At 43.6% G+C, this 498,368-nt stretch overlaps 1 protein-coding gene and 1 pseudogene across 2 annotated transcripts; one reads left to right on the top strand and one right to left on the bottom strand.

Moving 5' to 3' along the window:
* Nucleotides 1-91,855: 91,855 nt before the first annotated feature.
* On the bottom strand, nucleotides 91,856-93,355 carry LOC148523779 (uncharacterized; annotated as a pseudogene).
* Nucleotides 93,356-105,034: 11,679 nt separating this feature from the next.
* On the top strand, nucleotides 105,035-410,876 carry PHF2 (PHD finger protein 2). Of its 2 annotated transcripts, XM_088472726.1 has the most exons (22): nucleotides 105,035-105,377; nucleotides 245,791-245,876; nucleotides 276,228-276,342; nucleotides 311,652-311,812; nucleotides 321,765-321,906; nucleotides 323,481-323,667; nucleotides 326,636-326,798; nucleotides 328,115-328,202; nucleotides 335,583-335,689; nucleotides 337,400-337,491; nucleotides 338,112-338,201; nucleotides 345,218-345,637; nucleotides 347,543-347,665; nucleotides 351,949-352,067; nucleotides 354,207-354,385; nucleotides 356,309-356,382; nucleotides 358,203-358,360; nucleotides 368,692-368,960; nucleotides 385,235-385,330; nucleotides 395,246-395,355; nucleotides 398,125-398,395; nucleotides 407,456-410,876. In XM_088472726.1, the coding sequence occupies exons 1-22, from the start codon at nucleotides 105,280-105,282 to the stop codon at nucleotides 407,536-407,538; spliced, it is 3,231 nt and encodes a 1,076-aa protein (XP_088328852.1). In that variant the 5' UTR covers nucleotides 105,035-105,279; the 3' UTR covers nucleotides 407,539-410,876. The 2 variants fall into 2 exon arrangements, with proteins under 2 accessions (XP_088328852.1, XP_088328853.1); XM_088472727.1 differs by lacking the exons at nucleotides 385,235-385,330; nucleotides 395,246-395,355; nucleotides 398,125-398,395 and having other exon boundaries at nucleotides 407,450-410,876.
* The last annotated feature ends 87,492 nt before the right edge of the window (nucleotides 410,877-498,368 follow it).

Raw genomic sequence — 498,368 nt, 5'->3', positions numbered from 1 at the left:
TAGGAAGAACATACTGTCAATTTTAGCATCTAAGGGGGCTCAATTAGCTTTGAGATACCATTAGAACCTTTAAAGCTAATACATTGTGGGATGTTCAGCAATGGAAATTTTGCTTGTTTAGCTCACACTCCAAAGAGGTCCTGTAATGGTTGTAAACCTGGGCAGCCGCACATCGTTGGACCTCACGCTAAATTAGTACCAGAGGCACCTATCAAATGGATGCAGGAACACTGTGTTGGTGTGTGTGTGTGTGTGTGTGTGTGTGGTGTTAAATTCACTGCTGTATGAAAATAAATTTATACATCTCCCTTGCTCATGTTTCTTTGACCATGAGTCAATGGAGACTCTATGAACTGTATTATTATCTCAACCCTACAGTCAATGCTGCAGAAAAACATAATGTCTGAAGAAGTAGCACATGATGACTTGAAAATATATGAAACCCATTACTGGAACACCCTTTCTCCTCCTGACATATTTAAATGTTACCAGATCAGACATTGGTTTCTCATTGTTACCCACACTCGGGATTATATCACCACCTAACTTTGGGTACTGGGAAAATGATATTTCTTATTGGTACTGTTATCTTTTCCAGCTGTGCCTCTTTACTAAATCACCTTGCCAAACTCTGTGGGAATTAGATCTGGGTGGTTTCCCTGTGTTCCCCCCAAATATCCCATTTTAAAAAATGTCAATATTTTCAGCAAACATTACTTATGATAATAAAGAGGATATGGAGTTGGATAGCGTTCAGGATATGGCCATATTGTGATTGGATGGTCTCACTCCATTGGCAGGTACAGATTGCAGGGATGTTGCTCTTTTTTGAGCAACCTAAGAGGGCTTTCTTCGCCACTCCTGTGGTATAAGGATTCTCATTGTCAGTAAATCGCTGCTTCTGACTACTACAATTTTGTCTCACTACGACCATAAGGCTCCTTCATCGGCCTGGAATCACTTCTTGGGCATGTGTGGTCTTGCTTCTGCACAGTTGGTTGGTGTCAGCTAATTCCCAACTGGCTGCTTACTAATGACCAGTGCTACGATCAGTACTAGGAAGAGGGGTTGAACTTGAAGACACTAGACTACTATTGATACGTTTTGGCACTCATCTGGTCGTTACAAACCGATACATGTCTTTTGAAACAGGAAGATTATTCCAATAAAATGTTTGTTCTTCAGGGTCCATAGGGCTCCACAGGGAGACCTTGGGGTGTAGGTGGTGTTTGAAGACCGGGCACCACGCAGTTAGCTTTCAGCTCCCAGGATGCATTGGTCATATCTCCCAAATGACCCTCTCCAGGAGGGCCACAATGCTCTGGTCCTGGACTTCCCTGGTAATTTGGTGGCGGCTCCAGGGCTGGGGTTGCAGTACAGTCCAAAATTCAAATAGGGGAGTCACATCAACCGCCAGTGAGTCCCAGCCAGTGGTGTTTGGCAGCGTGTGAAATGACAGTTGGTGTGACTCTCATACATATGAATTTTGAACTGTGCTGCAGCCTCACCTCTTACCAGGGAAGTCCAGGACCAGAGCATTGTGTCCCTGGAGAGGGTTATGTTGGGAGGTATGCATTGGTCCAACCCCCTACACCCCGAGCCAGAGGCACCTCAGTTTCGTTGGTGCCCGGCCGGAGTCGGGCCACCATTATGCAGTGGGCTGCTTAGGTAGTCCAAACAGCTTTTATTTGTTTTTGTTAGTACTTATTACTGAGCATGCAGCAGCAGACTGTCCGCAGGATGTCTGCGCTGCCGCCCCGCCAACCCCCCTGGGCGCCGCAATTCCAGCTACGGCTGGGGATTTCAGCGGGCATCCCGGGGTCTTCGCTAGTCTTCCCCGCGGACGCACCCAGACAGGCGCTGACAGTGAACACAGGCTTTGTTCACAGTGATCCACTAGACCACCAAATATGGAGCGGGAATCCAGCGTCCCGGTGGTTAATAATCAGCTTGGGGAGGTCCGCTTTCCCCATTAAAGCGGCCCCTCAGCTCAGGGTGCCATTCCTCTGAGGTCTCTTCCCTGAGCTGCTATCCTCCGACCACGCCCCCTCAGATGTCTCCGGCAGTTATTTTCTCCAGGCTCAGCCACAGCTCTCAGGGAAATGCTGGGTCTGGTCCCCCTACATTCTTCTCCCTGGAGTCAGGTTATGTAGCGCTATAGCCTACCAGATGTTGAGTCTCTGACCACAGAATCTGTGTAGTTGATTGTAGTGCCATTCTGCAGTCTGGTATTTCTGCACTGTATGTGACTTATGCTAGCGCTGCCTGTCTGTTTATTTCTCTATGCTTTCAGTATTTATCTTTCCCTTTTTTTTTTTCGCTAACATGCCCTAACATACAGGTGTATTCAGGGTTTTTCTGTGCCTCACATCTCTAAAAACATATGTATTAGTGAGGGTTGTCGCATACAATTGGTTACTGCACTGTGCCATATTTGTGCTGTGCTCTCCTGCAGCTTGCCCAAGCATAAGGATCAGTATATTGCATTCCTACTTGTATTCTACATACCTAGTGGTTGCATTATACCCAGTGCTATGCTATACTACTCTACGGCTATGTCTAGCAAGGACAAGAGTAACAAGCAAGCATCTGCACCCACACTGCTGTCATGCAAATTATGTGCTGCAGGCTTAAGTGCGGAGGATTTGATACAAGATGGGTTATGTGCGAAGTGTTATACTCCTCCAGCCCATCAAACCCCCAGCTCCTGCACAAGAGCCCCCCCCCCATGGCTTCCTTTTCTCAGGTGCTGGCTACTACTGCGGACCGCCTAGCGGTATCGGCTGCAATTCCCCCTCTGGGGCTGCCACAACGGGCTCAGGTTATAGGGGTACCTCCTGTGCGCCCCCTCCATGGGTAGATGTACTATCTAGCTCAGTACAGAGTCTGGTGGCTACCTCTACAGCCTTTCAAACTATGTTGCAAGGTGAGAAGCCCCTACACAGTAAGACTTCTAAGCGTCCTCAGTCTACACAGCTCTCAGATTCTGAGGAGGCAGAAGATGCTGATCTCTCTAACACCGACTCCCCTCCGGGGGTGGAAGAGAGTCAGTCAAAAATTAATATTCCTGCTTTGGTACGAGCTGTTAGATCCATCTTACTTATAGAAGATGATGAACCAGCCCCTAAATCAATGCACCCACTGTTAAAACGACAGAGTGGTTTTAGCAGAATTCCCTCTATTGGATAAACTAGCTGAACACATGGCAGCAGCCTGGCAGACACCTGGTAAGAGGTTTCAGCCCCAAAAACGTCTGACCTGTTATCCATTTCCTGCGACTCATTGTTTAAAATGGGAGACTCCCCCCGCGGTGTATTCACATGTTATGCGCTTAATTAAGAGTGCTACGTTACCTATCCCTAAACTATCCTCTTTGAATGATCCTACGGACATAACGGTTGAAACTTGCCTTGAATCGATGTACTGTCTGTTTCAGGGACTGTTGCTCGTCCGACCATGGCTATTGCATGGGTGGCTAAAGCTATAGAGAGCTGGCCTGATGCACATAAAGACTCTCTTCCCTCAGTTGCTCCTAGGGATCAGATGTCTTTCATAGCTCACATACGAGATGCGACATTGGATGCCAGTCTCCTAACCTCTAGAGTCTCGGCCACGGCGGTATCTGCCCGCCGTACCCTGTGGCTACACTCATGGAAGGCAGATGCGGATTCCAAGAAGGGCCTAGAAGTATTGCCCTACAGCGGGAGATCTTGTTTGGCCCAGATCTTGACAAGATTGTAATCACATTGGAGGCATCATAAATTGCATTTCTGCCTTCAGCGACTACTACTACAAGGCCTCCAAGCCCAGGACCAAGCAGGCCTGGGACGCCGTACACCCTGCTTCAAAATCTGAGGATAAGCCCTCAGCCTGACAGGACGGGGATCCCAGAGTAGGAGGCTGACTTCAGTTTGCCCAATGCTGGTGTCAAATGCTTTGGTAAGAGAAGTGGTCTGTCACGGGTACGCCCTCTCATTTCTACGACGGCCATGCCGCCAGTTTTTCTACACAGGCCCTCCTGTAGACCCAAACAAGGCCTTACAAATCCAGAAAGCCATACAGTCCTTACTGCAAGCAGGGGTAATTGTACTCGTCCCGCTATCTCAGCAAGGGACCGGTTATTATTCTACTCTTTCTGGTTCAGAAGCCGAATGGGTCTCATCGGCCTATCTTCAACCTCCAATCCCTGAACAAATTCCTCAGTGTACCCAGATTCAGGATGGAAATACTATGCTCTATCATCCTAGCTATGGAGCTTGTGGACTTTATGGTATCTCTGGATATTCAGAACGCTTACCTACATGTACCTATAGCGCCCTCTCAACAGTGATATCTCCAGTTTGCTATTCTACAGCAACGCTTCCAATTTCAGGCTCTGCCCTTTTTAGACTATCCATAGCTCCACAGGTATTTACTACAATTATGGCTATCATGGCGGCCCATCTGCGTGGTCAGGGTGTCCAACTGCTACCATATCTGGATGACCTGCTCTTTGCAGGATCCCCAGAGGTGCTTCAACGTCATCTGCAACTTACCATAGCTTTCCTTCACAAGCACGGATGGTTAATCAACTGGAAAAAGTCCTCCCTGAATCCTTCTAAAAGAATGATTAATCTGGGAGCCCTGCTAGATTCTCAGGATCAGAGAAATTTTCTGACATCAGACAATATCTCCACACAACTACGAGTTCACAGATTCCTCCACAGTTGCCGAGTGTCAATCCACTTAGCAATGCAGGTTCTGGGATCCATGGTGTCCACCTTCGACATGGTGGAGTATGCTCAGTTCCACTCCAGGCCTTTGCAAAGGTTGATCATCTCCAGGTGCAACGGGTTACCCCATCGGATCAAAGCTCAGACGATGGTGCTCTCTCCAGAGGTGCGTCTGTCCCTATCTTGGTGGCTACAGACATCTCATCTAACCAAGGGTCACCCCTTTTGGGTCCCCGGCTGGGTACTCCTAACAACGGACGCCAGTCTCCGAGGCTGGGGCGCAGTGACCGGTCAACACTCCTTCCAGGGGCGTTGGACATCGGTTGAATCAACCCTGCGAATCAACATATTGGAACTTCGAGCTGTCTACAGGGCCCTCATACTGGCCAAGGACATACTTCAGGGAAAACCTGTACAGGTACAGTCCAACAATGCCACAACAGTGGCTTACATCAACCATCAAGGAAGCACTCTAAGTCGGGCAGCAATGACACGCATTCTGACATGGGCCGAGGGTCACCTCCCGGCCATCTCTGCGTTGTTCATTCCTGGAGTCCTCAATTGGGAAGCAGACTTCCTCAGCCGTCACGACATGCATACTGGGGAATGGTCTCTTCACCCAGAGGTTTTTCAACTTCTAGTAAGCAGATGGGGCCTTCCAGAGGTGGGCATCATGGCCTCCCGACACAATCACAAACTTCCAGTGTACGGGTCCAGGACAAGGGATGCCAAGGCAACCTTTGTAGACGCATTGTCAGTGAAGTGGACCTTCCAGTTTGCGTATCTATTTCCTCCGGTCTCCCTTCCTCAAGTTCTTCGGAAGTTCTAACAAGGCGGAGGCACTGTCCTGCTGGTGGCTCCAGCTTGGCCCAGACATCATTGATACTCCGTTCCTGCTGCCTCAACGTTTGAACCTGTTGTCTCAGGGTTCTTGCCTTTACCCAGACCCGAGTCATCTGTTTTTGACAGCGTGGCTCTTGAGACACCCCTCCTAAGGTCCAAATGATTCTCTAGCTCTGTGGTCAAAACTATGCTCAGAGCGTGTAAGCCAGTCTGCTCAGATCTACCACAGAGTGTGGAATACATATTTCCAATGGTGTTGTATCAGAAGCTATGACCCTCAAGTGTTCAGGAATTCCAGAGTCCTGGCCTTCCTTCAAGCTGGATTGGACTTTGGACTCCGCCTTGCCTCACTGAAAGTGCATGTCTCTGCTCTATCCATTTGGTTTCAGCATAGACTTGCTCCTCTACCGCATATCCACACCTTCCTCCCAGGGTGTCCTCCGTATACAACCTTCCTTTGTCTCCCCAGTTTGTCAGTAGTTCCTTGTGCATTACAGAGTCCTCTGTTTAAACCCCTGGAATCTGTGAAAAGCAAGTGGCTCACGGTGAAGACTCTTTCCTCTGGCTATGGCATCCGCCAGAAGGGTGTCAGATTCAGGGGCGCACTCCTGTCGCTCCCCATTTCTTATATCCCATCAGGACAGGGCTGTGCTTTGGACTCGCCCTGGTTTCCTTCCAAAGGTTGTTACTTGTTTGCACATTAATGAAGACATTGTAGTCCCGGCATTTCAATCACCAGACCTATCGGCAGGTGAGGCCTCCTTGGATGTGGTCCGTACCCTCACGTCTACGTGGATTGTACCAGTTCTCTTTGTAAATCAGACTCCTTATTCGTGCTCTATTAATTTCACAAGAAGGGATGGCCAGCCAACAGTCAGACATTGGCTAGATGGCTTTGCATGACTATCCTCACAGGCTTACACGCAGGCAGGCCTTCCTGTAGCAGCTACTGTTACTGCACATTCTCGCTCCGTGGGTCCTTTGTGGGCAGCTCGCCATGGCGCCTCAGCTGAACAGCTTTTTTAAGGTGGCCACGTGGTCCTCTGTCCATACCTTTCTGAGGTTCTATGCCTTCGATACATTTGCCTCTCAGGATGCTTCATTTGGGCGCTGGATTCTTCCCTCAGCGCAGGAGCGTCCCCACCCTTGAATAATTGCTTTGAGACATCCCCATCTCCCTGTGGAGCCTATGGACCCTGAAGAAGAAAATGATATGGTAAGAACTTACCTGTGTTATCTCTCTTCGAAGTCCATAGAGTCCACAGGGCACCCACCCTGACGCACCTGGCTTCAGATGGGCTTTGCTCTGGTCATCGGTTTTTCCATCTCCTTGTACGTGAGAATGTGATTCTTGAGTGTTCCAGACTTTCTTCTCTCTTTTATCCTCCCCCGGCCTATGGCTTACTACGAACTGAGGTGCCTCTGGGGTGGGGTATAGGGAGAGGCCCAGTACATTCTGGGAGTAAAAATTCAACTGCGTGGTGCCCGGATGTCCTTGCCATCACCTAAACCCCAAGGTCTCCTTGTGGTCCTTATGGACTTCGAACAAAGAAAGAGAACAAAGGTAAGTTATTACTAGATCTCTTATATATATATATATATATATATATATATATATATCTCCTTATATTGCACTTACACTGGTTCAGCTGCACCAATTAAGTGGACCTCTGCTAGTAGAGGACCTAAAAATAGAAATCGAAAAGAGGGGTTACCTTTGGTGCGCTACAACTTTGAATATTAATTGAATAGGAGAAATTTCCACCACTTAGGGTGATTTATTGCAATATTAGCTGTTGGTCAACAATAACCTTCTAGTTACTCTTCAAATCACCATTTCTTTATGTTTTGGATATTATTAATAAAATAAAACACCCTATGGCAGCCCATAATTCTTACACCTGAATATTTTATTCTTGGTATATCAACAGAGGTAAAAATATATAAAACAATTTACAATACAAATCAATACATAAATAGCATAAAACAACTTTTAGTAAACTTGCCCCAGTTCAGAAGGATCGATGTTATCTGCCACCTACACCCTTACAGGTGTGAGCTCTTAGGTGGACCTCATATGGTAGGTGCAGGTTTTTCAAAGCGATGACCCTACGCGTTTTGTCCACATAAGGGACTTCATCAGGGATAAATACTTTTTTAAAAAAAAACATGGTGATAAATACAATTGCATATTTACATTGTATAACAGATATCTGTGTGTATATATATATATATATATATATATATATAATATAGTAATGTACTGTAATCAATCTTTTTAGTACTTTTTTTTTTTATATATATTGTATTGGCCATATGTATTGCAATTTTTATAAATATAGTCACATGTCGAGAGAAAAAATAAATTCATCATAAATTAAGTATATACCAGGTGGTTCTTAAAACCCTTATATTGTAGTGATTTGGTCTAAATACCCCTCAATAATATAAGTTTATTTTCTGTCCCTTAGTTGGGAAGGGCCCAATATATAGATAGAGAAAACCAGGAAAAAAGCGGCACTTGGTCGGACTTCCAATTACATACACACTGAGCCTCAGCTTATACATTCAAAGTTTCGGAGTTTGAACTGTCTTCAGGAATGATACAACAAACAATAAAGTACAAACCCCTATATTGTGTGTGTCCCAGCACTGGACACCTGCAGCACGTGTATCCGATCTGGGTGCCGGAAAGCAACACTTCCCTCCCCATGCAAGTCACATTCGGTGTCCTCGTCAGGTGTACTACCTAGAATAGTCTATTAGATCTGTATTGACTATTGAACATGTTTTGACTATTTCTTAATCTGTGTATATGTTATTGTAGGTGGAGCTGTATCATTGTGGCAGTTGCCTAGGTTACTAATGATGGGGGGAGATGCGCTTCTGTACAAGAACACTGGAAGTGACTCACACGGGGGGGTTGGGGGGTCGTTTTCCGGCATCCGGACCTGGCGCACACGCTGTGGGGATCCAGTGCTGGGGGATATGCTATATATAAAGGTGAATGTTTGTATACATTTGTTGTATTATTCCTGAAGACGGATTTAACTCCTAAACGTTGAAGGCATAAGTAGAAGCTCAGTGTGTATTTTAAAGTCTGATCGAGTGATGCTTTTTTCCAGCTTTCTCTCATTACCAATGTGCAGTGCACCACGGCGGATATGTTGTGTATTGGAGTGCCATTCTGTGCAGACTGTATACAGCCATGGCCAAAAGTTTGAGAATGACATAAGTATTGGTTTTCACAAAGTTTGCTGCTTCAGTGTTTATAGACCTTTTTGTCAGATGTTACTATGGTATATTGAAATAAAATTACAAGCATTTCATAAGTGTCAAAGGCTTTTACTGACAATTACATTAAGTTTATGCCAAGAGTCAATATTTGCAGTGTTGACCCTTCTTTTTCAAGACCTCTGCAATTTGCCCTGGCATGTGTTAGGTGTAGAGCACCTCAACTCTCCTGGAATACATTGTATCACACAGTGGACCTTTTGTGACCTGAACCAGACTTCTGGACTTTTGCTTTATCTTGAAAGTGAATATTGGTCAGACAGAGTGTACTCTAATCTTCAGAAATCCTTCTTCATCACTCCAAGGGACCTCCTTCAGAGCGTGATTGCTGTTCCGCCTAATAACAAGGACCCTCAACATCGTGAGTTGGTATTAGACTGAAAATTATCCATTGGACATACCACCAAGCTTCAAAACTACATTGTCCCATTTAAGGAGTCATATAGGAACCGGAAACCATTTATTGTCACTGTATTCCACTGAACATTATAATTTAGAGCGAGGTGGATAATGATAAGCGTATTGTCCTATTGTTATATGTATCTGATTTGACTGATTATAGTCTATTCTATTCTGTTTTTAAATTTATTAGAGGTTAAATATTTATTTTTTAATATTACACTTCATCTGGTTGTTTTTTGATATATTCATCCATTCTCTGATTAGCGCTGTTTATAGCACTCTGTTCACTACGCAATTGGGGGTTGACTAGCCCTATTTTTAACAGCAGCTGTGGAAAGAGAGCCCATGAGAGCGCCTGTATAGAAAATATTTTATTTTCCTTCTCTTGCCTAATCCATGCTTGGAGTTTGTCAGAAAATTTGTGGGTTTTTGTTTGTCCACCCGCCTCTTGAGGATTTACCTCAATGGGATTAAGGTCTGGGGAGTTTTCTGGCCATGGATCCAAAATTTTGATGTTTTGTTCCCTGAGCCACTTAGGGGATGATTCAATTCAACGCGATGTTGAATAGCCGCGGGAGGGAGCTCCCGCAGGTATTCAATACACCGCGCTGTTTGGGCGGGCTAAGGATTTCTTCTCGCACCCCCTGGGGATGCGAGGAGAAATACGACTAAAGTCCCAGGCATGCAGCTGTTTTTCTGCGTAGCACGGTGCTAACAGCCGCGTGCCTGGCACTTTGGTCAGAGAATGCCAGTTACCGTGCTTTAACACCCTTGTTAAGGCGCGAGAACCGACATTCTCCAACCACACAGCACATTGAATTGAATTGCCCCCTATGTTATCACTTTTGCCTTATGGCAAGGTGCTCCATCATGCTGGAAAAGGCATTGTTCGTCACCAAACTGTTCTTGGATGGTTGGGAGAAGTTGTTCTTGAAGGATGGTTTGGTACCATTCTTTATTCATGGCTGTGTTCTTAGGCAAAATTGTGAGTGAGCCCACTCCCTTGGCTGAGAAGCAACCGCACACAAGAATGGTCTCAGATGCTTTACTGTTGGTATGACACAGGACTGACGGTAGTGGTCACCTTTCCTTCTCCGGACAAGCATTTTTCCAGATGCCCCAAACAATCTGAAAGGGGACACATCAGAGAAAATAACTTTACCCCAGTCCTCAGCAGTCCAATCCCTGTACCTTTTGCAGAATATCAGTCTGTCCCTGATGTTTTTCCTGGAGAGAAGTGGCTTCTTTGCTGCCCTTCTTGACACCAGGCCATCCTCCAAAAGTCTTTGACTCACTGTGCGTGAAGATGCACTTACACCTGCCTGCTGCCATTCCTGGGATTTTGGTGGAAAAGGAGTATTAGCTCCTGGACTGTGGGACCTGGATAATGAATGGCTGGGGCCCACTAAATGGTACGTTTTCTATCTCTGCGGTCCTTATATAATAAAAACAAATCCATAAGACCTCTGTCTATTATGCTAAAAGAAAAGTAAAAAAAAAAACATGATCCCGCTTCTCTCATTGCATAAAAACCTCTCTAATAGAAAATAAAACAAAAATACAACTGTGCATGTAACCTACCCAGTCCCAAGGAAAATCAATTTAATAAAAAGAGCCCCTCTTTCAAAAATAAACTTCCAAAGCAGCTGTGCAGTGACAGGTTGCCCAAGTCTGTTGTACACAGCACTGCTTAGGGAAATGTACTGAGACAGTTTGGGAGCTACAGGGTTTTTACTTCCTTGTCATTCTATTGTTCCCACTGACAGCTGCAGTACAGCTATAATCTAAAGTAAACAACAGGGTGGTCCTATTGTAACTGGTTTACAGCCGCCCTGAAATGAGCTCCATGAAACCAGAGTGGAAATACGGGCAGGGTAGTCAGTTATCATCACACTTAAAGATGTAAACAATTAATATTGCAATAAACACATTCTTATTAAAGAGCACAGCAGATAACAGAAATAAATATTTAGTGCTGTGTTAAATATGAAGTGTTAGGCTTTTTCTTCATTTCGCTGATGTGGCACCTTTTAATAATACAGGTTGAGTCTCCCATATCCAAAATGTTTGGGACCAGAAGTATTTTGGATATTGGATTTTTCCGTATTTTGGAATATTTGCATACCATAATGTAGGGATGAGTGGGTTCGGAATTCTGAAATCTGGGCCCCCCCGATCCGAGTCGTATCCGAGTCAGGCTCGACTTTTCCTGCCTGACTCGGAACTGAAATCGAGGCAAAACGTCATCATCCCGCCTTCCGGGTCTCGCGGGTTTTGGATTCTATAAAAGGTCCCCGCGTCGGCGCCATTTCTCACTCTGGCTGTTGACAGTGAAGAGGGAGGGTGGGAGCTAGGGCTGGCTGGGCTGTGTTGTGCTGCTGTTGTCCATAGGGGCTGACTGGGCTGTGTTGTGCTGTTGTTGTCCATAGGGGCTGGCTGGGCTGTGTTGTGCAGTCAGGGGCTGTGTCCACTCCAAAGTCTATAGGGGCTGGCTGGACTGTGTTGTGTAGTGTCCCATAAAGGCTGTAGTCCTAGAGGGGTGCTGTAGTGTTGTCCAGGGGGTGATCTGTGCATCAGGGGTGCTCCCCCAAAGTGCACTCCAAAAATAATTTTTTTTTTTTTCCGTGTTTGTGAATTGTGTGCGCAGTAGCCGCACGTGCATCAACAAAGTAACGCCAAGCGTGCGCCTGTGTCATAAGTAAAGGGCCGGCTGCCTTGACCGTTAAAGGGTGCTGTAACCCCCAAAGTGCACTCCAAACAAAATAATAAATTATTTTCTGTGTTTGTGAATTGTGTGCACTGTGGCTGCACGTGCATCAACAAAGTAGCGCCAAGCGTGCGCCTGTGTCATAAGTAAAGGGCCAGCTGGCTCGTCTGTTAAAGGGTGCTGTAACCCCCAAAGTGCACTCCACAAAAAATAAACAATTCTTTTTTTTTCTGTTTGTGTGCGAAATGTATGCGCAGAAGCAGCACGTGCATCAACACAGCAGCAGCGCCAAGCATGCGCCTGTGTCATAAGTCAAGGGCCGGTTTGGACATCTGGTCCGGACTGAAGGACGTGCCAACAATGTCAATTTCTGACATGTCTACTGTCACTGCATATGATACTGTCACCACTAACAGAATGGTGGAGGAATTATTTTCTGTGTTTGTGAATTGTGTGCACTGTGGCTGCACGTGCATCAACAAAGGAGCAGCGCCAAGCGTGCGCCTGTGTCATACGTAAAGGGCCGGATGGCTTGTCCGTTATAGGGTGCTGTAACCCCCAAAGTGCACTCCAAAAAAAATTAAAAATTCTCTTTTTTCTGTATTTGTGAATTGTGTGGGCTGTAGCCGCACCTGCATCCTCAAAGCAGCAGCGACAAGCGTGCGTCTGTCTGTTAAAGGGTGGTGTAACCCCCAAAGTGCACTCCAACAAAAATAAAACATTTTCTTCTGTGTTTGTGAATTGTGTGCACTGTACGTGCATCAACAAAGGAACAGCGCCAAGCGTGCACCTGTGTCCCATAAGTCCTAAAGGGTGGTGTAACCCCCAAAGTGCACTCCACAAAAAATAAACAATTCTTTTTTTTCTGTGTGCGTAATGTATGCGCAGTAGCCTCACGTGCATCAACACAGCAGCAGCGCAAAGCGTGCGCCTGTGTCATAAGTCAAGGGCCGGTTTGGACATCTGGTCCGGACTGAAGGACGTGCCAACAATTTCTGACAAGTCTACTGTCACTGCATATGATACTGTCACCATTGACAGAATGGTGGAGGATTACATCGGTGACAGCATCCAAGTAGGCATGTCAGACAGTCCGTACCTGTACTGGCAGGAAAGAGAGGCAATTTGGAGGCCCCTGTACAAACTGACTCTATTTTACCTGAGTTGCCCCCCCTCCAGTGTGTACTCCGAAAAGGTGTTTAGTGCAGCCGGGAACCTTGTCAGCGAAAGGCGTAGGAGGTTGCTTCCACAAAATGTGGAGAAGATGATGTTCATAAAAATGAATTATCAACTCTTCCAGGGAGACCAGCCTCCAGAACGTACAGAGACAATTCCATCTTGCACCTCTTTTTTTTATTTGCATTATGTACTGTTTGGGGCCTAGTTTTTCAAACTGCCATCCTGTCTGCCACTGCAGTGTCACTCCTAGATGGGCCACGTGTTTGTGCTGCCCACTCGTGTCGCTTAGCATAGTCATCCAGCTACCTCGGTGCAACCTTTTGGACATAAAAACACTATTGTGAGGTGTTCAGAATAGACTGGAAATGAGTGGAAATTAAGGTTATTGAGGTTAATAATAGCATAGGAGCAGAAAAACCCACAAATTCTGAGATTTTAGCTGTTTTTATGCTTTTTTTAAAAAAAAAAAAATACAGATCCAAAACCCAGAACACGGAAGGGTGGTTTTGGCAAAACCAATCCAGATCCAAAACACGAAGAAAGCTCCAGATACAAAACACAAAACACGAAAAGTGGCCGGTGCACACCCCTACCATAATGAGGTATCTTGGGGATGGGACTCAAGTCTACAAACAGAATGCATTTATATTTCATATACACCTTATACACACAGCCTAAAGGTAATTTTATACAATCATTTTAATAGTTTTGTGCATTAAACAAAGTTTCTGTACACAAACAAAATTCATTTATGTTTCATATACACTTTATACACACAGTCTGAAGGTAAATGCATACAATATTTTAATAATTTAACAAGGTTTGTATACATTGAACCATTATAAAGCAAATGTTTCACAATCTCAGTCGTGTTAAAAAAACTCCTTATTTCAAAATATTTGGATATGGGAGAGACAACCTGTAACAGCGTGGATCATTGCCCTTTCTGATGTCCAGAACATGGCCTTGTATAAGTCCCAAAACAAGAAATAAGACCCCCGGAATCATTTGGTATGGCCCTCTGACCTTCTCTCTTCTAGCCTCATCTGGATAGCAGGGTGAATATAATGGCCCCCTGCAGCCAGAATCTGTGCAGCAGTGCTGCCTGGAGTGTCCTTAGGATGCTTCAGATGGTCACACCGCTGCCCTTATAGCTCCCCGGAACATCCTCAGGATGCTCCAGGCATTGCTGTAATCACTGGCGATTGTGGCCCCGTGTGACATTACACGGAGGGGGCGTGGCCTGAACCGAGCCCGCGAATAATGTTATATATATAATATATATATATATCAAAATGGCCCTCGGCAGAAAAAAAGGTTCTACACCCCTGGTCTAGAGCATAAAGCTGGGTACACACTTTACAGATATATCTGCGGATGATGGTTGTTCATACACACTGAACAACCATCATCTTGCCGTGGTCCTACTGGCCAGGGGGGTGTCGCGCCCCCCTCCCTGCGGCCTCTGCCGCAAGTGTACGGGCGGTCGTCTGACTGTCCGTACACACAGCACGATGACCTAATATATCTGCAGATATATTGGGCATCGGCTGTGCAGCACAAAGTTATTTACAGACATATCGCTCATACACATTGGCCGACGCAAACAATTGATCGGCCAATATATCTGCCAGTGTGTACCCAGCATTAGACGTTTAATTGTGTATCTTGAGATAGAAGATAAAGAATGTATTTAGCCTCCATGCTCTTCACTAAGTATTTTGAATAACAGGACTAAACGTAACTAGTCTGGGCGAGAGATGGAGGAGGTCGACACTCACTATGTGTACAGTCACAACGGTGGTGCGGGCCGCACCGGTTGTCACCCTACAAGGGGGTGACACCAAAATCCACACACTCACGCCCGAACCCCCTGCTGCCACACTTCTGCCTGCCAGGACCGCCATCAGGAGGGGGACAGTCAGGATTACTGTGCAGGACACTCTGGCACCTCCTTCTACCCGCCTGCCGCTGCAACTTCCAGTGCAAGTGAAGGCCCTCGTCATACTCCCGTCCACCGCCGCCACTACTGCCTGTGCAGACAATCCGCCCTACTGGAGCCCTCTGTCCACCGTGAAAGAGCCGGGTGCCTGTCATTCCTCCTCTGCCTCTGTATAATAAAGTTTATTATCCAGCGCACATGATGTCATGACGTCACGCGCGCCGGATAATAAACTTTATTATACAGTGGTAGAGGGGAACTGACAGGCACCCGGCTCTTTCACGGTGGACAGCAGCACTGAAGAGAAGAGAGAGGAGCTGCAGTGACTATGGAGTAACAGCCTGGAACAGAAGAAGGGTAAGAAGGCATTGCATAAGGGGCACTACTGGGGGCATTCCATAATGGGCTCTAATACAGGGGGCATTGAATAAGGGGCATTACTGGGGGCACTGTGTAAGTGGCTCTAATATGGGGGCATTGATTAAGGGACACTACATAAAGGGCATTACTGGGGGCACTGTGTAAGTGGCTCTAATATGGGGGCATTGCATAAGGGGCACTACTTTGGGCACTGCATAATGGGCTCTAATACAGGGGGCATTGATTAAGGGACACTACATAAAGGGCATTACTGGGGGCACTGTGTAAGTGGCTCTAATATGGGGGCATTGCATAAGGGGCACTACTTTGGGCACTGCATAATGGACTACTGGTGGCACTGCATAAGGGGCTTTAATACAGAGGGCATTGCATAAGGGGGTCTTATACAGGGAGCATTGCAAAAGGAGCTCTTATACAGGGGGCACTGTATAATGAGTACAACTACAGTGGCATTGCATAAGGGTCTCTAATACAGGGGGCACTACATTGGTTTTCATTAATAATCACCCTTTCAAAATTCCATATAAGACTATTTTTTTTCTTGCGGCCCACACTCTCATAGTCATTGAATATTCGGCCCGGTTGGTATTTTGAGTTTCGCATGCCTGGTGCATACATACATACACACACTAAAATCTATAGATATACAGGGAGGGGTGTGTGCGGCTGCACAGGGTGGGGTTGCCTGTGGTCGGTACTAGCCGTACCTGTAGTCGGCTGAAGACCGCACCTCTGACTTACGGTTTCTGTACTGTGTGGGAAGAGGGAGGGGACATTATTGCTAGGGGCATTGTATAAGGGGCACTACTACTGTGGGCATTGTGTATAAGGGTCACTAATGTGGACATTGTATAAAAGGGGCACTACTGTGTTTCGTAACATAAATAAGGGACACTATGGTGTAACATGCATCAGGAGCACTATGTGCAGTGTAATGTGAATAAGATTGTGCTACTGTGTGGTGTAATTTGAATTGGGGATAGTATTGTATGACCATGCCCCTTTTGAGATCACGCCCCTTTTTTGCGCCATGTGCCTTAGGCGCACGCTGTCCTTTTATTGATAAATCAACAAGGAAGGGAGAAGGGGGGGTCGTTCCACCACGTTTCTAGGACCACTTTAAGCACTGCTACCCAGAATACTGGGCGTGGCATCATCATGCCCGCCGGGTGCGCCAGGCATTCTGGGAGGAGCACAGTGTGACTGCTGGACTGGTAAGGGGGAAGAGTTTGCGGAGCTGCGTACCTTGGTCCCAATTTTTATTTTTATTTGGTGGGGGGGTGTCACCATGCATTATAACACTGGGTGACACCAAGCCTAGTGACGCCTCTGGGTGGCGGTATCCCATGTTATAACTTTAAACATGCTGGTAATATGCTGTAAGGAGTATTAAACCAATGTCTGGATCCTTGCACCGACATAGGCAGGTTAACACTGTACACATAGCATAGGTTGATCTCATGACCACTTACCGGGAGAGACAGCACCTGTACTCCCCAACTCATACTAAACTAAAAAAATGCCAGTGACCACCTTACAATACAGAGAAAATAAAAAAACTATAAAAGGTGATTTGGCACAGGACAAAGAATATACAGTGATGGCATGTAATTGTAAAACCAACAAATAACAATAAAAGAAAATTTAAAGAAACCTACTTAAAGTTCTACAGAATGTTGGTGGTGAACCTTGAAGTTGAGTAACAGAATACTCAATAAGGGGGGAATCACATGTTGTATATCAATGAATAGCCGCGTTTTGGTGCACTCTTCATGGGATGATCAGTCAAGACATAACTTTTAAGTTTGATAAATGATATTTAAAATTGAAAAAAAAAATAGACATGTAAAACATATGGAAAATAGACATGTAAAACATAAGTATAATTAATAATCAATCATTTCAAGCTTGTTTATAGCTTATTACAGGCTGAGATACTGAATACTGTACGCAGCTACTATGCGAAAATCTGCATATGTCAAAGCCGTGGGAGATGTATGGGAGCCCATCTGCAGCTTTGCAAATCCAAGCATCTGTGTGCAAAGATGCAGCATTCGTCACAGATCAGTCGATCATCAGCCTTCTGAGTAACCCTATGGATTCTCAGAATGGAACCAGTGAAACTGTATATAAAGAATCAGTCGCTGGATCCTACGTGCCTATAAAACAGTTTGCGACACTCCCACGTTCTTCTTACCACCTGTTCTCTCCCACAAATAGCTCCTATAAATTATACACTGTAATAAAAATCTCATCCATCTGCGTAAATATAGGCATAGCGTACAAGTCTGAGTCAGGTCCATAGACAATTGCAAGCAATAAATCTCCTTTGAACACTCCAAACAATATTTGAAGGTTATGCACTATCACTATTTCTGGTCAATCTGACAAGTTAATTATCCTACATAATGGAGGGATAATGGAGTGGAGATAATGGAGTGGAGAAAAAGATATTCAGACATTGTGATGGCTCACTACCTCTGCTGTCAGTCTATGTGCCTACAACAGTGAACAGATGATGAGTGCTGCAGTGAGCTCAGTGCTGTAAGGAGGCAGAAAAGACATTCTCTGGCTTTTGGAGATGTCTATTAGTCACCCCTGTTGTAATATTACATTACAGGGGATGATTTAACTGGTTCTCCAATAAGACAGCATGGGAAAACACCTGAGTGGAAAATGGTAGTCCCCGTGAGGGTGCGTGTGTGGCAGATAGTATCCTGGTCTACCCTGAAGCAGGGTCTATGTGCGCTGCATGGAAACCTGGAAGTTGCTCGTTTCATCTGAGCTTGCTCGCATCACAGCCTTATGTGCACCACAAAGGAGCTTTTCTTTTATTCATAACCTGTGAATCCCCCATTATTGAATACAGTGACCGCCATACTAAGCAGAAAGCATGCCAATGACTGCCATACTAAACATAGAAAATCCAGATGACCGCAATACTGAACAGATAATGATTGGATTTTCTGCTCTGTGTAGCTACCACATTGTGCAGGAAGCAGGTCCTCCTGTCATGATTGTGAAGTGGGGGGGAGGGGGGTACATCAGAAATGAGGCAGGGGTCATGCTGGCTATTACTAGTGCTCAAATCCCCTGGGAAGGAATAAGAGGAATAAGGAATTCTGACCAGGGGACACTGACTGACCTTCTGCTCCCCTGTACAAAGAAAATTAAGTCTTTGTAAATTAAAAAAACAAAACAAAAAAACGTAGGCTTTTTTTGGTCTGGACAAAGTACTAATGGGGAAGGAAAGAGTGTGACTGCAAACCTGTCCTCCGCTGAATTTGACTGAACCATAACAAGTGACATTTAGTCAGTCAGGGAGCTTGGGGTGGGTCTGGATCGACATTAAAGTACAGTATGATGGTTGATCTGGAGGATCATACCAGCCTTTGCCAAATGTAAGTAGCAAGTGCTGGCAACCATTAACTAGGGCCAACGCCTGTCTAGGCAGACTAAATTTAAAGTCTAAAGGAGCTAGGGAGGGCATTGCAGATGTTAGGAGTGGCTTGAGAAGTGGTGATTAGGAGGATAGACTAGAGAGGAGCAAGGCAGGAGTTAAGAAGGCCAGGGAGGAACAGATTACAGAAAATGATGAGGGCATGAATTAGAATTTTAGTAGCTTCCAGGGTGGGAAAGGGTTTGATTCTGGAAGTATTGCAGAGATGAAAGTGGCAGGTTTGTGAAATGGACTGGATGTCAAGGTGAAACCTGGGCATTGGACATGGAGAATGGAGGAGGGTGAGAAGTTGCCAACAGAGTGGTGATTAGACAGTCTAATTAATAAAGCAGTCAAAGACAGACCTTTCAGCACCACATAGCACTACAATGCAGATTTTATGTGAATTCCTTCTAAGACCACTCCAAGTTATCTACAGTACTTGTACTCCTAAAACAACATTATATAAATAAAGCAGCGTGCGACATGCGAAACGTGTCATTTCTTTCTATTATTGTAAAGTCTAACGCTTTTATGAAACACCGTCTACTCCAATATCGGATAAATAAATCAGAATCTAACTATTACAGTGTTGGATTATTTATCTCCAGATAGATTCTTGTAGTAATTCTACCGGCACACCTGCGCCTATGAGAAACATATACTTCTGCTATGCATACTGGAGGCATTCTGGATTTTCTTTATATCTTAAGCAGGCAGCAAACTTGACCAGTTACCTCGTAGTGTCGTAAAATTTAAATCTTAACTAATAACAATTCTGTGTAAGGATGCAGCCGAATCAAGTTATGGTTAGAGTGCATCAAGAAACATAATTCCAACAAGTACAGGACCAGTGATCACAGTAAGCCATTAAATGTGGCAGTAGGGCCATCCTGCCTGAGCCGAGTTTTTTTATTTCAGATATTTGGCTCCATTCCAGGGCATGGGAGCAAGTCCAGGAGTCTGCGGAAGCAGCAGAAGAACCTGGTACTGCCCTGGGCATAAATGTACATATTGGTCTCCTCCCTATACACTAGATAGCGTATATTTTAGTCTTAATAATTACCCCTATGGATGGTCTATAGCAGTGCACCTCTAACAGTGCATGCTTTCCAGATCTCCTATTTGGTGCACAGGTGTATTCATTACTGGCTGACATATGTTAAAAGATCCATAGGTGGTGCTAATTATTTCATGTGTGATACTGAGGAGATCTTAAAAACATGCAGCACTAGTAAAATTGTATTATTTACTATTTCTATTGTGGTCATGGTGTGGGCTGGGGAGGGGGATTTCCAGGCACCCCCCTGCGTTTGTCTATGAAAAGTCCTACTCACACCGCATCTCCAGGGTGCAGCCCACACTTATGTGTGCAAGCCATTACTGTCATTCATTTGGGCTTGCATACAGTAGTAAAACAAAGTGGTGTTGTTACATGTGTATTCCAGTTAGAGATGTGCGCCGCCCCCGTGTTTTGGTTTTGCCAAAACCACCCATGTGTGTTTTGGTTCTGTATTTAAAAAATAAAAAAATAAAAAAAATAAAAGACAAAAACAGCTAAAAATCACATAATTTGGGCTTATTTTTGTTCCTACAGTATTGTTAACCTCAATAACATTAGTTTCCATTCAATTTTTACCACCTCACAGCTCACAATTTTGTTTTCATCCAGTTTAGGCCAAAAGGTTGCACCGAGCTACCTGGCTGACTAAGCTAAGCGACAGCAGTGGGCGGCACAGACAAGTGGCAGTTCAACTTTCAACATGGCACATCTAGGAAACTGCAGTGAAACACAGGATGGCTGTTTAACAAACTATAAAAATGTCTGTCGTCTATGCAAAAAGACAGTCATCAATGCCCTAAGCAGCATATAATGCAAGAGGTGCGAGATGGAATTGTCCTTGGGATTATGTTGTTTATATGAAACAGGACATGCACAGTGTAACAAACCAATCACTACAGGGACTGCCACTTTTTTTTTAAGTGATTGGTTTGTTTGGGCCCCCACAAAAAAAGCTACCAATGGGTAGCTGACATTACTGGCAATGATCTCTACATACAAACTGACTCTACAGAGGCAAAATGTCGTTGCTATTATCATCATCATCATCAGTGTGTACATCATCTTCACACAATATTAATTCATCCCCGATGGAATCCACCATTACAGGTGCCTCTGAACTTTGACATAATTGCCGGTAAAGGTTTTCCTCGTGGAATTTGTAGTTCATTTTGATGAACAATATCTTTTCCACATTTTGAGGAAGTAGCCTCTTATGTCGATCACTGACAAGGTTCCCGGCTGTGCTGAAAACTCTTTCTGAGTACACACTGGAGGGTGGGCAGCTTAAGAAAACTAGAGCCAGTTTGTGCAAGGGCCTCCAAATTGCCTTTTTTTCCTGCCAGTAGTCAAATGGATTGTCTAAAATGCCGTTTGAATGCTATCATTAAAATAATCCTCAACCATTCTTTGAATGGTGACCGTATCAGATGGAGGCTCGATAGAGGTGTCACAAATTTTCGGCAATTTATTTAGACCCGATCAGATATCAAACTGTTGTGTTGACTCATCTGCATCAGCAGTGGGTCTCTTAGGAAAGCTGAAATTTTCCTGGCTGCCGCAGTTGCCAGAGAAATTGAAGGAGGAGACGATGCTATGTCACATGCCACTTGAGCTGACAATTTGCTCACCAACAGCTCTTTGCATTTCTTCAGATCTGTGTCCATTGGACAGAAAGACACAACGTATGACTTAAACCTAGAGTCGAGCATGGTCACCAAAATTTATTAATCCAATTTTAAGATGCTGACAACCCTTGGATCCTGGCGAAGCAAATAAAGGACTTGATATACAAGTCCAATATACTTATACTTTCCTCCATCCGCTGAAGCATATAAAGGGTGGAATTCCACGTTGTGACTACCTATTGCTTCAGCTGGTGACAGGGCAAATTAAACTGCTCTTGGAGGTGCTGCAATCTTCTACATGCAGCTGCTGAATGTCAAAAATATCTCAACATTTTTCAGTCCACAGACAGCATTTTCTGTGCGGCCCTGTCACTTTTTAAAAAATTCTGCACCACCAAATACAGTAGGTTCTGTGAGCAAAACATGAGATGTGTTTGAAATCACCCAGTAATGCTCTCACAATATTTGTGGCATTGTCAGAAATCACAAATCCCGAGGAGAGTCCAAGCTGGGTAAGCCATTTTGTGATGACTTCCCTGAGTTTTTCTAAGAGGTTGACATCGGTAAGCCTCTTAGTGAGGCCATTGATACACAGAGTATTCTGCCTCTGTATAAGATGGTGCTTGTTAGATGCTGCTGCTGTTGTTGCTACTGAAGGCAATACACCCACCCAATGGACTGTCACAGTCATGTAATCTTTAGTTTGCCCTGTTCTGCTTGTCCACATATCTGTGGTTAAGTGGACAACGGCATTTTGGAGGCCACTAAAAAAGTTTTTTTAATGTCCATGTACAGTCGGGGAATTGCTTTCCTAGTGAAGTGGAATCTAGATGGGATTTGGTAGCGGGAACACAGGACCTCAATTAACTGTATAAAACCCACTGCATTAATGGCGGATATTGGATGCAGATCTAGTACCAGCATAGCTGTTATGGCGTCAGTGATCCACTGTGCAACTGGGTGACAGCTGTCATACTTGCTTCCTCTATCAAAGGATTGTTTTACAGTCAATTATTTTTTAAAACTTCAGGATTCTTCTGAGGAATCCTAGCTAGGGGAGGACTCACTTAGGGCCTGATTCAGAGCCGGACGCTATTAGCGCTCGCTCATTCAGGAAAAGGGGGTGGCTATTCAAATGAACCGTTCGCTCTTTGCAGTCTATGTCTGAACGAGCGAACAAAACATGCGGACGTTTATTTGAAAATTACGCCCCCTGGCCGCTCGCATCATACGTCATGTCCGCTATTTATTAGATTAATCGAGTACATCGAACAGCGTATGAACTGCTCGCTATTCTTGTGGCTGGTTTTTCCTACCACTATATTGCGAGCAGTTCTAACTATAAAACAACCAGGTGACGTGGTCAATGACGCTGCTGTATTAATTATGCACACCCATAAAACGCCTGTTTTGACCTTTAAGCACGCCTGCGTTCTGAATTCCACTCCTCGTTTTCAAGCACCTTCCCCTGTTACCACCGACATACGCCTCCTCCTGTCACTCAAAATAGCAGGCATTCGCTATATAGCGAACAAACGATTTTCGGCCGCACTGACTGGTTCGCGCATGCGTATTACAAACCGTACGCATGCGCAGATGGGCGAACATCGCTCGGAACGAGCGTACTGCTGCTTATGAGCGGCTCTGAATGAGGTCCTTAGCTTTATCAAATTGGATGCAGGACTACTTCTGATCATGATTGAGGATATTAATGATGAAGGTGTTGGTGGAGGAGATTGCAGGTGCTTGGATCTAGCCAGACTGCTTGTTGTTACTTTTTTAGCAAAAGTTTCTATTTTTGCCAAAAACTTTTCATGCATGCGCTGCATTGATATAACAGGGAGGAAGTTTCTAGATGGTTAAAGTCCCTACCTCTACTTACTGTGGCTTTACAAATGCTACAGATGGCAAGACAATTATTGACCGCATTTGAGTAAAAATAATTCCACATATAAGACACATAAGAGGTGGATTTTTTTGTATTATGCCCAGGTATGACAATGGCCTTTTTCTTATCACGGGCAAGAACTGCTTCCACTGGTGCCTCACTTACACAAAAAACAACCTCATCATCAATATTCTCATTAGCTGCTGTGTTAGCTACACAAATATCCCCCAAATCCTGTTGCACTTCTACCGTAGAATCCACAATGTCTAGGTTAGCAACTTCTTGACTTGTGCTGCTCATCCCCACATTGGCTGGGTGCAGAAATGGAGGTAGGAGGGTTCTCTATGACTTCAGAAAGGTCAAGCTTACACATAGCACTCACAGACACACTTAGGGGTAAATTTACTAAAGTGAGAGTTTTTAGAAGTGAGTTTTAGAAGAGATGTTGCCCATAGCAACCCAATCAGATTCTACTTAACATTTAACTAGCACCTTCTAGAAGATAATAGCTAGAATTTGATTGGTTGCTATGGGCAATATCTCTTTTAAAACTCACTTCTAAAAACTCTCACTTTAGTAAATTTACCCCTTAGACTCTCCTCAGGAATTTGTGACATTTATGTTTCTGACCACACAGTTTGTTCTACTGCCTTAGTGGTTTTAATTTTTTTGACACCTCTTCTAGACTCGGAATGAAAAGGTCTCGCATCTTCATGAGAGTCAGAAGAAGATGCCTCACTGACAAGGGCAGAACTACCACTCATAAATAAAGGCCAAGGCCTGAGCCTTTTTTTTTTGCCACTGCATGTGGTGAATGGCATGTTGGCAATTTTATGTTTTTCTACACTACACTTTCCATTTAATAGAGGTGTTTTATTTCTTTACCACTGTAAAAAAAGTTTAATTTTATTTTAGATGCCCTGACTGTAAGCCTCTATACTCTTGATCATTGGCTTTAGTAGATAACGTTGAAGTGGTATCGTCATGATGACTGGTGGTGGCAGCAGCTGCAGTGCTAGTGCTGGTTGCTGCTACTGCTGTTCTGTTGACTGATCGCCGTGTTCCATATCGACGCTTTAATTTTTTTTTCACAAAAGTGTTACATTTTTTTTTACAAAAAATTTGCCCACCCCTGCGACACACTACGCGCTGGCCCTTGACCTACTGACCAGTACTGACTATTATATCCCACAGAGAGACACAGTATCGTGGCCTGAATTTATCACAAACAAAACAAATGTATTTGTTTTACAACAAAAAATGTGCCCACTGACTATGACACACAGCGCGCTTGCCCTTGCCCTACTGACCGTTAGTGACTGTTATATATCACAGGCAGAGACAGTATCATGGCCTGAATTATCACAAAATAAAACAAATATATTTGTTATACAACAAAAAAAGTACCCACCGACTGCGACTCACTGCGCGCTGGCCCTTGACCTACTGACCGTTAGTGACTGTTATATATCACAGACAAAGTATCACAACACAAAACAAATATATTTAAAAAAAAAATTAAAAATCTGCCCACCGAGGTGGCCCTTGACCTACTGACCGTTACTGACAGTTATATCTCACAGACACAGTATCACGGCCTGAAGTTACAGCACCAAATATATATTTTTTTAATCCTCACAACAATATTATTAATTACGTGATGTTCCTGCACTATAACAAAACAAACAATGATTTGCTGACTGCCTATCCACAAAACTAGCTTGGCCAGTATTACCTAGGGGACTGTCACTGTAGGTGGCACGGCCAAATCGGACAGTGTCACTAAACCTGAAACTCATTGTCACTGTCACTACTATGCTAGCTAAGCTAAGGTAACTAACTAACCTATCCTAACCTTCTTCATCTCCAACGGTCCTGTGACAAATGATGCCGAATCTCCGAGGGAGGGACTTATATTGGATCCAAAACACGAGATATCTGACGCTGGGAAGATGACGTTGCACCTAGTACTTGGATCTGAAAATGGTGCGGAGATCGGATCTCCTCGGTTCAGGTAAGTTCGGGAGGGTTCGGTTTCCAGGAAACCGAACCCGCTCATCTCTAATTCCAGTTAGATTACACATTTTCCTTTAACCTACTGCAATAATAATATACACTCCCTCTCGTCTTCTTCAATCTAAATCTGATCCACGCTCTCCTTCTCTCTGGTAACCACCTCTCATTCCTGCTTGCTAAACTTTCAAATGCTGCTTTCCACTTATGAAGCTTCCTAGCCTCCCTGCACAGACTCTCCTTAACATTGAATCTCCTTAACATTGAAGCCCCTCTAACTGTTGTATAAGCTCCAGTGCCATATGTACCACTAGCTGCTATTGTCTCAGCTTTGCCTTCTAAGGGGTATATTTACTAACGGTCGGTAAAAATCGATCAACATCGATGTTGTATTTCTGGGGCTAAATCACACATTTAATAATATTTAAAAAAAAAATCGACCTTTAGTAAATATACCCCTAAATCTAGATTGTAAGATCACAGGAGTATTGTCCTCTGTACCCTTAGTCATGTCTGCACTTACTTCTTCAACCTTTATTGTACTGGTTCTCTTTTTGTGTTATCTATAGTTTGTATGAAATGTGTAACTCTGAATTTCCAGCCCTGCAGGATTTGGTGCTGCCTTGCAATAACTAATAATAATGATTATTTTCCATCATGTTATAATAAATAATTGAGGTGGAGAACCATATTAGAAGTTCTTCTGCATTTGGTGGTTGTGCTGGCAGGAGCAGATGTAATGCAGTAAAGAGATGGTCTTCCTGAATGCTCATCTGAACAATGGCTAGGAAAAAGGAGGATCACTGACAAATCACAGCAGACTATACCTTTTAGCATCTACATTATTGTGGTAAGCCCATGTTCGTATCACTGAGGAGAAACCCATGCAGATTGGCGAGGCACATGGCCCAGTATCAGAGAAAGAATGGGCCCAGTGAGATACCAATAAATATCTGCATTATCCATACTAGTGCAGAGCACTGGTTTTAAGAATGCTCTCTGCATGGCAAGAAGAGGCCTGACTCAGGTACTAAGAGGTACTGCCGGAGTCCTTACGAGCCTTCCTCTTTAACCATTGTCCTCTTACAGTCTCCAGCAACCATCCTGATGATTATACCTCCCTGTTGCACCTAGTCCAAGTGCATGGTAAGGCATTGATTCTGATACTATTGGAAACTTCATGGATAAGGTGTTTGCCAAATAATACAGGATACTAATCATCCAAAAGGCCTCTCCTGTCCCACTACAAACCATCGATGGGTCCTACATCAGTTCTGGACCAGTCACCACTAAAACCTGACAGTGATGGTTAATTAATGATTCTTATTACTAAGATCAAATTAAGAACCTGATTCAGACCCGCTCACTAGATGCGTACGCTCGCATCCAGCGCGTGCAAATTTGGGAAGGCAGGCGATCGCACGGCAAGGCATTAGCACGACCACTATGTCTTGGCGTGCGATCGCTCAGTGTATGCAGATGCCCACCAGCCTGTCTTAAGATGCCCATTTGCACACATCATCTCCTGGAGTGTATGCAACCATCGGTACATCGGGTACCATTGATGTAATCGCAGCGCTTGTGGCTGACCATACCCCACCGCAAGCATTGCGAGCACTTCAGTGTAAAAACCAGCCAGGTGACGTGTACTATGATGCTGCCTATAAATTATGCACGCCTCTGAAACAGCGTTGAGACAATCAGGCACGCCTGTGTTCGCATCTCTACTCCCCCGTTTCTAGCATCCAGCCCCTGTCACCACCCACAAACGGCCTCTCCCGTCACTCACTCTGCTGGGCTGTCTACGCGCAGCAAGCGAACAGTTCCCGATCTCTAGCTGCAGGTCGCGCATGAGCACTGCGCTGCATATGCATGCGCACAATGCAAACATCGGCTGGCTACAGGCGAACGCATACTAGCGAGCAGGTCTGAATCAGGTCCCAAGTTCGACCTGGTCGGATTTCCATAGTGTCTTGTTATACTCAGCATTCCATGGCTGTCTCTTAACAATCCCAGCGAAAATTAAGGAATAAAAACGTTTCCCATATAATTTTGGGTCTTGCCTATTTACTGAAGTCATCTCTGCAACTATTAGTATTGCCATAATTCTACTGCACTATGACACTACTGTACATACACTACCATGTCTCAACTGTCATAATGATGTAGACCCTCCAACTGCTACCCCTAGTTATGGAGCTATTGGAATGTCTATGATCCACCAAACCAGTGACCAGATAGGGATTTACATCAGGGGATAAATGAAGACAGTGGGCCTGATTCAGAGCCGGACGCTCTGGCAGAGCTCTCGCTCTGAATCAGGGCCGGCCTTCTGGTGTTTTCGAATGGCCTCCTGGCCGCTCGCATAGCTGTGGGTGACCACCCACAGCTATAGCGAGCGGCCATGATGATGGTCGAGATGGTCAAGACCATCGCGACCATCAGGCTTGCGACGAGACCCTTGTGGTAGGGTCTCGTTGCCGCAAGCCCCAGAGTGCTTTCGGCTCTAACAGAGCCGAAAGCTCTCCCACTGATATCACTTGTGATGTCAGTGGGGCCTGCCCCAGACGGTGGGCGTTCCCATGGGAACGCCTCCGTCTGGGCAGCCACGCCCCCGGCCCGCCCACCAAAGGGGGCTTGCTGTCACTCATGGTCGACAGCACGCCCCCTTTGGTACGAGACCCGGAGCGACGGATTGCCGGTCGCTATCCGGGTCTCGCACATGCGCACGACGAACCGGCTCTGTCGTGCGCATGCGCACTGGGCCACCATTGACCCGCTTGCGAGTGGGTCTGAATCAGGCCCAGTGTTCCACAAAAGATAAACACATTTCTTTCGCTGCCATTTCTTTTGGCCTTTTTAAACTCCCTGCTACTTTTCAGTGTTTTAGCAATGATGTTTTCAAATACCTACTAGAGTAGTTCTTAATTGTTTACTTGGATAACATGCTCAAGATCCTCCTGGAACACAGGAAACATGTCCAATCTGTATTGGAATTATAACGCAAACATAATTTATTTGCAAAAATGTAGACACTTTCTATTGGAAAGGAAGCAGTGCAGTTTCTTGACCATACATTTTATTTTTAGAACAGTTTTTTAATGCATCATAGAACAAATGTTGATAAATATCACATTATAACAAAATATGTATAGCAAATACAATATTTAATAGAGTCTTAATAAATGTAGTCACATTATAAATCACACATATACAAAAGTTGGCAATATTGATAGTGTGAAAATTCTTAACCATACATTTTATACCACAAGTTTAATAAATGGACCCCTATACAAATACAAATACATTAACATATAACCACCTCCAGGTAAAGTCAATGCGATTCTATGTTTCTTTGGCTTTGGTATTTATTACTACTGCTGCATTCAGAACTTTATTTTAAAATGTTGTATCTCCCAGCACTACTCTCACAATCTATTGCAAAAATTTACATTGCTGTATGGAGGCACACTATACCTTTATATCTATATTCCATAGCCAAAAAACCTTACGGTTTCACATGTCCCATTAAAGCTTCTTAGACACGATCTGAAATTTCACAAAACCTACTGAATTTGTGCCACTCAAACTAGAAAAGCAATGAAATTTGATCATTAAGGCTAGCGGGGGGCTAATGCCACAGCCAGGGGAGCCCTTTCACCGGGCCCCCGGGCCGCAGCATCAACCCTGACCGCTAACCAGCCCTGGTCAGGGATCCCTGGGGAGCTGGGGACCCCCCCAATAAAGGGGTCCCCCTCTCCAGGGCACCCCAGGCCCAGACTAATAGCCCAGGGCTATCCCCAGCACCCCTGGGCAGTGGGTGCTGGGTTGATATGTCTTTGTCTTTTGCAGAAGCACTACGGGCCCCAGAAAGCCTCCCCCACATGGTGGTACTTGGAGAACCACAAGTACTAGCAAGCGGGGCATTAAGGGCCCACTGTTAACTATAGTACCCCTATAAAAGATTTTTTTTTTTAAAAACAGATACCCTTTATTTTAATATTTTATTGTTCATCACCTTCACCTAGAGGCAGCGGCCTTTAAGCTCTTTTGCATGGCTGCTGCCCAACCAGGACTTCCCCGGCATCTTCTTTCTTCTTTCTCCGGCAATCTTCAATTGCTGCCCCTCCGCCGTCGGGCTGGCGTGCCGCTGCCTTCCCTGGCTTATATAAGCCAGCTGAGGGGGCGGGGTGATGACATCGCGAGCCATGATTGGCTCGCAACGGCCATCCTTGAATTTAAAAAATGGAGCCGAGGAGCCATTTTTTAAATGGGCATGCGCAGTTCTCACCATTGAAGTCAATGATAAGAACCGCTCATTGTCTGAGAGTGGCGGAAGGCTCACGTCTCTCAGCCAATGAGCGCTCCGCACCGGGATTTCTGAAATCCTGCTGCAAAGCTGTCATTCGGGTAGTACTGTCCTGAGAGGACAGTACTAATGTCCATGGGTCCGCGTATTGTATTTTATTTTTTTGCCAAACATGGGGATGCCTACATAAAATGAAGAGGACCTGATCCACGAATAGGAGGAGGTGAGTATGGATTTTTTTTATTACAGGTACACCATTGGATTATCTACATGGAGAAGTGGACATGTTTGGCTTCAGGGATACATAGGTGAGTATGTGAGATAGTGTGTGCCTGTGTGTGTACATGTGCGTGTTAATAAATTTGACTTTCAACGGTGTGTGTGTCTTGTGTTTATTTTAATGTTTATTTTGCTGTGGAACTACATGTACTAGCGGCCTCGGAATGCCCCGCATGTTGGTACTTGTGGTTCTCCATGCAACAGCATGCGGAGGAGGCTTGCTGTGAACTGTAGTTCCACAGCAAAAGACAATATTTTTAACTCTTTACTTGCACCACACTATACACAATCAACCAGCACCCACCAGCTAGGGGTGTCGGTTATAGCCCTGGGCTATCAGCCTGGGTCTCGGGTGCCCTAGAGAGGGGGACCCCTTTATTTGGGGGGGTCCTCAGCTCCCCAGGGATCCCCGGCCTGGGCTGGCTAGCGGTCAGGGGTGCTGCTTCGGCTGGGGGGCCCGGTGATAGGGCTCCCCTGGCTGTGACATTACCCCCAGCTAGAAAGGTTCCGGTGCTGGTTCTGGATAATATAGGGGAACCCTACAGATTTTTTTCCCCTGTATTTCCAGAACTAGGACCTGCTTAGAGCCCAGTGCTGGTTACACTCATTTTTTTTAAACACAGCAGCACAGATGGAACTCTGAGCCCGTCCATGCATTTGGATGGCCAAAATTGCGACAAAAAACCCTGAGAAACCATATTTTACAATAGGATTCAATATCAAAGCACCATCAATGTTTTACGGGTATATTACTAAAGTGCTGGTTTTTAGAAATGGAGATGTTGCCCATAGCAACCAATCATACCCTACCTAGCATCTTCTAGAAGGTGCTAGATAAGTATTAAGCAGAATCTGATTGGTTGCTATGGGCAACATCTCCACTTCTAAAAACCTGCACTTTAGTAAATATACCCCTTAGACTAGGGTTTCTCAACTGTAGTCCTCAGGGAACCCTAACAGTTCATGTTTTACAGATCTCCTCAGTATCACAATTGAAATAATTAGCTCCACCTGTGGATCTTTTTATACGTGTCAGCCAGTGATAAATAAACCTGTGCATGCACCAACTAGGAGATCTGTAAACTTGCTCTGTAAAGCTGCATGCACACGTAAAGATTTTCTGTCCAACCATCCAACTAGTTGACTGGTTGGAATGAAAATCTGGTAATGTATGGGAGTAACTGATGATCAGCAATTTGCTCCTAAATGCCAGAAAACAGATGAAAATGGTCGTTAGACAAGTTTGTTAAATGTTTGATCTAAACAATTTGTTCAAACAACAGTTTTTGTCCATTTTCTGGCGTTTGGGAGCAAATTGCTGATTGTCATTTGCTTTTATACCTTACCAGATTTTCATTCCAACCAATCAACTAGTTGGATGGTTGGACAGAAAATCTTTACATGTGTACCCAACTTTAGGGGGTTTAGACCATACAAAGCACAGAATATAATCAAGTTCAGAATTGATCAAGTTCAGTTTAAATATGCTAATGTCTGCCACCGCTCAGACAGCATAGAGACACCCACTACTGCTTTCTCACATCCATAATACCTCGCAGTCCTGTGTATATATCAGTAACATCGGAGAATATCAGCCCGTCACGCACAATTACAGCAGGTCTGACCTGTCTCAGAATTTGCAAGTCGCACGCAGTGAGTAGCCAGGCTGCATAAGCAATCGCAGTGGCTAATTTATGCTCACCCATTTTCAACGGACAGGCACACCTGCATTTCTGCAACCACTCCCCCATCACCACCCCCAAACGCTCATGGCCTGTCACACTCTCTGTAATGGATTACATAGTGCATCTGTAATCACAGTGTGATCATCGCGCACCCGCAGTGCGGCGAATAAAATTGGTCGATCAGCATACGCGGTTGCAATTGCGATCCATGCTGAGTCAGGTCCTTTAACAGAAATACACAAACAAACAAAAACCTAAAACACAAACACACAGTCATACTATACTCACAAACAAAACAAACTTACTTAAAATACAAAATAAGACTGTATAAAACACAAATAGACAATATATATAACAAGAAACAAGACAATTTTCACAAAACTCTTCACAATCAGCAATGACAATTTCTAACAACTTTCGCCTTGTCCACTTAAACTCCTCAACTGTCACTCACAAAATGGTGGAGCTGCTAATTCACAGAATTGTGTGCTCATTGGAATACACACATGCAGTCTATGCAACTGAGGTCTGAATTTCCAACTGTCAGTTTTTTTCTGACACTCAATTAGGACCACTTTTCTGCTATACTTTATGGGGGATTTATGGGAAGGCATAAGTCAGGATACAGGGCGAACTTAGACTTGGGGTTTGTTTTATTATATAGCTATTGTTCCAGGTTAGGTGCTATTGGGGTTCAGGTAATCTAGTTTTTAAACTATTACCTCACAAATGCGCCATTATACGTATAGGAAGCTTCAACTTGTTGCAGAACCTCAGTTTATGCCTGGTGTACTCAATGTGGCTTCACTTGAGTGCACAAAGATGGCTGGCCAGTGCAGGTGGTAGCGGCGGTGGGACTCGGGGGAGGAAGCGGGCGTCAGCTGGGGCGTTGGTGGCGTGAACGTTGCAGGCTCGGATCAGGGATTGGTGTGTGATAAAAATAAACACAGATGCATTGACAGATCAGTGAGATCCGTCTGTGCTGCTATGTTTAAAAAAATGAAAGTATAAAAAAAAAACGGCGTACCCCCCCACCCCAAAAGAACAACCAGCACCGGGTTCTGCAGATCCAGAACTGGTTGTGTTAAATACAGGGGACAAATGACATAGGGCATCCCCTGTATTAAGCACAACCAGCACTGGGCTATTCAGAACCAGTCCTGGTTGCCAAAATACGGGGGAGAATTTGCAAGTCGCACGCAGTGAGTAGTCAGGCTGCATAAGCAATCGCAGTGGCTAATTTATGCTCACCCATTTTCAACGGACAGGCACACCTGCATTTCTGCAACCACTCCCCCATCACCACCCCCAAACGCTCATGGCCTGTCACACTCTCTGTAATGGATTACATAGTGCATCTGTAATCACAGTGTGATCATCGCGCACCCGCAGTGCGGTGAATACAATTGGTCGATCAGCATACGCGGTTGCAATTGCGATCCATGCTGAGTCAGGTCCTTTAACAGAAATACACAAACAAACAAAAACCTAAAACACAAACACACAGTCATACTATACTCACAAACAAAACAAACTTACTTAAAATACAAAATAAGACTGTATTAAAAAAACACAAATAGACAATATATATAACAAGAAACAAGACAATTTTCACAAAACTCTTCACAATCAGCAATGACAATTTCTAACAACTTTCGCCTTGTCCACTTAAACTCCTCACAATGCCACAAAGTGAAAGAGAAAGTGAGACGGGTATATATGCTGCCTGTTTCTTAGATGTTAATTGAATGGAGCTTTCAATAACAAATACAAAAGCATCATTAAATGAATATCTAAAGCAGAGGTTCCCAAACTCGGTCCTCAAAGCACCCTAAAGTAGGCCATACACCAGACCAACTTTCCTCCAACCATCCAACTAGTTGGTTGGTTGGAATGAAAATCCGGTAATGCATGGGAGAAAATGACCAAAGGTTCCCAAATGCGGTCCTCAAGGCTCCCCAACATTACAGGTTTTAGAGATTACCATGGTTGAGCACAGGTGACTTAATTAGTACCTCGGTCAATTTGATTTAACACCTGTGCTCAACCATGGATATTCCTGTACTGTTGGGGAGCCTTGAGGACCGCGTTTGGGAACCTCTGAATTAGACATTAAAACTGCCATCAATCTGGGAGACATCTACGGCGGTCCTCCGTGGACATGCAAGACCCTCCAACATGACCCCTTCCACCAGGTACAAAATGCACTGCTTCTTGACTTCCTACTTAATTTATGTTTGCAACCACCTGTGGTGAAACACCCTTCTCATCAATTACCTAGTTCAACACAGGTGACAGCAATCATAAATTAAATGGAAAGCCCAGACCAGAGCATTTTGTACCTGGTGGAAGGGGTCATGTTGGAGGGTCTGTTATTAGAGAGAGCATGTTATTTCCTACGCTTCTAATGCTGGGTACACACTGGCCGATATATATAGGCCGATCAAGTGATCGGCCAATATATCGTGCCCCCGTCGGCCAGTGTGTACAGATGTTATGTCTGTAAACAATGTCGTTCACAGACATATCGCATTGGTTGTGCTGCACAGCCAATGAACAGATATGTCTGTAGACAAATCTGTCCATCGGCAAGTGTGTACGGGCATTCAGACGATCGCTCGTACACAGGGGCACCGAGAGGGGGTGCTGTGTGCTGGGCTGCACTGGGAGACTTCCCGAGGGTGCTAAAGTACCAGCCGGAGAGTCTCCTATGCCAAAGGGGGGGAGCGATCACGCTGATCGCGCCCCCCATTGGCTGTGCACCAGGCTGGAGGTTACACAGTGCCCCCCTCCCCAGCTCCGCAAATGTTTTTTTTTCCGAAGGGGGTGTGGCCACACCTTCCGCGATTAGGCCATGCCCCCTATCTGCCCCCCGGCCACCGGGACCCACTGCAGCATGCAGATGATGGTCGTTCAGTGTGTATGAACGACCATCATCTGCAGATATATCTGTCAGGTGTGTACCCACCTTAACTGTGCTAGAAAAACTAGGATTAAATATAACTCCTTTTGTCTGAATGTCTCCCTTAGTTTTAACGCCTATGTCACTAATCCAACTGATGACCTCTGTCAGGCCTATAAACAATATAGACAACTTCTCGAGAGCTTCCTACTCTCTCAGACCAGGACTCAATTAGAATTTTCAAAAATCGATTTTATAGGTGGCGCTATCTCTCAGGAACCTTTTGGCTAATTTGGCGAAACCCTCTCAATCCAAAAACCATATTTCGTCATTTTGGGACCCTGTCACTGAGAGTCCCACTACCAAATAATTTGATATCGCTGCCTTATTTCATGATTATTATACCCACCTCTATACTGCCTGGAAAGTAAGGATCCTTTACTTACTGTGAAATCAATTTCCTACCTAATACTGTGTCTTTTTGTTGCCATATGACAAAATATTGGGTGATGTAAATAGCATATAAGGTTGTCTTTTCCATATAATATATGGTATAGTAAGGAACAATGTTCTACTTCCCTATTAGATTGGATATATAGGCAATATTATGATGCATACTACGATATGATATAACAGCCACTAAATGTGATATTAGGAAACTTCAAGCTTGAATTAATGTTTATGGAAGGTGGTGATTTTTACAAAATTATATGGAAACACACCTTGACTGAGCACCAGCTCAGATTTGTATCGGAACGGCATTTAGTCAAAGGAATATGGACAGCCATTGCGGCCATAGCCTCTGTTTTCCAAGCTTCCTCCTCCCCCAGCATTTTACTCAATCTGGACGACAACAAAGCATATGATATGGTTTCTTGGTCTTTTTTGTATGATGTCCTGCGTTTGAGGGGTTTTGATAGGGATTTTATAGACTTTCTCCATTTTTTACACACATCCTGCCACCTCCCTTGTAATCAATAGCACAATTACTGATCCAGTTGGTATGATTAGGGGTACTCACCAGGGGTGCCCACTCTCCCCTACCTTTTAACTTGGTCTTGGACACTATGCTACAATTCTTGCAGTCTTGGCTGGTATTAAAAGATATTATAGTAGGTTCTCATGAAATCAAACTCACTGCACTTGCAGACAATCTTTTATTGTATCTGATGAATATTCTCTTCATCCCCCTATGCTGAAGCTGGAGGATTATGGCAAGTCTCTGGATTCACTGTAAATTTTCACAGATCTGTTGCCCTTTACCTTAGACAGGGTTATGTGCGGCCTGCCTGGACTCGGGACTTTCCTATTAGATGGGCATCAAGATCTACCCCATATATGGGTGTACAGCTTCCACAAAATTTGAATTCCATGTATGGCTTCAATGTTTTGGCTGCCATAGCTGCTTGTAGCAGGGAACTTGCAAATTGGGATTGTCTCCCTCTCTCCTTTATTAGGTGGGATCAATCTACTTAAAATGGTCTAATTTCCTAGACTACTCTATCCGCTCCAATCCCTCCCTAGTTATACTCACTCACAAAGATGTCCAAAACTTACTTAGCAAATTAAATTTGGGATAAAAAAAGATCCATCTGTCACAACCTTAGTCAGTATCAGACCCCGTCACTTATCTTTCAGGAGGATATTTTGGAATGCTAGGGGATCACGGCGTCCTCACTCTTCTGCGGCCACGGCGGGTCCTGATGTTCAGACTCGCTGCCGGTCATCAGCAGGTGCAGTAGCAGGACAGAGTGGTGCTCACAGCTTTCCCAGTGACAGCGTCCTGCTTCTCTCTTCGGACAGTCGTGTCACAGTTTCCACAGCGCTCTACGTGGGTTCTTTCCCACCTGCCCCATTTGCTAGGCGCAGCCATGTTACTTCTAATCAGATGACTTCCTTGCAGCGAACGGAAACCCTATATGCTGTCACCTGACTCCAATATCAAATTCCTGACTAAACGGGTATTAAGGAAGTTCCCAGCACTGGGCCAGTGGCCAGTGCAATGTTGTCTTCAGCCTTGCTGTGAGATACCATTTGAGCTCCTTCAGTATCCTCTGTTATTCTCAGTACAGCTACCCATCTTGCTGCAGCGCTGGTTCCAGTTTCTAAGTCCGGTTCCATTCTGGTGACTCCTGTCTTGTTCCATTCTGGTGACTCCTGTCTTGTACCATTCTGGTTACTCCTGTCTTGTTCCATTCCGGTGAATCCTGTCTTGTTCCATTCCGGTGATCCTATCCGGTTCCATTCGGTTAATCCTGTTCAGTTCCATTCCGGTGAATCCTGTCGGTTCCATTCTGGTGAATCCTATCTGGTCCAATCCCAGTCCTGACTTAGTTAATTCCTTCCTGAGCATTCCTCATTTGTATCAGTCAGCTGCCAGATCTGCACATCGGGAGCAGCTAAGCCCACATCCCCTTGTGGGGGTCACTGGTGAAAATCATCGGTGTGTTAGACTTCGCATATATCACTTGGATCCCAGCCAACTTCTCTGATACTGGGCAGTCTCCTCCAATTTAGAATACATTCCATGAGTCGGAATTATATCAAGCCATCCAGTTTCTCTGTTCGTACTCCTGAACTCTCACCTATCAGAGTCTACAGCTCGGGTCCACAAACAAACCACACATGACAGTTTGCACTGGCCCCATGGATGCAACAGGCAGTCTTGGTAGTGGAGCAGATATTCTGCAAAGCATTGTAGGTCGCCTCGAAAGGCTTGAGTCATCTCAGCAAAAATTGGTCCAGGTTCTGCAAGAAATTTTGGCTCACCAAGATAGCCTTCAAACTAATGTCTCAGGCCTACAGGCTCCTAACTCATCCTAAACACCTAGCTCCAAAAATGCAGTTCTGCTTCCATTCCCTCTGCTTCTAACCTCTGACTGTCCACACCAAATATATTTGATGGAAGTCCTAAACTATGTTGTGGCTTAATTAACAAGTGCGACGTCCATTTTAGTACAACCCGCAAATTACTTTTCCTACTGACAAAACAAAAGTGGCATACATCATGTGGCTGCTTACTGGTTTGGATCTTGAATGGGCATCACCTTTCTGGGAAAGACCCGACCCGCTACTTTCCAGCTACATCAACTTTGTGGCCACTTTCCTGCGAATATTCGATAAACCTGGGAGACTCCAGCCTCCATAGAAATTATGAGACTTCAGCCTCCATAGAGATTATGAGACTTCGGCAAAGCAGAAGATTGGTGGGGCAGTATGTGGTCCAGTTTCAAACCTTGGCTTCGGCGTTGCTTTGGAATTAAGCACTTGTAGCCACCTTCTGGAATAGTCTTTCAGACAAACTTAAAGATGAGTTAACTACCCGTGATCAGCCTGATAATCTTAATGACCTAATCTCGCTCTGTAACAAAATCTATCTGCGATTCTGAGAATGATCCTGTGAAAAGAACAGGAGTGAGCAATAGAAGGTTTGTCCTCCTCTTTGACCAAGTTCTCCTTCTGCGGAAGAACCATTGCAAGTCAATCGCTTCCAGCTCTCTATCAAGGAACGTCATAGATGCCACCAAGAGAACCTCTGCCTTGAATTCTTGACCTAAGCGGCCGGGGAAACAGTCGTTCCTAAGCTGCAAAGGAGAAATCAGATTAGGAGTCCTGTCCCACTCTCCTCAAAAATCTGACTCGTTATTTTACATTCCCTGGGGAATTCATATTCTAAACTAATACCAGCCTGACTGGATCCTGGAGCCGCAGAGAATTTTGTTTCCTCTGACTATGTCCATCAACTTCAGATACCTACTGTGAATCTACCCAATCCCTGTCTCTTGCAGCCATAGACGGCAGCCTGATACCTCAGGGTAAAGTGTCCTCCAGAACTTCTCCCCTGAAGGGGTTGGGTACGAAATGCCAATGGGCGGAAAGTTGTCTGACTAAATCCCGATGCCGCAAGCCCAAACGCTAAAGATCCCAACTGGGGCTGGTAAGTACCATAACCCTCCCTTCTCCCCCCCCTAACCCTAACCTCCCCCCCAGTGGTGGCTGACTCTAACCTCCCCCCAGGGGTGCCTAATCCTAACCACCCCTCCCCGCACCCTAAACCTCCCGAGGTGGTGCCTAACCCTAAGTTCCCCCCAGGGGTCCCTAAACCTATACCCCGCGGCTAAACGCTAACACTGCCCGGCTTACATTCGTTTGGGAAGCTGTCTGTCTAGATTCTGGCATCAGGATATAAACAGGCGTCAGTTGTCTGTTGGAGCTCTGCAGAAGAAATATCCTTCTTGGTCATTCTCAAATCTACTCATTCAGTCGTCCTGGGATTTTCATGGTTACAAAAATATAATCTCCAAATCAAATGAACTATGCAAATCTTGTGGCAATCATTGCCATGACCACTGCCTCCAAAAGTTGATTCCCCTTTGAATCATGGAGAATTCCATAAAGGGGACACTTCCACCTCGATACCTTTCTTACCTGGATGTGTTTAGTAAGCAAGGGGCTGATCAGCTTCCCCCTCATTGAGAGTGGCATTGCCCCATCAACCTGATCCCTGGGAAGATGCCGCCACGAGGTCGTACCTATCCTCTTTCCATCTCTTAAACTGCAACCATGTCTACATACATAAAGGAAAACCTGGATAAGGGATTTATCCTACCATCCACTTCACCAGCAGGGGCAGGCTTCTTCTTTGTTAAAATAAAAGATATCGGACTTCGCCCTTGTATCGATTATCAGGGCTTAAACGATATTAAAGTTAAGAATCATTATCCATTGCCACTCATCACAGAGCTCTTTGACCGCGTCAAGGGTTCGGTCATCTTTGCAAAGTTAGATCTCCAGGGGGTTTATAATTTAATCGGATAAGAGAAGACAATGAATGAAAAACAGCAAACAAGGGATGGGCACTACGAATATCTAGTGATACCCTTTGGTTAAAGTAAAGCCCCTGCTGTATTTCAACACTTTGTATATGAAATCTTCCGAGATCTCCTCAGTAGTCGTCTATCTAGACGATATTCTTATATTCTCCCTAGATCTTTCCTCTGATCAAGAGCAAGCCAAGGAAGTTCTCAGTCTTTTGCACAACAATCATCTCTTTTGTAAACTTGAAAAGTGTATGTTTGAGGTTCCATCAATTTCCTTTTTGGGATCTCAGGGTCTAGCCTCCAAATGGACCCTGAAAATGTACAAGCCATTTTATCCTGGACTGAGCCTACATCCCTTAAAGCCACCCAAAGATTTCTTGGCTTCACCAACTACTATCGCAAGATTCTCCACCTTGGTGGTGCCCTCACAGCCCTCCACAGTAAGGGTGCCACTCCAGCTCCATGGTCACCTGGAGCTAAGTCTGCTTTTCAGCTGTTAAAACAGTCCTTCATCTCAGCCCCTGTTTTGAGACAACCAGAGATCAATAGTCCATTTTTTTGGAGGTAGACGCATCCTCAGGGGGAGTTGGAGCAGTCCTTTCCCAAAAATTAAGTGACAATAAAATTCATCCATGCGGTTACTTTAAGTTCTCTCAGCTGATAAAAACTACCCCATTGGAGAAAAAGAGCTTCTAGCCATTAAGATGGCTTTTGAGAAATGGCGCTATCTATTAGAAGGAGCAAATTTTCCAATTTCAGTATACACCGACCATCGGAACCTGCTATTTGTAAAAACTACTTAATGCCTATCTCCTCGTCAGACTCATTGGTCATCATTCTTCTCTCACTTTAACTTCAAATTGATCTTTAGGCCCGGTTCTCAAAACAGGAAAGCTGATGCTCTGTCTCACTCAATGTGCTCTGAAGAAGATCCAATCGAGACAGAACATTATCCATTGCTGAATACTATGGTGTTCACTTCTACTCGACTCTCTACGGATCCAGGGAAAAGCCTTGTGGATCCCGAACTACGACTTCTGTCTTGGGCCCACGCTTCTTGATTTTCAGGTCATACAAGAGTCATTTTGATTAATTCAAACCCTTGAATTCATCAAAAGGTCATACTGGTGGCCATCCATGAAGTCTCCCTCCTCTGTGAATGTGCTCAACCCAAAATTTCTTGTCAGCCTCCTGCTGGACTGCCCTTGTCCATTCCAACCCATCCATGGATGCTCATATCAATAGACTTTGTTATTGATCTCCCACTTTCCAGGGCATACAACACAAGCTGGGTAGTTATAGATCAATTCTCCAAGATGGCCCATTTTGTACCGTTGGTAGGCTTACCTTCCGCTCCACAACTAGCTCAACTGTTCATCTCTGAAATATTCCGTCTTCATGGTCTTCCTTCTGAGATAATATCCAACAGAGGGGTTCAGTTTGTGGCCAAATTCTGGAGGTCCCTTTGCTCAGTACTTCAAATCACACTAAAATTCTCCATGGCTTATCACCCCCAGACCAATGGACAAAACTGAACATATCAATCAAGATTTGGAAGGATTTTTATGATTGTACATCTCCTCTTGAGATGATAATTGGATTGAGCTACTGCTGTGGGCAGAGTTTCCTCATAACAACATGTTCCACTCCTCTTCTGTTTCACACCCTTCTTCACAGTCTTTGGTCTTCATCCTTGGGTACCGGAATTCTAATCCTTACCAATATTTGATGTTCCAGCTACTAATGCATCTCTTCAGGATTTTGCAAAAATGTGGAGAGAGGTTCATTCCTGCTCTAAAATAGTTTCCTGTGCTTTATAAGGTCTTCACAGACAGAAAAAGAATAGCTATCCTTAATCTCCAAGCTGGAGACAAAGGGCCTGATTCAGAGGTGGATGGAATTGCACAGCTGCACACACGCGGCTGTGCAATTCCGTCCATTTGAAATGCAAATGTAGAAGGAGGTGTCACACACCTCCTTGCTGCATTTGCGTGATCCCAGCGCTGTGGCCAAGGTCACAGCCTGGGGTCATCATCAAAACAATTGTGACCATCGGTCGCGATTGTTGTCGATGTTCTATTGGTCAGGCTGCTCGGAGCTTAAGCTTCCCGCAGCCTGGCCGGGTCCTGGCAGCTTGCGAGGCCAGGAAGTCTGCGTGCACCCAGGCAGACCCTGGCCTCGTCCCTCCAAGAAAATGGGGGTGACACGCCCCCATTCCTGGGAATGCCGCCTCCCAAACGCTGCAGCCTATCAATCAGGCTGCGGCTGGGACACACTGCATAGAGAAGCAGCCACCGGGAACTATAAGCGCTGCCTGCTGGCCCCCTCTATGAACACCCAGTGGCTGCATAGAGGAGCCACCATCGTGAACTGTAAGCGCTCCCCCTCCTAACACCGAGTGGCTGCATGACGCCTCTCCCATAGTTCCGAGGAGCGGGCACAAAGACGGACGGCAGCAGACGCAGGAGTAGGGATTAAGGTAAGTATTGTTTGGGTTTTTTGTAAGGGGCACTACTACAGGGGGCACTACTAATGGGGGCATTACCACTGGGGGCATTACTAATGGGAGCATTACCACTAGGGACATAACTACTGGGGCCATTACCTCATGGGGCACTACTACAGGGAGCACTACTACTGGGGGCATTACTACAGGGGACATTACTACTGGGGGCACTACAGTTGTTTAATTTGTTGCCCTCTTTTTTTCAAGAGACTAAAGCTGGCCATCCACTATACAATTTTCTGTCAGATATTTGTCCAATCTTGCTGGTTGGAATGAAAATCTGGCAATATATGGGAACAAATGACAGTCGATCATATGGTTTTAAACACTGAGAAAAAGACAAAAAAATTGTTCAAATTGGTTACATTTGTGTGTTTTAACCAATTTGTCTGAACAACCATTTTTGCCTATTTTCCAGTGTTTGTGAGCAAATGGACGATTGTCATTTGCTCCCATACATTACCAGGTTTTCATTCCAACCAGCCAGATTGGACATATATCTGACAGAAAATTGTATAGTGGATGGCTAGCTTTAAAGTAATTGGACAATTTACTCAAAAGCTATTTCATGGACAGGTGTGGGCTATTCCTTTGTTATTTCCATATTAATAAAGCAGGCAAAAAGTCTGGTGGAAAATGTAAGCCTGTGAATTGCAGGCATTTGTGAGATTCCAGCCAGTCTGTTGATGTTTTAAAGTGGTGTGGTGTAAAAGATCAACAGTAACAATGTCGACAATAAATAGGTCGACACCAAATGGTTGACATGCACTAGGTCGACAGGGTCAAAAGGTCGATAGGTACAAAAGGTCGACTGACAAAAGGTTGACTTTGCAGAAGATCAAGAAAATTTTTTGTATTTTAACCATAATCCTAACCCTCCCACTGGTGCATAATCCTAACCCTCCCCCTAGTGCTTAAAACCTAACCATAGCATAACCTTAACCCTCCCCCTAGTGCCTTACCTTAACCGTCCTCTCCGACAGCCTAATTTTCCCTCTGCAGTCTAACCTTAACTCTCCCTCTAGTGCCTGACCCTAACCGTCCCCTCCAGCAGCCTAACCCTAGCCTTCCCGCAAGTGCCTAACCTTAAAAGATTTTGCAAAAAATAAATAATGTGTGGACCATTGGTGTGGTAACGATTTAAACTTTTATCCCTGACGACCTTTTGTCCCTATCCACCTAGTGCATGTCGATCGTTTGGTGTCAACCTATTCCTTGTCAAACTTTTACTGTTGACCTTTCATCCGGATACCGTTTTAAACTGGCAATAATTTGAAAGGCAAAAACAAAAAAAAAAATTGCCTTTTAAATGATTGCCATTTAGAAACATCGGCCAGACTCGCCGGAAACTCGCCAATGCCTGCAAGTCGCAGGCTATTACATCTACCACTTGGAGTTGCTGTAAACACGCAATCTACGGTCAATGAAGCTCTCAATGCAAGTAACACAGGCCATCCACAATAAACCCATCAGAGAGATGGTGGGAACCTTAGGAGTGGCCAAATCAGCAGTTCGGTACATTCTGAGAAAAAATAACACATTGGTGAGCTCGGAAACACAAAAAGGCCACAGGATTTTTTCCATGGTAAAAAAACCCCCTCTTTATAACATCGAGCCAAGTGAAGAACCACTCTCCAGAAGATAGGTATATCATTATTCAAGTGTACCATAAAGAGAAGACTTCAAAAACGCAAATACAGAGTGTCCACTACAAGGCGCAAACCATTCGTAAAACCTCAAAAATAGAAAGGCATACCACATCATCTGTATAACACGGTGGAGGCAGTGTGATGGCATGGGTATGAATGGCTTCCAATGGTACTAGTTTCACTAGTGTGTATTGATGATGTAACAGAAGACAGAAGCAGCTGGAAGAATTCTGAAGTTCATAGGGCTCAGATTCAGCCAAATTCAGCAGTTAGTTGGACAACGCTTCACAGTACAGACGAACAATGACCAGACAAAAAAATACTGCAAAAGCAACCCAGGAGTTTTTCATGGCACAGAAGTGGAATATTCTGCAATGGCTGTGTCAATCATCTGATCTCAACCCGATTAAGCATGTATTTGAGTTGCTGAATACAAAACTAAAGGTAGAAAGACCCACAAACAAATAACAACTGAAGACAGCTGTAGCAAAGGCCTAGCAACGCAAAACAAGGGAGGAAACCCAGCATTCCATGGGTTCCAGATTTCAGGCAGTCATAGCCTGCAAAGAAGCCTGGCAACCGGAACTGTTTTTTTCGTGTATTCCACATGTCAAGATTACTGGTCTATTTAAAGTGAGCTACTATAATTTACTGTTTTATTGTCCCTTAGGAAAATATTTAATAAAATAAGACTGACACATCTAAGCATTTAGATGTAGACATAGTGTAGCGTCATTTACTTATCACAAGTATCTGTGAGTTCTACCTGTCTGTGGTCCTGATTCAGGGCTGCCATCAGGGGGTGATTGCCGGGTCTGGAGTCCAGGGCCCGGACAGAGAGAGGAGCCCGTGCAGAGACGGACTTACCAGCCATAGGGGGCGAGCTAGGTGCCATTAATGATTTGGGTCCTCCTGCTCCCTCCCCGGCTGCTCTGTGTGCCTGTGTCTGTAACAAGAGTGAGAGATCTAACAGGCTGAGGCTGCACCAGGTGCTAACAGAAAATGGCTGCCTCCATTGCAGGCTGCAGAAAGATGGCTGCCATCGACCAATGAGGGTCCAGTTTTCCTTTCCCAGGAACCCAAGGGTCTGGAAAAAGAAAATGGGGCAGGGTTTATCATGAGAAAGAAGAAGAAAATAAGTAGGGAAGTAAGGGGAACTATAGTGTGTGTGGCATAAATCTGGCAGGTGTGTGACAGAGGGGAATGTGTGGGGGGTCACTTACACAGAGAGTGGAATGTGGGTAGATCGCTGACAGAGAGAGGGGAATGTGGGGGGATTGCTGAGAGAGAGAGGAGATTATGGAGGAGATTGCTGAGAGAGCGTGAAATGTAAAGATCGCTGAGAGAGAGGGGAATATGGAGGGGATCGCTGAGAGAGAGAGATGGGAATATAAGGGGTGTCACTGAGAAGGGAATGTGGGGGGATCGCGGCTGCCTGGTACAAATAAAAAAAAAAATTCTTATTGCAACAAGGCGCACATGACATCACATGCGCCACACCACCGACAGAGAAACCAGCCGCAGTGTGAAGAGAAGCAGCCAGAAGACACAGGAGAAGGTAAGTAAGTGTCTGTGGGCTGTAAGGGCTGAATGTGGGGGCTGTCTGGATAGACAGAAGGGGTGCTGTCTAAGGAGACAGAAGGGGTGCTGGCTGGGGAGACAATGTGAGGTTTGAGTTACAGAAACACGGGTGGGGGGCTGCCTATTTTGTCAGTCCCGGGCCCCACAATTTCTGATGGCTGCACTGGCAAATGCACATATGCGAAAGCTGCACTGCGCAACGATTACATTACGATTACTCTTGCATATAAGAACCATTCGCATAATGAGTGACAGGAAGTCAGTGTTTGGAGGTGGTTAGAAATATATATAAACACTTTGTTTAGTAACACAAATATGCAGGTTTTGTGGTGGAAGAGAAAAAAAGGCATTGGGGTATATGCAGGGGCGGATTGGGAATTTAAAGTGGCCCTGGAAAAAAATGTGGAAGAGGCCCTAAGTGCGCTCACCTGCCCAGAAAAGTGGGTGGGGCCTAGTTGCAAGGGGTGGGGCCTAATGTGAACTGGCATGCCCACAAGCCACTCCCCCATTTTTTCATGCTGGGGGTATGCCCATCGCTCCAGGAGATGATGGCCAATCCCTCTCTCCAGAGAATAAGCACAGCAATATGTGAATGAGTATTTTCTTACCTATATGATATCTCTGCAGCAGAGAACCTCTGAAGAAATTGATCCTCCCCTGGACAGGCAGTTTCTTGAGTCGGTATTCACTATTCATGCAGGAGATCACATGGTCCGGAAGACGCCTGTTTATCTAGCAATAAAGCCAATGTTATCAACATGCAACAGAGATTCAACCAGATAATATGTACATCGTAACAGGAGTTTTGGGGCAGGACAAAATGGGAGTTTCCTATATCAAACAATTTTATATGAATAAAATATATTTGCCCATTTGGTACCATTTGCATCAGAATATGGTTTCACTAGAATTGTTATCTTACTGAAGATTACTGTCCCCAAGTGTTTTCTTCGAATAGTACCAGCGGTCCTACCATCTTATGTGTGTTTCCAGCACCATCTTCTTGGTGTGTCTCCAGCCTATGACCCCTCATGTGTTTCTTTGGTGCTATCCCCCTGCGCCTCTCCAGTGCCACCCCCAATTCTCTCCAGCACCATCCTCCTGCGTCTCCCGAGCACCATCATCTTGTGTCTCCCCAGCGCCATCATCCTGCACCTCCCCAGCGCCATCATCCTGCACCTCCCCAGCACCATCCTCCTGCATCTCCAAACACCATCATTTTGTGTCTCCCCAGCGCCATCATCCTGCTCCTCCCCAGCACCATCCTGCACTGCCCCAGTGGCGTCCTCCTGCCCTAGAACAGAATAGTCCCCCTCTCTCACACACAGATCATCTCCCCTCAGCAAACAATATCCGCCTCCCCCACAGATAGATCATCTCCCCATTGTACGGCAGATCCCTCCCTCCCCTTAGTACAGCAGATCCCGCCTCCCACACAGACAGATGATCATCTCCCCCTAGTACAACAGATCCCCCCTCCCACAGATCATCATCTTCCCTTAGCACAAAATAACCCCTTCCCCACAGACAGAACATGTCCCTTTAGTACAGAATAACCCCCCTCCCTCTCAGACAGATAGACAGATCATCCCCCTCCCCCCAACCCCCTGAGATAGATCTTCATTTCCCAACCCTAGCTATCAGCCAGCCTTTGAAAAAAATGAATAGTCCCCCTCCCAGTCCCGTTTGTCTCCACCCCTCTAGTTGAATTAACCTGGTCCCTGCCTCAGTCTCCCAACCGACCGGCTGCCTGTCATACAAACACAAAAGAGGGGACAGTCTGTGATTTGATGTGGGGGGCGGGGCCACAGATTACAACACAGTCCAATAAGATGACGGAGAATCCGCCCCAGGGTATATGTAATAGGCTGCGGACTTCAAGCATTGGCGAGTCCCATGCAAGACTGCCCAATGTTTTAAAGTACAGGGTGTTTCAGTTGCTATCAACCCCAAAGTTTTTCTTATAAATTTTAAAGTAATTAATGTAATTTAGTGAAATGTGACACAGACATACTTTGATCTATGACAGTGGTTCCCAAACTTTTTTGAATCATAGAGCCCTAGAGTATCAGCATTGTTTTCATGGCACCCCTAAGTTTTAGTTTATTATTGTGAAATACAGAAAAGAAAAAAAATCTAGTAAAATAGTCCAGTGAAGTAAATTGTGCTTACCTGTCATCCTTAGGTTCAGTTATCTGCTGGTGGACAGGTTTGCACTTCTGTTTTTCACATATTTGCATTAAATTGACCATAAACAATTTGATTTAGTTCTGGACCACCAACCTGAGGCACCCCTGCAAGTGTGCTAAGGCACCCCAGGGTGTCACAGCGCACAGTTTGGGAACCACTGATCTATGAGAAACATAAGGAAGTCATAGCAAGTGTTGAAAGTGTTTGCCATTAGCATCCAGGACAGCTGTTCACACATGTGCAAAGTGAAGGCCAGCTATTCACCAACCTAGTCAGCAGCGCAGTCCAAAATTCAGATAGGGAAGCCGCACCAACTGCCAGTGAGGATATAACCAGTGAGGGTGGCAGTTGGTGTGACTCCACCTATTTTAATTTTTGACTACGCTGCAGCCCCAACTCTGGAGCCGCCATGGCTAGTCAGTAGGTAGTCAGTAGGTTTTTGTTCTTCTGACAGTGGTATTGTGTACTGAGATGTCCACATTAATTGTGTCTGTGTGTTACGTGCCGATATGAACCAGTTTTCCAGTATGTCTGTTCAGCTGTGTACTAGTTCAAATCGGCACGTAACACACAGACATGAGGTGGGGCTGTGTCAAATTTCACAAAATTACGTCTATTACTTTAAAAGGTATTGGGGCCAACAGCGAGTGAAACACCCTGTAGCAGTCATTTAAAAGGCTACTTTAAAACATTGTCATATTGCGGCTATTTGGGGGAGGGGTTGGGGCGACTCTGGGCTGCGTCAGTGTTTGTGTCTTCCGACGCAGATTTATTGGTCCCAGAAATGTAAACTGGGTTACTCAGATGGCCAATGTTCATGCAAGTGATCTGATGCTGTGTTTTCTGACGCGGCACTGAATCACCAAAGCTGACTGGAGGCTTCTGTTTACACAAGATGCCTCCTGCATCATTACCATATTTTAGCCCATTAGCTACGTCCAAAGATGCCGCTACTGTGTTACTGTGTCCATCTCTGCATCAGGCCCATAGCTGTGTAGTGTGCTAGTTACAGGGACTGTGTGATGTACATAGCTTTATAGTGTAGAGTTTCTCAAACTCTGCCATTACAGTCCAGGTTTTAAGGATTACCATGCTTCAGTCCAGATGGTTAAATCAATTTGACTGAGGTACTAATAAAGTCACCTGTACTCAAGCATGCATATCCTTAAAACATGGACTGTAATGGAGGAGTTTGGGAACCTCTGGTAATAGTTACAGGGGCTGTGGACCTGATCCAGAGGTGGGTGCTAATGCAGACTTCTGTCGCAAGCCACTACTATAAATTTAGGCTAATGCCACAGTCGATGGGCTGTCTACTGAGACACCCACCGGCTGTGGCTCTAATCTGCGGTGCACAAATAGTCACACCATCAAGTGGACATCAGCCGCACCATCACACATGTTGCTCAGAATATCCAAAGGCGCCATGTAGAACTGCACCAGTCCGTGAAACGGGCATGCCCACAACGCGGCCACTGGCGAAAGCCACCCCTCAACCACCACCCATGAACACCTATTGGAATTGCATAGATCTTCATCCACCAACGGTAACCATCGTGATGCATGCGAAGAATTAAAACATTGGTCACTTGCGTGACTTTGCTTCATATAGTGTGAGCTACAGGAGATGTGTGGTGTGGTGTAAATAAAAGTTATGTGGTGCACATAGCTATTTAGTGTGTGAGGGGTTCTGTAGTGACATAGGGCCTGATTCAGAGATGTACACAGTGGTTTAAACAGATTTGGAAACCCTTACTACACATGTAAACCCGAGTGTACGATGGGTACACTTGAGAACGATTTTGTGGTCCTGGCATTTCAAGGAGTAGACTAGTAGGTGATCTAAAGTGATTGCTAAAAGGGGCTGTTTCATGGGCATGTTATGAGAGGGTCCCAGGTGTGTCTGGGACTACTGCTGCGTTCCCAATCACAAATCCAATGCTTTAGAGGCAATGTTTAGTTATATTTGAGGGGAGTAGATAGAGTAGACCCTAGGCTACTGCAAATGTTGATGGTGTGAACAATGTTTCTTTGATGTTGGAGTGTTTACAATCTCCAACGCAAATGCACAGACCACGCAGCCTGAGAGTGGGCATCTCACCACTCGTACACTTCACTGCACCGTCCCGCACAAAAGGAAAGCTGAGATTAGTATTTGCATATTCCCGCAACTGCTATGGTGAGAGAGGATGAGATTGCACCTGTATTATAGACTATCTCTGAATCAGGCCCATAGCTGTGTAATGTGAGTCATGGCAGGGACTGTGTGGTACACATAGATGTGTAGTGTGTGTTATAGCAGGGGCTGTGTAGAGTGACATAGCTGTGTAGTGTGTGAGTTACAGGGGCTGTGTGGGGTACATAGCTGTGTAGTATGTGAATGAAAGCAGGGGCTGTGTAGTGACATAGCTGTGCAGGGGATATGGTCATAATCCTGACCAGAGGATTCCGACGCTTAGAATGCTGGCACCGGAATCCCGACACCTGTCAGAATCCTATGGCATTCCATACCCAATCCATTATGCGTGAGTTACAGCAGGGGCTGTGTAATGTTATAGGCAATGTTTAGTTATATTTGAGGGGAGTAGATAGAGTAGACCCTAGGCTACTGAGTGATGTCCCAATACAGACTGTCTGGCCCTAATGGAAGGTATCGTTTATGTGAAAGAACACTGGCATTGAGGGGGTTAATCATTCCCCTCACATTGTGACATCAGTGGGTAGTAGGAGGGCTTTAGGACCCAGGGGACTCAAACAGATTGAGTGAGGAGGAGGAAGAGCCCTGAGAGGAAAAAACAGCCTGACCTGTGAACTGAGGAGGCGGAGCCTGTTAGGAGAGAAAACAGAGCTGTGAGGAGAGCTGGGCTGACAGGAGCAGGCACGGAGCTTGTCAGGAACCAGTGTGAGCTGCAAGAATCAGCGAAGAGCAGAGGCTTCAAGGGCTGTTGAGTGAGAGCCACGCTGCAGGTGTCAATCTCTCAGATAAGGGGAGCACTCAGCGAATGAACACACAACGGACAGGAGCTGCGCCTGTGATACTGCCACAGGTCTGGGACTAACGGCAGGGGCCTGGACACCAGTTTTAACCAGGAGCCGCAGACATCCGAGACAGCTGATCCTTGGGGTAAGCCACAGGGGAGACCAGCTGAAGGGGGTGGCCAGATAAAACAGAGATAGCACAAATGGACAGGTCAAGAGCCCACAGTGCTCATCCCCAATTGTCAGCCCACTAGTTTGTTCCTCACTGAGGAGTGATCCAGCCAACCCTGCACCCAAGGGAAAGGACTTTCAGTAACTAGGCAGCCAGTATAAGCTAGCTGCAGTATTCAGCCCTACCCACTGTAAGGAAGTGAAAACTGAACTCATACTCACTACCCTAATCTATAGGGAGATCTGCATAACCTGCTGCACTAATTCTACAGGGAGATTGGCATAACTGGCTATCCTAATGCTACAAGGAGATTTGCATAACTTGCTATCCTAATGCTACAGGGAAAACAGCAATAATTGCTATCACATACTTTGACAACTGTGTTGTCTGCTACCAATACTATCAGGGAGGACTGCTATATCTGTTTTACAGTTATCTAAGAGTACTGTATTCAAGAGCTATTTGAATATGTAATGCATGTAATGTGATCCAGAGATTGTAGTTGCATTTGTGAATTCTGTTTTACTCTGAAATGCAGTTGTAGCCAACAGTAATTCCAATACTGTATGTTGATTTGCATAACTGATCTTTTATTCACCAAAGTACCGTGACACCGTGTTCCAGTTAAATAAAATTCATAGTCACTGTCCAAACGAGTAGTGACTTTGCTGGGGGGTTCTCTGGGGGGTCCTTGTCTCTCTGCACACCGACTAAGGGATTCCAGGAGTGGAGCGTGGTCTAAAAGCTGACAGAAGGTCGGGACCAATTACAAGTACAGAAGGAAGTAGGTACAACACACACACCGCTCAGCAACGCTCACCCCCTAGGCTGCTATTACAACTGCAAATGTTGATGGTGTGAACAATGGCCCTCATTCAGAGCCGCTCGTTAGCGGCAGTACGCTCGTTCCGAGCGATGTTTGCGCATCTGCGCATGCGTACGGATCGTTATACGCATGCGCGAACCAGTCAGTGCGGCCGAAAAACGTTTGTACGCTATATAGCGAGTGCCTGCTATTTTGAGTGACAGAATGAGGCGTATGTGGGTGGTAACAGGGGAAGGTGCTTGAAAATGGGGAGTGGAGATCCGAACGCAGGCGTGCTTAAAGGTCAAAACGGGCGTTTTATGGGTGTGTATATTTAAAACAGCAGCGTCAATGACCACGTCACTGGGTTATTTTAGAGCCAGAACTGCTCGCAAATTTGTGGTAGCAAACACCAACCACAAGAATAGCGAGCAGTTCATACGCTGGTCGATGTACTCGATTAATCTAATAAATAGCGGACATGACGTATGGTGCGAGCGGCCAGGGGGCGTTTTTAACAAATAAACGAGCGTATGTTTTGCTCGTTCGTTCAGACTTAGAGGTGTGAACAGACTGCAATGTGCGTACGGATCATTTGAATAGCCACCCCTTGTTGTTAAACGAACGACCGCAAATAGCGAACGGCTCTGAATGAGGGCCAATGTTTCTTTGATGTTGGAGTGTTTACAATCTCCAACGCAAATGCACAGACCACGCAGCCTGAGAGTGGGCATCTCACCACTTGTATACTTCACTGCACCGTCCTGCACAAAAGGAAAGCTGAGATTAGTATTTGCATATTTCCACAACTGCTATGGTGAGAGAGGATGAGATTGCACCTGTATTACCAACTATCTCTGAATCAGGCCCATAGCTGTGTAATGTGAGTCATGGCAGGGACTGTGTGGTACACATAGATGTGTAGTGTGTGTTATAGCAGGGGCTGTGTAGAGTGACATAGCTGTGTAGTGTGTGAGTTACAGGGGCTGTGTGGGGTACATAGCTGTGTAGTATATGAATGAAAGCAGGGGCTGTGTAGTGACATATCTGTGCAGGGGATATGGTCATAATCCCGACTGGAGGATTCCGACGCTTAGAATGCTGGCACCGGAATCCCGACACCTGTCAGAATCCTATGGCATTCCATACCCAATCCATTATGCGTGAGTTGCAGCAGGGGCTGTGTAATGACATTGCTGTGTAGTGTGATAGTTATAGTAGGGGCTGTGTAATGACATTGCTGTGTAGTGTGTGAGTTACAGCAGGGGCTGTGTAGTGACATAGATGTGTAGTGTGTGAGTTACAGCAGGGGCTGTGTAATGACATAGCTGTGCAGTGTGTGAGTTACAGCAGGAGCCGAGTAGAGACATAACTGTGCAGTGTGTGAGTTACAGAAGGGCTGTGTAATGACATAGATGTTTAGTGTGTGAGTTACAGCAGGGGCTGTGTAGTTACATAGCTGTGCAGTGTGTGAGTTACAGAAGGGCTGTGTAGTGTGTGAATTACAGCAGGGGCTGTGTAGTGACATAGCTGTGCAGTGTGTGAGTTATAGTAGGGGCTGTGTAATGACATTGCTCTGTAGTGTGTGAGTTACAGAAGGGCTGTGTAGTGTGTGAGTTACAGCAGGTGCTGTGTAGTGACATAGCTGTGTAGTGTGTGAGTTATAGTAGGGGCTGTGTAATGACATTGCTGTGTAGTGTGTGAGTTACAGCAGGGGCTGTGTAGTGACATAGCTGTGCAGTGTGTGAGTTATAGTAGGGGCTGTGTAAAGACATAGCTGTGTAGTGTGAGTTACAGCAGGGGCTGTGTAGTGACATAGCTGTGCAGTGTGTGAGTTTTAGTAGGGGCTGTGTAATGACATTGCTGTGTAGTGTGTGAGTTACAGCAGGTGCTGTGTAGTGACATATTTGCATTGTTTGAGTTACAGCAGGGGCTGTGTAGTGACATAGCTGTGCACTGTGTGAGTTAGGGGCTGTGTAATGACATTGCTGTGTAGTTTGGGAGTTACAGCAGGTACTGTGTAGTGACATAGCTGCATTGTTTGAGTTACAGCAGGGGCTGTGTAGTGACATAGCTGTGCACTGTGTGAGTTAGGGGCTGTGTAGTGACATTGCTGTGTAGAGTGTGAGTTACAGCAGGGGATGTGTAGTGACAGATGTGCAGTGTGTGAGTGAGTTTACAGCAGGGGCTGTGTAATGACTAGAGATTATTATTATTACAGGTTGAGTCTCGCATATCCAAATATTCTGAAATACAGAATATTTTTGGCATGACTCAGATTATGAAATCTTTGATTTTTGATGGATCAATGTACACAAACTTTGTCTAAGGCACAAATTATTAAAAATATTGTATAAAATTACCTTCAGGCTGTGTGTATAAGGTGTATATGATACATAAATGAATTTCATGTATTTACACAAACTTTGTTTGAGCCACAAAATTATTGAAAATATTGTATAAAATTACCTGCAGGCTATGTGTATAAGGTGTATATAACACATAAATGCATTCTGTGTGTATATTTGGGTCCTATTCCCAAGATATTTCATATGATATGCAATTATTCCAAAATACGGAATATTCCGTTATCCAAAATACCCCTGGTCCCAAGCATTTTGGATATGGGAGACTCAACCCTGTATTACATTTTATTTATAGGGCGCCACAAGTGGTCTGCAGCTCAGTACATACAGTAAAGCGTACACAGAACATTACATTACAATACAGTAACCAAAATATAAACAGAACACAAGTAACAATTAGCAACACAATTCTCCATACACAGTACAGCTCTGAAGGTGAAGGCTGTCATAGAAGTGCTAGAGAAGAAGGCTGTGAGACATTGGGGAGGAGGACCCTGCTCCTAGGAGTTTACAATCTAGGGGAGATGTGCACTGATCCCTGTGTTTTGGTTTTGGATCTGGATGGATTTTGCCAAAACCTCACCTCCGTGTTTTGTTTTTCAGTTTTGGTTTTGGATCTGGATTTTTTCTTAAAAAATCGTAAAAACAGCTAAAATCACATAAAATGGCCCTTTTTTTGTTCCTACAGTATTATTAACCTCAATAACATTTATTTCCACTCGTTTCCAGTAAATTTTGACCACCTCACAGCTCACTATATTGTTTTCATCCAGTTTAGGTCCAAAATTTGCACCAAGCTAGCTGGCTGACTAAGCTAAGTGGCAGCAGTGGGCGGCACAAACACATGGCAGTTCAACTTCAAACATGGCACATCAGGAAACACTTTTATTATTCAAGAGAGGCCTGCGTGAGTTGGAGTATGTATGTAGTTGAAGGCAGGGCAGGGACAGGAAGGGTTGATTGGTAGTAAATGTAATTAAATTTTTTGATTCCGAAGAAAATTTATGACTGAGAAGGGCAGGGGAGGAGGCATATACAAAAAAATGTGATACATTCACATCAGTCCTTGCCACAGAAGAATCCTTGAGCATGGCTGCTGCTGCTGGGAGTTGATATTCTCATCCCAGAAGGGGACCAGGAAGACTTCTAGTAGTGCTTTCCACATGGAAAAGCCTTTCCCAACCTGTACAGGGACATTAAAATAAAAAAAAACAGTGGCCTCAAGTGTAAGATCTATGATTTAAAGCAGGGGTAGTCAACCCTGGTCCTCGAGAGCTACCAACAGTGCAGGTTTTCCAGGTCTCCCTACAGGATCACAACTATAATAATTAACCACCTGTGGATCTTTCTAAATGTGTTGGTGAGTAATGAATACACCTGTGCACCAGCTAGGTCATCTGGAAAATGTTAGCTCTCGAGGACCGAGGTTGGCTACCCCTGATTTAAGGCCTTATGTTGTGTCTTTCTTAAGAATCCTACACCTGCTTCTGTGGCTAGGAGTGTATTTTCATCCCAGAAGGGGACAAGGAAGAGTGCTTCCAAAAACAATTGACTTAAATAATCCTTTGGATTATCTTCTGTAAAGGCATTTCCCAACCTGTACAGGGACATTAAAAAAACAGAGTTAGTTTTAGTGGCCTTAGTTCAAACTGCCATTGTTCCCACTGTCCACTTAACCATATAAGATATGTGAACAAGCGGAACAGAGCATTAAATGCAACATTTCAGAATTAAGGTTTAAGTCTTACATTGTGTATTTCTTGGGAATTCTTGAGCGCCATGCCTGCTTGCTGGGAGTGGATTTTTTTCATCCCAGAAGGGGACCAGGAAGCATGCTTTCCAAAAAGAAATAAACAATTAACTTATATAATCCTTTGCAAACCTTCTGTAATGGAATTTCCCAACCTGTACAGGGACATAAAAAGAACCACTGTTAGTGGCCTTCAAATTGCCGTTGTTCCCACTGTCCACTTAAGCATATTACTTAGATATGTGAACAAGCGTAACAGAGCATTAAATGCAACATTTCAGTTTAAGGTGTAAGTTTTACATTGTGTCTGGAGATCATTGAGAAAGCAGAAAAAGAGCTAGACCACAAGCGGCAGATGACTAAACTCACACACAAAGGTTTAATAGAAATAGATACAACACCAGATCAGATGTTCACCCTGGACGATCTGTCTGATTCATCATGGTGCCCCCAAGATTGTGCAAATTCTACCAAAAGAGAGACTTACACCACGGCTAAACATAAGGGCCACCTTCTGGATGTGAATTGTCTCATTTGCATGGGGAAAACCCAACCCTCAGATGAGATGGATCTCAGCCACTGGATAACATTGAAATCACCATTAAAAGTCACAATGGAAGACTACAGTGTGGAGAATCTTTCTTCACAGTCAGTAGAGGCCTCAGAGAACATGAAAAAAAGATGCTAGGGGCTGAACTTCAAGGGATTTCTCCACCATGTTCTGCAGTGTGGAAAGGCTTCATTGACATGTTTTCTATAAAGCAGTTCAAAGTTACAGCCTTCAAAGTGTCTGGCTATAACACCCACCTTTGCCAGGAATTACCAAAGATTATCACAAGCAAAGGATTCATCTATCCGGAATCTGTCTGGGAATTCATGGATCGTATCTGGCCTGAATGCACTAAGACATCCAGTGATTCTGTGTTCTGTAGCCGACTTTATTCCTACCTGAATTGCAAACTGAAGTACGGAATAGTGAGCACAGACAACATGGAGGCCTTTGTTATTCCGCTGCCTGTATGCCAACCAATACCTCCCAGACTACACCCACTGGGGGACCAGGTCTTGATAATGACCATCCCCATCTGATGCTAGGCCTTCTTCCAAACCATCCATCCTAGACTTCCTGTCGAAAAAAGGGTGAGCAGGGTACAGAAAGAGGAGCTAGATGTCCACGATGACATTTTTTTTCATCTATAATAGATGATGTGGAGAGAGAGAGCTTCAGATGTTGAAATAGGGGCTCCCACCTATTTGGCTTCCCTCCAGAGAGCAGAGCTCTGTTCCTCAGGAAGTGTCTATGCCTGAGCTGATAGGTAGTCTCTGTCTGTTGGTAAACACCCTTCAGGAGATGGCAATCCAGAATAACAACAACTATAATAATGTGTCCACTGATAACCAGCCTGATCCCTTAACAGCAACATACCCCATATGGCCAACTCATAACATGACACCCAGTTTACAGCCTCCTCTTCCTTATGACACTAATCCAGTCGTCATGGTTGATCAATCAGCCATGTGTGATCCACCCAATTTTTGCCTTCTACATTCTAACATCATAATAACTCATTATAACTAGAGATGAGCAGGTTCGGTTCCCTGGGAACCGAACCCACCCGAACTTCGGGGATCCGAGGCAGATCCGAGTCGGCTCAGGTTTTCCCGACTGACTCGGATCTGAAAACGAGGCAAAACGTCATCATCCCACTGTCGGATTCTCACAGGTTTTTGATTCTATAAAGGTCCTGCGATTGCCGCCATTTTTCATTCTGGCTGTGGAGAGTGAAGATGGAGGGAGCTCGGACCTGTGATGTGCTGTTGTTAATTGCACGCTGACGCTGTGCATAGAGGCTGGCTACTGTTGTCCATATAGGGGCTGGCTGTTGTCTATAGAGAGGCTGGCTGTTGTCATGTCCATAGGGGCAGGCTGGCTGTTGTTGTCCTTTCCATAGGGGCTGGTTGTTGTCCTGTCCATAGGGGCTGGCTGGCTGTAGTGCTGAGTTGTCCAGGGGTGCTCTGTCCTTCAGGGGTGCTCTTCACCCACCCCCAGTGTGAAAAAAAATAAAATTAGTGTTAGCCACACTTGTCATCAGTGCATGGGTGCTGCCTCTTTCAGGGGTTCACCCCAGTGTTAAAAAAAAATATAAACAATTTTTTTGTATGGCGTGTTAGCCACATTTGTCATTGGCATAGGTACGCAGGGTGGCTGTACTCCTGTCTGTCAAAGGGCTGCTGGCCAAAAATAAACAAATTTTTTTGTGTGCGTGTTAGCCACACCTGTCATTGGCGTAGATGCGCAGGGGTGCTGTGCTCCTGTCTGTCAAAAGACTGCTGGCCAAAAAATAAAAAAACATTTTTTTCTGTGTGCATGTTAGCCACACCATTAGTGAAAAAAGAAAAACTTTTTTTTTAATTTTGATAAATATTTTTATTGCATTTTGTAAACAAAACCAGTAATAAAAAAATCTCTTTTTTTAAAAACAAACAAACATGAATATTGCAATGAAAACTTTTTTTTTAAGTTATTGGGTTACAAAAAGTTTTTTTTTTAATCTTAAACATAGCAGAAATGTTATCCTAACGGCTTATAAAGTTATATGCTCTAAAAAACTAAAGCCAGTATTTACAAACCTATATAGAGCGGTCATCCTAAATTCTAAAACTGTTCTATTCAAAAATGTAAACAAAAGCAAAGTTTATATGTCTAGAGTGTTATAGTTAGAGATGTGCACTGACCCCTGTGTTTTGGTTTTGGATCTGGATCTCCCTTTGTTTTGGATCTGGATTGGTTTTGCCAAAACCTCACCTCCGTGTTTTGTTTTTCGGTTTTGCTTTTGGATCTGGATTTTTTTTCTTAAAAAGTCATAAAAACAGCTGAAATCACATAAAATTGGCATTTTTTGTTCCATCAGTAGTATTAACCTCAATAACATTTAGTTCCACTCGTTTCAAGTCAAGTTTGACACCCTCACAACTCACAATATTGATATTTTTTCTTCTAGTTAAGGGCCAAAAGGTTGCATCCAGTTAGCTGGCTACTTCATTTCCTTTTGAAAAAAACCCTGAGAGAGGGGAGAAACTAGTTAAGGCTATACAGAGGACTGCTCTCATACTTTCTGCATACCTCCTATTAATGGGACATTACTTCTATGGCTATCAGCGGCATCCCAGAATTTGGATAACTGCCTATTACCATCAGGGACAGAGCCATCTTTTTATCAGTGGACAAGTGACACACCACACGGAATTGCAGTATACAGGTATCCATTTTCTCCACCCACAACCAATTATACTGCTTTCAGTCACTACACATGGTAGACTGGACATTGCTATATTCACCTCTATTACCTGGTTGCGAGTCGCTGAAGCAATGTTTAACTAAGGACATTGTTACATCTACTCCCCTGGTCTGGTCGGGAGCCGCCGGATCGGTGCCACCATAAGGAGACGCCAGAACGTGGATAAGCTGGAGCTCTGTCATTCAAAACATGATGCAGGATTGTGCAATAGTCAGGTTGAATCCTGGCTTTCTTATGATACACAGTTAACGCATTGTGGTCACACAATATACGCATGAGCTTTTGCATTAAACAGGCGGCTCATTCCTCAAACGATCTTGTATGGTGACTATACATCAATATATTGTTTCACACCAAAAGCCTTTCTTTTCCTTATGTATATGTGATATACTCCATATAAGGTATATAGAAGGGATTGAAACTTCCACTGGACTCAAATACCACATTGAGGCGTTTCATAGACACATTGTGTTTCAGTTCTATAACAGCAATATTGTGTTAGTTATTTGTCACAGGTCGTAATGTATGGAGGCACATTTATACTGTGTATTAATGCTTAATGTATGTATATGTTTTTAGTTTGAACTGCAGTTCTCTTATGCATGTTTAACATACATGTTTAATACATTTATGTAATTATTTAGGGATGGGCGCCAACCCCCGTGTTTGGGTTTTGGATCTGGATCTCCCTTGGTTTTGGATCTGGATTGGTTTTGCCAAAACCTCACCTCTGTGTTTTGTTTTCGGGTTTTGGTTTTGGATCTGGAATTTTCTTAAAATATAAAAAAAACAGGTAAAATCACATAAAATGGGCCTTTTTTTGTTCCTACAGTATTAATAACCTCAATAACATTTATTTCTACTCATTTCCAATCAATTTTGACCACCTCACAATATTGTTTTTTTCATCTAGTTAAGGCCAAAAGGTTGCATCCAGCTAGCTGGCTGATTAGGCTAAGTGACACAGTGGGCATCACTAACATGTGGCAGTTCAGCTTCCAATTTCCAAAATGGACACAGTGTGTGATACAGTGTGGGTTGGATACACCAAAAGTGCACTTACTGTGACAGCAGTGTTGGCAGAGCGGGGATGCTGATCCTGTCCTCAGTACAAGGAATGGCAGTGCTGCGGTGCTGGCAGTGTCCCCAGTGCAGGGTACCGGTGTCAGTAGAGTGGAGGTGCCAGTGGTGTCTTCAGTGGAGGTTTGCTGGCTGAGTTGGCAGTGAAGGGGTTGCTGACGGTGTCCTCAGTACATGGAATGACAGTGCTACGGTGCTGGCAGTGTCCTCAGTGAAGGGTACCAAAGATGTCGGCAGTGCGGGGGTGCCAGTGGTGTTTTTAGTGCAAGTTTGCTGGCTGTCTCGGCAGTGCAGCGGTTGCTGATAGTGTCCTCAGTACGCGGAATGGCAGTGCTGCGGTGCTGAGTGTCTTCAGTGAAGGGTACTGGCGATGTCTGCAGTGCAGGGGTGCCAGTGGTGTCCTCAGTGCATGTTTTCTGACTGTTGGCAGTGAAGGGGTGTTCTCAATGCAGGGTTCCGGCGATGTTGGCAGAGCGGGGGTGTCAGCGGTGTCCTTAGTGCAGGTTTGCTGACAGTGTCAGCAGTGCAGGGGTGCTGGTGGTGTCCTCAGTGTGGGAGTGCCGGCAGTGTCGGCAGTGGGGGGGTTCACTGACGGTGTTGTCAGTACATGGGGCAGCAGTGCAAGGGTGCTGGCAGTGTCAGCAGCGGTGGTGTTGACATTGGGGAATGCTGCCAGTGGGAGTGCCGGCGGTGTCGGCAGCAGGGGGTGCCGGCAGTGTCAGGCAGTGGGGGATGGCAGGCACCATCTTCTTTTGCTTCCTGTGTGCATGTTAAATGGGCTTAACGCTGATTGGCTGAGAGCCGTGACAGATGGCTCTCTCAGCCAATCAGTGTTAAGCCTGCTCAATACAAAACCTCACGACCTGACAGCGGGATCGCAAGGTTTTGCCTCAGGTGAGGGATCCAGGGCAGGCAGGGAGATCTGAGCTTGGCTAGGATCACCCCGGATTCCCAAAATTTGGGTGGGTTTGGTTTTCTGAGAACCGAACCCGCTCATCCCTATATATTATACAGTCTTGGGTTATTTTGTATTGGAATTAGCGCAGACACCTTTTTTTACATTTTGTGTTTTTTTATGAGGGTTTGTGCAAGATCCCTCAGGTGTCAGCAGCTGGTTCCAATACTGGACAACATTTGAATTACAGCTTACCATCTTTCCTTTCATAAATAGAGTTGAGGACTGTGCAAAGATGATGGTTGGGTACTCCTTGAGCATTGAAGAATTGATAGTTGATAATTGATACAATCACTGGCTGAAGTAAGAATTGATAGTTGATAGTTGGTGCAGCCACTGGCTGAAGTAAGAAAAGTTGATACTTGATAATTGGTGCAGCCACTGGCTGAAGAATGATAGTTGGCACAGCCACTGGCTGAAGTAAGAAGAGTTGATACTTGATAATTGGTGCAGCCCCTAGCTGAAGAATAGTTAATTGGTGCAGCCACTGACTGAAGTAAGAAGAGTTGATACTTGATATATTGGCACAGCCCCTGGCTGAAGAATTGCTAGTTGGCGAAGCCACCGGCTGAAGTAAGAAGAGTTGATATAGATAAATTGGTGCAGCCCCTGGTTGAAGAATTGATAATTGGTGCAGCTCCTGGCTGAAGAATTGATAATTGGTACAGCCCCTGGCTGAAGAATTGATAATTGGTGCAGCCCCTGGCTGAAGAATTGATAGTTGATTGTTGATGCACCCTCCGGGCTGAGTAGTAGTGGAATACCGAGCTATGATTAGGAAGGAACCAGTCCTGCAATAGCCTTGAGGCCTGGAACTCTTGGCAAGTTGCGACCATTACAGCCTTGAGTGCTGGTGAGATAACAGGTGGCTTTAGGCCGAGAAGCAGATTGCGGCCTTTGGGCCGTGTAGCAGCCTCAAGGGCTGAGAACCCTTGGCTGAATGTCACTGTTGTGTGACTTGTGCCATCTGGTTGACAGCAATTGGTTCAGAATTTTCTTTAAAATAATGAAAGGGGCATGCAGAAGATGCTGTCTGTGGCCATTACAATTTCTGGACATTCATGAACCATAACATTAAAAATGTCAGGCAGCAATGCCCCAACCAACACATAATGGAAAGGAAAAAGGTGCAAGATGGAATTGTCCTTGGGCCCTCCAACCCACCCTTATGTTGTATATATGAAACAGGACATTCACAGTTTAACAAACCAATCACTTCAGCGACATGGACTGCCACTTGTGGCTGAAATGATTGGTTTGTTTGGACCCCACACAAAACAAGCTGCCAATACGCAGTGGCATTGGTGGCAATGATCCCATACACAAACTGGCATTACAATACATTAGATTAGATGTCGTCATCGTCATCCCCATCAGTGTGTGCATCCTCCTCTTCTTCACAAAATATGAATTAGTCGCTGCTGGAATCCACCATTACAGACGCTTCTGTATTTTTTGGACTTAAGTGCTGGTAAAGGTCTTCCTCATGGAATTTGTTATTCATTTTGATGAACATCATCTTTTCCACATTTTGGGGAAGTAACCTCCTATGACGGTTTTTGACAAGGTTCCCGGCTGTGCTGAAAACTCTTTCAGAGTACATACTGGAGGGTGGGTAACTTACGTACAGCAAAGCCAGTTTGTGTAAGGGACTCCAAATTGCCTCTTTTTCCTGCCAGTAGTGAAATGGACTGTCTGACATGCCTATTTGGATGCTATCCCTAAAATAGTTATCCACCATTCTCTGAATGTTGACCGTATCAGACAAAGTCACAGTAGACATGTCACTCATTGTAGGCAGTTTTTTTAGACCCAACCAGATGTCATTAGATTTTGCTGACTGATCTGCATCACCACCAGCAGTGGGTCTCTTAGGAAAATGTATTTTTTTCCTGGCAGCTGTAGAAACTGAAGGAGGAGATGCTGCCGTGTCACGTTCCACTTGAGCTGACAATTTTTTCACCACCAGCTCTTTGCATCTTTTCAGATTTATGTCTGTTGGAAAGAAAGACACAAGGTATGACTTAAACTTAGGATCAAGTATGGTAGCCAAAATATAGTGATCTGATTTCAAGAGATTGACGACCCTTGGATCCTGTCGAAGCAAATGAAGGGCTTGATCAACAAGTCCCACATACTTAGCGGAATCACTCCATTTCAGCTCCTCCTTCAGTTTCTCTAGCTGCATTTGCAAAAGTCTGATTAGGGGAATGACCTGACTCAAGCTGGCAGTGTCTGAACTAACTTCACCTGTGGCAAGTTCAAAGGGTTTGAGAACCTTGCACAACATGGAAATTATTCTCCACTGCGCTTGACTAAGGTGCATTCCTGCTCCTTTCCCTATGTCATAGGCCGTAGTGTAGCCTTGGATAGCCTTTTTCTGCTCCTCCATCAACTGAAGCATATAGAGAGTTGAATTCCACCTAGTTACTACCTCTTGCTTCAGCTGATGGCAGGGCAAATCAACAGTTCTTGCTTGTTCTGCAATCCTTGACACGCAGTTGCTGAATGTCAAAAATGTCCAGAAATCTTTCGGGCCACCGAGAACATCTCCTGCACGCACCTGTCATTTTTAAAAAAAATATTGCAGCACCAAATTCAATGTGTGAGCAAAACATGGGATGTGTTCGAATTCGCCCACATGTAATGCTCGCACAATATTGCTGGCATTGTCAGAAATCACAAATCCAGAGGAGAGTACAAGTGGGGTAAGCCATTTTGCAATAATTTCCTGAGTTTCTCTAAGAGGTTCTCAGCGGTATGCCTCTTACTGAAATCGGTGATACGCAGAGTAGCCTGCCTCTAAATGAACTGGCATTTGTTAGCTGCTGCTGTTCGCACTGTTGGAGGCAATACACCTACCCGGTGGGCTTTCACAGTCATGTAATCTTTAGTTTGCCATGTCCCACTTGTCCACATATCTGTGGTTAAGTGGACAGTGGGCACAATACTTTTTCACCAAATCAAAGGATTGTGTGACAGTCAATTGTTTGGTTGAACTTCCTGAACTACTAAAAGTAGTCTTCTTCCTGGTCCCCTTCTGGGATGAAGATCCACTCATAGCAACAGCACAGCAGCAGCAGGCGTAACACTCAAGGATCCTTCTGAGGAACAATGGATAGGAGAGGAGTCAGTCCTTATGATATTGGATTCAGGACTACTTCTGATCACAAATGAGGATGTTGATAATGATGCAGGTGTTGATGGTGGATATTGCAGGTACTTGGATCCAGATAGAAGGGAGCAGCTTGGTGACACTGGACTGAATTTTGTTTGTTTTTTTGTCCCCACAGTTTCAATACCCTTTCCAATTTGATGAATGCGCTGCAAGTGACGTAACAGGGAAGAGGTTCCAAGATGGTTACGGTCCTTATCTCTACTCACTGTTACATGGCAATGGTTGCAAATGGCTTGGCAAAGGTTGTCCGGATTTGGGTGGAAATGATTCCACACATGAGATGTGGATTTTTAGGTCCTTTGCCCAGGCATGCCAACAATGGGATTTTTCCCACCATGGGCAACAGCTGTTGCTTGATTGTGATTTACAGTTTTTGCACAAACATCCTCATCATCATCAACATTTTTATCATCCTTGTTGTTGTTATTGCCAACTATATAGATATCCTCCTCATCCTCCTCGTGCAATTCCACAGAAGCATCCTCGATTTCTATGTCAGCATATTGACTTGTGCTTCTCCTCCCCACATTTGCAGAGGGCATACAAATGGTGGAAGTACGATTCTCTTGATGTACAGTATTACAAAGGTCAGGCTCACACATGGCAACCGTGGACACACTTGTGCTCTCCTTGGGGAACTGTGAATTTTCCGAGACAATTAAAAAATTTTTTTGTACCTCTTCTACAAGCAGAAGGGCTTAAATCATTACCAGTCATAAATAAAGGCCAAGGCCTTATCCTTTTCTTGCCACTTTGTGTAGTGAATGGCATATTGCCAATTTTTTGTTTGTCTAAAACTGACTTAGCTTTAGATTTTTTTTTGCTTTAACAGGGTAAAAGTAGATTTTTTTTAGCCTGACAAGCCCTGGTACATCGGCCTTCATAGATGACTTTGATGGCCTTGCATAGTCATCATGACTGCTGCCGGCAGCTACAAGACAAGACTGGTATGTGGATCCTGCTCTCCAGTTATGTGACTGTCCTCCATACTCACTGCGGTCTTACAGCAGTGTCACCAAGCGCAGCTAAGTTGAGGCTAACGCACACAACCACACACAGAAAAAAATATTTTTATTTGGGGGTGAAGAGCTCCCCTGAAATAGGCAGCAGCCCCTTGACAGACAGCAGCACAGCACCCCTGCGCACTTACGTTGATGACAGGTGTGGCTTCACACTGGGGGTGAAGAGCACCCCTTATGGACAGAGCACCCCCTGAACAACACAGCAGAATGGCCAGCTCCTATGGACATCAGCCAGTCCCTATGGACAGGACAACAGCCAACCAGCCCCTATATATGGACAACAGACAGCCAGCCCTTATGGATGGATAGGACAATCTCAGTCACAACAACAGCCAGCCAGCCCCTATATGGACAACAGCCAGACCTTAAGCAAGACAATTGTAGCCAGCTTCTATGCAGTATGCACAGCAGCACAGCTCCCAGCCTCTTCACTCTCCACAGCCGGAATGAAAAATGGCAGCGATCGCGGGACCATTATAGAATCCAAAACCCGCGAGAATCCTACAGCGGGATGATGACATTTTGCCTCGTTTTCAGATCCGAGTCAGGCGGAAAACCCGAGCCGACTCGGATATGACTCGGATCCCCTAAGTTCGGGTGGATTCGGTTCTCACGCAACTGAACCTGCTCATCCCTAATATAAACAACATGTACGTGCAGTGTAAATAAACAGCTGAAGCTTGCAGTGAAGTAGGAAGACCTGAAGATGCTTACCACACCAGATTGATGGAGTGAAGGGAAAGCAAGCGCTGCAGCCGGATGACATGTTATGTCACTGGCAGCGCTGACGGATGGCCACTCAATGACACTATTTCTTCTGTAACCTGCCGCCTGATGCTTGAGGCTGGGGCTGGGGGGCGGCCAGGGAGTGAGGAGACAGACAGTGTGCAGCATGACGCAGCAGTTACACAGTCTGTGCCTAACATAGCGCAGTGGCCGCAGGCGGCTTTACAAGTGCTGCGCCCGCCGCTCAGACATTACAGGGGTGGCCAGGCCCATTACATTAATATACTATGTGCCTGGACATAGCGGTGGCCACAGCTGGCTTTACAAGTGCTGTGGTCGCCGCTCAGAATTTACATAGGGGCCGGCCATTATAGTTAGTAGTAGTACACTCACTTTTACTAGCATAACAGGGCAGTGAGCGGTGCCCTTCAGTGGCATCGCCCATAGGCAGCTGCCTAATGGTGGTGCCGGCCCTGTATCTCAGGAAAAAGTGGTGCCAGTGTGGGTGCTAGTGTTCATGTAAGGACCACACTCATATCATACCAGGTGGGAAGAGCTACCCCATCTGAGATGCCCCACACTATTCTCCTGCACAGAAGTGGATTGCCACCCACTAATGCACTGGGCAACTCTTCCTCTTCCTCTTCAGTCTGCTTCGACTTCAGCAAACACTAGAGCAACAGATCCTGGCAGCATTGTGCACCCATTATGTGACGTTGCCTGATAGGAGCAGAGAGAGAGCAAGAAGAAGAAGGACTTTCTTTGGCAAGTAAACTATTGGGTAAACTACCATAGGGAGGGGGTTTCAGGAGCATGGAGCACATTGAAGAAATGAAGGAACATACAGACCAGGGTTGGAGAGGTGTGGCATTATAAGGAATATATGGGGAGGCGTGGCACAATAAGGAACATATGGGTGTTTTAGTGTGGCACTATAAGGAACATATGGGGGGAATGGCACTATAAGGAACATGTGAGGGGTGTAGCACTATAAGATACATATGAGTGCATGTGGCACTGTTAGAAACATATAGGGGACTGGCACTGTAAGTAACATGGGGGTGGCACTAAGAAACAGGGCACTATAAGGAAGATGTTAATGTGCATGACACAATAAGGAAATAAGGAACATATTGTATAATAATAAGAGTACAGTCGAGGGGGACTCTATAAGGAGTATACAAACAAAGGGCATGATATAAAGAGATACAAAAATGGAGAGGGCACCATAAGAGAATACAAATAAACGGGGCAATATAAGGAAAATACAATTAAGCGGAGCACTATAAGGAGAATATAGACAAGGGGGCACTACAAGAAGAATGCAGACAAGGGGGATACTAGTAGCGTAGCAACGGCCCCCGCAGACCCTGCAGTGGCTTGGGAGCGCCGGCAGGGCCAGATTAAGGGTGGATGTGGGGACGTGGTGCTCTGGGCCCTCCTATCTCCGGGGGCCCCCCTGGTCAGTGCACTCAGCACATTGATGCACTGTGACTGCATTTCCAAGTGCCCGTAATCCTCCAGTCTTCACCAATCTCTGGCCCCATCAGCCTACCAGATCTGTCTCCTGCAGTGCACTCTGGGGGATGTAGTCCTTTCCTTTACTTCTGTCATTAGTTGTTGTCTCCCAGAACTAGAATTCCCCGCATCCCCTGCATCTGGCTTCCCTCATCTTGGCCTGTGATTGGCTGCTAGTTGCAGAATGAATACCCAACACTGCCCTGCAATTACCTTATATTGTGAGGACATGTTTTTAGCAAGGGGGAGAAAAATGTATAGTTATGCCACTGGGGGATACTATAAGGAGAGTACAGACAAGGGGGACACCTTAATGAAAATACAGACATAGGGGGCACTATACAGAACATAGAGGGACACACAGTCATATAGAAAGACAAGACATAAAAAATTAAATGGAAGGAATAATCTAAACGGAAAGTATATTAGATTTGCATTAGTTTTTTAATATAAATAAATATATAAATAAAATATTATTAAATATATAAACTTCAGAATGTCTTATAGAGAAGGTAAATGAGGTCAGAAGTCAGAATAGACAAAAGACACTTAAGAATCAATCCTATTATGTTCGAAGGGTGCAAGTTGCTGTTGCAACATTGTTAAAATGATGGCAACGGACCGGCACCTCACACCCTTCGCGGTCCGCTCCGAGCCTGAATTCGCTGAATTTGGCTCTGAGCCCTATGGGACTGCGAGCAAAATTCAGCGAATCCGGGCTGCCGTAAAGTGCGGCCATTGTCACGATGACTCGCTCCAACGAGATCATTGCAGTTAATAGAATTGACCCTTTATATGTCAATTATCTTTTCTAACTACAGATACCATTTACCTTCTCTATAAGATATTTTGAGATTTATAGGGAAATAGCATTCATACTGTGATATTATTGCAATCAAAATATATTATGTGTTAGTGTGTCTGTAAAAATACATATCAATATTTTATAAATTATTATTACTCTTTTTTCAACATGTTTATATTGTGTCTCAAGCTAGAAAAAACAGCCTCAACGAAATACAAACTGCAGGAGGATGAATACCAATTGTGGTGTCATATAGAGGTAGAACAATTTAATTTATGAAATTACAATTTTTTTGTTCTATTTTTTTTTGTCAGATATTGGAAAATAATGCTGTGTTTTAGGTATGGTGCCAGGGAATGGTAGTGGGTGTGTAGTATTTCAGTGGGTGAGGTATAGTGTCGGGAAGTGATAAGAGAGTGGGAAAGTCATGGGGCGAACTGTGTCGCAGAGAAAACTTGGACCTTCTTGCACATTTAAAGGTTCAAGTTTGTCCCATAACTCACCAAATGTAATTCTCTTATGAAAACTCGGACCTTGTAATGCGACTTGCATTACAAGGTTCAAGTTAATGAGATCCATGAAGGCTTCTGTGTTTAAAAAAAGCCTCAGGGTTCTGTTGAGCCAGTCATGGGTTTATAAAAAGCCTATCATGGGTTTATAAAAAAAAAAACAGGGGAAAAAATGCGTAGGGTTCCCCTGTATTTTAAGAACCAGCACCAGGCTCTGTAGAGCCAGTCCTGGAAATACTGGAGACAAAATGAGTAGGGGTCCCCTGTATTTTCCATAACCAGCACCAGACTCTTTCTAGCAAGGGTGTAATGCCACAGCCAAGTGACCCTTTCACACAATAACGGCCAAAGCATTGACATCTGACCACTAGACAGCCCAGACTGAGAATCCCTGAGGAGGGGGGGACCACCCCCAATAAATGGGTCACCCCTGTCCAGGGCACCCCAGGCCTGGGTTGATAACCCAAGGCTATCCCTAGACTGTGGGTGCCGGGTTGAAATGTGTAAAAAGTAGACATGTGGACTGCGCTATGTGCATATATGTCAGCAGTGTTATAGTTAAAAGATAATTTGAGAAAATAAAATAGAGAGCTATATTTAATATGTATAAATAATGTGTAAAAATGTTTAAAAATGCAATGCTGAACAAATAAAAATAAACTTATATAAATATATCCAAAGTCCTGCGTCATCAATGTTTATAGCTCTTTTGTGTCAACTATTGTGGGAATTGAGTGGTGTCCTGCCGGAGTCAGCACATGCAGGGGAGTTGAGCCGTGGCTCAATGTTGAGGAGCTCTCTATTCTACAGTATCTATCCCTATTCCTACCTTCTCCTCTGGTGCCGGTCAGTTTCCAGATCTTCTTGTGGTAACCCTCTTCGCTGCACCATCCGTCCAACCAGAATTTGCCGATGACATCACTTCCAGTGGATCGCGTCACCAAGTCCAATACCAACGCGTTTCATGTGATTTCACTTTGTCAAGGATACATGTGGATCACATTTTTCCATATGTAAAAGAAAAAACTCTTAATAACTTTATTAGTGTCTCAGTTAAAACCAGAAGTCTTCAAACGGATCTCTATTAAGAGAAGCGGCAAGCACGTTTCTGTGCTAAGTTCAGCATTGCATTTGTCAAAATATCTGTAATTAGGTTAGTAAATTATAAAAAGGTTGTCACAGTTGGTGCTAGTGAGTTACCTGTCTCAGGTGATGAACTGGAATCACTGGAGGCCGGCTGGACTGGAACCATGGATAATATGAATAGCTCTTTTAATATAAGAAGTGGGTAGCATTGAGAACTGCCTTTGGTGATGAGTGACTGGAACTGGAAACTTGAAGCGTTGGAGTGAGACCAGAAGGAACTTGGAGGGACCGGACTGGGACCGGCAGGTAGGCTGACTGAGCTGGTCGGGGTACCAGTAGATGAGCTTGCAGATGGATGGTAGCACGGAAGCTACTTGGTGCAGCTAATGAGCTGTGAGGTGAGTGGACTTGGAGGAACTGGACTGGGACCGGCAGGAAGGCTGACTGAGCTGGTCGGGTTACTAGTAGATGGTCTTGCAGATGGATAGTAGCGTGGAAGCTACTTGTTGTGGCTTGGGAAGCCATGGGTAGATGTTGGTAGATGGGTGGCTACGTGGAGCGGCTGGATAGCCGTGGGTAGACGCTGGTAGCTGGGTGGCTACGTGGAGCGGCTGGATAGCCATGGGTAGACGCTGGTAGCTGGGTAGCTACATGGAGAGGCTGGATAGCCATGGGTGGACGCTGGTAGCTGGCTGGCTACGTGGAGCGGCTGGATAGCTGTGGGTAGACGCTGGTAGCTGGGTGGCTATGTGGAGTGGCCGGATAGCCATGGGTAGACGCTGGTAGCTGGGTGGCTACGTGGAGCGGCTGGATAGCCGAGGGCAGATGCTGGTAGCTGGGTGGTTACGTGGAGCGGCTGGATAGCCATGGGTAGACGCTGGTAGCTGGGTGGCTACTTAGAGCGACTTGGGAGCTGTAGTTGAGAGATGGTAGCGTGGAAGCTACTTGGTGTGGCCTGGGAGCCGTGGGTGAGAGATGGTAGCATGGAAGCTACTTGGTGCGGCCTGGGAGCCGTTTGGAGAAGCTGGTAGCGTGGAAGCTACTTGGAGCGGCCTGGGAGCCGTAGGTGAGAGATGGTAGCGTGGAAGCTACTTGGTGTGGCCTGGGAGCCGTGGGTGAGAGATGGTAGCGTGGAAGCTACTTGGTGCGGCCTGGGAGCTGTGTGGAGAAGCTGGTAGTGTGGAAGCTACTTGGTGCGGCCTGGGAGCCATGGGTGAGAGATGGTAGCGTGGAAGCTACTTGGAGCGGCCTGGGAGCCGTAGGTGAGAGATGGCAGTGTGGAAGCTACTTGGTGCGGCCTGGGAGCCGTGTGGAGAAGCTGGTAGGGTGGAAGCTACTTTTTTGCGGCCTGGGAGCCGTTGGTGAGAGGTGGTAGTGTGGAAGCTACTTGGAGCGGCCTGGGAGCCGTGTGGAGAAGCTGGTAGCGTGGAAGCTACTTGGTGTGGCCTGGGAGCCGTGGGTGAGAGATGGTAGTGTGGAAGCTAATTTTAGCGGCCTGGGAGCCGTAGGTGAGAGATGGTAGTGTGGAAGCTACTTGGTGCAGCCTGGGAGCCGTGGGTGAGAGATGGTAGCGTGAAGCTACTTGGTGCAGCCTGGGAGCTGTGTGGAGAAGCTGGTAGCATGGAAGCTACTTGGTGCGGCTTGGGAGCCGTAGGTGAGAGGCTGGTAGTGTGGATACGGATAGCACTGGTCTAGGAACCAACAGGAGCCTGGGAAATACTGGTACTCAGAGGTACAGCTATAGCACATGTTTTACACCACGGGACGTAACGAGATGTTCAAGCACTGAGTGCTATTAGAGGAGGATCTATATACCTAGAGTCTGGCAGCGATTGGTGGATACAGACAGGTGGTCTGGCAGTGGCATTCTGAGTGGAGCAAGGCACAACATGCAGAGGGAGTAATCATCTCTGCAGCCCTTGAGAATCAGGACCACACCTGTGATTCCAATTAAGACTAGCAATGGTCACAGACAGAGCAGGGTCCAGGTGATTAATCAGTGTGGGGAGGAGAGCAGTCTGCACACACAGAGATGTCACAGCCAGCATGATTCAGCCAGAGCAGATGTGCCAGGAGAATTACAAACACAGATCCATGGAGCAGCTGGCAGAGGTTAGTCACAAAAGGTAAAAACTAGCCAGGATTGTGACAAAGGTACTGTTTAAGAGAGGAAGATAAAAAAGGCAATAAAAATATTTAAAAAAAAACTAAATCGGAATGGGTGGTGTCCTATAAAAAAGCATTCAGTTGAATGTCTATGTTGAGACCGCTTGGTGTTAATGTTTTACGTTCGTAAATCCATTTTGTTTCAGTTCTTTTTAGTTCTGTTACTATGTCTCCACCTCTCCAGTATGGGTATATTTTTTGAATGTTTGTAGCTTTACAGTAAAGGTTCCAACACACATAACGTTATTTTACCCGATTTGGCCGATTTCAAAGAATCGTGACGACAAATCGTGTAAAATATTCCCAAATCATTAGTGTCCACTCACGATCATGATGCCAATGCGCGTCCCCGCTCGTCGTATATCGCATCTTCAGATCTGCCATGCTGTAGGGCAGATTTGCCAATCCGGTACATGATATGGTGCCGATCAAGAGTACTTTTTACTCATGATGTATGTCACGATTCATCGTACATCGTGGAATTTGATGGACAGGACCCTGTACACGCCCATTCGCCATCTTGTGCAGCATCATGGATAAAAGGAGAAGGACGCACGATTGAGCCTGCACACCTGAAGTCTGGATTTCTGCACTTTGGTGAGTATTGGTAATGTATAGATGTTATCCCACTGCCCACCTATGTGTGCCACCCACCTATAAATGCATGACCCTGCCACCACCTGCCGAAATGAGGCGGGCGGTGGCTGGGTCGTGCATTAACCTCCCATGTCCACCAATGTGCGCCACCCACCTACCCATCAATGTGTGCCACCCACCTATAAATGCATGACCCAGCCACCACTCTCCGAAATGAGGCAGACGGTGGCTGGGTCATGCATTAACCTCCCATGTCCACCAATGTGTGCCAGCCACCTACCCACTCACTGCCCACCAATGTCACAGACCACCTAATAAATACCTAGAAAATATGAAAACACTCCAAATATATTAAAATTTCAAAAACAAATATATTACAACAAGATAAACAAATACATTGCAACAATATAAAAAATTCTATTACAACATAAAATATATTTCAACAGCATAAACAAATATATTACCTTTGTTTATGTTGCTGTAATATATTTCTTTATGATATTGTAATATAACACCATAAACAAATGTATTGCAACAACATAAACAAATACATTGCAACAACATAAACAAATCTATTACATCAGCCTAAACAATATATTAAAAACCTGTAAATAAAAGCATATTACAATACAATTAAAAACACATTACATTCCTGTTGAAAAACCCCCCATAAAACTACAATTAAAAACACAATAAAATCCTGTAAAAAAATATTACAACACAATTAAAAACACATTACATTCCTGTTGAAAAGAAAAATACAATTAAAAACATTAAAATACTGTAGAAAAACACATATTAAAACATCCTTAAAACTGTACAAATAAACAACATTAAAAATCACAAAACTATTTACAATAATACTTCAAAATTTATATGTCCTTATTTTTTATTCTTCCTAGGAATGTCTATGGATAGTGAGTGTGAGTTTGTGACTGGATTCCTCAAAGAATGTCTATGGAAGATAAGCTGTATACAATACCATAATAAGTCTCAGAAATTGGCAGCTTTAGAGGTGTTGTTGGAGTACACCAAAAAGTTAATTGAGGATGCTGATCTGAAAGCAGTCCGCCAGAAAATCCAGAATCTGCGTACGGTCTACTTTAAGGAGAAGAAGACAGTGGACGATTCAAAATGCTCTGGAGCAGGCACCGACAGTGTGTATCATCCAACACTGTGGTACTATCATTGATAAGCTTCATCAGCGATCAAGAGCCACAATGCCAGTCTGTCGTACTGATGGCCAAGCGAGAGGGAGAAGAGTCGGCATTAGTGAGTGGACCGTCTGAGGAATTTTTGGTAAGTAGAGACATAGTTCATAAACCAAAATATTTTAGATCAATGCCAATTGTCCACTATGGTCAGTTATTTCACATACAGTTCTCCTGCCATAGCACCGCACCTGGGGCCTGATTCAGAGTTGGGAATAGAGAGAGATATCTCTCTCAACTGATCATCTTGGTGAAACCATGCTGCACTGCAGGTGGGGCAGATTTAAAATATGCAGAGAGATTTAGATTTGGGAGGAGTGTTTCCAAACTGACATCTAAATTGTAGAGTAACAATAAAGCTGTGCAGTATTTGTAGGTTACATGCAAAAGCAGCCAGTATTTACCCCACATGTAAAAACATGTATGTATTTACACCCCTTGCATTGCAATATGATTTGTTCAGGTTCACAGTTGAGAGAGATATCTCACTCTATTCCCAAGTCTGAATCAGGCCCCTGATCTGTTGAAATAGGCCATATACTTCTCCCTCACTTCTTTGGCACGTGCGGTTGATGTTGAAATTGGAGGTGCAGACACTGATGTAAACTGGGCAATCACCTCCCGATGTCCTGCATCTTCTAGTATAGCTGTGACTGGTCCTCGTTGTGTAGTTTTTCTTCGCAGAAAGTTATGCTTCACCCAGCATGCCATCATGACCCAGTCTATATTGTCCACACGTAGGTTTATTGTGGTGTGAAAAATGCAGAACTGGTTGCTGAATATTCCAAATGCATTTTCCACAATGCGCCGTGCCCGAGATAGATGATAGTTGTAGATCCTCTTCTGTCTGGTCAGGCCCCTCTGTGCAAATGGCTTCATCACATGTTCATGTAAAGCAAAAGCTTTGTCTGCAACAAAAACATAATTTAGGCCATGCTGTGTCTCGTCCAGTGACGGCAAGTTGAGGGTTTTGTTGGTGAGTCTCTGGTAGAATGCCATCTGTTTGAAGGACCCACCATTCGAAGCATGGCCATTCTTGCCAACATCCACAAACAGAAATTCGTAGTTGGCATTCACCACTGCCATGAAACGATGCTGAAGAATCCTTTGTAGTTGTAGTAATATGATCCGGTGTTGGTAGGTGGGCTGATGCGTATGTGTTTTCCATCGATGGCTCCTTCGCAATTAGGGAAATTCTGACGTTGTTCAAACTCTTTAGCGATGCTCTTCCAGTCCTCCACGGTGTTTGAAAACTATAAAAATAGTAAAAACATGACCTATAATATTGTTTCTCTGTTTTTTTTCCTATATAGACTCCCACTCAAGAGCCTGATATGTCCTCCATGCCGGACCTAAATTTGATCGGGGACAGCGAGGTGGATACTTCTTCCCCAGTGCCAACAACCATTCAACCCCCCCATCATTTTCCACACCTCCCCAAAGAAAAAAGAAATAGCAGGGGAAAAAGCAGCTGCAGTACACAGTGCAGGAGGACATATTTCTGCAAAAAGCAGAACGTATGCTACAAAAACAGCAAGATGACATTGATGATTTCACAGCGCATATCAACAGTAGAATACGTAAAATGGATGACCCAACAAAGATAAATTTACAAAGGCTTGTGTATGAGCTATTAATAAGGTCTCTAAATAGTAATTTACATGGGTCAACTTACATTGCAGACCCACTTCTGTATTCACCTGCCCCAACTGCCTATGTGAGGTCCCCCCAGCCCAGTTGGAGGTTACTCCCCCACCCAGTACCCCACCCGCAAGCCAGACTATATATACTGCTCTGCTGGAGGTAGAGGATGATTTGCCCCGTTATTCGTAAATGTTAGGTATTTTTTTTTTATTATTATTTTTTCCTGTACTATACTATCACGAAATTTTTTGCTCCCAATAGGTGCTGTATGGTACACGGTGATGATGACGCTGATTGGAGAAGGTCACTACACACATGGCGCAAGTACAGATTGATGGAAGCCAGGGCCACAATCTGTACTTGTGTCGCTGGGCCCTATCCTGGATCACCTTGACCCCAGCTTGGGCGACCAACACTGTATACTGATAGGGATGCATAAGCACAGAATTCATGAACAGGATAGAATGCAGGTAGGTAGCACACACTTGCAGGTAGAACACACTTTGTAAAAGGCAAGCCAAATACAAAGCAGAGCACTGTAGCAATATACAGGGTTCAGCAGGTATACATCTAACCTCCCTAGTAGCAGAGTAGAATGTGCACAGGGTTAAAAGGGCACCTGCTTTTTATACCCCCTAGCTAGCCCCGCCTATTATGTACATTTCCCACCAATTGTGTGGATCCTTGTGTGTTTGGTAAACGTATGATCTATCGGGCACGATCTCACGATTTGGACTTCCAACACTTTGTAGAATAGATCGTTAGACCGTGAATCAAATTGGCAGTTTTTGTTACCTAATCGTGCTCACGACTGCTGGGTAGCTCCATGGGAGATATATAAAGGTAGTTTGTACCAGCGCTGAATGGAGTTGTTGTTATTAATGAATTATACAAAACTCAGAAACGGATGTGGAAATCAATAGTAACACATTTAATACATACGTTGCATTTTATCATTTTTATATATAATTCAATCAGTGGTGCTATTGATAAAATTATTGTCATGAATATACGCTGCTAGGGGAGCTCAATAATCCATAATTTGCATGTGGACACTAGCTGTATGGGCCAATTGGTGATTCCATATGGATTAGCACAGCAAATATTTACCAAGCGGAATGTCCATATATCTCAGTCCAGGTGGAATGTTCGTATAATCAAATCCTGTTAGTGATAACACACAGTAATTGACCGGATAGGGTCCACTTGTAGCTGTATCCTAAATGGATTCGGTGCAGATCTCCAAACAGTCAAGAAATGTGTCCAAGTGTCCAGAGTTGGATGGATAGATGTTCACCCCAAACAATGTAGCGATAATGGAGAGGGCTTAACGCGTTTCACTGGTAAATCGGTATCCAGCTTCTTCAGAAGCATATCCCCAGTAAAATACTCAGGCTCCTTATATACCCCTTTCATTATGGACACAGGAAACACCTGGGTGTCCGTTACAACAGTAAACATACATCCGTTTCATAAGAGTTGTTATTCAAATTGTTACTTTCACTATTGAAGGCAATCCTACTTCACCACATACATATACTTTTGTTTAAAATAAGAAATTCATCAAAGGGAATAATACATAATAAATAATTTAATCCCAAATGGGTGTACCTTATTTCCCTTTATTTCCGGGTTTCACCCAATCATGTGACTGTCACGTGATCCAAGGATCTGTCAGATGATATATTTAGACCAATCCACAGTTTGTTATGGGTGTTGCTAAGCAACCTTCGAGTGCTCTGATGACATTAGTGCATAAGAAAAGTGTATAATGGAGTCGCTAGGGGTATATCTTATTTCCCTTAGTTCTGGGTTTCACCCGATCATGTGACCGTCACATGATGAAAAGATCTAACAAGTGGTATATTTAGACCAATCAACAGAGTATTAAGAGATGTTTAGGGATGTTGCTAAGCAACCGTCTGGTGCTCTGATAACATTATTACAGAAAGAAAAGTGTATTTATATAATTATAGATATATCCACATGGTTATCACATATGATGGTGTAGGATAAAGTAAATTTATACTTTTCACTTATAGACATAAGTTTTAGACTTTTTAGTTCTTATCATTATTCTCGTTGTTTTCAGGAGTCACTCAATCATGTTGCTAGGATACTAGTCACATGACTATACACCGATCAACGTATAGATGGAAATCATTTTTTATTATATTTTGCGGTGTCACTAGATGATCAAATCTATATTCGGCTCAACATTCACATATGCTGCGATATATTCTCCTAGGATGAAACACAGATCCCACGACAATCACAAAACTACCGTATTTGCTGAATGCTACTTCCCAGAGATAGTCCGATCATTAGTGGTTCGCCAAATACAATCATAGGCTAATATCAGTAGCATATAAGACAGACAGAGAAAGAAAAAGGTCCTTTGGGATGTAGAATATAAAATATGAGACAAAGAATATATAAATATGAGATAGGGAATCTAAGAGAATAAACTATAAACTGTATTGACATAAGTGAAACTCCCTTTTTAATGGAATAACTGAATAAATGATCTCTTGATAGTTCTAGAACACGTAGTGCAATTTGATTTAGATAATTATAAGCTGAATACACTATCTGAATATTTCTGTCTTAAGGTATACATATAAACAAAAATGATATAAATAGTATAATATGAAATGTTCCAAAACTGTTGGAACATATGTATAACATATATTAACCAAACTGTAAAAGAATCATAATACAGAATTCAATTTGATAGTTTAGTTTAACCAATTCGGATGTTAAGAGTCAAATTGTAATGTCCAATAGACTTCTTGTTGACAAAGTCTATTGTATCTATCTCCCCCTCGAGCTGTTTTGGGTATTACTTCTAGACCAACAATCGAAAGGCACTTGGGGTCACCATTATGTATATTATTGTAGTGACGTGAGATACTATGATGTGGAAATTTGTTTATGATATTATGCCTATATTCCATAAAACGTACACAAAGAGCTCTGGTGGTGCAACCTATGTAATATAGCCCGCAACCACAAATTAATAGATAAATAATATAACATGTTTCACAGTTCATAAAGTGTTTTAGACAGTATTGTTCTTTTTGTGTAGGGATGGAAATAGTAGTAGTCCTTCTGTCCATGTGGTCACACATGTTACACCTGGGTTTCCCGCACCTAAAAAAACCAAGTGGTCTTTGTACTAACCAAGTAGTATCTCTTTCAGTTTCAGATGTTTATTATATTTTTTAGACTTTTGAGATGGCTTGGTGCTAATATTGTTTTTATACATTTATTTTTCCTATATATAATTTAAGGATCAATTGGTAAAAGATAACTGTGAATTTGATCATGTCGTAAAACCTATAGTTTTGTTTTATAATTTTTTAATATGCCCTGCCCAACTGTTAAATTACATATAAAGGCTAAGTGATTATTATCCATATATTTTTTCTTTTCATGGAATTTTGGTTGAAGTAATGATTCTCGTTCCATCCCTAACACATCTAAATAAGCTTTTTCTAGTAAGTTTCCAGGATATCCAATTTTTAAAAAGAATCTAACATGGCTTGTGCCTGTATCGAAAAGGTGTCCACATCACTACAGTTGCGTCGAAGGCGCATTAATTGACCCTTTGGAATATTGGTCTTCCATGGGTCATAGTGAGCACTATTATAGTGAAGATATGAATATGTATTAACATTTTTAACATAATTAGAGGTGATAATCTGATTATCTATAAATTTGAGGGTCATGTCCAGAAAATTAATGCTAGTCTTGTGGAAGCAGTGGGAGAAGGACAAATTATAAGAGTTAGTATTAAGGGAATTGACAAAGGATAGAGCATTGGAAAGATCCCCATCCCAAATAATAAAAGATCATCAATGTAACGGCCATAGGAGACCAGAGACGCACCCCACTCGCTCCCCCACACATGGTGGTTTGCATAGCTTGGTGCGAATCTGGTCCCCATGGCCATACCCATCACCTGAAGGTAAAACATGTCTGGAAAAAGAAAATAATTATGTGATAAGATAAAGGAAATAGAGTCCAGAAGAAAAGATTGGTATGTCTCACTGAGGTCATCATCCAAGATAAGACATCTTTTGATCACCTCACATCCTGTGGTGTGGGGGATGTGTGTATATAATGCAGACACATCAAGTGTAAGAAATGCATAAGATTCCTTCCACTGTATGGATTGAATTAAATTTAGAAAATGAGTTGTATCTTTCAGATGCGACCTCAGTGCGCACACTCTGGGTTGTAAAAAGGAATCCACGTAGAAAGAAAGGAGGTAGACAGCAAAACAAAGAAAACACAAAAAAAAGTAATAACATATAATGACAATAACCATGGCAGGAAGGAAATAGCAGAGGGTGGGTGTCCAGTGTCCCATATGGAATTGGAGAGAGGGATTTATCGGTAAGTACCAAAATCCTGTTTTCTCCTTGAGCCACTAGGGGACACTGGAGGCTTCATGACAGTGGGGACATCCTAGAGCTCCCATCATGGGCGGGAGAGTGCTGAGAACCCTGCAAAACAGCATGGCCAAACTGCATTACAGAGGCCACAAAGGTATCAAATCTGTAAAACCGGACACAGGTATGCCGGCCAGACCAAATGGCTGCCCGGCAAAGAGACTCCATGAAAACCCTTCGAGCAGCCGCCCATAATGGACCCACTGAGCGTGTGGAATGCTCTATGGAGGAGGTTACATAGGCCTGTCTGATGGTCAGATGGATCCATTGTGCAAGCATCTATTTGGAAGCTGGCCAACAAGGACAAGCAGCATCATACAAGACAAAGAGAGTCGGCTTTCCATAGAGCTGCAGTCCTATTCACGTAGAGATCTCTAACAATGTCCAAGGATCTTGAGGTTGGTGAATAGTGTGGAAGAACCGGCACCAGAATAGGTTAGTTTATGTGGAATGCAGAAACCACCTTGGGAAGGAATTCCATCCTCGTATGGAGTTCTGCCCTATCCGCATGAAAGACCAAGTATGGAGGACGACAGGATAAAGCCCCAAGTTCCGACACCCTCCTGACTGAGGCCAGAGCGAGGAGAAGTACCACTTTCTATGAGAAGTACTTAAACTCTACAGTCTCTAATGGTTCAAACAGAGAAGACTGTAAGAAAGAAAGGACTATATCTAGGTCCCATGGGGCCTTAGGTGGTACAACAGATGGTTGTAAATGGATAACCCCCTGCAGAAAAGTCTTGTCAAAGCTGGATAATTGGCTGTGACAGAATCTGTTTAAAATTAAATCTGCACGACCCCATTTTGCGAATGGCAACAAGACGCCATTTTGCGACTGGCCGCCGAGCGCCATTTTAGTGAATCTCACACATAAGTACATACGGTGATGCTATCATTTAGTGTCGTGCAATCCCCACGCAATAGAAAGATGTTAAAAGTCCTCATTATATAAATATAGACATATACTAAACAATATAATATGATCAATCCTGCAAAACACGTACCATGGTGTACTTCACAAACACATAGTCGCACAATGCTAACTAGCATCTTTTCTCAATACCCCAATACTTACACACTGCACACTTACATAAAAAGGTTCCCTAGCGTTAAGGTTAATATTTAAGGTTTTATTCATTATCAGTAATGTTGTGAAATACATGTTAGTTGATATCTAAGGTTTAGTACATGATAAGCAGACCGTGTTTGGTGTCATTCTAAACCACTGTCTTTGCAGATTTCCGGTTTCATCAGTGAGGAGATCGCAACTTGTGTCTACAAATTATGGATCATAGAGAGTTAGGCATTAAAATGTATCCTGTAATGCAGCCAGCTTAGATTCATTATGGAGCCAGCTTAGATTTGTTATGCAGCGGGAAAATGGACACAAAAAGAGCTGTTGGAGGCTGGATTGTGACCATATGAATTGACCTATAAACTGTACTGTAACAGAAGAACCAGGAAGAAGAACCAATGGAATCATGCCAACCTGTTCTATTGTATTGCCTATCTCTGTAAGGGTATATATGCAGACTCTCTGAAACTAGAGCCCAGTCTTCATGCTTTGCTTTTGACGGAGGTTTCATCTTTGATGCCGGGATCTGGATCCAGAGCGCGTGCGTATGTAACGACTGTACCTTGTGACTGTATAATTTGTTTGTGCTAATTGTAATTTAGATCACAGCATGTAACTATCTGTTTTTATGGTGAATAATAACTTTTTGTGCTTTGGAACCACAATCAAAGTCTCTTGTGCAACTCATAACACTAAATAGCGACAATTTTAGAGTGTATACACAGGTAGGAATCGATAGTTGGGGGCTTGCAGTGTGAAATCACGCTACCGGTCACACGGTAACACTCAGTCAGCGATCTCTCAGCAAAAGGGTGGAGGCGCCTTAAGCAGGAAAGAACGCATTGTGCCTTCGAATACCTGCTACCACTTTGTGGCTGAGAGCCCGCTACCCGTTATTGTGTGAGTTCAAGGAGCGCTGATTAGAATCCAAGGACAAGGGAGGAAAAAGTTTGTTTTACTTTGTTGATAGAATTTCATGTTAAAATGGGAAGTCGCACAATAGCGTAAGGGTAATAATAAGTTTTGTGTAACAGTCGCATTATTGTGTATGCGAATAGTCGAACAATATCTTATACGTACTTCCTGTATTGCTGCCACGTGTTTTAAACAAAGCCGTTGAGATTACATTGTGATATTGATAGAGTGATAGCATTGTTGTAAATATCTTAGTCGGTGTTACCAAAATCTGGGAGAACATTTATTTTTCTGCGCAGGAAAAGAGTGTGCAACAGTGAACGTGTGTTGGTAGGGGTAACATGGGTATCGTAGGACCCTTAAGTGCTAGGAGCCTGGTGTCGGCCTAGTGGCTCGGTAGTAGATACCACAGTCTATACACATAACCAGGTGTAGTTGTTGTCTTGTTGTAGGTATCGGCTCTCTGTGTGATTGCAGCATTCAGTGATCAGTTAGGGTTATTGAGCATTGTAATTGAATTGCACAGTTGTGGCAAATTGTGATTGTGAACTGAGCAGAGGGTGGACGAAATCACTGAAAAGGGTAGGTGTTATTGGAATGCCGAAATGCTAGCAGTGAAAAGTAGTCAAAAAGGGATTAGGTGCGTGGAAGCAGCCTGGTTATTCTTCCATAGGTGTGTGGGCGCATCCTGTTAATATCATCCACAGGTAAGTGAAAGTAGCCTTGACGTCCTTTCACCGATCTAAATCTCTATTGAAAAGTTTAGCATTATTTTCCCAAAAATGGGAGCCAAACACACGGTAGAGATAGATGATGTGCTGCTGTTGGAAGCACCACTTGGGTCGGCACGGCATATTATGCATACTAGGTACGGTGCTTATGCAACTAGGTACTGTGATGTATGGTTTAAAATGACGAGGAAAAGTGTGCAACCGTTTCCAAGAATTGGTAGCTTTGATAAGGAGGTATTGAACAATGTCTAAGATAGCATATGTATGGTGCACTTTCGAATGAAAAAGATAAAGTATAACGATTATTTAAACCTATGGCAGCACAAAGGAGATACGTGGCTCAGGGGTGTGCCTGCGACACAAACCAGCGCCGCGTGCACGATGCAGGGGAGTACGCACGCAGCGCTATAGTGTGCACGCACAGCAAGGTAGCATTGCGGAAGGTAATGTCAGTGGTTCATGTGCGCCACCACCACCCTATGTGGATGGGGTGGAGATACAGTCGATGTAAAAACTCATAAAAATGTAACATGTAACTTGTACCCTTTCTTGAATAATCACAAGGAAATTTCTGATGCAGATGATGAACCTGTTGTTATGTCTGCCATTTCCCATGCTGTACACATGTTAGATGCTCCATCACAACAAGCACGAGTGGTGGCCCCATCTTCATCAGTGGTAGTACAGGAAGTGTTAACATCCACTGCACCCATAGAGGAATTTGTTAACCCTATAGTAGCAGTAATAGACTAAATCCCCAGCCAGGTAACAAGGTCAAAGGTAACAGTGTGGCTGGTATCCATCCCATTCGGACAATAACTGTTCCCAATGGGAATCCAGATGCGAATGGTGTAGTGCCCACAAGGGAGATAGCAATGCATTGTCCTTGGACAAGAGCTGAGCTAAATTCCATAATGAATGACTTCCCTGACCCTAAAAAGGAATTAGCAAAATGCCAAAGATTTTTGAAAAATTTGGGTAATGCTCACGAGCCAACCAATAAGGTTTGGCGAGTGGTGTTAAGGGCTTGTCTTCCACACAATACCGACGTGAAAAGTTTATCAAGGATTGCGTATTGGAGGGAGATGGTCCATTAACAGACGAGGATAACCAAGGTAACATTACCCGCATAATAACTCAATTGGGTGTATATTTTCCAATAGTAGTTAACTGGAGTAAAATTTTCACCATAAAACAAAAAGAGAGTGAATCTGCAGAGGATTACTGTACCCAAGCTCTGCAGGCTATCACCCAGTACACTGTTATAGAAGATATGAAAGATAGCACTCACCATAGGGAAATGGTCATCACGGTGCTTATGGATGGTCTTAAAGACAATCTCAAAACCCGAGTCCAGACCTCTCTACCTGGCTGGAGAGCAGTTACTGTAGACACACTTAGGGAGTCCACTATTGAGCATGATAAAAACATCCTCAAGAAGAGAGAGACCCAGAGCAAGAAGCTAATGGCTGTTAGCATTCAAGCTCTAGAAGGAATGAATGTAACATCACAGCCACCAGACACACATGCACCTGCACAGCTACACACCATCACCAATCCTGCACCGCCACAAACACAGCCCTACCCCACTTATCACACACAGCCACCATATTACCCTCAAAATCCTTATCCACACCCACAATCTTTTTCTACCGCTCAATCCACACAGCAACCTTTTCACACACCCCACTCACAAAGGTGCTTTAACTGCAACCAAGTGGGACATGTAAGTAGGAACTGTAAGGTGAAGAAGGTAGGACCCCCTAACCAGGGAGTACCTGGATATCCACATAAGGGATATACACAGAGTGCAGGAAATATCCAACAGTCGCCAGCTCCAATTGTGGCCTTAAATGCTGTATTGGAGAGTGAGAGTCAACGCTAGGGGTCAGGTCATACCTGTAGTCTACAGATAGTCAGGTTAATGGGAAGTACTAGGGAAGAACCGGTGATGATGGTTGATGTAGCTGGTACTAAACATCCTTTTCTTGTAGACACAGGGGCGACCAGATCAGTGATAAAATCTCCAGCTAATTTACAGGTGACCAGCGAGACAGTACCAGCAACGGGTGTAACGGATAAAGTGCAACATTATTCTTTAACCAAATCCACAGAGGTTACTATCGTGCCATTGCATACCAGGCATTCTTTCCTCCTGGCAGCAGCGGCTCCTACTAACCTTCTGGGAAGGGATTTGTTATGTAAGATGGGTGTGTCATATATTGTACCCCTGATGGTGTATTTTTAGATATCCCAGAGAGAGTTGCGCATGAGGTGGGGGATATGTTGGACACTCCCCAAAGGTTAATGTATCACTCTACCGGTTCGGGTAAAAATCCATCTCATGTAGATCAAATGTTATCCAAAATTCCAGATTCACTTTGGACCAAGGATGGACAGGACACTGGATTAATGGCAAATGTAGCTCCCGTAATGGTAAATCTAAAAAGCGGTAGGCAAGCTCCAAAAATTCCCCAGTACCCATTAAAACAGGAGGTAGAGTTAGGGGTTTATCCCATAATTGAGCGATTATTACAACAGGGAATTTTAATCTGTACAGCAAGTGTAGCCAACAGTCCCATCTTTCCTGTGAAGAAAAGTGGTGGGAGGGGCTATAGGCTGGTACAAGACCTTAGAGGGGTTAATAAGGTAGTAGAGAGCCAATTTCATATAGTGCCAAATCCAGCTGTCATTCTTATGCAGATCCCACCAAATGCAACCCATTTCACTGTCATTGACCTCTGCTCTGCCTTCTTCTCTGTACCTCTTCATCCTGACTGTCAGTACCTATTCGCTTTTACATACAGGGGTGTACAATACACATGGACACGATTGCCCCAGGGCTTCATAGACAGCCCCAGTATCTTCTCCCAGGCCTTACATGACTGTTTACAATATTTTCAACCTGCCAATGGATCTGTTCTAATACAATATGTGGACGATTAACTGTTATGTTCTGATTCATGTCATGTTTAAATGATACTAAACTTTTGTTGCTCAATCTCTCGCAAACAGGGCAGGTTGCTAAGGACAAACTACAGCCATGCCAGTCCAGGGTTAAATACTTGGGACATTGCCTAACCCAGGGGTTACGACATCTGACAAATGACAGAATCCAAGCCATACAGACCATGACACTGCCACAGAACCAACAGCAAATCTGTACCTTCTTGGGAATGTGTGGATACTGCAGAATGTGGATCCCAGGTTTTTCTATTTTGGCCTTGCCATTACAGGACTTAGGGCCTGATTCAGACACGCTCGCGAGTGCTTTGCGCTCACAAGCGGGTCGATGGTGGTCCAGTGCACATGCGCACAACGGAGCCGGCTCCATCGTGCGCATGCATGAGACCCAGATAGCGATGGGCAATCCATCGCTCCGCGTCTTGTACCAAAGCGTGATGTCGATGTCATCTAGGGCTGGCCCCACTGACATCACTTGAGCATCACTTGAGCTATTAGAGCCGAAAGCACTCTGGGGCTTGCGGCAATGAGATCCTACCACAAGGGTCTCATCGCAAGCCCGATGGTCGCGATGGTCTTGACCATGATGACCATCTTCCTGGTCACCCACAGCTATGCGAGTGGCCAGGAGGCAACTGTGAAAAATAAGAAGGACGGCCATGATTCAGAGCGAGCGCTCTGTCAGAGAGTCCGGGTCTGAATCAGGGCCTTAGTCTCTTCCTCAAAGCCCGATCATGTCATATACACAGAGGAATCAGAGCAGGTTTTCCTTAATCTTAAGGATAGTCTAACAAGAGCACCTGCATTGGGAATACCTGATTACGAAAAACCTGTTGATTTGTATTGTACGGAAGCTGATGGTTGTGCAGGAGGTGTTCTCACACAAAATCATGGTAATGCCAGTAGGCCCGTAGCCCTACAGTGCACAATTGGACACTGTGGCAAGATCACTCCCAAAGTGTTTAAGAACTGTAGCAGTAACTGCTCTATTGGTCAGTAAGAGTGAGGATGTGGTGTTAGGCCATGATATGATTGTCTATACTCCCCAAGCTGTATCTGCTTTGCTAAACTCTGCCCAAACCAGACATTTCTCCTCAGCTAGATTCACAAAATGGGAACTAACCCTAATAGCACCTGCAAACATCACCATCAAACGGTGCAGTATGTTAAAGCCAGCAACGTATTTACAATATGTGCAACAGGATGCACAAAGGGTGGAGAGAGGTGAGTCGCTGGTGGAAGGTGAGTTCTGCAGGTATATTGATGCACATGATTGTATGGAATATCTGAATCAGACCTATTATACGGGATACACCTTTAGAAAATGTAGATGTGACATTTTACATGGATGGGAGTTGTCATAGACAAACTGACACTGGAGAGTTATGTACAGATTATGCTGTGGTAAATGACGAAGATATCATAGAGGCTGAACCTTTAGGTCCACCTCATTCAGCCCAAGTGGCGGAGCTGGTGGCATTAAGGAGAGCGTGTGAGTTAGCAGAAGGTAAATCTGCTAATATCTACACTGACTCTAGGTACGACTTCGGGGTGGTACATGATTTCGGTGCTCTATGGCATCTGATAAATTATATGACAGCAGCCGGCAAACCAATTGCACGTTCCAGACATATAAAAGGACTACTGACAGCAATCCAATTGCCTAAGACAGTGGCAGTAATTAAGTGTAAAGCCCATACATGTGAGGATGATCCAGTGTCACTGGGCAACAACAGGGCAGACGAAGCTGCCAAATGGGCAGCAGGGTTAAAAGTAAATGTGCCAATTAACCAAATGATGTTTCCAACGATTGACATGCTGAAATTAATTGAGATGCAAAATTTGTGTTCCATCCAGGAAAAGGCAGTCTGGAGGTCCAAGGGATGTGGACAAGAGTCCTCTGGACTCTGAAGATATGGACAAGGTAAGCCAGTGGCTCCCAAGGCATACTACCCAAGGCTGACTGAGGCAGCGCACGGTCTGACTCTCTTGGGAAAGCAAGGTATGTGCAAGTTGGTGAGAGCATACTGGTGTGCATTGGGTTTTTCTTCTCAAGCGGAAAAGAGAGCAATGTCCTGTCTGACCTGCTTGAGGAAAAACATTGGGAAAACGATCCCTACTGAACCATCCCACATTCCTCTGACCGACGGACCTTTTCAGGTAATACAAATTAATTTCATCCAATTACCACCCTGCAGGAATCTCAAGTATGTATTAGTGTGCACTGATGTGTTTTCTAATTTGGTTGAGGCATACCCAGCTGCCACTAATACTGCTGCATTTACTGCTAACAAGATTGTTCAGGAGTTTGCATGCAGATATGGTATCCCTAGAATTATTGAAAGTGATAGGGGTACTCATTTCACAGGTGATGTCTTCCAAAACATGTGTAAGTTGATGGGTATTAATAGTAGACTTCATACCCCCTACCGACCGCAAGCCAGTGCCAAGGTGGAGAGGATGAATGGGACTATTAAAAACAAATTAAGTAAAATCATGGCGGAAACTGGACTGGGTTGGCCAGAAGCACTACCACTTGTCCTCCACAGTATCAGGACAACTCCTAGACTCCCTCTCAATCTGTCCCCCTGAAATACTGTTTGGTAGACAACCTCAGGAAGATTTGAAAAGTAACAACGAGGCTACTATAAGGTATCTTATAACAATGAGTAAACAGTTAAAACAGCAACAGCAGAAACTGAAATTGTTGTCACATGATATGCCTGAAACAAACTGTCATGATGTTGAACCTGGAGAATTTGTTATGATCAGAAATTTCTTGCGTTCAGGTTGTTTGACAGATCGGTGGGAAGGTCCGTATCAGGTGTTGCTGACGAGTACAACTTCATTGAAGGTGGCGGAGAGAGATACCTGGGTCCATTCTGCTCACTGTAAGAAGGTCAACCAACCGGCAGAGAGACAAGGCGGAATCGAGGCAGATAATGTAGACCTGTCAATTGCAAGCCTGTTCTGGGAGGGTTAAAGGGTACAGTAAGATACCTGAGCTAAAGAAATGTGTAGATCCCTGTTTTCAGCAATGGATTGGTCTGCTGTGGTTATCTTTGTGTTTTCTCCCAGAGTCCTCATTATCTTGGGTTGTTTCGGGATCTCTGGTTTCTGTGATGGAGGACTGAGGACGGAGAGGGGAGTTGATGGTGATATCAATGGAGTGGAGTCGGGAGAAGGAGTGCTAAACCAACCGGGGGAGTATCTGACCAAACCCAGTACAGTAATTGCTAAGAGATCTGCTATTCTGGATACTCGGAGACAGTGTGAAGGTCTATTGTCTGAGGATTATTGTATGTGTGAGTTCTGTGGGTCTGTAGTCAATGAGAGATGCATCCAACAGTGCCAACCTAAGTATAAACAGTATTGGGGTGGGTATCCTTTAGAGGATTATCATACCATGGTGGGCAAAGTTTTAAACCAAACCGACTGCTGGGTGTGCTCTCACGTTCCTCAAGGACAGCATAATGTAGGGTTTGTGCCATTTCCATTAAATGTCTCTGAGATTTTAGAACTACAAAAAAGGAAGACACTGGATGGAAAATTTCTTAACACCAAACCACCCCATTTGAACATCACCAACTCCAATGAACCAGGAAGTTGGGAGGTGATTGGGAATAACCAGACGATGACCTTCTCACTAAGAGCTGCATGAGCCTATGAATTATGAACTGTTACGCACAATTAGGTCGGGTGGAAGACACTTCCGGTATAAATATACACTAAGTAACACCAAAGAAATGGTTGGCAGAGTACCAGAAGGGTACTGTGCCAGGGTTATACAACCAGAAATATGTATTAGCCAGATGGGAGAACTTGAGATAGGATCATTTGTTCGGGAAATGTGTTGGATGATCATGATGCATTCTATTCCTTATGTTCTCCCCGATGATGTATATTTTATATGTGGAAGGAAAGCGTAAAGTGGCTCTCTCCGAGTTCCAAAGGGTTGTGTTATCTGGGAAGAGTAGTTCCAGAGGTTATGACCCTTACACATTGTGAAATGCTTGGTATTCATAAAAACACACCATCACCATATCTTCACACACAGTATGACCATAGAGACAAGAGAAATATGATACCTGGCGATGTACATAAAGCCACACAGTTAATTAGTGAAACAACTGGCTATCAAGTTTTGATAGCATTAGATCCCACCAGGATCGCTCGGGGTACACTAAATTTTAGATATATCCAAGACCTTGCTAAATTAATAGATAATATCACCGAGATGTATGATGACATGTTTAGATATACAGGTAGGGAGTTGCAAGCTTACAAGAAAGAACTCGTGCAACATAGACTAGTATTACATTATTTAACAGCTGTCACTGGAGTGTATTGCGTAACTTTGGCCACTTAATTTGGTGTAAAGTGTTGCACATATATTACAAATAACACTAGTGACCCCAAGGAGGTGATAGACCGGAAGATGGACGAAATTCTGCAGCTGAAATGGGAATTCCGGAAGAACCATAATGCTTCAGTGGCTGAAGTAGAGGAGAAGGTAGAGGAAAGGGTTTCATGGTTGAACCCAGTGAAATGGTTCTCCGGTCTAGGAGAGTGGGTCCAGGAAATGGTGCTAGTATACTCCTGATCCTCATATTGGTTGTCATCATAGTAAATGGCTTATGAGTCAGGTGTGTTCCTACTGTGTTGTAAAAAATTTAAAGATAAGGTAAACCAAAAGAATGAAATTTTGATGGTGGTTAGAAGTAACAATATGAATACTGAGGTAAATGTAGGACTACATTACAACCCTGAACTAGAGTGTACTATCAGATGATGTATAAATTTAGCCATGCATGAAATGTGTTATTAAAATGTTATTTTAAAACATCTTAAATAATGTAAGTCCCTATTCCCCTTCAAAACTTCCTTTATAGGATTGGTGCATCCCCACATCTCTCCCATGATCTCCCAAGATCCGCGGTGTGCGTATAAGGGTAGTTTTATGTCCCTCCCAGAGACACATTATTGATGGTTTAAGAACCACCTTGTGCCATCCCATAATATAACATTGAATAATATGTCATAGTGTAAGCCTAAATTAATTTTAAAATCAGAGTGTGATAGCATGTTGTTTGCTATCAAAGGGTGGACTGTCGAAGCTGGATAATTGGCTGACAGAATCTGTTCAAAATTAAATCTGCATGACATCATTTTGCAAATGGAAACAAGACACCATTTTGCAACTGGCCGCCCAGCGCCATTTTAGCGAATCTCACACATAAGTACATACGGCGATGCTATCATTTAGCGTCATGCAATCCCCACGCAATAGATATTAAAAGTCCTCATTATATAAATATAGACAATTACTAAAACATATAATATGATCAACCCTGCAAAACACGTACCACGGTGTACTTCACAAACACGTAGTCGCACAATGCTAACTAGCGTCTTTTCTCAATACCCCAATACTTACACACTGCACACTTACATAAAAAGGTTCCCTAGCATTAAGGTTAATATTTAAGGTTTTAGTCATTATCAGTAATGTTGTGAAATACATGTTAGTTGATATCTAAAGTTTAGTACATGATAAGCAGACCATTTTTGGTGTCATTCTAAACCATTGTGTCTTTGCAGATTTCTGGTTTCATTGGTGAGGAGATTGCAACATGTGTCTGCAAATTATGGATCATAGAGAGTTAGGCATTAAACTGTACTCTGTAATGCAGCTAGGTTAGATTTCTTATGCAGCAGGAAAATGGACACAAAGAGCTGTTGGAGGCTGGATTGTGACCATATGAATTGACTTATGAACTGTACTGTAACAGAAGAACCAGGAAGAAGAACCAATGGAATCATGCCAACCTGTTCTATTGTATTGCCTATCTCTGTAAGGGTATATATGCAGGCTCTCTGAAACTAGAGCCCAGTCTTTATGCTTTGCTATTGATAGAGGTTTCATCTTTGATACTGGGATCTGGATCCAGAGCGTGTGCGTATGTAACGACTGTACCTTGTGACTGTATAATTTGTTTGCGCTAATTGTAATTTAGATCACAGCGTGTAACTATCTGTTTTTATGGTGAATAATAACTTTTTGTGCTTTGGAACCACAATCAAAGTCTGAAAGCAATTATTTCTTGTGCGACTCATAACGCTAAATAGTGACAATTTTAGAGTGTATAGATAGGTAGGAATCGATAGTCTGAACATCCGGGAGTAAAGCCAGTTTCTTCTGGAAGAAGACGGAGAGTGCTGAAACCTGAATCTTTAGGGAACCCAGACGTAGTCCGGCTGAGAAACCCGCCTGTAGGAAAAGCAGGAGTCTGGCTATTTTGAAATTTGTAGGAGGCGACCCCCACCATTCACACCATGTCATATAAGCCTTTCAAATGCAGTGGTAGTGTTTTGAAGTAACCTCTTTCCGGTCTCGGAGCTTAGTAGGGATTACCGTTGATGGGATCCCTATTCATCATAGTATTGGTCTCTCAACAGTCACGCTGTCAAACGTAGTCACCTTAAGTCTGGATAGACTAAAGGACCTTGCTGCAAGAGATCTTCTCTCTGAGGTAGAGGCCACAGAGCATCTATCAGCAGAAGGCGGAGTTTGGAATACCAAGCTCTGCGAGGCCGATCCGGAGCCACTAAAAGAACCTTGAATTTCTCCCTCTTGATGCGTTGTAGAATCCGAGGGAGAAGAGGCAATGGTGGGAACAGGTAGACTAATCGGAACTGCCATGGAGTTGAAAGTGCGTCCACTGCCACAGCCTCTGGATCTTTCGTCCGAGAGCAATACAGAGGTAGTTGATGATTTTGTCTGGACGCCATGAGGTCGACCTGCGGAAGGCTCCACCTTTGGACAAGTTGCTGATATACCTGGGGATGGGGCGCCCACTCCCCTGGGTGCATGTGCTGCCAGCTCCCAATTGTCTACTCCTGGAACACCACCTAGTTGTTTTCTGCCCAGAGCAGTATACGGCTTACTTCCTTTATTGCCACCCAACTTCGGGTGCCGCCTTGTCAGTTTATGTAGGCCACTGCTACTGTGTTGTCCGTCTGAACTCTGATGGCTCAAACCTGCAACAGGTGATGTGCTAGCTGAAGAGCATATAACACTGCCCATAATTCTAAAATGTTTATCGGTAGCCTTATTTTTTGCGAAGGCCAGCGGCCCTGGAAGTGGTTTTCCCGAGTCACTGCTCCCCACCCTCTCAGACTCACTTCTGTGGTGAGGAGAGTCCAATCCCACACTCCGGACCTCTTGCCCTCCAACAGGTGAGACCAGCTCAGCCACTAGAGAAGAGATATCCAAGTTCTGGGACTTAACATCACGTTGGTGAAGGAAAAGATGGGATCCTGACCATTGGGAGAGGAGGTCCAGCTGTAAAGTTCTGGAGTGGAATCGACCGTAAGGAATGGCCTTGAAAGACGCCACCATCTTCCCAAGGAGTCAAATACAGAGATGCACTGATACTTGTCGATGTTGAAGAACCCTCCTCACTAACTCATGAATGGAGGCTGTCTTTTCCTGAGGAAGAAAGACCCGCTGACATACCGTGTCCAGGATCATTACCAGAAACGGGAGTCTCTGTGTTTGTTGCAGATGAGACTTGGGAAAGTTCAGGATCCAACTGTGTCATATTAGTAGCCTGTGAGTTACTACAATGTCTTGTAGTAACTGTTCCCTGGAATGAGCCTTAAGGAGGAGATCGTCCAGGTAAGGGACAATTTCGATCCCTTGTGTTCGAAGGAGACCCATCATCACTGCCATGACCTTTGTGATTACCCTGGGGGCTGATGACAAGCCGAAGGGTACGGCCTGGAACTGGAAATGTGAGTTCCGAATGGCGAATCGTAGAAACGCCTGATGAGGCGGCCAGATGGGGATGTGCAGGTAAACGTCCTTGATGTCTAGAGATACCATGAATTCGCCTTCCTCTAGCCCTGCAATAACAGTCTGAAGGGACTCCATTTTGAACTTGAATACTTTCAGGTACGGATTGAGATCCTTCAAGTTCAGAATAGGTCTGACCGAGCTGTCCGGCTTCGGAACCACAAACAAACTGGAGTAGAATCTCTGTTTGATTTCATACCTGGGAACTTGGACCAAAACCCAAGCAGTCGGAAACTTGTCTATTGCTTCATTTAATACCGAGGGGGAGATTGGAACTGAAAATCGAGTTTGTATCCCTGGGTGATGAGGTCCCAAACCCAGGCGTCCAGACAAGATTCTGCCCATACTTTCCTGAAGTCCCGAAGATGAGCTCCCACCCTGGGGTCCCCCAGGTGAGAGGGATGCCCGTCATGCACTGGGTTTGGCGATGGACTTAATGTCCTGTTGAGCAGAGGGTGCTGCAGTTCTACCACAACCTCTGGAACCATGAGAAATTGTAGGTCCTCCTCTGGAGCGGCACCCAAATCGTCCCAGGGCATGAAAGGACTGAAACAAAAGTCCAGGATAGGGTTTTCTAGGAGGCGGAGCAGCAGACGGAAGATAAGCAGATTTACCCCCAGTAGCCTGGGAAATCCATTTATCCAGTTCTGGCGTTAATAGGACACTGTGAAAGGTAGAGCTTCCACAGCTCCTTTTCATTCTGCATCCGCCTGCCATTGTCGAAGCCAAAGCGCTCTGCGTGCTGATACCGCCAGGGCTGAAGTTCTAGAGGCGAGATTACAAACATTCTTGGACGCCTCTCCAAGGTAGGCCGCAGTTTCCCCTATATTTTCTGCTAGAGGAATAAGATCCTCTACAGGGAGCTGCGCCCACATCCCATCAGCTAACTGTTTAACCCAAGCTTCAATTGCCTTATTGGTCCAGCAGCTCACTATTGCAGGGCGAAGAGTCACACCTGCTGTTGTATATATGGACTTTAGAGCATTCTCCAACCTCCTATCCTATATTTCCTTTAATGATGTGGCCCTGGGAACTGGTAGAATAGTCTTTTTAGACAGACGAGAGACTGAAGGAACTACCGTAGGAGGAGACTCACATAATTTTCTGCTATCTGCAGGAAAAGCCGTAGCCAAGAGAGAGTCCAGTTATTCTGAAACTGGAAAAGAGGAAACCTGTCTTTGTTTCTTTAAAAAGAAAGACGGCCATGCAGGACCTTTGTCCTCCTCCTCTATCTTTAATACCTGGTGAATTGCAGAAATCAACGCCTCTATCCCCTGGGACACAGGCTCCTCCTGGAGCTGATCCTCTGCTGAATTCTAGAGAAGCCGACCTGGAAGCCTCTCTATCCTTACGAGAAGCCTCCAGCTCAATAGACAGATGTGACATAACAGATGTAAATTGCGCTGCCCTTTAACAGCGCTCCTAGAGTCCTAAAAAACGCTAGGCACAGATATGTGCTCCAAATGCTCTCCTAACCAGCCTAAACTCCACTAATAACTTACAGAGTCAGGTTAGGCTATCTCAGCGCTGCAGCACAGCTATCAGCAGTAGTGTTAGAGGGATCTCCGTAGCAGGAATCTGTGTAATGGCCACCAGCATGCCTCTCTAAAGCACTGGGAGGAAGGAGCAGTCCCCGGAGATAAGCTCCAACCCCCGCTACGTCGCCTGTTTAAAACATCGGTGCTCTGCTGCTATCTTCAGACTGCTTTGTTGGAAATCCTGGCTACCCCACTAATCGGGGAGCCAGGAGCATACTTACAGACTGCCAGTAGTGGTCAGGCTAGCAGGGGACCGTGATGCATGCAGCACGCAGTGACATGCACTACAATCCCTAGAGACAGTGGTCTCTATAGCCGGAGACCCATGCGCGAACTGCAAGCAGTTTCGAGTAGGGTCTCCCCGGCAGCTCCAACGGCGCAGACAGGCAGGGGCAGCTGCTGCCTGTCATCTCCTCTTGCAATGTTCTTCTTTCTATAATACTTTAATATGCCTGGGAACATGACCAGCTCCCTCGGGCACAATCTAAAACTGGGCTTGAAGGGGGGTATAGAGGGGGAGGAGCTAGTTACACTTCTAAATTTTAAAGTGCCAGCTCCCACTTAGCACACGTCTATACCCCTACTGTCATGAAGCCTCCAGTGTCCCCTAGTGGATGAAGGAGAAATTACTCCCACTGTTTTACATGACATGTTGTTTTATTTTAAATACTTTGTTTGATTTGACTTGACTTGAATGTTGTTGTTGGTTTGGTGCCTTTTTGTTCTTTCAAGTTTTTGCAACCTACACAACTGAGACAATTGAAGAATCCTTTTGTAGCATTTTCCCCTTTGTCCTTTATGGGAATAAAACTCTTAGTTTATTCCGGTTTAAAATTTCTGGCACGTGTGCAGATAATGTGATGTTGCTGAGTTAAGATTGTTTTTAAGTCTTCATCCAACATTAGTATGTGGCAGTGCTTCTTATATCTGGTGGTGATTGCTATTATACTGTGTGATAAAAGCCGTTTTCAGTTGTTCATATTGTCTCTGCGTGTAATGGATCAATTCACTTCTATTCAGTTTGGGCACTTTCTCTATTTCTTCATCCAGAGTTTTATCTTTGTAGCCTTTGCGTACAAATTTCTTCTTTAATGTCTGCTCTCTCAAATATTTTTTCTTTTGTACGGTTTCTTTTTATCCTCTGAAGTTGGCCACCGGGAATATTTTCCAACCATCTTTGTCGTGGTTGCTGCTGTATGGAAGGATGTTATTTCCATCTACCTCCTTTGTGTGTCTTCTTATGTAAGTTGTTCCATTATCAATAAGAAGTTCTAGGTTAAAAAATATGACAATATTTTTACTCTTTGATGTGGTAAATTCCAATACAATTTCATTATTGTTAATGTATTTGATGAAATCTTCTAACTTTTCCTCTGTACCTTCCCAGATAAAAAAGGTCATCAATATACCTATGCCAACACACTAGATTGTTCCTGAACTGGTTATTTTCCCATATTGTGTCATCTTCCTATTTGGATACAAATAAATTAGCATAACTTGGTGCTACTGGAGTTTCCTTACCGGTCCCTATTGTTTGCAGGTAAAATTCACCATTGTACCAGTAATAGTTGTGGGTGAGGATGCATTCTATATTATCCATGATGAAATTTATTTGTGCATTTGGCAATTCTGTTTGTATTGCCTAGTGTGGTCACAACCAATGGAATGTTGTATACAAGTGTAGTGATTTAACATCACTAGTGCACAATATGTAGGAATCTTTCCATTTTATCTTCTCCGGTATCTGTTTTATGTGTAATGTATATTTGAGGTAGCTCCTCATTTTATTTACAATCGGTTGTAAGAATTCATCTATTGTATATAGTGTGATAGATTCAATGTTAGTGATCCAATGCCCGAACCTGGTGGTTCTTTCATATTTTAATGTAATTTGGGCAAGTAATAAAATGTTGGAATTTTTTAATAAAATATATTCATATTCCTTTTTATTGATTATGCCAGTGGTTCCCAAACTTTTTTAAACCAAGGTGCCCTAGAGTATCAGTATTGTTTTCAGGGAACCCCTAAGCCAAAATATGTATTGATAAATTCAGGAAAAAAATTTAGTAAATTAGTAAATTCTGCTAACCTGTCATCCTTAGGGTCAGTTATGTAGTGGTGGACAGGTTTGTGCTTCTGTTTGTCCACATATTTACATTACACTGATCATAAATAATTTTATTTGGTGCTGGACCACCAACCTGAGGCACCCCTGCAAGTCCCAAGGCACCCCAGGGTGCCACAGCGCAGTTTGGGAACCACTGGATTATGCCCTTCAAGCGACCTTCATCTAGTTGAGTTAGTAAACTGAAATTTGGCAGTTGGATCCATATTCAGTTTCTCATACATTTCAATATCCGATAATCTCTCTGCTTCTTTTTCATATTGGCTTTTGTCTAGAATAACTAGACCACCTCCTTTAACCGCTGGTTTTATAACTAGTGTTCTGTCTTCTTTCAATGCTTGTTTTTCTTTATCTGTCATGTTGTATCTTATTTTTCTCTGGAAGATTTATTTCTTCAATTAATTTTTGGAAAGTTGTTAAGTAAGTTCCTTTTGTATGAGTCGGATAGCATGTTGAAGCGGGTTTGAGTTCGGTTGCTTCTTGTGTGCTCATTTGTTTCTGTACTTTGTAAGGCGCTGTGAAACCCTTGTGGCACCATATAAACGATAATAATATTCCTGATTTTTAGTTATGCTTTTGTTTTTGGATCTTTTATGAAATATTTTTTAATACACAGATTTCTAATGAATTTCTGTGCATTTATGTATACATCAAATTTATTCATTGTGGAGTGTGGGGCAAATTTGAGTCCCTTTTTCAATAAGCTTGTTTGTTCAGCATTGCATTTTTGAACATTTTTACACATTAGTTATAGATTTAAAATATAGGTTTGATTGTGTATCAAAAAATAGATGAATAATATTGTCTTTTACTGGAGAACTAGAGGTCCCAGCAAGCCTCTCCCACCTGCTGGTACTTGGGAGAACCACAAGTACCAGCATGCGGGGCATTATGGGCCCACTGGTACCTCTAGTTCACTGCAAAAGAAATATTAAAATAACCACAAGACACACAAACGTGAAAGTATAATTTTATTAAAACATACACTCATGCATACTCACCTATAATCTCGTAGCCATTCATGTCCACTTCTCCAGTAGCATCCACGTAACCTGTAAAAAAAAAAAAAAAAAAAAATCCATACTCACCTACCCTTTGTTCTGGTCCTCTTCTGTCCCTGTAGGCATACGTCTTTGGAGAATACAAAAATGCCATTATGCAAGCCCACGGACAACTACCATAAGTCGCGAATGAGGGCTCTCCAGCCAGGGCTGACTAGTGGTCAGGTGTCAATACTTTGGCCGAAGGCATGGCGAAAGGGTCCCCCAGCTGTGGCATTACACCCCTACTAGAAAGAGTCCGGTGCTGGTTTGGGAGAATATAGGGGACCCCTACTCATTTTGTCCCCCATATTTCCACAACCAGGACCGGGTCATTGAGCCAGGTGCTGGTTGATGAACATATGGGGAACCACTACGTAAAATCCCCCCCCCCCGTATTTTTACAACCAGGACTAGCTCAACAGAGCCTGGTGCTGGTTCTTAAAATACTGGGGAATCCTATGCATTTCCCCTCCTGTATTTTAAGAATCCGGACAGACTCAATAGACCTGCTTTTTGTAGCGCAAACCCACTATATAACCATTAGACTCAATAGAACCTGGGGCTGGTTATGCTTTTAGGGGGGAACCCCACGTCTTTTTTTTACACACAGAAATATGCATGGATCTCACGGATCTGTGCATGTTTCTGTGTAACTCGGACAGTAATAGTGTGCGAGTTAAACACTCGCACTCTATTACATTTCCCAAGTTGTATCCTCACAATGGCAAAATTCTGGATGTGTGTTTTGCCATTGCGAGTTGCAGGGGTGTGAGAAACATGTGAGTTTGCATGTTCACGCACCCTTTTACTGTATTGCGATCACTAAAATGTTAAAGAGGGTGATAGACTGATAAAAGGAGGTCACTAAAAAAAAACAAGGTAACATTTGAGACTGTGCTGGCAGGAGTGTTAGAAAGTATCTAAAAGTTATTTCACACTATCAAGATTCCTAAAATTTCAGGAGGGCCAAGGCGGCCTCCTGCCGTTCACTTCAAATTTCCATTTCACAACATTGTCTATGTGTACATGTGTTATGCAGTATTCATGTTTTTCCTTTCACATCATTTTGTGTTTATAAAGGTCAGCACCAATAGGTCATAAGAATTCAGCCAAAATGTTACGTAACTATTTTCAAGGGGTGTCATTTTTTATTTGCCTTGGGAGTCATGGACTCTAGTTACACCTCTAGTGGTAGTCTATAGTGTGTGAGTTACAGCAAGAACTGTGTAGTCACATAGCTGTGTAGTGTGTGAGGTACAGCAAGTACTGTGTTGCAGGGGCGTATCTACCCCTTGGCCAGGATGGCATTTGCCAGAGGCGCCGGCCGAGGGGGGGGCGCCGCGGCGGTGCATTCCGCAGCCAGGGGGTAGATACACCTCTGATTGTACTTGAAGTGCTCCCTGCTCTCGGCTGTTGAATCTTTACCAGTGGCGGCGGCCGCAGAGTGTAATTACAGTAGCGCCGGCAGCCATCTTCAGCTGTCTGTCATCGAGCTTGCACCCTGCTGCTCCTCCCCTTACATGACATGCAGCCAGACTTCGCCCCCGGTTCTCTATGATGGCTCCGCCCCCAGACCTCTGTGGAGGCTGCAGCCAGGAACAGCCAGGCCCCCCTGCTGGCATCATGATGTCACCTTAAAGCTCGAGCAGGATAAAAGAAGGTAAGTGTGGAGGGGATGGGGAGAGGGGACCTATTCATGTAATAGGACATGCTTATTAATGTATTAGTGTAGTGGGGGTTACCTATATAATGTAATAGGGGAGATGACTGAGCTATTAATTTTATTATTATTTTGTGAGTTAGTATTTTAATGTAATTGGAGGGAGGGCTTGGCGATTTATTAGTGTGCTGAGGGTTAATTTATTTAATGGGGGATGGGGGCTGGACTATTTATTGGTGTGGTGGGGTAAATGATTTAACACTGGGTGAGAACTATTGATTTAATGATGAGGTATATTTAATATAATAGTGGTATCTTCACAATGCCCTGATTCAGAGCCGCTCATAAGCGGCCGCTCGTTCGTTCTGACCGATGTTCGCACATCTGCGTACGGATTTTAATACGCATGCGCGAACCAGTCAGTGCGGCCGAAAATCGTTTGTTCGCTATATAGCGAATGCCTGCTATTTTGAGTGACAGAAGGAGGCGTATGTGGGTGGTAACGGGAAGGTGCTTTAAAACGGGGGTGTGGAATTCGAACGCAGGCGTGCTTAAAGGTCAAAACGGGCGTTTTAAGGGAGTGCATAATTAATACAGCAGCGTCATTGACCACGTCACTTGTTTTTTTTTTACTCAGAACTGCTCGCAAAATAGCGGTTGAAAAAACCAGCCACAATAGCGAGCAGTTCATACGCTGTTCGATGTACTCGATTAATCTAATAAATAGCGGACATGACGTATGGTGCGAACGGCAAGGGGGCGTACTTTTCAAAATTACAACCGCAAGTTTTGCTCGCTCATTCAGACTTCGAGGCGTGAACAGACCGCAATTAGCGAACGGTTCATTTGAATAGCCACCCCTTGTTTTAGAACGAACGACCGCAAATAGCGAGCGGCTCTGAATGAGGGCCAATGTCCATTAATTTAAGGTGGGGAGGAGGGTAATTTGCTCAGTATTAATGCTAATTATGGGCTTTATGGGATGGAATTCTTATTCACTTATTGGGGATTGGGTACATGGGATCACCAGTGATTATGTTGATCCCAGAATGGGAGATGTGAAATCACTGAGCAGCATGATCGCTCGCACTGCTGGGACTCCTGACAATGCGTCTGTGTTTTGTGCAGTGGCGGATATTACCTTGGGGATGCAGCCCTCCTCAGTAACATCCGCCACCCCAGTGAGCCAGCTGCCGTCTGTGACGGCACTGGCTGCAGATGGCTTCCCATTGGAAGCGCCACCTGCCAGTCACGCACAGGACTGCCAGTTCGGGCTGCAATTAGCAGAGAGCGGCTTCCAGTGGAAGCCGCTGCTCTGCCTTTCGGGCAGCCCTACACAGCTTCTCTGGGCTGCAGTGAATGCAGTTCCCAGAAGCCGGTGTTATGCATATGCACGGTGCTAACGCCACTCATGTGCATGCGTTTGTCCCAGCGCCTGCCAGATCCATTGCACAGGCGCTGGGACCCGCCCAGCCCGACCAGCAGCAGCGACAGACCCCCTCTTAGGCAAGAGGGTAGGAGCCTTTGCTGGCTGCATGTAAATTCCAGTATCCCCACACAACTGCAGACCAGAAAACTCTCTTCAACCCTGTCTCTAGAATGTGTGTTAATTTTAATAGCAATGTGAAGGTATTATTTTTCCTTGTTGGCTATATGACACTTTATACATTATATTGTGTTGTGTACCAATAATGTAATATAACTGTGACGGGAGGGGGGGGGGGAGCACTAGTCCCTTATTTTGCCAGGGGCGCTCAGACCCCTAGATACACCTCTGCTGTGTTGTCACATAGCTGTGTAGTGTGAGAGGTACAGCAAGAACTTTGTAGTCTCATAGCTGTGTAGTGTGTGAGGTACAGCAAGAACTGTGTAGTCACATAGCTGTGTAGTTGTCACAAGCCGCCGTACTGCCAATGCTGTTCGGGGTGAACGCTGGACAAGTGTTCGCTGAAGTCTCCTCCTTCCTCCTGTTTGGATCTGTGGTTAGCAGCATATTGTTGCAGTTCCATACTTGGTTGCTACTGAGCCTCTGCACCAATTACTGCCTGTCTGTGTGCTCTATCAGGTGCACACTGATTAATTCTCCTGTCTGAACACAGCCAAAGTGCTCAATAATCTGTTATTAGGGAAACTTGCTCTGGTTGGGGCCTGTTTCTGTTAAATTCCAGCCAGCCCTTCACTCCTTGCCGGTGATAGAGTTACTTGTGCTTCCGGTTGTGTCAGTCTCCTGTTCTAGTCGAGTTCCAGAGTCCAGTCTGTTGTGTTATTTCTCTGCCGTTTGCTCAATCCAGACGGCACGCTTTGCATTTCATCTGTCATGTGCTGCTTGAGTCATCAAGGCAGCACAGTGTGCACCCCAGCCACAACCGCATGTGTCATCTGAGCGGTTAGGAGTGCACTACCATTCAGGGCGCAGGTCAGCGTCAGGCGGCTTGTGTCAACCCGCCGACACTGGTTGCATCCCTGCGTCCTTACTGCGCAATCCAGCGCATCAACGCCAGTGCCAACCCGGCAGCACTGGTAGCAACTCAGCGTCCAAAGTGCATCATCCGGCGCACCGATGCCAGTGTCAACCCGGCGGCGCTGGTAGCAACTCAGCGTCCAAAGTGTGTCACACTGAGCACCACCGCCAGTGTCAACCCGGTGACAATTAGAAATCTCGTCAAGTCAGTGTGCACACTCCATTGGAAACTAGCCAGCCCTCAAGGCTCCTTCACCAGCCCAAAGGCTGCATCTCATCTTTGTCCCCAGGCCACAACTAGCCAAGGCATTCCAGCCCTCAAGGCTGCTACACAGTCCAAAAGGCTGCATCTCATCCTCGGCCCTCTGGCTGCAGCAAGCCAAGGCATTCTAGCCCTCCAAGCTGCTACACAGCACAAAGGCTGCATCTAAAACTTACCCCACAGGCCACCACTAGTTCAGGCGAATCAGCCCTCAAGGCTATCACCAGGCTCTATCTAGACTTATTACCCTAATAGTAGTGTGTGAGTTACAGCAAGAACTGTGTAGTCACATACAGTAGCTGTGTAGTGTGTGAGTTACAGCAAGAACTGTGTAGTTGCATAGCTGTGTAGTGTGAGTTACAGCAAGAACTGTGTAGTCACATAGCTGTGTAGTGTGTGTAACAGGGTCTCTGTAGTGTGACATTGGGCCAGATTCAGATATGGACGCTAATTTCATTGCTGCTGTGTCTTTAGACGTAGCAGTGATGCGAAAATATAATAATGCTGCAGGAGGCGTCTGAGGACAAAAGACACCCACTGCCCTCATCGCAAATCCGAGTACTACGTCTGAAGGCGCAATATCGAATCACCATCAGTCATGGCATTGGGTTTCTGATTGAGCGTGAGGCTACTCAGAATGGCTGTCTCAGCTTTGCAGCTCAGGCCAGTACATCCGATTCGCAAGCAGACACTGGTCTCACAGCTGCCAGAAAACAGAGCCGACACGCCCGTTTTTGGGAATGCTGCCTGACGCTACCCTTTCACCGCCCCCAAATGGCCACAGCATTTTAATCATGCTGCAGCTTAGCGGCACTGCGACCGAAATCACAGAAAGAGACCTGCACATATGCAGTGCAGAGCCTATGCATGAGCAGATCTCCAATCGTCGGAGATGTACGAAAACCTGATGGTTTGCATACATCTCTGAGTCAGCCCAGTAGTGTGTAGTGTGTGACTAACATTACATTAAAAGTATTTGATGCAATGGTAACTAATCATCGCATCAAAAGCATCTGATGAAAAAAGCATTGCGATGGTTTGTGCAGGCGCAAAAAACCCCCAAAACATGTTTAGCATTTGCAATAGTGACCCTTGACCGTTCTTGATGTTAAACAGCTGAATTCAGCTGTATTTTAACATCGAATCGCCATAGCTTCCGCATCCTTCGACGGCGGCTGCGAACAGAAGAAAAACGTTGACGCTGTTAAACCATCGAGCATCAATGTTCATCCCTAGTGTAGTGTGTGAGTTACAGCAGGGGCATAGTTGTGTAGTGTGTAAGTTATAGTAGGGACTATGTAGTGACATTGCTGTGTAGTGTGTAAGCTATAGTACGGACTATAGTGACATTGCTGTGTAGTGTGTAAGTTATAGTAGGGACTATGTAGTGACATTGCTGTGTAGTGTGTAAGTTATAGTAGGGACTATGTAGTGACATTGCTGTGTAGTGTGTAAGTTATAGTAGGGACTATGTAGTGACATTGCTGTGTAGTGTGTAAGTTATAGTACGGACTATAGTGACATTGCTGTGTAGTGTGTAAGTTATAGTAGGGACTATGTAGTGACATTGCTGTGTAGTGTGTAAGTTATAGTAGGGACTATGTAGTGACATTGCTGTGTAGTGTATTAGTTACAGCAGGGGCTGTGTGGTACACATAGGGCCTGATTAATTATGGTTCACAACTGCAACAGCGTATGCAAATCGGCGAAGGTGCGCACTGCGCATGCACCACAGAGCGTGAGTTGGCATGGTCACCTAGGCAGATATAAAGCCAACGCAGATCAAGGGACGGGACATCAGCATTTGGGGGTGGTGACGGGGGAGTGGTAGGAGAAACGCAGGGGTGCCTGTCCGTTTGAACACAGTTAAATGTGCGTGCATAAATTAGCCACTGGGAAAGCATACGCAGCTTAAGTGCTCACTGTGTGCGATGAGGTTAGCAATTTCTGAGTAAGGTCAGACCTGTTATAATTGTGCGTGAGGGGCAAATGTTACTCGATGTTTACACAGGATTGCAAGGTATTAGTGATGTGAGATAGTGGTAACGAATGTCTTCCCATCCTGGCTTTGCTATTGCAGTCATTAGCATATTTTCACAGCAAACCTGCGTGCGTAATCGCAGTTGCGATCGCAATAGTGAATCAGGCCCAGTAGTGTAGTCTGTGAGTTACAGCAGGGGCTGTGCAGTACAACCTAGCATTGTAGTGTAGTGTGTGAGTTACAGAGTGTGTGTATTGCTGCAATACACACACTCTGTAACTCACACACTACACTACAATTGCATATATAGTTATAAGTAGTATGAAAGTTACAGGGAGTGTGTAGTGTAGAGTAGTATGTGAGTTACAGCGAGTGTGTAGACTGCGAGTTGCTGGGAGTGTGTAGTGTGACATATCTTTCTAGTGTGTGAGATACAGAGAGTGTGTTGTGGGCATAGCTGTCTAGTGTGTGTGTGTTACTGGGAGTGTGCATAGCTGTGTGTAGTATGACATAGCTGTCTAGTATGTGTGAGTTACAGGCAGTGTGTTGTGTACAAAGCTGTGTAGTGTGACACGCTGACGCTGCATTGTGTGACATAGAGACACACACATGCTGTTGTGTTACAGTGTGTTACGAGAGGGCTGTGTGGTGCAGTGTGTAGAGGGCTGTGTGGAGCTGTCACCAGGGGGCACACAGACAAAGCCTGTCCCCGCTCCGAGCCCCGCTCAGCCGCCGCCTCCCTTGCTCTGATCCGGGAGGAGCTCGGGGAGAGCCCACGGAAACTTTCCCGCATTTTCCCGCATTGTGTGTCCGGATCTAGAGTCCCGGGGGCGGCTGCCTCTCCCGTCTCTCCTCCGCGGCCCCCCCCTCCGGCTCTCCCCGGTGTCCTGTCAGTCCCTCCCTGGGAGTGTTGTTGTGAGCGGGGATCTAACATGGCGACGGTGCCTGTGTACTGCATCTGCCGCCTGCCCTACGACGTGACCCGCTTCATGATCGAGTGCGACGCCTGCAAGGACTGGTTCCACGGCAGGTACGGAGCGGGTGTGTGTGGGTGCGGGAGTGTGAGCGGATGGGAGGGTGGGCGCTGTTTCCCCGCCAGTTCCGTGCAGCTCTCCGAGGCCTCTCCGCTCCAGCAGACTGCCCGGGGTGCTGGAGGGCAGCTCTCCGCTGTGTGTGAGAGGGTGGTGGGGCTCTCATTGTCACTGTGCGGGGCGGACATGCAGCTGCCTCCGTTCTCCTGACTCTCGGGGGGGGGGGGGTGTTGGGGGGGCGCACGGCCTGGGGGTGCAGGGATGACGGGGGGCGCAGATAAGTGCTCGGGGGCTCCCCCCAAGTCTCCGAACACCCTGCTACCACCTGGGCAAGGTATGTGTGCAGCCCCGCTGTGGGACAGGTCAAGCAGAAAGCGACACATTTATTATTGGGGGGCCCTGGTGGGAATGGGGGACGCGATCAGTGGATGACCGGGGCAGTACCCGGAGCAGCTGGCACAGAGCGCTGCCCGGGCACTGGCATCATTGTTTTGGTGAGAATGACAAGCTGCTGCCGCCTCCATCTCATCTTCTTGGTTTCCTATTCAGATTGCATTGTATGCTGCTTTTATATCTCTCCTGTAATGTTACTGTATGGACATGTCCCTTGTTTATGTTACATGAGATGTCTCGCTGGTGCCACCATTAAGTGGCTTTCAGCATTTTCTGTTCACGTTACTATTGTTGTTTTATTAATGTATCCTCTAAATGTGTCTCCGTAACCTTTCTGCCAGGCTGCTCTCATGTAAGAGTGCGATTTTCTGAGACCAATGTCTCTTATTTATGGTGCTGAGGTGTCACTTCTCAATATTTACCAATGCCTTCTACTGAGAGGTCTGACAAGATGTTTCCTATTCAGATTCCTATAAATACAGGGATGTCTCTTAATGCATGCGAATGCCATAATACAAACTTGCATGAAGGGCGATAAAGCAAAGCTGTTTATATAGACACATTTTGTGGGCGCTGTTGCTGTTAACCCTTCAGTGCATCACTACAGTTATTGTAGATTTCAGGGGGGGTTCCTGTAGATTTGGGTAGGCACAGTATGTAAACAATGATAAGGCTGTGCAGCCATGAGTGTTTCGGTTGCACATCACCCTGTACAGTCTCCGGTTGTTGTGCCTTGAACATCCCCAGTGCCATGGACTCCATCAGGAGGAAATCTTGCTTCTCCACTGATCTGCTGTGAATGGTTTTAGTGGCAGTGAATGGGGATCAGCTGGTCTCGCTCTGGCTGCTTCATTGACAGACAAACAATAAGGAGCTTGTGCTCCATTAACCACTTCCTTTCCCCATCAAGTGCCTTCTGTACCCAGTCCCCGGCAGGGTAGGAAGCAGCGATGATCCAAGGCCAGGAGTTGTAGGAGGGATTGATGCCCACGCCAGTGCCGATATAGATGCCACAATAATGCCCAGAGTATATAAAGTAGAGCAGGAGCATTGTCACCCAGCCAGTGCAAGTGGCAGGGATTGATGCCCAGGCCAGAGCCAGCACAGATTGATTAGCCAGGCAAGCAGAGCAGGGGGCATTCTTGTCCAGCCAGTGCAAGCAGACAAGGAAAATGTTGAGATTTTTGCACAAGATTTATTGAACATTTCAGAAAACAAAGAGCAGTAGCTCAAATTGAATCAATAATATTCTGTGAAGCGGCTTCTCATGTTTGACTCATTAAAATGTATCATGCCAGAATAAAGAAGTGATTCCTCAGCACGTCTTGCATACTACATGTCAATCGGGCTACTGTCAGAGAATAGAAAGGACATTACCCAGCAGGCTGCTGATTACATTATTTTTAAAGGGTTGAGGGAGGAAATGGGTGGCACAGTATTGACCATAGTATGCATTGGGACAATTTCATTGCTTGTATTGCTATTGTACCTGCTTAGGAAATGTTACTAGTGTACAGCATCCTATGTTTTATACTTTTGTATTCTATAAAAATTGCAATTAATGTTATTTAAATATACAAGTATTAAAATGATACAAACAGAAGCTTTAACTAGTGATAGAGAAATGCATGACTATACTTTTTACATTTTGTTACCCATCGTGTCTCCTTTAACTGTTTTAATGCTGATTTTTTTTTTCTTCATACCTCATTGTGACACGGCCCGTACTGTACTGTGCTACAGTGCGCTGTAGTCTGTCTTCAATATAACATTACAGATGATTGGAGTGTGAAAGACACAGCAAATTATTGGTTTTCCATAGCCAGCTGTAAATGTCGTCTAGTATGTGAGATCAGTAATTTGGTTGGGAAGGTCTTTATAGCTCTTCGATGTTAATGCGCTCTCTTCTGCTCCCGTTTTCTTAGACAACTAGCAATTAAATAATTCAAAAAGAAACCACGTGTCAGGGTGCTCATGTCATTAAAAGATTTTGAATTTTTTTTGTTCAGTATTAATAATATATGTATTGTGGAAACTAAATATACATTACTAGTAGGTCATTTATTGCCATTCTTACATATACAGTGTGGTATAGTCTGCTTGTAGGGAATTGTTTAAAGAGAAGTGTTTGATGAGCTGGGTCAATGACACTGCATTGCATATCTAAAGTGTCAAACTATGTTTCAAGGGAGTTGAATTGGGGGAATGTAATATCTTTGATAACAGATGGTTTTCTTGAAGTTCTAGGAATGTAACCTCCGTGTGAATTTTGATAATGAAAATCAAATGTACTTATCCATATTTAAGTACTTTTCTGATCATTGCATTCCAATTGCTGTAGCCATTCTTACCCACATGACTGTGGGCCTGATTCAGACCTGCTCGCTAAGCCGCGATCGCTCGCTGCCAAATGGGGCTGGGTATGCAAATTCCGCGATCGCACTGTGTGGCGTAAGGACGCCCTTTATGTCTTAGAGAGCGAAGGCAGTGAGCGTACGCAGGTGTATAAAGCCGCTCACCGTTCTCTCTTAGTACACGTCATCTTCAGCAAGTGTGTGATTAATTGATAACATTGAGAGCCATTGGAGCTGCTCGCAGCCCTTGAGGTAGCCCCTACTCCACCGCAAGCAGTGCAATCAGTTCAGGCTCAAATACAACCAAGTGACGTGTTCAATGACGCTACTTTGCTAATTATGCACACCCATTAAACTCCGTTTTGATGCTCAGACACGCCTGCGTTCACATTACTCCTCCGTTCACAAGCACCTTCCCCTGTCGCCACCCACAAACGGCGCTATCTGTCACTCAAAGTAGCGTCCAGTCTGTGTACTACGAGCGCATGATTCCCGGCTGCAGTGACTGGTTCGCGCATGCTTACTTTGAAGCATATGCATGCGCAGATGTGCGATAATCGCTCCGAGCGATCGCAGCTTAGAGACCGGGTCAGAATCAGGCACTGTGTGTTTAATGCTAGGATTTAGTGGCTCTATTAGGCAGTTTAGGGAGTTTGCATATACAGCATCTGCTATGTCCTTTACAAAACAGAGTTGGCACCGACATCAATAATTATGTCTGTAAACAATCATGTGTTTGAAAAAAAAATAATCTGATACCAAATTTAGACTAGGCCTGAAACGGAATCGGTATGAAATCTCGACACTGGAAGCCCGCATGGTGCAGAATCCCGACAGCGGTAGGTAAGTACCCTAACCCTCCCTTGGTGATGCCTAACCCTAACCACCTTCCCCGGTGGTGCCTAACACTAACCCCTCCTTCCCGCACCCTAAAACTAACCCTTCCCGGGGGGTGCCTAACCCTAATCTCTCCCGGAGGTGGCTAAACCTAACCTCCCTTCCCCGGGGACAGAGCAGTTGCTTACCCGTCTGGACGATCAGGATTCCAGCGGTTCGAGATGCCTAAGTCTGTATCTTGTTCTCCTTCGGGATATCGGCATCGGCATATTGCCGGGCGGAGGGATTCGGTATATCGACGCCCAGCATCCCGACAGGAACATGTTGCTGCACAGTGCTGAGTGCTTTCTCCATAATATATTTCAGTAAAGACTGTAGCGAAGACATTGGGCCTGATTCATAGTATTACGCTAAACCAATGTTTTTGCAGTGATTATCGGCTGACTGCACATGCGTCTGAGTCGCACTGAGCATGTGTCAAAGACCATTACCGTAGTCGCTCGTAGTGAGTATTCGCAGTGTGAATGACAGTCAGGAAGTGTTTGGGGGAGGCAATAGCAAGAGAGAGCTAAAAATGCAGGCATGTCATAACCGTTTCCGTGATGTGTCACATCCTGCATCTGCGATTCCCGTACGCAGTAAACATGGCTCCGGCGTCTCATTTCCTGCGGCCATTCTGTGCGACTCTAGAGTTATTCAGGATTGCTAATACTGAATGATCTATGACTGATGCTGAATATTTGTATGCAGATGCTTGAATTTACAAAAATGCCGGTGGGCCCCCCAATACATATACCAGCAGCTGCGGCATTTGTATATTTTCACACAGCAGCTGTGTACGGGATCGCACTGTGATGGCAATGGCGTACAACTCTGAATCAGGCTCATTGACCTTTTGGTATATAGTGGCATCTTTCTATTCAGTGACTAGCTTACATACAATGCTGAGCCATGAGTGGACATGATTTTGCAGAGCAGGGGTTATTATGCTGTTTTGGTCCAAGATCTAAATTCAGCCTTGGTATTACATTTGGGACCTAAGGGTTGTTTTTTTATTAATACATATGGTTTTCTTAATTCTGTTGGCTACTTCTTACTCTTTTTATTTGTTATAACTGTTAAACAATTCTGCACTGTTGTAAAATTGTTTTGAAATGTCATTAATAAATAATTGGTAGTACACTAAAGCTTTGGGAAAAAATAATTGCAGAGACCCACCTAAAATGACAGTTTGCCTCTATTTAGCTACAGGAATACATGTGAAGAACACGGTTGCCAGTCAGACAAATCTTGGAACCAATGTCATTTGTAAGAGAAATAATCTGTGGGCTCTGGGCCTGATTCAGCAGCTGACGCTAATGTAATTGCAGCTGCGATTTTGCACTGAACGCAGCTGTGAATATATGCTAATGCTTATAAAGCCTACCCGTGCATAAGGATGCCCACTGCTACTTTCTTATATCTGTCCAATGCCGATCTTCTATGTAAACAATCGGTAACATCGACGCACGTTGGCTGTTCACGAGGCGTTTACGGTCTGACCAGCCGCAAACACTGCAGATCTCCTCACACAGAGAGCGCTCATGCTGCGAATGCAATCACAATGGTTAATTTATGCATGCCCTTGAAACGGCATTGTAATGGTCACACTCCTGTGTTTACTTAACCCCCCCTCGTTACCACCCCCTAAATGCTGACCATATGACACACGCTTTGCGAATGGATCCTCTGTGCATATGTAATCGCGTGCGACTTACACACATGCGCAATGGCAAATAATTGCTTGATCTGCGTAAATATCGGCTTTGCGTCTGCTGCTGAATCGTGCCCTCTGTGCTGAATGAGCAAGTTTATTCTGCTGTGATAGCCAGTGTTAAGGTGGGTACACACCTGACTGATATGTCTGCAGATGATGGTCGTTCATACACACTGAACGGCCATCATCTGCTTTGTGCTCTCGGGTCCCGGGGGCGGGACCCAGCGGCCGGTGGACGGGTCAGAGGGTGTGTCCCGCCCCCCCCTCCTCGCCGCTGTGTGTATACGGGCTGCTGCCCGACCGCCGTACACACCTGCCCATAGACAGATATTTTTGCAGACATATCTGTCCATCGGCTGTGCAGCGCAGCCAATGCAATATGTCGGTGAACGACGACATTCACCGACATATCGCGGGTACACTCAAAGCCTTGCAGCTAATTGAATCGGCCGCCTTGTTTATTGAACTGTAATAGTACAATATTTGATCAACAACTTACACATGCCTACTTTTAGATGGTATCGTTTCATTATTTGCTTCACAATCTTTATCATACAATGCAAAAACATACAAGTTTTAAAAACTTATGAAAGAAAATTAATTGACATTTTAACATTGTATCTGTATCAAAATGTATTAAGTGCATATAATTTAGGGCCTGATTCAGCAGTGGACGCAATTGCAAGGCCGCACACCAAGCTATTCTGTCCAGCAAAAATGCAAATGCACCTCCTTCCCGCGACAGAGTTTGCAGCCTGGCATCACCATCGCAACCTGGTTGCCCCTTTGGTCAGGCTGCGGTAGCTGAAGCTTACTGCTGCCTGGCCAGGTCCTGTCAGCCTACGAAGCCAGGAAGTCTGAGTCCATGGATGCAGATGCTGGCCTTGCCTGTCCCGGAAAATGGGGGCAACAGGCGCCCATTTTTGGGAACGCAGGCCGTCCCCGCAAATGTCTGTCAATCAGGCAGAGGCATACGGGGCTTGCTTGCGAGGTTCGCAGGACCCGTTCTGCACTTGCGCAGATTCCCGATAATCGGGAACCTGCAATGATCAGTAAATAATAGAGTTGTTTTAAATGTGTGCAGTTAAATATGAACAAAATCTTGAAATACAATATTTGTTATATTTTTTCCTACTCACTGTTGGTAATTGCATGCTTTTTACTAAAGTGTTCAAATAGTTTTGTTGTATGTACACTATGTCACTGCCACTAGCATTTACTAACGTAGTAGCCTTTTAGATTGGAGTGGGTCCGTGTGCCTTTTCCACAGATAAATGCATTGTGGAAGCCTACATGTAGCTTCAAGTGACCGCCAAACCCTACTGAAACAGCTAATAACAAATATATATATATATTTTGGTATTTTTGCCTTAGGTTTTCGCTAGCTCTTAAAATGCATTAGGTCATTATAGGCCTAGTTTGCCAAAAATCGCAGCATGCATGGACTCTGATCAGATTCAGCGGTCAGCTGTCAAATATCAGTTGTGGTCAGAGGATGACCGAATCTGTCCTTATATGCCGTGATTTGGCTAAGTCGCATTACATTGCAATGTATCTTTAAATTAGGGATGTGCAGGCTCGGTTCTACTCTGTTCCGTTCGGGTGTTTTTACCGAATCTTATTGGCTATTCAAAACTCGTGACAGCTGATACCCAACAAGATTCGGTAAAAACACCCGAACGGAACCGAGTAGAACCGAGCCTGCACATCCCTACTTTAAATACAATGATGCATTTTTAGTTTTTCACTAAGCAGTGCTGACTGTGGCTTTGTGCTTCTGCCTAGACATAGGTTCAGGATTACCACCTTTTGCTTCTGTACAGCTTACAAATAGAATATTGAATTCCAGGGATGGTCTAAACGACAATATTGGCATTTCTGGACCCTTTTATGTTTCTGTATAATTATTTGGGGCCCCGCCCATACTTGTTTGCCCTACCCTGATTTGTTGTTATGTGAGGCCTGTTATTCTATTTAATTCTGGATTGCATCACTTTATAGTATCAGGATTTCGGAAACATGAACTGTATTATGAAAACTGCACTGGCTATCTCGAAACGTGACTGCCTGGGTGAAAGTTGAGCAGTTGGAAAAAGTATTTAGATATGTCCAAGTATTAATATTTGTAGTACTGAAGAAAAGATTTGTGCATAAAGCACCTGTAAGTAATTTAGTATAAGTACTGCGTCTGTTATGCAGGAACATCTGCATAGCAAACGGGTATTAATGCAAAAGTCTTAGGGACGTCTACACGTTCAGTATGTGGCGGCATCGCGTTGATACCTCAAGAGAAGCCGTGAGAGGTTTGTGTACGTAGGACCGTATATTCTATTGTATTCAATCTCCCTCTCTTGCTTGGTTAGGTTGTCCACAGTTATGAAGTGGGTGAGGATAGGACAACCAGTAGCCAATAAGATAAGGAATGCCCACAACAACAGGAGACGAGTGGGCTGGCATGTACACTAATTTGATTGTGATAGCGAGGCCATGACTGCATGTAACAGGGACAGTGTCACAATGTGAAGGTGAGGGGGCAAGCAAGGGGGCTGTATGATTTTAGTTTGACTGATTTCCCACAGCACAGTGTAATGATGTAATGGTCCTATGTTAATGATGCAGGAAAATTGTGTCAAGCTCACCTGTGTATGAAACAAATTTATTTAATCCAACTTATTTATCGGGGGGAATTCAGTCGTTTCTCACGCCCATAGCTTCTGTCTAAAGTGCCCGGAAACTAATGTGTTGTTCTGGGTGTGGATTTCTGCTGACACTCTCGAGGTACGAGCAGTGATCTGTCCGGCTTTTTGGTGCCACTTAAGAGGACAGATACAGGCGCTCAATACTATTAAATCGCCCCCTTCATGTATAGTTTCACAGAGGAATTCAGGATGACCGATATGGACCTGAATGCCTCTATTGTATTTTGTAATGCCAGTGTTAATAGGTACACTATGCTGAAACGGATTCGGTTAGATACACCGTCGGCCGCATTCAAATCCTGGCAGCGCCAGCCCAACATGGAAGGAAATCCCGATCGTCTAGAAGGTAAGTACTTACTAACCTAACTCTACCCCCTAACCCTCCTTTAGGGTGCCTAACCCTAACCCCCCCCCGTGCCTAACCCTAATCCCCCCTCTAAGTGCCTAAAACTAACCACCCCCATTCCCCGCCGCCTAAACCTAAGTCCCCCGGGGGGGGTGCCTAACCCGAACCCTCCCCCGGGGGTGCCTAACCCTAACCCTCCCTCCCCCTAGCCTAAACCTAACCTCCCGGGTGAGAGCCTAAACCTAAGTCCCCACCCGGAACACTAAACCTAACCCTCCCTCCACCGCCCCTTCCCCCCCCCCCGCGGCTGTCCGCGCTCGGCGCCCGGCATCCCTTCGATCGAGATGTCGGGCGCCGGTCTCCCGGCGTAGGTTAGTTAACCCTCTCCGGGATTCTGTAGTCTAGATGCCGGCGGTCGGCATTGTGACCGCCGGCATCATAAACGTATACCTGCTGAAACATTCAGAAGTGATGTGCATAGGATACAATGCAGGAAACTACTGCTTTCCAAAACAGAACATCACAGCTTATGTCATGTTTGCCAAATGGTTATTAGAGGAATATTTTCTAGATAAGAAGTAAAATAACTTTTTGCCATATGTGAAAAAAAAACAAAACACAAAATACATCAGTTTGAAGGTAAGGGAATAGAAATTTAGGACTACAATGTAATTCACAGGCAAAGTTTCTTATTAAGTCATTGAGGGAAGGATTGATTTTGGATAGAAGCTAAGTCTAGAGGAGGCTGTTCCTTGCCATCTGAGAATATGCTTAACAGAATGTGGATCTTGTAGCACAATGATCCTAAATGTAAAAGTACTTAACACGTTCAAGCATGATCTGAAATAACTTAAACGAGGCAGATCAAAAATATGAATAGTAGTTTAAAGAGAAAGTTCCATTAAAACGAATACCACCCTCATAGTTTGATTTACTGTTAACTTTGCCACAAACCGTACCCTTTGCAGCACGTCACTGTGCCACCAGTAGCATAGGAGAACGCAGGACTTCTGGCACTCTTCTACCTAACAAACGTTTGACAGATCTGTACGGGATGTAGTTATGAGACCGCAGGTCTCAATCCTGACAGCGGAATCCCGGAAAGGGATTCGACATAGGCATCAAAATACAGACGCCTGTGTTAATCCCGACGCCACCAGCCCGAATGAAGGTAAGTCCGGGGCGCCCTTAGCGTTAGCCGCGCGGGGGGTAAGGATTAGGGAGTCTAGCAGGATTAGGTTTTGGGGGGGGGGGATTAGGTCTAGGCACCCGTAGAGGGGAGGGTTAGGGTTAGGCACCCCCCCAGGAGGGTTAGGTTTAGGGAGCGGTAAGAGGGCGTTGGGCAACTCCAGGGGGGGAGGTTGGGGTTAGGCATTAGGGGGGGAGGTTAGGGTTAGGCATTAGGGGGGGAGGTTAGGGTTAGGCATTAGGGGGGGAGGTTAGGGTTAGGCATTAGGGGGGAGGTTATGGTTAGGCACCACTAAGGGAGGGTTAGGGTACTTACCTACCCCAGTCAGGATCTTCGTCCGTTGGGCATACGCTGTACACTCACTGTCTAGCTGTCACTGCCTTCATATTATGTGATAGCACTCTACAGAACTGTACTGTTATTATAGGGAGCGATCACATATAAAGCATATAATATTGAGTTGGGAAGCACACGGCAGCAACTTAATGAGTGTCCTGCTCTATCATAATGTTTAGTCAAAAGATGAGTTTAATTCTGTATTAAAATAACAAGGTAGAAACATGATTAGAAAGAAATCTCATCCATTGGCAGAGGTAAAGGAAAATGTACATAGATTATCAAACATTACATGCAAAGCAAAGGTATAAATCAGGGGTGAATAAAAATGATGCTGAATTCAGGAGCTCCGAGCTAGAAAAGTCAACTCATGGTTTCAGAAAGATCACAAGAAGACCCAGAGATTTATGCATCCAGTGACCCTAAGAAATATGAGTCCCAAAAGGATTTGCCCAGCATTAAACACATCTGTTGTACTTAGGTATAATTATTCAGTTTGTAAAGGAAACTCACTAAAGCAAAACGTGCAGAAAGGCTTTGCCAGCAGATGCAGGTGATAAAACAGTCCATAATATCTCCATGTACCTGACTGGCATCCCATATGTCAGGCAAGTATAGCAGATATGTGTGTAGCTCTCTTAAACGTACCACCATTTTGACATAATTACTTGCAACAAAACAGAACTACATTTTTGTATTGTGTGGATTACATGTTTTAAAATTAGAGGGTTGTTGCTGAGAAGTCGCAACGTATTTATATTCAACGTCTTTCATAAATAAAGTTACAGTTCAGAGCGACAGACAATACTTGTTGCAAGACCTGCCTCTTTTTAAAATGCAACTAAAATGTTGATTTTTTAAAGCAGTTGTTTGTAGCGCAAAGGGATGTATTGAATTTTAAAGTGTTTATATAATTCAATAGGACAATTTAATTTGTTGCATATTTCACCAATCCTATACAATATTTTAAAACCATTCCTAATTTCCATAAAATTATAACTTGTTTTACATATTTGTGTTTAACTGTATTGAGATTAAAGTTAGGTTATTACTTTTGCTCGGTTGCTTTCAGCTTTGACAGATTTGAGCTTTTTGCATAATGTTATCACATAAGCCTCAAGTTTCATTGTATTCTACAGACCACATGATACATTTTTAAGAACCAAATTTGTAACACAATTCTCCTGCTAGGGTAGAGAGATCAAGTGACAGTGATGTCACTTCTAAGTATCTCCTATGTAACCAATCTTGGTAAAAGAAACACCAGAGTAAAGGTAAAATAGGTTTGGTGCTCTTTAGCACTCTGTGCCAGCCTGTGGATCCCTTTAGCACTCTGTGCCAGCCTGTGGATCCCTTTAGCACTCTGTACCAGCCTGTGGATCCTTTTAGCACTCTGGGCCGTCCTCTGCCCCTTTTAGTACTCTGTGCCAGCCTTTTGCCTACTTTAGCACACAGCAGTATGTGGCTCACTTTAGCATTCAGGCTCCCTTAGCACTCTGTAAGTACACAGTATGACTCTCTTAGCACAGGGTGGGGTATTTTGTTGCTTTTTCCACACCTATAAATATGTTCTCCTTTTTTGTTTTTAACGGTTTATTATTTTAACATTTATTTCAACATGGGAGTTTTTCTATGTTCAAGCCAACTATGACTAAAGTGGGCCGAACTGATGCTATTTTCTCAATGTGAGCGATTCATTTGTGATTCATTTCTGGGCTAAGTGCTTGGGAGCTATTCAGTTAGTACATGCAAAGGACAATATTACCCACTATAATGCCCGGGTTTAGCCACGTTGAGCTTCAGCTCCCGGATAAAGCGCTAGGCGCGAGGCAGCTGGTAGGTCGCGGTTAGCCCCGAAGCTCTACTTCACGATTATTTCTACTTGCACCTCAGGAGTGTGCGAGCAAAAAATAAGTGCAGCCTCAGGCATAGGTGCGCTCTTAGCCCACTGATGCAATTGTATGTCTTAGGAATACTGTGAACAAATGTGTGAATTCTCTCAAAGTAGTACAGGTTGAGTCTCCCATATCCAAATATTCCGAAATATGGAATTATTTTGGCATGACCGAGATAATGAAACCTTTGATTTTGAATGATTCAAAGTACACAAACTTTGTCTAAGGCACAAATTATTGAATATATTGTATAAAGTTACCTTCAGGCTGTGTGTATAAGGTGTATATGAAACATAAATGAATTTAATTTCTGTACACAAACTTTGCTTGAGCAACAAAATTATTGAAAATATAGTATAAAATTACCTGCAGGCTGTGTGTATAAGGTGTATACAACACATACATACATACATTCTTTGTGTATATTGGGGCCCCATTCCCAAGATATTTTATTATGATATGCAAATTTTCCAAAATACAGAATATTCCGTTATCCAAAATACCCCTGGTCCCAAGCATTTTGGATATGGGAGATTCAACCTGTAGTTGTATTTATGTTGCAACAAACTTAACTTTCTTGCTATGGCTTTCCATTAACTTTTAAACTGAACTGCAAAGTAAAGAGAGTATAAGAATAATAGTGCCTTTTACACTCATTTATTAAAATGTAAATTTTTAGGTTTTGTGCAAGGACATTGCTATAGGAACTATCCCCTACCCATATCACAAGAGTACTTTATGTTGGTGAGGTATTTAAAGTGTTTTACATTTAAAGGGCTATTACAACACAAAAATAAATTTCAATATATAAAGCATGAATGTGAAATACACTCATTGTTCAATATTACCCTCCATCATAAACAGCTGCACCAGATTTCACGTCAAGTCTTTAGTGCTGTGTCCTAACGTGACCTGACCCAGGACAAAAAGCTAAGATATCAAAGTAGTGCATGGCAGTTAACGTGTTGTCGATTAACTGGTCCATACTTTTCAGTTCTACAGAGGAAGACAGCAATTTACATGCCGCTGTCCTACAATGATGTAAGGGAGAGCTGTAACTCCTGCTGCAAAGTTGTGAAAGAACGCATATCACTTATATATAAATTTGTAACTATTTACATTTATATTCTTGTGTAGCGTGACACATCCTTTGATATAGATTAGGGGAAGGCGGGGTTAGTTGTTACAGTGAATCTAAAACCACATCCATGCCGCGCATCAGCTCATGTGACTGGGAACAAGTTTCAAAATGTGACCGTCAGTGCTCAGCGAAACAACGCTAACGCAGATGTGTTTATGTAACCGTTACCTAAACAAACTTGTTTTTTATGTTCCAAAGTAATATTGTTTTACCTAGATTTGAAGTCATATCTTGGCTGGACTGTTAAAGGTAAGGGCTTATCATTCATTTTGTTAGAATCACAGGCCATTAGTGTATTATTATTATTGTTATAATCGTGAATTGAAGCACAGAAATCTAACTATGGTCATCTTGTTTATCTTGCGTCACTTGGGGCAAGTTGTTGCACAATATCGGAGGCAAATTGTTACTTGTAACAATGTGCCCCACAGTCAGTGGGGTAGATCTATTATAGCGCCTCTTAACGTGCCGCTATAACGCTTCCTGCTTCGTCTCTTTTCCTGAGGCGAAGCAGGAAGCACTAATGGTGAGATGTATAAACATCTCATTTGCCGGAGAGGGGGAGCGTTAACTCCCCCCTCCGGCGCTACCCGCTATAGACAGCAGCGCATCAGCCTAGTGCTGATGCGCTGTGTCTCTCCCGGCCGGCTCCACTGAGCATGAGCGGGATCTCGCAAGTATCGCGAGATCCCCGCATGGAGCCCTGGAGCCGGCAGCCGCCGCAGCAGGGACTGCGCTGTTCCTGCTGTGGGGATAGGCTAACACCAGGCTGTAGCTGTCGATAACGACAGCTACAGCCGGCCGAATGGTCATGCGTTATGACCGTTCGTACATGGCCCTGCCGTCGGCGCTGCTATCTTATAGATAGCAGCGCCGATAATGTCATTTACCGCCCAGACCCCCGATCATACATCGGGGAGAAGCGGTATCAGCACACATAACGCGCGCTGATACAGTTTCTGGGCTTCGTACATCTCCCCCAGTGAGAGAGAGTGACTTCCTTGTGAGCAGGGGGCGGAGCTACATGGACAGAGCAGGGCTGCTGTCGAAACCTGGCCAGGAGTGGGTCCAGGGTATTGCATGTAAAGGGTGGGCTCACATTGCTTGCGTAAGAGGTGATGCAGTAGCATTTACCTGTACTAATTGTGAACCGAAATTGGCAGTGAAGACAATGAGTGATGTCTGTCGTTGACATCAGACTATGGCCCCCATTTACTAACGAGTTTTATCACAAAAACAAGTGATACATTTCACGGTGTATGATAAATGGTGCTCCAGCCAATCAGCTCCCAACCGTCATTTTTCTAACAGTTGACAGGAGCTGATTGGCTGGATAAAACTCGTTAGTAAATGAGGCCCTATATACCAAATATGATTTTGTGATAAACGTACAGAGTTTTCTAATGAACGGTTTTTATATTAAGATTTTGTATAGATTTTATCTGTAACAATTTTCCCCAACCACGTAACAACTTACTCCCGTTGGGGGCAGGTTGTTACGATTATTTTTGTTCTGAAAAACATGTTTTTCATTGCTAATAACAATTACTGGATGTAACTAACACCCAAAATAAATAGAAGAAGGAATACTGTTTTGCTTGTACATTTTTCTGTTTAGTTGTGATTAAAGTTTTTGAGAGATTTTAATTTCTGTATTTTTGTAACAACTAGCCCAAACTTCCCCTAATGTCAAATAATGGCTTGACACTTCCCTATTGGACTGTAATACCCTTTAGATCCTGCATATGGGGTGAAGGTGTTCCTTGTTCTTGTCAGTCAAAGTTCGGTCATTGACTAGCAGACTGTAATGCCCCACATACTAGACGATATCTTGAGCGATTTGGCTGATTCCAATGCATCGGAACGACAAATCGTTCCTATCGTCCAGTGTGTACGCACAATGCCGACACACTCTCCCACAGGTTGTCCGTCGCATCCTCAGATCTTTTGTACATGCAGAAAGATCTGAGGATGTAGCTAGCGATGCTATGTTGCCAAATGCCGCATGGCCCCCGCTACCACCCCGGTTGTCGCTCCTGGCATCGGCAAGTGTGTGTGCACCCCCCGCCGAGACCGTCGCGCACGATAGATCTGCTGGGTACACATCGCCTAATGTGTACCCAGCTTAAGAGATCCTGCAAGCCTGGAATAATGTTTAAGATCCTATAATATGAATAGTAAACCCCAGCAGTATGTCTACACATTGCAAAGTTTTAACATAATATCTCATATTGCTGCCAATTACTCTGTAATGAATGTGGGTTTTGAAGAGGGTGGGGTTGGAGGTTTGAAGGGTAGGAGTGTTGCCTAAATGTTTGAAATGAAAGTGCATAGAAGAGGAATTTCTATGGCAACCTTCTCTGGCTTTTGCCAAGTGCTCTGCTCTCAGTGACGAGACATGAGCTCTAATAGAGAGGAAAATAACTTAACTCTCCCGACCCAAGAGAGTTGTGATTATTAGGCAATACGATGTCATGTTTCATTCCATTCTATACACTCCCAACTCATTCTATTTTCGTTTTTCCCACCCAGATAACAAACCTAGAAAAATTAACAACGTGTGCACAGATTTGTGCTTAGTAAAAGGCATTCATTACATAATGTGTAAAATCTGATGCCAGTGTTTCTCCATATAACATAGAATTTCACAGCAGGAAGGAAACACTGTGCCCATTTAGTCTGTCAATTTCCCTGTGCCTTATGTCTTTTTATTCCTCTGTAATTCTTTAACGTTATTCGCCCTTTCCAGTTGAAAGCTATTCCACCTAATATCTTTCATTGCTAAGCAATCATTTGCTAAGGAGCTTTTTCCCCATCCAAGAAAAAAATAATCATACTGACTTATGCCTCAGTGATGTCACTAGCTTCTAATTAATTGATTGGCTGAAATGGCAGTGATGTCACTATCTCCTAAAGAAGTGATTGGCAGCCTCCACGCGTGAATGAGTAGCAGGTCCACATTTACAGTAATGTCATGCCGCGTTAGCCGTGGAAGGTTTCACAGGAAGTACCACAGAAAATGTTTTTTTTATTTTTGTATTTGAAGATGATATGCCCATTTTTTGTGAGCATATGGGTCACTTTTGTGATATAAATGATACCCCTTCGTGCCTAAATCTAACCCTCCCCCGTCAGTGCCTAACCCTAACCTCTTCCCCCCCAAACCTAACCCTGCTATGTTGCCTAAACCTAACACTCCCGTGGGCTAACTGCTAAGGGTGGCCCGGACTTACCTCGTTCCGGCTGGCGTCCTTCTGGATATTCGTCAGCCTATCTTAGGTCCCGTGTTGCACTTTCAGCATCGGGATTCAGACCGGCGACATGCCGTCCACCAATCTGATAACTACTACATCACCCTGAGGTGCCCACTTTTAATGTCCGTGGTCGAGGCAAATCCGCCGATGAACTAAAACATTCCACCATCTGCTCACCATTGCGATTACCACCCTATGACTGACGCAGTCTCTTCTTCTAAACTTTCTGTAAAGATAGCCTCTGTGGCTGCTACTCTGCATTTAAGAATGCAGCTACATTCACTAACACACCTGTGACACTCCCATAACATGCCCATGAGGCGCCCTTTTTTCGGGTTCACTTTCAGCTGCCTCCAAAGAACGGCTCTGGCTTTCTGCCGCCAGCTCAAATGAGAGCGATTCCATACTCGGCAGCGGTCTCTTAGTACACTAAGTGGTACCCATGTGCCATAAGGGTTTCAAGGACTTTTTGTGCATATACAGTAACTAATTATCGCTCAACAGCGCAAACATAGACACTGTGTCCACCTATGAATCTGGCCCATAGTCCCCTCCAGGAAACCTGCTGCAGCCCTTAATAGCAGTGGACAACACCATTGCTTCCCTCCATAGCCAGGCACAGTTAATCACGGACACTGGAATGAGGACATTGAAGCAATATACATTATAAGTGTGAATCAAATTTTCTTTTTTTTTATACTGAGTAATGAGACTCCTGAAATACAGACTGCAGGACAACCAGCGAGAGGGAGAGTTGTGTTCATTGGGTTGATCATGTAATGCTGCCCACACACATAGCGATCTGCAAACGATGTGTACGATTTCCCTTGAAACTCTCCCCGTCAGCTCTGCACACGATCTCCACACAATTTGGTGTCCAATCTTCAAACGATCTCTCCTGCATCCAGACTTTCACAGTGCATCGCCTCCTAGATTGTCAGATCTGCCCTACTGCACGCCAGATCTCAATTTACTCTCAATTTGGCCATATTTTACACTCATTTACTCTCAATTTGGCCATATTTCTACTTCAGGGTCCATAGGGTATCCACAGGATACCTTGGGGTATAGGTGTGACGTCAGTCGCAGGGCACCAAAGAGTTAAGCTTTCAGCCTCCCAGGATGCACTAGGTCCCCCTCCTATACCCCGCCCCCGGGCCAAGGCACCTCAGTTTAGTTTGGTGCCCGGCCAGAGTCGGGTGCACCTGTTGGAGTGGGGGCTAGAAGAGCCCCTGAAGCTTATTCTTCATGCAGCTGTGGCTGCACAACTGGATGAACAGCATGGACAGTCAGTCCTGACGTCCATGCTGTCTTCCCTACACCCCGCCGGTACCAGAACGCCGGTACTGATCCGGGGATGCTGGTGGGCGTCTGGGGTCACAGCTAGCGGTGACCCCAGATGCTCCGGACCATGGCCGGATTCAAGGGGGACAGAGGTAAGCAGCGGGGTCCCGCGGTGGGTCCCCGCTGATCACATGGTCCTAAGTCCCCAGGCAGGGGGCTCCCTGGGGACTGGCTGCAGCGTGGAGCCAGGCGACCAACCTGCGCTTCCACTACCCCCTGGGACAGCGGACCGCAGCAGAGCGGTAGCGCTGCGGCGTCCCAGGGGTTAAATGCATGCCAGGGGAGCGCGCCTTCCCTGTCTCACAGCCGGCGCCTCCCCCGCTGCACACAGCCCTCTCTGCATGCTGCCGACTGGTCCTGTGGCAGCGCTCCTCCCCCAGGCCAGCCTCCTCTCTGCTCCTCGGCGGCCATCTTCTCCAGAACGCATGGTGAACGCTGCTGGAAGCGCTGGACGGAAGCATCGTGGTCTGGGTCCCCCCGCATACCTCTCCTCCGCTGTGGTCAGGTCTGTGTATGCAGCGCTGTGTCCTACCAGGCCCTGTGTCTGTGTAGTTGAGTGATCAGCGCTGTTAGTGCAGGAATTGTTATTTTTCTGCATTGTATGTGACTGTGCTAGCGCTGCTGCCTGTAATCTTTTCTTCTCTAAACTGTCAGCTTTATTACTGTCCCTGTTCTTTCTGCTAAAGCCCTTGCGGTGCGGTGCTGCAGGGTGGTCTCTCGCCTATTTAATACTTAATTGGTGAGAGAGGTCACATACGTGGTGCCATCATGTCTGAAAGTGATTTTCCCCTCCGGCTACAGTGTACCACGTGCAAAGTACCGTTAGCGGAGGGGGAGGGTAGCGCGGAGGGCCTTTGCCGGCAGTGTTTGTCCATGGCGCGGCCTATTACGGTTACAGCACCGGTACAGGAGCCGCCCTGGGCTTGTTTCGCTCAGGCGTTAACAGCTTTAGTGGGCCAGTTAGCTCCGCAGCCCGCGTTTACTCCGATGGGTTTGTCCCAGCAGTCTGTGGTGTCGTCACCCATGCAGGGGTTCCCACGACAATTGGTGGTACCCCACAGTCTCCCTATTTCCCCGCTCCCGGGTTCTCAGGAGCCAGCGTGGGTTAACTCCCTGACGAGTTCTGTACAGCACTTGTCGGATGTGTTGCAAGGGGAGTCTGTGATGCGGTCTCATAAAAGGCCGGTGGCGTCTCTGTCCGCTCCTTATGAGGATGACGAAGGGACGTCTGATGATGGGGAGATTCTAGATCCTTACGATCAGGAACCTCTCCATACTAAGGACGCTGATGCTAAGTCCAAAGTATATATTCCTGGACTTATTCGGGCGGTCCGCACAGCCTTGGTGATTGAGGACGAAGTTCCCCCAGCGGCTAAATCTAAGTATGCCTTTTTCAAAGATGTGAAGGGCGATGCCACAGTCTTTCCTCTTTCGGGTCAGTTGGTGGACCATTTAGAGGAGGCGTGGAAACAACCTGGAAAAAGATACCAGCCGCAGAGACGCCTGGCGGTGGCTTATCCGTTCGCGGATAATTATTTTGCGAAGTGGGAATCCCCTCCACAGGTGGATTCTCACGTGACCCGTCTTGTCCGTAGTGCCACATTGCCGATGCCATCCATGTCCTCCCTTAAGGATGCTACGGACCGCAAGGTAGAAATCTGCCTGAAGTCCGCTTATTCCCTTGCAGGGGGGGCAGCACGGCCGGCTATGGCCATTTGCTGGGTTGCCAGAGCGATGGAGCGCTGGGCGGATTCATTAGAGGCTTCTTTTGAATCCGACTGTCCGGCCGATCAGGCGGAGTTGATTGGCAATCTCCGTGATTCGGCCACCTACATCAACGAGGCGGCTCTAGACATTAGTACTCTGGTGTCTAGAATTTCTTCAGCAGCGGTAGCTGCTCGTCGCACCTTGTGGCTGCGATCCTGGAAGGCGGACGCAAATTCCAAGAAAGGTCTGGAAGCGTTGCCGTTTACCGGAGAAGTTCTCTTCGGTCCGGATCTGGATAAGATTGTGGCCACGCTGGCGGCAGCCAAATCTGCCTGTCTCCCGTCGGCCGCTGCTCCTTCTGGTTCGGGACCATCGTCCTTTCGGTCATCTAGGGCCCAGGGCAGGCCCAAACCACAGTCGTTTCCTCGACAGGCTGGCCCTAAGAAATCGGTCAAGCCCCGGAAGCAGGCATGGAGTACCAGACGTCCGGCCCCCAAGCCAGATGACAAGCCTGCGGCCTGACGGTCCGGGCCTCCCTTTGGGGGATCCCAGGGTGGGAGGCCGCCTGCTACAGTTCGCCCAGTGTTGGTCGACCACTACGACAGACACTTGGGTTCTGGAGGTGGTTTCCCACGGATACGCCCTCTCCTTCCGGCACAGACCCCCGGCTCGCTTCTTCACCACGGGTCTCCCATCAGACCGGAACAAGGCTACGGAGCTGCGGAAGGTATTGCACACTATGCTCCAGGCTGGAGTTATAGTGGCGGTTCCATTCTCCCAGAGGGGCCAGGGTTTCTATTCAAATCTATTTTTGGTACAGAAACCCAATGGGTCATATCGTCCGATTCTCAACCTCAAAGCACTCAACAAGTCTTTGCGGGTCCCGAAGTTTCGGATGGAGACCCTACGGTCCATCATTCTGGCGCTGGAACCTGGGGACTACTTGGTGTCATTGGACATACAGGACGCTTACCTGCATGTCCCTATTCTTTGGCGCCATCAACAGTTCCTCAGGTTTGCAATCAGCAGCGACCACTTCCAGTTTCGGGCGTTACCTTTTGGCCTGGCAACAGCACCACGTGTTTTCACCAAGGTGATGGCGGTCATGGCGGCTTCTCTGCGGCTGCAGGGAGTCCGCATGTTGCCGTATTTGGACGACCTGTTATTGGTGGCAGGATCTCCAGAGCTCCTGTTACGCCACTTGGACCTGACCATTGCACTGCTGCAACGGCACGGCTGGCTAATCAACTGGCAGAAGTCCACTCTAATCCCGTCTCGGAGGATTCTGCATCTTGGAGCCTTATTGGACTCGGGACAGCAAAGGATCTTCGTGACGGAGGACAAGATCTCTGCTTTACAGTCAAGGGTGCGCAGTTGTCTGCACAGCCGCCGGGTGTCCTTACACTCGGCGATGAGGTTACTGGGCTCCATGGTGTCGGTGTTCGACATGGTGGAATACGCCCAGTTTCACTCCAGACCTCTGCAGCACCTGATCCTGTCCAAGTGGAACGGGCTGACTCAGTCTCTGAAGTCCCAGACGATTGTGCTCACCCAGGAGGTTCGCCTGTCCCTTACGTGGTGGTTACAGACGACCCACCTCAACAAGGGACGTCCGTTCTGGGTTCCAAATTGGGTCCTGTTGACAACGGACGCCAGTCTTCGGGGCTGGGGAGCAGTTTCGGGTCCACACTTGTTCCAGGGCAGGTGGACGCCGACAGAAGCGGAGCTTCCAATAAATATCGTGGAACTCCGTGCGGTCTTCAATGCTCTCCAGCAGGCACAGCGGTTTCTCCAGGGTCGCCCGGTGCAGGTCCAGTCGGACAATGCTACCACCGTGGCCTACATAAACAGGCAAGGAGGAACTCGCAGTCGGGCGGCTCTCGTAGAGGTCTCTCGGATCCTGGTTTGGGCGGAGCGCAATCTTCCGGCCATATCAGCGGTCTTCATCCCGGGAGTGCTCAATTGGGAGGCGGACTTTCTAAGTCGCCAGGACATTCATCCGGGGGAATGGTCCCTGCACCCGGACGTTTTTCAACTACTGGTGGACAGGTGGGGTCTTCCAGAAATCGACCTCATGGCGTCCCGGCACAACAACAAGTTGCCGGTGTACGGGTCTCGCACAAGAGACGAAGGGGCGTCTCTGGTGGATGCTCTGTCCGTCCGGTGGACGTTCCGGTTCGCATACCTGTTCCCTCCGGTCTCCCTTCTTCCACGGGTAATCCGGAAATTCAAACAGGAAGGAGGGACGCTCCTGTTGATAGCTCCCGCGTGGCCCAGACGGCACTGGTTCTCAGACCTTCAGGGTCTGTCCGTGGACATTCCTCTGCGGTTGCCGCTACGACCGGACCTTCTGTCTCAGGGTCCTTGCCTTCACCCGGACCTGACTCGGCTGTCTTTGACGGCGTGGCTGTTGAGACGGCCATGCTGAGGTCCCGGGGGTTTTCCAGCTCTGTGGTGCGTACCATGTTACGATCTCGGAAACCGTCTTCCGCGAGGATATACCATCGCGTGTGGCATACGTTCTTCCAGTGGTGTCGACCGAGAGGTTATGCACCGCGGGAGTTTCGTCTGTCTCGGATTCTCGCCTTCCTGCAAGCGGGACTAGATCATGGGCTTCGCCTTGCTTCTTTGAAGGTACAGGTTTCGGCCCTATCTGTCTGGTTTCACCGTAGGATTGCTACAATCCCGGATGTGCGCACCTTTATGCAGGGTGTTCTCCGCATTCAGCCGCCCTTTGTTCCACCTGTGGCGCCTTGGGATTTGGCTGTGGTCCTGAGGGCTCTCCAAGGACCGCCGTTTGAACCACTGGGCTCAGTGGATCTTAAATGGCTAACAGCTAAGACTGTTTTCCTTCTGGCCATTGCTTCGGCCAGACGTGTTTCTGAGTTAGGGGCTCTTTCTTGTAGACCCCCTTTCTTGGTTTTTTATGGGAACAGGGCAGTGCTCCGCACTCGGCCCGAGTTTCTTCCCAAAGTTGTTTCCCAGTTTCATATTAACGAGGAAATAGTTGTTCCGGCCTTTAACTCACCGGGTCTTTCCGTGGGTGAGGCCTCTTTGGATGTTGTGCGGGCCTTAAGGACTTATGTTGACCGCACTTCTTCGTTTAGGAAGTCGGACGCTTTGTTTGTCCTCTTTGGCTTCCGTAAAAAGGGTTGGCCTGCTTCAAAGCAAACTTTGGCAGCCTGGATCCGTATGGCTATTTCTGAAGCTTATCTTCATGAAGGCCTACCGGTCCCTCCTTCTCTGAAGGCTCATTCCACTAGGTCTGTGGGTCCTTCGTGGGCAGCTCGACGTGGTGCCTCGGCAGTTCAGATCTGCAAGGCTGCTACGTGGTCTTCTGTCCATACCTTCGTGAGGTATTACAGGTTTGACACCTTCGCCTCTCAGGATGCTTCCTTCGGGCGGCGGATTCTCCTTTCTGCACAGGAGCGTCCCCACCCTTAAAGGATACTGCTTTGGGACATCCCCAAGGTATCCTGTGGATACCCTATGGACCCTGAAGTAGAAAATATGAGATATGGTAAGAACTTACCCTTGTTATCTCTATTTCTACGAAGTCCATAGGGTTCCACAGGACTCCCGCCCTGTCGCACCTGTGCTGCAGATGGGCTTTGCTCTGGTCACCGGTTTTCCGTCTCCCTCTGGTGAGAATGTGATTCTTGTATGTGTCCAGATCTTTGTTCTCTCTCTTCCTTCTCCTCCTCCGGCCTATGGCTTGGTAACTAACTGAGGTGCCTTGGCCCGGGGGCGGGGTATAGGAGGGGGACCTAGTGCATCCTGGGAGGCTGAAAGCTTAACTCTTTGGTGCCCTGCGACTGACGTCACACCTATACCCCAAGGTATCCTGTGGAACCCTATGGACTTCGTAGAAATAGAGATAACAAGGGTAAGTTCTTACCATATCTCATATTTTTACACGATCTGTCGTTCCAATGTGTCGAAATCGGCCAGATCGGGTAAAATATCACTATGTGTGTGGCCAGCATTAGAGAGGTACATTGCAACTATCAGGCATAATCACATTTAGTATTGCTCAACCGGCAATAATGAATACAAAACCTAACGCTAAATAATACCACTTTCAGACAGAAAAATCCCTAAAACCTGGGTTTTTCCCATATATTTCAACCCGGGAAGGACCCGGGAATTTGCTCTTAATCCCCTTTCACACAGCACATAAGACCCGGGAAATTCCTGGGTCGACCCATTTCCCACAGAACACAGATTATCCCTGCAATATACAGTGTGTCATAATAAATGGACTGCTTTTATGTCACACAGAGATGAGGTCATGTAAAGTGCAGCCCGTGCACCACCATCTCAGCCAATAAGTGCTGCTTACTATGCTCGGAGTAGAAAAACCCGGGTCGGCACCTTTCAGACAGCCGCCAACCCGTGTAAGACCCGGGAAAAACCCAGGTAAATACCTGGGTCGAAGTACCGGGAATTAGGTCCCGTGTTGACCTTTTCAGACAGAAAAAAAGCCCGGGTCGACCCGGCTAGAGCCGGAAAATTACCGGGTTCTTTTCTCTGTCTGAAAGGGGTATAAATTAAAGTCCAGAGACTGCCTGGGGAAAGGGTAATAGGGAAATGCAAAGATATTTGTGTAAATGATTATGTGACTTTACATAATGTGTGAATGCATGAGGTAAGGCAATACTTACGTTAATGTAGGCAAGTGTGTGCATGTTTGATATGTGGTAGTGTCTTTTGCTAGTGTACGAGGGTGAACCATTAAATAAGGTAACAAGATCTCTCACGTGTGTAATGTTCTCTATTTCGTTCTAATTTCTCACCAGGCCAGAGCAGGTAGACCACTGCTTCCCCTCACGGCCATTAGACTGCGCCTCATATCAGTCATACTGTCTCAACATCAGTTGTAAGATGGCGGGGCTGGCGGAAACATGGTCTATAACATTGAGGTGTGTAGTGTAATCAGATTTCTGCATTTAAAGAGCACATCAGCAGCTGAAATTCATCACCAACTTGTTGTGGTGTATAGTGATAACGTCATGGAAACAGGTTTGGATTTGGTGCACTGCTTTTGAGGACAGACGTTCAAGATGAACAGCGATCTGGTTGGCCAAGCACGTCCACCACAGATGACAATTTGTGTTGCATTGAAGGTCTGATTCAGGAGGGCAGACACCTTTGAGTTAGTGATATTGCTGATGAATTGAAAATCTTAGTGGGTAGTGTGCACAACATCGTTCATGAGCAACTGGGGTACAGGAAAAAGTGTTCACGCTGGGTATCGATGCAACTTACAGAAGTTCACAGAACCAGTAGGATTGGATTTTCTCTCGTGCACTTAACAAGGTATCATGAGGAGGGAGTGCATTTCCTGCAGCTTATTGTTACAGGCGATAAAAAGTGGGTACATCATGTAACACCGGAGACAAAGCAAGTATCCTTGACAATGAAACGTGCATTGTCCCTACCTTCAGAGAAACTCAAAATAGCTCCATCAGCAAAGAAGGTCATGGCGACCGTATTTTGGGACCACAAGGACGTACTTCTTGTTGATTTCCACACCTACAAATGAGATACTACAAATGATGTCCGCTGTTGAGACACAATGAGCCGGTTGCGGATCGCAATTCGAAAACAACCTGGATTGCTGCAAAGTGGCTTCATATTGCTGCATGATAACACTTCCAACCTCAAGTGTGAGTTGTGACCGTGCTACTATTGGACGGTACTGGATCATCCTCCCTACAGCTCTGACCAGGCACTGGTGATTTCCATCTCTCAGGACCATTGAAGAATTTGAAGCACCTGGGTGGAAGGAGATTTGCAACCGGGTTCAGGTGCTTGATGGTGGCTTCAGATGCTTGATGCTGATTTCTTCTATGCATAGATTCCTTAATTGTACCATCGGAACAAATGCTTAGACAAGTATGGGGACTATGTGGACCAATAATCTGTACCAAGGCCAAACTATTGATTATACGTATATGTACGTTGAATTTATTTACACAATAAGAGGTCTTGTTACCTTATTTATTGAACCACCTTTATATTTTTATTATTTAAAGTTTTAAAACACCTGATACGATTATGTTATTGTTTTTTAAATCAATATCTGTGCCTTCTTGATCCGATTTTATGAACGTGAACCTTTAGCTTTTGGTAAAGCATTTGTCTGTATCTGCAAATGAAGAATTTTGTTATAACTGAAATGTGCAATTATTGTAGCAAATATTTTTATTTGATTCAGAGACAGTACACCCATGTCTGCTATTAGGCTGAGATGATTTAAAAGATTGGTATTGGACTGTGGTGGGCATGTGGTTAATATGCAGTACACATGGATGTATATAGTGGACATTTGTCTGTATATACCTAACATAACAATTACACTCACCTCATACCCATTCCTTTCATTATGTTGATATGTGGATACAGTTTTGTAAAATGTTGGTATTCAATTTTAGTGAGCATGAGGGTGATATGCAGAATCCAGTGATGTATATAGTTGACTTTTGTCTGCATGAGGGCGATTCAATTCAGCGCCATGCTGAATAGCCCTGGGGAGGAGTTCCCGGAGCTCTTCAATTCACCGCTCTGTTAGCCCAACTAAAGTGCCGGCCACCATGCTGATTTTCAGCTTAGCACGGCCCTATCAACAGCGCGGCCGGCACTTAAGTCAGAAAATGGCGATTAGCGTGCCTAAACACCCAGCTTACTGTGCGCTAACTGGCATCTTCTGCCTAAGTGCCGGGCGTAAAGGAAACAATTGAATATCTTTGGGAACTACTTCCTAGCGCTATTCACATAGCGTTTAATTGAAGTGCCCCCATGTGTCCAACCTCATGCTAACCGGCGTGCGGGAGGCCGACGGTAAAAATACAGGCGCCAGAATCCTGACTGTGTCGGAATCCCGGCACCAGAATCCCGACCGCCGGCATCCTGAAGGTAAGTTTCAAAGGTTAGGGGGAGGGTTAGGCTTAGGCATCGGGCAGGGGGAGGTTAGGGTTAGGCACTAAGATGAGAGGTTAGGGTAAGGCACTAAGCAGGGAGGGGGAGGTTAGGCTTAGGCACTAAGGGGGGAGGTTAGGGTTAGGCACTATGGAGGGAGGGTTAGGGTTAGGCACCAGCGAGGGGGGAGGTTAGGGTTAGGCACCAGCGAGGGGGGAGGTTAAGGTTAGGCACCGGGGAGGATAGATGGGTAGGGGTAAGGGTTAGTCTTACCTTACTTACCGAAGGGTGTCGAGATTCTGACTGTCAGGATGCCGCTGTCTGTATTCTGACCAACGGCATCCTGACCGCCGGGTTCCCATACCCAACCCCCCCATACAGCCAAATGTCTACCACATAGTTCTGTGCCATGTATGTCCGCTTAATGCACAATTAATATCCAGTACCCACGTTGCTCATTGTTCTTCCCACTACATTAGGTCATGCTCACTATAATTCCTTATCTGCCATATAAAGTCATGAGCCCAATATATCACCCTAATTCTTTCCACAGCTCAAAGCCAACAATACACAGCCCAGTGCCAAGCTTTGTCAGCCTTGTGCAAGGCACAGTCCAATACCCCTCATATTGTCATGTACCCAGCACATTTATAACTCTGTGCCCACCATATCTGTCTTCCTTCATGACTTTGGTGGGCTAGAGGAGCATGATGCTATGCCTGCCCTTTCCAAATGCCAGCCTTGGGTTTAAATGTCTGCCATCAGTAAAATGGACACACAGAGGGCCTGATTCAGAGCCGGACGCTATTTGCGAACGGTCGTTCAGAAAAAGGGGCTGGATATTTAAATAGAGTGCTCGCTCTTTGCGGTCTGTTGACGCCTCTATGTCTGAACGAGCGAACGAAACATGTGCTCGCTATTTTGTAAAAAACGCCCCCTGGCCGCTCGCATCCTACGTCATCTCCGCTATTTATTTGATTAATCGAGTACATCGAAAGGCGTATGAACTGCTCGCAGTGCTTGTGGTTGGATTTTCCTACCGCAATCATGCGAGCAGTTCAGGCTAAGAAACAACCAAGTGACGTGGCCGATGACGCTGCTTTGTTAATTATGCACACCCTTAAAACGCCCGTTTTGACCTTTAAGCACGCCTGCGTTCGGATCTCCACTCCCCGTTTTCAAGCACCTTCCCCTGTTACCACCAACAAACGCCTCATTCTGTCACTCAAATTATCAGGCATTCGCTATTTTGCGAGCACATGAATTTCGACCGCACTGACTGGTTCGCACATGCGTATTAAGAGCCGTACGCATGCGCAGTTGTGCGAACATTGCTCGGAACGAACGAGCGGCCGCTTACGAGCGGCTCTGAATCAGGCCCAGATTTTACTAGGAAAGCTTCAGTAAAGTAAATTTTTGCTGATAAATATTTTTACAGACGCAGTTAACATTTAATGAGCCAGAAAAAATAACTCTTACGAGCTGAGTTTTTGAAGCCGCATGGATTCCTCCTAGCACAGAAGCAGCCAAGCTTTTCTAGTAAACGGGTTCTAAATAGTAAATAAATACAACCGGAAGTAGAATATACACACACTGGTGTCGCACATAATTTTCACAATTTTAGTTCTAAATATTATTTTACACAGCTCTGCAGACATTGTCAATATACTCTGGCAGATGTACAGTGCTAAGCTAAGCAGAAAGTTCCCATGGATTCAGTTTTATTAAATTACAGTGAGGTGCTTGTGTGAGTGTATGTACCTTTCAATTTATTTTCTTTTTAACAGTATAGTTGATTTAGAGCCTTTATAGACCAAGTACCTTTTTGAAGAATTAACTCAAGACGTTGTCAACTTGCACATTTATTATGTATTTGAAGATCACACTAAAGCACTGAAAGGTTGTCATAAGTTTTAGGGGTATATTTATCAGTATGATAGGAAAATGTAATCTATTGCCAAAATCTTTAAACTTATTCCTCCAAAGAATATATATCCGCATATATGGTGAATGATTCCACAGTGATATAATGTATCATAGTATTTATTAAACAAGAAAAAAAGTATCACAGTTCATGTAATGGGACTTGGAACACATAGGACCAAAAGCGGGCCAGATGAAAAAGAATCCTATATTACACCGTGTGGCCCGGACTTCCACACTAAGTATATAGCTCCTAAATCAGTCCAATAAGGTCCCAAATACCATCATCCAATGAATCCTGTGTCCCCTCTACCAATGCGTTTCGATTCTGAAAGAATCTTCCTCAAGGTATGGGGAAAAGACCTCCTACCGTTAATTATCTGGTTAACGGTAGTATCTGGAAGTTATATATTGTACATTAGAATTATCTAGAACCTACACCAACATCCTCCTATGCATTTTAAATATATATTTTTCATACACACAAAGCTGAATAATCCACTAGATTATTTTTATATTATATGAGTGAAGTCTGAATTATGTAATGTACAGTACGATAGTAAATGCAGTATTTTAACTTCCGCATCTGTTCAATTTACTACTTCTGTTGACCTATGCTGGTTACACACTTAACGATGTGTATCCAGCTGATGTCTCGTGCCGCGGGTCCCAGCATTGGCAAGTGCGTAGATACTTGCTTATGCCGGACGCAATGGCGTGTCAGCTGGCGCCATGCTACATTCGACAGCATGGTTCCCACTGACAATATCACCTGTCGGATCTGCATGCAGGTTCGATGGGCGATGATGCTGCCGACAAGCGGGAGCACGTATCGTCAGCAACATGCACACCCGATCTGCCGGATCGGATGGCATTGTCTAGTGTGTACCCGGCTTTACACCTTTTTTCCCATTTAGCATCTACTTTAAGTACAGAAATAATGGAAACAATTATATTTGCAGGCCTTCATTTTAATACCTCTCTTCCAGTTAAATCCTTCTGTCACTTAGCTGGGCTTACTGCACTTCTAATAATTTTTTAGAACAGGCTAAGTAAGGGTGCTATTAGGGCTGTGGAGTTGGCGTCAGAGACGATTTTGGGTGGAGTTGATAGAAATGTACTGACTCCAGCTTCAAAACAAAAACTTATCTTATATTTAAAATTCATTGGTCTGTTTTGTTTGTTTGTCCGGTTATCCATTCGGACACCCCTGCACCGAATGGGATGGAACCAGTTAGAGGTGGTCCAGTTGATTAGGACCTTCCGTTGGTGTACGCTGGGCAGAACTTTGACCCTGGGAGCCTGTTCTGAGCCTTCCACTGGATGGATTTGGATGAAAACTTTACAGAGTGGTAACATTGAATGCCAGAAGACATACTAGGAGGTTTAGGTCCCGGTCGGACCTTCTGTTGGTGTACGCTGTGATCCGGGGAGCCTGTTCTAGGCCTTCCACTGGATGGATTTGGATGAAAACTTCAGAGGGATTGCAGTTTGTCTGGGATACCTACTGGAGAGGTTGGGGTCCCGGGCGGACCTTGCGGTGGAGTGCGCTGAGCAGAAATTTGACCCAGGGAGCATGTTCTGGACCTTCCACTGAATGAATTGGACAATATCACATAATAAAACTTAATAACTTGAAAATTTTAACCCGGGCAACGCCGGGTACTTCAGCTATAGTATATAAATATCTGTAATCACATTAACACATAATTATGCGTCTTATGATTCATCATTCACCGACACTTTTGGATCAATTTCATGTGTCTCTGAACATATCATCCTAATCATTATCTTACAGAAATGAAATGCTAAACGGCAGGAGGAGAAAGCCAATAAAGTGTTAACCAAGCCAAAACAAAAAAACAAGGACCAGCACAGCAGTGTTTATACTCTGTTCTGAAAACAATAAAAAATTTGGTTCAAAATAGAAAAAAAAAACAACTGCATAGTAAAATGAAAGTGTCCCTTGTCCAGACTGATCTGTGTCAGGGTTATGTTTTAGAATTTGGTGCAGCAAAGGACCTCTGATGTCACACCCACGTGATCCGCGACCAAAGGGGGAGGGGCAAGGCTCCGAACAGAAGCCAAAAGTGTTCCCTCGTGTGCTCACTAGGCTCTCCACGCTTCAGGAACGTGGATGGTAACATTGGAGCAGTCTGGCACTGCCAAAGCAGACACGTGGTTGCAACGTCAGTGAGGTCCTTTCTCCAACCATGATCTACAGCAGGGGTGGGGAACCTTTTTTCTGCCGAGGGCCATTTTGATATATATAACATTATTAGTGGATCCGGTGCAGGCCACGCCCCCTCCATGTGGCATCAAACGGGGTGGGGCCACAATCGCCGGTGATTACCGCATTGCCCGGAGCATCATCAGGATGCTCCGTGGAGCTGTAAGGGCAGCGTTGTGACCGTCTGAAGCGTCCTAAGGATGCTCCAGGCAGCACTGCTGCATAGATTCTGGCTGCAGGGTGTCATTCTAGGCTCCCTGCTAGCCAGATGAGGCTAGCAGAAAAAAGCTCAGAGGGCCAAACCAAATGATTCTGAGGGCCTTATACGGCCCCCGGCCTGAGGTTCCCCATCCTTGATCTACAGCAACCTCTGTGTCAGTGTAAGTAACACATAATATGATACTAATAATGTTGGTAGCGGTATAATACAGGCCAGCAATAGGTTGTGTCCTAAACTAATGTTAGTACAGCAGCTGTGAGGATTAGAAGCATTGTGCATTAGTTACAGGAGAATATGTAATATTTTTAATTACCGTACTGTTATATATTCTACAGTAGCTAATAAGTAAAAGTGGTCATTACATTTGGAGGAACTAAATTATTTCTCTCAATATTTTAAGGACTATTTTTGTCCAAAGAAGAGTATGGCAAAATAATGTGTTATGCTATTATAATTACCCCGTGCTTCTTCCACCATCACCCATGACTAGACTACAATAATTACTTCATGCTACTATTACCGATGATACTGCGATAATTACCAGTTACCACATGCAGTCGTCACAATTAGTGTACTATAATTAATCCATCCTTCTGTAATAGGGGCTAATTCAATGCAGTGGGAGTTTGGGAGTGTGAATTTGCAACTTAAATATCGTACACATCGCAACTGTCACAATTCACAGCGGAACAATGTGGATGCTGACCCATTCTATGAGATTTGGATGATACCCAGAACAGGAGTGCAGAGTCAAATGTGCTGGTGGTTTTTACCAGAGACCCTCTGTATGTAAGTTTGGGCCCTCTGTCTGGGTTCGAAAGTATGGAACTGGCAATTGAACTGGACGTCCAAAGGTTTTCAGAAGCGTAGTCAGCCAAACGGGTAATTACATGGCAGGCAGATTAGGTTCCAAGGAACTGGCAATATCAGGTCGTAGGATAGCAGGGTCAAAACCAGAAATCACTAGGCACATACAAAGGATGAGATGAAATCAGGTCAGGGAATAGCCAAGGTCAGGAACAAGTTAACAGATGAGGTAACACAAGCTATGAACAGGAACACTGGAATGAGAGCTAATACTCTGGGTCCTGTCTGTGCTCAGACACTCCCTTTTATAGGGAGATGAGTTCGGGAAGGCACCCTTTACCTTTAAATCTTGGACTAAGCATCGCACACGTCTCTATGGGAACCGTGACCATTAATTACCGCCAGGAGCTGACTGCAGGGGCCAGGAGCTGACTGCAGGGGCCAGGAGAAAGCCGGCTGCTAGCAAGACCACCGCCGGCTGACTTCACTCCTTTGGGCCCAGATGTCCACCCGCCCGCAGAGCAGACCCTTCATGACCCAGGGACCAGCGCTACCATAACCGGTTAGCGATCACCGGACTGAGGTGCGCTGTGACAGGTACTAATTTTCATGAAGCGCGCTTCCTCACCTCTTGCATCTGAATTGTAAATGGCCATTGTCGGGAATTGAGGCCATATCGCGCGTAAATTGTACAATATGCGACCAGGGAGAAGTGGATGAAAAAGTAGGGAAATCACCCTGAAACCCCCAAAGGTGCCAAATAACATAGCAGAACAGTATTAGAAGGCCGTTAGTGGCCTTAAGGTACAGTATTGGATGTTCTTAAAAGGTGTCAAATTGAGTTTTACATTCTTTAGTAATTGTGGGAAAAATGGTAGGCAGCGAGTGGTTTTCAGCAAATTAAAGACTGTACAGTATTTTGGGATACAGAAAATTTTATTTAATGTCCTTTTTCAGTGTTTTAAGACAAGTTTACAAATTGTTGGAAAAAACCTTTTAACTCACACCTGTCCCATAAATGCAGCACTCTCACACACCTGTCCCATAAATGCAGCACTCTCACACACCTGTCCCATAAATGCAGCACTCTCACACACCTGTCCCATAAATGCAGCACTCTCACACACCTGTCCCATAAATGCAGCACTCTCACACACCTGTCCCATAAATGCAGCACTCTCACACACCTGTCCCATAAATGCAGCACTCTCACACACCTGTCCCATAAATGCAGCACTCTCACACACCTGTCCCATAAATGCAGCACTCTCACACACCTGTCCCATAAATGCAGCACTCTCACACACCTGTCCTTCATTTTTCTCCCCATTTTTGAACATTTTAGAGGCATTCATCTGAAAACTGTCATGTTAATAGTGGTCATATTGTGCTATTTAAATGCCTCCAAGTGCCTGATTATCTTCAGAGGTGTCCTGTACTGTGTCCCGGCATTTTTAACTTAAAGATAAAGTTTTTTCCCATCCTCCTGGTGCTGCAAGGGGAAAAAAAATGCGTTTTGCTGTGAAACTTGTCTTGGACTTTGGAATTGAATTGCAAAATTGTGCGGAGATTACTTTTACCAGCGAAATCACATTTCTGACCTATATTCCTGGCACATCATGCTGAATTGAATTCCCCCCCACCATAGTTTACATGTATTTTTCTACTCTCTCATCACCTAAACTACTATTTGAACCTTGATTTTCTCAGTATTGAACATAATAAATTACCCTAAGGCAATGGTTCCCAAAGTGTCAGTGTGATAGGAAAAGCCAGTGCTAGTGCCTGCCAGTCAAAAAATATGTCAACAAAAAGAAGAGCAGCCCTGTTGCCACCACATAATTGAACCTAAGAGTGAAATATAAGCACAATTAACTTCATTTAATTTTTGCTGAATTTCTCAATAAAAAAACTTTTGGCCCAAGGGTGCCATGGAAAAAATGCTCTGACGCCATGATTCAAAAAAGTTTGGGAACCACTGCCCTAAGGTTCAAATTATAGTCTAGAAAAAATGCATGTAAAATACATTTGCCAATTATGAACGAGTTAGAGAGTATTAAAATATAGGAGTCGAAGGTTTGGCATAGCAACTCCACAGCCCTACTATCAGTGCCTAAGATGTGTTATATGTAGCTTTACGATTAATGGTGACACCATTAAGTATCCACATTCAGGACAAAAAAGTAAGATCCAATATATATATATGTAGTCTGTGCCTATGTGGCCTATATTACGTAGGCAAAACTGAACGTTATAAATATAATATTCACACACACTTCTGTAACTTAGGAGGTGTGAGCAGTACCACCGAGGGGGTGAAACAGTTGTTGCCCTGGTTGGACCGGTATCTGCAGATTTTTTACATTTTTCAAATTCTTATAAATTAAAAACTACTTGCGATAAAAAAATAAATGTATATTTAAGGCAATCTCTTATAGTATTAAATATTTGCAGGGAATAAAAGTAAATGGTAAGGTAGTTTGCACTGGATCTTTTGACATGGACTGACCATTTTTTAGGTTTAATAAATGTAGGATAAGTCCGTTTGTGGAATGTTCATTTTAGGTCTATGTATAATATAATGCTTCCGCTAGCTACCATAGTTGTGTAGATACCGAATATCACTTATCTATCTGTGATATTGCTAGTTATTACTAGATAAGGTAAAGGATTAAACAACATTTTCTACAAGAAAGAATGACAATGTTTAAAAGATATCTCCATTATTAATACAATTTAGATTCTACTTTACTTTGTTTTAAGTTGCATTGTCTCTAAGTAGGTGTCGCTACTCTAATGCTGGCTACACACCTGAACGATGGATCAGCCGGACGCTCGATGGGCCTATTGATTCACTAATTTGGTAAGTGTTCTGCACAAACAAGTTGTGCATATACATTTACCAATCTGCTGCCCGACATGCCTGGCCACAATAACCGGAAATAATGTCAGTGTCGGCGGCTTCTGTGACCAGTGTACAAGTGGTTGACAAGTTGCCCATGCACACATGCTGATGCATCGGCTGTGCTGCAGCGCTGACCTGATATGTCTGAACTATGTAGTTCACAGACATATCGAGCGGACACACCCACCGATGCACTACTTATATATTGTTCGTTGATCGAACAAACAATATATCTGCAAGTGTCGCCAAGCTTTAGTTTTCTTGTTAAAACAACCTCTTGGTAGCTGTAATGACTCCCTGGGAAAAATTACAATAATAACAGGTTTAGGGCTCCCGGGGGGGGGGACTTAGGGTTAGGCACCCCCCCGGGAGGTTAGGGTTAGGCTAGGGGGAGGGAGGGTTAGTGTTAGGCACCCTCTGGGGGAGGTTTGGGTTAGGCACACCCCCGGGGGACTTAGGTTTAGGCGGTGGGGAAGGGGGGGTTAGGTTTAGGCACTTAGAGGGGGGATTAGGGTTAGGCACAGGGGGGAGGTTAGGGTTAGGCACTCTAAAGGAGGGTTAGGAGGAAAAATAGGTTAGTTTATGCTTACCTAGGGATGATCGGGATTTCCTCCTCTGTCGGCCAGCCGCTGTCAGGATTTGAACCGCCGGCTAGGGGTCCAACGGTAATTCATACCAATTCCTTAGAATCCGCCGCTTAGTAAATTTTGCCCCCTGAATGTTAAGTGAAATGGTTCTCCATAACCTGTTAGCACCCTTTCCCTGCTATTGTAAGCAGGTTTAGCTTGCAGTTTTGTACCAAGGTCCTGCTAATTTTATTGTTTTGCTTGTGTTAGAAACTTGTTACAGCTAAAGAGGTATGTATCCTGTTACATGGAAAGTGAAGGAGACGACTAGAAACTTCTCTTTGACAAAGTGCAGTCAAAAGCAAAAGGTAGTGGATCCCAAACGTTCCTGAATCACGGCGCCCTAGAGTTAGAGCATTTGTTGCACGGCACACCCAGGCCAAAAGTTTCTCATTGAGAAATTCAGCAAAAATGATTAAAGTCAATTGTGCTCACCTGTCATCCTTATGTGCATTTATGTGGTGGTGGGCAGGGTTGTGCTTCTGTTATCCACACATTTTATGATTGGCAGCCACCAGCACTGTTTTTGTTTATCACATTGACCATAAATTGTTTGAGTTGGTCCTGGATCACCAACCTGTGGCACCCCAGCATGTGCCCCACAGCACGAAGTTTGGAAACTACTGGCATAAGCAGTGTAGTGGCAAAACTTTATTAAAAGGGAGACATACCTATTAGTGAAAGCAAACATGAAGTAGGTTCCCTGTGCTGAATGGCATAACAATATGCTCTACTAACAAAATAATGTGTCTGTTATCCCACTGATAATTAATGAAGATTAAGTGAATAAATCAGCGTTTGCATAAATGGGGAAGGTCAATAACTTTTGCAGGTAAATTATATTTACCTATTTAACATATTAAATCTAAATTAATCTAATTGAATGATACATTTCAATAGGGGGTCTAGTAAATGTAACTGTTATACATTCTTTTAAAGCATCAGGATAATTAATTTCAACTGATAGTTTATTTACATTCTTTCTAAGTAACTGGATTATATTATTATGTGTTTAAGATATTTAATATTAAAATGAAAGTCAGTCTTACATAGAAATGAATACATACCGTAATGTATTATTTGGAATCCTTTGTCTTTCAGCATATGAGTCTACACAATGCATCTAAAATATTGAAGAAAAAAAAAAAAAATCAGTGTTTTGCTGGATGTTTGACTAGAGATGTCTACTCTTCAAAGTGGCGTTATAGGAAAATGTATTTTATTTGTTTCACTTGAGGGGGAACTTTACAGTTTTATTTTTCTTTTCTTAGGAAAAGATCTAAGGGTTGCTTACTTGATGCTGCAATATTTTTAAGAAAGTCTGTCCTATATCTAAGTTCCTGACTTAAATGTATAAATAATTGCTGGCTAGCAGCAAAACGGTTCTTTTTAATGTGCAAAATATTCCCAATTTCCTATAAATATTTTCTTTACTTTCATACTATGCTGTGCAATTCTGCCTAGGGGTATAACTTGCCTTTTTGCTCCCTGATGTTGTACCTCTCATCTCATACACAAACAACCAACAACATAGTTGTGGGGACTATAAGGGGGAAGTCAATTGTTTTGCACACCCTGGGTCTTTTACGCGCCCATCGTAGCTGTTACATTTTTCTGCTGATGGGCTGAATGTATGATCTCTGTTTGCACCCTCCTGAGGTGCCGAGCAGAAATCAACGAAAAGTCCCTGTTTTGGGCGCAGAAACAGCCGTTCATGCACGCTAAGCAGTACTTTAGACAGGTTTAGCCTTTTTACGTGGCAAAACTTGGTCTATTTTGGCGCAGCGTGTGAAAATCTGGAACAACTGAATATTGCCTCGTCAGTTTAGACGGGCAATCGGGCATCCAAAAACGATTGAATACCCCCCTAAATATTATATAAATTGCATGCATTATTCAACCTACCAACATGGTAAATACCACTGATTTAGACTCATTAGAGGCGCAGCCCTGTTGATGCCATATTTGAGAGCCATTGTCAAGGCAGCTCCCATTCTACAGTTATTTAGCTTGTAGGATTAATACCACTAATACATTTTTTTTTTCCCAATTTTTTTTCGAAGAGATGAGTTATAACATGGACTTGACCTGGCAGACTCAGAGAAATAATATTCGCTTGCTGGGAAAACAGTTCTTACATCAATGTAAAAAGTTGCATGAATGTGTTCTTTATGCAGTTTCGTATTTTTACTTGTGGTTTTCCAGGCCACTCTGTGTTTCTGTCAGTGCTATATTTAGCCTTGTGTTACAATTCCGAATTCCAGAAAGACTTTTAGAAGGAGTCTGGGGTGTGCCCTGTCAAGCCAACTATTATCACAAAATGACTAAGTTGAAAATACAAAATAACATCCGTAGCACAGTTTAGATTATTTTTGTAATGTAAGTGTTTTACTTAATAGTGTGTTACATTATGCAAGTATCTGGCCCGTCCAGGGGCTCATTCTGAGCATCAGGCCTCTGCGATTTTAGCATCTTTTGCTGTAGTTGTGTCTGAGACTTTATGCCAATGGCAGTAAAAGCCCTTTACCTTGGTATACTAGTGTGCATCTGAATGTGCAAGGACTGGGACGTCTTTAGACACAACCATCGGAAACACCAGCCGCATGCTAGGCACAGAATCTCCATCAGAGTATTGCCTCCGATGTAAGCGATTAAGTGTCTGGGTTTGCTGGCAGTAATGCAACACACCTGAGAGACTCCCATACCTCGTCCATAAAGACAGTGCATCTCCGTGGGTCTGAATAGCCACCTTTCAGTCACGGCCCAGGGATGCCCAATACATTTTTAATACATTCCTGAGATGGTTCTTCTCAATTGGACTGTGCGACTTTTTAGCTATTAGGTCACATGCTCCGTTAAGGAACATCGACCATTTCAACTCGGAATCAAGCCCCTAATGTGCGTGTGGGGCGAGGGTACTTTGTATAACTACTATTCACTGATGCATCACATGTAAATCTACCCGGCTGAATTATTAGAAATATCATGTTCTATCAGGGTTTGGAACTTTTTATACTAGTTGGTTCTTTGTGATGGTTTCAGGTTTATGGTTCTGTAATAGCTGCTGACACCAAACAATATGGAGCATTTTTATGCTATGTCGATTTATTGGTATAAAGACACATATATATATGTCATTGTTATTGCAAGATGTGGTGAGTTCTGTCATATACTGTACTTCTACTTTGAAGTGAAATTCATAAATTTGGTTTAAGCACATTCATTACATATATTTGAAAGTTAAGCTCTTGGATTGTAAGGAGGGTTTTGAGTGGAGTAGAAACAATTGGATTTTAGAAAAGCAAAAAAGATGCTCTGCGCTGTAATGTCTAGCTAGCTGCTCAGTATAAAATGAGCAAATGTCAAGGAAAAGAAATGAGCGCTAACAGTGAATGAGAAAACATAAAATATATTTATAAACATTTATTTTATTTATTACCAGTAATTTATATAGTGCACACATTTTCCGCAGCGCTTTACAGGGAAATGGACGTAATATTTGTAGTCCTTTTTGTGGAAGAGCTGTATTGGCTTTGTGCTATACCAGCATCTGACGTTATCAAAGGGCGCCGCGGCTGCATGCGCTGAACTTCCAGATGCCATACCGCACCAGCATTTCTCCCACAAAAACGTCCTAAAAGGACTATAAACTTTAAGTACATTTTTATAAATATATTTTAGGGTCGTTCCATGCCAAATCATCACAAAAAAGTAACTTTTCAACCCAACCATCTTAGATTTTCATGAAATTTGGTAGGATGGTAGGCGGCATAAAGTAACTTTCATATGTAAAATTTTAGCCCTCAGTGATACACGGTGTTCATGCTACAGGGTTGCAAACATGACAACAAATGTAATATTTATTCTTGCAAGATCAACTAAAACTAATCATAACTTTGCTAATTGTTGTAGAACTTGCTTGTTGGGCTTGTTTTGAAGCTAAGGGACCATAGTTTTCATAAAATATAGTTTTATGTTTAAATATTGACTTCTACATTTCAAGGTCACATGATGTGACCTTTGACCTTGAATATAAAAAAAAGTATTTAATTTTTTTGTACATACAGTATGTTATACATTTAAAACTTTGGTATAAATTTCATTTTGGCAAGCCTTTGGGAACAGGAGTAAAACAAATATTAAGTACGGCAGCTGAACCCTTTTTTGCACTAACCATGCAACTGACAAGTGTCTCTCTCTGTGTACTAGGGATGGCCATCGGTGGTTTTCCTTCGATGGCACCATTGGTGATAACCATCGATGGTACAATAACAGTCTATGGTGAACCAGCTTCTGCATTGAGAACTAGTGATACAAGACATGCTTGCCTCCGGGAGGGCATCGACCGCCATGCTGCGAGGGTTTGTGTGGGTTCTGCAAGGGGGTCCATGGAACGGGGGGTAGCAGCCGGCCGGGAGACTTGTCTGCTTTTCCGGGGGGGGCGGCAAAAGACCAACATGAAAGTTCTACCACAATAGAAGCAAAGTTATGTTTTGTTTTAGTTGACCTTGCAAGCATAAATTTTAAATTTTTTCTCATGTTTGCAATCCTGTAGCATGAACACCGTGTATCCATGAGGGCTATAATTTTACATATGAATGTTACTTTATGTCGTCTACCATCTTACAAAATTTCATGAATATCTGAGATGGTCGGGTTGGAAGCTGTGATGATTTGGTATGGAGTGATCCTTTATGCTTTATATATTTCTGCTGTCTCATTCACTTTTAGCGCTCGTTTATTTTCCTTGATGTTTGCTAAATTTATACTGAGCAGCTACACACTACAGCACAGAGCATCATCCTACAAGGTGTTTTTTTTTTATATTCAGTTTAAAAGTGTCCTGCACTCGTATTTGATGATGTAAATACTCACAGTTGTACTTACTCATGGCATTGTTAGCAAACAAAACTACTCTTGTCTTTTCCGGATCTAGATTTGTTGATCCAGAAAAACCTGCTTCTCCACTTCCTCCAGTGAATTATTCTGAGCAACTTTTGGATTGTTTGCAAGAGGTTTACAACTGTGCATTATGATGTTGAATGGTGACGGAGTACATGTTGGACAAGGAGATGAACATTGAATACAATAAGATTTTACTAAAGTGCACCATAACTGGCATATTGCATAAGGTTCATAATATAAGCTCTCTTGATCAGTGCTCTCTCTACCATTTGCATCACGTATGCACCCCTCATCAACCTTGTCTGTACTTGTTCTGTGTTTATTTGAAACTGTATTTTGGTATGATTTGTAATTATCACTGTTTGGCGCTGCAGGAAAATGATGATTATGATGATATGTACAGTATGCGTGGAATATTAATAAAGGGATGCAGTTATAATGTCAACATTCATAATGTCCACACCGTAATGTCGACATGTCAGCATCTGCAGAATGTCAACATATGAAATGCTGACATTCTCTACTGGGGGTTTAAGGTTAGTCGGCAGGCTAGGGTTAGACTAAGGGAGGTGAGGGTTAAGCACTAGGTGGAGGATTAGGGTTAGGTTAGAGGAGTGGAGCGTTAGGGTTAGGCACAAGGTGAAGGATTAGGGTTCAGCTACAGGAAGGGAGGGCTAGGGTTAGGCACTAGGTGGAGGATTGTTAGGCTGCAGGAAGAACGCATTAGGGTTAGGCACTAGATGGAGAATTGGGGTTAGGCTACAGGAAGAGAGCATTAGGGTTAGGGTTATACCCCTTATTCACCAAAATCCTGAGTCTGACCCAGGATTTGGAACACTGTTCCAAGCCGAGTCAGACCCGGGATTACCCCATCTCCACTGCGGTGCCGACCCGGGAATATCCTGGGTTGGTGCAGTGCTGGCGCTTGGAGATTATGTCATCACTAAGCACTAGAGACTTCAGCTCTCCCTTGAACGCCAGACCAGAGTGGACCGGAGACCAGGGGAGAGGGGTCCTTCCCGGGGAGGGGGGTTGTACTTTCGGGAGGCTGTGATGTCACCGCTGTCACCTGGGAGACAGGCAGGGAGAGATTACAGCCTCCCCGTATGAAGCGGGGATGGGGTAAAAACCGGAACGGTCTGGACCATATGGGGAGGCTGTAATCTCTCCTTCCCCGGCGACAGCTGTCACAGACCGCTTCCAAATAACAGCCAATCAACTTGCGATAAATGGGTCCCGGGTGGGAAGACCCAGGTTACCCGTTTCCACTGAGCCTGAGCAGGGTTTTACCCGCGTAAAAACCTGCTTCAGACCTGGGAAGAAATGCTGGGTCAATCGACCCAGGATTTTTTCCTAGGAGCCTTTTCCACTGAGCTGCTACCCGGGTTGACACGACAATAACCCAGGTATTTTGGCCAGTGGAAAAGGGGTATTAGGCACTAGGTGGAGGATTAGGGTTAGGCACTAGGTGAAGGATTCGGGTTAGGCACTAGGTGAAGGATTAGGGTTGGGCTACAGGAACAGAGCATTAGGGTTAGGCACTAGGTGGAGGATTAGGGTTAGGCTACAGGAAGGGAGGGTTAGACACTAGGTGAAGGATTAGGGTTAGGCTACAGGAACAGAGCATTAGGGTTAGGCACTAGGTGGAGGATTAGGGTTAAGCTACAGGAAGGGAGCGTTAGGCACTAGGTGGAGGATTAGGGTTAGGCTACAGGAAGGGAGCAATTAGGGTTAGGCACTAGTTGGAGGATTAGGGTTCGGCTATGGGAAGGGAGGGTTAGGCACTAGATGGGAGGTTAGGGGATAGTAAAAATTGCTGCCGTAGGTGACGCAGAATAAGCCAGAAGTCATCATCTGACCACTAGAGCCACCGGACCCCCCAAACCAGGTAAGTCACCACATGACAGCCAGGACCATTTTGTTGACATTCTAATCATGTCGACATTTCATCAGTGTTGACATCAATGTCAACGTGGTCAATGTCGACATTATGATCACGTAGACATTATGAATGTCAAGAAAATATAACACACAGTGAATTAGGTGAAGTACATATATTTCAGCTAATAAAAAATAATTTCATTAAAAAAAATATATAAATTTTTTTCTCTAGTACTTGTTAAAAATAATTTTCCCACCAAATCAGGCCCCTATCAGCTAGAGTGGAGATCAGGGTAGTATTGTATTGGTGCTTAACTTTTTTTTTTTTTTTGGTTAGTAGCATGGTTGGCTGGTTTAAACTATGGTTCAATCTTAAAGAGTATACACCAACAAATAAAATAGGCAATATACAGAGAAACACCTCATGGTTTAATCTCCATGTTTACCTTTGTATTTCAATTAAAAAACTTCAGTCCTATTGAGATGTGTGCTAGAAAGAAAGACTTAGGGCCTGATTCAGACCCAGACGCTAAGCCGCGAACGCTCGCTATGGGCGATTGTTTGTGTATGCATCGCAGTGGGCTCGTAGTACAAAGACTGAGCACTACTTTGAGTGACAGCGCCGTAGGTGGGTGGTAACAGTGGAAGGTGCTTGTGAACGGGGGAGTGGTGTTGCGAAAGCAGGCATGTCTGGGCGTCAAAACTGAGTTTTATGGGTGTGCATGATTAGCATGGAAGCATCATTGTACACGTCACTTGGTTGTATTTCAGCCTGCAGTGCTTGCGGTGGGGTAGGGTCTACCGCAAGGGCTGCAAGCAGCTTCGATGGCTCTCTATGTTACTGATTAATCATACACTTCCTGGAGATGACGTGTGCTGAGAAAGAAAAGTCGGCGTCTGTAGACCGGCGTGCGCTCACTCTGCCGTCGCTCTCTAAGACATGGAGGGCGTCCTTACACCAGACAGTGCGATTGCAGAATTTGCATACCCGGCCCCTTTTGGATACGAGCGGTTGCGGCTTAGCGTCTGGTTCTGAATCGACCGCTTAGTCTCTGTGGTGTCACATCTTATGAATGGTGGACAAGCAAAAAAAAGTTAACCCCAATGTATTTCCCATAATTTAACAACTTCTGACTGCTCAAGCATCTTCAGCTAGTGTCGAAATCATTTTTTTATTCTTCTTTCGGTTTAGTTCATTCGAAGCTTCGAAATAGACTGGGAACTGAAAAGGCCTCTAAACTAGTGTTTTTATTCAAAATGTTTAATGCCAGTGACATTTCCAGTTCTAATGCTTAACCCCTTTTTTTGTGTTTGTGTGTTTCTCTGAAAAGTGCTTTTGCATGTTTTAATTATGTTTAGTCTAAAATTGGTGTTATGAAAGATGTCAAAAAAATCATATCAAACCCTAATAACTTTGGTTTGTTAATATTAGAAAGCATTAAAACGTTATTGATCAAGGTTTCAAATACATTACTAGATTAATTTTTTTGCATTTAAACATTAATGTAAAAAACTGGTTTAAACAAAAATAAAAATCGGTTTAAACAAACAAAAAAAAAAATAAAAACTTTTTTTTTTTCCAACCCTGGCTAGTAGGCACTGGACCTAATTTACAAATCGCCCTGGATGTGCTGAAAAGTGTCTTGGCTTTGCACTAGTAGCATCTCTCTTGTCTGTCCAGCATATTTCAAAGTGGTCTCTGCTTGCGGGAGCCACCTGTGCTACGTCTATGTGCCCCTAGGTTGCTGAGCCCCGGAAATATATCAGCAGCATTAGTTCCATAATGCACTGCGTTCTTGAAATTTTACAGCAGAGATCTCAAAAGGAGTTTATGGGTAGAATATTTAAATATCCTATGCTATTGCACTTTAATAGTGCTTGAATCTAGTACAGCAGTATCATTTCTTTGATTAAACCTTAAATACAGAGCATTGGTGGGCTTAAACCTCAGTGGAGTATTCCAAGTTGTAAGCATATGCTGAAATCATCTCTGGGAGATCTGTCTTTTGGCACCTTCTGTCAGATAGTTCATTGAACAGACATGTTTGTGTATGTTTAACACTACAATACACACTTTGTTGCTGCAGAAGTCACCATGTGTTGCGGGGGACAGACCGAGAAAGGGCCATTTTATTTCCCTGCTTAGCAGTTGATCTAATTCGTGGCTTTTAATTTTTTAAATCCCATGTAAGTCTGCTCTTCCTTTATTAGAGTAGTCTGGGACATCCGCTTTGGACACAGTTTTACTAACATTGATATTGCTGGTTTGACACATCCACATATTGTAATCACTTGTAAAAAAATACATCACATTTCCATTGACTGATGTTCATTTTACATTTTGGAACAGACTGGGACATTCTGAAATCATTGCAATGCCAGTGCTTCATCTGTTCCCTTTTTTTGGGTCATTGCTCTGAGCTTGTCAACAACACATATCTGTTATTAATATTATTTTAGGTTTCATCTCTGCTATGGCAATTGTGATAATGACAGAGAACGTATTGTTTGCACAAAGCTATTTATGTGACACAACACTCTGATGTCGCGTGGGAGATGAGTGACAGCTTCCTGCAATTGTGTCTCCCTGTCATTTCTTTGTACAAGTAGGAATATTGAGGTATGTTATTTCAATAAACAGGGACAAATAGAAGCAGATTGATAATAATTTGCATTATCTCATTAATCTTAAATGACTGTTGGCACCAAAGTAAAGGATCATTTTACTAAAATTTCTATGGGGATATAAAAATTGTCCCATTGAATAGTTCCTAAACCGTACAGTATGTTAATTTCCAGTGCTTTGTAGGAATGACATTTAATTCATATGACCTAAGGGGAAACATCAGATATCCCTAAGGATGTGCATTTGCTGGGGTGAATGGGTTTCTGATTTCCTTGCTAAGTGATTCAATTACTGAGTGTTGGGAGTTTACAGTTAAACAAGAAGTTAAACAATCCTAGAACAACACTTGAGGAGCGCAAGCAACAATCTGTTCCTGCTACATCCAGAAACTGCATTCACCATCTCACTTCCATGGACAATGTAACTTGCTGATTTCATTTCTATCTACTTCCTTTTGTTTATTTGCCTTGGTCCCTTGCCATTCATTCTCAACCCCCTATCAAGTCCCATAATGTTTAGTAAATGCTCTCTTTATCCCACTATAGTATTATCCCGAGTACTTTTGTTCCTTACCTGTATGTAATCATTAGGTCGACACTTACAATTTGACATAACGTCGACACCACAATGTCGATAGTTATGACATCGACATTGTCATTTTGAAATGTTGAAATTTTCAGACTGTTGACATAAGGGTTAGGCTACGGATGGGAGGGCTAGAGTTAGGCTGCGGCAGAGATTATGGTTAGGCTGCGGTGGAGGGGAATGTTGGAGATGGGCACTAGAGGGAGGGATAGGGAACTAATACTCACCGGAGCACTGGAGGACCACAGGTTTGACCTGGAAGTGACAGTCACATGACTGCCAGGACCCAAAAGTCACACTGTAGCTGCTGCAGCCATCAGGAGCTGGTTAGTCGCTGCCGGGGACGATATGTTGACATTTCAAGTGTGTCTACATGATGAATGCCAACATGGCCAATTCTCAACATTATGACCATGTTGACATTCTCATATCGACATGATGAACGGCGACATTATGACTGTTGATATATATCAGACCATACCCATGGGCCAAAAAACTATATTTTAAATCTTATGATCATCTGCTCTACCTCAGTCCTGCTTCTAGTATCCAGACATATATCACCAAGTCCAAGCATCCAAGCCCCCACATTTCCAGGTTTTATTCTAATTCTGAACACTTTAGAAATCCAGCAAACATCAAATGCACAACCTGTCTCCTGTCATTTTTCAAGGTCCTTTAGATGTGCCCCCAAATTGTTTAAATGTGCACTATAGAATGCAAGCTCTGTCTGTTACAAACTAACCTCCATACCTGACCTTTTTCTCTCATATGACCTCAATGCAGTGGCAATTAAAAAACCACGGCTTCCAAAATCAGATACTGCCTCAATTACAACCCTGTCACAACACTTCACCCACACCTCCAGGCCAGTAAGCAGGCAATGGGGGGAATTCAATTCAGCATGATGTGCCACAATGCTTGGCTGTGCAAGTATCAGCCAATTACGGTAGTTTCGATATCACAAGTTTTCCCTCGCACCGTTAATGAGTGCCAGAGAAAGCTTGCAATGCCGACAGGATGCAAAGTACTGTTTAGGAACAGCACAACGCATTGAAGTTGGGAATTGAATTCCCCCAATGAAATGTGGTTGTTCTTCTTGCTTCTGTATCCTGCACATTCAAAGTCCTACCAACTGCTCCATCATTATTTACTGTTTCTATCGTTGGAAGTACATACTGTGTGTGATTTCAAAATTCCTCCAAACTGCTCTGTAACCTGGCCTCTCACAGTGAAGCGACTACCCTACACAACTGGATAGCCTTGATCTTGTTTTCCTTCTTTCTCATTAAATTTCTTATTTTGTTTGAACAGTACTTTCACTCTCTTTGATCATTACCTAATCATCTGTATTTTCCACTTCACATTCTAAACCGACCCAGCCTCTTCATCTATACTAATATTATAAGAACGTTGTGTTTGTTTGTTCCAAGTTGGCGCAAAAACTACTGAACCGATTAAAAATGCATCATTGTGTAGTGGAAACTCCTAGAAATAACCTGCATTTTGTTTCATCTTGATCCATCAACTTAAAGCTGAGCAATAAACAAAAAACAAATTTATTGATTTCATCAATGCAAGCGATCGGTGTGGCGCCATGCCGCAGCCGGTAATTGGTGGGTGGACAGGAGCTTTGGGCCCGTGTTCACTTGAATAGGATAGGCTACATAGCAGTCTGTGCACAGCGCACACATAGACATTGGTGTGAGAGGTGGATGTAGGCGCTGCTACCACCAGTTTGTATAGCGCTGCTGGTCATGTGGGCAACTCCCGCGACGGGGCCCTTATGCAAAGCAATACAACTAGAACACCTAGAAAATTTTTTTTGACATAAGCGATATCATTGTGGGCCAAGCCGTGGGCAACAGCTAGTACCCGTATAAATCTCAGTCCCCATAATTATAAACAATTTTTATCTATCTGCTACATCTTATTTCCCCAAATTCTGCATTTCCCCCTCTAATCTGCTAATTCCACATCTCATTATTTTATTGAGAGTTTTGTTTAAAAGAAAACAGGTAAAATAAATGGTATGCAGTCAGGAAGCCGACGGTCGAAATGCCGACCGCTGGCTTCCCGACTGTGCAATCCCGACAGGGAACTAATGATGGGCGTCGAAATCCCGACGTCTATCATTATCCCTATGCCGGGAGGCCGACGCCCGGCATACCGAATGAAGGTAAGCCGGGCGCGGGCGTTGACAGCTGCAGGGGGGGGGGGTTAGTGCTAGGCACCCCCCTGGGAGGGTAATGGTTAGGCTGTGGGGATGGGTGGTTAGGGTTAGGCACCCCTAAAGGAGGGTTAGGGGGAAGAGGGTTAGGTATAGTTCGTTTACTTACCTATCGGGATCTTCACTGCTGCCGGTCTTCCGGCGTCAGGATTTGAACCGCCGGACGTAGGTTCCCAAATAAACAATTATACAAAAGTAAGAAAATACCAGAAATGGTATATGCTGCCAGTACAAACAAACAGACTAAAAACGACCCGATCTTATAATCAAGCATATTTGGATAGATAATGAGATCCAATAGAAATCAGGCCTCAACAAAGAAATAAAGGCTCATATACACGTAAATATATAACAGTTCAACATTGATATTGACATAATATGCGGTGGAGAAACAGGAGACCAGAAGAGCATGATGTGTGAAACATAAAAGGAGGAAACCCGTAAGACCTGAGGGGGGGTTTGAGCCCCAATATGTGACTGGGGATCCGGTATGGGGTTGAGCCCCAAGATGTGACTGAGATCCGGTATGGGCTTCAGCTTTTATGATGCAGTTGACAACTGTTGCTTGAGATGAACACAGTAGTGAGACCAAGAATCAGTAGCAGAGCTGGGCCAGGAAAAAGCACAAGCGTTGGAAGGACCATAGCATACAGCAGGCACAGTGAGGATCTGGGAGGAGTCCAAAGGAAAACCTGAAGGTAACGTTGCACAGACAAGATTGCTCAGTTAGTGACAGACTTTTATACCACATGCATGTAATCCATTGGAGGTTCACAATATGTGATTCAGAAAGAAACCAGGTTTGGGAGACCAAGTACTCACAGAAACCCAGAAAGCTGGCGACGCCCGTGGAACAGAAGATTATTTTAACGCTCTGCATACTCCATGCGTCGAACGCCCGCAGCCCGGAAGGATACTACAGCGGAAACTCGGCAAGTGTAGTTTAACTTTATAAAAAGACACAGTTAGAGTCCTGACAGTACCCCCCCCTTTTGAGTGGTCTCCGAACACCCACCAGGCTTAAGAGGAAATTTGGAATGAAAATTACTTATAAGTCTGGGAGCATAGACGTCAGAGCTTTTTATCCATGACCTCTCTTCTGGACCATAACCCTTCCAGTCTACGAGATGTTGCAACTAATTTTGATGCTTACGCGAGTCCAAAATCTTATCAATCTCAAACTCCACTCCTCGAGAAGTCGATACGGAAGGTGCTTTAGGCAAGCTGTCATGAAATCGATTTAAGAATCAATGATCTAAGCAGAGAAACATGAAAGGAATTAGGTATACGCATAGTTGGAGGCAACTGTAACTTACATGCCACTGGATTGATCATTTTCTCAATACGGAAAGGCCCAATATAACGGGGAGCGAATTTCATAGTAGGCACCTAAAGTCGCAAATTTCTAGTAGACAACCAGACACGATCACCGACAGAATATTTAGGAATAGCTGAATGTTTTCTCTCAGCAAAAATTTTGTATTTATGATAGGTTTTTCTAAGAGACTTATGTACCTGTTTCCAGATTCCAGAAAAGTGTTGGAGAGTAGCCTTAGCTGTTGGAACATCCACTGTTGGAACAGATTGAAGCTCAGGAATCCGAGGATGCAGGCCGTAATTGGCATAGAATGGATTTACACCTGTAGCAGAAGAATAATGAAAATTATGAGCAAACTCAGCCCAGGGTAAGAGATCTATCCAGTCATCTTGAGAAGAGGAAAGATACATCCTCAGGAAAGTCTCCAAATTCTGGTTCACCCTTTCGGTTTGTCCATTCGACGGAGGATGATATGCGGAAGAAAATTGTAGTTTAATTTGTAAAGATGAACACAGAGCCCTCCAAAAACGAGCGACAAACTGAACACCCCGGTCAGAAACTATTTCAGAGGGAAGTCCGTGAAGACGGAATATCTCTTTGACAAAGATTTGTGCCAGTTTAGTGGCTGATGGAATTCGTGCCAAAGGACAAAAATGTGCCATTTTGGTAAACCGATCCACCACTACCCAGATAACCATACATCCCCTGGATTTGGGAAGGTCTGTAATAAAATCCATGGAAAGATGGGTCCATGGTTGAGTAGGACTGGGTAATGGATGGAGAGGACCCACTGGAGACTGACGGGGAGACTTATGTGTACACATTTGGAACAAGAATGTATAAACTCTCGAACATCTTTTTTCATAGAAGGATACCAGTATGAACGTTGGAAGAAAGTGTACATTTTATGAACCCCGGGATGTCCTGAGAAACGCGAATTATGAGCCCAAGAAAGAAGTTTACCTCGTAACTCAGGTGCAACCAATGTCCTCCCAGGAGCTGGATCCAGAGAAATGGAAGTTGAAGAAAAGGCCAGAGGATTTATTATAGGATACCTTTGATCTTCGATCTGTTCCTTTTCCTCGAACATTGGGCGAGAAAGAGCATCAGCCTTCTTATTCAGCGACCCAGGATGGTACCTGAGAACAAAATCAAAACGGGGAACAAAAAGTGCCCAACGAGCTTGTTGTGGGTTTAAACAATGAGCTGTTTTTAAATATAACAAATTTTTGTGATCCGTATAAATGGTGAGTGGATGTTTTGCACCTTCCAGCAAATATCTCCTTTCCTCTAAAGCCAATTTGATGGCTAGTAATTCCTGATCCCCGATGGCATAATTGCTGTCACCGCTAGAAAAGTTTTGCAAAAAAAACCCACAGGATACTGTTTTTCCGTCTGCAGCAACTTGGGACAACATAGCTCCTATTCCATAAGCAGACGCATCCACTTCCAAGATAAATGGTTTTTCAACATCTGGTTGAACCAGAATAGGAGCTGCAGAGAATGCATCCTTGAGAGTCTGGAAGGCAACAAGTGCCTCTGGGGACCACACTGTAGGATTAACCCCTTTTTTTGTCATGGCAGTAATTGGGGCCACGATAGTTGAAAATGCCCTAATAAACTTCCTATAATAATTAGCAAAGAAAAAAAATCTCTGAATAGACTTCAAGGAAGTGAGCAAGACCCAATCTTGTATGGCTTTAAGCTTCTCGGGATCCATATGAAGTTCGGTGCCAGAGATAATATACCCGATAAAGTGTATGACCGGAACCTCAAAAACACACTTAGAGATCTTACCATAAAGTTTATTGGCCCGGAGACGGCTTAGCACTTCTTTAACATGAATACGATGATCAGAAAGACTCCTGGAAAAAATTAAAATGTTATCAAGATAGACAATAACAAATTGGTAAAGTATATCCCGAAAAATCTCGTTCACAAACTCCTGGAACACTGCGGGTGCATTACATAAGCCAAAGGGCATAACAAGGTTCTCATAATGATCATCTCGCGTATTAAACGCAGTTTTCCTCTCATCACCTTCTTTAATCCTGATCAAGTTATAAGCTCCCCTTAAGTCAAGCTTGGTAAAAAGTTGTGATCCCTTGACCCTATCAAAAAGCTCAGTGATAAGAGCTAAAGGATGTTTGTTTTTTTACTGTGATCTCATTCAGACCTCGGAAGTCGATACAGCGACGGAGTCCTCCATCTTTTTTTTTTCACAAAGAAGAATCCTTGTACTTACTCCGACATGGCTTGAATCTCAGGGACAGAGGATATACTCAAGTCCAAACAGCACAAAGTTCATAGCACACAATGGGCAGGTGCGGAGTTGAGCCCCGAGACGTGGTCGAAGTCCGGTATAGGGTTGAGCCTCAAGATGTGACTGAGAATCCGGTATTGGGTTGAGCCCCAAGATGTGCCTGAGATCCGGTATATAGTTGAGCCCCAAGATTTGACTGAGATCCGGTATGAGGTTGAGCCCCAAGACGTGACTGAGATCTGGTATGGGGTTGAGCCCCAAGACGTGACTGAGATCCGGTAAGGGGTTGGGCCCCAAGATGTGACTGAGATCTGGTATGGGGTTGAGATTTTATGATGCAGTTGACAACTGTTGCTTGAGATGAACACAGTAGTGAGACCAAGAATCAGTAGCAGAGCTGGGCCAGGAAATAGTACAAGCGTTGGAAGGACCACAGTATACAGCAGGCACAGCGAGGATCTGGGAGGTCCAAAGGAAAATCTGAAGGTAACGTTGCACAGACAAGATTGCTCCGTTAGTGACAAACTTTTATACCACATGCATGTATCCACCGGAGGTTCAGAACATGTGATTCAGAAAGAAACCAGGTGTGGGAGACCAAGTAATCACAGAAACCCAGAAAGCTGACGATGCCCATGGAACAGAAGATCATTTTAACTCTGCATACGCCATGCGATGAACGCCCGCAGCCCGGAAGGATACTCCAGCGACTACAGCGGAAACTCGGCAACTGTAGTTTATCTTTATAAAAAGACACAGTTCGAGTCCTGACACTACAGAACTAATTTTGTTTTCTATATTTGTGTTATGCTGATTATGTGAGAGTATAAGTTCAGAGCTGATCTAAAGTACAACTGTCTTTAGTTACTATTCACATACCACATATTACCTGTAAGTTCAGTCCATTTCTCTTGTTCATTCATCTGTTGGACTACCACAATGCTCAGTACTACACCCTTGGTCACCTCACCTCTATCTATACTACTTTTCTTGAAAAACTAAGGTGCACTTTTGGATTACAGTATCCCCTCTATGATAATGACACCCAAAAGTGTCTGTCGTCTCTGAATCTGTTACTGTATGCATTGTCCTGCATCACTGAATAGCTTTCTGAAATTTAATCTCGGATGTTCTCATTTTTTAATTGAATCTTTAAAAAGTAGGCTAGTTATATTTCCACCAGTGTGCAGAAGCAACGTGCCTAACATATTTAGTTTGGTTGAGAACATGACAATAAGTCTTACCCTTCAAGCTCAAGCCTTCGTGCCAACCTGGCTGAGAACTGTATCTGTCTCATGCTATTCCTAGCGTGCCTTGCACCTCCTGAATTCATTCAATCTTCTTTCGACCCTTTGGCTGTTGCCGAAGCCTTTTTACTGAACCATCAGGGATAAAACAGACATTTTATTTAAACAAAATACATTTAAAATATTTATTTGATGTAAAATACATCTTCCCCTAACCCTCACATTGGCCCTATGCCTGGTGCCCAGATCCTGGATTTAATCCTTGCCTGCACTGCAGCCTGGGACTTAATGCTCCCTGTTGCAGTGCTCCACAGAGTCTGCTAAAATAGATTTACATTCTGTAGATTAAACATTTATTTAAGCTTGTACTGAATATACATTAATGCTGGCTCCCAGTGCCTGGACTTGGTTCTTTTTGAGCTGGGAGCACCAGGAGTTTGCTCTCCTTGTACCCAGTGCTCTGCAGCACACTGTAACCGGGCTGCCCTTGGCACAGCCCTGCAGCCCGCGGACTTAGCTTTTCTCGAGGCTGAAGGTTCAACACTAAAAATACATAAATAGATTTTTATTTATGCATGTCTCTGGGCATTGGAAATAGCACTGGGACTTAACCAGGTTAATATCGAGCGCTACAGCAGTGGGCTCAATCCTGCACTACAGTACAGATCAACAGTAATTTACATGGCACCTTGTGCCGATAGTCTTTTAAAAATCGCATTGCAGCACAGGGGATTACCCCTCCCCCCCTCCTCGTGCCCCGACAGATATTTTTGCCATGGGTCCCCAACCACACTTATACTATGCGCTTTTGCCCAGGACAGTTTAGCTAGACCAATATGCTATATGTTGCATTTGACCTCATTTATCAACTATCTTTCTATACATTGTAAGCTTATGAGCAGGGAAGTCTTAACCCCTTGTCTGTTTGTTTATGCCGAGACTCATTTTATTACAGTGTTTGCTACCAGTTGTAAAGCACTACGGGGCCCATTTATTAATGATCGCATATTGCAATGCCATCAGGGATTCCAGTACCGCCCATGATCGCATTGCAAAATGCGATCATAGCGGCTGAATGTATGGACCGGCACATGCAGGGAGACGGGCTCCGAAAGGATGCGATGTGGCCGGAGTGCATGCGGGTCTGCTGCGCATGCGCAGTCCCGCGGACTGGACATGAGCGGTGCCCATTGCCGGCGGAGGGATCTTGGAGATCCCTCCGTTGGCTGAAATGTGGTAAGTGCCTATAGACTACAGCGGCTAACGCGATCTTCAGATAGCGTTAGCTACTGGGGCCAGTATCAGGAATGCTTCGCATTCCCAATATTGATACATTTGGCAGCATCGCATCCCCCATAGAAACCTATGAGGGAGGCGGCTGCCGGTGGCAATGAAGGGATCGCAGCAGGTATCGGAGATACCTGCTACGGTCCCTCCTTCATTCATCCGGGGGATACTTAGTATTGAGGTAAACCCTCAAAAACAGGTGTTTTCAGGGAATTTACCTCAAATTAACTTTGATAAATGGGCCCCTACTTACAGTAGTTTGCTGGCACTATTTACATGAATAGTAATATGTTATTGACCTGAAAATAGTTTTTTCTATCTTCTCACAATCTCTTATAATGTTTCAGTAGTGAGAAATTCACTGTGTGATATGTATTTGGAGGAATAGTGGCTACACTTCACTAATCTTCACTAATCTGTGCCACTGCTTCCCTTCTTGCTATGGACAAGAGCCAAAGTACTGAACATTCTGTAGGTCTGCTCCTTTCTGAGTCATTTCCCTATGTATATTTTAATAGAAAAGTTTGCATTTTGAAACTAAATTTTCCATTAAAAGTGCCACTAACCATAATAATAGATCACAGTCTGTGGCTGGCTTTATCCATCTTTTTACTCTGCATAATCTAAAGATATTATCTGGTGCTTAGATTAACCTTTGCATAGCGGTGTAGGAAGCTGTAGAACAATAGAAGTAGTTATCTTTGATAACCTTAATATTACCTCTCCCCTATATGTACTTGTCTCAGGTATCTATCTCTTTTATTTTCTGCAATCTGAAGATTTCTGCCAGACAAGAGTCAATCTAGAAAAGCACAAGTGTTCGGATGATAATGTGGGAAATAAGAGCAGCTGTTTCACAGCTAGGGCTAGTTGAAAAAAATGTGTTTGTATTAATTATGCAACCACAGAAATTGGGAAGAAATAGACATCTCAAGTGTGCAGTATCATACTGTATATTAACAAAGAGAAGAGGTACAAATGAGTTATAAATTATCAGTTGCATTAACAGACGGGAAACCTGTGGCTCTCCAGCATTTGAAGAACAACATCTATAGGGCTCTAAGTTGCAGCTCAAAAACAGAATAACATGCCTACTTATTAAATATAAAGACTTCTTAAATGAAACTGAACACTTAGATGAGCATTTATGTTTTTGAAAGAGAATCTATAATTTCAGCCTTTGTTGGCATTGAGAGTGGTGTGCTATCTATACTGGAAGCAAATAATATCATCTGCTCCAATACTGATGAAGGTGCTCCAATACTGATGAAGGTGCTCCAATACTGATGAAGGTGCTCCAATACTGATGAAGGTGCTCCAATACTGATGAAGGTGCTCCAGTACTAATGAATATGCTCCAATACTGATGAATATACTCCAATACTGATGAAGGTGCTCCAGTACTGATGAAGGTGTGGGACACTACCGCACAGAAACGCGTGGAGCCCCTATACTTACTGGATTGTTTACTCACTGAAGTCCACCTGCAGAACCACTGTTTGGACTAACCAACACATTATCCAGACCAGTTTATTCAAGGAGAGACACCCGTGGATTCCCACCATTGCTGCATGTTAAGAACAACGCAAGGAGATCTTGCTAATGCAGCTTAATTGGAAACATCGGGTACTTTTTAATTTCCTCCACTAACTGGACAATAGACGAGGACGTTAACTACCTCCAGGATCCTAATTCAATCTTGAAAAAAGTGGCTCATACAGGTTATATCTATTGTGGGGGCTGTCAGTTTGAGCAATGTACTCTTTTTATATATTTGCCCAACTTAAGGTTTATACACACCAGTGAGCATTTATTCATGTTTCCTCAGTAATTTCATAAAAGGTGTATTATTACCTTATAAATGTTTTATTATTTTATCAATAAATGTATATTTTTACATTAGCCAAGCAGTATATATATATATCCTCTAGTGAATATTGAAATACCCACTAGTGCTGTTTCACATTTCTTGTGTATAGCTTACCAGTTGGTTGCTCAGGTGGTGGATTGGTCTCCGTCATCCTAGTGTCTACCTATCATTAGTTCTGTGTCCTTTGTAATAGGGCTCACGTTGTGGTGTGGTACACTTTAAGGTCACAGAAACATATTTTGAGAATCCTGTTAACTGAAAGTACATTATGCCATTTTTATGTATTGCTGTAATTATTGGTTTTCATAGATACATTTTCTGTGCACATAACTTATGTAAACAAAATTTACATTTTATTTTTAAGTAAAAGAGTGCAGTGAGTCTTAATGTCAGTTGTACACGAGAAAAATATTATTGATTCACTAGTTTATTATGAAGTCCTTATTAACACTACTTTAGCAGATCATTTAGTGATATTGATTCAATGACGTATAAAAATGCTAGTCAGGTTTTCACAGAAAGGACTGAGAACACAGGATTTCATTGTGAATTGTAATGTCTTGGACTTGAGCCGACGTTATGTTAGTAATTGCGACTATATAATAAGAATTTAGACCATTCCCCAGACTGACTTGTGAATATAATTTCCTTTTATTTTTACTTGTTAATAAAATATCAGCATTCTCAAAGTTTTAAGATGTAAAGTATCCCTGTCCCTTTCAGACCGCTTTCACACTGCAGTTCGTCTCATCAGGAACGAAGATTAAATCCTACATTTTTTATTCAGTGGTCTTGAGAAAAGACTGAAGTTTTATAATGTTCTAGAGATCTAGAAATTACATTTCCTGTGTTTGAATTACTTTGCTGAAACACTGTTGTTTCCATGTTTTATGCAGTATGCTGGTGCGCTGTACTCTCTCAGGCTACAGAGTTTGAACTGCTCTGTTCGACCTCTTGAACTCGCCACTCATTTTTCAGGGACAACAAAAAAAAAATGTCTTGTTTGGGCAAAGTTGTACTTTTACTTTTCGTATGCATTATTTACGAAGAGACAGTATTTTCGGTGTCCTCATAAAACCTGAAGCCCACACAATTCTTGGATAACAAGGTGATATGAGTTTAAAAAGATAGCACCTAATGGTCCTCACAACTCCACACCTTCATTATTAACACATTAATTAAATTAACCAGAATTAACAAACTACTGTAAATAAGGTAAATGTAAATCATTTTTCAACCATAATAACCAAATTCTGTAAGTCATTGTAATCCGAGCCGTTGACTAGCAATTTGCAAATGAGCAGTTATCTCCTTTTCCATTATGTAAACTGTTGTATTGAAGCAAAGCAAGGTCATGCGTCTCATCTCACAGCTGTTATGTGACTGACACGTCACTGATTCTAGACTTATATCACAAATTACTTTGTGACAGTGCCTAAAGGTGCCTATAGCTGAGGGCTACATTTTTCTGGCTTTCCCATAGTCTGGTGGGTCTTTTCCTTTCTAACATCCTAGTAATAACCTTCTGTTTGACTGGCTTTTGAGCTGTATAATTATTGCCCATACCTGACTGACGTCTATTATCTATAAGCCTAAAGCTGGGTACACGCTAGACGATGTGTGTACCCAGTGACGGCATGATATTAGTGTTCCTGCTAGCTTCCGTGCAGTGCAGGGCCCATAGGGGTCGGGGACTATCTGCTTGCTGAGTGGGGGAGAGGGGGTATCCCTGTGACAAACCAAAATAATCACACTTGGGTGCGTGCCCAGCACTTCCGGAGGTGCTGGGCTTCCCCCAAGCTGTCCCCTTATGGTAAATAGATGTCGTGCTCATGTGCACGGCATCTATTCACCTGGCTTGTGATCGGTCACCACAACTTGTCCCACCTGCGGGACACTGCAATCCGCGGGTGGGAAATGCAGAGGCCGGGCCCTTTTAGCGGGAGACACCGCTACAAAGGCAGGGCACATTTTGCCCTTTTAAAATTGGGCAGGGTGCAGCGCCCGCTAAAACAGCCTAGCGGGAACACTAGATATATCTGGCTACCCATACACACTGCACGATCTGGTGTACGACTGCCTGATATATCGTTTCCCCGCCGCATCCAGAGGCATGGTTTTGTTCGTCTGATCTTGAGATCTTACACTGCAGGCAGATCTGAAGATGTGATGAATGACGCATGGGAGCTCGCAATAGTGCGTACACACTGGATGATGTGGACAATTTGTCATTCCGATTCGCCTCAAAGCAACAAAACGCCCAATATATCATCTGGTGTATACCCAACTTTAAACGTACCTTCTGGCCCAGGAATACTAGGAGTACAGCCATGGCCAAAAGTTTTGAGAATGACACAAGTATTGGTTTTCACAAAGTTTGCTGCTTCAGTGTTTTTAGACCTTTTAGTTGTTACTATGGTATACTGAAGTAACATTAGAAGCGTTTCATAAGTGTCAAAGGCTTTTATTGACAATTACATTAAGTTTATGCAAAGAGTCAATATTTGCAGTGTTGACCCTTCTTTTTCAAGACCTCTGCAGTTCGCCCTGGCATGCTGTCAATTAACTTCTGGGCCACTGACTGATGGCCGCCCATTCTTGCCTAACCAATGCTTGGAGTTTGTCAGAATTGTGGGTTTTTGTTTGTCCACCCAGCTTTTGAGGATTGACCACAAGTTCTCAATGGGATTAAGGTCTGGGGAGTTTCCTGGCCATGGACTCAAAATTTTGATGTTTTGTTCCCTGAGCCACTTGGTTATCACTTTTGTATTATGGCAAGGTGTACCATCATGCTAGAAAAGGCATTGTTTGTCACCAAACTGTTTTTGGATGGTTGTGAGAAGCTGCTCTTGGAGGATGTTTTGGTACCATTCTTTATTCATGGCCGTGTTCTTAGGCAACATTGTAAGTGATCCCACTCCCTTGGCTGAGAAGCAACCCCACACATGAATGGACTTGGGAGGCTTTACTATTGACATGACACAGGGCGGAGGCTTTTGGAGGATAACCTGGTGTCAAGAAGGGCAGCAAACAAGCCACTTCTCTCCAGGAAAAACATCAGGGACAAACTGATATTCTGCAAAAGGTGCAGGGATTGGACTGTTGAGGACTGGGGTAAAGTTAATTTCTCTGGTGAATCCCCTTTCAGATTGTTTGGGGGATCTGGAAAAACGAGTAGGAAAGGTGACCACTACCATCAGTCCTGTGTCATGCCAACAGTAAAGCATCCTGAGACTATTCATGTGTGGGGTTGCTTCTCAGCCTAGGGAGTGGGATCACTTACAATTTTGCCTAATAACACATGAATAAAGAATGGTACCAAAACATCCTCCAAGAGAAACTTCTCCCAGCCATCCAAGAACAGTTTGGTGACAAACAATGCCTTTTCCAGCATGATGGAACACCTTGCCATAAGGCAAAAGTGATAACCAAGTGGCTCTAGGAACAAAACATTGAAATTTTGGGTCCATGGCCAGGAAACTCCCCAGACCTTAATCCCATTGAGAACGTAGGGTCAATCCTCAAGAGGCGGGTGGACAAACAAAAACCCACAAATTCTGACAAACTCCAAGCATTGATTAAGTAAGAATGGGCGGCCATCAGTCAGTATGTGGCCCAGAAGTTGATTGACAGCATGCCAGGGAGAATTGCAGAGGTCTTGAAAAAGATGGGTCAACACTGCAAATATTGAATCTTTGCATAACCTTAATGTAATTGTCAATAAAAGGCTTTGACACTTATGAAATGGTTGTAATTTTATTTCAATATACAGTACCATAGTAACATCTCACAAAAAGGTCTATAAACACTGAAGCAGCAAACTATGTGAAAACCAATACTTATGTCATTGTCAAAACTTTTGGCCATGGCTGTACTGTCTGTGAGCAACTGCTCTTACAGTACATTGATCATCTGCGGTGCTCTTTTTCACTATATTCGGTTGACAACACTAGTTTTTCCACTGTCATCTGGGCTCTCCCTTAGAGTTTAGCGCAGCTTCAGTATGTGTTCAATTAGGATATAATTCATAAGTTACATACACTGTCACATATCTGTGAAAGTTTCTCCTACAATCCATAACAACAAACAGCGGAGTTCATTTATGGAGCGTATATCGCCTGCTGCGCAAAAGCGATTGAAAATCCGCCATGAGCCTTGATTTGCTGGGTGCTTAGGTTTGCAGAAAAGAATGGCAGCATTAGTGTGGCAGAAGTGTGCACAGCCAGAGGGCATTTCTAGTAAAGTAGAAAGCAGGCACTCCGATGCATCTAGTTTGTAGAGCAGTGTACATACAGCATTTGCTTTTATCTAGTCAGGTTATTGTTGTAGCATAAAAGGATGGAGAAGGGGTATTTCCACTTTAAAAAAAGGACTTTGCACAAGCCAGACATCATAGTCTTTTGGTCTCAGCCTCTAGTTTGAATGGAACAGGTTTTGTTTCTGCCCCAATTCTCTGCAATAGAAAGAGAGGATTCTTTCAGTGACCTATGCTCTCTTCCAGACTGAACAGCTGACAGTGAGGTACAATGGAAGTCATCCTGGGTAGTGAGCATAGTGCAAACTTAATCTTGGATACAGTGGACTCTGCTGCTGTTGGGTGAGGAAGCTTGCTTAGAGAGAGCATAACACATAAACGGCAAACTGAGGGGTTAGGATGCTTAATGCAATATATTATAAATCAAACAAATACATAAAAGTTCAAAGTTAATATTTATAGGTTGAGGTTCCCTGATACATTCACAAGTTTCCAGGCTCCTAAAACTGCTTTAGCCACCAAGTATTCAATATTCCTACCTCATGGCTTCAATACAAACTGTATTCCCTAGCTCTACTTTCCACAACTCTGTTAACCACTATTTGAGACCCCACTGTGACCCCAGTGTCTGGAAGGTGGCTCTTTGGACGCAGAGGGAAGATCCGTTATACCATTCTATGGGCGTGTTATGGGAGTGTCACGGGGCGTGTCACTGAAGTGGTTGAAGGCTCAGATGCTTCATTACTCACATTGGAGGCCATACTCTGCACATAACATGAGGTTGGTGCAATATTCGACGGTACAACCAATTGGTTGTGTTTGAAGACGCACCAAGTGTTTTTTCAGCATCTAAAGACACTCAAGTGGGCGTCTCAGGCCTTGCACATTCAGACATGCATGGCCGTGCACCAGTGAAGGGCTTGTAGCAGTATTTACATAAAGTTGCAAACGAAAGACCGTCAAAAAATGCATACTGGCCCTAACTAATGCAGGGCCGTAACTAGGGTAGTGTGATCTGTGCCATGGCACAGGGCACCGCAGGACAGGGGGCGCTGTTTGGGCCTGTCACTTTTCCTGTTTATTATCATTCTCACTTGTAGCTTCCTCTTCTTTTATCCCCAGCATCTCCTGGCCTCCCCTATCTCTTCCCGGCCCTTCCCCATGAGGCCATGGCCCTTCTTTAGGTGCACCATCTTATGTCCCTATTTAAAAAATGGGGCAATGCTCTCTCTGGCACAGGGCACCAAAAAGACTAGTTACGGCTTTGAACTAATGGTGCATACACACGGTCAGATTTCTTATCGGATATGAACAATAACGATTGTAAAAATTGTTCAACCGTTCATATCTTTGACATGTAGGGCATGCATCGACTAACGATGTACCTTCCAGCATGTCAGATAACGATCTCTGACATCGACTGTGTTTGCAGTCAGATTTTGACGATTTAATTCATTTTAATACTTTCAGAAATCGTTCAATCGTTCTTCGTTGATGAAATTGTTCAAATCGTTGTAAAAATCATTCATCATTCATCAAATTCGACTGTGTGTATGCACCATTAGTGTTCATTCTAGCACCCTACACCTGTCACAACCCATATAGTGCCTCTTTCCTGCCTGGGGTGTCACTCCTCTGTTCTATCACACTCAACTGATGCAGCAAACCTCTGATATATAGACCAGTGTGTGCTAGAAGTACCAGAGCAAAGAGCGACACCCCAGGCAGGAAAGACAGGTTGTGACAGGTTCAGGGTGCTAGAATGAACACTACCTAAATGAGAATAATACACAAGGCAATTCACATTTCACTACTTAATTCACCCAATGTGAGCACATATCTAATCGGTCTTCTTCAGCTCCTACAACGCTCTCTGGTAATTTTGGTTTCCTACATGTTGACACACTGGACCGGATTAAGGGCCACATGGGCCTGGAACCAATGTCTGCCTAGATATGTCAAAGTATAAAAATGGCATCATTTTGTGAGGAAATTAGAAATATTATTATAACATTTTTACTGTTTGGCCAACCGTGTGGCCAGCTGGTGGCTGGTCATCGTCATGCTGTAGGGTTGGGTATGAATAGCCGGCGGCTGAATTGCTGCTGGTTCAAATTCCGACGCCGGAAGCCCGTAGGTCCAGAATCCCGACGGGCAGTAAGTACCCTGACCCTATCCACCCCCCCCCCCCCCCCAACCCTAGCCCTCACTTAGTGGTGCCTGACCCTAACCTCCTCCTGGTGGTGTATAACCCTAACTCCCCCTTTCCTTTCCGCACCCTAATCCTAACCTCCCCAACGGGTGCCTATCCCTAACCCCCCCTCCCCGAAGCCTAATCCTAACCCTCCCCGGGGAGTGCCTAACCCTAATCTCCCCCTAGGGGTTCCTAAACCTAACCCCCCCATTTCCGGGCTAAGAGTAATACTTACCCGTATACTTACCTTCGGAATGGCGGGGGTCGTGATGCCGACGTCGGTATCCTGATGTCTTCAGGATAGCTGCGTCGGCATTATGCTGGGCGTCAGAATTCCGGCGTAGGTATATCGACGTCCAGGATCCCGTCCGCTGGCATATTATACGTATCCCGTAGCTCCTGGCCCATTGTTAATCTAGGCCAGTTCGGACAGTACTTGCTCATAAGACAATGCTATGTGATGTGCACCTATACCTGACATGTTTCCGTGTCTTTGCAGTTGGAATTTGCTATGTAATCAGATTGCAGCACATGTACGTGGGAAATATTTCCGTCTTAAAAACTGCCAACTACCTGTTTGTTTTTCTTCTCTCTTACTTCATCCAACATTGAAATACTCTGATCAAAATATTCCGATGCAATGTTTAGCTTTAGAGTACATTATGATCATGTTGCAAAACAATCTAGGAAGCACATCATCGATATTTGGATGGTACTGTGCTGTTTTGTAGCAGGGCATAATTTATATCCCAGCTGCTCAGTCACTTGCTCATTGAAATGTACTAGAATAGAAAGGATTTCTGCCACAGCGTGCTCCAGCAAATTAGCACTCAGAATTACATTTTTAGAAGGAGCTGTTGGCAGTGTCGTCTTCTGAGTTTTACAGTAAATATTTCTCAAACCTCTCACCAGCTGCATTGTGTAAGATGCGTCGGATCAGCAGACAGCGAACATTTGTTTCATGTTTGAACTTTCAGTCTGAGGCCCTGTAAATATGTTGAAGAAACAATGCCTGTAAATGTAAAGACAAAAACTTGAACTTTGTACGCTCTTTTAACTGAGCTTTCAATACGTGTTCTCCGCGCCTCCCTGCAACCTAGTGCAATAGGTACAGTGCGTTAATGCCCGTGTACACTGTAGGCAGTGTTTAAACTGACGCCTGTTATTTTGTGTGTGTCTGGGTGGGTGTAGATTCACTGGCATTCACATAATTATTTTGGATTATCAGCATTAAAGGAGGTATATCATGTGTTTAATCCCCAGAGAACTGGAATTTATTTTTCTAGAGCATGTTATTAAATAATCAATTAAACAATTACTTTTGTATACCACAAATAAAGAACAATCACATATAACACCTAAATAAAGGATACACTCTGTTACTCTTAGGGGTCGATTCAATTAGGTGCCGCACTGACGGTAGCTCTGAACTATCCGGGATGAGTTCAGTATGAGATGAAATGAAGCTGCCGCGTGTCCACACCTTTGCAACAGCAGTTCGACTCCTCTCCACTTAATTTAATCGACCCCCTTACAGTCTGATTGATTTCTCAGGAGAATGTTGGTCAGCCTCTACAGCCCGATTACTTAGCTTAGTTTAAAACTACGGTATACGCGGATGGAGGTAGAATTTGAGCAGAAACTATTAATTAAAATTCTAGGACTCAAGGATCCGGTGCCCATCGATGATCGGCGAGCCGTTGGCGGATCGGGGAAATTCAACATGTTAAAAATCCCTGACTCACAGATTGTGACCATTATCAGGTTGAGATCAGGGAATCGAGATTTTTGAACATGCTGAATATCCCTGATTCTCCGACCCCGCCATGGGCACAATGAGGAATTGCGGCAATCCGTCGCGGTGTATGGGCCCCATAACTGTCACATTTTGTACCCCACTGCTTTGTTCAATACACCCACTTATACCCCTTTTACACCGGAGCTAAAATCCGGGTTATTGCAGGGTTAACCCGGGCAGCTCCTTGGTGTAAAAGGGGTGAGGGTTGGATCGCCGGGTCGAGTGACCCGGCAGTCCAACCCAGGTAAACAGCAGGGTTTAACACGGGCGTAGCCCGTGAAACCCTACTGTGTGCACGGCGCACTCTGGGTCTTGATGACCTGCAGTGCGCCGCAAGCCGGCCGATTGGTCTGGCTTCAGTGACGCTTGGAGATGACGTCATCTCCAAGCGTCCACTTTCATGCCGGAAAGCCGGGTCTATGCAGACCCGACTGCGGTGTGAGAGGCGCCGACTCGGGAATATCTTGAGTCGGCGCCGACTAAATTCCGGGTCTGATCCGGATACGAACCCTGTTCCAACTCCGGGTCAGACCCGGAATTTTGGTGGAAAAGGGATATTAGTGACCCTCCCCATTGCCCTTTTAGAATGTTAGCTCTTTTGAGCAGAACCCTTTCACCTTAAGTCTTGTTATGTAATTATGCATTCTGAGGGTGTTAATTATGTATCTATATCAATTGGTTTACTGTCTGTTTATTCATTGAACTGTATATTGTTGTCTATGTCTGACGCTCTGTTTATTCATTGAACTGTATATTGTTGTCTATGACGCTAAGGAACCCTTGTGGCACCTTAGAAATAAAATATCATATTTAGGGCTGACTACCATAAACAAGTGGTAAGGAGGTAATCCCAAAATCTAGGTGTGACTACCTTGACTGATAATTATACATACCACCATGGAACAGTATCAATGTAAGTAGTGCAACACTCCTGTGTCTTCAAGGAGAACTATCATGAAATGTAAAAATTCATAGTAGATTCTAGATTTATTACAGCAAAGTAGCCTAAAGCTGCATACACACACAACAATTGAGTTAATGAACGATTTTAGTAAATGATTTTCTACCTTGAAAAAATGAACTAAAATCGTTTACTAAAGTTGTTCATTTACTATGTTCATTTAAATGTAATGAACGATTTTTATGAACTACAAACGATTTTTGCATATTATCTTAATGAAAATTGTTGAGTTGACAAGTCTGACTGAACTACAAACAACAAACGTGAACGCGCATGAACAATAATCGTTCATCGTTTGATTCAGAAAGTGAACGATTTTTTCAAACGATTATCGTTAAACGATATCGTTAAACGATAATCGTTCAAAAAATCGTTGTGTGTGTATGCACCTTATTTGTTATTATTATTATCATTATTTGAATCACAGATTGACAATCATTAAAAATCTGTCTATGGGCTCAATGCAATTGTTTGCGAAGGGTGAGATGTGCCGTTTCCATGGAGTTAAAACACTGGCAATAGACCCGCATCTCGCACCCCTTGGAGCCCGCTCTGAGCCCGACTTTGCATAATTTTCCTCTGAGTCCTATGGGGCTGCGAGTACTTATATGCAAATTACGGCTGCTCTAAAGTGCGGCCATTGCATAGGCAAATGCAGGGGGGGGGTTGTCTGCCTGGAAACCCCCCTCCCCAGCGCATACCATGACCACAGTAGAAATAGTAATATAATAGATTGTTACTAGTGCTGCATGTTCTTCTCAGTATCACAAATGAAATAATTAGCACCACCTGTGGATCTTTTAACATGTTTCAGCCAATAATAAATAACCTGTGCACCAACTAGGAGATCTGGAAAACATGCACTATAAGGGATGCACTGCTATAGAGCCCAATATGTACTTATATGTCCAAGGAAGTGCTAGGTTCTTCTGCTGCTCCTCCAGGCTCCTGAAATTGCTCCCATGACCTGGAATGGTGACCACATCTAAAATAAAAAAATTCAGCTCAGGCAGGATGGTCCTACTGCCGCATCTAATGGCTTACTGTGATCTCTGGTCCTGTATATGCTGGAATTATTACACACAATACACTTTGTATTGCGCATATTATAGCTGGCAAAGTACCAATTCTGCCCTCTTCATGGACTGGTCACACTCACTCTAAAATCAAGCATTTGGAAACCCCCCTCTAGAAATCCTGCGTTTGCCACTGCATTGACGCGATGACTCGCACCCACAAGATCATCGTGGCTGATTGGATCAAGCCCTTTATTATTAGCTCAGGGCAATTCTGTGTTGTGACCAGAGTTGCTTTTGTCTGAAGTTATAAATGTTATATTTACTTTCTTGTTTTGGAGTTTACTCTGCAGTCTATATTCCTTTCAAGAGTAATACTGTACTCAAAAAAACAAGGATTGAATAATGTAACCGGTTTCTGGCATACTGGCCTTAGGCATGTGGCTTGTAGTGAGTAGATACAGCACCACTTCCAGACAGAACTTCAGGGATCTCTGGAAGGTCTACATTTACTGTTTAGTTGACACTTTAAGGTAGTGATTCAATCAAATGTGATTACACGTTATTTTTCCACATGAGATGTAGGCTGATGCAATGACATGACCTGTGATGATAGTGTCTGAAAATATGGCTTAATACACTAATTTTTGCTTCCTAAGTGAGAGGACGGGAATCCAAATCACTCTTTATTGTTGACAATACACGGTGCAATGTTTGCAGAAATTAGTCCAGCAGTATTAGTCATTTTATACAAAAACTCTTAGGGCCATATTCAATTTGGAGCGAAAAGCCGTTGTCTGCAAAACTTTTTCGCCGATTTCACTTATCCCCGTATTCAATTGTAGTGTCTTTTCGCCGGTGCGAAAACGCAATGATGTTATAGGCGAAAAAAGTTTTGCCTATGAATATCCGGCGGAAAAAAGTGCAGAATTGGGGTGTAGAGGTGCGGAAACCACTCTGCACCCTTTGTACACCCCCCTTGACGCTAACTGCGTAAAAAAACTCTTAAAAAAACACGGACACTCCAAAAAAGCACTTTGAAAAAGTGGGCGAAAAAGTTCAAAGTGGGGGTACAAATTCAAAAACTAGCGAAGGGGTCTGCAAATATGGGGGAGGTGTTTTGTTGATTGCAGGTGTTTGCTGAAGGTGCATTTTTGGCGCTTTGTAATGCTTGACTTTAGCGATTTTTAAATATGCTTGCATCCACTTTCATATACCCCAAATTTGAAGAGACTACTTATTTTTAAAAAAAAAAACTGTGGAAAATACTGTTCTTCACCACTAGCTCAAAGATGTTAAATAGCACCTATTGAGACCATTTAAAAAACCCAAATACCTTTAGCAGGGCTATTCGGGGGAACCCATAGTGAACCCCCAGGTCAGAGCATTTCTTGGGGGGTGTCAGGCTGATTTCCCCAAAAATGACAGGTTTTTTTGCTGTGTTCGGTTTCGCCGGGTCCCGTTTCCGCCGATTTGGATTTGAATACGGGGATACGCGGGGAGGAGCACGTTACGTTTTCGACCCTGAAACCTGCGATGACGGCGAAAAGTCCGGTAACGGACTTTTCGCTCCAAATTGAATATGGTCCTTGTCCATTCAAGCTCAGGACAGTGTAATCGGAGGATGAGTGGGTGAAGTCTAATTTAGGATTCTCTGATATGCTTTGTTTAGATCACATGACTTGTTTTAATAATGATGTAATTTGATTTATTTATTTTTAACAACCTTCGTACTTTTTGTTTACTTTGTAGGGGTTTCATAAAAATAATTATTCATAAGGCAGCATTTTACATTGTGTGTTTGGTCTACTGACCGACTGATTTAGAGAGTTGTCTGCCTGTAGCAGATCTGAGTGTGTAAAATGAGTTACAGTGAAAATATGACAGAATGTGATGATTCGTGTACATGGTAGGACATCTTTATTGAGCACCTGTTTGAGAGACTTTCCTGTGGTTTACTGGCTTTCACAGCTGTATTGTCTGGGTTTTCTAGCAGTAATCTGTGTTCACAGGTGTGTGCTGTGTGTCTGTTTTTCAAGTACCCATTAGTTTGGGAAAGGAAAACAAACTGTTTTTGTTAGTCTTTGAATCTTGAAATATTTACATTGCTCGATTCTCAGATATAATATAAACTGTTATTTTCTGCATGAGAATTGCACTGTAATATTGAATGATGGATATATTCAATTATATAACATATAATAGGTGGTGGATATCATCATATCTCCCTTTGTTATTTATTAACTTTATATACCACCTACATATTATGCAGCATATCTTTGATGTGCGTGAGGAAACCAATGCAAAACTGGGGAGAACATCCACAAAGGTCTTGGTCAGAATCAAGCTTATTACCCCAGCAACAGTGATTGCCTTCTCATAATTAATAAAAACGAGAAAAAATACTTAAAGTAGCCATCTTGTGAAAAATTAGGCATGGTTTTTTTGCCAGGAGTTACTGTAACAGGCTAAAAGAAGCTGATGATTTATAATTCTGCAGACTTTCCACAGTATCATAGACTGCCATGGCAACCACAGTCACATGGCACATTATGTATTTAAAACCCCTCTGAGCTTTGTCTGCTCTGTGCCCTGTAATATTTTCTCTCTTGTTCACCTCTCTTCCATCACATGATATGCTGATAGCTGTTAGTCTCTGTGTGTGACTGGCAGTCATATTGGACATGTCTACAGACAGATTTTGAAAAGGAAATAATGATTTGTAGGAGGATTGATAAAAAAAATTATTGCATACATAAAAAGGGTCTTGACATGGTATTTAAATGACAAATACAATTGTGGGGTCACTGTATTAAATGATTTGAAGAGTACTGTGTGAATCATCTGGCTGTTCAGTGAGTTTTTAAGTCTGATGTAATAGACTTTCCCCTTTACTCTGCCACTAATTATTTATAACTGGTTAATGTTATCCAGTTATTTTAGTTGCAAAATCAGTGTAATTTAATGAAAACTTAAAGTTTAAAATGTATTTCTTGTCTACAAGGAGGTACAAGGGATTAACTAGGCCAATGGTGGTTACCCATAACGATACTGCCTTTGAACCTCTATATACCCCTGCCTATACCTTCTAATATCCTGCCTATAAACCTCTAAGGATGACGCTAATTTGCGTATGCAGTCATACAGTAAATAAAGACTCCAGACCTAGAACCTGTGGTTCCAAAGCACAAAGTATTATTCAAGTAAAAGTACAGCAGTTACACGCTATGATCCTCATATAATCTTAGCGCAAAGAGATTATACAGACCCAAGTACAATTATACATACGCAGCGCTCTCTGGTCCAGATGTAGGCATCAGCAAGAAACCCCTCGTCAATTAGCATTCAGCACAAAGACTAGGAACCCAGGGTCAGAGCACACATATTTATACCCCCCAGAAATAAACAACACAATAGAGAAGTTTGTTGCTAATACCATTGGTCCTAAAGGAGAGGGCATATGTTACAAGGCATTTAACAAGTTGGTTCAAATAGACACAGCCCAGCCTCTAACAACTGGTGGACTCTGGTTTCCCGCCTCATGCAAATCCTAACAGTTGTTCATATAATGTACATTTTGTTGCTTGAAGTCTCTGCGGTCCATAAGTTGAGAATGCATGTTGCGATCTCTCCATCGATATTACCGGAATACTGTTGAGAGAGTACGCATCAGTACAATACCAAACATGGCTTACTTATCACGTATAAAACCTTAGTTACGAAATAACCTTTATTTCCTAGCAATGATAAATAAATGTGCATACTCGAATCTTATACCTTATAGCTTATGGAACCTTGTATGTGAATATGTAATGTGTGAGTATGTGGGGTTTGATGTAAAGACGCTAGTTAACTTGGGGCAGATGTGTGTGCATGGAGCTAATATTCAGCGTTTTCATACAGGGTCTTATGCTTTCGCTAATATGCGACTAGTTAACAGCGCAATTGTGCGTATTAATGTGTGTATGAGAAATGGTGTAAGATGCAATCGCATGATGCTAATAGTAATATCGCCACATGTACTAAATTGTGAGTTTATCTAAAATGGCGCTTAGGTGGCCATTCGCAAAATGGCGTCTTGTAATCTCATTTCCAAGATGGCGTCTTGCGGCCAGTCGCAAGATGGCGTCGCTGCAATCCAATTTTAAACTGATCTTGTCTCAGCCAATTATCCAGCTTCAACACCCACCAGCATTAAGAACACATCCGCAACTGCAACTGGAAGTGGGTAAATGCGATCACTGGAACCAGTAGCATGTTTACATGCTATTACTAGTGTGAACGCATCATTTTTAATGTCAACTGGTGACTGGCCTAAATAAAGTTTTTAGTTTATACACACGGTCAGATATACGCTAATTCATGTGGCTGAGCCAATTTCCAAAATCTTATGTAATTTGTCACTCAATTAATAGTTGAAAATATGGGCATTACAGGTTCTACTATACACAGTGCAATCAGAATTAACTTCTAAATCTTTACAAACAATCAAAATCAAATGCAGGTAGGAAATTCCATGTTACACTGAGAGAGGCTATACAAATGCTTGTGGCTATAACTGTGCTGAGTGAATTGTCCCGTAGTCCATTGCTTTATGTTATACACAGTAAATCACATGTGCCCCAAATGGCCTTTCATCTTCTGTGCATTCTCTCCTAATACTGCCCAAAGAGAGGTCACTTCTGTAACAGCACCACGCACAGGGCTTGTAATAGTCCTCTGTATGGGTCTTAAGACTGCTAAATAATATATCCCAGTCATCAGAGATGAGGATTCGGTTTATTAATACCAGGTACATGTCACCTCTGGACACACATTAATTCTAACATATAAATTATAGTTCCATCTTGACAAGTTTTTCTGTGCAGAAGCAAATTCTTTTCTCCCAAATGTCACATATGGCAGTGAACTTCTGTCTACATCATGTGTCCCTAGAGCAATGCCCATAATTCTTGCTCCGCCATGTCTGCAGCCTGAGATGCTACAATACTTTGCTGCCAGGGAATTCCCTCAAATAGATTTTTTTTTTCTTTAAATGCCATTGTCATTAATTTTTATTGTAGGTATTTAATAACTGGAGGTTGTTGTAATAATATGGTACAAGGAGTTTTATTTCTCTATTAGTCCTATATGGAGGAAATGTAATCTCTGTTTGATACAAGCTTTAGCGCAGGGATATTCAACATGGTTTATTTCCCCTTTGCGCTAGGGACTTAGAAGTGACGTGCAGTGAGGGCGGTAGTGCGGTTCCGTGCCCATAAAGGCCATCTAGAGAAGAAAGTTGTCCCCTCGCCACGCGTCGGGCACGGTGGCTCGCCACAAGATTATATTCCCCCTCTATGTCCATGTGGATGGTAGGGAATGACGTCGGACAGTAGCTGATGACGTCGGGGTTCTCTCTGCGAAGGGAATCTAGACACTACCTATTCAACATGCAGCCTTCCAGATACTGTGGAACTATACATCCCAGCATGCCCTGCCACAGTTTTACCTTGCCCTAATAGAAAAGCTGTGGCAGGACATGCTGGGATGTGTAGTTACACAGCAGGTAGATGCAGGATGTTGAATATATGGTGGTATTTTATGTCAGTTATACCTATTGCAGCAGTAAAAACTGACTCATTAATATGTCTATTTACTTTCACTTTCTTTTTATTACATGTACGCACTGTATCATTAACTGCTGGTGTCCGCCTCCGAGTATCAGCCTATGATGGCACTGCTGCCCCCTTAGTTGACCACACCTGATTGGAGCAGTGAACACATTGCCATCTTTCTGGATTACCAAGGTTCTCCTGCAGTTGGATACTGGGTGTTCCAGGGAGTGTAGTCCCGTCGCCACATGCTGCTGCATACAGCATGCAGTCATGTTTCTCTGCCTGCAGGCCCTCCAACCAGCTAGTTGTATAATGACATCAGATGCTGGTGCTGGAGATGTCAGGATATAGGGCCTGATTCAGAGGCGCTCGCTCTGAATCAGGGCAGGGTTTTTTTTTTTTTGGCCTCCAGGCCGCTCGCTAAGCTGTGGGTGACCACCCCAGCTTTTGTGGGCGGCCTGGCGATGGTCGCGATTATCGCGAGCATTGGGCTTGCGAGGAGACCCTTGTGGTAGGGTATCAGCTCTCGCAAGCCCGAGTGGACTTCCTGCTCTAATAGAGCAGAAAGTCCACTACTGACATCACGAGTGATGTCAGTAGGGCCGCCCACAAACGCGAGGCGTTCCTAAGGGAACGCCTGCGTTTGTACAGCCACCGCCCCTCCCCGCCTACAAAACGGGGCAAGCTGTGAATCAGCATCGACAGCCGCCCCGTCTTGTAGCAAGACCCGTTGCGACGAAGCTGCCGCCGCAGTACGGGTCTCGCGCATGCCAGAGGTGGCGCATGCGCAGTCGGGGACCATCGACCCGCTTGCAAGCGATGTGCGCTCGCGAGCGGGTCTGAATCAGGCCCATAGTACTTTCAACTAGAAAAAGAGCATCTACAGGATTGCAGTAGAAATTGTAAGAGCATCGTGTAGAATTTGGGTATTTATTTCTAGATTATCTGATTGACTGGACTTCTTGTTTTCAATTACTTATAAAAAAAAAAGTGATATGCTGAATGAGGTGCTAATGAATTAATACAAATGGAAATAATGAGCACAGTGTACCTGAGTGGTAAAGTAAATCTGCCTCAGTACTACATAGACAATGCCCCCCATCAGAACAGCATTCCCATACTTGTAGTTCCATCATGTACCAGCCCTCACAGCCTGGACATCGGGGGTGATTCAGCTTCGGATGGAATTGCAAAGCTTCACACAGGCAGCTTTGCAATTCCGTACTTGTAAATATGCCAAAGCAGCAGGAGGTGTATGACACCCCCCTTCTACATTTGCGATCCCAGCACTGTGACCGAGGTCACAGGCTGGAATCACCATTGCGACCATTAGTCACGATGGTTGACGCTGCCGGCCAGCTGAGTAAGCTGAGGCTTACTCAGGCTGGCTGGTTTGCGAGGCCAGGAAACTACGCCATAGACGCAGTCCCTGGCCTTGTACTCCCGGAAAACTGGGTCGATGCACCCCCGTTTCTGGGAACACCGGCCGCCCCTGCGCCGCCCCTTAAATGCCTCTGCCTGTCTGCGTGGGATCATGCAGGGACACGTTCTGCACATTTGCAGAATGGGTCCTGCGCACGTGCAGATTCCCGATAATCGGGAATCTGTGTTCAGCATTGCCTATACGTGCAATGCTGAATCAGGCCCATCTGGGAGCTGGAAAAGTGTATATTCACTCCCCAAGCAGGTTCCAGCAAGTTACATTTGTTCTGAATTGTGGGGGGCCCTGGTCATAGGTGAGAACTCTGCAGTTCACCTTTCTTAAGAGAGGGGTTATTGAAAATAGATCCTGCATTCTGTAAAGCTGCGCTAAAACCTGGAGGGATGTGGTGCATTATATACAGTAACTCTGACCCCTCTCTGGAGTTTTACCCCAGGTTCCATGATTAGATTAACAGGCCTGGCTGAAAACCGGGTCAGTATTAATATAAAGTGTTAAATTCTTTTTATCACTTAATTATAATGAAAAATTGTGGCCCATGCATTCATACACACACTGCAGTTTATTAGCACGTAAATATTGCTCCTGCTGTTCCTGCCAGCTATGTTACAGAAGCACATGTACCATTCAGCTGTACCTATTGTATCCCGAACTCTCGCCAGTAATGGCGTGCTCGGGATTTTGACTGGGTAGTAGCATGAACAAGCATATATATATATATATATATATATAAGTATATGAGCTACTCTTCTTAAGGGAACAGGACCTAGTTCATCTGATCTGAGCAATTATCTGCATTGTGAGCGCTGCATTTGTAAAATGTTCCGTTTATGCTTACATTGTGATTGTCAGATTTACAATTTCTCTCTCCCCCAACGCACCCAACTCCATAATGTGTCCATTCGATTATATATGCCCACACTGCCCATTCTATTATATATTCTGTAATAATTTGTGATCTATTTCCAGCTCGTTATCAGCCTGTCTCAGGAGTGGTACATTGCTGGGATAGCTGCACGCTGTTTGAGCAAAGGTTCCTGGGACTGCCCATTGAAAGACTTTTAGCAGTTCAGACTAGTGAGACGGTGCAGTGTGTGACAAAGGCTAATATATTGGGGATGTATGAGGCGCTGCTTGCAGAGACTGATGATGTCTTTTCAAGACTTAAATTCACACAGTCCTACAATATTTAGAACATTTATGTATTTTTAACATGGAACTGTTATCTCAACATAAAACCAAATGTTTGTCTTTCAAACATCAAATAAATATTTGATTCTGTGTTAAATCCAATTATTTTAATTTCTTATAGGTCTTGTGCCCATCAACTGCTTTATTGAGCAGGTGTAGACACAAGCAGGAGAACTATGTGTATTTAGTGAATGCAGGGACGTAACGTGGGTAGTGCGACCAATGCCATGGCACAGGGCACTGCAGGGCAGGGGCGCTGTTTGGGCCTATCAGTTTTCCTGTTTATTATCTTTCTCACTTGTAGCTTCCTCTTCTTTTATCCCCAGCATCTCCTGGCCTCCCCCATCTCTTCCCTGGCCCTTCCCCATGAGGCCATGACCCTTTTTCAGGTGCACTATCTTATGTCCTTAGAAGATGATTCCATTCCAATCTAATGACTTTTCACCAAGGGACTTTCCTGTGCTCTGGCTAACGGTTTAGACAAATATTGACTTTCATATTTTGCTTCCAGGAATTTTTTTAAAAAGCACTTTAACAATCAAGGTAATTAAAACATGTTTTGAATGTATTTGAGTATTAATCTGAGTATAGTATTAATGCTAAGTACCAAAGGACTTTAATGAAATAAGCCATGTTTGGAAATACTTATTTAAGCCGAGCAATATCCTCTTTATCCAGCAGTGGAAGGGATCCTGTGCGCTATATTACATGACAGGGGAGCTGAGGACATTGACTAACTTCACTTGTATTCTCATTTCTCAGTGGCGCTTATGGTATTGTCCTATGTCTCCTTAAATATCACAAGTCCATCACCAAGCACTTTAGGACATTCTGGGGGGAATTCAATCGTCTTTGGGCACCCAATCTTCCGTCTAAAGTGTTTGGGAGCTATAAAATTGTTTATGCTACTGGGCACAAGTGCCACGGGGGCCCATTAGTTATGCTCGCACCCTCCTGAGCTGGCGAGATGAAATCTGTGAACAGTTGGGAGTTTGCAGCCTGCCCGTTGCTTTGAATGGGTTTAGCCGCTATACGCGTCCAAACCCGCTGCATTTGGGTGCGACATTCATCATAAGTAATCGGCTCCCGTAACACTTTTTGGCGCGAGAAAACCATTAAATTCCCCCATCTGATGAGGATAAAATGACATAGTTTTGTACAGCTACTACCAAACCTTTACAAGAATTCTAGATAAAACAGCCTAATTTACAGCCTTATCCAGTATATTTATTTATTAACAGTTTCTTATATAGCGCAACATATTCAGTTGCGCTTTACAATTGGAAAATTAATAGAACAAAACAGGGTAATAAACAGACAGACATAGAGGTAGGAGGGCCACACAATGTTACAGCCCCAGAGGGGAGAAAATGAACAACTTCCTACTGTGTGGATTCCTTGCTGCCATAATCTGACCTCCTTACTACTGAGGTCCAGGAGACTTATTGCAGTTACACCTGACACCTAACCTGTGTTTACTGAGGTGTGTTCACTGATAGAAAATGCATTCTGTTCTCAAAAGAATAATATGTGTGTATATGCCTCAGTGGAGCTTACAATCTATATTCCCTATCACATTGACAAACATACATTAGGTTTCATTTTTGTTTTTGTCAGAAGCCAGTTCACCTATCAGTATGTTTTTGAAGAGTGGGAGGAAACACATGCAAATCTGCGGAAAACATATAAACCCCCCACAGATAGCACCTTGGGCAGACATTGAACTCATGACCTCAAAGCTGTGAAGAATCAGTGCTATGCACTACTTCAATTGTGCTGCCCGGGTGGCTATATAGAGAGCCATAGATACAAAGAAAATTAGGACAGACCATACATCGGTTTGTAAAAAAAAAAAAAAAAGCAGTGTGGGTAGGCTTTGCATATTCCATAAGGATCTGAGATTCCTTTGTTGTTAACAGTTAAAGCTTCACACTTGTCATCCTTTTAGATAGAAAGGATCTGCTTAGGAAATTGTTCGGTATTCACCTTCACAGCAAAACCCTTTGAGTCACCCTTGATGTTGATGGACGGCGTTCATATATTCCCAATGCCTTGTTTCACTTAAGATTTGCATGATCAGATTTTCGGCAGATGCTGGTAAATCTTTTATTTATTTATTTATTGTTCTGTCTCGAAATGATCAGGATGATGTATTTGTGGTGTCCGTTTATCGGTTTTACTTTCTGACCCCGCATATGATGCAGCGACTCGTCTTGTAAAGGCTACAGTTGCAGAGATTAATACACAAAATGGAAGGTGCTCTATGAATTTTTAAGTAGTAACAGGTGCTTGGAAGGGAGGGTTTATCTTGAGCAGAAACACAGAATTTCCCAGCATGTTACTGTCAGCTATCGAAGAAAAGACTCATTAAAACTGCTTACTATTTCTAAATAGATGCAGAAGTGTTATTTGTACATATTTACAAATACACGACCAGCCATCTGCCGCTTCCCGGCGCTTCTGTTAATAGGATTGTCCTAACCCTAAACAGGAAGTACCCATATTGAGTTATATTTTCATTTTTTTTTTTTTTTTTTTGTAAATTGAGTGCAGACTTACCGGCACGTACTCAGGAGACTCCAAGAAGCATGCACTATAAGGGCCGACACTCCCTGCCAGCTACAGATCTCATATAGGCCTCGCTCAGTCACTTTATTAGTAACAATAGTTGTTCAAAAGGAATGGGGTAATCTCTCAGCACATTTGCTGTCAGCAAGTAAAAATACATTGTAAATAAAAATGCAGAAGTCTTCATAGCTCTTAGCCTTTTGTCACTGTTTGGGGATCTGTCCATCGAGAAGCATCTTGAAATGACAGATGCTTATCTTACATTTGCAAGTGGGTATAACTAAGACTTCTGTGTTTTATTTCTAGGAAGGAGATGGTGTTAATTAGTCTCTTGAATCGGAAGCCATACTTTTTGTATTCACTGACATTTTTATTTTTCATAAACTGAGCGACCCAAAATACTACAAGTTGCATACAGGTCTGGCCAATAATCACAGTGTCAGCGGTTCCCTTAGATCGATTATGTGCATGAGCTGCTATTATCACATATATATCATTGTATAGTGAGCGCCCTGTGAGCTTCTGGGGGGGAGCATAAGAGCATTCGATAGCGAATGCATACCTATTGGCATTCTTTCCTTGTACAATCTGATTGTGGTTCTTACTGACTGACAATGTTGATAGAAATGTTAAATAAAGACCAAAAAGTACAATACTATGCACTATACGTCATGGATTATGTTTCTGAAGTTAGTGATATGCAGCTGTGTATATAAATTATATGATGAGCAGGTGCTTCTGGGACTTCTCTAAGCTATGTCAAGACATGGAGCTTGGAGATTTATACAAGTGTTATCATGGAGAAATGGATTTTTAAATTCCGCTGTGTGGGATTACATATTAGAAATGTTTAGATTCTGTTGTTTTCTCTTAGTATTTACATATTTGGAGGCACTGTGGCTTCGGCTGTAAACATGGAGCGTTTGGGATAGCAGTCACAAAGCATTGTGCAGCCATTGTCACTCTTTGTACATCAGCGGGAGTCCACTGGCTGCACGGAGACATGGTCTAGGTCAGGCTCTGTACAGTCTCTGCAGCAGCTGATCTACTGTGAATTTAGCACTTTGATGCTTCAAGGAATAAAGTATCTTTCCAAACAGATGGGTTTAAATTGGATTGTCTGCAAATAAAGCCGATATCCTGCATAGACAAAATATGGGGAGAAAATCAATTCACAGCATTTCATTACTTATCCTTCTTTAGAGATAAACCCTGTGTTTTCTTGTGCTAAACATGTCAGATGTTACGTGTTCTTAGTGACGACAGTTTCTTTTGTATACAAAGGTAAACATCCCACATTATATATGGTATGTGGGAACATCATGCTTAAAGTGTAGTTTGTTAATATCCTATTGGATAAACGTCTTCATTATCTCTGCAATTATAGCCCTGCACCAAATACACCACAGATATTCAGTGTTCATTCTAGCACCCTACACCCGTCACAATGCATACAGTTCCTCCTTCCTGTCTGGGGTGTCGTTCTCTGCTCTGGTGCTTCTAGCACACTCTGATAACTCGTACATAAAAGCTATATTAGTAAGGCATATTAAAATTAGGGATGTGCAAGTTCGGATTTTTCCTGCCAAAAATCGGATCTCAGAAAGAGGCATAATGTCATCATTCCTGCACAAAAGTCCATGAAAGATTATGTTTGTCCATGAAAGATGACGTTTTGCCTCTTTCTGAGACCTGATTTTTGGCTGGAAAAATCTGTACTTGGCGGGAAAATCAGAACTAATCCGAGCCTGCACATCCCTAATTAAAATAGTTACTGAACTGCTCTTGGAAAGATGAAAATCCCCAGAATGTTGCTGCATACTGCAGAGTGGGAAAGAGCTCCTATCTGACTGTCTGGGTCAAGGTGTTGAGCAGCACAGATGGTGTAATGGTTAGCATTACTGCCTCACAGCACTGAGGTCGTGGGTTCAATTCCCACTACAGCCCTAACTATGTGCAGTTTGTATATTCCCCCTGTGTTTGCGTGGGTTTCCTCCAGGTGCTACTGTTTCCTTCCACTCCATATATAGATTTTGTACACATCCTCACTTACGGCTGAGTGGGTGTAACTGGGCTGCAACTGTTTCATGGGCCTGTAAATGAACTTGTGGGATATTCAGAGGTGAGCATACGCAGAGATCCTTCTGATTTCAGATGGACACCAAAGGGTAGGGCTGGTGCAGTTCTCCATATGCAGTGATGACATCACTTCCATAAGCAGATTGATAAATACAGTAAAATATATGCATATATTTCTGTGACCGCAATGCAGCTGACTTGTGTGCAATGCTGAATCAGTCCCTAAGTGTGAACCAGCTACTTATATTACATAGTGTACATATGGGGGTTGGCTCAGGGCTGAGCGCAAGTTGGCTGCAATTGCACTTGATTTGCATGCACGGAACTGAATACGTATATTTGTATTTGCCCGTATGCACTATTGTATGCATGTATGTGATCATACTGCTCCTATTAGGATGCATGGTTTCAAAGCTGGCATGCCGGATCGTCCAGCATGCCCGTCCAATGCAATATTTTCTAAGTTAAATGCCTGCTGCATCAGGCAGTATATACCCAGCCGCGGCCATCAGACAGACATTTACCCTGTTCCTTCACATGGAAGGAACGGGGAAATGTCTCCTCCCCCGGGGAGGAGCCCAGATATCGAGGCCAATACACTGTTAGACATCTCACAGTGTATGCCCGCAATATCTGCTGGGTGTCAGGCTCCCAGATAGAATGTGTCTGTCTGACAGGCATTTTATCTGGCAGTGTATGCCCAGCATTACCTATATGGTAATATCTCTTTCCTTATAATAAAGCAGTTTATGGTGACCATATAACAAGAGGGGAGGAGAGTGCCTCTGCTTTGTACATCTCCGTATATCACGCTGCCGCTTGTTTGTTATTTTGTTTGTAAATCTAATTTGTATTCTAACTGTTTGAGAAATGCTAGCACTCTGATCCATAAAGTGAAATGATTTCATGGTTGAAGAGCTAAGAGAAGAAACATAATTGAAACTGAATGCGAACCAATTGATAGAACAGTGATTTACAACTGCCACACAACAATATACAAATTGTTGCAATTCATTTGGGCACATTTATAACACATTGCTTGGTAGAAAGACAGAGCACAATTAAATATTGTGTTTAAATATCTCAAAAATGAGATCTATTAACAAAATAGGAAAATACTCTTAAATGAGTTTCTGGAGACACGAGTGTCGCGAATCAGTCTCATCAGGTGACCTGTATATTCAGTTATTTGAAGTACAGTTATATGACAGTCTCCTGCATCTTTTTCTGTCTCCAAATCACATTCCTGCTGCATTTGCTATTTTATTTTCTTCATACAAGGGGCGGATTGTCCTATTGTGGCACAGATCAGGGGGTAAGTGCCCCCACTCCACCCCTCATACGCCTGTTCAATTTGGACGGAGCAAGACTTGTCCTTATTTAGGAGTCACTACCACGTCCTTTCGTCTGTCTCCCCAATCGGAGTGTGATCTCTTCTCACCCTGTCCTACATGTCTGCAAGAGTCCGCTAATAATTGGCTGATCGGTTTGATAACACTGGTCTACAAAAATACACTTTTTCTTTTTTTCACAAGAACTAAATAAACCGAATCTAAATGTATTTTTCGTGCTGAATTTGAATATGCATTCAGATTTTTATTTTTCCATCAAGCAGGTTTTTCTTTTGTGAGATACGTTTAAAGTTTTATAAAACTAGTATTTACGCAAGTCTAAATGATAAATATACACCTCATTCTGACTGACATAAAAAGTTGTAGATGATGATTTTTGGGCATATTTTGGGATGTCTCTCTTCATGGTCCAGCAATAGTCAGCCAGCATACTGGAGCTCCATTTGTCTTGGTACCTCTTTTCCAGCGTAGAGTCTGCTGATGGAAACGCTCGCCATGCTCATCACTGACAGCCCCAAGCCAAGGGGCCCAGTTCTTGGCCAGATCACCAGCTTTACACTCGAAGTAAAGTTTATAACACTTTTTTACAAGCAGCATGACATTTTGCCTCTGAGAGTTACTTCACCACACACATAACAGAAATTGTCTGGATGATTTAAACACTTTCTTGGCATAATTGAAAACATTCTAATAACTAATACAACAAACACCTGTGCTAACAGGCTCCTCTATGGTGAAAGACACCCAGGGGTCACAGGAGAATGTGCTGAGCCCTGATTGGAGGAACCCAGCACACATGCTCCTCTGACCAGACCAGAAGGTCAGGGCTAAACCACGAGGTCAGGCTGCATGGCGGAGGAGTAGGAAGCTGCTGGAGGCTCTGCATAAAGGTGAGAGTGGGGGAGGGACTACAGGGAGGCATATTGTTTGTTTGCCTCTGTCTGTCTGTGTGGGGATGTAGTAATGAGATGCTGCCGGTCTAAATCTCAAAGGTTGAAGCCCGACAAGGGACGCAAGATAGGCACTGAAATACTGGCGCCTACCTTAATCCCGACACCGTAACACGGAAGGACGTCTGCCCGAACGAGTTAAGTCCGGGGCGCCCTTAGTGTTAGCAGCGGGGGAGGGGGGGGAGGTCTGGGGGTAGAGGGTTAGGTTTAGGTTACATAGCGGGTTTAGCGGCAGGTTTTTGGGGGGAGGTTAGGGTTAGGCACCACTGGGGGGTTAAGATTAGGCACTAAGGGGGGGATAGGTTTAGGCATGAAGGGAGGAGACTTAGGTTTAGGTGCTAATGGGGAGGGTTAGGGTTAGGCTACAAGAAGGGAGTGTTAGGGTTAGGGGGAGATGGGGGGAGGAAGAGTATACTTACCTGACCCCTGTCGGGATACCACCATCGGTATGCCGCTGTCGGTATTGTGACAGGAGGCATTCCAACAGCCAGCATTACATACCCATTCCATCTGTGTGTGTGCATGACAGGCCATAAAAAACACTAAAATATGAAGAAAGAAAAGTAGTTGTCACAAACACACTGTGCCTGATGGAATAATTCTGATCAGATATTTGAAAACTGCACTAGAGTCACTATTCAGTTTTCTTGTGAAAAAAATGGTGTTGACCAGTGTAACTGTGTAGTGTGTATGCAGGAGCGTTAGCCGATAAATGGCTTTAAACTCTCCTGCAATGGTCCGATCTGGAAGTCGGTATAGCGTGTTGCGCATATTATCTCGTTCCCGACCCTAGATCATAAGCAAGTACCCACTGAGCAAGAAATTGCTTAGATGTGTGGGTGCACACCGATCCAATAATCGCTCTTTCAGATCGGAGCGCTTATCGGATCGGCATCAATTATCTTATAATCAATACCCAGCTTGACACTGTCCCAAACATTCATATAGGACAAGATGGTTTTGAACATCGGCAATGCAAGCCAGTGGGTACATATGAGTGACTGGACTGAGCAGCCGTGTGGCGAGCACACCCATCCGCCAAAGCCCTTCATGGAGGGAATAACGTTTGGGAAGAAGCTGCACCAAACTGCCGGACGTGGTGTCAGTGTCCTGAGGTCACCGAATGAGACCATCTATTCCTAGTATTTGTACACTGTGCCAAGAAAAGTCCAATTTAGCACTTTGCTTTACATGGTCAGGGCTTGTTCCTAACTGCAGTGAAGTTGTAACATTAATTATAAACACAGGTAATGCTACATGTGCCAAGTATGCTTTATGTGCAAGCCAGATCTCCAAATTCAAATCACATTGTTTTGCTGTAACTGAATGATTGTACTTTCAGTCTTATGATAAGTTTCCTGTAATATAAATCTACCTAGTGCTTTTCAATATTTTCTTTGAAAATATTATGTTTCCAGGTTTCTAAAATGTTACTGCATGAAGCACTCTGCAACCCCTCCTCCTTTTTTATATTTCAACACATACAGAATAAAAAAGTAGTAAAAGATTTGAGTTGGATATAAAGTGCGTTTTGATACGTAACAGACATTTTACTTCTGCTCATGTGTACAAAACATTAACGTTTGCCATCCTAAGTTGCCACTCGCGCTTACAACCGCTTGCACCTCCCTATGGTTGAAGAGGCAGATCGGAGGAAGGCAGGTTATGTAAGTGTGGCCAGACTATAATATGGGGGGGCTGGCGCAAGTAGGATCTATCATGATTGGGACACAAACTCATATGCATCTGTCAGGAGAAGGGAAACTTGTGAGAACTTGACGTTTGGTGCAAGTTCTGAAATTATGATGCTGACGTTCAGCTGCTGTTTCAGAAAAGGGGCAAATGCTACCCTTGGAGAGTGAAGTCATCATGGCTCACATCTTGTTCAGGAATGCCGTGTAAGTGTGAATTGCATCCCACTCGGCATGCCCTATGTCTATATCTGTCCTAGTTTCCATCTAGTGAAAGTCCTTGTTTATAGTGTGCATTTGTGCCCCTGGTGTGGAAGTTACAAACCCTATGTGAGCTGTGTTGTATAGTGACAGGTGTACAGAATAGAGCAGAGATGAAGGGGAAATGGGGGCATCACCTATGTGCACACATCCCACAGTCTCTGAAGGCAAAAGCCATAGAAAAATCATGATCTCCTGATACAAGGAACTTGCTTTGAGTTGTATTTAAGCTGATATCATTCTGGCGATTCTGCTGAAAAACGTGACTGCTTTCTCACGCCAAAGCCATGCTGATTATGTTCCAGCTGGTTAAATTGGTTGAATAATTGATGTGTAATAGTTGACAAACTAGAGATAAATCCCTTTTGGTGCTAAATTATACAGAATCTTTTGTACTGCACGTGTTCTTCCTAGATTGTATTATGCACAGGGGATTGCCGAGACAATCGTATTGCTGAATTTAGAACTGCCGGATATTCCGCTTTTCTCTGGCACTTGTGAACTCCATCGTATGCTTAGCCTTTGAAGTATTCTTCTATTGTAAAAGCATTATGCAATAGCATCAACAAACAGCAATACGTGATATTCTAATTAAATGGTTACTTAACAAATTCTCCTTGAAATATTGGCAAAGTACACCTGCTCACAATTAGATTGAAAAGCATGCGCTCCTCTAGGCACCTTTTGTGTCTGGCTGCTAGATTATACATCTAAAAGAATAGATAACTTGAAAGCTCTGGAATAGGTTTGCTAATTGATGTCCATATTGACAGTGTTCCAGAAATGACTTAAAACACAATAAGATGTAAAGATGGAAAATCGTAACCTCCTGATTACACAGCTCCCTCTCTGGCACATCTGTAAAACCTGCCTGCGGACGTGGCTTACTGGGCACAGGTAAACATCCATGAAATTGTCTCACTTGCCACACGATTATATAGGATTGTGTGGCAGGAATCTGTATTTAATGCCGATGGTTGTTTAGCTGCAGGCCGACGGGTCGAAATCCCAACTCCAGAAGGTAAGTACTCTAACCCTCCCCTATCCTAACTCTCCCTTAGTGGTGCCTAACCCTAACCTCCCACCGCTAGTGCCTAAGCATAACTCCGACCCCCCCCCCGCACCCTAAACCTAACCCTCCCAGGGGGGTACCCAACCCCCCCGCTAGTGGTGCCTAACTCTAACCCCCCCTTTCCCTACCCTAACCTGGGGGGGTGCCTAACCCTAAGTCCCTCTGGGGTCCCTAAAGCTAACCCCCCCCCCCCGTGACACCCAGCTCACCTTTGATCGGTAGGCCGGTTGTCGGGATTTAGTAGTGGGGCTAAAAGGCGTTGGGATTTCGATGCCTGTCTTTAGTCCCATGTCGGGACAGTGTGGCATTTAATGAAATGTCTCCAATTGTATGCGCAATCCGTTTTATTTGCTATGTTGTTAATGTGGTGTACATTGTCACAATTTTGTTTTCCGCTGTGGTGTCATGTATGTAAGTTAGCTGTGTGTGTGGAGGGGGGTGAAATATGAAATAGAAAATAAATGGCAACATTTGAACATGATTCCTTGGAAACCATGATCCGGGGGGCTTGTCACCTTCACACAACTGCATATCACACAGATATCAAACATTAAAATACAATATATAAATAACATACTGTACCTACACATACCTTCCAACAGTCTCTAAAGAGTGGTTGGGACTTTTGCACGCTCATCCAAAAAGGGGGCATGCCGCATCCCCTTTTATCACACTGGAGGTATGCCCAGCACTCTGGGAGCTGTTGGGCTTGCCCCCCAGCCCCTTTGTCAGCTGAATAGAGACAGCACAAAGCATCTATTCACAGCTTGCTTAGCCAGGCAGAGCAGCGGGTGAGAGGGGGCCTCCCAACCTCCTCTCAGCGGGACACTGAGGCTCGTGGGTGGGGCAGCAGAACAGTGCCCGAAAAGCGTGTTTGCCCCTCAATAATTCGGATAGTTGGAAGGTATGCTTACACATGATGGGACTTATTTTGAGTTGGGAGCAAAGCAAAAAAGCAAGTAACTTTGCATGTGGACAAACCATGTTGGGATGCAAGATTTGCAAAAACATTTTTTTCCTGTGCAGGGTAAATACTGGCTGTTTTTGTGTGTAGCCTTAAATCAATTTAGAGTTCAGCTAGCACATGACTCTGTCAACTTTCAACACATTGGTTCTAATGGTTCATACAGTATGTGTCTCTCATTGGATCATTCAGGTCACTTTCAATAGTTAATTTAAATAATTCCTATGGCATTATAACAGGTTTGTGTGTAAAAATAATATTATGCACATAAAGTAAAGCCATCACTTCACAGTGTTATATGAAACTTGCCTAGGTGCCTTCAGAAGGTACTAAAATACAGATGAATAGAACATCGAAAACTGCAGCACTCACAGGTCTTTTTAAATAAAACTCCAGTCAACCAATGTCATCGTCCAACGTTTCAGTCTGTTCAACTTTTATCAAAAGTTTCAGTCTTCATAAAAGTCTAACAGACCACACACCTGGTCTACTTCCTACTGTAATCTGAACCTCATCACAAAACCACAGCTGTATCACTCCACAAGTGTAAACAATAACATCTCCCAGAAAGACACTGCTCACAGAAAAGCAGCACATCTATGCCTCAATGACATACACATTTCTGACAGAAAAATTTCAAGAAATGTCAAAATTATTTTATAACTCAATGGACCTGACATTAGTCTTCACCAAAGAACTTCAACAGGACTTACCTGAGCAGCTACTTTGGAATCCAGCTCAGTAAACAGTGAGCAAACATGCCTGACACTGAAGAAGCACTAAGCACTTCCTGTCTGTACAACACGTTTTCTTTCCAAAATGAACCACTCTTGCAGTGACAGTAGTCATTAATGTTCATTTGTTTTATTCACTTGCACTGTTATACAGACAAATGTTTATTCATTAAAAATAATTTAAATTAAACAGCCTATTCTGAACTATTTTCTCCTCCTACTCTGTATCTGTTTCACCCTACATCATTGTCCACTAGAACTAATTTGTTACAACAGGGGCCATTTTATAAGATACATACCAGTGTGCGGTCAAGCTCTGATATACGCACACATTGGGTGGCCTTCGGTGTGCGTATATCAGAGTGTGAGAACACACACACACACACACACACACACACACACACACACACACACACACACACACACACACACACACACACACACACACACACACACACACACACACACACTCCGGTAGAGAAGTCAAGCATGCGTTAAAAATGTTAGGCACATATAAATGGATTTAATTATAAAATACGATGCAGTGCATATATTTTAATCTTGTTGCATTGATTTTTTTCTTTGTAGTTCTTTTGCATAATGCTCATTAAACTGTGGAAAATGGTAATGTTGACAACAGAATGTCAACAATCGCTATGTTGTCATGTTGAATGTCGACAGCAGATTTTTAGGCTGTGCTGAGGATTAGGTTTAAGGATATGTGCTGAGGGAATGGAAAACAGCAAGGTTGACATGCCAACACAATGATGACATTCTGAAAGTCGACATTGAGAACATGGTGTTGACATCATGAATGTCAATATTTAGTACCACACCCAGTGAAAATGTGTATATATTTTAGTATGAACATATTCTAAATCCAGTTAGTAAGATGCAGAAGAGAACCAGGTTTAAAAAAATAAATAAATGACATATTGAACACATTAGTAAATGTATACAGAAACACAATGTGGTATTATGTGCATTGTTGCACACAATAAAAATGCCCTGCTAACGCCAGTGTGTAAGTAGCCAAATACTGGCCTTCTGTGGGACTAATGACAGGAAGTCTGGGAAGTGTATGGAGAACGCTGTTCTCGCCTTCACAGATTTATCTTCAATACTCTCTGCTCTGATAAGTGAGTGTTACTAGCAGCTCTTTTATCTGTCAACTTTTATTTTTTATTAATTCTTTATTTATTACTGTATGTTAAAGGACAACATGGTAACAATTATTTGAGAGTAAAGGCACACATCCACTAGCAGATATTAATGGATGACTAAACGATATCGTTATTGTTCAGTCGTCCATTAATCGTGCATGAATCGGGCACTAGAATGTAGAAAACGTTCAGTGATGCACGCTCCCGCTGGTCGTTTCCGACATCAATCATCACCCAAACATGCCAGTCAATCTGTTGATAAGGACAGATTGGGCATGTTTGGGGATGAAGGAGGGTGTCTACACTGAACAATATATCATTTAGTGTAGGCACTGCACAGTTTAATGAACGACTGAATGATATCGTCTTGGTTCAGTCCTTCACTAGTCGCCTAGTGGATGTGCCCCTTAAAAGTAGTAAAATAAAACTGGCCAGAAACTTGAAAGTGTGGGACAATAATCTATGGTTAAGGATTAATATCTCCTCAAATAGCTTCTGTAATATCACACAGTGTTTTCATTATGTACTATTCTTAGGCCCTTCTTTACTGGCATGTTTAAACACTAATAAAAATATCTATATGGGCGTAGTGCCAGTCAGCTCATACCAAGTTGCGCTTGGAAGCCTCATGTCCTGCACTTCCTTCCCCCAAACCTACCACAAGCACTGGTTACTGTTGCTGGCCAAACACTGGCGATCACATTTTACGTCTTGTCAGTTGCATTTTCCTAACATCGAGCGGATAACCAGCCTTGCCCAGGTCCCATACACTCATTAATTTGTCACTCCAAGATGAGTTAGGGTTATAAGCACACAGATTAATAAATTATGTTCATTTTTGTATGATTACGCATCTGTAATGTGTTCTTTTTGCTGTTTGTTTAGATTAGATATTAATGTACAGAGTATAGTAAGACATGTTTTATGCTTTTTAAGAAATAAAATAAATATCTCACTGCATTTCTTTGCAGTTACTTTTGTCCTGTAATAAAACTATACTCCATTGTTTTTTATTTTCCTTTTCACTATTTTTAGGCACGGAGCTGTGAAATAGGAGACGTAGCTTGTAATGGTCGTTTTTTTTCTTAAAGGACACAACCAAGAGACCATTGTTTAGACTATTTGAATTAGATGCTAGGCAGTGATGACTTTTATTTTAACACTCAATGTGATGTACTAAGTTCGAGCTGGGTGGTACAGACTATTTGTACTTCAGAAGAAAAATGGATTTTGTACATGTATTTATGTTAGATGGAATTGGCTGCTCCCTGTAATGTCTCTCATTCTGTGGTTGGATAGAACCCATTTAAAGCTTCTCTCCCTAGGCTCGTACAGAGCCAGTTTGCTGCTTAAGACTCAAACAGATGTTACTTATTTGAATCTGATGAGTTCTCATAGACCTTCGTTTACCCTGGCTCCCCTGAGCATATATTTATATGTACGGCATCTAGAAACATATCTCATGGAACTAAGCAAATATTGGATTTCTTGTAGTAGAAAAGTCCACTCCCACTCAGAATGTCAACATTTATTGCTAAAGTGTCCTCATCGTCCATTTACAGTGGAGCAAGCCCACTTTACTCTCACATTTTAATAGCCTAAAAAGTGAGGTCATTGGTTCCTAGTAGCTGACAGGGTGTCATTTATTTGCTGTTGGCAATTAGTCGGACTTGGATCAAAGCTTTTCTGAACTAGGTAACCTTCGTCTTTCCACCACTTCGAGCACTGCATATGGCATACATTTTAGATATGTTCCGCACAAACTTTTTCGGGATATGGAAATTCATTTGGAAAGCAAACATTTTTTTATCGAAGCTCTTGTTCTTTATTTATTTGCTTTAAAAAACTTGAATGTAGCAAGGAGCAAGAAAGCCACAGTGCAATGCACCTAGAGGCAAGTAAGAACTCAAGTGGATGTGCTGACATTGGAAATGATGGTATCCATTGTCTGACCCAATCATACTTCTTGTAGTAGAGTTAACACAAGTGGGTATGAGGGCTTAATGCAAGAACCAACTTTACAAAGTGTGTCTATCTAATCTGTGTGTCTGCTTACCACAAAAAGAATGATCTCGTGCTCATCAAATAAATGGTAAAGGTGACTCTTCTTCTAGTATGGGATTTTCTTATGGTTGATGGGTGGCAATTCCTCTGAAACAAATAATTTAAGTAGAAAGACAATAATGTAATATGTTCCAATAAGTAAATTACTAGTGAGATAGGTAATACTTAATATCTAAAAAAAATAAAAATTTTCAATTGGTTTTAATAAATATGTCTGTTGTTCTACAAACAAACTACAGATATGTCCCTGTGTGATATTGTAATAAACAATTTGTTCTGCACTTATAGGGCCTGATTCAGATCCGGACGGTATATGGTTTCCTCACGCAGTTTTCTGTTGTCAGGGCCCACGCACTTAATTCAGCTGCAGATATTAGACTAGTGATAGTCTGATGATGTTGGGGGGTGGGCGCTGGGCTGCGTTCCTGTAAATGGGGGTGTGTTGCCTATGTTTCCTGGGAGGGCCGAGGCCAGGATTTGTGTCGTTGGATGCAGATTTCCTGATCTCGTAAGTGATCAGGAGCCGGCCAGGCTGAGTAAGCTTCGGCAGCAACCATAGTGACCATCTATGGACGCTGCTTTCTGATCGCAGATGCATGCAGGAGCGGTCTATTGCCTACAGACACCTCCTGTTGCATTTGCATTTATGTGGACGGTATTGCACAGCCGCTGCGGCTCGGCAATACTGACCACATCTAAATCAGGCCCATAGGCCAACAAAATGCTTGTACAAGAAATAAATCGGCTTATCTGAGATCCTTGAAGTGTAGCACAAATGAAACAAAAAAGATTCTTTGACCATATAGACTTTATTTATTATACTTTTGTGTGTGTATGTATGTATGTATGTGTATATATATATATATGTGTCATCTAGTGTCCTAGTTTCATCTGTTCACAATTATGTGAACAGACCTTTACTACAGGCCCTTACTGTACTCAGCCTATGTTAGATTAGCCCAGTCTTGTATATGCCTGCGGGCACTTTACTGGGCAGGCAGACAGCGGTCATGCGCAAGATACACTCTGCAACCTGGCAGAGTACACAGTCGGCATCAGGGCCAATGCCTCTTCTCCGTAAAAGGCGAAATATTGGGTAGGGTGGTGGTAGAGAGAGAAACAAAAACAATATTTTTAAAATTTTTGTCCGCGAGTCCTTTACAAGCATTGGGAGGCCAGCATTTGTTTCAGATGTTTTTCCACAGAAGGGCACACAAATATCTGTTGAGAAGAGTGGTTAGATGGCCGCAGGAGTCAGGAGCATGAAATATCCTTGAAAGAAAATTGCTATAGAAGTGATATTTTAGTCCGTATTGTATTGTCACCTGGGTTTTTCCATGATGCATTTGGCATTTCTGTGTCTACGAGAAGACAGATTACATTTACGTGAGTATCTTCTAATGTATCTCTAGTGTGTCTGACAATAGGAGAAAAAAATAACACTAAAACTGCTTAAATGGTATACTGTACAATGCATAAGTCGTATGCACATTAATATCATTTTTTTTATATGTTGTCTTTCCATTTGCATACATGTTCCGCAGTTTGACTGACTGATATTTCCCGCCACCTTCAGAGAGAACTGGGACGGCAGTGACTGTCTTCTAGATACCCTCTGAGGTTCTGTTTGTAAACTTGTTGTTCCCGTACTGGTTCTATCATTGCTGCACTGCTAGTGCCTCAGCAGGGGATGGAAATTTAGTTTCCTTTGAAACTTGTTTTTGGATGAAAATGAATGGCGCCCGCCCATGTTTCATGTGACACTGCTAGAAACTTCCATGACAATTTCTTCCAGGAGGAGTGAGCTGTGGTGTCTCTGAGGAATATTATTCTCCAGGCTGCCAATGGTTTATGGTTTATTTTAATGTCAACTGTGTAAGGCAGTGGCTTTTGTGACACCAGTGTTCATTCAGCATTAGGGCTCGTACTCATGGGGGTGGAAAATTAACTTGTGTTAAAGCTGCAACCAAACTTTTGTCTTGATTTCACTTTAATCAGAGCGTTAAAGTTGTTCACTCATTGGGCTCAATCCAATTCGCTAATAAGTACGGCTGTAAGTGCAATACCTCCAGTCTCGCCATAGGGCTGCGTACAAAAGTATGCGAGTCCGGGGTGAGATCGGGCTGCGAGGGGAGCAAGTTGCGATGCCACTGTCGGCGTTACACCGATGGAACGGCAACTCGCTCCTTTCGTGGCTAATGGGATTGAGTCCTGCGTATACTATAATTCACATAAGTTAATGTAAAGTGAAGGAAATGCCAACATCATTAACACACTTGTGTAAGATGCATTAGGTTTGTGTGTATATGGGTTCAGAGATGCATTTATATCTTTTAGCTAAACGTGCTTGTGTTGCTATCCGTGCGCGTAACTAATGCTGGGTACACACTAGACGATATGTTGTCCGATCCGGCGGATTGGAGCAGACAGAGTGGCGTAACCAGAGATCTGTCCGACATCTATCTGGTTATCTCCTACACCAGGAACTGGGCTGGTGCAAATGCAGATAAGAGTGATGATGGCTGCACTGACAAGGTGAGAGCTGGGGCGGTGCAGTCACATGCGGCTGACTCAGAATATAGGAGGATGTTCACATAGATGTACAATCACTGGTAGCAGCTGGAATCAGGCCCTATGTGTTTATTAATGTAAAATAAAATGTTGCTTTCATTGTATCTCTGAAGATTTGTAGTGACCTGTCTAGTTTCTAGATAAGGCGCAGTTCTGCTGCATGAAACACCCCACAGAGCAAAATCATCCAAATATGTAAGAAATAAGCTATCAATAGACAGTTTTCATGGGTGTGGTCTATTTTGCTGACATTCATAATGTCGAAATGGCTGTACAGTCGACACAGACCATGTACAGCCATGGCCAAAAGTTTTGAGAATGACACAAGTATTGGTGTTCACAAAGTCTGCTGCTTCCATTTTTTTATACTGGCAATTTGCATATTCTCCAGAAGGTCATGAAGAGTGATCAGATGAATTGCAATTAATTGCAAAGACCCTCTTTGCCATGACAATGAACTTAATCTCAAAAACAAAATTTCCACTGCATTTCAGCCCTGCCACAAAAGGAGCAGCTGACATCATGTCGGTGATCCTCTCGTTAATACAGGTGTGAGTATTGACGAGAACAAGGCTGGAGATCACTCTGTCATGCTGATTGAGTTAGAATAATAGACTGGAAGCTTTAAAAGGAGTGTGGAGCTTGAAATCATTGTTCTTCCTCTGTTAACCATGGCTGCATAAACTTAATGTAATTGTCTATAAAAGCCTTTGAAACTTATGAAATGTTTGTAATTTTACTTCAGTATACCATAGTAACATCTGACAGGAACGTCTAAAAACACTGAAGCAGCAAACTTTGTGAAAACCAATACTTGTGTCATTCTCAAAACTTTTGGCCATGGCTGTAGATATTCATCATTTTGACACTGATGAAATATCAACATGATTAGAATGTCAACAATACGTCCCTGGGGGTGTAGTGATGATGGCTCCAGCAATGTCTTCTGGGTCAGACGGTGACGTCATGATGACTTCTGGTGGATCTTGCTGTGCTTCCAGGGGGTAATTATCACTAATTCTATTCCCTAACCTCTGACCCTAACCTCCCCTCCCACAGCCTAACCCTAACCCTCCCCCTAGCAGGGATGGGCAATAAGCAGCTGTTGTTGAACTACAAATCCCAGCATGCCTTGCAACAGTTTTATCATGGCTAAATAGCAAAACTGTGGCATGCTGGGATGTGTAGTTCTACAACAGCTGGGGGGCCACTTATTTCCACACCTACAGACTCCTAACACCTCTCCTCCCACAGCCTAACCCTCCCTCTAGTAACTAACTCTGTGGTCCATGCACAATGAAGACATTTAATTTGGCGACATTGTGGACATGTCGACATTTTGCACATGCCGACATGTTCCATGTTCCATGTCAACATTTCAACAATGTAGACATTACGACTACAACCCACCCCACTTTTCATATTTCGTGGGGCTAGCAGTCTATAATATGTGCCTCATTGACAAAGGAAACATATTTTTACCTCATACAATTGCTCCAAATGATCCTCCTCCCCTCCCCCCCACTCCCCGTTTCAGTATTAAAGGTTGAGAAAAGCACAGAATGTCGCTGATATGGTTTTAGAGGAAAAACATTTCCTGAGGAAAAGTGGTTTTATGCAGGCAACTAATATGTGGAGAGACATATAAAAGGCCTTTTCAGTACCCAGGCTATGCATTATCCTGACGTAGCCAGGAAACAGCTAGTTTAGCTTTGATAATATCTAATTAAGCTATAGCAAAATACAGTGGCTTTAAATTGTATCCAACCATTTGGCATCTTTAACGGTTTTTTTTCTCTTAAATAATGTCAAAAGGGATTTATTTATTTATTAATTCTTACCACTGGTCAAATTCAGACACTGCTAAGCTTTTTCCAGTCTTTGGCTCAGCACTGGTATCTGGGTCCTCCTGCTAAGATGGTAATCACAGAGAATGAGCATTCCTGACCACTGATGCGCCAACTACAGTATATCCACTGACTGCCGTGTTCTCCCGCCAGCTGCGCCATATCTGGAAAGGGAAAATGACCAACACAACACTAGCAAAACACATGAAGGATTTTTAGTTGATTTATATCACTTTTAACTTTGATCACTTCAGTAACTGGTATGGGTTGATTCAGTGGCGGATCCAGGAGGAGGGGATCACCCCCTATAACACACGCCCTTTTTACAGCGGAGTAGTGCAGCCTGTGCCACAGGTACCGGAAGCAGCGGCAGGAGTGATGGAGCCACCATGGCCCAGTCACGGCCTTCGGGATCCACGGCACAGTCCGCTGGACTCTGCCGGGAAAAGGGGTGTGTGTTTTAGGGGCGATCGCCCTAATCTCCCCTCCCTTAGATCCGCCACTGGGTTGAATAGTCATTTAGGTATGTATAGTAATCATGGTAAAACACATGAAACCGTTAGAACAGCAGATTGCTGTATACGCAACATAGAAATATGTGAACTATTGTTTTAAAAGTTGTTCACATTTGAAATAATTTGTCTTCTTTCCATGCTTAGTAATATTATATGTGGTGCATAACGGGTGGCGATTGCCTTATCTTATATTGAGGCTCTCATAATACAGAGGGCAGTGCTGCAGTGATTATAGTGACTAGGATAGCTTAGTGATTATGATGGGATACTAGGTGTTCAGCCTGAACATTTCCTCCTGAAAAGAGAATAAAACTTAGCACTGAAATACATCTCCGTAAAGGCCATTAAAGGACTGCTGTAAGAGAACGAGGCGATGAGGCGCTCTGGCAAGTTTAGAAAGCTTTTGTGATATATGCCTGAAATGTGCAGTACAATGAACGGTCTGGAACAGCTGCTAGCATAGTGCACTGATCTATAGACCATTCCTCTACACCTACTACATTGTAAGAACCTAAGGAAATGCTCACAAATTGCTGTGGTGGGTATGTTGGACGTGTGGGTTTGATCACTATGATATGAATGGATTGCTACCGATGTTGACAAAGGTTAATTTAACCCTATGAGCGCTGCTTTACCCTATTTAATTTGATTGCGCATTAAGTTACAGCAGAGTTTCCAGTGCATGTTATGATGCACTAGGGTACGGTGGCCGTAGCAATCAGTTATTCCAGTATCACCTGCTAGTATAGGCATGATAATTGGTGCCCTCTCCCTAACTTGATTAAGACATTGAAGCAGAGAAGAGAAAATCCATTACATTTTTGACAATCTTTGACGTTCACAGGAACACCAGTGTGCACTGTTTGTCACGCTGTAATACACAGGAACACCAGTGTGCACTGTTTGTCACGCTGTAATACACAGGAACACCAGTGTGCAGTTTGTCACGCTGTAATATATATAGGAACACCAGTGTGCAGTTTGTCACGCTGTAATATATATAGGAAAACCAGTGTGCACTGTTTGTCACGCTGTAATACACAGGAACACCAGTGTGCAGTTTGTCACGCTGTAATATATATAGGAACACCAGTGTGCACTGTTTGTCACGCTGTAATACACAGGAACACCAGTGTGCACTGTTTGTCACGCTGTAATACACAGGAACACCAGTGTGCACTGTTTGTCACGCTGTAATACACAGGAACACCAGTGTGCACTGTTTGTCACGCTGTAATACACAGGAACACCAGTGTGCAGTTTGTCACGCTGTAATATATATAGGAAAACCAGTGTGCACTGTTTGTCACGCTGTAATACACAGGAACACCAGTGTGCACTGTTTGTCACGCTGTAATACACAGGAACACCAGTGTGCACTGTTTGTCACGCTGTAATTCACAGGAACACCATTGTGCACTGTTTGTCACGCTGTAATACACAGGAACACCATTGTGCACTGTTTGTCACGCTGTAATACACAGGAAGACCAGTGTGCACTGTTTGTCACGCTGTAATTCACAGGAAGACCAGTGTGCACTGTTTGTCACGCTGTAATACACAGGAACACCAGTGTGCACTGTTTGTCACGCTGTAATACACAGGAACACCAGTGTGCACTGTTTGTCACACTGTAATACACAGGAACACCAGTGTGCACGGTTTGTCATGCTGTAATACACAGGAACACCAGTGTGCACGGTTTGTCACGCTGTAATACACAGGAACACCAGTGTGCACTGTTTGTCACGCTGTAATTCACAGAAATACCAGTATGCACTGTTTGTCACACGGTAATGCACAGGAACACCAATGTGCACTTTTTGTACTGCTGCAATAAACAGGATCACCAGTGTGCACTGCTTGTCATGCTGTAATACACAGGAACACCAGTCTGCACTCACTGGTGTTCCTGTGTATTACAGCACATACTTGCCTACTTTTGAAAAAGCAATTCAGGGAGATTGTGAAAGCAGCACCTATGAGCGCGTGTTACAGTGGGCGTGTACTGATCATTCTGAGAGGCGTGTCCTAAACCTGACATACGTCCAAATGTAAACCAGCCCAAAAGCAGTTAGTAAGATCTGTTTGTTGATGAAAACACACTAATACTTTGCAGAAATTCATAGGGATCATTGTGCCTTATAATAACCAATGCAAGGAAATGACACTAATGATCCCATTTGAATGTATATATCTCTGTTTTTTAATATAACAGCTTCATAATGGGGGTAAGCATGAAATGAGGGAGATTGCTAGACTCTTCAGTGAGACAGGGAGGTTGCTACTATTTCAGGGAGTCTCCCTGACAATGAGGGAGATTTGGCAAGTATGTTACAGCATTAGAATGCTGTGATACACCAGTCTGCACTGTTTGTACTGCTGTGATACACAGGAATACCAGTGTGAACTGTGTGTAGTTCTGCAATATACAGGAACACCAGCCTGCACTGCTTATAGTGCCGTAATACACATAAACGCCAATCTGCAGTAGTGCTGTGATACACAGGAACACCAGTCTGTATTGCTTATAGTGCTATATTGCACATGAACACCAGACCAGTCTGCACCGTTTGTAGTGCTGTAATACACAGGAACACCAGTATGCACCATTGTTTGTTGCTGGCATACACAGGCACACAAGTGTGCACTGTTTGTAGTGCTGCAATATACAAGAACACCAGTATGCATTGTTTGTAGTGCTGTAATACACAGGAACGCCAGTCTGCACTGTTTGTAGTGCTGTAATACACAGGAGCGCCAGTCTGCACTGTTTGTAGTGCTGCAATATACAGGAACACCAGTCTGCACTGTTTGTAGTGCTGCAATACACAGGAACACCAGTCTGCACTGTTTGTAGTGCTGCAATATACAGGAACACCTACTGCACTGTTTGTAGTGCTGCAATATACAGGAACACCAGTATGCACTGTTAGTAGTACTGTAATACACAGGAACACCAGTCTGCACTGTTAGTAGTACTGTAATACACAGGAACACCAGTCTGCACTGTTTGTAGTGCTGCAATATACAGGAACGCCAGTCTGCACTGTTTATAGTGCTGCAATACACAGGAACGCCAGTGTGCACTGTTTGTAGTGCTGTAATACACAGGAACGCCAGTCTACACTGTTTGTAGTGCTGTAATACACAGGAACGCCAGTCTACACTGTTTGTAGTGCTGTAATACACAGGAACGCCAGTGTGCACAGCACTGTATGTAGTGTTGTAACACAGACCCTAATGTGATATTAATTTAAGCAAATCAGTATTCATCATTGATGTTCTTAATTGTATAACATGGCTACAACATCTCACATTTACTCTAATCACATATATGGCGAGGCAACCATGCCAGGAAATCAAATCAAAGGTCATTTGCAAAACTGTAAAAATGTTGCTGCCATTAAGCATATGGCTTAAGAAGTCAACACGTTGATAAGGAGGTGCACACCTATTTTTATGGTAAGGTCACTCTATAAAACATTGCACCCACTTTTTTTGGGGGGGAGGGGGCATGAGTGTTTTTACAAGGTCAGTTGTCAAGATATGCCAGGGATTGTTGGTGGAGCATGCTATTACGCGGGCCCTGTCATTGGTTTAGTTCACGCCCCAGTTCGATACTGATTGTGTGTGTCAAAAACATCCCTGCTGCCTTTAGGCTCAGGTCACTGTCACAGGTGTTTTTTTTCCCACGTTTAGCCGTAGCGATGCCTCCGTGCTGCTTGATACGTTGGTCATACTGGTAAACACACGTGTTTCCTGAAGATGCTGACAGATGTAATTATGATGCATGTTCAGTTCCAGGTAGAGGAGAAATCTGTCACCTTGTGAACCGCGTCTCCGTGTAAGCACCAGCTGCAGAAATCCCATTTCTTCCTGCTTGAAGAGAGGTTATGCAGAAGCCAGGCACATTAGCATAAGGCGAGGCCTCACAATCATAGATTTCCACTCACGGCTCAGATATGTCAATGATAATGAGATGACTACACGCTTCCAGAGGACCACAGTGATTATTTCGTTAGGTTTTACTTCTACGATCGAGCTGATAAATCTATACACAATAAGTATTATTAAAACTGTGGCCACGGATATGTAGATTAATGTATAGATTCATCTGTTGTGCACATTAGAGTTTTTACAATTGCCATCTGCCAGGCTGACCTCGTTTGATTGAATTGACAGATTATTAACCTGTTTGTTGTGAGAGTCAGGATCTGATGCCTGTTCACCTATTAGCTCAGTCACTCAAAGTTCTCCAATAGTAACTGTGTCTTATGAGCAGAGTATATTACTGACCCAACAATATACACAGTACTGAGTATCCCACTCTTTTTATTTAGATGTATACCTGAAATATCCGTATGATTAATGGCTTATGGAAGACAGGGAGTGTGCAATTTATATCCATAATTCATGAGATCTCAAAACATAACATGTCAGAACCGTGATTTATTTAACACGTTATAAAGAAATACATTCCTTTATAGAAGATGTATATTTCTCTGCGGAACATATCAGTATTTCTGTTCGCAGTAACCGTATGTGCTAACTTTATTAAATAGAAGTGAGCCTATTATGTAGCGAATAATACAACACCCTACAAGGATATTTGATGCCACAGGGATTCCTGTAAAGGTTGAGCGCTTTTATATAGGTCATGGAGAGCCAAGGTGATTTCTGAAACCATAATAAAGGACGGCAATAGTGCATTATTACTTGTACTACACCATTTTTTTTCCAATTAAAATTGTAGTTATGACATCAGAGCTCACCAGATCTAATATATAACATCAGCACAACATTTATGCAGATGTTATGCACAGCAGTTGATAGACATATTTGCATCATTGTGAATTATATGGACATTAAATCGTACAGAGGATCTTTATAGAAATATACTACGGGCTGTAAACAGATTCTGGTGGGGGGGAATGGAATTCCTTACAGTACATGTGTTAATAATAAATTGTACAGTGATTGCAAGCTACAGTAAAGGTGCGTACGCGCGCAGCGATTTTTTTGGACGATAACGGTACCGTTATCGTTCAGTCGTCCGAAAAATCTTTTAGTTTCATCCCCAAAACGATGGACGATAACTACCAATGCGCGTTCCCGTTTGTAGTTGGTAGTTACCGTTCATCACCCGAAGCTCCCATCCAACCTGACGATATTGTCAGGTTGAACATATTCGGGGATGAGGGAGGGAGCCCGGTACTGAACAAAATCGTTCTTGATTTCGTTCAGTGTTTGTGCTCAGTGTCATTAACGACACTGAGCGCACCCCTGCCGGGGACACACAGGACTATGTCGCTCTTGGACTGAATTGTCCCGTGTGTACGCACCTTAAATCTGGGTACACACTGAAGGCTATATTGGCCAACATATTGGGTGCCTGTCGGCCAGTGTGTACCAGCGATGTGCCTGTGAACGACTCTAGAATATTTCACATATATTTTTCTATGTATATTATTTGCATCATAAATTATGTTGCCTTGATAGAGAGTTGACAGGCGTGTGTGTGTGATACTAGGTCCACAGGGAGAATGATTGCACATTAGCCTTAAGGAGAAGCATCAGTTCACATTACGAGACTGGAGCAACAGCATTAAGGTCCTGGTTCAGAGGTGGACGCATTGCATTTGTTTGCAGTGTTGAGCGATTATTTTTATACTGCGCGGAGTCGCACTGCATTTACGCCAAGTTTCACTACTGGCGGTGGTCACAGTGAGGACTTGGATGTAGATTGGTTGAGAGCGTTTGTGGGGGGCAAAGGGGGTGGTGACTCAAACACAGGCGTGTCGCGACCGTTTTGAGGGTGTGTCTGTGCCTGCAACTGTGAATTCGTACACAGTGGTTAAGGGTTTGGTGGCTTATATAGTGTTGCTGAAAACATTAGGACTTGATTCAGAGATACACGCAATGCCCATCGCTGCTGAGATCCCATATGCAGTGTACTTGTAAAAATATGCTGACTCGGCCGCCGTCTTGTGCACAGAGACGCCCGCCTGCGGGATCTCACATCCGCAAATTACTTACAAAAGCGGAAACATATGTTGCACATCAAACCACGGAGCAAGCCTGTGCTGTCTCAGAATGAGGTTCTTACCTAAGACACCGGGGCCTCTCCAGAGAGAGGGAGAGATAAAGTAGAGAAGTTGCCCATAGCGACCAATCAGCTTCTGTCATTTTATAGACTGTGCTAGATAATTGAGAGCTAGAGGAAACTTCTCTACTTTATCTCTCTTGAAGGTTTGATACATCTTTCCCTGTGACAGCACAAGCATGGGGAATTACAATGATACGGAGTGCTATATGTGACCCCATATGCGTGATGCCTGACGCCCAAATAGGGTCTTCGCAGTTACCAAATCAGCTCATACAGGGGACTCGGTGAGATTGAATTCCATAAGGCTAGCCGTGCACACCCATGTATGCTACTCCATAGAAGGCAACATAAGTGCTAAGTTCCTGACGCTGAAACAATACGTTGTTCTGTAAATGCAGTCACAGAATAAATTATTTAAGTAGCTAACCAGCATGTCTGTACAAAGTACTCACCTACTAGTAGAGCAGTGTTGTGTGGAAGGTGGGATTATTGTAGGGGATTCACATCAGTGATACATATTTTTTTTTTTTTACTTGCATGGCAGTATAATCCTAGTAAAGGATATACAGTATTCATTCTAATCTCAGACCAGTCAGGTATTTTTTTTTTCTTTTAATAGTTGTTAACTATCTTGAAAAGCAAATATTTGCTCAAGATAGTTAAGTCCCAAAAGAGAGTATTTGTACAGAGAGTGGGTGGGTTGTTACAACATGGATTTAAGATGTATAACATTTATGTAATCTATCGAAACTTTTCCTGCAGGAAGAATGGATCTGATTTTCTGCACACAATACAATTTGCATGCTTTTAGCTATTGCCATATATTTGCAGGTAATGACTGTTGCATTTTCATGAAAGTGAGAGTCGGTTAGGAATTACAAGCTGTAGGAAAGTAGTACAGTGTTGTATTGCAACATAAACTACAGAGCTCAACTACAAATCACACATGTAATGTATAAGCACTGACTTGGCTCCATGTAGTAGTATAAGCGGAATGTAGTTTTTATCTCTGGTGTCAGGATGCCGGCGCTCAGAATGCATTCAGAATCCCAGCGCCAGCATTCCGACGGTAAGAATTGCGGTTAGGGTTAGGCTGAGGGGTGGGGGTAGCATACTTAACTCCTTCTGTCGGGATTCTGACTGCCGGGATCCTAAACGCCGTACCCAACCCATATAAGCATTTGGTTGCAGCAATACTGTACGTTTACAAGAACCCTCACATCAACCAGATATCTGACTGCATGTAAGATGCGACCTCCCGATCATAATGTTTGCAGGAGCGTTATAAGCTGTTTATCGGCTACGCTCCTGCATACACACCTATACAATCATAGGGCTGATCAGCCGATTCGGTTGATCGGCCTGATGACTGTATAGGTGTGTACCCAGCTTTAGCAAGAAGTGAGTGATAGAAAATTCCTCCACACAATTCATAGCAAAAGGTCCAGACCTACTACATGAGGCTGCACATCTATACAGTGCAAACACTGGGGGAAAACAGAAAAAAGTGAGTTAACTTTAAGCTAGAGACAGTGGGGAAGATTCCATTAAAATTGAGCTTCCTCTGGCAGCATACACTGCGCTCTTAAGCAGAACTAGGTAGACTATTTTCTGCTCGCATCTCCATTGGCTGTTAGCAGAATAATATCCTGCAAAGCCTCTGAAAGCCATTCCAATGGCAATTCCATGCGCATCCATGCTAACATCCACTGGAACTGAGGGCCTCATTTATCAACGAAAAATGACAGCTCCCAACTGTCATTTTTCAATCAGGTGACAGTTGAGAGCCGATTGGCTGGAGCACCATTATCATAAGTAGTAAGCTCTATCACTCTTTGTGATGATAAACTTGTTGATAAATAAAGCCCTGAGTCAGAAGCATCTATGGGACAGCTCCGCCCCCAGACCTTCACTAGTGAGAGCAGCCGTCATTAATATCAGAAAGAATTTGCAACAGTCTTGTCCTTGGTACAGGCGATGCTACATCATCTGACAGAACTCTGTGTAGCCTCAACTCGGACTAGAACGCAACTCTGTGTACAAGGCCATGGAAGATCCATTCTACATGCAAGTGCCCCGATGCCACCCAGTAATGCCCATCCATACACAAGTGAGAAAGGTCCCGAGATACGTACAACTTGGAAATTGCTTGTAAGTACTTCAAAATGTGTGCGCAGCCCACAATGCATAGGCAGACTGCTAAAAATCACACTCTTAAGTGGTAAATTTACTAAAGTGAGAGTTTTTAGAAGTGGAGATGTTCCGCATACCAACCAATCAGATTCTAGCTATTATCTTCTAGAACGGGTGGGGAACCTTTTTTCTGCCGATGGCAATTTTGATATATATTACATTGTTCGCGGGCCCGCGGTGCAGGCCACGCCCCCTCCATGTGATGCCACGTGTGGGCGGGCCACAATCGCCGGTGATTACAGCACTGTAAGGGCAGTTGTGTGACCGTCTGAAGCAGATCCGGATTTAGACCTCATGGGGCCCTAGGCAAGATACCAATTTGGGGCCCCCCTACCTCAAACAATCCATAGCACTTTATTTGCATTCCTGATTCATGCAAAGCATCCCTACCCTAATCCTGACCCTAACTCAACTCTAAGCTCAAACCTGACCCTAACCATTACCTCTGACCCTAATACCCTAACGCTAAACCCTACACCATCCCTAATACCCCAACTTAAACACCTAATCTGACCCTAATACCCTAACCCAAACTGACACAACAATCCTAATACAAAAACCCAAACTAAACCTAATACCCTAAGGTTTTACTCCTCATTATCCATTGAATACATCACATAAGCCTGAGGAGTGCTAAGGATTAGAAGGTAGCTGCGAGGTGGCATCTGCAGTGGGGGTTGTGGTGTGGCCATGCCCAGTATTGTGTGTGACTGTGCTCAGCTGAGTACAATGATGAGGATGAGTCATCACAATTACACCCCCCCCACACTTTTTTTTTAAAGTACACTATAGGATTTATTTTTGTATTGGTAGGTGGGGAGTGGACAGGACTGTATTATGGTATAGTATATTATAAGTACCTAACATGAAAATACCATCATCCTGGATTCATGTACTAATAATACTAATAATATCATGATCATCATAATGTATATTACTATATGCTTGTAATATAAGGCAGTCCTGTCCACTTCCCAGACCCCATCTACCATAAAAAATAAATCCTACATAATCCAATCTATATTAGAGTAGTTGAGAATAGCACAGTACTTGACCCTACCTGCCTGGCTGCTGTGATTCCCTGAGATCTGGATCCTCGCTCACGGTCTCACTCAGTCAGACTCTGTCTTGGCCTGTACCTCTGCTCCTTGTTGGGTGCCACTGATGCTGGTGGCAAACTGCAAGCCTGGCAGTCAGTGGCAGAGGCTGCTGTGCTGGGGGTGGGCTGGAGCTGGATGGGGCTGGTCGGAGAACCCGGTGACCCTCGTCCTCCCTCTTATGCACAGTCACTCTTAAAATGCAGACAGTGGTGCCTCAGCGGGACTCTATAAGCGGGTCCTCGTGACATCATGATGTCACGCGGTACTTGTACAGTGCTACTCTGGGAGCATTTTGACTGGCCAAATTTCTTGGAGAAAAGGGGCCCATCTAGGGCCCCACGAGTCAAAAGGGGTCCATCCACGGGCCCCTTGGGACTTGTGGGGCCCTAGGCGAGCGCCTAGGTTGCCTTGTGGGAAATCCGGGCCTGGTCTGAAGTGTCCTAAGGATGCTCCAGGTGGCACTGCTGCATAGATTCTGGTTGCAGGGTGCCATTGTAGGCACCCTGCTAGCCAGATGAGGCTAGCAGAAAAAAGCTCGGCGTGCCAGACCAAATGATTCTGCGGGCCTTATACGGCCCCCGGGCCTGAGGTTCCCCAATCCCTGTTCTAGAAAGCGCTAGTTAAATGTTAAGTAGAATCTGATTGGTTGCTTTGGGCAACATCTCCACTTCTAAAAACTCTCACTTTAGTAAATTTACCCCTAAGGCCACATTCTGTATTGCGTGTCACTCAAAATCGGGCCCATTGTGCTATTTGAGCAGCATAATTGTAATAGTTTAAATATTTGATCAATTTGTGTACAGGAAAGATGTTGAATCAGACCCATAAATCAATCAAAGCAATTCTAAAAAAAGAGTTCTAAAAAAGTTACATAAAAAACAACACAATGATCAGTGGGGTATAATACATTTCAGGAAAATAAATCCACCTGGATATTGTCTACAGCTTAGCTGTCAGACATAGAAGAGCATTCGGAAGAAACTGAAGTACACTACACGTTATTGGCAAATCTACCTGTGTCAAGAACCACTAACTACCACTAACCACTAAAAGCAGGATGATGAATCTTGTGGCTACTGTACATCGGATTCTTCAAGAGTAACAGGACTACTGTAAAGCCGCGTGTCCAGTAGATGATAAATTGGACGATTTGAATGATAACGATATCGTACATCGTTCGCAATATCGTCCTGTGGATATGCCATCAACGACCAGTGATGCGCTCTCCTGCCAAAGTGGACCTGATTCCTGTATTTTGTTTAGTTATTAATTGGTGAATGAGAGATGTGTGGCGAGTGTGTTTTTTTTATTTTTAATAAGGGTATACAATATTTGGTGTGTGTGTACATGTAACAGCAGGCATGTTGGTATTTGTAGTTCTACAAGTGTCATCATGCCGGGGCAGGCTTGTTGGGACTTTTAGGCCACCTGTAAAAAAAAATAATATATAATTAACCATATAATTACCATTACCCCTGCACCCATCGGCTCCAGAGGTGCAGGCTGGTTGTTCCTTGGAAGGGGGGGGGGGCCGACCCCAATTTATCTTTTGGTGTTTTGACTTTCTGAGGTACTCCAGCCTTGGGCCCCCTTGCTGCATGTCTCCATGCTATAATGTTACTCCCCCCAGTAGCTGATTCAGCCAGGTGCTGTTTTTTTTTTGAAAATAGAGGGAACACTACACAGTTTTTTTCCCCCTATTTTCAAATAACAGCCCAGGCTCAGAGGTCCAGGGCTGGTTATACATTTTGAAATGTTACTATTTTGCAGGGTTGACTGGTTTAAACCAAATGTGTTTTTTTTTTTTTTTAAACCCACTCTTTTTTTTTTTTTTAATATGCTGTGACTACACGGCACAGTCACTTCTTAAAAAAACCCTATTGTAAGGGAATACCCCTGGTATTATTCCACATTCTTGTTGCTTGTGGTCTTGATTTGAGTGAACTGAACCAATATAGTAAATTCACACACACAACATTAAAAATGCAATACACAAAAGAGAAACACCTCATGGTTTTATCTCCTTCAAAACCTTCAGTCCTACTGAGATGAGTGGAAGGAAGAAAGACTAAGGCTGGGTACACACCTGAATGATATCGGCCCGATTTGGCTAAATGGAACAACAAATCAGGCATATCATGCACTGTGTATTGCCGATTTGCGCGCTCCCACGGTCGCATTTAATATCACGTGATTGGCCGTGCAGCAAAGTCAATCACACAATATCGCATGTGAGGCTGTACATATTAATGAAGGATGGAACAGTGGCCCTGATTCAGAGCCGGACGCTCTGAAAGAGCGCTCGCTCTGAATCAGGGCCGGGCTATTTTTTTTTTTAGAACGGCCTCCTGGCCACTCGCATAGCTGTGGGTGATCACCCACAGCTGTAGCGAGCGGCCAGGAAGATGGTCACGATGGTCAAGACCATCGCGACCATCGGGCTTGCGACGAGAACCTTGTAGTAGGGTCTCGTTGTCGCAAGCCCCAGAGAGATTTCGGCTCTAACAGAGCTGTGGAGCAGTTACCTCCCACTTTTTATGACCTTCCAGATTTGATTGTCGTACATTTTAACTGTTGACATTTCAACCTTTCTATATGTTAATTGTCTACATTATGTCCATGTGTACATTTTGACTGTCTACATATTGATTGTAGACTTATAGTCCATGTCGACATTTTAGTTGTCTAAATAATGTACCTGTCGACATTATGGTATCTATATTTTGATTGTCTAACTTTTGACAGTCTAAGTAATATACCACACCCGTCCCTGTGTTTAATGCACCGATTTCCTCACAGTGTTTCATTTTACAGACTGGACTAAAAGCCAATGGCCTACATCACAGGTTCTCAAACTCAGTCCTCAGGACCCCAAACAGTGCATGTTTTCCAGGTCTCCTCACAGAATCACTAGTGAAATAATTAGCTCCACCTGTGGATCTTTTAAATGTGTCAGTGAGTAATGAATACACCTGTGCAGCTGCTGGGTGACCTGGAAAACGTGACCTGTGTGGGGTCCCGACGACCGAGTTTGAGAACCATTGGCCAGACATGATTGAAGCTTTAGGACTTTGCACAGAGTGGGGGCATGACTGGGAAAAAAAATTGCCAAACCCTAGTTTAAAGTCTACTCTGTAGTCCTATTCCTTCTAATACAATTTTGAATCTGATTGATGTAACCATTGGTCAGTGTACGACTTCCAAATTGAATCCCATTTCATCCTGATCTTTAGCATTATAAAACTGATAACGATGCACCCTCGACTCACTTGATTGAAGCCCACGCATCGTTGACTGCGTGCTCCTCCAGCTTCTCTCTCTTTATTGAGGTCAAAGTGACAGACCGGTCATGTTGATTGATAGAGTATCAAGGAGGGGATGTACTGTAAACTCTGTGCCCCGCATTGGGCATGTTTGGTGGTGCAGGATGGTTGCTATCCCTTTATATTTGGAACTGTCTACAACTTGCAATATTTCCCAGCAGGTGAGGCAAAACCATTCATCTCACATTGTTTTTCAATTCATGAAGTGTAATTTCACGCTCCACACTCTCCACGATGAGGAGAACACTGCTCAGCAATTTTAGTTGTGAACGATCTGAAAGCTCGCTCTTACTGCTTAATGCTGGCCAGCCTGTTTAACGTTCTCAGAAATGTTCTCAGCCCCAAAATTTGTTATTGACTTTATTCTGAGAGGTGAGTAGCTTGTGGATTGGGACCCCAAGTATGGTCCCAGATTATTTTTGGTGGTCCTTTTTGGTTTTAAAATGTTGAATGCATTATAATGATAAGTGTCTCCTCTGGGGCCCAAAATAAGGACCCATGGGGTTGAAAAAAAAATAAAAAAAAAATAAAAAAAATCAATCCAGGGCTACTCCAGAACATTAGACTACATTTGTTAAGCACAGTAGAAGTGGACATTGTTTGTTTGATTTGAGACCGTTTTTGTGAGAAGGCGGCCTTGACTAATAATGCAGACACGATGCTTGAGGTGATCATCAAAAAGTTTTGTGAGAGAAGATAAAGGCTTGTACCCTTTCCACGCTCTTTTCTTATTTATACTGACATCATCGTGTCTTGTTAACTCAATCTTGGACTTTCCATGTTGGTGCATGCATGTGGCCTCATCTATACACGGTATGGAAAGTCCTTCACCCATCCAATAGTTCCATTGCACATTGCAGATTTTTGCCCTCCCGCAGATGCTGCCATCTTGTTCCACATATATACGCAGTTTGCAATGAAACTGGTGCATTTGCACAAAAGTAGTATTGTGATCTCTCCAAATCTCCAAAGAGCAGTCACGTTGTTGGACACTCTGGGGCCGATTCAGAGGCGGACGCTGTTTCGATTTTAGGGATGGTTGTAGGACTGTGCATTGGAGACACAGTGCGCATGTGCCTCCATACTGCTGGGGCATCGGTCGCAGTACCCTGCAATCCTCAGCATGATTGACATGCTGCTGGCGTTTGGGGGAGGCGAGGAAAGCATTCCAGAAAATGGGGGTGTTTCGGACCCTTTTTATGGGCATGCCGAAGCCAGTGGCTGCATCCTCCTACGCAGTTTCTCTGGCCCCAACAGGGTACATTTCCTGGACATCCTGAGTAACCTGTGGCTTACTCAGTTGTCCAATGGGCTGGTGATGTTCATGCTGTAGATCCAATGCTGCGTCTCTGGGCACAGACAGCAGTGGGCGTCTTTTTACAAGGCACGCCACCCGTGGCATTAGCATATGAGACCGAAGATACAGCACCGATCCACACTGCTCCACCTCCTAGTCAGCCCCTCTGTTCTTTACATTTTATTTTTAGAACTATCGTGCCACAAATAAATGATGCTAAGCTATATATACTACTTGTAAATCTCCAGCATACTCTGCAGCATCTTACAGGTAGTACTTCTTACACAATATGTAGGATTATCCCATGTTGCTGACCAGTCTGGCTGTCTTTATGGTGCAGGGATACTTTGTCTTTTTGAGGTATGTGCTGCCTCAAGATGTATATCATAATTTGTAAAACTGTTGTTCCATCTGCATTGTGTACAAAATATTGTGCTCTTGCAAAGCCTTGTCAGCTCACAAATCATGTCTCCCTCACATATGGATGGACTCTCATGGGTATGAGCAGAGAATACTGCACTGAAATCACAAATGACATTGTTGGCGAGTATTTACATAAATGCAGAACATTCATTTATTAATGAGTGAAAGGTGATATATTTACTGACGTTTCATGGTGAAAGAATACCAATTGAATACCAGTGTTGCATAATCTGGTATTTTATCTATCTATCTATCTATCTATCTATCTATCTATCTATCTATCTATCTATCTATCTATCTATCCAGGGCCGGATTGAGGGCCACATGGGCCTGGAGCTGAAAATGACCAAGGGCCTATTATGAGAAGTAGAGGAGGTGTGACCAGCGCTTTGAGGGTGTGGCCAGTGCCATGTGGGTGTGTACACTAACTATACTCTCAGCCCCAATGTCTCCGTAAATATGTAAAAGAACAAAAATGCTTCATTTTATGAGGTAAATAGAAATACAATTTTATAACTTATGATTTATGGCTGACCGTGTGGAGAGCAGATGGCCAGTCAACATCATGTTGTCATGACAATGGGCCTATTTTTATGTGGAGGCCTGGAGCTGTAGCTCCGTCCGCCCCATTGTTAATCTGGCCCTGTATCTATCTATCTATCTATCTATCTATCTATCTATCTATCTATCTATCTATCTATCTATCTATCTATCTATCATTTGTATGTATGTTCGCCATAATTTCGAGAACTACTGAACCGATTTTGATTGGGTTTTCACTGGAAGCCATTACAGAGACAACTTACTGGGCTTCTTGCAGCAGTTCCTCGTGTAATTTGGGGGGGCTGGGGAGGTGGAGCTTGTGACTGACAGTCTCCGTAGGACCTCATTGCAGGAGAGGACGATGGTTAGGCACTGCAAATTTTTAAATGACATATATATATATATGTCAGTGTAGACACATATGAGTGAAGTGCTAGTAAAAAGTAATATACCAAGTAACAATGATAGCTACCTTTTAAAAATGGGGTATCAGCTCTATCCAATGAAAAATGAAAGTAGTGAAAAACAACTTCAAACAATTAATGTATAAAAAATAAAATTAGATCAGAGCGCATAAAGTTCCGATATTAATTTAAGTGCCTAATCGTGTAAAGTGCATATAATAGATGAATACAAAAAGCATCCAGTTAAAAGCTTTCCAAACCTTACCTTGTTAAGCACAAGACTATCAGCCAGAGGTATAAAAACTGGGAATTTATTTTTAAACACAGATACTTAGAAATATATAAAAGCAAACATACAATATCGAAGGAATTCATTAAATATAAAGTGCATTCAATAATATAACAACAATTTTGAATGAGGTAGATGTAGGAGCATAAGAATTGTTTAAAAACAAGTACATGCTTATCTCATTTTGGGGTATATTTACTAAAGGTCAATTTTGATTGATTTAAGGAGCTCATTCGGAGCTGCGCTCTCACGCAGCTAAAAGGGGCCTGGTATGCAAATGCCGCGATCGCACTGTCTGGTGAATGGACGCCCTCTATGCCTTAGAGAGCGACGGCATTGAGCGCACGCCGGAGTATAAAGACACCCACCTTTCTTTCATAGCACACGTCATCTCCAGGAAGTGTGTGATTAATCGGTGACATCGAGAGCCATCGGAGCTGCACGCAGCGCTTGAGGTAGACCCTACCCCACCGCAAGCACTGCGATCACTGCAGACTAAAATACAACCAAGTGATGTGTGTAATGACGCTTCTTTGCTAATTATGCACACCCATAAAACTCCGCTTTGACGGCCAGACACGCCTGTGTTCGCAGCACCACTCCCTCGTTCACAAGCACCATCCCCTGTTACCACCCACAAATGGCGCTGTCACTCAAAGTAGCGTCCAGTCTGTGTATTACGAGCGCACGATTCCCGGCTGCATTGACTGGCTTGCGCACGCGCATTACTACTTATACGCATGCGCAGACGGGTGATTATCGGCCACAGCGAGCGTCCGCAGCTTAGCGACTATGTCTGAATCATGCCCCAGGGGTACAAAGGCATACTATAAACAAGGACTTGCATGCGTCAGCAGCTTAGCAACATCGATGTTGTGTTTCTGGGGCTAAATCACACATTTACTAACAGAATATTATTATTATTTTTTGTACGTATTAGTAATGTGTGATTTAGCCCCAGAAACACAACATCGATGTTGATCGATTTTAAATCGATTAAAATCGACCTTTACTAAATATACCCCTTTGTGTAATAGAGGTCCATGGTAGCAGAACGGTGAAGGCTCCCAATGCGTTTCGTCTTAGTAATAGACTTCTTCAAGCGTTCATCCCCTAACTATAACTAACTACTGAACATAACAGCATCATACATTTATACCCCTAAACTTAACCATCCAGCTGGCATTATTTTCACAATATGTTAACCCTACACAGTACACATACGTAGTATGTAAGATTGCTTGGCTAATTCAGCAATCCTGTGTTAAAAGTGGTTAGACCAGCTTGTATTAAAAGCATGTCTAAGCTTTTTGCTGTCTTTAAGTAGAAAGACGACAAGATTGTCACCGGCCCCTTTGAGAAATCACAATACACAGGAAATTTTATCAGGATTTGGTGGAGTTCTCAAACTCTTGCTGGATTTTCTGAAGCTAAGGAGGAGAGTTATCAAAACCTTCTAAAGAGGACTCATCTAGGTATTGCCAATAGCAACCAATCAGGTTAGTGCTATCATTTTATACACAGTACTAGATAAATTCTATCTAGCATCTGGTTGGGGTTGCTACAGGCAACACTTCCACGTGTCCTCTTTAGAGGGTTTCATAAATCTTCCCCATAGGGTTAAAATGTCCAGGCCACTTGACCAAAATAATAATAATTAAAAAAAAAATATCTATCTATCTATCTATCTATCTATCTATCTATCTATCTATCTATCTATTCGTGCTCTCCTAACAGCTGTCCTCCAGTGTTTTTCTCTGCAGTGCTGCAGCGTTCCATTTATGATGAAAAGTCACTGGGGTTACAATGCATGGTGACCTGACAAATCGTACAAATGGCCTGTGGGATGATCTAGCTTACCGTGGTAGCATGGACACAATGCTGGGACATTTCATGGGTGAGTTGTCCTTTTTGTTAGGTTACCTTGAAGGAGCTCTGCTTGTGACTAGCGGATTACAGAGGGAAGTACCTGTTCTTTTTTTCTTTAATGCGTCACTCAACCAAACACACGCTCCTGCATTGCATTAAAATTACCTTCAGATGGAAACCCCCTTTAACCTTTAAAATGTTTACTTTAAATATATCCTGAATTGTACAGAGGGCACAGAAATGATCCTGCCTCTGCTGTACAGCTACACTACCTGCTGTAATCTTGTGTACATTCCAGTTTTTCTGCTCATACTATCACTGTCCTAATCCATCATTGGTGTCATACAGAGCTGCAGCGAGAGTGATCTGAATGGATTAAGAGCTGCTGGTATGTGTATCCTATCTTATTATAATAGATATAATTTCAGAAGTATTGAAGCTATGAAAAAAAGTTCCTTTTTTAATGGGAAAATAAAATACAGTATTTTGGGGAAGAGTTAGTATATGCAACACTTAATTTCTTTTGTAAATTAACATTTCTACAATAAGAACATGAAACATAGGGACCAATGCATAGCTGAAAATAAAATGGGAGTAAATTACTCAAAAGAAACTTTCTGGTAAAAAAAAGCTACATATTAGATATTTCACATTGGCATAGGCAGAATATAAAGCTGACAAGTCATTATCATCAGCGCCTACTTCATTTCCCTATTGCAAATGCAAAAGATATGTCTCCTAATAGGCATATTTGCAGGTCTGTATGGCCTCCGATTGCGTCAATGCTCCTTGACTAAACACTGCCTTTGTCTTTTCCCAGTTCTGCTTTTTGATCATAGGAATCGCTATGTCCAAATTGCGTATGAGTGTGCAAAGCCGTATTTGAGTGCACTCGTTTTCTGAGCATGTGCAAAGTGATTACACGCAACTACACTATGCAAACGGGCATACGTTCAGCTCAGCCCCATTACTATTCAAACGGGCATACGTTCAGCTCAGCCCCATTACTATTCAAACGGGCATACGTTCAGCTCAGCCCCATTACTATTCAAACGGGCATACGTTCAGCTCAGCCCCATTACTATGCAAACGGGCATACGTTCAGCTCAGCCCCATTACTATGCAAACGGGCATACGTTCAGCTCAGCCCCATTACTATTCAAACGGGCATACGTTCAGCTCAGCCCCATTACTATTCAAACGGGCATACGTTCAGCTCAGCCCCATTACTATGCAAACTGGCATACGTTCAGCTCAGCCCCAATACATGTAACTTGGCATCTTTCTTAAACTATACTATCTGTGATCATTTTATCAGGCGTTAATTACAAACTTGCTTATTTTTACTTTTAATCATTCTTATTTTTTTTGTTACAAATGAAGCTGCAAGTTGCCCATGTAATCCTTATCAATTATAAATAAGATTTTTTTTTTGTGATAAAATGAAAAATTGCTACATTGTAAAACTATCTCTGTAGTTTAAATTTTTGAGCTATCGCTATCTGCAATTTTTGAATATTCGGATTCTTCAATTTCTCCGTCTTCATGAACTTCTCAAAATTGAAGGTTTGCCCTGAAAGAGATAAGCCTCTTTCACTGGTCAATCTGTTGATGTGGATATTTTCAGCCATAAACTAGTTTCTTGCACATGCTACAAACAAATGAATGAATCTGAAACAAGTGGGAAGCATCAGAGTTTTTGACTAGCTAAAGTCCTTGCTACCATGTTGCTGGAGAATCCGTCTGGCAGAGTCTCAGACTGCATTCGTGCTTGTTTTGTAATAAAGTGAAATTTTGTAGCCATGCTTCCATTAATAATATTTCGTCCATAGAATCTTGGATCCAGGAGATTTGCTGCAGCATGAATTGATTGGCAACAAAATTCTTCCTGTCAACAAAGTCTTTACGGTTCTTTCTAGTACTTGAAGTGGAGATGCACTTAGATTCTCAACAGCAGCTGATTGTATCTGAGATTGGTGAAGAAATTGGCTTTGGAATCTTCAGAGAGTTCTACAGCTGAACTCCGAAGATCTCTTCATTATGTTCTGTGTTCCTATGTTTTTGGATACTTGAAGAATCTCCATTATTACGGTTTATTTAAGAGCTTCTTTTTTGTTGTTTTTAATAAACTTATTTTCTTTATACTTCTACTTACAAACTGGAACTATATTTTGAGTATTTTTTATGTATAATAATTTTTCTTCTTCTATAGAACTTTTTGCAGTGTGCTGCCATTAAGAAGCAAGTTTAGCTCCTGGGATATTCATCCTATTGCTGTAATATGTAGATATCCATTACAATTACCCGTGCGGATTTCAAATTACTATTAGCTTTCAAAACAGATACTTTACCACTTCCATTATCCACTTGGACTCCATATTTTGTACTACTCAAAAAATACTCTGCAGTATATTTTAGGACTGGGCGCTGATCCTGAGAAACAACCTAGTGGGAACGCTATTGTACCGATGACCTCTTGCGATGGAGCCATAATCAAAGTCTCATTACGTGAGTCTAATCTTATTAGCGCATCGCAGCACCAGACTCCGCTAGAGCTTAGCTACAGAAAAAAAAGGATATTCCCTCCAGCACACTGTAGTAATATCACCAAGAAAACTTGAATCCTACATGATAATAGAAATTCAGAGGTATTAGTTGCATACATTTGCAAATATATGATTAAGCGCCAGGTCAACGTCAAGGCTCCTCTATACCGGCGTCCCTAACATTAAGGGGTTCACAGCTGAGGCGCAGGGTTAGAGCTTAGCTAGCCTGTTCTCTTTCACAGAGGCCCTCCTCACTGCTGCTGCCTGGCACGCCCCAGGAGCCACTTTCTAGGGCCACAGGTGGATATTTTTTTCTTTAAGAAATTGCTGGCTCCTAGGTATTGATTGGCTCTTTGTTAATCAGTTTATTATACTGTGTAGCACAGGGGTTCTCAACTCCAGTCCTCAAGAAGCCTCAACAGGTCATGTTTTGTGGACCCTTTAATCATGCATAGGTGAGTTAATCTATTTTGCTGGGTCAGTAATTAACCCACTTGCTTCCACAGACCGATACCCCCAAAACATGACCTGTTGGGAAAGCATGAGGGTTGAGGTTGAGGACCACTATTGTGATAAATCAAATTAAACTATTTGGGACACATTCAATTTACTGTTTTTTGTTTTTTTTTTGCCTATGACAACACAGTCAATTTGTAGCTACATAAAACTCCTCACCTGTTTGCTCTATTGCAACCAAAATAAGTTGTCATGTTATTATCATCTCATAGAAATTATTGCTTGGGTGTGAAGAGTCCTATTCAGTTTATTTTGTGTGACTCTTATTATTGTTGGCAAAGAATTATTGCCTAAATCTGCCTTCAACACTTTGAGTGGTGAAATACATTGAGGTTTTCTTGGATTCAAGCACAGAGTTGTTACTCAAATGTATATAATTTCACAGAACTTCTTTCACAGGTTAAGCTATTTGGAGGGGCCTATTTATTCTAACTTTTCTTTTTTTCAGTGATTTGTTATTATGGCACCAATCAAAAATTTATTTTATTCACAATTTATTAATATTTTCGTACCAGGGGATCTCGGTGGTATTTATTGTTTCACTTGGTCTATCTGTTCTTCTCTGAGTTGGCTTTTGGTTTGTGCATGCTCAGAAGAAATGAAACACTCTCCATTACACTGCTATAAGATAAATAAGTTAATAAAGACTTTAGAAATAATTTTGTAGGGTTTTATATTAAACAATATAAAAGCTTAAAAAAATATAAATCCGAAGGCTTTTGCTGTCTTTTCTCTCCTGAGCCTTTTGAAGAAGCACGGATAGAGAACATCACTAGCAGTTTCTACAAGAACAAAATGGCTGCCATGTCAAGAGACTACTAAGGGGCAAGTCCATGAATATGGAAGACACAGCATTTCGCTTCCTGGAGAAAGTGGCATTGCCCTTGCTGACAGAAAGAATGTTGCTCTTGCATTCGAGAGCTGTACTGTACTGCCTGACCTCCTTGTACACGAATTAGAATCAATATTGTAGACAGCCTTACATAAGTGTTTCCATTACATTGCTGAAGAAAACATTTGGGTAATGAATGGTAGCAATATATGTACAAAGAAAATATTTTAGAAGAGTTTTTTTCTTTTTTTCCCAGAATTTAAAAAAACAAAACAAAAAAACACAATTCTTTGTTTTTCTTTTTTTTTGTCTGGGCTTTCTCATCTTTAGGTATACTATGGAATCTTTTTTTTTTTTTGCAATGGAGAGATTTTGTATTATCAGACTGGATGACTGAATGCTCTTGCCCTCTTTTTGAAAACCATTTTTAACCTTTTATGAACAATGTGGGGGGTATCTCATACCCATGTTACGCTTCACTATAAGTATACTAATTTAGTACAACAGTAAGTCCGACTGTCATAACATAAATTCTTGTCCCTTAAGGTATAAGAATAAAACCTAATAATAAAAGGGGAATAATCTCTTAAATCTTTTAAAACAAGAAAACAAAAATTAAACAATTTTTTACGCACTTAACTTGTAGGTTAAGTATATTTAGTGCTGGGAACCTGTTGTCTAATGGTTACTGCTGGGAACCTGTTGTCTAATGGTTACTGCTTTGCATGTTTCATAGCAGTTCTAACAAGCATTATAATTTAGCAATTTCTCAAGGAACACATATTACAGGTTGAGTCTCCCATATCCAAATATTCCGAAATACGGAATATTCCTAGCATGACTGAGAAAGTGAAACCTTTGTTTTCTGATGGTTCAATGTACACAAACTTAGTTTAAAGCACAAATTGTTAAAAATATAGTATAAAATAACCTTCAGGCTGTGTGTATAAGGTGTATATGAAACATAAATTAATTTCATGTATGTACACAAACTTTTTTTGATGTCCAAAATTATTGAAAATATAGTATAAAATGACCTGCAGGCTGTGTGTATAAGGTGTATATAAAACATAAATGCATTCTGTGTGTATATTTGGGCCCCATTCCCAAGATATTTAATTATTTTATGCAAATATTCCAAAATACGGAATATTCCGATATCCAAAGTACCCCTGGTCCCAAGTATTTTGGATATGGGAGACTCAACCTGTATAAGCATGTATTTCGGTCTCTTAAATAACTTGATTGTAAAGAAATAATTTTTTTTTATGTAAAGTTCAGCCCACTGACCGTTCTGAAGTTGCTCTTTCAAGACTACAACAGAACCGGATATTTGCAGAAAGGACGTGGCTTGTTTTACCTTTCCCTCTAAAAGGGAATTTATGTTGGTAAATGGTTGGAGGTAGTAATCTAGGCAAGGGATTTAACATAGGCGTCGAAATACCGACACCGGAACGCAGAGAGGACGCTGGACCGATTGTACTCTGCCGGAGGTGAGTATATACATAGCCAGGAATGGAAGGATTAGGTTTAGGGACCCCCGGGTGGACTTAGGGTTAGGCCCCCCCCTGGGGAAGGTTAGGGTTAGGCTAGAGGAAGGGGGGGTTAGGTTTAGGCACTAGAGGGGGAGGTTAGGGTCAAGCACCCCCCGGGAGGGTTAGGTTTAGGGTGCAGGGAGGGGAATTAGGTTTAGGCACTAACGGGGGGGAGGTTAGGGTTAGACACTAGGGGGGAGAGTTAGGGTTAGGGGAGGAGATGGGTAGGGATAGTATACTTACCTGTGCTGTCTGGATTTTCACCCATCGGGCCGCCGGCGTCGGGATTTGAACCGCCGGGCTGACGTCCGGCGGTCATTCATACTGATTCCGTAGTTACTTATCAGAAGAAAATAGGGAGATGCATATTGAATGCAAAATGTGCCTAGCTGTCTGCCGTGTGCTTGGACATTGGAATACCTGCATTCCCACTTTTGTAGTGCATCCATGCAGACGTTTTGTTGGTCTTATGTATTTGTTTCCGGCATAAGAATGTTCTGGAAAAAGAAAGATACTTCTGGGCTACTCAATAAAATCTTTTACCTTTGTGTTGAAATACTGGTTCTTGGTGGCTAAGTTATGTCTTAAGTACACTGGGCCTTATTCTGTGGTGGGAGTAAAGCAAATAAAGAGCAGGTAAATTTGTACGCTGGTAAAACAATGTAGCACCGCAGGTGAGGCAGATATAAAATGTGCAGAGAGCTTAACCTGTGAGTTAAGCGTGTCCAAACTCAAATCTAAATTGCAGTGTAGCCCTGCGACGTCGGGGAATAAGAAAAAAAAACATTCGGTTCCAGTCTGCCATAGATAGCAGAGAACCATTAGATTCTGCCATCAATGGCAAAGCCATTGGTAGTTAACTATTGATGGTTCTTAACTATTGATGGTTGATGGCCATCCCTAATTGTGGGCTTCATGCAAAAGCAGCCAGTATTTACACTGCATGCAATAAAACAAAATGTATTTGCAACATGGTTGGTCGAGGTACACAGTTACTTGCTCTTTTTTGCTTTACTCCCACCTCAGAATACGCCTCAGTGTGAGAGTAAGGTGGCCTTTGAGGCTGCCTTTATTTCAAGTGTTTGATTGGTAAATTTTAGTGTTTTCATTACCTTGGTTTACACTAGCATAGAAATATATTTTGCCATGTGAAATGTGTCTAGATGGAGTAACAGCTGAAAGTAATGACCTCTGTGTAAACATTAAGTCGCTTTGCGGGACTAAAAAGCCTCTGTGGGCAGCCGTCTCTCTAAATGTGCAGTGTTTGCAAATATCTTGTCCTGCTGAACGAAATCTAATTTTTGCATTTGGCTGTACAACATGATGCATTATGGCAGCTACAGTAGCTTCTCCATCAGAAAGATTTCCCCGACAGCCAGTGCCGTTAGGTGCGCCAACCCATGTCTGTAACCATACAGATGGGCTCAGAAATAACATCACAAAAAATGAATAACCTGTATCTGTGTTGTGCGTATGCATTATTCACATTTGGTAATGACCTTTTATGTCTACACTAGAATACTTGTCAACTTTTCAATGCATCACCCCTGCCCTCCCCCATCCACAAAGTGCGTCATCACATTCCCAACCTTGCACAATGCCATGATGACATGACTTGCCATGATGAGGCAAATCATGTCATCAAGCCCCTTGATCACTCACTTCACTGGGGAATGCGAATAGTATACAGTACGTCTGGGAAGTATTCACAGCGCTTCACTTTTTCCACATTTTGTTATGTTACAACCTTATTCCAAAATGGAATAAATTAATTTTTGTCCTCAAAATTCTATACACAGTACCCCATAATAACAACATGTAAAAAGTTTTTTTGAGATTTTTGCTAATTTAATAAAATAAAAAAACTAAGAAATCACATGTACATAAGTATTCACAGCCTTTGCTCAATTACTTTGTTGATGTACCTTTGGCAGCAATTACAGCCTCAAGTCTTTTTGAATATGATGCCACAAGCTTGGCACACCTATCTTTGGCCAGTTTTGCCCTCTTTGCAGCACCTCTCAAGCTCCATCAAGAAACTCCTTTGATATCTTGGCTGTGTGCTTAGGGTCGCTGTCCTGCTGAAAGATGAACCATCGCCCCAGTCTGAGGTCAAGAGCGCTCTGGAGCAGGTTTTCATCCAGGATGTCTCTGTACATTACTGCATTCATCTTTCCCTCTATCCTGACTAGTCTCCCAGTTCCTGCTGCTGAAAAACATCCCCACAGCATGATGCTGCCACCACCATGCTTCACTGTAGGGATGGTATTGGCCTGGTGATGAGCGGTGCCTGGTTTCCTCCAAACATAACGCCTGGCATTCACGCCAAAGAGTTCAATCTTTGTCTCATCAGACCAGAGAATTAGCGCTCGCTCGTCCTGAAAATAGGGGTGGCTATTCAAATGAACCGTTCGCTGTTTGCGGTCTGTGCACGCCTCTAAGTCTGAACGAGCGAACAAAACTTGCGGTCGTTTTTTTTGGAAACTATGCCCCATGGCCGCTCGCATCCTACGTCATGTCCGCTATTTATTAGATTAATCGAGTACATCGAACAGGGTTTGAGCTGCTCGCTATTCTTGTGGTTGGTTTTTGCTACCACAATTTTGCGAGCAGTTCTGGCTTAAAAAAAACCCAGTGACGTGGTCAATGACGCTGCTGTTTTAAATATGCACTCCCATAAAACGCCCATTTTGACCTTTAAGCACGCCTGCGTTCGGATCTCCACTCTCCGTTTTCAAGCACCTTCCCCTGTTACCACCCACATACGCCTCATTCTGTCATCAAATTAGCAGGCATTCGCTATTTTGCGAGCACATGAACTTCGGCCGCACTGACTGGTTCGCGCATGCGTATAACGATCCGTACGCATGCGCAGTTGGGCAAAAATTGCTCGGAGCGAACGAGCTGCCGCTAACGAGTGGCTCTGAATCAGGCCCATTGTGTGTAGAATATTGAGGACAAAAATGAATTTATTCCATTTTGGAATAAGGCAGGAACATAACAAAATGTGGAAAAAGTGAAGCGCTGTGAATACTTTCCGGATACACTATGTTAGACTGGTCTAATCTTCAGGTATTGCAAAAGGACTCCCCAAAATCTTTGAGTGCCTCAGATGTTAATGGAGAATAGACAAGCATGCACTAGAAATTAATGTTTTGGATTTTGCCTAGGGCTCCAACCTGTCTTGGTTTTCCTTGGACTGTGCCCTTTATTTTTCCCATATTTCCGAAATCTGATGCATCCAAATTTAACAGCATAATTGGAGACGATCCTGTAAGTGTTTTATTTCATTTGGCACCGTAAAGCAAATATAGGATGCAATTTATGGACTGACGATGTCAAAATAATTGTGACCCAAAAATCAGTTGTCATGATCCTCTAGATTGATATCTTCTGAATAACCACATGAATCCATTTAATATGACATCGTCCCTTAAACATATGGTAAAACTAGACTGTTGTTGAGAATCGTCTTATACACCGGTGTTTAGAAATCACCATCAGTATTATTACTTTAGGATAATACATCATAAATCACATATGTGCAAAATGCAATGCTTTAATTTGCCATGAATAGCAATTTCATAGCAAAGCCACTGCAATGTTTACAACCACGTAGTCACCATTTAAAACCTAACATAAAATGTGACACAGCTCTAATAATTTACATCATTAAAATTACAGCCAGTCAGAGCCAGAAAATCCCAAAGTGTTTCAGTTTTCCAATTCACATTGATTCATTTTCATTAATAAAATATGTTATTAATATTTCATATCAGGCTATAGAATCACTCGTTATTAAGAGTTACAAAGTGGGATTAAATTGAACCTTAAGATTCCCTTTACACTGAGCACTGTCTTTTCCATCAGTATATAAATGACATCTTCAGTGAATGTGAGTTTTTGTGTTTCTTTCTCGCGGTAATTAGACTTACTACTTTATTGATTTATGATGCAAAGCTCACGGCCGTCACTCGTATCCCGCAGCCTGGATTGATTGGGTGTTACAGTAAGATGAATTACACTTGCAGACATTACAAGACATGATGGGTGCCTAGTTAGATGGCCACCAAGGATATAAATTAAAATTCTTGGCTAGGTGCGGTCATTGTCTACATCTGTAGCTCAAACTGTGCTTACTGTCTATTGATTTATGTATAGGCTATATTTATAAAGTGTAACAACAGTGCATACAAATTCACACATTTTAATCATATAGAATGCATAAATAACTTAGGCGCTTACATAAATACAGTTGTAAGTATACAGGTGTGGTATGTCGACAGTCATAATGTTGACATCGACCATGTCGAAATTCATCATGAAATGTTGACATGTTAGAATGAGAGCATACCGTCCTGGTGGCCCAGTGGTGACTCACCTGCTTCTGGTGGCTACAGTGCGGCTTCTGAGCACCTGTGGTCATGTGACCGTCACTTCCGGGTCCCAACTCCAACGCTTCAGCATTCCGGTAAGTATTCCTCACATACAATCCCTAAACCTCCCTCTAACTCCCCACTCCCCCGCCAGCCTAACCCAAATGTCAACATTTTGACAATGTTGATATTCTTGCATGTTGACATTGCATTATCGACATTATGGTTGAGTACCTATTCTCTACATCCCCTTCTAGTTATGTAGGAAAGCAACAGTGGATGATATATATATTTTTTAGAGTGACATTTTGTCTCGCTAATAGATTGAATGTAAGCTCTGTATTAGAAATTCTGTATGCTGCAGATGTGGGGACAGGTGCCAAACAAGGTGGTACCTGACCCCAATGGAAGTCCCCAGGATGCCCGAGAGGTCTAGCAATTATAGTCTGTCAGCAAAGAGTGTTTGCCATCTTTAGTGGCCTTTATAAATGGGCATTCAGAGATTAATGATTTTTTTAAACATGCTATTGATCAGATGGGGTTAAACACCACACAAGAATGTGTCTAGGTCAGTGGTTCTCAAACTCGGTCCTCAGGACCCCACACAATTCACACTTTCCAGGTTACCCAGCAGGTGCACAGGTGTATTCATTACTCATTGGCACATTTTAAAAGATCCACAGGCAGAGCTAAATTATTTCACTTGTGATTCTGTGAGGAGACCTGGAAAACATGCACTGTTTGGGGTCCTGAAGACCGAGTTTGAGAACCTGTGGTGTAGGTGACTGTGTATTAACAAGTTAATAGCTTTGGTTTGTACAGAGGTGCGTTAAACAACCCCACAATCTTTCCATGCAAGTTTCACAGGAATCTCTGCTTCTGTGCTATTGAGGATCCTGCTTCTACCAGTATCTATATCTCCATATATGGCGCCATTATTCTCACACAATGGCACTGACTGTATCTCATGCAGTCTTGACATTGTCCACATAATTGAGCCAGTGGAGTGATCAGTACCTCCCGCGAGGTCAGCATACTTCTAATGCATCCGAAAGTGTGTATGGGCATCCCACCGATTGCCCCTACACTGGTTGCAGGGACAGTCGACACTGAAATCACAACTGATCTGGACAAATTAAACGCCCGCCTAGTTGTGATGTCTGGCCAGACATACTGAGCGGCCGATTACTAATTGTGTATAGCTTACCTAGTCGGTCGCTTGGTCTTTTAAATGTGTACCCAGCTTAAGGTCTGTATATTAAATGTGCATGGATGTCAGATCTAGCAAATTTTTTTTTTTTTATTAAAAAGGCAAAAATAATTTTGGAATGAGTCAGATATACACTTTATATTGTTACCTTTTCAGTGCACATAACATTATTTTTTCTATTATTGTTTTTGTCTTGGAAAATGTGCAGTGTTTCTTTAAGGGGCTTAAATAACGTAAATAAGTAATGACTGTCAGTGGGGAATGAGCATTAAGCGATCCGTTGCTAGGCAGGGATATTCCACAGCAAACACAGATAGGCCTGCATTGCATCGTATTGGGTACCATTGCAATACCAGGAAAAGCCAGCCGGCTCTACTGTACAAAATGTGTTGCATATGATGGAAATAATCTGCTTTGTGGAGCGTATCTTTTTCTAAAATAAACCAAACAGATTTCACTGTATGAAGCAGCAGACCAGAGCTCCCGTACAATACTGCAGACCTGCTTTTGTCATCTGACGGCGGTGGAGAGCACTTCGTATGAGGCACGTGACGCTGTGGTCATCTGGGGCTGTGTATGTGACTCATCAGTTGCATTTCCTATTTTCAGCATTGACAGGATGATGAAAGTGGCGTAAGTGCTTTCACTGTCTTCTGCAGGGCTAATTCAGAGGCTCAATTCCATCAACTATTTCTAACGCAAGGTCACATCCTGAAGATAAGATCATGTGTGTAATATGAGGTGCTTCTCATAGAGTTAGAGTTTTAGCTGAATAAAACACATTTAAAAACTTCTGAGCGTTGTCACAGGTATCGGCTCAATATCGCAGTGTATGGACCTAAGAAAAGCCTGATGCCAAATAATATTATGGTTGGTAAATGAGGCGTGATTGATGATTATTGTCGCTACTTGGCTGAGCAGCTGGATCAACCCGTTTGTGGCCCTCAATAATGTTTTGTGAAATAAAATTCTGTGGTAGACTTTAAAAAAAATAAACCTTTTTAGGTATTCTGTCTAAATGCCCCAGGACAAGAACCAAAGTCAATAAATAAATAACAACAGTAGACATTGTATGTGGGAACTATAACATTGGTCAAGGTTGCAGGTCTATACTAAAAGCGCATATCAAACCTATCAGAAGTAATGCAGCACCGTAAGCCGTACGGTTTTTTTATATGCAGAAGTGCGTCTATCTGGTCCCCTTGTACATCAAGTTCTCTGTCCAGACTGGCCCCTGAACGTTAGTCTGTACCTAGTTTTCTGGGGTTTGCGGATAAACTTGAGAAGGGGCACTGCAGAAATATGTCACTGTTTATGCATTTAGGGCTTGATTCAATTGAATGCAAATTAAATAGCGTCGGGAAGGAGCTCCCAGAGCTGTTCAATTCTGCACGCTGTTCAGGTTTTCTTCTCACGTCCCTCCAGGGGTGTGAACAGAAATCCGACAAAAGTACAGGCGCGATGCTGTTTTTCTTCCCTTAGCGCCACAGAAACAGCATCGCGCCGGGAAGTTTAGTTGGAGAACGCCCGTTCTCGTGACTAAACATGTTTAAGGCGCCAGAATGGGCATTCTCTGACCTAACAGCACGCAGAATTGAATAACTCCGGGAGCTCATTCCCCGCACTATTTAATTTGCGTTCAATTGAATCGAGCCGCTTTTTCCTCCCAATATTGCTTGTTTTTAGGTTCATTTATGTCTCAAATGAACCATAAAAGTGAGAGGACGGATGTAAGGCCTATATTGTGCATATCGCTATATGTTTTGAAGGCTGTAAAAGAGCATCTAGAATTGCACTTTTCCACACAAGTACGACTCTAAGCGGGCACGCGCCCGATACTTTATCCCCAGAAAAGCTCCAATGTGGACTTTTCGCTCCCTAATTGAATATGGCCCTAAGGTGCAAAATTTATACTATTATACATTTAGGACCAGACCCGATCTCTGCCATTATAGTGTCGGTGCACCCTCCCACCAAGCAGGGAACTTCTTATATATAACTACGCTATCTCCATCGATTTCTACAATAACAATAATCTCATCCACAAACCTATATTTTGTTCTCAGTCATCCCAGCTGCAAAAACCATCTCTGAGTGCCAATCCTTAAGACTGTATGAGTTTGCACAAGCTAGCGCAAAGCAGACGCTGCAAAAAGAGCATTGTTACTGCTGGTTTATTTTAGTCTTCAAACCCAGTAAATAGAGTATGTCAGGGGTTTGAAGTAATGGAAGCAGGGTTTGATCTTTCCCATTTGCAGATTAACGGCAGATGGAGGAAATCAGCAGGAAGTGCAGAGCTTCACCTAGCATGTTCATGCTTCTGTGCTCTTCTCCGTAGTGTTTCCCAGGAACAGGGCAATTCTCTGCCAGACACTTGTAGAGGGATTAATGTGTGTAATATTTCTCATCAACATGTACAGTACTGCTTATTTTAAATGATTGAGAAAATGCAAGAACATAAGCAATAAACCTATAAAATGTGCCTGTATAATGTAACATTACCTATAAATAAAGAGAGTGCATATTAAACAATGTTCTAAGGCCTTGTGGTGGTTACAGTGTCATCTTCAAGTATATTGTGATCTTCGTAGCCTCAGAAGCCATTAAGCACATATAGAAGTTGTCAAACAGCTTCTTCACCCCGGGATAGATCATAAAAAATAGAGCATGCTGGACGCAAATAGACTAATTCGGCTTCCGACAATTGCCTTCATACTGTGTTATGATCACCCCGGGACAGCCTGCTCTCTATTGGGCCTATTTATTGTAAGGAGAAAAGCTCATCTCCCTATCTATCAAGCCCTCCCTGCCGGCGAAGATCGTCACCAGGTATCGCCAGCGATAGCCTTCCCAGCCAAATCTAGTAAAGCTTTGCAGGTAGAAACCTATTTATCAACAAGGATTGTGGTGGTTCAAGTTTTTCATATTTAATTGATTTTTTATTATAAACATATTCCACTTGCTTTTAAAATGTATCTATCTTAAGCTGAGCACACGCTTGTCAATATATTGTTTGATCGACAAACGATATATGGTGAGTGCATCGGTGGTAGTGTACACTCAATAAGTTGTGAATTAGGTCGTTCTGTCATCACATCGACACTGCAACACAGCCGATGCTAATATATCATGCAGATATTTTGGTACGACTGGCAGTGTGTACGGATGGCCCGCTGCTTGCCTGTACACTTGTTGCAGGGACCGCTGGCACTGACATCACAACTGAGCGGGCAAATTTAAATGCCCATCCATGATGTCAGGCCAGACATATCGAATGGTAAATGTGTATAGCCTACAGCTCAGACGGTGGATCGATCTGCTGACCAATCCGTCGTTTAAGCGTGTACCCAACACATCTCTCTCTCTCTATAGTTGGACACACAAATCATCTTTTTTTTCAGATAAAAAAATATATAAAAAGTGGATATTTTAAAACAGTAGCCATATAAAATTAGCTGATAAACCCAATATTGATTGGCAGTGCTTTTTAAACACTTTATTTTTTTAATTGAAACCATCCCAGAAACCAGAAATGAAAAATAAAAACATAGTTTTTAAATAAATATATAACTAGCCACTGAAAGCAGTACACAGACATCTGTATTTATTATATCAAGACAATAATCACAAATTAATTGTTCATTACAATATTTAGACAATTGCCTGAATGGTATAAACTAAATTTGATGTACTACAAATCTACAGTGCTTAGTCCCAGATAGATTTATGATCCCCACACACGGTACGATTTGCAAACGATCCAATCTCGTTTGCGATTTCCCTTAAACTTCTGAACTCTCCCGTCGTGCCTAGTATTCACTCTAGGTCCAGCGCCGGACCTAGAGAAAGGGCACTCCTGCGTGTACCCAATAAGGGGCGTGTCTTTATGATGCGTCCCCTTTTTGTCACTCTCGAGGACGTGCCCAGCACTTACGGGCATGCGCCCGGCAGCCATTCACCGGCGGTGACCGCTGCACCGCCGTTTTCCCTACCCACGGGACACTGCGGCACGCAGGAGGGGACAGAACCCGCAGGCTGTTTCAGCAGGGCGTCACACCGGAGGGCAGGGTGCTTTCTGCCCTTTAGAAATAGGGCAGGGTGCGGCGCCCCGCTGAAATAGCCTAGCGGGAACACTATGTGCCTACACATGGAACAATTGTACAAACGATATAGATCAGATGTTGACGATATATCGTTTGTAGCAAACAACCTCACGATGCTGGAATTTAAATAATGGGAGGAATAGTGACAACATATCGTCCATCGCGCACACACACAAAACGATGTTTGCCAATTCGTGAAAGATAGGTCGATATCCTTCTGCAGGTTCAATTGATCAGCGACCATGATCAGTGACAGCGGGAGCGAGCATCGGCATCGTTATCATGCCCACACACAGCACTTTTTAAACGATTTGTCGTTCCAACCGGTTGAAAATGGCCAGATCGTTTTAAAAAATCCCACCGTGTGTGGGGGCGTATCTATACTGGGAGCAGGGTGTGCGTGGAACATGGACCCTGGGTACAAGGGGGCCCACCGCACACCTTGCACCCATAATATTACTTACCTCTCCGGAGTCCCACGTCAGCGCAGGTGTCCGGCGCTGTAAACGACTGGAAAATGGCCACGGCTAGTGCCCAGAGTCTATAACTCCGGCGCTGGCCGCGCACAGCTCAGTGCGCTGCCGGGGCGGAGAGGAGGGGGCCCGCGTAGGAGACTGCACAAGGGCCCCCTCCTCTCTAGAAACGCCCCTGCCCGGTCCCATCAGATACTATCTGATTATCAGTTGTCACCATACATACAGAGATGTTAGATATTCAGTTTAGCAGTAGGATTAGTTCTGAAGCTTAGACATGGGCATGCAACAAGCAGCATTATGCTGGGTACACATAAGATGATATATTGTTCGTACAGCCGACAAGCGATATCTCGTACCGACCATCTGTAAGTGTGTACTGTACACACAACATATCTGTAAACAATGTCTTTCACAAGATATATTACAGCATGACCTTTGCTATTTATCATACAGATATATCATTCACATGTTATTGTGTGTACAGATGACCTAACGGCTGCACGATATGTTTTCCTGCAGGCAACATTGTAAATGACATCGCAACTGGGTGTAATATTTAAATGGGTTTTTCTGACCAGACATATCGTGCAGCCCATTGGTTAGTGTGTATGGTGTCTGGTTGACATTCAGAAGGTCGGCAAATTCTGAATATCGACAATCAGAAGGTCAACATGGTCATTAGGTCGACCACTAATATGTTGACGTGATGTAATTATTATCCGGATGCCGGTGCTCAGAATGCCGGCGCCGTAATCCCGATACCCGTCAGAATCCCAGCGCCGGTATCCCAACAGTAAGTATTGGGGTTAGGCACAGGCTGCAGGGGAGGGAGGGTTATGGGTAGGGTATGGAGAGTATACTTACCTCCTTCTGCCAGGATTGTGACCCTGTCGGGATGCTGGCATCGGGATTCTGACCATCGGCATCCTGAACTCCGGCATCCCATACCCAACCCATGTAGACATGTATTTAGGTCAACAAATTCAAAAGGTCGACATTTAACATTTCAACATTGTTTTTTTTGATGATTTTTAGGGTTGGGCTTAGGCTAAAAAATAACATGGCAACATATTTTGTGTCAATAGTTTGACTCATATGAGTGTGCACAAACTTTCAGCAAGTCACTGTTTCTTGGCTTTAATCTTGCAACTTTATCCGAAGGATGAACTGATGAAACCACCGGGAATTGCTTCCTAAACTATTTTTGACAGTTGAATAAGAATCGTATACATGACCGTTTACCGCAATGTTTTTTTTTATTGCAACTAGTGAAAATATTTTTTTTATTGTTTTTATTTTGTTCATGCTTTTAAACTTGCACTTTGTTTGACAAGGGTAGGGAATGTTTTGAGTGCAAAAGTAATAAATGGGTAATAAAAATGTTAATGACTTCACTCAGGTTAGGTTGATAACTTGTAGTCTGGAGAGGTCGACCTTCTCCAGAATTTTGTACTTTTTTTTTTTGTGGCAGGTTCACTCACCAGAGGCCCAGGCTTCATTGTGTTTGCAGGCCACGCTTTAGGTTCTACTGTTTGGAGAGGTTCTATTGTGCCAAAAAGATCTCCTTTGGGAGGGAAGGAGGACAGCAGCATGTCTAATAGAAGAGGGCATGATTCCACGTGCGTCACTCGATATATTACAGTAGAGAGCCAAATGTATTGTGTGCAATTCTGTTTTGTTTGTCTTCACTGAGCACGAGAGGTTAAACTAGCCCAGGACATAATTGTATTTATGTCTAACGTGTAATTTAGGAGTCCATTGGCATCAGGTTGTTGTTGAATTATCTGTGCGCATGTAGCATCAGTTGGCTTCGTAGCATATTGATTGCTAACAAATTGATCACCATTCATGTGCTGGGTGTCAACTACAAATTGGCTGGTAAAACGGGTTTGTCAATGGCCTTAATGTTTCAAAGTTTCTAAAGAATGCTAAGATTTAGGTGATTAGAATTGTTTAAGTGTTAAAATGTCTTCTGTAACAAAACCATTCTATTTAAAGCACTCGGAAGTAAACTTGACATTTACTTAGGGAGCCTGCCCTAGTTATTTTCACTCCCCATTAGATCTATTTAGTGGGATGTAGTGGTAACAAATATTTTCTACTGTGCTAACAGAAATCGTTTGTCAGCACAAATGTACTAATCTGTCTCTAGTTAACACATACAGTGGACCTGAAGCCTGGACCCCAAAAGACACCCCAAACTACAAATAGACAGACAGAAAAAAAATATAAAAAACACAAAAAAGTGAAAGAAAAAATAAATAAAATTCCTCAATATTCTATTTTGTTTTCCCAGAAAACATTTAAATAAATAGAACAATTTTTCCCACTGGCTGCTGCCATCATCTGATGACGATGGAGAAAAGAGAATTGTGTTGGTACTTATTGCCTCAATCCTTAAATATATATTATATATTTTTGTTAGTTGCATTGAACCTCCTGAAAGTTAAAATGAACATTCTTTATTTTTTCTACCATACGGAGGGAGTCAACTACAAGTCCTTACCTGTGGTATGTCCGCGTATCCGAACGTGCAAGGACAGACGATCCCACTGTCAGGGTCCATAGACGCTGAAATACCGTTTCGTGCACCATCCCTAATTTCGGTGCAGTTTCTCCATCTGAGTTTCTCTGCTTTCATCTACACGCCCACGACAATCCCTTAAGGCGTAACATCTCCGTGCCTCATTTTAGCCACCCACTGTTACTGTACCTCCCAATCACTGTCCAGGAATTTTTACTATTGTGCATCTAAATTTGATCTGTGACTGTACCAACAAAATTGGGACGTGCGGTGCGTCTCCGATGCGTGCACAGGAGAAATAACATTGTTCAATTGCATTAATATCGGCATAACGTGTGACTGAAATAGACACATTGTGTTCCCTAGCCCCTAATAAGGGACCTTGTAAGAACCATCTTTTCACTCAGGCACAACTGAAATTGGACCTCTGGATAGTCTTTTTTTCCATTGGCTTTGTCACAGTAGCAGATTATTATTTTTATTTATCTGTGTTTATACTGTTTGTGTCTATATTGTTTGTGTGATATGACATGAGCTGTGTGCGCTTACATGAAACATCCCATCCTGCAGTGCTGCACATTACTGTCTAGCAAACAGTCCCAGCAGGCGTTTAAACACAAAATCACTTGCAACGTTGTTTTTGTTTTGCAAGTTATTTTTAGTGTTCTGCTTCCAACTGTTTGTACTGTATTATTATTCGATCAGATTTTTTTGGTTAGGTCTTCAGAAGACGAGCACACATTTACTCTTCAAATAGAGAATGTCAGAGCAGCACACAATTTGGTGACACAGTAAAAGTGATCTATAAATGCGCTGCAGAGTTTTCATCACTCTATTTTCTGGGTGTACTTAGATTCCAAGATGTAAGACATTAAAGTATGTATAATAAATGTAGATTTCAAGTTTGTACATTTTAAAGGGGATACAAGTACTTAAAAAAAACAAAAAAAACACAGATACTCCTTTAACGCACATACCCCAACTTTAACCCTGGACACTGAACATGGGTTGAAGCCGGGGTTTCAATACTTGCTCCCTTTCACACCTGGGGTGGATCTGGGTTAATCCCGTGTCGTCACCCTTCTCACCGGACCCGGGTCTTCCGTCTAACAGTGGACGCTTTGAGATGATGTCATCTCCAAGTGCTACTGTGCCTGCCAATCAACTCCTTTTAGGCGTGACTCGGGTCACTCTGTTCACACTACGGACGACCTGTGTCAGTCCCGGGAATAACCCTGGTACCAAACGGGCTCGGGGACATGGAACCGTGTCGTTTCTGTTCAAGCAGCAAGCCTCGGCGCAAGGGGTTCAGCACAGTGTCCCGACATTTTAACCTTAAAATAAAACTTTTGCTTTCCATCTCTCACCCTCAGGGAGGAGCGAATGGAAAAATGCTAATTCAGTCTGACTGGTTCAGTGCGAGCTGCTAATTGGAGGCAAATTCGAAGATAAAATAGCACCTCACACCTAATTGGATTGACCCCATAGAGACAGGGTATATAGAGTGTTGAATCAGGTGATCACTTTACCTGGTTTAAAAATGCCTTGTGCAATCTGAGGGCATGATTCAGAGGTGGAGGGTATGCGTCCTTTTATGCAGCGCGACAGCGTCTTTATGCTAATGCCGCAGCAGATGAGATTCGTACAGAGACGCCCATTGACTGCGGTGCTATTCTGCCACTGTGTTTACAAAGACGCACCATTGGAGGGTAATTGCCTCTCTCTTTGTATCCATATTCGTTCTACATCCCCCGGCGGTAACCATAGGGTCACATGCACAGTGCGACTGGGGCTTTGTAGCGGACTCCCTCCGTCATTGACACTGTGGTCCTGATTCAGAGGCGCTCGCAAAAAGCGAGCGCTCGCTCTGAATCAGGGCGGGCGCTGGTTTTTTTAAGAGTGGCCTCCTGGCCGCTCGCATAGCTGTGGGTGACCACCCACAGCTATAGCGAGCGGCCATGATGATGGTCGCGATGGTCAAGACCATCACGACCATCGGGCTTGCGACGAGACCCTTGTGGTAGGGTCTCGTTCATCGCAAGCCCCAGAGAGCTTTCGGCTCTAACAGAGCCGGAAGCTCTCCACTGACATTACTCGTGATGTCAGTGGGGCCGCCCCCAAACGGCAAGCGTTCCCTCGGGAACGCCTCTGTTTGGGCAGCCACCCCCCCAGTCGGCCCAACAAATGGGGCGTGCTGTCACTCAACATCGACAGCTCGCCCCCTTTGGTGCGAGACATGGAGCGACGGATTGCCCGTCGCTAGCCGGGTCTCGCGCATGCACACGACGGAGCCGGCTCTGTTGTGCACATGCGCTGTGCAACCCGGTTGCGAGCGCTCAGCTCATCTGTATGTGGAAAATGTAGGACCCCCTACTGCTTTACATCACAATACTGTATGAGTGCTTAGAAGACGGGATGTCTCAAAATCCAGACCCCATTAAGTGCATTGTGCTATGTTGGGTTTAATGATGAATGTTATTTCCAGCAACGTCATATGTAACTTGGGCTTCAGCAGCATAAACATTTACTATATGCTTTTATATACATTTATTACATGCTTTGATATAATAACACCATTGATTGTATTGGAATGGAGTTGGAAAGCGCCCTCACAGAATAGTCTGTGGTATTTCCTGACTCTGCATATATATTTTATTGCATTGTTTTATCCATACGTGACAATGTAATATGATTAAACCTTGTACAGTACACTGATAAGAAACCACTCTGCAGCATGATACCTCTTTAATCATATTGACACCTCTGTTTCCTTTCCTGTGAGCTGTTCACTTGTTTTCAGCATATGACTTCAGAGAGGAAGTAGGAAGTCATTTACTCTGCATTGTACAATGATTTGGTTAAAAGAAACATGACTGGCAAATAAATCCATAGTCTATTCAGTTTTTACCTAAATGTTTAAGTCACCGCCTTGTACATTGTCTCCAACTGTCCTTCATTTGTAAAATAGCATTTAAAAAAAAAAAAAAAAAAAAAATATTTGTTTTTGAAAGTATTACAGGTTGAGTCTCCCATATCCAAAATGTTTGGGACCAAAGGTATTTTGGATATCGGATTTTTCCTGTATTTTGGAATATTTGCATACCACAATGAGATTTCTAGGTGATGGGACTCAAGTCTAAACACAGAAAGCATTTATGTTTCATATACACCTTATACAAACAGCCTGAAGGTAATTTTATACAATATTTTTAATAATTTTGTGCATCAAACAAAGTTTGTGTACATACACAAAATTTATTTATGTTATACACCTTATGCACACAGTCTGAAGGTCATTTTATACAATATTTTTTAAATAATTGTGTGCCTTAAACAAAGTTTGTGTCTATTGAACAATCAGAAAACAATGGTGTGTCACTAACGAAGTTGTGCTTAAATGCTTAAAAAAAATAAAATCTGTATTTGGGAATATTCCGTATTTCGGTATATTTGGGTATGGGAGACTCAACCTGTATGGTTTTGATAGACCAGTACATCACCACGTCTCTTATTATATATGCTGGAATCCCTTCAGGTTTTTATTCATTGTTGATCAGTACCACCCTCCTATGCTGGTGGCCATTACCTGTGCTTTCCATCTGCTGGAGGCACTTTTCGGTAATTTTCTCATCCTTGGTCTAGGCAGTACTAGGTTTGTTGCTGCAAAAATTGTGTGTAATTTTCAGTAACTGTTCCTATTGTGTATATAGCATGGATTATATTGAACTCCTATATACAAAGGCCCTGATTCAGAGCCGGACGCTCTGACCAGAGCGCTCGCTCTGAATCAGGGCCCACCTCCATATATATGGAGCGTCCTCCTGGACGCTCGTATAGCTGTGGGTCACCACCCACAGCCTATACGAGCGTGCAGGATGATGGTCGCCAGTGCGAGCAGAAGCCTGCGGTTGACTTTCTCAACCTGAAGGCCAGAAGTGATTTTGGCTCTATCAGAGCCAAAATCACTCCCACTGACATCACTAGTGATGTCAGTGGGGCCGGCTGCTGACGGTAGGCGTTCCCTTGGGAACGCCTCCGTCTGGGAGGCACGCCCACCAAAGGGGGCGTGCTGTCAATCAACATCGACAGCACGCCCCCTTTGATCAGACACAACGAGCGAAGGAAAGTCCCTCGCTCGTCGCGACTCGCGCATGCGCACGACGGAGCTCCCTCCGTAATGCGCATGCGCAGTGCACACCATCGACCCACTTGCGAGAGGACAGCCGCTCGCGAGTGGGTCTGAATCAGGCCCAAAGTTCACAAGTATCCCAGTTAGCAGACCTCAAGATTACACAAAAGTGGGTGTCATTTCAACTAGAATTCTGGGTGTGTTAAGGTGTGGAATAGGCGAATCAGGGTGCAGCTTATATTTTCAAAATTTAGCATAAGTTCCAAATGTAGTAGCCCCTAATAAGGGATCCAGTTAGGGCCATCTTATCACTCAGGCACAACTGAGATTAAATCAGCTGAAATTGGACCTCAGGATAGATTGTGCCCCATTAGTTTACTTGAGAACATAAGGAGGCTCAGGTGAAATGGAACCACAACATGCTGGCCAGGTTTAATGGCAGTTGCTCAAACTGTGTCTGGGAGTTCATCAGTGGCGATGAATCTACAGTTTTGATCCCGAGACCAAACAACAGTTGGTCCAGTGGATCCCAAATGAAAGTGTGCCACCATAGCAGTTCCGACGTGAGCGCATTGTGGCCAAGCAGATGGTGGCTGTTTTTGTGGCCAAAACAGGTCATGTAGCTACCGGTCCACTCATGTAGCAGCACACCGTCACTGGGGACTGGTATGCCAACCAATGCTTGCCGCAAGTGCTGGAAACCATTTCCAGGCGCCATCCATGATCTCACACTCGTGGTTCTCTTCTCCTTCACAACAATGCACCTGCCCACAAGTACAGGAGAGTGGCAGATTTTCTGGCCCAAGAACGCATCCAGGAGCTTGGTCATCCGCCGTGCAGTCCAGACATGGCCCCCTGCGACTTCTTCATGTTCCCACAAATCAAGCGCAAGATGCGTGGCATTCGTTTTGTATCACCGGAAGCTGCAGTGGAGACCTTCATCTAGCATGTAGAAGACTTACCTGCTTTGGACTGGTCCAGCTGCTTCACCAAGTGGTTTGAGCGCATGCATAGCCACCTCTGGCAAATACTTTGAAAAAATGTAATGTTTACTTTGTTATACTTTTTGAGCATCCGGAAACTTTTTGCAAATCCCTCGTAGTCCCATTAATGAAAACTCTTTCATGGGTAATGCTAGAAAACAAGATGCTGCCCATAGAAGTCATCAAATTGTGTAATTTTTGTAGTGCTAGTTAGAAAATGAATGCAAACTTCTGATTGGTTGATGCTAACATAATTTTTATACAGAGTTACTTGTGTTAAGCTGGGACTGGGTACACACTATATGATGTGTGTACCCAGCCACACCACGACTGATGGAACGATATATTGCGCATGCCATACACACTGTACAATCCGGTGTACGACAGGGGCAATATATCATTCCATGCTGCATTTAGCATCATGTCGTCATTCATTACATCGTCCCATCTGGTGTGCAGCCAGACCATTGTGCACACACAATAGAGCACAATATATTGCTCCGATCCACATCGGATCGATATATCGGCCAATGTTCCGGTCCACGTCATGCAATAGATCTGATAGTGTGTACCTGCCTTAACTGTTTCTATAAATATCTCCTACAACCTGTAATATAGGCTGAATGCAGAGAAAATGAGACAATGTGGTTCTGAGGTTTCATGTTAAATTCCTAGCTCCCGAAAATTCCTGCACAAGGTTAATTCACAAGTGTCAGTCTTGTATTGTCTCTAGTACTTATTGTGGGTTTCAGCAAGGTCCATCATGCATTCCCTGCACATAAAGAGTATATGAGCTGCATTTTATACATGAAGATGGAGTTGTGCACAATTCTTATCTGTTGAAGAGAGACAGCAGCACTTCCCAGGTGTTAATGACAGAGCAGTCTTCAATATCCTTTATTTGTGTAGTGTATCTGTCACGCCTGTCACATTCAGATGGGTCTGTGATAAGATATTGCCAGTTGCAGTGTGTCTAAATACTTTATTTGTGATGTTCATTAATTTACAACGCTGATGTCCTGGCCAGCTCATTAATCACATCAGCCGATAGAAACACCACATTTGTGCTTTGTGACCTTGGTACGCCTCAGAATGAGACCAGGCCAGGTACAGCCTAGATCACCATCTTGGGGCCTATAGCTAGATAAGACAAATGACACACGGAGAATAGTTGGCTCTGACAATTTGCCAGCTCTCATGTCATAAATGATCTGTACATGGCACACGTCTTTCTTCATGGTCGCTGATTTTAGATTTTCCATTTATTTAATCACTGGGAAGCTGCCTGTACGTTATTGCTTAGATGTGTTTTCAGGTCATTTGCTGGTCCTGCAGAGAATGGTTTTGTGTGAGATCCTCATATTTAGGTGACTGACAGTGGTTTTTTGTAATTGTACAGCGCTTAAACAAGTCACACGAGAAAAGTGGACGTACCGGATTATTGTGTGCACATAGGCAGCTCAAAGTGTGAGGCCTTGTACAAAATGTGGTTGTAGTCTGTGGCACATAAAGGGCTTTATGCAAACGCTGCTACTTCCCTTGTGCACAGCCGTGTAACCGAATGTGCAAGGACTGAGGCACCCACTTTTAGTGCCCATGCACAATGTAATGCTGATTGGTGCGTCCTTATTTGACACCATCGGTTGCACCAAGGAAACTTGCACAAGCCCTATGGCTGGTGCCGTTTCTCCGTCTGACTATGTCCTCCTATGCCTGCAACTGTATGTCTGGGAACTCAGCCGCTTACACTGACACGCCAGCGACACTCCCATATCACGCCGACTAGACGGACCAATTTTACGGCCACCTCCCAGTCACCGCCCTGGAACGCCCCATCACTTTTACACAACTATTCTGATACCGTCTGTCCCGATTGTAACAGCGTCATTGTGCGTACACTCTGTGTACCGCATGCGGTTTACGGGTTTATAGATATTTTTGGGCCTGCGCCGTTGCAAAAATTTGCTCAACTACGTGAACATCAGCATTGTTTGCAGCTCTGAATCAGGCCCAAAATCAGGTATGTAGTCATTATGTCGACAATCATAAGGTCTGACGCAATAATATTGACTGGCATAATGACCACATTGTTAAAAAAAATTCGTCAACTTTGTGGTTGTGAACATTCTGAACATGTTGACATTTTCTACCAATCGACATTATGGTGTCCAAATAATGAATGTCAACGTTATGATGGTCAACAAAACATACAGAACCTGAATTTCATACTTTTAAAATTTTGCTTTCGACACTTATGAAAAGTAGTTAAGTATGTAAGTGGGTGTCATTCATGTCACCACATGGGCTAATGGTGGCGTGATTAACATCACCTTGGCATCTCACGGCACACCTTGCAAGCTTCTGGCACTATGTAAAGGTAATGGTAGGTGGCGTCATCGTACTTTGACATTGTGGAAATGCCCAGAACTGCATCCGTTGTAATCTGACATCTCGTGACTGAGTTTGAACACCGGCTAGGCTGCTCATGTCAAGGTGATGTGAATTATCAGAGCTTGAACAGGGCATGATAGTGGGTTCGCGACTGATGGGACATTTTAATTTCTGAAGTTGTACGGACATTTAATATTCCTTGATCTACGATGTCACGTGTGTACCAGGAATACCTCACGAAAGGCATTACCACCCAATGTGGACATTGCAGTGGCCGACCAATGATCGTGACTAGCGGCATCTGGCCCGAATTTTTCGTGGTAACAGACAAGTAATACCGGCTCCAATCACATCCACATTCAATGCAGGAGGTACCAGAAGCATATCCAGCAGTCAGTGCAGCGTTCTTTAGCTTCCATGGGATATGGGCTCATGTTAACACTACGACACCGGACACAGCGCCTCACCTTGGACCCTGGAGGACTGGCTACATGTGGTGTGGTCCAATAAGTCACAGTCCCAGTTATTTCGGGCTGATGGTAGGGTTCGGGTGTGGCGCAGACCCCATGAGGCCATGGACCCCAGTTGTTAACAAGGCACCATGCAGGCTGTTGGGTTGGGTCCGCTGGTCCGCCTGAACATGCCATTGACTGCTTGATGACCATGCTCTTCATGGACTTCATATGCCCCCACAATGATGGAATATTCCAGCAGGATAATGCACCGTGTCATTGGCCCCAAGTTGTTCAGACTTGGTTCGAGGAGCATTCTGGAGGGTTCTGATGAATGTTGTTGCCACCACATTCACCCAACATGAACCCAATAGAGCATTTATGAGGCATGGTGGAGAGGTCCATTCGCACTCAAGAACCTGCACCTACAAGTTTCAGGGAACTGTAGGAAATTATCCAGACTGCATGGGTCAGCATCTCTCCAGAGGTCTTCCGTCGAGTTGCTGGACTAGAAGGGGGCCCTACACGATACTGGGCATCTATGCCATGACTTTTGCCACTTTGCAGTATAATAATAGAAATGAAACCTGCTTTTTTTTTCTTCTTTTTTAATGGAAAGATTTTATTTTTAAGATGGAAATTTGTCCTGTGGGTTTCAGGTCAGATAATCAACAAGCTTTGGATACAAAACAGTGTTCGTCTCTAGTATATTTATCTCCAGATGAGCCAGAGGGACTGACAAATTGCATTGATTTGTTTCGAAACCCACAGTTTTGTCAATTAGCACGGTCCGCATGAGGAAGTGCCACCGGGGTAGAAGGATCATCCAGGATCTTCACATCTCTCCTCCTTTTGGTGCCTATCACACACATTATATGATATATGTTAAACAGTTACACAGAAATATCTGCTATTTATAGCGAGCTCCATATGGACATCTCTGATGTAGAGGCCTTAATCAGATCCCTTCCTTTGATAATCCACATCGCAATGTTCCTCAAAATTAATAATCTTTCATTTTAAAATGACTCCTGGGAAAACATATTCAAATATTTCTGCAGTAACCAATAAGAAGTGAATTGCATTTGATAACTGCCTGTTAACCCATTCTTATGCACGGCGTGGTGGTGTGTAGGGAAATGTGTGTTAGAGATGGACTTTTACGGATTCATATTGCATTTTATTCAATTCCTAGCGTACCCTTTAACTGGGCCAGACTGCCACTTAGTTCTATTATACGTCATTATTTTGTCTCATAATGTGCTACTACAGACTACAACCATTTTGTATCTACTCTCAAATTACACCTGTGCAATTCTTTAATTCTCCGTTCATTGTACAATACATAAAACAAGAAATAAGGAAGGGGTGATAGAATGTCCTGGGGGTTCTCAAAGTAGTTGATGAGTTCATTATAGATTCATATGTGTGCCTAATTTCCATAGATTTAATGATGATACACATCGTCTATATATAGTTCCTGGAAAACCTGATTTTACATGCATGCCTCCCGGCTCTGTGTTACTGTGCCTATTAAATCCCTCATTGTGAGTTCATTTGCTGCACTGATCTCTGATTAACACACTCCTGGAAGCACTGTGGGGGAAGATACAACAGACTTGGGGTTTTTTTCTAACAAGAGAAAAATATTACCTGTCATTTTGGGGGGTTGTTTTGTGTCTGCAGCATATGTGTGTGTCAGAGACAGATTTTGTAGAAGAAAGCGCCTCTGAACATATATATGTATAATTGTATTCAAACGCCTTCCACACAGACACACTGCAACATATTTTCTAGGATAGTTGTGGAAGATGCGTATATTAAATTACTTTTATAACTAACTGCACTTTGACAATGTACTGTATAATAAATACTGCTATAATGAATGGAAGTGACAAATAACTGGTAAATCCATCTAGTCATGTTTGCCTACTACTATGGAGAGAAATTCGGAGGCATGATGCTGCGTTATGTATTATCAGGCCCTGCCCATGGCTTTGTGCGCGAGATGATTCACATCCTTGTATAGCCTGAGCTAGGGCCTGATGGGATAAATTGCATTATCAACACCCACCCACTTTAAAAGAAAGAGAAGTGGCCTGCTCTCCTGGGAGTCAGGGAGGGCTACCTGATATTCAGGAGCAAAATAAACGAGCATGCATTTAGTTTTTATAGGGAACGTACATTTTTTTTTCCTTGTTCATTTTAAAACTCTTCTTGGTTGCTGAGGAACTGAGGTCACATTTCACGATATTGGGTCTCATTTAGAATAAATCCATCTGGAACGTGCAGATTTGAACCTTGCGCTGTGGGGGAAGTGGCAAATTTGTAGTGTACCAATAAAGTTATAAAGGGGCAACTTGGCTCCAGTCTAAATCGCAGTGTAAAATAATGCTTACCAGGATTTGTGTGCTACATGCAAGAACAAGAAGTATTTTCCTGGCATGCACCTGCATTTGCACCCTTTGCGTTGATTCTTGTGCACCATATCACGCTTGGTGGCCTAGTTATCATCCCTATTTGCCCCGGTAATCATGCAGAAGCAGCAGTTTTAACATGATTAGCACTACATTATGTAAAGAGGCTATTAAGCCTCTAACACAGCAGATGTTGCAGATATACTGTTTAAGGCATTTTGGGAACTAACGGAATAGAACAGAGTCCTCATACAATGTATAGGGACGTTGCGGTTCTGCTGTTTATCAAGCTCCGAAATATGAAAGTTTTTGGAGCTTGCCAATGGGAACTAACATCATCTTCTTTAGCTGGCTCCTTCTATGGGAAGAAGGTCAAATTGCAATTGTGTTTTAATGGTAAATGGGACAAATTAGCTGGAGTTTATTTTATTTTTCAAACATTTTAAGTTGAGAAAGTTTTTGGTTTATTTATCACAAGATTTTAACATTGGCACATTTTGAAAATAAGGAAATAGGTGACATGTGTGTATGTAATCCCACATCATGTCTTTATCGTGTCTTGTGGCCAAGATGTCACCTTTTTGTTCTCTTGAGCTAAATATATTGGCCAATAAACATAATATTCTTTTTAAGAGCATCACTGTTGTGCTGATAATTACTCGGTTATGTGCTCACCGCTTTGGATAATTGTGCATCTCTAGCTATGCCTATATAGCTATTTATATGTATTAAAGGCATGCTTCTCCAGTGCTACTCAAGGGAGAATCTTGGAGTGCTTTGAAATGACAAGATGCCATTATATGACACTATGTTAGAAGGTGAGATGTTAAATGACTGGGAGAAAGACGTTTTACTGGGCGCTTAATCCCTATTTATGTTTAGTGGCCTCTTCATGCAAAGTCTGTGCTGTTGGGAGAACAATAGCGATAGAAAGTAACACTGGAAAATAGGGCACAAAACAGAAGAATAAACGTGTGTGTACTTATTTTGCAGCTGTGTTGGTGTGGACGAAGATGAAGCCCCCGATATCGATATCTACCACTGTCCGAACTGTGAAAAAACCCATGGGAAGTCTACATGTGAGTACCCATCGCTTATATTGTCTGTACAATTGAAACAAATGAACATAGAAAAATGCTGCTCATTTAACAATGTCTGGATTAATGAACACAGTCTCTCAATTTAACACGGCAGCACTAGATTCAGATTTGTCCTATTAGGCTCAGGATAGTCATTACAAACTGCTGTGATCTTTACTGAGCAAAGAATAAGTAATGAGTTCTTGTGAGGTCACTAATGGTGGTAGGAAAAGTAAAAATTACATGCTCATTCCTGTGCAGGTAGTCTGTTTTCAGCTTAAAGATACCAGTACACATAAACGCAGGTGCTAGACTTGTCTGTTTCATTTATGTCATTGTGTGATAATGGGATAAAACATTTGTCGCTGATGTTCCTGCTGTTGCAGAATATGTTTGCACTTTGTCTGTTGATTTTCTCACTTTTTCCTCTAAGGTTTATTGGTTCATACTGAGCTTTGTATGAAAGGCCAGGATAGACTCAACATTAATTATCCTATGTGTGCCCACGTATCAGGGGTGTACAAATTAAATATAGATCAGGTGCCAGTCTGTCAATACTAGATGTTTTTTAAGGGATCTGAGAAGATGTGTATTCATTGGCATGAACAGAAATAATTTGAAAACTTTTAAAGGCCTGCAAACAAAATATGTGTTTTTCTTTAGCAGCTTGTGCACATTTTTTTTTATTGGGTTTTAGTGTTTTTTTTGCTGTTTTTGCTGATAGTGTGTGATTGATTGCCAGTGCTACTTGTAAACACAGTTGTGAAAGCAAAGGATGGGAAGGACTCTGCTTGTGAGGGAACTTACAATCTAATTGGAAATGGGCAAAACTAGGACCGGAGGAGTTTGACACAGATTGTGACCATAGCATTGGTGTACCATACTTGCGAATTCTCCCTGATCCTCATGGAGACTCCCTGAAATAGTAGCAATCTCCCTGACTTCCTGAAGAGTCTAGCAATCTCCCTGACTTCCTGAAGAGTCTAGCAATCTCCATGACTTCCTGAAGAGTCTAGCAATCTCCCTGGTTGCACCTTACCCACATTATGTAGCTGTTACTGTATGTACTTGGAAAAAAACAAACACAAATCAGAGATATATACATTCAGATGGTATAATCCGTGCCATTTCCTTGCATTGGCACATGCATTTTTCATATAAGGTTTCTCTTGTCCACTTATATGGAACCCCTTATACAACACAATACATGAGCAACCCCTGAAAGTATCAGTGTGTTTTCGTCAACAAATAGATTTTACTCATTGCTTTGGGGCTCATTTCATTTGGATAGAAGTCAAATTGTATGGTCAAGTATGATGTAGCAGTACACGTCCACTTTAACGCCGTGCTCATAGGTGTTGCAATTTCCCTGAAATGCTTTTTCAAAAGTAAGCAAGTATGCTGTGAGTGCGAGTGGTATAGATGGGAAGGAAGGCTCTTGTGAAGAGTATTTGAAGATTGGGGGAGACTATTCAGGTATAGTAGATAGATCGTTGTTGTCAAGAGAAGCAGAGGTTCAGCAGTATGGATAAGCATGAAAGTGTTTGTAAAATTTTGCTGTAAGTAGATGGTCGATCACTTTTGTGATAGAAGTCTAGGTGGATAGGTTGTACACATGCTTCTCAGAGGCACGGAGAGGGTAGAAATAGGTTTATGGTTAAAGTGAGATGGTTGGTGAATAGATTGTTTCTTGGATTGGTGATAAGAACATGTATAAAGGAGGATGGTAATGTGTCAGTAGAGCAGGCAGTTGAAACAGAATAGGGTCGAAGGGGCAGATTGTGGGGTTAGATGGTGAGATGATTGCAGAGACCTCATTAATGGTTACTGGGGAGAAAGAACTGTGTCTGGGGCCTGTCATGAGGAGATATCATGTGAAATAGGTGGCAAAGTCATGGCTGTGAGGAGGGAAGTGGGTGATGCGAGTGAGCAGTTAAGCGAGTTAAAGCAGGCCAAGTGCAGTCCGTGTCGGAAGACATTGTGGATATTAGAGAAGTCGGGTTGATTGAAGGGGTAGTGTTATAAGATGAAAGGATGAATGTCCATGTTGAAGTGAGACTTCCTCCAGTGCTGCTCAGCAGTGCAGGAGCACCTCAGCGGGTAGATGGTCTGTTTGGTCTGCCATGGATAAGGTATGGTTTTCAGAAGATTATGATGTGGTTACTGCAGCTACTTTGTAAGGCTGACATGAGAAAGATGCAACTAGATCAGGGCAGAACAGGATAGTTATAGGAGAGGGGAGTAGTCTTCGTGAAGATGAGATGTTTTAGGTGTTGCCTATGGAGTTGGTCAGTGCAAATATAGTTCCCTATAATTATTATGAGTTAATAAAATCTTGTAGACATACAGAAATTGAAGCAATTGTATAGAATTACATTGCAATTTCTTACCTCTGATACTGTAAGCTAAAAAAAACAAGAAAATAGATCTATTGTAAAAATTTTATTGTTTTTCTTTACCAATTTCTCAATATTTTTTTTTTTTCTCATGTTAACTCTTCTTGCTGAGAATTTAGGAGTATTGCACATTTCTTAGGGCTCTGTCTCACATCAGTTCTGAAGGACAGAAAGGGTTGCTGGAGCAGTAGTGACCAGCATGTTACTTTTGGAGCCACAAGAGGTCTCACTGTCCCTTTGTGTAGAAGCATCAGGTCACAAAGTACTATGCAATTTTAATTTCACACTATGATATAGCGTCTAGCTCAGATGCTACCATTTCCCAGCTGTCAATATGCTTGCACACTTCCAATCCAAATAATGATTGTATGTTTATAGGGTGGTTGTCGAATAGAATTTGTGCGGTGTTCTACATTTTTTATATGTGAATAACACTTCCAATCCACAAAGAATTACTAATTAGGAGTGACTAGTGCTGATGGACATCATCATCCGCATGTATTTGCACCTGTGGTCGGCTACCCACAAGTGGACTTGCTCGGACAGACGTATATGCATCTCTTGGCGTATATGCATCTGTTCACAATTACACTTGCAGGACCTTATTGTAGTTGGCACGTACTGTATACCTGAATCTCTTTTTGCCTTCCCCGCAAATGTGCACGGTCTACCATCTGCCCATCATCTCACAAAAGCTCTGCTCACTTTGCAATGGAAGCCACCTTGCAGCATAAAGCTATGCACTTCCCCTTAACAGTAGGTGTATGTTCCACAAATACAATTTCTTGATGTCACAATGTCACCTGAACATTTCCTTTGTTGCACTAAAGGTTTACAGATGACTCCCAATTAAGGCAAATGTCTAGATTTTTGCACTACTAGTTATAGGTACTGTGTACAGTTTGTTCTGGTAGATCAATGTCCAAGTTTGATTGGTTTGTATTTGTGTAAACATTTATGTACTGCATTGCCAGACTAAGTAGTTACCATATTAAAACTACTGTAAAATCCAGCAGCACATAATCCTGTTATAAAGCCCAGCCCATGGGCTTATTATTATTGTTGACCTTGGATTGTCATGTCTATTGCCACAATTGGTATATTTACATGAAAGTAGCATGAAAAGTGGCCCTTGCCACTGGATATGTCTGGGAATAAAATCATTTCATTGTTTTGTCAGACACATGGTGGAATTACTTATCTACTCAACCAATTCTTGTAATTTCAATTGTCTACAAGGTCGTCTGCAGAACTGGAGAGTCTGTCAGTCACAATATTATGTCATATATGTCATCGGATTATGACAATGCTTCAAAATGTTCAGATTGCTTTTTTCTTATTTATACCTTTTGTATGTTTTAATGAATATCTAGCAAGCTCTCCAACAGTTCAAGGACAGTCTTCTCTGCCTTATTCTCTATAGACACAGGCAGCAACAGTGTAACACACTTATCGTACTGAATTAAGATTCTGATCATTCGCCGACATCACTCAAACTATGTCACACAATTCATTACGGACTTAATAATTATAAATGAATAATGACAAGCAGAAAATGTTTTAGATTAACTTCATTTTGCTGCCGTATCTCAGGTTAGAGACCTTTGCATGCTCACCTGAGCTACTGTTTCAAGGGATATATATATATATATATATATATATATATATATATATATATATAGTCCACTGGCCTGGCACTCAATGCTCCTCAATATGTATGATACCTGGGTGCTCACATGAAGATTCAATAAAAATATTGATGTGAGAAGAAGCTGCATGCAGTCAGCCAAACACGATGCATCATTCCAGGTTTTTTTGAAAGTAGAATTTACTGCTGGTTTAGAACCAGCAGTAAAACTACTTTAAGGAAACCTGGAATGATGCACCATGTTTGGCTGACTGCATGCAGCTTCTTCTCACTCAGTGTATGTGTGTGTGTGTGTATATATATATATATATATATATATTTATATATATTTATTTATTTTCAGTATCAAAGAAGACGGAAATGAGAGACAAGCATGCCATCTTAATACAAATAGTGATCAAATAATTTATTATAAAGTACAGCCAAATAAAAATCCATCAAAACTGCATGTCACAAATGTATTAAGGCATCATGTATACTTTAGCAGCAGCCAGGTAAAGATATGCAATAAAGGCAGCTATGCATAACATTAATGCAGGAGATGGTAACATGTATACTTAGCAACAGCCTGGTGACAATATGCAATAAAGGTCAATGGCCCAAAGGCCGTTTCGGTGTTCCTACACCTTCATCATGTGCACAATCAGAACATAACAATAAGCCATATTTAAAGAGAAGTGGGCGCCAACCTGAATTGAGCAATGGTACTCACCTGTAGCATACATCACCTATTGCGTGCGAGATGCCGCGTCCCGGAAGTGTCATACCGGCTGAAGACAGGCATGTCGCGCAACTGACATCATCACGCCAAATTTGTTTAGCAAGTATACTATTTAAGGCATGGGGAGAGAATTAAGCTGGCCATACACCAGGCCAACTTTCCTCCAACCATCCACTAGTTGGTTGATTGGAATGAAAATCCGGTAATGCATGGGAGCAAATGACAATCAGACATTTGCTCCCAAACACCGGAAAAACGATTTAACCAATTTGCCTGAATTACCTTTCTCGTGTTTTCTGGTGTTTGGGTGCAAATTACTGATTGTCATTTGCTTCCATACAATACCGGATTTTTATTTATTCCAATCAACCAACTAGTTGGATGGTTGGAGGAAAGTTGTTCTGGTGTGTGACCAACATTAGTTTTAAAAACTGCTGATAGGGAAAAATATAACACCGTGCAAGGTAAAATGTATGGAAAGGTACCAGCAAATGAATAACTAAAATAAACCTAAAATTAAATTAATTTTTTTTCGTTTTTGCTCTTTGTAACAGCTGCAATCTCAAAATCAAAAAATTGCTCCCTTTAGATTTATGCCAATTTTCTACTCTTTTAAGTGCAGTGAGCACCCCCATATTCTTCTCTCCCAACACAATTCATTAATTTACTTACTAATAACAAGGTGTTCATGTAGATTTAATTTGGTTTCTTGATTGCCTCATTTGATCTTGCCTATATTTTCTTGTATATTATCCAGCCTTCTTTCTTCTTGCTGTTGGGGGACAACAAGAGATGATCTCCGCATCATGCATTCTTTTAGTAGTATGTTTAAAGAACAGTCACAGGATTATTCAGCATTCCCAGCAGCCAGTTTTAAAACTGGGCTATCTGATTCCCTATGTCACCAATGGCTACCTATATGGTGCTAGGTACCATAACTTGTGAAGGACTGATGTGCGAGATCAGTGCAATTGGGTGTACCTCAACTCAACTCTCTGTTGTAAGACCAAGCACTCATGACTACGCAACTTGTCTTTAGTTGATATTGCCGAATGGGAATCCTTCGTTCTCTACCATGGACACACTTCTTTAGCGTCTTTTACAAGTACCAACACTGATATATACAAATACTGAGGTCAATTAATATAACCTGCGTGATCCACGGCCGGCTGAGTGACCATGAGGTCACTTAGGCCGGCCATTGCAGTTCAGGAAAAGGGGGAAGGAAATCTCTGTCAGCCGACGGATATCCTGGCCTCTTTTCTTCCCCCCAAATGGCGACAACACGCCTCCGTTTTGGGAAGCCGAGGCCGTCGCCACCCCGTTCCTGCCCAGAAACGGCAGCAGACTGTCAATCACCTATATCTACCACATCCAGTAATTATATGCAGCGATAAGTGATTACATGGTCCCAGGGGCATACAGGTAGCCTGGCTCATTCTGCATTACCTTGTCACAGGCTTCCTTCTGTATTTGTCTTGCGTGACTGTGTTGCCTTTTAGATCTCCCATATTGTCTAGTGTTAAAATGCTCTGTTGCCTTTGTTTACAATTCACCTGCTCTGCCTTGTCCATTACGGCTTTGTTTGCCTCTCTCTTATGCGACTTGTGTTTATTTGATCGATATTCCTCTGAGTGCAGCTTCTTTCTCTGCACTAAACAACTATCTGCATTACATCAAATCTTCTTTTGCAGGGCATCCATAATACTACAACTACTAGCAAACATAATGGCCCTATATAGTACTACAACTAAGCAAAGGGAGCCTTAGGGGCTCACATACTAAAATAGAGTTTACAGGCTACAGATGCTGTGTAGGGGCAGAATATTAACAAAACATTGATAAGTGAAGCTTGTAATGCTCGGATCATATATGAAAATGTCTTTGTTGTTGTCCTCTTTGATATTGCTCTGATCCTAGTGGATTCAAGTGAGATAAGGTGTGTTCTTTTGGTAACTAATGTTTGTAGTCACTCATTTCATTGCTTTTTGCAGCATTACTGGATATATGTTTCTCTCTGGGCCTCCGATGAATGCGGTTTGTTGTTATCTGTTTACCAGTTGGCTTTATAAGCTAGTATGATCGTGTTGTTTTTCCTTCTGTCCTTTCTGTTGTTGTCAGTAGCTAAATTTTTCATCTGCTCTGTATCCTACTATTGTTCTGGGCTGAGTATATATGTTCTGGCAATTGTCTGGCAGTTTATTGAGGAACTTTCCCCATCGCTTGCTCTTGCGTTCTCTTTGTCGCTCTCTCTCTGTCTCTCGTTTTACAGTTCACCCCTCCCCATTCATTGTCTATATAAGAATCTTTACCTCTGTGCTCGTTCAAAATGGTTTCTTATTTGGCATTAGACCCTAGTAGCTGTGCTATAATGCTTGAGCTTCGACCTGGTTAGGTGAGAATGCCAGTGATTAGAGATGTGCACTGACCCCCGTGTTTTGGTTTTGGATCTGGATCTCCCCTGGTTTTGCATCTGGATTGGTTTTGCCAAAACCTCACCTCCGTGTTTTGTTTTTCGGTTTTGGTTTTGGATCTGGATTTTTTCTTAAAATCATAAAAACAGCTAAAATCACATAAAATGGGCATTTTTTTGTTCCTACGGTATTATTAACCTCAATAACATTTATTTCAACTCGTTTCCAGTCAATTTTGACCACCTCACAGCTCACAATATTTATTTTTTCATCTAGTTAAGGGCTAAAAGGTTGCATCCAGCTAGCTGGCTCAAAACTGAGTGATAAATAGAGTTGAGGACTGTGCAAAGATGGTGGTTGGGTTACCCCTTGAGCATTGAAGTTGATAATTGATACAATCACTGGCTGAAGTAAGAATTGATAGCTGATAGTTGGCTCAGCCACTGGCTGAAGTAAGAATAGTTGATACTTGATAATTGGTGCAGCCACTGGCTGAAGAATTGATAGTTGATAATTGGTGCAGCCCTTGGCTGAAGAATTGATAATTGGTGCAGCCACTGGCTGAAGTAAGAAGAGTCGATACTCGATAAATTGGCGCAGCCCTTGGCTGAAGAATTGATAATTGGTGCAGCCACTGGCTGAAGTAAGAAGAGTCGATACTTGATAAATTGGCGCAGCCCCTGGCTGAAGAATTGCTAATTGGTGCAGCACCTGGCTGAAGAATTGCTAATTGGTGCAGCCCCCGGCTGAAGAATTGCTAATTGGTGCAGCCCCTGGCTGAAAAATTGCTAATTGGTGCAGCCCCCGGATTAAGAATTGCTAATTGGTGCAGCCCCTGACTAAAGAATTGCTAATTGGTGCAGCCCCTGGCTGAAGAATTGCTAATTGGTGCAGCCTCTGGATGAAGAATTGTTAATTTATGCAGCCCCTGGCTGAAGAATTGATAGTTGATAGTTAATTGTTGATGCAGTCTTCGGGCTGAGTAGTAGTGGAATACAGAGCTATGGTTAGTCCTGCAACAGCCTTGAGGCCTGGAACTCTTGGCATGTTGCGGCCATTATAGCCTTGAGGGCTGGTGAGGAGTGACGACAGCTGGCCTTTGGGCCGAGAAGCAAGATGTGGCCTTTGGGCTGTGTAGCAGCCTTAAGGGCTGAGAACCCTTGGCTGAATGTCACTGTTGTGCGACTTGTGCCGTCGGGTTGACACAACAAGCAGCAATTGGTTCAGAATTTTCTTTAAAAAAAATGAAAGGGGCATGCAGGAGATGCTGTCTGTGGCCATTACAATTTCTGGACATTCATAAACCATAACATTAAAAATGTCAGACAGCAATGCCCCAACCAACACATAATGGAAAGGAAAAAGGTGCAATTGTCCTTGGGCCCTCCAACCCACCCTTATGTTGTATATATGAAACAGGACATTCACAGTTTAACAAGCCAATCACTTCAGCGACAGGGACTGCCACTTGTGGCTGAAATGATTGGTTTGTTCGGACCTCCCACAAAACAAGCTGCCAATGCGCAGTGGACATTGGTGGCAATGATCCCATACACAAACTGGCTTTACAATACATTAGATTAGATGTCGTCATTGTCATCCCCATCAGTGTGTGCATCCTCCTCTTCTTCACACAATATGAATTCGTCCCCGCTGGAATCCACCATTACAGACGCTTCTGTATTTTTTGGACTTAAGTGCTGGTAAAGGTCTTCCTTGTGGAATTTGTTATTAATTTTGATGAACATCATCTTTTCCACATTTTGGGGAAGTAACCTCCTACGACGATCACTGACAAGGTTCCCGGCTGCGCTGAAACTCTTTCAGAGTACACACTGGGGGGTGGGCATGTTAAGTACAGCAAAGCCAGTTTGTGTAAGGGCCTCCAAATTGCCTCTTTTTCCTGCCAGTAGTGAAACGGAGTGTCTGACATGCCTATTTGGAATGCTATCCCTAAAATAGTCATCCACCATTCTCTGAATGGTGACCGCATCAGACAAAGTCATGGTAGACATGTCACTCATTGTAGGCAGTTCTTTCAGACCCAACCAGATGTCATTAGATTTTGCTGACTGATCTGCATAACCACCAGCAGTGGATCTCTTAGGAAAATGTAGTTTTTTCCTGGCAGCTGTAGAAACTGAAGGAGGAGATGCTGCCGTGTCACGTTCCACTTGAGCTGACAATTTTTTCACCACCAGCTCTTTGCATCTTTTCAGATTTATGTCCATTGGAAAGAAAGACACAAGGTATGACTTAAACCTAGGATCAAGTATGGTCGCCAAAATATAGTGATCTGATTTCAAGAGATTGACGACCCTTTGATCCAGTTGAAGCAAATGAAGGGCTTGATCAACAAGTCCCACATACTTAGCGGAATCACTCCATTTCAGCTCCTCCTTCAGTTTCTCTAGCTGCATTTGCAAAAGTCTGATTAGGGGAATGACCTGACTCAAGCTGGCAGTGTCTGAACTAACTTCACGTGTGGCAAGTTCAAAGGGTTTGAGAACCTTGCACAGCACAGAAATTATTCTCCACTGCGGTTGAAGGTGCATTCCCGCTCCTTTTCCTATGTCATAGGCCGTAGTGTAGCTTTGGATGGCCTTTTTCTGCTCCTCCATTCGCTGAAGCATATGGAGGGTAGAATTCCACCTAGTTACTACCTCTTGCTTCAGCTGATGGCAGGGCAAATTCAACAGTTCTTGCTGGTTCTTCAATCTCCAAAACGCAGTTGCTGAATGTCGAAAATGTCCAGAAATCTTTTGGGCCTCTGAGAGCATCTCCTGGCTGCACCTGTAATTTTTTTTAAAATATTGCACCACCAGATTACTTGTGTGAGCAAAACATGGGATGTGATCGAATTCGCCCACATGTAATGCTCGCATAATATTGGTGGCATTGTCAGAAATCACAAATCCCGAGGAGAGTCCAAGTGGGGTAAGCTATTTTCCAATTATTTCCCTGAGCTTTTCTAAGAGGTTCACAGCAGTATGCCTCTTAGTGAAACCGGTGATGTACAGAGTAGCCTGCCTCTGAATGAGCTGGCATTTGTTAGATGCTGCTGTTGCTGTTTGCACAGTTTGAGGCAGTATACCTACCCGGTGGGCTGACAGAGTCATGTAATCTTTAGTTTGCCCTGTCACACTTGTCCACATATCTGTGGTTAAGTGGACAGTGGGCACAACGGCAATTTGGAGGACAGTAATATGTTACTTTTTAATGCCCTTGTACAGATTGGGAATTGCTATTCTAGAGAAGTGGAATCTAGAAGGCACATTGTAGCGAGGACACAGGACCTCCATTAACTGGGTAAAACCCACTGCATTAATGGCGGACACTGGACGCACATCTAATATCAGCATAGCTGTTATGACTGTGCAGCTGGGTGTTTGCTGTCATACTTGTTCGCCAATGCAATGGACTGTGTGACAGTCAATTATTTAGTTGAACTTCTTGAACTACTAAAAGTAGTCTTCTTCCTGGTCCCCTTCTGGGATGAAGAACCACTTATAGCAACAGCAGGCGTAACACTCAAGGATCCTTCTGAGGAACAACGTATAGGAGAGGAGTCAGTCCTTATGATATTGGATGCAGGACTACTTTCGATCACGAATGAGGGTGTTGATGATGATGCAGGTGTTGGTGCTGGATATTGCAGGTACTTGGATCCAGATAGAAGGGAGCAGCTTGGTGACACTGGACTGATTGTTGTTTCTTATTTTTGTCCCCAAAGTTTCAATACCCTTTCTGATTTGATGAATGCGCTGCAAGTGATGTAACACGGAGGAGGTTCCAAGATGGTTAACGTCCTTACCTCTATTCACTGTTACTTGGCAATGGTCACAAATGGCTTGGCAAAGGTTGTCCAGATTTGGACAATGGTGGAAATGATTCCACACATGAGAAGTGGATTTTTTGGTCCTTTGCCCAGGCATGGCAGCAATGCAATTTTCCCACCATGGGCAACAACTGTTGTCTGATTTACAGTTTTTACACAAACCTCCTCGCCATCATCAACATCCTCATCATCCTTGTTGTTTTCGCCAACTAGATAAATATCCTCCTCGTGCAATTCCACAGAAGCATCCTCGATATCTACGTCAGAAGGCACACAAATGGTGGAAGGAGGATCCTCTTCAAGTACAGTATTAGAAAGGTCAGGCTCACGCATGGCAATCGCGGACACACTTGGACTTTCCTCAGGGATTTGTGACTTTTCTGAGCACACAGTTGGTTCCGGTGTCTTACTCGTCTTAACAATTTAAATTTTTTTTGTGCCTCTCCTACAGGCAGAGGGGCTTAAATTATCATTAGCACCATCAGGCATAAATACAGGCCAATGCCTTATCCTTTCCTTGCCACCTCGTGTAGTGAATGGCATATTGCCAATTTTTTGTTTCTCTAAAGCTAACTTACCTTTAACGCTTATTTTATTTATCAGGGTAAAAGTTTTTTTTTTTTTTTTTTTACATGGCCTGACTTAAACCCTGGTGCATCAGTCTTCATAGATTACGTTGACGGCCTTGCATCGTCATCATGACTGCTGCCGGCAGCTACAAGACTGGTATATGGATCCTGCTCTCCTGTAATGTGACTGTCCTCCATACTCACTGCGGTCTTACGGCAGTTTCACCAAGCAATTATAGTGCAGCTCAGTTGTGGCTAACGCACACAACCAAAAAATTGTTTACATTTTTTAACTGGTGGTGTAACTAACAAGCAAATAAAAAATTGTTTTTATTTTTTCACTGGTGGTGTGGCAAACATGCACACACCAAAACATTGTTTTTATTTTTTCACTGGTGGTGTGGCAGGCTAACACGGACACACCAAAAAATTGTTCGTTTTTTTCACACTGGTGGTGAACCCCTGAAAGAGGCAGCAGCCCCTTGACAGACAGCAGCACAGCACCCCTGCGCACCTACGCTGATGACAATTTTGTTTCACACTGGGGATAAAGAGCACCCCTTATGGACAGAGCACCCCGTGGACAACACAGCAGAACAGCCAGCCTCTATGGACAACAGCCAGCTAGCCCCTATGGACTACAGCCAGCCAGCTCCTATGGACAGGACAACAGCCAGCCCCTGTATAATGGACAACAGCAAGCCAGACCCTATATATGGACAACAGACGCCGGCCCCTATGGATGGACAGGACAATCTCAGTGACTCACAACAGCCAGCCGGCCCCTATATGGACAACAACCAGCCCCTATGGACATTAAGCAAAGCAACAACTGTAGGATGCACAGCTCCCAGCTCCCTCCCTCTTTACTCTCCACAGCTGGAATGAAAAATGGCGGCGATCGTGGGACCTTTATAGAATCCAAACCTCGCAAGAATCCGAAAGCGGGATGATGACGTTTTTGCCTCGTTTTTAGATCTGAGGCAGGCGGGAAAACCCGAGCCGGCTCGGATCTGACTCTGATCCCCTAAGTTCGGGTGGGTTCGGATCTCTGAGATCCGAACCCGCACATCTCTACCAGTGATACTTTGAAACTGGGATATCTTTAGCTGGTTTGTATTGCACGGATTTAGCTGTGGCTTGTGGTCTCTTTCTGCTGTTCTGTGCCAAACAGTGTAATAATGGAATTTTTCACATCCCACTACTGCAGCCAACAGCTAAGTCTGTGCTTAACTAATCTATGTCGGTGCCATGGAATGCCACACCCAGACTACTGGCTTACCTTCATGCCCCTTGGCTTTGTTGTGACACATCAACTTGATTACCTGCACTTGTCTTCTATATCATATAAATAGCCTATAATGTTATTTTGATTTGCTTATTTATGAGTTTTTTGGAAGTCTCAAAAGCTTTCTGAGTGTTGGAAGCCCATGTCTATTTTGGGTGCTTTTTTTGAGCAAGGTTAGAAGGGGCAGTGATTTGTACTAATCCCTTATACAATGTAGCCAAAAAGTCGAACACCCGTTACACAATCTCTAACCCTTGTAGATGCATGGTTCTATTTGTGTGACTGTTTTCCTTGGTTCTGGTTTTATACAGTCACTGCTGATTATGTGACCAAGATATGACACATCTGGTAGTTCTATTTGGATTTTGGCAGGATTAAGCTTCTGCTGTTTCTCTTTAGCAGTTCATGCAGGTTCACATAGAGCCCAGCCCTTGTTTTCCCATACAACAGGATATTATTAATGGTTACTTCTCCCAATGTAGGCCAGTATACAGACTGGGCACTAAATAAATTTACTTCTACCAGTCATCCATGTTGGTAGTGTGTATGGTACTCTGTTATTAGGTCTCTTGGGTCTGTTTAGATCAGGTATGAAGCAATGTACAGCACTCCAGCTGCTGCGGAACTATACATCACAAGCATGCCCTGCCACAGTTTTTAAAAGATTTCCAATGCGAAAAGCAAAATTTGAACAATGGAGGCGATTCAATTCAGTGCGGTTTGAATAGCACCAGGATGGAGTTCCCGAAGCTTTTCAATTGACCGTGCTGTGCCCTACACTTAGTCGGGAGATGGCGTTTGCTGCACTTAAGCCAGGTGTTAAGGTTGTGGTATCCGGAATTTTCCGACTTAAGTGTTTGTCATGATGCTATTAGCGCACGCGCTTAGCCGGAAAGCAGCATCGCGGCCCTAGTTTAGTTGGATTTCTGCAAGTACCTCAGGAGAGCACGAGCGGAAATCCTCTAGTCGGGGCTTTACAGTGTGGTCAATTAAATAGCTCCTTCCCGGAGCTATTAAACTGTACACTGAATTGAATCGCCCCCAAAGTCGTGTTAGCTGATTGAATTAAGAAAAAATAAAATGTTAAAATACTCTTATAGTATTTAAAAATATAATTTTAATTTGGACGGTGAAGCTTAGGTTTAAACTGCAGTCAGTGAACAAGAGATGCAACCCCAAAATCAAATCCGCATGTATTGAAGGTTTTATCACTAACTTGTTTGTGCCCCAGTTAGTTTCGATGGAGTATTAAAACCGTTTTAAATTTTCGAGCATCTCCTTCTAATTAATTTTAGCAGGTTAAGTGCCTTGCAAGCTTTAAAAGCTAAAATTGCTGGAGGTTTGTTTCTTTGACATGGACGTCCACTATCTTTGTACATTTGTATCAGCATTTCCGTGTATAACTTCCTATTATAACCATATCTTACCTTAGTTGTTTTGTTTCATCAAGAGCACATTTTCTACTTTTTGTAGAACATGAGTATAATTGTGCAGGGCTATGTAATTTACAGTTGTGCCTGTGTCTAGCTTTATATTTATTATTTGCTTAGTGCATATCTTTAGTACTCTATGTTCTCATCTTTTTCTCCCTCTTTTTTTAGCTGCCCCTATCTTTTCTCATATTCTCATTTTGCATCACTCTCGGGTATATTTTCGTACTAATTGCACTGGTAACTAACCTTTTCTACCAAAATTTTCTGCAGCACAAAATGCGTTACCAACGCAATTCACAAAAGGAGACTCCTGCGGCGGTAACCCATAGTAACTGTGTACACTCACAAAATCCCATGCCAGTAGCTTAATCTTTCGGTGGTAGGTGCCTTTAAAAAAGTGCCGATGTACACCATAACAGGTGCAGATTGTCATTCTTGTGCTAAGCTGCGGGGTGTAATTCAAATTTTAAATATACCCCTCAGTAGTCATTGGAATCATTTACAGGTAGTCAGTGACATTTTTCATGCCGGATACTGCATGAGAAGCTCCCAGTACTGCCAACACTGAAATGGTTGAAGCCCTGACACTGGAGCTAAGACATGTAAATGGCCAGCCCAGCATATGACATATAAATGTGTTCATGTGTAAATATACTACATATATATTAAAATGTGTATTAAAATGTTAAGTGCCTTTGTATGTAAAGCCTGGTACTGAGCACCAGACACAAAGTATGCAAAATGTGTATATATTTAACAGTGTGTTTAACGTGTTGAAATATATTTGTGTATTTAAAAGTAAAATGCATTTACCATTCCCTTTATGGTCTAGGGAAACCTGGAGCCCTACATTGGCTACTGGCTTCCCCAGTGCCCCTCCCAGGGAATCAGAATGTCTTCCCCTGCAGCATCATGACTCAAAGTAAGATCAGGAGGTACAGGGAGAACTGGCCAGCACAGCCAGCTAATTGTTTCACTGGAGCTCCAAAGAGCTCTCACTCCATGGCCAGTAGACTGATGCCCGGGGATCTTGTCATCCAGCCTACATTTGTCCAGAAAAGGTCATAAGGTACCTCAGCAGAATCCTAGAAGTAAGTCTTGGAGGGAACCCATCCCTTGCTCCAGACTTGCCAGTGTCTAGGGTGTGGTTTTCTTTTCAGGTGGTCTCGGACACAGGAGTGACCACTCCCCACTATCCAGTAGAGACCATGTTAAATGTGTGCATGCACAGTACATGCAAAAAAGGTTGTTTAAGAGACCCAGGGTGGGCTTAACCCCCTGTGGTATTGTGTGCTAGAACTGGATAAAAAGAGGGCTTGTGAGCTCTGAATGTGTGTATCCTCTGACTATCCAGTGATGATTGTACTTCTGAAGAATATCTGTATGATGTGATTGTCTCAAGCACCCTCAACAAGGCACTTGTCTATTTAAAGACATTTGAGCAATAAATACCTTGCCATAAGTTTATATACTTGTATCCTGTGACTACTAGAGTAGCACCAAATGCTTTTCTGGATTGAGCCCAGTGTCTCCAAGCTCCGGCCCTTTGCCAGCTACAGTGCAGACTGGTTCATAGTGAGGCACCAGTGAGAATTAGTCAATACCAACAAAGAGGTGTTGCAGCAACGTGACCACACATACCCAGAAGTAGATGGTTGCAAGTGCCAGTAGGAGCCTAGTGGTGGCAGTGAGTTACCCACCCAAATGTCATTTGGAGGAGTCAATGTCAGGTGGTTACTGTCAGAGAGAGGGGTCATTCCAAGTCAAATGAAACAATTTTGAAGATCGTCCCAACCTGCTGATCGTGCACTGCAGAGTCAGTGATGCTTGTATACACCCCCATACTACTGCTACTATTGCATATTGTGAACAAAAATTTATCCAAAGTTAGTCTGACATATATGCTAACCTACATTGCCAGGTTGCCATGGTGACTAAGATTTCAGTCCAAGCGACTAGAATTTGCTGTGGCCTGCAGTCTACTACAGTTTGTTCGAGAATGCCTGAGTCTATACCATGTGAGTGATGAAAGGGAGGTTTCCTCGCTGCGTGTAGCAATAGACAGTCATGATGAAGGAGATCCCGCCCCCATTTCTGGATTGGTGAAGGTAGTTCTTCTAGTCTTGACTGGTCAATATCAAATTTCCCACTACGGAGCTCGGATCATCTCTGCCAAACCCAGTCTGAGCATCATGGTTGCCTCTGTGACAACGGGCCACACTGCACCTTTATTGACTGCACTGGCACTACCATCACCTGCACTTCTAGCACTGACAGCATTCTTGTCTTACATAGCCCTGGGATACCACTATTATAGTGACATCAGCCCTCCAGCGCTCTTCTACCTGGTGGGCGCAATGTGACTATCAGATGTGGTGTTACACACAGGGCTGTCACTATCCAATCCAAATAGTTTTGCCATTCTGTTTAGCGTCCTGTATGCTCCTCCGTCAGGAGCAAAGATCATGAGCTGCCCAAGCACTGCTGATGAGAATCTGTGGCTCTAATTATGCTGCTGGAACTGTGAGTCTCTCACAGCTCAGTCCACCAAGCACCTCATTCAGAGGCGGTCGTTAGTTGCAAGCGGTCGCACTGAATCAGGGTGATGGGTGATGGTCACGATGGTCAAGATCATCGGGGCTTACGACCAGACCATAAATTTCGGTCTGGGCACTCGTAAGCCCCAGGGAGCTTCCTGCTTTGATCGAGCAGGAAGCTGCCCACTGACATCATTGCTGATGTCAGTTGGGCCGCCCCCAAACGGCAAGCGTTCTGGCGGGAATGCCTCCGTTTGGGCAGGCATGCCCCCTGCCTGCCTCCCAAATGGGGCAAGCTGTCACTCACCATTGACCGCTCGCCCCGTCTGCTGCGAGACCCCTAGCGACGGAGCATTCGTCGCTAGCCGGGTCTCGCGCATGCTCAGCGCTTGCGACCGACTCTGAATAACTCCCCAAGTGTGTACTGCCATGAGGTCTTCATTTCCAGTTACCAATTTGCAAATTCTCCCTGTCTCCTACATGCCCCAAGTGCAGTTTCTTTTAGGAGACAACACAGTGTGAGTGAGCGATACTCTCCAGCGGCTCATGACTACTGCTGGGATCCTGAGCTGCTAGTACCACTGGTGAGAAGCTGCGTTCCTTCTTAGACCAGAGATTAAAATGTTATCTTTTATTATGCTGCTGGCACAGTGAACGGAATCGGTATGATATCCCGGCTGCCGCATGGCCGGGAGATCGAATCCCGGCAGCGGCAGCCCGACAACGCTGGAAATCCCGTTCGTGGTAAGGTAAGTATCTACTAATCTAACCTAACCCCCCTAACCCTCCTTAGGGGCGCCTAACCCTAACCTCCCCCCCTGTGCCTAACCCTAATCCCCCCTCTAAGTGCCTAACCCTAACCCCCCCTCTAAGTGCCTAACCCTAACCCCCCCTTCCCCGCTGCCTAAACCTAAGTCCCCCGGGGGGTGCCTAACCCTAAGTCCCCCCCGGGGGTGCCTAACCCTAACCCTCCCTCCCCCTAGCCTAACCCTAACCCTCCCGAGGGGGTGCCTAATCCTAAGTCCCCCCGGGTGACCTAAACCTAACCCTCCCCCCCCCCCCCCGCAGCTGTCCGCTCGCGGCGCCCGGCATCCGCTCGATCGGGATGCGGGGCGCTTGTCTCCAGGCGTCGGGGAAATGAGCGGCGTCTAGATATAGACGCCGGTCATTTATCCCACGGCAGGATAAAGCAGTCGGGAAACAGGCTGCGGGGATTCCAGCAGCCGGCTTCCCGATTGTATACCATATGGAGAGAATATACGTAGTGTAAGAAAAATGCTAAATTTTATTTTTATGTAAAGTTTTCAAAAATCCGTCAAAAACGCACAACCAGCATATTTTGAAATCGCCATAGCAGCTCTCCTCATTAAGCTAGATAGGTGGGAGTGGTGTCATTTTACTGTGTTTTTTATGCCCTTTCCTATGATATACAATTTTTCCAATTTCGAAATTACATTTTTGATCATGATTATCTCAAACAGTGCATTGACAAAAAATGTATAGTCTATAGTCTATAGTAAATAGTCTATACTAATGTTTAAATGTTTGTCAAAATTTAAAAGTGGGAGGATAATGGGTTCATAGTTAAAAATAATTTTAGCAGGAGCAGGCACTACGTTTGAAAAAAAATCAGGGCCTACTTTTAAATCCAATATGAAGGAACAACTAAAATTAGCCTAACACTCAATATTTGAATTAAATGTAAATTCTCTTAATTACTTTTTGTCAATGTCTACATGTAAGAATATATAATATAAATATTATATATTCTCACATGTAGAGATTGTCAAAAAGTAATTAAGAGAATTTACAAAAGTTCAAATATTGTAGGCCTAATTATAAAAGTTCCCATATGACTTTATTAACAATGAATAATGCTTGCAAGAAAATAAATAATGATCTTCAATACTGTTAATGCATTGTTTATGAATCATGCTCATGAATCAATGGTCAGGAATCATGCTCAGTATTGCAGGTCACAGCGCATAGGAAAAGGCCCCTGTGATCGAGTTGGCGGCACAGTCAAGAGACTGGCAGCTAGAGCCAGCCTACAACGTCCATATGAGAACCACATCCTCACGCCTCTCCAACTTTATGAATGGGTAGTAGAAAATATATCTGGAATTAATTTGACGTTCACAATGCAAGAAGACTATATTGAGTCTGAAACATTTTTGAATGAACGTTTCAGCCAGTCAGTAACTATTCAGGGAACACAACAGTATCATGCTTTTATACCTGTTGATTCAAGTACATCAAAATATCGAAAACTACAACATCAGCTACAGTATTCTTTTCAAAACCTCTAGACAAATTCCAGTTGACACAAATAAATGGCTATATATCCGTTGTGTATAACAAGAAATGGTGGCTGGCATATGTGATGGACAAGAATGAATATGAACACGAATTAAAAGTGACCTTCCTTCATCCAGCTGGACCTTCACCATCATTTTCTATCCAAGGAAGCCTTATGTACTATGGATACCTGTAACCGATGTCTTATGCAAAGTCGACCCTATAACTCCAACTGATGACACTTTAAAAACCACTGAGGCATTGTCAAACTATGGGCCTGATTCAGACCCGGTCGCAAGCGGTGAGCGCTCGCAACCGGGTCGATGGTGGCCCAGAGCGCATGCGCACGACGGAGCCGGCCCCGTCGCACACATGCGCGAGACCCGGATAGAGACGGGCAATCCGTCGCTCCGGGTCTCGTACAAAAGGGGGCGTGCTGTCGATGTTGAGTGACAACACGTCCCCTTTGGTGGGCGGGCCGGGGGGGTGGCTGCCCAAACAGAGGCTGCCCATGTGAACGCCTACCATTTGGGGCTGGCCCCACTAACATCACAAGTGATGTCAGTTGAGAGATTCCAGCTCTGTTAGAGCCGAAATCTCTCTGGGGCTTGCGGCAAAGAGACCCTACCACAAGGGTCTCGTCGCAAGCCCGATGGTCACGATGGTCTTGGCCATCACGACCATCTTCCTGGCCGCTCGCTATAGCTGTGGGTGGTCACCCACAGTTATGTGAGCGGCCAGGAGGCCATTCTAAAAAAAAAAAAAAGACCGGCCCTGATTCAGAGCGATCGCTCTGTCAGAGCGTCCGGCTCTAAATCAGGGCCTATCTTTAGCTAACATAGTTGACTGACTAATACAATGTCATGTATTTATGTTCAACTTGATTTATATAATTAAACTAATGAAGCCATCTATTATATAATTAAACTAATGAAGCCAGCTATTGTTACCTATTACTACTTGTAATACACCTGGCTTTTTGAATGAACTACCTTGCTTTAAAATTATTTTTAACTATTAACCCATTATCCTCCCACTTTTAATTAATATAGACTACAGTTAACATTAGTATAGACTATTTCCAGAAATTTGTTTAACTTTTTTATCGACAAACTTTTTGAGATAATCATGATCAAAAATTTCAGTTTGAATTTGGAAAATGCTTTTCCTCACAAAATCTATTGTGTTTTTTATGTCTTTTCCTATAAAGGACATAAAAAACACAGTAAAATTACACCACTCCCACTTCTCTAGCTTAATTAGGAGAACTGCTATGGGAATTTGAAAATATGCTGGTTGTGCGTTTTTGACAGATTTTTGAAAACTTTGCATAGCCATATTTTGAAAACTGCATGATATATTTAAATAATATTTTGTATTTTTCTTAGACTACATATATACTCTCCATATTCCAAATTTTATCAAAATCTGAGCTGGTCAGGTAAAATCAGTGTGTTGATTTGACACGGAATGACCCGGGGATACTTTTACATTTATTTGCCAACTGTAACGTCTGGTCACATTGCTTACCAGCTACTACACATTGACCATTAGGTAACACTCAGATTGAGGCTATTTGAGGGCCCCATCTATTAACTAGACTTATTATCAGTGGCATATTTTTAGTATCGAAGTGATATTAACGAATATGCTGAGGGTATTTAACATTACTTAGCTCTCCAGCGACGTCGCCAGCTCTGTTGCTGCCAGCCTATTGTTGCCTTTGACGGATTGATCTATAATGTGGATGTGCACCGGACAATCTGCTCATGTGAATTCTCAAACTCAAAATGTTAGTGTTTTATGTGAAAGCGCTGCTGACTGATTGCTCAGCTCCTTAAATAGTTGAGAAAATACTTATAATATGTCCAAATGCAATCTCTGTAATTTTGTCTTTATATTTCACAAGCAAGCACCAAAGTATTTCTTCTGTATATATAAAAAAACTAATACAGTCTTTCTCTTTACAAGGACAAGCTCCAAACTGATAATCAAAAAAATTACTTTTTATCCATATATACGGAAAAAACCTTAGTATATTCCACACAGTCATCGATCACAGTTCCAGTGTCATAGAGAACACACCGGGTAGTATGACAAATCCCAGTTTTAAAAAATCGAAGGTACTATGAGAGATAATAATTCATCCAAACAAAAGTCCTAGTACCACAAAATGATTAATTCCACTTAAAAATAGGAAAACATTTTTTATTCTTTAATCTTCCATTAAAAATCCATCTCTCAGTGTCCATTGTCTTTGTTAAAAATCACAATGATACCATATAACCAGAGTGCCCACCATGCCCGTGGAAGCCACAGCACTGCGATATCGTCTTCTATCTGCAGTTTCCAATTCACCCCACAGTTACAGTACTTCACGTAGATGTTATGGAGGCTGCAGTTGTATCCGGTAGATGCTTTGAAAAAAAACTTTCCTGTGCTTTACGAGCCGAGCAAAGAATAATATACTAAGGTATGATAATATACTAAGGTTTTTTCCATATATATGGAGAAAAAGTTATTTTATGGAGTGTTTTTTTATATAGAAGAAATACTTTGGTGCTTGCTTGTGAAATATAAAGACAAAATTACAGAGATTGCATTTGGAGAGATTATAAGTATTTTCTCAAGTATTTAAGGAGCTGAGCAATCAGTCAGCAGCGCTTTCACATATCATACTAACATTTTGGGTTTGAGAGTTGACTGAAGCATTAGGTTGACTGCTTGTTTTGGTGTGTAAGAGAGCAGCAGCTGAGAAGTACAATTATAAAGAGTCCTAAACCAAGAGAAAAAAATCTGAGCATGTGCATTACACTTTCTCCCTGCGTGGAACCGGCAATTACTGGAAGGCTTTGCTGAAGCCGGAAAGGTTGTTGCTGGGTCCCTATTGCCGGCAATAAGGACCGTATCGTTCTCGCCATCTATAGATTGCGCAAGCGTTACAGGGACAAACATCGGTAAACTAAGCTTACCGCTGTTTGTTAAATACTGGACGGAGCATTTAACCCCTTTAAATGATTGATAAATTGGTTATTATTCATTCTTAAATGGGGCCCTGAATGTGCTATTTTGTATGCATTTGTGCTTTATGCAACTAGCTAGTACTTGACAACTAGCACTGTTACATTTAATGCTATATATATATATATATTTTATTTTTACAATAATTTTTATTGAAAATATATTTCAATGTAGTAGTGTTTTTGCTGTACCCACTCCCGGGAGTTATTAATTTGTGTATTTTTTTTCAAATACACATTGTCTAATTTTGTTGTATTTTTTTGTTGACTCTATGTTTATAGTGCTATCTTTTATTTTGTTGTATTTGAATGGGAGAGGATTGGTATTACTGTGTACTATGAATTGGAGGCACTACTGTTTGGCATACTATTAATTGGGGGCACTACTGTGTGGCATGCTATGGATTGGGGGCACTACAGCATGGCATACTATGGATTGGCCCTGCTGTGTAGCATACGGATTGAGAGCATCATGGTGTTACATAGTATGAATTTGCATCAGCTTGATGTGGCATACTATGAACTGGCCCTGTTGTGTGACATACTGTGAATTGGGGGATCTGCTTTGTGGCATACTATGAATTGGCCCTGTTGTGTGGCATTCTATGAATTAGAGGCACTACGGTGAGGCATGCTATGAATTGGTGGCTCTACTGTGTGACATTCTATGAATTGGGGACCCTGCTGTGTAGCATGATATGAATTGGGGGCAGTACTGCGTGGTATACTATAAATTGGGCACCAGAGATCGGCATGTGGCTGGGTCTGATGGACATTGATGGGGTGTGTGTGGTGGTCTAATGGCATGTTTGGAGGTCTGAGGAGCATTGAAGGGGCATGTATGGTGGGTTATACAAGTTTTCAGACATTTTGATTGGTGATGATGGTCTGGCTCCTAAATTTGTCAAGCCCTGCTATAAAATGTACTAATACACTACGTATTGAGACAGATGCCTGGGAGCTGTTTGTAGCCACATGGAAAAAGGTTATTTCTATACATTCAGTATGAGAAGTTTTTCTGTACAAACCAAATCCAGCAACTTGTTATATTGTGCAAGTAATGTCATGTGTTTCAGAAAAAACTACAGTAGCACTGATGTTGGTAATAGAGAGACAAAGCACTTCCCAGTCAACAATAAAGATATATACACAAACTCACACATAAATGCTGTGTTAGATTGCATTTGCGTACAAAACTAAGACGTAGAATGTGTAAATTTGAAAAAAAAATAAAAAATCAGTTATTGACATATGTGAAGTTGGACAAACTCAATTATGTGTCTAGCTCGGCACCTGCAGCTTATGGTCAAATTTCACATCAGGCAAACATCATACTATATACATCAAATCCAGACAATCAGGTCAGTTAGCACAAGAAAAGTTTTAAATATTTCTTTTGATAGGCAAATATACTGTTAAGTTTTATTTAAATTAGGGAAAGAAAAAGAAACCCATAACCTGTACGAATAACAGAAAATAATATGTATATATAAATACACATGCACGCATCACAAAATTATATAATGTACAGTATTCATGAATAATTAAAACTCCTCACAACCACTTACAGAGTAATCACTCTATTCTCTCCTATTTACTGACCTCATCTCCCTTCACACTCCCGCCCGTCCACTTCGCTCCTCAAATGAATGCCGCCTCTCCTCCAAGATTTTACCCGTGTTGCTCCTTACCCCTGGAACTCTCTGCCTTTCAGACTTTCCACCTCTATACAAAGCTTCAAATAGGTTCTAGACTCATTTCTTTATCAAAGCTTTCCATGCCCTCATCCTAACCCACTGCTCCATGCTCCTCGCTCACCATCTTTCCCCTCCAGGGACAAACGCAGGATTTTGCCTCCTCCCGATTGACCCACGAATCGCAACATTTTGCCACGAGGGGGCGGGGCTTAAGAAGATGGTGCCTGCTCTCCAGTCTGTCAGGTTTTTTTTTGGGTACTCGGAACCCCCCCTGCATGCGCTAGTGCCTCTGTGTCATCCTTGTCTGTCAGCCCCTCCTTTTAGATTGTACGCTCTCACGAGCAAGGCCCTCTTCCCTCATGTGCTTTCCTTCAACCACTTATGCCATTATCTTCCTCCCCACTGCCAATAACAGCACCAAACCTTTGGGTTTGGCAGTCCCGCTGTTTATTTGGGTATTGTATGATTTCTGATGCAGCAATTTTTTAGATATCTTGTAGTCCATGTTCTGCAATGTTTTCTACTGTGTTTTTTTTATTTTTGGATGTATTTCAATAAACATATACAACAGCAGAACAGAGAAAAAGATACTGAACAAACAATGTAATTCAAGATAATAAACAAAATACACATAAAGACACCAGTGCGACATCAAATTTAACTAGATCTTGAATGGCAAAATACTTTTATTTTTATTATATATTAGATATCTGTGTTCTACTGTAAGTTTATATATTTTTTTTTTGTTTTGTTCACAACTTGTTTGTTAATGTACTTTGTAAGGCGCTGCGGACGCCATGTGGCATCATATAAATAAAGGATAATAATAATAATGAAAATTTAAGAAATTACTATCTGCTTTAGAGCTGTATCTACAATCAGCTGATCAGAGGCGGCTAGCTTGTGCCCGCTACAGTCATTATCATCAGTGCATATATTTGCACCATCATATGGTACACCTCTAAGTGGTAAACCTGCATCTCCTTGCAGGTCTGCATCTCCTTGCAGGTATGTGACATCCGCCTTACTGTACTCGGACACCGTATGACCCCCACTTCCCTCCCCCGTCCTATCTTTTCGGGTCACAAGGAGAAGCGACCAGTCCATCATGCAACTGTCGGTATACAACTTCTTTGGTTCTTTGGGCATGCACAGAACCTTTTTCATGCTAAATAAACCAGTGGACGCCCAGCTTTATCCAAAATGTGAGAATTTTTTTTCTCTTAAGCTTTAGTCTGGCTCGTTCCACCTGACTAGCTTTCTTTAAAAAAAAAAAATTTTTTCAGCTTTTTACATTTACATTCGCACATTCATAGCTATGTTAAAAATGATTTACCAAAGTAAGGTTTTTTTTTATTTTTATTAACAGTTTGTGTCTTCGTTACACACGGAGGTTTATTTTGAAAAGTTTTTTTTTTTTTTTTAAATTTTCCAATTTCTGGAGTGTCAAGTAAAATATTGTTACATGATTTAGAAAAATGACTTTTATCTTGTATAATAATATTATTATGCGTGATTCAGTCCCAAACAGAAAAAAAGGCAATAACCAGTGAATCATTCTGCATTGATTTGCGTGGTTGCAGAGATTGAGCACAATAGAAAATTAAGCAATTTAGTATGCTGGAGCCTATAATGAGTTACAATGCCTGTGTATTTTCATTCGCAAAATAAATATTATCCAAGTATTATTGTTTATTATATTGATTTCAGAGACATGGCTGCGAGAACAGTAATAGGTACCAGTGCTATTTACCTGTCTGCATGTGTGTTCTTGTGGCCTTTGCAAAGCTCTGAGCCTGTTCATGTCATTATTTTAGTCTCCTGTCTCCCTACATTAAGAACGTATTATGTGCATAGCATACTTGCCTACTTTTGAAAAAGCATTTCAGGGAGATTGTGAAAGCAACACCTATGAGCGCGGTGGAAAAGTGGGCGTGTACTGCTACATCTGGGGGGGGCGTGTCATAAACCTGACATACATCCAAATGGAAATGAGCTCCAAAGCAGTTAGTAAGATCTATTTGTTGATGAAAACACACTGATATATGACAGAAAATGCATGTAGCCATAGGGATCATTGTGCCTTATAACCAATGCTGCGAAATTATACTAATGATCCCATGTTAATGTAAATATTTATTTTTATATATAACATATTCATAATGGGGGTAAGGTGCAATCAGGGAGATTGCTAGGCTCTTCAGGGAGACAGGGAGATTGCTACTATTTCAGGGAGTCTCCCTGACAATCAGGGAGAGTTGGTAAGTATGGTGCATAGCCATCTGTAAAGGTCCGCACACTTGTGTCACATGACTTGGAGGGAACGTGTACGATTATTAAATACTAATCACAGAAAACAAAACACACCTTGATTTTAAGGTGACCTCATTCTGTTGCTTATCCTGTGTTGTCTTTGCCATGATCCCTTTAAGAATGGTAGGCTGTTCGGTTCAGAATAATAATTGTGGATTATTAAAGTGGGCCTGTGGGTTAGATCTACTATGTGCCGCTTTTGAAAGCTGACACATCATTAGCAGTTTTGTCCGCTGGATTTAAATGGGCAATATTATTAAATCTGAAAATACTGCTGTTTTTGTATTTGATATTATTGGCCCTTTAAATCCAGCATCCGAGAGTGCAGAAGGTCCGGAGGCTTAAAAAAGCACCGCATAGTAAATTTACCCCCCCCTGTGTTTTGCGTGTTACTCATCCATGCCAGCAGTGGTACTACCTGGAGAAATTTCACTCTCTGTTCATTATCATTGATAAAGCTGCATAACTGCAGTACAAGTACTTTTTTATTGGATCTTAGAAAATTGGGAATTGCCTGCGGACTCAACTGCTACAAAGATATTAGATATATTACAGTATTATTATAACTTCTCTTGTCTGTTATCAGTAAATCTATTAGGAAAGGATCAATGTATTTAAAAGATGGCCCAAAATATGAGAAGGAATCTTGTAATATTCACAAATGTATATTACATTTTTCCATTTTCATACAAATTTACATTATTCATTGTTCTTGTCAGCAGGGTTCCCATTCCTGTCTTTTCTATATGTATTAATGATATTCTACTCTGTACTAGTGCAGAAGAGGCTCAAGGTTTATGATGGGAATAACGGCCTCCTACACTCAAGGTGCCTACACTCTAGACAATGTTCTCACGATGCATTATCAGGAGCGATTTCCCTTGAACTCTCCCCGACAGCTCCCAGGTTCTCCAGGACACTATATGGTGCTAAAATGTGTCCAATCTGACTAAAGATCAGCAAAACAGAAAATATGAGAAGGAATCTTGTAATATTCACAAATGTATATTACATTTTTCCATTTTTAATAAAAATAAACATTATTCATTGTTCTTGTCAGCAGGGTTCCCATTCCTATCTTTTCTATATGTATTAATGATATTCTACTCTGTACTACAGCAGAAGAGGCTCAAGGTTTATGATGGGAATAACGGCCTCCTACACTCAAGGTACCTACACTCTAGAATAGATAATGGGCTCACAAAGCATTATCAGAAGTAATTTCCCTTGAACTCTCCCCGGCAGCTCCCAGGTTCTCCACGACACGATATGGTGCTACAAAGTGTCCAATCTGACTATAAAGATCAGCTAAACAGAAAAAAGCACCAACTGATGCTACACAGGCTCTGATATGAGTATGTTGTCCAAGCAGCTACTAAAAACGGGATAGTCACTCACTACCAATACATATACACAATAAACAAAAAGAAGCGCTAGAAATGTTAGAACATAAAAATGATAAAAACAAGGTATAGCAATTGTCTAGATATCAAAAATATGCAATTTATTCATATACATAGATGATTGTGCCAAAGAATTAAAAATGCAGAAAATTAATTTCTGTTCAGTAGACAGGACACTGATCTCACCCACAACTTTTAGTCCATACTTTGCTTGAGTATGCACAGCTCCTGACGGAAAAACACTTAGGATGCCAAAATGAACAGCATAGGACAGTCCGCTGTATATAGATGGTAATAATCACCGATAGAGGGATGTCCCTTTTTAGATGTTGATCATCCGGTAATAGTCTGGGTCCTCAAAAGATACGGTGTTCATATGTGGTAATGTCCCAAATTGTAGTATGCAGGCTTACTCCCAGTGTGCTGGTCCTTTAAGGCTCCATATGATTAGGATTGTGCAATAGTCCTTAAGGTTCCTCCAATATGTAGTATAGAAAAGTTGGGGTGATGATTCTTGGTGGCTCTAACGCGTTTCCCTGCCCCAAAGTGCAGCTTTTTCAAAGGTATGCCCCATATGTCCTCTGACTAAAGATCAGTCTGCACAAAATCTATCTATCTGCACAAAATCGTGCAAGATCTGAAGATGCGATGTGCGACTCACGGGTACGAGCATCGGCATCTTGATCGTGACTGGCCACTCACGATTTGGACATATTTTACACGATTTGTCGTTCCGATGCGTTGAAATCGGGCGAATAGTGTAAAATATTGTCTAGTGTGTACGCACCTTAGCACTCAAGATATATACTGTATAAGTACCTAGTACACGATTAGATACTTAGGGGGGACTTCAATTAGCAGCGGTAAATTATCGTGGGTGAAAAATGGTGGTAGCCTAGGACTTTAACACCCAGGGCTTTTTAACAAGAGACCCTTTTTCCCACCCGGTAAATTACAGTGAGTGTTAACGCGCGTTACCTCATAGAACTCGGGATAACTTCCCTGACCTATGGGTTAACATGGCCGCAGCACCCACAAACAGGCTATTTAACGCTGATTTCTTTTCAAGCCTCAAAAAAATATTTCTCGTTAGTTGCACCCATACACAGTGTGATATAGCAGCCGATCAGACGGATTGGAACGATATCGATGCTATATCGTTCCGTGTGTGGGTATGATATCGGCCAGTGTGTGCACCCGTGGGATCGTACATCGCACCTCCAGATCTTTCTGCATGGTCAGTTGATCTGGGGGAGCGATGTACGATCCCATGCAGTGATATGCGGGTGGGGGATGCCGGCATATCGGGCGGTCGGCCAACCGATCTCTCCGTGTGTGGGGACCGCCCGATATGACGGCCATCGGATCAGCCGTCGCATCGTAAGGTGCATATTGCACCGTGTATAGTGCTCTGTAGGCTCTAATTTAATAACCCCGCTGCTTCAATTAGCCCGTGGTAAATTGCCACGGCTAGTTGAATTCCCCACTATTAATAAATTAAGACACAACATTCATGAAAAAGTACGTAAGCAAAGGAATTGCTACTCGTAGTGGAGTGTCTGAGTCACACCAGGCATGTCACACCATATAGCACAAAAATAATAGGTGTATGATACAGTACATCTGTATGAGATTATCCTCCTATGCAGGTTTGTTTGGGCTTTAATGACTTTCATCAAGAATGTCTCACATCACCAAATGTCCTGTAATACACATTATACTACATCAATGCTCGCCAAACGTAAGTATCATTTAAAAAAAAAATATTTAAACTTAAATTTCTTTGCTATTCATAGTCAGCGACTTGAGGATACACCCTCGTATATTTGTGGCACTTGTGTATTATACATTATTATATTATTATTTTTAATAATAACAATCATAATAATATCAGACTTCTAAGGACAGGTCGCTTTTAAAAATATCTGCTCTAAAATGTCTCCTTTTCACATTTGTGAATATTTCTAGGATTAGCGGGTACAGTATTTCAAATTTGGTCCTAATTCCTGGGTCGACCCCATTCAGATATAAACCTGTCTGCCCTGGCAATCTAACAGCCAGGGCATAATCATCTGTTCTCATGTCACGCTCATACACACATACAGGTCATACACACACATGTCACACTCGTGCAATCACATATCCCTTCTCCAGCCACCAGAACTCACAACAGGCAGTGTCTCTGTAGCTTGTGTGTGCCGGCTGCTTCTCCACACTGCAGCACGGATCAGACACATTTCCAATCCATCGGGTCCTTGGCTTCACCCCTTGTTATAACGGCTCCCCAGACCCAGCGCTGACGGTGTTTTTTCCATTTTTTTTTTCGCCTCCTCCAGACAGCCTTGCCTCCTCCAGACAGCCCCGCCCCTCCAGACAGCCCCAAACGGCCAATCAGAGGCCTCCAGGTGCAGCCCAGGAGTAAAATCCCGGGTTGCACCATTCAGACTTGAGCAGGGTTGTCTACCTGGGACTTAAGTCCTGGGAAATACCCATGTCATTTGCAGGGGGGGCGACCCGGGAACGTGTTCCTGGGTTGGTTCCTTTCAGACATACGCGATACCCGGGTATTTTGTCCAAGCCAGGCCAAAAACCCGGGAATCTCGCTATGTCTGAAAGGGGTATAAGGGACTTGTGCTGAAGATCACTGTGTAATAATGAACGCATAAAAGTTTCACCTCATTTAGAAAGTGCTTTTTGCTTTCTAGGATTATCAGCAGCCTACTTACTTCCCTCTAGCAGTTGTGCTTACTGGTGTTCCTGTGTTTTGTTTTCTTAGTGAAAAAGAAGAGAAATTGGCACAAACATGACACAGGGCAGACTACAGATGTGAAGCCAGTTCAAAACGGAAGTCAGGTCTTCATCAAAGAACTTCGGAGTCGAACCTTCCCAAGGTAATCTTTGGGCGCGCTTGGTAACTGGAAACACATACTTGGCTTGTTAAGTTTATTGGGACTATATACAAATGTAATTACTCCTGCCCATGGCACACATTTTTCTTACTGGATAAGTTATCTATTATATTTCATCAATGTATATGCATTTTGTTTGCGAAAATGGAAAAGTCCTTTGTGACCAAACTGTAACAAGCATTAAACCAGGGACATTACCCCAGGATTTGCTGAGTGCGAACTCCCCAGAAATGTAACTGTTTGCACATGCTAATATATTTTATACCGTCTTGTCCTCTGCCTCCCTTTTCTTCTGTTTACATCTCCTATGCTAGCAGTTGTATCAGCAATTTAAAGTTAAAGGAAGCCAAGGGCCAAGTACCCGAATCATTGCCCAATTTAGTCTACAGGACATACATAATGGAGTTGGCTGTTGACCACACACACAGTAAGGCGCAGTAATGTCCATTGAAGTCAAGACCTAAAAGATCCTAGTTCGATGCTGACTAGAATTGGCCATATTTCACAGCCCCACTCACAAGCACAACCTTTTACAAATACTTTATGTATTGATAGCTCCTGAAATGTTATATTGGCCATATTCTGTGATATTACAGCCAACAGCAGGGGATGTAGTTGATAGACCGGCGGACTACATGCCGCTGGTCTATATCCCGCCAACTAAAGCCTGACGGGGGACTTAAGATGGGCGTCAGACCGATCGACGTAAATCCTGGTGTCTTAGCACTTAGCAGGTGGGAGTGTTAGGTTTAGGGTGCGGGAAGGGAGGGTTAGGTTTAGGCCCCCCCCGGGAGGGACTTAGGGTTAGGCACTACTTCGGGAGTCTTAGGGTTATGGTTAGGGGTGTGGTTAGGGTACTCACCAGCCCTAGTTGGGATCTTGTCCTGTCGGGCTTCTACCACCGGTATTTCATACCCGTTCCTATAGCAGATAATATCGCAATCTTCCCAAATTGATTGTGATGGGAGATAACAATCAAATCCTTATCAGGCATGTTGGTAAGTGGGGAAGAAGAAGAACGCCATCCGCCTGCAAGTGCGCTAACATGTCACAGTTACCAGGATGTAATATGGCTGCTGGGCACCATATAGAAATATATCCTGTGCCTTGGGAAGATGAGATTGGGTCCTCTGTGGCTTCTCAGTGCTCTTTGTTATAATTTTATATGACACAAAAAAAAGGGGATGCAATCGGGAAGCCGGCTGACCTTATACCGACAGCCGGCTTCCCGACTGTCATATCCCGGCGAGGGTGAAATAACCCGGCGTCTAGATGTAGACGCCGCTCAATTCCCCGACGCCGGGAGACCGGCGGCCGGCATCCTGATCGACAGCCGCGGGGGGGGGGAGGGTTAGGTTTAGGGCTCCCGTGGGGGGACTTAGGGTTAGGCACCCCCCGGGAGGTTAGGGTTAGGCTAGGGGGAGGGAGGGTTAGGGTTAGGCACCCCCCCGGGAGGTTAGGGTTAGGTGAGGGAGGGTTAGGGTTAGGCACCCCCCCAGGGGACTTAGGTTTAGGCAGCGGGGAAGGGGGGGGTTAGGTTTAGGCACTTAGAGGGGGGATTAGGGTTAGGCACAGGGGGGGAGGTTAGGGTTAGGCACCCCTAAGGAGGGTTAGGGGGGTAGGTTAGGTTAGTTAATACTTACCTAGGGACGATCGGGATTTCCAGGGCGGCCGGCGGTATTTCATACCGATTCCAAAAAAAGAGATAAATAAGAAAAACATTCAATACACTCTTTTTATTTTATTAGTGAAGTGGTGGCTGTCTTAGATTTTATTAGTGTTCATTAATTCTGATTATTCTGTTACTCTGTATGTACTGACAACTGCAGTTCTGTTATTCATTACTGTACATATATAACTGTTAGTATCTGTTTTTATCTTGTACGCATTCATAATTGCACATAACCACTTCTATTCAGTGGATGTAATCCGGATTCACCTAGTATGCATCAGTAGCTACAGTATACTGTATTGCTTTATGGGGTCAATTCATTTATGAACGAGTTTGCGAAAGCAAGTTTGTTTTATGAAACTCGCACACATCGCGTGAATGCACGCTCACAAGAAATGCGAGATTCAGGTAGAAATGCCAATTTGTGGTACTTGCTACAAAAAGTGATCTGGAGAAGTGCATGAAAAAAGTGCGGAAACCATCCTAGACAAGGGTTGGAGAAAAAAGTTTAAACCCCCCCCCCCCAAAAACAAAACAAAAAACAAAAAAAAAAAACTTGTTTTTATGGTTTAAACCAGTTTTATTGCATTAATGTCTAAATGGAGAAAAAAAAATGAATCTTGCTATGTATTAGAAACCTTGATCAATAACATTTTTATACTTTCTAACATTACCACCCAAAGTTATTAGGGTTTGATATGATTTATTTGACATCTTTCAATAAAAACAATTTTAGACTAAACATAATTAAAACATGCAAAAGCACTTTTCAGAGAAACACACAAACACAAAGAAAGGAGTTAAGCCAGTGGTCCCCAAACTGTGTGCCGCGGCACCTCAGGACAATTGCAGGGGTGCCTCAGGTTGGTGGTCCGGCACCAATAAAAATTCTTTATGGTCAATGTAATTTAAATATGTGGGCAAAAAGCAGCACAAACCTGTCCACCGCTATGTAACCAAACCTAAGGATCACAGCTAAGCACAATTGACTTCACTGTACTACTGCACTACATTTTTTCTGAATTTCTCAACAACAAACTTTTGGCTTAGGGGTGCCGTGAAAACAATGCTAATGCACTAGGGTGCCGTGATTCAAAAAAGTTTGGGAACCACTGAGTTAAGCTTTAGAACTGGAAATGTCACTGGCATTAAACATTTTGAATAAACACACTAGTTTAGAGGCCTTTTCAGTTCCCAGTCTGTTTCAAAGCTTCAAATTAACTAAACTGAAAGAAGAAAATATTATTTCTACACTAGCTGAAGATGCTTGAGCAGTCAGAAGTTGTTAAATAATGGGAAATACATTGGGGGTAATTGTTTTTTTGCTCGTCCACCATTCATAAGATGATACTTGTGACACCACAGCGACTGAGGGCAAAACTTACTAAGCAGCGGATTCTAAACCTCGGCGGTTTGAGGGCGGCTTCTAAACTCTGGGGATTTGGTGGCGGTTTTGCAGCGGTTTCTAAACGACAGCCCTGTTCTATTCTATTCTAAAATCTGTTTTGTCGGTGGTTTTTCTGCGGTTTTGCATCGGTTATGGCCTTCGGAAATCTGCGGATAGCAAAACCACCACCAAACCGCCAGGGATTAGAACCCGCTGCTTAGTAAATTCTGCCCTTAGTCTTTCTTTCTAGCACTCATCTCAATAAGACTGATGGTTTTTGAATTGAAGTACAAAGCTACACACGGAAATTAAACCATGAGGTTTTTCTCTGTATATTGCCTGTTTTATGTGTTGGTGTTTACTTTTTTAGATTGTGAATGTTAGCTGCTGGTTTTTCCTGCCCTATGGGATTGATGGGGGAGAAGTCTTAGCTTGATGCATAGCAGATTTAGCACCTCTCTTATCTGGTTCATACTACCTATATCTTTGTAGTGTGTGTGATTTACTGCATTGGTTCAGCTTACTCATATAAAGACCACAAGCAACAAGAATATGGAATAATACCAGTCACAGCGTTGTGCCTGCAGTCACAGCATAATAAAAAAAACCAGAGTGTTTTTTTTTTTTTATCTTAAAAACCATTTGGATCAAACCAGCCAACCCTGTCCTTGACCTGAAAAAAAGTGACAACTGAGATAGCAGGATAACATAGAAGGCTAGTTGTGGCCATAAGGAAAGTACTAGATGTTATTAAAAGGTGTCAATTAGCTGATTTTTGCACTGTTTATTAATGGTGGGAAAATGATAGCAAGCAAGTGTTTTTCATCAAATTAAAGTTTTTCCAGAATTTGGGGCTACAAAAAAAAAAAAAGGACAGTAATTTTTAAGTATTTTTATAAGTTTGTAAAACTCCGATCAATACAATACCTCCAGTCTCGCCACACAAAGCCCCTTTCGGCGTGCCTGGTCCCTTGAGACTCTGCTAGCATCGGGCGTCTTTTTTTTGCTAAAAAAGCATCTAAGTCGCTATGTGATGTGACTAGGACGTACCAGCAGACGGTGCTGATTAATTTCATATGCGACACTCGTATATCTGTGTGTGACTGAGTCTCTCAATCAGCATGCGAAGGGCTACGATGCAGCGAACGCGGCTTTTCTCACGCCAAGTTCCATATACAGACTCAGGTGCTCACAGATATACAGTGTCACATATCAAATTAATCAGCACAGTCTGCTGGTGTCTTCTAGTCGCATCGCTTTGCAACTTAGACACATTTTCACAAAAAAAAAAAAAAAGACTCCCGATGCTAGCAGAGTTGCACTGGACCTGGCGGCTCACTCACGCCAGGCATATTGCGCTGCATGGTGCATTGAGTCTAGATGTATGAGATCACATCTGTACATGTCCGACATCATTTACACCTCCACACACCTGTTCCACATCATTTAACCCATTATTGAGCGTTTTAGAAAACATCACCTGAAAACTGGCGTTATTTATACACCACCAAGTGTGTGATTACTCATAGGGGGCGGTGTACTAGAGGTATGTGCCCCGACATATTTAACAAAAAATAAAGATTTTCCTACCTTTTCACTTGCTGAGGGGGGTGCACAGAATTTCCTATGAAAAATCATTGCGAGTTTGTGATTAAACTGCAATGGGATATCACTGTGTGAGTTCGCCATGAGAACGGCTCGCAGGACCCAACTCGCACCTATTTAAATTGACCCTTATATGTTCCATATGGTGACTGTAATAGATAAGTGCTGTTCAGTATGGCGGATGCGTTTTACAGTACACCATTTATTTTATTTTTTTGGTACGTTTGTGAAAGTAACTTTTGGAAAATGATGGAAACCTATATTTTATCTCCTAGCATAGGTATTTTTTTAATTTTTAATGTGAACAAATATACAGACCTACTACAACAAAACACACTGTCTATTACAAGTACAAAAAGTACATATACAGGACTTCGGTTGACTAATAATAAATTGAAAGTGAAACTATTGCATCACAAAAATGTGGAAGCTTTCTGGTTTCTTACAGCTCATCCAGGTATGAAGAGGTTAATCCTGGTATTGTAGAAAATTGTTTCTGAACACTTCCTCTCTAGGATTTTTGTCCTTGTGATTCAATATGCTCAGCAAGTCTTTGTAATAAAATAAGTCACACAAGTTCTAGGTAGCTATTACATGTAGACTTTATAAGCCATAAGTTCTCTCTTATATTTTGCACAATCCAATAAACCCAGCACTTTAGATGATTGCTTGTTTGGTGGGTGTAGTATATGACATGCCGGTTGTGTATATAACTCTCGTATCTCACTATCCTGATGCATAGTAAGCTCCTAGAACTCAAATACACAAAATAAATATAATTAACTTGGTGAGACAGAAAGTAAGCAATCTGATTGCTCTTCGGGGCTATGTCATGATTTACATTGCTCTTTCTACTATGCTAAGTCAAAGGAAAGCGGAAAATTAACACAACGTAACTCATTAATGAGCAGTCTTAAGGCTCCCATACACAGTGCGATATAGCAGCCGATCCGATGGATTGGAACAATAACGCTGCTATATCGTTCCGTGTGTGGGTATGATATCGGCCAGTGCGCGCTCCCGTGGGATATTACATCGCTCCTCCAGGTCTTTCTGCATGCTCTGTTGATCTGGGGAAGCGATGTACGAGGCGGATGACGGCATTTCGGGCAGTCGACCACCCGATCGATCCGTGTGTGGGGACCGTCCGATATGTCGGCCATCGCATCGCAAGGTGCATATTGCACAGTGTATGAGTGCCTTAACATGCACATTTCTAACATATTTCTAAAAGTCAGCAAATGAAATAACTGTTCTTTGTTTATGTTTTACATTCTTTAAAAATCACTAGTGATTGACTAAAGGCAAAAAGAACTTATAAAGATCTAATGCTGTTTCCATCCCTAATTATGGGGTGTAGTAACCAACATAATTGGGACTTAACTGCACAAACACCTACCCTCAAATGGCACCAAATAGCAATTCCCTGTTCTGCCTATGCCAGGGTTGGATGATTGCCAAAATCCAACATATTGGAAAATTCACAGATTCTGACTCAAAAATTAGCATAATTACAAGATAGAGATTTTTTACATTTTATTTTGCAGACCCCCCTCCTTGAGAAACCTTTAATCATCGGAGTCCACTGTTCAGCGGATTGGATCGTTATCAAGTAATGACCCACTAAATGTATGGCCCAGATAAGACCCAGAAATGAGGAAAAAGTAGCACAATATAGGGGAAAAGTAGCGAAGTTAAGGAAAAAGTACACAATCTAGTTTAAACAGGCCAATAGGAGTGACTTGCACAATGCATTGTTATGCTTCATCTGCAACTTTATAACAATTTCTGTGCAGCAAAAAAAAAAAAGGTTACCTAGTACACTATTTGCATACTATGGGCCGGCTTTAATTAGCCGTGGTAATTAACAGCGGGCTTAAGGAGCATACACACGGTCAGATTTGTCAGATTTGTCAGATGAACGATTGAACGATTTGAACGATTTTACCAAAGTTTTGAACGATTTGAACGATTTGAACGATTGAACGATTTTTGACTGCATTAAAATGAATGGAATCGTCCAAGTCTGACTGCAAACACATCAGATGTCAGAAATCGTTATCTGACCATCGGGAACGCGCATCGTTGATCGTCCACCGTTCAGGCATGTCAGATATGAACGATTTTCCTTCAGATATGAACGACTGAACGATTTTTAAATCGTTATCGTTCATATCTGAAGGAAAAATCTGACCGTGTGTATGCACCATAAGTCTGAGGGAGGCTCGAACAGAAATCAGTGGTAAGTGACCTTATCGTGGGTGCTGCAAACGTGTTAACCCATTGCTCCAGGCACTTATCCCGGAATCTGTGTTATCACGTGTTAGCCGTAGATTTACCACACAAGTAAAAGGGCTTATAATTTAATAACTCCGAGTGTAAAAGTCTGAGGCTACTAGCAATTTTCCTTGCACAGTAATTTTGCAGTAATGCAAATTTTGAGGAAAAAGTAGCATAATAAAGGAAAAAGTAGCATAATAAAGGAAAAAGTAGCAAAGATCAGGAAAAAGTACACAGTCTAGATTAAACAGGCAACAGACAGGTCCAATACAAGTGACCTGCAGCATGCATAGTTATGCTTAATCTGTGACCTAATACTAATTCCTTTGGTGCAAAAAAGCTAATTCTAAATACCTAGTACACTATATGCAAACTAATGGTGCATACACACGGTCAGATTTCTCAGTTCATCGATATCGTTGAACGATAACGATGAACAATTTCATCAATGATTTGAACAATTTCATCAACAATGAACGATTTCTGACAGTATTAAAATGAATGAAATCATCCAAATCTGTCTGCAAACAGTTGATGTCAGATATCGTTATCTGACATGCGGGCACGCGCATCGTTAATCAATGCATGCCCTATATGTTAACAATATGAACGATTGAACGATTTTTACAATCGTTATCATTCATATCTTTAAGAAATTCTGACCGTGTGTATGCAGCATAAGGGTCTGATTCAGAGGTGGACGCTATAGCAAAAGCTGCAGGAGGCGTCTTAGGTGAAAAGATTCGCTGCTGCATTCTGAAGACTCTGATCAACCGTGTGACCATCAGACATCTGAGTAACTCTTATGTCCGGATAAATAACACTGCTTGGGCCCGTGAAGCTGCATTCAATGACGCAGCCACTGGAACACTGCCCATCGCTGCCCTCAGCACCAGCAGTATGACAACCATGCTATTGCTTTTGGGGCACTGCGACCGACATTGCAGAAACCGATCTGCACATGCGCAGTATGGCTCGAGATGTAGGTCAATATCAAATTCACGTACCTCTCTGAATTAGGCCCTATGGCACAAAACTGAGGACAAAGGCCCTCATTCAGAGCCGGACGCTCTGAGCAGAACGCACGCTCTGAATGAGGGCCGTCCTCCATAATTATGGAGTGTCCTCCTGGACGCTCGTATAGCTGTGGGTCACCACCCACAGCCTATACGAGCGTGCAGGTTGATGGCCGCGATGGTCTTGACGGCGGAGCTCCCGCCGTCGTGCGCATGCGCAGTGCACACCATCGACCCACTTGCGAGTGGACAGCCGCTTGCGAGTGGGTCTGAATCAGGGCCAAAGTATACAGTGCGTAAGACGGCAAAAGACAGGCCTGATAGGAATGACCTGCACCGTGCATCCTAATACATCATCCACGACTCTATACCTATTCCTTTGTGACAGAAAATTAATCCTACGTAATTTGTACTAAGGGCCGGATTCAGAGATGTACGCTCATACTGCCGCTTTTGGGAAGTTGTATGCGGTGGTTGTGCGACAATATGCAGATGTCGCAGCCAGCTGGATTTGTATTAAGGTGCCCATCCATGGGACTGCGTTGACAGACGCAGCATCAGTTGCAGATCGGTTGCTTATCAGACTTCGGAGTAATCCTATGGTCGCACAGAATGGTTGCCAGAACTGAGACGCTGGAGCCATTTTTACTAAATTTAGGATCACTGTCGCAGGCTGAGACACACTCCAAAATTGGTCGAAGTGCGCAGATTTCTGATCGCATACGAGAAGAGCATGTTGTACGGAATTTGTGCTAGCCATCTCGTACCATATACTGTAGTGCAAAAGGAATAGGTTTATGAAGACACATCTGTAGCCGTAGTGGCTCCTGCCACTGCTGCTGGGGGGGGGGAGGGGGGGGGGGCAAGGAACCTCGGAAGGGCAGGACTCGCATGAAAACGTCGGCCTCTATTTCACCCTAGTAGCATATTAATTTGTTTTTACATCAGTCACTGAAGCTAAAAGGATTATATATACAGTTTTCAATTTCCCAAAATGTTTGGTGCGTCCCTAATCTAATATTCTATAATGGTAATAAAAATGGTGTAGTGTATTCGTAATTGTAAGCCGCTACCAATAGGATAAACCGCTGGAAACATTAATATCTTCGTAAGAGACCAGTTAGAGCCCATCACCCTGTAAATGGTAAGTAATAGCAGCAGATCTGCAGAACCCCTAACTCCTATCTTCTGGAGAGTCTCTAGTCCTCATATTTACATACACTACATGGTGTGAAATCTATAAAGCAATGAATGGCGCGGATTGAAATAAACAGATACAATGGAAAGTGACTCATTATACACTTGTCTACTTGATCATTTCAAAATCTCTCATATGACAGGTCCACTTTAAATGAAATCATTAAAGTGTATAATGGGCCTGATTCAGACCCGGTCGCAAGCGCTATGCGCTGACAACAGGGTCGATGGTGGGCCAGTGCGCATGCGCACTAGGAGCCAGCTCTGTCGTGCGCATGCGCGAGACCCGGATAGCGACGGGCACTCCGTTGCTCCTGGTCTCGCAACAAAGGGGGCGAGCTGTCGATATTGAGTGACAGCTCTCCCCCTTTGGTGGGCGGGCTGGGGGAGTGGCTGCCCAAACGGAGGCGTTCCCATGTGAACGCCTCCGTTTGGGGGCGGCCCCACTGACATCACGAGTGATGTCAGTGGGAGAGATTTCGGCTCTGTTAGAGCCGAAATCTCTCTGGGGCTTGTGGCAACGAGACCCTACCACAAGGGTCTCATCGCAAGCCTGATAGTCGCGATGGTCTTGACCATCGCGACCATCTTCCTGGCCGCTCGCTATAGCTGTGCGTGGTCACCCACAGCTATGCGAGCGGCCAGGAAGCCGTTCTAAAAAAAAAAAATAGCCCGGCCCTGATTCAGAGCGAGCGCTCTGTCAGAGCGTCCGGCTCTGAATCAGGGCCAATGTTACTAGGTGTAAAAACAGTCTCTAGAAGAGGAATCATGTTAATAAAACAATAGTTTAAAGTGTAAATTGGAGTTTACAGGTCAATTTATTCTACAAGGAAACACAAAATATACTTGCAGAGCTTTTTTTATTCACCTTTTAACTTTAATGATGTTTATCTTGATAAAGAAAAATGTAACTATTCTTTTGGATCAACTCGAAGTCACTAGTTCAGGCATTAGGGGCGATGTGTCAGAAATTATCTGGATTTCTACAGGAAACACACATCGGCCTGTTATCAGGGTCCTACTGTGATGCAAGAAATAGATATCCACACAACACTGTTAGACCCATGTGTCTAATTATCAGCTGGATGCCTCTGTCCCTCGCCCAGCCTCCCCCCTTCCCTTTCCTGCATCACCATTTACAACATTTCCTTGCATACCCCTGAATGTCACAGCGAGTAACCATGGTTGAGAGCCGCTGACTTACATCATACATGGCTTTGTCTTCAGGTCTGACTGGTATGATGGCGCTATTAGCTTCTCCTGCCCAGAGACTGCGCTTCTACCATGCTTGCCTACTTTTGAAAACTACTTTCAGGGAGAATATAGTTGGTAGATAGCGGCGTGCCTTTCTCCACCCAAAGGGCGTATCTACTGTCACAAATGGGCGGATCTATGCTTTAAACACTTGTTGCAAGATATATTATTATATATTGTTATTACTGTTAAATATAAATATTTTGGAAAATTTGGAAAGTATTGATACTAACATTACTGCCTGCCATACTCAGTTTCTTGTTTGCAACTGTTCCCTGTGATATTTCTTTTCTTATCACTCAGCACAATACACATAATAAATATGTGATGCCTATTTAATAAATTCCAAATGCAATTTGACCTTGTGTGAATTCAACCCTATGCATATATTTCTTGCCGGGTCGACTTGAGAATATATTGCTAAGTATGTTTTTTTTGTACCCAGGGCCAGTGCTAGGCTTCCAGGCGCCCTAGGCAAAGTTTCACACTACCACCTCAGTTTACCCCAGTACATACCCCCTCCGCCAGCATAAAACAGTATTTCCCACACATCCCTTCTGCGCACCTATGGATGCCAACACACTTAGCACATAGAGACTGACTACCAGCAGAAATACAAACAATGGTGCCACCACAATGTGTAATGATAATCACATAAAAAGAATAGTAGGAGTAGTACTGCGCAAATGCTGTCCCGATGTTGGAACCTTTGGAAGTAGAATATTTGGGGCTATAAGTAATAGGCTACGGACCGCAGGCATCGGCGAGTTCTGTGCCAGACTGCAGAATCTTTCAAAGTAGCAGTCACTTAAAAGGCAAAACCAGTTGATTTTGCCTTTTAAATGACTGTAGCTTTAAAACATCGGGCAGTCTAGCACGGAACTCACCGATGCCTGCAGTGTGCAACCTGTTCCATTTACCCCATGGGCATATAATTTATCGATTGATTGTGTAATCCTCTGTTGAAGTTATGTACAAGCTATTATAAAATTAGCACTGCCTAATAAATCTGTAAGGTGGATTTAATATAATAAGCCCATCAATGTATTAATTATACACTTTAATACACTGACAAATCTGTTACCATACAGCGCATGCTCAGATGTAAATTTATACATTTCTGCATAACTACAGAGGTGATCCAAATGTTTACACATTTAAAACATTGGGCACAAGCACCAGAAATTTTAAATCTGCACATGTATCAGAGATGCACAGACCATGTATCCCATTGGTTACCGCTGGGGACATGACCGGAATTATGTGATCTATGCAATTCCGATAGGCGTCCTTGACAGTGACTGGGGGGTGGCTTTACTTACATATACATGTCTATAGTTGTATATAGTTATATAGATAAACATATACAGACTCCTATACATACATATTCCCTATTATAGTGGAAAACATGCTGCCTGTACCATACATGATTTATTACATAGGTACACATACACTAATATACAGTACATATAAAAACACCCACATACACACCCTTATGTAGATTTTTGCACATATATTCGTATATACAGAAATATAGGTACATTTACTCATAGGCGAAACTAGAGATCTGGTAATGGGTGGTCCCAGTTTTAGCACCATGTCAGATATTGTGTTACTGTTTATTGGAAAAAAAAAGCTATCACACACACCAGTGGCGTCCATCCCCAAGGTGTCACCTGGTGCGGGGAGCGAAGCTAAGCCGCGCATGCTGAAAGGGGTGTGTGGACAGGGGGCCTGGTCACTCGGGAAGGGGGTATGGCCTCGCAGGCCAAACCTCTGTTGTCCAGTGTGGGGTGCCAGAGGTGCGGGTGAGCAGTGTGCAGTGCCGGCTCCCTCACACTGTCAGGAGCCGGGCGCTGCACTTAATGCTACAGTGCAGCACCCGGCTCCTGTCACCTTGGTGTCACTCCTCGGCAGGTTTTTGGGGCCCCAGTCAGTTTAAATGTCTTTTCTTACCTATATGGTGGTTTCTCTGCAACGAGGAACCTTTGAGGAATTTGAGCCTCACTGGGCAGCGACTTCAGCCGTTATTCACTATTCATGTAGGAGATAACATTGTCTGGAAGCTGCCTGTTTACATAGAAATATAACCCATGTCCTCATCATAACCAGATAATATATACTGTAGTAACAGGAGCTTTTGTGCAGGAAATATGTGAATTTCCCTGATCAAACTTCTGTGTCTCTCCAGGCTCCCCTGTGTTACTCCAGACCCCCCAATGTCTCAATCCCCAGGCCCCTCTATGGTCCTCCAGGCTCTACGTGTCTCTTTATTTCCAGGCCCCCTTGTCTCTCACCACGACCCCCTGCATCTCTCCATCCCCAGGACACCCTGCATCTCTCCATCCACAGGCTCTGGCTCTCAGCCCCATTCCCCCAACCCCAGTGTGCGTCTCTCTTCCCCATTCCCCCAACCCCAGTGTGCGTCTCTCTGCCCCATTGCCCCGACCGCAGTGTGCTTCTCTCAGCCCCATACCCCCGACCACAGTGTGCATCTCTCAGCCACATCCCCCCAGCACCAGTGTGCATCTCTCAGCCACATCCCCCCAGCACCAGTGTGCATCTCTCTGCCCCAGTATGTCTCTCAGCCCCATACCCCCGGCCCCAGTGTGCATCTCTCTGCCCCAGTATGTCTCTTAGCCCCATTCCCCCGACCCAATGTGTCTCAGGGTCATTCCCTAGCCCCTGTGTCACCCCAGCACTGTGCAGTCAACTCCAACTCCCCCCCTAGCCCCCTGTGTAGTCAGCTCCAACCCCCTCCAGCCCTGTGTAGTCAGCTTCAATCCCCTCCAGCCCTGTGTAGTCAGCTCCAATCCCCCCAGCTGTGTGTAGTCAGCTCCAGTCCCCCCCAGCTCTGTTCAGTCAGCTCCCATCTCCCCCACCAGTCCTGTGCAGTCAGCTCCAATATCCCTCACGATTCCTGTGCAGTAAGTCTCAACCCCCCCCCCCCAGCCCTGTGCAGTAAGCTCCAACCGCCCCCACCCCCACTGCAGTCGCTGCCACCACTGCCAGCACTTACCCGCTGGCTGCTGCTCCTCTCTGTCTGGCTGTTTGTGGTAGGATGCGCACCAGCTCCCCCGGCGGCCATTTTTATTTTTTTTAAAGGGCGTGCAAGCCAAGCAGTGGCGGATCGGCTAACTGATATTTCTATAACCACACGTTAAACCGTAACCTAGGTCTAATGTCACAGACTCTCTGATCCCCTAATAAGCACCGCAGGCCTGAGGACAGACTGCGCCCATGGGTCTCCTGTCCCCTCACAGCAGCACACTACTCCTCACACCTCCCTTCCCTCACTGCAGCACTCACCTCTCACACGTCACCACCCCTTCCCTCACTGCATCACTCACCTCTCACACCTCTCCTCCCCTCACCTCACTGCAGCACTCACTTCTTACACCTCACCTCCCCTTCCCTCACTGCAGCACTCACCTCTCACACCTCACCTCCCCTCACCTCACTGCAGCACTCACTTCTCACACCTCACCTCCCCTTCCCTCACTGCATCACTCACCTCTCACACCTCTCCTCCCCTCACCTCACTGCAGCACTCACTTCTCACACCTCACCACTCACAGCTCCTTCCCTTACTGCAGCACTCACCTCTTTACACCTCTCCTCCCCTCACCTCACTGCAGCACTCACTTCTCACACCTCACATCCCCTTCCCTCACTGCAGCACTCACCTCTCACACCTCACCTCCCTTCCCTCACTGCAGCACTCACCTCTCACACCTCACCTCCCCGTCCCTCACTGCAGCACTCACCTCTCACACCTCACCTCCCCGTCCCTCACTGCAGCACTCACCTCTCACACCACACCTCCCCTTCCCTCACTGCAGCACTCACCTCTCACACCTCACCTTCCCTTCCCTCACTGCAGCACTCAACTCTCACACCTCCCCTTCCCTCACTGCAGCACTCACTTCTCACACCTCACATCCCCTTCCCTCACTGCAGCACTCATTTCTCACACCTCACCACTCACAGCTCCTTCCCTTACTGCAGCACTCACCTCTTTACACCTCTCCTCCCCTCACCTCACTGCAGCACTCACTTCTCACACCTCACATCCCCTTCCCTCAATGCAGCACTTACTTCTCACACCTCACATCCCCTTCCCTCACTGCAGCACTTACTTCTCACACCTCACCACTCACAGCTCCTTCCCTTACTGCAGCACTCACCTCTTTACACCTCTCCTCCCCTCACCTCACTGCAGCACTTACTTCTCACACCTCACCTCCCCTTCCCTCACTGCAGCACTCACCTCTCACACCTCACCTTCCCTCACTGCAGCACTCACTTCTCACACCTCACCACTCACAGCTCCTTCCCTTACTGCAGCACTCACCTCTTTACACCTCTCCTCCCCTCACCTCACTGCAGCACTCACTTCTCACACCTCACATCCCCTTCCCTCACTGCAGCACTCACTTCTCACACCTCACCTCCCCTTCCCTCACTGCAGCACTCACTTCTCACACCTCACCTCCCCTTCCCTCACTGCAGCACTCACTTCTCACACCTCACATCAACTTCCCTCACTGCAGCACTCACTTCTCACACCTCCCCTCCCCTTCCCTCACTGCAGCACTCACTTCTCACACCTCACCATTCACAGCTCCTTCCCTTACTGCAGCACTCACCTCTTTACACCTCTCCTCCCCTCACATCACTGCAGCAATCACCACCCCTCACCTGTCTACACCTCACTGCAGCACTCACCTCTCCTCACACCTCCGCTCCCTTCACCGTAGACCTCACCTCACCTCATCACACATATTTTGTGCTTTGCAGGTAAAAAGGTGATATTAATTTGTGGCCAAGGGTAGGTTTTATTATTTTGAATGAACATTCGACCCCTGTACTATTGAAAAAAAGTGAAAACACTTTTGTTTCTCCAACTCTATAATGCAGTACATAGTAGGCAGAGGATGAAGCCAAATGACAGCTTGATCAATCATGCTGAGAGAGAAAGAAGTTAAATACAGCAGAGGGCTACAGTCCACTGTACACCTCCAGCCGCCTCTGATTGGCTGCCGGTATGTGAGCCATGATTAGCCGCCGGTCAAAGTGAAACAGACGGCGCTCGGACAGTGATAGTACCAGCGCCTGCGAGTGCCGAAGTAAAGTTCCGGTGTGACCGTTTCATGCCGGCACACTCCGAGCACTGCTTATACACAGATTCACATTTCCAGAAGTACCTACTATACCAGTTGCAAACTTCGTTCCCAGTCAGCCCTGCAGCTGGCTCCGCTTCCTTGTTTTCAGTCTTGTATTCCCCAAGGGAAGTGGGGAAGAGAGAGAAGGGGAGGAAAGCTGCCGGGGAAGGGTGCTTGCGCTAGTTTCACAGCTGAAGTCAGCCGATGACGTCATTTCTGTGACAGCCCAGACACTATGGACAGACCAGTGTGGGATGACGGGTCACAGTGGGGTCCGACTGTGGGCGGCTGATAAGACCCGCAGCCACTGTCAATTCGCAATAAAGGAGCGTACACACTAGACGATATGCTCCCTGAGTGATATCGTCTAGTGTGTCCCTGGCAGGGTGTGCTTAATGTCGTTGATGACATTGAGCACACCAGCTGAACGATATCATTAACGATATTGTTAAGCGCTGGGCTCTCTCCCCCATTCCCCAACATGCAGCAATATCGTCAGATTGGCCTGCATGTTTACCCGATGAATGATAAAGACGAACGACCCGCGGGAACGCGCATCGTCGTTATCGTTCATCGTTTTGGTGTTAAAAATGAATGATAAAGTGGACGACTGAACGATAACGATATTGTTATCGTTCAGTCGTCCACTTTAATCGCCCAGTGTGTATGCACCTTATGAATATGGTTGTTTTTTTCTATGCTGAGAGGACTATACAGTGCCCCCTTGTGGCCGTCGCTCTAGGCAGCTGCCTACTGGTAGCGCCGGCCCTGGTTGTATCAGATGTTATTTCATTGTGAACTGTGAACTGCTGGTAGCTTGCATGCCCTACCTATAATTATTGGCGATTCTGTTTTCCATACCTTTATAGTATCCTCCAAATCATTCCAGACACTAGATACTCTAATTAAACACAATTTGTTCACATGCGCTACTTAAAGGAATTGTGTTTGGGATCCTGATAGTATTTATTTAAACAGGCTGCTTATAGTCCACCATAAATTGCTGTATTGACAAGCTACAGAAAATACACTTACCTTTAGATCACACTTATCGAGGTAGCTATTATTTTGATTTCTGTTTTACATATACTGTATATTGTTCAATTACTTTGAACCTAAATTTTACCTTTGTTTTACACAGTATGATAAGAAATTACAGACTTACTTTAATGGTCATCTTTTGGTAAAAAAACAGATTTTAAAACTTTTTGTTGTATTGGCCTTTTTGTGTGTTCACAGTGAGGAACTCACATTGGGTGTAATATCTCCGCCTGTATTTTAACTACAGATTACTAATAGCTCACACCAGCAGCAGCATGGGCTGTAACTCACTGCAGCATACACACACAGATATAAGAAGACACTGTGATCAGGGCTCATGAGGAAGGACAGCAGAGGCTCATAAACAAAGACAGCAGTCACAGTGGCTGCAAAAAAATCACTGTCTTTGCTCAGCAACTTCTTGGTGGTCCTATCGGCAGGTTGAGTTGCCCTGTAGTGAAGAACGCAGGATTTTAAATTTTCAGTCCGTGGCAGCAGGAGAGAAGACAGTGATCCAAGGCCCTCATTCAGACCCGCTCGCAAGCGCTATGAGCTCGCAAGCGGGTCGACTGCGCACGCAAGCCCTGGAGCGAGTGAGAAATTCACTCGCTCCGGGGCTCACTACAAACGGGGCGGCTGTCGATGTTGATCGACAGCTCGCCCCATTTTGTAGGCGGGGAGGGGGGGTGGCTGGACAAACTGAGACGTTCCTGAAGGAACGCCTGCCGTTTGTGGGCGGCCCTACTGACATCACGAGTGTTGTCTGTAGTGAGCTTCCTGCTCCTGGGGCTTATGGCAGACGAGACCCTACCACAAGGGTCTCGTCGCAAGCCTGATGGTCGCGACCATCGAGACCTTCACCTGGCCGTTCGCAAAAGCTGTGGGTGGTCACCCGCAGCTTAGTGAGCGGCCAGGAGGACGGCTAAAAAAAAAAAAAAAAAAAATGTGGCCGCCCTCATTCAGAGCGAGTGCTCGCTTTTTGCGAGCGGCTCTGAATGAGGTCCCTAGAGCGCAGGAGGGTAGGCAACTTTCTACTTCAGGGTCCATAGGGTATCCACAGGATACCTTGGGGTATAGGTGTGACGTCAGTCGCAGGGCACCAAAGAGTTAAGCTTTCAGCCTCCCAGGATGCACTAGGTCCCCCTCCTATACCCCGCCCCCGGGCCAAGGCACCTCAGTTTAGTTTGGTGCCCGGCCGGAGTCGGGTGCACCTGTTGGAGTGGGGGCTAGAAGAGCCCCTGAAGCTTTTTCTTCATGCAGCTGTGGCTGCACATCTGGATGAACAGCATGGACAGTCAGTCCTGACGTCCATGCTGTCTTCCCTACACCCCGCCGGTACCAGAACGCCGGTACTGATCCGGGGATGCTGGTGGGCGTCTGGGGTCACAGCTAGCGGTGACCCCAGATGCTCCGGACCATGGCCGGATTCAAGGGGGACAGAGGTAAGCAGCGGGGTCCCGCGGTGGGTCCCCGCTGATCACATGGTCCTAAGTCCCCAGGCAGGGGGCTCCCTGGGGACTGGCTGCAGCGTGGAGCCAGGCGACCAACCTGCGCTTCCACTACCCCCTGGGACAGCGGACCGCAGCAGAGCGGTAGCGCTGCGGCGTCCCAGGGGTTAAATGCATGCCAGGGGAGCGCGCCTTCCCTGTCTCACAGCCGGCGCCTCCCCCGCTGCACACAGCCCTCTCTGCACTGTGCTGACTGGTCCTGTGTCAGCGCTCCTCCCCCAGGCCAGCTTCTCTCTGCTCCTCGGCGGCCATCTTCTCTGCAACGCATGGTGAACGCTGCTGGAAGTCTGGAAGGAAGCATCGTGGTCTGGGTCCCCCCGCATACCTCTCCTCCGCTGTGGCTCAGGTCTGTGTATGCAGCGCTGTGTCCTACCAGGCCCTGTGTCTGTGTAGTTGAGTGATCAGCGCTGTTAGTGCAGGAATTGTTATTTCTCTGCATTGTATGTTACTGTGCTAGCGCTGCCTGTAACTTTTCTTCTCTAAACTGTCAGCTTTATTACTGTCCCTGTTCTTTCTGCTAAAGCCCTTGCGGTGCGGTGCTGCAGGGTGGTCTCTCGCCTATTTAATACTTAATTGGTGAGAGAGGTCACATACGTGGTGCCATCATGTCTGAAAGTGATTTTCCCCTCCGGCTACAGTGTACCACGTGCAAAGTATCGTTAGCGGAGGGGGAGGGTAGCGCGGAGGGCCTTTGCCGGCAGTGTTTGTCCATGGCGCGGCCTATTACGGTTACAGCACCGGTACAGGAGCCGCCCTGGGCTTGTTTCGCTCAGGCGTTAACAGCTTTAGTGGGCCAGTTAGCTCCGCAGCCCGCGTTTACTCCGATGGGTTTGTCCCAGCAGTCTGTGGTGTCGTCACCCATGCAGGGGTTCCCACGACAATTGGTGGTACCCCACAGTCTCCCTATTTCCCCGCTCCCGGGTTCTCAGGAGCCAGCGTGGGTTAACTCCCTGACGAGTTCTGTACAGCACTTGTCGGATGTGTTGCAAGGGGAGTCTGTGATGCGGCCTCATAAAAGGCCGGTGGCGTCTCTGTCCGCTCCTTATGAGGATGACGAAGGGACGTCTGATGATGGGGAGATTCTGGATCCTTACGATCAGGAACCTTTCCATACTAAGGACGCTGATGCTAAGTCCAAAGTATATATTCCTGGACTTATTCGGGCGGTCCGCACAGCCTTGGTGATTGAGGACGAAGTTCCCCCAGCGGCTAAATCTAAGTATGCCTTTTTCAAAGATGTGAAGGGCGATGCCACAGTCTTTCCTCTTTCGGGTCAGTTGGTGGACCATTTAGAGGAGGCGTGGAAACAACCTGGCAAAAGATACCAGCCGCAGAGACGCCTGGCGGTGGCTTATCCGTTCGCGGATAATTATTTTGCTAAGTGTGAATCCCCTCCACAGGTGGATTCTCACGTGACCCGTCTTGTCCGTAGTGCCACATTGCCGATGCCATCCATGTCCTCCCTTAAGGATGCTACGGACCGCAAGGTAGAAATCTGCCTGAAGTCCGCTTATTCCCTTGCAGGGGGGGCAGCACGGCCGGCTATGGCCATTTGCTGGGTTGCCAGAGCGATGGAGCGCTGGGCGGATTCATTAGAGGCTTCTTTTGAATCCGACTGTCCGGCCGAACAGGCGGAGTTGATTGGCAATCTCCGTGATTCGGCCACCTACATCAACGAGGCGGCTCTAGACATTAGTACTCTGGTGTCTAGAATTTCTTTAGCAGCGGTAGCTGCTCGTCGCACCTTGTGGCTGCGATCCTGGAAGGCGGACGCAGATTCCAAGAAAGGTCTGGAAGCGTTGCCGTTTACCGGAGAAGTTCTCTTCGGTCCGGATCTGGATAAGATTGTGGCCACGCTGGCGGCAGCCAAATCTGCTTGTCTCCCGTCGGCTGCTGCTCCTTCTGGTTCTGGACCATCGTCCTTTCGGTCATCTAGTGCCCAGGGCAGGCCCAAACCACAGTCGTTTCCTCGACAGGCTGGCCCTAAGAAATCGGTCAAGCCCCGGAAACAGGCATGGAGTACCAGACGTCCGGCCCCCAAGCCAGATGACAAGCCTGCGGCCTGACGGTCCGGGTCTCCCCTTGGGGGATCCCAGGGTGGGAGGCCGCCTGCTGCAGTTCTCCCGGTGTTGGTCGTTCACTACGACAGACACTTGGGTTCTGGAGGTGGTCTCTCACGGGTACGCCCTCTCCTTCCGGCACAGACCCCCGGCTCGATTCTTCACCACGGGTCTACCATCAGACCGGAACAAGGCTACGGAGCTGCGGAAGGTATTGCACACTATGCTCCAGGCTGGAGTTATAGTGCCTGTTCCATTCTCCCAGAGGGGCCAGGGTTTCTATTCAAATCTATTTTTGGTACAGAAACCCAATGGGTCATATCGTCCGATTCTCAACCTCAAAGCACTCAACAAGTCTTTGCGGGTCCCGAAGTTTCGGATGGAGACCCTATGGTCCATCATTCTGGCGCTGGAACCTGGGGACTACATGGTGTCATTGGACATACAGGACGCTATGGCGGTCATGGCGGCTTCTCTGCGGCTGCAAGGAGTCCGCATGTTGCCGTACTTGGACCACCTGTTATTGGTGGCAGGATCTTCAGAGCTCCTGTTACACCACTTGGACCTGACCATTGCACTGCTGCAACGGCACGGCTGGCTAATCAACTGGCAGAAGTCCACTCTAATCCCGTCTCGGAGGATTCTGCATCTTGGAGCCTTATTGGACTCGGGACAGCAAAGGATCTTCGTGACGGAGGACAAGATCTCTGCTTTACAGTCAAGGGTGCGCAGTTGTCTGCACAGCCGCCGGGTGTCCTTACACTCGGCGATGAGGTTACTGGGCTCCATGGTGTCGGTGTTCGACATGGTGGAATACGCCCAGTTTCACTCCAGACCTCTGCAGCACCTGATCCTGTCCAAGTGGAACGGGCTGCCTCAGTCTCTGAAGTTCCAGACGATTGTGCTCACCCCGGAGGTTCGCCTGTCCCTTGCGTGGTGGTTAAAGACGACCCACCTCAACAAGGGACGTCCGTTCTGGGTTCCAAATTGGGTCCTGTTGACAACGGACGCCAGTCTTCGGGGCTGGGGAGCAGTTTCGGGTCCACACTTGTTCCAGGGCAGGTGGACACCGACAGAAGCGGAGCTTCCAATAAATATCTTGGAACTCCGTGCGGTCTTCAATGCTCTCCTGCAGGCACAGCGGTTTCTCCAGGGTCACCCGGTGCAGGTCCAGTCGGACAATGCTACCACCGTGGCCTACATAAACAGGCAAGGAGGAACTCGCAGTCGGGCGGCTCTCGTAGAGGTCTCTCGGATCCTGGTTTGGGCGGAGCGCAATCTTCCGGCCATATCAGCGGTCTTCATCCCGGGAGTGCTAAATTGGGAGGCGGACTTTCTAAGTCGCCAGGATGTTCATCCAGGGGAATGGTCCCTGCACCTGGACGTTTTTCAACTACTGGTGGACAGGTGGGGTCTTCCAGAAATCTACCTCATGGCGTCCCGGCACAACAACAAGTTGCCGGTGTACGGGTCTCGCACAAGAGACGAAGGGGCGTCTCTGGTGGATGCTCTGTCCGTCCGGTGGACGTTCAGGTTCGCATACCTGTTCCCTCCGGTCTCCCTGCTTCCACGGGTAATCCGGAAATTCAAACAGGAAGGAGGGACGCTCCTGTTGATAGCTCCCGCGTGGCCCAGACGGCACTGGTTCTCAGACCTTCAGGGTCTGTCCGTGGACAGTCCTCTGCGGTTGCCGCTACGACCGGACCTTCTGTCTCAGGGTCCTTGTCTTCACCCGGACCTGACTCGGCTGTCTTTGGCGGCGTGGCTGTTGAGACGGCCATGCTGAGGTCCTGGGGGTTTTCCAGCTCTGTGGTGCGTACCATGTTACGAGCTCGGAAACCGTCTTCCGCGAGGATATACCATCGCGTGTGGCATACGTTCTTCCAGTGGTGTCGACCGAGAGGTTATGCACCGCGGGAGTTTCGTCTGTCTCGGATTCTCGCCTTCCTGCAAGCGGGACTAGATCATGGGCTTCGCCTTGCTTCTTTGAAGGTACAGGTGTCGGCCCTATCTGTCTGGTTTCACCGTAGGATTGCTACAATCCCGGATGTGCGCACCTTTATGCAAGGTGTTCTCCGTATTCAGCCGCCCTTTGTTCCACCTGTGGCGCCTTGGGATTTGGCTGTGGTCCTGAGGGCTCTCCAAGGACCGCCGTTTGAACCACTGGGCTCAGTGGATATTAAATGGCTAACAGCTAAGACTGTTTTCCTTCTGGCCGTTGCTTCAGCCAGACGTGTTTCTGAGTTAGGGGCTCTTTCTTGTAGACCCCCTTTCTTGGTTTTTCATGGGAACAGGGCAGTGCTCCGCACTCAGACCGAGTTTCTTCCCAAAGTTGTTTCCCAGTTTCATGTTAACGAGGAAATAGTTGTTCCGGCCTTTAACTCACCGGGTCTTTCCGTGGGTGAGGCCTCTTTGGATGTTGTGCGGGCCTTAAGGACTTATGTTGACCGCACTTCTTTGTTTAGGAAGTCGGACGCTTTGTTGTCCTCTATGGCTTCTGTAAAAAGGGTTGGCCTGCTTCAAAGCAAACTTTGGCAGCCTGGATCCGTATGGCTATTTCTGAAGCTTATCTTCATGAAGGCCTACCGGTCCCTCCTTCTCTGAAGGCTCATTCCACTAGGTCTGTGGGTCCTTCGTGGGCAGCTCGACGTGGTGCCTCGGCAGTTCAGATCTGCAAGGCTGCTACGTGGTCTTCTGTCCATACCTTCGTGAGGTATTACAGGTTTGACACCTTCGCCTCTCAGGATGCTTCCTTCGGGCGGCGGATTCTCCTTTCTGCACAGGAGCGTCCCCACCCTTAAAGAATACTGCTTTGGGACATCCCCAAGGTATCCTGTGGATACCCTATGGACCCTGAAGTAGAAAATATGAGATATGGTAAGAACTTACCCTTGTTATCTCTATTTCTACGAAGTCCATAGGGTTCCACAGGACTCCCGCCCTGTCGCACCTGTGCTGCAGATGGGCTTTGCTCTGGTCACCGGTTTTCCGTCTCCCTCTGGTGAGAATGTGATTCTTGTATGTGTCCAGATCTTTGTTCTCTCTCTTCCTTCTCCTCCTCCGGCCTATGGCTTGGTAACTAACTGAGGTGCCTTGGCCCGGGGGCGGGGTATAGGAGGGGGACCTAGTGCATCCTGGGAGGCTGAAAGCTTAACTCTTTGGTGCCCTGCGACTGACGTCACACCTATACCCCAAGGTATCCTGTGGAACCCTATGGACTTCGTAGAAATAGAGATAACAAGGGTAAGTTCTTACCATATCTCATATTATTGCTTCTACTCCCATTTTTTTTCCAATTAAGTTGGGTAAAAAGGTGTTGTACCATGAAGCACTCATAGTTAAAGGGGTACAATATTTACTGAAACGTTTGCAGGCACTTGACGGAATTTCTGGCTGCGGCTTCAATGTGCTCTCCAACCATCACAGTGGGGTCCCTATTTAACAAAAAAGGGTGTCCAACCCCAAACATTATTACGATCACTTCACTCTCTTGTCTGACACTGCACATGCTTGGCCATAAAGTCATGTATGCGCATTATAGTTTTTTGAAAATAAGCGCAGCAGAGGAAGGAGGCTGTTCTCTTGCATTAATGCGTAACATAGACACAAAGCAGCTAACACTGTCTGAAGATGGCATTAGCCAATGGGGACAAGCTCCAGAACGCTATTCTTTTCTGAGCTTGATAAATAGGTCTTTAGCATTATAGTATATTTATTAACATAATGCAAGAGATATCTCTGATATCTCTTGCGTTTGACTTTTGTTAAATAAACCAGATACTTATATTATGCAGAAACTGCCATTTTATGGTAAAAGGGGCTTAATGAATAGACCCTTATACCTACTGTCCTAACTGTGACTACATGATAAAGATATTACATCCTGAGCCTATACATCATATTTCTGCAAACCTACACCTTTATCACTCATTGGGCTCAATTCTATTCAACGCAAATTGAATTGCGCCGGGAAGGCGCTTCTGTATCTATTCAATTCAGTGTGCTGTTATGTCGGAGAATACACATTCTCGCGCCTTAAACATGGTCTTCCGTCGCAAAAACTGGCATTCTCCGACATAAGTGCCCGGCGCGATGCTGTTTCCGCTACGCTAAGGGCAGAAAACAGCATTGCGACAGCAGTTTTGTCATATTTCTTCTTGCTGAATTGAATAGCTCCGGTAGCTCCTTCCAGGCGCTATTCAATTCGCATTGAATTGAGCCCATTCACTGATATGTCCATTTCATGGTGCTGAAAATAATACAAATTGTGTGAAAGCAATAATTATATAGTAGTACTAAGGAATTATATTGTGTATTTGTAATAAAAACGTGGTGAGCAGGCTAAATATATCTACATGTAAAACTGAAAGTAGAATTCCAGCCTCCCCACCAAATAAAACGTTTGATAAAACCTATTTATCCTCTAAGTGGAACCACAGGAGTCCATATAACCTGGAGCCCCAGTGCTCAGGATATTTCCCTAAGTCTAAGAGAATGAAGAACTTTGAAATGAAGAGTGGCTGAAGGCAATGTATTGGGATGCATTGATTGCCCAATCAGCTGTGATTTGACACCTACTGTGTCATCTCCTCTCATGTAGAAAATTCTTCATGTTTGGAGAATGGAAATAAGTCATCACAAGCCCTGGCATCAGGGAATTCCAGTTCATTTTATAAATTAAGTGTTAAGCAGGTTAAAATTTCTATTTCTGTTTTGCCTGGGAGAGCAGATGAAATGTCTCCCCCGTGCTATATGTATTCAGCTTGTGCCCTGTGTAAAAGAAAAGTCAGCATGTCTTTTAAACGTTAACTGATAGCCAACACTTGCATGCATGTATGGATATCGGGAATGCCAGCAGGCATGATAGCCCTTTTTGACCCACACACAAAGCGATATCAGGACAATTTGGACAGATACAGCTAAAGTTGGGTTCGCATTAGATGATATTTCGCCTGATCCGACGGATCGGGCAGACATAGCGTCAAGATCAGCAAATGTGTACGCACTATGTCAGCCCATGCACGCTCCTGTTTGGTTGCCAGTCGCAGCGTCATGTCGTCTCTATCTTTAGCTGAATCTGACAATGCGCCTGGCGACCCCATACATCTTGGGGTAGGGCTGTCGCCGACACATCGGGCGATCGGGGGCACCGGATCGTGTAATGTGTACCAGCTGCCCGATATGTCGTTCCGTCGCCCGGGCGCTCGTCCATTACATCGCTGGGTACACACATTGTTTAGTGTGTACCCACCTTAAGCCTGGTCACTCTGGGGATGACACAGAGTGAGTACTACACCAGTGTAGCATAATGTGCATATCCACAAAGCAAAGCCACAGATGTGTGCGATAGCGGTCCTGTATATATCTGGTACTTTACACATGACTGGAGAGCACGGGATGGAAAGGGGTGATCTGACACAGGGCCAGTACAAGGGATGTCTACGCAAATGTGCAGACCTCATCTACAGCCATATACACCTGTTAGGGGGCGTATCTGTTTCATCGGCTGGAGGGCAGGTGCAAATGCACAATGATGATGACCAGTACACATACCGGCATAAGTACAATGTTTTACACCCATTATACGCACAACTCATCAGCTTCTCTGTGTGCAGCTAGCTTACCTTTCTTTATCTTTATTATTATGCATTAGACCCTAATTATGTTTATTATTATGCATTAGACCCTAATTATGTTAATTATCTTTTAAAAGATCCTGAATTTCTTGCTGTTATATAGGTAAAAGGAACATTTTAAAACTGCACTGTATATTCTAGGTGGGGTTTAAGAGACATGCTAAAACAGATGTATTTTGTTTTTCTTGCATGTAAACCCTCTGTTGTGTACATTTACTAAATTTACTAAAGGTCAATATTAATTGTTTTTATTCGAGTTAAAATAGATCTAAATCGATCAACATCGATGAGCTAAATCTCATATACAGTATATTACTAACGCTTAAACATCAATATAAAAAAATTGTCTGTTAATGTGTAATTTAGCAACGAAACACAGCATCAACGTTGATCTATTTTTTTTTTATCGATTGAAATCGACCTTTAGTAGATTTACCCCCTAGTATAAATCGGTGTGCACTGTGGGAACGTAATATTTGTCTGTATATGACTGTATGCACATTGCCTCTGAATGGGTTTATCTACCATGATCTTAGAGCTCTGACTTTAAAGTAATGACCACTATGTGCTCCGAAATTGCAGTGTCAGCTCTTGGGACCACATACATGTTTTTTGCCAATATGTCAACAATATGAAAGGGTATACTCCTCACCAGTACTTTCTTTTTTATGAAAAAAAAGGATAGCGAACTTACTTTAAGTTACATGCTGATACAAGATTTATAGTACATTACACAATCTGGATAACAATGCATATACTTTATTATATTCATTTCCTAAACTATTTCACTGGTTTCTTCCTGTTTCTCAAAATAGAAAAATTAAAAAATGAAACAATAAATAAAAAGGTGCCGGTTCTGCGTACCCTTGAATGCCGCCACAAAAGTGATACTACTCTGTATTCAGACACAGTGCCTGTGCATAGTGCTGAGTGCATTGTGGGTCCTGTATTCAAATCATTTATAATAACTTAAAGAAAAGGTATAAAAAATGCTCTCGTGAACCCTGAATAGAGAGAGGTTTAAAAAAAATGCTCTTGTGCACCTCGAATAGAGAAATCGCCCTTTCGGTGCCTCATCCCAACACCTGCTTTACTTATCTTCCCAGTTCTGCAGGAACTTGTCGGCAGTGAATAACTGTCTTCTTAATAAGATTAAACCCTCATTCAACCAGTGGCTTCTCTGTACGGGTTTCAGAGTGTGGCACGGGGATTGTGAAGAGCCGCCATCTGACCACAGATGTCTTCCTGGCAGGAGGGTCTGGCAGCTCTTGTGAAAGGGAAGTTGCTCTGCTCTCATCTGCCTGTCCAAGTGGAAAGCAGTTGAATTGAATGTTTGGCTCGGATCGGAAGTGAGATTGTAGATAGTAAAACTAAGCAATTAGTTGAGAACATTCATCATAGTGTGTGTGTATATTTATATATACGTTATTATAGAGAGAGAGAAAGTCTGTGTGTCGGTTTATTTATTTTCTAATTGAGGAAACTTGTTATAGGATACAAAGTGATATTTCAAAAAAATATATATATATATATATGTGTCTGTGTGTACGTACGTGTGTGTATATGTAAATATGTATGTATATAATATATAATACACAGTTGTTTTTACCAGTCCTGAGATTAATTATTCCCAGTGATACCGTTTCCTTTCGTCTCAGAAAAAAATCTTACATGTAGCTTTCGCTTAGATGTTCTCAGTATTGTATCACAACAGGTTTCGTTTTTTGACCCCTTTACACCCTTGGGTGTTTTGTGACCAGCCACTTTCACAATTATTTTTTGTCTAGACTGTGACACAGGGGCTTTCTTCGCTAGAATGCGCCTAAGAAATATATTCCCCCTCCCTTTTATTCTGTCTGGTTTTCTTCAAAATATGTTTGTTTTAGAACCCAGAAGTGAAAGATTTTTCTCTACATTTCTATTTTTATTTATTTTTACATTTTTTGTACACCACATACTGTATATGCTTTTTCTAGCTGCATCTGATATCTCCACTCCATTTAAAGCTAAAACAAGCCATGTGTTTTCTGTTATGTATTTTCATTTTCAGCGCTTATTCTTGCAGGGGGATCCCGGCTATCGTATAAAAGGATATTGTATTCTGTATATGTGGCACAGAATTCTACTGAACACTGTACTGCCCTCGTCATGCAGTCAATAGTTGTTAATAATGTTTCTCTTTCATCCACTAGAGGACACTGGAAGCTATTACACTGGGGTATAGAGGCATGGTTAGTTGGAGCTGGTACTTTAAATAATTTAGAAGTGTGAAGCTCCTCCCCCTCAATTCCCCACTCAGTTTAGAAAAATGTGCCATAGGAGCTGGTCACTCTGGACTGCATTCCAGTATTTTGCTTTAATTTTTATTTTATTTTTCTCTTATTTTAAAATTTACATAAGCAGACTGCCTACAGAGACCCTTTGCCAAAAGTTCCAGGTCCCTGGCGTTCTGAATCTCTTCAGGCGGGAGTGTACATGGCTTCTCTTAAAAGCCTCTGACAGCTCCCCTCCGCAGCCGACAAGGACGCAGAGGGTATCGCAAGTCCCGACTAGACAGACTCCTGACACACGGAGAGCTTAGCCTGGAGCATGAAGACAAACTGCACTCAGGCTGTAGAAAACAGCGCTGCTACTTCTCCCACACACGATCCCCGTCCCCCTGCTGAGAGCTTTGCTACTGCGGCTCTCACTACTGTTGCCCCACTGCTTCTGGGACATGGAAGCAGTGGGAGTTTATGCCAGTTTAGCAGATACCCGGCGCTAGAGGCAGCTGGTAACATGGCGCCAGGATGAAGACGGACTACAAACAGGAAGCAGTGGGAGTGTATGCCGGTCAAACAAGAACCCGGCGCTAGTGGCAGCTTGTGTAATTATAATCATGGTGCCGGGATGTAGAGGGGCTGGGGGTGGAGCTTCATTGTGCGAGCTCTCACTGCACACAGGCTATAACAAACAGGGCTGCTGCTGCTCACCACTGGCTCTTACATGTCTTCTGCCTGCATCTCTCCTCCCAGACTGAGTGCAGGCAGAAGTTTCAGAGACTACACGGCTACAGTGATTCTCTGGGCACCTTCTGACATCCATCCTACCCAGGTTCCTTTCAAGGGCTGTGAGTACACTGAGATGTCAAACAGGCTGGTGCTTATAGGGAATCCATTAATTGGACAAGGGAGTGGTCTGATTCTCCCCCTTTGTTTCCCATTGGCCTTCTGATCTCTAATTGTATATTTTCCTGTTCTGTGTGAGTGGGTTGTGTGTCTCTACCATGACAGGCAAGATAGCAACCTAAGCTTCTCAAAAGTTGTTTGTTTGCTCTATAAGCAATGACAAAACTTACATAGCCAAATCCTACTGATACCATAATCTGTGATGCCTCTACAGTAGAAAATTCCTGTTACTATGATTTCCTCACCTACTCCTCCGTGGACCTCAACACTATGATTTAGTGTTATCATAGTCCGCCTGGGGGGTAGGATGGGCCAAATCAGTGGATATGGGTTCCACTAGTAGAATGACCTTCACTTCCCACCAAAAAGGTACAGCACGATTAATATGTGGTGCTCCGTGGGTAGAGCCAATATTCTTGGCGGTCAGCAGATACTTATTTTACCAGTAGACCTAGTACCTGAATAGTTTAATCTATTTGGTCAGCAAAAGAAGTCTGTTGTTTTTCCCTTTTCACAGTAACTTCAGGTCCAATTTTCAGTGGCTGGAAGCAACCAGATAAGCCTTTCCAGATTCCGAGTCGTTTTGATTCCAGCCATCCGTTTCCTTTATCTCTGATAGAAAGGTGGGATACCCTTCCATCAGTGGATCTGGTTCTCGGCTATCAAGGAACGATTCCGGTCCCAGGAGCAACGTCATTTATGGACCTTCGGATCGTAAGTTAGAAACAACACACTGAGTACACGGCTGCAGGAGCACAATTCAGACTGCTGAGTGGAGCAGTTCATGATGGGTCTGGACTCCGGTACTTTCTGAGCAGAGTTACGATTCCTAGCAGAACAGATCAGTGCACGTATATCCACTTCCGCTAATGCAGTCCGCAGAGCTCTCTGACTGTGCTCTTGGCAGGTGGACGCAGACTCCATAGGGGGTGGTTGAAGGTCTGCATTTCACAGGTGATATGCTTTTTCATCCAGAACTGGACTAATGGATATCCCAAGCCACAAGGGGTAGATATACTTTCCTCCCTTCAACTGCCCCACCATCCAGAAGGACTTACACTGGTCCCAAGTTTCAATCCTTTAGTGCCCCGCAGCCCTTTTGTGGCGGAACCAGGCGTGTTTTCACGCCCGCTAGGGGTGGCAGAAGTAGAGTTTGCCAACAGTCTGTAGCACGTCGACAGGAACTACAGCCAGTTGAAAACAGGTGGCGTGACGGTTTCCCATCCCACTTGGGATCTTGTACGGCAGGAGCTCACTTACAGTCTTTACAACAGGTTTAATAAAAAAAAGACCTCTTCGGATATGTGGATTTGCTGACTCTTTGTTGGGTACAGGATAGATTTAGAAATGTCACTTTCAAAACGTTTTTTCACTATGGGTCTGCCGGGTCAGCAGACAGGGCCAGGGTTCAGCAAGAGCCAATTCTGTTTCGCCTAAAAATCGGCAGTGCTGGTTCTGGTACATCATCGGTTTCTGAGCTTATACTCAAACCTTATTTGTGGTAACCAGGCCGAACGGGTCTTTCAGGCCTATACTGAACCTAAAATTTTGAAACCAGTATGTGATAGTTCATCTCTTCATGATGGAGTCGATTCGCTCAGTCATTGCGAGCTTGGAACCAGTGGATTTTCTCATTTCTCTGGATATAAAAGATGCGTATCTATGTGTCCCAATTTGGGAACCGCATCTAGCTTTCCTGCATTTCGCAATATTTCTGATCATTATCTGTTTCGGGCATTGCCGTTCGGTATATCCTCGGCATACCGTGTCCTCACCAAGGTCATGTCTGTCATGATTGGACACCTTCGGACATCAGGTGTGACAATAATTCCTTATTTAGACAATTTATTGATCAAGGCCCCATTGGAATATATATTCTCTTGGACCACGCCTTCCTAACATACAAGACTCTAACACAGCATGGCTGGATAATCAATAAAAAAAAATAAAATACAACTTAATCCCGTCTCAAAGACTACAGTTTCTGGGGATGATCCTGGATACGATGTTACAGCGGGTGTTCCTACCGGAAGACAAAGCCCAGGACATTCGGCCACTGGTTCAGCTAGTTCTCAGACCGAAGAAGGTGTCTTCTTTGTCTTCATCTCTTGGGAAAGATTGTAGCTGCCTTCAAGGCTCTACAATTCGGACGATTCCTCTCCCATGTGATCCAGTTTGATCCTCTTAACACAGGGGTCAGAGTCTCACCTGCTCCTACATCAGATGATCCGGTTGGCGGTTGGCCCTGACAACCAGGGTGTCTCTCCGCTGGTGAATGCAACCCAACAACCTCTTGGCGGGTCAAACATTCGGAGTGTGGGATTGGATAATCGCAACGACAGATGCCAGTCTCCAAGGGTGGGGAGTGGTAGTCCTAAATGGTCAGTTTCAGGGCTGTTGGTCTCCACAGGAAAGATGAGGGCACATAATTGTGTTGGAACTCAGAGCAATTTACCACGCTTGGCTCTAGCCGCACACTTACTACGGTCTCAACCGGGGAGGGTACAGTCGGACACCGTGACGGCCGTCGCTTATATCAATCGAGTTCATCTCGGGAGTGGACAACTGGGAAGCAGATTATCTCAGTCACCATAATCTCCACCCCAAGGAATGGATGCTTCACTCAAGATACATGTCCAGAACTCGGGATCCGGCTGCAGAGGCAGTGGACCCCTAACAGTTCCATGGATCTACTACATGGTTTACCTTCAATTCTCTACTTCCTCGTCTACTAAAGCGGATCAACACAACTTAACCTCGGTCATACTCGTGACACCGGACTGGGCTCGGTGGAGTTGGTTCTCGGACCTTACCAACACCTGAGCATCTGCAGCACCAGCTTCTGGAAGTGTTTCTGCAGCACCAATGGGTCTGCACACCTCCCCGGCCCGAGTCCGATATCCCCACTGAGGCACAGTGAATGGAGAGTGGCTGTGGCGGGAGCAGTGTGTAATGGAGAGGGACTGGAGTGTGGCTAAGTGAGCCGTGAACACAGAGCGACGAGCGGGTGGCAGCTGCAGAAGGCAGACACAGAGGGAGGAGCCTCAAGCGCCAGGGTGATTCTGGGAGCTGTAGTGAAGAGAATCTGCTGGCGGCGATTGGTTGAGATGACGCTGCTGGCTGTGATTTGTTTCTGGAGCGCTGCACAAACAGCGCGTCCTGCAAGTCCCGGACGGCAAGATAATTTTGCCAGGCGAACCGCCCTTTAAATAAAGCCTGGGGAGAACACTGCAAAAGTAAATTTTATAGGCAATTTTAGGTTGATCTAAGCTGAGCTATCGCCATATGTTGGCAAAGTGGGCATAGTGCAAGATAATGAGTAGGTCGCAAGATATTTGTCTTTTAATAGTGATAACTGTAAGTTGTAGGGGCATATTTATCACAATCCGCATTTGTAATGAATATCTTGATGCAAATTTATTGAATTCCTCTCATCAGAGACGGGCACCAATAAGAGCCGGTTCTGGTGAAGAGCTGGCAGTAGTTTGTTAGCGTAATGCTATCATACTGCTTCCAGTGCCATGTATGCGTCAATGGGGGGTGATGGAGAATGAGACGGTTGCTCTCGCTCTGAAAACTTTTTGCAAATTAGTAGCCCATAGGCTATTATAGAGTAACACCATCTGTTATCCTATGGGGCCAAGCTTTGTAAATCTGTTCATTTCGCAGCCCCCATAGAAACCTATGAAGACTGTGGCTGCTTTCAGAAATTCAGGGACTGGAGCCGATATCAGAAATATCTTCTGCGGTTTTTCCGTCATACATTCAGGGGATACCTGCAAAGGAATACATACAATCTACCGGCAATTTACCGGCGGACAGGATGTAGGTGGCATCCCGATGTTCAGAATGCCGTCAGGTGCCGGTAAGTAGCCTAACCCCTCCCCCTCTTCCCCCCTAACCTCCCCTTGGTGGTGTCTATCCCTAACCTCCCCCCAGTGGTGTCTAAACCTAACCCCCCCCTTACCGCACCCTAAACTTAACCCTCCCCGGGTGGTGCCTAATCAGAACCCCCCCTCCCCGCAGCCTAACCCTAACCCACCACGGGAGGTACCTAAACCTACCCCCCCTCATCCCTGGCCTAACCTTAACTCTAACCCGCATAATTACAATCGGGATGCCAGCGGTCAGGATGCCAACGTCTGTGTATTTATCCGGGATGGCGGCATCGGCATTCTGACGGGCGTCGGGATTCCGGCATTGGTATACTGACGTCCATCATCCTGTCCACCGATATCCTGACCGCATCACCCCGCAAATACTAAAGATTCACCAAATGTATGGGGACCACATCAGATATCTACGATATTGGCTCCAGTCCCTCCTTTTCCAACTTCATACATGCGGGGGACCTTAATATTTGCGGGTATCCCACGAAAATGGGTGTTTTCGGAGAATATCTCTCAAATAATATTTGATAAATAGGCCCCTTAATGATCTTCCCCTATAGCTTCCAGAACCTGGAACAAGATGCTTTGTAGAAAGATAATGGTTACTTTTCAGTTAGAAATATTACATATTTAATCAACAGATTTATTATCTACAGTCAGGTGCATAAATATTGGGACATTGACAGAATTTTCAGATTTTGGCCTCTATTCACCACCACAATAGCTTTGAAATGAACCAAACAAGATGTGCTTTAACTGCAGACTTTCAGATCTGAGGGTAATTACATCCAAATCAGGTGAACGGTGTAGGAATTACAACGGTTTCTATATGTTCCAAACAGTTGATTTGGCCACATCTAATGTTTTTGCTATCTCTCTGATGGGTTTGTTTTGATTTTTCAGCCTAATGATGACTTGCTTCACTGATAGTGACAGCTCTTTGGATCTCATATTGAGAGTCAACAGCAACTGATTCCAAATGCGAATGTCACACCTAGAATCAACTCCAGACCTTTTACCTGCTTAATTGATAATTAAATAATGAGGGAATAGCCCACACCTGTCCATGAAATAGCTTTTGAGTTGATAGTCCCATTACTTTTGGCCCCTTAAAAAGTGGGAGGCACATATAGAAACCGTTGTAATTCCTACACCGTTCACCTGATTTGGATGTAATTACCCTCAAATTAAATCTGATAGTCTGCAGTTAAAGCACATCTTGTTTGTTTCATTTCAAAGCCATTGTGGTGGTGAATAGAGGCCAAAATATGAAAATTCGGTCAATGTCCCAATATTTATGCACCTGACTGTAGGTTTACCCCCCTATATACTCCTGCATCAGTTTTTATAAGTAACCACTTGTCATTTCCCACACAATAACTTAAATATTTTTTTATGCATTTCTAAAAAACTCACTGCTGTATACCAAGGTAGCATAAAAATGTAGATGCGGTGTATGGAACAGGAAACCTTGCTGCATCTATACACAAGAAGGATCATTAAAAAGAAAAGATATTCAGGTGAGAGATGCAAAGTGAGACCTGTTAGTATAAATATTCATCTCTCTGGGGCCCACTAGTGGTCAGACTCACTCAGCACACTAGGAATGACCAGTCTCTCCTCCAGTCCCGAAGCAATTTATTAACCGTAGCTGCCGCTTTATATTGTATTACTGCTTTTCCCATTGGAAAATACATGAATTCTTAATAAACTGCCTTGTTTTGTATTAATAATTCTTTACACGTCGACATTCCCATTCGTCTCCTGTCATGTCTCATTTCTCATGTCATGTAAGCAATTTGTTTAAATAAATATTTTCACATGAATCAATAAAAGCTTAATATGAATGTCTGTATTTATTTATATAATCCATAAATTAAATCAATAATTCATAACAAGTGTAGCAGAATCTTTGACTAACACAAGAGCCTGCCACAAACCTTTTATTTATTTATTTATTTTTTAATTATTTATTTAATTTTACTAGGTGTATTTTCTCTTAAGTTTTAAATTGATGGTACTAAGATTGTCTCCTCTATGACGAAGAGTGATGTGTATGGAAGGCATTGGTATAATGCTTGCTGTATATGTAGATTATGGTATCAGATCATTACAGATTAGATTATAGACATGTAAAAAGTTGTATTTGTATTCATTCATTTTCAGTCACAGGTGTATGGTACGCATAACATCTTTCCATAACTGAGCCCTGGGTATAGGTATGACCTGTTTGTTGTCGAGTTCACATTTCATACTAATTTGTCAGCACTTTGTAGAGATGTGACCAGGTGTACGGCATTAATATTTGATTAAGAAACTTGTATAATTAAAAACACTTTAGAAGACACGTTGTCGCTTGCGATAAATGTACAAGATCAGTTTCCCAGATAAAACAGTGACTTATCTCTTTCAGCGCTGAGGACGTGGTTACTAAACTCAACGGCAATCAGCTAACAGTGGAGTATTTTGAAGAGACCGGTTTTACAGAACCAGTTCTGGTGCCAAAGAAGGACGGTCTGGGTCTTTCCGTACCTGCTCCAACATTCTACGTCAGCGATGTTGAGAATTATGTCGGTAAGTTTTCTGTTGCTGTTGTTACATTGATGCTTCACACCGATTATGGAAATTGAATGAAGATTTATGGAAACCCCCTTAGATTTACTAATATATATATATATATATATATATATATATATATCTACCTCTACTTCAGGATACATAGAAGGTCCACAGGGTGACCTTGGGGTATAGGTGATGCAGGGTCATCCGGACACCTTACGCAGTAAAATTCTCTCCCAGGCTGCAACGGGTCTCCCTCTATACCCCGGGCCAGAGGCTCCTCAGTTTCGTTGGGTGCCCGGCCGGAGTCGGGTCACTGAACACGCAGTGGGGCTGTTACAAGCAGTCCATGAAGAAATGAAGATTAGAAGAATACTTTCTTCTAGTGCGGACAGTGTGGACAGTCCAGTGGAACTTTGCACTGCCGCATCATCACCTCGCTGGCGCCGAGACGCCGGTACTAACCCGGGGATCTCGGCAGACCTCTGGGGTCTTGGCTAGCAGGGACCTCAGAGGATCCCTAGACTGCGGCCGGACGCGATGGGACAGCAGGTAAGCGACACGCACTGCCTGGGACAGTGGGCAGGAGTTTTGCGGGAACGCTCCAGCGTCCTAGGGGTTAATCGCTGGCCAAGGGAGGCAGCCTTCCCTGTTTACAGCCGGCTCCTCCCCACTGCACAGCGTGCCTTTTCACCGTGGACTGGCTGGGCTGTGACAGCTTCCTTCTTCCGGTTCCACCCCCCCTGAGTTCTTTGGCGCCCATCTCTCCTGGCTGCGTGTCGCAAATCTCGGCGGGCGGTGCGGAGTCCGGGTCCCCCTACATACCTCTCCTCCTGGTGGTGGTCAGTGTATGTAGCGCTTTGTCCTACTAGATGATAAGCCTGTGTAGTTGACCAGTAAGTGCCATTAAGTGCAGGTATTGTTATTATTCTGCATTGTCTGCGACTGTATGCTAGCGCTGTCTGTCTGAGTTTCTGTCTGTACTGTCAGCCATTTTGCTATCCCTGTACCTATTCTGCTATTCTGAGCCATAGCACTGGTAGTGCGGGTGCAGACAATGTCGCAGTCTGTGACCTAAAGAGTGGTATCCTCTTCACTATGTCTGGCAGTAAGAGTGATATGCCTAATTTGGCTCCTACTAAACTGTTCTGTAAAAAATGTGCAGCGGTGTTAGGGGCGGGGGCCATACCTCTGAGGAGTTATGTTTGCTGTGTTATACCCAGTGGCTTATCTATAATGGGTGCAGTGTGCGGGGCACACGGGCCCCCGGGTCCAGGGGAGCCCTGCACCACACACACTGCACCCATATTATTTAAAACTTACCTGTCCGTGGTCCTGCGGTGGGTGTCTGGGCTGCTCAGAATACCGGAAAATGGCTGTCGCGGCCATTTTCCCGGTGTACTGCGCATGCGCAGTAGACTCCGGGCACTAGAGTGTGCCCGGAGTCTACTGTGCATGCACAAAACACTGGGAAAATAGCCGCCGCGGCTATTTTCGGTGTTCTGCGCATGCGCAGTAGACTCCGGGCACACTCTAGCGCCCGGGGTGTACTAAGGCTCCGGTGGCTGACTAGCTGTGTCAGCTGGCTGCCGGCCACCGAGCAGAGAGGAGGGGCCCCGCACGGGGAGTGCTCACGGGCCCCCTCCTCCCTTGAGACGACCCTAGTTATACCCCTCCAGGTCCCTCTGCGGCTTCTGCCGTTCAGCAGGAACCGCCATGGGAGTGCTTTGCAAAAGCACTGACGGCCATTGCGGGGCGTTTGGGTTTCAACAGCAGCACCTTTTGCCAGCGCAGAACCTGCTGCAACCATCTACACCCATGCAGGTGATGCCTCTCCAGTGGGTTAATATATTTCCTGCTGTGTTACAAAATGCGACTGACGCAACCGTCAGCAGACCGGCTAAAAGGGTCTTGCTGTCGTCGCAATCTAATGTGTGGGATGAAGATGATGTGTCATCTGATGATGGACCTCTCCCGGCTGAGTCTGACTCTGAGCCCCGTCCTCAGGAGGCAGAGGGCAAGTCAATTATATATATTCCAGGTCTGATGCAGACTGTGAGGGCAGCCCTGATCATTGAGGATGAGCCTCCTGTGCCTAAGTCTAGGCATGCATATTTCATGGAAGAAAAGGTGACTGAAGCTATATTCCCATTGTCTGACCAACTGGTGAATCACTTGGAGGTAGCATGGAAAAAGCCAGGGAAGCGTTATCAGTTGCAGAAGCGTCTAGCCTCTGCTTATCCTTTTGCTGAGAATTATTTTTCCAAGTGGGAGACTCCACCGGCGGTGGATTCCCATGTCACGCGATTTGTAAAAAGCACGACGCCACCTATGCCTTCCATGTCGTCCCTGAAGGATTCTACACAAAGGAAGGTAGAGGTCTGCCTTAAATCTGTTTATTCCCTTTCGGGGGCCGCGTGCAGACCAGCTATGGCCATCTGCTGAGTGGCTCGGGCCATGGAATGTTGGTCTAACAGCCTGGAAACATCCTTAGCCCCAAATGCTACCAGAGAACAGCTAGATCTTGTGGGAGACCTCCAAGATTCTGCTACCTACATAAATGAGGCAGCATTGGATGTTAGCTTACTAAATGCAAGGATTTCTTTGGCCATTGCGGCTCGCCGCTCTCTGTGGCTCCGTTCTTGGAGGGCTGTTGCGGAATCCAAGAAGGGGTTGGAGTGTTTGCCTTATGACGGTAAAGTCTTTTTTTACCCTGATTTGGACAAGATTGTGAATACCTTAGTAGCAGCTAAGTCGGCTTGTCTGCCTTCTGCTCTAGCCTTTTCGGGGCTCGGACACCGTCCTTTGGGACCTATCGGGCCCCAGGTAAGGCTAGAACTCAGTCTTTTTCCAGGCCATCCACCGCAAAGAAATCTGCCAGGCCTAAGAAGCAGCCTTGGAGTACCAGACATACGCTGCCAAGCCTGATGACAAGCCCGCCGATTGATGGGACGGGACTCGTCCTGGGGGAACCCAGGGCGGGAGGCCGACTTCTTCAGTTTGCCAAGTACTGGTGTCAGACTACCACGGATTCCTGGGTGAGCCAAGTGGTCTCTCTGGGGTACACCCTCTCCTTCTTCTCCTCCCCATTAGTTATTTTGCACAGGACTTCCGAAACGTATGGTCAAGTCCTTGGCTATTCAAGAGGTGGTACAATCCATGCTGCAGGCAGGGGTCATTGTACCGGTCCCGATGTGCCCAAAGGGGCGGGTTATTATTCCAGCCTTTTTCTAGTCCAGAAACCAAACGGTTCTTACTGTCCTATCCTCAATCTCAAGTCCCTGAACAAATTCCTCAGGGTACCCAGGTTCAGGATGGAAACCCTGCGTTCAATTATACTGGCTATGGAACCTGGGGATTTTATGGTGTCTCTGGATATTCAGGATGCATATTCCGATTGTTTCAACTCGCCAACATTTTCTCAGGTTTGCTGTGTCACAACAACATTTACAGTTTCAGGCTCTGCCGTTTGGCCTTTCGACTGCACCTCAGGTGTTTACAAAGGTCATGGCAGTAGATCCGCCTGTTACACAACCTGGACAACCTTTTACTGCTAGCAGGGTCCCCGGAGGTGCTCCACTACCACCTACAGCTAACAATTTCTGAGCTCCTGGTACACGGACGGTTGATCAATTTTAAGAAGTCCTCACTGATTCCGTCTCAAAGGATGCTCCATCTGGGAGCTCTGTTGGACTCACAACAGCAAAGGATTTTTCTGACAGCAGAAAGAATCTTCACTTTGGAGACGCTTTCACAGTCGCCAAGTGTCAGTCCACTCAGCAGTGCAGTTACTGGGATCTATGGTGTCGACGTTCGACATGGTGGAGTATGCCCAGTTTAATTTCTGGCCTCTGCGGAGATTGATCCTCTCCAGGTGGGATGGATTACCCCATCATATACAGACTCAAACGATGGTGCTCTCTCCGGAGGTGCACCTGTCTCTGGCTTGGTGGCTACAGACGGTCCACCTCACCAGAGGGCATTCCTTTTGGATCTCGGACTGGGTCCTTCTGACGACGGATGCCAGTCTTAAGGGGTTGGGACGCAGTGACAGGTCCACACTCCTTTCAGGGAAGGTGGGCCGCAAAGGAATCGGCGCTACCAATTAACATATTGGAACTTCAGGCAGTTTTCAGGGCTCTGCAACAAGCCAGGCTGCTGCTTCATGGAAAGCCCGTGCAAGTGCAGTCAGACAACGCCACGACGGTGGCTTACCTAAACCATCAAGGAGGAACTCTAAGTCAGGCGGCAATGACAGAGGTGTCATGCATTGTAACATGGGAGGAAGGCCATCTACCAGCCATATCGGCAGTGTTCATTCTAGGAGTCCTGGGGAATGGTCTCTTCACCAATAAGTGTTTCATCTCCTAGCGGACAAGCGGGGCTTTCCAGACGTGGATCTCATGGCCTCTTGACTAAATCACAAGTTGCCGCAGTACGGGTCCAGGGCAAGAGAAGCCAGGGCTCTCTTTGTGGATGCTCTGTCAGTCAAGTGGACCTTCCAGTTTCTGTACCTGTTTCCTCTGTTCTCCCTTCTTCCTCGTGTTCTTCGAAAGGTAAAGCAAGAGGCAGGACCTCCTAAGGTCCAAGGGTTTTTCCGGCTCTGTGGTTAACACCATGCTCAAAGCACGTAAACCTGCTTCTGCTAGAATTTACCACAGGGTGTGGCATACCTATTTTGAATGGTGTCGCCCAAGGGATTATGACCCCCAGGTGTTTAGAATATTCAGAGTTTTGGCTTTCGTGCAGGCGGGTTTGGACCTGGGTCTCTTCACTGAAAGTCCATGTCTCGGCCCTTTCAGTGTGGTTCCAGCATAGGATTGCTCCTCTTCCTGATAGTCGCACCTTCTTTCAAGGGTCCTTCGTATCCAGCCTCCCTTTGTCCGTCCTGTAGCGCCTTGGGATTTGGCTGTTGTTATTAGGGCCCTCCCTTTGAACCACTGAGCTCAGTGGACCTAAAAAGGCTTACTGCTGTTTTTCTTCTGGCCATTGCTTCGGCCAGAAGGGTGTCTGATTTGGGGGCTCTCTATTGTCGTTCCCCATTTCTGGTTTTTCATCAGGACAGGGCGGTGCTTCGGACTTGTCCTGGTTTCCTTCTAAAGGTGGTCTCTAGTTTCCCCATTCATGAAGAAATTATTGTGCCAGCCTTTAATTCTCCAGACCTCTCGACAGGTGAGGCCTCATTGGATGTGATGCGTGCCCTCAGGATTTATGTGGACCGTACTAGTTCCCTTCGGAAGTCATACTCCTTATTTGTACTTTATGGATTCCACAAGAGGGGATGGCCGGCCAATAAACAAACTTTGGCTAGATGGCTTCGTATGACGATCTCTGAGGCTTATACTCATGAAGGCCTTCCTGTGCCACCTTCTGTTACTGCTCCATCTACTCTGTCTGTGGGTCATTCGTGGGCAGCTCGTCGTGGTGCCTCGGCTGTTCAGCTTTGTAAGACGGCCACATGGTCTTCTGTCCAGACCTTTTTGAGGTATTACTCTTTTGATACCTTTGCCTCCCAGGATGCTTCCTTGGGCGACGGATTCTCCTTTCTGCACAGGAGAGTCTCCGCCCTTGAAAGTACTGCTTTGGGACATCCCCAAGGTCACCCTGTGGACCTTCTATGGATCCTGAAGTAGTCCAGGGGCGGGGTATATGGGGAGACCCGTTGCATCCTGCGATAGAATTTTACTGCGTAAGGTGCCCAGATGAGTCTGCATCACCTATACCCCAAGGTCACCCTTTGAACCCTATGAACCTCGTAGAAAATAAGATAACAAGGGTAAGTTCTTACCATATCTCGCAGCAATAGAACACTTTCATTCTGTGGTCAGTTTATGGAAAATGAAAGCTAACTTAACACTAGCAATCTTGGAAATACCTATGTTTATACACTGATTTCCCCAATATATTCACATGCTCCCGGATCGAGTAGTGTGTACGTCCATGTAATATATCCTTCCATTGGGGGGCGTCTGGTTGGCTCGAATACACATCTTTCTGATGTGTACTCCACCTTAGTAGGGCCAAGTTTAGAATGAGTTTAGGCCCTTTGTTGTTAGTGCCTTAGAGATTGATGGGCACAGGTGCATTTCCTCCCTGCACATGAGTCCCAGCAAACATACGAACATACGAACATTTGCATATGTACAGCATTATTCTGAGTTGTATATAAATTGCACAGCTCTCTACTTATAAGAATATGGCCGTTAATGTGCGACATCTAGGCGATTGCAGATAGTCTGATGTGGAAATGGGTGTGTTAGTGGGCCTGTATTCAGAGTTACGGTGCGATTCTGAGTTAAATGCCTTCATCTTTCAAACGGATCTTCTGTATCCAGCATGACCTGGCGAAACTCCAGATGATATTGATGACTGTTACTTTTTACACTTGCTGGTGGATGCTTTGTATGCGGTGTGTTCGCATAATACATACGACTCAGAATAGCTGTAGTAGTTTGCAGCTATCTTCAAGATCTTTTTGTGAACGCATTGTGTGCGGTTTTGAATTAGGCCTTAAGCGATCAGGAGCAAATACTTTACCAGTGCCCCTCCTTATCTCCCTACTCCTTCATTAGGAAAATATAATCTTTATAGAATATTAGCTTGGATGCTCGTCGTTGCCTGGGCTAAATAATGGACCTTGAAGTACACCTGCAGCCTTAATTTTTTACATTGGAGAGCATTGCATATGAAAATGTGATTGGAGGAAATTAGTAACTGTCAGTGCAGGTGCAGTGTGACAGTTGGTCCTGCTCTTTTGTTGGAGCTCTGCCTGTCCCCCACTGGTACATACTAACCTGTGCCTTCAGATCAGTGCAGTTTTAGGCACTGGAAGACATCCTGAGTGTACTTGCTTAAACCACAATTTAAAATCAGAGACTAATATGGCCTTCTTGATGGGCACCATGTAGACCTCCTAATCCTGGTCAAACTACACCCCATTTGCTTAAAAGTCACTATTGGTGGATGCTAAAAAAAACTTTTTGTTGGGCCCCTAAAAATATATAACATTGCCTTGGATACAATAGAAATCAAAAAAAAAAAAATATGTAGTAAGAAAACTTGTGCACTTTAAAGGGGAAGCAGTCGGGAAGCCTCAGGACGGAATCCCGACCGCCGGCTTCCCGACTGTCTAATCCCGGCAAGGGTTAAATGACAGGTGTCGAAATCTTGACTCCTGTCATTTTACCTTCGCCAGGAGCCCGTCGCCCTGCTTCCAGATCAAAGGTAAGCCGGGCGCGAACACCCACACGGGGGGGAGGGGTTAGGTTTGGGGCTCCCGGGGGGTACTTAGGGTTAGGCACCGCCCCCCCGGGAGAGTTAGGTTTAGGCTATGGGAAGGGGGGGTTAAATTAGGGTTAGGCACTCCTGGGGGGAGGTTAAGGTTAGGCACCCCCCGGGAGTCTTAGGTTTTGGGTGCGGAAAAGGGGGGGTAGGTTTAGGCACTTAGAAAGGGAATTAGGGTTAGACTCTGGGGGGAGGTAAGGGTTAGGCACCCCTAATGGAGGGTTAGGGGGGGAATAGATGAGGGATACCCTTGTTGGGCTGCCGCTGTCGGCGGTGATTCATACTGATCCCCTTTAAAGGACAGGTCTAATAAAAACGTAATAATATTACACAAACCGTAAACCCTCAGCAGCATCCCATCACAAATATTTTTTTTACAGTGTTCTTACACTGTAGTTGTGCAGAGATATTTCCCATAACCTATTTTATGATATCAGGCAAGGCAACTGCAATGGCTTATAAAGCTCCAGTCATTATTGATTGGGCTATTATCAGAATTGTTGTTGAATGAGTTTGGAAACCCACCTCTGCTGGCCTGCAAATTTTTGGAAAGGCTCCTTCACACTTTCTTCCGTGGGCAGTTTCATTTTAAGCTCAAGGTCCCATAGGGGTCCCACAGGAGCCTCTCACCATGTGTCTCTGTTGGATGTTTTGGTACCAAAGCAACATTTTTGTTATCTCACACTCACAAAAACAAGCAATGCTCACAGTACCGTAATATCCGGCATGCGCGCACCGTCAGCTAAATTGAATCTGACCCTGGTGTTGCATGTAAGCTAAAACAGTTAAATCTTGCATGAAATACAGTACACATGCATAAATAAGAATAAAACCCATCCTCTTTCAGCGTCGCTGAGTAATATGCTATGGTAATTCATATTTATGGTCCTGCTTTTTTCTATTTATTGTCTGTTATCCATATCGGGTTGTTTACTACTTATTGCCAAATTGTGTCAAATCACAGAACAAATGTTTTAAAATAGGCAATTTTATTATACTACTTTGCTGCAACTTCTTTTATTTTACCTATTGCTATTACTTTTCACATTTTGCTCAACAATACTGTGTGGTTGAATACTGTTTGGCACAAGTGAATTAATAATAGGTGTCATTACAAGCCCTCGCAAAACAAAGAATTAGGCAAAACTGTTTTATAGAACCAAATCATTAGCTTGTATGGTTATCTCATAACATCATGTTAACAATTGAAAAACCACATTACACATATCACACACAACTTTTTTTTTATTTTATTGCTCTCTACAAAATACAATTTATCATGCAATATTACAATATATGTAAATCATTGTATGCCTATTTCTGTTTTCTTAAAGACACTGATGCAACTTAACCCCTCACTAATGGAAGCAAGATGGATCACATTCCGTATTTAGGCTTTTGGGGAAATTGTGTATTGGAATGTTGTATCCGCCAGGCTTCTGTCTCTGGAGCAGACATTTAGTAAACCCTCTAAGCAAGATGATCTAATGTCCTCTAGTGCTGGTCATCTTAATAATGCTATGTTATGTTTGGTTTCTTTAAACTACACAGCTTTTTAAGCCTTTACATTTCTCATATGTTTTGTTAGACAGTATCAAAGACTCCAATTTTACTATTATGCTCTTTTTGTTCTTATTATTCTCCCACTCTGTCCAGTGCAAGCATCCCCTCAGATACATATTTAGTCGGGTACACATTAGGCGATATATTGATCAATATGTCATGTTGAGGCAAATTGGAGCGACATATCCTAAAGGTGATCATATTACTGTAGGTTATAAGTTATCTCAATGGTAAGTTCATCCTTAATACATTTTCTAGTGCTGCACACAGCAAGAATAGAACATACAGTAATATTTGGCAGATCTGCCCGTTGCTGCTTTGTTATGGCAACATTATTATTGACAATTATTTATGTTGTGCCAGCATACCCCACATTGCTTTACTTTAGGTACACATTTACCATAGAGCTGAATGATACCACCTTAAAGGTGCGTACACACTAGACGATATTTTGAACAACTGAACGATAATGATATCGTTCAGTCACTCACTATATCGTTCAGTTTTTACGCAAAAACGATGAACAATAACGACCAACGATGCTGCACACTCCCGTTGGTCTTTGTCGTTCATCGCCCACACATGCAGGCCAAGCTGACGATATTGTCAGGTTTTTGCATGTTCGGGGATGAGGGAGGGAGCCCGGCACTGAACGATGTCGTGCATGATATCGTTCAGTGTGTGTGCTCATTGTCGTTAACACTAGACGATGTCGCTCATGCAGTGAATGGTTTAGTGTGCGTGCACCATAATACTCACCGTCAGGATTCTGACCGCCAGCATTGTGTGCACCAGGATTCCGACTACATCCCCATGATACTAATTAAAATGTGTTAATGCAAAGTAGTAGGAATAATAATCATAAAATAAACCATTCTCACACACTGACCTACAGACTCAGAGGTCTTTAATAACTTCATGTTACATTGAAAGCTTTATGCCTATTACATGTGTTCTCTTTGCCGTCAACACAGTTTTTTTTTTTCCCACAATTTTTTAAATTTATTTCTTTCACAGTTCTTTGATTTCAGTTTCTTAAATAAACTTCTATTATTCACCAAGCACAGCATAATGTCCTTCATAACAGAATAACTGCAGTTTCTTAACTTTGGCTTTTCAGGTCCCGAGAGAGTGGTTGATGTTACAGATGTCACAAAGCAGAAAGACTGCAAGATGAAGCTCAAGGAATTTGTTGATTATTACTACAGCACTAATAGGAAAAGGGTCCTTAATGTGATTAACTTAGAGTTTTCAGACACAAGGTAATTTTGACAGAAATATGTTGTTTTGTATTAATGTACATGCACAAATATATCTTGATACATATAGCAACATATTCCCCCACTTTATGTCCCTGTACATGCTAAATTTAAGTGCATTTATAAAAAAGGATGCAGGATAAAGAAAGGCAACACTTGTACAGTAAATCGTGGTTTGAAATTTGTATTGGGATGTACCAGTTCGCATCCGGACCAGATTTAGGGGGGGATATACACTAAGCCTTGGAGAGAGATAAAGTGCCAACCAATCAGCTCCTGTCATTTTACAGGCTATGTTTAAAAAATAACAGGAGCTGATTGGTTGGTACTTTATATCCATACTTGTCGACATTTCTGTGTTCCCCGGGAGATGCCCGGAGAGCAGACACAGCAGGCCACTTTGGGGGGGAGAGCCGGGTGTGTGTGTCATTAGGCCTCGCCCCCGACATGGCAAACTGCCGCGCAAATCGCGGCGCTTAATAACTCATTTTCGTGTCATTAAGCCCTGCATCGTCCATACAGAGCCGCGATTCCCGGCAATTATCTCCCTATGCTGCCCACTTCACTAGGAAATGGGCGGGATGTGGGAAATCCGTATACTCTTCCAAGGGACTAAAATTCTGGAGCCTCCCGCAACTTTTGGGAGAGTAGGTAAGTATGATTATATCTCCACTTTATCTCTTTCCAAGGCTTTGTACATCTACCCCTATACCTTTGAGTGGCACCTCTTAAAGGTTGCACCAATGGCAGGCCCACAGTTGGGACATAATTGCAGCAACATTACAGTGGGATCCACCTGCAAGAGCCGGTTTATCATCTGCCCCAAATTGCCACAGCTGAGATCTTCAAATAGATGGATGGCAGAAGACTTGCACTCAGAAAGTCATTTATCCTGAGCATATGTAGTAATAAGAGAACCCTTTGAGCTATATGCATATATTACTCATTATCAGCAATGTGTACCTGGGCCCAGCCCTTCACTAGGTGCAAAAGACATTCCCACTAGCAGGTATATAAGTGCCCACTTGCAGGCCTGCATTTACGTGAACATATCCTTATTGAAGTTTGCCTATGTGCGAGTGCCAAGTCACACCAACCATTCAGCCTGTCAGGTCATAAATGCAGGTATTTCTGAATGCATTCGAGTCATATATTGTGTGAATTCGCTTTGTCCAGTCTCAGAAAATGAGTGCATGCTATCATGAGAATACAGACTGGCAATATGTACAATTCTCTATCAGCTCCATTGTGTTTTCCCAAATAGAATACTCCTCCTTTTGCAACTCAATATGTACCTGTCACATTGTTCTAAATAAAAGGTCTTACAAAATAAATAAAATAGAAGTAAGATATGATTGAATAGAGTAAAAATAAAAATAAAAAAAATTGTAGAGCCAAATATTAAGTTATCTATTGGCCGCAAAATATTCCCAATATATATCAATGCCCCCAACTATTTGGTACTTAATGAATGCAAAACGTACAAAGATGTGCATGTATCCTGTGTTGCAAATTTCTAGAGCATTAATGCACATCTGCTACAACGTCCAGAACTTTAATGTAAGTCTTTTCTGCAGAATGTCCAGCTTTGTGGAAGCTCCAGAGATTGTGAAGAAGCTCTCATGGGTGGACAACCATTGGCCTGACGACGCTCTCCTAGCTAAACCAAAAGTGACTAAGTATTGTTTGATATGTGTGAAAGACAGTTACACAGACTTCCACATAGACTCTGGAGGAGCCTCCGCCTGGTACCATGTGCTGAAAGTAAGTCACCTTGTCCCTGTGTGTAATTCTTTCATTCATAATAATATCACTCTTTATATGCAGAGGCACATTATATCTCAAGGAAACATTGCGACCTGCAAAATCATCACCTGCAGAAGATCTTTGCACATCTATTACATTTCTGTTAACGCTATGGTTGTTTTATTTAATTACAGTTTTGAGGATTTTATAAGCATTTTATGAGCATCTTTCACTATGTAATTGTATTGTTTTATACTTTTTTATGTTGTACGTTTTTTTTATTTTGATGTTTTAAACAGTAAGAATAATTTACAACTGGGCTAAAGTGCAAACACACTGTATAGATGCTTTATTGTGACCTCACGCACCTGTTTTGCACAGATGCACTTGACCTCCTGGGTGTAACACTACACCCTGTCTGATGGAAGGCGACAGGAAGATATGGGCCATTTCTTGATAAATGCACAGTCTGCTTACAGTTGCGCCCGTACACAAAAATGTTTTTGTTTTGAGGGGTGAGATGATTGGATTGAGAAAAAAAAGATGGCAAGGTACCCTAGAAAACCTGTGATAGATCAAGTATCCTAAACTTTTAATAGGATATGTTTAACACATTAATCTCAATTTCCTTCATAAGCAGAGTCACTGTAGCAATCATAAGGATTAGGGATAGTTTTATGCCACAGCATGTTACAGTAGCAATAAACTTTTATTTTAAAACCAACATACATGAAAGTATTTTCAAGAACTCACCATCATGTACATTTTATATGATGGTGACTGCTGGCAAATGCTTTCTTGTATGTTGGTCTGTGCAATCCATGTCACCCTTATTGTGGCTCATTGCCGTAGACAGAGGTTCATGTAAAAGACTGCTGTGTGACATTACCCAGAGGTCACTTCTGAGTGGAACTTACTTATTGGCATTAGGGAGTACACTTCACTTTTTCAAAGAGGCAGTCTCTAGAGAGGAGGACCCTGTCTTAATGAGCTCCAGTAAGGGTCAAACAGTTTGTCTTTAGGTGGTATTCTGTCTACACTGACCTGTATCATGCTCTGAATGCCAAGTGGATAAACGGATGATTACAACGGATCACCAGATAAATGGCATTACCCAAAAGTAGCTTTCCTGAATAGAACTTGCTAATTTGCTTACCAGTTCACAAGTAATGTAGCAGTGATCACTATTCAAAGCTAATGGTTATATGTGTGAATGCAGTAATAAGCTTTGCATGTTGTCTGGTTAACTCTGACTTTTCTTCAGACAAATTGTTAAAAAGAAGCAATAACACTTCATTTTATTCCAATATTTAAATAACAAAACAAAGTAAAACTTTATTTCTGGGGAAAATAAAATAGCGGTTCCCACTTTTTAAAGGAATTGGCACTGTCACCTCAATGTTATGCATCATGTGCAAGTTATTTAAAAAACTTGTAAAATACTTTATTTTTATTTTTCAAGCAGCAGGTGTCACTGTTTCCACTTCTGTATAAGTATCTATTTAGCCATCAGTCAAATGATTTCTATAGACAACAATTGCAGTAGTGGCATCTACAGGCTAAAAATGATATTGCACCCCACTAAAAGTATACTGAGGAGTAAAGTAAAAAATGTAAATAAACAGCAGAGTTCAAATGTACTCATTTTATGCTACATGTTTGAACAACCCATTAAATACACAGTGGTGACACATATATATCTTCTTGCTTTGTGACAATGCTGTCCATGCTCCTACTTTGAGCCATTTGTGAATGTTTAAATGGATACAGTAGTGCCGCATTGATTGTTATGACGGGAGGAGCTAAGCCGACATGGAAGAATGGGCATCAGATAGCCACTTTTATTTATACTAATTCAACAGGTTCCTAATGATGGTGGTAATTGGCCACTGATCACTACTTTCAGTGGTATGCTCTATTTTCATATAAGGACATTCCATAGTACACTGAGCTTGTTGAGGTGGCTTGCATCTTTGTAGTACCTCTCCCCACGGTTCAATGATGTGAATTGCAGCACTGTGCATCAGTGATAGAGGGGCCATAATAGCGCAAACCACACCATCACATCTCCTTTACATGCCCTCAGGACCACCCCACCGGTATCTCCCAGAGAGGAGATCAAAAATATCGGCAACTATGCAATACTTGTATCTCGTCTTCAGAGAACATTAATATAGTAAATAATAGAAAATTGCTTACATTTGTCTTTAGTGATTTTAATAATAAGCAGTATTTTAAGAGTAAAATAGAAAAGAGGGGCTTGTCCAAATGTGGTAGTAGACTGGACTTTAAGGTAAACTTTTAATTTTTTATTTAGTCGGTAGGTGAAGTTTGCTCGTTAGTAAGGGTGGCCTCACACTTGCATGATATCAAGCTGATATGGGCAATTGAAACAACAAATCGAGCATATCGTGGAGTGTGTATGCCCGACTCCTCGCTCCCGTGGGGGTTGCATGCGATGTTGTGTGATTGGCCGTGTGCACGGCCTATCGCATGCGAGGCTGTACATTTTAATGAAGGATGGAACAGTGATTGTTTTGTCGTTCATTAAATCTTTTAAGTGTGTACCAGCAATCTCTTTTGGAGCGGGGTAAAGGGAAATTTCTCCCTCCATCGGCATGATTGCCAGTTGTTACAAGTGTGTAGCCGGCCTAAAATCGCACACGTTCTAGTACAGCTTTTCTGTTTGTATTTCGTGCTATGCCAGGGTTGGGTACAGGGTTCGGATACTGACACCGACACCCTCTCCCTACCCCCAACCCTAACCCCCCCTAGTGCCTAAACCTAACCTCCTCCCCTAAACCTAACCCTTCTTCTAGTGCTTAATCCTAACCCCACTACTTACAATCGGGATGCCAGCGCTGGGATTCTGACTGCATCCCCTGTGCCGTTAAAAATGTTTACACTTGTTCCCTACGCTGTTTTTATTGTACGATAAATATATATTTGTTGTTTAATAATATAAACGTGTCCTATTTTGTTTCAGGGCGAAAAGATATTTTATCTGATCAGACCGGCTTCAGCCAATATATCTCTGTATGAGCGCTGGCGTTCAGCTGCCAATCACTACGAGATGTTCTTTGCAGATCAAGTGGATAAATGTTACAAGTGCACAGTTAAACAAGGGCAGACTCTCTTCATTCCATCCGGTAAGATTACTGTATCTCTACTTAATACTTCTATACTGTCCCGGAATGTCCAGAAGATTCCCGAATTTTACAGTTTCCTCCCAGACTCCCAGAGTAAACTCTCCCGGATCCTTCCCACTTACCTAGTGAAATGGGCGGGGCTTGATAGCGCAATTCCTGTCATTACGGCCCCATCACTGTTGTACCATGATCATGTGAATTTTCAACACTGTGCATCAGGTAGCAAGGCCATGATGGTGCACATTGAACCATCACTTGACCTCTGGACCTTCCCTCCAGGATCCTGAGGTGAGGTCTAAAATATTGCCAAGTATGCCCAACTTGTATCATATTTAGTGGTCCATACCATACCTGAAGATGTGTAATATGATCTGGTCTGGAAGTAACCACGTGTTTCCGACAACAAGCTTCCCCACGTCATTATTTTCTCTCATATTTCACACCTGCCAGAGTTTGCATATTGCCCACGTGATGATTGTCTTTCATGTTGCCCACGTAATGTTTGTCTGCCATATTGCCCACGTGATGATTGATGATTGTCTCTCATATTGCCCACGTGATGATTGTCACCAATATTGCTTTTTACACGGGGGATGGTTGGGTTATAAAACAGCGCCTCTCTTACTAATAAGGGTGTGTGTTTGGAGGTACTGTTCATAGGGGGTGTGAGGTAAGTTTAGAATTGGGGCCTATGGGCACAGGGGGGTGCAAGATACCCCCTTGGCATACTTTATTTAATAAAATATTTATATTTTTAAAAATACTTTCTAAACTTTATTAAATGAAAAAAAAAATGTGGCAGTCAGACCTTTTTTTTTTTTTTTTTTTCTTGAAACGCCAGTTTACTGGTCAAAGGTTGTTTGTATAAATAAATAAAAAATAACTTTTCATTACAATTCATAGAACAGTTTTGTGTGCGGATGCCTATCATTACATCAGTCCTACAAGCATAACAGCTTCAGTTTGTACACACACCACTGGTCACATAGTTGCTGTCCTATTAGCCTGGGCATGCACTATAGTATATGTTGAAACATCTCCTAACTGATTTCCTTTGGGGAATATGTTGCAGCTCTGGTGGAGCTTAGAGTGTTTCCATATTTGGACAAATACCCCAAAGTGATTGACAACTGAATGAGGACCATGCCAGTACAGGTCTTCCCCAGAAATAGATCAATAAGGCCTCTAATCATGTCAATCAAAGACATAGGTTCTTCTATTTTGGAAAAATAAAGTCTTTATCACTCGATACACTGCATGACTGTAATGATTTGTTATTCTGAACATGATGATTAACGCTGCTATTTCTGCTGCAGGGTGGATCTACGCAACACTGACCCCTGTGGACTGTTTAGCATTTTCCGGGCACTTCCTGCACAGCCTGAGCGTTGAAATGCAGATGAGGTATCATTCCCTCTTTGTGTGTCACAACAAGTTCTTTTTTTCCGTTCTTTAGATGCAGTATCAAAGAGTACAAGAGCATTGCTTGAAAATATCTTCTAACACTTAATTCTCTAGTCTGTTGTATTAAAGTTCATCCGTTGTGGTGCTTCTAGGGAGCATTGTCATTGGTTCATATCTGATAGGCTGCATTCACTGTAATATCACTGGTTCATAGGGAAACGATGTGCTGCATTCTCAGTACTGTCACTGGTTCATAGTCATATCTGATATGCTGCAGTCACTGTAATATCACTGATTCATAGTCATATCTGATAGGCTGCATTCACTGTAATATCACTGATTCATAGTCATATCTGATAGGCTACATTCTCAGTAATATCACTGATTCATAGTCATATCTGATAGGCCACATTCACTGTAATGTCACTGGTTCATAGTCATATCTGGTAGGCTGTAATCACTGTAATATCACTGATTCATAGTCATATCTGGTAGGCTGTAATCACTGTAATATCACTGATTCATAGTCATATCTGGTAGGCTGTAATCACTGTAATATCACTGATTCATAGTCATATCTGGTAGGCTGTAATCACTGTAATATCACTGATTCATAGTCATATCTGGTAGGCTGTAATCACTGTAATATCACTGGTTCATAGTCATATCTGATAGGCTGTATTCACTGTAATATCACTGGTTCATAGTCATATCTGATAGGCTGTATGCACTGTAATATCATGGGTTCATAGGGAAATGATAAGGTGCATTCATAGTAAAGTAAGTGGTTCATAGTGATATACAGGGCCGTAACAAGAGTAGTGCGACCTGTGCCATGGCACAGGGCAGGGGGGCGCAGTTTGGACCTGTCAATTTTTTGTTTATTATCATTCTCACTTGTAGCTTCCTCTTATTTTATCCCCAGCATCTCCTGGCCTCCCCTATCTCTTCCCTGGCCCTTCCCCATGAGACTATGGCCCTTTTTCGGGTGTTTTATGTCCCTATTTGAAAAATAGGGGGACTCAATGCTCTTTCTGGCACAGGGCACCAAAAAGTCTAGTTACGGGTCTGGTGATATTATAGGCTGCATTCACAGTAATGTCACTAGTTCATGGTCATAGGATAGGCGAAATTCACTGTAATGTCACTGGTACATAGTGATATGATAGGCTGCATTTACAGTAATGTAACTGGTACATAGTGATATGATAGGCTGCATTTACAGTAATGTCACTGGTACACAGTGATATGATAGGCTGCATTTACAATAATGTCACTGGTACATAGTGATATGATAGGCTGCATTTACAGTAGTGCCACGAGTTCATAGTAATATGATAGGCTGCATTTATAATAATGTCACTGGTACATAGTGATATGATAGGCTGCATTTACAGTAATGTCACTAGTACATAGTGATATGATAGGCTGGGGTAGAGAGAGAGAATATGGGGAGCCAGGAGAGACATAGGAGAAATATGGGGAGTAGGAAGAGAGGGAAGAAATAGGGAGAGCTGCGAGAGAGTGAAGGAAGAGTTTGAGCAGAGAGAAAGGGAGGAGGAACTGGGGAAGCTAGAGAGACATAAGAGACAGGGTGAGCTGGGAGAGAGAGAGAAGGAATTAGGGAGGCCGGGAAAGACATAGGAGAAGGGAGCTGGGTGAGAGTAGGAAGGAATAGGGAAAGACGAGAGAGCGAGGAGGAATAGGGGGAGACAGGAGAGACATAGAAGAAAGGGGAAGCTGGGAGAGAGAAGAGGAATAGGGGGAGACAGGAGAGAGAAGAAAGGGGAAGCTGGGAGAGAGAAGAGGAATAGGTGGAGACGAGAGAGACATAGAAGAAAGGGGAAGCTGGGAGAGAGAAGAGGAATAGGGGAGACGAGAGAGACATAGAAGAAAGGGGAAGCTGGGAGAGAGAAGAGGAATAGGGGGAAACGAGAGAGACATAGAAGAAAGGGGAAGCTGGGAGAGAGAAGAGGAATAGGGGGAGACGAGAGAGACATAGAAGAAAGGGGAAGCTGGGAGAGAGAAGAGGAATAGGGGGAGACGAGAGAGACATAGAAGAAAGGGGAAGCTGGGAAAGAGAAGAGGAATAGGGGGAGACGAGAGAGACAGAAGAAAGGGGAAGCTGGGAAAGAGAAGAGGAATAGGGGGAGAAATAGGAGAGGGAGAGATGGAGAGGGAGACAGACGGGAGAGGGGAAGAGGGAGAGAGGGAGACAGACAGGAGAGGGGAAGAGGGAGACGAAGATGGGAGAGGGGGAGAGGGAGAGAGGAAGGGGGGAAGGGAGACAGACGGGAGATGGGGAGAGAGAGAGAGATGGGAGGGGGAGAGTGAGATGGGAGACGGAAGAGGGGGAGATGGGGGAGGCGGTAGAGGGGAGACAGACGGGAGAAGGGGAGACGGGAAGACAGAGACAGGAAGGGGGGAGAGGCGGAGAGGGAAATGGGAGGTGGATAGGGAGATAGAAGGGGGAGAGGGAGACAAGAGATATTAGAGGGGGAGGGGGAGAGGGACAGATAGGAGAGGGGTACAGAGATAGGAGAGGGGGAGAGGGAGACGGGAGGGGCATACATAGGAGAAAGAGGGGAACCTGGGAAAGAGAGAGAAGGAATAGGGGGAGACAGGAAAGACATTGGGCTCAATTCAATTCAACGCAAATTCAATAGCACCGGAAATGAGCTCCCAGAGCTATTTAATCCATTGCGCCACTAAGCCCGACTAAGGATTTCCTCTCTCATCCCTCCTGGGACGCAAGCAAAAATCCAACAATCCTTTGCGCAGCAGAAACAACATCGCGCCGGGAAGTTTAGTCAGAGAATGCCTGTTCTCGTGACTAAACACCTTGTTTAAGGCGCGAGGCACAGGAGAAGGGCATTCTCCAACCTAACAACACACTGAATTGAATTGAGCCCATTGGAGAAAGAGGGGGAGCTGCGCGAGAGAGGAGGAATAGGGGGAGATGGGAGATAGAGGGTAGGAATAGGGGGAGAATGGAGACAGGAGGAATAAGAGCAGGCAGCAGAGTTTAGGAATAGGGGGAGATGCGAAGGGAATAGGGGGAAACAGAAAGAAGAGAGAAGAAATCAGGGAAGATAGAAGAGAGAATAAGAGGAGGCGGAATAAGGTGAGATGAGAGAGAGACAGAAGGAAATTAATGGCGGAAATGGCAGAGATACCTGATGTAGTTTTGTACAGAAGTTTTACCTACTCACCATATGCAGTCCCCCGAGAAGCAGCGTCCTGCTGTACTGTAGCTGATGCCCAGAACCCGGAAGTGCGGCTCCTCTGAATGGCATGTACTCCCCATGCGGCTCCACCTCCCGGGCAGCAGACTGTCTGCATAGCGCTGCCCCAGATTCCTTCCCACTGACCCCAATCCCAATGGGCTTGGTCGTGGCCAGGGCAGTTTCTAGGGTCTGAGGCTCCCAGTGTGAGCAGTCAAAATACACCCCCCCCCCCCCCCAAGAAGCAGTAATATTGCGGATTCGGCGTGGCCTCATCGTGAGGGAGTGTGGTATCACAGTAAGGGAGCATGGTCTCGAAAGAAGACAGAATGTCAGCCACTGTACACCCTCCAACTGACATAGCACATGCTGCACACCCCCCAACTGACATAGCACATGCTGCACACCCCCCCAAATGACATAGCACATGCTGCACCCCTCCCCAAATGACATAGCACATGCTGCGCGTGCAACCCACCAGGCCCCAACATCCTGCTGCAGGCTGCACTTCACCCCGCACAACTGAAATTATTTACACATGCTGCGTGCACCCCCCCCTTCCCCCTGCTTCCCCCGTGGAGGTGTAGTTACCTGGTGAAGCTGCAACAAGCACATGCGCAGCGCAGCACATCTCCCTGCTGTGCACCCAGGAGGACAGGAGGGAAGGCGGCTATTGGTTGCGCGCCGTGCGCACGCGAAGTTGAGGCTGGGAGACAGCGCTGAGTCGGACCCGGCACCCGCCCCTAGAAACGGCCCTGGTCGCGGCAGTAGAACCTCCCGTACCTCGCTTGCTCAGCAAGAAGATTTCAGGAACGCGTGGCCGCGTCATGACGCAGCATGATGACGTCACTGCGTCATGACGCGGCCATGCATTCGTGCAATCTGTTTACTGAGCAAGGCGACGTCCGGGAGGTTGTACTGCCGGGTGAGCCTGTGCTCAGCCAAAGCGGCCCATTTGGCCATCGGCCCTTCTGGCATTTGGTACATAGTGATATGATAGGCTGCATTTACAGTAATGTCACTGGTACATAGTGATATGATAGGCTGCATTTACAATAATGTCACTGGTACATAGTGATATGATAGGCTGCATTTACAGTAATGTCACTGGTACATAGTGATATGATAGGCTGCATTTACAGTAATGTCACTGGTACATAGTGATATGATAGGCTGCATTTACAGTAATGTCACTGGTTCATAGTGATATGATAGGCTGCATTTACAGTAATGTCACTGGTACATAGTGATATGATAGGCTGCATTTACAGTAATGTCACTGGTACATAGTGATATGATAGGCTGCATTTACAGTAATGTCACTGGTACATAGTGATATGATAGGCTGCATTTACAGTAATGTCACTGGTACATAGTGATATGATAGGCTGCATTTACAGTAATGTCACTGGTAAATAGTGATATGATAGGCTGCATTTACAGTAATGTCACTGGTACATAGTGATATGATAGGCTGCATTTACAATAATGTCACTGGTACATAGTGATATGATAGGCTGCATTTACAGTAATGTCACTGGTACATAGTGATAGACTGCATTTACAGTAATGTCACTGGTACATAGTGATATGATAGGCTGCATTTACAGTAATGTTACTAGTACATAGTGATATGATAGGCTGCATTTACAGTAATGTCACTGGTACATAGTGATATGATAGGCTGCATTTACAGTAATGTTACTAGTACATAGTGATATGATAGGCTGCATTTACAGTAATGTCACTGGTACATAGTGATATGATAGGCTGCATTTACAGTAATGTCACTGGTACATAGTGATATGATAGGCTGCATTTACAGTAATGTCACTGGTACATAGTGATATGATAGGCTGCATTTACAGTAATGTCACTGGTACATAGTGATATGATAGGCTGCATTTACAGTAATGTCACTGGTAAATAGTGATATGATAGGCTGCATTTACAGTAATGTCACTGGTACATAGTGATATGATAGGCTGCATTTACAGTAATGTCACTGGTACATAGTGATATGATAGGCTGCATTTACAGTAATGCCAGCCTAACATACAGTAACTGTGCTGATGCAATAAATGTCTAGTCACAAAGTTGATGCAGCTTACTCCACATGCAGTATACTATAACTATATAAAACTATTTGACAGGCCTATAGGACATCGCTGGGAATAGAATTACAGAAGTCTGGCCACTAGTCACAACACAATTGATTTTTAACAGCTCACCGTTAGCTGATAAAATCACCTGTCTAACTAGACCAGACACGTACTGCTATACTGGTTGGTATTGACGACGACGACAACAGAATTCAGATTTTGGGACACTCATTAACCACAGTTAAAACTATTAGATCCCTTCCATTCAAAACCCCCATTATTTGTAGGTTGTATTCCGAGTTGACCTGCTTCTAATCTTTTGTATATTTATATATACCTGTTTCCTTTGCAGGTTACTACACTGACTTTATGTGAATTAAATATTTGGGATTACGTTTTTTTTTAACTTATTTAATGAATGTTGAAGGGCCACTAAACTAAAAATAAAATATAAATGGAAATTGAAGCCTCCTGTTGCATTACCATATAAGAACTATCGCAGCTGCTACCATGTAAGCAGCTGCGATAGCACCTCCGTCCGCAGTTGAATAAGGCCCTAAGACCCAAATTTCCACAAAAAGTATGAAATCGGGGTAAAATGGGAAAGGACAGAGGTACTACAGTATAGGGCCTCTGTCTTTTTCCATTTTTTACCCAGATTTTAGTACTTTATCCAGAATTTTGAACCTTAATTCACTAATAGTGTACTCAGTACTGTGGTTAAGATTAGTATTTTTTATCGCAAAGGAATTGGTATAAAGTAGCAGATTAAGCATTATAATGTTATAATAAGTAATTTGAATACAGTCATTTGCACCACACGTCATTATGCTTAATCTGCTAATTCATACAGTACCAATTCCTTTACAACAAAACATACTAATATTAACCACAGTACTTTTGGCCTGATACACTACCGTACGCAACTGTGATTACACGCAGTCGGGCAGTTGTTGCGTTCTGCGTTGCATATGCATTGCACTGCACGTGCGCGAACCGGCCGCTGAGATCGAGACTGCGATTCCACTGACTACGCAGACCCACCGCAGAGTGATTGACAGGATGTGCCGTTTGGGAAAGGTGACTGGCAGGTGGTCTGCAAAACTCATGTTCCCCAATGCGTTTGAATGCCGTTGCATGGGCGCGCATAAATTTGCCACTGCGATGCCGTACGCAGCCTGAGTACTCATAGCGGGCGATGAGGTCAGCAATTCCTGAGTAAGGTTGTGCAAGTGTGCGTGAGGCTGCAATGGCACTCGATGTTACTGATGGTTTTGCAGTTTTGCTAAACATTACAGATGTGTGCTAAGTAAAGTTGGCGTCCTTGTGTAGTGCTGCGACGGCATAGCGATCGCAATGGATTTACATACTATAGCAGTTGAACTGCGTGCCTAATCGCAATTGCATACGCAGTTGCGATCCGTAGTGAATTAGGCCCTTAGTACACTACTAGCGAATTAAGACGCAAAATTCAGGAAGAAAGTATTCAAGCATGGGAGTCGGTTTCCATGGCGAAGTGTCTTAAGTAGCGCCTGGAATCTCGCACTATAGGGCGCAACAGAATGTATGAGGACACATCTGTATATACTGCTGCAGCCTCATTTGTCCCAAAGGAGATAAGTGTTTCTTAAATCTTCTTAATATAATTATGACAACTTGTCCTAAGGTGTCAGAGTTAACTGGCAGGAATAGCCTGGGTAATATACTTTAGGACTATGCTTGCTTGTAATGGATTTGAAGTAGAAATCTATATCCTGTGTGTATTTTATCAGTCTAAAAGCTGGCAACCATAAGAATGATCTTCATAGATGGATTTTATGTTCTAAGTTAAAATTACACATAAATGAAATATGTTAACCTCAGATAATCACATGTAAAACTGTGCATTCAACAGGGTCCAAATAAATTGGGAATGCTTTTCATTTGTATACTGTATATTAGGATTATATTTACCACATAGCTGTGTCCTAAGTCTTTGTGAATTGTCTTATTCTGTGACTTTCATTACAGTTTAATGTCCTTCACTAACCCATGTATTATAATTGAACCCACAGAGCATATGAGGTAGAGAAGAGACTGAAGATTGTCAGCTTAACCCAGTTTCCAAGTTACGAGACGGCTTGTTGGTATGTTGGGAGACACCTGCTTGAAAAGTTCAAAGGTACTTTAAATATTGTTTCTGATTAACAGAGGTTGACAACTTTCTACGTACTAAATGTTTAATTTAATACTTCGAATTATAATAATTTCAATGTATTATATTTATGTGTTGTTATGATCATCCGTCCGTGTAGTACTGTTTGTTGGTTAGTTAATGTTTTTGTTGCTGCAGCTATCTAGAACTGGTCTAACCTTTTTTAGCAAATGCATTACAATTAGCATTCAGTGCATGGTTAAAAAAAAACCCAAAAACATTTCTCTAGGTCCATGATTATAATTGATATCAATTAAAACATGCTTCAGAAAGAAAGATCTGAAAACATTCTGCCAATTTTTAGATATTTTAGCAGGGAAAATAACTTGTGTGCAGGTTACATGGAGTTTAGAGTTTTCACTTCTAAGTTTCAGCATTTTTTCAGACAAACTGTCGGAACTGAAATATCTCTGAAAGAAATGACTGACATGTCAAATGATAGTAATAATGATGAGACCTCTCAGTCAAAAATATACAAGCACGCCTACTGTAACTAGGTTAAAAAGTTTTCTTAAAGTTTTGTATTTAAAAATATTATGTAGGTTAAAAAGAAAGCACTGACATTTTTTTTTATTTTGAAAATCTTACTGAGTTGAAAAAAAAAATAAAAACAGTTTGAAGATGTTTTTTTTCTATTTGAAAACTGAAAATATGATTATCAAAACTGATCTCTCAGACAGCTGAGCAACTTCATTCGGGGGTGGCGCTTTTTGGCATGAGGGTCAGGAAGTAGTAAGTGGCATGAGCCTATGGGCCTCATTCAGAGGCGGTCGTAGGATGCAAGCGGTGGCTCAGAAACAGGGCGGGCGCTTGCATTCTGAACGGCCGCCTCCATGTCGGTCGTTAGGCTGTGGGTTAACACCCACAGCTCTAACGACCGCTAAGGGAGTTGGTCGCGATGGTCAAGACCATCGGGGCTTACGACGAGACCCTGATGATGTCAGTGGGGACACCCACAAAACGGCAAGCGTTCCGAAAGGAACGCCTCCGTTTGGCTGGGCACGCCCCCTGCCCGCCCAGCAAACGGAGCGAGCTGTCAATCAACATCGACAGCTCGCTCCGTCTGCTTCGAGCCCGCTAACGACGGGTGATCCGTCGTTAGCGGGGGCTCGCGTATGCGCACGACGGAGCAGGCGCATGCCCTGTGGACCAACATCGAGTCGGTTGCGAGCGCTCAGCGCTCGCGACCGACTCTGAATAAGGTCCTATGTCTACTGTTCAAAGCTTATTACTTAGAGGCTCTAGATATGGGCCTGTGACCTTTAAAAAAAAAAGCCACATTGGTGCTCTATACAGTCACGGTGCATGGATTTTGACTACTTGCAGCACTCAAAGAAGCCCCATACAACTTGCATTGACAGCCAGCATCTGTATATACGATTGGATTGGGGATCATTACCCTCTTATCCCATGACCGCCCTCCCCGACTTTCAGGATGCTCTACCATCATATAGTGTGAAAGTTTTCCATCCATGCTCAATCGTGTAAAGATGTAGTTATTTGTGTAAAGACATAGGGTTTTCCTATCTTCTCTGGGTGTCTCTGTGACCATAAAAGATGATGTTCAGACTGCTAATAATTAAAAAATCTCATGGACTCTGATGCATGTCTCTGTCTCGCTTGAAAAAGAAAAAAGCAGATATTACAGTATTAATCCAGAGTCCTTCTTTACTTCAGCATTACACAAGTCGGGGAAACAACCAGCATCACATCTTGTCCAAGGGGCCAAAATTCTGAATGGAGCCTTTAGATCATGGACGAAAAAACACGTAAGGACTTAAGTTCTCCAAATATTATCAAAACGTATCTGTTGTGTAACTGTGATACATATGTTATCATTAATACAGTTATGCCGCGTAATGAACGTTTGAACGATAACGATATCGTTCAATCGTTCATTCTATTGTGCAGTGGACATTGAGCCCACACTGAACGATATATTGTTCAGAGCCGGCACCCTCCCTCATCCCAGAACCTGCACAACCTGGTGATGTCGTCAGGTTGGACAGCAGGTTCGGGCGATGATCGACGTTGTAAACGACCAGTGGGAGCACACATCGCTGGCCGTTGACGGCAAATCCACTGCACGATATTAGAACGATTTAACGATCTTGTTATTGTTCAATCGTTCATTATATCGTCTAGTGGATACGCGGCCTTAGAGAGACACTTAGCTCTCACATCTGATTGTATTGCCATATTATCATATTATCTTTAATGTTCCTAATGGAAAACTCCTAGCGCCCCCCCCCCCCCCCATATATGTCCCTTTTATTAAATCTGCTTGAGGCTCATCTGGCAATTCTCTGATATCTTTAATGGCCAGTTTGAGCCTGTTGGAGTTATGTTTCCTTGGTAGCAAGTGAATTATTTCCATGGTTTCTTACAGGCTCTCTTAGAACACGAAGATGAACTTCCTGAACATTTCAAGCCATCACAGCTCATCAAGGATCTCGCCAAAGAAATACGGTTAACAGAGGTACATTTTCAATGTTCAGTATTTGATGAACAAATTAAATGTAGGACTGAGCAAGTGTTTTTTTTGGCACCTCACAAATTATCTTTGTCATGTTTGTATCTCCTATGTAATATTCTGTTAAATGTCATGCACATTGAGTATAAGGATATGAGTAGCGAACCACAAGTTCTGTGTACATTATAAAGGTGACATAACTTCAGTATGAGTTATTCTTTATAGTATAACCCCCTCGAAAAATGAGGGGCTCCCTAAAAAATATAGCCAGTGCAAGTGCAGTCAGACAACGCTACGACAGTGGCTTGCCTAAAGTGTCAAGGAGGGATGCAAAGTCAGGCAGCAATGACTGAGGTGTCACGCATTCTGACATGGGCGGAAGGCCATCTACCTGCCAGTAGAAGAAGAAGAAGTGTTTCAGCTCCTAGTTGACAAGTGGGGCCTTCCAGTCGTGGACCTCATGGCCTCTCGACTAAATCACAAGCTGCCGCAGTACGGGTCCAGGACAAGAGACGCCAGAGCTCTCTTGGTGGACGCTCTGTCAGTCAAGTGGACCTTCCAGTTTGTGTACCTGTTTCCTCCGTTCTCCCTTCTTCCTCATGTTCTTCGAAAGCTCAAACAAGAGGGAGGCATGGTCCTGCTGTTGGCTCCACCGTGGCCCTGACGTCCATTGATTTCAGATCTTCGGAGTCTCTCTATCGACACTCCGTGGCTGTTGCCTCAACGTCTGGACCTGTTGTCTGAGGGTCCTTGCCTCTACCCAGATCTGGGTTGTCTGTCTTTGATGGCGCTGCTCTTGAGACATCCCTCTTAAGGTCCAAGGGTTTTTCTGACTCTGTGGTTAACACCATGCTCAGAGCACGTAAACCTGCTTCTGCTAGAATTTACCACAGGGTATGGCATACCTATTTTGTAGGGTGTCATCCAAAAAATTATGATCCCCAGGTGTTTGGAATATCCCGAGTGTTGGCTTTCCTGCAGGCGGGTTTGGACCTTGGTCTACACCTTGCTACACTGAAGGTCCATATATCAGCCCTTTCAGTGTGGTTCCAGCGAAGGATTACACCTCTTCCTGACATCCGCACCTTTCTGCAGGGGGTCCTTCGTATCCAGCCTCCCTTAGTCCCTCCTGTAGTGCCTTGGGATTTGGCTGTTGTCCTTAGGGCCCTCCCTTTGAACCACTGGGCTCAGTGGACCTCAAATGGCTTACTGCCAAGACTGTTTTTCTTCTGGCCATTGCTTTTGCCAGATGAGTTTCCGATTTGGGGGCTTTCTCTTGTCGTTCCCCATCTCTAGTTTTTCACAGGGACAGGGCAGTGCTTCGGACTCGTCCTGGGTTCCTTCCTAAGGTGGTCTCTAGTTTCCACATTAATGAGGAAATTATTGTGCTGGCCTTTAATTTCCAAGACCTTTCGGCAGGTGAGGCCTCATTGGTGTTGTACGTGCCCTCAGGATTTATGTGGATCGTACCAGTTCTCTTCGGAAGTCAGACTTCTTGTTTGTCCTCTACAGATTCCACAAGAAGGGTTGGCCAGCCAATAAACAAACTTTGGCTAGGTGGCTTTGCATGACAATCTCTGAGGCTTACACTCATGAGGGCCTACCAGTGCCACCTTCTGTTGCTGCTCATTCTACTCGGTCTGTGGGTCCTTCGTGGGGCAGCTCGTCGTGGTGCCTCGGCTGTTCAGCTTTGTAAGGCGGTCACGTGGTCTTCTATCAGACCTTTTTGAGGTATTACGCTTTTGATACCTTTGCCTCTCAGGATGCTTCCTTCGGGCGGCAGATTCTTCTTTCTGTACAGGAGTGTCCCCGCCCTTGAAGGTACTGTTTAGGGAATCCCCAAGGTCACCCTGTGGACCTTCTATGGATCCTGAAGTAGAAAAGTAGAGATATGGTAAGAACTTACCTTTGTTATCTCTTTTTCTATAGAGATAACAACAGGGCACCCGCCCTGACGCACCTGTGCTTCAGTTGGGCTTCACTCTGGTCACCGGTTCTCCGTCTCCTTCTGTGTGAGAATGTGATTCTAGTGTGTTCCAGACTTTCTTCTCTCTCTTTTATCCTCCTCCGGCCTTTGGCTTGCTACGTAACTGAGGAGCCTCCAGCCCGGATGACTCTGCATCACCTATACCCCAAGGTCACCTTGTGGACCCTATGGACTTCGTAGAAAAAGAGCTAACAAGTGTAAGTTCTTACCATATCTCTACTTATCATAAGTCTCAGACCTGGGAAATAAATAAGGAACCAATGTGTGGGTACTCAGACCAGTCCAATTATAGTTGTCGTCCACAAGTCCTTAATTACAATACACCAATAACTGTCTTTAGGTGTATAAATTGTACAAAGTTTCCGGTTTAATATCCAAAAGTAGATTTATGTTAAATTATTTTCTTCGATTCCACAAGGGCTGATTCAGACCTTTCACAGGGACAGGGCAGTGCTTCGGACTCATCCTGGGTTCCTTCCTAAGGTGGTCTCTAGTTTCCACATTAATGAGGAAATTATTGTGCCGGCCTTTAATTTCCAAGACCTTTCGGCAGGTGAGGCCTCATTGGTGTTGTACGTGCCCTCAGGATTTATGTGGATCGTACCAGTTCCCTTCGGAAGTCAGACTTCTTGTTTGTCCTCTACAGATTCCACAAGAGCACAGCGCTGGCAATCGGGTCGATGGTCCCCCTCTACGCATGCACGAGACCCGTCCAGCGACGGCAGCTCCGTCGCTACGGATGTCGCTACAAGACGGGGCAGCTGTCGATGTTGATTGACAGCTTGCCCCGTTCTGTAGGTGGGGATGGGGGGTGGCTGCACAAACGCAGGCCCGATGGCCGCGATAATCGCAATGGGCTCCAGGCCGCTCGCAAAGGCTGTGAATCCCCGCCCTGATTCAAAGCGAGCGCTCGCCAGCAGCGAGCGGCTCTGAATCAAGCCTACAGGCTTTATGCTGGGTATAGGTTGGTGGAAAGAACTCTGGGCACCACACAGTTAACTTTGTTAGACACATCCCAGGCTCCCCCTTCCCCCTATATCCCGCCCCCAGTCATAGGTCACTTCAGTGAAGTTAAAAAGTCTAAGACAAGGAGCAAGGAGGAGAAGAAGGAAGACTGGCACACACTCAGGGCAAAGCACACAAGACATGTGAGGAGAACCAAACCACAAGCCAGGTGCGTCAGAGCGCGAGCCGGGTGTCCCCTATGGAATTGAAGAAAAGGATGTAACAGGTAAGCACATAAATCGCCTTTTCTTCTTCCTCCATAGGGGACACAGGCTTTACGCTGGGACGTCCCAAAGCTAATCCCCTAAGGGAGGGGACGCTCCTGGGCTGCACTGAGTACCCTTCGCGTAAAAGCCACATCAGGTGTGGCTAAGGTATCAAAGGAGTAGAACTTCAGGAACATTTTGGCAGAAGACCACATGGCCTCCATACACAGCTGCTCCGCAGAAGCACTATGTCGTACTGCCCAGGAAGTTCCCACCGACCGGGTTGAATGAGCCCTTACCACGGACGGAGCAGGATGATCCGCCACAGCGAAAAGTCAAATGGATCCATCTGTCCAGCATCTGCTTAGTCGCTGGCCAACCCCGTTTGCGAAAGTCATACAGGACAAAGAGAGCATCTGTCCTACGCAGGTCCTTTGTCCTATCTACATAAATCCGGAGGGCCCGCACAGCATCCAGAGAGGCCTCCTTTGGAGAAGAATACGGAACCTGGAAAGCAGGAACCACAATCACTTGATTGATGTGAAACCTACAAACAACCTAAGGAAGGTAACCTAGTCGCGTTCGAAGGACAGCTCTGTCCTTGTGAAAGATTAGAAATGGAGAATGACAGGATAAAGAGCTCAAGTCCGACACCCGTCAGGCAGAAGCTATGGCCAGGAGGAAGACAGTCCAAGCCAAGAAATGTCCACAGTATCCAAGGGCTCAAAAGGCGAAGCTTGCAGGGCCCTAAGAACCAGAGACAAATTCCAAGGAGCCACCGGCGGTACAAAGGGGAGTTGTACATGGAGGACCCCCTGAAGAAAAGTTCGAACATCAGACAACAGCGCAATCTGTCTCTGAAAAAGGACTGAAAGAACATTCAATGCAATATTAGGCAAAAAACGCTCAAGAAACCAGCCCCAACAGGGTAGCAGGAGCATTTTGTTTAACCTGACCACAGAGGGTGAGGAATACAGGGAGACTGGGAGCATGCACTCTCCAATGGCCAGCTGTACTGCAGGCACTGAAAAAATGTCTGCACAGCGTCTGTGAGATGGGGAGAGAGGAAGAGGAGTAATCCTAAACCAGACTTTCTCTTAAGAGGAAAAGCGTCAAGGGGCGGGGGAGGAGTCAGCGAGGAGAGCCTACATCCCCCTTCAGGCATGGACCCCAGGGCGATGGCCGCCTTAGCGCCCCACTGCCGGCTGCCCTAGTGGTCTATAGGAGATGCGGAAACAACCTAGGTCCCCCCTGCCCGCACCGCCGGTGTCTACCATTAGACAAGCCGCAATCACGCGGCTCCCTGTAAACAGGAAGCTGCTCTTACCTTGCCCCCTACTGCGCCGGCGCTGTGGTGATGGAACAGCAGCGTGGGTGTCCTTGCAGACGCCTAGCGCTGCATACTCAAAAAAAAAGAAAAACCAAGCTAACACTGTGTGCCAACGAAAAAACTGAAGTGGCCTATGGCCGGGGGCGGGAATATAGGGGGAAGGGGGACCCTGGGCTGTGTCTAACAAAGTTAACTGTTTGGTGGCCAGACTCCTTTCCACCAACCTATACCCAGCGTAAAACCTGTGTCCCCTATGGAGGAAGAAGAAATGCTGACAGCAGGAAACTCCACTTGTATAACTGGTCTGGAAGCAATGGTGCAAATAATCCTAGTGATACAGTTTATGGCTCAACGAGTTTCCGTGTGGAAAGATCCAACACCTTAATGCTCCTGAGGAAAGTGTGGATCTTTCCACACGGAAACACGTTGGGCCATAAAGTGTATCACAGGGATTATTTGCACCATTACTTCCAGACCACTTATACATGGTTGAACTTGGGTTCACGCATGCGCGACTTAAGGTGCAAAGAGCCGAGCAGTGGCGGAGGGATCAGAAAGGATAGGGAAGCAGCAGGGTGCGGGAGTAAACACCATCTGAAGATGGCGACTGTTCCCGCAGTCCAGCTCTGAAAGTTTTTTGTATTTTCGGAGCTTGATGAATTTAGGTCCCCATACTAGTGTATGGGACAGCGGGCCAGGTCAAGACTGCAAAGTATGCAGGTGATATCCGTGATATCTCCTGCATTACCTTTATAATGAATGGCCCTGACATTTAATTAATACAGAACTAGGTGAAAATATTAATTTTCACCTGCTTTTGTATAAATTAAGTCAAGATGAATAGGTCCCTTAATGGGTTAAAAGTAACAATTCATACATTTTTATCTGCTTAGGAAGTTAGAGCCGATCACTTTTAAGCATGTTGGGAAATGTGGTCAGTATTGTAGTGGCTGCCATTGACCTGTTTGTGCTGTCCTCTTCAGGTCGCTTTGCCCTAATTTGATCTTGAAGACATAAGTCTCAATTTGTCTGTACACCACTCTCTTAAATTTTGGACATCCATACACCCATGATTACCCATATTTTAAACTCCTTTGTTTTAAACCCTCCCCGAAATTACCCTTTCTTTAATTAAGCTGTTCAGTATAGCGCATATTTTAATGCCAAATATTGCCCATATTACATACAGGACTTTATATGCTATAATTATTTTTTTTCTCCAGTCAACATTTTATTACAGTATACTGCAAAGAGATTTTTTTTCATGAGATTTGAGAAGCTGGCTCACACTGTATTAAAGCACTATGGTCAATCGCAACTTCTTTTTTTTGTTTATGTACAGTGGGCTTGATTCAGGTTTGGGAATAGAGTAAGATAAAGCAAGTAACTGTGTAGCTGGACAAACCATGTTACAATGCAAGGAGTGCACATGCATACATTGTTTTGCATGCAGGGTAAATACTGGCTGCTCTTGCATGTAGCCCACAAATGCTGGACAGTTTTATTTTTACACTGCAATTTAGAATCAGTTTGGACAAGTCCCTTCCAAATCTATAGCTCTGCACATTTACTTGCTCTATCTTACTCTACTCCCAACTCTGAATCAGGCCCAGTATCTTTATTTTATCCTTATTTTACTTTAGGGTGTTTTTTTACTCATTTGACATTTTTTGGATTTTTACACTAATTTTTTCCTGTCTCTTGAAAAACATATAATAGGGATTTGTCAGTTAAATTGAAGCACCCCTCATTAAAGAAGTGGTGAAATGTAGATGCATAGTAATGCCACACATCACATGTAAATTTAGTACAGTAGCTTACTTGACAGTGATTTTTGGAAAGTCACAGATCTTAACAATACGATATCTTTTGTATCCTCACTTTACAGCTCTTATGTAAACAAATGTAGGCACCAAGTATTGCAGAGGGTACTTTTTATTTATTTTCTTCTAACACTAACGATAATCGTTTGAAAAAAATCGTTCACTTTGTGAGTCAAACGATGAACGATCATCGTTCATGCACGTTCACGTTTGTAGTTTGTAATTCAGTCAGACTTGTCAACTCAACGATTTTCATTAAGTTATATGCAAAAATCGTTTGTAGTTCAAAAAAATCGTTCATTACACTTTAAAAAATCTGACAGAAAATCCTTCATAAAATCGTTGATAACAAAATCATTGTGTGTGTATGCAGCTTAAGAAATACTTATCATGCATTACCCAGGAGAAGTATCAAACCTTGGAGAGAGATAAAGTACCAACAATCATCTCCTGTCACTTTACAGGCTGTATTTGAAAAATGACAGTTAGAAGCTGATTGGTTGGTACTTTATCTCCTAGAATTGATGCATCCCCCCCAATCTGTTATATTAGTATGTACACAGTAAACAGTTCAGACCCATTTGTATGACTGAATTCAATCCTCTACACTGCAGAGCATATCAGAGTTGAGCTACGCACTCTCTGAGTAACGACTTCTTCATTTTATTTAGAATGCATCAAAAGTCAACAAAGCAGACATTAGTGCCAATACAATCCCGGAAGGAAACAATGTTGTGGAGAAAATAGAGAAAGAAGAACCTCCCTCGCCTGTGCCAGAAATATCACCGCCTGTGGAAAAAGTTACGAAAAAAAAGACCCCTAAGAGTGAAAAATTACCCAAACCCCCTAAACCTCCAAAACCGCCTAAGCCACCAAAAGAGGCAAAACCCCCAAAAGGTGCCAAACCTCCCAAAACTCCAAAAATGCCTAAACCTCCAAAACCACCGAAAAACAAGGAGGGAGGGAAGAAGAAGACAAAGAAGGTGAAAGAGTCACCACCAACGTCACAGGCAACCACTCCCGACCTCGACGTTCTTGAGGCCCACACTAAAGACGCCTTGATTAAAGTTGACACACCAAAGAAGGGGGCAGTGAGTATACGTCATTTGTATATAGACTTATGTTAACACGATATGAATGTCAATACTAATTCAGCAGAGTTTTTGTTACTAAACCTTTGTGTTGTGATGGAGTCATTATTTTTACTGTTTTACATGGCGCCAGCCTTTTATGAAGCACTGCAAGACTATTGTATTCTGGCATATAAGGCAGAAGAAAAAAAATATATTGGCAGCCAGAGAACACTGATATGAACATGGGGAGAACATGCAAACTCCACATAGTTATCCTGTGTCAGAATAGAAGCCATGGCCCCTGCATTGCTATTTAGTCTGCCACATTTGCATCACTTGGTGCTCAGATAACAGTACTTTAAGCTCCATACTGTAAGCCCCATTTCTGCCACCAATAACCGATCAAAGTTCTTACGGCGTTCTTTCTTACGTCAAACATTAAAGGTTTATTTAATGGGGTTTCCACCATGTCAATGTGGACCTGATTCAAATGTGGACGCAATGCATATATGTACGCAGTTAAGGGATTTTCGGCTGACTTGGGGAGGTTACAGGGAGTTGCGGCGATGCCTTATGAACAGAACTTGACACCAGCGTCTTAAGTTCCCACAGCCATTCTGCACGACCATTGGCAGATGGCCGATTGTCGAAGGATTTGCGACCACTGCTGCATGTTTGTATGTACTTGCTCGGATTTGTGAAGCTGTCTGTGAGCGTCTCAATACGTTTCCAGGGGGCCAAACGCATTAGCATATTTCCGCACAGCAGCTGCGTATGGGATCACAGCTGCGATTGCATGGGTATACATCTCTGAATCGGGCCCAGTACACTCATGAACTTAGTTGATTAGTGTATTAGGGGTGGAAGATCATGGACATGAAATGCATGAATATACATGAATGAAGTTAAACGTACGTGATATAAGAGACCAAAAATCTCAAATACAGTATCTCAATAGAGCTTAAACCAAAAACTGGGTTTTATTACAAAATATAAAAAAAATATTCCCAGAGAGGTTCTTAATATTTGTATAATATTTACATTTATCAGATGTCCGTGACACATAAATATTGCAGAACATTAGATATTTAATATTAAAGCCTTTGTCCTGTCTTTGTTATTATGTAGTATACGATGACACTTTTATACTTTACAATACTGTATTTGTGTTTTAGGCAGAGCTCTTTTTTTGCATGTGCGGGGGCAGGGGGTGTCGTCTTTATAATTGAACATCCCTTATTTTGAGATTTATTTTATATACATTGGGAAGCTGCTTCATTATTGATTGAAAAATAATGTGCCAATCATGTTATACAAATCTGGGTTTAATGTACAGTATGACAGTCTTTCCTTCATTCATCTTGTACCCTACCATGCAGTTACCTTCACTTTAATCTTCTAAAAATAGTCAGTGGACATAGGCTACATAAATACCTTTTTTGTATCATTATAGTTAATAATAATCTGAGCAGTACCTTGCACATTACCACTTTTATATCCGAGAAAAGGTTTAACTTTAAAAATATTTAATGGTAAAAACATTTTTTCCTGATAACCTAGCCACTGGGTGGCCCTCTTCTGATGCATTGCAGGGTCACTTACAAATGTGCAGTGAAATCAGTCTTGCTATAGAATAGTTTGACATCATGGTTTACTAAACATATATAATAATAAAATGTCACTGAGAGATGTATTTTTGAAACAATATTGATTGGTTAGGGCAAGCAAGTTTCGGCCATGATTTCTACTTTAAAATGTTGAATTACAGAATGTAGTTGATTATATACATGGCAGCTTCCATTCACAGTAATAAGTGTGAATACGGTATGCAAAAACATAAATTAAGTGAGGGTATTAGTCTTTATGAATATAGTATATTTTATCCTTAAACAGTTAAAATAAGTTATAGGTGTTTTTTTCCAGGCACCTAAAGAGGAGATAAGTGTATCTAACAAGGAGGATACCCCTAAACAGAACAACGAGGTGGAAAAGTTTGAAATACGAGAACAGAATAAAATCAAAACAGAAGCAAAATGGAAATATAAGGTATATTGAATTTCATAAACCTACAACTGGTTGAAAGCTTTTATTTTTCTTTAGCATGTAAAAATAGAAGGGAATCATTCAGATTTTCAGTGGCAGTTTAGTAAAGATCAGGGTACAGATCCGGATGTAATTTTCCATGGTCCTAAAGGTAATGTGTTTTAATATGGCTCAGTCACATCCTGAATGTGTTTCCAGTACAAAGGCAAGAACTGAATTTGTGCTCTCATTTAACAATGCAAATACATTTCGGCCAATCAGAACAGCTCAATGTCTGCAAAACCCAACCAAGTCTTTGTAAGTTGGTAACTCATGTTCCCTAATGATGGTAGTGCTCATAATTAAATCCAAAATATAGGTAAAATCACAGACTAAACCACATGTCAAAACTGGTGTAGAGTAACAGAGTTCTTTACCTTTCGATTTGAGCTTTTTGACCCATAACAGCATCTTTATAGTAATGGAGTGCATATTATTGTGTGTCCTTTTTGAATTTTTATTATCAGATCATTATGAATAGAAACCAAATACTGGAAGTTGAAGTGGAAAATAAGACCGAACCGTTGCTTCATGCATAGTCAATTTACTTTTATAGTTTAGTTCTTTTAGAGTTTAGTTGCCCAGGCAAAAACTCTGTGTGGAGGGCCTCTTGGGTCAGCACGTTAGTAAAAACCTGTGATTGTGCCATTTCAACGCTGTGGAAGGAATTGTGACGCTTTCCAATACACAGTTGTCAGTGATTGGGGATTCCCCATTTGTAAGTTATGGTGGTCTTAAGCTGGGTACACACTACACAATCGTGTCCAACAGCATGACTGACGGAACGATATGTCGATCAGCAGTACACACTAAACGATACACGATATATCGTTCAGTGGCCACATTCAAGAGCATGGTATCGTTGAAGATATCTTCTGATCGGCCTGTAGTGCAGGCCGATCAGAAGATGTGATTAACGACCCGCGAGAGTGCGCAAAAGTCTGCACACACGAGATGATGTACCTGATATGTTTGCTTGATCCGCCATATCTGACGACATATCGTCTAGTGTGTACCCCGCTATACATGGATGGGCACTTACACTGTACTGCTGTATACTGGTAAATTGTGAGCTTATAGATTAATACAATTAACTTTGTACATTAAATACCGAACAGTAGTCAGAAATCTGCAGTTCAGTACTACTGTATAGTGTAGTAAAGGACAAGTTCCGTCAGCCAATCAGAAGACGGCGCTACAAAAGCTTTGTTGGCTATTTGACGCATGCACTGTGCAGTTTAGGAAAGGCGACATCTGGTGGACAGAAAGTTGTATTACACGCTCCGGATTTTCCTGTGCTTCAGTACTGCAGCAGGATGCAACTTAGAGCGCCAAGCAGCGGCACAGCAGAGAGCATGGCTTATGAAGCAAAGATGTCGCAGGACACATATGTATAGGCAATGCCTTTTTACCATCCAGAAGAAGCGACCACATTGAGTATTTCATTCCCATTCTTAATGAGCTGCAGAAGACCCATTGTAGTCAGGAAACCATGAGTAGTGATACATTGTAGTAAATGGAGGTGCTCCTGTATGACTAGGTTCCAATTGATCTTAAGTTATTCCGTTTTGTCAAATTTAGAATGTCCCTTTGTTGTCAGAAAAATTGTGTCACAAAAAACTACTTACATGATGTTCAAGGTAGGCAATGTTTTTCTCTTCGGTTGCCAGACATTCAGTATTACAACCCCAAAAATTCCATAAGTGCTACCACCAGTATAACGTATGCAAACATTTACATAAGTAATAGAATTTGTACTAAAAATGTTAGTGCCTGCCCTGTTCTTCCTTTTGCTCAGGTTAGATTGATCATTTGTAGTCTGGAGAACTTGACGTGAGAATGACTTCAGAGATTTTATTGGCTTAAACAAGTCTGAAGAAGCTTGCAGCATACTCGTGAACTGCATAACTGGTTTATGCAACTTTTCTTCCATATGCCACGTCCAAGACGAAAATTCCATTTTCCAAAATTCCACATCTTGACCCCCATTGAGATATTTTTTTAAAATAAACTTTGAAGCCATGTGATAAATAAGTGATACTGATTTATTAACTGGTACAACTTACGCAATAAATCACCCTTTCAATTCCAAAATTACAGAGAGGTGTTCTTGAACCCTCACTCTCCTTTGAAAGGCAGCAACCACTACCATTGGACTTTGGAAAATACCTTCAGTTAGAAGGTGCAACTTATTCTTCTCCAGAGTATCTAGCATGCCAAAAATATCTCCTCTGATGAAAGGAGGTAGAGCAGGAGTGGCTCAGCGAGCCTAGCAGTAGAGAGACCTGCGACTGCCACCTTGTGGCATACTGCCAAGGCTGGCTTGCCTACCCCTGTCCTATATGTGTTATCGGGAATAGAATTGTCAATGCAGAACTATATCTTCACCGTCACATATCTCTTTAGGCACTTATTACTAACTGATATAATAGTACCAGTTTCCGAAGGCTTTTTTTATCATTTAAAATATTCAGTTTAGTTTTACTGGTTAGTCACATAAATTATACATGAATATTCTTTGCTATTATATTACATTCAAACCAGTAATTGTACATGTCTGCAACATTGTAACAGTTCGGTGGTGAAATTACATATAATTATCACTTGGAAGAGCTGTTTTGCTTTGCTATTAGTGCTAGAAGATCCAAGTGAATTGAAAGGAAGTTGGGGAATAAAACTGTTAGTCATTAGGGAAAATAAACCTTGCTCATTGCAGCAGATCAGGTTGTTAAATGAGGACTATCGTTAACATACCGTTCTAAATTACCGTCGTAGCAGTTTTGGCCACTTCCAGCAATCGGAATTCCTATTGGAACATCCGCTTTTATTCTGAGTAAGACTCATCCAGGTGACCAGTACGGTCCCCAGCCCTACGGCCCTGAGATCAGCCACCGCAACTAGTAACGGCACTTAAGCTGGGGGCACACTAATTGATTTGTTATGCAATCATGGTACCTGAGACCACTCTGCACAACCTTCAAGTAGTGTGTACACACAATTCATCGTTTAATGAATTGTCTGGTCGGATTGTCCCATCTTATGTGCTGCACATCAGATGGGACGATGCGACGCATGACGTGGTGTAGTTACTATAAGTCTACATGTCATGGGACACTTCTATGTGCAAAATGCTTCATTGTCACCCATTAAGGCCCATTCAGCCCTCTATGACAAGCGACTAAGATATGTACGTCCCAGAAGAGCCGTAGAAGGTCTAAGTCACGTATGTAGGTTGCAACATATACACAGTTTGCAAAAGACTGCGAGATGAGGCCATAGTCAGAATTGCGTGCAACTAAGAAACAGGCTCATAGTCTTCAATTTAGTTATCCTAAAGAAGGAGGTATATCATGAGAAAACAATTGGGGTCTTTCTAGAAACCATAGTCAAAGAGCCAATAGTGTGTTCCTACTGTACATAGTTTATACAAAGATCTTGCAGGAAAGAGGCCATTTGGGTGTAATGTGCTGGAATACTAGAGGCTACACTGTATGCTGGATAGGGTTCCATTCAAAAGGTCGACACCAGAGGGTCGACATGGACGAAGTTCGACAGGTACAAAAGGTCAACAAGAGAATGGTGGACACTTATTTATTTATTTTTTCAGGTTAGGGATAGGCACTTACCTCGATGGTTAGGGTTATGCACTAGGAGGGATGGTTAGGGTTAGACACCAAGGGGAGGGTTAGGGTGAAGATTAGGGTTAGAAAAAAAAAAAAAGGGCCAACCACTTCTGTGTCCACCATTTCCACGTCAACCTGTTGAACCTGTCAACCTTTTGTACCCGTCGACCTTCTGTACTGTCTAATTTTTGGTGTGTCAACCTTTTTTCATGTCGACCAAATTAGTGTCCACCTTTTCATTATCAGTCTTTTGTTTTTGTACCCAACCTGCTGGACAAAGGGCTATCATTATCCTTGTCCAGCTTCATTCTTTGCATTTCTGCAAACGCACCATCTTTGTAGGCATCATTGCTGCTTTCAGGCATTCATTCAGGAATAGTAACGGAAACAGCTGAGCTACACTAATGTACAATGCAGATATTGCCTCAAGTAATACATTTTACATTTAGCGATGAGTGCTAATTCTGTTCAGTATTGCAGACAGAGTATTTAAACCTTTGTTTTAATTACAGCACATATGTGAAAGAAATCTGGAATTGTTAGTCATCGTCAAATTTCTAGGCTGGAGATTTAAATACGTAGTGATGTGATCATATTACAATAATTTGCCTTCTTAATTTTCAGAACAGCAAGCCCGATTCATTGCTAAAAATGGAAGAGGAACATAAATTGCAAAAAAATCCATTTTCGGCAATTAAGGACAGCAAATTCAAGTTTTCATTTTCTAGCAAGAAACTGTTCAGGTATGTAAACCACATGCCACAAAAGCTGGCTTTTATCAATAGATGACGTAAACGCTGAATTGTTTTTGCTCTAATTTTATATATAGGTATTTCTCACCAAAGCGGATATTGGAATACTGTACCTTTTAGCCTGCAAGTCTAACTCTTGATGTTATTGTGTAGGGTAAGATTTTAGATGGCGTTCTGTTTGACTGCACTATGTGGTGAAAATGAAAAGGTGCCTGGAGATCAAAACATCCAAAATAAACAATATAATCTCTTGTGTAACACATAGGGCCAAATGTAATAGGGTGAGAGTATAGAAAATGTGAGCGTTTAGCAGTAAACTCGCTCTTTTTAGACTCTGCATGTTTTTAGACTCAAAAATCTCTCACTGTTTAAACTCTCATCCAGATGTTTTCCCATTTTGAAGATAAAACTCGACCATTTTGAGAGTTTACTGCTAAACTCTCACATTTTCTAAACCCTCAACCTATTACAATTTGGCCCATAGAATCTGATAAATCGGAGCAAGGGGGCTTCCCTGGGCAGCACAAATCTGGGAGTTCTTCAGCATTAAAGGGTTTAATAATTCCAGCCACAGTGATTTGTAATTAGTTAGATGAACCTCTACTACTGATGCCATAGGTCTGTGATATTGTTATTAGCAAGGCCAACCCCGGGATTGGTGGGATCCCAGGATTTTATTTAGCCTAAGATTGGCAGGATTTGAATCCCGGGATTGGAGCTTCCAATCCCGGGATTTCAGGATTAGCGCGCGCATGCGTGTTTTAGGGTTTTGTTTTTTTTAGTGCTGTTTATTTTTATATGCTGGGCAGCGTTGAGCATCTGCAGCACTCGCTCAGAGGCTGCCCTGTCTGTGCGGCTGCGTGCAGCATGAAGTGACGTCAGAGGTCACGCAGCGCTGGCCAGCCCCTTCAGACGTGCTTGTCCTATTGACCGAATCCCGGGATTGAAAAAACTACCGTGGATTGGCTTTTTGAGGCTAGGTGTATGAGGGACACACTGTATTCTTGTTTATTTATATAGTGCCAGTATATTATGAAGCACTATACAGAGAATATTTGTTCTTCACATCAGCCAATATAGATTGTAAGCCTATGAGAAGTGCCCACTTTACCTCTTTCACTGTCTTTTATTACCCTGTCTCATTTTATAACTGTTTTCTTTCTAATTATAAAGCGCAACAGAATATGCTGCCAATGTATAAATTAATGTTAATAGTGCCCCATAATTAATTCTACAATTTAATACAAGTATACCCAATGCACAGAGCTGATTTGGGGGCTTATGGAATAGCCTGCACGATGCAGGCATGGGCGCGATTTGGGCAAATCACACCCCTGCCTACATCTCGCAGGCTATTACATAAGCGCTATTTCAAGGGCTACAAAATAGACATCTGTGCCTGGCCGCTGTTTGTGAACTTGATGGAAAGCACAGAAACGTGCCATAAAGATAAGGCATTGTATTAGTGAAAGTTGCAGGATGGCGTCATACCCGGTATCTTTGTAGCTGGAGAGGTCACTGCTTAGCAATTCAGGAGTAAATCAGGGCAGATTAGTCTGTAGCCTAAAATGCCCTTATTTTCAAATCTGTTATGCTGGCAGATATGTGGTATGTACAAAACAATACACCTAAGTTATCAGTAGGTAGACAACAACTTTTACAGGAATATTTTACAGGATTGGGTGATTTGCAGGGTCATCACTTGGTGCCTTTGGGTCTTTTTAGCACAGGGTCATCACTCATTATTTATTTTTACTTTTGGTTTTTCACATAGACCTTTGCTCCTTGTCCAGTTGACATTTGTGACTATGAGCCCATCATCCATGTTTTTAGTCATTCTTTAGGTACACCTACTGTACAGTGAGCAACAGTCATGGCCCCACGTATAAGGGAAGTGGGCGAGCACTGTCACTGACCATTGTGTGATCTCTCACACTTCTGGAGTGCTTCTTTCTATAGTGCTTCTGGTCTACCTGTTAGTGACTATAAAACTATTTACACAACCTGATTTCTTCCATCCTAGAGATTGCTGAACCAGTTGTCTCGTGAGTTCAGTTTACGCTTACTGCTGTGTTCATACATGATCACTCATCGGTTGTACACTTTGTAACACATGGGTATTTTTCACAGCCCGAAGGCAAACAAACCCCAAAACAGCCCGAGCATCTTTGGATCCTTGCAGAATTTTAAAGAAGACAAAAATAAGCCAGTCCGAGACGAATATGAATATGTCTCCGATGACGGAGAGCTTAAAATTGACGAGTTTCCAATCAGAAGAAAGAAAAACACCACCAAGAGGGAATTGTCATGTAAGATGTGATACTGCTTTTTATATAGATCAGCACAGATGTATTTGTCTTACTTACCAGTTATTTATCTACTCCATCATCTATTCAGCCGTCTCAGACCTTAGCCATACCTGAGCATGCCTCAATACTGTCTTCGTTTGCTTATTCAAGTTTTGTTTCACTTATATCACAGGCTGTCCAAATGGGTATTTAATGAGCAAATTCAACTTAAGGACACCTGTTTGGGTGTATTTCATAACATGATGATGTGAAATAACCCATAGCTGCCAGTCGGATATTATCTTTGCTGCAAATTGATCCATCCTCGGATGAACAAATATCTCTGAATCAGGCCCAAAGTCTTTGAAATTGTTAAGCAATATTTTTTTATTTTTGGAAATCTGCTTGAGTCTGTGACATTGAAATATTGACGTTTAAACCTAGTCTTGAGAGATATCAAATGAAAGCCTGTTACTGTATGTTCTGATTTTTATTTTATTTTTTAAGTATCTTAAGCCTGGCCTAAAAAATTAGGTTTTGTTATGCTCACAAAATCTATTAAGTTTTAATGTTTTCAAACTATTATAACTCAAAAACTATGAGATTTAAGAAAAGAAAACTGTATATTGGAGATATTCTCTTATGGTATTTAATGTCTGTAGAGCATAAAAGTGAATGGTAAGGTAGTTTTCATTGGGACCCAACATGGCATGACCCTTTCCGCAAACAGTTAAAGTACAACTACATTTTCAATATGTTAAATTATTAATGTATAAAAAGTAAATAGAATTTTTTTTTACTTGTATTTCCAATATAGTTTGTATACCTCCCTAAAAAAAACAAACAAACAAATATGCATAAATTCTTTAAAAACCATTCAGGATGCATTCAACTCTTAAATTCAGTATAAAGATATTCAAGAGCAATGATGTGACATTTGTTATAGAAACTAATGTAAACTGTTTTCATGCATTAATTCGCACACTTAGTGCTGCATTCAATTTCTGAGGAGGAGCTGCTGTGTTGTTCAGAAGCACTTATCCTTAAGAATTATGGTACATCAATATCAGAGACTTTTCTGCACATTTCTATGGAGTGCAAGGAAAAATCTGTAATGTCGGTGGCTGCGAGGTGCCAGAGAAATGGTCAGAAGGAAGATCGGTATCACGAGGCCATCGATTTTAATTGATTTACCAGCCAAAAGTGCTTTTACAAACCGTGATGTGAATGAGACCTTACAGAGCATGGATGTATTTTTACTTCAGCCACTACATGTGTAGTGCAATCTGGATGACTGAAAATGATGGTGTGTTTAGTATTTAATAGTATTAAATAGAAAAAATAAATATTGCAAAAATGGCCACCTGTTCCTTCAAAAATGGCCACCTGTTCTTTCAAAAATGGCCACCTGTTCTTTCAAAAATAGCCACCTGTTTTTTTCAAAAATAGTCACCTGTTATTTCAAAAATGGTCACTTGTTATGTTAAAAATGGCCATCTGTTCTTTCAAAAATGGTCACCTGTTCTTTCAAAAATGGTCACCTGTTCTTTCAAAAATGGTCACCTGTTATTTCAAAAATGGTCACTTGTTATTTTAAAAATGGCCATCTGTTCTTTCAAAAATGGTCACCTGTTATTTCAAAAATGGTCACCTGCTATTTCAAAAATGGTCACTTGTTATTTTAAAAATGGACATCTGTTCTTTCAAAAATAGCCACCTGTTTTTTTCAAAAATAGTCACCTGTTATTTCAAAAATGGTCACTTGTTATTTTAAAAATGGCCATCTGTTCTTTCAAAAATGGTCACTTGTTATTTCAAAAATGGTCACCTGTTCAAAAATGGCCACATGTTCTTTCAGGCCCGTCAATTGCCACCTGACACAAAATGTAATTGTAATTATGGTGACAAAATATAACACAGATCTAAGTTCATTTGTATCTCTAGTTTTGTCAGATACCAAGGACCCTCCTCCATTTGTCCCACCCAAGAAACCTAAACTTCTGGAGAAAAAGTATAAGGTAAGGAACTTATTATAACAATATTGTGTTATCCTAGCCCTGATCAGTGTGTTTTACATTTCCTTGTTTTTGTGGCATATTTTAAACTGAATTGTTAATATTTGGATAAATTGTTTTGGTTTAATGTTTTAGCTGTAGTGCTCTTAAAGACTGAAAATTCTTTCTGTGTGTTCCTACCCTTGATTGTATTATGTAGCATACAATGAAACAGACAAAATAACCCACTGGTCATAGTAGGTAATAGGCAAATGGTCCTTATCTTGGCTAAGTTGTTTAAACATGGTAGCTGATAGATAATAGGCCAGGCAATTATTAAAGCTATGTATGACAGCTTAACATCTATCGATTTTGCCTGGCACTGAGGTAATTTTTTACCAAATTGGCAAAAAAAAATTGTGATTTGCATGCATATAATACAATCAGAATACGATTGGTTAAGAATAGAGATGAGCGGTTCGGATTTATTCGGATATTTTCAGATCTCAAAAACGGCATCATATTGGCTATCTGGTTCATCACTTGTTGTGGATATCCAATAAGATAAATCCGAACCATTCCGAACTTGCGCTAAGTTGCCGATAATAACCGAATAAAACCGAACCCGCACATCTCTATTTAAGAATTGATCCATAAGCGCAGTAAGCCATATTTGCTCAGGTCAGATTTAGACTGTGTACAGTCATTGACTGACTAGTGAAATGATCAATGATCTCTATGTGCCTCTAGACTACTGTTAGCCTTCGCTAGCTCTCAGTTACATGAGAATTCTTTATACAGTGAAAACAAAAGAATGTACACTTAAATACATTTTGCTCTTTGTGTCATCTGAATTCTTAAAAGACAAAACACAATTGAGTGCTCTCTGATATATCTGAGCTTTTAATATACAAGACAGGGTAGACTGCTCTATGATGCATCTGAGTTTTTAATAGGCAGGACAGGCTAGAGTGCTCTATGATGCATGCAAATTCTTAATAGATAAAACAGGATATAACACTGTAAGGCCAGGTACATGATATCGGTGCGATTTGCCGTATCAGAATGACAAATCATGCATATTGTCAAATGTGATGTGTATGCACAATAGCGCGCTGCCGCAGATGACATACGAGATCATTTGATTGACCGTGCTGCACAGCAAACGATATTGTGTGTGTGTGGCTGTGCATTTTAATGAAGGACAGAACGAGGTATCGTTCCGTCATTCATTAAATGGTGTAGCGTGTATGGCCAATCTGTGATGGTCCAGGGCGACGGGAAATCGCCCCGACCATCTGCACGATTGTCCGTTGTTCTAATGTGTACCCGACCTAAGGTGCAACTGAGTTCTTAATAGGCAGGACAGAATAGAGTTCTCTATGATGTATCTGAGTGCCTTGAATGCCTCTGCCTGATTGACAGGCAGAGGCATTTAAGGGGCGGTGCGGTTGAGGAATCGTCCTACGTTCCTGGAAACGGGGCATTTTCCGGGAGTGGCCAGCCCAGGGTCTGCGTGGACGTACGCAGTCTGCTGGGCTTACTCAGCTGGCCGGCTGCCATCGTGACCGTCGACCACCAATGGTCGCGATGGTGATTTCAGCCTGCGACAGATGCTGCATTTGCATTATTGCAAGGATCGCAATTGCAAAGCTGCCTGCGTGCATCTTTGCAATTGCGGTCCTTGCTGAATCAGGCCCATAGTGCTGTATGATACACCGACACTGTCTTGTCTTAATAGACCGGACCAGGTAGGGTGCTCAGATTATGGGTATACTTAAAAGGTTAGATTATCCCCTGAAAAACCGTTGTTCATTTCTATCTAAAATTGTTTCTAAATTTAGAGTGATGACTCCTCAGATGAGGGATCACTTCACATTGACACAGAAGCAAAACCAGCCCGGAATGCCAAAGTGAAAAAGGACAGCACTAGTTCGGGAGGCATTATGGATCTCTTGCAAGCGAGTAAAGAAGTCGGTGGCTTGGATTATAACGCCAATAGGTAAGCAAAATAGAGGCAGACCGACTGCATCACACATAAACTGTGTTCCATTCCTAGACTTCCTTGTGTGTGAGGGCCTCTGATCATTTTATGCTTGGTCTGTGAGAATGCCTCCAGCTCCTTGCCATATCCAGACTATAGGGTAACAATTTATCCGACTTAAGTGTTGCAGACAGATATTTGTACCATATGATTCTTTAAAGTGCCAGAATTGCTATTGTTTCTACTTTTCCAAATTAGAATACACCTAGGGCATAGGTTGTCCAAATTTTGGCAGAATCTATTTTTATTTCCTCAGTTACTAATTTCTAAACTTGTTACTCGTCTCCCAGTCTTCCCCTTTGCTTAATGACCATAAATATTGACATAACTAATGATGTTTCTCAAAAAAAAATTCCTTTGCTCATAAAATGTACACTTAGAGATCTTTAATAAATTCCAACTGGCCACATTTGTTAACACTACACACTAAGGGCTCCAGTGGAACTTCTGGGTCACAATGTGGTTGGCATGACCACACACACTAGGAGATCATAGGACATCATAGCCATCGGCTAAGTGGGTTCTGAAGCTGCCCAAATGGACACACGTTGATCAGGATTGCTTCTTATTTTGGGGTCACACATTCTGTATGTTGGAGCTAGTTTAGTCCATAATAAAATAAAAAATAACTTGCTATCTGATAATTAAACAAGTGGAAGATAATTGGAAACAGACGAGAGAGGGTTGGGTGCTATGAAAGTTCCCGTCTTTATAAATTCATTTCTGCCTCATAGTCGCAAAGACATCTGTTGCGTCAGTTTTGTGTCTCTGTAAATATATTTTTATGTTTGTTTTTTTTTAAACTGGGTTTTATAACCTACCCTGAGATAGAAAGAATTGTTATAAAAACAGATGATACCATCCCTTTATCAAAGACTGTCTGCTGAGCCATTTAGCTTTACGCAGCCCTTTTAGCTTTCCTGTGTCATACCAGAGATCCGTAGCTTAGTAATGAATGATCACTTCAGTTCATGACTAGGAAATAATGTTATTAAGGCTGTTTCTTCTTTCAGCTCACAGAGACGTTGTATTACCTTGCAACAATAGCAGTCCACAGACAGGTAAATACACAAGCTCTCAGAGAGAATACACCCTAATTGTTAAATCATTTTCTAAATTATATTTTCCCTATAAGTAGAACACACTCAATGTGCCGTATTGAAATCCACAACTTTTTCAGACGTGAGAAATTAAATTGTTTTAAATAGATTTGAAAGGCAGGATACATTTCAGGACAGTTCACTGATCTCTTTGTCTGAATGATCTGGCCCGTCCTTACATGCAGTCATTCATTGTGCAGAGCTCTTTATATACCCGTCGGCAGTTCTTTTTGCAGGTCTGGTCAGGTTTGATGGTCCACTTCCCCACAATTACTTCTGAGGGGAATAAGAAGATATCATATGCAAGAACAAATTCCTGACTTTCTTGGCAAATTTCACAAGTGATGTGTTGATTTCTTCTTGTACATGAAACAGGTTAAATAAGGACATGAGGCACTAAAAAAGAAATCATTTACCAATTTCCTAAGTTGATAAATATTTACATGTATTTACCCCATTACAGCTGATGAATTCATTTAGGTATATAGTCGCAATCACTGAAATGTCAGTAGGTGTTTTGAACCAGACAATTTTGGCATCATCCCGTCCATTGATCTGACGTTTCTAGGGGAATTGTTTGTCAAACGTACAATCGAGACAACCAATGCTAATTATTTTAAGAATAACTCATTGTCATAGTTTCCAGTAAATGGGAGACTTGGTTGAGGAACCTAAGATCAGCTAACCAAATATCAGTTTGGGTACATATACTGTAGTTTAATGTTTCTTGACCATGCCTAATTGCTATGTTTTAACTACTTAATCTTCTGGGCTGCACCCTATTGCAAAGGTTAAGTCTTCACTTTATGAAACCCAAGCTTATGGGTATTACTAACATACTTGCAAATTTAATTAATTACAGTAAATTCAATTAGCTGCAGGGAATGCGGAGTTTGGTGCAAACAGCGTGGAGCGCCGGGAATTTCACTCTATCAAATTTTGTTTACAGACTTGTTGACAGAATCATCTTAGATATGTGGTTTACAATTTGTCACCCAGAAATAAATCAGCAGAGTGGATGTGGTCTTAATGGGAGAGGAAGAGGTGGAGCTTATTTTTTCTCTAAACCTGTCATGATCAATAATGATAACACTGCCGCTCTCACTGGGCATGCTTAATTTACTGATACAATATCCTTTGATACATAAGACATAAGTCATGGCTAACTGTCTTATCTAATGGGTGAGCCTGTTAAAAATAAAACACTCTTGGAAATTATTTAATTTAAGATTTCATTATTGGGTGATTTGGTGTTAAATTGTAAATAAGTAACAACCAAACCCATGCAGTGTGTGTGCATGACAATTTTTCCTACAAGTTGGTTGTATGTGTGTACTGTATGTGAACAAGGAGGTTAGTCCACATGATTTCAAACCAGAGTAGGTTTTATCTATATAATAAGTGCAAACATGTGTCTGTCTGTTTGTCCTTTATGGATAAAAAGGAAAAAGTAGAGTCCGCACGAGTGTGTTACAATAAATCACTTTTGATTGTAATTTAGTTAGAAAACCAAATTCAAGTCTATCGCAAAATTTATTGTAGTATATAAGTTGTAATACGTTTGAAATACCTTATGTCGATGACTTATTATTGGTGGTGCACCCAAAATTTTTTTGTGCTATACACATGGAACAAAAGGGCAGAATTTGCAAAAGGGCAAAAACTGAAAAAGACAAATAAGTCTAATTGGGGCACAATAGTGCCCCAAATAGACTTATTTGTCTTTTTCAGTTTTTGCCCTTTTGCAAATTCTGCCCTTTTGTTCCATGTTTGTCCTTTATGCACAACCAGAGTTTTGCACCTAGCTCCACCTTTGGCATGGTGGTTTAGTTTGACCAGGATTAGGTTTGAACTTTGTCAGGGCCACACACTGTCACACAATCCCTATATATGGGGCCACTCTTAAATGACACAGGTTTCAGATAAATCCAGAGTTAGTGCTTTTTAAATTGACCAATATATGTGTCTGCATGCAAGGGCATAACTAGAACTTTGGGAGCCACATAGCAAGATCTTAAAGCCCCCCAGAGGGAAAACACATTCATTTACCCCCACACAGAGCCCATTCATGTTATGCCACACAATAGTAACCCTTATACACATTATGCCACGCAGTAGTAATGCCCCTTATACATTATGCCACACAGTAATGCCCTTTACAGATAGTGGTAGTAATGCCCCATATAACACTTTCCACACAATAGTAGTGCCTCTTACACCTTATACCACACAGTAATGCCCATTATAACATTATGCCACACAGTAATGCCCCTTACACATTATGCCCCCCCAGCAACTCACCTTCCCATGTTCCTCCAGCAGCCTCTCTTCTCCCCTTGTGTGCCATCAGCAGCCAGCAGGTGTGTATTTGGGGCTGGGCCGCCATTTAATTACAGCTGGTGCACCGGCAGGCAGTGGCACACCTGGACAGACGGTTCTGGCACATTTGAATCTGGCGCCGGTCGCCAGCCATTCGGAGCTCGTGAATCGGCAGCCAATCAGGAGTCACCACTGTTGATTGGCTGCCGGTCCACGAGCTCTGATTGTCTCATGACCGGCGGCGCTGTGTCTCCATGTCTGCCTGCCGGTGTGTCAGCTGTAATCAACTCGCTGACCGGCACCAAATCAACGCCACTATCACCCGGGCTCTCCTTGGCGACCCTGACTGGACTGTCCCACCTTGTGTGTGTGTGACTGGGTGTAGGGGGAACAGCGATCCACAGAGGCAGCTCGAGCACCATAGCAGCCACACTCCTTGCACCCACGGCAGTTATGCCACTGTTTGCATGCATGTTGGCAAACAGTGGGGTCCTTTTCAGGATCAATGGAATGGAATGGGGTTATAGGTGAGGACAATGTAAACAAATAAAGGCTGCTGGTGTACTTCAAGATCCAGTCTTCAACCAGGGCAACGCCGGTATCCCAGCTAGTTGAAGATAACAGGATACTGGTGATAGAGGATAAACAGCAGTCAATATGATAAGGAAGCACTCTCTCTTGGGCTAAGTACTGTACAGCTCTGTGATGTTCCAATAACACAGAGACAGGCTTGGGCACATGCAGACCCTTTTATAGAGCCAAGTAAACAAGTCTTTGCACCTGCAGTCTTAATTAGCCTGACCTTTAAGTTTGATGACTTAGACATGTGACTAGTCATGCACAATAGACATGTGATGTTATTGTGGCTGATGAGTCATGCACAGTCAGTAACACATAGTTAAGAGACTGCTTGTAGCATTTAACTACACATCAACAACAATCATATCCCAATCATGCATTATTTGGGTCTGGGCAACATTCACTCTAATGTATCAAATGGCTTTTACTAAGACTTTGTTCTGTTGAAAACACGGATTACTAGGTCACACTTTATGAAGATCGCCACACTTACTTGGATTTACACTCTACAAATATATTTAAACTAGACTAGCAGTTTGGTGATTATAATTTCAATAAACTGCTTATTACTCAGATATATCTTTGGAGTACATGATTTAAACATGTGCAATTGTAATAAACACTTAAAATGCCAGTTGGTGATTTTGAGAGGCGCAATACAATTTTACGTGTCTTGTAGAGCCGTGCAGGTATTTCTTTGTTTAACAAAAAAGTCTAGACAACTATGTATTATATACAACTTTGAAATTTCTGTTATATAAATCTCCCCATTACTACAGTGGCAGGAGCTGTCTTTATTCTTATACCATTACTGCTGACAGTGGGGGTAGTTTACAAAACTTACTGTACTGTGCTATAGTAGATTTGGACCAACGGTACGCCTTGATTTACAGAGCAAAATGTTAGGGTTTGCAGTGCAGAGGAGTAAGGCTGAATGAAGGCCCTCCCAGCAGAGGACAGAGGAGTGCAGAGGAGTAAGGCTGAATGAAGGCCCTCCCAGCAGAGCACAGAGGAGTGAGAGGAGTAAGGCTGAATGAAGGCCCTCCCAGCAGAGCACAGAGGAGTGCAGAGGAGTAAGGCTGAAAGAAGGCCCTCCCAGCAGAGCACAGAGTAGTCACGTGAGTTTTCTAATTTTGCAGAGCTCTACAGAAGCAGGATTTTCTTTTGTAAATCAAGATTATTGAAATGAGATAAAGGTAGGATAAAGGGTGCATATTCAGGGACGTTGCCTGTCGTGCAAGAAGTACACAGTCTTTCTACTCTGCAAAAGGACTTCAACTTTGCACAAGCTCTGAGCTCTCAGAATACCAGTCTGCCCCTAGCTTTGTGAGTTGGCAGATACTCTGGAAGATGGGCACAATGGAAAGACTACAACATAACATGTCCAACCTGCTGCCACCTTAGCACCAAATTTTGTTCATTTAATTTTCCACTTTTGTTTCCAAGGCAAGGAGGCACATATAGAAATCATTGTAATTCCTACACCGTTCACCTGATATGGATGTAATTACCCTCAAATTAAATCTGAAAGTCTGCAGTTAAAGCACATCTTGTTTTTTCATTTCAAAGCCATTGTGGTGGTGAATAGAGGCCAAAATATCAAAATTCTGTCAATGTCCCAATATTTATGCACCTGACTGTAGGTGAATATTTAGTAGTATAGGGACAATTAGTGAAAGAAAAGGGCTTACAGGGTTATCAGCTAAAGCGGACACTGTTGTTGGGATAAAATCAATCAATTTATTTAGGCTTCAAGCCACATTTGGCAACTGAAAACAAAACAATACTGATATTCAGGCAATATAAAATTGTAAAATATATACACATATAAAATATAACAAGTCTATGAATCCCTTGAAGTACATAACTAAACCGTCATCCATGTATATGGTGAAAGCAGTCCACTGTGTGCAACAATCAAATATAGATCTAATAAAGAAGCAATAGTGCCACATAAAAAAAGTTCAGAAACCTGTGAAAATCTTTATAAAATGAGCCAAAATTGAGTAGATTAATCAGGATAGCACTTATGTATAATATATACCGGTCCAGTACAGTTGCTGCTTATACAGAATAATATAAAATCAGCCTGAATGACATATGGGCATGATGCTGTTTACTGACGCACTATAAGTAACAGCGCTCCTTATCTGTTGTGAAATACAAGCGAGCACTATGTGTGTGTTAACTGTAGCAATAACATGTTAGCTTGTGTCAACAAACAATAAACCAATATGTTTTATGCTCTAAAACTTCCTTAAACTGCTAATATATTATATCTTCACGTTATGGGTATATTTTACCAAGCAGATGTTAGTGTGTGTATATATATATATATATATATATATATATATATACTATGTACAGCATAAGTCAATATTATATCTTGAAAACTGCTATGTCCAGAAATATAAATTATAAAGTATATATTTTAATAAACCATAAAGGTTAAAAAGTTTTTCACTTAAACATCCAATTAATCAATTAAAAGAAAACAACCACTTTATAAAGGGTTAAAATGGTTTATCCCTGATGTAGCGGGTGAAACGCGTGGGAGGGAACCTTATACAAGCATCTACTAGTGCCCTGGACACCAGTGAGTACACACAGAGCTAGAAGTAGCCACTGTGCGTTCCAAAGTTACGGTTCAGCAACCAGGAGACACTTGGCAACATGGACATAGAGCGTACTACAAGCACACAACGCTACGAGCCAGACCACAATATACAGTACATGGGGCAGGGAGAAGCACCACACAAGAAGATCTCCGCCACTCTGGAAGGTGTGTGCAAGTAGCACATGGATGGCATCCATATTGAATGTAGATACATACAGATGTGTTCTTACACATCTTTGCTGCAGTCACACCAAAAAGCCCCTCTTGGCGAGCCAGTCTAGTGAGACTCTATAGCCCTGGGCCTCTTTTTTGCCGAAAATGCATCTAATTGACAGGGCAAGTTGCACTGTGTGGCGTATTGAGGCTAGATGTATGAGTACACATATGACCGCTTAGATAGATAGATATAACTTTTGTGCTGCACCATTTGTTGATCAGGCTGGATCATCAGTTCTCTGGACTTTGTCTCTGTAGTTTTTTTTTTTTTTTACATTTTGGTTTGATATTATTCTGTATCTGCAGCTTCTGCACTAGACCAATATATTATACAAGGGTGTTATCCTGATTAATCTATGCCGTTTAGCATAATTTTATAAGTTTTTTTTCAAAGGTTTCTGGACTTTTTTATGTGGCATTATTGCTTTATTAGATTTTATTTTTGATTGGTGCACATAGTGGATTGCTTTCACCATATACACAGATGCCGGTTTAGTTTGGCACTTCAAGGGATTCATAGATCTCTGGACTTGTTATATTTTATATGTGTATATATTTATAATTTTATGTTGCCTGAATATCAGTACTGTTTTGTTTTCAGTGGCCATATGTGGATTGAACCCTAAATAAATTGATTGATTTTAATCCTTCCAATGGTGTCTGTTTTAGCTGATAACCCTGTAAGCCCTTTTTTTTTCATTTATCCCTATACTACTAAATTTTCACCTATTTGACAGGTTTGCACTAAGAACACCCAACAAACTATTTATCTCATAAACTGTGCTAGGGCTGCAACCTATATTCTACTTTACTTTGAAATTCAGGCTACAAATTGCATAGATAGCTACTGTATTGTGTTTTAAGCTTTCTCTCACATTGTTGTAAGTGCACCTAGAAAATGAAATGTCCTTTCCTGCAGCAGTACTACTGGCAGGTACAAACCCTATCACATGAAAAGTGTGAGGCCCAGAGGTATTGGAAAAAGGCACAAAATGCTTGTGGGCTTTGGAGCCCATTCAGACCCACTCGCTAGCAAGCGGCCGCTCGTTGCAGACGATGTTCGCTAATGTGCGGATGCGTGTAGTTCACAATGCGCGTGCGCAAACTAGTACGAGCAATCGGATTTTGCTTTTTCTCCCTGCAAAGACAGCCCAGTGGAATGAGTGACAGGAGAGGCCGTTTGTGGGTGGTAACGGGGAAGTGGAGTTATGGACGCAGGCGTGCCAGAGTGTTTTCATGACGTTTCTGGGGCGTGCATAATCAACAGCCAGTGTCATTGTACATGTCACCTGGATGAATAATACACTGAAGTGCTTGCGGTAGGGTACAGTCAACTGCAAGCGCTGCGGTCAGATCCGATGTACCGATGGTTGAATATACTTCCTTTGAGATGACAGTGATCGCTTGCCAAGACTTAGTGGGCGTGCTTATGCCTTGCCGAGCGAGCGGCTGCCTTGACGTCACTTTGCAAAATTTCCATACGCTGAGAGTGAGCGGCAGCATCTAGCGAGCGGGTCTGAATGATCTCCTTTATCTCCACCGATTTATCTTATCTCAGTAATCTTGTCCTGCAAGGCTAAATATATATTTTTTAAGTTTGATGAACATTCATGCCCATCGACTGGTGAAAAATGTTGCACACCTGCAGAAATCTTGTACCACAAGAAAAAAAACAAATTGTAGACAGCACTGCGAAAGCCACAAATTAAGTTACTGTTGAAAAAGGATAATTAACATTACATCAATAAAAATAAAAAAACATTTGTAACAAAACACACGCTGCGTGTATCCAATTACTTCTTCTGTGGACTTTGTACAGCAGGACTTTGCTGAAATATTGCCGCTATGTGCATTAGATTGGATATACTCATATCAGCTGGCGAGACCTGACGTCTTCTGAGATACAGTCAGACTGTGTTTTGCTATAGTGACTTAATTATCCTCCCAGTTTACTATACAACAGGGACATGTTTTATACCAGGATTAACTAGTGTCTATTTGCTTCAGTGATTATTACAAAACAGATTACTCATCTGTATCATCTTCAGGCCATGTGGAACAACCACTCACTGGTAACATCTATTCTTGGAGGCACTTAAATTATCTTATATATAAAATTCATTGGTCTGTTTGTCTGTTTATTTGTCTGTCTGGTTGTACATTCAGACACCCCTGCACCGATTGGGATGAAACCAAGACTAGGTGGTCCAGTTGGATCCTGGCCAGGTTTTAGGGGGGTTAGGGTCCTGGTCGGACCTTCCGTTGGTGTACACTGGGCAGAACTTTGACCTGGGGAGCCTGCTCTGGGCCTTCCGCTGGATGGATTTGGACATCACATAATTTGGACAAAAACTTCAGAGTGGTAACATTGGATCCCAGAAGACATACTAGGGGGTTGAGGTCCCGGTCGGACCTCCCTTTGGTGTACGCTGGCCAGAACTTTGACCCGGGGAGCCTGTTCTGGACCTTTCACTGGATTGATTTGGAGCAAAACTTCACAGGGTGGCAATTAGTCTGGGATGCCTAACTTAAAACTTGAAGATTTAAACCTGGGCAATGCTGGGTACTACAACTAGTACATTATATACTCTTTGGTCCAAAATCACTTAACTGACTATTTTTTTCCAACAAAACTGGTCAGAAATTGCCGGGTCCGCAGGAGAGTCCGGGGAGTCAGAGGAGATCCATTCTGCACATGTGTAGAATGATTTCCTCTTCAAAAACACTGCGGGGTGGTGCAGTCGCACCATGTCAGCTGAAGCACAGTTGGCTGCGTTCGCATCCCATATGACCACGTCAGTTAAGTGGTTAAAGGCATTAGTCTAATAAGACTTAATGAACACAGCATAACAATTTTCATTAGCGGTCCTACGGGCGATAAAAGATTGGCCCACATTGTTTTTTTATACCTTTTATTTTTTATTAATGTCATTATTTATTTGTTGCATTTTACATATATTAATTATAGTTACCAGCTTTCTGACTTCTAAAACAGTCAAATAATGGTGTTTGCCATAGCAACCCAATAAGATTCTAGCTAACATATCTCAATTGCATTCTAGAAAAAGATAGAACCTGATTGGTCGCTATGGGCAACACCACCACTTGTCTCTTTTGGAAGCTTTAGTAATCTGCCCCACAGAGTTTACTGCAGAGAGTCAGCTTAGCCACAGTAATATGAATATTTTTATTAATAATAAATTATAATACGTTTTGAGCCACAAATTTGCTATACAGCGCCACAAGTTTGTGTTACAGTATATTATACCACTAATCTATGTACTTTGCAATAAAACTGAGAGAAAGGTGCACGGGAGAGCAGTAGTCCTTCTACAATTCATAAATGATCATTAAATACTAGAACAAAGAATTCTGTGCTGCTAGTTTGATGTATTTATGATTTTGAACATATTTATTGTGGTAAATTCTAACCAGAAGGCTTGTGTTTTACCCTACAGTCAGCCACCTGCATCTCCAAGCACACAAGAAGCAATACAGGGCATGTTGTCGATGGCAAACTTGCCTTCAGACTCCTGTCTACAGACGTCTTGGAGTACAAACCAGTCAAAAAATAATTCCATATCGGCCCAAAATTCCAAAAAATCAGGCAACAACAAGTGTGCGAGCAAACGGGCAAGCAAGAAAGCCACAAAGAACAACATCACTATGGACGACTATGAGGAGGAGCAGGACAACCTTGGAGCGTGTTTTAAAGACTCTGATTATGGTAAGACAAGCTACCAAATTAGATTGTGTGAATGTACCGTGACGCAGATTTACACTTGATTGGCCTAGACATAACCACATCCAAGAGAAGTGCTACTGTCCATTGGTTATATGTACAGCATATGAACAGTTTCTGCACATTACACTCCTCATAGATAGAACAAGGAGTGATCCTGTGCAGCTCTTTATACTGTACTGTACATACAGAATAAAAGAAAGTACTGTGGTTATACTCAGTATACTAGATGAGAAATGGGCCAGAGTATTTGTCTATATAGATTTAAATAAATGAAGAATTACATCACACGTACAGAGGATGAGAAGTGGAGCTGTGACGTCCATATATGCAAGTAAGTAAATACAGAGCCTAAGAATTGCACCTCTGTATACAATGAAGTGGAGGCTGTGCATTTGGTAAGAATATTAACAATAAATAAACCATAATTGCCATTGAATGACACTTCCAGGGGTAGATATTTTACAGTCTTGCACTGACTCTGTAATTTAGGGACGTTAATGTGAGTGTTACAGATGTGTCCTCATAGACCTGTCCCTTTTGTGACATATGGCGCGATTCCCATGCTGCATACTTTTTCCTAATTTTTGCATCTTCGGTCACATATAGGGTCTGATTCATAGATGGACGGATTTGCAGAGCAACACACAAGCGGCTGTGCAGGTCTGTCCATCTCAGATGTTTCCGCACTGCGCATGCGTATGCATCAGCAATTGCGATGAGAACTGCGTATGCAGAGGCTACGCAGTCCCCATCGCAGAGTGATTGACACCCCATCACGACCGTTTGTGGGTAGTGACGGGGGGGTGGTCGGGCGAACACAGGCGTGCCAGTGTGTTGCAACGCCGTTGCAGGGGTGTGCATAAATTAGCCACTGCAATACCATACGCAGCCTGAGGCCTCATAGCGTGCGCTGAAGTTAGCAATTCCTGAGTGAGGTCTGACCTGCCTTAACTGTGCGTATGGGTCCGATGTTACAGATTAGTTCGCTATATTGCCCAAGTATACAGATGTGAACAAGGGGAAGTGGGCGTCCTTATCTTAAGATGTGATCGCAATGCGATTGCAAACATTTGTATTTCACTGCTAATATTAGCAACTGCGGTGCGTGCGTATTAGCAGAATAGTGATCCTTGCTGAATCGGGCCCTTTTCCTCAACTTTGCTACTTTTTCCCTTGTCTGTGCTACTTCTTCCTCATTTTGAATCTTAGGTCGCTTATAGTGTATTAGGTACTTAGGGTTAGTGTCTTGGCGCGGCTAAGTAGCAAAGTCTGTGGCACACTAAACGGGGCTATTTAGTGCGATTTGAGGGTAGGGGTATGTGGACACATCTGTATGCGATGGAAGATAAAGTATTTAGAAGCTTTGTATTTCAGCCTTCTGAACATGTAATCATTTACTGAAGAATGAATTATCTAAAGTGAAGATATTGGGGCCAATGCAAAGCTGAACACAAGTCGGCCATAATTGCCCCCACATTACAAATACGCCCAACTATGCTTATATACGCCCTTTGGCAGAGTTGTACGCATCTGTGCAATCGGACCTCAATTGTACGTGTACGTGTTTTCATAGCTGTCATTATTATTGGTGCACACTTGCACCAACCTTATTCCTGGTGCAAAAGATTCAGCTGAAAGCTGGTGTAATAAACATGTACACACAGCTCATGAAAGAGATGTCCACAAAATTGAATTGCTGCAATATAATTTCATCAATAGCTCATGATGGATTTGCATATAAAAAAATCATGGTTGACAAATAGCAGTAATGGAAAATGTAGTTTTAAGCACAGATATTTATTTAATCATCTGTATTATATGTTGGAGAAGCGAAGCATAGTAACTGTAAGGAGGTGCAGTATAATGCAGGCATTTTAGTCTGTTAGCCTCTTAGTCCTCAGCAGGTTTAGGGGTCTTTTTTTACTAAGCCTTGGGTGGAGATAAAGTGCCAGCCAACCAGTTCCTAACTGTCATTTTTCAAACACAGCCTGTGACATGGCAGTTAGGAGCTGATTGGCTATCTCTATCCAAGGCTTAGTAAATAGACTCCATAGACTGATGTTTCTTTTGCGGCTTGCTTTTCTTGCTTGTGTTTCGAAACATTGAATAAGTTGGTAATTTTATTCAGGTTTTTTTTAAACAGCCATGGATGGATAAAAAGGCTCCAACTGCGTTTTGAATCAGAAACTGTATTTGGTTATAGATTTCAGAATTGTCTCCAGTGGAGAGCACAAACCAGTAAATCAAACTGGATATCCACATTTTAAATGCAGTTGTGCATAGTCTGAGCGCTACAGGTGTTTCTAGAGAACGTATTGTAAGCTATTCCTGACACTTTGTACATTAGTGCTGCTGTATTTTTATGTTCTGCAGTATGTAAAAAAGCATAGGTAAATTTGCTGTAATTTAACACATTTGCAAAGCATTTGGCTTCTGAAATACGCAGTGATAAATGTCACATAGGAGCATACCCCTTCTGGGAAATTATGTTTTTATAGATGAGGGTCAACAAAAAAGATAAAAGTGCTCCTTCATACGATGCTACAATTTCTCCAATCCGCGATATACAGTATCTGACATTATCTTGTACAGTGAGATGTTTGCTGGGTGTTCATTTAATGTAGGCTGATCCACACAGTTCTTACCCTCCAAGCCAAACATTGCCATCCCTCCTCTGCTGAGACTACATGTGATGCAACAGCGTGTTGAAAAATTAAGGTTGTTCTGTGCAGCAGTTTTAAAGTTTATATACAGAATGAGGGCAGTGGTACAGTGCAATGGTCTTTATATACAGAATGAGGACAGTGGTACTATGCAATGGTCTTTATAGTCAAAATGAGGGCAGCGGTACTGTGCATTGGTGTTTATATACAGAATGAGGGCAGTGGTACAGTGCAATGGTCTTTATATACAGGATAAGGACAGTGGTGCTGTGCATCAGCCTCGCATACAGACTAAGGACAGAGGTGCTGTGCATTGGTCCTCATTTACAGAATAAGGAAAGTGGTACTGTGCATCAAGCCTAATATATAGCATAAGACACTGGTTCCCAAACTTTCTGGAGTCACGGTGCCCTAGAGTATCAGCATTTTGGTCATGGCATCCCTAAGCCAAACACTTCCTATTGAGAAATACAGCAAAAATTATTACATTTACTGAATTGTGCTTACAATGGTGTGGTGGATCAGGCCTCACATACAGAATAGGTTGTTGTACGCATCAACTATGGGGGCAGTGGTGTGGTGGACAGGCCTCACATACAGAATAAGGACAGTGGTGTGGTGGATCAGGCCTCACATACAGTATAAGGACAGTGGTGTGCTGGATCACACCTCATATACAGAATAGGGAAAGTGGCGCTGTGCCTCAGGCCTCATATACAGAATGGATCAGGCCTCATATACAGAATAAGGACAGTGGTGTGGTGGATCAGGCCTCACATACGGAATAAGGACAGTGGTGTGGTAGATCAGGCCTCACATACAGAATAAGGACAGTGGTGTGGTGGACAGGCCTCACATACATAATAAGGAAAGTGTTGCTGGGCATCAGGACTCATTTACAGAAAAAGAAAAGTGGTACTGTGCAGAAGGCCATATATACAGGATAAGGACAGTGGTGCTGTGCAGCTGCCTCATACTGTATACAAAATGAAAACAGTGCATACCTCCCAACATGACCCTCTCCAGGAAGGACACAATGCTCTGGTCCTGGACTTCCCTGGTAAGAGGTGGAGCTGCAGCACAGTTCAAAATTCACATAGGGGAGTCACACCAACTGTCATTTCACACACTGCCCAACATCACTGGCTGGGACTCACTGGCAGTTGGTATGACTCCCCTATTTGAATTTTGGACTGTACTGCAGCCCCACCCCTGGAGCCTCCACCAATCATAAATTACCAGGGAAGTCCAGGACCAGAGCATTGTGTCCCTCCTGGAGAGGGTTATGTTGTGAGGTATGACAGTGGACCTCTGACAGAGCAGCTGCGATAGCATATCCCTCTGCAGCTGAATCACCCCTTCTGTTCTGCAGTGATTTCTGAAACTCAAGTGATTTTGGAAGCTATACTGATTTCTGTTCTGTAAGTCAGTCTGCTCCTGATATAACCCATTACAAACGGTATGAAAATACGCCTGCCTGCTCTGTCATTTACTCCTAATTTGCATAGGACAAGGACAATGTATAAAAATGAAGACTGCAGGTGTACTTCAGTATCCAGTCTTCAACCCGGGCAATGTCCGGTATCCCAGCTAGTACAGAATAAGCACAACAGTGCTGTGCATCAGGTCTCATATACAGAATAAAGAAAGTGGTGGTGTGCCTCTTGGCTAACATACAGAATAAGGACAGTGGTGCTGTGTAGCAGCCTCATGTATAAGGGTAGTGGTGCTGTGCAGCAGCCCCATATTTATTTATTACCAGTTATTTATATAGCGCACACATATTCTGCAGTGCTTTACAGAGAATATTTGTCCATTCACATCCCCAACCCATATACAAAATAAGGACAGTAATACTGTGCAGCTGTATACAGGATAAGGACAGTGGTACTGTGCAGCTGCCTCATACTGTATACAGGATAAGGGCAGTAATACTGTGCAGCTGCCTCATACTGTATACAGGATAAGGACAGTGGTACTGTGCAGCTGCCTCATACTGTATACAGGATAAGGACAGTGGTGCTGTGCAGCTGCCTCATACTGTATACAGGATAAGGATAGTGGTGCTGTGCAGCTGCCTCATACTGTATACAGGATAAGGACAGTGGTACTGTGCAGCTGCCTCATACTGTATAAAGGATAAGGACAGTGGTACTGTGCAGCTGCCTCATACTGTATACAGGATAAGGATAGTGGTACTGTGCAGCTGCCTCATACTGTATACAGGATAAGGACAGTGGTACTGTGCAGCTGCCTCATACTGTATAAAGGATAAGGACAGTGGTGCTGTGCAGCTGCCTCATACTGTATACAGGATAAGGACAGTGGTGCTGTGCAGCTGCCTCATACTGTATACAGGATAAGGACAGTAATACTGTGCAGCTGCCTCATACTGTATACAGGATAAGGACAGTAATACTGTGCAGCTGCCTCATACTGTATACAGGATAAGGACAGTGGTACTGTGCAGCTGCCTCATACTGTATACAGGATAAGGACAGTAATACTGTGCAGCTGCCTCATACTGTATACAGGATAAGGGCAGTAATACTGTGCAGCTGCCTCATACTGTATACAGGATAAGGATAGTGGTACTGTGCAGCTGCCTCATACTGTATACAGGATAAGGACAGTGGTACTGTGCAGCTGCCTCATACTGTATACAGGATAAGGATAGTGGTACTGTGCAGCTGCCTCATACTGTATACAGGATAAGGACAGTGGTACTGTGCAGCTGCCTCATACTGTATAAAGGATAAGGACAGTGGTACTGTGCAGCTGCCTCATACTGTATACAGGATAAGGACAGTGGTGCTGTGCAGCTGCGTCATACTGTATACAGGATAAGGACAGTGGTACTGTGCAGCTGCCTCATACTGTATACAGGATAAGGATAGTGGTACTGTGCAGCTGCCTCATACTGTATACAGGATAAGGGCAGTGGTGCTGTACAGCTGCCTTATACTGTATACAGGATAAGGACAGTAATACTGTGCAGCTGCCTCATACTGTATACAGGATAAGGACAGTGGTGCTGTGCAGCTGCCTCATACTGTATACAGGATAAGGACAGTGGTGCTGTGCAGCTGCCTCATACTGTATACAGGATAAGGACAGTGGTGCTGTGCAGCTGCCTCATACTGTATACAGGATAAGGACAGTGGTTCTGTGCAGCTGCCTCATACTGTATACAGGATAAGGACAGTGGTACTGTGCAGCTGCCTACTATTGTATACAGGATAAGGACAGTGGTGCTGTTCAGTAGCCCCATATACAAATAAGGATAGTGGTACTCTGCAGCTGCCTCATACAGGATAAGGACAGTGGTACTGTGCAGCTGCCTCATACTACTTTATACAGGATAAGGACAGTGGTACTGTGCAGCTGCCTCATACTACTTTATACAGGATAAGGACAGTGGTACTGTGCAGCTGCCTCATACTACTTTATACAGGATAAGGACAGTGGTACTGTGCAGCTGCCTCATACTACTTTATACAGGATAAGGACAGTGGTACTGTGCAGCTGCCTCATACTACTTTATACAGGATAAGGACAGTGGTACTGTGCAGCTGCCTCATACTACTTTATACAGGATAAGGACAGTGGTGCTGTGCAGCTGCCTCATACTACTTTATACAGGATAAGGACAGTGGTACTGTGCAGCTGCCTCATACTACTTTATACAGGATAAGGACAGTGGTGCTGTGCAGCTGCCTCATACTACTGTATACAGAATAAAGACAGTGGTACCGTGCAGCTGCCTCATACTACTTTATACAGGATAAGGACAGTGGTGCTGTGCATCACGCCTCACATACATCCTACTTTATACAGGATAAGGACAGTGGTGCTGTGCAGCTGCCTCATACTACTTTATACAGGATAAGGACAGTGGGTACTGTGCAGCTGCCTCATACTGTATACAGGATAAGGACAGTGGTACCGTGCAGCTGCCTCATACTGTATACAGGATAAGGACAGTGGTGCTGTGCAGCTGCCTCATACTACTGTATACAGGATAAGGACAGTGATACTGTGCAGCTGCCTCATACTACTTTATACAGGATAAGGACAGTGGTGCTGTGCAGCTGCCTCATACTACTGTATACAGAATAAGGACAGTGGTACCGTGCAGCTGCCTCATACTACTTTATACAGGATAAGGACAGTGGGTACTGTGCAGCTGCCTCATACTGTATACAGGATAAGGACAGTGGTACCGTGCAGCTGCCTCATACTACTTTATACAGGATAAGGACAGTGGTGCTGTGCAGCTGCCTCATACTACTTTATACAGGATATGGACAGTGGTACTGTGCAGCTGCCTCATACTACTTTATACAGGATAAGGACAGTGGTGCTGTGCAGCTGCCTCATACTGTATACAGGATAAGGACAGTAATACTGTGCAGCTGCCTCATACTGTATACAGGATAAGGATAGTGGTACTGTGCAGCTGCCTCATACTGTATACAGGATAAGGGCAGTGGTGCTGTACAGCTGCCTTATACTGTACACTGGATAAGGACAGTAATACTGTGCAGCTGCCTCATACTGTATACAGGATAAGGACAGTGGTGCTGTGCAGCTGCCTCATACTGTATACAGGATAAGGACAGTGGTGCTGTGCAGCTGCCTCATACTGTATACAGGATAAGGACAGTGGTGCTGTGCAGCTGCCTCATACTGTATACAGGATAAGGACAGTGGTGCTGTGCAGCTGCCTAATACTGTATACAGGATAAGGACAGTGGTTCTGTGCAGCTGCCTCATACTGTATACAGGATAAGGACAGTGGTACTGTGCAGCTGCCTACTATTGTATACAGGATAAGGACAGTGGTGCTGTTCAGTAGCCCCATATACAAATAAGGATAGTGGTACTCTGCAGCTGCCTCATACAGGATAAGGACAGTGGTACTGTGCAGCTGCCTCATACTACTTTATACAGGATAAGGACAGTGGTACTGTGCAGCTGCCTCATACTACTTTATACAGGATAAGGACAGTGGTACTGTGCAGCTGCCTCATACTACTTTATACAGGATAAGGACAGTGGTACTGTGCAGCTGCCTCATACTACTTTATACAGGATAAGGACAGTGGTACTGTGCAGCTGCCTCATACTACTTTATACAGGATAAGGACAGTGGTACTGTGCAGCTGCCTCATACTACTTTATACAGGATAAGGACAGTGGTGCTGTGCAGCTGCCTCATACTACTTTATACAGGATAAGGACAGTGGTACTGTGCAGCTGCCTCATACTACTTTATACAGGATAAGGACAGTGGTGCTGTGCAGCTGCCTCATACTACTGTATACAGAATAAAGACAGTGGTACCGTGCAGCTGCCTCATACTACTTTATACAGGATAAGGACAGTGGTGCTGTGCATCACGCCTCACATACATCCTACTTTATACAGGATAAGGACAGTGGTGCTGTGCAGCTGCCTCATACTACTTTATACAGGATAAGGACAGTGGGTACTGTGCAGCTGCCTCATACTGTATACAGGATAAGGACAGTGGTACCGTGCAGCTGCCTCATACTGTATACAGGATAAGGACAGTGGTGCTGTGCAGCTGCCTCATACTACTGTATACAGGATAAGGACAGTGATACTGTGCAGCTGCCTCATACTACTTTATACAGGATAAGGACAGTGGTGCTGTGCAGCTGCCTCATACTACTGTATACAGAATAAGGACAGTGGTACCGTGCAGCTGCCTCATACTACTTTATACAGGATAAGGACAGTGGGTACTGTGCAGCTGCCTCATACTGTATACAGGATAAGGACAGTGGTACCGTGCAGCTGCCTCATACTACTTTATACAGGATAAGGACAGTGGTGCTGTGCAGCTGCCTCATACTACTTTATACAGGATATGGACAGTGGTACTGTGCAGCTGCCTCATACTACTTTATACAGGATAAGGACAGTGGTGCTGTGCAGCTGCCTCATACTGTATACAGGATAAGGACAGTAATACTGTGCAGCTGCCTCATACTGTATACAGGATAAGGATAGTGGTACTGTGCAGCTGCCTCATACTGTATACAGGATAAGGGCAGTGGTGCTGTACAGCTGCCTTATACTGTACACTGGATAAGGACAGTAATACTGTGCAGCTGCCTCATACTGTATACAGGATAAGGACAGTGGTGCTGTGCAGCTGCCTCATACTGTATACAGGATAAGGACAGTGGTGCTGTGCAGCTGCCTCATACTGTATACAGGATAAGGACAGTGGTGCTGTGCAGCTGCCTCATACTGTATACAGGATAAGGACAGTGGTGCTGTGCAGCTGCCTCATACTGTATACAGGATAAGGACAGTGGTACTGTGCAGCTGCCTACTATTGTATACAGGATAAGGACAGTGGTGCTGTTCAGTAGCCCCATATACAAATAAGGATAGTGGTACTGTGCAGCTGCCTCATACAGGATAAGGACAGTGGTACTGTGCAGCTGCCTCATACTACTTTATACAGGATAAGGACAGTGGTACTGTGCAGCTGCCTCATACTACTTTATACAGGATAAGGACAGTGGTACTGTGCAGCTGCCTCATACTACTTTATACAGGATAAGGACAGTGGTACTGTGCAGCTGCCTCATACTACTTTATACAGGATAAGGACAGTGGTGCTGTGCAGCTGCCTCATACTACTTTATACAGGATAAGGACAGTGGTACTGTGCAGCTGCCTCATACTACTTTATACAGGATAAGGACAGTGGTACTGTGCAGCTGCCTCATACTACTTTATACAGGATAAGGACAGTGGTGCTGTGCAGCTGCCTCATACTACTTTATACAGGATAAGGACAGTGGTACTGTGCAGCTGCCTCATACTACTTTATACAGGATAAGGACAGTGGTACTGTGCAGCTGCCTCATACTACTTTATACAGGATAAGGACAGTGGTGCTGTGCAGCTGCCTCATACTACTGTATACAGAATAAGGACAGTGGTACCGTGCAGCTGCCTCATACTACTTTATACAGGATAAGGACAGTGGTGCTGTGCATCACGCCTCACATACATCCTACTTTATACAGGATAAGGACAGTGGTGCTGTGCATCACGCCTCACATACATCCTACTTTATACAGGATAAGGACAGTGGTGCTGTGCAGCTGCCTCATACTACTGTATACAGAATAAGGACAGTGGTACCGTGCAGCTGCCTCATACTACTTTATACAGGATAAGGACAGTGGGTACTGTGCAGCTGCCTCATACTGTATACAGGATAAGGACAGTGGTACCGTGCAGCTGCCTCATACTGTATACAGGATAAGGACAGTGGTGCTGTGCAGCTGCCTCATACTACTGTATACAGAATAAGGACAGTGGTACCGTGCAGCTGCCTCATACTACTTTATACAGGATAAGGACAGTGGGTACTGTGCAGCTGCCTCATACTACTTTATACAGGATAAGGACAGTGGTACCGTGCAGCTGCCTCATACTACTTTATACAGGATAAGGACAGTGGTGCTGTGCAGCTGCCTCATACTACTTTATACAGGATAAGGACAGTGGTACTGTGCAGCTGCCTCATACTACTTTATACAGGATAAGGACAGTGGTGCTGTGCAGCTGCCTCATACTACTGTATACAGAATAAGGACAGTGGTGCTGTGCAGCTGCCTCATACTACTTTATACAGGATAAGGACAGTGGTGCTGTGCATCACGCCTCACATACATCCTACTTTATACAGGATAAGGACAGTGGTGCTGTGCAGCTGCCTCATACTACTGTATACAGAATAAGGACAGTGGTACCGTGCAGCTGCCTCATACTACTTTATACAGGATAAGGACAGTGGGTACTGTGCAGCTGCCTCATACTTTATACAGGATAAGGACAGTGGGTACTGTGCAGCTGCCTCATACTGTATACAGGATAAGGACAGTGGTACCGTGCAGCTGCCTCATACTGTATACAGGATAAGGACAGTGGTGCTGTGCAGCTGCCTCATACTACTGTATACAGAATAAGGACAGTGGTACCGTGCAGCTGCCTCATACTACTTCATACAGGATAAGGACAGTGGTGCTGTGCAGCTGCCTCATACTACTTTATACAGGATAAGGACAGTGGTACTGTGCAGCTGCCTCATACTACTTTATACAGGATAAGGACAGTGGTGCTGTGCAGCTGCCTCATACTACTGTATACAGAATAAGGACAGTGGTACCGTGCAGCTGCCTCATACTACTTTATACAGGATAAGGACAGTGGTGCTGTGCAGCTGCCTCATACTACTTCATACAGGATAAGGACAGTGGTGCTGTGCAGCTGCCTCATACTACTTTATACAGGATAAGGACAGTGGTGCTGTGCATCACGCCTCACATACATCCTACTTTACTAGTGCTGCGATGCTAGTTGTGGGCTTACCGATTGCGCTAAAAGCATAACTGCCGGCACTTAAGCCGGAAAATGCTGTTTACCGCAGCTAATTCTTGGCCATTATAGGCATAAAGTGACATTTATCTAGAATAACATTCAATAATTATTGCATAAAGATGTTGCTGAATAGATCTGTACAAAAAACACAATCTTAAATAATAACAAAATATATCAAATTATAGCAACAAGTTCCTATATTACTATGGCTAGATTTTGGAAACAAACTTTTATAGAAAAAAATACCATTGCTGAACACCGATAATGTTTTACAAAGTCATATATAACATCTCTGGAAGGGGTCCCAATTGAGAGAAGCTATGTGTACCAGGTTCCTAATGTACGGTAAACTGAATCCTGCGTGTAGCACAATCTAAGTCATTCTCCTATATCCTTAGCTGAATGCAGAGAGTGCATCCTGATACCTGTCAATTTTGCAGGGTGATTGGAAGGTGGAGCAGTCTTTATGCAGAGGATTTGTAGCCAGAGTTAAAAAAATTATTGCTGGCCTAACATGTTTCGTTGGGGTGCCCAACTTCCTCAGAGGCTTATGATTGTGTTCCATTGCTGGACAATATTAAATGCTCTAATGGCCATATCCAATTAGCCGCGATAACGGCTTTTTCATTTCTGAGAAGTTTTCGGGAAAAATGATTGTCGCGAATTCCAACGAGCCGCGGTTTTTGCATATGTGAAAACTGTATAGGAATTACTGCAAATTACTTTTCACTATCTGTGAGTAGGTGATAAGTTGTGCAAAATCCCTATTGTTGGGACTTGATGTAGGACCCCTTGGACACTCCCCTTAATGACTAATTTGGCAAAAAGAAGTTTTTAATTAACTTAATTTGGCCAATAATTACGTCATTTTTGGGGTGAAAAAAATAAAAAGTGTTGGAAAATGCATTTAAAATAGTGAGTCAGGTATTTATTGGAGCTGTATGGATGGGACATGTGTTTTAAGCAATGCAGGTGGATACACCAGGTGTATTTTAAAAATTTCCCTAAAATGACACAAAAAATATACTTGCACCCATTTTAATGTATCCCTAGTTTAACTGCAGTATTTATTTTGGCCAAAAAACTTACTTTTAACATTTTTTTCACTGTTAGAGAAAAATGTATATCACAGTCATTTGGCACAATCTAAAAACCCCAAATCCCTTTGATTATGTCCACTAACAGACTTTATACTATTCCACTATCTTAGTTTACCTTTTTTGGGTGTACAGGTTGATTTCCCCATTTTCATCGGTCTTCAATGCAAGAATTATATGGCATCTGTGTTATCGCACCTTTTGCAATAGGATTGCTCAATAAACAGGAGCGCGCAACCATGCAAAGAGCAGCAAATTTGGGCGAATGGCCCGAAAACTTTTCTCTGGAGAAACTTGGTTACTTAATATATGATCCTTATCAAGGCTGATATGGTCATATCCAATTAGCAGTGTTAACTATTTTAACACAAACAAATTAGTTAATAAAATACTTAAATCTAAAAGTAGAAAAGTAGAGAGGAGACATTTCTGTTTGACTAATCAAATGTAAGCCATACAAATAGAATAAGTGTATACACATACAGTATACACAGTGTGTGTGTGTTTTATATATATATATATATATATATATATATATATAGCGAGCAGGTAGGCGGCACTCTCCAGACTTCTCCAGTAATTCAGGATCAAAAACGTACCAGATTAAGTCAACGTTTTAGAGTTTAATCCAAACTCGTCATCAGGACATACATACACAATAACAAACTCTTACCTTATATACACAATATTACCCCCCAGGTGTCTGCCGCTTGTCAGCTCCGTTTGCAGCTCCTGCCCAACTTCCGGTGACACCAGTTGCCGGAAGTCGGACAGGAGCCGGAAACGGAGCTGATAAGCGGAGCAATATGTGTCAAACAATAGCTATTTTGTAGCTCAATATTATTATATCCATAAATAATTTCACCTATTTGGAAGAGAAACCATTTGATTTAGCCATGTTATAGTTGTCATAGTGATTAAGTTTAACTCATTGCATAGAGATTTTAGTCACATGACGTAGGTGGAGTCTATCAATATAAAATGGTAGAACAAGATCACGCCACTTTAAACCCAAACACCTCAGAGCCACACAATTCGGTCCTTCTCGCTAATATACTTACAGTATTTACTGCATCTACTCGTATCCTCTGTTATCGCCACCATGAAGTGTGGAAAGCACAGGAGGACTGCAGTGTTCCTTGTACTGCCACAGTCCATGTTATATAAAGCATGGAGAAGCTGTCACCAGAGAAATACGGAAAAACTTTTCTCCAGTAAGGTCTACTGCCAGAATCAAAATGTTGACATGAAGTTTTTTTTTTTTAGGGTTAGGTACTTACCGGAGGGTTATGGTTAGGCACTTACCACGACAGTTAGGGTTAGGCACTTACCGGAGGGTTATGGTTAGGCACTTACCATGACAGTTAGGGTTAGTCACTTACCATGATGGTTAGGCACCAGGAGGGAGGGTTAGGATTAGGCACCAAGGGGAGGGTTAGGGTGAAGATTAGGGCTTTAAAAAAAAAAAAAAAATCACGTGTCGACCATTTGTACCCGTAGACCTTCTTACATGTCGACCTTTAGTGTGTCGACATTTTGTCCCAGTTGACCTATTGACTGTCTAACATCTGGTGTCTATCTAGACACTGTCGACCTTTTTACTGTCTATCTGTTAATCCACACTCTGCATTTTGTGGCCTGAAAATGCACATTCATGAAAATGCAGACATCCGTTTATTGGGAGCTAGTGACATAACTGAGGCACTGGAACGAAACCAAAATTCTGTAAAATAAAACACAAACCTCGACCATGCACATTTAATGAAAAGGGATGTAGTCGGCATGCTGATGCACACAATGCTGGCGGGCAGAATCCCGACATATTCTGGTTAGGGGGAGCCTTAGGGTTAGCTTTAGGGAGAGGGTTAGGCATTATGGGGAGGGTTAGGATTAGGCTGCGGGAGGGGAGGGGAGGGTTAGGCTGCTGATGGGGCGGGGGGGTATGGTTAGGGTTTGGCTGCAGGAGGGGTGGGTTAGGGGAAAGGTTAGAATACTTCCCTGCATACATCTGGAATTCCACCAGCGGGATTCCGCTGCTGGGATTCTGACAGTCGGCATTATCTGCGCCGGGGTCATTTACCCAACCAAGTGAAAACACTGATAACTAAATGTTGTTGTATTTTTTGCTTTTTCTTTTGCTTGTGGTGGGGGTGAGGAGGCTGGTATTTCTATATAAGGTCCCAAAAAATATGATTTTGTTAATTCAAATTACCAAAACATTGCTTTATTTTGAAGTCTGATATTGGTATTTGCACTTCTCCAATTTATTTGTTATATTGTTTAAGTATGCCATACATTTCCATTGCATAAATACATATCATGTCTTTTAGGCAAACTAAACACAAATAATGGTTGGACCTAGTTTATTTTATTTTGCTGCTTCTCTCCTGTGCATAATGACAACATTCTGATGTCTCACGATAGGTAGCTTATTAACTATTTGTTTAAACATGGGATGTTACACTGCAAAATGAACACAAAATAAACGAAGGGTCTGCTGTATTAATTGAAGGGAGAAAAGCATTGCTAACACATGCAGTAACATTCTCTGGGTTTTGCCGATAATAGTTTCCTCGTGTAAAGCATGGCGAACCTGTTTAACAAGTATCGCATCTGTATATCATCTACCACAGGAATCCTAGTTACTAGTACTAACATCTCAGAATGGGGATAACAATAAATCAATAAATAAATGTTTTATTAACAAAAGTAAAAAATTTGGTAAATTGTGAATTCTACAAATACACGCACACGCACACGCACACACACACACACACACACACACACACACACACGAATGCTAAGACCAATTTTCTTACATTCTCCTTGTTTCAATCCAAAACAAGCTGATGGATTCCAATTCAACCTATAATTACAGGAACAATGGAGTGCCCATGGTGCATTACATCCATGTGAGCCATACACATATAATTAACAAGTTTGCACATACTTGTAATAAATGTATCTTTTTCTTATCAGAGATTTATCAAAAACAACAGCTCCAGATAAACTCCAGGACTGCAACATTCTTAATTATTTTACACTTACAATTAATTAATTGATGAATTAATTACACTTACAATTATTATAGATATTTGTTGATTTTTCACTTCCATTGAGGGATCAATATATAAAATGTACACCTTACCGGTGGATTACCCTTCTAAAGCTAAACTTTTTTTTTTTTTTTTTTAAAAACAACATAAAATCTGCACACAAGAAGTAATATTAAACCGCGCTTATTGGAAAGAAGTCTACAAAAATCTGGGAATGAGATTCTACAAACTTCACTTCCAAAAAGTATATTAAAACAGTCCAGTGAACTCCAAGGTCCAGCAGCACTGCAAACACAATGTGGGAGGTCATCCGGCGTGGACCCCTGATGAAGTCATTTTGACGAAACGCTTTGGTGGTGTTTGTCATTCTGCTGGTTCTTGGAGTTCACTGGACTATTTGGAATGGGAGTTGATTTAATAGAATCTGAGTCCTGGATTGTTGCAGACTTCTGTCAGATAAGTGCTGTTTAATATTGTCTCTTGTGAGTAGATTTTATGGGGTGTTTTTTTTTTTTGTGTATATATATATATATATATATATATGTTACTTTTATGAGGATAATGCACCATTGTGATGTACATTTTATTTATAATGTAGATCCCTCTAAAGAAGTGAATAGATGCTAAATATATGTTATTACAAATGGATATTAAGAGTTCTGCAGTACTAAAGTTTGTACGTATATATATATATAAAAAACATTTGAATAGATGGCAAGCTACCTTAACTGCAGCGTGCAAAATTGCAACTCCATTCACTATTGTTTTGGTTGTTTTCAGTTTATTAGAAGCCAAATCATGAATTTTTAAATGTAATAAAGTGAATAATGCTATTTCCATTACTGTAGCTCCCTTCAAACATGAGGTAAATCAATACATACTGTAACAAAAGTTCAAAAGTTTTCCCCAGAAAGCCACCCTCTGTCCATAGAACAATAGAGATAATCGCTCAGCGCTTGTGGAGATTGTGCGTTACGCTCCAATAACACTGATCTCTGTTTGTGTAGTTTACCCATCTCTCGAGTCAGATGAAGATAATCCTGTGTTCAAATCTCGATCAAAGAAGAGAAAATGTTCTGATGATGCTCCATATAGCCCCACAGGTGAGCATGCATCTTATATACTCCTCCTGATACATAGGCTCCCAGCCCCTCTATCATTGTATGCAGAACAGCAGTGTTTTTTCAGTTTACCCAAAACACTAAACAATTTAAACGCGATTTAAACAATATTATTTCTAACGAAGTTATAAAGACAAGATAATAGCAAATATAAATATAAGTATGTGAGAATTTTATTTTGTATTTATTTAATTTATTTTATTTTTTTTGAAACTGGGTTTAGGTAGATGTCACGTCATCACAGTCATCACATAATTCATTGGTAAATTGCACTGTATAATACTACTTAATTACATTACAGTACAACTGAAAAAATGCTGCTGAGTGGTGGGATGTGGAGTGGGAGGGGGCTGGTGTTGTGTACACGATAGGACGGCATTAAATGTTGAGCAAATATTATCCCTAACATACTTGCCACGGCTTTTTATTGATGAAATGGAATTAAAATCCATTTGGGGGGGAATTGAAATAGCGGTGGTATATTGTAGCTGCTAATTGATCCCCAGGAGGCTATTCAATTAACCCTGAAGCCGGCAGTTATCGGTGAATTTTTTTCACCTGAGTCTGGTGAAATAAATCCCCAATAAGCAGCCCCGGTTTCACTATAGCGGATGCGAAAACATGACCTTATCACCGGATAATTTTTCGGGCAAATAAAGCGGCATCTAATTGAATTGCGCGAAGGTAAAAAAAATTGTGGTAAGTCCCTTCTTATGTGCCCAAAATATTATTGGGGCTAATTGAATTTACCTCTTAATTTAAAACAAAATATTCCTAATTCAATGTTAATTTGTCTTATACTGAATACATAGGAAATGTTGTTGATTAGAGGCTGCCATGATGATTTCTATGGATAGGAAATGGTGCTGTGATGTATATACCAAGAACACAGACAATTCCAAGATTATAAACATGCTATCTGTCTTATAGTATTAAAAGTTGGATGTATGAACATTATTACATGTATACTAACATTACACACATACAGTACATCTAACATATTTTGCAACTGAGTAAAAAGAGGTAAAGGCAGGAATTTACAGGTTTTCATGCAGTTCAGTGGACGGAGCCTTGCTCAGCTCATAAATAATACATCCCAAGTTACCATGCACTATTCTTGTGTATTAAGTATCTTGCAGGAATATTTACTTAATTGAAAGTAGTATAATGCAGCTCAGAGCATGATATGTAAATAGTTAAGACGTTTATGCAAGTGTGTTTTTTTTGGGGGGGGATCTGGTCAAAATACCGACAGTCAGGACGCCAGTGCTTAGAATGCCAGCGCTGGAATCCCGATACCTTTCAGAATCCTGGCGCCAGGCATCTCAACAGTTAGTACTGGCGTTAGGGGGAGGGTTATAGTTAGGGGTTAGGCACTAGGGGGAGGGTTAGGGTTAGGCTCTAAGTGGGCACGGTTAGGTTTAGGGTGCGGGGAGGGGGAGGTTAGGTTTAGGCACTAGGGATGATGGGTTAGGTGTAAGGAGAGGGGGCGGGTTAGGATACTGACCGACAAATGTTGGTATCCTAACCCTGTTGGGAAGCCGGCATCGGGATTCTGACTGCCGGGATCCCGAGCACCAGCATCCCGTACCCTATCCATTTTTTGAATTCTGCTGTTTTAGTTATAGATCACAGTCAGCAACAAGGGATGTGTGACACTTTCATATAGTTATGGCAGTAGGCAGTGAGCAACATCAGACCAGTTTTGACTACTAAGTGCTTACTGACTGCACAACAACTTAAAATGGCAGTGCAATAATATAACAGTCCGCGCACATTTTAGAATACAGACATCATCCATCCCTGTGGTCATCCACAGGAGATCCAGGAAAAGTAATACAGATGTGTCCACATACGTATATCCTCGAATTGTGCCAAATAACCCCGTTTAGTACGTCACTGGCTTTGCGACTTAGCCGCGCCAAAAGACTAATTAGTACCTATATATATATATGAACTAAGATGCAAAGTAGCAAAATTTACCAAAAAGTACACAATCGTCAGTGAAAAAGCAAAAGACAGGTCTGAAACGAGTGGCCGCGCCATAAATCGTTATGCTTAATCTGCGTCTTTATACAAATTCCTTTGTTACAAAAATACTTATCCTAAGTATCTGTTACACTGGTCGCAAAGTAAGATGCAAAGCGGAGGAGAAAGTATGCAGTCTGTGTAAGAAGGCTAAAGACCGGTCCGATATGCGTGACCTGCACTATGCATCCTTATGCTCTATCTGCAACTTCATACAAATTCCTTTGTGACAAAAATACTAATCCTAAATACCTGGTACACTGTGCAAATTAAGATGCAAAATTTTAGAATCAATAGAGAATCAATTGGAGTAGCAATCATGAGGAAAAAGTGTGCAGCATGGGAATCATGCCAGGAGTCTTGCGCCATTTGGTGCACAGAGGATAGGTGTAAGAGGACACATCTGTACGAACTGTTTCATTTGATTCCTGCTGTTAATTTTTGTATAGGATACTGTAAGGGTCATTGACAAAATTATGGGCCAACAGCGTTAATGTCTTTGGGGCCAACAGCGTTAATGTCTTTGGGGCCAACAGCGTTAATGTCTTTGGGGCCAACAGCGTTAATGTCTTTGGACCCAACAGCACCTTTGGGACCAACAGCGTTAATATCTTTGGGGCCAATGTACTAAGCTCTGGAAAGAGTGATAAACTACCAACCAATCAGCTCCTAACTGTTCAAACACAGCCTGTAAGATGACAGGAGCTGAGTGGCTGATAGTTTATCACTTTCCGATTTATCACTTTTCAGAGCTTAGTACATGTCCCCCTAGGTGACATCATGCAGCTGTTGTTGCCGAAAAATGCTCCTGTTTATACTGGGCAGTGCATGGACTTGAGGCCAGGATGGGGATATCTAGGGGAGTACAGTGTTACTCTGATTTAAGGGAGCTAGGTAGATATAGGTGTATAGATAAATGCATAATGGTTTGGTGCACCTGTGTGGTGTATTTTATGCCGTCACACAGGAACAAGGCAGTGACATGCAGTGAGGTCAATGGCTGGGGAGGCACACATGGAGAGGGTCTGAGTGCTGGGAGCCTGTCTCACCCCCTACTCACTGTAACTCTCCCCTCACTACACTAAGGGCCTGATTCAGCCGGACGCTATTTGCGGTCGTTCGTCCAGAAAATAGGGGTGGCTATTCAAATGAACCGTTCGCTCTTTGCGGTCTGTTCACGCCTCTATGTCTGAACGAGCGAACAAAACTTGCAGTCGTTTTTTTTTAAAAATACGCCCCCTGGCCGCTCGCATCCTACGTCATGTCCGCTATTTATTAGATTAATCGAGTACATCGACCAGCATATGAACTGCTCGCTATTCTTGTGGTTGGTTTTTGCTACCACAATCTTGCGAGCAGTTCTGGCTATAAAATAACCCAGTGACGTGGTCAATGACGCTGCTGTATTAATTATGCCCTTAAAACGCCCGTTTTGACCTTTAAGCACGCCTGTGTTCGGATCTCCACTCCCCATTTTCAAGCACCTTCCCCTGTTACCACCCACATTACCCTCATTCTGTCACTCAAAATAGCAGGCATTCGCTATTTAGCGAACAAACGATTTTCTGCCGCACTGACTGGTTCGCGCATGCGTATTACGATCCGTACGCATGCGCAGTTGGGCAAACATCGCTCGGAGCGAACGAGCGGCCGCTTACGAGCGGCTCTGAATCAGGCCCTAAGCTTCAATGACCATTTATTCTCCTACCTGCATCACTGTATCTTCTTTTGCTACTGCTGACTGAGCTCCATCTCACCGCAGTGCACTTCCTGGTCACATGACACATCCAAGGTGTCCATCAGCACTCAAGGCATGCCTCTATTAGCTTACTTTCTGTGCAGCTTACAGCCTGTGGTGTGGCCCCGCCCCCATCTCAGCAAGCAGTACCTGACTATGCAGAAGTGAGGCTGAGATATTGCTGCCACATCTCTAGTCTCCCTGCAGTCCCAGGGAGCTCCAGAAAGCTGGTGTGTGTTAGCTATAAAACTGATTACAATAAACAAAGATGTTTATAAGTTATAAATCTCTTCTTTGTATTATTCTAGTTATATATCAAATCTCAGGAGTATGACAGGGGTGGCTCTGCCTCCCATGCCTACTCTGACTGCACATCCCTGGAACAATGTATCCTTTTTCATGAAGAGATATCTTTTAGAGTTAAAGGGGTAGAGGAGTCACAGAGTCATTCTGCAGAGGGAGCAATTTTCTATACTTTCAGTGGATTGTCTTTTGCACCTTACAGACACACTTTGTGAGCAAAGTAAAACATAGCAAGTAACTTTGCACCTTGATATATTCACGTTACCCTGCAGATGGTGCAGATGTAAAATGCATACAGAGATTAAGATTTGGGAGGGGCATGTCCAAACTAAAATCTAAACTGCAATGTAAAAATAAAGCTGTCCTCAATTTGTGGGCTACATGCAAAAACAGCCAGTATTTAGTCTGCATGCAAAAATAACAAATGTAATTGCACCCCTTGCATTGGTACGTGGTTTGTCCAGGTGCAAAGTTACTTTTTTTCCTTTCCACCCAACTCAGAATTTGCCCCATTATACATAAAGTACATTCATAGACTCACCTCAAACACTACCATAAAACATATTTCCTGGTGACACAGACCTGATGATTGGATGAGGCAAAACCAATTGTACAGTACTTTAACAGAAAAATTTTAAAGTTTAAGTTGTTTACACCATGTACAGTACATTTCCAAAAGTAGACGCAGAACGATTTTTATGTGAGTAGTCCCAAAATCCAAAGCAATAACAAAAACAATTAAATTGGGAAAAATAATGATGTTACCACTATTACCCAATCAAAAGGGCCCCTTCAAAAATCGCAGACGCAAGACTACCAATTTTTAGTGTTCATAAAGCTCCAACAAATATAATCAATACTAAATTTTCTAAATATATCAGTTGCAATGTTCAATCATATGGTACACATTTAAAGAAAATATATTTTTTTATAAATATTCCTTTTTTGTTTTATTAATAGAAGTGTTATATATTGGTTACATGGGAATCATGATTTTGAATCACTTATTGTTTAGCTTCATGAGTTATAGTTACATCATATATCATTTGAGTTGTCACTGCCTGTAGAAACTGAACGGATTATTTTTTTATTTGGAAACTATCTTTAGTACGTTTTGTATGATAATTATCAGGCCAAATATAAAATGTGACAAGAGCATAACTTATTGGCCACACTGCTTAATAAGGAATAAAGTTATGTGACACTTTAGAATATTTAAAACTTATCAATGCAAAATTATTGGGATCTCTGATAGGAACATTTTCACTCAAAGTTGACTTTAATACAAAAGATTCTTTACTTCCCTTTATTCTGCTTTGCTGATATCCCCTAGTGCTAATATCATGTCATATAATATAACTTAACCAACACAAAAAATTAGACAATTAAATAATGTGCGCGAACTGTTATATTATTACACTGCCAATTTAAGTTGTTGTGCAGCATCGCTGGACGTATTCGACATTTTCATGCCGGATTTGTGCGCCATTAATGAACGATAACGATGTCGTTATCGTTCAATCGCTCTGTTAAATCGACAAGCGGATACGCGGCTTCAGTCCTCCCATTTGGGGGAGATCTACCCTTCCAGAGACATCTACAACTATTGTCATGTCTATTTGTTATGTAAGTGAGTTGAACTGCAAAATACGGCCAGCTTTAGGTGCATTTGACTAGGACCTAGAGGAACTATTGTACTCATTCTTCAAACTTTCACAAGATAAGCAGGAGATAAAATGACCATTGTTAGATCAAAGCATGTCAATCAGAACACAGAGTATCTTGGCTGTCCATTCATATTTGAGTAGGCTGAGCTAGAACAACCTATAGCCAATTAGCACATTAGAATTTTAAGAGCATCGCAAATGATGTCAGCTCAATCAATGTCCAGGTGAGACATGAGAAGGGATAACATCCGAGCAACTAAATATTAATAATAACACCACGCATGAGGCTTTTGTCAAAGTGAGGCAATATTGTAGTGTCAAATGCAGCACTAATGAAAATTAATGTTCAAACATCCAACTTTCTATATAACTAATATCATTTGATCTACTCTTAAGCCTTTGTGTATTTGTATAGTCTGTGTTCTGGTTAGCAAAATGTTAATAATCCGTCTGATCAAGGTGTTTTACTTTCATGTATTAATTTATATTTTCCTCTGGAAAAAATACTTTAAATATGGGGATGTAAAAAAAAAAATGGTCAGTTCCTATTTTCTTTGGGAACGGAAGAATGGATCTGGCAAGTGCAATAGAACGAGGACTAAAACGTTGTGAAACAAAATTTGGGTGAGCTCCCATTCCGTAGCACCTCTGAGTTTGAATGATTAACTGTATTGCAGCTTGCTGTACCCTTTCATTTTTGCAGCGTTCTGCCTTGTGATATTTACTGATTAGTAACCATCAACTACTTAGCGGTATCCAATTAGCCCCGATATTTTTTTTTTTTTGGGGGGGGGGTGGGGGCGATAAATAGGGATTTTTCACTGATAATTCCCCTTTATGACAATTTTTTTTTCACCCTATCCTATTTGTTCGGACGAACAAATAGGATTATTCGCCCGAAAACACATAAGATCCGTGATAAGTGTTTTCGCCATTGCACTGGGGAAAAAAAATTGCACTTTTCAGGGTTAATTTTTTGGGACATATCAGGTCCCCCCAAAAAAATCTCCGATAAGTGCCGGCGTCGGGCCGGACTTTGGGGCTAATTGGATAGCCTCGGGGGATCCATTAGCGCACAAACAATGTTTGGGGCTAATTGGATACCGCCCTCAGTGTTTCCAACACTAGTGCCTTCCTACCCCCAAGTTGTGAGGCTACCCATGCTTGAGTACAGGTCACCTACATAATTATTGTCTCATTTTGGTTCACCAACTGTACTCCAGCAAGGATACCCTTGCCTGTTTGAGGGCTGGAGTTGGCTATCGCTGCAATAGCTGAAAGGCATTTATTTGACAGTATAAAAATATAGGTGAACCGCGCTAATGACCAGTGTATGTTTAAAGTAGTAGTGCTTCTGTATTCATCACAATATACCTGTGCTGTCTCTGTATGTGTCACAATATAGTAGTGTTATACAGTAGATACTTCTATACCATGGATGACCCATGAATCATGTATGTTTATTTTAACATTTATTGAGTCACAATGCTCATGTTATAATTGTGCATTACAATCTAAAGCAGAGTTATAGACAATATATACTGTTTGGGATATAATACAATATAAGTACACTACAGAGTGATGTCACTATAATAGGGTTAAAGAAGAGCTCAGATGGATGTTTAACTTAAGGACAGTCACACCACAAGGACTCAGTGCAGACAATGAAGTCAAACCCATCATCACAGGCTGACCCGACACTAGGGGGTCATTTACTAAAGTGAGAGTTTTTAGAAGTGGAGATGTTGCCTATAGCAACCAAGCCTAATCCTAACCACCTCTTCCCATAGCCTAACCCTCCCTGTGGGGTGCCTAACCCTAAGTCCGCAGCTAAGACCTAAGAAGCCCCGCTTACCTTCATTCAGGTTTCCGGCTGTCAGGATTTCAGCGTGGGGCTAAAGATAGGCGTCAGGATTTCGAAGCCTATCTTTAGTCCCAGGTCGGGATTCCAACGGACGTCATCCCTGCCGCCGGTAATCTAACTACATCCCCCTCCCTACACCACCGGGGAGTGGAGCGGACACAGCGTCTGGGGACAGACTGGGACACTGGGCCCGCGTAATCTCGTGCCCGGCCAATGCTGTGGGACCCCCATGACTAAGCCTCCTCCTGGACCACAAGGGAGTGGAGCACACACACCATCGGAGGATAAGCTGAGACACCGAGTCTGTGCAGCCTCGCGGCGGCATAGCACTCGGGAGACTCACACTGCACCCAGAGCGTATTGGACAACCAAGAGGCAGGATATGGAGAGGAGAAAGCAGGACTAGACAGAAGGACACCATGGGCTACGAAATGCCTAACACATCAGGTTGAAGACATTACCAACTAACACCAGCAACATTGCTGTGATGCTCAGACGAAATCACCCATCACAAGGGGTAAGAAGGTGCTGCACGGGACGCCGGCCACTCATGACACCTGGACTATTTACACAAGAACATTAATTGGCTTATTGAGGTATTTCAACTCAAAATCCTCACACTGACTTTAACCCTATTATAGTGACATCACTCTGTAGTGTACTTATATTGTAATATATATGTAGCGTAAATCTACTAGGTATATAGCGACTGACGTATACTGAACCAAGTGATGTGCAAAATATATAAAGTGCCAATGCTACAAGCAATAAATATTCAGAGATACCATATATCTATTTAATAAACACAACAAATGTAAAAACAGAACGGACATGTGTTTTTGTATACAGCAGCATGCTATATACTCATATTATCACAGTAAGTGCAAAATTATGTATGACATAAAGTGCAAAACGTGCTAATAAATATTTTAAAAAACCAAAGTTGATGCTCTATCAAAATATTTCTAAAAGCACAAAGGGATGTATGTATATGAGCAAACATGTAAAAACAGCTAAAACTTCATCAGATAGTATTTTTAAAAAAGTTTTAAAACTGTTTAGAAATTCAGTAAAAAGTTCTTTAGAAAGTTCATATAGTGCTTATCTGTAATAGTTCATCATCAAGAGGCTGCTACCCAACGCGTTTCATCCACTGCGGGACTTCATCAAGGGGTGCTACTAGCAGCACCCCTTGATGAAGTCCTGCAGTGGATGAAATGCATTGGGATAGCTGCCTCTTGCCTGATGAACTTGCACTTACTGTGATAATATGAGTATATAGCATGCTGCTGTATACAAAGACACATGTCCGTTCTGTTTTTACATTTGTTGTGTGTATTAAATAGATATATGGTATCTCTGAATATTTATTGCTTGTAGCATTGGCACTTTATATATTTTGCACATTTTGCACATCACTTGGTTCAGTATACGTCAGTCGCTATATACCTAGTAGATTTATGCTATCTACACCTAAGGATTTTCCAGAAATCCGTATACTCTAGGTCAGCTGACACCCTATATTGATTGGGAGAACGCATTTTACACTATACTTTTTTACTATCCTCTAAGCAGTGGGTAAAAGTTGGCGCCATTACCTTCATTTATTTGTAATATATATGTGTATATATATATATATATATATATATATATTGTCTATAACTCTGATTTAGATTGTAATGCACAATTATAACATGAGCATTGTGACTCAGTAAATGTTACAATAAACATACATGATTCACTGGTCATCCATGATATAGAGATATCAATAACACTATATATTGTGACATACACAGAGACAGCACAGGTATATTGTGATGAATACAGAAGCACTACTACTTTAAACATACATTGGTCATTAGCATAGTTCACCTATATTTTTGCACATTGTAATCCACGACAGGGACTGGGACATCCCTGTACAGATCCGAAGCTGACCCTAGTTCTCCAGCAAGTAAGGGCTTGGTTTTAAACAAATCCTAATCTATATTTATTTGACAGAGTTTAGATATTTGAGAGCTTCGTAGATTTGTAGGACCACCAAAGGAAAATTAATATATTTCCTTAAACAGCATATTCCTACCAAACAACTGTTGAGTATATAGGAAGGTTCTGCAAAGTGATGTGCAAATTTAAAATCATTTAAATATTAGTGTTTTTTTCCTAGAATTATATTTAGTATTATAACTAGGTTCTGAATTTTATCCTTAGGATGGTCTTGTATAATGAATGAATGTTTAAGGTTCTCGCATGTAATTATATTCATGCTGGTTCCTTATTAAATGTTTATTATTTAGCGAGAGTTGGCCCCTCCATACCGCGACAAGACAGACCTATTCGTGAAGGTACAAGAGTTGCCTCTATTGAAACTGGACTTGCAGCTGCTGCAGCCAAGTTAACCCAGCAGGTGAGACATTGCGACAGTCTCTCGTGAACCGTTCAGGCTTTTGTGTGACCGACAGCATTAACTGTCAGAAATTGCTTCTGTAGTTCCATTAAATAGCATCAAAACACCTGTTTAGAAATACAATGCATTCCACTCAGTTTCTATAACAATTATATATAATCCTACAATGTATTAGATTTTTGCAAATCAGAATTCTGACCCAGTACAGTATTTGGCAGAATTGCTTGTAAAGGATTTTTCAGCTGAATCCAAAAATAATTATTGTGCCCAGAATTATTCCCATTCTCTTTTGTTTTAATAGCTCATTATTCTTTTGTAGTACAGTAGTTCAGCTACTAGTTTTCACTCCAGAGATCTTATTTTTTTGATTACTGTTAGCTAGTTTTTGAATCCGGACTGATATAAGGTATTTTAAATTCCTTTTATTTAAGTGAAAGTTAAATAGTATTTTAGGAAATAAAATCTTGTCACATCTTCTAAAAAATAAAATTTTAATTCAAGTAATTTACTAAAAAGATTTAGCAGACAGACAGAGTTTTAAATATGGTATACTGTCAAAGTATAGCTTTGTTTTTGTAATTGCAGTACACTTTTTTGATTCTGCAATATATTGCAAGCTGTGGAAGTAATTTGCAAAGTGCACTAGATCCACAGCACAAAACCAGATCCTTGGTGCACAACTTCTTCCTGCTCTAAAAAGATCTCTTCGCTAACAACCACTACCCACAGCTGCGCGGAGAGGTGGAAAACAAGAGAGCTACTTTGCAAAGTTCTTTAATATGGAAGCTTTCAGACTACCCAAGTCCTTCCTACGGTGGTTCAGTTTCTTTGTCTTCCGCAAACACCGCCATCTTCTTTCATAAACATATGACAAAACTCTATGCACATTTTTGCAACTTGAGGAGCACAGCGCCTCCAAAGAAGCTTTGGACTGCTTCTCAGCTATTGTGAACATTGCTAATGAGGACCAGTGTTTTAATTCAGTTTTTTTTAGTTATAGGTAATTACATATTTTGGTTCACTGTTCCCTTTTTTAAGTACTCAAGTTAAATTTATTGATGTTTACATTTATTATATAAATTTATTATATAAAACAATCCCTTGAATTTTGCAAAGCCTATATTTTTGCCTTATGATGCACTACATAAGCATACTGTACATGTACTGGAATACTCTATTCCTCTACTTAATTATATTATTACAAACATTTGTTCATTAGCCATTGTTTTGTTCTTTAAATTTATTTTCTTTCATCCTTACTTTAATTTCTTTTTTTTGCTATTATTTTCCAGAAGAAATTTACACAATCAAATACATATTTAAATACAGCTCATCTCCTAGATAAATCAGAGCACATACAATAAAATAATACCATAGTATTTTCTCTGATATGAGAATGTTTTTAGCCCTCGTTAAATAGTCTTTAGATTTAATCTGTATCCCACCTAATAGATATTTAAGCTATGATTTGTATGTCAACAATTCCCACAGTCTGTGTCTGTGCTTTGAGCATCCTTTGAGTAAAACAGTTTTGTGCCCTTAATTCCTTCAATGTAGTTGTCCTAAAATTTTCAGAAATTGATCAGTAGTACTTTAGCTTGCGCAGTGTAACTAGAGTTGCAATTTTTTTGTAGTAGTTTTGAAATACTTGAATTTGTTTACTGCACAGTATTTTGTGCGTTTGTACCTTAGACTTAGGATTCCTGCTTGCAGAGACTGTGTTCCTGTCTGAATAAGGCTAATGTCCCTTTTCATTAATTCAAGACTCTGAGAAGATACAGTTTAGCCATAAGGCCAAGGTAGCCTGCCAAGCACCAACAAAGCAATGAAGTGCCAATGGTGAAAGCAGGATGTGTATATATACCCATTGCTAGGCCATTAAAGGGCCTTTACTTTATATTTTCACTTTCCCATTGTATTGGTGTAATGTAAATGTTAAAGGTATAAATGTATGAATTTTACCTTATATTCTATGATGGTGCTAGCAAGTATGTTTGATAAGCTCACCATTTAATTTCTCTTCCCCATAATTATTTGACTCCTCACTAAACTCTCCTGTAAATGTAATTGATATGTTATAATCCCTTCACAGTACAATAGCTTGGGGGTATGACCTATTGTGAAGGCATTTGATCTCATTGTGGTCAAGTCCAAAAATGTTGGGAAATATGATCGAAGACAGGATAGAGGTAGAAAAATCTAACTATTAAACTGCAAAGAGACATGTCAAAATACCAATATATACAACATGTACATTCCTCTGTACTGTGCACAATTTTGCACAGATTTTTTTTCTCTCTTTAGGTTAGATTCCCTTAAATAAAAATGAACAGTTTAGTCTTCATTGCTTGGTAATTAGCCAGTACAGCCAATCAACATTTCATAATAATAAACAATGGTTAACTTACAGATCGACTGTACAAAGTGCCTTAGTTGGTTTATGCCAGCAGTATATATATATATATGAGTGATTGTGACCTACTATAATACAGTCCCTGTAAATTCAATAATTAGCATGTTATCCTAAATGCATTTGTGATCTTCAAGGACGCTTCACTTGGCTAAAAAACTAAACAGCAGCAATCTTACTAACTCCTCCCAATAAACCGTATGGAAGTCTCCTCTGGACCCTTTCCTCTATATACCACATAAATAGACAGACACAGGCTTTTCTTCCTCACATAGTGATCTTTTCTAAAGCACTGCTCACCTGTTAGATTAAATCCATATTTCTAAGCAGCCTCATGATAACGATTTGCTTCCTTAAAGGAGGAACAAAAAGTGAAGAAGAAAAAGAGCACAAAAAAGAAGCTTTCACCCAACAACACAAATAAACTTTGTCAGGAAAGCAGTTCTCCTGAAGCCACAAAGCTGGAATCTCTGGGCACTAGTCTAACAGACCACGAGTACACAGCCGGTGTCAGCACGTTTGGCGTAGCCCAAGTAAACAGAGGGTCTCAACCTATGGCCCCCGGGGTGTTCCTCGCACAAAGGAGACCGTCTGTGTCTTCCCAAAATAACTCAGCTGCCAAAGGTAAACCTACATGTGAAGTGTATGCTGAACTTACCTAACCAATGTTTCAGTCAGAGTGGGTAATATTGCCGTTATGTGGTGGACATTGAATTCTACACATGGAACGTACCACTCCAGGGCCGAAGTGACTGCTAACAGGCCAGATGTTATCGGGATCATTATATCATAGTGGCACAATTTGTTTGCGGTTATTTAGGGATATTTATTTGGTCTATTACCAGCCTTTAAGTAATGGAGTTGTGCAGAATTTTTAATGTGCACTTCATACCCCTACACACAGCACATTGTTCTGCTACACAATAACACTAAGCAGTCAGGAACCGGAAACTGTAAGCTTCACCAGCCACCCCAATAAAACGCTAGTGACATCATCCGCAATCAAAGATGTGTCTAGCTGACTGTGTTCTTACCAGATGCAAGGTGTAATTGTCTTTCCTTCTCTCCAAAGCTGCAGTGATAGGAAACATAGTTCATTTTAAGCTACTAAAAGTCCTGCAAATAAAACTTTATCGCATGGAAAATAGGTTTGGAAGAAATCATTGGCTAATTCTGCTAAATATGGTCAATGAAACAAACAGGATGGTATCAGTCATCGTGTTGACATCTAATTTCTTCAAAATCCAACTGGAAACACCAAGGGTACTGGCAGGAGATAGAGGCTCCGTGTCACCTATGGTGTTAGAACACTTGTTTATATGGGTATGATGCTTATACATTAGATATTTACTGATCTTTTTTAGCCTAAAAAAAAAAGTTCCTAGCAATACTGATGCAGATCAGCAATTTGAAAATGGCTTGGCCATCTGCAATGTAATATCGACACAACACCTGTAAACCATGTATAAGTGGTTATTCTAATACTATTCTGTTATTCTAATACTATAGTATGGCATTCCTGAAAAGTGCACCATCACTACACACTACATTCTATGATAGTGGTAGGTTATAACACAGTGGAGTTTTACAGTAAGGTATATACGTTCATCATAGGTCTAGCTAAAATGTAGATGCCTCAATAAAATATAATATGGTTGACAGAAACAATTATCTCTTTTTGTATATTTACAACTGAAATGTACATACAATTTGTAAAAAAAAGAACTTGTTTGTATTTTCTAAGTGACAGGTTATGAGGAGAGGGCTTTGAAATAGAGGTGTCAGTTTTAGGGTAAAGATGAGTCTTGGTAGATGGGGTAGGATGTAAACTGATCACATGATATTTACATCATGGGAAGCCCTGTTCAGTCACCTATAACTTCTGCTCTTGCCAAGTCAACCAGACAGTCACAATATCTATTGCTGTTTAACTAGGGTAACAATCCTGTTCAAGGTATGTTTTGTAGGTAGATTTATTTAGTGAAAGAATAGGTGGAATATACAATTAGTCATAGTTTGTATTTATTCTGTATGTATAGAAGACTGTACAGCACCTCGTATGGTATTTACTAAAATGATTCTGCTGCTGTACTTATTCCTGATCTACTGACCTATGCACAGTATCACTTCTCTTAATTTGTATAAAATATGTTTTACTAAAAGTATATCAAATCCAGTAATAAGCAACAGAGATCACATATTAGGTTCAACTGTGGTCATGATGATGAGGAGCCCCTTCCTTCCTTGGGTCCTTTCTTGTGATTCTGGTATGAGTGTGATCAGCATGATCTTCGCCCTGGCATAAATGCAGTGTAAGGTTCCATGTCAGAGAATATTCATTTGTTTGTTCTATTAAAAAACAACAAGGAACCTTTTCAGAATAAGTGATGTAGCACAAGTAGGCAGGACCTATATCTTACGTACAATTGGACAACTAGTTTTTTTCGTATGTTACATCTTTACGTAAACTAATTGCCAAGATACCAGATCTGTGTCCAATTAGTTTTAAGCTGGGTACACACTAGGACCACGGATCGGCCGTCCGGCCAATCCGCCCTCTTACGCCTATTATCCCACACACAGATTTATCCACCTGCCCTAATCAGCATTGAATTGATGGCATTGTATATTTGGCTGTGTATATTGGTTTAACAGTTTATTACCCCGCTAGTTGATCACTTACCAACTGCCTATCAAAGATCTATGTTCTAATAGGCGGGTCCTTAAACAATCAAAGATCTAGTAGCCTTTACATGTGTAAATGACATATAAGCGTCTATTCTTGCACGTAAACAAACAAAATACGCTATCTACCTTACTGGAAAAAATGTGAAAAAAATAAATTACAACATAAAAGTTAAGTAAAAAAAATGTAGAACTAGTAAAAAGATACAAAAACATTTATACAGAAAGATTATTTTGGTTCACGAAGTATGTAAAACATGCATTACAGTATCCCTATAAATGATAGAAGCCACAAAACCACTTTATAGGTTTTTGTGGAGATTAAACTAATAAAAATTTTCTTCCATAATGCAGATAAAGTAAATTAAATTAATACAAATATGCTAGCTAAATAAAGCACTTTTAAATAGTGGTTAAGCACCAGGATTTTATGGCAGGTAAATCAAATGCTAATTTATTATTGGTTTTTGTGATCCCAAAAGCATACAGGTCATATCTATTAATATAGTTAAACAATACTATAGTAAATGTAAATTGCCTACATTCCCATATAGAAATCGTGTCATACATTTCTTGTAGAACTATGTAAAGTACCTGTATTGTACACAATGGCCTTCCAGTAATTACAGAGGAAAAACCTTGAAATTGGACTTTATTCCAATGGATATGATTGGGTCAGATGTTTTATTGTAAGTAGTTTCCAGAAACCATGTTTTTTTTAAAAGTCAAGTTTGAATACTTTCATCTAAGTGTTGACACATGTAATGAAATCAGACTTCATGGCAGAAAATGACAACAATTCCATTTGACACAGCTCAGTAATATAGGAACCCAGCCTTTGATTTACAGTCGGCTTCTAACATTCCTCCATGGAACACTGCCTGACAAAATAAGCAGCTAATCGTTAGTTACCCTTCAGTTAGTGGTGGAGTTCTCAGCCAAGACACGCGTGTGTTACACAGAGGACTAATGGCAGACAGGATAAATAAGCACTGTCTGAATATATATATATATATATATATATATATATATTACACACTATAGTAAATTATACTTGGATAGATAGGTATATGATACTTTGATGCGTTATCATCTTTTATGGTAGGAAATTCATATAGAAGTTAAGATTGCCCATACACGGTGCGATTCATGTAAAAAGTGGCATATTCCAGTATGATTACGATGCCTATGCGTGTCCTCGGCGTCATCTACCGGCATTGCAGATCAACTGAACCTGCAGTAAGATTTCGACCTATCCTATACGATGTGACACACATCGTACGGTGTTTGTGCACATCATGCACGATAGCAATGCATGTAGCATGGACCAGGGAGATCCGTCTGTGCTGCTATGTATTTCAATGACACAGATGCACACATGGACTGGGAGATCCATGCTACATGCATCTGTGTAATAAAAAAAAAAACGTGTGAAAGAAAGAACAACATGGCGTGCCCCCCTCCCAAAGAGGAACCAGCCTCGGGATTTTAGTGACCCAGTGCTGGTTGTGCTTAAATACAGCTGACAAATGAGGTAGGGGTCCCCTGTACTTAAGCACAATCAGCACCGGGCTAGTCAAAACCAGCCCTGGTTGCCAAAATATGGGGGATAAACGACGTAGGGGTCCCCCTGTACTTTGCGCAACCAGCACTGGGCTCTGATCCGGTCCTGGTTCTGGAACTACAGGGAGAAAAATGAGTAGAACCAGCAGTGGACTTTTTCTAGCGGAGAGCTAATGCCACAGCCAGGGGAGCCCTTTCACCGGGGCCCCCAGCCGAAGCATTAACCCTGACCACTAGTCAGCCCAGGCTTAGGCTGATAGCCCGTGGCTATCCCCGGCACCCCTGGGGCAGTGGGTGTTGGGTTGATAGTGTAGTGTAGTGCATATGATAAAAGTTAAAATATTGTCTTTTGCTGTGTGCCTCCCCCGTATGCTGGTACTTGGAGAACCACAAGTACCAGCATGCGGGGCATTACGGGCCCAGTGGTACCTGTGTTCCACAGCAAAAGCAATATTAAAATGTACACACTATCTCACATACTCACCTATGTATCCCTGTAGCCCATCGGTCCCCTTGTCCAGTAGAATTCATAGGGTACCTGTAAAAAAAAAATGGGATGCAGTTGTTATGCTGGCGGACGGGTTGCCAGCAGTCGAAATGCCGAATATATCAGGATGTCGGCATCCTGACTGCCGGAATCCCGAACGTCCAGACAGCGGGTAAGTATGAAGGTAAGCCGGGATGGAGCTGGTTAGGATTAGACACCCCCAGGGAGACTTAAGGTTAGGAACCCCCCCAGGAGTGTTAGCATGCGGGGGGGGTGGGGGGTAGGCTATGGCACCCCCCCCCCCCCCGGGAGACTTAGGTTTAGGGTGCCGGAAGGGGGGGGGGTTAGGGTTAGGCACCACTTGGGGGGACTTAGAGTTAGGCAACCCTCGGGAGAAGATTAAGTTTAGGCACCACTAAGGGTGGGTTAGGGGGGGGGTAGGGTAGGGTAGGGTTAGATTACTTACCTAGTCGCATTGGGGTCTCCTGCTGTCAGGCTTCCGGACGTGGTATTTGATCTGGCGGCTAAAGAGCAGCTGGTATTTCAATACCATTCCAAAAAACATATCCACACTCACCTTCTCCTATGCGAAGTTCGGGTCCTCTTCGTTCCAAAGTAGGCAATCCATGGGGTTTTGGCAAAACAAAAAAACGGAAATACGTGAGCCACTGGACGGTACTTCCCGAATGAGAGCTCAGCGGCGGGATATCACTATGGAAACCCCCGCCGCTGAGCGCTCATTGGCTGAAAGAGGCGAGCCTTCCGCCTCTCAGCCAATGAACGGTTCCCACCATTGACTTTGCTGTGGAACTACAGGTACCAGTGGACCCGTAATGCCCCGCATGCTGGTACTTGTGGTCCTTCAAGTACCAGCATGCGGGGGAGGCTTGCTGGGATCTGTAGTTCCACAGCAAAAGGCAATATTTTTACTTTAATCAAATGCACTACACTACACTATCAACCCGGAACCCACCGCTCCAGGGGTGCCGGGGATAGCCCTGGGCTATCAGCCTAGGCCTGGGGTGCCCTGGAGAGGAGGACCCCTTTATTGGGGGGGTCCCCAACTCCCCAGGGATCCCCGGCCTGGTCTGACTAGCGGTCAGGGTTAATGCTTCGGCTGGGGGGCCCCGGTGAAAGGGCTCCCCTGGCTGTGGCATTAGCCCCCCGCTAGAAAAACTCCGGTGCTGGTTCTGGATAATACAGGGGGCCCCTACTCATTTTTTCCCTCTGTATTTCCAGAACCAGGCCCTGATCAGAGCCCAGTGCTGGTAACGCAAAGTACGGGGGACCCCTACGTCGCTTTCCCCCGTATTTTGGCAACCAGGGCTGGTTCTGACTAGACTGGTGCTAGTTGTGCTTAAGTACAGGGGACCCCTACGTCGTTTGTCCCTTGTATTTTAGCACAACCAGTACTGGGTCACTAAAAGCCCGGGGCTGGTTGTCTTTTTGGTGGGGGTGAGCACGCCATTTTTGTTCTTTTTTTACGCAGGTTTTTTGTTTTTTTACAGCAGCAGCACAGACGGGTCTATCTGATCCTGTCCATGCTCTGTGTCAATGACACGGATGCAGGTAGCACGGATCTCCCTTGTCCGTGCTACATGCATATATATCATATCGCACTCGATCGAATGATTATGCAAATCATTAGATCGTGCATGATAGATTGGGTGAACATCGTGCAGCTTTTTCTGCACATCGTTCAATTCAGCTGCCAGAGAGAGTTCAAGGGCAATTGCATACGATATCGCATCGTATACAAATCGCACCGTGTATGGGCACCTTAACAGTCAGCAATCTATATTTCAAGTACAGACCATAAACAATAGACTCTGTTTAAGGATGTGATTTCATCTCAAATCTATTCTCACCAACCCGCTACCAGTGGGCATTGTTGGGACAGGGACATAATACTTCAACATTTTACCATGTGCGCCTCCAAAAGCAACATGGTCATCCTGCGCAGGGCGAGACTAGTACTTGTAAGCCTGCCTATGAATGGCTAGAGATAAAGGGGGTCAATGCAAGTCATCCGTGATTGCATGCATGGAACTAAGGGCTTGATTCAAACCCGCTCGCTAGATGCATTCGCATGTAGCGAAAGTATGCAAATCCATGATCACACGGCAAGACATTAGTACGCCCACTATGTCTTGGCGTGCGATCGCTGTGTGTATGCAGACACCAACCAGCCTGTCTTAAGACGCCCACTTATGCACGTCATCTCCAGGATGTGTAAGCAACCATCGGTAACCTCGAGCACAATCGGACGCGATCACAGCACTTGTGGTTGCCCATACCCTACTGCAAGCACTGCGAGTGCTTCAGTGTGAAATTCAACCATGTGATGTGTACTATGACGCTGCGTCTTGTTTATGCACGCCTCTGAAATGGAGTTAAGATGCTCAGGCACCCCTGCATTCGCATCACCACTCCCCCGTTTCCAACCACTGTCACCACCCACAAACGGCTTGTCCTGTCACTCATTCTAGCAAGCTGTCTATGCGCAGCAAGCGACCGCTTCCCGATCGCATGGACTAGTTTGTGCACTGCAATGGATGCGCAGATTGCAAACATCATCAGGCTGCGTGAATCAGGCCCTAAATGTGTATTTTCGCCGATACGCAGAGTCATATGCATCTCAGCGGCCACCCCTATCAATAGGCTTCACATGCACCAGTCCTATACTAGGTCAGCATAGCATGCATTTTCGTCTGTACACCCTCAGTGTACATTACCTAATTGAGAATGCCTTATTGCAGCACAGCTATGTCCCTTTGGTGGTAAGTGTAGATGAAGGGAAAGTGAGGATATCTCGGCATTGCATGTAGTTGCGTGCTCTTGGTTCCGGAGCATGCACAGAGTGAAAACAGGCAAGATACACTCCGCTACTGACCTATGTTCAACTCTGTATCAGCCCCAAAATTTTTTTCATTATTGTGGACTGTGGATGCTTGTTTCCATTATGCATCTAGAGTAATCCTATAATACAATATATATATATATATTATTATTATTATCCTTTATTTATATGGCACCACAAGGGTTCCGCAGCACCTTACAAAGTACAAAAACAAACGAGCACACAAGACAACAGTTATTATTATTAACAGTACAGACAATGCAGGACAAGTACATGATTTATAAACAATGCTGCATAACACCTAAATAAGCAGCAGGGTGTCAGTAAGCAGTTTTAGGCACCATTGTAAATGAAAGTAAAAGTAAGGCAAGAAGAAGCACGTGAGGAAAGAGGGCCCTGCTCGTGAGAGCTTACATTCTGATATTCTAATATTATATATAAATATGGACAGCTTTTAATTTACAACTGACATGACATAGTGTGACATGTAGTTCACTGCATCTGGTTTATCTGCCCCTGTTGTAGATTGAATGCGTAGTGGAAACAGAACGGTTCCACCATGCATCCACCTTGAAGGCCCTCTCACATCATGCTTCTCCCCTATTCGCAATAATGGGTTGAAATTCTTTAAGCTTGTATTAGTTAGTACATCGACAGCCATCGACACATCGACAGCCGCCCCTTTTGTAGTGAGTCCCGGGGCGAGAGAATTTCTCTCCCTCTCCGGGGCTTGCGCACGCGCAGGGTACAACATCGACCCGCTTGCGAGCGGGTCTGAATGAGACCCTCAGTGTGCACTTTGTCCAAACTGCTCAACCCTTCTTCAGCCTGCTTTTTCAATATAGAGAGTGGCCTGCAGTGGCAAAAGCAGTAGGGCCCTTCAAGCATTTCCTTGGTGGTCCAGTCTTAAGGACTGAATCAGCGCTGTGCGCAAACCTGATGGTTTACGTACAACTGAGATGTTTGGCTGTACAGATCTGTGCCCCCTAAACTGTAGCATGATTGACAAGGGAAGAGGTGGCAACATGGAGCGTCCTGGAAAACCAGGGCATTTCGGCCCCGTTTTCTGAGTGTTCCGAAGCCAGTGGCTGCATCCTTGGACATAGCTTTACTGTCCCCTGCAGCCTGATTTACCTAGACATATACTGAGTAACCTGAGGGTTCCTCAGTGTCCGATGGTCACGCAGTTGATCCAACGCAGCCGGCAGTGGACGTCTTATTACTTAAGATGCCTCTTGTAGCTTTTGCATATTGTACAAAGACTTTTGTCCAGGAATGATGATGTTCGTCCATGTAAGATGACGTTTTGCCTCTTTCTGAGTTCCGTTTTTTTGGAGGGAAAAATCCGAACTCCACGTGCAAACTCGAACCTATCCGAGCCTGCACATCCCTAGTACAGATGTGTCCACATCCATCTTACTTGCTTTCATGTTAAACAGCCCTTCTAGTCTCCATGCCATGGTGTGACGATATCTCTTTCAGCTGATGGAACGAGAGGTTGTTCCGTTGTTCATTACATCGTTCTAATGTGTACCCAGGATACGATATGTGGGCCCATCGGTCGCCATATCATACAGGTACACATCATCTCAGTGCGTACCCAGCTTTAGTTGTTAAAATGAACATGGTGAAGATTAAGTTTGGTTGCGAAGGACGTTTCTGGTGGATATTCTAAAGTAACTATCGCTGGTGTCATATAGTTCTATTTCTCTCAAGCATGTCTGTTTTTTAGCCGTAATTCCCATTTATTGCTGGCCATTACTGCAAGACAGTTGGTACGGGCACATTTCTGACTGGAATGAGTAGTCGTTTCAAGGCTTAGTGATTACATCTAATAGTGACCCAGAAAGGGGTCTGGCCAGAACTTATACCGTATATATTACTACGCACTACCATAAATACTTTGGAATTTCATCGATGGTATTTCCATGACTGAACTGAGGATGAACACTGATACTCAAAGATCATTGCAGAGATTTGCCATTCACACATTGCTACCTCTAAACATTAAAATCTTCAGTGTTAAATTACAGCCTGTGTGAAATTGAAGTCCATGCTTTGATTAGTTTTTTTTGTGTTGTGATTGCAGGTAAACGTACAAAAAAAGGCATGGCAACAGCTAAGCAGAGGCTTGGGAAGATCCTGAAAATCCATCGGAATGGAAAACTTCTCCTTTAGTGTTTGTAGAGACAAGACTTTTTCTTTGCGGCTCGTCGACCTGTGAGCTGACACTAAATCTTGAACTCTCAAAGGACTGCTGTGGCGCTCTGCAAATGTGCTAGGAGGAACCCATCCCGCTCTACCTTCCTGCCACCATTTTAGTAATTCTTTTTAACTTCCAGCAGTTGACATGTACAGAATACTGCTAATATTTTTAATAATAATAATGTCCTTTCTCAAATTGCTGAGAGTGACTAGTTTGCAGGAAAGAAGAAAACAAAAAAAAAAAAATAGGACCATTCCAGTCTTAGGAAAGAACCCGTTTAAACTTGGTCAGTGAGAGGAACACGAAATGCATTGCTTCATTTGTTTTCTTTTAGCTGCGTTACAGACGTGTCCTGTACGGCACAAAAACTCGTACAACACAATGTATCTGGTCGGGAATCATGTCACTCGTACTCCAACCATCCTGAGCTTAGGAAAATGTTTTGCGTGCTTTGTATCATTGCATTGTAATCTTGATTCAGATGAGCTGGTCCGTTATTGTCCTAGTCTCTATGTAGTGAGGATTGGTGGCTATATTATATCTACCCGGCCCAAAAACAACTAAGGAACGCACCACTTATTACCCCTGGCCAGCAATCCTCCACCAACCATTTGCTTTTCTCTGATTGATCTGTACTTTGTACAGGAAATACACACACACACTGGCTTAATTAAAAAAACTTTCTCAAAGGTTAAATGGATACAGTATAACACCTTGTGTTATCCAGCTTTCCTTTTACAAGCCCCTGTGGTTTCAGAACATATTACAATCAATATAATATCAAGGGTCAATGCACCTGTGAAATAAAGCTACAGAGCTGTACAAAAGAGTTAATTTAAACCTGTTGAGAGTGAGATCAATTTGGGGAAGGATCTTTTTAACAAAACTAGTAATAACCAGGATTTTTTGTTGTTTTGGTCAGTCCTTTTGGTGCTTTACACCAGATGAAATTGCTTAATCCCCATAGCCATGTTTACACAACATTGTTCTACCACTTGCTTCCTAACATGTTTTGAAGTCATAATATTATTTTGTATTTCAGTTTTTCTTATTTTTTGAGTTGTGCTTACTTACATTGCTAGAGCCTAAGTAATTGCACATCACAGCACACCACAGAACCCATTATTGCACTTAAAATTGTATTTTTTTTTTAAAACAGACCCATCATTTAAGAACATAGGCCATGAAGTTGAAGTTTAGATTTAATTTTTAATGATCTATGCTTCACTGCTTCAGTGAGTGTGCACTTATAGATGGTTTAAACATTGCCAGTAAACATTTTGTCTTCAAAGACTAAACTAATTGGGTCCTGAATTAAAGGGAGAGGTAAGTGAGCCTCTGGTTGGCAGGGTATGATGCAATTGCAGTTCTTTAGTAAAAGAACCATAGTTAACATAGGCTTGTTTTAACTGCTTATTGTAAAAGATTGTGAGCTGTTGAACTCTTGCTATTATGTAGCCTTTGGATTGTTACAGACTGTCAGATGCAATTTCTTACATTTAAAGAGATTTCTGCAATAAAACTAGCCAAGAAGAGACAAGACAACGTCAAGGTCAAACAAGGAACTCTCCTCCACTCCTCTATCAACCACTCCCAGCATTGTTACAAATGCCATCATAATGGCTGCTATTACTTATTTGCAAACTATATACATCCAAATGATGGTTCTAAGCTCTGTCCCGTCCTGCAGGGACCATGCAAAAAAATGCACCAATTTCCAAATATTTTGTTTTGTTCAGTTTACTGAGATCATTTAGTTCCTCATGGCTATTGGGTGAGTGAAAGCACTCATTGCCTTATTTGTACCTGAAACACAAATTAGTTTGGTACAGGTAGCATGCATGTGCGGTGGCCCTTAACGAACAATCTGGTTTTCTTTGTATTGTTTGACATGGATTACAGCAAACTCTTGCTATCTGTGCCATGTAGCTCCTGTTTTATATGATCTCTTTTGGCTCTACGGTTTGATAAAGATGCCCAAATCCAGCCAAACATCTTGGGAATAGCACTGAACTGCTGAAAGACATTTGTTTGGCAAGCACTTATAGTAAGCCATTCCCTTTCTATATTTTGTCATTTTATTTTTTATATATATCGGTATACATACAAAACTGCTTTTCCCTCCCCATTTCCACATAGGCGTCCTGCTGTCCTTGCAATATCCAAAACGTAAGCTGCATCAGAAACATCAACGGGTGCTCAAATCGTAATCGATACATACCTACACCCACACGCTTTTTTAAACATTGCGACTGCACAAGACCCCAGTATTTAAATCATAGGACAGTGTCGTGTTCTGACAATGTAACTCGATTCGTTAGTTTCCAGCAATTAGTGTTTAGTGTAGGAATGACTAGTCTGCACGTCGGCACTTACAAGGAGACACCATTGTTTCTCAGGCAATCCCTTACTTTTAAGTTCTCTTTATTATGTGTTCGCTATGGTATATTTTTTCATAGAATGTAGCTTGTAAATAGCTTTTTAAATCCCTTTTCTCTACACGATCAAATACAGTATCGTAAGTTTTTTTTTTTTACTATAGATAATTTCAGTTGTGTTTATGCAAAATTCTACCAAGTATAATAAACCTTGTTTTATTTTTTTATTATTTTGTTATGAGCGAGAAAAAGAAAAAAAAAAATATTGCCTGGAATTCAAGTTCATTTGTGCAGCCATAGAAGATGTCTTAAAAAATATCAAATATAAAAATAAACTATTTAAGAAAAAAGAGGAAAAAAAACATATTTTGAAGACTGGCCTTCAAATGATATACCAGCTCCTTGTTTGAATTCTTGTATTATGAGAAGATGATGCAGTTATTTTAATAGCACCTTGTGAAGTGTTCTGTGTTTTGTGATGACGTAATAATTTATTAATGTTTGTAATCTTTTATACTTGTACATTTCGTATGACCTTCGTTTATATACACATTATCCGGATGTTATGTCTATGAAAATCCAGCGGGAAACAATGGCGGCCTTATTAACTAAGGGATTATCGACTTGCTACAGGCGCCCCCTTGGGAAAGAAGTCCAGCATCATGCATTGAATAGGTTCCCAGAGTTCTGCAGAAAGCTTCATTAGAGATTGTGTGTTGTCCTTGCTCAGCATCTATATAATAGCGTATAATCCCCCAATTCCCTTCATGCTGTTTTTTTTAATGGTTATTTTTATTTTTGCATCATGTACATTTTTAATGAAGTTTATTGTGGCTATTACAGTGTTTTATTTACAAATTAAATCAAATGCTCTTGTATTAAGTCACTGAAATCTAAGTAAACTTTAATCAAAGTTTAAAAGAAGTAAAATATTTCAGGTTTTGTATACAAATTTGTCTGTATTTTCCTTTTGTCATGACTAGAAGCATATACTGTATAAGAATATTTGTACTGTATCAAAATATTAATGCGTTACACATACATGACAATATCTGTTTTAACCTCGACACATTTTGTAATGTGTAAGTACAGATAGCGGACAAGAAAAACATGTAAACACCAATATAAATTCAATTAATTTGGTGTTATGGCCAATATATCCTGTACGTGCCATAGCATTGAGTGTACCAATGCCTGCAGGAGTGATGTAGTGTAATCATTCTTCAAGAACACTTGACTGATAGCATATGATAAAGATGATCTCTCAGTACCATTAACTGGCGATTATCGGCTTCCTTGCTTTTGGAAAGGAATAACCACACTCAAGCTATGATATTTCCTGTGCCCCACATTACAAAACCACCAATCTTTATATTACCTAATCTGCAGGCATTATCCCATTCATTGATTGTACAACAGTAATTCCTCACAAACTGGGAGAGAAACATAAAGTATATCTTTCATAATACCCTGAGTTATAAAGAATCTTGGACATAAAACACAATGTAAAAGTTCCACAATATAAAACAATGGACAATCACTTATGTTGTGCTGCCCACATGTATATTTGCTTTGAGAAAGATCTGAATATCAAAATGTGTTAGATTGGTTTACAGGGACCGTTCCTGACGCACACTGTAATGTTCTTCCATCCTGGCAAAGTAGAGCGGTAGACCAATAAAAAGTGATTAAAGCTGGGTACATACCTAAAGATTTATCTGTACAATCTGTCTGGTTGGAACGAAAATCTTGTAATGTACAGTATGGGAGCAAATGACAACCGTTTGCTCCCAAAAGCCACAAACTGACAAAAATGATTGTTCAGAGAAATTGGTTGAATCAAACTGATATAACTAATTTGTCTGAACGATCATTGTCTGTATTTCAGTGTTTGGGAGCAAATGGCCGATTGTCATTTGCTTCCATACATTACCATATTTTCCTAGTTAATAGGTAGTTTAAGATGAAATGAGTTGATAGTGATTCATTTTATAACCCTATTTAGATGACCAATACAGTGGAGATTTTAGGCCACTGTTGCCGTATAATAAGAAAGAGGCGTTGCCTGACATAAAAGGGCGTTCTACACATGAACTGGGATATATTCGTATTTATTTATATAGCTCCACCAACTTATGCAGCACTGTATAGAGAATATCTATTATTCATATCAGTCCATTATCCCATTGTGGTTCATAGTCTAAATTCCCATACATATAAGTGCGCACACATATATACTCTAGCGTTCATTTTGTCAGCATACAGAAACCAGAGCACCTGAAGGAAATATTCGCATATATACTGCAGGGTTTCCTAACCTACGGGTTGGGACCCAAACCACAGGTCACTATAGTTCTCCTTTTGCAAAAATAATTTTAAATGTATACTTGGTAATAATAATGGCACATTTCTCCATATAGTTTTTATGTTGTATCTTCTACATGCATTATCCACTTAAGAGAACTCCTTAACCGTTCATTGACTGGACAATTCACCCTACTACTAATTGATGACCGCAAATAAATATCTCTATGGCCCCAAACTCTTGCTTACTATTTTATTCAGTCAGGAATCACAGCCTTGCCTATGGAGGATTAAAGGAGATTGTATGGTGCTGATTGCACTCCATGCCTGATCTCACTTAGACATCCTGCAGTGTGCAGTTATGTAGCAGCTTCTTCCAATCTGCTCTATGAAACACTGAGCTTCATCCATGGCTCCACCTCTTATTCGTAAGAGCCTCATGGAAAGGCTTGTCTGGCAGCTGGTGGCCAAAGACCGCCTGCTGTTCATCTATGCCATAGCACATGATTCTTTTTATTGGGCATCATTTGGGCCCTGGATCATAGGCACTAGAGATTATAAATAAACAATAACTGGACTTCATTGGTGCGAGAAACAGACTCTTAAAGGCCAGGCAAAAGGTGAACTTGTTAGAAGCTGGAGAAAGAAGAACTAATTATTTAAATATAGAGCTGCCACAGTAACAAAAGTCCAAAAAGCAGCTGCTTCTATAGGCAACACAATCTAGAAGTTTTGCTATTCAGAACTTGCGGCATTGTCGGCGGTCCGCAGTGAATATCTTTGATATCGGCTGTGGACCCTTTTAATATATTTGGGGAACAATTTGTATTGCAGTACATCTCGGTAAATCTCCATTTTTAGAGGCTTCAAAGCATTTTTGTGCTTGATACATCCTTCCCTGGGAGCAAAACAGACAGGATTCTAGTGAACTTCCAGCAAGTTACATGTCACTGTATGTAATAGAATAAGACACGGATGGCACTTGCCAGAGTTACACCTTATTTAATATCGCTGCAACACAATTCCCCATCCTGATTTTTCTAATACAAAAAATATAAATCGCATATAATGGCCAGCCTTGCTAGAAATGCACCAGAATGACTCACAAAACTACATACAGGGGCTCATAGCAGTCATCTGCCATCTGAAGCCCTATTAGCACATAGGAAAAGTGACGTTAGAACATGTTTTATGGATTAGGTTTGTCTTGTAGATTTGCCTGATGTAGTATAATACATGTTGTATAGCCGTTACCTGTTAAAGTCTTACACCGCTTGATTACTTTTTATGAATGAAGTGTGTTCTTCATGGTTTCTTGAATAAGACAGAGTGGAATATATGACTAAACAGACATATCACACCAAATTATTATTTTTTCTTTTTGTAATGTTTCTTAAGATCTGATCCTCTTGAAATTCCTCTTCTCTGTCCTCCTGGTGCTCACACTCCATCTTGGTGAAATAGTTGGACCAGGTATTGGTAGGGTCTCTGGCCCTGATTCAGAGCCGGACGCTCTGACAGAGCGCTTGCTCTGAATCAGGGCCGTCCTTCTGAATTTTTAGAGCGGCCTCCTGGCCGCTCATATAGCTGTGGGTGACCACCCACAGCTATAGCGAGCAGCCAGGAAGATGGTCGCGATGGTCAAGACCATTGCGGCCATCTGGCTTGCGACGAGACCCTTGTGGTAGGGTCTCGTTGCCGCAAGCCCTGGAATGCTTTTGGCTCTATCAGAGCCAAAAGCACTCCCACTTGACATCACTTGTGATGTCAGTGGGGCCGGCCCCAGACGGTAGGCGTTCCCATGGGAACGCCTCCGTCTGGCCAGCCACGCCCCCGGCACGCCCACCAAAGGGGGCGTGCTGTCACTCACCATCGACAGCACGCCCCCTTTGGTGCGAGACTCATAGCGACGGCTTGCCCGTCGCTATCCGGGTCTCGCGCATGCGCATGACGGAGCCAGGTCCGTCGTGCGCATGCGCACTCGGCCAACATCGACGCGCTTGCGAGCGCTCAGCATCAGGCCCTCTGTTTAGCTGTTGTTTCAGCTGATTGAAGTTAGTTAAATCATGTTGGTAAACCAACTTATTCACTGTATTGAGATGTGAAAGAGTGACCCTGCTCCTGACATGCCCCCTGCAATGTCATCATTAAGAAGGGGTAAAGTGATGGATAGACCTATTGATAACTACTAATTGAATTGTTGCTCCTCTGCGATATTACATGATTTTGTTGTGTCATTTTTTTTATTTAGAAAAACGCAGGTCAGCCGGACCATTTAAACACTGTTTTCTGGGCGTCCATAAATTAGCCACTGCATCCTTGCTCGCAGCAGGAGAGCCCTCTGTGTGTCTGGAGACCCTCTATGTCTGCGACAGCTTAGACTATAGCCGCATATCCACTCGGCGACTAGGGAAAGACAGTGTGATTACAATATCGTAATTGTACCGCCGTTCCCCATTCCCTGCAGTGCCTACACTGAACGATTAGTCGTTCAGTGTAGGCACCCTCTCTCATCCCTGAACATGGCCAATCTGTCGTTATCGGCAGATTGACCAGCATGTTTGGGCGATGGTTGATGTCGGAAATGACCAGCGGGAGCTTGTTTTGCTGGTTGATTCCGACATTATAGTGCACTATTTGTGCACGATTAATGAGCAATTGCATGATTACGATGTCGTAATCGTGCAATCGCTCATTAATATCACCTAGTGGATGTGCTGCCTTCAAGGTGCGTACACGGTACGATATCTATGAACGATAACGATATCGTTCAATGATATATCGTTCATTCTTATGCAGTGAACGACCAATGATGCGTGTTCCCGCATGAACGATAACGATATCTATGATCGTTCGTACATGCAGGCCAATCTGGACGATATTGTCAACTTTACCTGTTCAGAGATGTGGCAGGATGACTTAATTGAAAGATATCTTTGAAAGCTATCTTAAGCAGCGTACACACTTGGCGATATTAATGAGCGATTGAACGATTACGACATCGTAATCATTCAATCGCTCATTAATCATGCACCACAATATCGGAAATGACCAGCGATGCGCGCTCCCGACATCTATCATTGCCTGAACATGCAGGTCAATCCGACGATAACGACAGATTGGCCATGTTCAGGGATGAGGGAGGGTGCCTACACTGAACGACATATCATTCAATGTAGGCACTACAGGGGATGAGGAACGACTGTACGATTACGATGACGTAATCGTACTGTCTTTCCTAATCACCAAGTGTGTACGCTGCTTTAGAAAGATATCTTTCAACTCGTTGGTGATACAGATCGTTCAGTGTGTACCCAGCATTACTCCGAAGGCTGATAGCCGCCTGATCTGCGCTCCATGTTTTCGTTGTTTGTGGTTTTGTGCGTAAGCGGTGGATGTGAGATGCTTTCACTGGGTGTCTTTAGGCATTGGATGGCGTGTGGCTCATTAGCATATTTTCGCAATCGCGAATCCGTGACAGATTGCAGCTGCGATGTCTTTTAGGTCCACATCTGAATCATGCTATTATACTATTTAACTTTCACATTCAGGCATATGTATCAATGTTGCTAGTGAAAAGATGAGAATTACTGTATAGCACATATGCACAGACGTTTGCAAATAATGCCAAAAGAGGAAAATGGCCAAATAGGTTATTTATTAGCAAATAGGTGTTCACAAGGGGACCTGTGCAATGTTTTCAAGTCGGTGATATCTGTGCTCATGCTTGGCATATATTAAATTGATTAAGGAAACCTTCAAAATTTTACCTATTAGATGTACTTGATTGAAGTTAACATACCCTGCTCTAGTATAGCACAATTATTAGGTAACCAGAATAGGATTGTTTTAGTTTAATCTGTACAGGTGGGAGGCCAATGAACAGTTTTTGTATTGAATTACTGTTACTCTATGCAGAAATCTAAGTGATATTAACACACTGTGATATTATGCAGAAAGCTAAGTGATATTAACACACTGTACTATTAATGGCTGACCTGTGGAATGCCATAAACTTAATAATTCAATTATTTTTGTGTTTTAATGAATATCTTCAATATGGGCACTAGGTGGAGCTCCAGACTTGCAGGTGGTCATCCTCAGCCCATAAACTCAATTATTGTGCAGTAATCAAAACACTAAATATATAAATTACATCATTGTCACCTGTGTTCTATATGAATTTCCACCTACTAATGTACATGCGAGCTGGGAATGTGCAAATGCACTAATTTCTGTCTATCCGTGTGCTATGTTTTGCATTAACTTTCTGTTTAAATTAATTAATCTTGGTACTATAAAAAAACTACTTAAGTTGTTTATGAATTGATGTCACTCTACTGTATGCCCAAGTTTGAAAATAACCTGAACAAGCTCTATTGTAAGATTTTAATTCAATCTCAGAGGCCCCACAATGCCACCGTAATTTAGCACTAATCATGGCTATTCCCTGTGTATTCTCTGCTGCAAATCAGTAATAAGGATATATCCTAAATGGAAATGTTATTATGCCAGCAAATGTACAGACCACCCGCACTGTCTAGTTTTTAAGTGAGCATTTTTAATACTGTTGTGCAAGAAATGTGCTATCCACCAGGTGCATGCTGTTATATGTTATATGTGTCCGGTTTATTGCAATGCTCAGTGATAGTACAGCCGTACTCACAGTCCTGATACACAGCACTGATGGAGAATGCAATGGAGGTGGTGCAGAGCAGACATATGACCAGCCGGTCACGTATGTAAGTCAGGATCTCAGGACTCACAGGTATTTCAGGTCCCTGTGGAGATGAGTAGCACATATGTGTGTGTACCCCTGCAGCGCTCAAATACAGTGAACAGGATGGCGCAGCGCATGCTCAGACTAACAGTGGCCATCTTGGTACAAGGAGAATGCTTCATCTAATGGAGAATTATGGAGGAAAGCACAGTAGCACACATCATGAAATGTTTGCTTTGTATAGTATAAATTCATATACTGTCACATGCTAGCATCATACTGTGCGTGTACTAGATATTCTTAAGGTTGCTGATATCAAGATAGTGACACCAGCAATGAGATGCTAAAAGATCCTGAGGGCTCTATGTGCCTAAGTATATGTCAGTGCTCAGGGGTAGATCATTGGCTCTTGAAAGATGGGTTCTAAGGGGTGAGTTATGGGTTTTGATAGGTCAGTTTTTATGATGATAGCCTATGGGATACCAAAGGGAGGGAGTGGTGGAGTATGACATAAGGGCTACTATATCAGGAATTAGCCTCTTTGCCATTTTGGATTCCAAGACGTGTTTGCTGACTTGTTAATTTCGGTATGCAGTCAGGAGCCGATGGTCGAAATGCCAACATGGGACTAATAGGTGTCAAAATCCTGATGCCTATCATCCCTATGCCGGGAGCCTGGCGCCCGGCATACTGAACGAAGGTAAGCCGGGCGGCGGTTGCAGACAGCCACTGGGGGGAGGGTTAAGTTAGGGGCTCCCGGAGGGGGGGGGGACTTAGAGTTAGGCACCCCCCAGGAGAGTTAGGGTTAGGCAATCCCCCGGGGAGGGTTAGGTTTAGGCACTTACAGGGGGGTTAGTGTTAGGCAGTAGGGGGTGGGAGGTTAGGGTTAGGCACCCCTAAGGGAGGGTTAGGGAGGGAGAGGGTTAGTTACACTTACCTTAATTATCTGTTGGGATCTGCACTGCTGCCGGTCTTCCGGTGTCGGGATTTGAACCGACGGACATAGGTCCGGTGGTCATTCATACTGATCCCGTTGATTTCAATACATTTTTACTTGCAGTCTCTCTCATCCTTCCTTATTTGCTTCTTTAATCCTCTTCTGTTACGTTTTGTTCTTTCTGGTATCTCTCCCCCTCTTCTGTTTTCTCTGCTTCATCCTCATTCCCCTTCCTTATATTTCTCCATCCATGCCTGGTCCTCAGTCATGTTTGTCTGATTCCCTGGAAGCACTCTGGTCAGGGAGGTGACACCACCCTATGCAGGCACCTGTCCCTGTTCAGGCAATTATTTCCCCCTACTGTCTGTGATCTTCACCACAGCCGCCATCCCAGCTCCCACCCCCAACAGTTGTCCACTCCCAGGCACAACATGATTCAGAATTTTTGGGAGTGGCTGGCATTTCTTTGCCGACTGTCCCTGTCCACTCATGTATCCAAGGCCTGTTTCCCGGTCTCTAACATGGTGCATACCAAGTACTTTACATCCCCTCCACCTTACTCAGTCACTGGGAATGCAATTGCTATACCCCACTCACACTCCCGAAGGGCTCTGCCGCATAACTGCTGAGAAGGGGCAGCACTTGTGCAAGCAGATTGTAGCTTATGTGCAGGTGGAAAAAGTTCCTTTGGAATAGATGCACTCCCTCTTAGACCTGTTGAATTTTGCAGTTCGCATCATATCTATAGTCCAGGTCTTTTGCGGTAATCTTGAAGCTGGGATCTCTAAGACTTACTGTCTTGTTTGCATGAGTAAGAACTAACTTTGAAATGTGTGAGAATTTCTTGTAAGATTTAATTGGTGTTAGGATCTGATCCCCTTCCCCCCACATACACACATAACTATTCTCAGCCAGACGCTTCCGCAGTTTAAAGCTGGTGCTGGGTCATCTGGTTTTGGAGTCTCCCTTGGACGGAGGTTTGTGGCATTAAAGGGCTGCTTACTAACATGCTGTCTTTGAAACTTTTTCCAATAGTGGTTGTGGTCAAACATTGAGCTGCCAAACTATGGGCTGCCAGCATTGTTCTAGTGTGCTTTTTCTGTGAGTAGTACAGGCTATCAGTAATCATGAGGGTCTTCTCCTCCATGCATGGCACTCAGGCTCCTGTTATGGTATAAAAGGACAACCTTGTACTCCAGATGAGCGTTGTATTGTATGGGGGAGCTGCTTCGAGGGTAGAGATGTCCCTTCTCCTTAAAAGTTTAGTAGTTGATGGTGGCTTAAAAGTGCTACACCCTATACAGTAGATATAAATGGTAATAATGTAATGATCTAGTGTCCCTTAATAGCATGAAAAAGACATGAGGTCAAATGACTAAACGGTACGATGTAGTGAATCAATACACTTTTACTGAATAAAAAAATATAAATATATAGTATGGTACTAATCACATATGAAATGAACTTGTGTAAGTACCAATGAACCAAAGCTGTTTGACAAATAGAATATACAGACAACAATGATTGTATCTGAGGTAGCTAATATAATGGTCTCAGTGCTAAAATATATGACCACGGCGGGTCATTTACACAATGAGGTGATACTGTAATGTATTGACCACTGCGGGTCGTACCAATCCTGGCAGATCTTATGGGTGAAATAACAGTCTTGCTAGGTAGGGTGAAACTCTCACAAACGAGTGGGGTGTCTATGCGGCGTCCTGCTAGTTGATGTTGCAGGTGGCTGGTGCCCCGGGAATGTCTTCCTGGAGTAGGAGTACGGCTGCAGTGCTCTGGGTACTGGGGTGTTTGTCCTGGACGGGTGTTCTACCCAACCGTGAGTCCGGACGCCGCTGTAGAGGCTGGGTGGCCCATCCGCTCACCTGCGGTGCAGGACAGGGAAGGGGGACTGCCGTCTGGGGAGGGGATGTGACGGCGTGAGTAGTGAAAAGACAACACAGTGTATCCCATCAGTAGGACACTTACCTCCCTCTGTAACTTCCAGGCGGCCGCTCCTCCTCCTTGACGGCTAACCTTCTTCCAGTGCCGTCCTCGATGTGCAGTCCCGGCGGGGGGGTCGCGTGACAGCCAATTCACGGGATGATGCGTCTGTGTGAATATTGTAAATGCTGGTAACAGTCTACTTAAGACCAGACGTGTTGTATCTTCCTCCAACGCGCCGGTAAGGGACTGCACATCGAGGACGGCACTGGAAGAACGAAGGTCTTTCTTATGTCTGTCAGATTACCAGGCTGGCATAGATGGAGTGGCTTGGAAGGCTTTGGCTGCATCCATTCTGAGGACCTAGGACCACATTCAAACCCCCTCGCTAGATGCGATCGCTCGCATCCAGCGTATGCAAATTTGTCAAAGTGATGCCATGGGAAGCGATCGCTTGCCAAGGCATAAGCACACCCACTTTGGCTGTGCGAGCGATCGCTCTGTGTATGCAGACACCCATTAGCGTATGTAGAGACGCCCACTAGCGCACGTCATCTCCTGGAAGTGTATTAAAACATTGGTACATCGAGCACCATCGGTAGTGATTGCTGCGCTAGTGGTTGCCTTACCGTGCCGCAAGCACTGCGAGGACTTCAGTGTAAAATACAGGCATGTGACGTGTACTATGACGCTATCTGTAAATTATGCACGCCTTAAAAATGGCTTTGAAACACCCAGGCATGCTTGCGTTCGCACATCCGCTCCCCCGTTATTAGTGTCCTGCCCCTTTTACCACCCACAAACGGCCTCTCCTGTCACTCATTTCACTGGGCTGTCTTTGCTGGGCGAGCAACCTGCGAGCAGTTTGCGCATGCGCAGAACGAAGCTCTAGCAAGCGGGCCTGAATGAGGTCCCTATTCAGCAGCTTGGCAAGTTTCACAGTCTTTCCTAATTGTTGATAGAGTGGTAAGGAGGTTCCCCAGTGCCTGCTGGAGGACCATGTGTGATAGTGCTACGGTCATGGATGCTCCAAGGCGAACAAGTTGGGCAAGGGCAGGTTGATTACAACCTCATCTGGGTAAGTCTGCTTTTTTTATGTGTGCAGCTGTGTACGGGTTCCAGAAGTTGGTCCAGGCAAACACTATGCCACTTACCAAGTACAAATTTTGTGCATACTGTATTTCAGGTTGTGCTTGGGGCTTGAGAAGCTCCTTATGTATGGCACTCATTTTTTCAGGATATGTGCAATGTCTTGCCCTACTTAAGGGGGCACCTGGCCATCTTGTGTTAGTGGTGGGGCTCCGCCCTCTTTATTTGTTGCAGAGTTGGCGCTTGCTGAGTAGGTGCAGTGCTTTCCTGCCCACCTTTTTTTTTCTGCATATTATAATCCATAAATCTGTGACCTCATATTTGCCAATCTCAGTCTCTGAATTTTTATTTAAGGTTAAGGGGCCTATTCATCATACCTTAAAATTTGATGGAGGTAATTAGGTTTAGAACCTGCATGGAGTTCTACCTAATTACAGGAGGAATTCATCATTCCTATTCCCCATAACTATCTATTCCGAAAAGCTGTCATTTTTGCGATGACAGCTTTTCAGGAAATAGATACTTTTCCCACTCTACACTAACTTACCGCAGCTGGAATCCATGCTGCACATGCGCTGTTACACTCGTAAACCCAGCGCATGCGCAGCACTACTTACAGCGGCGGTAATTTGGTGCTGGGATTTCCCAAAGCTCTCTCCTCATGGTGAATAGATGCCGTGCGCATAAACACGGCGTCTATTCACTGGGCAGTGAACTATCACCGCAACGTTTTCCACCCGTGGGAAGCTGCAGCTCGTGGGTGGGGAACACTCAGGGCATGCTGTTTTAGCAGTGTGCCGCTCAAAGGACAGGGCACTTTGAAATTGGGCAGGGAGTGGCGCCCCGCTAAAACAGCCTAGCGACACTAGATAGTATGATGCTTTCTTTAGTAAGTGTACTTTATTTCATCAATAAGTCTGGGGAGTGCCCTCCACACTGCAACTGCAGGGTAACTATTGTATCTATGAACATTTAGGAGCACACCAGCTATAACTACTGATGCGGATGAGTAAGCAGAACTTTTTATTTTATACACTGTGTGTATATATATATATATATATATAAAATATACTGTATATATAAAACAAACCCTCAATGCGCTCGCTGTATTATCAATAGATATATATAATTAGATATACAATTTAAAAGTTGCTCCTCTTGTGCGATCCTTGCCAGCAAATGGATCTGAAATTGAGATACAAACAAGACAAGAAGGCGCTGATAGTGTAGTATTTAAGACCCAATTGGGATAAAAGTAAGTAATGTGTGTAATTACCAGGTGAAGATGGGGTAGATACCAGGGGAAGTGACGGAGGGTCTCAGCCCGGGCGCGTCTTAAGAGAGGAGGGAGCCTGTGTGCACTCCCCGTGCAGGGCCCCCTCCTCTCTTCCCAGTGGCCGGCACCCGACTGACGCGGCTGGCCAGCCACTGGAGCCTTAGTAGACTCCGGGCACTAGAATGTGCCCGGAGTCTACTGCATGCGCAGAACGCCAAGAAACTGGCCGCAGCAGAAATTTTCCGGCGTTCTGTGCATGCACAGTAAACTCTGGGCACTAGAGTGTGCCCGGAGAATACTGCGCATGCGCAGAACACCGAAAAATGGCCGCGGCGGCCATTTTCCGGTGTTCTGAGCAGCGTTGATACCCGCCGCTGGACCACGGACAGGTAAGTTTAAATTAATATGGGTGCAGTGTGTGCGGTGCGGGGCCCCCCTGCACCCATTATAGATACGCCACTGTCTCAGCCTGAATATTACTTACAGTCGATGAATCTTATGAAGGGCTTGTCCTGATCCATTACATCTTCGAGCAAAGTCATATTGAGATAAGTATGATAATTTTCTATTAAATGTACGCACATTACTTACTTTTATCCCAATTGGGTCTTAAATACTACACTATCAGCGCCTTCTTGCCTTGTTCTTTTATTTATATATATATATATATATCTATATATATAGAACAAATGTGATGGCTATGGCGCCAACCAACAACAGCAAATAAATATAAAACTGGAAGTGTTTAAACTGTAGTGAACAATATAAAGTGAAAGGTATATATATAACAGGACGCACTACCCAAAGGTGTCAGCTGGATACCAATAAGAAGGATAGGGGCAAATCCCAAACGAAAAATGTGGAAATAGTGAATGATACAGTGACGGGCGTCACTTAGAAAGTGCACAGTGCAATAAATATATAAAGAATTTTAATCACACTAACATAAATATATATAATAAAACACACAGAATAATACATATGACCTTAAATGTCAAGCTGATAGCTACAAGATAAAGGAGCAAAGATGATAATAATATAAAATACTTGCTGAATTAAAAAGGCATATCAATAAATCTCAACACCATAGTGTTGATATAAAGTGCAAATGAATAATAGTAAATATTGCACAGGCCCAATAATATACACTAAAAGCAAATGAACTGAGAATAAGGTTCTAAAAACAGCAATGAGTTCAAAGCTGCTTATCTTAATAGCTCAAAGGCAAGAGTGCAGATTCCCCAAAGCGTTTCATCCAATGGGACTTTTTCAAGGGATGTTAGCTAGCAAGCATGAGTCCATATTTATACCAAGCTTAAACAGAACTAATTAGTCATCCTCATTACAATTAGTGACCTCATATTCGGTCTGTCGGAGTGATTTAGCAAAGGAGACTTCCAAAACACTCCTATGTATAAAATGCATTATTTATAATGTGAATAGAATTCCAGTAATGTCCAGATCTTTCTACAAATATGTAAAACTCAGCGTGAAACTAAGCGGTACTTCCGCCCAAGAGATTCCGAGTTTCCGCCCTCAACGTCAACATCCGCCCTCTTCTGGGTCTAGATGGAGACAGATGGCAATAGGATCGACGTCCACTTAACATCCGTGACTTCCGCCCTCACTTCTGGCTCCACGTGGCGTCCGTCCTTCTAAACTGCATCCGGGAATGGTATCGCGGGTATTCAGCTCACATCTGGTCCACGTGACTTCCACCCTGACTTCAATGTTCATCATCTCGTCAAGCATCCGCCCATAGACGACGTCATCAACATCCCACTCAGGTCTAGCGCTTCCTTCTCCGCAGACTTATGGCGGTGCCTATTTCTGGAACATGATAGGAGAAGGAAGCGCTAGACCTGAGTGGGATGTTGATGACGTCGTCTATGGGCGGATGCTTGACGAGATGATGAACATTGAAGTCAGGGCGGAAGTCACGTGGACCGGACATGAGCTGAACACCCGCGATACCATTCCCAGATGCAGTTTAGAAGGACGGACGCCACGTGGAGCCAGAAGTGAGGGCGGAAGTCACGGATGTTAAGTGGACGTCGATCCTATTGCCATCTGTCTCCATCTAGACCCAGAAGAGGGCGGATGTTGACGTTGAGGGCGGAAACTCGGAATCTCTTGGGCGGAAGTACCGCTTAGTTTCACGCTGAGTATTACATATTTTTAGAAAGATCTGGACATTACTGGAATTCTATTCACATTATAAATAATGCATTTTATACATAGGAGTGTTTTGGAAGTCTCCTTTGCTAAATCACTCCGACAGACCGGATATGAGGTCACTAATTGTAATGAGGATGACTAATTAGTTCTGTTTAAGCTTGGTATAAATATGGACTCATGCTTGCTAGCTAACATCCCTTGAAAAAGTCCCATTGGATGAAACGTGTTGGGGAATCTGCGCTCTTGCCTTTGAGCTATTAAGATAAGCACCTTTGAACTCATTGCTGTTTTTAGAACCTTATTCTCAGTTCATTTGCTTTTAGTGTATATTATTGGGCCTGTGCAATATTCACTATTATTCATTTGCACTTTATTTCAATACTATGGTGTTGAGATTTATTGATATGCCTTTTTAATTCAGCAAGTATTTTATATTATTATCATCTTTGCTCCTTTATCTTGTAGCTATCAGCTTGACATTTAAGGTCATATGTATTATTCTGTGCGTTTTATTATATATATTTTTATGTTAGTGTGTCCTTATGATTTTTTTATTAAAATTCTTTATATATTTATTGCACTGCGCACTTTCTAAGTGATGCCCGTCGTTGTATCATTCACTATTTCCATATATATACAGTCAGGTGCATAAATATTGGGACATTGACAGAATTTTCATATTTTGGCCTCTATTCACCACCACAATGGCTTTGAAATGAAACACACAAGATGTGCTTTAACTGCAGACTTTCAGATTTAATTTGAGGGTAATTACATCCAAATCAGGTGAACGGTGTAGGAATTACAACGTTTTCTATATGTGCCTCCCACTTTTTAAGGGGCCAAAAATAATGGGACAAACTAAGCAATTCTAAATCTAACTTTCACTTTTTAATACTTTGTTGCAAATCCTTTGCAGGCAATTACAGCCTGAAGTCTGGAACGCATAGACATCAGCAGACGCTAGGTTTCATCCCTGGTGATGCTCTGCCAGGCCTGAACTGCAAATGTCTTTAGCTCCTGCTTGTTCTTGGGCATTTTCCCTTCAATTTTGTCTTCATCAAGTGAAATGCATGCTCAATCGGATTCAGGTCAGGGGATTGACTTGGCCATTGCATAACATTCCACTTTTTAGCCTTAAAAAAACTCTTTGGTTGCTTTTGCAGTATGCTTCGGGTCATTGTCCATCTGCACTGTGAAGCGCCGTCCAATGAGTTTTGAAGCATTTGACTGAATATGAGCATATAATATTGCCCGAAACACTTCAGAATTCATTCTGCTGCTTTTGTCAGCAGTCATATCATCAATAAATACAAGGGAACCAGTTCCATTGGCAGCCATACATGCCCACGCCATGACACTACCACCACCATGCTTCACTGATGAGGTGGTATGTTTTGGATCATGAGCAATTCATTTCCTTCTCCATACTCTTCTCTTCCCATCTCTCTGGTACAAGTTGATCTTTGTCTCATCTGTCCATAGGATGTTGTTCCAGAACTGTAATGGCTTTTTTTAGATGTTGTTTGGCAAACTGTAATCTGGTCTTCCTGTTTTTGTGGCTCACCAATGGTTTACATCTTGTGGTGAACCCTCTATATTCACTCTTGTGAAGTCTTCTCTTCATTGTTGACTTTGACACATATAAACCTACCTACTGGAGAGTGTTCTTGATTTGGCCAACTGTTGTGAAGGGGTTTTTCTTCACCAGGGAAATAATTCTTCTGTCATCCACCACAGTTGTTTTCCGTGGTCTTCCGGGTCTTTTGGTGTTGCTGAGCTCTCCGGTGCGTTCTTTCTTTTTAAGAATGTTCCAAACAGTTGATTTGGCCAAACCTAATGTTTTTGCTATCTCTCTGATGGGTTTGTTTTGATTTTTCAGCCTAATGATGGCTTGCTTCACTGATAGTGACAACTCTTTGGATCTCATATTGAGAGTCGACAGCAACTGATTCCAAATGCAAATGTCACACCTAGAATCAACTCCAGACCTGTTACCTGCTTAATTGATAATGAAATAACACGGGAATAGCCCACACCTGTCCATGAAATAGCTTTTGAGTTGATAGTCCCATTACTTTTGGCCCCTTAAAAAGTGGGAGGCACATATAGAAACCGTTGTAATTCCTACACCGTTCACCTGATTTGGATGTAATTACCCTCAAATTAAATCTGAAAGTCTGCAGTTAAAGCACATCTTGTTTGTTTCATTTCAAAGCCATTGTCGTGGTGAATAGAGGCCAAAATATGAAAATTCTGTCCATGTCCCAATAGTTATGCACCTGACTGTATGTATATATATATATATATATATATATATATTCCCAAAGTAAAGGGCACTCACCAAATCATCAAAGCCAGCAAATGTTTATTCAATGAAGAACATTATGGTATATGTCGACGTTTCGGTCTCTTAAGACCTTTCTCAGGACCATCACTCCATTAGCAGGAAAACCTCCACCTCATCTGACCACGCTGTATCACACTGCAAGCCCATCCATATATACCCCCAGTAGCTCATCATTAAACAAACTCTAATCAGTTGGAAACAACACATACAGGAAGTCGTATATATAGGCCAATCTAACCTCTCTGTCAATCCCCTTTTCAGCTGAAATATAGTCTTCATATGTGGGAACCCGCTGGAGGCGACTATATACTATGTAGTTAGGCATATCAAAAGTTATAATCATAAATCACAACAGCGTCATACCCGAAAATCATGTGGGCCCCATCCCATGAAACGCACTGGAAATCGGAAGTGACACCCTATTGTTAGATATTGTGTGCGTTCCACCCTGTGGAGCGCACAGATACCGGAAGTAACACAGTACTCCACACTCTAGCTAAACAATAAACAAGCACTCGGGCAATAATACACATATCCCGAACTATGTTTGTTTCCTTAACGGATGATGATGCCGACAAGGTATTATTCGATCATCTTGAGTTTGCCAAATTGCCAGATGAATCTTGTTCAGACCTCTATTACAAACTGCAGAGATTACATAAATGTGAAGTAGATTTAACCCTGCACGGATAATTTTTGTCCGATTATTACCGTAACGAGGATACCGAGGGGTTTTAGGGTGAATAATGTCCCCCCTATTGGACTTAATAACATCACATTCTGCACAAAGTGGTGTGGAGTTTTGAACAAGTGTTCACTCGATTTGCTCCTATTAGTGATTGAGGAAGTAGGGACTGAGTTAACTAAAGTACGTGAAGAGCTGACTAAATTTAACTCTACCCACGTGGGTAAACTAAGCACTGATCAATCTGATAACTGGTTGAGCAAACTTCAGGACCAGATTAATGTTTATCAAAGAGACCTTGTTACATTCAAACGCTGCAAGTTAGCCACAGTCAATTCTGACTACACAAATCATCAAGTATATAGGTGGCTCCGAAGCGATAATACATATCGTAGTTCTGCGCCATACACGAGGTTCAGGCAACCGAAACATTTTGAGACTTCTTCCTCCCAATCCTCATCTGAGAGTGAGGTTCAAGCCAACAAACCACCTAGTGGTTCTTTTTTTAGGGCGTGGCAACAAATTACTGACAGACCCCATCAGAGGCCATGACCCAGGTACCCCACCAGGAGGGGGAGAAAGGGTCACCACCAGAAGAAGAAGGTGGAGGGGTCGGAGGAAGTACTAAAACCAGTATATAACTTGTCTGAGACCATCCTAACAACTGCTGAATATTCTCTTCTATCTTTAGGGCTGACGTTTGTGCCCACATTGAAACAGTCGTTTTGATTGGACAGTGGACCAATATAAGTTTGGGCGGAAACTCAGATTATGTGAATATTTTTTGGAGGGGAAAGCTGCAGATCTACTGATTTGTTTTAGATCACCAAGCATGTTTGATCCACAGTCATTTACCCCTAGTATCAAAACGTTCCTGAGATTGATAGAACAGGATATGTCATCAGCCCCAATACAGGGTAAATATGACAACTTGACTGTATCACAACATATAGCACTACGTGGTCTGATAAAAAAAGATAATATTGTGATTAGGCATGCCAATAAAGGCGGTACAGTGGTGGTGCAGGACCATACCTATGACAGGGAGGTATACCTATGACAGGGAAGTATGTAGGCAACTTGCTGATCATATGACATACTCCAAAGTGATTTCCAATCCCATATATGATATAAAGTGGGCTGTTGATTTGAAGATTAACCAGGCGGTCCAAGATGGTTGGCTAGATGATGGGATAGCATAATTTCTAAAAGTGGAACATCCCATATGTTCCATCATTTATTTGTTACCCAAAATCCACAAATCATTGGTGGATCCGCCTGGTTGTCCAATCATTTCAGCCAGGGGGGTCTGTTTTACAACCCCTGGCCATGTTTGTTGACAGTTTTCTACAGCCACATGTCATGAAGATGGAAAGCTTTGTCGGAGACACAGAAGATTTTCTTGATAAGATCTTGTCCATTAGTGGTTTACCAGAGAATGTGTGGCTTGCCACTTTGGATGTATCATCATTGTACACTATAATACCCCATGACGCTGGTTTGGAAGCCATCAGGAAGTCCATGTGCAGTGGCCCTCATGTGGGACCTCCCATGTAATTCCTGCTTGAGCTAGCACAATTGGTGTTGAGTAGGAACCATTTTCATATGGTTCTGATTTTTATATTCAAACTGACGATTCTACGATGGGGTCCAAGTTAGTGCCAGCGTTCGCTAACCTATACATATACCACTATAAACATAGATCCATTTTGAATAGGTATGGTAGCAAGATTATTGTTTACAACTGCTATATTGATGACTTATTCATAATTTAGAAATGCAGTGACTATGAATTTCATGAGATGGTCAAAGCTCTCAACTAATTGGATAGTCCTATACGTTTTACGACCAAGGTGTATAAGGATTCCATAATTTTTTTGGATGTGACCATCTCACGAAATGGAGACCAATTGACCTCTACACTTCTCCGTAAGGAGACCGATCGGAATACTCTCCTACATTCTTCAAGTCAACATCCTACTAGTTTGAAGGAAAGTCTCCCTATCTCTCAGTTTCTTAGAGTCTTGAGAAACAATACTTCTCCAGAAGCTGCAGAAAAACAACTGAATGAGATGGGAGTTCGCTTTAGGCAACAAGGGTACTCCCACACTACAATTAAGAGGTGCTTACACAAAGCCAGGCAATGGTTTTCATCAATCACCACTAAGAAATTGATGGATCCTCAGAGATTGACTTTTACAACTACCTATGATCTGACCGCTAATCTTATACAAAAATCATTATGGAAACATTTGCCAATTGTCAGTTCAGATCCAATGCTGAAATGCATTAGCAAGAGTCCTCCGATGTGTGCATTCCGTACAGGTCCTAACCTTAAACAGCTATTGTTGCGCCCCACTGTGCGACCAAAAATAAAGCAAGCACAGTGGTTACCGACACGAAAGAATGGTTGTTTCGGATGCTCTGATTGCACAACGTGCAGGTCAATGCTAGTTGGATCGACGTTTTCACACCCACATAATGGTAATAAAATTACCATACGGCTTAGACTACATTGTTTAATGGATTATGTGATCTATATACTAATCTGCCCATGCGGATTATATTATGTGAGCTTAACTACCCGTCCTTTTAGAGACAGAATGGCGAACCATAGATCTTCTATAAGGTTAGTCCTTCAGACAAAGACCTCAGATAAACCGGTCGCCATACATTTTGTATTAATGGAACATTCAGTTTCCAGTTTGAGGTGTATGCTGATCGATCACATCCCTAAACCCAGCCGAGAAGGTGACAGGGAACTCCTCCTCAGAAAACTTGAGGCAAGGTGGTTTTTTGATCTAGGAACTGTCCAACCTAAGGGTCTAAATGAAAATAATTCATACAACATTTATTTACGTTGAGGCTATAACACCAGCAATCATGTTTGTGTATATGTTTATATACATATCTATTTTTTTATGTATGTATTTTAATATATGTTTGTGAATAAGAATATTTATGGAAAGGTATATATTCAAGGTGTATATACATGCATATTTTGAAGGGATTAACGTGTTTTTTGGGTATTTTTTTTTGTTACGTTAGATAATGTGTTATTTGGTATTATTCAAATGTAGGGGTATTAGTTAATTACATTTTTCGATCCAGGCATAATATGGTGGGTTTCTTGTACTCCTTCCATATTATGATGAGGGAAGATATGTTGGTGGTTTTCTTGTGGTCCACGCTGTTCCACATTGCAAGTAGTGACCATGGAATGAGATAAGAGATTTCTGACTATATTGTTGATTATTGGACACTCATATGTTAGTTCGGGATATGTGTATTAGTGCCCTAGTGCTTGTTTATTGTTTAGCTAGAGTGCGAAGTACTGTGTTACTTCAAGTATCTGTGCGCTCCACAGGGTGGAACGCACACAATATCTAACAGTAGGGCGTCACTTCCGATTTCCCGTGCTTTTCACGGGATGGGGCCCACGTGATTTTCCGGTATGAAGCTGTTGTGATTTATGATTATAACTTTTGATATGCATAACTGCATAGTATATAGTTGCCTCCAGCGGGTTCCCGCATATGATGACTATATGTCAGCTGAAAAGGGGATCGAAAGAGAGGTTAGATGGCTTATAGATATGACTTCCTGTATATCTACATGTGTTGTTTCCAGCTGATTAGAGTTTCTTTAATGATGAGCTACTGGGGGTATATATGGACGGGCTTACAGAGTGATACAGCGTGGTCAGATGAGGTGGGGGTTTTCCTGCTAATGGAGTGATGGTCTTGAGAAAGGTCTTAAGAGACCGAAATGTCGACATATACCATAATGTTCTGCATTGAATAAATATTTGCTGGCTTTGATGATTTGGTGAGTGCCCTTTCCTTTGGGAATTTTTTCTATACATTGAACCTATAGCCTTTATCTTTAAAGGAGCACCCCATGAATGGAATTTTGGATTGAGAGTGCGGTCTGAATACATGTGTGTGTGTGTGTATATATATATATATATATATATATATATATATATATATATATAAATAAATAAATAAAATAAACCAAAACACTCCCATTAGAGGTAAATGATGCTGACCATCTCGTAACATTGGCACCTTGTGCACATGTTACTGTGTCTCTTTTCAAACTTGTTGAAGGCTGTGACGGATTATTTTTTATGGTGCATAGCCAAAACTACATATAAGCCTCAAATCTTGCTAACAAACAGTCTGTGTTATCCTTTATTCCATTAATGCCATACATTCTCCAGTGACGTGCCATGCTGCGCAAACTCATGTAGAGATTGCTGTACTATTGCTGAATTACATTACTGTGTCCACAATCTGCGAGCCTTCCATAGAGCAGCCCAAACCTCCTTGTGTGGTTCCCTGGTGCACATCTGGGAACCATTTTACTATGTGACCCTGACTGCTCAAAGCTAACATTGATTGGTCATATTGAATCTCCAACTTTCAGGACAGTACACTGTGGAAATGCTGGTTCCCCATCTTTCCAAAGAACTCGCATCTTCTATAGTAGCAATATACTACCCAACCTGAGCAGACGTGCCTATGATCTTTCTACTGGGTCAAACACTCTACCATCCCACTGCACTACCCAATTCAGATGGAAATTCCCAGGCCCTGCTCCTTCACCTGCCACATTATTGCATCATTCACCTAGATCCACTGATCAATCATTCATCTCTGTGCCCCTCCAGACCTCTGTGGTTATTTGAAGCCGTGGCTGTGACCCACTAGGCTTTTCATCTGGCAGCACATTACTATTCACAATCAGACCCTTAGCATCACCTGGAGATGCTCATTCCTCTCCCTGAATAATCTGCTACAATCCTACCTTCCCTCCATCCCTTCAGTGGATGCCTCAGACTTTCCTGCTCAGGGGGTCCTGAAATTGATTCCTCAGCTCTGACCTGTTCACTTGAATCCATCATTCACCGGAGGTGAGTCCGTGTGTTCCCTGTGTGTCTATATAGCCTATAGTCTATGCGGCATATAGTTAGTATACTGGCGGATGGGATGCCGGCCATCGGAACCTCGACCCAGGACTAAAGATAGGCATTGAAATCCCGACGCCAGTCTATATCCCAATGCCGGAATCTCGACAGTCGCCATCCCGAATGAAGGTAAACCGGGGCATATTAGCTGTTAGCCACAAGAGGTAGGGTTTGGTTTAGGCACCACAAGAGTGGTTAGGATTAGGCTTTGGGGGGTGAGGTTAGGGTTAGGCACCACTGGGGGGGCAGGTTAGGGTTAGGCACTAAGGGGGGAGGGTTAGGTTTAGGCACTAACGGGGAGGGTTAGTATTCTTACCTGACCCCTGTCGGGATACCGAGCATCGGGATGCTGCTGTCGGCATTTTGACAGTAGGCATTCCGACTGCCGATATTTCATACCCAACCCAGTCTATGCATCATTGCTGTTATACTGTAGATTCTGTCCTTTTATCACTATCTGGTCTCTCTGCATTTCAACAGCATATTGGTTTGTGCACCTATCTGTCGTGATGTGCTCTATTTTTAGTTGCCATCATTTATTTTTCTCTACTGCAACATTAACATTGTAAAAATAGAAATAATGTAGTCTGCAAAGATCTTTCAGGGGGGATAGCACCAAGCAGAGGTTTTGTCCCAGGACAAGGAAAGCCTAGCTTCACCACTGCCTTTTTGGAAATCTTTAGAGATTGAGGTTCCCATTTCTATTTAAAGGAATATAAAAGAAAGGTAATATATATTATTTCCAGTAGTATATTCCATGAGGTTAGAATGTGTGTGTAATCTTAGAGGGTGACCGAGGTTGCAGGCTGGGATCAACGCGATGCTGGATGGCGCTGGGCTGCCAGCCAGCTCAGTAAGCCTCAGTTTACTCAGGCTGGCTGGCTTTCGAGGCCAGGAAACTGCGTCCGTGGATGCATCCCCTGGCCTTGCCACTCCCATAAAACGGGGCCGACACAAGCCCTCCGTTTCCAGGAACGCTAGACGTCAATGCACCACCCTTTAGAAGCCTCTGCCTGTCAATCAGGCAAAGGCATAGAAGGGTCTGTGTGTGATCACATTTGCAGAATGGGTAAAGCGCACGCAAAGATCCCCGGTAATCGGAAATCTGCGATCAGCCTTGCATTTGCGTGCGATGCTGAATCAGGCCCTTAGTTCTTGTTTTGTATAAAGTACTAAGTTGATGAATTTTACCTAAGTTATTAATTAAAGGGAATTTAAAAATTGCCCCAATCAGCATATCAGCGTTTGCTTTTCTGGCTCACAATACTGTATCGGGAAATTAACAGTTACACCAGTTTTCAAATTTATTTATATAGCACTTTTCTTAAATATTACTCAAAGTGCTTAGTACTTTAGCTTAGATTGTATATGAGTATATGAAATTTACCTATATTAGTCAGATTACACCTTGCAACTCCATTCTAATTGAATTATATGCTCTATTCTACCTTTTTCTAGTAGGGAATGAGATAATCAGTTTTATATACATACATACTGTATTTTGCTGTAATCATCCTGCTGTCATTTAAACATTTTTTATTGCCTCATTACTAATTTTTATTGAATGTATTTGTTTTTATGTTGCTACATATATATTAGAGTAAATGCATTGTTATTTATTTATTTTTTCTCTCTAAAGCTGCATACACACACACACGATTTTGTTACCAACAACTTTATTATCTGTCAGATTTTTTAAAGTGTAATGAACGATTTTTTTGAACTACAAACTATTTTTGTAACTTCCCTTAATGAAAATCGTTCAGTTGGTCAGTCAGAATGAACTACAAATGGGAACGCACATGAACGATAATCGTTCATCGTTATAACTCAGAAACTGAATGATTTTTTCAATGATTGAATGATAACGACGTCGTTATAGTTAAATCGTTCAAAAAACCGTTACATGTGTATGTACCTTAAGGCTTTTTTTTAACCAACACAAAACCTACATACATACTGTATTTAAACACATTCTTAACTCACTGATAATATCCTCCATTTTCCTCCCAACCTCTCCTCGACTGTATTTGCCTCTGGAAATATGCATTACCTTCTTTTATAAACCTTAACATTGTATTGCTCTTCATTGTATTGCCTCCACTTTTGCCATTCTGCTCTACTATCTATTGCCATGTCTCCCTATTCCCAACACACATCCTGACCAGTCACTTAGTCACTTATTACCTTTCTCTCTCATCTGCTTCCTTCCCGCATTCCTCCCCTGCATCTACTTCTCTTTTCAGTTTTGAGCTCCATTCCTGCTACCTGCTCTTCCTCCTCATGTAATTAATCCCCCCTATTTTCATTGCCTACCTCTTTGCCATAATCATTGGTTTCCTTGTTTCTATCCCTTCCTTAATCTCATTTCACTACCCTAACCTCTCTGTCTTTTGGTGTGTCTCTCTCTCTCTACCTTCCCACAGCTCTTCCTCTTTTTTGCTCACCCCTTCTCGCATCTGTACCCTCGCTGCCTCCTCCCTTCCTCCATGGCTATGTCTCTGCCTCCTGTTCTATCCCCACACTCTCCCCCATTATTCCTTGTAACTATCTCAGTCCTCCCTGCCAACCTCATCTCTATCCCCCTAGTCGTTCCCAAAAATTAAGGTAGATGGATGAAGCGGCGTTATGAGGGTATAGTGGTATCAGCACATGTTATGTGAGCTGACACCACTTCTCCCCATGTAGTAATGTGGTGAAGTGTGTGCAATGATGGGGGTGTTAGGTGCCCCCGACATTATCAATGATGCTATCTTCAAGATAGGGCACCAATGTACAGCCAAATGTATGAATGGTCAGTAGCACTGACCGTTCCAAAAGCTGCAGCTATCAATTTTGACAGCTGCAGCTGCCGTTGCCCCATCACAGGAGAGACATCACTGTCCCTGGCTGCTGGACTCCAGGATCTGCAGATGAGATCTTGTGATGCTTGCGAGATCTCGTGCATGCCCAGTGGAGCCGGCCAAGAGGTGAGGCACAGTGCATCAGCACTAGGCTGATGCACTGTAGGCTTTGTCAGGGATTGCCGGAGGGGGGAGTTTTCACTCACCCACTCTGGCAGATGAGATGTTCATACATCTCGTTGGTACTGCTTCCTGCTTTGTCTCGGTAAAGATGCAGGAAGAGCTATAGTGGCACGATCCGTGCCATTATAATACATCTCCCCCATTATCCTGTGCCCTCTGGAATACTAGACTGGTTTGTAACAAACTGGTCTTCATCCATGATGACTTTATCTTTTCATAATATCCTAGCCCTATCTGAAACTTGGCTCACCTTGTTTCACACCCCTTCCCCTGCTGCTCTATCATTTTAGGTGGTCTCCCTCACAACCCTTGCCAACAAAGTATTTTCCATGGCTGCACCTCTCTCTACCTCTTGGTCCACTCTATCCATGTCTTCCATCCTATTCACTTTATGTTACAGTATATTCATGTACAGACCCCATGGCTCCCCCACTTCTGTTCTTCTGTTCTTTTTTACTTTAAATTATGAGTGACTTCAATATGCTACTGGATAACAACATGGCTGACACAGCTTCAAAACTGGTCTCCCTCTCCTCCTTTATCCTCACCCTTTGGATCTCCTCCTCCCACTCCAGTTGAAACTTGCTTCACCTATTCTTCTCCCACCCAAGAGGTTTCTCTGACTTCAGTAACCTCTATCTCCATTTTTTTGACCACCATCTGCTCTTCTCTGACCTTTCCCTTCTACTATCACCTCCCCCACCACCCAAGGTTACACTCACCTTAAGACTCTTAACCTTACCCTATTTTCTTCTTCACTGGTCACCATCCTCTATAATCTTCACCTTCTCATACCCTGACCAAGCAGTCTCACTTTACTACAACTCCATGCTTACTTCTGCTCTTAATTCTGCTGCCTTGGCCATCACTCTCAGACTCTGCATCCCAACCCTGTCACTCTAAACTCCCTTGCTTTCTACAGAAATGCTCTCATGCAGCTGAATGGTACTGGAGAAAATCATGCGCTGATGCTGACTACCCCCATTTCATGTGCTCTTACAGCTCACATCTCCACCCTATCTCTTGCCAAATGGTCTGACTCTCAATATATTTGCTTATAAAAGTCATCTCTTTGCTATCTTAAACTCCCTACTCTTCTACCCACCACTTCTGCTTTTCCCGTCTTAATTTTACTCTGGCTGCTTTCATCTCTGCAAAATCTCCAGGATTCGGCCCTTCCTTGTCCATGGTTTTATTGTAATATTTTGTTTATTTCTAAGTACTTATTAAATGGTGTACCGTACTTATGCTGTGTTCTTTGATTTACTGTTGATCATATGTATGGTGCTGTGTACACTGCATGGCACCTAATAAATAAATGATGATACTAATAATAACAAAAGCACATATAGTTGAGAAACATTAGGTGAATCAATACCATTTGAGGCAATGTCTGCATGGTCCAAAACTTCATATCCCTAAGCCCCCTAAATATGATTGAGCTTCTAAACTGGGCAGAGGTTTAGTTAGTTTTCTATTAATTTGAGGTTTTAACTGGGAATTCCCACCTAGAGGAAGCAAAAATGGCACACACAAAATGTCTCTATGATCCAACCATGCTTCTACTGGGGCTTTCCCACATTTATAAGAATCTTTGATGAGCCAGGACAATCTGTTACTTCCAATAATTTATATTATGTTAATAAAAGTTTTTGTTTAAACCAATCTCATTTATTGACTCCAAAATGAGCTCACAAGGTCATTTTGATGTATTTTTATGGTGTAAACATTTGAGTTTATGGTTTTGGCATAGGAAAATGCAAACAATGTGGCATACCAAATTCAGGGAGTATGTAATCTTTTAAAGTTACACTTTTCACACAAAACAAGTGGTTTCCTAGACTTTAAATATATATTTTTACATTCCCAAAATTTTTCCAATTGACATTAAATCCATTATGTTTTTTGAAAAATACCTTATATAATTATTATAGTTAATCTAAAAAATCCATGCAACTCCCAAAACTTTAAAATAACAATGTGTAAAGGTAGGCCCACTATGCAAACCTGTTAATTGTTATGTGGTTTTTTTATTTTTTAACAACCCCAAAAATAATTTGAAAAAAAAAAACCCAATTAAGTTAAAAGGTAATGTACATTTGCTGGTTTTTCAGGTAACAAAAAACCAAAAAAATTAAAAGTAGTTTATTAAACAATATATGACAAAAAAAAAAAACACACAAAGAATGTCAACAAAAATAAAGAACTGTTTGAAGATGGTGCATGCCAACATGTTGTCCCAAAATCAGGTAAGAAACACGTTTGTCCAGGTGTAAAGGTCATTTTGGAGTCATTAATGTCACAGGCGAGCATTTTCAGGAAGTAAGAAGGTTGTTTGGATTTTGAATAAAAAAAATAAAAAAAAACAACAAAAAGGTTAAAATTCGAAACATAGGATAGTAAACACACATAATTTTCAGTCTTCACAATGTCAACACATGTAAAACCAAGTAAATTCAAATACCTGAAAAAGCGGGAAACGACATCATCACGTATGGCCCCCCCTGACACTCTCCTCCGACCAACCACGGGGGGGCCATCCTCAGGCAAGGATTCCTCTGGCTGCATTGGGACACCACTCCTTATGGCGATGTTGTGAAATATCCCACACAGGACCACAATTTTGGAAACCATAGCCGCCAAATACATGAGGTCGCCTCCAGAGCGGTGGAGGCATCGAAGTCGGCCTTTTAAAAGGCCAATACAATGCTCCACCACCTGCCTGGTGGCAGTAAGTGCGGAATTATATTGAGTTTGTGGCCCTGGTGTGGGAACCAAATAAGGAGTGAGCAGCCAGGGCGTGCAAGGGTAACCACTGTCTCCTGTGAAAAAAAACAAGCATTCAGTACCATTTCTAAGTCACTAGTGTTTGCTTAAAAAATTAGGGGTACCACTTACCCAGAAGCCACGCGTCACCAGCTTGTAGGTTGTTTAATTTGTGCCAAAGCCCTGATTGCCGAATGACAAATGAATCATGTGCACTTCCTGGATATTTGGCATTCAGGGACAGGATCTGGAGGGAGGCATCACATACCACCATTACATTCATCGAATGAAAGTGCTTACGGTTCCTAAATATGGCATCCAGCGCTGCTGGAGGCTGAAGTGGTATGTGACTGCCGTCCACAACCCCTATGATATGTGGGAAGCCTGCAATTTGGTAAAAATTCTGCTTCACCACATTAAGGGAACCCATATCCAATGGCATCTTAATAAAATGATGTAGGTGCTTAAACAGGGCATCCATGACCGCCCTCAGGATCCTTGAAAAGGAGGATTGCGAAATGCCTGCAACAATCCCAACTGTGGTCTGGAAGGATCCTGAGGCGCAAAAATGTAACACCGACATTAACTGCGTAAGTGGTGGTATTGCTGTTGGATTGTTAATTTGCCTTTCAAGATCACTCTCTATTAATGAAAGTGTGTCTAGGATGATTTGGGGTGGTAGGCGATACCGCCGTAAAACCACATCATCAGGCATTCCAAAAAGGGTGACACATGTTCTAAATATCTGGGGCCTTGCACGCCTATGATGCCTACGCCTAGGAGGATGTTCAGGTTGGTCGGGGGTGGACCATTGCCAATATAATTCGCCCAACATCAATCTGAAATGTTAGACAATGTAGTTAATTTTTTAAAATCTAAAAACAAGAAAATATACTTATCTTTTTGACACATTAAGAAGAATCTTACAGGGTTCGGTAGTGACATCTTGAAGAAAACCTACGAATTAGAATTCACATAAATGAAAACAACAAATTATAAAAATAAAAGCATAAGCCCAAAATATAAAGAATGCATGCACTACACAGATGTTGTTAGTGTCTGATTTTATTCTATGAATCCAATGTTCGCTAGTGCCACAGACAGGAGATGTGCAAAATATACGCAATGGAGGGCAAAAAAGACCGCTAAATGGTACGCTAATGCCACAGACAGGAGATGTGCAAAATATACGCAATAGAGGGCAAAAAAGACCGCTAAATGGTATGCTAACGCCACAGACAGGAGATGTGCAAAGTATACGCAATAGAGTGCAAAAAAGATCGCAAAATGGTACGCTAACGCCACAGACAGGAGATGTGCAAAATATACGCAATAGAGGGCAGCAAAAAAGACTGCAAATGGTACGCTAACACCACAGACAGGAGATGTGCAAAATATACGCAAGAAATTTTGCATTTTTGATGGACAAATAATCATTTGGGCAAAAATTAAAAAAAAATGCATAATGAGATCCATTAAAAAAACATGATAAATGTTAACAATAAACAGGATCTAATGTATCTCAATAAACACTTACCGTACAAAGACGAGCCCGAAACTAGAAATGTAGTCCACCAAACAAAATGAGATAAAAGGGAAAGCAAAAAAAACCTGAAATATAAAACAAAAAAATATTAAAATAAAAAAATATACAAATTTGTTCAAAAAATAAAATAATAAAAACAAACCAACAAACTTACCTCAAAAACAAAAAAAAAGGATTAGTTCCAAAACGCAAAAATGCAAACCGAAAAAATAACACTTGACAACTCAGCAACTCTCCACAACACCTTCACAAACAACTCCTCAACTCCAACATCCACCAACCACTTCTATCAACCCACCCCGAAACAAGGCCACAAATAAGCCTTAAATAGACCTAACTTTCCCGCTCAAATCAATGACGCTCAATAGATGCGCCCGTATAATGCACACACATCTATAAAAACGTCACGAGAGCACACAATGGGTCTGCTGAATTCAAGGATTGAATCATGTCCACAGAACAGCAGCAAAGGCAAAATCCCGGACAACAAAGTAAGTAGCTCCAAAATTAAAGTTAGCAACCCAAAAAATATATAAAAAAGTAGAAATTAAAATTTTTTTTTTTTTTTTTAAGGTGTGGAGACTGACAATGAGGAGGCTGCAGGGCCTAGTACCCAGGCCAGGAGTAACAGAAAACGGCAGCCGCAATTCACAAGAAAGGAGATGGAGGTTTTGGTGCAAAACTGTATTGACAACCTGGCACAGGTGCCACGAAATATGGGTGCAAGCCAGAGATGGAAACTGTGGGAGGACATAGCCAGTGCTGTCAATGGGGTTGGTGACTTTGTCCGTTCATCCAAAGAGGTCAAACGCCGGTACGTAAATGCTCTCACCTAAGTCCCAAAATGTGGAGGAACATTTCTATTCTAAAATTACTTTTTTACCAACAGATGGAGTGACTTCAAATATCGGCTAAAGCAAAAGTTGGCTGATAGGGCTAGGCATGCAGGGGGGACAGGTGGTGGGCCAACCCCTGTGTCACTGGAGCTGACCGATTTGGAGGAGCTGGCACTGGGGTGTGTGCAGAAAGAGGAGGTGTTTGGCGTGTCCAACATGGACACAGACATGCCAGACTTTGCGGATCCACATGTTCCCGCAGGTCATTGAGATAAAACTGTTTAATTTTTTGGGTTTTTGAAAACTTAAAAATGGACTAATATTTGTATGATCTCTCTTTTTCACACAGGCACAGAAGAGGACGAGTGTGCTCCAGAACTGAGTTTTGGCCGCAGTAGATCTGCTGGCTCCGCAGGGGAGAAAGCAGTATTTCTGTCTGGGGACCCTGTGGTGGACAGTCCATGGCCTTCCACCTCGCAGGCAGTGGCCCTTCTCTCAGATCTCAATGAGAAAACGGATCACAACACCAAGATTCTGAGGAGTATGGACGCCAAACTGCTACGGCTGGCGGACGTCCTGGAGGAAAACGCTGCGGCCAATGTCAGACTAGCTAATGCCCTGGAGCAGCTCGTCTACCTGCGCATGTTGGAGCCGGCCTCCCTTCCTGCCGGAACATCAGGGCCCTCCACCTCTGGCACAACATCGGCCAACCCTCCAAATGTGCCTAGCCCTATGCCTAGGCCAGAGGAAACACCAGCTACCTCTGGCCAGGCAAGGCATTCGACCAGACGGACAAAGTCATGCTCCCTCCAACATCAAGCCAAGCGGGGGAGAAGGCGTTGACAGCACTGGCAAATTCCCCCACATTCCATCTCTGTGTTTGCCCCATATTTTTGCCCCTCAAAACCTCCCTCTCCTTTCTTGTGAATTTTTTGATTTTTGTATCATTACTTTATATATTTGAAGTCCCATAAAAAATATTGGGACTGTAAAATTACACTTTTTAAAAAAAAAAAGTGAATATTTATTTTCAAATAAAAAAACAATAACCCCAGAAAAATTGTCTAATTCATTATGAAATGGCTAAAAGGGACTGTAACAAACATAATTAAATACTTAACAAAGGTCATATACTTAAAAAAAAATGTAAGATAAAAAAAACAAAAGGTAACAGGTAAGTAAACAATAACACAAGCCAAGCAATTAGTAGCTGATTGTCTTTCTGGCTTTTACAAAAAATGTAAATAAAAAAAATAAATAAAAAAAAAAGGTGTGCTTTTTAAAAGAAAACAAAAACAAAAAAAAAACAAGGTGTTAAGCTTTTTAAAACCATAAAAATATCTGACAACAACATGCGTACGGAATACAAGAAAAACATCTAACGTTTTTACCTTTATTAAAACATTTATTTTGGGATTGCTGTGATTTCTAAAAACAAACAAATAGGAACACAACATGCGTTCCAAATTTAGCTAATATAGCCTGGCCATTGCAAATCACCTTCTCGCAAGTGATCCAATTATAAACGGAACATAAACGGAACATTCTGTCAATCAAATGACATAGCTCACTTCCTGTTCGCTGTGTATACGAGCGAACGAAAAATGACCGCAATGATCCGGCCGCACATGCGCAATGAGAACTGGACGCATGCGTGGTTTAAAACAATCGAATGCGTACGAGCGAACGGCTGATAGCGTCCGGCTCTGAATCAGGCCCCAAGACCCTTAGAGACTTCTTAAAAAATGGGAAGTAGTGCCTTGGAAGAAGTTTATATATAACAATCACTTCCATAAGACAACTTCTCTTCTTTATGCAATATATCTGCCATCCCTGCCACCCCACTTTATCATCCATTCCCTCTTTGGAAGTTCTGCCAATGGATTCCCTTCTTTTGGACTTCTCTAATATTTGTGCTCAAGTTGATATCTACAGAAAATGTTTTCATGGTATAAGCTGTTTGCAGATAATAAGGGATGTCAATTTCCTAGATTGAGTGCCAGAGACAAGGTGTGGCTCGGAATGTTCAATTTATGGTTCCTAGCATGATCTTATCTACATGCTTCATTGGTCCTTTTAAATTCTTGAGTGTTGTTAATCCATCAGCTTCAAATTGGAACTTCTATCTTCAATATGTATATACAATATGTAATGTTTCTCTCTTGAAACCCCTCATTATTAATATATTTTCTTTTGATCATAATCTCCCACCTTCTATTATGCCGTAAAAACAGTAGTAATATTAAATCATATAGATTCTGGACTTCCATATCTCTAGGGGAATATTATAGTTTCTTTATGACTTAAAAGGATTATGGTCTTGAAGAGCACTTCTGGATCAAGGCCTCGAACATTCACGTTCCTCGTTTCCCCAAATTGTTTCAGCAAAAAGTCCTAAACAAGTTCATTTTAGGGTTCCCAGGATCCATTAAAAGGAGGCTACTACCATGCTCCAGTGTCCACATTTCACTTACCAGACTTGGTGCTCAATGCCCCTTCATGTTCACCACTGCACCTGCTCTGCTTCCTACCTGGGTGTACAGCATGTCTGATTCTTCTTCTAGACTCATGGTCATGTGACTTCTAATGTCAGGGCTGGACTTTTTGAATCTCTTCTTAAATGTCACTCTTTGCATTGTTCAGTGCCAGATTTTTATGTCTTCCTGCCTCTTGCTTTCCAGGTGCTGTGGCCACTTTCCCATGTTATCTCCTGTATTTTCTGACTCCAACTTTTTTTCTGACTGCGATTTTCTAGTCACTTCAGAAATTTTAACTAGTCTTTTGGCCCTGATCAGCATTCATTGTTTACCAGCTCTAGTATTCTGTTCTCCTCATCTGATGCCAGCTTGCCATTGCCTTCTGCAGCAAAACCCAAACCTCCTTGCTGGGATCCCTGGTGAACACTGTGGGTCTGTTAATTGGGCAATAGTAAATACACAAATTTCTGTAAATTTCTGCCTACTGCTACACACAAAGAACATTGGTAGCCTGGATTTTTTGTTATTAGGGATATAATTTTCTTATAAATAATGCACCTTAATTAGTCCTTCTTGTATGTAAAAATTACTTGGTCATTTCCCTTGCAAGACACTAATTTATTAATGCATGTCCAGTCTGAGTTGGGTCATATATTAGATTATTAGGATAAACATAAGACTGCTTCATACTTACTAATTTAATGTTTACCAATTACCCTATTTCTATCCCCATCTCTCCAAAATCACTGCTGTTCCAGAATGCCAAAGAACAAAAAGAATTTGAAATATGACCTCTTCCAGTGAGCATGTTTTGCTTAATGAAATAATTCCTTTAATTGTGGCACACTGTGAGATTAAGCAGATACAGTAACTAACTCCTTCTGCACACAGCACCCAATATCCAATGGTAGTTGCATTCAAAAAGGAATGAGAGGGGTCTCTCTTTGTCATGCAAGCTGAAAGCACTTTACGAATTTCAAGGAGGTCTTACTTGGCACAAGTCTGAGTAGATTGAATTTTACAATCATTAAGGGTTCATTCCATTTATCTGCTGCCAGAACGTTTGGCCAAGGATCTTACAGTTTCTCCAAAATCCTTTATTTACTTACTTATTTTAGCCTCCATCAGCGATTCCCCCATCTCCTCTTGGGATTAGGACTGTAATGTCTTCTAGTCAAATAGCATTACCATTACAATGGGAGAGAGTTATTATATATCCACGCATCAGAGTACAGTAAATCTGCTGTGACTGAATGATTTGTGAAAGTAACTTTTAGACTCAGTTCAGCCTTGCAAGATACAGATATTGTGACTGAAACCTCTTTCTCCCAGTGACGCTACAGTACTAATACATACTGAAAAAAACCAATTAGACCATATTATTGTTTCACGATGCTAGTTCCCTAGAACTGGGATTAAACAAAGCAATATTTAAAAAAAGTGCACCTGCTTTTTGGAATTCCAGAGGCTCAGCATCACCGCGATAGACGTCAGAAATTAGGTGTCTTTTTACCCTCATTTATGCAAATAATTAGAGGTTTTTTATTCATACAGGAAAAATATAAACTTTATAGGGCGGGATGTACTAAGCATCGTATCCATGATGCGGTACATCCCCCCTGTCTTCGGATACATACTGTGCTTCATTACCGCGGTATGTACCAAGAATATCGCAAAGGACAGCTCTCCCAATAACAGCTGTCCTTGGCGATGGCTCCGGACAAAGGGACTTCCGGGTTTAACATCCAGAAGTCCCACTGGCATCCTTCTGTGCATGTGCAGAAGGATGCGGGCTGCGGGGGATGATGGGAGGGATCCGGTCGGATCCCTCCCAAGGGGGTGCGTCCCGATAAGAAGCCCATAGGCTTCTATTGGGTAAAGCCACCTGAAGGTGGCGTTACCCATCGGGACGAAGCACCGGAATGCAGCCAATATCGAGGCTTAGTACATTTGGGGAATGCGGTAAAACCCTTGAAAACTGCATTTTCGGGGTTTTACAGCATCTTCGCCTTTAGCACATACTGCCCTATATGTCTGTATCCTCTATAACCTTTGCAATGCTACATGCGGTATACGTTTATGATGCCGGCAGTCACAATGCTGACCGCCAGCATCTAGACTACAGAATCCCGGCGAGGGTTCACTAACCTACGCCGGGAGACCGGCACCCGGCATCCCGATCGGGACTTAGAGGGGAGATTAGGGTTAGGCACAGGGAGGGGAGGTTATGGTTAGGCATCCTAAAGGAGGGTCAGGGTTAAGGGGTAGAGTTAGGTTAGTAAGTACTTACCTTCTAGATGATCGGGATTTCCTTCCATTTCGGGCTGGTGCTGCCGGGATTTGAACCGCCGGCCATGCGGCCGGCAGTGTATCATACCGAATCCCTACCTGCACCCTAACACAAATATCATTTTGACCTTTTGGAGGATCTGGTGAAAATGTATACCACTGGACATATAAACAATCTGGTATTGATAGTGCTAACAGTTGTATTCTTTATTCATTATTATATCCATTGTATTGCATGGCACAAGCATATTCAAGGTGCAGTTCTCATGAGATCTAGCTTTTATTGTTTTCGTTTGAGCACTGAGCTTGATATACAGCGGAATGTCTTATACTTAGAAATCAAGATTAACCCCAAAACAAGATAGATTAATTTCCTTAAAATCATGGTCAGATCCTACAAATTTCTATAGAATTATGTGCATGCACCCATCACCCCGACACATCTTTAAACATACATATAATAAATATACATCTATAATGCTGGTGACATTTTTTTTGGTAAATTATAATTTGATTTGATCAGTAAGCAATTAGTCCTCATGTGTAGATAACCATATTGTACATATCTAATAGGTAATTTGTTATGATTGGAATGCAATATACAATATATCAGCTGAACACGTGGCCATGCCATTTGATGTTTAGCAAAGGTCTTCACTCATGTTCCAGCGGTGGTCATTGTATGACCTGTCTGTCCACTCTTCTGCATTCTTGCCTGCTGTCCTCATTTAGCTGGAACAGTTCTGATTTGAGTGCTCTGCCCTGCATGTCAAAAAGTTGTGAGGTATCATTGCTGCTCAGGTGGGAGAAGGTAATGTCATCATGCCCGCCCATGCTTCTTGTCCCAGGTCTCGGTGGTCCAAAATTCGGAGTCATGCTTCTTGAATAAAAATAGGATATTGGTTGTGCTTGTGCAGTATGGAGCCCCACTCTAGTGCCCAGAGTCTATTGATTCTGTGATGGCCGGCCACCGGAGTGAGAGGAGGGGGCCCGTGATGGGTGATGCACACGGGCCTCCTCTCTACAGGGTATATTGCACATGCACAGATTGCCGGGGAAATGGCACGGCCGCCATTTTCCCGGAGATCTCCTCACAGCGCATGGGAGACCCGTCGTGGGACTTTGGAGAGGTAAGTATTACAAAGTATGGGTGCAGGGTGTGCGGTGCGGGCCCCCCTTGGACCCGGGGGCCCGTGTGCACTGCACACCCTGCACCTATTATAGATACGCCCCTGCCACACACCCATTATAGATAAGCCACTGTGATAGACCTATATAAATCTGTGTTCAGGTCTACTTCTGGAACATTTACTACAGTATAACACACCCTTAGCCTATGCTTGCCAGTCATAAGTGTAACATGCGACCAGATCTGCACACGGATGTATGCATATGCTGCTGCTTGCATTGCTCCCAACAAGTCACTCAGAGGCCTATTCATCAACACTAAAATAACGTTTTTAAGGACATTTTCCTTCATTAATGTTATTTTAGTATTCATGAACACACTTAGCACAGGAGATATCACTGATATCTCCTTGCTAAGTCCCCCTGCGTTAATTTCCACACTCCCCATACATTAGTATGGGGATATGGAAATTATGGTATTCATCAAATTCCGAAAATTATGTATTTTCAGAATTTTATGGAGTTACTATTCGCCACTGTGAGGTGGCGAATAGCAGGTGACACTCACCTGCTTCCAGCTTCCTCTGGCACACTGGTCCATCCTCTGGCTCCTGGGGCTGTGTTTTTTTTTTCTAAACTGTACTGCGGTAAGTTAATGTAGATAGAGATAATTATCTGTTTCCCGAAAAGCTGTAATCGCAAAAATGACAGCTTTTCGAAATAGAGAGTTATGGGGAGGGGGAATGATGAATTCCTTCAGTAATTAGGTAGAACTCCATGCGAGTTCTAAACCTAATTACCTCCAGAGAAAGTTTAGTTATGATGAATAGGCCCCTCAAATGTGTTACTTCAATCAGTGTCTAGGGCTGCGGGAGGAACTTTCATAAAAATTTGGCAGTATACAGTTAAATATTTGCACATATTATCCTTAATAATCAAACTTGTATCAATATCCAAATAAAGCTAAAAGTGCAGTTTAAGTCTTACTGCAACATATTAAAATATATATAAATATTTATTTTGTTTGCACATTGTTGGAATTAGGCCACTCCCATATGTGTGTAAATATTATATAAAATATTTATCTTAGTCTAGAAAGTCTGGGTGACTTCATTAAGCTTTAGACTATGGGAAAATTGGAAGAGAGAGCTTCTAAAAGTGCCAGCATATAAATGAAAGACAGCTTTAATATCTACACAGTTCATAACCTCACGTCATGTTATTTTAACATTCTGTTCTGGCTCAGATCTGACATTATAGGGTAATCAGGAGACTGAGCACAATGAAATAGATCACCATTTCCATATGGCAGACACAATAATTCAACAGTTTGTGTTTAATACAAACTATTTAATACCGTCCATTTCTGCGATTTCGTATACTCGAACAACAGTGAAAGATTTCTTATTGTTAACTTGTAACGGGACTACCATTCTCAGTACTATTCTGCAAAGGCTACAGTATACGCCTGGCTGCCTGCCGCTAAATGCAAGACTGGGAATTTAAACGAGGATAAAAAGGATAACAACAATTAAAGAAGTTTTCCACCTTCAGATAAACGTTATTGTATTTGTCCATGAATTTCCCCCTACCACTATTACTGCACACATTGGGGCTGAATGTTACACCTAATTGCATGGGGTGACTGGCATGAAATTGCTCTGTGCATGCTCAGACAGCAAAGGCACACATATACACACTGCAGACCTGTGTGTAGCTGGCACTTACACCTGGAGAAGTGTCATTACAGTAGGGGCATGTTCATGCAAATATATCTCATGCAGAGCTACATAAAGACGCCTATATACCTGTTAGAAGTCATATCTTTTGCACCTACTATAGGACAGATCCCAATATATGCTAATGAGGATTTGGTATACGCCAGGTGCATATGCTGCCGTAGCATAGCCAGGAACATGGTGAGATGTGTGCGGTTCAGCATAGAAGTGGAAAAACACCATTTTTTTTAACATTAATTTATATCCATTTTGTGAACAACGCTACATCAGAACAGGCGTGCACCTTGAAGTGACCATACTGATGCACTGGTGCAAACCAAAAGTAATGTGTTCTGTGCATCATAGCTAAGCTCCTCAGTGATTTGTCATTATGTCTCTATTGTGAGAACGAATGGAGAATGAGACTTTACCAATGAAGTTTGTTTATCCATAATTGAATCAGACAATCGTCTCCTCGCTGCTTATGAAAGAGTTGATCTAGACTTATACTGTTTAGTAAAATGGTTGCGCAACTCATAAAATATCTGGCACCTATGTATTTATCTCTTTGTCCCAAAATTCACATGGGTTGATCCAGAAGACATATGGTCAGGATGGTTAGCCTGCAGCCTCATCGGTGAGGTTTGACCAGAGATTGTTTGATCAGAATAATTCCAGTTACCCCACTATTGTGTGCCATTTAATGGACTTGAAGCAGGCTCGGACTGGGCTGCCGGGGATTCAGGTAATTCCCCGGTGGGCCCCAGTGCATTGTGCCCACGACCTTTTCTGTTAGAGGGCGGGGCTTTGCGGGCCACGAATGGGGGGGAGGTACACTGCCATTAGGGCCTGATTAAAGCTGCATACACACGGTACGATCTGTACCACCAACGACTGAAAGATATCTTTCAGTGAAGTCATCCTGCCACATCTCTGAACAAGCAAAGTTGACGATATCGTCCTGCTTGACCTGCATGTATGAACGATCATAGTTGTCGTTCATGCGGGAACACGCATTGTTGGTCGTTCACTGCATAAAAATTAACAATATATCTTTGAACGATATCGTTATCGTTCATATCATTCATAGATATCGTACCGTGTGTATGCACCTTTACAAAATGGGTGAGTGAAGCACCAGATCGCGGCCTTCCGAAGCCCTTCCCACTGTCAATTAAGCTCTGCACACCCACTGGCGAACGAAGCTCCGCCCACTTCTCGGGTAAAGTAGGTTTCTACAATTTTCCCCTGTGATGTAACGTGCAGCCAGCAGGGGAAGGAGCCCAGGCTCCTGGAGGCACTCAGTCGCTCACTGCAGTGCACAAACACAGAGCAGGTCCATCCATCACTGAGAGACATATCCTCCCTCTGGGCAGGTAAGTGTAACTGGTGGTGTCAAAAATGTTTTAGTGTTATCTAAGGGGGTTGGTATTTGGGGGGGAGGGGTGTTTATTTTTTTTGGGGGGGGATGCTGTGTTTTAATATTATCTATGGTGGTGTAATAATGTTGTATGTGTGTGTCGGGGTGGGGTGTATTAATATTGTGTGTGCAAATGGTCATAGACGTCTTTATAATGGGTGCAAGGTGTGCGGTGCACACAGGCCCCTGGGTCCAAGGGGGCCCACACTGCACACATAGTTAAAATTATACTTACCCCTCCGCAGATCCCGAAATGCTGCTCCGCAGTGCCGGACCGGCGCTGCAGAGCAGCAAACACTTACTGGGTAAATGGTGGCAGCCATTTTCCCAGTATTTGCGCTTGCACAAAAAAGATGTCCCTGGGAAAGTAGGCGCGGGCGCCATTTTCCCAGAGACCCGCGCATGTGCAATAGATTCTGGCATGAAGGCAGAATCTACTGTGCTAAAAGTGCGCTGAGCTGCTGACAGAGAGGAGGGGGCCCAAACGGAGGCTGCACATGGGCCCCCTCCTCTCTTAAAATGCCCCTGTAAAGGGTGTATTCATATTTGTGTTATATGGGGGTCACTGATGCTCTCTGTATTATATCATGTCCACCGCGACACTCTGTATCATATTGTGAGCACTGCGGCACTCTCTGCGTTATTTGGTGGGCACTGCAGCACTCTCTGCATTATATGGTGGGCACTGCGACACTCTGCATTATATGGTGGAAATTGCAACACTCTCTTCATTATATGGTGGGCACTGCAGCACCTATTACATGGCGGGCACTGCGACACTCTGCATCTTATGGTGGGCAATGCGGCACTCTCTGCATTATATGGTGGGCACTGCGACACTCTGCATTATATGGTGGGCATTGCGACCATCTCTGCAATATATGGTGGGCACCAGGGTTGGACTGGCCCACAGGGGTACAGGGGAATCCTCACGTGGGCCCCTCTGCCTGTGGGCCCACCCACTCCTCTAGTGATTAGGTTCAAGACTGCACTTGAACTATACATTATACATATGTTACATTATACTGCACAGGACTATGGTGTATTTTCTACAATGCATTCCTGTTATTAATCTGGTACATTATCATGCATGCACTAGCAGTATTCACTATATATACAATTTGAAGGAGCCCAGTCCATGCACTCTCTAATGGTTAGCCAAGCCTCTGTGGAGGCTGGCCACACCCCCTTTAGAGACTGGTCACGCACCTAAATATGGGCCCCTATCACTTCATTCTCCCGGTGGGCCCTTCATGTCACAGTCCGACACTGGTGGGCACTGCCGCACTCTGCATTACATGGTGGGCACTGTGGCACTCTATTACATTGCAGGCACTGCAACACTCTGCATCTTATGATGGGCACTGTAACACTCTCTGCATTATATGGTGGGCACTGCAGCACTCTCTGCATTATATGGTGGGCATTGCCACACTATCATAATGTGAGCACTGCGAAACTCTCAGCATTATATGGTGGGCATTGTGACACTCTGCATTATATGGAGGGCACAGCGGCACTCTCTGCATTATATGATGGGCATTACGACACTCTCATATTGTGAGCATTGTGAAACTCTGCATTATATGGTGGGCATTGTGACACTGCATTGTATGGTCGGCACTGCATTATATGGAGGGCACTGCAGCATTCTATTACATGGCAGCACTGCAACACTCTCTGTATCTCATGGTGGGCACTGCGGCACTCTGCATTATATGCTAAGCTTGCGAGCAGGGCCTTCCTACCTATATATCTGTCTGTTATTATCCAGTTTTGTTCAATTAATGCTTACAATTGTAAAGCGCAACGGAATATGCTGCACTATAAAAGAAACTGTTAATAAATAAATAAATAATATGGTGGGCACTGCGACACTCTGCATTATATGGAGGGCATTGTGACACTCTCTGCATTATATGGTCGTCAATGCAGTGCTCTGCATTATATGGTGGGCATTGCGACACTCTCTGCATTATATGGTGGACACTGCAGCACTCTTACATGGTGGGCAATTCTATACTCTCTGCATCTTATGGTGGGCACTTCGGCACTGCATTATATGGTGGGCACTGCAACACTGCATTATATGGTGGGCATTGCGACACTCTGCATTATATGGTGGGCACTATGGCACTCTGCATTATATGGTGGACACTGTGGCACTCTATTACATGGTGGGCACTGCGACACTCTCTGCATCTTATGGTAGGCACTGCGTCACTCTCTGCATTATATGGTGGGCACTGTGACACTCTGCATTATATGGTGGGCATAGCGAACCTCTCTGCACTACATGGTGGGCACCAGCACTGTGCATTATATGGAGGGCACTGCGGCACTCTCTGCATTATATGGTGGGCATTGCAAAACTCTCTGCATCTCATGGTGGGCACTGCGGCACTCTCTGCATTATATGGTGGGCACTGCGGCACTCTATTACATGGCGGCCACTGTGACACTCTCTGCATTATATGGTGGGCACTGTGACACTCTGCATTATATGGTGGGCATAGCGAACCTCTCTGCACTACATGGTGGGCACCAGCACTGTGCATTATATGGAGGGCACTGCGGCACTCTCTGCATTATATGGTGGGCATTGCAAAACTCTCTGCATCTCATGGTGGGCACTGCGGTACTCTCTGCATTATATGGTGGGCACTGCGGCACTCTATTACATGGCGGCCACTGTGACACTCTCTGCATCTTATGGTGGGCACTGCGGCACTCTCTGCTTTATATGGTGGGCACTGCGGCACTCTTTATTACGTATATAGTGACCACTGTGACACTGCATTATATGGTGGGCATTGCAACACTCTCTGCATTATATGGTGGTTTGCGAAACTTTGCACTATATGTGGGCACCGCGACACTCTCTGCATTATATGGTGGGCACTGTGGCACTCTGCATCATATGGTGGGCACTACGGCATTGTACATTATATGGCAGACATTGTGACACTCTGCATTATATTGTGGCTTGCAACACTTTACATTATATGGTGGGCACTGCGACACTCTCTGCATTATATGGTGGGCACTGTGGCACTCTGCATTATATGGTGGGCACTGCATCACTCTATTACATGGCGGGCACTGCTACACTCTGCATTATATGGTGGGCTCTGCGGCACTCTCTGCATTATATAGAGGGCACTGAGGCACTCTTGATTATGTATATGGTGGGTACTTCGATACTCAGGCACTGCGCCACTCTTTGCATTATATAGCTATTAAGGTGACAACTCTGCATTATATGGTGGGCACTGTGACACAAAGTGTAGCAGGTGCTGGCACCTTAATGTAATGGGACTAACAATGGGTTTTTCACTCACCGTACATACATTTCAGACATTACAGTGCTGATAGCTGTATCCAAGCTAGCCCAGGGTGACTAGAGCTACAGCTACTAAATACTATGCCTTCTGGAGACTGGTCGTAAAAATTATTACTTACCTATTTTTAAACTATAACTAGAATACCAGATTCAGCGTTATTATTGTTATTTTTTTTATTTTTTATTTGGCTCTGGACATATGCATTTTTCTAAATTTTACTTATGCTCCTCTGCTAGCTAGCCACACCCCTGGCTGGCTACACCCCTTTAGCTTTGCACCGCCTCCCTACAGTGGGCCCTTACCATTGCATTTACCCTGTGGACCCTTCATCTCTCAGTTCGACACTGACTTGAAGGAGCTGTTAAACAGACAGGGTGGGATGCAGTAACCTGGGTTTGACCGCATTTCTCATAGGCACCAAGCCCCGGAATGTGATGCACTGCGGGGCTTGGTTGCGGTGGGTAATGCCATCTTCCTGATGGCATTACCTATAAAAGCCTATGGGCTTCTATCGGGAGAGTGCTGGGAGAGGGATCCCTCCCAGCACCCCCCGGGTCACGTGCAACCTTCTGTGCATTCACAGAAGGACGCCAGAGGGGCTTCTGGGTCATAGACCCGGAAGTTCCTCCATTGCAAAGGGGTTAGGTCTAGAACAAGGTGCTGTATAGGACCTCTGATGTCTCAACCACGTGACCCGTGGCAAAAGGGGGAGGGGCAAGGTTTAGAACGGGGGCCAAAAGTGTCCCCTCGCAGGACCACGCTTCTGGCATATATTGGAATTATATCCCCCCTCTATGCCCACGTGGATAGTAACACTGGCAGTTGACCGGTCCTGCCATAGCGTTCACATGGTTGCGACCTCAGAGGTCTTTTCTTCAACTTGGATCTAGCAACAACTCACTGCAGTGGCAGATTCATCTTCTAATTACAATGATTCTCCCATTGTGAGAATTCCTTAATTAAATTTTGCATACTAAAAGTAATTTCTATATGATCAAGATAGGAGAATCATCAATGCTGTTTTGTATATGTAACACAGCCAGGAATACATTCCTATATGATACACAAGAGGAAATGTCTACATTCACCTAATATTCATCACCTATTATTAAGTGGACGTATTTAGCTCTTTTGTTTGCAGTGCTAGCTGAACAGATAAATGCAGCCATTTTTTCCATTCAAACACACAGGAAAATAAAGCATACTACAAAAAATCAGGGATTTCATATCAAAAAGCGACTACTAAACACTAAAAAAAAGGTTCGATAGTGACCAATTCCCTTTGAGATCTGTCCCAATCTCTGAGCCACATTGGTCACTCCTCTGTTTTTGGTAGGTCCACAAAATAGCAATACCCCCAGAGACTTAAAGAAATATTCACTATTGCGATCCTAGTCCAGCCCAACAAGAGCCGTAACCACTAGTGAGTCCCAAGCAAAGGTCATGGGTAACACGGTGCGAGTATTTTTGCGGGATCACATTTGCACCTTCACATTTGAAACGTGCAAGTTTGTCCCTGAACTCGCAAATATAATAGGGTGCGAATTTAAGGGTACGAGTTTGACTGGCAAGTTACTCTGCGGTTAACACTCAACCTTGTAATGTGACTTTCATTACAAGGTGCAAGATACATAGAAGAAGCCTTCACAGATCAGTGAGATCCGTGAAGGCTTCTGTGTGAATTTTTTTTTTCAATAATGTGGGGTCCCCCCTAAAAGCACAACCATCACCGGCCTTTTTTGAGTTGGTCCTGGTTGTGAAAAAGATGGGGGAAAAGATGCAGGGGTCCCCTGTATTTTCATCAACCTGCACCAGGCTTAGTGAACCAGTCTTGATTGTGGAATTACGGGGTCAAAATTAGTAGGGGTCCCCCTTATTAGCCACAACCAGCACCGCACTCTTTCTAGTGGGGAAGTAATGCCGCAGCCGTGGGAGCCACTTAGAGAACCACAAGTACCAGCATGCAGAGCAATAAGGGCCCACTGGTACCTGTTGTTCACCTGCAAACGAAATATTAAAAATATGACAGGACACATGCACCAACGTTTTTATTATTTACTCACTCTCACCCACACTACATACTTACCTTGTCTCTAGTGCCGGTATGTCCCCTTGTCCAGTAGAATCCAGATTGGGACCTGTAAAAAAAACCATACTCACCTACCCCTTGGTTCCGGTCCTCTTCATTCCGTGTAGGCATCCTTGGTCTTCTTAAAATAAAAAAATGAAAAAAATGGCAACCACCGGACATAATACGTCGCGAATGATGCTACAGCTGCTACATTTCCCATAGAAGTGCATTGGCTGAACGTTCATTGGCTGAGAGAGTTGAGCCTCCAATCTCTCAATCTCTCTCAGCCAATGAGCAGTTCCCACCATTGACTGCAATGGAGGGAACCGCTAGGTTCCTAAAGTGCATTTCCACCATTGAAGAAATGGCATTATAATTATATTATTAATATATATATATATCCTCATCAATTACCTATCAGCATGCTTCATATTGTCCTCTAAACCCTATCTGCATGTTCCATATTGTCCCCCACACCTCAGCCTGTATGTTCCATATTGTCCTCCACATTGTGTTTGTATGTTCCATATTGTGTCCCCTCCCACTGTCTGTATGTTCCATATTGTACCCCACACCCCATCTACTGTATATGTTCCATCTTGACTTCCACATCTCTGTCTGTATGTTTCATATTATCTCCCCCACCCCCATCTGGTTCCATATTCTGTTCCACACCCCCATCTGTATGTTCCATTTTGTACCCCACACCTCAGTCTGTATGTTCCACACTGTCCTCCACAACGTGTCCGTGCATTCCATATTGCCCTCCACACCGCTATCAGTATGTTCCACAAAGAGTTGAGCATTCAGTTTTGGCTTGGTTACGTTTGAATTTCATTGGTGTCCTGGTCTCATATGTTTTGGATAACTAATAAGTTAAATCAGAACTTGCACTAATTTTGGCGAAAAGAACTGAGTAAAACTGAACAGCTAATTTCTAGTTCCATATTATCTTCAGCACCCCCATCTGTATGTTCCATATTGTCCCTCATGCCCCCATCTGTATGTTCCATATTGTCCCTCATGCCCCCATCTGTATGTTCTATATTGTCCCTCATGCCCCCATCTGTATATTCCATATTGTTCCTCATGCCCCCATCTGTATGTTCCATATTGTCCCTCATGCCCCATCTGTGTGTTCCATATTGTCCCTCATGCCCCATCTGTATATTCCATATTGTCCCTCATGCCCCCATCTGTATGTTCCATATTGTCCCTCATGCCCCATCTGTATGTTTCATATTGTCCCTCATGCCCCATCTGTATATTCCATATTGTTCCTCATGCCCCCATCTGTATGTTCCATATTGTCCCTCATGCCCCCATCTGTATATTCCATATTGTTCCTCATGCCCCCATCTGTATGTTTCATATTGTCCCTCATGCCCCCATCTGTATGTTTCATATTGTCCCTCATGCCCCATCGGTATATTCCATATTGTTCCTCATGCCCCCATCTGTATATTCCATATTGTTCCTCATGCCCCATCTGTATGTTCCATATTGTCCCTCATGCCCCATCTGTGTGTTCCATATTGTCCCTCATGCCCCATCTGTATATTCCATATTGTCCCTCATGCCCCCATCTGTATGTTCCATATTGTCCCTCATGCCCCATCTGTATGTTTCATATTGTCCCTCATGCCCCCATCTGTATATTCCATATTGTTCCTCATGCCCCCATCTGTATGTTCCATATTGTCCCTCATGCCCCCATCTGTATATTCCATATTGTTCCTCATGCCCCCATCTGTATGTTTCATATTGTCCCTCATGCCCCCATCTGTATGTTTCATATTGTCCCTCATGCCCCATCGGTATATTCCATATTGTTCCTCATGTCCCCATCTGTATATTCCATATTGTTCCTCATGCCCCATCTGTATGTTCCATATTGTTCCTCATGCCCCCATGTGTATGTTCCATATTGTCCCTCATGCCCCCACCTGTATGTTCCATATTGTTCCTCATGCCCCCATCTGTATGTTCCATATTGTCCCTCATGCCCCCATCTGTATGTTCCATATTGTCCCTCATGCCCCCATCTGTATATTCCATATTGTTCCTCATGCCCCCATCTGTATGTTTCATATTGTCCCTCATGCCCCATCTGTATGTTCCATATTGTCCCTCATGCCCCCATCTGTATGTTCCATATTGTCCCACATGCATCCATCTGTATATTCCATATTGTTCCTCATGCCCCATCTGTATGTTCCATATTGTCCCTCATGCCCCATCTGTATGTTCCATATTGTCCCCCCATGCCCCATCTGTATATTCCATATTGTCCCTCATGCCCCATCTGTATATTCCATATTGTACCCCCATGCATCCATCTGTATAGTCCATATTGTCCCTCATGCCCCCATCTGTATGTTCCATATTGTCCCTCATGCCCCCATCTGTATGTTCCATATTGTCCCTCATGCCCCCATCTGTATGTTCAATATTGTCCCTCATGCCCCCATCTGTATGTTCCATATTGTCCCCCATGCCCCATCTGTATGTTCCATATTGACCTCCACTACCACATCTGTATGTTCCATATTGTCTTCCACACCCGCATACCACCCTCCATGTCCTATAATGTGCTTTCCCTCTGCTGTAATAAACAGGATGTAGTCAAAATGTCAACATTTACAATGTTGAAAATTCAAAGTTCACAGTAATGATGTTAAAATGTTGAACATGTCGGCATGTACAGAATGCTAACATGTTCACAATGTCGACATGTGAAACGCCAAAAGTTTGCACAAACCACCAGCGGAGAGTTAGGGTTAGGATGCAGGAGCGGTGGTTAGGGTTATGTTGGGGGAGGGGAGGTTAGGCACTAGGAAGAGTTAAGGAAATCGGTTAAGCATACTCATTGCCGGTAGCAGCAAAAGTCATCAGCTGACCTCAGGACCCGGAAATAATCGATGGAGCCACCGAACCTGCTGTACCAAGTAGGTCAACTATAGTCCAGCAGGGACGTTTAGTCGACATTCTAATCATGACATTTCATTAGTGTTGACATGAATGTCAACCTGGTCAATGTTGACATGCTGCATGCTAACATTATGAATGTCGACAAAATACTGTATACTACACCAGTGGCGTATCTATAATGGGTCCAGGGGGGCCCCGCACCGCACACCCTGCACGCATATTATTTTAAACGTACCTGTCCGTGGCCCCGCGGCTGGTCTCAGCGTTGCTTAGAACCCCGGAAAATGGCTGCCGCGGCCATTTTACCGTTGTTCTGCGCATGCGCAGTAGACTCCTGGCACGCTGGTGCCCGGAATCTACTAACGCTCCGGTGGATGGCCAGCCGCATCAGTCTGCTGCCGGCCACCGCAGAGAGAGGAAGGGGCCCCGCACAGGGAGTGCACACGGGCCCCTTCGTCTGTTAAGACGCCCCTGTACCACACCCTTAATAAACTTACCTGTGGCCGCCTCTCTTTTTGCCTCCTCTAAAAGGCAGCATCTCATCTGCTGTTCTATATAGATGCTGGACGCATGCATGTGGAGTCTTTTCATTGAAGAGAGGGACTAGTGGTCCCCTTTTCATCACACTGGAGGCATGCCCAGTGCTTCGAGAGCTGCTGAGCATGCCCACAAAGTGACGACAATAGGGGGTGTGTCTTGTGGGTACAGCATTTCCTCTGAGGCCGCACCCCCTTTCCCAGGAGCATGCGCAAACACCACAATTCCCATCCTATTGGATCCCTCCTATGGAAAAATGCCCATAGACTTCCAGTTTTCAACGCTTTGTCTACTGGGTATAAGCTCCAGAAAGTTTTGTTTTCTGGAGCTTTGTACATATAAAGAATTTGGTTAAATCTCCAAAAAACTGCAGTTTTTTTTTAGTTTTGGCGGCATTTTTTACTTTTGTACATCCCTCCCTAAATCAACAGTGCTCATTAACTTGTTCTCACTTTTCTGAGGAGGAGGAGGAGGAGGAGCAGAATGTAGAGGACGTTGGTGGGACGGGATGGGTATAGCCCCCGGTTCATATCTCGACGCTGGCAGCCCGAAGGGAGAAGACCCTGACAGGGCAGGTAAGTACCCTAACCCTACCCCTCTCACCCCCCCTATCCCTCCCTTAGTGGTGCCTAACCCTAACCTCCCCCTAATGCCTAACCCTAATCTCCCCTGGGGGTGCCTAACCTTAAACCTAACCTTCCCGTGGGGGTTACCTAACCTCCCCTGGGGTGCCTAACCCCGCTTCGCTCACTAAACCTAATCCTCCCCCCCGCGGTTAACGCTAAGGATGCCCTGGACTAACCTCATTCGGTCTGGCAACCGGCATTCCGGATTAAGATATGCGTCAGTATTTAGATGCCTATCTTAAGTCCCTTGTCTGGATTCGGGTGTCGGCATCGAGAACTAATTCCCGGTGGAACAGCACAAAGGTGCAGCCTGTGTAAATGGTTGCATGATGCATCTCTAAGGCTAATAGGCAGTGCACAACCCAGCCTTCAAGCATGCTGGCGCAAATAATTTGATTTGGGACTGGAACTCTCATGGCACCCAGTTTGATAACCATTACTATAGATCATGTCAGATCCATTTGCCTGTCAGAGTAGATAAAAGCAGCAGTAGCAGGAACAATAATGAGATGACTACAGCCTGACTTATGTTTCTCCAGGCTAGGTCTCATGTTTGCCTGCTCTCCAGGAACATCCAGGGACTCTTGAATTAGAATAATCAGAGCCGTAACTAGGCTTTTTGGTGCCCTGTGTCAGAGAGAGAATTAGCGCTCCCCCTCCCTTTTTTTAAATAGGGACATAAGATGGTGCACCTGAAAAAGGGCCATGGCCTCATGGGGAAGGGCCAGGGAAGAGTTAGGGGAGGCCAGGAGATGCTGGGGATAAAAGAAGAGGAAGCTACAAATGAGGATTATAATAAACAGGAAAATTTATAGGCCCAAACAGCACCCCCTGCCCTGCGGTGCCCTGTGCCATGGCACTGGTCGCACCACCCTAGTTATGGCCCTGAGAATAATGATATACTGGTGTGAGGGCATACCACACAGGACCATTATCAGTATTCATGCCAGGTCCTGGAAAGCTGATTTGAGCATGTACGTGAATTATGTTTAATTTCCAAACTTCATAACCATTCTGCATAAGCCTCTCCACTACCATTCTTCCTGCATACAGAAGATGATGATGATGATGAAGCTGTAAAGGTACAATCTAGATGTGATTTACAAGCACAGCAGTGAACTTTTGCAAAACAGCACACAATTTGTTCACCTTTGCCCTGGTCAGATTGTCCGGATGCAAGCCAATTAGCTACTGTACAGTCCAAATAACATCTATCCTACTCAACAGCTACAATGTGCAGCCAACAGCACCAATTAAGAATAGACAGTTGGATTAACAATGGGGCGGGTGGAGCTGCAGCTCCAGGCCCCATTGAAAATAGGCCCACAGGATCCACTGCAGTGCAGAGAGTGTTGACACCTCGCAGTTGCCCAAAGCATTGGCCATTCACAACACACACCCCACGATTGCTGGCTGAACTTAAGCCCCGCACATTTCCGGGGCCGGTTTAAGCCTGGGAGGTTGGAGACACGTGCTTATGTGTTTGCATTAAAAAAGATATAGGTTTGATCAGTGGGCGCCGTGTTTCAAGAAAGTTTGGAAAGCAATTGAGACAAACATAAAAGGTAATACAAAAATGGTGGTGACGAGAATGTTATACACAAGAACATTTGGTCAGTGACTTTTTCTTTAAATATGAAAGCTACTACCGGTTAGTGTTAACACTGCTATCTGGTGAAGGCTTCTCACAGCCTTTGCATGGGGAAACCTATTTAACTAGTATTGTAGTGGTACTTGCACTGCCGCATTACCTGCTCTGTTAGGGCTATCTCAGGATAGCAGTAACAGTTTAAATATTGAAAAAAAAATGTATATATTTTTATACGTGAGGATTTTTCAGCTTTCTTTTATCGTCTTAAATATTTTTTATATTAAACCTTATTTGTATTTTTTTTTATCAACAAGTAACACTGTGAAGGCCCAACCCAGCTCATGCATGCACATCTGCAAAGCAGTAAATTAACCCTATCCGACTCGGTCCAGTATTGCCATTTAAAAAGGCAACAGCTAAGAAAGCAGTTAATGTATTAATTTACTGCAGTGGCTAGGAATGTGGGACGAACACTTATAGAAATATGCCAGTAATCAAGGAATCATTTTGAAAATGTTTTTTTTTTTAATTAATCTAAACTATTTTAGACTCAAGGAAAGGCAGACAATACAGCTCACAAATATAATGTAGAAAAACATCAACAATTGTGCTACTAATTAGAGTTGATAGCAGCTGTAAAAGCAAAAGTGTCCCTCTCCTAGCTTGTTATATCTCCACTATAAAGTGATTTAAGGTAGGCACTAGCGATGCACTCCATTGAGAGAGCCACACCCATAGCACAGGCCACACCCCTACATAGACCACACCCACACCACACTGTTCATGCCCCCACATCACTAGTCATACCGCCACAGCATTTGTCTCACTGCTCGCAGTGGTCCACAATAGACCCTTCATAAAGTTTAGCTCCAGGCCTATGTGGATATTAATCTGGCACTGAAAATATAGCAGATGCCACATTATAAGTGTGCCTGAGCCTCTCTCTTCAAGATGCAATCACTCCATAACCTACTTTCCTACCAATATTACTTAGCACAAATCTAAAAAATAAAACCTCCAAGACATACCTTTGGATCAGGAGGTGTTCTTTGACCTTTTTTTGCTCCATTTGCATCAAAGCAACTTCCGTCAGCAAGATCTGGCAAGGTATCAAGACCCAACCCAAAGATTCAGGACTTTGTGACTTGAGCAACACTGGCCACCACCTAATCATTCATTCCCTTCCTTGTTATTGCCCTATTTTTGTGCTGTTCCTTTTAACCTTTTCCCATGTTACTAAAAAGAGAGATGACACATGCAGACCCTGGTGATTAGGGCTGCCAACAGCTTAGCTGGGCCCAGGAACAGGGAGTGGGAGGGGCCAACCGGGGAGGTGTGGCCAGACCCCGTCCTTACAAAGATTAAAAAAGTAATATCTTTTGCGGCCACACAGAGGGCGCAGGTGTCCTGGGGTGGGGCGCAATCTCTCCCCCGTGCATATAACATCGGGAGCGAGAAAGAGAGCTGACTGCAGCAGCCTCTCCCTAGCCCGGCCAGCATACAGCGTGATGGCAGCGCGTGTGTTGCAGCAGCACTCAGCCCTCTCTCTCCCTGCCCTAAGTAGTGGCAGGGAGGGGACAGGGGTGCAGGATGCAAGACCTTGTTGTTACATCATTGGATACAATGGCGCTGTTCCCACCATAGGAACATATTCAATTAGAGGTGAAAAAAGTCAGAGGTCGGACTTTTCCCATCATCGCCGTTTTTCCAGGGGATAAAGTATCGGGCGCGTGCCCGCTTATCCCCATATTCAATTAGGAATCTGCGATAACGGGAACCGGTGGAAAGGTAAGTATTGAAAAGTCCTGTCACTTTTTGGGGAAATCAGCCTGTCACCCCCAAAAGATGTGCCTTTGTAAAGGTGGTGAAGAATAGCACTTAGCTTTATTTTTTTGCTAAAAAAAACTAGTCCCATCAAATTTGGGATACATGAAAATGGGTGCAAGCATATTTTTAAGTCCCTAAAGTGATTTTTTTTAATTTTTCAAAAATCCACCTGCCGCAACCAACCCCATGCTAGAAAACACCTGCCGCATACATGGGGACTCTCTCTGAGGCTATTTCCCTAGTTTTTAAGTTTGTTCCCCAACTTTTTTTTTTCACTCCCAAAACAAAACCACTTTTTTTGGGGTGTCCTATGATTTTTTTACATTTTTTTTGCCACAGATAACGTTTAGGGGATATTCCAAGGGGTGCAGGGTACTTTAAGTCTGCACCCTAAAACCCCAATTCTGCACTTTTTTTTGCCACCTATAGTATGGTGAAAACTTATCCCCGTTTTATAACAAAGACTTTTCGCACCTGCGAAAAGTCTTTGAAATTGAATATGGGGATAAGTGAAAATGGCGAAAATGACATAATTGGCGATAAATTATCGCCGATAACAGACTTTTCGCCTCTAATTGAATATGGCCCATAGACTTCAATGGAGATTTCTCACTATTGAAGTCTATGGAGGAGACAAGCTGACAGCACACAACCAATCAGCAAGCATCTCCGACGGAGACGCCCACTGATTGGCTGGCGGCTCCTACAATGACTCCGCACCTGCGCGGAGGAAAGGTATGTGTGTTAACACATACCTTCCCTCCTGTCCGGCATGGTTTTGGATTTTTGCGTTTTTTTTTTAACCCCATGGACATGAAGGGACTGAAGAGGACATGAACATCGCAGAGGTGAGTATGGATTTTTTATTATAGGTACCCCTATGGAATCCTACTGGACAAGTGGACATGATGTCATCAGGGATACTAGGTGAGTATGTGTGTCAGTTAGTGTGAGTGTGCATGTATGTTATAATAAACTTTTACTGACACAGTGTGTTGTGTTTTTTTAAGTATTTCTTTGGCTGTGGAACTACAGGTATCAGCAGGCCCATAATGCCCCGCATGCTGGTACTTGTGGTTCCCCAAGTGCCAGCATGCGGGGAGGCTTGCTGGGACCTGTAGCACCACAGCTAAAGACAATATTTTTACTTCTAATTTTTACACAACACTACACTATCAACCTAGCACCCAATGGCCAGGTGTGGTGGGGATAGCCCCGGGCTATCAGCCTAGGCCTGGGGTGCCCTGGAGAGGGGGACCCCTCTCCCTGGCCTGGGATGACTAGCGGTCAGGGGTAATACTTTGGCTGAGGAAACTGATGAAAGGTTTTTTCTGGCTGTTATGGAAATTACAGGGGACCCCTACTCATTTTGTCCCCTGTTTTTCCACAACCATGACTGGCTCAGCAAAGCCCTCTGCTGGGACTCACTACCATTTTGTCAATCATAACTATGCAAAAACCTGCCAGATTAAACCCACCTATCCCACCTAATATACAGGGACTCACTACCATTTTGGCCCCTGTATTTTTAGAACCAGGACAGGCTGTACAGAGCCCGGGACTGGATATGCTTCTGGGGAGGGGGTGCACGTCTTTTTTTTTAAACACACAGACAAGAGCCTTCACAGATCTCACTGATCTGTGATGCAGGCTTGCCTACCCTCCCGATTTGGTCGGGAGCCTCCCGAATATCGGGTGCCGCTCCCGACCCCCCGGAAAGGCAGGCAAGCCCCCCTTGTGCCGCCTACCCCCCCCCAGACTACTAGTAAAAAACCCCGCTGCCGGGGGGCCCGATGTCATCGTGGCTCCGCCCCCTGCTTTACAATGCCTTTTTTCCGGCATTGTGAAGAGGGGGCGGGGCCATGATGACGCGATCGGGCGGTCACGCCCCCAAAACCGCATTATAGCCCGGCCACGCCCCCCACAGAATGCAGGCATTCAGCTCCCTCCCGGAAGGAGGGAGCTGAATGTCGGCAAGTATGCTGTGATGGCTTCTGTATAGCTCGCACCGTTTAACGCTAGTCACATTAAAAGGTGTAAGTGTACATAGGGAAATACTCGCACAGATTCGCATAGTGTAGTAGCCTCGAGCTGAAAAGTTAGCAGGCTATTACATTTGCGAGTCCCAGCACCAACTTCAAAAAATGTAAGAAGGTGCGAGTTTGTACTGTTACTAAAACTGACACCCTATTACATTTGGCCCAATACTTTCTTTATTTTCAGCTGTAACTTGTGGCAAACTGAAGTTTTAAAAATTAAGTCATTTTAATTACATTCAGGCTCCAAGCACTTTGCCTGAGCTTGTATTTGATCTACAATAAACACACAAGAGTGAGATCAATCTTAACAATTAGCATAGTACAGGTCTTTGATCTCACAGCACTGTACAAGACGGCAGATTACAATAAAAAAAAAAACCCAATGAAAAATAACAAACCACAGTGTATTTGTGGTCAAGCAGGATAAAACTCATTACACAAGGAACAAATCAGGAACAGGAGGAAGTTGTGTTTGCTGAAAGCAGCAGAAAGGAAAATGTCAGTTCAATATTGTAACTGGATGTAAATCTGAACAAGAGATGATCGTCTATCAGACACCACTCAGCATAAATTACGCTTTGCAGTCCTGTCTTTTTACATTAGGTATTTAGTAAAAGAGATTTTGTTCTGATTAAAGTCTTCAGCATCATCACTTGGAGTTTGAGTTCTAAATTAACTTTCTGTGTACATTATAATTTGCTCTGTGTGTGTCTGTAAGCCTTTGGCCCCCACCAGAGTAGTTTTACTACAGAGCCAAAACAAGCTGTACCAGAATGCCAAGAGGCTCAACATAGGTAGCTGAAGGTTGCAAGAGCCTAAAGCTACATAATGGTACAGGATAGGTGGGTTTAATCTGGCAGGTTTTTGCATAGTTATGATTGACAAGTCAATAGGGCCTGTCTAGCATATCATAGGGCAGGTAGGGAGGGTCTTAAGAAGTTATATGGGGTCAGGTCAAATGGACCAACTTCCTTTTTGCTTTAGGATTCCCTGCCCCCCTTCCCCTTTTTGTTATGTTGTTGTTGTGTGTTCTGAGTGATTGGTGTCTTGTTTAATAATTTAATGTTAATTATAGCTAGTCGGGAAAGCTTTGCTTCTCAGTGGCCAATAGTGGGTGCAATTGGTAGCTGCAGGGTGACCTGCCTCTGCCCAAAGAGGGGACCTGGGCTTCTCCATTAAGGTTGGGCACCCAGTAGAGCTAGATTAATAGGGGTGGAGAGGAGGGTTTAGGTCTCCGCGTCTCAGTATGCGATGGGGGTCGTACAGCCGCTCCCCCATTGATAGTGAATAATACATCTGGGCTAAAGCTGAGAGTAGCAATGCTTTCTTTAGCTACCTTTTCTATTAACCACTTAACTGACGATTTTTTCCGACAAAACCAGTCAGAAATTGCCGGGTCTGCAGGAGTGTCCGGTGAGTCAGAGGAGATCCGTTCTGCAGATGTGTAGAATGGATTTCCTTTTCAAAAACACAGCAGGGTGGTGCAGTTGCACCTTGTCAGTTGAAGCACAGTTGGCTGCGTTCGCATCCCAAGTGACCACGTCATTTAAGTGGTTAATTAAAAATTAATTAAAAACTGTTAACTTTATAAATTAAAAAGTCCAACTCCTGTGTCTGGTCTCGTTATTTTGGTGTTATTAGTATTTCGTCAAATGAACTTAGCATGAGGTTCTCAGGCTATAGACAGTTTATAGATTACCAAGTAATTAGGTGTTAATGGCAGAGATAATAAAGGAACTTCTATGTTTGGCCACTGTGGTCTATGGATATAAGAGAAACATTGTTTCAAAAGGGAGTTGATGATTCCACTCCCATGCCCTGTCATGATCTTTTGAACCTATACTGGACCAATATATTCTCAGCAGAGGTCCCCAATATTCTCTTTTGATATATATATTTTGTGACAGGGACAGCATGCTTTCACATGAGGTTAATGTGGAGCAGCAGGTTTGTGCAGAGATGGAGCAATGGTAATGAGATCCAGTCCAGGTTTTCCTGGGATCAGTTGGAAGCCACAAGCAATGCTATTTAGCAGCATCTGTTATCTGTCTTTAAAGTTGTGTCAGTGCAAACCCACAATGCTTCTGATGGTGAATCAGTCGCCTGGACAATAGGCTGGGGTTGTGGGGTCACGATAGGAAGCCATATAGATGTGCTACCAACTTGCTTGTGAACTGTAAACTGCCATGCTGTGAAGCATGTGCTGTCTGAAGCTTACCTAATGCTGTTCACTTGCCTGAGAATAAAGGAACTGCATGAACCTTTCAATCCAGCGTATGTGATCCTTTTCACATTTGGTGCCCGAACAAGGACACTTTGGTGGATGCTGCTACATGGCAAACGGAACCCAGAATACAGTTAAGTAACCTGGCAGTTGTTTTCACAGCTTGTGCAAAATTGTTTTTTTTTTAATGCATGTTGCTTGAAGCTAGATACTGTATATTGTTTCTATGTTTATCTATGGTGAAGTGTCCAGTGAGCTAAAATTGTACACCGATAGCATGGTGTTAATTTGCTCTGGTTTAAACTGGCACACCAAAGAGAGTTTATAAAGCCTCCTAAGTTTGTCCATAAAGGGATAAAGCAGTGTGGAGGAGCTTTTGAAAAGTTTTGCTGAACTAACAGCAGGGCAGCAAGCACAGGTGCAAGGACAGCAAACTTTGAAGCAGGGTCAACAGACTCAAATTCAGTTATTACATGCGGAATTAACTGAAATGAGGAAAGGTAGGAATGAGAGAGAGGTGCTACAGAAGCTTACCCCATCTGATGATGTTGAAGCTTTTCTGTGCACCTTGAATGTACTTCTGCATGTTTAAAATGGCCCGAGCAGGAGAGGGCTGCCAGACTTGCTCCCTGTCTCACAGGAGAACCTCTGAGAGCATATGTTGATTTGACCGTGACTGAGGCAAACCCCTATCCGCGCCTGAAAAAGGCCATACTCAGCAGGGTTGGAGTGACAGGCCCCAGCAAAGCTCAGGAGTTTCAAGTATGGTGACTGAACTCGTCTGAGCCTCCAAGGGTCCAGCTGGCCAAATTAGCCCGACTGAGTAAGGCATGGTTGCAGCCGGATAAAAACTCGGCTCAGTGTATAGTAGATAGGGTGGCTTTTGACCATGCTGTATGAGTATTAGACTGTGTGGCTCAATAGTGAGCCTGATCCTCAAATGTTTGAGGAGTTAGTGGTGGTGATTGAGTGGTACCTGACTCTTGGGAAATTGACTCAAGCCAAACAGGAGTTCCAGCAGGTACCTAAGCCTAGAACCCAGGTCTCAGTTGTTAAAGCAAACAACTCACCTCCAGCTGTGTTGTGAGATTGAGGTGAGCCCAGTCATGTGCACCGGGACTGCCCAAAGCAGGACGAGCTGATGGACTGCAGTGCTGGAAAAATAACTCGACCGGTGGTTAGCATGACTGCTGGAAGCATTTCCCGGTGGAAACCACCTTGTTTTGTTTGATGATGTAAGTGGAAGGCCAGGAGATCTGTGCCTTAGTGGATACTGGTAGTGAAGTCTATTGACAGGTATTTGGCCAACACCAACAGAATGATCAGAACTTGATAAATGCATTTAAAAATGTTGTAGAAGTAAATTGTAACGTAATCACAGCTTTACCAACATAAGGTGTGCCATACTTTGCATTGAAAAATGATTTGTTATATCCTGTAACATATTTGCAGGGTAAGAGAGTAGACCAATTGTTGGTTTCCTGGAAACATGAGCAGTTGGTGGTGAGGGCGGCTTATACACATCTGTGGGGTGGCCATTTATGGGAGGAGAAAATCTCCAGGGTATTCAGTTAAGATTATTTTAGCCAGGCATTCATGCAGCAGTAAAAAAAATATTGTCAGGAATGTCCAGTGTTTAAGAAGACAGCACCCCAGCCAGGGTTTCGGACACCCTTGGTTCCCCTCCCTGTCAATTCTGTACCTTTTGTGAGAGTTGGTATGGATCTGATAGGGCCGGTGGAAAGGTCTGCTCATGGGCATCAATACATAATAGTGGTAGTAGATTATGCCACAAGGTACCCAGAGGCCATACTGCTACGTAATATGAAATCTAGCACTATTGCCTGGGAGTTATTGATGCTATTTACCCATCTGGGAATACCAAAAGAGGTTCTGATGGATAAAGGTACCCCTTTTGTATCTAAATTAAAGAAAGATTTGTGCCGATTGTTAAGGATAGATAGGATTACCACCTCAGTTTATCACCCATAAACAGATGGTCTAGTAGAATGCTTTAACCAGACCCTTAAACAGATGATAAAGAGGGCGGTGTCACAAGAAAGACGAGATTGGAATCTAATCCTGCCTTGTTTGCAGTTCGAGAGGTGCCCCAATCCTCCACGGGGCTCAGTCCCTTCAAACTCCTCTATGGGGAGCAAATTAGAGGGATTTTAGATGTGTTAAAGGAAGGATGGGAGCAATGGGAGCAACAGTCATGCCAAGATCCTAATATCATTCACTTTGTGTCCCAATTGTATGGCCGGTTAAGGCAGATTGCGCCACTGCTGAACGAACATATGGACAGAGCTCAATAGTGTCAGTAATGCTATTACGATGTTACCACAGCTGACCGGTTTTTCAAACCGGAAGACAAGATACTAGTGCTTGTGCCTACTACTGAAAGCAAATTGTATGCTCAATGGCGAGGCCCTTATGAGATCATAGAGGTGGTGGGACCTGTAAACTACAGGGTACAACAGGAGTTTAGAAGGAAGGAGGCACAAATATACCATGTAAATCTTTTAAAACATTGGAAAAAAAGTGCTAGTCAGCCCTCTTTAGTTGCAAAAATCCCCCCAGAATGTCAGGTACCCATTGAGGTCACCCTCAGTCTTAGCCAAAACCAAGAATGGTGAGCTTAGTAGCACGTTACCAAGATGTATTCTCTGCTATTCCTTGAAAGATCCAAATCATATAGCATGATATTGTTACTCCTCCTGGGGTGATAATAAAGCAGAGACCCTATCGCATACCTGAGGCAAATGGGCATCGGTAAAATGAGGTGCTGCACTTAGGGGTCATAGAGGAGTCAGACAGTGAATGGAATAGCCCCACTGTCTTAGTGTCTAAGCCTTCGGGGGCATTAAGATTCTGTAATGACTTTCGCAAGTTAAATAAAGTTTCTCTGTTTGATTCCTGCCCTATGCCCCGGGTTGAAAAACTGGTGGAAAATCTAGCAAAAAGTCAGCATCTCACCACTCTTGATTTGACAAAAGGGTATTGGCAGATTCCTTTGAATGAAGCTGCTAAAGCAAAAACAGCTTTATCTACCCCAGAGGGTTTGTTCCAGTACAAAATGCTGCCTTTTGGGTTGTATGGAGCCCCAGAAGCTTTCCAGAGGGCTATGAAGAAGTTGCTTTGGCCCCACAGAGAGTATGCAGCTGCATATTTAGACCACATCATCATCTTTAACCATGGGTTTACCGGTAACCCTGAGAAGTGTGCCATTGGAATGGTGGAGGCGAAATACATGGGATATATCGTAGGCAGAGTGCTGGTTAAACTTCAGCCCAGTAAAGTGGAAGAAGTCCGCACCTGGCCTAAACCCAAATGTAAATCACAACTCAGAACATTCCTTGGTCTGGTGGGTTATTACTGCAGATTCATGTGTGATTTTGCCACTAGGGCGGCACCACTGAATGAGTGCCTTATGAAACAATCCCCAGACCAGATAATGTGGTCTAAGCCAGCAGAGACTGCTTGACAGGATTTAAGATGAGCCTTTTGTGTAAAGCCTGTTTTGCAAGTTCCTGACTTTAAGAAGCAGTTTGTGTTGCAGACTGATGCCTCTGGGACAGCAGTCCTTTTCCAGGAGGTAGGCGGGGAGGAGAAACCTATACTCTATCTTAGCCGGAAATTGCTGCCCAGAGAACGCAAGTACTCAACTGTGGAACAGGAGTGCTTGGTGATTAAGTGGGCAGTAGAGTCACTAAAATATTATCTGTTTGGGCGAGTATTCCGGCTAGTCACAGATCATGCTCCCTTACAAACAAAGAGGTGAATGCCCGCTGGTTTTTGGCTTTACAGCCATTCAAATTTCAGGTACAGCATCGACCAGATAAACAGCACCTCAGTACCGATGCCCTTTCCAGAAGGTTTGTGAGTCCCGAACCTCTGAGCAACCATATGGTGAAGCTAGAGGAGGAAGAGGAGGTGGAAGGCGAGCTCTGGAAAGTTGAGGAGGACTGTGTTCAAAGTCGGATGACACAAATAGAGGCGAGCAAAGCAGAAAGCTTGCCTGAAAAAGTCTTAGCTTCACCAGGGAGGTTGAATCTAAGGGGGAAGGAGTGTGACAGGGACAGCATACTTACACATGAGGTTAATGTGGAGCAGCAGGTTTGTGCAGAGATGGAGCAATAAACAGCATGGTAATGAGATCCAGTCCAGCTTTTCCTGGGATGAAATGTAAGCCACAAGCAAGGCTAATTAGCAGCACCTGTTATCTGTCTTTAAAGTTGTGTCAGTGCAAATCCACAATGCTTCCGATGGTGAATCAGTCACCCGGACGATAGGCTGGGGGTGTGGGGTTACGATAGGATGCCATATAGATGCGTTACCAACTTGCTTGTGAACTGTAAACTGCCATGCTGTGAAGTATATGCTGTTCAAAGCTTACTTGATGCTGTGTACCTGCTTGAGAATAAAGGAACTGCATGAACCTTTTAATCCAGTGTACTGTGATCCTTTTCACATAATATTTATATATATATATATATATATATACTGGTAATGGTAGGTGGTGTCACCATACTGTGACGTCTTGGAAGGGCGCAGACCTGCATCAGTTATCTGACATCTTGTGATTCAGTTTGAACTCCGGCTAGGCTGCTCATAGTAAGGCGACGTGAATTATCGGAGTTTGGACGGGGCATGATCAGGGGCGCCAAGAGTGATGCCGGGCCCGGGTAAAGGGGGCTTGGCCTAATCGTGGGAGGCATGGTCATGTCCCCTTTGAAAAAAAAAAAAAAAAAAACCTTTATTTCAGTGCCGCTATGCGGCACTGCACGCTGGAGAGGAGGGCTGGGAGGCTAGGCTGCTCATAGTAAGGCAACGTGAATTATAGGAGTTTGGATGGGGTATGATCAGGGGAGCCAAGAGTGATGCCGGGCCCGGGTAAAGGGGGCATGGCCTAATCGCAGGAAGCGTAGCCACACCCCTTTGAAAAACAACAAAGAAAAACCTTTATTTCAGCGCCGTGAATTGGTGCTGCGCGCTGGGGAGGGGGGCGCTGTGGGCCCCATCAGCCTGGCACATAGCCAGTGGGGGGTGCAATCAGTATGATCACTCCCACCACAGGCATAGAGACTGATGCGGCTGCTATTTAGCAGCTACGAGCAGTCTCTTAGTGCAACCCAGCACACATCAGCTGGGCTGCTGTAATGAAAGAGAGAGGGGGCGGCACCAGGCCCCACCAGGAGGCCTGGGGAATTACTACGCGCTACCCCCCTCTTGGCGCCCCAGGGCATGATAGTGGTGCTCGAAGGATTGGACATTTAATTTCTGAAGTTGTGCGGACATTCAACATTCCTCGATCTATGGTGTCACGTGTGTACCGGGTATACCTCATGGAAGGCATTACCACCCACCAGACAGCTCAGTGGTCGACCACAGGTGCTTCATTATTGTGACCAGTGGCATTTGGCCAGAATTGTCCATGATAACAGACAAGAAACACTAGCTCAAATCACTTCCACATTTAATGCAAGAGGTTCCAGATGCATATCCAGTAGTTCAGTGCAGTGTTCTTTAGCTTCCATTGGATATGGGAGCAAAAGATCCACCAGAATGCCCCTGTTAACACTATGACACTGTATACAGTGCCTCATCTGGGCATGTGACATCGCTAATTGGACCCTGAAGGACTGGCAACATGTGGCATGGTCCAATGAGTCACAGTTCCAATTGTTTCAGGATGATGGTAGGGTTTGGATATGGTACAACTCCACGAGGACATGGACCCCAGTTGTAATAAATATATTAGTATATATAGGGCTATTTTTTTGGAAAATAGGTTCAGGAACTGTGGATGGAGCTACTATCAGTGGGGATCATCTACAAACACAGAAAAACGCAGGGGCATTAGCTGCTTTGGGAAGTCATGAACATTATGCTGTACTAATTTTAAGGGACATGAATGGAGTAAATAATACATTTAAAAATAGCACCACTGACTATGAGTGTTTAACATGATTAAAGGAAGCCAGACAACCATTCATTCATTGGTCAATCTGAGAAAACCATAGTCTTATGTATACAGTTATATACATTTTCTATTGGCTTATACATGATTTTCTATATCTGCTTTCCTCATAGAATAATCATATATGTCATGGCAATTAGCGCCTTTTTGCTATTGTGAGCGGGGTCATCAGCGTAGGGCCTGGTCCGGCCCGAAATCCAGTGCCCACTGGACCGGCAGGCGTTGGCGGTTCGGGCAGCGCGGTGCGGCGGCGGGAGACGGGGCTGGACGAGCTTGCATCTGAAAAGATTCAAGCTCGTCCAACCACCAGCGAGGATTTTGAATTTGGCTCCGCTTGCGAGCCAGTAATGGCTAGCGACCGTACAGCCAATCCGAGCCAATTGTGGCTTGCCGCGTCATGGCTCCGCCCCCTCGCAGCTCCATATATTAGGCGCTGCTGAGCAGGGCGAGTCAGTCCATCAGCGGAGAGCAAGCCAGGAAGACTGTCCGCGGAGAAGAAGAGTTCCAGAGGTGCCGGAAGACGCCGTGCTCAACCCCTGAAGATGGAAGTGCTGTTGCTGGAGCAGGAAGACGGCGGCGGGCGGTGGGCAGCGGAGCCGAAGCTGAGGACCGGAGAGCTCTGCAGTGGAGGGAAGTTAAAGAGCTTATCGAAGTTCCCCACAGCAGGCTCTCCCAACGGACAGGGTAGGCGGCCGTGGGCCACTTTTACTTATATTTAAAATCAAATAAGTCATCTGTTGTCGGGCTTAAGGCCCGTCGGTATAATCAGGCACTAGGCCTGTGGCCACGTAGGAGGGTCACAAGGCCCCGGGGATAGCAGGGGGCATTAGGCCCTATAGGAAATTCTTAGGCCCCATTGCTAGCAACCTGGGCACTAGGCCCAGGTTGTTTGGGCTCAAGTAGCCGGGCACCAGGCTCGTGCCACCAGCTAGGCCAGAGGCAGCCCTGCATATAAAGTGGTCTGGGCATTAGGCCCAGATCACTAAACGATCTACAGAGGCAGGCCTGTATATAAAGTGGTCTGGGCATTAGGCCCAGTTCACTAAAAGACCACTAGACTCACCAGAGGTGGCCCAGCTTCAAAGTGATCTGGGCGTTAGGCCTAGATCCCTAGGGATCGGCCGAAGGAAGGTGGGTCTAAAGTTAAAGGTGTTCTGGCAAGAACCGAAGCGATCATTCACAGGTCGGTGGGCCTGCGCAACAGAGTGACCGGCGCTTGAGGTCTGTACCACTGGGTACCGAATGCTGATAGGTGGTTCGCGGAATAAAGTAATCCGTGTAGTAGACTCGGATCACCTGCTTTAGCCCCAGCTGGGTGGGGTTGAGTACTGGGCATAGGATATTGAGTAAGCCCCCCTCGGGAGTCAGTGCAAGGGGCTGTGCGGCTCCGGTGCTGAACCCCTGTAGGGGGAACTCTGAAGATTCTGCCTAGTGGATCAAGGCAGCTGTGTTTTCATAGAAGGGCACAGACAGGGCCGGCCGGCCGGGAAGAGAAAGTGTATTGTTCCCAAGCCTAGGTCATATAGTGTGTACGAAAATGTTTATTTGTTGGTTGCCCTGAATCTCCTCGTTATTATAGCAGAGAGTTTACGGAGGAAGTTTCTGGAAGTGAAGTTCAAGCTTCCAGGCATACGATCAGGTAACCCAGTTGGTACAGCATTGTATGCATGTTTTGTCTGTGAAGGAAGGGGGAGATTGTTTTGTTTGATTTTCAGGGGTGGCGGACGACTCGTCAAGGTGACAAGAGGTCTAGTGTGAGTATCTCTCAGTGTCTGTCTGCCTTTCATTGGAGCGTCAGATAGGGGATCTCTTACAATGGTGAGAGATCCAAACATTCTATACTTTCTCTTCCTCCGTCTGTTCTTCCCTTGAACACCGTTAGGGGATCTTGAACAATGGTGGGAGATCCAAATTACACCTGAGTGTGTGAGCACTGTATAGGTGAAAACTGGGTAGCTGAGGCCCCGTGCCAATGATGACCATTCACCCAACCGGTGAAGGTCACGTTCATCCCTAGCGGTTATTGTGTCACCAAGCATAGGAGGATTGTTATTGAATACCCCATTCTCTTACAGCTTCAGGCTGGTTTGAACCTGATACTTAAACGGTGAAGAGGATCCGGACCGTAGACCAGTTGGCAATTTGGGAACAAAGGCTCTAGGACTCTGCCGTGGTGGTGAGTGTTGGCTAACGAGCTTTCGCTACTTTTCACATTTGGCGTAGTCGGCAGGATGTCAGATGATGAAGAGAATAGGGGAGCAGCTGGACGGGTCAACATAGGCCCTGCCCTTGCTCATTTACCTCATTACGATGGCTGCAATTTACAGTTGGAAGATTGGAAATCGCGGCTCGAAGGAATTGCCCTCCTATATAAGGTGTCTCCGCAGTCAAAACTCCAATTGGCTCTGAACTCTCTCGAAGGGGAAGCCAGACGTACTATCCTTTTGAGACCGGAAGAAGATCGCGATTCCCTGAAAAAGGTACTGAAGATTCTGGGGGATCTCTATGGGAATACCTCATCGGCTGGTACCCTGCGACAACGGTTGTTTGCCCGGTTCCAGAGAGAGGATGAGTCCATTCCTCAGTTTGCTAACGCACTTCAAGAATTGATGGGCGAAATTAGAAGGTGCGATCCGGATGGGATGGGTGCACTTCCAAATACCAGCCAGATGTTACGAGACCAATTTGCAATGGGGTTGAGGAATGTCCAGCTGCAACAGATTTTGTTGGATAAAATCACGCAAGACGACAAACTGACTTTTCACCAGATACAGATAGACGCCGTGTCCAGGGACCGAGATGCAAATTTTGGTCCATATGCTGTCACTCCACAGTGGGTACATCCGACGTCTGCTCCCGTGATGGGCCGGGAGACCAACCCTTTGGAAACATGCGTTCAAGACCTTAAAGCAGGATTTTCTAAGGCAACCCAGGAAACGAAAGAAGAAGTTTCCCGGCTAAGAGAGGAAGTATACCGGCAAAGAGGCCGCAGAGCTGAAGAAGAGTACCGACTCAGAGAGTCAGACGGATCCAGAGGAAGAGGTGTTGGGGTTAGACAAGGAGGAACTAGGGGCCCCCGATGCTACCGTTGCAATCGGCTTGGACACATTGCCCGGAATTGTACTGAGGCAATTTCTGAGCCTCAGTTAAACAAGAATCCCTCGCGGTAAGGGGACCACCCGCGGGGGAGTTACTTGGAGAGATAGCCATTGTCAACTCGGCTGAATTGGTAGGGGAGTGTCCCATTGTTGTTGGATGCCTTGGGGGAAAAAATCAACAGTGTTTGTTGGATACAGCGTCTCAGGTGACCACCATGTCCGAGTACTGTTTCTTGAAACATTATTCTCACCTGAAGGAATCTGTTTTGGAGAGTTGGGTCACTCTCACCGCAGCTAACAACTTCCCCATTCCGGTGGTGGGGGTAGTCTGGATGGAAATAGAAGTTTGTGGCCGAAAGTTGGGGAAGAAAGGTATCCTTGTGGTCGGTAGCGCAGGTTTGAGTCATGGACCGGTGATCCTTGGTATGAATGTATTGAAAGACCTGGATTAAATTTTGTTTCAAGAGAATGGTCCTCGGTACTGGAGACATTTGGGGGTCCAACGACCGGTTCAATAAGCCTTTCAACAGGTGGGACAGCGATGTGGGGCCCAGGGAAAAGGAAAGGAATCTTTGTGCCTCATTAAAACCAGCTATCGGCAACGAATAGATCTACCCCTTCATCAGGAGATAGTACTCCCCCTGGAGGTGCATACCCATCAGCGATTGGACGGGTTCGAGGTAATGATAGAACCCACAGGCTTCTTCGGAATAGAGTCCGGAATAGTTCTGGCTAGAACTTTGTCAGTAGTCAAGGAAGGGAAGGTGTTGGTCCAGATATGTAACTTAGGGGAACAAATTCAGCGTGTCCCAGCAGGAGCTATAATTGCCCGAGTGGTAGCTATTGATGGTGATGGTGTTCGCAGAGGCCAAAGTATTTTGCTTCAGTCAGAAGCCACTGAATCATGGACCATGTCAGTGCAGGTCGAGCAAGAGGAAGAACCAAGTATAGAGGGATAATAAGGGAGCAGATGGATGTCTCGCTAGCTGACTGTGACTCCGATACTGTGCGGAAGTTGGACCAGATGCTGTGGAGACGTCGGAAAGCTTTTTCGAGACATGAGGAAGATTTTGGCTAGACGGAAGATTTACAACATGAGATTCGCACTGGAGACACCTTACCCATTTGCGAAAGATACCGGCCTATTCCCCCAAAGCTTTACCAGGAGGTCAAGACAATGCTTCGACAGATGCTGGATAATGAAGTGATTCAGGAGAGTAAGAGTCCATGGTCTGCCCCCATAGTGTTGGTTAGGAAGAAGGATGGGAGCATCCATTTTTGTGTGGACTACCGGAGGCTGAACAGTTGCACCATACGGGATACCTACCCTCTACCTCGGATTGAGGAGTCCCTGGCGGCGTTAGGCGAGGCCAAGTTTTTTCCACCTTTGACTTGGCCAGCGGATACTGGCAAGTACCAGTTGCCACACAAGATCAAGAAAAGACTGCGTTCATTACACCCATGGGACTTTTCGAGTTTTGCCGCATGCCATTCGGGCTCACCAATGCCCCGGCAACCTTTTAGAGGATGATGGAGCGGTGTCTGGGAGATTTGAATTTCGAAACCCTCCTGATTTATCTAGACGACATTATTGTGTATTCCGCCACTGTGGATGAACATTTAGCTCATTTGGAGGTGGTCCTGCAGCGCCTGGAGGGATATGGGTTGAAGGTCAAACCTCGGAAATGTCACATACTAAAGACCAGTCTGGAGTGTTTAGGGCATGTGGTGTCACGTGATTGGGTGTATCCCACACCAAGTAAAATTGCAGCTGTGCAAGAATGGAAGACACCCCGTACAGTGACAGAGTTACGAGCATTCCTAGGGTTGGACGTTTCATCAAGGATTTTGCTAAGATTGCTGAGCAACTCCACGCCCTATTGCGAGGGGTGGCCACGACTCAGAAAACTCAAGCAGTAGCGTGGGGCATATCCCAAGAAGCGGCCTTTGTGTGCTTAAAGCAAGCTCTCACAGAAGCCCCCATATTGGCCTATGCCAATTTTGAGACACCTTTTGTTTTGTATACTGATGGGAGCTTACAAGGCCTAGGGGCCATACTCGCTCAGGTTCAGGATGGCCAAGAGCGAGTGATTGCCTATGGGAGTCGTAGTTTGAGAGAGACAGAGAGGAACCCAGACAACTACAGTTCCTTCAAGTTGGAATTATTGGCCATAGTCTGGGCTGTGACCGAAAAATTTGCTGAATATCTGACAGCCACACATGTAGATATGGGGACTGCCAAGCTTGGGGCCCTGGAGCAACGCTGGGTAGCCCGGTTAGCTAAGTTTTCCTATACCATTGTTACCAGCCAGGAAAAAATAACGGAAATTCTGATGCTTTATCTCGGTTCCCTGTAGAAGTCCCTGGGACACCGGGGGATGAAGACTGGTAAGAGGTAGAAGTCCCCGATCTGACACGTGTGAGGAAATTGGAGACAAAGGGTGATCGGAATGTCAAGCAGAGTGCCACGATACTCCGGAATACCGAACAAAACTGGGCACGCGAGCAGTAGGAGGACCCCAATTTCAGAGCTATTATGCAGTGGAAGGAAGATGGTCACTGGCCCAGCAAATGGGAGAGGAGTAGGCTTACTCCTTTCTGTCAGAATCTGCTGCGTAAGTGGGACCGACTCAAGGTTTGTGCAGGTACTCTCCGGCATCGCACCTACCTTAGTTCGGAGCTTCGGTTTGTAGAGCAGATAGTGGTACCAGAAGCATTGGTCCGACCACTGATTGAAAATGCACACCAAGAAGGAGCACACTTGGGCAGTGAGAAGACCTATCAATGGTTGCGACATCAGTATTTTGCACCTCAAATGCAGAACATGGTCGTTCGGGTCTGTCGGGAGTGTAGACGCTGTGGAGTGGTCAAACCCTCGGAACAACATGCGCCTATTCAGACCATCTGTACAAATCGACCATTAGAGTTATTAATGATAGATTATGTGCTGATTGGAGAGTCTGTTAGTGGTCATCAATACGCTTTGGTAATGACGGACCACTTCACGAAGTTTACTGTGGTAGTGTCAACCCGTGACCAGATGGCTGAGTCGGCTACTAAAGCGATTGTGGAAAATTTTATACGGCAATATGGGTGTCCCGAAAGGATACATTCAGATCAGGGAGCCTGTTTTCAAGGGCGGCTAATGGAACGTCTGTGCCAACTGTACGGGCTACAAAAGTCCCGTACAACTCCATACCACCCTCAGAGTAATGGGGCCTGTGAAAGGTTCAACCGGACCTTGCTACAGATGCTCCGAACCCTGGAAGAAACAAAAAAACGGAGGTGGCCTGAACATGTGCAAGAATTGGTTTGGGCCTACAATAATAGGGTGCATAGTACTACCGGGTTTTCTCCTTTCTTTATGTTGTTTGGTCGGCCGGGCCGGGAAGTTCAGGATTTAGTACTAACCGAGTCCAATGATAGGGAAGGATCGCTTCCTACAGGTTGGGTGGAGGAACATCGGCGGCGTCTGAAAATTGCTCATGATGTGACAGAAAAGATGACAGCCGATCATAGACGTACCCTGGCTGGGGCGCGAGGGGTTGAGCCATTTTCCGTAGGCCAATGGGTCCTGGTCCGTATGACTTGTCCGGGGGGTAAATTATCTGAGCGTTGGGAAGTTTTTTCCTTCTGTGATCAGATGTCGTTTGTCAGCGGAAGGACCGGTCTATCAGGTGGAATCCACTGATGGTCTGGGGCGATTGCGGACTCTTCATTGGGACATGTTACGTCCCTGCCTTTTCCCAACTTCAGCAGAAAGGGACCTTATACCTGACGTCGTTCAGAATGACTCGCGTATTGAGGAGACCACGTTGTCAACTCCGGCCGGAATGGGCAACCTTGAAGAAGAGTGGTGGACAACAGCAGAAATTCCTACTGTGAATGAAGTCGACGATGTTCCAGAGGCGGCGGATGTAACACCCTTAGACGTTCTCAACGATTCAATCGTGGCGTGCCTGGGCCTCGATATGCTGATCCCGACTTTGTCTGGTCTCAGACCTCCTTTGTAGGGACTACAAAGGACACAGGGGGTGGAAATGTGAGCGGGGTCATCAGCGTAGGGCCTGGTCTGACCCGAAATCCAGTGCCCACTGGACCGGCAGGCGTCAGCGGTTCGGGCAGCATGGTGCGGCAGCGGGAGACGGGGCTGGACGAGCTTGCATCTGAAAAGATTCAAGCTCGTCCAACCACCAGCGCAGATTTTGAATTTGGCGCCGCTTGTGAGCCAGTAATGGCTCGCGGCCGGACAGCCAATCCGAGTCTGGAACGGCGAGCCAATTGTGGCTCACTGCGTCATGGCTCCACCCCCTCACGGCTCCATATATTAGGCACTGCTGAGAGGGGCGTGTCAGTCCGTCGGCGGAGAGCAAGCCAGGAAGACTGTCCTCGGAGAAGAAGAGTTCCAGAGGCGCCGGAAGACGCCGTGCTCAACCCCTGAAGATGGAAGCGCTGTTGCTGGAGCAGGAAGACGGCGGCGGGTGGAGGGCAGCGGAGCCAAAGCTGAGGACCGGAGAGATCTGCAGTGGAGGGAAGTTAAAGAGCTTATCGAAGTTCCCCACTGCAGGCTCTCCCAACGGACAGGGTAGGCGGCCGTGGGCCACCTTTACTTATATTTAAAATCAAATAAGTCATCTGTTGTCGGGCTTAAGGCCCGTGGGTATAATCAGGCACTAGGCCTGTGGCCACGTAGGAGGGGCACAAGGCCCCGGGGATAGCAGGGGGCATTAGGCCCTATAGGAAATTCTTAGGCCCCATTGTCAGCAACCTGGGCACTAGGCCCAGGTTGTTTGGGCTCAAGTAGGCGGGCACCAGGCTCGTGCCACCAGCTAGGCCAGAGGCAGCCCTGCATATAAAGTGGTCTGGGCATTAGGCCCAGATCACTAAATGATCTTCAGAGGCAGGCCTGTATATAAAGTGGTCTGGGCATTAGGCCCAGGTCACTGAACGACCCTCAGAGGTAGCCCCGCATATAAGGTGGTCTGGGCATTAGGCCCAGATCACTAAACGATCTTCAGAGGCAGGCCTGCATATAAAGTGGTCTGGGCATTAGGCCCAGGTCACTAAACGATCTTCAGAGGCAGGCCTGCATATAAGGTGGTCTGGGCATTAGGCCCAGTTCACTAAAAGACCACTAGACTCACCAGAGGCAGCCCAGCTTCAAAGTGATCTGGGCGTTAGGCGTAGAGCCCTAGGGATCGGCCAAAGGAAGGTGGGTCTAAAGTGAAAGGTGTTCTGGCAAGAACCGAAGCGATCATTCACAGGTCGGTGGGCCTGCGCAACAGAGTGACCGGCGCTTGAGGTCTGTAAACACTGCGTACCGAGTGCTGATAGGTGGTTCGCGGAATAAAGTAATCCGAGTAGTTGACTCGGATCACCTGCTTTAGCGCCAGCTGGGTGGGGTTGAGTACTGGGCCTAGGATATTGAGTAAGCCCCCCCTCGGGAGTCAGTGCAAGGGGCTGTGTGGCTCCGGTGCTGAACCCCTGTAGGGGCAACTCTGAAGATTCAGCCTAGTGGATCAAGGCAGCAGTGTTTTCATAGAAGGGCACAGACGGGGCTGGCCGGCCGGGAAGAGAAAGAGAGGGACAGCTGTAATGAGAGTGTTTCCGCTAGAGATGTATTGTTCCCAAGCCTAGGTCATATAGTGTGTAAGAAAATGTTTATTTGTTGGTTGCCCTGAATCTTCTCGTTATTATAGCAGAGAGTTTACGGAGGAAGTTTCTGGAAGTGAAGTTCAAGCTTCCAGGCATACGATCAGGTAACCCAGTTGGTACAGCATTGTATGCGTGTTTTGTCTGTGAAGGAAGGGGGATTGTTTTGTTTGATTTTCAGTGGCGGCGGATGACTCGTCAAGGTGACAAGAGGTCTAGTGTGAGTATCTCTCAGTGTCTGTCTGCCTTTCATTGGAGCGTCAGATAGGGGATCTCTTACAATGGTGAGAGATCCAAACATTCTATACTTTCTCTTCCTCTGTCTGTTCTTCCCTTGAACACCAGTTAGGGGATCTCGCACAACGGTGGGAGATCCAAATTGCACCTGAGTGTGTGAGCACTGTATAGGTGAAAACTGGGTAGCTGAGGCCCCGTGCCAATGATGACCATTCACCCACTGCCCCCCTCTCCACTGTGTTCACCCTGCTCCCTTCCCCCCTCCCCACTGTGTGTGTACACACTGCTCCCCCCTCCCCACTGTGTGTGTTCACCCTGCTCCCACTGCCCCCTTCCCAACTGTGTGTTCACCCTGCTCCCTCCCCACTGTGTGTTTACCCCTGCTCCCACTGCACTCCCCTCTCCACTGTGTTCACCTTGCTCACTCCCCCCTCCCCACTGTGAGTTTACCCCTGCTCCCACTGCACTCCCCCTCTCCACCATGTTCACCCTGCTCCCTCCCCCCCCACTCCATTGTGTGTGTACACCCACCCACCTCCTCCCCACTTTGAGTGATTACCCTGCACTACTGCTGTGGGCATTGTATAAAGGGCACTACTGCTGTGGGCATTGTATAAAGGGCACTACTGCTGTGGGCATTGTGTAAAAGGGGGGCTAATATGGGCATTGTGTAAAAGGAGCACTACTGTGTGTCATAACACTACTATGGTGTAATATGAATTAGGGGCACTATATGCGGTGTATTGTGGATAAGCTTGTGCTACTGTGTGGCATAATTTGAATTGGGGATACTATTGTGTGACCATGCCCCTTTATTGAAAAAGTGCCGGGGTAGGTTCCACCACATCTCTAGGATCACTTTAATCACTGATTGTACCAATGGTTTTGCGATTCTACAAAACATTACGGATGTGTGTAAGGTAAAGTTGTGCTAAATTTGCATTAGATCGCAGTGGATTAGCATACTATCGCAGTTGAGCTGCGTGCATATGCAGTATTGCGATCCGTAGTGAATCAGGCCCACTGTTCTTTTGAATATTTATTTCACAAGGGTATATTTACTAAAGTTCTGTTTTTTAGAAGTGGTTGTGTTGCCCATAGCTACCAATCAGATTCTAGCTATTATGTTGCAGAAGATGCTAGTAAAATGTTAAATACTATCTGATTGGTTGCTATGGGCAACATCTCCACTTCTAAAAACCCGCACATTAGTAAATATACCCCTCAGCCTGTGCTTTATGCTGGGTACATACTGGCGATATATCGTCTTTTCGACTGAGCAGGTAATATATCTGTAGTGCATCCGCGGGTGTGTACAGACGATATCTGTGAATTACGTCGTTCGCAGACATATCAAATCTGTTCTGCAGCACAGCTGATGCCATATATACCTTGCAGATATATTGGTATATCTGGTACCCGTCAACCTGCAGGGACTCGCTGGAGACTGACATCTCACCTGGGCGGGTAAATTTAATTGTCCGCCCAGTTGTGGTGTCAGCACAGACACATTGGCCGAGCAATTGTAAAGTATGCACTTACCAATCGTTAAACAGGTCAGCAGGTCGGCCAAATTGCCGACCCATTTGTCAGGTGTGTACCCAGCTTTACTGTTTGTCTCTATTTCCCTTCTCCCTCCATGACACTACCTCTGTCATGTTACCTTTCCTCAATCATATGAGCGGACAGGTCACTACATATCCCAATATCAACACACTCATCGTCAGTGGAGGGCTGGGCTGGGGGGCAGGGTGCCACATGCCCCCCGGGCCACTCTATTGCTGGACGTCGCGGTCCGCCTCCTCAGGCAGCAAAGAGGGTCCAGTGTGTAATGCTGCTGCAGCAACGCCTGCAGGGGCGTAACAATAGCCCCGCAGATCCTGTGGTGGCTTGTCGGTTGCAGATTACATGCGGACTAGCTGGAATCTGCTGAAAACGTCCCTCAAAAAATGGCTGCTGCCTAGGAGGAGACAGATGCTAGAGGTCCTACTTGAGCTCTACCGTCTGTCGGGGATTGCATAGCAATACCCGGAGGTGGCGGGAACGCTGACGCCGCCTGGAGAAGATGCAGAAAGCTGCTTCTTCTCCTGTGAAACTCCTGACAACAAGCATGAAACCCCTGGCAAAGAGCATGAAACCCCTGTAAACGAGCATGAGACCCCTGGCAATGAGCATGAGACCTCTGACAATGAGCATGAGACCCCTGGCAACGAGCATGAGACCCCTGGCAACGAGCATGAGACCCCTGGCAACGAGCATGAGACCCCTGACAACGAGCATGAGACCTCTGATAACGAGCATGAGACCTCTGACAATGATCATGAAACCCCTGACAATGAGCATGAGACCCCTGGCAATGAACATGAGACCCCTGACAACGAGCATGTAAACCCATAACATAAAACCCCTGAAACGGCCCTGTATTAGTTTTACCAAAATGCCATGGGGAACTTTTTTGTCAGGTAGCAAGCAAAATTTATAGTAGTTATGCCACTACGTGGCCGTTCCAACTTTGACTAGTTAGGCACAGTTTCTCTGTCTAAACATAACCTCTGTAGCTGTGGCTCTGCATCTTAGAACGCAGCAGCTTTCACTGATGACCCCACAACACTCCCATAACATGCCCATGAGACACTCTTTTGCATTCACCTCAGGTCACTGCCCAGGAACGCCCATCACTCTGCCGCACCATTTTCGATACCATCTGACCCGATCACAACAGCATCATTGTGTGTACACTCAGGGTAACACATGTGCCGTACTGGCTTTCTGAAGTTCTCACGCATACGCAGTTGCTAAAAATCACTCCACTGTGCCCGACATCGGCAATGTGTGCGACTCAGAATCAGGCCCTTATTGTTCAGATACAGCATTTTTTTTTTAATTATTAGTATTATTTGAATTAATTTTTTGTTAAATTTATCATCCAGTTTTTATTTATTTTTTTAAATAAAACCGAAACATAAGCCCAAGCAATATTTTATTGATAAATTTGGGTGGTAAGGGATTTTTTTTTATTTCCACAATACTGTAATTGGCAATATGTTAAACCACCTTTGTACGGGCTGCTGCTCATGGGCCAGTGCTGTGGGCTTGCCCCCCGGTCCTAGGTTTGCCAGCCAGCCCCTGCTCATTGTCCGATGAACCCTGCTCTGCTTTGAGCAATGTCATAATCTAATTTGATACACACTAATCTATTCCCAATACTTCAATGCTGATGACAGATGGACAAGCAGGAAACGAATATTAACCAGAAATATGGAAAGAGCCAATAAAGGATATTAGAAAACAGCTTTTAGTTTCTAAGACTTTTGTGAACAAACTTAAAATGGCCCAAACCCCCCTAATATCCTCATCATATATAGTACATTAAACATTATTCCATATAGAATGGGTTAGAGTGCTGGGTGTATATTGTCCATATAGTATGTATATTTTTATCAGAATATATTGCTGAAATCAATATAAGGAGCAGCTTAATGTGATTGCTTAATGCCCCGAGATAGAGAAATGTAAATCATTGGTGAATGCAGGTGATGGTGTAAAACACAAAATAAGATTTTCATTGTGCATATTGCTTGATTTTCCAGTCCTTTTACAAACTGTATACACACATAATAGCACTGCACAGCAACGGTTGTTGAAATAGGCAAGAAAAATAAACGTGCCATCTTTTCCTTTCTGTCATTGGGGGATTAACGTTCCATTTGAGTAAGTGAATATTCTGATAAACGACATTATCTCTGTATACATATGTCATCTAATGACTGATCCCCTCAGCATATGATCAATCAACGATGAATGAGGGGAATTCGGGCCCTAATGCTAAGGATTTAAGTAAAGAGCATCAAACTCAACCAAAAATGTTTTAATATAATCTCACTTTCTTGAGGAAAAAATAGAAAACTATCTTAATTATTATTATGTTCTATGTCTTCCGATTCACACTCATATATATTATATATATATATATATAATACATATACTGGCTTAACTACCATAGGTGCACAGGGTGCGGCTGCTATGGGGCCTGAGTCACCTCCGGGACCCGGCCCTGCATCTACGATGCCAGGCCAGCGCATCCCCCTTCAGCAGGTTCAGCAGGAGTGCAAGTGTGCTGCGCTGCGCAGGGAGGGCACATCTGCCCACCCGAGCAGCTCCACCTCCGTCTCTCCTCACTGACTGATACTGGGAGGAGGCGTTCACAGCCATATCGCTGGTACATACTGGCCGATGGGCACCCGATCTATTGGCTGATCAATTGATCGGTCAATATATCTGCCAGTGTGTACCTAGCATCAGTGGCGCCGAGAGGGGGGGGAGCGGGTACAGCTTACCCGGGCCCGGGCTTCCTGAGGGGCCCGGCAGGGGGCCCGGGTCCGGCGCCGCTCCCCCTCCCTCACAGCAGCCCAGCACACGCTGCAGTGGAGACTGCTCGTGGCTGCTGAGCAGCAGCCACAGCAGTCTCCTAAGCCTGTGGGGGGAGCGATCACACTGATCGTGCCCCCCCTGGCTTTGCGCTGGGCTGAGGTGGCTCAGAGCGCCCCCCTCCCCAGCGTGCAGCGCCGCAAAGCGGCGCTGCATATCTTTTTTTTTTCGGGCAGGGGGCGTGGCCACGCCTCCCGCGATTAGGCCACGCCCCCTATTACCCGGGCCCGCCGCAGCTCTCAGCGGGCCTGCCTAGCATTAGGCTCCCATCTGGTTGGTTTAATAATATAGCCAATGCTGACTATATTGCCCTCTATCTTGTAGTAAATGGTGCCTGGAAATGGCCTACATAACATGCTCAATGTGCAGCGCAAAGTTCTTTTTAGATATGTCACATAACACTCTGTAGATTTGCCTCATAGTGGAGCAATGTGCTAGTGCTTGTGAAAGAACTGACTATTGGGGGCAGCTTGGTGGAGCAAAGGCAATTCTTGTACAGAACAAATTTAATGAGATTTTGTATTTGAATTTAAATGTTAGATTACACCAGTCGCTCCCAAACTTTCTTGAATCCCGGCGTCCTATAGTATCAAAATTCTTTCCAAGGCACCCCTAGGGAAAAAGTTTCTGAGAAATTCAGAAAAATTATTAAATTAAGGTAATTGTGCTCACCTGTCATCCATAGGTTTCATTGTTTGGTGGTGGACAGGGCTGTGATTCTGTTTGTCTCTGTATTTTATGAGTTGCAGCCACCAACACTGGTTTTGCCTATCACATTGACCATCCGACATGCGGGATGCCAATGGTCTGAATACTGACAGGTGAGGATCCTGGCACCAGTATCCTGACCGCTGGCATCCCAAAGGTAAGTGTTAGGGTGTGGGGTTAGGGTTAGGCAGTAGGCTGAGGGTTGGGGTTAGGCACCGGGGAGGGAGGGCTAGGATTAGGGTGCGGGCAGGGGAGGGGTGGGTTAGGCTTAGGCACTGGGGGGAAGGTTAGGGTTAGGCACCTGGGAGGGAAGGTTAGGGTAGGGGTTAGGAAAACGCTTACCTGTCTTCCCTATGGGTGTCGAGATTCTGGCTGTCGGGATACTGCTGTTGGTATTCTGACCGGCGGCATCCCAACAACCGGGATTTTATACCCAACCCTTAGCCAAACAATAAGTAAACCCATCAAACAGATCAAAGTAATTCATGTATATAATCATGATCCCCATAATGCAAGCGCAAAGCACTCTCACTGACAACATGTCTATTCTCACTTCCCCTCTCGCACATCAGTGATACCTTGCAATACAGCCAAAAAATCGGTAACATTGAAGTACATCGGAGCCATTTGCACGTTTAAGGCAGGTCTGACCCTACCACTAAATTGCTAACTTTCCTGCACGCAGTGAGAGCTCAGGCTGTGTATGCCATCGCAGTGCCTAATTTATGCACGCCCCAGCAACGGCGTTCAAACGCACTGGCACACCTCTGTTTCACTGCATGCGCAGTGAGAAACAATCGGCCGTTTGCGTACGCTTTAGCAGTTGCGATCCTAGCTGAATCAGGCCCTATAAGTCCTGATCAACATTTCAGCAGGATTGACAAGGTGTCATTCAGGACGTGACGAAACTCCATCCAACTAATGACTGTGATCTGCCACTTTATACAGTCATGAACCAGCCCCACGCATAGGGCCTGACTCAGAGGTGTACACACTGCCGATGCTGGACATGGTGGAGCGATATTTTACTACTGTGCAGTCTCTAAGGGGCATATTTACTACAGGTCGATTTTGATCGATTGAAAATTGCTGAAGATCGATTAACATCAATGTTGTGTTTTGGGGGCTTAATCACACATTTACTAATACTTAAAAAAATAAAATAAAAAATTTTCTGTCAGTAAATGTGCGATCTGGCCCGAATAAGTCATCATCATCGTTAATCGATTTTAAATTGATCAAAATTGATTAAAACTGACCTTTAGTAAATATAGCCCTAAGTCTAAGTGTGACGGGACACAAGTGAGTGGCATCCATTTATGTGCTCAAATGAATGAGAGATGGATAAAGCAAATGCAAGAAGAGAGAGTCTTTATCAAATACTCCCAAAGGAGGATCTATGAGGTAACACAAGGAAAAGGAAACAGTTGTACTGTTATTGAAGAATTTACCTTTATCCAGAATGGCATCTCATTCTCTTGGATGGGCAAATTGATGCCAGGCTATGAAGCAAGAATAGCTCAGTACCATTGTGGTTTAACAAATCACTGAACCTGCAATTTCAATCAATTCATCATCCCTCATTATTAACATCCGGTTCGCGTCTTGTGTTATAAAATCCCCTGCCCCTGTTTAATGTAAAATACAATGAATGTTTCATTAATGGTTACCTCATTGTGCATATTCTGCCACATGCAGCACAGCCCTGTCTTCTTCTCCACAATCTACAGGATTCTCTTCCATGTGGGCTCCATATGGGCTACCCAGTGACTGCTGAAAGATACTTTCTACAGCATCCTTCATATGCTGCTGTGGTCACATCAATCCAATTCCAAACTAGTTAGGAACAAGAATTCTGTCACAGGAGCACAGGATCTATCCCGGGGTGCCTTTAGGGAGAAGTGCATGCAGTGACTAGTGCCGGCCACTATGCTCAGTTAGGGCTCTATTTACTACAATCCGCATTTTGAATGCAGATTGTAATGTAATATTACCGACTGAATTCGCATTGCGAATTCAGCCAATATCACAGGGATTTACTAAAAATCCCTTGCAGGGACAGAGCTTGCGATAAAGCTCTGTCCCTGCGAATCCCCTCCGCACACTTATCACGGTATTTTTGCAAAAAATAACCTGACAAGTGCCTGCACATGCGCCGGCCAGCCACCATTAAGCCCCGCCCCCAACACTAAGCCCCGCCCCTGCAATCGCGACCCCCCTTCTCACTTAATTGCACTTACCTGCAGTGATCGGGGCTCCGGTGATTTACTCCATGGATCCGGTCAGCTGACATCCCATCCTGCACTGGGACCCGGTCACCTGATGACCAAGTTCCAGTGCAGGATGGGAGACCAGCTGACCGGAGGTAGGACATCACCGGAGCCCCGATCTCCGGTCCCTGGACTCAGGTAAGTTATTTATTTTCTTAGTAGAGATCAGCATGTGGTCTTTTTAGACTAGTCTCAGGAGCATACATACAGTACTTCTAAATTGGTCTGGTGATTGTTGATCTGGTCTCCTGGTTTTTCAGCAGGTTTAAAAATCTTTTCACAAGACCAGAAGACCAACACTCTACCAATATCTGACAAACCAGTTGGTCTGAAGATGGATTGGATGAGAATTGGACAAGTGTGTACCCAGCTTAATACTTAGAGGTATACCTAGAAATTATGTCTATCCAACATTTTGAAGGGCTTACCAAGAATTCTATGGAAGATCACACTTCTCTCCCTCCCTAATATCTCTTCTCACTTTTTATAGTATGGTCAAGGAACTGGCTTTTTTGTTAGAGCGGCCTGTTCCATCTATACAACAGTCTTTTTAAATACAGAACAAGATTCTTGCAGCTGTTCCACGGGTAACATTGTAAGGCAAAATATCGTTGCATAAAAGAATAAAACTCAGCTGAACTCGTTATATCATAGTCTCCCCAATGTCAGCAACAGCGGTTTGTTGGACAGAAACAATGGGTGTTAAGTACTGCTGTGGAATTTGACAATATTGCTTTTGGGCAAGTTGCTATCAATTGGCTTACACAAACATAGAATTTGATGGCATATTATTTATTTATTATTACCAGTTATTTTATATAGCGCACACATATTCCGCAGCACTTTACAGAGAATAGTTGGCCATTCACAACAGTCATATAAGAACCACTTGGCTCATGACACCCAGTGTTTCACTGCTCTTGCAAATTAATATTAGAGATGTGCACCGACCCCCATGTTTGGGTTTTGGATCTGGATCTTCCCTGGTTTTGGATCTGGATTGGTTTTGCCAAAACCTCACCTCCATGTTTTGTTTTCGTGTTTTGCTTTTGGATCTGGTTTTTTTCTTAAAAAATCATAAAAACAGCTAAAATCACATAAAATGGGCCTGTTTTTGTTGCTAAAGTATAATTAACCTCAATAATATTAATTTCCAGTAATTTCCAATCAATTTTGACCACCTCACAATATTATTTGCTTAATTTAGTTAAGGCCAAAAGGTTGCACTAACATGTGGCAGTTCAGTTTCTAATTTCCAACACGGATACAGGGCCTGATTCAGACCCGCTCGCAAGCAGGTCGATGGTGGCCCAGTGCGCATGCGCATGATGGAGCTGGCTCCATCGTGCGCATGCGCGAGACCCGGATAGCGATGGGCAATCCATCGCTCCGGGTCTCGTATCAAAGGGGGCGTGCTGTCGATGTTGAGTGACCGCACGCCCCCTTTGGTGGGGGCATGGCTGCCCCGGCGGAGGCATTCCCATGGGAACGCCTACCATCTGGGGCCGGCCCCACTGACATCACAAGTGATGTCAGTGGGAGAGCTTTCGGCCCTGTTAGAGCTGAATGCTCTCTGGGGCTTGCGGCAACGAGACCCTACCACAAGGGTCTCATTGCAAGCCCGATGGTCGCGATGGTCTTGACCATCGTGACTATCATCATGGCCGCTCGCTATAGCTGTGGGTGGCCAGGAGGCCGCTCTGAAAAACAAGAAGGCCGGCCCTGATTCAGAGCGAGCGCTCTGTCAGAGCATCTGGCTCTGAATCAGGCCCACAGTGTGTTATACAGTGTGGGTTGGATACACCAATAGTGCACTTACTGTGACAGCAGTGTCGACAGAGCGGGGTTGCTGACGGTGTCCTCAGTACATGGAATGGCAGTGCTGCGTTACTGGCAGTGTCCTCAGTGAAGGGTACCGGTGATGTCGGCAGTGCGGGGGTGCCAGCGGTGTCTTTAGTGCAGGTTTGCTGGCTGTGTCGGCAGTGCGGGGGTGCCAGCGGTGTCTTTAGTGTAGGTTTGCTGGCTGTGTCGGCAGTGCGGGGGTGCCAGCGGTGTCTTAGTGCAGGTTTGCTAGCCGTGTCGGCAGTGCGGGGCTGCCAGCGGTGTCTTTAGTGCAGGTTTGCTGGCTGTGTTGGCAGTGCAAGGGTTCCAGCGGTGTCCTCATTGCAGGTTAGCTGAGTGTGTCGGCAGTGCGTGGGTTGCTGGCGGTGTCCTCAGTACATGGAATGGCAGTTCAGGCAGTGTTCTCAGTGAAGGGTACCGGCGGTGTCGGCAGAGCGGGGGTGCCAACGGTGTCCTCATTGCAGATTTGCTGACTGTGTCAGCAGTGAGGGGTGTTCTCAATGCAGGGTGCCGGCACTGTCCTCGGTGTAGGTTTGCTGACTGTGTCGACAGTGCAGGGATGCTGGTGGTGTCCTCACTATGGGAGTGTTGGCAGTGTGGGAGTCGGTGACGGTGACCTCAGTACGTTGGGCAGCAGTGCAGGAGTATCGGCAGTGGTGGTGCCGGCAACGGGGGATGCTGCCAGTGGGGGTGCCAGCGATGTCGGCAGCTGGGGGTGCTGGCGGTGTCAGGCGGCGGGGGATGGCAGCGCCATCTTTTTTTCCTCCTTTATAGTGTTTTCAATGGGCTTAATGCTGATTGGCTGAGAGCCGTGACAGACGGCTCTCTCAGCCAATCAGCATTAAGCCCGCTGAAAACAAAACCTTGCGACTGGACAGAGGGGTCACGAGGTTTTGCCTCGGGGTAGGCAGGGAGATCCGTGCTGCACTCGGATCGCCCCGGATCCCTGAAATTTGGGTGGGTCCGGTTCTCAGGAAACCGGACCCGCTCATCTCTAATTAATATGCAGACATATTCACCTTATCCTAGACTGCAGAGGCTGACTTCCTGTTGTAAAGCATGCACACTGGTCAATCCTCCTCTGTCTTGTAGCCACAGCTGCTCCTCCTCCACGGCCTTATAAAAGGAAGTTTCTTCTTAGCAAACATTACTAGGTTATTAGTCTAACTTCTGGCTCCTGAGCTTTTTGTGTATTCCTCCTTTCAATATAAGACATTACGAAGAGCAATCCAGCCTTTCGGTCGATCGGAATCAAATCGCTGGATTACAGGTAATAGCACACTGTTCCCGTGACACCCAAGCTGAGGTATGACGCCTGGCCATTGAGGGAAGGTGACATTATTCCTACAGTATTACATTGTTTACACCCCTATATCTGTAAACAAAATACATGCAAAATAATTGCAAACCTTAAAACTGTTAAAATACCTCTTTTTCGTCTGTCCCAAATTGCATTTCCTATCCTGTATACAACCTAAGTGCACTTATTTCATGGCGGTTAACCTTTATTTTGCTTTCTTTTCTATACCTACAGTATTTGCCTGTTGGGCAATTTATTTTGTACATCCATGTATTAGGTGGTGCCAATAGACCTTGATCAGAGTACCACTAATCTTCACAAAGATTGCACCTGTGGTGCAATTCTTATAGAAATATTTAGGTGACTTTATGTCCTGCAGGTTCAGCCCTTGTCCAGTATGTGGTTGAATTGGGATGCAGTCAGGAAGCCAACGGTTGAAATGCCGACCGGCGATCATACATACTGATTCTGTAGAATTGTTGCCTTACCATCTTTGGAAGCTTGCAAAACTGATTAATTGCATATTCTTTCCTGTCTTCTTCAAACTGAGCCTCTGGGTATAAACTTCAGCTCTGAAAATTCTAAAGTGCTATATTTAGGACATGACATTTCCACAAGGAATATTCGCCATTTAAAAGTTTGCAATGATGAACGATGTCTTGTTGATGAGACTTTTTTTTGGGTCTAGCTGACCACCACATGAACATCACAGAACCTCTCTCTCAGGGCCTGATTCAGAGCCGCTCGTAAGCGGCCGCTCGTTCGCACTGAGCGATGTTCGCCCAACTGCGCATGCGTACGGATTTTAATACGCATGCGCGAACCAGTCAGTACGGCCGAACATCGTTTGTTCGCAAAATAGCGAATGCCTGCTATTTTGAGTGACAGGAGGAGGCGTATGTGGGTGGTAACAGGGGAAGGTGCTTGAAAACGGGGAGTGGAGATCCGAACGCAGGTGTGCTTAAAGGTCAAAACGGGCGTTTTATGGGTGTGCATAATTAATACAGCAGCGTCAGCGACCACATCACTTGTTTTTTTTTTAGTCAGAACTACTCGCAAAATAGCGGTTGAAAAAACCAACCACAAGAATAGCGAGCAGTTCATACGCTGTTCGATGTACTCGATTAATCTAATAAATAGCGGACATGACGTATGATGCGAGCGGCGTATTTTTCAAAATTTCGACCTCAAGTTTTGCTCGCTCGTTCAGACTTAGAGGCGTGAACAGACCGCAAAGTGCGAACGGTTCATTTCAATAGCCACCCCTTTTTTTTAAACGAACGACTGCAAATAGCGAGCGGCTCTGAATGAGGGCCTTAGTACACACACTTTACTGTCAGAAATAGGAGGGCGTTGCTTTAAGGAACTTAAACAGTTGCATGGAGACATGCACCATCTTATTGCATTTTACTATCCACCTCTTTATTCAGTACCTTCTGGTTTCCCAGCACATCTTAGGGCTGCTGCTGCCACTTCAATTATTGTGGAATCACAGTAGCTGTTTCACACAAGGCAACTGCACTTACCTTCAAACAAAAGTGCAACACATATTCCAAGCCAGACTGAGAAATTACGAAATTCATTAATAGCCTTCTGAAAACATAGCTATATATCCAACGTTAAAGCCTGCTTCCCTCTTATTTTTACAGCCACATGATTGCATGCATGTGGCATGTAAGGATGGCTGCAACTTGGCGTCTTAGCCGCCACATAATCATCTTCCACAAACATAAATTGTATATAAATTATATATAATTGGATATAAATTGGTGAAGGCAGTGGGAAATGTCATGGCATTTGTTTGGAGGATGACTACAATCTCATTTAAACTACTGTTCATCTGATACTGTTGTCATTGCTGTTGCCATATCAGTTCAACATTTGGTGATCTCTACAACCTCCTTGGTGACAACAACTGAAACAAAACTGTCTTGGCTTTGTTTGTAGCATGCAGAATGATACTACAGAAAACACCAGGCTACTGTACATGCAGCTACTCTGAGCTGGTCTATAACCACAACAGTACCCATGCAGCATGAAAGCAAAAGCCTTCTTAAGAATTGGAAGAGGAATTAAGATAAATGCTGAAGGACAGTTATGGTAGACAACAGTTGGTTGGACTATGCTTTGTGTTTCTGCTTTTCACTTTCTCTTCTCATTCCAAACATCATGAATGACCACCAACTATAGTTGCACAGAATTACCAGTCAACAGTTGTTGCAAGGGTGGAGATGTGCCTGTCTGTGAGTCCACCCAAATGCCTGGTTGCAAATGGAATCATTGCTGGAGAAGCTCCCTCAAAAGTATGCACTTATATGGAAGTTGTTGCTAGATCCACTGCCGTAGGATGGCACTGGCATCGCTGGAGTCCCAGACTGTAAACTTTTGTTTACCAGCACTGTGTATGAGAAGATTCAAGCTTGACCAGTGAAGGGCCAGAGGGGTGAACTGTCTTGAGCTTGCAGTAGACCTTTTGAATTTGGCACTGCTGGTAAGCCACTTGACCTCTATTAGCTGTTGAGAGCAGAGTGTTCCCAGTTATAACAGCAGAAATGGTGAGAGAATACCTCCCAAAGTCAGAATACTGCACCAAAGAGGAGAAAATGCAAGAAAAAAGAAGACACTGGGCTGAAGATAGAAGAAAGAATGGACTGTAGTTTAAGAATAATAGTTTATTGTAAGGCCTCATGTTATATTTTTGTTTAGTATGACCCCTCCCTTTCATGCACCTGAAGAGTATTGCCAAATTGATTTGAGCATCTTCCACTTTGTTATGTTTGCTGTTTTGAGAGGCATAGATGGAACCAGCATATGGAGGGCATGCTGATTCTTATACTGCTAATTGGAGGTCCCAGTAGTGACACCCAGGTAAGCTGGCTCTCAATTTGGATGCATTTCTGTGCATTTACCATGAGGCCTTACAATAGACAATTACATGGCCCAGAGTTGGTACTGTTATCATACAGTGTAGGGACCACCAGTATCAGAGAAGCCGTGAAGTTGGCTTGGTGGCTTACCATGTATTTGCAAATGCATGCAACAAATATTTCTGAATTTCTATTACCATATAGTTTTCAAGTATTATTGCAGGTAGAATTTAGTGTCCTGGGGGACATCTGAGGGACACCCCCTTTCTGTATTTTTGTCCAGTGGCTATTGTGCAGTGGGCACTAGGCCCAGCAACCAATATAGGAGGCATGCTTAGGCCTGGCTTTCCTCTGCCCTACATAGTCCCAGGAATGCCATTTGCACTGTGCAGAAGGCACTGTGCATATTAAAGGAACGAGGCCTGGGCACATTAAGAGGCTTTGCAATGTTCTGGGACTGGGCACTAAGATTTTCTACCCTCAGTAGTCTAGACCTCCATGGATGTTTATTTTGGTAGAAATAATTTTTTAGCCGCAAAAGCTCCACACCTGCCAAAGCCTGGTGCAGCAGAATTACTTAGAATAAGGGATATACCTTTTCAGGCCCAAATAGTGCATTCACCGCCAGTAAATCTCTCTTGAACACCCTGCAAATAGATTTATCCAGCAACCCTGCCCCCATTAAGGATAGGCTGTTTGCGTAATACTTGTGAAGGGTACTGCACTACACCTTACTTGTTGTTGTTTGGGTGATTATACTTATTTGTTAGTATGGGTGGAATACACTACCTGGTAGATAGAAGGATTGTTGGAGGTCTGTTTGAGTTTCTGGTAGGGGTGCAGCGGACTACAATTAATGGGATTTGGTAACTTTATGGAGAGTATCACCGGTCAAGGTGTTCACTCCTTTCTCTGGCACTCACACATGTGTGAGTAAGGTGCTCATGTTGTAACTCCTCCCTGCTAAGGATAAATGTAGTTGTCATGCCTTCAGCATAGGGTTTGTTATGTTACACTAATTCACATTAGCAGCCCCACCTAGTGGTCAGGACAGCAGCAGTTTAAATCTGATCATTTTGTCATTCTTAACATTCCATAGCAGTCTAGCAATGCATTCTGGGCTAAAGGAGCTGTAAGCAGCCATTTCCTTTCTCACATGGTCCCAGACAGTCATTATTACATATGCTCAGCCTGGTACAGCATCCGATGGTAAGTTCTAAGCTTCAACTGTACCATCATATTATAGATCTGCATAGTCAGTAATGCATGTTAGCTCTACTATGTGACATTGCAGCCTGTACTTTGCATACTGTATGTTTCATGTTGTTTGCATATCCCATGTTATGTATATGTCTGCCTTGCATTCCCATGTACATATAGTCATTGCTTTTCATTGTTTGTTTACAGTTTTACCACATCACTTGTCATTACTTATCATCACTCATCACATTACTTATTATTTCTATGCAAGTTCCTCTATCGAATAATAAACTCAGTTCTTTCGATCACATCTGACTGGATTATTGGAAGATAGAGTATTGGTTATGCTGGCTGCTCCAAATTTGTCAGACTCTTAGTGCGGGGCAGTATAGTAAAACATCGAGCTCCCAGCGTGTGATGCATATATCTGACTTCGTCAGCAACATTTCTGTCACCAAGTGGGACACATACCGACTCACAGATATGTTACACTGTCAACCAGCGCTATCTGCATATGACAGTACAAGAGTTTCTATACAGTCTAACCGTGGCAGCTCAGCAATAGGAGTACCGCCATTGACTACACAGGAATTTCACACTGTCAGTACAGCCACCTGCATATGGCAAGACAACAGTCCCTGCACAGTCAAACAGCCTAACAACAGTCCCAAGACCCTGACTACTCAGAGACTTGCTACAGTGTCAGCTCAGTTATCTGCACATTACAATACAGCAGCCTCTACACAGTCAAGCATTTCCATTCCATCATCATGTCACAAAAACGACATCTTCATTCAAAACAAGGTCCCAAGTCTCTACTTCCTCCAAATCTTTATCTGTCAGCAATGCAGCCATAATGGCACGCGCAAAAGCGGAAGCTGCCAAAGTGCGGGCCACCTTTGCTGAACAAGAGATGCAATTGAAAATAGAAAAATCACGTTTAGAAGCAGAGAAAGGAATAGAGAGAACACGTCTGGATGCAGAAAGAGATATGGAGAAAGACCGCCTAGAAGCAATTAGTGAGAAGCTCACTGCAGAGAAGGAAGCGGCAGCCGTCATGGCTGAAGCAGATTTCTTAGAGTCTGTAGGTGTAGAATGTCTTAATATAAGGAGGATCAATGTGCTTGATGCAGAGCTTGGATCGCAGAATTCATTGCAACGCACATAAGAATATGTCAATCAAGCATCCAAAATGAGCAGCAAACCTCAATCAGTACAAAGCATGCATTCAGACTTTGTCAGTGAAACAAGCCAAACACACTATGCAGCGCCTCCACTAGTCAACAGTGAACTGCAAACTTGCAAACAAGAGAATTCTAGACACAGGGAACCCAAGAGGGACAACCTTTCCCCACACCAGGTGTCTGAATCTGCAAACTACAACAAAGGCACAACTACCCACACACAAAAGTGGTATGATACAAGCCAACAGGAACCATACAATCCTAACAGGTATGACCACGCACCATTTACTCACCATGTTAATGCACAAACAGCATCTCTTAGGGCCAATCAAGACACATTAGACTTTGCCAAGTTTCTTGCTCGCCGTGAGCTGGTCACAAACAGACTGTCAAAGGTCAATGATCGCCCTGAGAGCTTCAGAGCCTGGCAATCCTCTTTCCAATATGTAATCAGAGGGTTAGACCTTTCACATAGTGAAAAGATAGACCTTTTAATTAAATGGCTTGGGAATGAATCCGCTGAACATGCTAGAAGGATAAGAGTGATCAATATTAACCACTCTGAGCATGGCCTTAAAAAGATCTGGGATAGAGTAAATGAGTGCTATGGCTCACCAGAGATAATAGAAAGTGCACTATTCAAAAGAATTGATGATTTCCCTAGGGTACCTAACAAAAGCTATCAGAGACTGAGAGAATTAAGTGTCTTACTAATAGAGCTTCAAGTAGCCAAGTGTGAGGGAGACTTACCAGGACTTGTCTTCCTCGACACAGCCAGAGGCATTAACCCTATAGTGCAAAAGCTACCTT

Source organism: Taudactylus pleione, unplaced genomic scaffold (genome assembly GCF_031769625.1).
Source record: "Taudactylus pleione unplaced genomic scaffold, aTauple2 ptg000128l, whole genome shotgun sequence".
NCBI classification, from domain to species: domain Eukaryota; kingdom Metazoa; phylum Chordata; class Amphibia; order Anura; family Myobatrachidae; genus Taudactylus; species Taudactylus pleione.
The sequence above is the reverse complement of the archived record's forward strand: the minus strand, read 5'-3'. Positions and strand labels throughout refer to the sequence as shown.

Bases quoted from the DNA above. Each gene is read 5' to 3' on its own strand.
- PHF2 (XM_088472726.1), top strand. From the start codon at position 105,280: ATGGCGACGGTGCCTGTGTACTGCATCTGCCGCCTGCCCTACGACGTG. The intron at 335,690-337,399 runs GTACTTTAAATA...TCTTTACTTCAG, and splicing joins CCTGCTTGAAAAGTTCAAAG to CATTACACAAGTCGGGGAAA. The intron at 356,383-358,202 runs GTAAGGAACTTA...TTCTAAATTTAG, and splicing joins TTCTGGAGAAAAAGTATAAG to AGTGATGACTCCTCAGATGA.